The sequence below is a fragment of the Eretmochelys imbricata genome, chromosome 9, assembly GCF_965152235.1.
Source record: "Eretmochelys imbricata isolate rEreImb1 chromosome 9, rEreImb1.hap1, whole genome shotgun sequence".
Lineage (NCBI taxonomy): Eukaryota > Metazoa > Chordata > Testudines > Cheloniidae > Eretmochelys > Eretmochelys imbricata.
The window spans coordinates 27,113,429-27,622,337 of NC_135580.1; the positions used below are offsets into that span (position 1 = coordinate 27,113,429).

The 508,909-nt window shown below is 41.4% G+C and overlaps 10 protein-coding genes across 10 annotated transcripts; 9 read left to right on the forward strand and 1 right to left on the reverse strand.

The window, feature by feature from the left end:
- The first annotated feature begins 17,568 nt into the window (after nt 1-17,568).
- IGSF10 (immunoglobulin superfamily member 10) lies at nt 17,569-36,606 on the forward strand. Its single transcript, XM_077827227.1, has 6 exons — nt 17,569-17,804; nt 20,185-20,314; nt 22,292-22,682; nt 24,289-28,728; nt 29,379-30,279; nt 34,698-36,606. The coding sequence occupies exons 1-6, from the start codon at nt 17,569-17,571 to the stop codon at nt 36,604-36,606; spliced, it is 8,007 nt and encodes a 2,668-aa protein (XP_077683353.1).
- A 40-nt stretch (nt 36,607-36,646) lies between these two features.
- MED12L (mediator complex subunit 12L) lies at nt 36,647-363,262 on the reverse strand. The gene is made up of 45 exons (XM_077826177.1): nt 363,164-363,262; nt 344,979-345,083; nt 340,047-340,238; nt 337,317-337,476; nt 313,811-313,980; nt 308,054-308,164; nt 307,317-307,586; nt 304,612-304,761; nt 303,915-304,014; nt 302,661-302,797; nt 278,355-278,486; nt 276,748-276,874; nt 266,689-266,903; nt 265,680-265,784; nt 265,016-265,192; nt 136,277-136,424; nt 135,559-135,677; nt 133,855-133,998; nt 132,861-133,024; nt 131,283-131,414; nt 123,624-123,851; nt 118,819-118,960; nt 117,750-117,870; nt 116,739-116,840; nt 115,253-115,366; nt 110,658-110,854; nt 109,814-110,002; nt 102,117-102,191; nt 101,803-101,993; nt 101,295-101,456; nt 96,856-96,967; nt 95,419-95,508; nt 93,528-93,637; nt 92,817-92,952; nt 92,272-92,433; nt 90,076-90,438; nt 87,624-87,780; nt 84,778-84,780; nt 82,330-82,541; nt 66,240-66,329; nt 65,340-65,560; nt 58,171-58,327; nt 56,907-56,978; nt 49,711-49,792; nt 36,647-40,960 (listed from the first exon to the last, which is right to left on the reverse strand). Exons 1-45 carry the CDS (start codon nt 363,260-363,262, stop codon nt 40,908-40,910), a joined length of 6,498 nt encoding a protein of 2,165 aa, XP_077682303.1. The 3' UTR covers nt 36,647-40,907.
- On the forward strand, nt 129,708-149,787 carry P2RY12 (purinergic receptor P2Y12). The gene is made up of 4 exons (XM_077826179.1): nt 129,708-129,796; nt 131,312-131,341; nt 142,495-142,832; nt 148,386-149,787. Exon 4 carries the CDS (start codon nt 148,409-148,411, stop codon nt 149,399-149,401), a length of 993 nt encoding a protein of 330 aa, XP_077682305.1. The 5' UTR covers nt 129,708-129,796; nt 131,312-131,341; nt 142,495-142,832; nt 148,386-148,408; the 3' UTR covers nt 149,402-149,787.
- On the forward strand, nt 168,348-170,394 carry P2RY13 (purinergic receptor P2Y13). The gene is made up of 2 exons (XM_077826178.1): nt 168,348-168,415; nt 169,002-170,394. The coding sequence occupies exon 2, from the start codon at nt 169,017-169,019 to the stop codon at nt 170,028-170,030; it is 1,014 nt and encodes a 337-aa protein (XP_077682304.1). The 5' UTR covers nt 168,348-168,415; nt 169,002-169,016; the 3' UTR covers nt 170,031-170,394.
- On the forward strand, nt 193,463-197,708 carry GPR87 (G protein-coupled receptor 87). Its single transcript, XM_077826790.1, has 2 exons — nt 193,463-193,532; nt 196,672-197,708. The coding sequence occupies exons 1-2, from the start codon at nt 193,463-193,465 to the stop codon at nt 197,706-197,708; spliced, it is 1,107 nt and encodes a 368-aa protein (XP_077682916.1).
- P2RY14 (purinergic receptor P2Y14) lies at nt 230,994-245,853 on the forward strand. The gene is made up of 3 exons (XM_077826180.1): nt 230,994-231,095; nt 241,635-241,741; nt 244,453-245,853. Exon 3 carries the CDS (start codon nt 244,477-244,479, stop codon nt 245,467-245,469), a length of 993 nt encoding a protein of 330 aa, XP_077682306.1. The 5' UTR covers nt 230,994-231,095; nt 241,635-241,741; nt 244,453-244,476; the 3' UTR covers nt 245,470-245,853.
- On the forward strand, nt 255,327-258,988 carry GPR171 (G protein-coupled receptor 171). The gene is made up of 2 exons (XM_077826181.1): nt 255,327-255,447; nt 257,263-258,988. Exon 2 carries the CDS (start codon nt 257,318-257,320, stop codon nt 258,266-258,268), a length of 951 nt encoding a protein of 316 aa, XP_077682307.1. The 5' UTR covers nt 255,327-255,447; nt 257,263-257,317; the 3' UTR covers nt 258,269-258,988.
- Nucleotides 363,263-390,775: 27,513 nt separating the features above from the next.
- CLRN1 (clarin 1) lies at nt 390,776-404,221 on the forward strand. Its single transcript, XM_077827168.1, has 3 exons — nt 390,776-391,028; nt 402,457-402,636; nt 403,953-404,221. The coding sequence occupies exons 1-3, from the start codon at nt 390,776-390,778 to the stop codon at nt 404,219-404,221; spliced, it is 702 nt and encodes a 233-aa protein (XP_077683294.1).
- A 9,612-nt stretch (nt 404,222-413,833) lies between these two features.
- On the forward strand, nt 413,834-444,883 carry MINDY4B (MINDY family member 4B). Its single transcript, XM_077826880.1, has 13 exons — nt 413,834-413,877; nt 420,314-420,433; nt 420,665-420,692; nt 422,413-422,589; nt 425,140-425,259; nt 428,768-428,862; nt 431,817-431,982; nt 432,427-432,492; nt 433,127-433,197; nt 434,069-434,141; nt 436,111-436,284; nt 442,848-443,028; nt 444,744-444,883. The coding sequence occupies exons 1-13, from the start codon at nt 413,834-413,836 to the stop codon at nt 444,881-444,883; spliced, it is 1,455 nt and encodes a 484-aa protein (XP_077683006.1).
- A 25,250-nt stretch (nt 444,884-470,133) lies between these two features.
- On the forward strand, nt 470,134-490,136 carry SIAH2 (siah E3 ubiquitin protein ligase 2). The gene is made up of 2 exons (XM_077826933.1): nt 470,134-470,991; nt 488,676-490,136. The coding sequence occupies exons 1-2, from the start codon at nt 470,584-470,586 to the stop codon at nt 489,231-489,233; spliced, it is 966 nt and encodes a 321-aa protein (XP_077683059.1). The 5' UTR covers nt 470,134-470,583; the 3' UTR covers nt 489,234-490,136.
- The last annotated feature ends 18,773 nt before the right edge of the window (nt 490,137-508,909 follow it).

A 508,909-nucleotide genomic window follows, 5' to 3' on the forward strand; every position in this document is an offset into this window, starting at 1 on the left:
CTGTGTCCCCAGTGCTATTTGGATAAACAGGAGTATAATGTACACTTTGTATTGTCACAAACCATATAAAAGAAGGTACTGTACTATTATGCTTGACCTTTGTAGTTCCACTTAAGTCACTTCTGAAAATGGAATTTATGCTTCTAAGTCACATGTGCACTTTTGGAATTTTTTATCCCAAATAAACATGTTTATCAACACTGGATTTCCTATATTGGATAGAACCATATGATCATCAGGTCCGGTGCCTTGTGTGCACCAGCGACAAGAAAATAAATCCATAAAGCACCTACCATCTAATGTACAATACTGGAGAGGGAGACAAATGTCCTTCTTACCTCCATCAGCATGCGAGCCCCCAAATGGCCTATTGCTCTCCATCACACACATAAATCTTGGTTTTATGACACCTTGTTATGGATGAAGAGAGTGGATCAAAGTTTGAGTTTTGGTGGCAGAAACCAGAGTCTGAAACAAAGAATTTCTTCTAGCCTTTGTTAAAGCTGTATTACAGGCCAAAAGAACCTTCCTACTACATTCCACTGAAGCTGCCAAGTTTTGCTTTAAGGAGCTATCTAAGTTGGTAAACTACCTTCTCAATCCTGAGTGCCTAGAGCTCACAGCAGAACACAGCACCATGTGCCGCAAAGAACTATTAACGTACTTCTCTGAAAAGATCACGGACATTTGGAAAGGCTTCTCTAATAGTATGGATCTGCTCCTTTTAATATGGCCAATAAGCAGCCTGCCTGCATTCCCAGAGTTCAGTACATTAACTCTTTGAGAGGCCCTGAACATCGTAAAGGAGTCTTGACCTAAGACCTGTGATTCTGACCTATGCCCTTCTAGGCTTGTGAAAGAGTCATGAGCAATTAAAGCCATTCAGGACTGAAAATTGCTAACCCCTCATTGGGGGGAAAGAATCCTTCCTTCCGTTCTTCAATATGCAATAATCCAGTCAATACTGAAGAAACCTACCCTGAATACATCAGTTGTAATCATTGTTGCCCATTGTCAAATCTCCCATTCCTGAGCAAGTTAACAGAGAAGCTAACCCAAAGCCATCCAACTGTAGTTAATATCCTAGACTTGGCACAACCTAGATTCAGGCCAGGGCATGGGACAGAAATAGCTTTGGTGGTGTCAGTGAATGGTCTCCTGCTGTCAATGGGTGGAGGGCAGACATCCATTCCCATCCTCCTGGGACACTATGAAGCAGTCAGTGTTGTTGACCATGAGAGACTGCTTTCTCACATGAGAGACATGACCGAAGTCCAGGGAAATACACTAAAATGGTTTAAGTCCTTCCTGGAGGGATGCACCCAATGAGTAGTGAGAAAAAACTGCCGCTTCCCACCAGACCCTGCCCTTATAGAATCCCACAAGGAATAATTCTCTCTCTGGTCCCAAGTCAACACCTACATGCAACTACCAGGTGAACTGGTCAGACAACATGTGTGCAGATGGCACATAGCTCTACCCATCTTTCACCACAAACGACTCTACCACTACCACCAAAATAGCACAGTGCCTGTACAAGATTAGCTAATGAATGAAGAACATCTTGTTGATGGTGAATACTAGCAAGACAGAGGTTATACTGGTGGGCAGAGAAAGCACTTTAAAGAGTTGCAGATACAGTGCAGTCTCCTTTGAAGACACATACCCACAACTGGCCAATTAAGTTCAGAGTACATGAATTCTCCTGGGTTCCTCACTGACATGAAGTATGCACACAGCAGCATCTATGAATAATGCTTTCTACCATCTTCAGTTGACTAAGATACTTTGTCCCACTCTGGCAGACAATGACCTGGTGTCAATTATACATGCCATTTTCACCTCTCATTTGTACTGTAGCAATGCAATATACTTGGGCTTTTAAGAAACTCCCACTGATACAGGACACTCTAGCACATCTCAGCAACACAGGCTACTGTGAACACTTCAGACAGGTCCTCTGCTCTCTTCATTGGCTTCCCATAAAATACCAAGTCAAGCTCAAAATCTCTCTCTTTAGCTTCAAGGCACCCAGTGGCCTCAGTCTAGCATATCTAAAAGATTGTGTAAAGCTCAAGGATTAAGAGTTAAATTGTAAACTCTTTGAGGCAGGGACTGTCTTTTTGTTCTGTCTTTGTAAAACACCTAGCACAAGGAGGTCCTGGTTCTTGACTAGGGTCCTAGGAGCTATGCAAAATAATAAATAACTATTTTTGAATATAGTGAAGTATTCCTATCATAATCCAACATATGTCTGTTTTGTAATAGCAGTACTTGGTGTGTAATTAGTATGTGTTTGCAATATGTTATGCTATCCATTTTATCTATTTATAGAGCACTCATCACCAGTGTATCTGAGCACTATTTTAAGAGGCGTTTCTCTGAATGCTCTCTATATTTTTTACATGCACTGGTATACTTGAAGATATTTACAGAGATTGTTTTACAGAAGCTTACTCACTGGGACAGCTTGTTAGATGACATTTATTTATTGCTTAGATATAAATCTACAACTTTCAGTAAACCCTTATGGATCTAATTCAATGTACTTTTGTTTTTAAACCTTCTGTCTCCTGAACACTACATAATCTGTGTATGAGGGAGTTGGGCAAAAAAATTGCTTAGCTAAGGATTCTTCTTTAAGCACCTTTATGGCAGGTAGAGAAATGAAAATCTTAGAATATTTAAATGATAGAATGATTTTGCTTTTATGTCAAGAACAAGAAGAACCAAAAGAAGTTGTTCTATAAATTAGCTTAGCTCATTTTCCATTTCTGCTAGGGGAGAGGAGAGGACTAATGACAAACTATTGTAGGTAGTTTGAGAACAATAATACCATGACGCCTTTCAGAGATGTACAGCTTACAAGAGAGCATGTATGTTTAGATAAGCATGATCATCCACTACTAAAATAAACATCTTAAAGAGTGGTGTCTCTTTCCAAAGGTACTAAGTAGTAAATAACTACAAAATAGCTATTAGTTCAACCATAGGGCTCACTTCTTCAACTTGATTTCAATGGGACTTTTGCCTGAGTAAGGAGCTCAGGTCCGAAGCCTAGGAAAAATGGTTTTGTGGCTAAGGCACTAAACTAGGACTCAGGAGAGCTTGTGCAGTTCCTCAGTCTGCCACAGACTTCCGGTGTGACTTTGGGCACATGAGTTAGGTACTTTTATACACATGCTTAAATCTAAATGTGTGAGTAGTTCACTGGAGCCAGTGGGACTACTCACATGCATACATGTCTGGGAACCTCTCTGTGATTCAATTCCCCACCTACAAAGAAAGGGATAATAATATTTCCTCTCTTCCCTTTGTCTACCTTGTCCATTTAAACAGCAATCTCTTCAGGGTAGGAACTGGTTTATGGTATGTGTTTGTACAACATACGGCACAATGAGAGCCTGATCTTGGTTGCTACGTCTGTAATACAAATAAATACCCTAAGGTACAGGATTCTAAGAAAACAACAATAGGTGTTGCGGAGGGCCGAATAATAGGCCATATAAGCTATACGTATTGGTAAAAACATGGTATTAGAATTCTGTTTGCAACTGAGTTTCTTTTAATTGAGGTAGCAGCAAAGAACACAGCCTTACTTTTGTGAATGATTTATGCTTTCAAAGTTATATAAATCATATGGAACTGCTTTCTTTAGTTGTGTGGTGATGTTGGTATTCATATACTTTTTTGCTCTGTAGACTCAGTATTCCACTTCAGAGTATTTTGCTCACTCACTCGCTCCCTTTTTTTCTTTTAGTACTGCTGAGTTTACCTTGAGCCAATCTATCCTGCCAAAATAGTTTCATTAAAAAAAAACAACCTCCCTTGCTTCTCTCCAGTAATGAATTCCATCCAAAGCAACATCTTTCCATACCATACATGTGCCAGGATTTGTTAGCAAAACAGAGACAACAGTGTGGGTTTCTCTAACCATTATATTTTTTCTAAGGCAGCCCCATTAAATCACAACCACACTACAGTGTAAAATAGCCCATATACTTTTCAGCAACCTTCTTAGGGGAAGAACTTTGTATATTTTGTAATTGAATACTGTGTTTCAGAGATGCATAGTAAGAATTGGGATTTAATTACAAAATGTATAGCATATATGTAGATGAATACTTCTTTTCTTAAGTTTTAACTACATACATTTTATTATAAAAAAGAAAAATACAGATTTTGAAGTATGTGTTTTTGGAGACTGTCTTAAGAAAAATGCAGTCTTGTTTCCACCACAAATTATGATGACTTGTACAAAAATCATTGCTGCACTTTCTTTTAGGTCACATTTTCACCAACAAGAAAAGCAGCATCAATATGTGTCACTGCAAAAGCCTCACCCTCAGTCAGTTAGCAGAGCAAAATAATGCATGAAAGTGATTCACTTGTTTCTTTTCAGACTAAATTTAGTACTTACAAAAGGTGCCTGATGGATAGTGCTGAAGTCCTCTATTTATCTACCAAAGAGGAAGAGGATTTATTTACCAAAGAGGAACAGTTCAATGCCACTCAATGCTTGATCTTGCTGTTGAGACTGAGGGGCAGGGAAGCCAATTAATACAACCAGTACGGCGTTTCTTGTTTCTTGAGCAGCTTTCCACTAGGAATTGGACTAAGACCTATCCAATTCACAAATACACTGCTGAAATGATATTGACTTTTACATGGTGTTTACCTAGGAAAGACTTCTATCAGTGACTTAGGTGTAAAAGGCAATGTATTCCATTACTAATTTCCTGAGGCATTTACAGCCCATCAGAGAAAGATTTACTACATTGCTACAATATTAGAGTTTCAGAAATCGTGAAAACTTTTTTTAAGCCAACTGAACTGTTCTGAATAAGTAAGCATGAAGAACCACATTAAGATTTATCAAAACCCACTCATTTGTTTCTTGTGAAACCATCCTGAAATCTTTTAGAAATCTCAAAATGTCTTTAAAAGCTTTATCTTGTCTTTACTGATGACACTATTCAGTCTCAGTGTTTGCAATGAAGATACACAGCATGACTCGCTTATCCCCCCGAATAAGTAAAGCCTGAGGGATTAAAGCACACGTATTCATAGAATTAGGCCAATTAAATTAAATAATTTAAGAGAGCCAACCACTGCTGAAATTTTTAACCATTCCAGCAAACAAGAACAAAAACCTTCCATGAGTGCATGTGTAGGGGCAAGGTTGCGGAAGATTGGCGAGGAGCTAAGTGGTGGACTGAGTATGTGACTGGATGTAAGAGGAGGATGCAGGCAGTTTCAATGAACTTTGTCCAGCAGACCCTGCCAAAAGATATTGTAGCATAGCTCAGCATATTTTTGCCTGTAAACAAGTCAGTTTATGTAATAAGCATAAATTATACACATAAGACTGTAACCAGCTGTTGATCCCATGTAACTCCGAGATAAGCGCGGAGAATATAACACCGCAGAGGACTCCCCCCGGGTGGAGTCCTGCCTGGTCAGCTGTCTCAAACGGCCAGAGTCCCCTGCAGCCCCTCCGCGCATCCTAGGAGCTCCCCGTGCAGATTGGAGCATAAGTTCTTCCTTCCCTCAATAAAGCATAGTTTACTATTCTTAGGCCTGAGTGTCCTCCTTTGCTGGTAACTTCCCCCCAGCCCTTGCGGGCACAGCATGTGTCAGAATTCAGGGCACTTGTTTTGTTTCATTGGTTTGCTATCCCTTCCCATTATGTCCTTTATTGGTGTTAAGTAAAATTGATAGTAATTCTAAAGAGATTTTAATGGACATTAAAAGATCAATTTTTCAAATCTGTAAAAGGCCATTCTTCTGGCTACCTTTTTACAAATATGTTGAGAAGCATTCTTGGGGCAATGTCTACTCACCAACCCCAGAAAGACCGCTGCAGTGTCAGTGAATAATTTTAACATGGTTTGCTTGCAATTTTGTCACATAGTTTTAATATAGATTATTTTGCAATGCCAGCATGCAACACTGCTGTATTTGTTTTTGAAATGTAGTGAGATAGTAATGGCAGTAAGTATTTTTTTCAGTAAAAAAGTTAATGATCTGTTGCCCATTGGATAGAGCATTGGAGCGAGACACAAAAGACCTGGATTCTATTCCTGGTTCTGCCACTGGCATGCTGGGTGACCTTAGGCAGTATCTCCAAGCAACTGTGTAGGGAAACTTATTGTGACAGGTAGCATACCCTTCGAGATGAGCCTGGAGGATTTTCTTAGGTTATGTATCTGCACTGACCTAAACTTCATAAACATTCATGTTTGCTTTGATGGTAGCAAGATGTTCACGTTTGTCTTTGTTATCCTTAACTTATTCGGACATCCTTAGTTTCACTCCTTTGCTATTGTTATTACAATAGCCCAGTTTTATCTGCCAGCATGTGATATTGTCATGAAGATACAATAGTATATTCCTGTTGATTTTGAAAATTTAACAAAAGCCATTGTGATTTTATCAGCTTTTAGTTTGAAGAAGTTTGCTTCAGGGAAATTTTAATTTTTATAAATCAGCAAGCTCCCAGAATAGTAAGCTTTGCACTCCACTGTATTTAAAAAGCACTTGAATGGAAATCAATAGCAAAAGAGATATTTAAGTATTTTTCAACATCTGTAGATAATTATTCTAACATTTGTTAATTCCTCTGGCTGCATATTTCATTTTTACTATTAATCTTGTTGAAAGATCCGGCAGTTAAAATATTATTGTATACATAATGTCTGCATTTTCTTTGTTTAAAAAAGTACTTTAATGTAATAATCAGCATAACATTTTCAAAAATTAATGTTTATGTAGAGGGTGGCAATATGTCTGGAACATTTAATTATGTCAATTCTACATTGACAAAAATTTTTGTGTTTCTTCCCCTACGTAATGGGACATGTAGTCCAGCCCATGAGCTTATCCCATAAAGGTAAACCAGTGTCTGAGGCACCCAAACTACAACTCCCATAAGGCACCATGATAGCTCAGACAGACAGAGACTAACGTCAAACCAACCTAAAATGTTTCAGTTGCAGGAAAAAGGAATTTTGAACCAACAACACTGAACTCATAAAGTACAAGAGATATACACATCTAAAGAAAATAACAAAAACCTGCATGCAAATTCTGGCCTCAGTTTCCTCACCACTCTGAGAGCCTTTTGGGTTTTGGTCAGTGTCTTCTAGGGAGTCCAGGATCTACATTGCTTGCCTTTTGCTTCTGATCTCTTGTCTAAAAGAGGCCAGTGAGAGAGCCCTCCCTGTTATAAGGTTTTAGCCTCCTCTGTCAAGTGACTCTCCTGAGTGATTATCATGAACAAAAAGAAAAGGAGTACTTGTGGCACCTTAGAGACTAACCAATTTATCTGAGCATAAGCTTTCGTGAGCTACAGCGAGCTCACGAAAGCTTATGCTCAAATAAATTGGTTAGTCTCTAAGGTGCCACAAGTACTCCTTTTCTTTTTGCGAATACAGACTAACACGGCTGTTACTCTGAAACCTATCATGAACAAGACTCTCATCAGGTGAGCTGTTGTTTGGTTACAAGCCCACCTGGGAGAACTGGTTCTTCTATGCTCTAGCCAGCTCATTGTCTTACGGTGCTTCCATTTGAATGGTCAATGATCAGGGTGAAAGTAAGGCGGTATGGGCCAGTACGGCGTACTAGTAAAAAGTAGCTGCCAGTACCGGCCCATACAGCTGACTTTAAAGCATTGCTGTGGCAGCACTTTCGTTGCCCCTTTTGCCCCCTGGGCTGACAACAGCGGCAGTGGGTGGAGCCCCAGGCGGTGCGGGCCAAGCTCCGGGCGGCACGGGCCAGGCAGTGCAGATGGGCTGGCTGGGGGACGCTGACCCCCCTCAGCCCCACCTCTTCCACCTGAGGCACCACCCCATCCAGGGCGGAGGGGGGCAAAGCCAACCTCCCTCCACTCCCATACCAGTAAGAGAGAAATTTTACTTTCACCCCATCAATGATCCAGTTTAATGCTTCTTGATTATTTTCCATTGTTAGCCTCTGCTAGGTATAGGTATTTCTCCTGATACCTCCTGGGGTTTTCAGTGCAAGAAGATCACCACATTTGAAGGCTCAGAACTCTTTTACAACCACAATGGCATTCACAAAACAAAATGGAATTTGTAGTTTGATATAGGTATAGACAACATACACAAATCCATCACAGCATGATCCTGCAATGTTTTACTCATGTGAGTAATCCTTAATCATGGAACCAGCCCTATTAACCTCACTGGGACTACTCAGCTGAGTAAGGACTATTTGTGTGGAAAGGGGTTTCCAGCATCAAACACATAGTAGTAAAAAAGTGGAATATTATTAATTATCATGAACTATTGGTTTAATCAGATAACTTTGAAGAGAAGTGATGGGAAATGGACTGCATTTCATTCTATCTCACTTAACTGTCATAAATCCTCAGTTAGTTTACAGCTGGGATATAACCTTCCCAGTCAATAACATCAAATGAAATACAGTATCAGAGAGTATGTGAACAAGCAATATAAATCTAAATAATTCATAAACTACTCCCTTTCAGTCTGTGGCAGAACACAATGCAAAGGAAGATAGAGTTTTCTTAAGAAAACAAGCAGCCATAAATACTCTATCCCACCCCCACCCCCATGACCAATAGACAATTTGTGCCACTTTTAACCAATCTTTTTTTTTTTTTTTTTTTTTTTTTTGCAGAAGAAAGGGGGATATCTGAAAATGAGGAAATGCCTAAATAGAGAAAAGTAAATAATTACAACAAAAATAATGTAGGCAGTTTTTAAATCAGCCAATTTTTAATTAAAATATTTAAATTTATAAAGAGCCTAGGAACCAAAATCATGGTGGGTTTAGAAGAGTCTTGTTGATGTTGAGTATGCATAATTTGTTGTTGTTTTGTCTTTTTAACTCATATTGTATCTGTGATGACATGAGTTTTGGATAATCACATTTTTCAAGTCCAAAGGAAGAAGGCTTGAAAGTAGAAGAGATGGGCTATAAAATGATTCCAAATCTTAACCAGTGGCTTTCCAGCTCCTACAGAGTCTAAGTTTTCATTTAAAGGGAAAAGCTTGAAACTCTTATGCTTGCAAAGCAAGCCTTCTGAACTTGAACTGAAAATAAAGTGATAGATACATGGCTGTCTTCCAGAGTCTGCAAACAGACAATAAGCTGTAAGAGATGTAAACTGCCCCCATTCAGTGCATGCAGTGTTTACAGTGAAACTCAGGGATAACTTAAACATCAATAAGAGCCATTTCACTACTAATCATTTTAGCAGAAACATCCAACTAATATGCTTATGTAGTGTGTTTGGATACCATAGGCTTTATTTAGCCTAGGATTTACAGTGTTATGCTAGCATGTTAGCTAACAGGTTTTAAAGTCCAGGGCAGACAAGGAGTGTTGCCTTTAACATATGCTGAACTAGCCAAGCTAAAGCATAACTAATTAGTTACCTAGCATGTGTTAAAAGAAACAATTATTTTAAACAAGACTTTTAACAGTAAAACTATACAATTAAAAAATTAAATGCAACTTGCCTTTGACAGCAAGGGAGGAGCAAGAGCCCTGACAACTCCCAGCACTGAAATTGGCCAGCAGCAGTCTCTTAACATAGAAAGAATACAACTGGCCATGTGAGAGTGAAACATTGATGCAAAAATTATTACTTATTAATAAAAACAAAAATGTAATTACAGTTCATATTGTTTGAGTTATTGCTAGCCTAACTTTCCCCTTAAGTTTGAAGAGCTTCACACAGTTACACATTTTATATTTTATGCTTATGAGTTGTTTAGCATACATTCCCTTATTGATGGCTATTTTATGTAATAAAATAAAATACAAAACCAAGTTGAGAGAAATCCTTAGGGCTCATCCTGGTCTGTTTTGTTTCAAAATGACATGAACACTTTTGCTCCCGCTAACACTGATAAGAAAACATACACTGGTCATATACAGACCCATAGCGGTTATGTTGATTTTGATATTCTCTCATGCTGTATTATGAAGGAATGTATTTAATGTTAAAAGAATGAGGAGTACTTATGGCACCTTAGAGACTAACAAATTTATTTGAGCATAAGGTTTTGTGGGCTAAAACCCACTTCATCGGATGCATGCAGTGGAAAATACAGTAGGGATGGATAGATAGATAGATAGATAGATATACACAGACAACATGAAAAAATGGGTGTTGCCATACCCACTATAACGAGAGTGATCAGTTAAGGTGAGCTATTATCAGCAGGAGAAAAAAAACTTTTGTAGTGATTGTTGGAAATGGGCCATCCTGATTGTACACTACCTAATCCTGATTGTAGCTGCTGAGCACTGCCATACTAAAATTAATAATAATCACTAAGAGCCCAGTGTCTTAGTGACTCTTTTCTCCTTTGTGGAAGTGCTGAGTTTGACTATCCTCCTGTCTCTCAGGCCTTGGGAGTTAAGCAAAGACAGACTAATGAGCCCAAGGGGTATCTTAGAACTAAAAGTAGGTGATAAAAAATCTCTCCATCTTAGCCCTGGTCTGCACTAGGAGTTGAGGTCGAATTTAGCAGCATTAAATCGATTTAACCCTGCACCCGTCCACACGACGAAGCCCTTTTTTTTTTTTTTTTTTTTTTTTGACTTAAAGGACTCTTAAAATCAATTTCTTTACTCCACTCCTGACAAGGGGATTAGTGCTGAAATCAGCCTTGCTGGGTTGAATTTGGGGTAGTGTAGATGCAATTCGACGGTATTGGCCTCCAGGAGCTATCCCAGAGTGCTCCATTGTGACCGCTCTGGACAGCACTCTCAATTCAGATGCACTGGCCAGGTAGACAGGAAAAGGCCCACAAACTTTTGAATCTCATTTCCTGTTTGGCCAGCGTGGCAAGCTGCAGGTGAATGCAGAGCTCATCAGCAGAGGTGACCATGATGGAGTCCCAGAATCGCAAAAGAGCTCCAGCATGGACCGAACAGGAGGTACGGGATCCGATCACTGTGTGGGGAGAGGAATCTGTGCTATCAGAACTCAGTTCCAGTTTTCGAAATGCCAAAACATTTGTCAAAATCTCCCAGGGCATGAAGGACAGAGGCCATAACAGGGACCCAAAGCAGTGCTGCGTGAAACTTAAGGAGCTGAGGGAAGCCTACCAGAAAACCAGAGAGGCAAACGGCCACTCCAAGTCAGAGCCCCAAACACGCCGCTTCTATGATAAGCTGCATGCAATTTTAGGGGGTTCAGCCACCACTACCCCAACCATGTGCTTTGACTCCGTCAATGGAGAGGGAGGCAACACAGAAGCAGGCTTTGGGGATGAGGAAGATGATGATGATGAGGTTGTAGATAGCTCACAGCAAGCAAGCGGAGAAAACGGTTTTCCCGACAGCCAGGAACTGTTTCTCACCCTGGACCTGGAGCCAGTACCCCCCGGACCCACCAGGCAGAGAAGGGACCTCTGGTGAGTGTACCCTTTTAAATAGTATACATGGTTTAAAAGCAAGCGTGTTTAATGATTAAATTTGCCCTGGCATTCGCGGCCAGTACAGCTACTGGAAAAGTCTGCTAACGTGTCTGGGGATGGAGAGGAAATCCTCCAGGGACATCTCCTGGATGTATTCCCAAAGCCTTTGCAAAAGGTTTCTGGGGAGGACAGCCTTATTCCGTCTACCACGGTAGGACACTTTACAATGCCAGGCCAGTAGCACATAGTCGGGAATCATTGTACAACAAAGCATTGCAGCGTATGTTTGCTGGCATTCAAACAACATCCGTTCTTTATCTCTCTGTGTCATCCTCAGGAGAGTGATATCATTCATGGTCACCTGGTTGAAATAGGGTGCTTTTCTAAAGGGAACATTCAGAGGTGCCCGTTCCTGCTGGATTGTTTGCCTGTGGCGGAACAGAAATGTTCCCCGCTGTTAGCCATGGGGAGGGGGGAGGGGTTAGCCACGCAGTGAGGGAGGCAAAATGCAACCTTGTAACGAAAGCACATGTGCTATGTATGTAATGTTAACAGCAAGGTTTACCATGAAAGAGTGTACCTATTGTTCTATAAAATGTGTCTTTTTAAATACCACTGTCCCTTTTTATTTTCTCCACCAGCTGCATGTGGCTTCAAGGATCACAAGATCTTCTCCTTCCCAGAGGCGAGCAAAGATTAGAAGGCGAAAAAAACACACTTGCGATGAAATGTTCTCTGAGCTCATGCTGTCTTCCCACACTGACGGAGCACAGACAAATGTGTAGAGGCAGACAATGTCAGAGTGCAGGAAAACACAAAATGACCAAGAGGAGAGGTGGTGGGCTGAAGAGGGTAAGTGGCGGGCTGAAGAGAGGGCTGAAGCTGATAGGTGGCAGCAGCGTGATTCAATGCTGAGGCTGCTGGAGGATCAAACAAATATGCTCCAGCATATGACTGAGCTGCAGGAAAGGCAGCTGGAGCACAGACCGCTGATACAGGCCCTGTGTAACCAACCACCCTCCTCCCCAAGTTCCATAGCCTCCTCACCCAGACGCCCAAGAATGCGGTGGGGGAGCCTCCGGCCACCCGGCCACTCCACCCCAGAGGATTGACCAAGCAACAGAAGGCTGGCATTCAATAAGTTTTAAAGTGCTGTGTGGCCTTGTCCTTCCCTCCTCCACCACCCCTCCTGGGCTACCTTGGCAATTATCCCCCTATTTGTGTGATGAATTAATAAAGAATGCATGAATGTGAAGCAACAATGACTTTATTGCCTCTGCAAGCGGGGATTGAAGGGGGGAGGGGAGGGTGGTTAGCTTACAGGGAAGAAGAGTGAACCAAGGGGCAGGGGGTTTCATCAAGGAGAAACAAACAGAACTTTCACACCGTAGCCTGGCCAGTCATGAAACTGGTTTTCAAAGCTTCTCTGATGCGCACCGCGCCCTCCTGTGCTCTTCTAACCACCCTGGTGTCTGGCTGCGCGTAACCAGCAGCCAGGCAATTTGCCTCAACCTCCCACCCCGCCATAAACATCTCCCCCTTACTCTCGCAGATATTGTGGAGCGCACAGCAAGCAGTAATAACAATATTGGTTTTGCTGAGGTCTAACCGAGTCAGTAAACTGCACCAGCGCGCTTTTAAACATCCAAATGCACATTCTACCACCATTCTGCACTTGCTCAGACTGTAGTTCAACAGCTCCTGACTACTGTCAAGGCTGCCTGTATATGGCTTCATGAGCCATGGCATTAAGGGGTAGGCTGGGTCCCCACGGATAACTATAGGCATTTCAACATCCCCAACGGTTATTTTCTGGTCTGGGAAGAAAGTCCCTTCCTGCAGCTTTTGAAACAGACCAGAGTTCCTGAAGATGCGAGCATCATGCACCTTTCCCGGCCATCCCACGTTGATGTTGGTGAAATGTCCCTTGTGATCCACCAGTGCTTGCAGCACTATTGAAAAGTACCCCTTGCGGTTTATGAACTCGCCAGCTTGGTGCTCCGTTGGCAAGATAGGGATATGGGTTCCATCTACAGCCCCACCACAGTTAGGGAATCCCATTGCAGCAAAGCCATCCACTATGACCTGCACATTTCCCAGGGTCACTACCCTTGATATCAGCAGATCTTTGATTGCGTTGGCTACTTGCAGCACAGCAGCCCCCACAGTAGATTTGCCCACTCCAAATTGATTCCCGACTGACCGGTAGCTGTCTGGCATTGCAAGCTTCCACAGGGCTATTGCCACTCGCTTCTCAACTGTGAGGGCTGCTCTCATCTTGGTATTCATGCGCCTCAGGGCAGGGGAAAGCAAGCCACAAAGTTCCATGAAAGTGCCCTTACGCATGTGAAAGTTTTGCAGCCACCAGGAATCATCCCAGACCTGCAACACTATGCAGTCCCACCAGTCTGTGCTTGTTTCCCGGGCCCAGAATCGGCGTTCCAGGGCATGAACCTGCCCCATTAGCACCATGATGCCCACATTGCCAGGGCCCATGATTTGAGAGAAGTCTGTGTCCATGTCCTCATCACTCTTGTCACCGTGCTGACGTCACCTACTCGCCCAGTTTCGCTTTGCCAGGTTCTGGTGCTGCATATACTGCTGAATAATGCACATGGTGTTTAATGTGCTCCTAATTGCCAAAGTGATCTGAGCGGGCTCCATGCTTGCCATGGTATGGCGTCTACGTGGAAAAAAGACGCGCAATAATTGTTTGCCATTGCTCTGACAGAGGGAGGGGCAACTGATGACATGGCTTACAGGGTTGGCTTACAGGGAATTAAAATCAACAAAGGGGTTGGCTTTACATCAAGGAGAAACAAGAACAACTGTCACACAGAATGGCCCCCTCAAGGGTTGAACTCAAAACCCTGGGTTTAGCAGGCCAATGCTCAACCCACTGAGCTATCCCTCCCCTCTGTATTCCAGGCAGGACTGAATCTCCATTAAATTTTTCAGTGTGCCCCTGACAGACCTCACGGAAACAATTGTCAGTGATTGATTTCACAGAGGGAGGGAGGGAGCGGGGAGCAAATGAATACAAAACAAATCTGGTCTATTTCTTGTTTTGATCCACTCCATCCGTCTTTGGCTGGCAGCAGACGGTGCAGTAGGACTGCTAGCCATCCTCATCTCCTGGCTACTCACCAGAAGACGGTGCATTACGACTGCCAGCAGGACTGAAGACAATGACCTGGTCGAGTCACTCCTATTTTAGTCCCTGCCCCCATGTCTGCCCAGGCACTCCTGCTCGACCTTACCGAGGTGGCCAAGAGCACCTAGGCCATGATGACGACGGTTATCAGCCCTATTGCTCGTCTGCTGTCATAAGGCAATGAGCTGCTGCTGTGTAGCAATGCAGTACCACGTCTGCCAGCACCCAGGAGACGTACAGTGACAGTGAGCTGAGTGGGCTCCATGTTTGCCATGGTATGGCGTCTGCACAGGTAACCCAGGAAAAAAGGCACAAAACGATTGTCTGCCGTTGCTTTGACGGAGGGAGGGAGGGCGGGCGGGCCTGACGACATATACCCAGAACCACCCGTGACAATGTTTTTTGCCCCATCAGGCATTGGGATCTCACCCAGAATTCCAATGGGCGGCGGAGACTGCGGGAAGTGTGGGATACCTACCCACAGTGCAACGCTCCGGAAGTCGATGCTAGCCTCGGTACTGTGGAAACACTCGGCTGAGTTAATGCACTTAGAGCATTTTGTATGGGGACACACACAATCAACTATATAAAAACGATTTCTAAAAAACCAACTTCTATAAATTCGACCTAATTTCATAGTGTAGACATACCCTTAAGAGAGATGAAGCCTGATATGATTTTACAGAGACGTTTTGAGATGTTTAGATGATGGTATAGTAGAACATTATCCCTGACACAGGTATACAGAAACCAGATACAGTGGTCCAGAGTCTTTCACACCAGCGCACAGAGGCAGGACTGGAAGGACTCTGGGACCAGAGGCAGTGGGGAGAAGGGACAAGGGGGAAGTTTTGCACTGTATGGGATGGGGAATTAGAGAGGTGGGGGTAGAGGGGCCTGTGCTCAAGGGCAATGAGCATGGTGGGGGATTGGGAATTAGAGTGAGGGGGCAGAGGGGCCGTGCCCTGGGGCAATAAGCCCGGTGGGGGACAGGGAATTAGAGTGCGGGGGGGGGGGGGCGGAGGGGAGCGCAGGCAGTAGCGGGGGCACATGAGCCGGTGCCCCAGGGCGGCGTGGGCGGACTGAGGCGGAGAGGGGCAGAATCAGGAGAGCGCCGGAGGCGCCCCGGGGACCTAGGTCCCGCAGCTGCAGCCCAGAGGAGAAGCGGCGAGCCTGGGGCTGCGGGCGGCTCTTGCTGGTGCTGCCCAGCAGGGACCCTGCCCGCTTCCCGAGGCAGCAGCGGGCCGGGCCGGCCGCGGGAGAAGGCGCCTCTCTCCCCCCAATCAGCGTGCCGCGGGAGCCGGGGGGCGTGCCGAGCCCGTGCGGGGAGTGCAGGGCACAGAGAGGGGCTGACAGCTGCGAAGAGAGGACACGGGAGCCCCTCACTCCCCCCAGGCTGCAGCCGCACACGCGGGCGCAGCCCAGAGCCCCGGCACCTGCCCAGGGAGGGGCGAGAGAGCCGGCGGGCAGGGGCAGGGGCACGGGCGCGGTCTCCGGACCCCGGGGTTCAGGCTGCGGGAGGAGCGCTGTGCGCGAGCAGAAGCCAGGCGAACACGGCGCGCGGTAGACTTGCCGGCCACTCGGGCCATGCACCTTGACTCGGCTCGGGGGTCGCTGAGGGCGGGGGGAAGGTAGCGCCTCTGACCGCTCCTCCGGAGCCCCGGGCGCGCCCTGCCCCTCACCTGACTGGCTGCTGCAAAGGGCCTTTTCGCAGTGCCAGTGGGGGCCGGTCTTCCCGTCCCCCTAGCGTGTCTCGCTACTGGTTTTCCATTCATAAACCGAAAGCGGCACTGACGGAGAAAAAAACCAGCTAATTACAATTTTGAGTCTCAGGTACGGTCCTTTCTATGGTATTAGGGCATTTTTGTATGGTCTTTGCAATATTCGCTCTGACCGTCTCACCTTTGCTCCTTGCCCAGGTAAGACTGGACTTACAGTAACTGGTTTAAGCGTAAAGTTCGTTTATGAACATTGAAAGGGCTGAGAGTTTTACTTATTCATCATTTATAAAGTGCTGTGAAAAGGCAGCTCTGGAACCAAATCTGGCTTCTCTTATTCACCTGAGCAGGCTTATTGCAGTCAGTTGTGCTAACTGCAAGAATCAAAGGAACTGGATGTGGCCTATAGACTCTTTAAACTCCCAACATCCCTTGGATTTTGATCCAAAGAGATGCTGAGTAAATTGTTGATTTCACTGAGAGATGCGGGTGCTTAGCACTTCCCTGGTTTAGGGCACAGATTTTTGAACAAAAAGAAATTCACAGTTCAAAATAATGCAATAGTCTCTTCTTCTGAACTTGTCTGTAGTTAGACTGTTACCAATGCAGCTCAGTTCAGGGAAGGTTTAGATCCCAACAAGCTTTTAATACCAGACTGTTAAGTACCAAACTCTAGTAGCTGATTATAGACATTCCTGGTGAACAATGATCTCTGCTGTGGAACTCTATGCCAACCCTTGCAGAAGCAGAGTATTGGAGGGGGGATTCATTGCTTGGATATAGTCTAAAGAATAGAAAGAACAGGATTAAATTTGAGTGGCATTAGTCATGCTTCTACAGGCTGATTTTTAAACTAGCTCAGATTCTTTGAAATTTGTTAATTTTGTTTGGAGTAATTATTTGGCAAGAAAGGAGCTGACGTGTTCTTTGGCAAGAACAAATTACAAGCAGATTTATGGATGTTTTAAATAACCAAAATCATATAGTCTCTTTAGGGTGTCAGGTTTATTACTACTTCTACTACTATTACACCTGTAAGCAATAGCATGCCTAGTGCTTCTCATTAAAAGTAAGAAACTGTGCAGGATTTTTTAAAATTATAAATACTTCAAGCTATTGTATCAATTTGAAAAATGAGGAAAACCCTACAGTTTTTATGGTAGCAAACTTTTCTATAATAGTTGTACAAGTACCCGGGTGTAAGATACCTGATACTTATCTCACAATATGACTGCTTGTGTTTTTTGTTTTGTTTGCAGGGTTGCATTTGTTCATGCTTGCTGTGAGGGATGTTGTTTTAGGATTAGCACGCAGGATGAAAGTAAAAGGCAGAAGCAAACCTTGCTTGCTGGAGTTTCTCTTCAGTTTCTGCCTGGCTATTCTTCCCAGCAGTAGTGCCTGCCCCAGGCTCTGTGCCTGCTATGTCCCTACTGAAGTACACTGTACATTCCGGTACCTCACAGCCATCCCACCACACATCCCCCAAAACGTGGAGCGCATCAATTTAGGGTATGTTTAACATCTGCATTTTATCTATGCTGTGCAGTTAACTCTCATTGCCTTGCAAAATATAATTAGAGTTTCTGGGTTTGTGTTAAAATTGATTTTGAAAACCTTTAAAATCTACTATTTTGCAGTATTCAGAATTCATTACAGTAACAGCTGGCAAAACCTAATGTTCTCCCACATTGATTGGGAGTTCAAGGTTTCAGATTCTAGGGGCCAATTGTTAAATAATTTAAGGAATATAATTTTTAAAAACAGATAAAAACAAAATTTATTTGGTTTGAACGATAATTTGCACAAGAATAGACATCCACTTTCCCTTTTCCATAACTGGCAGTCTGAGACTTGATTTTCCCCACTACTTTTACCCCACCACCTTAATGCAAAATCATGTTATCACTAGGGATGGAAGAACCTCCAAGGATTTGGAGTATACAGTTCTTTCTTTTATACTTATCTGAACCTACTGAGTCTGTAAAAGTGAATTCAGAGGATTCCTGCCTGGAATTGAGATCATCCTTACAAAGGTTAAGACTGGAGTGCAAACTCAATAGGTCTGTTCAAATTCATGCTTTGCCACTTCCTGTGTAACATTTGGCTAGCCATTTAGTCTTTCTGAGGATGATAATATTTTCTACCTCACAGGGTTGTTGTGAGAACAAATTGATTAACATATATGGGTCTCAGATACTATGAAGATTAGTACCAGCACTTCCACTTTGCACATACTGTACCATGAGAAAAACTTTTCATATGATACTTTGCCTCCTCTGTTTCTATCTGCTAATTGGATATGAAGTAACACTTCTCTGAATATTTGTCTCAGAAACTATTCTGTTCTATAATTGGGTAAATTAGGGAGGGAATAGATGTTTATTTTATCCATACTGGTTTCTCCCTTTTTATTTCTCACTAACCTTCAAGTTATCTATTCAAATTTGTTTTTCTGTAATGCCCTGTTGTGAAAGTCTTGATAATACAATCAAACAAGACCAGCCAGCAACTTTAAAAAAATCTGTATCTGAGTGTGTCTAATCCATATCATTATTATTAGAGGGCCCGCTAAAGGGCTGGCTAACAGTGGCCACAGTTCAAATCCAGCCCAGGCTGATAGGACTTCATCTTGACCACTGAAGTCAACAGGAGCCTTTCCATCTACTTAAGTGGGCATGGCATCAGGCCCATAGTGATCAAGTGCCCAGCACAATGGGGCCGCAATCCTGATAGGAGCCTTTTGGTTCTACGATAATATAAATAATAATAATTATTAAAAACAACTACCACCACTACTCGGTGATTTTTTGGCCCATGAAAAATAAGCTTCAATTCTCTGTCCAGGTCCTGGTGGGGAGGCATCCACATCACCATATCCCTGATCGTAGTCAATACTGAAGAGTCATAAATATGGTGAAAGGATTAGAAAATATGCCTTATAGTGATAGACTCAAGGAACTCAATCTATTTAGCTTAACAAAGAGAAGGTTAAGGGGTGATTTGATCACAGTCCATAAATACCTCCACAGGGAACAGAAATTTGTCAATGGGCTCTCATCCAGCAGACAAAGATATAACAAGATCTAATGGCTAGAAGTTGAAGCTAGACAAATTAAAACAGGAAATAAGGCACACATTGTTTAATAGTGAGGGTAATTAACCACTGGAACAATTTTCCAGTGGTTGTGATGGTTTCTTTATGACTGGCAATTTTTAAATCAAAATTGGACTTTTTAAAAAAAGATACAGGGTATGTTCTAGTTTGAATAGGAATTATTTTGGGGAAGTTCTATGGCCTGCATTATACAGAAAGTCAGACAAGATTATCACAATCACTTCTTCTGGCCTTTGAAACAATTAATCTAGTCTTGTTAACAATCGCAGCAGAGAGCAATGATCGTGACTACGGCCTTTCGACTCCATCTGCTGTTAAGGCACGTTGATGGGGTAATGTGGGGAAGCTTGTATTTTCTGTGTAATAAAGATTCCAGCTGATCCTACCTTTCACCAGCCATGAATAATTTTGAAAAAAAAAATCATAAAAATTCAATGCATTATTGTAGACATTTACCTGTACTGAAGCTCCTTCTCCTCCTCCTACACAAGAGTCCAAAGATGGCAATTTTCTTCTCATGTTCTTGCATCCATCTACTGCAGATATTTCCCCACCTACTTGAATACAGTCCACAGGAATCAGTCTGTGCCAGACTAGCAAAATCTTTGAGTTTTACCTGCTAAGATGAAAAAAGCATTTAGAATTTGCCTTGTCACATCAGAACTAAAATCTACCTTTGTTATGCATTTGCAAAAGAAAGTTTTCTTTTGTTTTTTACTTTTGAACTTTAGCTGACTGACTAAACCCAGATCTGGAATGAAATGTTTGTTACAGTTACAACAGCTTGGTTAAACTGACCGAAACAGATTTTTCCGGCCTGGAGAAACTGGAGTTGTTGATGTTGCACAGCAATGAGATCCATACAATCCCCGACAAGACATTCACTGATTTAAATGCATTACAGGTAAGAACTAAAATTAGAAGGTGGTCTCATCTTAGTTTTGCTACAGAAAAATCAACAAAAGGTACAAATCTATAGGAACAGACCTGTCGTCCATTTATCTTGATATCCTGTTTCTAATGGTAATTCTGAAAAATGCTTCAGATGAAATCATGCTCTTCCCCTTCCCAGTGTAATTAATTTTGAAATACTGTACCCACAGGGGAAATTTCTTTCTGTCCCAGCTTGGCACTTAGATACCAGGCTGAGGAGTGTGGTGAATATCTGCCAGCACTGTCCTAGCTAGTACTTCTAGCAGTTGCAATTCTTATTCATATCCACCAAGACAAAAGGGAGAGTATTGCTGCAAAGCTCCTTGTATGACAGAAAGAAAATGCTACATTCTAATATTAAGGGCAGTTCTTTGATGTTATTTACAGTGGATGAGACAGGTTTATAATATTTGGTGCTTTATTGCTTATTTAAAATAAAACATTTGTAAACTTATGACAGTAGATCTTCTCTAAATTGCACATCCCATCATTTGCACACAGAACCAAGTGGGTTTCTTAGCATGTCTCTGCAGAGATTTCCTAGAAGATTGTTATAGGAAGGTCATATATAACAATTACTTTATTTTTATAAAGTAAATTACCAGTTCAGAGGCAGTTCTGCATTGAAGCAGCTGGTGCATTGTGCCGTTCAGAAATATTAGAAAATTAAATAAAATATACTTATCTTCAGACCAACTCTGTGTGCAGCTCACACATATTAATTTAAAATTATTGACTTTCTACTTTCCACCTAAGGTAACTGCTGCAATGCCTCTGGCTGTATTAGTGCATATTTCACTAGGGGTAGCTCTAACAGATGGACTTCAGAGCATTTTGCACTTCATTGAACAGCCTGGAAGCTACAGTAGAGAGCTGAGGGTTTTTGTTGGTTTGTATTTCAAGAGTCCTCTGGCAATTAAGGAGAATAAGGGCTTGTCTGTCTACACATGGAGTTAGTCAGGAACAGCATTTTTGAATAACTCTACATGTGGACACTTTTATGCCGGAATAAAGCACTCTTGTTTTGGAACAAGAGTGTCTACATATGGAGTTATTCAGGAATAACTACTCCTGAATGGCTCCATATGTAGACAATGCCTAAAAGTTTCCCAACTGAAACTTTGATCCACAGCTGCTATTAACTAGAAGAACACAAAGTATGACTGTAAATAATTATAACAATTAGATTTGGCAAATACTTGAACAAAGTAGATTTTGTGCATTATTGTTTCTTTTTGTATTGTTTGTTTACTCGCTAATTTGCAACATTCAGTAATTCATAAAGGCATCACCAGTTCTTTGTGAGGATTAGGAAGCCAGTAAAGAACATACATACTAAAGTATGTAAAGTATGATTCCAACCTGAAAAATGATTGCAAAAATGGTTTTATCATTCCATATTTATTAGCACTCAATGACCTTTTGCCAAATTTGCTCATTTTAGACTGCAAGTCTGCAAACAAAGTGCCATCAGAAAGTTGAGTTTGGCTAGCACATTCTCTCTCATAAAAAAGATCCTTCAACTGGGACTGAGTTAATAATTCTTTTCATTATTTGTCAGACAAAATATTTGTTGGCCAAGAATTCAGCTTGTTCTTCCATATTTGTATAGGCATTGTAGTAGTAAGTGAAGGAAAAAAAATATACACTCACTTATTTTATGGTCCAACCCTGCTTACCTTCTTCACAAAAGCAGTTTGATTGGGACTATTGGTATGAGTAAAGTGTATACATACATTGGCCTGTTGAATATTTGAGGTCATGTCTGACCATAACCACACTTATAAAAATGATAATATCTGTTGTTTTTTCCCATAGTGCCTATGACTCATATATCTAGGTACTTCACCTGAGTAGTAATAATTCAAAGTTGGCTAGAATTCTTCTACCAATACCAAAATAATGTAGTTTTTTATTAGACTTTTTATCCCTATCTTTTCACCAACAGGTCTTAAAAATGAGCTATAATAAAGTCAGAATACTTCAGAAGGACACTTTTCATGGTCTCAAGAGCTTGGTACGGTTGCATATGGACCACAATCAAATTGAATTTGTACACCCAGAAGTTTTCTATGGGTTTATATCACTGAGGCTGGTGCACTTGGAAGGAAATTTACTTAAACAGCTTCATCCAGATGCTTTTGTCACCTTGCGCTACATCCAGATATTTAAAACATCCTCCATAAAGCATATATACTTGTCTGACAACTTCTTAACATCACTACCACAAGAGATGTTTTCTTACATGCCTGAACTAGAGAGCATATACCTTCATGGAAACCCTTGGTCCTGTGATTGTGATCTACAATGGTTTGTAGACTGGGCAGAACAATGGCCAGGTACAGTACAAGCTGAAAGATTTCTGTTTGTTTATACCTTCTTACTAGATTGGTGACTTCCCTTGGGGTCTTTGCAAAGGAGGCATCATTCTCTAGTTGCTACAGGGTGAGCCTGAGATCTGGGTTCTGTTTCTAATTGCCACTGATTTAATGTGTGACCATAACCTCTCTAAGCAACCATTAAAATGGAGAAAATAACTTCCAGGTTTTGAAAGTGCTTTGAGATTCTTCGTTGAACTGCACTATTTAAGTGCAAAGTATTATGATGACCAGTTAGTAATGTCTGGATAGAGGCATTATAGTAGTCATCCTTTTTTGTGTGTGTGCAAATTAGTAATTAAATTATTTATGAAGAGTAAGAGATTGGTCATTACTATAACAACACTTTTTAAAGTGTAACACTTTATTCTGTGACTTTCTGTTGATCTTCTGTGACTTCCTTGTCAGCTGTTTAAAATGTTATTCCTTACCATTCCATGGCCCCATGGTGCCTTATTCCCTTAAATTACCATGCATCTCTTTTATTTCCATTATTGTTGGCTAGCAAGGTGCACGCACACGCATGCAAACGGAATATCTGAATGTTGTTTAGTGGCCTAAATGAACTGAGGTTAGTGGTCCCAATACATTTCCAAGCTTAGGTATCTCTAAATGGAACCCTTTTTGGCAGTGCCCAAAGCTGAATGTTCAAGAATGAATTATCTTCTCTCTATACAGGTGAAAATGTTGAAAGAGAATGAATTATCCTCTCTCTTTCTCTAAGTGGTTCCCTCTCGGGCTAGACTGAGGTACATTTTAGGTGAAGTGCGGATAGAGAGATGCATTAAATGTGTAATATTTTCTGTGTAGTTTACAATTTGATTACCAGAACAAATACTTTTGTTAGTTTTTATATTTTTAGAGCATACTATGGTATTATGGTTTGCAGTCTTAGTCTCAGGAATAATAATTATTTACAAGAATAAGCAGCTTTCTTCAGACAAATTTTTGAGATAAATTGTTTTCATGACAAAGCATAACCAGATGATGTTACCAAACCACTATAAGATGTGTGACAAATGATTTTTTGGAAAGCTTGAGATAAAAGGGAAGGATTGTCTTGTGGCTAAAGGAGAAGAAAGGCAGCCTTGGATAAGTCCCATTGTTTCTCCAGGGCTTGCCTTTGTGGTCATTAAAAGAAGGAAAGTAATAATTGCCTACCTCACAATGGTAAGCCTCAATTAATTAGGGCCATATTGTGCCTGACCACAGGGAAGGTGCAAAAGTGAAGAAGAGGGCACAAGGAGTTTCTTCTCCTTTTTGCACCCCTGAACAGGATCTGGGCACAACAGAACAATGCCTCCTACAGCTCTTGCTGGAGCTGTGTGCTTCCCAAGGCAAGGCTGTGGCATGCTGACTAGCTGTGATAGCAATGATAGTCATGCTGAAGGTTTCACTAATGGAATAGGCAACAGTTAAAATAAAGCTTGGTGATGACTTAAAGATCTCTGTTGTCAATACTTCATAGCCCTTTATTCAAGGAAAGATCTTTCAGCAAAATATAAGTTGTTGTTTTGGTACTGGAACTAGTATCACAAAAACTTACATTATTTTTTCCTCCCCCTAGATATTATAAAGTGCAAGAAAGACAGAGGTTCTTCTAGTGCCCAGCAATGTCCAGTTTGTGCCAATCCCAGAAATTCTAAAGGCAAACATTTAGTTAACATCCCATCTGCATCTTTAACCTGTAGTAAGCCAACCATAGACCCCTCCCTGAAATTTAAAAACATCACTATGCCAGATGAAGGGGACTTCATTTCCATCTCTCCCAAAGATTTTATAGCTCCCATTGGAACCATGATGTTGAATATGACAGACCAAACAGGAAATCAAGCTAACTTGGTTTGCAATGTTCGAAAACCCACAAAAATGTCCCCACTCTCATTTGACAAAGATGGTGATAATACAGTACTCAAAGTATCATTTTCAACATTTCTGGTGTGTAGTATTGATTATGAACACATTCAACAGCTGTGGAGCATATTGGCCCTATACAGTGATTCTCCCCTGAAACTCGAAAGGAATCTCTTACTGACCAAAGTGCCTTACATCAGTTATAAGTACAAACAGATGTACTCTGAAAGTGAAGAAGTTTTTACCAATGTAGAGAGTGAACTGACAGCTGAACCTTCTTGGCTGCTCCAAGGCCAGGTGGCCTTACAATTAGACAGGACAGCAACCACATTCAGCACACTACATATTGGATATGTAACTGATGCTCAAATTATCTTGCCCAATGCTAATGAAAAACAGTTGAGACACAGCTGGGCCATAATTTCAAGAGATAATAAAACAAGAGTTGAACACACAGTTTTAGTGGGTGGGACCGTGGAACTGGACTGTCAGGCATTTGGTGAGCCTTCTCCTACCATTGAATGGATATTAGCTGATGGGAGCAAAGTTAGAGTGCCGTATGTTAGTGAAGATGGAAGAATCATAATAGCTAAAAGTGGAAAATTCACACTGCGGACAGCTGATAGTTTTGACACTGGAGTTTATCACTGCATAGGCACAAATTATAACGATGCAGATGTCCTAACATTTAGGATCACAGTGATTGATACTTACGTGGAACACAACAACGTTAATGGGGCTCAACTTTCGGCATTCATTGGTGACACACTCTACCTTCCATGTCAGTCTGTTGGTGTCCCAGATGCATCTATTAGTTGGATCCTACCTGAGCACACAGTTCTTCATCAGTCTGTAAGAAGCAAACATATTTTCCACAATGGTACACTAAAAATACAAGAGATGACAGAACGAGATAGTGGCTATTTTAGATGTGTAGCAGCCAATCAACATGGTATAGATTTTTTGATTTTCCAAGTGCTAGTTAAAGTGAATGAGGGTGCTTCACAAAAACAAAAGACAGCTCCAGAAGAAAATGAAGAGAGAGATGGATCTGGTCATGAGGAGCTTAGAGCTGTTACAAAACATAAGTATCCATTAGCTACTGTGCAAACTTCAGTAACAAGTAAAGCACCCACTGATTCTGCATCCAGAAATCAACCTATAGGGATTGCAAATAAATGGAATAACTATAGAGAGATGACTTACAGACGCAATGGGGACAAAATAAACAGACGATTTAGGGGACACAGAAGACAATTCACTTCCTCAGCCAGGAGAATTGACCCACAACATTGGGCAGCATTTGTTGAAAAAACAAAGAAGAATTCCACTTTCCCAGAAAAACAAGAAAATGCCAGAACAAAATCACCTACACCAGACCATCTATCCTCTAAGGTGTCTGGGCATAAGGAAGAAACATCTGGTGACCATATACCTCCAGAAGAAGAATTTATTATACTAGCATCTGAAGCACCAACTATACCTACTCTGAAAAAGGTTTCAGCAACTATTGTAACTGAAGAACCTAAAACTACATCAAGTAATTTCAAGTCTAAAACAACTTCTGTCATGGTTACAGAGGCAGTAGCTCCAACAGTTAGTCCATGGATTACACAGTATATAAGACCCAAGAGCAAAAAGCCAAATGCAGATCTAACGTCTGCAGTCACAAGACCAAACTCATTGGAAACTTCTGAATTAAATCAAACATCATTAACTATTATACAGCCATTAACTACATCTAGTTTAGTGAATAGTACAGCTAAAGACTTTAATCCTGAACACAGATTGGTGTCTTTTGGGGAAAGTAATCAGTATTTAAAAATCATATCTACAACACAAACAGCAGATGTTACTGAAATTACCAGCCTTGTCACTTCCCAGAACATAGTTGAAAAACCTGATTTATTTACTGAGTCTATTGATAAGACTTCAGCTAAATCAGATCATCGAATATCTGTAGTGACAGTCAGCGAGCCAAACACTGAATTTGGTCACATTTATTTTCACAGTACTCAAAAAATAACAACTCCTAAACTACCACCAGGGTCAACTATTATTACTCATCAGCAGATTCAGATAATTAGAGATGTTACAGCTAATACACTACAGTCAAGACAACGATATGGAAGACGAAGGAAAATTTCTGGTAGAAGACGAATTGTTAGACCAGATCGAATTCCAGCTATCAGAGGACATAGGTATAATTTTGTGAGACAAGAATCCAGTAGAGAAAGTACAACTCTGCCTCCAGCTATGGAGCTGGACACAAAATGTCTATTGTGTTCACATCCCGCAACTCCTTCCAGAAGTTCACTTGAACTGCTTAGCCCAGAAACACATATGCCCCCACCTGTGAAAGTGGATATACCAGAACTCACATCAGAGCAGCCTACAAGTCAAACCACAGCATTCCTGGCTGAAGAGAAAAACAGACTCACTGCAGAAGGAGAAAAAACAACTCCCACTGTAATGCCTTTCTATAGTGAAAGCACACAGGGTACCCTGCAAATGAAACTAGAGGACAGTGCACCATTGCAAACACACGCTGTCAGACTCCCTACAACTGCAAGACAGACCCTCAGTGTATCTATGGAAACTACAACTTCTGCAGACAGCAAGACATCCTCAAATGTTAAATCCATCCTCCCAACCACTAAAATTAGAACTTCTTCCAAAGTTTTAAGAGGAAAAATTCCTTGGCACCATCTCTTTGGAAAGACACACATTCAAAAGGAGCTATTGAAGAAGCTACCCAGACGACTAACAAGTACAGTGCCATCATCAGCAATAACCAGCATGCTTCCTAAAACTACTGCAACGCTATCCATAGATAGAGTTTCTCCTTTACATTTAACAACAATTTCAGTGGAAGTGAATCAAACTGATGGTCTCTTATCCCTAACTAAACCTATCAGTCATAACAATAGTATGTCCGAGAAACAGTCTCCCATTCCATCTCTTACTACTGCAGAACTGCCATCTTCAGCCTATTCTTCTAATCTTCCAACTGTTATGAAGAAAGAAATAATTGCAACAAGACCAATGCCAACATTTAGATCTGCTACTGTTCCCCACACTGAAATGAAAATCACTAAAATCAAAGCATTCAGAGCTGGAAGGAGGAGAGATCAAAGGAGGAAAAAGCCCCAGAAGATTACGACTTCACAAAGCATTACTACAAGCCATAGCACCACCACTGCTTCATCGGTGAACACAACCTTGTATATCCTGACAACAGCTAAGTCTTTAACTAAGCCCACCATCCCCATACCCACTGAATTTCTTTATAAGAACACAAGTGTAATCCCAATTACAACTGTGCCACAGATTCTTCACACAAAAGAGGTAACTAAAGGTTCACCTGCAACAACTATGCAAACATTAACTAGAATTACAACAGCTGGGAACACTCAACCTGTTAAACTACCATCTGATGTTTTCTCTACTGAAAAACCTGCCATTACAATCCCAGCCACATCACCTTCTTTGAAGCCTTTCAACACCACCACAATATTACCTGCCACATCCTTTGTAACATCTGAATCAGTGCCTAATCAACAAAACAAAACTATTGTAATGGTAAGTAAAAGACCACACCAAAAAATGGGAGAGAGAGTTATTCAGCAGAAACATACAGCACAGGCAACATTTCCTGACAAAGCTGAGCTCAGTACCAAATCTCCTGCTGTAACTACCCATGTGATCAACTCCAGCATACAGCATCCTACCCCATTAACATCCCAAATAACAGAGACACCACACACAAGTATCGTGCAAATCACCTTATCTCCCCAGTGGGAAAACAAGTTTTGGCATAAACAGTCTCCTGAAGTTTCAGAAATAGGCAAAACATTAACAGTTAATACTCTGACTACATTAAAATCCCCACAGAGCTCCACTCCATACACTCCTGCAAGGAGAAGGGACAAGGACAATTCTGTCAAAAGCTGGTTTGACAAGACAGCAGATCAAGAAACCAACAACAACCTCATAGCCCTAGACTCTTTATATAAAAATAGATTGGCAAAGCCTAGAATAGTGGGAGGAAAACTGGCTGCTTTTACCGTTTTGGCTAATTCAGATGCCTTCATCCCTTGTGAAGCGACTGGTAATCCCCTTCCCACAATTCACTGGACTAAAGTGTCATCAGGTAAGCCATATAAGCCTTGTTTAAAAGGTTGTCTTCTACTATATATTAGCAATAAGACAGGCGCTAGGTGCACCATGCTGGGATATAGCCATGCTTTAGGTGGATACCAGCCATAAAGCAATAAGATGAATACTACATATGGCTGAAAAGTAGTAATATTCCAGCACTGCACATACATCCTTAAGGGTCTTACTGTATTTATAAAACGGCTCTTCAAGAAAGAGAGAGAAAGGAAAAAAGGTCAATCTGTATTTAACGTTTACCATATTCAGCATATGTTAACAATAGCATTATTGTAGTGAGTCCTATACAGAAGATCATGCTTCTTAAGAATCCACCTGTAATAAGATCCTGCGCTCCGTTGCTGAGCAATTCTGTTCCCCCCACCCCCTGATTTTTGTTGGTTCCGTAATACATCTTTCACAATATACATAAACACATGCACTGATATTCCTCTCATTCCTGTCACTGTTCTTTAGCCCTTATGGGACAAAAAGTGTGCTCAGATACCATGGTGATGAGTGCAGGATAAAAACCAAGGCAGCTGGTTTTTTGCTAGCAATTATTATTGTATTAGATAAAAAGCAAAAGTAAATAAATAAAGGCTTCTTATGTAATATAAATATATTTTACTTTTTTTGTTTAATTAGGGACTGATGTATCAAAAAGCAAGCGTGACAACAGGTTTGAAGTATTTGCTAATGGCACCCTCTCCATCCAGAATGTGAACATTCAGGACCGCGGACAGTACCTGTGTATTGCTGCCAACCAGCATGGCTCAGATCGGCTCCTGGTCACTTTGTCTGTGGTGGCATATCCACCGAGGATCCTAGAGGGCAGGTCAAAAGTGATCACTGTCCATTCTGGAAAGCCTGTGTCTGTGAAGTGTAGAGCTGAAGGTAGGCCCATCCCTACCATTTCATGGATTTTAGCAAACAAAACGTATGTCTCGGAATCTTTTCCGGGAAGTAAACAAGCGTCTGTGCAACCAGATGGCACTTTAATAATCCAGGAAGTCACTGTTTATGACAGAGGGCTTTACACATGTACGGCCAGTAACCCAGCGGGTGCCGACACGCGGACAGTAAAGCTACAGGTGATTGTGGCACCTCCTGTTATTTTGGAAGAGAAGAGACAACACATTGCAGGAATTATGGGTGAAAGTTTGAAACTCCCCTGCACAGCCAAAGGGGACCCTCATCCGAGTGTTCACTGGGTCCTCTTCGATGGAACAGCAGTGAAGCCTCTGCATTTTGTAAATGCCAAACTGTTCCTGTTCTCCAATGGAACCCTCTACATAAGAAACATAGCTCCTTCTGACAGTGGGAACTATGAATGCATAGCTACAAGCTCCACTGGCTCAGAGAGGAGGGTGGTAAATCTCATGGTGGAACAGAAAGATACAATTCCCAGAATAGCAACTGCATCTCTGAAAATGACTCAGCTGAATTTTGGGGACAGATTGCTTCTGAACTGTTCAGCTACTGGGGAGCCAAAGCCCAGAATAATCTGGAGGTTGCCTTCCAAGGCAGTTGTTGACCAATGGCACAGGTAGGAATGTTTCTTTGTGACTGAGCTCGTTTTATTTTTCTAGTGCTTACTTTAACATTGCAGACCACAAATCACTGAAAGAATTTTCTGAAAGAGTCAATCCTGTGATATTGCCAAGCATAAATGCCTAACGTACTGTAACTCTGCTTAACTGAAGCCAAATTTGTTTTTAACCCGCGATAAAAGTGAGTAATCTCTAGTGACAGAAAATGCAATTTTATTGTTATATTTCTAATATTAATGGCCCAAATTCAGCCCTATTATAAGCGGGTGCAGCCCAACTAAAGCAGTGAAGCCTAATCTATTCATGCAATGGCTGAATTTAGGTCATTTTATTCTGTTCTGATTTAAGGCCAAATCCTCAACATATGTATGTCAGTTGAATAGGATTTGGATGTTAATATAAAGTTGACCCTCATGCAGGATATATACATTAGAGCAGCGGTGGGCAAACTATGGTCTACAGGCTGGATCCGCCCCACAGGATTGCCACCCCTGCAGTGCCGCGACCCCCGCGCTGCTCCCAGAAGCAGCCGGCACCACGTCTCTGCGGCCCCGGGGGTGGGGGGGATCGCAGAGGGCTCCGTGCACTGCCCTCACCTCCAGGCACCACCCCCCACAGTTCCCATTGGCCAGGAATGGGGAACCACAGCCAATGGGAGCTTCAGGGGAGGTACCCACAGGCAAGGGCAATGCGTGGAGCCCTCTGTCCCCTCTCCCCCCAGGGGCTGCAGGGACATGGTGCCAGCCGCCTTCCAGAGCAGAGCAGCGCGGGGCCAGGGCAGGGAGCCTGCCCTGGCACCGGTGCGCACTGCTGCTACCCCGGAGCCACTCCAGGTAAGCGGTGCTGGGCTGGAGCCCAAACCCCTCCTGCAAACTAAGCCCCTGCCCTGAGCCCCATCCTGCACACCACACCCCCTCCCACAGCCCCCATTCCCTCCTGCACCTAACCCTCTGCCCTGGACCTACATGCAATTTCTCCACCCAGATGTGGCCCTCGGGCCAAAAAGTTTGCCCACCCCTGCTTTAGAGTAAGCTTGAGGATTTTTACTTTAGAAAGGCTTTTACATGCCATACGTACCACAGAAGAGATTTAACATAAATCAATTAAATTAAAGGCATCTCAGAGCACAATGGCTACAGAGAAATATAATAAACTTACTATAAATCTGGTATACATAGTAACAATTTAATTATGCTTTGTAAGATTGCTTGTTGAAAAAACCAATTTAGCAGTGACAATGATAGTTTGTGAATGTAGTAGCAAGCAAACTGATATAGTTGGATATCATATAAATATTTAATTGGTAACAATTAGCAATTTATTTTTATAAAAATAAACTGCTTTCCCATCACAAAATTTAAAACAGTTGCACAATAGAATCTAAATTTGTTGGAGCAGAAGTGGGGACAGTTTAACTGTTACAAAATAAAAGTTTTGATTGCAAAATTCCAAAACTAATATAATTGCTAAAAATATGAAAAGCCATTTACTAGTTCATTAAGAAACAGAACCTAGTGAATATAGTTTCTCCTGGAAAGCAAATGGAATGTAGTGAGAACACAAATTTATAAAATGAGGGTCTTGATTACTCTTGCAACCTTTGACAGCTGCTTTGACTTCTGTATTTTATGGATGAGCTGACATGTCTCACATCCTAGCCAGTTACAGAATGAGTGCAGCTAAGACTGGGGTACTAGTTAACATACTTTGTTTTGACTATGTGCATACACCAGTTGCCAGCCATTTGGCTGCAGACAGACTGGCATTACTAAAGTATTCATTTGTTTACTTATAGATTGAAAATATCCCCTACAGGGAAAACCTATAAAACCTCATTTACTGTATTAAAAGCAAAATCCTGTGAGTTTATAGTCCAATTACTGAAAGTTGGTAACAAATTTACTGCAGTATGTTACCGGCAATCAGTAAGTATGACCAAAGAAATTAATTGTTTCACAGCTTACATTGCAGTGTTAAAATTATTATTTCAAATGGTAAATAGCAGTTTAAAAGGCCCAATTCAACAATGACAGTCTATTTTTAACAAAAAAAAATAAATACAAAAAAATCAAATCTGCTGACACTGAGTTGATTTAAATAAAAGTTTGCAGTTTATTGTAATGTCTACCAAATTCATACACACAACATACTTCCTTTGTACTCACTTTATTAACACTGATCTTAAATGGCCAGATCTGGAATTCTGCCACTAGTGGAGAAGAACATGGTGGATGAGCTTTAGATGGAAGAAACAAGGGGATGTGCCCAGGTTAAATGCAAGACTCCACCTACTTAACTATTCTGTTACTGAAAATCAGTAGAGCAGGAGATATTCCAGTGAGTCTAAGTTACTGCCAGTTTCAACGTGATATTGCTTTCAGTGCAAGGGAGTCCTAGCTTTCTAGCTATGTCCTGCACACCAAAAAAGCTGTAGAACCTTCTGTCTATCACCACATATCACTGTTTATAGGCTGCTAGAAGCATTATAAATTAAGATGTTTTTTACACAGAGTTTTGAGGAAAGGTTTATTAAAGCCTGCCACTAAAGTTCCTCACTCATCTTCTCCTGTTTTCTGGGATCTAGTTATTGAACAAAGAGCTGGAGGGGGGGAGGGCAGTGGGGGTGGTCGGGTTCATTCTACAACTCCAGAGACTGCTTCATGCTCTGAAACTTACTTCCCAAGCAAAAAGTTCAAGCAGATTAGATTTCTGATTATATGAACAACTTCCACAATTATAAAACCTATACTTTTAGAATTCCTCCCAAAAAGAGACTTGTTGAGGGTTTACTTAGGAAAACGTAGGTCTACAGGGTTTACTTAGGAAAAGCTAGGTCTATGAAGGTGTCAATTGCACAGATTCTTCATTTCCAGAGTTTTCAGCAATATTGTAAAACGGAAAGGATCACTTGATACGGCAGAGCTTAGTAGCTTCACAAAAATGGTACCTCAGTATTAAGGAGCTCCTAAGTTCCGCAAGCATGGAATGGTTATTACCAGATTCAGATGAGCTCTGGTCCTGAAATTTTGGTGTGTAGAACATTTATAATTTAGCCTAATTTTTTCTTTAGTGCGGACTAGGTAGTCTTAAAAAGGCTGAATGGGAGAGATGAAGAGGAAAAAACAAAGCTTTTCATACAGTGTGCAACAAAGGCAAAACCCTAATTAAAAAACCAGGCATGTTCTCACACTGTAGATGAAGGTTTTCTTCTGCAGCTGTAAAGGGTCAGAATTCGCCCATCTCTCTTGCCCATGTGCATTTTTCCTGCAGAAGAGCAATATATGACCCTCACTTTACAAGTGATAACCCAATAAGCATGTATTATTAAATAGGTAGCTATAATAAATGGTTTCCCATTTAAAATTAATTACATTCCCTTTAATGTTCATTTTATGAATGTTTATCCAGATTATTATTTTATACATTTTATTCACTATAAGACAAATAAATGATTTATAAAACCTGGGTATAACTCTACCCCCACCGCCCCAAGTTTACACAGGATGGAAATGGTAGAAGGAATGTTTTCCTTAGGGCCTAATTCTACTCACTTGCACCACTGAGTCTCCGAAGAATCTCCACGGAAGTCATTAGAATTACATTAGTGCAAAAACTGGTGTGAGATCAGAATCAGACTCCAAGGTCCAGATTATCTGGTGTAGCATGTTCTAACTAATGTGTCACACTGCTAGCATAAACTGGCTCTAAATTCATTTTAAGCATCCAGGAATCAATCATCTTACTATAAGGATGATCTTGCAGTGGCTGTTACACCATGCACTCCCCTTGCTGCAGTTGTCATAGGGAAATGTGACAAAAGTCATGATGCCCTTTATGCCATGCTGATCCTGGGTTGTGTTTTCAGCCCCCTGGTGTTAGAGCAGCCATCAGGTTGTTTTAACACAATGCAGGAGAAAAATGTCTATACCCACAACTGCTGCAGGAGGGAGAAGTGTAAAGGAGAGCTCTAAGTCTGCTTTGCATACAACCATCTGACCTATGCTAGCTGCTTTTTGGCTTTGGCTGAAGTACTGGCCCATAAATTCTGGATCTCTCTTCCCCTATATATCTGATAGAGCCCAAGTTTGATGACTTTCATGGCACATAGCAAGATTTATTTTCCCAGTCTTTGAGGGGGCGGGGGGGTTGATGTGGTCAAAGGGGGAAGATAAATTAGTCCTCACAAAAATGGGGGAACAGGGTTGGGAAAGATATTGATATATCTTTGTTTTTCCTTAAAATGGATAGTGTACATGTACCTACAGCATGGGATAGGCACAATTTTAAGATATAGAAGAAAAAAACCCACAGCAATTCATCCACTTGAGTCCATACATCTTTACATCACTTATTAGGGCTCAGTGTTCTTCTTTAGCATGTGGCTACATATTAAACAATTCTTTTTTTCTTCTAGAATGGGAAGTCGAATCCATGTTTATCCTAATGGATCCTTGTTTATCGAGGCAGTCACAGAAAAGGATGCAGGTGACTATTTATGTGTAGCAAGAAACAGAATTGGAGATGACCTGATCCTGATGAAAGTCAGTGTGACTATGAAACCAGCAAAGATTGACCAAAAACAGTATTTTAAAAAACAGGTACCATATGGAAAGGACTTCAAAGTGGACTGCAAAGCCTCTGGGTCACCTGAGCCAGAGATCTCCTGGAGTTTGCCAGATGGCACCATGATTAATAATGTGATGCAAGCAGATGACAATGGACGCAGGTCTCGGAGATACATTCTTTTTGACAATGGAACTCTGTATTTCAACAAGGTTGGAATAGCTGAAGAGGGCAACTATACCTGTTATGCCCAAAATACATTAGGAAAAGATGAAATGAAGGTACACATTACAGTTGTAACAGCTTCACCTCGTATAAAGCAGAATTACAAGACATATGCTAAAGTAAAAGCTGGGGATAATGCAGTATTTGACTGTGAGGTTGTTGGAGAACCCAAGCCAAAAATATTTTGGTTGCTACCTTCCAGTGACATGATCTCATCTTCAACAGACAGATATTTACTGCACGTTAATGGCTCACTGTCAGTCAGCAAAGTGAAACTGTTGGATGCTGGGGAGTATGTATGTGTTGCCCGAAATCCTGGTGGAGATGACACAAAACTTTATAAACTGGATGTTATTTCTAAACCACCCCTAATAAATGGTTTATATACAAACAAAACTGTCATTAAAGCAACAGCAATAAGGCACTCAAAGAAGCAAATAGATTGTATGTCAGAAGGGACACCTTTCCCTCAAATTATGTGGATAATGCCTGACAATATTTTCCTAACAGCTCCATACTATGGGAGCAGAATAACAGTACACAAAAATGGGACACTTGAAATTAGGAATGTAAGGCCTTCAGACACAGCAGATTTTATATGCATGGTACGTAATGATGGAGGAGAAAGCATATTGGTAGTACAGTTGGAGGTATTAGAAATGCTAAGACGACCAATGTTCAGAAATCCATTCAATGAAAAAATCATAGCAAAAGCAGGAAAAACTATCGTATTAAATTGTTCAGTGGATGGAAACCCTCCTCCTGAAATCATCTGGATATTACCCAATGGCACACGATTTTCCAATGGAGCCAGAATTTCCCGGTATCACATAGGGAGTAATGGTACCCTCATCATCTATAATCCTTCCAAAGATGATGCAGGAAAGTATCGCTGTGCAGCTAGAAATAAAGTAGGCTACATTGAAAAGCTGATCATCTTGGAAGTTGGTCAGAAGCCCACTATTCTTACCCATTCAAGAGGACCAATAAAGAGCATCAGTGGGGAATCATTATCCCTTCACTGTCTCTCTGATGGAAGCCCCAAACCAAACATTATATGGACAGTACCAAGTGGCTATGTGCTAGATCGGCCTCAGATTACTGGGAAATACATATTACTTGAAAATGGTACTTTAGTTATTCGAGAAGCAACCATTCGTGACAGAGGAAACTACCTGTGTAAGGCTCAGAACAATGCTGGAGAGTCGTCTATAACTGTTCCTGTCATGACTGTAGCCTATCCCCCACGGATTACAAATAGACCACCACAGAGTATACGCACTACGGCTGGGGCAGCAGTTCAGCTCAACTGTATGGCACTGGGGATACCAAAACCAGAAATCACATGGGAGCTGCCAGACCACTCTGTGCTTTCCCCAGCTAGTAAAGGCAGACCATCTGGAGGTGAACTTCTTCACCCCCAAGGGACATTAATCATTCAGAATCCAAAATCTTCAGATTCTGGTATGTACAAGTGCATAGCTAAGAATCAGTTTGGCAGCGATTTCACAATAACATATATTCAAGTTGTTTGAAATAAGAAATACAGGCTGAGCAGTTGTTAACAAAGTCTCCATCTGGACTGAGTTTATTTGTGGAAGTTTAATCAAAGGCAGCCAAGAAGCATGTAGGTGGATCCAAATACATTTACAATAATCAATGTACAATGAACATGCAAAAGAGAAAGACTTGGGAAAAATTTTTGCAGTATGAACTAGAATGGATTTACTCAATGACAAATAGACTTCAATTAAAAACATAAGGCACTTTTATTTTGCCAACAAATAGTTAACATCAAAATAAAACTGCTTTCCAGAGATGTACCTGAAAAATCTTCAGTAAAGGATGGCCTTTTTTTAATATTAGTTTCTTATTGTCCATCTTGTATCACTATGATAAGCATGGCACACATAATGCAAAAATATTTAAGAACAAAAGAGAGGAAATTTTACTGTGATTTAAATTGCCTTACTGATATGTATGAATATTTTGTAGTTCTTTTATAAATATTTCACAGAAAATAAGTGTTTAGCTATTTTAAATAATATGACATTCTATTCTTTCACAATGGAGAACTTTTTCCAGGGCAGTAGGAGAAATACAAAATGATTTAATAATGCTCTCTAAATGGACAATAGGGTTTCTATTAATCTTTGTTTAAAAATTCAAAAGCAACAAAACCTGCTTATTAAAACAGAGTAGCTTGGTACAATGTCACTTTCACCACACGCTCAGCTTCTAATTAAATCAAATTAAAAAAATAAGTGCATCAATTTGTATTGGAATTCAGAATGAAAGGGGCTCAGTCAAATAGAAAATAGTCTTCCCAAGCATCTGCCTCCTGCAAATTCAGGAGAAAGCCCCGTTTCAACAGGAAATGGCCACTTACGCATTCTGCGCTGGAGAAGATTTTTGGACTCCCTGGGGCAAATAAACCTCAAAAGCTTAAATCACTAACTGACTTGTCTTTCTAAGAGAGGTGTTAATGTAGGCTCACGGCACAGCTCCAACACCAGTGCAGAACCTGAGTATTTGCAGGGAATGCTGGGCCTAAACTCACAAATTTGGGACATATGCATGGAGCAGAAGCCCCTCAGTGTTACTCCTCGAGGTCCTTTCCACACCAGCAATATGGCAGGCTGGTTTTGCTGCGACTGGTTCCCATGCACATAACCTGAGCTCTGTGATCCCTTCCAACAGGGATCATAGATTGCAGAGTAGAAATTAATGCCTCTTTAGCAGTAACCACAGAAAATCTGTTAGATACAGGAAATGGTGTAGAGCAGTTCCTACCATGTAATACCATCCTAGTACCTTACATCAGCAAAATGTCATACAATATTTAAAACTATCATTGAAAAAATAGGTATAGCTCAATTACACATTAAAAAGGCCCTATAATAGAAACCCCTGTACACTAACAAAGCAACATCCCCCCCCCAACCCATCTGTTGAATTAATCCATAGGTCATGCAGGCTCTTGATACTCAGAACATGGTCAGGATGTTTCCAAGATCTGAGTGCAGATTCTACCCCATTTGACTAAATTTTAGTCAGCTGGTGAAAAACTTTAAAAAGAGGCCACAGTCTAAAGCATGACTGACTGTTTTGTGGTGGATCAATCACTTCTTGAGATCAGCCACATATATAATAGCTGCTTGTTCCTTCCTTAGTACTGATAGAGAGGTAGAGGAAAATTGGCTGGATTAAACAGGTCTGTTTGCTTAATCTCAGGAATGTCGTTAGTCCCCAGTGAAGAGCATTAAAGGATAGTGGCCCAGAGGATTAACAAAAATTTCACTCCCATTATAAACCATTCAAGGGACAGTGAAGGGAAGTAATCCCAGTGCACAGGAAACCAAAACACATTTTCATCGAAAAAGCAGTAAAAATTAGAACTATCCAAAGACCTGCCACTAATATGGTATTAATAAGTCTTCCTAATTGTGGTCACACACGACATTACTCTGATTTGCTGAGAGGTTAAAAGTAACTAGGAACGATGAGTTGGTGGCAAAGTTATTTACATGAGCTTCCTAGCCAGCTCCAAAACCTTAGGATCAAAAAGTTGCAAGCTTGTTCATTTGTTTTTAAAAGAGTTTTTGTTTCAACCTGATCTTTTTTGCTGAATAACTTTGACTCAAGCAGAGTCAGGACCCAAGAACTTCTGGGGCTTTGCAAGGCACAGGCAGCCTTTTGTTGACTAGGTCCCCGGGGACCACTGAACATTGATTATATGGTAATCTAGGTTATTTTTGTTTAACACAGTTTTAAATCTTTGCTCCGAAAGAAAAATTAAAGTTAAAATTGTATTTTGCTTCTGACGCTTTCAATGCCATTAATTTGTAAACAAACGAATTCTACTAAGTAAACATGCACCTCCCAGTTTTGCCCTCAGCTAAAACCACGAAGCCCCACTGTAGTCAGTGGTGTTGTGTGGATGTGGCTGAGGACAGAAACTGGTCTTAAGTCTGCTTTTCTGTGGTTGATACTATTCTAGTAATATGCAGTCACTTGAAAGGACAGGGATATCGACTTTCATCAGGCTTTTTTTGAAATACCTAATGTAAAAAAAAGAAGAAAATAAATGTACAGGTACATGTTAACTTTTCAAAACAGACAACCTATTCATTTAGTGGAATGAGTGGCTTCTCTCTTTTGATACAAGCTGAGATGGTCAAGTGAAGAATTTTTGAGCTAAATAATTTTGACAGCGTACAAAGCAGTTCACAAGAATTTTATTTCAGTAAAGATGCTGACCGATCCTACTGGTTGTTTTCATGGGTAAGACTCTGCAGTGTGGAAATCAGAATTAGATACAAATTACTGATATTATGATTTTCCACACTAAACTGTTTATGAAAATTTAATTATCTGGGCTTCATACAGTTCTACAATGCTTGCTGAGTGTTGACTCTCTTCTATTCAATGTAAGTCTGACTATGACACTACACAGTACACTTATATTATGGCAAATTAAAAGATGAGTTAATACAGAACATGAGAACAAAATTCCCATATATTTTGAAATGCCTTGCAGGTTTCACATTCAAAATTTGTGCATCTAATTCTAAAAAAATATCATATGGAGTAACTCTTAAATTACATGGACCCATAGTAAATTTACTGATTTTTTTACTCTAATATGAGCAAATATACCACATACTTGAACAAAGTTAAAATAGTTATATCTCTTTATAATAAATGTAATGTATAACTTGTGCTTTTGCACCAAATTTATAAATGCAGTATGCATTACACAACCAAGACTATCACCCAACATTAAGAATTAAATTAAAAAAATTAAGTACTTACCATACAAAATAAATAATAAATACATCTATTAGAGGAAGAACTCATTTAGGTCAAGTTCAATATATGCGAGGCCCAGCTAGAGCACTGTGGCAACAGCAAAAGGGATTTGCGGGGCTTTTCGACCCTGGCACAAGCTTCCACAGGGCAAAAGCTGGAAAGAGACTTTTGTTGAACCTAGCACGAGACCCAGAGATCCAATTCCCATTGAAGTCATTGGAAATATTGCCATCAGATTTCAACAGGACTTGGTTCAGGCCCTAAATGATTTAGAGCAAAATCTGTTGTGGCTATTCAGGCTTTTGTTACCACATTTTGTACCCTCACTTCCAATGAAATTTGCATTAAAAAGAAAAATGTGAAGCACAGCTACTTCTAGTAGGTTTATTAATGTTACATTGTAGCTTTTTAGATGAATCTTAGGAAGTTCTAATACAAGCAAGAAACCCACTTCAGCACCTTCTTTCCACAATGAAAGCAAGAGAAAATTGGGTACTTTTAAACAAAGAACTTTATAAAGTGCTTATGAAAATTACAAACAGTCAAAATTAATATGATTTAAATCAATGCTTATTTTACTATTGAAGAACTAAGGAGAACACTTTAATGAACAAACCAATCTTTATGCCAAAATTGGAAGTGCCTTTCAAATCAGTAGTTTGGTCCAGTGCAGTTCTTAAAAAAAGAAAAAATGTTTCCCACAAATAAATAAATCCAACATTCTTTAACCCTTTTAAAGTAACAGTACCCTAAAAAGCACCAAATTCTTTGCAACAACTGTGTTCTTTAAATAGGCCCACAAATCATACATTTAATTCCAGTTAAATGCAAAAAAAAAAACCCCAAAAAACAAAAAACTTTCACTTAGTTACATATTCACATCAATTGCAGCACAAAAAATACGTATTGAAAAAATTAAAGAGAAAAAAATTAAAAATTTGCTTTCTAGCAATAACTAGTGCATTGAATTTTGATTTTTCTTCAGTGCAAACATAACACTACATCTTGATTCCACCTTCCAGATTCAGAAGTGTGAAGAATGCCCATATTGGTTAACCCCTTGTTGTGGCTGGTTACCTAAATAACAAAAATAAAGCAAAGTGTTTACGTGTGTTGTGTGTGCTGTACAAAATTATACATGAATAAATACCTATATTTCAAATCACCATAATAAGCAATAAACAAGGGTCAGAGCAATCCATTCAGAAAATGAGGACTTTTCAAGGCTGAACAGTTGCAAATTAAGGGTTGGATTTTGCACACCCACCACACACAAAATTCCAGGGGAGTTTTGCCTGCCCCAGGATTCCAGGATGGGCCCTTAAGATGACCTTTCAAACAATAATTACGTGCAAGCAAATGAGATGACTAAAACAATAAAAGTTAAAAGCAACGGTTTTGTAACACTTGTTTTCCTGGATAACCCACATTTCTTTGATGGTCTCATCAGTTTCTGCAGCATTTAACCTTTCATTAAAAAAAGGGAGGACTCTGCACCTGTATTTCCCTGATCCACATGTGAATCACACTTCCCCTCTCTGAAAGGGTGGCTCAGTGCTTCCAAGAAAGTATCCTATCCTTTTCCAACACCCTGCAAGTCGCCAGGATGAGTGTGAATACACTTAAGCCCCTTCCCATCATATGGAGATTTGAGAGAAAAGATAATATAGTCCCAGACCCTGTTAACTTTGTGCTGTGCCTTCTTCATGGTGGGGACGTGCCTGCCTTTAAGCAGGCAAGGGTTGTCCTACAGCAGTTTGGCTTCAGTGGAGTCATGGACGATGGGGACACAACTAGTGGCTTTTGGACCATCAGGGAATCGGCAGAATTTGTGGGTGAACAAACCTTGGTACCACTCAACCCCATACGGGAGAAAAATCTTTGCAAGAAAAATCTCTTGGAAGCCGTATCCCCTTTTGTAATCCTTTAGTCCCTTTCTGCATGAAGAAAAATTCCTAGTTCTTATCATCTGAAGGAAAATTTCCAAATGTAAACCAGTACAAAAGGGTTTCCTGAGTCTGTAGACAGACTGAAACACTATAGACTCAAGAGGTATGAACTGCTTTCAGTTATTAATTACTATTGCTGGGGTGTTTCCTCTAAAACTTAATGTTGACAAGTGTCACATTAGACTCGCTCGTCACTGAGGCCCCAGGATTGCAAATACTTATAGATGTGCTTAATTTTACTACTGTGAGTAGCCATATTGATTTCAATATGACTCCTCATGATAATAAAGTATGTAAGTATTTCCAGGATTGGGGCCTATTTGATAGAGTCTAAGGCCAGAAGGGATCATTGTGATCATTTAGTCTGACCTGTATCACATAGGCCATAGAACTTCCCCAAAATAATTCTAGAGCATATCTTTTAGAAAAACATCCAATCTTGATTTAAAAATTGTCAGTGATTGAGAATCTACCATAACTGTCGGTAAATTATTCTCACTGTTAAAAAATTATGCCTTATTTCCAGTCTGAATTTGTCTAGCTTCAACTTCCAGCCATTTTATCATATTATACCTTTCTCTGCTAGACTGAAGAACCCATTATTACATATTTGTTCCCCATATAGGTACTTGTAATCTGTAATCAAATTACCCCATAACCTTCTCTTTGTCAAGATGAATAAATTGAGCGAGTTGAGTCTCTCTCTCTCTCTCAGGCATGTTTTCCAATCCTTCAATCATTCTTGGGCTCTCCTTTGAACTCTCTTTAATTTATCAACATCCTTCTTGAACTGGGAGCACCAGAACTGGACACAGTATTCTAGCAGCGGTCACACCAGTCCTAAATACAGAGGTCAAAAAACCACTCTCCTCCTACTCAAGATTCCCCTGTTCATGCATTCCAGAATCACATTCATTCTTTTGGCCACAATGTTGCACTGGGAGCCCATATTTGGATGATTATCACCCATGACCCCCAAACCTTTTTCAGAGTCACTGCTTCCCAGGATAAAGTTCCCCATCCTATTGGTATGGTCTACACTCTTTGTTCCCAGATATATACATTTACATTTAGCCACATTAAAATGCATATTGTTTACTTGCATCCAGTTTACTACATGGTCTGGATTGCTCTGAATCAGTGACCTATTCTCCTCTTCATTATTTATGACTCCCCCAATTTTTGTGTCACCTGCATACTTCATCAGTGATAATTTTATATTTTTTTCCAGTTCACTGATAAAGATGTTAAATTGCGTAGAACCAAAAATCAATCCCTGTGGGACCCCACTGGAAAGAGACCTGCTTGATGAATTGTAAATGAATAGTAAACTGTTCAGGAAGGACAGGCAGGGCAGAAAAGGTGGGGGAGTAGCACTGTATGTAAGGGAGCAGTATGACTGCTCAGAGCTCCGGTACGAAACTGCAGAAAAACCTGAGTGTCTCTGGATTAAGTTTAGAAGTGTGAGCAACAAAAGTGATGTAGTGGTGGGAGTCTGCTATAGACCACCGGACCAGGGGGATGAGGTAGATGAGGCTTTCTTCCGGCAGTTCGCAGAAGCTACTAGATCGCACGCCCTGGTTCTCATGGGTGACTTTAATTTTCCTGATATCTGCTGGGAGAGCAATACAGCAGTGCATAGACAATCCAGGAAGTTTTTGGAAAGCGTAGGGGACAATTTCCTGGTGCAAGTGCTAGAGGAGCCAACTAGGGGGGGAGCTTTTCTTGACCTGCTGCTCACAAACCGGGAAGAATTAGCAGGGGAAGCAAAAGTGGATGGGAATCTGGGAGGCAGTGACCATGAGTTGGTTGAGTTCAGGATCCTGACACAGGGAAGAAAGGTAAGCAGCAGGATACGGACCCTGGACTTCAGGAAAGCAGACTTCGACTCCCTCAGGGAACAGATGGGTAAGATCCCCTGGGGGACTAACATGAAGGGGAAAGGAGGCCAGGAGAGCTGGCTGTATTTCAAGGAATCCCTATTGAGGTTACAGGGACAAACCATCCCGATGTGTCGAAAGAATAGTAAATATGGCAGACAACCAGCTTGGCTTAACGGTGAAATCCTAGTGGATCTTAAACATAAAAAAGAAGCTTACAAGAAGTGGAAGGTTGGACATATGACCAGGGAAGAGTATAAAAATATTGCTCGGGCATGTAGGAATGAAATCAGGAGGGCCAAATCGCACCTGGAGCTGCAGCTAGCGAGAGATGTCAAGAGTAACAAGAAGGGTTTCTTCAGGTATGTTGGCAACAAGAAGAAAGCCAAGGAAAGTGTGGGCCCCTTAATGAATGAGGGAGGCAACCTAGTGACAGAGGATGTGGAAAAAGCTAATGTACTCAATGCTTTTTTTGCCTCTGTCTTCACGAACAAGGTCAGCTCCCAGACTGCTGCGCTGGGCATCACAACATGGGGAATAGATGGCCAGCCCTCTGTGGAGACAGAGATAGTTAGGGACTATTTAGAAAAGCTGGTCGTGCACAAGTCCATGGGGCTGGACGAGTTGCATCCGAGAGTGCTAAAGGAATTGGCGGCTGTGATTGCAGAGCCATTGGCCATTATCTTTGAAAACTCGTGGCGAACAGGGGAAGTCCCGGATGACTGGAAAAAGGCTAACGTAGTGCCAATCTTTAAAAAAGGGAAGAAGGAGGATCCTGGGAACTACAGGCCAGTCAGCCTCACCTCAGACCCTGGAAAAATCATGGAGCAGGTCCTCAAAGAATCAATCCTGAAGCACTTACATGAGAGGAAAGTGATCAGGAACAGTCAGCATGGATTCACCAAGGGAAGGTCATGCCTGACTAATCTAATCGCCTTCTATGATGAGATTACTGGTTCTGTGGATGAAGGGAAAGCAGTGGATGTATTGTTTCTTGACTTTAGCAAAGCTTTTGACACCGTCTCCCACAGTATTCTTGTCAGCAAGTTAAAGAAGTATGGGCTGGATGAATGCACTATAAGGTGGGTAGAAAATTGGCTAGATTGTCGGGCTCAACGGGTAGTGATCAATGGCTCCATGTCTAGTTGGCAGCCGGTGTCAAGTGGAGTGCCCCAGGGTTCGGTCCTGGGGCCGGTTTTGTTCAATATCTTCATAAATGATCTGGAGGATGGTGTGGATTGCACTCTCAGCAAATTTGCAGATGATACTAAACGAGGAGGAGTGGTAGATACGCTGGAGGGCAGGGATAGGATACAGAGGGACCTAGACAAATGGGAGGATTGGGCCAAAAGAAATCTGATGAGGTTCAATAAGGATAAGTGCAGGGTCCTGCACTTAGGTTGGAAGAACCAAATGCACAGCAACAGACTAGGAACCGAATGGCTAGGCAGCAGTTCTGCGGAAAAGGACCTAGGGGTGACAGTGGACAAGAAGCCGGATATGAGTCAGCAGTGTGCCCTTGTTGCCAAGAAGGCCAATGGCATTTTGGGATGTATAAGTAGGGGCATTGCCAGCAGATCGAGGGACGTGATCGTCCCCCTCTATTCGACATTGGTGAGGCCTCATCTGGAGTATTGTGTCCAGTTTTGGGCCCCACACTACAAGAAGGATGTGGATAAATTGGAGAGAGTCCAGCGAAGGGCAACAAAAATGATTAGGGGTCTGGAACACATGACTTATGAGGAGAGGCTGAGGGAACTGGGATTGTTTAGTCTGTAGAAGAGAAGAATGAGGGGGGATTTGATAGCTGCTTTCAACTACCTGAGAGGTGGTTCCAGAGAGGATGGTTCTAGACTATTCTCAGTGGTAGAAGAGGACAGGACAAGGAGTAATGGTCTCAAGTTGCAGTGGGGAGGTTTAGGTTGGAGATTAGGAAAAACTTTTTCACTGGGAGGGTGGTGAAACACTGGAATGCGTTACCTATGGAGGTGGTAGAATCTCCTTCCTTTGAAGTTTTTAAGGTCAGGCTTGACAAAGCCCTGGCTGGGATGATTTAATTGGGGATTGGTCCTGCTTTGAGCAGGGGGTTGGACTAGATGACCTCCTGAGGTCCCTTCCAACCCTGATATTCTATGATTCTATGACAATTCCCTGTTTAGAGTTACATCTGAAGGCCTATCAGTTATCCAGCTATTAATCCATTTAATGTGTGCTATGTTAACTTTATATTGCTCTCTGTTTTTAATCAAAATGTCATCTGGTACCAAGTCAACTGCCTTACAGAAGTCTAAGTATATTACATCAGCTCTATTACTTTCATTAACCAAATTTGTACTCTCAAAGGAAAAAAGATATCAAGTGAGCTTTCACTGAAAGGGTGGAATCCTGACCCCAGTGAATCCAATGCGAGCTTTGCAATTGACTTCAGTGGGGTAAGGATTTCACCCATGATTTTTTAAGTCAGGAACATCCAGCTAATGTAGGACTGCAGACTGGTAAGTATTGTATCACCTATATTTCCCCCGTTTGAACCTTATGGATAAGGATTTGAGGGGAAAATAAATTCTATGGACCAACTATAAATTAACAGATTATGAGGTTCCAATACCTAATTGGCTATTACTAATAGACAATATTTATTCTTCTCTCTTCTTTTTTTTCCTGCAAGTAGTTTAGAGAAAAAATTTCCAGCACTCTACAGGTGGGAGCTTCTCCCAACCATAGTAGTTCCACAGCATTGATATCTTGAATATGAAGCAATCCTGGAATCGTAGTATTCTGCATAACATAAATAAGTCCATTCAAAGCAATATTACTTAATCATGCATACTGAATCTAGCAGGATGTTGATACTTGCAATTTGTTAGAAAAAATAATAGAATTGTCAAAATGCTTTTCTTAACTAGTAATGAAAAACAGTTCTCCTCTGGGACAGAAGTGAAAGTCCATTCTGCAGTCCTGACTTTCGGGGTGTTGTGATAATTGGGCTGATAAGTTTACTCTAACTGAAAAACGTGAGTACATGTTCATAAGCTGTCACAATAACCTATAACAACAAATGTTAATGGGAAAAGGTATAAAAGGAGACAAAGACTGATATACAAACAAAAGGGTCTTACTGATATAACTCGGTATGGGTTGAGATCATGTATAGTAAACAAATTAAGTGTGGAATCAGAAATCTTTGAACCAAAAATCAGTGTGTCAGAAAATAGACCTACTTGGTGAACAAAATAAAAATGGGATGGACTATTGTGGCCACCATTCCCTTTGTGGGTCCTTAAAGAAAGAGACTTTGGGAGAAAAACTGGCTACTGGAACAAGCTTCACCATCCTGACTGCCACCCCCACACCCTCTCCTGGGACCCCACACCTTCACTGTCCTGATCCTGGGAGAAGTCATGACCAGACCAGGGCAAAGAGAGGGACCCAAATGACATGCCAGTCGAATCCCATAACACCACCTGGGATAAAATGGGATCAGATATTAAACATAATAGCAGGAGCTCCAGCCCATCGTAACTAACTTCTTCTCTTTTCCCCAAAAGGACAGCTATTACTAACTTTATCATCATCTAAAAGACCATCAAACAAGGGGGTTTTTCCTTCTAAAAATTCTTTCCAGCTAAAGGGAAAGGGAACAAGGGATGTTGTTAAAGCAAAGGCCTAATTTAATACTTCACATTTCAAATGCTTTAACTGTTTTTTTCCTTCTTTCCTTTATGTTTAATAAAAGATTAGAAGGATTTTTAATAGTGGGTGTCATGTGCTAAGCAGGGTGAGGTCTCTGTATACCAAACCCTGGATCTTGGTTAACACTGTTTAATGTTAGACAGTGACTGAGTTACAGTTAACACCTTAGGTCCATACATTCCATTTAAATTAATACAACAGGAGAATACATTTATCTGCCGCACTGGCTACTCCATTAACAAATAGGTTGACACCTAGCTTACTACAGTCAGATCAAAACTTCTATGAAAAGCCTGCCAATGAATAAAGATTTGTTTATGTTTTGAACACCTTTTAAAGATGAAAATAGTGACATTGTATTTTAAATTTTTAATCAATCCATCAAGTTAGTATTCTGACCAAAAAACCACAAGCTTACTTCGAAAAATGTAGGGCCTGATCTGGTCTGAGCAACCTCTGCTCTGGCTGGAATTCCACAGGAGACATGAGTGCTCAGAATCTATCCAGATCAGGTCTTTGAATAGTAATTTATTTGCATATCTTTTTCCAACTAGAGACTCTATCCTCAGTTCTCATAGGGACTGGTCCTGCTGAAATAATGCTTCTGTTTAAAAAATAGATGAATAAAGATCCGTAGGCATTGAATATGGGTAATTCACTGGCACTATACAACACTGGAAATTTGAATGCTCCAATTCCTGGTAATCATAGCAGGCCGCATACTCACTATTTTATATCTTACATTTACAACCTGTCCTGGAGAATTAAGCTTTTTTAAAAAAATGATTGCAATAAATTGTAATATTTTTATCTAGCAACACAAGAATCGCCATACTGGATCAGACCAGGGGCATACAGTCTGATATCTTGTCTCTGACACTACTGAAGAGGAAGGTGCAAGACATCCCTAATGGAATAACCTGCCCATGAGGGATGTTTTTTATAACCCCCATCACTCTCTCATTGGTTTACACCCTGAACCATAAGGGGGCATTACATTCCATATTCATTTTTTAATCCTATGTAATGTAAATGGGGATGTTTTCACTAGAAACTAGTTATTTTCATACAACTCTCATACCCTTTCAGAACACTGCTCACCTCAATAATGTTATGTGTCAATAAATTCCAGAGGCGGAGAATGTGCTGTGTAAAGTGGTAGTTCCTTTTATTGGTTTTTAATTTGTTGCCTTTCAATTTCACTGGCTGTAACCTTGTTCTTGGAGAGATGCACCCAATTTATCTTCTAAATACTATGATATGTTACATAACTTTCTTATTCATCTCCACTCTAAACTAAAGTCTTAACCTTTTCAGTCTCTTGAAAGGAAGTCTCTACACTAATGGTGGTTGAAATTTTAATTTTCAAACGAAAACGAATGTTTTTTGTTTTGTTCAAAAAGCAGTTTTTTCAGTGAAAAAACTCAAAACTTTTTTTCTAAAACATTTTGTTTTGAGAAATCTCAATTCAGTTAGAAGAATTTCATTTTTTATTTCCCACCTCACTTTTTTTTTTGCCAATTTTTCCAGAGAGGGGGGAAAAGAGGGATGTGGAATTCAAAATGTTAGTTTTTTTTTTCTTTTCCGCTTTTCTCAAACCTTTTCCAGTGGGAAAAAAGGGTAAAAAAAAATGTGCTGGGGGAAATAAAAAACCCAAATTCAAAATATTTTTTCTCTAAATGTGCTGAACTTTCCAGAAAGAAAAAAACGGAAAAAGGAAAAGGAAACAGAGTGGAAATTTTCCCACTATTTCAAATCAAACAAAAACAATAAAAATATTTGTTTTCATTTTTTTTTAAATGTACCATTAAGAAATTTTTCCAAAAAATGAAAAGTTTAGTAAAAAACTGGCCTTGATGTGCACATACTTACAATTGTTTTGAATAATAAAATAAATTTGTCAATACAGTGTTTGAAACGTGAGCAAGAAATAGCTGGAGAAAAACAAGGAAAAAATTCAATGCAATGATGTTCCTGATTTATCCCCACAATTGAAAATAGGACATGAAAGGAGAAAATAGCATTGACTGAACTCAGGATGACAAACATCCAGGCCCCAATCCTGAAAATGACTTGGTGCTTCTGTTCAGACCTATGGGAACCAATGGATTCACTGGTACTGAGTCACATCCAGAATCTGATCTTCAGTGTTTGCCGTTACATCATTTTCAGAACTGTCCTTTTACTAGAGACCAGAACTGAAGGTGTCAATAGGATGATGTACTTACATTTTCATGTTTCTTGTTTTAAATATGCAAAGGAAACTGCAGAAAAATAGATGCCTCTTATAGATAGGCATACTTACTAGAGAGCTGTTTTTGGAGTTGTCTGACTAAAGCAGCTGTCTGCTGTTGCTGCTGTGTCTGCTGCAAACCTTGTCTTGGAAACTGCAACAGGAAGATGAAAAATGCTCATACAATTCAGAATGACACATCAATGTCTTATCAAAGGAGTATGGTCTATGCCTCTCTCAAAACACACAAAGGGAAAGCGAAGGTTTATATTATATCTATATATTAAAAAACAACTAGCATGCTGAATTTAACATATAACAGTATATATAGATATTAATGAACTGGGGAAACAGGAAATCCTTCCTGGACTATCTGGCTCACCAATCCCTGGCTTGAGTAGTAAGCAGTTAGTAATAAACAGCAGGACTAAATATGTATAATACCGTGAAAAGACCTCCCAAACAGCTATCACAATGGCACTCAAGGGAACTGCACCTCTTGTGTTGTTATTGAAGACAATGGAGGAGGATGAGGAGGAGGAGAATTGGCCAGGTCCTCTTCCAGACTCTCTTCCCTTCCTCCTCCATCATCTCTCTTTAATTTCCAGTTTGTCTCCAAATCTCTGGTGTCTCACTGCTGTCACTAGTATGTTTACATTGCAGCTGGGAGCTTACTCCCCAGCACGGCTAGACAGACACTCTAGTTTGCTTGAGCTAGTGCACTCAAAATAACAGTGTAGCCAAGGGCAGCTTCCTGAATACAAATCCACCAGAAACCTTGGAACATACTCAAGCAGCTAGCCCAAGCTGCCACTCCTGCTACCCCCAGCTACACTGCCTTTTTTTTTTTTTAAAACATGCTAGCTTAAGCAGAGCTAGCACTTGTCTGTCTGCCCAAGCTGGGAAGCATACACCCAGCTGCAGTGTAGATGCTAGGAAGCGCTGCGAACCCAATAATAGAGATTTTGGGCATGTACAGAAAATTGCAGATGAGGAGACAGAAGATTCTATGTAACAAAACAAAATGCGCCAGTGAAGTTCTGGAGCTTGTGCTGACCCTGCTGTCACCGAGACTATTGTTCCTTGGAGAGAGAGAGAGAGAGAATTTTGGAGCATTTATACATATATGTCTTTCACATTCTGGAAGTCAAAACTGCTCAGATTCTCCTATCACACCCTAGGGAGAAGCAGATGTTTCTTTTCAGTTTCCCTAAGCGTTAACTGTAAAAAGAAAAGAAAACCTTCTCACTTCCTGAAAATCCCATATGCAATTGGCAACAAAAGCAAAAGCAACTAGAAAGAGACATTTCTGGAGATCGATGATATCAGAACATGACAAAATTGTTGGTAATAAATAGTGAATACAGATGGAACAAAGTGTTAACGTTTATACAATAAATTATGAGCTTTCCTCAGTCTCTGGAATCTTCTAAATTTCCTATTGGGTTATAAGATATCACACATGCATCCAGGCAGACACAAGGCATAGATTCAGTCTTCTGCAAACAGATCATCCATCTTTCCTACCTTTGCAGCGGATAGCATTCATCCAGGAAAGTACTTTAAAGTGATTTGATCATCTGCCCTGTCCAAAGCTGATAGGTGCAAATTCTTTCAAGTAAATGGAATTACACCAATAGAAAACTGGTGGGAAATAAATCTTAAGGGCTAAATTCTGCTCTCAGTTACTCTGGGGTTAGACCAATGTTCTTTCATTGACTTCAGTGACATTACTCTGTATCTATACTGGCACAAGATCAGAATTTGGCCCTAAATTAGCCTCTCCATCAACATGCATTGCTTCCCAGCCCTTCTACACAGGAGTCTGGGTTTCAGATTAACACACACAGCAGGACTAGCTCCACTTTATTTTCCAAGCTTCTGGCTGCAGTTCGAAAGAAAACTGTTCTCTGTTAAGAGCTTTTATCTGTAGGTAGCTGATCATATATATATGTCTGTATATATTTTATCTGTAGGTAGCTGATCATATATATATATCTTAAAATCAAGCTGCTAAATTAGAACAACAACAACAACAACTGTGCTCCCAACTCCAGATGTTCCTTATGCAACTCATAGCAACTTGAGAAGGTAAATTACAGATTGGGAGAAAGTGAGTAAATACGGATCATGGTGTGGTTTTGTCACCACTGACATTTGACTTCAAAAGGTTATTATTCTGAATAGTTTCAATTGGTAAAACCTGAGTTTTATTCTTACATGGTAGAATAAGAGGTTACAATGGTTTATGCATTTTAATGAGTTACCATTACACTGATGTTTGCATTATGCCAAACCTCTCTTTAAAAGTGATACTTTCCTTTCAGTTTTCCAAAGACTAAGGACCCATTCCTGTAACCCCTTAATCACACAAGGAGATCTTGGAAATGGCTGTATTATTGGGCCCTAAATGAACAAAACAAGCCATGAATATTCACTGTATATTTGGAAAGAGTTTTTCTGTCTTAATTCTGTAGTTATGGCATTATCTCAAAGCTTCATTATAAATGGCTATGTCTCAGACATAAGAGCAAGGAAAAAGCTAGGAAAACTGGCAGAAAAAAGAATAATTTATAAATCACATTAAAATTCAGTTATCACTGGGTATAATATACAGTATAACAGGCTCAGGCTATCTGTAAAGTCCCTGGATTAAACTCTGCTCTCAATTATACTGCTGTAAATCCAGAGAATGTCCACTGAATTATACCAGTGTGACTGAGACCAGAATTTGGGTAATTGCTCTTTAACGGCTCAATCCTACAAAGCGCTGAGCACTTTGTCACTGATCTTACACAGCACTTAAGCACATCTGTTAAGTGCTATGCATGTGCTTACCTTTAAGCGTGTCCTTAAGTGCAGTGTAGGAGCAGGGAAAGAATCATCATCTTATTGTAGGATTAAGACCTAAAAGTCATTGAGGAGACAGAACAGCAAGGGCCAAAATAAACCTTAAAATATACATTTATTTCAGGAGATAAAAATATCTTCATGCAGGTTGAGGTGTTTTAAAACAAAAAGGTAACTGCCCAAATTCTAGTAACAAAACATGTCACAGGATTTTTCCCTGTATTTGCAAGTATCCTTGATATTTAATTTAGCACATCAGCCATCACTGTTAGCCTTCAAAAGTTACTATAATGAAAGTACATTAAGCAGATCATCAGTAGGATTTCCCAATATTGAAGTAATTTCCCAGGAGGATGGTGATTTTTCTCAAATGCAAAGAAGTGACATATGGTAAAGATGTACTGTATCAGCTCTGATATAGCCCCACCAGCCAATACAGGATTCTTTCTTTACATTAAATTAGATTGACATAGTCTAGAAAGTTTTAGATGCCCAAAACAATGAGGCTTCAAAAGCTTTCTATAGTCTAATCAGGTAAGGTGGGTGAGAATATCTTTTACGGAACCAACTTCTGTCTTTCAAGCTACACAGCTGTCTCTTTCATCAACAGAAGTTGATCCAGTAAAAAATATTACCTCACCCCCATGTGTCTCTAATATCCTGGGATCCACACAGCTATACCACCACAGCAATTCCATAGTCTAATATATTTTACTTTCAGAAAGTCTTTGCTCAAGCAGCACACAGACAATACAGACACAGACAATACAGCTTAAACAGATCATTAGGCGACAGTCCAATCTTCACTCGGGTTTTGTCTACACTGCCAATTTGTTGTTCACAAGTGCTTTAAAAACTCCCCCCTCTTCCCCTCCAAGAAAAAAGTTTTGCTGTGGCAAGTGGCAGTGTAAAAGGCTCGTTGCCGGCAGGAACCCTCTCCTGTCAACAACGCAAACCCCGCTTGTAGGGGGGGGAAGTATTTTGTCGGCAAAAGTGCTGATAAACAGCATTTACACTACCTTACTTTTAGCGACACAGCTGCAAAAAATTTTAAAAGGGTCCTTTCAGTGATTAGACTGAGCCTCTGGGAACCAGTATGGTCCTTCTGAATAAGCTAGGAAGTTTCTCTTCACTTCAGGTCTGGGTTTGATTCAGAAGCCTCCTGGGCTCACAGGAGACAAAAGACGCTTTCTCCTCCTTTTCAGAAGCACCTTTCAGCCACTCTGAAAAACTCTCAGGGCACAAAAGATCATTTTAATTGTTTAAAAATCTATTTTATGTAGAGCATTGTGTTGTGCTTATTGCAGGTAAAAGACAGCTGGGAGGTATATTTCAGGGTCAAGAAAATATAAAGAAGATCCAGTGCTTTGAAGGCCGTGGCAGGTGATACTAGGCTGTCCTCAGCCATGGTTCCAAACCAGTGTTAACTCTGACTTATTTCAGGCATCTTGAAATTGGGGCAAGGAGCAATTTCCACCCTTGCCTTCTCTCAGCTCCAACCCCAGCTCTCTCCCTGAGATTTGCTAGTATGTTAATTCCTCCTTGATAGGCTAGTCCTGCTGTGTTGCACCACCTGAAGTGATTCTGCCTCTAAGGGTATGTCTACACAGCTGATTTTGGCTGTGTAGTGAGGGCTCCAGTGCTGGGAGAAAGCTCTCCTGGAGCTGTAATAAACCACCTTCGCAAGAGGAAGAGCTCCCAGCACTGTAGCACTATCTACACCGCCACTTTACAGCACTGAAACTTGCATTGTTTTGGGGGGGGGGTGTTTTTTCACACCCCTGAGCGAAGAAAGTTTCAGGGCTGTAAGTAGCAGTGTAGACAAGACCTTAGATGATTAATACTTTCTCTGCCAAACTCAAAGGCCCTGGTCACAGCTTGTTTAGCTATATGGTACATGTCACAATCACTATTACTTTATGAGCTCAAAGACATGGGTCACATCAAAGATCATATTGTAAATCTAATGAAAAGTTCTTTTTGCATGTTATGGTACAATCTTCAGCTCATAACTACGGTTTCAGGAGAAGCTGACACAGACATACACAATCCACAAGTTACACCTATGATAATAAACCAGCTACCTAAGAAAAGGGCTAGACATCCAACTTAACACAATGCAATTAACATCCAACTTAAACACAATGCAATTCGGGTAACTTGGTTCCCCAGAATACACAAACTCTAGTTCAAAAACTCAGGGTGCACAATTTAGCACTAAGGGCTGATATTTTCTTTAAACTTGCTCATTTAAGTTGGGAACCTGTTTCTAATCTGGCTCTTTTTGTAGGGATCACATTTTTGTGTGGCTTACTCTTTAAATTGAGTTCCTTTAGTTAGCTACTTTTAAAGACATATAACCAAGGATAGAAAGTTCTCAAAATTCCAGTGTAAATACACAAACGTAGTACATGGTAAAACAACATGTTCGCAGAAAATTACTCGATGGTTTGGGAGGAGACCAGGTCATTCAAATGTTTTTACCAAGATACTTTCATACTTTAGATGTAATGAAAGGTTCCAGTGTTATAGACTAACAAAGAAATATTCTGAAAGTTACTATGATTATATGGTACTCTCCATGCAACTGCAGTACATGACCAATCACTAAAATGCATCTCTACAGAGTTACTATATGCTCAAGTCCTAACCAAAAAACAGAAGTGCTAGAACACACTTCCGGCACCATGCCATTACTCTGTTCTGGATCCCCACAAAAACACCAGAACAGCATTCCAGAGTGTTCGGCCACAGATCCTTTTTTATACACATTGAAATGTCAGATAACAGGCAGCTACATCTTAGTTTCAAAAGTACAAGAGAGTGACTATATTTTAACTTTTTGGCACACACTATCAGTATATCAAGACAACTACTTCTTCAGGATTTAAACCCATTTATCTGTATTAGAGTCATATTTAGGCATTAAGCTACAAACTGCAGTTTTTGATTAAATATGATAGTGGAATTTTCACTGTTTAAAATTAGACACCAGAGGAGCCCATAAAAATCAAGTAAATATAATACAAATATATTTAAATTGTCAAAGGAAAATATAAAGCACCTTAGAATTCCAATTGGATTCTATTGTTCATATGAGAGTGCACACAGTTTCACAACTGGCCTCAATCATATTATCCTGCTTTCACATAAAAGTTTTAAAACAAAAATCTGTATAAAAATGTAAGGCTAAAACCATTAGCAATGCTGCAAAAAATTTCCTGTAAAGTTGAGTTCTGCATAGCAAGTGAAGATAGTTCTTTATTACTCAATAACATGAGGAAATTTATAAAATACATAGTATATACCGAATATATGGTCAACATATGCTGCTGCAGTAAAAGTTAAGTTCAAATATCTCATTCCTTCTCGGCTAATACATTATCGGTTTACACCCTAGAATGGAGAGATTCCCAGGTTTCCAATATTACACCAGCCCTTGCTGTTATACCAGAGCTTGAAAGAGTGGCATTTTAATGTCTAGCATCCAAATAAGAATTTGAGAGGTTTTTAAAATGTATTGGTTATATTGCTCTCTCTGCCTCCAAGTCTGCATAATAGGATTCATGGCCTTTCAGCAACCTGGTTTTACAGGGGGAACAAAATAAAAGTAAGACAGAGGGAGTTCTAATCACATTTTTAAAAAATTCTCAAACAGTTCCAGAAACAGAGTTTCTGTTAAGTGTGTGGCATATATAGAATCTAAGATAGTTTGGTGCAATATATAGGATTTATCAGCATGGGTAAGGTATAATCACTGCATGTAAGCAATATGGTCATCCCAAACCCAGGCTGATCATCATCATCACACACACTCAAATAATATATTCAGAGCCTATGAACTCATGAATTTAAAATAATTAAATGAATTTAGTGCTCATGAAAGTTTCCAGACTGACAGAAGTAGGCATCTGTTAATTATCTATTCAACAGTTTTGACGTGAGTAAGAGCAGTTCCAACTTTCCCAGTATAACTGAACACTGACATCTAGGGGTAACTGGGTAGTTCATGGTACACCAGTCCCAGAACTAGTGTTTCTAAAAGACAAACTAAAATGCTGAGTTTTAGGTAGCCCAGGTGGGGCAAAGGATTAATACACAAGCCTTTTGCTTTATGACACGTGTTCAAATCTGGGCTTTACATTAAAAAAAAAAAAAGATAGTCATTGGGTAACCTGTCTTAGCCATATCATCAAACCCATCCCACCATTTGGCAAGACTGTCAGAGAGGACCCTGGATGAAACTACAGGGTTGTGCCCATCAGCACTGACATGCAAAGGCAGAGCCGTCTGAGTCAGCTTATACAGCACTTACTGGCACTGTTCCTAGATTGCTTTACTTCCAGGAGTAACAACATCTACCCCATAAGCACCCTTCTATGCACACAAAAACGTCTGGTTTTAATACGTCTGCTTACCAAAGGCTGCTGTGGTTGCACTGCTTGGAGACCAAGTGCCTGTTGCTGACCCTGTTGTTGCTGCTGCTGCAACTGAAAGAACATTGCCATGGTAACAACAATAATATGTATACATGTATTATATTATATAAATGATTAATAGCAATAGCAGCAGCAGCAGCCGCCTTTTGATTTGAGAAGGCATAGCAGCCTCTTGCTGTTCCAGGGATACAGACCATGGAATTTGCCTTTTCATTACTTATCTTTCTAAGCTATGATTCTAGTGTTGGTTGAGGAAGGCGTGTTCCTCACTATAATATTTAGGAGCTGGACCCTGCTGTTCTCTCCATTTGCACAGTGTTGGCCATATCATGGATGATGAACAACAAATATTTACAATACAGTGTTCATAATATCTATTGTCGAAACATCACTGCAGAAACAGATGTAAAAGACTGTTTGGTATATTCAGCTGTTAACTATATGCTCACATAAGTTTCTTGATAATATTTTTAAAAATGAGCTATTGGCATTAGAGTTAAAGCATGAAAATAATTATACCATCACCAAAAACACAAAGCATTTTTAATGTGTGTTGCTTTTACCTCTATATCAACCCCAGGGTGGAGTTTTGGTTTTTAACTGCCAAACTGAGATTTAACTACCAAATTGGAGTACATCATCAAATCAGAATAATCAAAAATATTGTAGACATGGGCTGTTTCCACCCAACTTTAATTCTGGCATATACATATTCTTATTGCCAATTAATACTGTAATAACCTAAAACTATAAATTGCGATCGTCACAGCTCAACAGCCTGAGGCACAAAGGAGGTTACTGGAGAGGAACTAAGGCTCATCACGAATCTTTTGACAAATTATTTTTTGCTGAAAAATGCTGATTCACTGGGAAGGTTTCTCAGGTCCAGGATGATATTTTTGTTCAAAACGAGAGAGAGAGAGAGAGAGAGAGAGAGAGAGAGATTGAGACTGACCCCAGAATAGCCAATAGCCCAGTGGTTAGGGCCCTAACCACCAGGCTATTGACTATTCTGGGATGGGTCTCTCCCAATCTCTCCTGTTGGAGCTCTTCCATTTTGTATAAATAATTAAATATTCACTGGACTAGAGGGAGGGAGAGCAAGAGAGACTGACTGACTGACTCCACAGCATGGCAGCTAAGGTACTCACCTGTGACACGGGAGATCCAGGTTAAAGCCACTACCTGATTCAGCGAATAAGGCCCCACATATGCTTTTCATTAACACAACCATGTGTCCCACCTGAAGGAGTCGCTGTTGTCGAATTTGCTGTTGTCTCTGTCTCATCTGTTCCTGAGGCAGCTGTACTGAATTAAGGTTTGGGTGAGGAGCTGTGGTTGCTACAGTATCAAGTCCCCCTCCGACCAAGGAACTCTGTTGCAAAGGTTGGTGAGTCAGTCTGAATGAGAAGAATCTATTTCAGGGTAAGTATTTAATTTACAGACAAAGATCAAGTAAGTGAGTGTTCAACTCCCTGGATTAAAATTTGTTCTTTGTATATTTGAAACACAAATTTTACAGGACGATTGTATTTTCAAGCAAGAATATTTAGGAAGAAAGTATTTAATGGAAACCTCTACAGTGCTATTATCTAATAATTGAACTGGATAGTAATATGTGGTTGAAATCAATATCTGTACATTAATTAAATTAAAGAGAAGAAATCCAGCTACTGTTCGAATGAGCAGCCAGCTTCTACACTGCATGTAACATTTATTGTAGAACTAGGAAGCAGGCATTCTGCACCAGCCTTACGATTTAGTTCTAGACAAAAACCATGTTAAGATGAACTTGAGGCTAAGAATATCAGTATTTTCTAATAAAAACATTGCAAGGATGATGTAATTATCCCCAAAACAAGCATTATAAACCCAGGACATTCAGAGTTAAGCTTCAACTTCAAAGAAATCCAAACCTGTTAAAGCATGGAAATGCACAGTGAGCAAACCGAAACAACCTTATCTCTGCCCTCTTGCAACACTATGCATTAAATGTACAATTTGATTAATACACATTCATGTCTGTAGTCCTAGATTAAACTGATTTTTGAACACACTAAATATTTTTTAATTTCCCCCCATTATAATACGATGCTGTTCTTAAATTGGAAGTGATTTAGGTACATTTTGACATTTGGGCTCAAAAGGGGCGTTTTAGTCTGGGGATGGTTTAGAACTGAATTCACACAGAGAAAGAAGAACATCATGTGTCACAGGCAGCAGGGCATAGGTCGTTATTCCCTAACTGATAAATCAGTGTTGCTCCAGAATATGTGGGATAGAATTCAGTGTGGGATACATTCTCATGGTGTGAATGACCTGGATTTCGACATGATGATTAATGATTATTTATTTGTAAGCTGATTAAATAAAACTGTGGTCAGTGTATTCCAATAGTGGTGTAATTTAGTAATGAAAATCAGGTGAGGTAAAGACACACCAAAGTTACAGTAAAAATTGTAAATACACCCAAATTAGAGGATATCTCATTGGTTGGACACTGAGGGAGACAATTCATTTCCCTAACAGGATAGTTAGTTTTGGAACATGGCCAAGGCTCGGACATTTTTATAACAAACCCAAGATGATTAATGCTTTGTTGTTAGCAGCCCACTATGCAGTCATCAGAAGATGGAAATTATCTCTTCACCAACAGAGAAGAAAGGAGAAACAGAAGAAAAACTTGGACACAAGCTTGATGCTGTTGCTAAGATGAAAAAATGGATATTTGACCTTAAGGATAAAAATCAGTTACTCTACAATGTGTGGGCCAGGATTATAATTTTTAACAATGCTGAGGACATTTAAAGTGAACTGTGAAGCAGAACAGACTGCAAGCACTTCAGGGCAATGACTGTTCTACCTCTATTTGTACCTGATCCTGATCAGGGCCTCTTGGAACTATTCCAATCAGGCTAGGATTTTCAAAGGAGCCAAAGGGAACTGAACATCCAAGTCCCAATAAATTTTAATGGAATCTGGGTGCCTAATTCTCCTAGGCTGTTTTGAAAATCCCAGCAGAAATAGATTTAGAAAATGCCTTTTATTGCTCCATTGGTGTGCATAAAAATGGCCTTAAACTTTTTATTAAGTTGGGGGAAGCAGTGGTTACATTTTTTCCTGCATATTTTTTTGCATGATTTGAAATATATCAAGTCCTCACCCTGCTGGAGAGATCTCCAGAGTGTCTGGGTGATGGGCATGAGGCTGAAACCTGAAATGCAGCCAGCCTCCCCACCACTGGGGACAGAAGGGGTACTGATTCTGAGATCATGTCATGATAAAAATGAAGTTTTAAGGTAAAATTAAAATTACAATACTTTAATACCTATATATTTATTTCTATGATCTATTTAAAATAGTGTCTTTAGCCGGGACTGACAGCTACTTAGTTTTTCTAAGCAACCAATTCACCTACTAAAAAATTGAAAAAGTTCATGAATACAAAAGTTTATGTAAACAAGCAACAACTCTTAAGGCTTTTCTATTTTATCCTGTGGACCTATGCAGCTCCCACTGAGGTTATTATTAATTATTATTATTATTTTTATAGGAGCACCTTTGGGCTAGGTCTCACACTTTCAGGATAACTGCCCCTGTACTCCCTTCACCTCCATGTTCTCCACCCCTGCCCAACCCCGCCCCCAGAGTGCCCAGTCAGGTCTCAGGCCTCCAGCCATGATCTGTCTTTGGGAAGGGACCCGTGTCCCACTCTCTTCTGACCAGGGTTTAAGATTGTACAGCTCCCAGCCATACAGTGTGATATCCCCAGCATGCCAGTCTGCCAGCATCCCAGCATGCCACTAATGGCCAGTGCCCGTGCTTTGCTTTCTTGACTCGGAGAATGACCAGCATATGCAGCAGTTATATGCTACTACACAGCTCCTTCCCAGCAGAATATATTTATTTATTTATTCTTAGGGCAAAGCATCACAGAGAAAACACATAAAAAACCAATAAAACCAAAGGCTTACTAAGCATACCTGAATTCACCCATCTTCCACATGGGGAGCATGGTAAGCCAGAACCCCTTCCTATCCTTCAAAAATCCTGTCTGTTTGCTCGCTCAGAAAGAAGGTCCTCAGTCTGTTTAAACTCACCCTTTAAATACCCCACTTTTTCTCTTTATTGCTTACTTGGTGACAAACCCAGCTTGAAGAAGCATATGCAAATCCCAGGAGCTAGTGCTTCTCCAAAGTTGTTTACGGTCCCGGGGTAGTCTCCCCCTACTGTTTTTAGTTACTAGAGGAGCTGTGGTAATCCATCCCAAGGAGCAGGACACAAACCTACATACAGCTTTAATAAATTTAATATAGTGGTTCTCAAAGATACTGCATAGGATTGCAATATCTGTAAAAGCACATAATGAGACAGTCCCTGCACCAAAGTCTTTACAGTCTAAAAATACAAACCAAAGTGTGCAAAAGGAAATAGAGGAAAGGAAGGGGAAACAATTTGCCCAAGGCCACACAACAGGTTAGTGGTAGAATCCAGGAATCCTGATGCCCAGTTCAGTGCCTTATCCACTAACCCATTCTATCTCATTAACAGGAAAACTATCATTGACTTCACTGGGAGCTGCATCAGGCCATAAGTTATTAAGCATATTTTAGAAATATTTTATAGTCCTAGGTCAAACATGAAGCTTTATTCTTAGAGTTTGAGAATGCTCTACAATACCCAAATCAGCATATTATGCAAGATTAATATCAGGTATTGTACATGTGTTAGACTCTAAAACCTTGGTTCAGATTAGTCATTTTGACTGTGATAACTTACATAACTAATAAATGGAATCAATGTGCTTCATGTTGACTTTGAAAAATAACATCTGCAGTGAAAGAAAGCCAACAACTATTCTATCCTCAAGTCCCCATAGTTAACGTGACCTCAGAGATACTTTTAACAAAGCGTGGGAAGTCTTTTAAAGTGTCCTTTTAAAAACAGCCTTTTGAATCACACTATCCCATTACAAGTAGGGATAGATAAATTTGTAGAGTCTGAGATTTTGCAAATCTTGAAAACTTGTTTTTTTTGTTTTCACAACAATTTGGAGTTTGTGAAAAACTTTTTCACCTATATTTTAACCTGTTTTTTCAAGGAACATTTGGATAAAAATGTGCATTTCTAGTTGAAGGGTAAAATTTGCTCCATATTAGGGACAGAAAAGTGCTCTAAAAGCTAGGCTGGCACAAGTGACTGGCTGGTATATACAGTGCCAGTGGGATTTTCAGAGGCACTTGGCTTTGGTCTAACACTGCTCTTATTGAAGTTGATGGTAAAACTCTCATGGGACTTCAATAGGAGCAGAGTTAGGCCAACACATGGCACTTTTGAAAATCCTAGCCTACATTTTCATTAGAATTTCCCTCTTTCCCCCTCTCTTCATTGATTTAATTTCTATTCACTCTGCCTGCTTTCTGTTCCATTTTTACATCTTTATTCCACTCTTGATTTTCCCTTTATGCGACTTCTCTGATAGTCTCTCCTAGGCAGAACGTAAATGCCACTACATCTGAGCTGAACTTTCAAACTAGTAATGATCTAATGCATTCAAACATAAGCAAAGTAAAATTGCCCATCGCTAGTTCAATGAATGAACAGATCTTGTGTTTCCTAGACTTTCCAGCATTTATTTCCCTATGGATCCTGCAGGATTTATGATTGTAAACCAGATTATGGTATTGTGTTAACTTGGTAAGTTCTCTGTGTATTATGGACTCAAAATGCACTTATACACAGAAGGGCTCCACTGTGCAGATGCTGCACCAATACAGAGGATGGCCCAGTCTGTGCCCAAACAACTTATAATCTACGGTAGAACCTCAAAGATATGAACACCAGTTACGTACTTCCTGATCAAATGGACACCCTCTGGAACTGGAAGTAATCAGGCAGCAGCAGACACACACACACACTGAATACTTTACTGCCTCAGGGCTTTAGCCATGGGGCTCAGGGTTTTAACCAGGGTGGGGTTAGGGCGGCAGCTGCAGAGTGAGGGGGGTCAGGGCTCTGGGCAAGGGATGGGGTCAGGGCTTCAGACCCTCGGGAGCACTTAGGTTTCAGCCCCGTGGCTCCGTTCTTGGCTTCAGCCCCATGTGGGGCGACAGGGCTCGGGGCTTTAGCTAAGAGGGGAGTGCCGGTTTCAGCCCCAGTCCTCACCCTGTAGCTAAAGCCCTGAGACCTGGCACCCCCCCACCCAGCTGAAACTGGGAGCAGAGCTGTGGGGAGCCCCAAGCCACAGAGCCCCCCACAGGGCAGAAGCTGGGAAAGGAGCCGCAGGGCTGAAGCCCTGAGCCCCAGCGATCCCCCCAGATCTAAAGCCCTGAGCTCGGGTGCTCTCAGGCTTTTTTGCCTCTGTCTTCACGTAGGTCAGCTCCCAGACTGCTGCACTGGGCAACACAGCATGGGGAGGAGGTGACCAGCCCTCTGTGGAGAAAGAAGTGGTTCGGGACTATTTAGAAAAGCTGGATGAGCACAAGTCCATGGGGCCGGATGTGCTGCATCCGAGAGTGCTTCTAAAGGAGTTGGCGGATGTGATTCCAGAGCCATTGGCCATTATCTTTGAAAACTCAGGGCGATCGGGGGAAGTCCCGGACGACTGGAAAAAGGCTAATGTAGTGCCCATCTTTAAAAAAGGGAAGGAGGAGGATCCTGGGAACTACAGGCCAGTCAGCCTCACCTCAGTCCCTGGAAAAATCATGGAGCAGGTCCTCAAGGAATCAATTCTGAAGCACTTAGAGGAGAGGAAAGTGATCAGGAACAGTCAGCATGGATTCACCAAGGGCAAGTCATGCCTGACTAATCTAATTGCCTTCTATGACAAGATAACTGCCTCTGTGGATGAGGGGAAAGCAGTGGACATGTTGTTCCTTGACTTTAGCAAAGCTTTTGACACGGTCTCCCACAGTATACTTGTCAGCAAGTTTAGGAAGTATGGGCTGGATGAATGGACTATACGGTGGATAGAAAGTTGGCTAGATTATTGGGCTCAATGGGTAGTGATCAATGACGCCATGTCTAGTTGGCAGCCGGTGTCAAGTGGAGTGCCCCAGGGGTCGGTCCTGGGGCCGGTTTTGTTCAATATCTTCATAAATGATCTGGAGGATGGTTGGATTTCACCCTCAGCAAGTTTGCAGATGACACTAAACTGGGAGGAGAGGTAGATACGCTGGAGTGTAGGGATAGGATACAGAGGGACCTAGACAAATTAGAGGATTGGGCCAAAAGAAATCTGATGAGGTTCAACAAGGACAAGTGCAGAGTCCTGCACTTAGGATGGAAGAATTCCATGCACCACTACAGACTAGGGACCGAATGGCTTGGCAGCAGTTCTGCGGAAAAGGACCTAGGGGTTACAGTGGACGAGAAGCTGGATATGAGTCAACAGTGTGCCCTTGTTGCCAAGAAGGCCAATAGCATTTTGGGATGTATAAGTAGGGGCATTGCCAAAAGATCGAGGAACGTGATTGTTCCTCTCTATTCGACATTGGTGAGGCCTCACCTGGAGTACTGTGTCCAGTTTTGGGCCCCACACTACAAGAAGAATGTGGAAAAATTGGAAAGAGTCCAGCAGAGGGCAACAAAAATGATTAGGGGACTGGAACACATGACTTATGAGGAGAGGCTGAGGGAACTGGGATTGTTTAGTCTGCGGAAGAGAAGAATGAGGGGGGATTTGATAGCTGCTTTCAACTACCTGAAAGGGGGTTCCAAAGAGGATGGCTCTAGACTGTTCTCAGTGATAGCAGATGACAGAACGAGGAGTAATGGTCTCAAGTTGCAGTGGGGGACGTTTAGGTTGGATATTAGGAAAAACTTTTTCACTAGGAGGGTGATGAAACACTGGAATGCGTTACCTAGGAAGGTGGTAAAATCTCTTTCCTTAGAAGTTTTTAAGGTCAGGCTTGACAAAGCCCTGACTGTGATGATTTAGTTGGGGATTGGACCTGCTCTGAGCAGGGGGTTGGACTAGATGACTTCCTGAGGTCCCGTCCAACCCTGACATTCTATGGTTCTATGATTCTATAAGCCCTAAGCCACCCCTGCCCAGAGCCCTGTCCCCCCCAAACCCTGCAGCTGCAGCCCCAGCCCCAACCCCTCCGCCCTGGTGGCCAAAGTCCGTAACGTCTTGTTCAGAGTTACAGACATTTCAGAGTTATGGATAACCTCCATTTCCAAGGTGTTCATAACTCTGAGGTTCTACTGTAATCGAAAACAAGAAGTAACAAGTGACTGTAACAAATAATGGGCGGGAAGTGGGAGGGAGAACAAATGTAACAGTAGCAAGACTCGCCATTAACCTCATTCTGATTAATGGACATAATTTTAAATCAAGTATTAGAGCTATATATCAAGACCGCAAAGTCCCTGTAATATAATAAACCAGAAGAACATATAAAGCCTTACCGCTGAGTGCCTGTTAAAGGCTGAATATAAGCAGCAGCCTGCTGTTGAATGTACCCACTTGGCTGTTGTTGCAGCTGTCTTAGTCTTTCCATTAGAGCTGGACTGGAATGAGTTGCTGGATACGTTCTGGGGTTGTAGCTGGGTGAAAGCACTACACCACCAGCCTGCTGTTGTTGCAAAGGCATCTGAGTACTGTACATTGTGTATCCATGAGGCACAGTCTGCATGGAAAACAGCCCATGGTACAATTTAACAAAGGCCACATGTTCATATCCTTAAGCCATTAAAGAAAAATAGGTAACCTTTATTAAAAAGCAAAATCTGGACAATGGAGCCCTCAGTAAAACATTCAACTGTGTAATTATTCCAAACAGCAATTACCCTTATATTTTAATAGTGTATTTCTCTTTTTCTAATAGGCTCCCTCAGCTGCAGCGTGAACACATTCATTTCTGTTTTTAATTTATATCTTGCCTAGTTATTCGGCGCTTAATCAGGAGTGGCATCTGGGGTCTTCAGCACCAACACTTCTTTTCGGTATCAGTAGCATCATGATGACACAATGAGGGAAGCAAAGTCAGTGATCCCAACCTCACTCTAACCAGGCTGGATTTTAGACTCAGCACTGTGGCACACACGGACTTTACAGACAGATCATTGGGAAAAGATTAGAAGCCTGCCAAAAAGATTTGTTTGACTAAACTATGCAGGAACTAGAGAATTGTCAATAACTTTTCATTAAGGGTGCAATTCTAAGACTCACTACTTAAGTCCCAATTGAGCCTTTAATGCAGGTCTTAAATGGGATGTAGGGCACTGCTTGGACCCTCTGCACTGAGGTGAGTTTCATGTGTATACTTTACAGCCTGTAGCAAATGTTCCCTAGGAGTAGCTCAGTACCTGTGCCTGCTGTAACCCTGGATACTGTGGAAGCTGGGAAGAAGGACGTACTTGCTGAGCGAAAATAGCAGACTGATCTATTGGCTGGCCCTGAAAGACAAAGTACAAATCAAATAAAATCTGCTTAATCTAAATACAAGTCTTTCTGTTTCTGTCCATGGATCCAAACAGCTCATGCAGTTTAGTCCTGAACAGAATTAACGAACCAGTTTCCAACCCTTTTCCTTCAAGAAAATTCTGTTTTCTGACACTGAGCTGACTACTGAACAATACGTGCCTCTACATCTGTCTGCGGGAGGTGTCGGGAGAGGAGGTAAAAAGGTTATCTTTTGTTCAGCTCAGAAACACTACTGTAAGCACAGCAATGCAGTGAAAAAACCAACGATCATCAAGACAGTAGAGAGGCTATAACTTAAAAATAAGATCTGGAATACAACTGGCCCTTCTCGATTAAAAAAGTAATAAATTCTTGAGGGCAGTGCACTGAATTATGCAGGAGACTTATCAATACACTGAAAATCACTTGCTTTAATATACAAAGAATAACTTTCTGAAGCCATTATGATCAATTATTGTAAGAACTATCCCTCATAACAGAAAGCGCAAACAATGAAAATAAAGGACTATGACTATCATAAGGTGCTCAGATATTATGGTGAAATATAAATACCTATCGAATAGGCAGACAGACAATGCAACCATTTCCAGTATAGCCTGAAAACACATGCAGTGCTTTTGCTCATAAAGACCCCCATTTGTTGATTTTAAATGGTCTCCTATATGTGGATATATAAATTGTGACACAGCCAGAGTCCATACAAACGAAATGCACCCAAGCAAGTGAGGTCAGTGGTGCAATAGCAGAGTTCGTTACAATTTAATTTTCAAAAGCAAACACGTTAGCGGTGATGTCCCTGACGAATAACAAAATACTAAAAAATTTAAATTGCCACTCGTCTACAGGTTTTGAAAGGAAGAATGATGAAGAAAATATTAGTGTTGGGCACAAATTCGAGATCAAGCGGGTCACCAATTTGCAAGTGAAAAACTGAGAGAGGTGTAATGAAACTTACATTTTTTCTGTGATTCTGAAGCCTCTAACAGATTAATTGGACAATTGTCCTAGTCACTACAGCCCAGATTTTTAGAGTATTTAGGCGTTGCTGTGCTCAGCATTGCAACCCCTAATTGATTATGGAGTCTAAGTCTCATTTAAAAATGGGATTTAGGACCTTAGGAGCCTAATTCTATTGACAGTAGATGAAATTTAAGTTCCTCAGTGCCTAAATCACCTTTGAAAAATACCAAAAATCTGGGCCTAAGGATTCAAGCCACCAAACATTTGTAGACATACATCAAATTACAGGAGCTTTAAGGTTCAGAGCTTTTCATTCAGATTTTGCATTGAGCTTCACTTTCCTCAACAATAAAACAACCAAGAAACAAAACCCAAAAGCCCCAAAAGAAAAACAAAACATCAGATGTATTATCACCACATTCAAGCAAAACACTGGCACTATCATTCAAAGCCACCTAGACAATAACACACTGCCAATAGCAATGTTACCACGAGCACCATCAGTGAGACAAAGAGTAATGCCACTTGGAGATACTGCCTCAAGAGCAACAGGAATTTTTCTTTATCACTCACTCTCATCCTGTTAATAGTCACATTGTTGGGAGCTATACAAACTACTGAAATGTGATAGTAAATATATACAAAAATAAGTAAATAACAGGCCTACATTTAACTATTATTTGGACACTGCCACAAAAGCATCAGGAAAATAGACCTGGGGCATAAAGAGATCAGCAGCCCCTGGAGTCCCCAAATTCACCACTGTCATAAAGTTATTATATGTTTTGTACAAAGTATGCCTTGTGAGGTATCAGTTTAAAAGTGTTGATCTGCTGAACATTAATATCCTGTTGGATTGTGCGTGCTATCATTATACATAAAGTTAGGAAGTTTTGCTATGTGTCTGTTACTGAAATATGTTGAGAGATTGGGAACATTCACAACCAGTCTTTCAGGTGCAACAACAGAGTAGCCAGATGTGCTGATGTCCCATTAAAGGGAATCCATTCTCCCAACAGCCATCCCAGAAGACTTCTCAGAGAGAGCACGTAGACAATGGACACTGCTTGACAAAAGGGGGCGGACCCCCATGTCACAAGCATGGATCTTTCCAGCAAGCTGGAATAAACTATAAAAGAAGAGAAGTGACATCATCACTTAACCTCTCTCATTCCCCCCCACCCCAACTCAACACCTGGAAGAAACATCTGGAGGACAAAGACTTTGAACTGGAAAGGGTGGTTTTACCAGCTGTCAGGGTGAGGCATTGTTTGATTCAAATCCTGTCTAGTTTGTAGAACAGACTACGAATGTATTTTTGTTTCTTAAGTAGTCAACTTTGATCTCTATGCTTGTTACTTATAATCACTTAAAATCTATCTTTCTGTAGTTAATAAATCTGTTTTATATTTTACCTAAAAGAGTGTGCTTTGGTTGAAGTGCTTGGAAAATCTCAGCTCAGTTTACAAATGCTAGTGTGTGTCCTCTCCACATCAAGGGAGGTGCAGACTGGGTAATCAACTTACGTTGGTCAGGCTTCTGACCAGGGAAAGATGGTACAGTTCTGGGGTACAAGGCTGGGGAGCGGTGGGGGCATTGGCTGGGGACTCTCTATTGTTGGTTCATGAGTGACTGGGAAAGCATTCATGTAACTCAGTTGAGTGTGTCCCTGCCTGTGGATGTCTGTGTAAGTGCAGCACCTGCCAGAGGTTTGTGGCTTAACAACAGTATCACAGTGTGAGAGGGATACACCAGATTGGTGGTACAGAGGGCTCAGCGGTCCCACAGTCCAGGGAACCCCATCGCAGAGACATTACCCTGAGAAGGAGTAACTGAGTTTGGCTGGAGAGCCAGACAAAGCCCAACCCCCTGAAAACCTGGGGTTAGTTGTACTGTACTCTGGGAAAAGAGTAGCAGAAAAGACTCAAGGCCTAAACCAGATGCCCACATTCTTTTCTAGGGGTTCAGTGGAATGTGTCAGCCCTTTGTCATCATTGCTTCTGGTTCTTCTACTGATAAATATGTCCAACTGGCAATGAAGTCAATGGAGAATGGAATTTTGTCCACTCATTTAATAATGGCCCCATTCAACTCCCACTGAAATCAATGGAAACACTTCCATAAACTTCAGGAGGAGTTGAATTGAGCCCTAATTCATGAAGAAAATGCTGACTAGACGTATGATTTCACAGACAGAACCAAGTTGTAGGCAGGAACCCCCAAATTTAATTACTCTTGCTCATAAAATTCATACACAGACTTTTCTCAACAATTAAAAGGTACAACCTGAAGCCCAGCAGGCTATGTTTTGTGAGTTACAAAGCAGAGCATATTTTTATTTATGACCACAGTCTAAGGGGTACCACTTGAGCAATGAGGCATTAGGTCAAACAAGAGCTATCAGTATAGGCAAAAGTGAATTTTAAAACAAAAAGCTATTAGCTAGGCAGGATACAAATCAACTTTATCCAGAGCAGCAGGCAACCACAGAGAAAATTCCAATGGTGTAAGCAAGTACTCTGATTTTTTTTTTTTTTTTTTATAAATTCTAAAGGCTTATCAGAACAGGCATTACTTAGTCAGGAGTAAACTAGCATGCAAGTAAATTGGTGAGAAATGGAATCGTGCATACATGTAACAAAAATGAGCACTTTTGAGAGCGGATGCAAGCTTACAATAGTAACAATGATATCTTATGATCTGATTATGTATAAAATAAAATGCAGCAAAGCTCACTGCAACTGGAACTGAACTGAATACACTGTCTGGTAAGTTGTGTGGTCATAAGTTACCTTTTATAGTAAGGCAATAGAATTGACATAGACCATTTAAGCAGCCTGAGCTACCTCAGCCAGGTTGGCAACAAAATCTGTGTTTGGAAACAGAGCAAAACACTAACACTTATTTCGGGGGAGGGATAGCTCAGTGGTTTGAACTTTGGCCTGCTAAACCCAGGGTTGTGAGTTCAATCCTTGAGGGGGCCATTTAGGGATATGGGGCAACGCCTTTGAGCAGGGCGTTGGACAAGATGACCTCCTGAGGTCCCTTCCAACCCTGATATTCTATGATTTAGACTATAAATATCATGGTTTGATACATTTGTATAAAATGAAAGACTCCACTGTATGCCCACAATAAATCTAGACTTGTTTTATGAACTGCACAGATGCCAAACTATATCCCTTTGCTGCCAAGTCTCTAGTAAATAAAAATATTTATTGCAAATATATAAAATATTAAAATCACAGCATCCAGCAGATATTTTTACAAAGATTGATTTAGTTTGTCTCTCTCTGTCAATTAATGCTTTACCAACATAAACAGTGCTCCCCAGGACTGGAAGTAAAGCATACAACCAACTTTGAAACTTAACTTTCCCAATCAATAATGCCTGGCAAGCCATCAACACAGCTTTTAGAATAGGAACCTCACCAAGCCACAACAATAGATTAGTTTTTAATCAAGTAATTTTATTCATTTTTTTTTAATTTGGATGAAATTTCTGGCCCCATTGAAATCAATGGCACAACTCTTATTGACTTCAACAGGGTCAAGATTTTACCCCTTGTCTGCTGACAAAATGTCAAGTCACAAGCCATTTAGGTCAGATTTTCAAAGGTGCTCAGCACTCTAAAGGTCCCCACTGTGACATTTGTAAGCAGATTTTTAAAAGATCTCAGCTTTAATAGACCGCCTAGCATGCTGAGATTTTTTTAAAAACTTGGCCATTTATCTTGGTACCTAAATGGGAACTACACTCTATTAAAACTTGACCCTTGGATAATAGACATCCCAGAGACACAATATCCTTTCATAAAAGGTTAGCTAGAAAATGTATATGATTTTCTCCAATTTCTGATAAAAACTCAGTATTCATACAAAAATGTAAAATATATTTATCATGAAACATCATTTATCTTCTGACTTCTGAAATGGGGATAAGGGTTTATGTTTCAATATTTAGTACTCATATGTCAACATGCTGTACTGATATTTCTTTTACTTGATGCAAAATCTAAAATACATTTATTATAAAACTTGCTTTCCAAGGTTGCTCAGTAATATGACAGCAGTGCAGTGCACAGTCCATGCATGCACGAAATCCAAGATCACAAGCATTTGGGGGAGGGAGGGGGGCTCCAAGAACAGAGGGACAAGGTAGAACTCTGATTCCATTGATGAAATGGCAGAACTACTATCCACTTAAGTGGGAGCAGGAACAGGCCTATGCCCATAATCTAAATGGAATTAATTGCTTCTCTGGAATTTTTGATGGCATGAAATAGGGTGCTGAGAAGCATGTTGCCCACACTACTTTTACAGCTCATCTGTCAGTCAGTCCATGGAGCAGTACTGGGAACACTACTGCAGAATCCCTAAGTCTCATTTTACTTAAAGATTAAAGCTGGCATAATAGAAGCTCAAGGCAGGGAGGTGTTGGAAGGTAAAAACTGGAGCAAAACCAGCAATCAGCATGAAGATATGGGCAGATTGTGAAGATATGGGTCATGCTTAGATGTGTGTGGCATCAGAAACATCTCTCCTTTAATCTTGTAGAACAAAAAATATGAAATATTTAAAACAGGAAAATAATAGGAAACGTGTCTAAAGGAACACTCCATGTGTGCATGTGTATATGTAATCTACACATAGGGTGACCACATGTCCCGATAAAATTGGGATTGTCCTGAGATTGAACTCTCTGTCCCGCGTCTGGACCGATGTACGATCGGGACACCATGTGTCCCGATATTGTAGGGTTGTCAGGCCTCCAGCTGACGTGGGGTTGGCAGGTTCCCTACCTGACTGGCTCCGCACAGCTCCCCGGAAGTGGCAATATCTCCCTTTGGGTCCTGGGGTGGGCTCTACATGCTGCCCCCGCCATGAGCGCTGGCTCTGCAGTTCCCATTGGCTGGGAACCGCGGCCAATGGGAGCTGTGGAGGTGGCACCTGCCCACGAGGCAGCACACAGGGCCACCTAGCTGCACCTCCACCTGCGATCCAGAGGGAAATGTTACCTCAGGTGGCTCCCCAGAAGTGGCAAGCGCCACCCAGAGCCCGCACCCCCTCCAGCACCCCAAGCCCCTGTTCCCAAATTCCCTCCCGGAGTCAGCACCCTGAACCACCCCCCCCACACCCCAACTCACTGCCTCAGCCCTGAGACTTCCCCCATTGCAACCAGGACTGGAGCCCAGGCTGTGCACCCCAGACCCGCAGCATGCAGTTGGTGCCAGGTCCGTGCGCCCCCGACACGTGGTTTCTGCAGGGGCTGGAGCTGGGGCCGGGACCATGTGCCCCCCGACCCACAGCATGGGCTGGAGCTGGGGCTGTGCGTCCCTGCAGTTTGCAGGTGGGGCTGGAGCCAGGCCGTGTGCCCCCCCCACCTTGCAGCTTCCTAGGGCTGTGTACCTCCCTCCCCCATCATTCCAGTGGGGGCTATGAGCCTGTGGCTGCCCCTCCACCATGTGTCCCAATATTTTACTCTTGCAATCTGGTCACCCTAGTTACACACATGCGCACACTGTATCTGAGTAACAGGGGAGCTCAAAGCATATCATTCTCATTTACAGCAAACTGTGCAGCTTGTGAGTTGAAAGAAATGCATGTTTGTGCAAAAGAAAAAAAAAGTTGAAGACAGCAGTGTGGTTACCATTACGTTGTCAAAGCCTTCTTGAAGAGCTACAGCAGTGTTACAGACATCCTGAAGGAAAAGAACAGGCAAGAAAATGGCAAACAATACAGAGAATAAATATTAGCTTTAGTTCATTAGCAAAGTTGTTCCCTTAACCCAAACACTATTATTATATATAAATTACTTCAGTTTACATGACATTTTTATAACATAGTTAATGCATTGATGAGAAAAGGCTAGTGACATCCTTTCATAAGAGTCTGAAAATAATTATCATTTTATTATACATCCACCATCAGCAGTAACACAATCCACTTACCAAATATATTATCTTTAGAAGGATTAGTATCAGATATTTTTACACCCTTTTATTTTTAATCCTTTTGCCATTTGGAAGAACCTGATAAACAACTGAGAACATGATAGGTGAATATGATCTGAGACAAACGATTTCAAATGCACCTCATGTTTAACAGTTTTGCACAAGCTATTTAAAATAAATGAGTTTAAGAGTAAAAAGCTTCAGGGTATCATAGAAGGTCTGGGGACCTGACCACAACTCTCATTTCTTTGCAAAAGGGAAAAAAAATTGCTGGAATGGATTTTAAACTAGACACAACCAGACAACTTGCTCTGTGAAATGTGGTCATTGGGCTAGGCAGCTAAGCATTTGAAAGACAGCTATTAATCATCATCAACAGGTCAACATGTCCTCAATGGTCCATCTCCCAATGCAGCAAATTCCCAAACCCTATTGTGTGCACAGGTAAATGGAGAAATCTGGTTTGGAAATTGGGAGTAACTGCCTTGGATTAGGAAATATCTTTTATTGGGCCAACTTCTGTTTGTGAGAAAGACAAGCTTTTGAGCCACACCACTGGGGCTCTTCTTCAGGTCTGGGAAAGGGACTCCAAGCCACACAGCTAAATGCAAGGTAGAACAGATTGTTAAGCATAACAACCGAACTGGGTCTAATAAAAGATATTACCTCACCACCTTCCATAGGTGTCAACTTCTGCTGGCATTGGTGGGTGCTCAACACCACGCCCTTCCCCCAGCCCCACCTCAACTCCACCCCTGACCCCCCCATTCCAACCCCTTCCCCAAATCCCTGCCCCAGCCCCACCTTTTCCCTGCCTCCTCCCCTGAGCACGCAGCATTCCCACTCCTCCCCCTCCCTCCCGGAGCTTGTTACGCCGCGAAACAGCTGTTTTGCAGCAGCAAGTGTTGGGAGGAGAAGCGGAGACGCGGCGCGCTATGGGGAGGAGGCGGAGGTTAGGTGAGGGGGCGGGGAGGGGAGCTTGGTTGCCCGTGGGTGCAGAGCACCCACCAATTTTTTCCTGTGGGTGCTCTAGCGCTGGAGCACCCACGAAGTCGGTGCCTATGTCATCTTCTCTCTCTACTTGTTTAGGAAAGGCACATTGGAACATGCAAACTGACCCGTAAAAAGCGGTTTGATAAGCAGGTCCTGGAGACATTAGAGAAGAGCTGATATTTAGAGAGCAAGGAGGCTGACAGTCTTAACAGAGATGGGATTACCTTCAAGAGATGTAAGCTATTCAACCCTTTCCTTTTTTCTTCTGTAATTTACCTGAGAATGCCCTATCTAGATTATGGGAAGTGTAAATATAGATGTGTTAAGCAAATGGTTTCTTTTGTTTTAATTACATTTTTCCTCTATTTTTAATAAATATATAGATTACTGTTGTGTGGACACTTCCATGCAAACATCCTCAAACAGAACCTCCAAGGAGAGAGGCTACTGTGTACAGTTTCTGGTGTCCAATCACAATCAGCTGGTGTTGCTAGCTGGCCATAGAGGGAGAACACAAGAGGAGACGTCAACAGACCAGGGAGGAGATGAGAGCTAGAGGAGGTGCAGGTCACACCGATATAAACAATACTTCCATACACTCTACTTGTTCTTCTCCATAAATCCAATCCTCAAAAGTGTTGTGCACCTTGTCACTGAGAGATATTGAGCATTTTCAACACACACTGAAATCAATGTGATGTGAGGGCAAGTAGTAGTTTCAGAGTATCAGATCGAAAACGGGTTACAGACACACCAGCTGTTCAACAGCAATGAGATTACTGCATTTGACACACAACTTCATAGTAATGCACTTCACAGAAAAATATCCATCTAAGCAACTACATTTATCATCAAATTATGTTCTTTATCCGGTACCGTTTTAACTCGTGCTGAAGGAGTACAAACCTGCGGTAGGCCATATTAGAAAAGTCCTTTAACTGTTCACTTTTTAAAACAATTTTTTACAAAATATTTCCATTTAAAAACATGGTAAAATAATGTCAGTAAGAACTTTTTTCCTGAATATACAGTATTTTAAATGTTATAATTAAAATAAGTGTCCTTCCCACACTGGAAGAACATGCATATTCTATATGTTCCTCAGAACAAAAATATGGAAGATGAGTAAACACTGCATCTGTGGACTGCGTTCCGCAACATGTTTTGCATTACTGTGCAGATCTAATAAAAACAAATATTTGATCTCCTATGAATAGGAGGAATAAAACCACTAAGTCATCGATAAGTGATTCATTTCTAGCCATAGCTGACACAGAAACATCACATCTCCTGGGAATAGAGAAATATGGTTAAGATGATCTTACAAACTGTCAGAATACTGATATCAGGATATCACAAAGAGTTTGTTTTGTAGCAGATAAATCTACAGGGAAGTTAGATCTCAACCACAACTTCCTAGACCCATAGCTAGATTAACTCACGGGCTTCATCTACTACACTGACTGGCTGGTTATCTTCTGATCCTCTTAACACAACATACCTAACTGCACTTAGCCTCGGTCTACACTGGGGGGGTGGGAGGGAGAGAAATCGATCTTAGTTACGCAACCTCAGCTACGTGAATAACGTAGCTGAAGTCGACATACTTAGATCGACTTACCATCGTGTCTCCACTGCGGTGAGTCGACTGCTGCCGCTCCCCCGTCGACTCTGCCTGCGCCTCTCGCAGCGCTGGAGTACAGGAGTCGATGGGAGAGCACTTGGGGGTCAATTTATCACTTCTAGACTAGACGCGATAAATTGATCCCCGTTGGATTGATTGCTGCGCGCCGATCCGGCGGGTAGTGAAGACATACCCTTAGGCTCTCATTGTGAAACTCAGGCTGGACCCCTACTTCAAGCATTTGTAATTCATGGTTTCCCTCATTGAATCTTTACGCTTACCATTAAAATCAACTGAAAGTCTAGTGTCAACACCACAGACATTTTCTACATGAAAGTGGATGATTACATTCTTAATCACAAATAGTAAAATACATGTTCTTTGCATCAGTAATTGTTTGTCTTTAATAAAGAAATGGTGCCGGATTCTGCTGTTACTCTAGGGTACAACTCTGATACAACTACACCCGTGTAAGTGCAAAGTAGCTGCATTGCAGTCAATGGTATTACTCTGGCATTATACTACTGTAACTTTGGTCATAATGTGACTCATTTATGTCTTAATGTATCTTATTTTAAAATGATCTAGGTTATACATTGCAGAAAACTAACAGCCAAGAAACATACTATTTTATTGTAATAAAAATATCAACTAATTTTACTCTGTCATTTAAATCATAGCAATCACCTTATTACAACTTAGTAAATTCATTCACCAAAATAACACAAAAAGGCGATTTCCAAATATCTAAGGCAACTGTTATGTATTAATCCTTCATTCTTCATTGTACATAATAAATTAATAGAAAAAAAATAAATGACATACTTTTTTTCCCTAGCTAAACAAAAATCTTTATACTGCCTATTTGTATTTACCATCAGAAAATTGTCCTTCAGGAACACTAAAAATTGCTTACAGGTGTTTTATGGTGCTAATCAAGCATAGCATTGTTATAAGATTTCTGTACAGGAATTCTAAACGGTCTATAAACTATTATAGGATTCCTTGTAATTCACAGTAGCCTTTTATTCTATATGTAATATTTGAAATCAGTGGAGCAAATAATAGTTTTTAATAGAGAATGATGTTTACTTTATAGCTAAAAGTTTTTAACAGAATGGCATTTACAGTCCCACCAGCTCAAAAGTGTTGGTTCCTTCTGGATTTATATAGAAGGATCTAGGGGGTCCTATAGAATTGCATACTATGGATGTTTTGTGAAATAGACCATGCTACTTATGTCAGTGAGTAACATCTCCAATTTTCCAGATGGCAGCAACATACAGAAATAGAAATATTTAAGAAACTCTCTTTGCTTCACCACCCCTTAAAAAAATATAGCTCATGATGGTGGTGCCCAAAACTTACCGAATACCTTAAATAAAGATAAGATTTGCAGCTGCTAACATTTTTTTTTTTTACCTTCCAGTTTTCAAGGTATTTTCTGTACTAAGCCCAGGGAAATAAAAAGAAATATCGCAAATGCTGACATGATCATGTCTTTTTCACTTAGGTAAAACTGGCAAATTTTTCAGTCCCACTACTGTATTTGAACGATGGAGGAAAAGGCTGCAGAGCGTTCACAAGAATTTCTGGTTGCATGACAGCATGTGCCTGGGAAGCCTGTGAAATCAACCTATACTTTTAAAGTGCTTATCGACTCTCGAATTCTTTTACCAAAATTTTCCCCATTGTTGCTAACACCTGTGCAACTCCACCAGTGCATTAAACCTCAGTGTAGATAAGGCTCAGAGCAGATCTAAACTATGTGGTGTTAAAAATGCCAGCAGGCAGGGGAGCCATCTCTCAACTATAACTGCCACCACTGAAGTAGGTCACATGGTGTTCGCAATGCGGGGAATATTTTGGTAATATGTTTAGTATAGACAGCTACAGATGCTGTCAGTAGGCCCTTTAATCACAGATAAAAGTCCCAGGAAACAGATGACACCACAAAGAGCCTGAGCCTGGCATTATATACACAACCTTGGCAGTGGCCAACCCAAATGTCTGTACCAAGCCCTGTTGCATGTTGTGAAAGCCTTGTCTATGCATAAAACTGCACAGGTTTAACTAAAAGGTTTAAAAACTAATTTAGTGAAGCCAATGCAAAACACCTATCTGGATACTCTTAAACTGATTTAAATCCGGTGTATACTGATGTAGCTTAAACTGATTCATTACCAAATTAAATTAAATGTATTACTCTTTTGCATCTACACAGGTTTTTTTGTCAGCATAACTATTACAGTTAGGGGTGTTCTTAAATGAGAGGATAAAACAATTAGGAGTTTCGTTTAGGCTTCTGTATATTTAACACTACTTATTCAGGCAGAGATTTGCTGATATCTCTATATTCTATCTTGTGAATATGAAGCCAACGGACCTTTAAGTAAGTAGTACTGAGTTGGGCCCTTAATAATGTTGCTTAATATAGGAAATCTTGTAGCTGGATTACTTTCTATGAAATAGGAAATGTTGGGTCACTATATATGGTTGATCATTACACCTAATTTTAATATAATTTGAGATCTTATTTCTTATTAGTGGGAATCTTTTTTAGTCTTATCTGGTTTGTAATTTGTATTATCTTTTAACCTGCAACTAAAACAAAGCAAAACAATTGAAGGTTTTTTTTCTTTTTATATTTTATTGACTGACGTTCTTTCTAAACCACTTCTTAATTCTTTGATAAAAAGAAAATAGTAATCAATAAAAGATCTTCGGGGAAGGCACTGTTACATATTTGCACTATGCCTAGCACAATGGTCTCTAAGCGCTACAGTAATAAATAACAATAATAAAATATCTGAAACCAACATACTACTCTCTGCTCTTCATAGTTATATTTTTGCCTGTTGCCCTGATGAGCCCCCTAAATTTAGTGACAGACCATAGTGTCTGCCGGGGTTAGGACTAGGAGTGGGAAGAAACCAAGGAACAGCTGTTCTCTGTAGGTCCCCAGGGATGTGGGTGGATTTTAAATGGAAAGCTGCACAGAAGTTCCTGCTGTTCAGAAGAGCAGTATCTCCTACACAACTGCAAACCCTCCCAAGCTCCCCTTGGATTTGTCTACAGTACAAGTCGATTGGGGTTTAATCAGGTTGGCTGTCACAGTTTTTCTCTTATTTATGGGTTTTGTACTGCCATCCCTTACAGTAGTACCTGGGCTCATTTGTTCTACACTGATCACTAAGTCACAATCAGCAGTGTGTCAAACACAATACAGTTTTATAATATGGAAAGTTCCCCATGTCCGCCATGGGGATGGGAGAAGCCCACAAAAACCCCCCCAATATCTTGTGGGTGTTCTAATATCTGTTTGGATCTTAAGACTCATACAGTTTCCTGCAGTCAACCCCTCTTCAGTGCCAAACAGAAGGAAGTGAATTTCCTGGCCCTACAGAGGAGTAGCTCTTCGCCCCAGTAGTATTTGGTTATGGGTATTTGTGCCAACAAAAATCAACAGCATTTGTACAGCACGAACTAACTGAATTCTAAATGCTAGTATCTTGCCTCATTCTGAGGGACAACAGACAGGAGGAAAGAAAATCCTCAAGGAAGAAACCACAACAGTGCTGGAATTTCTCCTATTTCCATCTGAGAAGTACAGAGAAGCGCATGGGAAGTGAACAAATGGAGTTTCTCTCTCTCTTTGGCTGTCAAACACCAAGCCACCGCTTGTGAATAGTGCTATGTATCATCATTTACTATTTGTGCTGCAGTAGAACTTCAGGGCCCCAAAAGAGCAATACAGGCCCCACTGTGTTAGCCACCCTATAAGCACATAACAAAAAGACAGTCCCTGCTGTACAGAGCTTTCAGTCTAATGAAGAGACAACAGACATATGGGGAAAGCACAAGGTAATGAGATGATTATGAACAATGTGCTAAGCAGCTGTCTCAGCATACCAGCTTTCTAATCATTGTTGAGGTTTTTGTAGGCATCACAGCAGAGGAGAGGTTTAAGAAGGGATTTGAAGGAGGATAATGAAATAGTTTTATGGATATTTACAGGGAGCTCCTTTCATGCAGCACAGGACAAAGCAGGTAGATACTTGCTGGAAAATTTGATAAATGGGCAATCAGGACAGGTATCTTTGTCAGAGTAGAGGCAGAAGTCGACATCATGATAGTATATGAGATGATATATAGCATAGGGATAGGCCAAAAGGGCCTTAAAAGTGAAGATGGGTAGTTTATGTTTGACATAGTTTACACTGTTTATAAAATTCAACAAAATGAAGCTCTGGGAAATGCTGGTCATTCTATATTTGGTTCACACACTGGGCAGTAATTGTCTATCAATATCCTGTATATAAACACCGAGCCTAGATAGATAACTCAGATTGACAGGTTATATAATGTGGTGATCTACTGTGGTGGGAGCTTACAGGTCTGCTAACAGGGTTTCACCTGCTCTATGGATAAACAGAAGACAAGTGTCTGCAGGACTGTGCAGTCAGCACTTTTCATAAGCGTTATATTCACTTATTGAGAAAAGCATAACACATTCTTGAGAAATGGAAATTTGATGGATTTAAGTTGTTTCCGCAAGCTAAACAACTTGCTGATCTAGTTTTGCAAGGACTCTACCAGAATTAAGTGGAGTCTGTCCTCCCCGCCCCCAATATATGAATAATCAGATGAGAGAAGCCCTTATTCTTAGGGAAACAAAATTCTTCAGCAAATTTTACCCACAAATGGATCCTTTATATGATTACCACAACAAATTGGCAATGAAATTGCAACTTATACTGGAAAAACAATAAAATTTACTCATCAACTTTCTTAGGACTTGTGTTGAGTTGGCTTATTTTATTTGCTTTTCATTTATGTATGTATTGTGTATATTGTACATCAGGAGCTGCTGTTCATCCATTCTCGGCCAATAATGAACACATCCACAGTCACTTGCACGAGATGACAAACATACCATTTTACAAAGGTCAGATTAGCAAAACATTTCCTAGAAAAAAGTACTACTCCCTCGGAGCAATAAGCCAAAGGAAAAAAAAATGGCTTGATGCTCAACTGTATATTTATTGGTGCCAAGGATTTCCTTACAGGAAAGATGAAGTTTTTGTTCCAAGAATGTCCAAGAAGCAGATTTTGAAAGATTTGAAAACACAATCAGCAGTAAGGGCAAGATGTGAAAGGGCAGGGCAACAAATCACTCAAGTTTCATATATGAATTTTTTGTAACAGGGATCTGGAAGCCAATTTTATTTTTAAATACTGTTCTTTAGCTCTGATTAAGCCATCAGCTTTGGGAGGGACCTGCAGCAATCTCCAGGAAACTAGGTTCAAGTTGTGCACCTCCCACATACTTACATAGCATATAAGTGTGGTTTTGTGTATAACATTTGTTCGTTGCTCTTTAGGAAACATCAGAAATTTTTAGAGAGAGAGAGAAAACACTCCCCCGTGTGTGTAAATGGCTCCCCCTGGAAATTCTGGAATTATTAAATGTAATTAAGGTTGTTATTAAACAGCAGAAACAGAGCAAATTTGGTTTACCCAGTCTGGCAGTATATTGGATCAAGCAGCATGAATGTGAAAAGCTCTCTCAGATTCTCACCTTGATGGAATTTAGAAACAGTCTAAGGTGATGTGCTTTTTAAAAATTATATGCAGCTCCAAGAATAATAAAAAGTCTGTAGTATTCTCCTAAAGTACACGTAATATTGACAATACCAGTATGAAGATTCATAGGAGCCTTTTATTTCAGATTCAGTCTCAGGGTTATAGGAAAGGCAAAAACGATGTTAGAAGCTGAACTGCAACTTACCACAACAAAATGTGCACAACAAAATGACGAACATGTGGGAGGGTCCTAGAGCTCAGGCTCCAGCCCAAGCCCGAATGTCTATACCCCAATGAAACAGCCCTTAGCCAGAGTCAGTTGGCATGGGCCAGTGGTAGAATTTTATTCTTCTTTATCACCTGTTGAAGTTTTAAGTAACTCCCAGTTTTATAAGGTAAGCGACCCGTAATTGAGATCAGAATAGGGTCGTAGGGATTTGCAATCTCTAATGATACTTTCCTTTCTGTAGTGCTTTACAAAACGTATTCAATTCTACACATGCTGCCTGTAAAAAAGGTCTGACCCTACTTACATACATTTAAAATATCAGTACACTCATTAAACAGATTAGCAGAGGGAAGTTAAAGGACATTAAGCATTAGAAGACCAGCCAATGATTTCATGAGATTTGCAGTAGAATTAAAAAGGACACACAGACAAAGCAGTTGGTTTGGCAAATAAAGTTTAAAGAATAAATGGCCCTGGTGGAAAACGACTTGGAGTACATGGACCTGCTGCTGTAGCAGTAAACTGAGATCAAAATAACCTCAGATGGCTCATCGGCTACATGCAATTAACTATAATACAAGATGAAAGAAAGGCCTCCCTCTCCATGTTTTGGGGTTTGAACAAACCTGTTGGAAAGGTCTTGTTTGGGCTTGCTGCCTGAGTAGCCGCTGTTGCTGCTGCTGCTGCAGAAGTTTCATCTGGAGCAGCTGCTGCTGAGACGTAATTGCATGTATGGAGGGTGGCTGCATCATGGTACCAGAACGCCTCTGTAGCATGTTAGACAGGGCTTGTTTTGTGTTCGTTGGAACAAAAGAGCCTGTAGGATCCAATCTGGAACCTAAAAAACAAAATATAAATGTTTTCCCTGTCTTTTAAAGCAAAAGGGCTGACAGATCACTGTTAATCTGTCTATTCTACTGCATATCAAATACAAATAAACTATAGTAAGCGGTCTGTCTCTTTAAAGGCAGAGAATTGGATTGAGATTAATATTCCCAGCCAGAACAATTAACAGGCAAGCACGGTTTACAAAAAAGAGCAGAGCACCTTTAAAACAGAGCTTTACTGGAAGTCTATCCATTTTCTAGGTTCTAATAATGGAGCTGGTGCCCAAAACTGTAATATCCGAGTGCCTCAGATGTGAAGATGAGAGAAGAGACAACTACTGCGTCCAAACAACATTCAAAATAACTGTTCAAATTGCAACAGTTTGACACTGGAGAAACAGAAACTAGAGTCCTTGCCCAAAGCAATGAATACAATCCTGAATGGATTTGGGAAACATACAAAGGTCATTTAATAAGAGACCATCAGAACGTTTTGAGGAGTACATCGGTAGCAATACCTTTCTAGGAAATGTTTCAGAGGGGCAGATCAAAGTGAATGATCCTAAATTCTAGGCCCTTCTGATGGGGTATGCTTGCCCCAAACTTGCCTGGAAGCGGGCAATATAGGTGAGGTGGGTGGGGTTGCAAGTGCTTTGGAGGATAGGATTAAAATTCAAAATGATCTAGACAAACTGGAGAAATGGTCTGAAGTAAACAGAATGAAATTCAATACGGACAAATGTAAAGTACTCCACTTAGGAAGGAACAATCAGTTGCACATAGAAAATCGGAAATGACTGCCTTGGAAAGAGTGCTGTGGAAAGGGATCTGAGAGTCTCAGTGGACCACAAGCTAAATATGAGTTAACAACGTCGCAAAAAAAGCAAACATCATTCTGGGCTGCATTAGCAGGAGTGTTGTAAGCAAGACATGAGAAGTAATTCTTCTGCTCTACTCCTTGCTGATTAGGCATCAACCAAAGTATTGTGTCCAGTTCTAGGCACCACATTTCAGGAAAGATGTGGACAAATTGGAGAAAGTCCAGAGAAAAGCAACAAAAATGATTAAAGGTCTAGAAAACATGACCTCTGAGAGAAGACTGAAAAAAAATGGGGTTGTTTAGTCTGGAGAAGACAGGACTGAGAGGGGACATAACAGTTTTCAAGTACACAAAAGGTTGTTACAAGGAGGAGGGAGGTAAATTGTTCTCGTTAACTTCTGAGGATAGGACAATGGGCTTAAATTGCAACAAGGGTGGTTTAGGATAGACATTAGGAAAAACTTCCCGACTGGGAAGTTAAGGGTAGTTAAGCACTGGAATAAATTGCCTATGGAACTGTAGAATCTCCATCATTGGAGACTTTTAAGAACAGGTTAGACAAACACCTGTCAGGGATGGTCTAGAGATAACACTTCGTCCTGCTATGAGTGAAGGAGAGTGGACTAGATGATCTCTTAAGGTCCCTTCCAGTCCTGAGAGTCTATAATTAACTTATTAGGCTGCAAACTGGGGGATATTTACATTGAGATGAGAGCCCTAATTAAGGAAAGCTCCCCTGTGGAGGAACAGGAGGGGGTTCTATAAAACCAGGGAGCTGGTAGCAGAACAAGGGCTGCAGTCAGTCTTTCTGTGATATGGGAGAGAAAGGGATTTGGACCAAAGAGGAAGAGTTTGTCTAGCAGAACCGGAGATAGGGGTTTAGCTGGGGTGGAGAATGTGAGCCTGGGATAGGAAAGGTAGGAAGTAGTCCAGGAGAAAGGCAGGAAGGTTTGGCATAGTGCAGACGTTGGCTGCTGGAGAGAGGCCTCTGGACTGGAACCCAGAGTAGTAGGTGGGCCTGGGTTCCTCTACCAGCCAATGAATGAGTGGCACAATCTGGGCAGTGATCTTGAAGACTATTTGGGACTGTTCATCCCAGTCACTGAGGAAGTGACTTAGCCATGGCAGTGGACTTAAGGACTGCCTACGATGCCACGGAGGATTTGATAGAACTCTGGAAGGGGAGGACCATTATGACTTGGCCGGAAGGTTAAGGCACCAACATGAGGCACTGCCGCTCCTGAGGAACCAGAGAGCGATTGCAGAGCGACAGAGCGAGATGACGAGCTGGCAAACCGTGAGACAAGGGCATTCAGGCTGAAAGAGCTAATCCCCAGAGTGGCCAGGAGGGGGACCCCACGAGTAGCAAACACTGTGAGAGTATTATTGTGATACAAATGGATAACAATACATGTATAATTGAGGACCACCTCAGGGAAACAAGAAGGATGACTAGAGACCTCTAATCCCTCTAATGCCATTCTGTCAAAGGGACAGGGAGAAAGAGAATGCTTTCTGGAGAAATGTAAAATATTGATTATTCCCTGTAACAACCTAAATAGTTTAGCCTACACCTTGTACCTATTTAGATTAGCATATGCAAAGTTTAAGCCTTACTTATGTTACATATACTGTTTCTTTTATTTTATATTATTTTTCCTACTTCTATTATTCCTAAATCTTGTTTTACTGAAATCCAGATGATTTTAGAATGGTCAAGAATTTCATGCAGATGGTCACAAAGAGGTAAAACAACTTTCAGCTTCCAAGAGGTGGCAGTTATGAAAGTGTGTCTGAAATCTACCCAGCTTTGGAATCTTGGTCAAATGGCATGGTCTTAGGAGTCCCCTCTTGTAAGATGTGCTGCTTTCCTCTGGTTCACCAGATACACAGAAGATACCCAAGTTTAAGGGTCAAAGTGACAAGAGCCTACATACCACACCTGTACTATCAAAATTATGTCATTTATGATCACTGCGAATAGAATGGCACAGAAAAATGCCTATTTGAATTATCAGGGAGATTTAGGCACAGAGGTTTATATCCCTTCTTTTTCACTCCCTGCAAACGTCCATTTTCCGAGAGGCTCCATTCCCTACATGATTATTGTAGATGGTCAGTTTGTAACAGTGTGGAGTCTGTGTGTCTGAATTAGTTCTGTACCAAAGGTTCAGCCTCATTGTTCTCTGTGGTGTATAGCTAAGATCGTTTGTCCTCCTCCACGCTCGGCTCACTAGTTTTAGCAACATCGGGACCCCTACTGAGTACTGTTTTGGGTTTTGGCATTGTTGGGACCCCTAACAGATACTGTGTGAAACTTGTAATGGGTTGAGTTAAAACCCCACTGAAATTGGTAGGTGTAAACTCATCCTTCAATTACCATAACTATAAGCATAAGCCCCACCTAAGACAAAAGGTGTGTGAGAACCCATCCAGGAGCTTTTGGTTGAGTATTCTTTTGGCTAGATGCATTTTAGGGGGTGGAGGACTGGGAGAATGGGAGGGGAAGAGAGATCACATAGAAACTGAGGACAGACAAGGACAGACAGTCAGACAGCCTCAAGGAGCATTTGAAAGCATAGTGGCTGATTCTGGAAGAAACTTGGGAAGAGGTTTTGGGGATCAAGGGTGCAGGCTAAAAGAGTGCTCTTTGTGCTGTGAGCAAAATAATCTGTTTCCTGTTATTTGATTCTTTCTGCATTCAGAGACACAGGACTGTGTACGTTCTCTGTAAATAAACAAAGTTGTACAAAAGAAATACCAGACTCAATTTCTACTTCCAATTGGAACAACCTACTAAACCCTGAATTTTTGGTTAGCCGCTCAGGCCAAAACAGGTAAGAGAAGGGTAAGACAGGATACAGGGAGAAATGATTTCATGCAAATGGAAGGGAGAGAAATACACATAAAAAAGTAGTGAGATTGCTTGTTTTGCATGGTATTTATATTAGTTCCATCTCCCTCCCTCCTTTTTCCCCTCTCTCTCCAATTTCTCAACCAAAATCTAATTAGAAGGTTTATAAATAAAAGGCCAAAGAAATCTCCATAACTAAATGCAGTAGTACTAGCAGCTCTCAAGTCACACTTGCTCCAGCATTCCAACAGCCTCCTGATTGAGGTGGGTACAGCTGGATTGTGCCAATAGGTATAGTCTAGCAGTTTGAGATCACAGGACTGCAAACCATAAACTCCTGAGTTCATGACACCAAATGTTTGAAAAATAGCTTTGAAGACTGACAGTGGTCTGTGAATGCTAACTCCTGGTACTGAAGATGATAAAGCGATGTACTGTACAACACATTTTATCCCGAAAAATAAAAATTATCCATGACAGTTCATTAACAGAAAGTGAGTAGTTTTATGACAATCTGCAAAAGAATAAGTCCATTCCACCCTGACATAATAGAGACCAAATATCTCTTATTCTCTGTGTGCTGCCTGACATAAATTAATGTGTGTTTACTATGAAGGAAAACTGACTTCATTTGCAGCTTTCTTAACTTCATCTCCTTAATTTTTACAATCATCTAACATTTTCTAGACATTTTTTACCTAGAATAAATAAAATCTACTTATAGTTGAAACATCAGAAAAAATATTTTATGTTTACATATTTGTAACCGAACTTATACAATTTTTATGTTGTATAATTTTCCTTCATGATGTGGTAGCTATTTTTATAGCATCTAAAGATTTTCTGTATTTCCCCTTAGAGTATGCAAAATATTTTCATTGGACATGAACATGAAATGAAAAACAAAATAATGTATGCAAACACACATGGCAAGCAAATGCTGAAGATATGTGTTATCCCATGGTATTTATATGCCACTTATAATGGACATTGATCAATTTATAACAACAAACCAAAAATCGGGATTGGATTAGTATCAAAATACACATCATGAATCAAAGTAACAAGGCAAATACCATTATTTTTTTAAAAATTATATTTTCTTATACCTCCCACATTAAACTATTTATCAGCATTCTGCCAGAATTCCTCTAACACATCTCAGTGATCTATTTGTGCCCAGTGATAAAACACAAATGTAATACATAAATGGAGGTGATCCTCAAAGTTTTTTAGTTGAGAAAGTAAAGCCCTTGTATTAAGTGAACTAAAGGATTAAAACTTAAGGCTTCAGCAGACACATCATGTTTTGGGGAAAAAACTAAAGTAAAAATAAGATATTGCTGTTATTTCAAGAAGTAACATTCTTATTATACAACAAATAACATATCTCCATTTACTTCCAAAGCCTACGCATACCTGGTGGAAGAGGCTGGTTCTGAACAAAGAAACTAGGCTGTTGTGGTTGTCCCATAATGTTATAACCCCACAAGGCAGACTGGGGATGATGCATCATTTGAGAGGAAATTGGTGAATAGTTGGGAGGCACTCTGTATAAGTTGTTCTGTGGATATTCCTTGAACATACCATAAAAAGGAATGTTACTGACGTTCATACCCTACTAACTCATAAATAATGCCAGTTTTCCTACTAAATTATTTAAGGATTGGAGACTGTTCCCATTGTAGTTTACTCTCCTGTAAAAAATAGATGGAGTCACAAACTATTTACAGGTAACTAAAAATGACAGCTTCTCTTAAATGTTCCATCCTGTTTCATCTTATAAAAACTATCTTCTGCAGGCTAGAGCACGTCAACACAATTTATAGTGTACCCACAGATAACATGGGGAATCTAAAGTGAAACATCACAAAAGGCAAAAAACCCCAAACCCTACATTAAAGTTACCACTATTGTATCAGCATATGCAACACATTCACAAGCTAGTCTTAAGCTTACATAATACCACTACATCTGGACTATAGTATTAAAACATTTATTATATAAAGAAAAGGTTTCAGAAATTGTGGGTTTGCCATTCAATCATGAAGTTCTGGCCTTAGGTGAAGAAAAGGTCATATATAATAGGACCTCAGTCATGAACACCAGAGTTACGAACTGACGAGTCAACCCCACACCTCATTTGGAACCAGAAGTACGTAATCAGGCAGTATACGGCACAGTATTGTGTTAAATGTAAACTATTAGAAAAAGGGAAAGCTTAAAAAAAGATTTGACAAGGTAAGGAAACTGTTTCTGTGCTTGTTTAATTTAAATTAAGATGGTTAAAAGCAGCACTTTTCTTCTGCATGGTAACATTTCAAAGCTGTATTAAATTAACGTTCAGTTCTAAACTTTTGGAAGAACAACATAATGTTTTGTTCAGAGTTATGAACAACCTTTATTCCTTAGGTGTATGTAACTCTGAGGTTCTACTGTAGAAGGGTTAAGTTTGCCACATTAGAGGTTTTCTATACTGTGCATGTGCATTGGACCTTGGTGTTTATGTGAGTCTCAGACAGCAACACCCTCCAACCACATACACAAAATACAGCATAAAACAGGAAAATTTGGTAACAAATTGCAACAAACTCCATGAAAAGTTAAAATGGCATCCATTTATTAGATCCTAGTGACCTGTTTCAAGTTGTCCATGTCCCTTTAATATGAACTAGGCCTCAACCAAAGCCCAAGTTCCAAACACACACTGATATTGGTAAATTTAGAAATGTATCCAAACTATAACTCAGGTGCTTCTCTAATGCAAGCAAGGGAACAAATAATAACCATGTGTGGGTATGCCTGAATGATTCAGATCCAGCCTACAGTAGAACCTCAATGATACAAACATCAGAGTTACAAACTTACCAGTCAACCGGACACCATGTGGACCCAGAAGTAATCAATCAGGCAGCAGCAGAGACAAAACAAGACACCTTCCCTCAGAAAATACTGTACTACCCTCAGGGGCTCAGGGCTTCAACCACGCAGGGGAGGGGGAGAGGGGCTGCAGCTGCAGGGTCGGGGAGGTAAGGCTCCAACTGGTTTCTGACTCTTGGGAGCACCAGGGCCCAGTGCTTTAGACCCTTGGGAGTGCTGGGGCCCAGGGCTTCAGCCCTGTGGCTCCATTCTTGGCTTCAGCCCGGCGGGGGACACCGGGGCTCAGGGCTCTAGCTACAGGGGGAGTGCCAGTTTTAGCTGAAACTGAGAGCAGAGCTGTGGGGAGCCCTGAGCCTTGGCAATCACTCCCCCCACACCCACCCTGGGTTGGAAGCCAGGAACAGAGGCTATCCCCCATGAGACTAAAACCTGGAGTGGAGCTGCAGGGCTGAAGCGCCGAGCCCCAGCGTTCCCCCCAGGTCTAAAGCCCTGAGCCCTTGTGCTCCCGCAGGCCAGAAGCCCTAAGTCCCCTGCCCAGAGCCCCACCATCCTGAGTGTCAGAAGCCCCAACCCCTTCCCGCCCCGGCCCAGAGCCCTGACTTCCCCCACTCTTCAGCTGCAGCCCCAACCCACCCTATGGCTGAAGTCCATAATGTCTTATTAGGGTTACGAACATTTCAGAGTTACGAACAACCTCCATTCCCGAGGTGTCCATAACTCTGAGGTGCGACTGTAGTATGTTTCAGTAGATTTCATATTAATTTTCAAGTATTATTAATTTACAGTGCATTCCTATACATCAATCCTTTAGGCAGGCTTGTCTGGTAACATTTTGTCTTACTGCTTAATTTTTACAATTTACTCTCTTCTTAGCACTCAATCTTGCAAGTTGCTGAGCAACTTCTGTAGGTGGTGAAGACAATCGCACGTTGCAGCAAGAAGCCTTTAATTACCTGGGTACTTGTTTAACGCTGTACATTTAGTCACTTACATCAGCTCTTGAGTTTGACTTTGTCTTTCTTTTCCTGCCTTTTGTTTTCTTCTCTTCGTCTGTGGTAGGCTTTCCCTGATCTGACAGCTCTGCTGATTTTCTTTCTGGTTCCTGAGAAACGGGTGTAGTAGGCTCTTCCTCTTCCTCCTCTGGAGGAAGTGATAAGGGCTCGAGGTAGTAGCTTCGTGGCTTGGGCTTGGGATGTGTGTGGTATAGGAGAAGATGCTGCTGCTCCTCATACTTTATCACTTTCCTATCAACACGAACTGTACCAAACCAAGCCCAGGAGAGTGGAGCAGGATTTTTATGACCCTCAAATAAATCCCAAGAGGACACTTTCTGTTTTGTTGATACCTGAAGACCCTGTTTCGAAATACAAAGTACCACAGCACTCTTAAAATGATACCTTAACAACAAAGAATGTGAATTACCTGCTTTTGTGTACTATGGTTAAAACCACTGTATGGATTTTTTTTCCCTCAACACAAAAACTATCATTTACATGTTTGTATGGGAATTCAACTAGCATCCAAGGCTGACACCTGTTAGAATGAATCAAGCTACATTTTCATAGTTTTGTATGTTGATAGCTGTACCGGGTTTTTTGAAAATGTGGTTATTTTCCAATAAATTTCTTACGTTTTATCTATCATGCAACAGCTTCCTTGGACATCAGTGCAAACAATCTACCTTTTAAATAACAAAAATTATTAATCACCAGATTAAAACATAGGACCAAAACACTCAAAGTACATATATTTAAAATACAACTGAATAAGTGTCAGCACTATACTTCAGGAAATGCAGAACCTGGGTTGTAAAATAAAAAAGCTGAATTGCCCTTGGAAAGAGCGGTACAGCTAAAAAAAAATCCTAGCTTTTCTTTTTCATGCTAAAATTTAGGTCAAAAAGTATGTAAATTTACATGAAGCTAGACAGTTTTCCGAGGACTACTCATCCAAGGAAACTGGTTTGCACTGCTCGTTTGTGAAATGTCTGGAATAAGAAATGTGTTCCCAACATATTAGTTTCACATAGTAGCATTGAGAAAACTGAAGCTGCTCACTCTAGCCCAAAAAGACTCTCCTTCAAAGGAGAAATAAATGTGCATGATTTAACTTGCTTTATAGAGCAGCTTTGAGAAGCAGGGACCACTCTCTCCCTTCAGGAAAACTAAATCAATTGGGCTCTTTAACTCCTACCAAATCCCTCCAATGATTTTTAAAGGTACCCGTCTTTAGTTATATGCCTGATGTGCCCTGTGGCTAGACCTTGGGTGGGGGCACACTTCACTTTTAGGGAAAGGCTGTTAGTGAGGATGGATGATTGTGTCCCAGTGGGGCAACAGTTTTTCTCAGAGCTACTCCAGTAGTCGCCTCCAAGGCATAGGTTATTTCCATTTGGTAACATGCATATCAGATGGCAGTCAAGACCCTAGATTGTAAAATGAAGCAATACAAATTTCAAAACTAAATAGATAGGAATTGAACCTGAATCTCAAACTCTGGGGCTTTTGTTTGTAGGAGTTCATAGTAACCTTTCATTCAATTTTAATTTGTGTGGGTTTTGTACTGCCAGTTTTATAAATTAATTAAATAAAAAATGAAGTGAAACAATCAAAACTGCTAAATTTTACTTGGTGGCTACACAAGACTATGTAAAAACCATACAATTTTTCATTGCTTACACCTAAAACCAAATCTATCCAAGCTTCTCAAAACACTTGCAAATATCGGTGAGCTGTTACATGAGGATGGACTGAGTTTTTATTGGTAAGGAAATCTAGAAAGTGTCACCCACTGTGTGTGAATTTTCATACAGCTCAAATTAAAATGTATGTTATCTCTGTTGACATTAAAGCATACCTGTACCAGTAAAAGGTCAATTATCTTGAAAAAGATTTTCCTAAAAGGTATTGTTCCATGAGGTTGAGAATTCTCGATCTACCAAGAACATCCATTTCTCCTCTCAACTTGGTAACATTATGACCATTTTTAGGAGTGATTATGCATAGAAAGATCAGCTGTTTGTTTCTGTTTTTTAAGGAAGGTACATTAAAACAGAAGTACAGTACTTCCATAAGTTTCAGATACAGTCAGACACTGTAAAAAATTACATCAAACTGTTTATTTGACTTTCATATGCATGAGAAAGTCATAACAAAACTGAGATGTTAAGGTAAACATTTACTCTTGCCTGTTTCTTATCTATGGAGTCAAATCCTGCAATTTTGTTTCCTTTGGTGTCAATCAAAGATCCCATTGGCTCACAGGTGATAATGTCACACGTCTGTTTTGGCAAAGGTAGCAACTGGCGAACTTTGTCAATACTTTCCGAACACTTGTCTCCTAGCTCTTTCTAACAAAAAAGAGAAGTTAAAATGTTACAATGCTTCACAATTCAAAGACAGCAAGTTCCCAGATGAATCACTTCCTTGTACTTTTACTAAATATAATCAAGTATTTTAGCTTGGCCTTTGTTGCACCTATAAATTGCCTTGTGCACTTCCTTTTTATTTGAACACAGAAGATATAAACAGGATTTAAGTGAAATGGGCTGATTTAAAAGTCTCAAACATGGCTAAAAGTATGATGATACTCCTTCAGATATTGCTAGGGCACTTGTTGCTGAAGGATCTTTTCCTTTCAACCGCCCTGACAATAAAACTGTGAAGATTAAAAGATGGGCCTAAAATGTGATTTAACAGGAATGCAGTTAAAAATCAGAGGTCCAAAACTTACTTTCAACTTTTTCACTAAATTCATGTATGCCCTTTTGTTCTCTTCGGACCCCCCTTGGGATGCATTTGATAGGTCAGAAGCTAAAGTTCCATTGATGAGAACGCCCAGCATATCAAGGACAGTCGTGAATAATTCACTAAGAGGTAAAGAGATAAGTCGTATGTTGCATCTTAAAGAGCAATACTGACACATCTTGTTAACTCAACATTTAAAATTCTATCATGTTTATAGTAACACGATTGTCAATACCTCTCGGAAATAGATTATGGCAAAGACTATGGACACTTATTCGGGCATATTGAACCAGATTTTTCAAGCATATTATGCATACACAAACTCCAGGGAGCTTGTACTACCCCTGTACACATGCAGGTGCATGGTCAAATATATGAACACAAATATTTGCAAATCGGAGCCACTGTAGATTGTAACATCACATAAATTGCTGGCATAAATGGTCATTAGAAAAAATAGGACCTGATTCAGGAAAGCACTTAGGCACATGCTTAAATACATCTCTATTCAGAACAGTATTTAAGGAGGTGCTTTATTTTAAATTCTTGCTTAAGTGCTGTCCCTCCCAGAAGTGCTTCCCCAAATCAGGGCTGTTACTACAATAAGCTACGATAAACATAAATATGACTATCTGGATTTTCATTCAAAGCATTACAGACATTAATGAATTATTGAATTATAATAAGAGTAACATACTTGTTGGTTTGCATATCGACAGTTCCTGAAGTAATTATCTGAAGGAGAAGAAGTGCCCAGTCTGTAGTCCACTGTGTGCTTCTCTGCACAGTGTCAAACATTCCACCCACCTACATGCAAAACAACAGAACACAGAGAACTCAAATACATACATGTTTCTATCTTTGAATATTTATTAGTTACACTATATTTGATGGCTTTTTTCATACATGAAATAATTTATACATTAACTTGATAAATTCTTTGGCAAAAAGACTTGATTCTCCCTGCCTCAAGACAACAACACTTCACAAAAGTGCTGAAAAATGAAAGATCAGCAATATCAGTCTTAACAAATTTAACGCTCAATCCAGCACCCACTGAGGTCAGTGGACAGATTCTAACTGATTTCAAAGGGTGTTGAATCATATCCTTAAAGAGTATAACTTTTCTTTATCTAAAATTTGATTAAAAATAGTTAATGTTGCTGCTGTTGAAAGATCTGAAGAAAAGGATATTTCTGAGCCCACGTTTGATCGACGACACTGGCTCATAGTTAGATTGGAATGGTTGCAACTAGTCTGATGCCTTTTCCATGGGAAGCACCTGTCCCTCACACTCCAGTTGCTGAAGAGCTGGGACTCCATACCCAGTGCCTTGTCAATCAATCTCCTCGTCAAGATTAGAGTGGAGGGAGGATCGTTGCTAACTTCTGGTCTGAAGCCACATGCTAGGAAGATACTTAATAATTAAATCTTTATTTGTTGCTTCTCACTGTAGACACAATTCAGTTTTCCTCAGTGAAGTCTAAAGCTTTAAAGATCACTGTTTCCACACTGGCTTTTCTGTACAAGGAATGTTCTTACTATTTGCAGAGTAACAGTCCTCAGTCCCAGTCATGCACCCACTGAAGTCCACAGTACTTGTGACATTGACTTAAATAGGAGAAGGACTGGACCTGCAGGTTGTAGAGGTGCACAGCATTGCACCTTCTTTCTTGGCTAAAACCTGCCACCTGATTACACCCAGCTGTTCTGTTTCATTTTGGGGCTTCCCCATTTTGGATTTACGTGCTGCTTCCAAGCATGGGCTATTCTGCTGAGCTAAGCCTTTATTGGGAGTTACATTAAAATAAAGAAAAGGAGGACTTGTGGCACCTTAGAGACTAACAAATTTATTTGAGCATAAGCTTTCGTGAGCTACAGCTCACTTCATCGGATGCATTCCACTGAATGTATCCGATGAAGTGAGCTGTAGCTCACGAAAGCTTATGCTCAAATAAATTTGTTAGTCCCTAAGGTGCCACAAGTCCTCCTTTTCTTTTTGCGGATACAGACTAACACGGCTGTTACTCTGAAACCTGTCATTAAAATAAAGAAAATGCCGTTAGGCCACCTCTCATTTAGAAACTGTCAAAGCTGACTTTGGAATTTAGCCATGTAGCTGCCACATGTGGGTGAATCTTCTAATTATGGTTGAGATTTTCTAAGCTGACAAGTGCTTGTTTCCAAAAAAAAAAAAAAAAAGTCGGTTTTATATCAACATATAGTGACCAAATAGGTAAGGACTCTGGCTTTCAACTTTCAAAAAAGGTAGCACATTTGTGACATTCTCCAGTGATACTGCAGGGAAGGGAAACGAGGAAAAGAGGGAAGAAATGACAAGAGAAAGAAAAAAAAAAGAGTTGAATCTGCTAAGGACTTTAGTATTGCTATTTGATTTTATGTAGAAGGTGCTAAGATACCCTGGCGATGGGCAGCAGAACAAAACCCAATAGACAGGCAGTCAGACTTCGTTACTCTCCATCTCCCTTGCCTCTTACCATCAACTGCAAACTAATTTCTGTCAACGGCTATTTTCGAATTTAGATACTATAAATATGAAGAGGAATATATTCATACATCTTTCTTACCAAATTAAGACGTAGTTGTAAGGCTTCATGCATCATCTGCCTAGCTTTAACATCATCCTGGTATCGTTCTTCCCTCCAGTTACTTAGGATCTAAGAACAACAGCCGTTTGAATAAAAGTAGTTTTTCCCATTTAACTGTTAAATATTTCTACCCATCACTTCTTATTTACAAAGAACTATGGAAGAATTGTCTCACTTTTAATCTTCATGCCTTCATTGAATTTGGGCTTGATAATTTCCCCCCCTACACACACACACGCACACATTTAATGTTTATATCTACAAAGAACTGGAATAGATGCGATACTTATTTGTTGGCTCTGACTGTGAGGCTATATCTTACTACTGTTCCTTCAAAGAGAAAATAAGCAGTTTTGTCATCCACTCTGATAAAATAATAATTTCCCTCAAACATCCTAGCACCATGGGCTAGACACATGGAACACAGACATCAGCTGCTGCTCCTCCATTCTGTCCTATTGGACACCGCAGATCAACAAAGACAGGATTGCAAGGAAGAGGGTGTAAGTCAGAGTTTAGATGGATTTAGATGAGAACCTATAAAAATAGTTTTAAAAAAAGAGGAGGGCCAGGGAGCAGTAGCAGAAATGGAGAAAAGCAGCATCAAGGAATGGATCAAATGAGGATGGGGAGCAAAGCCAGGGACTGGATCTGATGTGAGTGAGAATATGGGGGAAGGTTGTTATTATTAATTTGTATGGTGGTAGCATCTCGAGACTGAAAACAAGTTTCAGGGCTCCATTGTACCAGACACTGTCCACACACTGATAAAAAGACAGTATCAGCCTTCAGGAGCTTACAGTCTTGAGGGTTAGAATCTGGTGGGAGCAAAGGAACTGGTGTAGAAGTGGCAGAGAGGGTGTATGTGCATGTGTGTAAGTTACCTGAAAAAACATTGCAGGATTGCTTTGCTTTGGGGAATGGGATAATTTGGGGATAATAATTTTTTTAATAATTTATCTATTTCTAATTATGCATTTACTCAAGAAAGAGACCTTTTTTCCAGAAAAATCTAAGTTTTTATGATTTTATAAACTCAGTAGACATGAAGCACTGGGAGGCATTTCCCTGTCATGAAAACAATCTACCATTGCTTCTCAGAAAAGGTCTAAAATCAGGCCCTGGATTACTTATATTTTTGTTCCATTATTTTTAGAAACACTCGAAGAAAGTTATTGGTCAGTGCAAAGGGAAAAGTTATTTTTAAATTGCTGTTAAAGGAACATTTAGTCATTCTTATGAGCGGATAAATTAAAGTTCTCTTCATCTTTGATTCTTCCTTCATTTGACAATTCATTTCTGAAAATCAGTGTGTTGAACCTTTAGAACTTTCCCAGTTTTGCATGATCCAGTACACATAAAACTGATGGCACAAATATCAAATGGAGGGTGCTCAGTATTATGTGTTTGTTTTACCTGATTAACTTGATTTTGAAGTGATGTTAGAAGCCCTTCCCGTTGCTCATCCTGTCCCTTAAGGCAAGTAAGTACCAAAGAAAGGAAAGGTTGCTGACTCAAAAGAGACATGCTTTAAAAGAGGCAAAACACATAAGATTCAATTAGTAAGGTTATTTTGATACTTCCCGTCTCCATTCCCTTCCTTCCCTATAATTTTCCCCTGAACGAAAATGCTGCTCAGATCTATCTTGGTGTCTGTTTTAGTAAGTTACAGCCTCACAAGCCAGAAATTAAACAAAGTGTAAAGCAGAAGGTGTATAAAGTGGGCCAATCAAAGCATAAAGGGACAAATCCTGAAGTCTTTACTTGGAACCTACATTTGCGGTGCTGAACCCCTCAACTCCTGGTTCAGTCAATAGGAGATGAAGAGGCACAGAACCTTGCAGGAGACACTCAAGCCTTACTCTGGAAAACAGGAGTCATTTTTAATCTATGTTAACTAACCCGTGTTAAAATTCTCATGAACACACAGCAGGTATAGTTTTAACCTATGTCAGCTGGACAAGGTAAACTCCAGACTCCTCCTGAAAGTTTACCTTATTCTGCTAACATGGATTAAAATTACACATGCCTTGTCCTCACGAGGATTTTAACAGGTATATTTTAACTAAAGCTAACTACCCAGCGTTAAAATTCTAGTGAAGACAAGGCCATTGTAGGGTTAATCCATGTTAGTGGGTCCTGGGAAATTGTCCAGGGATTTTAACAAAGGTTAGTTAATTAAAAAGATAACTTTCTGAAGACACGGCTGCACTAAAACTACCACTAAAGGGGACAGGTACTGTGTCAGAGTAAGACGGTCAAGACCCAGTCCAATGGGACGATGGGATATATATTAAGATATATTCCAACAGAAACTGACATAAATTTGGAAAGGAGAAAGAAGTTAAAAAAAAAAAATTTCAGCAGAGGCCTTTGCATTCATCTAAATTCAATTCATGCAATTATTTTACCAGTGTTTTAAGCTACGTCTGCACTATGATCTAGGGATGTGATTCTCCTGCTTGGGTATACATTAGAGTTCCCAACTTTGGTTGTACGTATTCCTGGAGGTTTCCGCAAATAACATAATCTTTAATTAAAAATAAATATTAAATTTCTGGAGACTCCAGGACAATCCTGGAGGGTTGGCAACCCAAGTACACATACTCATGCTAGCTCTCATCAAGCTAGCATGAGTATAAATAGCAGTATAGCCATGGTTGCAAGGATAGAGGCTGCAGAGTACATAGCACATAGCCACCAGTTTCAGGCAGCTTTGCTATTTATACTCATGCTAGCTCAATGACACCTAGCGAGAGTATATGTATAACAAGCAGAGGAATCACACTCCTGCCGCATAATGTAGACGTAGCTTTTGCTGTGTAGCACTCACTGAAAGTTCTGTACACCATTATATATTACAAGTCAAATGTACATATTCATTTCAATATCTATGTACAACTGTTCAACAGCTGTATTTGGCATTTAATTTTTGCTCTCATAATTCAGGGGATAAGTAGCTAGAAAAACTCCAAAGCTATAAAAAAAGCAATGCAGAAAATCTTTTCTATTGAAAGCACAAGTCAAAGTGTGATTTGGGCCAGAGTAGTGGCTCTAAGGATGGCACTGTAGCAACCCTATTTATTCTCTCAATAACTTCCATAACACATTTGCTCCGCAGACAAGTCAAACATGGATTGTTATAATTGATACCATTGCCATTCAATCTGATCTGAAAAATCAAACTGCATCCTCCAACTTTTACATCACCATCACCACAACCACCACCGCAAATGGTAATAAAAATTCTCCAATCAGGGACTTATCTGACAATGATGATGACGTATAAGGCAAAACAGAGTTTAATACTCTCCCATAGTGGTACAGGCTCTGCCATGCAAGCACCAGTAAAAGCCTGTCTTTTTATCAAGTAAGTGTAACGCCAACAGACTCTGGTCATCAGCAGGCAGGATCGAACTGGGGACCTCTAGAGCTTAGTGCATGAGCCTCTATGGCATGAGCTAAAAGCCAACTGACTGTTAGCTAAGGCTGTGGAGCACACTCATTAATCTCTCTCTCTCTCCCCCTCCCCCGATGGGACAGAACACCACACCCAGAAGGTATGCGGGTTACATAAGCAGATATGTCTCAGGCAGTATGCCTTCACTAAAGCACTGCAGGTGTAATTTCCACCTTGGGTAGACATATCTGTACTTGCTCTGATTGAGCTAGTGTGCTAAAAATAGAAGCGAATCCACACTGGCATAAAAGTGGCAGGAGAATCTAGCCACTCAAGTACAATCCCATCTGAAAACAAAAGGTACATACTTGGTTGGCTAGCCCCTCCCGCTGCCATGGATATACTTCTATTTTTAGCACTCTAGCATGGGTATGTCCACCCAAGCTGGAAATTACACCTTCCAGCTCTGGTGCAGACATACTCAAAGGCACACAGAAAGAATAGATATGATAAGACTATGATAGCCTTCTCTTGAGAACCTCTGGTTTCGTGCACAGGGATATCTAGGCAGAAGAAACTTCCAAGTCTTAATATGTTCATGAGAAGATCATCTCAAAGGAGGCATTTAAATTTTCTGTGCACTAGGAAACTTTTATGGGAAGGAAGTACTGTGACAAAGTTCCTGCTCTACCTTGGTGGGTCTTGCGCTTATTGGCGGATTTACTCGCCTTGGAGCTTCACGGCAGTCCTCAGCTTGGCCATTTTTCTGAACCCACAGTCCAGGTCGACTCCTCCTGTGTCTGACCAGGAGTTGGGAGGATTTGGGGGGAACCTGGACCCGCCCTCTACTCCGGGTTCCAGCCCAGGGACCTGTGGAATGCAGCTGTCTCGAGTGCTTCCTGGAACAGCTGTGCGACAGCTACAACTCCCTGATGTTTTAAAACCCAGATGCCCTGATTAGCCTGCCTTAATTGATTCTAGCAGCTTCTTGATTGGCTGCAGGTGTTCTAATCAGCCTGTCTTAATTGTCTCTGATTGTTCTGGAACCTTCTCTGTTACCTTATCCAGGGAAAAAGGACCTACTTAGCCTGGGGCTAATATATCTGCCTTCTATTACTCTCCTATAGCCATCTAGCCTGACCCTGTCACAGTACTTAGACAGAAGGGACTGGTTCCATCTTAGCCCAAGTGGAATCTTGCTACTGACACAGCAAATGAGCAAATGTTGGGAGATTTAAACTAGGAGTTCAGGAAAAACCAAGTGGTACTGAGGAGTACTCAAGTTAGTCAAAGAAATATGCTAAGGAAGTCAATAACCCAAAGGTATCTTTGTATCCAATAAAGGGTAGGACAGAAATTACAGCTGAATTGGAGAAGGAACCAGCTTGAGATCAGAGAGGTAAGTTCCAAAAAAAAGTAAGTGTGTCAAGACAAAGGAATTAAATAATATACGGACATGGCAAATAAAATGAAACCAAACCTACATGTCTCAATACCAACCATTATGCCTGGCAATGAAGATGATCTTGAAATAATAGGCATCTCTGAAATATGTTGCAATGACAAAATAAAATATACTATAAATTATACAGGAAGGATAGGTTAGGTTGCAGAGGTGGGGGGATAGCACTGTATCAAAATTATTCCATAGAATCTAACAAGAACCATACAGTAGGGTCCATATGGATAAAAATGCTAAGCGATAAGAATACAAATGTTTTGGTACGTTCATACTACTGACCTCTTGATCAGGAAAAGTATGCTAAGTGCACAATGCTGAGGGAAATCAAAAAGGTAACAAAATATAATGATGTTGCAATAATGGGTGACTTCAACTGCCTGCATATAGAACAATTAAATATCACAAGTTTTAGAGAATTTGGCACCTTAAACAACTGCTTCTTGGACCAACTACACAAAAGGAGAGGTTGGTAAGTATTTAAAGTTAAAGGATGTAATTACTAGCAGTATTCAGGGTAATTACTGTAGTAACTCTAAGGTTGCAAAACTGGCAAGTTTCTGATAGCCACCTGTGCGTGTAAACTTAGGTATGACACTGCCAAGATGCAACATTTTCACAGTAATTGAGACTGACATCTTAATGGTAATGAGAACACCCTGTGCTGGAGGGAGGCAAGAGAGGACAATTGTGATTTGGGGGTATTAAATATTTATCCATTTCACATCCCTTTATTACTGAAATTTGCATAATATTTAATCAACAGAGTCCAGTACACCCATCCAGAAATCTTTCCATCTCTCCCTCCACTCCCCCCCTGAAACTGACTGTTTTAGATAAAATGGAACCAGGATCTGAATCACACCTGGTTTGGGGATTTGCAACACCAAAAGGTGACCGATGAGATTTGCAACAGCAAAAAGACAGCCTCCTCGGCACACCTCTGCTTTCAACATGCCTTCTGAAATTGTATACAAATATTTTCAAAGGTTGTACCTTTTTTGCTTTTGTCTATCTCTCTCCTTCTTTGAGGATGATCCCAAATGCTGACCTTTCTCCAGCTCTTCTCCAGCTGCTTTCAGGACCCTACCTTGAACTGAGGTAGGCAGTTTTGCAATCAAGGGAGCCACCAACCATACGCCTCGACGTTCAGAAGAACTAAAAGCAGAATCACAAACTTATTTCATCCAAAATCTCAATCTACTCTTCACATCATTCTCAGTCATTGTAACCAATTGCAATGAGACAGATGATAAAGTTTTTTCTGGGATAGCTAGGCATTTGCTGAGCAGCCACAAATGATACATTCCAAAAATTCAGGGATAACACCAATGTTTACTGTTGAACAAGAGTAAAAAAACCAGTGACTTTCAGGTAACATTTCCTAAACATTCCCATTTCAAGTGCAAAAAGCCTTTATAAGTTTCGAAGTTTTCACTTCATTCTATGCATTATTAACCATTATGTCAGTTAAAATAATTTAAAAGGTGCTACACAAAAATACCTTAGGAATGTCTTTTTACCATTCTGTCTTGTATTACTTGTGTCAGCATTTCCAACAGAGTTTGGATTGAAGAGGCCTATACCAGAGTTAGAAGAGTTATTGTTTAGATCAGCGGATTGCTGAAACACCTCTATTGTCGCCTTTGCAATATTATCCAACAAGCTGTTCATTTCAGCCACAGACCCAGAACCCTACAGTGAAACATAAGTAAACTAGCATATTCATGGTATGTTTGCTCATGGGCTAGGTTCAAATTTTACATACTTTAATAAATTAAATATTTTGTAAGTACATTAAAAGAACCAAATACTTACAGGTTCCTTCATGCACTGTTTGATCATTAGCTGGAGCTCCAACCAAGATTGCCTGAGAGTCCATTGATCTAAGTTCTGAGTAAAATTATTAAAATGAAAAACATTTGTGTCAAGTTTATTGTAGAAATTTTTTTAACTCTCTTAACTGGAACAATTTAAATCATGTCACCACAGTAGATCACCACACTGTTCTTTAAAACTTTTGAAGCTTTAAGTTTTTCAAAGCAATTCAAGGACCTATCAGCCCAATCGTTATCCCTTTGCATTCTCCCTGCCCCCAAAATCAGCTCATCAATATTTTTAACCAATTCAAATTTTCTGATGCGGTAATGGCTGTTCATTACAAATTGTACTGTGTTCAGACAAAACGATCAAAAACTGAATTCACTGACATGATTTGTCATCAATGCAGACCAAATCACGCTCAGCATTAGGTCACCTAAATATGATTAAACTATAACTCCAACAGGGTTTGATCATAATTATCTGATGTGAGGATGAATATGATTTGTCCTTGTCCACACTGGCCAGCATCATGTTAGCTAACTCAATTCTTCACAATGGTATTCAAACATGATACAATTTTCTAGTGAAGACATGCCCACAGAGGAAGTAGATGGTAAAACAACCCACTAGGCTTGAAATCACTGTTGTAACAACGTAAAAACAATTCTGTACTCTTCTAAACATTGTCCTGTAGCTAATATGTTCTTGGCTTTAGTACCTCCTACTATTTATATACAGTCATTTGGATGCAAAGGGAGTTCCCAATCATCTTATGTATTGCCCAGGAAATTAACTCCACAAATGTGATGTTGTGAAAGTAATCCACTGTATCTATCCTGGAAGTGGTGATTACGTGGCTAAAATCATGCTGTCAGTTATGTTTTCTAGGGGGCTCTGTAAGTGGTTATTTTCCACTGTCAAATTTTACATAAGAGTAAAAAGCAAGAACCTGAGTGGGTGGATAAACAACTTCCAAGTCAAATCAATGCCAAAAATAAAGCACCTCTCAGCTACTGTAGACTGTTAATTGAGAGGAGATTATTTTCCCATTGACACACTGGGGCTTTACACAGGTGCAGTAATTTCTATAAGTGTTTTTCATTTATTTTCCCCACATCAATAGGGGAAACACAACCTCGAGATAATTCCATCATTAGGATGAGATTTACCACCTGAAGAATGGATGGGGGTTTGGTCCCTGTCCACTGTCTACCATGCTGACTAATATTGTTTCTTGTTTCCTTGTATTCCCTCATTTGTTTGTATCCAGCCATTGTCTTTTCTTATATGTAGATTATAAGATCCTTGAGGCAGGGGTGGTCTTTTTGTTCTCATAAAATCATAGAATATCAGGATTGGAAGAGACCTCAGGAGGTCATCTAGTCCAACCCCCTGCTCAAAGCAGGACCGATCCCCAACTAAATCATCCAGGCAGGGCTTTGTCAAGCCTGACCTTAAAAACCTCTAAGGAAGGAGATTCCACCACCTCCCTAGTATCCCATTCCAGTGCTTCACCACCCTCCTAGTGAAAAAGTTTTTCCTAATATCCAACCTAACCCCCCCACTGCAACTTGAGACCATTACTCCTTGTTCTGTCATCTGCTACCACTGAGAACAGCCTAGATCCATCCTCTTTGGAACCCCCTTTCAGATAGTTGAAAGCAGCTATCAAATCCCCCCTTACTCTTCTCTTCTGCAGACTAAATAGTTCCAGTTCCCTCAGCCTCTCCTCATAAATCATATGCTCCAGCTCCCCGCTTCTGTGTTCGTACAGCTCCTAGCACAATGGGATCCTGGTGGATGACTAAGGCTCCTAGGCACTATGATAACACAAATAATAAACAACAAAGACATTGGGGGATTGGTTGGAGTTCAGGGCTGTGTCCCCAAAACCCTGTGCCTCTGCACTGGCTCAGATATTCTTCAACAGAGCTGTACTGCCAACAATGGCTCCACCCACGGCTGCTCTGGAACCCACCTCAAAGACAGCACAGAGATTTTTCTTTTTACCTATCAGTTAATACAGCCCCAGAATTGATTCACTTTTCACTGGATTCCCTGGTGATTGCTAGGATGGGATAGGAGTGATTAGAGTAGTGCCCCTGTCTTTTCCACAAGTAGATCTCTGACTCCTCTGGAGAACCCTCTTTGGTAGTGGGCGTGGGAGGTGCTGGGGAGACATCAGACCACTTTCTCTTTTCCATGAAGGGTAGGGACACTTATCACATAGATCAGCTTGGGGTGACCTGGCACCCATTTTGGTGTTTGGGCATATATGGAAAGCAAGAGAAGTTACACCTGCTGAGCGTTTACTGTAAATAATAATTCCCACATGCAGATCTGAATAATTAGGGTTTGCAGGCATGATGTGACTGCACCCTAATAGGCTATACTCTGAACTGTCATGTTTCCAGACCAGGCTTCATAGAGGGTGAATCATTCCATTGGAGGAAACAGACAGCCACCAGATATCTACAGTGTAATATGCTTCTTGGAGCAACTGGTCCTGGAACCCACCAGAGGAGAGGCAATTCTTGATTTAGTCTTAAGTGGAGCACAGGATCTGGACCAAGAGGTGAATATAGCTGGACCGCTTGTAATAGTGACCATAATATAATTAAATTTAATATCCCTGTGGCAGGAAAAACACCACAGCGGACCAACACTGTAGCATTTAATTTCAGAAAGGGGAACTAGACAAAAGTAAGGAGGTTAGTTAAACAGAAATTAAAGGGTACAGGGCCAAAAGTGAAATCTCTGCAAGCTGCGTGGAAACTTTTTAAAGACACCATAATAGAGGCTCAACTTAAATGTATACCCCAAATTAAAAAACATAGTAAGAGAACCAAAAAAGAGCCACCGTGTCTAAACAAAGTAAAAGAAGCAGTGAGAATCAAAAAGGCATCCTTTAAAAAGTGGAAGTTAAATCCTAGTGAGGAAAATAGAAAGGACACTGGCAAATGAAGTGTAAAAATACAATTAGGAAGGCCAAAAAAGAATTTGAGGAACAGTTAGCCAAAGACTCAAAAAGTAATAGCAATTTTTTTTTGAAGTACATCAGAAGTAAGAAGCTTGCTAAACCACCAGTGGGGCCACTGGACAATCGAGGTGCTAAAGGAGCACTCAAGGATGATAAGGCTATTGAGGAGAAACTAAATGAATTCTTTGCATCGGTCTTCAAGGCTGAGGATGTGAGGGAGATTCCCATTCCTGAGCCATTCTCTTTAGGTGACAGATCTGAGGAACTGTCCCAGATTGAGGTATCATTAGAGGAGGTTTTGGAACAAATTGATAAATTAAACAGCAATAAGTCACCAGGACCAGATGGTATTCACCCAAGAGTTCTGAAGGAACTCAAATGTGAAATTGCAGAACTACTAACTGTAGTCTGTAACGTATCATTTAAATCAGCTTCTATATCAAATGACTGGAGGATAGCTAATGTGATGCCAATTTTTAAAAAGAGCTCCAGAGGTGATCCCGGAAATTATAGGCTTGTAAGCCTGACTTCAGTACTGGGCAAACTGGTTGAAACTATAATAAAGAACAATATTGTCAGACATACAGATGAACATAATTTGTTGAAGAGTCAAGGGAAATTATTCCTCACCAATCTACTAGAATTCTTTGAGGGGGGTCAACAAGCATGTGGACCAAGGGGACCAAGTGAATATAGTGTACTCAGAAAGCCCTTGACAAGGTCCCTCATCAAAGGCTCTTACGCAAAGAAAGCTGTCACGGGATAAGAGGGAAGGTGCTCTCATGGTTTGGTAACTGATTAAAAGATAGGAAATAAAAGGTAGGTATAAATGGTCAGTTTTCAGAATGGAGAGAGGTAAATACTGGTGTCCCCCAGGGGTCTGTTTTGGGACCAGTCCTATTCAATATATTCATAAATAATCTGGAAAAAGGGGTAAAGAGTGAGGTGGAAAATTTTGCAGATGATACAAAATTACTAAAGATAGTTAAGACCCCGGCAGACTGTGAAGAGCTACAAAAGGATCTCTTAAAAGTGGGTGACTGGGCAACAAAATGGCAGATGAAATTTAATGTTGATAAATGCAAAGTAATGCACTTTGGAAAGCATAATCCCAACTATACAAATAAAATGATGTGGGTCTAAATTAGCTGTTACCACTCAAGAAAGAGATCTTGGAGTCATTGTGGATAGTTCTCTGAAAACATCTACTCAATGTGCAGCGGCAGTCAAAAAAGAGAACAGAATGTTGGGAATCATTAGGAAAGAGATAGATAATAGGACAGAAAATATCATGTTGCCTCTATATAAATCCATAGTACTCCCACATCTTGAATACTGTCTGCAGATGTGGTCGCCCCATATCAAAAAAGATATATTGGAATTGGAAAAGGTTCAGAAAAGGGCAACAAAAAAGATTAGGGGTATGGAATGGCTTCCGTATGAAGAGAGATTAATAAAACTGGGACTTTTCAGCTTGGAAAAGAGATGACTAAGGGGAGATATGATTGAGGTCTATAAAATCATGACTGGGATAGAGAAAGTAGATAAGGAAGTGTTGTTTACTACTTCTCATAATATAAGAACTAGGGGTCACCAAATGAAATTAATAGGCAGCAGGTTTAAAACAAATAAAAGGAAGTATTTTTTCACACAATGCACAGTCAACCTGTGGAACTCCTTGCTAGAGGATGTTGTGAAGACCAAGACCATAACAGCTTTCAAAAAAAAGAACTAGATAAATTCATGGAGGATAGGTCCATCAATGGATATTAGCCAGGATGGGCAGGAATGGTGTCCCTAGCCTCTGTTTGCCAGAAGCTGGGAATGAGTGACGGGAGATGGATCACTTGATGATTAACTGTTATGTTCATTCCCTCTGAGGAACCTAGCATTGGCCACTGTCGGAAGACAGGATACTGGGCTAGATGGATCTTTGATCTGACCCAGTAGGGTCATTCTTATTTTTTATGTAATACTTTATCATCTAAATCAGCATTTGTAAAAGTTCAAGTCCTGACCCAGTAATGGGTTGCAGCACGTAAGGCATTGGGTCACTCCGGTCAGCACCACCGACCGGGCCATTGAAAGTCCTGTCAGCAGTGCTGCCCAGCTAAGGCAGGCTAGTGCCTACCTGTTCCGACATCACGCTGCACCCCGGAGGTGGCCAGCAGCAGGTCTGGCTTCAAGGCAGGGGGGCCACTGGGCTCCATGCACTGCCCCCACCCTGAGCACTGGCTCCACACTCCCATTGGCCAGGAACCCTAACTGCTTGCATGCCTCCACCTAGGAGCCAGACCTGCTGCTGGCTGCTTCAGGCGCAGCATGGTCCACAGTGCCAGAACAGGCAGGAAGCCTGCCTCTGCACCCTAGCTGCGCTGCTGACCGGGAGCTGCCAGAGGTACATCCGCACCCCAATCCTGCACCCTAAACCCCTGCCCCAGCCCTGAGCCCCCATAATCCAGAACCCCTTCCTGCACCCCAAACCCCTCATCCCTGGCCCCGCACCCAGCCCAGAGCCCTGACCCCCTCCTGCACCCCAACCCCCTGCCCCAGCCCAGAGCCCCCCGCCCCACCCAGAGCCCCTCCCACACCCCAAGCCCCTTATCCCCAGCTCCGTTGGATCGTGGGCATCAACAGTTTTCTTCAACTGGGTCCCCAGAAAAAAAGTCTGAAAACCACTGATCTAAATCATCCAAATTTCTGAATGCCATTAGTGACAGCAGGAGCAGAAAAGAGGAAGGAGACTGAACTGATTGAAAGAGATTCAGAGTTAGTTTTGTGATAGTGAGTCTTCAGAACAGATTTTCTCTCTCTTTTCTGACCTCTCCAAGATATCTAAATATCTTAAAAGGCTGCTTACTATTTCTGTAAACTCTTTTCATCTCAAGTCTCTTACTCATTTGAAAACATTTGTCAAAGTTGCGTGCTGCTGTAGATTTCACAGATCCACTGCACTTTAATAAATTTTTAATACCTGTTAAAATTATTAGTTCCCATTCTTAAACTCTACACTTCAAAAGTCGCTGAGTGCAACAAACTTACAAAAGCAAAGAAATTCAAAGCCACAGCTTTGCATTATAAGTATCTCATTGGATAGTGATGTTACATACTACATGGTTTTGAGCTACAAATTTTGATCCAGTTGGATGGGTTAAAGACAGATTAAGAATTTTTACTCTAAAATGCCTCATGTTTTTCTAGGGCCAGTAAGAAGCTTTATGTTAAACTTTCTATCTTGCTGCTTTGAAGTAGGATACAATATGTTAAAATAAAAACTAGGGATAAAAGGGATAAAGGATAAAAACTATGGTAATCAGAGGATGGCTATGTCTAAACTACAGACGTCTGCTGGCATGGCTGTGCTGGTCAGTGAAGTAGCGTGATACCTGACAGACAGCTGTGAAAGCAGAAGTCTGTAGTGTAGATGCAGCAAAACTGTGTTTTTACTGATATAGTTAGGTTTCACTTGTTAGGCATAGTTTTACTATACTGCTGTCAAATGCAGTTTTGCTGGTAATAGGTACAGCCACACCAGGAGCTCTCTGCCTGTATAGCATACTCGTATTATTATAATGGTCAAACACTCCTAGACTAGACATGGACTAGATCTCGAAACTCCAGCCAATATACTTTGTGCTTCTAACAGAGGATGAAATACATAGATGGACAAACGTGGATTTGATTTTGGAAAGTAAGCTTGAATAGAAACTTTTGCTGGTCAATAAAAGTACTTGACAGGAAATATCTATCAACTACAAAAAACAGGGAGAAAGGGAACTCAGGGTTGTCAGCTCTTCTGCTTTTGGTTGCGGCTGGAGCCTGAGTCACGATGACAGAAGAAGCTCCAGCCCTTGCATGAATTTCAGCCCTACCTGGGAAGGAAATCCCCTCTGATTGGCCGCTATTTCCACTTCCCTCACTCTTGGTGAAGTACAGCTAATCAGGGCTGCTGCATGAAGCAGGAAGAGCCCCAGCTCCTCTCCATAGGAGCTGGGAGAAAGGAGCAGATAGAGCCCAGTATCTCAGAGTGGTTCTGTTCCCTCCTCCCCTCTCTTCTCCTGAGAATAATGGGTCAAGTCTCCTTTCTCCTCCTCCTTCCTGCAACACCTAGAAAGGGAAAGGGGTGTGTGTGAAGAGGCCCTGAAGTTGCCTGGCCCCAAGGCTGGGGAAAAGAGAGAAGGGGGTGAAGAACCCCTGGAGCTGCCCCACTCCCAGGCCTGGGAAGAGGCATAAGAGAACCCAATTGCAGCACCTGCCCAGGCCTGACAGGAGGGATCAAGAGCCCAAGGAGTTACATGAGGAGCAGAGATGGAAGTTGCTGTACAGGCAGATGTTGGGGCTGGAGGTGGGCAAAACACTAATTAATTAAAATTCTGAAGAGAAGTTGGAAGCACTGAACAACCAGTTATCAAGAGCTCCCTGCAGCAAGGGGACAAAATCATCATACTCAGATCTGGGAGAACTGGCATTGGCAACACTAATTGTTTCTCATGGGGGCTGGGGTGGGCAAAAGACAGGCCCAAAATGCATTGACAAAAAAAAAATCTCATAATTGGAGGGGAGGGGGGTCTGAGTAATTACTTTTGAACTTTGGGGGTTGGTAATATTGGGAATTGAAAGACATCTGCATTGAATTGATGGTGCTGCTGAATGAGACTTCACGAGTTAATATCTTACAGAAGTAATTTGGAATAATTTTACATTTTATTACCTGAAGTATGCGCTTGATGTGTTGCCTTTGAGCGTTGTCACCCTCTGTGCATTCTTTAATACCATGAGGGTAACAGATAAGCTGCAGTAGTTTCTGTGCTTGCTTGTTTGAAAGAACAGGATCCAATATAAGATCTTTGTCCGTGCATAACCTCTCAGGCTCTTTCAAGCAGTGCTCTCCCACCCATTCCTGAAAGTAATCAAACAGCTGGATCGATGTCAATATAACACTCATTTTTCACATATGCAATGCACACAAAACACATTTTCCACATGCAGATATTCACAAACTGAAAACCAGTTCCACATAAGTCTATATGATACTTGAAATTTCACCTTCATTCAGTAATTTATAACCCTTAAAAGTACAGTACACTTTCAACTGTTTTCCAGAATTTGTTTCCTTAAAAACACTAAAAGCAGATTGATAATTAACTGATTCTACCAAATGATATCCACAAGTTGCATGAGCACTTTTTACCAGATAATTCATGGAACATCACTGGCATTTCTCAGGTAAGGCCTGCTATACCAGCCACCAAAAGGGCAGGGTGTTTGAGGTTCAACTGGGAAAAATAGTGTTAATTAAAAAGACTGGAACATACTGAAGACTATAGGCCAAATTCACCCCCATTTTAGCTCCACTGACTTTTAAATGACCTCTGGTCAAAGCCAAGCAACTACAAGGGAGAACTCAGATTCAAATACCATAAGAAAAAGACGTATAGTACATCCTCAAAGTCTGTTTTGCATTCAAACATATTAAAGCCTCTTACATGACAGATTTTTGACAAAAATAATGTTGTCTATAAAGAAAAGCTAGGAAACACAGTTTTACAAATTACCTGCTGGCAAATAGTTCTTAGCACATATCTAGCATATTCACTTAGACTAGCAGTTTCTATGGAAATAGCTTTTCCACATTTCAGTGTGTGAGAGGCACCCCAAATTTCATCATCATTAAGGTCATCTAATAAACCTCTCATAGTGAAGTCCTCATTCTTCAAAGAGTTAACACCGCTGCTGCCAATTTCAGCATCACCTACACAGCAGAAGCACAGGAGTACAAAAGTGAAAATCTTATTGAAGTCTTGAGATTTTGAATTTGCATAGTCAGTTAAGGAAGCATTCGAAGGTATGTCCTAGCTGAGAAACAACGCAGAAATGAAGTTTGTGCACAGCCAAATTAGACAGCAGGCAACACAAATAAAAACTGGATATTAGAAAAGTACAATTTTTGAAAATGTTACTTCCTTATTTTGCTTCATATATTTTTCATTAAAATGAAATTTACTTTTTCTGAACTTGAAAAAGTTACACAAACCAAACCAAGAAAGAGACTACATCCTTCCTACCCCCAGTAACGAGTACTCATGGGCACACAGACTTGATTTGGCTGTAAAATAAGGAAAAGTTGGGTTACTCATCCTTTTAGGTGTCCCTTTTTTCCAAGTCTTGTCTCTTACTCTGATTTATTAACTCTCGATAGATCAAGAGACAAGTTTTGACTGGTGGTCACCTTAGCCCACCTTACTATGAACTTCTTGACAAGAGAGATTTATTTTCCTGGGAATGGAAAAGGGCAACGCATGCTGAGGGAGCCCTGTCAGAAAGGGCAAACACTGAATAACCCATCCTTTCTGCAAATCATCAGCACAACTGCACAAACTTAACCTCAATATTTAATTTTGGCAGTGGGAAAGGGGACAGACTAAGCAAAGTAAGATTGTTTGGGCAAGAAGCAGAAATAAATATTTGCATAATGCCCTATGTTGAAATGGCAACTAACAACCTTTGAAGAGTTTGAAATCTTACATCAAAGCGCTCTCTCACAATGCAAGATGCAACTACTATTTTTAACAGTGAGAAATAAGCCCCGAATGTTAAAAATAATTTCACAACTGTTGTGGGACCGTCTGAGATCATGCATTATGTAGGAAAATAGTTATGTTTCCAGGTGATATGTAAGTTAGTGGGACAACATACCCATTCTAGCATTTAGCAGAAAACTCTTGTGGACCTTAACTGGTTTGCCATATGCTCTCTCCAGCACTTATCAAGCACCACAATTTGATCTAATGACAATCTCAATAACAAATATGGCACAGGAAGTCCGGACGATTCAGCCAGTTAAAACACCTTGATACAGCCACATGAACCAATATTCCATTAAAACATCCCCATCAAGTCAATCGCCATTTAAATAGTCATCCAAGCATCTGCCCATCTTCCTGTTGTCCTTGATGGTTAAAAGTCTCTCTGCTATTCCAGCTCAAGTCCTTTAAAACAGAGACACCAAATTTTGCTTTTTGGCTGTCTCTACAATGGGATTTTTTTGTTAAAATCTTATACCATTGCTGCCACTGCCACAGCAATACCAGTGATAGTAACTAAGAAACTGCTAATGTAGACAGAGTTATAAGCAGCACTGGCATTTTTACCACAATCGTGTCTACACTTGCTCAGAGCAAGTCTGCACAACGCGATGCTTAAAATGTCAGCAGCTGCTGGTGACCTGTGTACGATGCTTGTTCTCCCACCATTACCAGTGGGAAGCTGCACCAGTGGAAAAATGTCCTTATCTCAAGATCTATTTCATCATATGAAATCCTCACAGTTTGTATCACGTCGATGTTATTCTCCAATAAGCAGTACCCTGAATCTCTCCTTAACAGGATTAAAACCACCTGTACTTTTTACTCATCAAAATTAGAGGACACATTATGATAGACTGGCTTGTAACTGAACACTGCCTTCTTATGTATAGAATAGATCACTACCTGCTGATATATCAGTGTATTTGACTGACTGAGCTTGATGAGACGCTGATTCTTCAACTAACTCTGCACAGTGGGATCCCTGCACCCACGTGCAGGGCTACTGAAGCCAATATATTTCCACACTCATGTGGAGCCCTACCCAGGCAGTCAGTTGCAAGATTTGGAACTAACATTTATGGTAAGAAGGGAGACTTGCCACTAATCAAGTACTACAGTTATGAGTTCTTATGAGAAATAGTTATAAACAGAGTTTCTACATCAGCCCCTCTCTTCTGAGCATGGAAGGCACAGGTAGTGTTGATATGTAGCAGAAAATCCCCCTACACACATTTCTAAAATTATTACTTGTTTAACAAACCATAGCAACATTTTAAAAAAATAACTCTTTATTAATTTTGATTAGAAAAGATCAATGCCATGGCAAACATATTTCCAAATGGACTGAAAGCAAGAAAATAAGAAAAGAATATCTCGGAAAACTGAAATCTTGTAAAAAAAAATCCCCCAAAACTAACATAACCCAGAACTAAACCAACAATTAAGGGAATTAATAAGTTAAAACATACAGGGCCCTAAGCATGAGATATTTATACAGTATTTACTCAGTTCTTCTAAGCCAACCCCCGGCCATGGAAGTCAATAGGAGTTTGCCTGACTAATGATCTGAGGATCTGGCACATTATAATTAATAGATATTAGTCAGAAATGGAATATCGCATCTGACCTGCAGGGCTTGGGCCCAACTCTGGTAATGCCACTATAGTCCAATCTACAGTGCTTCAACAATAACCATAAAACAGCAAAAAACAAACAAAACGGGTCTAAAAAACAGACCGAATGACACAAAATAGGACAAAATGTATGTGAATGGATAATAATGACGTGAGCCCGAATCTGCCTTTCTTGCACACCATAACCATCTACATGGTGTTATGGTTATCAAGCTTGGTATTTGCAACTGCAAATCACATACCAACAAGGGTAGGATGACCAGATGTCCCGATTTTATAGGGACAGCCCTGATATTTGGGGATTTGTCTTATATAGGCGCCTATTTACCTCCTACCCCTCTGTCTCAATTTTTCATACTTGCTGTCTGGTCAGCCTAAACAAGGGAGACCTAGTTACGCAGATGTTACGAGTTATTTATTGTACAGAAGGAAGCTAAAAAAATTCTACTTTTCTGAGCTGAACCCACAACATTGCAGTAAGGTTTGTGAAAAGACTACCTTGAATATACTCCTACTGCAGTTCACTATACAACTATGTCTTTCACTTTGGGGAGAGATTAAATTTTCTAAAACTGATTTCTGCTCCCCAAATTAATTACTTATTAAGCATTAACCCCATTAGGTATAGCATACCTGAGGCTTTTCTCAATAAATTAAGTGCAATTTTTAAGAAATTCATTTGAAATGTGAGAAGGGATTTTTAAAAACATCAATATTTCATCTTCCAAAATATTATATTTTGATTATTATTAAGGTGAGGTGAGGTGGGACGGTGCTAGAGAAATGGGTATTCTAGATCTCTGTACCATATAGCCTTTAACTGGCACAAGCTCCTGTAAGAGAGTTTGCACTGAATTGCATTGCAAATACAGAGTTTGCATTGCAATGCATAATGTAACCCGTGCACTAGTCATTTATTCAAACCTCAGCAATGCAGGAAAATAAGAATTCTAATCCAATCACTGCAAACAGCAATAAAGTACGGATGTTAGCCACAAGTATGATTTTAACTCCACTTCAATCCACCCCAAATGTAGGTGTATACTAGAGAAGTTATAATGGTATAGCTATGTCGTTTAGAGTGTGATTTTTTTTTAAACCAGCATAGCTATACTTTTAGCATAGTATACAGTATAGCAAAACTTTGGAGCGTAGACCAGCCCGTACTTTATAAATCTCCACTTAGGATACACTTTTGTCAGTTTAACTATGTTGTGTCAGCAATAGCTCAAAGTATAATGTCACCTGAATTTTTGCCAGTATAGCTTGTTTGCTCAGGAGGGCTGGAATAAGGTATGATGGCAAAAGCACAGTTTGTTGGAATATGCTGCATCCCCACTGGAAGTACTTTGATGTTACACGCTACCATTATAGCTCTACCAGCAAAGTGATTCTAGTGTACAGCTGGCCTTAGGCTTAAGAACTGACATAAGTGGAGCGTTAGTGAGTGCTCTGCTGTGGAAGGATTGTTTAACAATGGTTCTTTCAAGACTTCAGAAATTCAATTTCAGGCATTAGGATTTACTTCTAAGTCCAAACATGAGAATAAGTGAAGCTTAAGAGTTGGATTCAGGACACTCCCCTTAGAAATGTCTTAAAACATGTTTAGACTAGGTCAAGTTAAAATTTACTGTGACTTTCTGACAGGAAGTGTGCGCAAGAGTCACATCTGCTTAAAGTCACGTAAGTCTGGGGCTGACTCACCAGAGAAAACTTCTGTCTCTTGACCTGTGGGGGGAAAGCTACTCATTGGTGTCAAGGAAGCACAGGAAGAATCCAAATTTGTCTTCAGTCAGGTACTTTAATAACTAAGGATCCCCAATCACAGAAGCATTCTCAAGAAAATGAATAAAACCGATTCCTTTTTTAGCCAAGTGTTAAACTGAAGATCTTCATAACACACACACACACACCTCTGAATAATCTTACCAAGCATCAAAATTGCTTTTAAGACTGCAAACACAGCTCCCACTTCAATGCTGTTGTGAGCAGCAGTCAGAAGGTGGCGGTCACAAGAAGAGCGAATGCCCGGGAATGACTTCCCTAAGAGCAGAGAAAGAGATATATGTAATACTCAGGTTTCAGAGTAACAGCCGTGTTAGTGTGCATTCGCAAAAAGAAAAGGAGTACTTGTGGCACCTTCGAGACTAACCAATTTATTTGAGCATGAGCTTTCGTGAGCTACAGCTCACTGTTATTCTTTACCAGCACAGACTTCTTTATACAAGAACTTTTCTACAATGCATCAACGACTAATTGATGAGGTAAAATGCTGTTTTGCTTGAAGCTGTAGACCCAGCTGTAGTTAATTAAAATGAATGGGGGTAAGTAGTAGCATACTAACAACAAAACTAGCTACAGTCATTTAAATCTAGGAAAATACGGTTCTGATCCTGCCTTTAATCAAGAGCCTTAAAGAAGTGTCTCAAACATAAAATTCAATAATTTAAACTGGTAAGTTATCAAGGAAAGGAAAGTCTATTTTGGTTTCAGCTATAGAGGTTTATGAATTTTTCCCCCTCATCCTCTTCCACAACAAAGTTATTATATAAATCTAACAAAGTATATTTAATACAAATTTCTTGATGTATATATAGTTCAGGCTGATTCTGCACCACTGAAGTCATTGGATATTTTTCCACACTTCAGCAGGAGGAGGACCAGGCCCAAAGTCAAGAAATGAGAAAATGGCGGTTGAACATATAAGATTTGCTATATCCACTTATGCATATGTTTTAAGAAAGTCTGTGTTAGGATCTCATAAGATTGTACATGATACAGTCAAAAACAAAATAATTGTTTTTGAAGATACATATCTTCAGAATTTGAAAGAGGCAAGAGCAGTGTAGCAGTAAAAGATTTCTCCCAGTTTAGTTGTCTTCACCAGAACTATACACAGCTGTTATATTTAAACTGAACTTTTGTTAAACTTACTATGACAAAGGCTGGAGTTCTACATTGACAGGATAACATTTTAATGCTCAGGTATCCATAATCCATTGAGTTCAGCAGTGAAATTGCTTCATCTGCATAACCATTTGGTTTAAAGGCCCTATTTTTCCAGATAAATCAGAAGTATGTGCTGCTGAGCTGCTTAACTATACTTCAGTATGCAAGAATCTTTTGACTGCACATCCACAGTTTAAAAAATGAAAATAAAAAATGCAAAGACAATCATTGTTCAGCTTCTCAGAGAACATTATATTCCATGGCAGAATTTTATTCACTGAAATGGTCTGATTACTTCCATACCAATGACTGTTTGGCCTCTGCCCCTTTTATCTAATATTGCCTACAATTTTCAAACCCAAGTGTGGAAAAAAGTAATGAAAGTATGATGCAGGAGGCCTATGCAGAAGTTTCAGAATTCACTTCATTTTCTAAAATGAAAAGAACATAAAGCCTGTCAACTTACCCGTTGCTTGGGGTAACAGGTAGAGCTGGGGCGTTCTAAAGAGATGAAGCAGAAGACGGCATGTCATTCTCGCTCCAGGTTCAGCATCTGGGTCCCCACAGGCTATGGAAAATGGGATATTGACACAAGGCACCTCTCTCAAGGATCTTAGAAATCATATACAGAATTCACTGGAAGATCCACAGAAATAATTCTGTAAGACAGAACCTATTTCAAATGCAACTAGAGCATTTTATTTGATGGGAGTCAGCATTTGTAGGTTTTTGGAAGAAGAGAGGTTAATTAAGCAGAACTAATTGTTGGAGGAAAAAGCAAGGGGAGAAGTGGTCAAATGAGAGCAGAAATGAAGATCTGGGTGAAATTGTGTAGAGCATTTAAAGCAAGGATCATCACAGAAGTGAAACAGAAGGTGAGAAAGAGCTAGTGGAGGGATTCCAAACATTTTGTGTTATGGTCTGATCAGTGGGCAAGGCAGAAGAATGTACCTACTCAACTCTGAATGGACTAGAAGGGAGCAAGAGGAGGCCACAGAGAAAGTGATATCAGTAGTTGAGGCTCGAGGTAACCAAGATATAGATGAGAATTTTAAGTTGTGAGGGCTGGAAGGAAGGGTTAGATTTTTGAAATGTTGTGAAAGAACTAACACGCTTTGGCAATTATCTGGATGTGTTGTGTGCAAGACACAAAGAAGTCATATATCATATGGAGATAGGGGACCTGGATAATAGGGAGAAGGATGGTGTTGTCAAAGAAGTAGAATGCATTTTATATGACCTTTATATCATTTATCAAACACAGATTCTTTGATTCGCCCTGACATTAATACTACTTATGGGACCAGTCTGTTACAACGTGTAGAGAGAGTATCCTGGCCGTCACATACTGCAGTAGCATTCTGCATCAGAAAGTGGTTTCAGAATGAGTTGTAAATTTGTGCAATCAACAGAAAGAAAAAAGTTTTTAAAAACAAAACATCACAATGTGTCTAGATTGATATTGATATTTTCTTACCTGCTGCAAGGAGAGAGGGAAGTGCAACATGCTGAACTACATCCTCCAGAGAAAAACATTGCCGGGCTATCAGAATAGCAATGAAAGTGGCCAGTGAATCATGGAATGAGAGGTCACTCACCTTGAAAGAAAAACAACACTGGAATGCTTTCACGTTATGATACACAAATCTTCATTGCTGTGATTAATGACCAAGATATAAAAGCGAACTTGGCTTACTAATGAAGAGTAAAATTATCACAAATAAGCAGATTCCTCCACTTTTTAATGCACCTCCCAAATATTTTCAATAGCAAACGTCTATTGATTTAAGTTAATTACAAAATGTACTGTTTTTTTCTTTATACATTAAATTTTAATTAAATGAATAGGAGACAAAAATTGATTTATAAAAGATGGAACAGATGTTATCTTTAAATAGAAATTGGTGGCACACATATTCAATCCTCAGCTGCTAGCACACAGCAAGAAAAATTCTAGATTTACACAGCTGTCCTTTAACATGCATGGTCAAAGAATAAACCAATCTTTTAAAGTACTAGGATAAATATATCAAGCCAGGTCCTCCACTGATGGAAACTGTCATAACCCCACTGGCTTCAATGGAGCTCTGACAATTTACAGCAGCTGAGTTAGGATCAATGAAGTGTATTACACCCTTATGATTAAGTGCCAGCCCAGAGGCATGCTATTTAAGAGTGGGACTGTTCAATTCATGGAAACAGTGATTGAGAAGGAAGCTATGCATATAGATATCTGCCTGTCTCTTTCACAAGGTACCTCCCATAACCTATAGCACTACACTAGAGTAGTGCAATGAGAAAAAAATGTATTTGAGTAAAAACACAACTCTGTATGTAGTCTATATTTCATTTTGAATGAAACAATGAAAATGCAGAAAACATAATTCAGGAGTTTCAGAAGATGCTTTGAAAAGATAAACAGATACAGTTCTAAAACCCTGTTCCACAATATATAGTGTTTAGATACTATGTGATGGGTATTCTAGAGGCAACTTAAGATAAATATGTTTAACTGGTACTTATATTTCAAGATACATTCAACTTACATCCACACTGCAAAGCAGATCATTAAAACCCCAGACATGGTTTGAAGAACAGCAAAGAGCCTTTAGAACCCCTAACCATTCCGAACTTAGCACTGTGCAGCATGCTGTCAACTCTGCGCAAAGGTTAGCTATATCATTAATTCTAGAAGACAAGAAAAAACAAGTTAACAGAAGAAAAACGCTCATTAGCAATAAATATTTTGGAGATAAATAAAAGTTTATGTCCAGATCTATATTTCAGATTTCATCTAGGTCTCTCCAGTTGTGGAGACCTATTCTTGCTAACTACAACGTTTGGTACATGCATTGTCCCCAGTGACTGGCATGAGTCTAATGTGCTGTTGCACAAGGCACTGCATTTTGTAGAGATCCTCCTATGACAGAATGTACCCATGTTTACACCCCACACCCTGTTGTAATAATCTTGGTTCAAGTTAGGACTTTTAAGGTATCATTTGAAAACTTATCATTTGCTGGTCAGTACTGTCCTGATAAAATATGTGTAGCTACAGTGTATGTGAAGTTATAATATTCTACTATATGGTGTTATTAACACATATTCCAAACTGAGATCCATCTCAAAGAAAGGAATGTGAGCTCTGTTTAATTTGCGTTTAAGCATTAAGCAGAGTAATCAGCTAGGTATGAGAGACAAAGGAAGTTTAAACAGAGAAAAACAGATAGAAAAACACATCAGGGAATACCCTTCCACATAGACTCGGCCTCCTGAATCTCAGCTGGAAATGCTTTTCAAGAGGGAGACTGACACTAGAAAAAGGAGGGACAAACACCCCAAGGCACCCCTCCTCTCTCCCTGCCCATCAGTTTGCTGCACCTGAAGCAACAGAAGAAGCCTTCGTAGAGAGAAGAATCCCTGGGAGAAGGGGTCCTGACCTAGAGGATTTGGTCAGTAAGACTGCTGAAAGCATATGGTGAGAAATTTTCTTGAATCTGATATAGTTTGTTAAGTTGGGCACCAGTAGCATTTTAACTTTATTTTCTTGTAAACATTTCTGACTTTTATGCCTCATTACTTGTATTCACTTAAAATCTCTCTCTCTAAACTTGGTTTATTGTTTTATCTAATCCAGCGTGTTTGAAGTTATGTGTTTCGGAAACTCCATTTGTTATTTCTATTAAAAATATAACAGACTTCACATAAATGTGTACTATCCAGGAGACGGCTGGGCAGTACAGGACATACATATATGGGGGGAAACAGAAAACTGGGGGTGTTTTGGGGTCATCCTGCTGTATAATCAAGGCTGGTCAGAGCCAAGGTGTGGCTGGCTGGCTGGCTGCAGCACACATGCAGACACAGCTGGGAGAAACTTGTATGCTGGAGGCTGTTAATAGCAGTCCACAGTGGAGGCTACAGCAGCAAAGCATTGTAAAGGGCACCACAGGTTAGAGGGCAGGGGTGACACAGCTACTCACTAATCTGGATTGTACCCTGGTAAATCACACCTCCGTTATCAGTTGTCTCCCCCAACATGCTTCAATCACCTTCCCCCACCTGCTGGCCAACCATGAAAGGTGAATTTAGGGATACAACCCTTCCTGGCTCCACCCCATAGTGACACGTGCTCTGCTCCCCCTTCCAGGTGACACAAGCTGACACTCCTGCAGTGGTGGCATGGGGAGAAGAGCTCCAGCTTTGTTCAAGGTGCCAAATCATTCCCTCAAAAATGGACCATATTGTAACAAAAGCTAAATTAAGAAACCACCATATCTTGCACAGATCCTAGGCCACCATGGACATTCTGCCAGCTATCAACTGTAAGGAAAACCATGCCTCACTGCAATGTAGCTAGAATAAGTCTCCTGATTTAGGAGCAAGAAGGTGACACAAAATCAAGTGTGTCATTGTCACTTTGTGGATTACATATAGATTAAATTAATTGTGATTCAGTGCAATGTTAAGAGCCATGTTGACTGGTTAAGAAAGAAGAAATGTGGGTTACTCACCCTGGGCCAAGTTCCTTTTTCCCTTCCAGAGTGAAACTCCTTTGGTAACCTTGGGGTATTCCTTCTCATTGACTTAATGAATCATTCCCTTTCCTCCACTCCACATTGCCAATACTCCCTCAGTTGCCTAGACTGCCTCAGACTGAGTTTTGGAGGGTAAAATGACAAAATATCAATATGCTCTTTAGGGAAGAAGAGAAGGAATGATCTACTACATGAGTGTCACTCAGAAAGGGAAAAAAGATTCCTGCTATGAAGCGTAGCTGATAATTCCCTCTCTCTTCCTTAATCCATCAGTGACTTTTCAGTAGCTTTACCAAAGCGAAGGAGGACGAAGAGAAAGACTGATGAAAAGATATCTATAAGAAGTTAGAAGAATAGATATTGCACATTGTATTTCATAATGATTCCAAAATCCAAGATACTACTTAAATTCACTCATTATGATATGGCTAACCCTGTTATAGAGTCTCAGACCTTGAGGATGACAGTTTTCAATGTCTGAATTAGATAAGGGTCAGAATTAAATCTGAACAACCTTGAACATGGAAAGTTTATCATCTGCCCTTGAATTCTGACTGAATTCTTGATTAAGTGTTCTTAATAGGAGTCAAACCAGAACTCCATATCTCAACCATTCTGATTTTGAGGGAACTGGGGTTGAAATCCAGATGTAAAATTCAGGCTCTTCTCTACCTGCATTATGGGGTTTGCAGAACAGATAATTAAGAAAAACAAGTCCAACAAGGAAATCCAATGCTATTTTTGGATGGAAGGAATAGTTTTAACATTTGCCTATTGTTAGAGATCCTAAGAAAAGGAAGTAATGGTGAGAAGAAAAAACTAATCTTTATGAGAAAGCTGATCTCTAAATGAAGTCCAAACACTGAAGAACTCTTCAACGCCATACCAAAATGCAAGGATAAAGGAGACAATTATTGTTTGTCATAAAGGACAATAGTAAAGGGAATCATCACATAGAAGATCTTTCAGTTCTGTCCTAGAAGAGGTATGCTTGATTTGGAGTGAAAATCCTAGGACCAAATTTGGAGTGTCAAAGGATAATTTTAATGAGATGGGAAAAACCAGTGTTTTGTCCCACAAAATCTAACACTTTTGGCAACTCTTCTTCTTTTAATAATGTAATTTGAGTTTAGTGTGTCCTTTGTGGATGCTGAAATGATCATTGTAACAGTGATCTTTCAATAGCAGTCCTTCAATGTTTTGTCACCTGGAGGATCCAGACTCTCAGGTGGGGCATAAAGGGCAGGGCACACAGAGGATGATGTCTGTGTGCAGGAGGTTGAAAAGGTGCATGGTATAGGATCTGCTCTTCCAATGCAAATACACAACTGTGGCTATGGGTAATACAGAGAAGGTTCTTTGAAAGCCACCTGCCTTTCTTTTTTGCTCTCACATTGATCCCTACGGTAGCTGAACAATTAAAAAGAGAAAGAAGCCATATCCGCATTACAAGCTGAGGTGAGATTCTCCTGCTTGTGTACACGTATTCGGGCTAGCTCTCATTGAGCTAGCCTAAGTATAAATAGTAGTGTGGCCACAGTAGCATGGCAGTGCAGAATACGTGCCCATCGGTTTCAGAAAGGTTTTTACTCAGCATGGCTGAGCCATGCCTCTGCTGCTGCTACCCGTGCTGCTGCAGGTATGCTGTTATTTATATGCACACTAGTGGGATGAAAGCGAACATGAGTATGTGTACACAAGCAGGGGAATCACACCCCTAGCTCGTAGCAAAGACCTAGCCGGCTGGGGGGGGGGGGGGGGGGAGAGAGAGAGAGAGAAGGTAAAAACAGAGGCAGAAACAGACAAGAGAGAGAAACCGGACAAAGAAAAAGATGGTGGCGAAGTGCCAGGAGAGAAAAGGAAAAGGTCCCTATCATTATCCAGCCTATTGCAAGGATGCATCACCAGAAAAGGCTGGGAACCACTTTGATAGTCCCTTGAAGCCTTCTGTTCAAGAACTAGTCATTATCTTGAAAGCCTGAGCTGACAGGAACGTCAGTCTATTTTCTTCTCAGTTGCCACAGGTACTTTCCATTTAGAGACCAGATACCATGGAACATAGGAAATGCCAGACTAGTATCCTGTCTCAACATCAGCCAGCACTAGATGCTTCAGAGAAGGTACAAGAAGCCCCAGAGCAGGCAGCTGTGGGATAATGTGACCCACATGCAGGTGTCATCCTAATCCTAATAGTTAGAGAATGGTTTAAACGCTGACGGATGAGATTTTATTTCTTTTCCAAAATTCTTCTTTAATGAATTAGCTATAACAAATCTGGATGTTCTTGTTATCCATTTAAATGTCCAATGCCTCTTTTAAACTTACTAAGTACTTGGCCTCAACAGCATCCTGTGGCTAGGAGTTCCATAATTCAATTAATTAATAATATAGTTCATCTGGGGAAGGAATTGATCTGGTACTGAACATTCCTTGACAATGAGGATACTATCAGGGTGTGATGATGATTGTGCTGAGATAGCAATCCAGTGTCAGAATCATGTAAGCCTACACCTGCAGTATGCCATTTGTTATCAATCCTTGTAATGTTATGCAAACCAGTCTGATGCAGTCTAGGTGAACGGAAACCCACTCAAAAAAACAGTGCAATATCGAAGCGGTGAGATAGAGGAAATCTGTAAATGAAGAAAATACCAAAAGATACAAAGGGAGCCAAAAAAGAAGGAAGGAAGGAAAACATGCACATAAACAGCCCCAGCCAGCTCTAATAATATCTCAGATACTTCATTTCACTCCACCACTAACAGCAACTTCAACTACTTACATAGTTCTATTTCTGAATCAATTTCTCTTACCTTCCTGCATCTTGGTGCCCCATACATACATTCATTAGTGCATTACAGACAAAGCTGTAGCGATTGGCTGCATTGTCATTGAGGATCTTGCCTAGCATTGAGTAGTTGATGCTGTGAGCAGAGGGATTCTCGATAAAATCCAACATGAACTCTGGATCCCATAACAAGTTGGAGTTTGAGGGCTGTACGTTGCTGTATATGGTTTGCTTTACCTTTGAACAGGCGCTACTAAGGGTTAAAAACAGAAGGAGACACAAAATTATTATTCACTTCTCCTGGGTTGTTGAAATATTTATGCGGATTAAAACAAAATGGTTACCAACTACTACTCGCAGAGCTAGTAGATATATTGTTAAATCCCAGAAAATATATATTTCTCTAGAAGGCACTGGAGCACACAAGCATGGGTGGCGGGTATCATAGGCTGGGGGAGGCTGTGCTTCAGCAAACAGTGAGGCGTGGCCTCGCGCATGCTCCACCCCCAGATACGCTCCTGCTTCCAGCTTGGCCTGGCTCCAGTCTCCCTGTGGGTTGGCGCTCCCAGCACTCCGGGGCTGGGGCCACACCGCCCACCCTCCCAGCACTCCGGGGCTGCGGGAGAAGGCTTGGGAAACTCCGGGGCTGGGGGCACTAGCCTGGGGTGGGGGCCAGCAGCAGCAGTAGGGGGGCCTCTGGGCTCTGGGGGTGAGGAGGTGGAAGGGGCGGGGCCTCTGGCAGAAGGAGCAGGGCTATGAGCTAGCCTCCTCCAGCCAGCGGTTCACATGTCGCCCATGCACACAAGCAAATTCACCCTATTTGGATTACTCTTCTGTACACTGTTTCAGAAAGCTGTGGTGTTTTTACAGAGAGTCTGACAAACCCAGGTAGCACACAGCCCTTTTGACTAACGTTTTCCTGCAATTAATATAAACTGACAAGTTCCCATACCAGCTTTGTGATATGTTTATTCAAAGCCTGAGCAGCAGATGTATCAGAAAGCATTCACCGTTTTTGGCAAGGATTTCATGTAGTACAACATGCCTTGTAAACATATGCTGATGCTGCTTCAGAAGACTGATATTCCACCTTTACATTTCACGACATACTGAATGAACTGGAACATGCATGGGGGTGAGAGGTTAATTAAGTGCCAAGAAATATCAAGATCCTACCTAAATTCTTTTTAAAATATAAAACCTCAACACCTTAAAAAGACTATATATTTGACAATAACTTTTTAATTATTGACACAGTGAACTGGATATCATCTATGATTTCTTGGCTGACAGAATCAAAAAATAAAAGAGGATATGAGAATGTCATGTTTTTATGACATTAACAATAAACACAAAAGAAAGAGAGAAAGTCTAGGCTGGGATATTAACATGTGACTCCATATTTAAGGCCTTATTTACACGAGTAAATTTTACTAAATTCAGAAATCAATTTAAGAGTTTCTTATGTCAATTTAGTGTAATCTGAATCTGATGACATAAAACACTCAAATCAATTAAAGTCTACACAGGGGTTGCACTGATCTAACTAAATTGGTATAACTTTGGTGAAACTACAATGTATGGATAGGATCTAACACAAGTTGGGGAAGAAGTATTATTGGGTCAGAAATGTAGTTTTCACCTCAGAGATGGCTGTAATCACCAAGGAAATGGAGATCAGACATTGAGATCAAACACAGCAAATCCCTCAGGGTATGTCTTCAATGCAAAGTTATCAAGGCTCTTATTCGGGTGTTGCCCCTAACCCCCATCCTGTATATACACAAAAACCTGACCCAAGTTTAGTGTTTTCCCAGGCTAGCTAGCTTATGTGGGGCTAAAGGCTGGGTGAGGTTATTACTCAGGCTGCTAACCCAGCCACTTTGCAGTGAGGATGTGGCTAAACTACTGGAGTGCTGATAGTCCTCCAGTGCCTTCCCATAATTCCTCCACATGCCCAGAAGGACAGACAAGTTGTCCCGTAATTTACTGGAAAGAATCACAGAGTGGCTTAGCTTAATGCAGCAGCACAAAGAACCATGGGATATGCCCCCAGAACTCCTAGCGACACACATATGGGTGAGTACAGCACCAGTGAGGACACAGTAGTGTGGGTATGGCTCCTCACAGCCGGGGTAGGCTAACCCAGGGTGCAACCACCTAGGTTAACTCCGCAATGAAGGCATATCTGCAGAGGCAGGAATTTTCTAATGGTCTGAACATTTAATTTCTCCTGCAAATAAGGTTTTTGTCTGCCTACCAGAGGCTGGGTGTAGTTTACTACTGTTTAGCTCCAATTTAATTTTAAACTCCATTTTCCAACAAACTTGTTTTCATTTAATATATTTTAGGTCGTAAATTATTCTTGGGATTTTCACTGTGGTCCATTCTCAAAGACCAGGAAGAGGAGTTTCTGACCTCTGGTGAGAGGCAGAAAGGCACTGAATCTGAGACCATGTCTACACTACAGGTGTTACAGTGGAACCGATATGCCACTGCAGCTATGCCACTAGTGCCATAGCTTAGACACATCCTATAGTGATGGAAGGGGTTTTTCTGTGTGAATTTTTCACATCACTGAGTGCCATAGGTATATGTTGACCTCAGGCTGGGAAGACAGATGCACTGGGAGAGAGAGGTGGCTACTAGAAACAAGAAACCATCAGTAACAATTTTTTGTGGATTTTTGCCTTTTTTATCTTGAAATACATCACTACCTCTTCCACAGCCAGAAGCAGTTTAAATGGTCATTGCTCTATGTGTCTATGGTGTTAAATGGTATCGTACGGAGACGAGCTCCATTAGTCTTTTGGTTTATCAGTTGCTGTCATCTCCATCAGTGCAAATGGGATCCACAATAGGAAATCCAGACCTCTGGCATCACACAGTCACATTATTCAAAGTATTCTCTAATCATAGGGAAACCAATGAAAAGAAAGGACGAGAGTAGCTAAATTTGTCTTTTAAAATAAAATACAAAAAAGTATCAAAAATCAAGCTTGGACTTGGACTTTCAGAAAGTCTTTGAAAAGGTCCCTCACCAAAGGCTCTTAAGCAAACTAAGCAGTGATGGGATAAGAGGGAAAGTCCTATGACAGATCAATAACAGGTTTAAAAGATAGGAAACAAAAGGGTAGGAATAAATGGCCAGCTTTCAAAATGGAGAGAGGTAAATAGCAGTGTTACCCGGGTATCTGGGCTAGAACCAGTGTTGTTCAACATATTAATAAATGATCTGGACAAAGGGGTAAAACAGTGAGGTGGCAAAGTTTGTAGACAATACAAAACTACTTCAAGACAGCCTAAATCCAAAGCAGACTAGAAAGACTTAAAAAGGGCAACAAAATGGCAAATTTCAGAGTAACAGCCGTGTTAGTCTGAATTCGCAAAAAGAAAAGGAGTACTTGTGGCACCTTAGAGACTAACCAATTTATTTGAGCATGAGCTTTCGTGAGCTACAGCTCACTTCATCATGCTCAAATAAATTGGTTAGTCTCTAAGGTGCCACAAGTACTCCTTTTCAAAATGGCAAATGAAATTCACTATTGATAAGTGTAAAGTAATGCACATTGGAAAACATAATCCCAACCATATATACAAAATGATGGGGTCTAAATTAGCTGTTACCACTCAAGAAAGATCTTGGAGCATTGTGGATAGTTCTCTGAAAATATCCGCTCAACATGCAGTGGCAGTCAAAAAAGCAAACAGAATGTTAAGAACCATCAGGAAAGGGATAGATAAAAAAACAGAAAATATCATAATGCCACAATCTAAATCCTTGGTACACCCACCAATTGAATACTGGGTGCAGTTCTGGTCACCCCATCTTGAAAAAGATATATTAGAATGGGAAAAGGTACAGAGAAGGCCAACAAAAATGATCTGGGTTATGGAATAGCTTCCATATGAGCTATTCCATAACCCTAAGGAGAGACTAAAAAGACTAGGACTTTTCAACTTGTAAAAGAGGCAACTAAGGGGGGATATCATAGAAGATTATAAAATCATAAATGGCAAGGAGAAAATGAATAAGGAAGTGTTATTTACCCCTTCACATAAAACAAGAACCAGGGGTCACCCAATGAAATTAATAGGCGGCCAGTTTAAAACAAACATAAGGAAGTACTTCTTCACACAATGTACAGTCAACTTGTAGAACTCATTGGCAGCGGATGTTGTGAAGGTCAAAACTATAACTGGGTTAAAAAAAGAATTAGATACATTCATGGTGGATAGGTCCACCAATGGCTATTAACAAAGATGGTCAGGGATACAATCCCATGCTCTGGGCTTGCAGTCCCTAAATTTCTGACTGCCAGATACTGGGACTGGATGACAGGGGATGGATCACTTGATGGTTGCCCTGTTCTGCTCATTCCCTTTGAAGAATCTGGCACTGGTCACTGTTGGATGAGAGGATACTGGGCTAGGTGGACCATTGGTCTGACCCAGTATGGCCATTCTTATGTTCTTAAGTGGACAAAAATTATCCTTCATGCAACTACCCTGAAGTCAGTAGTTCAACAAGGGATGCAGTTGGCTTGTAATTATTAAGACACCAAAGGAATATGAACACCGCAGAAACAACTGTGAAGTCAATCTTTTCTCTCTTCCCTTAAGCTTTTGAGGAGAAAGTGGGCTGAGAGCTGCAGTGGTTATTTACATGTGCATCCTTTTTGTATTATTTTGTGTATTTTATCCAATGGAATAGCTCAAAGTAGCTGTACATGTAATGAATGAATTAATTAATTAATCAATGAATCAGCACTATAACTTTGGCACACATTTTGCTGAAGCAAAGTAATGAGACCGGAGTTTTATGTAGTTTGGAGCCAAAAGTATACCACCAGAGGTACTGGATAATCCAGACCCTGCAGAACCAGCTACTCCTTTGGTATGTAAAGGAAGGAAGTGCCTGTTGCTGAAGATGCTGAATGTCAATTCCACTTACTTCAGTACTTATTTGATAAAACCTCTCTCCATCATCTCTGTTTTCCTCTCAATTTGTAAAATCAGCCTTTGTACCTGCGTCCACATTTAACTTCACTGAAGCCTACAGAACTTTGCTGCTCACCATACTTCTACTTCCATACAACTCATTGTTTAGAAGGTAAAAAAGCTCTCATGACTTTCACCTGAAAATCTGGCTTTTTTTTTTCTTCAATACTAACAAAACTCCTCTCCTTGAGATAAATAGCTTACCGTTCCTGAAATGGGGCTTCTTATTCCACATTTCTAATCATTTGCATGCTGCTTAAAGATTGAAGGCTAGATTACGTCTTAAAGACCCAGTTATATGTTGGCAGGTTGGGGCCCACTTTGCAGAAGGATCCTCAGAAAGACTCAGCCAGAATTCCTCCTGAGACTTGGGGGAAGGACACACTGCAGCCTTAGCTCTACCACCCATTAAAAATGTAGGCTGCATGTGTTCCTCTTGAGCCTGGCCAGTTACACTGGATATGGTCCTCATCTCACCCTGCCCCTTTAAAGAATCCAGTACTGTTGGAATTGTAGCATATAGCGGGGTGCTTCACTCACTACTCACAATGCGGCTAGCCTTTTCACAAGTGGTGTAGGTAGAAGGGGGAAAGCTCATTACATTCCATCCCCCAACCCATGCAGCACAGTCTGAACATAATCTAATAAATGCCAGAATCAGCTCAAACTTTGTTAATAGATGTAAAACAGGCTTATGGAACACATTAGCTTCCTGAAAAACAACGTAAGTACAGTACGCATACAGTACAGAAGAAGGCCAAAACCAAACAATTAGGGACTCGGACAGCATTTTCAAAAGCACTGACACCACTTAGGTGCCCAAATCCCATTGACTTTCAAATGGTCTTTCCTCTTAGGTGCTTTGGAAAATGGGACTTAGCTACTTCAGAAATTTTTGTACTAAATCTATTCTACAGATTGGAACACAAAACAGAATTATTCTTCTTTCCTAATGGTCACAAGGGTAACCATATCTTAACACAGTGGATTTGTAAACTGAATTTCTGATAACATGTTATGCTGAGGGAGTGGCCGGAAGATCAGAATCATAAAAAAATGTGAAGAGAGAGTTTAAAAAAAGGAAGTGTAGTAAACATTAGTAAATAAAAACGTCTGGAAGCTCCAGTAGGCTTCCTTATGTCAGCTGTTTAGGATGACACCAGAAAAACCACCTTTAAAGCCTGAAGTCAAGAGAAGGTAAGAGTCAAGTATAAAGTGAATGTTTTCTTAAATACAGCATTTTAATATATTTTGAAATTTATTAGAAGAGGGAACCAATGGGACCTGCAGTGTGGTAGAGGGCAGCTGAAAGAGTGATTGAAGTAGTCAACTATTGTGTGTCACACACAGTAAGGCAACATCAGAGATTAAACTATCGTACTGCTAGTGCCTTGTGTGCACTGCTATAGTTAAGGAACCCCCTGTATTTCTTTACAAATTACCAGTCTTCAGAGGGTTTGTATTTTAAATCAGTCATTTTTAATTACGCTGGACAGGAAAACCTGTCCAACAAGTGCTGTGTGCGGATGCAGTTAACAGTTAACACAGTTAACTCCCATGTTATTAGCATGCCATTTTAAAGTATTATTATAGGACACCAATAAAATAGATTCTTTTTTGATTATGGGATTTTTTGCGGGAGTGGGTGGTTTTTTTGTTGCCATTTTATATGCTCTATTAAGCCGTAGCTTTTGGAGTTGAAAAATCTGGGGACGAGGTTAGCAGTAGAATAAATGCACTGTTGTTTTATTTAGACACATCTGTAGTTAAGAAGCTACCCCATATTTCATAATTTTTTACTAAGCAACATTGTAGAAATACTGGCCATGTGCATTTGTAAATCCATTTACAATATCTACAGGTTCTCTTACTGGTAACTCTCTCAGATAACTATGCAATGCAAACATGAAACATGCAGATCAAACCCACAAGAATAAGTGGGGAAAAAATGTGAGTAAGCTGGTTTGTAACTTTCACAATAAGCAAGTGCACAGACAAAAGGTCTTTTTCAAAATAGCCAAAAATACTGACTTTGGGGTTTCTAAAGTAAGACTCCAGTTTAGAACAAGGAACTGAAAGTTTGCAATATAGCACCTTAAAAACGACACACTTTTTGATGTCTCTCTACCTATTTCTGATGAAAGATTTAGTAAGCAGAGTATTGTACTGGTGTCAGCTAAGCCGTCATTATTTTCAATGATGGTATAGTTATTACAGTAGATTTACAGTACTAGTACATTACGGAGGATCTTAAATTAATGAAAACTAAACTGCAATTAACAGAATTAAACTACTTTGCTAGCATTATCTCTATTCTGTATGTGTGCATGAGCACGTGGGCACTTACCCTCATAGGTCCCTCCTGCACTGAGCTACTTGCAGGTGGATCTGTGTACCCACATGGAGCTCCACTGACTTCAATGAGGTGTCAGTAGGCACAGAGGTATGCCTGCTGTTCTGAGCACTCAAGCAGTATCATGACCTGTTTCAAACCTGAAACAGTCGGTGTAGGCAAAATGGTTCACAAGTAGGGCAAAGGAAAACTAGCAAGTAGAAAAGGTGCATTTTAAAGAGCAGATAAATTGAATTAAAAGTTCATTACTACAATACATAAAGGCAGAAGTCTCCTTGTTAGTAGATTCTACAGTTAAATTTAAGTTTGTAACATCTTTGTGCTACTAACCTGAAAAGGTCCCCAAATTTGCTTCTCAGGTGGCTACATGACACATAGAGATCATAGAGGTAAGCTAAAATACATCTTTCTGGAGAAGAACATTCTGATGGATTAACAACATGCTTGACAACACCACATAATCTGGAGGGAAAAAAAATCCGAGATTAATTCCAACTCAGACTTTTGAGAACTTATTAACTGCCCATTGCACCTTGAATGGTCTCTTGTAAAGTGTTAACTTCTTGTCTTAACAACCTGTTCCACCTTGCACTTAGCTGTGACTCTCTGCGTACCTTTCCCAGACCTAAAGAAGAGCTCTGCATAAGCTTGAAAGCTTGCCCTCTCTCACCAAACAAATTTGGTCCAATAAAAGATATTACCTCACCCACCTTGTCTCTCTCATACCTAACTATACATTTTAATATTATAAAATTAATATACCCATGCCAATAACTAGACAATGGTCTACGTCCATAGAAAAGTCTAAGTGAATGAATTCTCAATAGGTATAAAGGGTTTCATCTGAAACCTAGTGTCACAATTTTAAAATGAAAATAGTTAAGTGTTCATAGTATTTTACACATATAGGCCACAATCCTGCAGTGAATTACATACAAGGGAATTCCTACCGACATCAAGAGGGCTCCACACAGACCACAGGGGTCTGCTCAAACAGAGCTCATTGCACAATCAGGGCCATGAAAAACAGATCAAAGATTTAGAGCCCTGTTCCCTAATAATAATGATACAAAAGTGTGCAACAATTACTAACCTAGCACAGCATAATCTTAATGTGCAAAGAGAAGGACTAAGCATTTCACATTTTAATTGGGCTTTGCACCAATGGAATTCAGTTTTTAGCTAATATCACTGTAACAGTACATGGAAGCATACATTTCATATGTTATTTGGCTCTCCCTGCGTCTACAGTGATTGTCAATAAGGCACTGTTGAGGAAGGAAGACCACAGTATCCTCTGCATCAATGATTTTATACTGGGACAGTTCCCTACTGTTCGCCCTTTTTTGTCACACTTGAGAGGCCAGTGTGGTCTATGCCCACCTGTCATTATTTACAGTGTTAGCTTTTGGGGGCAAAGACTGTCCTATCTGATGTTTGTATACTGCCCAACACAGTGGAACACTTGGGAACTTACTGTAACACAAAGCAGAAACAACAACAGTATGTTACCTTTGAGTGAACCATTCTGTAACTACCCACCGCTAATAGGACAGATAACCACTTCAGATCTTAAAGAATATTTAAAACCAGTTTAGCTAAATCAGTGCAAAAATCTACAGAGAAACTATTGCATTGTGTATAAATCATTAAAAAAAAATTAGTTAAACTAATGTAAAATCCTTATTTCAGTGTAAAAGTAGGTTATATCAAGTTAGCTTAAGTCAATTCCTCAATGATTTAAGCTTAACCGTAATAAACCATTCAAACTGAATTTTTGCACTAGTTTAAATGGTTTTTGAATGATTTATATGCAATGCAATGTATACAGCTAACATATTTGAATATATTCTTAGTTTAATTATGCATATTATAAACAAACATAGAAAAAATACAGCAGCTACAAACCCTTCAAAAACTTGTGCAGTCTGCTCTGGATTTAAAATTAGGCAGGCATGGTAACGCCGTAAAACAGCAACAATGCACACACATAATCCTGTGGTGTAACTTCCTGCCAGGCTGGATGACTTCAGCAGCAGTTCTGCTTCCACAACACTCAGTTCATTTAACAGCTAAAGTATAAGATAAATACTGAACTGAATATCTTTTTCCAAATTAAGCTATACAAAACATTTCCAAAAATCATAAATGAGAAAAGATACTGAAACATCATATAATAACATGCTAAAATTCATTGTTATTTAATAAGTTAGAAGTCAAGAAGAAAGTACTGAAACAGTACAAAAAACACACACACAAAGAATTTTTCTTCACAGATGTAGAAAGTTTCGTGTGTCTAGACAACCGTTGCATAAGACAGAGAAGTTCTTTAGATTAAAATAGACATTGAAACCATATTAAATAAGACATTCTAGACTAAGATGTTCTGGAATTGCTATTTTTCAAAAACTACAGCACATTTCAAAGACAATTGGAATACATTCTCCAATTATTAAGAAAAAATAAAAGTACAGTTGCAAACAAAAGGCTCTTATATAGCGAGTTTGATCCATAGATCTCCAAGGACTGCAAAAGGGAAGTTAACTATTGGCAGCCCCACTTTACAGGTAGGGAAATTGAAGCATGGGTAGGTTAAGTGATTTGCACAAAGTCACAAATCTAGAATCCAGATCTCCTAAAAACCAGGACAGGTCCTATCCATGGGACACATGCCAGTCAGATATATGTTTAATATCAAGGTAATAATTTCGTATTTATAATGTGAGTGGAAAAAAATCTACTCTAACACCACAGAATGTTTATTTGCACAGCATGTCACTGTTCTGCATGTGACTTTGTTATACAAACTACAAGCCTATTTGTTAGACCCATACCATTTATGGAAACATCACATTGTAGCTTTGTCCTGACATACATAAGAACAAAGCAATCACTTTGTTACCTGTATAGCAAAGTCAATAAGCCCATTGATATTGAGTGCTGGCTCCATAAGATCAAAGATAAGCTGTATGTGGTGAGCCAAAGGAAGATGGTATGATGTACCTGAAGCAAAGCTAGTTATTTGTTCTAGAACATTACTCGAGATCTGTGAAAATGAAAAACATCTGTGTATTAAAACATTATGACAACTGAGTATTTCTCTTCCTAAATATTAACACTTCTAACATCAATTTAGGTAAGTGATTTTCGATAATTGTTCACTAAAGCATCAGATAACAAAAGCACCTTACAACATGCCAATGCTCTAGTAACTGATAACTGAGGAAAGGTTTTTTACTTACTGGTTTACTACAGGTTTCAGAGTAACAGCCGTGTTAGTCTGTATTCGCAAAAAGAAAAGGAGTACTTGTGGCACCTTAGAGACTAACCAATTTATTTGAGCATGAGCTTTTGTGAGCTGTAGCTCACGAAAGCTCATGCTCAAATAAATTGGTTAGTCTCTAAGGTGCCACAAGTACTCCTTTTCTTTTTGGTTTACTACAATGTATATTCAATTCTGACTCAGTTTTGTGTTCTATGCCAGCAAAAACAAGACAAAAAATTTGCCTTGTCACCTAAATGGATCAACGTATTCTTAATTTTTGCAATTTCATTTCTATTATTTGTGAGATGTTTTAAAAATATAATTTGTAGTGTTGAATCCGTGTTTAAATCTTTAGGAATTCTGACCATTTTAAAATTCATACTTATTTTGTTGATCATTATGATTAATTGCTAAGATGCTTTACTAACAAAAATCAATTACAAAACATATTTAGCAAAATCATCCAAAAAACTTCTCATGAATGTTCTATACAAGATTTTTAAATCTATTGAATTTATGCCCACTTTTCTTTTATGATTTGTTTTCGGTGCCGATCTCAAAAATATATTTAAAGGAAACATTACTGGCATTAATGGCATTTTTATAATGATAATTAGCACTAATCACTATATCGCTAAATGTTGAAAGTCTATGTTGACAAACTAGCATGTTTTGAATGGAAACAAATTTGCAGTTCTTGATAAAAGTCTCTCTGTGGAAAGTCCACGTGTAATTTAAAACAATTCACACATTATTTGTGTTTTGTAGTTATTTACTAAAGTAGCTTTGATAGCAGAAGCAAAAATAAGCTAAAATGTTTAAATCCTACAAAAAAATTTAAATCAAGTGAAGATTTAATCTCTCTCTCTAGCTCTCTCTCACACACACGTTAAACAGAAGCATGGAAAAGATTTCACCATCTTTCATGAAAAAAGTTAATGATAATTTGCGCCCTAGACTGATGAGTGGCATACTGCACAAAACTGATGAACTGAAAAGAAGCATTTAATTTAGTAATGAGCAATAAATACATTGCCGTCAATTAATAATCTATGCATAGAGATAGCTGAATATTATAGTGATAGTTCCAAATATTTCATATGTTCTGTACAATATTCATGACATTAGTAATAGCTTTGCTAACATCTTGCCAGTACAAAATAAACAATTTGGAGAAGGTATTTAAAAATATCGAGGGAGTATTTAACTTACCTTTAAAGTACTAGTGCATTAAAAATTCATACTATGTATGGATCAGATTTTTTTATTATACAGTTTTCTTCCTACTTGATATGTAAAGAGTGCGACTTAAATGGCTACAATGTTATGCACAGGAAGTACCTGAGATGTCACCTGATGTTGATCGAAATAGGACAGCTGCTGCAGTTTTGTGAACATTGTCTCCAGAGTTGGAAATACTTCTTGTTTGTTCTTCCTGGCTTTTTGCCCTTCATCCCCAACTTAACAGATAAAACATTATTTTGGTCATTTTATATTTAACAGAGCCCATGTAGTTTTGCATTTTTACTGCTTCAAAAACAAAATTAAAAAAATGTAAATGCGTGGTTCTATATGACCACATAAAACACCGTTCACACCAGTTTTCTACTGCACTTAGAAAAAAACATTTCACAGCATATAACATGATGCAACTTCGGGGAAAAACATTTTAAAGTAATTCAAGTGTTAAAAAAAAAAGACATTTAGCAAGGGCTGAAAATATTTAAACAATTTTGCTAACATGGTAGTAAACATAAATCTTTCCACGCTGACATAGTGTATTCCAGATTTTAGCCTGAACATAATTTTTACAGCCAAGTTATTCATATGGATAGGGAGACATATAGTTGAAATGATTTTAAGTGTACTGGTACAGTTATAAGGCAGATCTATTCTAGGTATTTCATGCAGCAGGTGTAATGCCAGTATTTGGTTGGTTGATTAGGAAGGAAAGAAAGTCAAATTATATTACAAATTTGCATGGCTCTAACCAGAACTTTCTCTACACAGTTCCTACATTATGCATGACAGACTCTGGAAAGCTCAGTACAGTATTTACCCCCCGTTTCAGTAGTACTTTTCTTATTCAGGATTTTCAGGATATCTTTGGTAATCTTCTTCAGTTGATGCCTTGCCTCATCACGCTCTTTGCCAACACCATAAAGAAGAATCATGCGCTGGTTACATTCATGACTAGAAGATTCATCCTGAGAAACAAGAAAAGCAAGCAAATTAAGCAGCTTTCATTTTCTCTTGTTGATAGCTATTAAGGAGTAAGAAGAGACAATTAATTCTCTTTCCAACACTAAGTACAACCTGGATTTACTTACATAGTACAGATTAATTTTGCCAAGGTTGGAGCTGCCAGGTGCACAGCACTTTTGAAACTCAAATCACTTAAACTCAGATGCATAAATATGAACTTTGCAGTATTCACTTTAGCCGTTGTCAACTTTCCCTATTCACCCTCTCCCATACGAAATACTGAGCAGAGATCTCAAAAGCAAAAACAAGCCCTAATGAACCTGTGACCCAAAAACCTATTGATGCCAACTGGCAAATGGCACAGGGATCCCCTGGATTCACCAAAAGGGGTCACGTAAGGTCTCTACAGAAAGTGTGTGTCACATGGGTCATCATAATCATTGAGAGATGTATGTACAGAAAATACGTGATTAGTTATGTATACAGTATATGCTGAAAATTACGTTCTATAGGCCTTGTAGTTAAAGGCAGGTCACTCAAAAGTAGCATGCTTTGAGATAAATTTCTCCAGACAGAAGGTGGGAGACATTTATCTCCCTGGTGGACCATTATGTATTGTGTGTCTTACAATGGAAGTCTATTAGCATACTGAGACAAATGCTAATGACCAGCTTGCAGAGACTTCAGAAGGAAATGAACAGGAAGAGGTAAACAGTAAGAGTTCAGGGGGCAACCTGTTTTCAGGTGAAGATCAAAAGTTTGGTCTGGCGTACCTTGAGATGCAGAGAGACACCCTGGCATCCTTCAGTTTGTGATGACAAGCTGCTAAACAGGCTTGCTATTATGTAAGGAGGCTATCACTTAGGACAGAAGAATCCAATGCACCGCTACAGACTAGGGACCGAATGGCTCGGCAGCAGTTCTGCAGAAAAGGACCTAGGGGTTACAGTGGACGAGAAGCTGGATATGAGTCAACAGTGTGCCATTGTTGCCAAGAAGGCCAATGGCATTTTGGGATGTATAAGTAGGGGCACTGCCAGCAGATCGAGGAACGTGATCGTTCCCCTCTATTCAACACTGGTGAGGCCTCATCTGGAGTACTGTGTCCAGTTTTGGGCCCCACACTACAAGAAGGATGTGGAAAAATTGGAAAGAGTCCAGCGGAGGGCAACAAAAATGATTAGGGGACTGGAACACATGCGTTATGAGGAGAGGCTGAGGGAACTGGGGATGTTTAGTCTACGGAAGCGAGGAATGAGGGGGGAATTGGATAGCTGCTTTCAACTACCTGAAAGGGGGTTCCAAAGAGGATGGCTCTAGACTGTTCTCAGTGGTAGCAGATGACAGAACAAGGAGTAATGGTCTCAAGTTGCAGCGGGGGAGATTTAGGTTGGATATTAGGAAAAACTTTTTCACTAGGAGGGTGGTGAAACACTGGAATGCGTTACCTAGGGAGGTGGTGGAATCTCCTTCCTTAGAGGTTTTTAAGGTCAGGCTTGACAAAGCCCTGGCTGGGGTGATTTAATTGGGGATCGGTCATGCTTTGAGCAGGGGGTTGGACTAGATGACCTCCTGAGGTCCCTTCCAACCCTGATATTCTATGATTCTATCAGCCAGCCTAGTTGAAAATGCTGGGGAAAGTATTTGGGATAAGCTAACTTGTAGGAGATAGAGGAATGCCTTGTGAGTTAAGTTTAGGCTCGAGAAAGAGTGTTATGATTTTATTTGTAACCATTTGCTTCTAATATTTTTACTTTCCATACTTTCCATGTATGTATATATATGTGCGCATACACACACACACAGTATGTGAAGTTGAGTGGTGATCCTGATTGAATCTTGTAACATGATGTGTACTATTCATTTGGGAGCAGTGAATTTGAGACTTCTGTTAGTGTTCAGTGGATCAGAGGCTGGGCACTCTAGAGGGCTCATCAGAAGACTCGGGGATTGATGTGTGTCTATCGCTAACCTGTGGAGAGAGAGCAAGTCTTGTGGAGGCCTGGAAAGCAGCGCTTGTTTTGCCAGAGGCTGGTGGCATCAGGGAGATGATCCATAGCAAGCACAGGCAAGACTTCTTCATGCTAAGTGCAGGTGGTAGTGAAGTGCCTCATGACCCTGGGTACCACAGGGAAGCATCAGAGCATTTGTGCCTCCTCAGAAACACTTGGCCAGCATCTGGACAAACTCTACACTGGTGCCTGTGCCACTGACTCCTACAATCACCCTGAAAGCAGATGTGACTCAGATTCTCCACCACACCCAACCGTTTTATGTCAGTTAGGGCTGCAGTAAGCAGTACTAATACAGACATTTCCCTTCTGTATTGATACAACAACGATAAAAGATATAAGCTTCCTTTCCAGAAACCAGCACAAATATGCTACTAATAGCCATTGGTACAACTGAAAAACCACACGAGTCCTGTGATAAATCAGCACAGTAAGACTTTATCCTTTAAGCTATAATACATTCTATAGAAAGTACATTTGCTTTAGGATCCTCTCCAAACAATCTAACATGAGTTTACTGGAATGCTCTATTAGTGCATTTTAGAGGAAATGCCATTTGAAACAGGAAAAGACCTTGATGGGCAACATTCCAAAGAAAGAATCTGATTAAAGCAGCAGCATGAGCAAAAGGAAAGCACATGGGCCTGGAAACGAACCCTAGCACTCCCATTTACTTGCTTCATGGATGCAGGCAAGTCACTTCACCTCTTTTAGCCTCAATTCTCCCATCCATAAAAAGGTGATACAGTGACTTTCCTACCACATAGGGTGCTGTGCGTGTTATCATTTGTACAGTGCACTGAAGTGAAGTGCTCAGAGAAAATTATATGAATGATCATTCAAACATACACAAAGCAGATGTGTTCATTCTGTGCAGACATCTTTTATTTATAACCCTGTTGGCCTGATCTGTTTCAAATGCATCCTGCAACAAAATGTCTTAAAAGCAGCATTTCAACAGATGTTTAGCAGTCTGGTTCAATATCACCACCCATCAGATTTGACTAATTGCCTAGAAGAGCAGATTCTGCCAGAACAGCGCTGTGCTGGAATTACTTTTCCCTCATTATTCAGACCGGCAGAAAGTTCAAATAATACACACTTTACTTGGACTGTCATTTGCTTCTTTTATGATTTAATATACTTTCATAGAATCCTATTTTTAAATACACAGATCAGTCGATCAATTCTTACCGCAGTGATCTTATTTAAGATAAGGTGAAATAACAGTTTTTCTAAACAAAAGATCTATCTAAAGCCCAACATAAAGTGGGTAAGAGATCTACAGGATTCTGGGACCAATATATATAGGATACGTCTACACAGGCTGCCATTCACACCCTGACTGCAATGTACCCACAGGAGCTACATTAGCTAAAAACATGACTTAGCATGTTTCCTAGACAAACCACTACCAACTTCTTTTTGCTAGCAGTGAAAAACGTACCTGGGTAGAGAAAAGTTGAGAGAAAGATGAAACATATCAGTTTCTTCTCCACACATCTGAGCACTGAAACAAAACTTATGTGAAGGAAGTCAGTGGTGAACTTACTGTTTACTGGATTCTGCAGACATTTATTCAGTGAATCCCCATTCTGCATGTCAGAGAAAGAAAATAATTCTAAATGCAGCCTATAAGCCCTCATGACATTTCACTCTAATCGTTGACCACTCCGGAATTTTGTTTTAGAAACTTGGAGAAGCAAATCAGACTCTCTTACAAAAATTAAAGAAAATCTAAATCATTTAGGGTTTTGTAGGACTGCCATAGCCTGGGTCAAGTGCCCCCAGCTGGGCACTCACCAAGCTGTTGGATTTGGACCGACAGGCTGGGGACTGTATCCCCTTTGGTCTGGGTAGGCTCAAAGCACTGTCTCCTTCTTCAGCCTTCCTGGGTAAGAATGCCACACACACTCATGCCTGAGACACTCAGGTTTATTAATTCCAATCTGTATTTGAATCACACACGCCTTGCAATTACAATCACTATTAAAGTAGAAAACAGCAGACAGCAGAAAAAGACAATGGCCAGTTATCTTCTCCTGAGACACAGAAAGATCATGATAGATTTTTCCTATGGAGCACCAACTGCCCCTTATAATTTACCACATTTTATACACATGTAAATTACATATTCATGAATACTCTTCATATCACCATTAAGAATTATGTATATTGTGTGTCTTATGCAACTCATTACAGTACATATGTGTAAACGTCAATTGGCTTGATTTTGTTGTCCTTGCTATTTTCATGTTATTTCTCTTTCCTAATTGATTTATTACTGACCATGCACTGATGATACATGCTTGATCAGACCACTTTTACCCTTTACATGATTTACAGACTTGTTTTTCTCTAATTGGCTTTTTGGCAGCACATTTTGTGTATCCATTATTCTCCAGTTAAAGCACATGGTCAAAATATCATCTTTGTCCGATACAGCAGCAACTGTAAGCAAGTTTACTTAATAATAAGGTCACTAAGGCAACAATCACGTCAAAACTAGGCCAAAGCCAATCAATCAGTACAATTATCCAAACCTATTCATTTAGAAATGACTCATGTCAATTCCCAGTAGCCTCTAAGCCCACTCCCTAGGCAGAGGCACTCTGTCTGGCACCCCGCTTGGGAGTCAGGCCACATGGTCCAACTGCCCTAAACGCCAAGCCCAATGCTGAATCCATCCCCGCAAAGGCTCCCCAGTAGCATACTTTCCCAGAACTCCAACCTTGTGGGCACTCTGATTTATAGTTTACCAGTTCAGGGTCAAGTGATAATCAAAGTAAATTAACAGACCTTGCAAAAAAGATGTCTAAAGCAATCATTCTTTACTTTATACAGCACAAGAGAGACACAGATCTGTGCAAAATAAGGAACAGCTATACACAATTCCCCAGCTCAATTTCCTTGCCACTTTTGAGCATTTCAGGGGATTTGGTCAGAGTCCTCTAGGAAACCCAAGGTCGTTCCTCTCCCCCGAACAGCTTTGCCTTCTGGTTCTGGTCTCTTCTCTCAAACAGCTAGAGAGAGAGAGAGAGACACTTCTTTTTATAGACTTCCAGTCACCAGGTCAAAACTCTGACAGGTGATCAAAATTCCCTGTCAGGCACCCTGGTGTTAGATCACCAAACACTTGGAATCAACATTTGAAAAACTGCTTTGCCCTGGGCCGTAGCTGTCTCTTTGTCCAAGGATGCTTCCATTTGAATAGACAACAATCAAGACTTAAAGAACTTTCATTGTTAACTCTCTGCTAGGTGCAAAAATTTCTTCTGAAACCTCTTGTATATTCCAGCTCAACATGGAGGCTAAACAGCCACAGTGAACTCACAGAACAGATTTATAATCAAAAGTGTGCTCAGAAAACAAACTGGAGTTTGTAGTTTGATATAGATATATAGAGAGTTCGTAAAATCAAACAGAATTCATAGCTTGTAAGTAAACAGGTTCCCCTGAACTATTACAAAGACATGTTTAGCTTGTTTCTCACAAAGTTGTATTTTTATTGTTTTTCAAAATCTGTATTTATTAATCCTAATCCTTGGTGGCAATATAACAAAATGGTGAGCCATACCATAGTGTCATTTATGTTACTACTGTACAAATCAATTTTTAACTGAGGGAAAATTACATTTTGTTCATTCTTAAAGTTTCAAAATGTAAATTATTAAGTAAACAGAAACAGAACTGGGAAAATGATATGAAATATTTTGAAATCTACATAAAAGACCAATAAATTGTACAGTAATATAATTTTCTGCTCAACAGTAATAAATCACCACTTCACCTTCTGTTTAAACACAATTAAATGTTTTCAAAGAAAAAAAATAAAAAAATACAATCTGGAACATCTTCTGTAATAATAGATATATTACCACAAGTTAGAAAGATATTGATCATATTAGTCTGAACTTCTCAGGAGTTGTACAAAGTAACAACTATATAAAAGCTTTTTAAAAACATTATCTGTAGTTTTCACAAAGTATTTCAATGGATTGAAAGCAGAAGGCTAATGTCTCTATTTTTTTTAACCAAGTCTCTTTTCCCTCTTTTACAGGAAATAAAAGCAGAAGCATCGAGGCTGTCGCCTGGAATTTGAAACTGTCTGCACAGCTAAGAAACACAAGTTTTAACTTGGAGAGCAGAGCGTCTTTCTAAGTACTAAAGCTGGGATGTACAGCTTCCTTCTCTCTCTCTCTCTGTCTCTCTCTCTGTTCATCTGAAGTATTTTTACTGAAGTAAGCTACTAAACTAATGCTATCTTCTGAGTCTCAAGCTTAAAAAAAGGAAAGAAAACCAGAGGGGAAAAGGAACAGCAAATGATGATCTGCCAGCAATATTAACTTCCCATCACAGGAAAGACCTAATATTTCACCATTTTTCAGCGGTTGTAAGGTAATTTTCTTTCTCTCAACATATTCTTTTCTGCTCCCTCAAGCTTATGTAATAGCCATTTAATTACAATTGACATGTGCAGCTAAAAATATATTTACATTTTAAAATACATGGTGTTTCATAAATTCCTGTCATATAATCTTTTACAGATGGAAATACCAGTGAGCACCTTTTAATAATGAAGCTATCAGAGAGATGTAAATATCATCTGATAACTCAGAGCATCTAAAGTTATTTATAAACCCCCCCACTCCTACTGGGATAATACTGAAGTATAGTAATGTTTATAATTGTATCACTGAAGGGCTTGAAGTTTACTGCTCAGTTAAAACTTTGCTCTTGCAATCTTCCTTATATGGTTTTTCATCCCTCTTTCTAAACATCTTTGGATTACATAGCAGACCATTTAGATCATACTTTTGTATTAATTGCTGCGAAATCCAATGTTCTTACTTTTGTAAACAACAGGTAAACCAACTACCAAAACAAAGCAGCACTGTGTTAATTTATTTGACAAGTGCACTTTAATTCTTAGTGATAACAGTTCATAGTACATTACTAAATATTGTGAAGGTTGAACAAAGACTTAACATGAGTCCAAGCTACAGAACACTACCAACACAGCTTAATCTTTGCAGAAAAGTGGGGAAAGACTGCCATTTGTACACATATTATGAAGTACACACTTTATCAACAAGCAAATTAGTGAGGTTCTAATTTTTTCTGATGGTCATAGATCACAGATGTTCCTGTTTGTGACAATATGAAATTTTGAAAATAAAGTTGCATCATATTCAGTTATTTGAAAGGATCTGTTGGTAAATATTTTGACATCTCAAAATAAGTTTTGTTTAAATATACTTTTTTTGTTTATAACACGCTATTAGCTGTAATTAAAGGAAATGATTCATAGCAGCATTTCCCATCCTACGTCCTATTTTGCCATTCTTCCCTTTTGGCACAGCAAAACTATTTGAGCCTCCTTACAAAGACTAAAGAAAGCAATGTACAATTAATAAGTAGTAAATAATAGTAATACTAATTTACACTTTTGTAGGACTTTGCATTTCAGGATCTCAAAGCACTTTAACATACTTGGCTTTTTGGTCTTAAATATCAACAGCTGGGTGTCAGGTCCAGCAACTAATGAACTGGTTGTGCACTCAGCATGGCTTTCACATTTAGAAGTAATGGAGGAGGAAAAGGACCTTGGAGTATTGGTTGATCATAGGATGACTATGAGCTGCCAATTTGATATGGCTGTGAAAAAAAGCTAATGCAGTCTTGGGATGCATCAGAAGAGGTATTTCCAGTAGGGATAAGGAGGTTTTAGTACTGTTATACAAGGCACTGGTGAGACCTCACCTGGAATACTCTGCGCAGTTCTGGTCTCCCATGTTTAAGAAGGATGAATTCAAACTGGAACAGGTAAAGAGAAGGGCTACTAGGATGATCCGAGGAATGGAAAACTTGTCTTATGAAAGGAGACTCAAGGAGCTTGGCTTGTTTAGCCTAACTAAAAGAAGGTTGAGGGGAGATATGATTGCTCTCTATAAATATATCAGAGGGATAAATACCGGAGAGGGAGAAGAATTATTTAAGCTCAGTACCAATGCGGACACAAGACTGGCCACCAGGAAATTTAGACTAGAAATTAGACGAAGATTCCTAACCATCAGAGGAGTGAAGTTTTGGAATAGCCTTCCAAGGGAAGCAGTGGGGGCAAAAGATCTATCTGGCTTTAAGATTAAACTCGATAAGTTTATGGAGGAGATGGTATGATGGGATAACATGGTTTTGGTAATTAAATATTCATGGTAAATAGGCCCAATGGCTTGTGATGGGCTATTAGATGGGGTGGGATCCGAGTTACCCAGGAAAGAATTTTCTGTAGTATCTGGCTGATGAATCTTGCCCATATGCTCAGGGTTCAGCTGATCGCCATATTTGGGGTGGGGAAGGAATTTTCCTCCAGGGCAGATTGGAAGAGGCCCTGGAGGTTTTTCGCCTTCCTCTGTAGCATGGGGCACGGGTCACTTGCTGGAGGATTCTCTGCTCCTTGAAGTCTTTAAACTACGATTTGAGGACTTCAATAGCACAGATATAGGTGAGAGGTTTTTTGCAGGAGTGGTGGGTGAAATTCTGTGGCCTGCATTATGCAGGAGGTCAGACTAGATGATAATGGTCCCTTCTGACCTAAATATCTATGAAGATCTGAGATAGCTGGTCCTTGGTCACATGTGAAGTATGACACCAGTTGCTGTTTGGGGCTAAGGAAGGGATTTTCCCTAATGGTGGATCTGCCATGCTCTATGCGGTTTGTGCTTTCCTGTGGGATCACTGTTTGAGGAGTTGGACCTGTTTACTTTAAGAAGCTTTTGGTCTGACAGGTGGCTGGGGATCGCCGACAATGGAGTACGCAAAAGGCTGCTGAGCTGTGCCTCAAGATTTTCATTTCATGTTATTGTGGCAACCGGAAGGCAGGACAGGAGTCCCTAGCAGCATGGTGTCTTCATGCTTTGTCCCAAAACCGGGGTAGATTTGGTACTTGAGGTGGGACAGCGACAGTATGTGGGGAGGCAAACCTTATAGGACACAGTTGCAAAGCATATCCCTGCCCCCATGCAAGTGCTCAAGTCTCCCTCAGAAAATGGACTGTTAGGGGACTTGCAGTTTGGGGTACCACTCCTCCTGGTGCCTAAAGGTTTAAGGCCCACAGCAATAATAGGTGACTGCAGGTATTTATGAGGGGTTTTAAACAGATTGCCTGACTGTGAGGACCATGCAGCAGGAAAACATTTTTCCTGCAATTTTTCCTCCCCACAAGCACTGCAGCTCAGCAGTTGGTGTGAGTTCGAAGGTGCCTCAGAACGTTAGCCAGTGAGTTGGCCGGATAGAGTACTGAAGACAGAAAGCAGCTCTAGAGATGCCTCGTGCCCCCAGATCGCAGCTGGAATCCCCTCCTACTTTCTTGCTGAAGTTGACGGGGTAAGGTAGAATCTGAAGCCAGTCTACGGTGACAAAGATGGGGCAGAGCAGATCCTCGCCCACCCACTCCCATCCATGGGTGGCAGCAGCCAGCAGGAGAGATGATCCAAAAGTTCTTCCTCCTTCCCTCCCTCCCTCCCACTGCACTCGGAAGGGAAAGCCTCTAGTGGCTGCTGCATGTCTAAGGAGAGAGACAAGTCAGAGCATAGGAAGACAGGGGAAGAATGACTTTTAGAAGAGGCACAAAGTGAGGTCAAGAAACAGCACTGAGAGAGGTGATCAGCAAGAGGGGGCAGCAGCAAGAAAGACACCACAGGAGCAGTGGGGGAAGGAGCAGTGGGGGGAAAAGAACAATAGAGGGAGACTGGGGCAACAACAGGCAACCGGGAAGGGAAATAAAAATAATTAGGTGAGGAGATAGGTCCATAGCTGCCTAAAAGTCCTAGGATGGAGGACTCAGGTAGGAGAGAGGAAAAAAGTTAGCAGATAATTTACTGAGCACTATATATGGTTTCCTTTTAGCAGCTAATCCAATTATCACTGATAACTAAATCTGTAGCCAAAAGCAACTAATATAAGCAATCCCATTCCTGAATTAAAAAAAAATGAGAAGAACATTTTCCTTCCCCCATTTGAAAACTGCGGTTTGGAGAGATCACTATACAGGCAAAAAATGAAATGACAGCCCTGTATTGCCCCTGAATTCATCATTTGTGCTGTTGTGAGTGAGCAGTTGTGGCCAAAGACCTATAACCCACAACTGTGTGGAGTGCATTATTGTGGTCATCCACAAGGTGGTATTTGCACAGATACAGTAGTTGGTTAGAGTTTGCGTAGCAATTCCCCACAGAACATAAGTACTAGGAAACCACTTGGAAAAATCATGCATCTCCAAAAGGAATAATCTGTGGGGCATATTCAGAGAGGAAACTCTTGGTGCGTCTTACACCTTCTTCTGACTCCCAACCCTCTGTCTGTGTGTCAGACCAGTTTAGACTCAACATCCATTTACTGATACCAGTGTGTAATTTACCCACACCCCTAGCACATCACCTCTTTGACCCTGCGAGTCAAAAGAGAGGAGAGGCAACAAGGTTGTAAAAGGGCTTAAATTCCTTAGCCTTCACTGTATCTAAATTTAAACTTTTTTTTACTTTCATCTTGCTTCTTGAAACTCAAGCTTCTCCAACTTACCAATGTCTAAGAGAGTCTAACTGGGTTTAAGGATGCCTATCTCTGTCTGAACTGATCGTGGTTGAAATTACTCTCAATTATTGTAGAAAAACAGCCTCTGAATTTAACGCTGTGTCTGCAGATCTGTCATCCATGGTGTGGTGATAAATACCCAAGACTTTATGCTAGCATAAAAACCAACAACATTCATATACATAGAATAACCAGAATACAGTGTGGGTAGATTGATTTAAATCACTAGTTTTAATTATGATTTAAATCGGCAAGCACAAAACCTTGATTAAAATAATTGATTTTAATCATATTTTGCATTTGTACTTTTTAGTTATTTTCCTAAAGAAAGGTTGATTCTCATGAGTTGGTAACCATTAAAATATGTTGATTTTCAACTAAATATAACCTTTATACTAAATTTGGTGCTTCTTTTTGCTAATCAAAAGGGTCTATATATCTTTACACATTTAGTTAACTTACATTTATTCGGATTAACTTTTACATTTTTATGTTAGAAAATGGTGGATGATGCATTTCTTATTTACTAGATTAATTTTTTGTGATTTGTGTCAGTCTCTATTTGGATGGAAATTCAAAAGGAGCATTTTTTTAAATTAAATGAAACTACCTTAAACATGCTGGATACATAACTTTTTTCTTTATCAAAACATGTTTTGCATTTAAAACTGACTGCTTTATTAAATAAAGGACGTATTATTTATAGTTACTGAATTGGACTGATTGTTTCTTTCAAGATTTTAGAGCGAATAGATTTCATCCTTTTACACTTAGCTTTTATTAATAGATTGGAATAAGAAAACAAGCTTTCCTGCTTTTTCAACTCCCAACAGGCTTCTTAACTTTGAATGAATTAGTCTTTGAACTGAACTAGCTGAATAAACTGAAATGAAAAAGATATCCTTTCTGAACCTGCAGAACACGCTACTATTGTCAAAAGCTAGGTTAGCACTTCAACAAACTCAGGGTACAGGTGCTTAGGAGCTCCCACTAGTTCTGTGATTTGACTTGCTATCAAATGTGGCAGCAAATATAATTTATTTATAATGTTATTTATATAATGTTTATATAATTTATAATTTATATAATGTTATAATGTTATAATTATTATTTATAATGTGCTTAATATAATTTTTAAACGTTTTAAATGAGTTTAATTGTAATAGGTTTATGCCTTAACATAAGTTGTCAATTTCAAAATTAATGTAAAGAGATTATATTTAAAAAAAAAAAAAACCTGTATTTTAATTTAAAAATCCAATTAAAAATTATATCAATGATGTTTATCCACCCTGAATAAAATGAATGCTGCAGTTCTCTACCTGATAAATGATAACCCTGCATCCTTTGTTTTAACAGGGGGAAAAGATATCAAAGTACAAATGAATGCCAAATACAACTTCAGCTATCCTGGAAATGAAAGCAACTGCAACAGTGATAACAAAATCAGTCAAGTTCTCTTTCCCTTGCTCTACACTGTTCTCTTTCTCGTGGGCATTGTCATGAATGGCCTGGCGATGCGGGTGTTTTTTCAAATCTCCAGTAAATCTAATTTCATCGTCTTCCTTAAGAACACAGTCATTTCTGACATCCTCATGATCCTGACCTTTCCATTCAAAATTCTCAGTGACGCAAAAATGGTGCCTTGGGCACTGAGGGGATTTGTATGCCAGGTCACACAGGTCATATTTTACTTCACCATGTACATTAGTATTTTGTTTCTGGGTCTAATAACTATTGATCGCTATCAGAAAGCTGCCAGACCATTTAAAACATCAAGCACTAGCAGCCTGTTAGGTGCTAAGATTCTGTCCATGGTAATATGGATATTAATGTTTATTCTCTCACTACCTAACATGATTCTGACAAACAAAAAACCCACACGTAAAACAGTGAAGAAATGTGCTCACTTGAAATCAGAGTTTGGGTTAGTATGGCATGAAATTGTGAACTACATTTGCCAGTTTATCTTCTGGGTTAATTTGGTCATCATAGTTGTATGTTACATACTCATAACAAAAGAACTGTATAAATCATATAAAAGAACAAGATGCACGGGGAAGGTGTCCAGAAAGCCTGTAAATATTAAGGTATTTATCATTATTGCAGTGTTCTTTATTTGTTTTGTGCCATTCCATTTTACTAGAATTCCCTATACCTTGAGCCAAACAAGAGATGTTTTTCAATGCTCTGCTCGGAACATATTGTTCTATATAAAAGAGAGCACCCTCTGGTTGACATCTTTAAATGCGTGCCTAGATCCATTCATATATTTTTTCCTTTGTAAGTCCTTTAGAAAATCCTTGATAAACATGTTGCACAAACGCACCAAGGAGCAGAACAATGGAGCCGGTAGCGATGAGACGCCAATGTAAGGCTACAACATTGGGTAAATAGCAAATAATACAGGTATTTACGTGCTTAATAATAATAAATACCCTGGTCTTACTCCAATAAAATCAATGGCTAACTCCCACTTACTTCTCTGGGAACTGAATCTGTGTTGTTTGAATCTAGGTTCTATGACAGAAGCACAGAAACACTGGAACAGAGGAACTACTGGTTATAGCCTCAATGCAGCGAAGTGGTTAAGTGTATGCTTAGTTACATACAAGTAGTCTCACGAAAGTCCGTGGGAATACTCTTGTGCTTGAGTTTTAAGCACATGTTGGATCCAGGCCTGAATGCTTATTAAAACAATTATAAAGGGGGGGGAAAAACAGCTTTTTAGTCATAGAATACAATAGATGAATTTATAAACTGTGAGGGCTCAGCAGAGAAATGGTGAAATCCTAGCTCCCTTGAAGTTGGTGACAAAGCACGCCAACTTCAAGTGGGAGCCAGGATTTCACCCATACCAATTAAAATCTGAAAAATGCAACTAAAGAAAATGTCAATAAGCCAGATATTTTTTTAAAAAAGAAAGCTATCACCTTGCATCCGAATGTCAAACAACTAAGCATAGCGGGGGAAAAGCTATTTATGTGTGCTGAATTAGCAGAATGAACATTACACTTCTGGCATCATACATTTGCATTTTTAAAGTTGCTGACCGTTTTATTAATAACTGTATCCAGAAATAATGTATATTAAGCAAATCTATTTAGACTGAAGTTAAACCTTTGAGTACCCCAGAACACACTCTGAAAGACCAACCAAACAACCACGGTTTTACGGTGAGCAATATATAAATGACCATTTTCAGTAAAACTAATTTTACACCAATAAAAATCCCTGGGTTTCATGGGATAGAAGCACTGAAAGGGTTAAACCAATTATAAGAGTTAACATCAGCTTTTGTTTTCATTGTACTAGATTTCTAGCTATGCTTTTTAGTTACAGCTATGATGCATTTTTAGTTTGGGAAATCAGGAATGCAATTTTTTCAGTAACAATTGTGTACATAATTCTGACTGCAGATGGCCCTAGATTGCCATAAACAACCACTAAGAGACTTACTGCTGATACAACTACTAACCAGACTCTGAGTCTGAAAAATCTTTCACTAACATGTAAGGCTCTGATCCTACAAACAGATATTACCTTCTGTATACTTTCTATCACCACTGCAAGCACACACAGGAGTAACTGTTTGTAGGATGGAGGCCAAATACTATATAACTTGTTAAAATGTTCTTCACTTGTATATAAATTTTAGTACTGAACTTGTAATACATGTTTTATGGTTTATTCTGTTGATCCAATAAATCATACCAACTGTAATTATAAATACGCCTGGAAGGATTAGATTTTTATGAGTCAACGTCAATTTCACCATAAACATACAAAATGATGAAAAATATTTTCATTGATAATAATCAAAATGTGCACACAGGCAAAGTAAGATTTTAAGGACAAAACCCAGTGATTTAGGTTTTTGAATTAGGCATGTTACAAATGCACTAGCATTTGAATAGTAAAAACTGGTATGATTTGTTGATTTAAAAGATATTTGCACTGTATATTTTGACATGTGATGTTGACCATTTTTGTTTTAATAGTTATACAGCTAATTTAACTCAGTGTCTACTGTCATTACATTGTCTGATGACCCCCAATTTCCTGTAACTGTCAAAATTTAAATAGATAAATATCAGAAAAGATACTTAACAATAATCAATATTATGTGCTGAAATTGTAATAAAAACTGAATTCTGCCAAGCCTAATTATAAAGTGTAGTTACTAATAATTTAAGTGATGTCTTAATTTCTCCTCCCTCTAGTTGTACAATGAAATTCAGAAGAAAATATGGGTAGCTCTTTGGAGAGGGGGATATGTCATTTACTTTAGTTTACTATTGTTAGATGGATCTGGCAGTTCAAGTTACTTTCTGAAACTCCAGATTTCTCAATGATCTGTTAAACAACATTTACTTCCGCTTTTGTGTGCACACCTGTGTTCCCTCTAAGCTGCATGGTTGCACAGCGGCCCAGGAGTGATTCAAGTGCCGCGCACTTGATTCGCAGAGCCGCAGACATCTGGCAGTGTGTGTTCAGGTGCCCCTCCCCCACACGGCTTTGCAGCCACATTGCTCCTGCAGTTGCCCCAGGGATCCTCCCGCTGGCTGTGCAGAGTGGGGGGGGGGAGGAGGTACTGAAATTAGGTTGTCCCCCATTCCCCGCCCCGTACCCCATCTCCACAGAGCAGGGGAGAGGGGACAGGGCTCAGGATTTGCAACAGCTCTGAACGAGCCTTCCGGGCAGTGAGTGCCTTGAAGAGACAGAGTTCGGTCTCTCAGAGTCTTCCCCAGCAGCCTGCACACACGCACACGCACGCAGAGTCTCTCCCCCTCCCACCTGCCAACGTACCCCATCCCCCCAGAGCCGGGGAGGGGACACATGGCTCAGGAGCAGGACAGCTTTCAGGGCATGCCTTAAAGAGACAGCACATGACATCTCTCAGAAACTTCCCCAGCAGCCAGCGCACACGCAGGCCCTGTCTACGCTGGCAAGTTTCTGCGCAGTAAAGCAGCTTTGAACACTGTCACTCCCGAGGTGTACACACTGTCAAGCCACTTAGTGCGCAGAAACTGTGCACTTGTAGCACTGTAAAAAAGCCAGCCCAACGAGAGGACTAGCACTTTCTGCGCCAGGACTACAGCATTGCGGTCCCAGGGTAGACACCCTGGTCAATTACAGCGCTGCGACTGGCCTCCAGAAGGTGTCCCACAATGCCTGTTTCCGTCTCTCTCTGGTCATCGGTTTGAACTCTACTGCCCTGAGGTGACCAACCCTCATCCCTGCCCCGTAAATTCCTTTGGAATTTTGAACGTCCCCCTCCCATTTGCTCGGTGATGCGTGCAGTGGTCTCAGTGCATCTTTCCAGATGGCCATGCCTGCTCCATGCACCAGGCGATCCCTCGCTTGGAGCAATGCCGAGCTGGTGGACCTCATCAGCATTTGGGGAAAGGAGGCTGTCCAGACCCAGCTGTGCTCCAGCCATAGGAATTATGATACCTATGAACAGATTTCACAATGTATGACAGAAAGGGGCCATGACCGGGACACACTGCAGTGCAGGGTCAAAGTGAAGAAGCTGCGGAACACCTACCACAAGGGGTGAGAAGCTGTGCCCATGAGCTGCCAATTCTACAAAGAGCTGGACGTGATACTCAGTGGCGACCTCACCTCCACTACAAAGGGCCCTGTAGATACTTCGGTGGCTTACATGCCAGTCGAAACTGGACCAAGCCAAGAGGAGAAAATCTTGGATGAAGACTGGAGGGGTAGGGGGACCCAGAGGCAGAGGATGACTCGGAGGTCAGAGATTCATGCAACCAGGAGCTCTTTTCTACCCCAGAGGAGGCTAGCCAGTCACAGCTGTCAGAGGTTGGCGAAGCGCAAACAGGAGAGGAGGCCCCGGTAAGTGAATCTGATTTTGGGAATCGCTGAAATGAGTTGTTGCGGGCAGGAGGGTTGCAGAACACAGACTAGGCATGCGGTGGGAGACAAGCCTGAGCGGTGGAACAGGCTGTTGATTGACTCCCTCACGTCACAGGAATCTCCCTCAGATCTCGAGGAAACTCTCATGCAGATACTGGGCAATTCACTGCTGCAGGTTCTTCAACAGAGTTGCTTTGATTCTTGCCCCGTTAACGGTAACTTTCCCGCATCACTGTGCTATCACGGGAGGGTGAGGGGAGACCATTGCTGCACACAGGTGAGCCGCATAAGGGCCTGGGACGAAGGCACAGTCTTGGAGAAAATCGTCCCTTGATTCCCTGCTCACCCCCAGCAGCGAGGTATCATCCCTAATGGGGGAGGGATAACTCAGTGGTTCGAGCATTGGCCTGCTAAACCCAGGGTTGTGAGTTCAATTCTTGAGGGGACCATTTAGGGATCTGGGGCAAAAATTGGGGATTGGTCCTGCTTTGAGCAGGGGGTTGGACTAGATGACTTCCTGAGGTCCCTTGCAACCCTAATATTCGATGATTCTATGATCACATCCTGTGGAAAGTGTGGTGACAGGAATGATTATCAGGCCTCATCTACAGTGCTGGCTCTTCCAAAGAGCCACATGCCCAGTGTACAGTAGGGTCCAGGAAGAGTGATTTACCCTGCCCCTGAGCTACTTGCCATTTTGGGGGTCTTGTGGCTCATGCGTGCTTGCCCGGGGTCAGCCAGTTAGTGACAGGTGTAAGAGTACTGGCTGTGTTTTAAATCACTGAATCAGTGTTCTCTATGTTGCAGACAACACTGTTTCTGTAAAATGCTGCATTTAAACTTCACAGAGATTACCTTGGGAGCCCAGCCTCCCTCTTTGTTATCGCCGGTTGAGCAGAATTAGGAAGCAGCCAAGAACTAAGGAGAACTTTCTGCATTTTGTCCTTCCCCCCAAGGAGCGGCGGGACAGCAAGAAGAGGGACCGAAAGGAGAACGCGGCACGCCAGAATGAAGCCACGGAGCGGCTCTTCAAGTTTATGGAGCACCACGCAGACATGCTCCAGGCAGTACTAGCTCTTCAAACTGAGCAGCTCTGCACCCGCCCTCCCCTGCAGCCGCTGTCATAAAACTCTTTCCCATGCACCCCCCAGACAGTGCCAACACACTCTTATCAACCTCCTGGCTCCAGTGTATACCCGCAGCATTCCACTCCTCCCCCATCACAGTCCAGCCGTGCGGACTCCCAGTACCCACTGCACTCAACACCCGTCCCTCTGCAGTTTGGCCCTGCTGAAGCACAGTACCCGCTGCACTGTACTCCAAAGGAGAAGGTTGGATATGGTCCCTGGACATACACAAATCTTTAGCCATCCCGGGACCCTTCCTCCTCCTGGGACCTTCCCTTTCCCCATTCCCCTCACTGCTGATGCTTTTTTTGTTTGACTCTCTCCTCCGGTTGTTGTCTTTTAATAAAAGAATTGTGTTGGTTTGAAAGCAATCTTTATTCTATTAATTGAAAGCAGAATGAGGACTGCAAAGCAACATACAATTGTGTTAAACCCACATATTGCATCATCTGCACCAATCACTTCCTAGCATTACAAGCACTGCACTCCCGAGCATCGCAACAAATATTAGTGGCTTTCAGCTTCAAATTGCTGCCTCAAGGATTCCCTAGTCCTTATGGCCCCATGCTGCACCCCTCTAATAGCCCTGGTCTCTGGCTGTTCAAACTCAGCCTCCAGGCTCTGAGCCTCTGCAGTCCAGCCCTGAGTGAAGCTTTCACCCTTCCTTTCACAAATACTATGGAGTGTACAGCACATTGCTATAAGCCTAGGAATATTGTCATCTGCCAGGTCCAGCTTCCCATAGAGACAGCGCCAGTGGGCTTTTAAATGGTCAAAGCACGCTCAACAGTCAGTCTGCACTTGCTCAGCCTGTTGTTGAACCGCTCCTTGCTGCTGTCAAGTTGCCCCGTGTATGGTTTCATAAGCCATAGCATTAAGGGGTAGGTGAGGTCTCCCAGGATCACAATGGACATTTCAACTTCCCCTACAGTGATCTTCTGGTCCGGGAAGAAAGTCCCGGCTTGCAGCTTCCTGAACAGGCCGGTATTCCGAAAGATGCGTGTGTCATGCACCTTTCCAGACCAGCCGATGGTAATGTCTGTGACACACCCATGGTGATCCACAAGCACCTGGAGAACCATTGAGAAATACCCCTTGCGATTAATGTACTCTGTGGCTAGGTGGTCTGGTGCCAGAATTGGAATATGCGTGTCATTTATTGCCCCGCTGCAGTTAGGAAAAGCCCATTTGTGCAAAGCCAGCCACAATGTCACGCATGTTGCCCAGAGTCATGGTCTTTCAGAGCAGGATGTGATTAATGACCCTGCACACTTCCATCAACACGACTCCAATGGTCGACTTTCCCAGTCCGAAATGGTTAGAGACCAATCGGTAGCAGGCTGGAGTAGTCGGCTTCCACAGTGCAATTGCCATGCACTTCTCCAACAGCAGGGCAGCTCTCATTTTCATGTCCTTGCGCTGCAGGGCTGGGGGCGAGCTCATCTCACAGTCCCATGAATGTGGCTTTCCTCATGCAAAAGTTCTGCAGCCACTGCTTGTCATCCCTGATGTGCATCACAATGAGATCCCACCACTCAGTGCTTGTTTCCTGAGCCCAAAAGCAGCGTTCCATTCTGGTCAGCACCTCCGGGAATGCCACACGCAATCTCGTGTCATAGTTACTACGTGTGGCGAGATCAATGTCGCACTTCTCTTACCTTTTTAGTTTAAGGAATAACTCCACTGTCACTCATGACGTGTTGGTCAGAGGAAGCAGCATACTAGTTAATAGTTCGGGATCCATTCCTGCAGCCCAGAAAGGCAGGGTGCACAATACACAAACCATTGAAAGATGGCGCCAAATGTGGACAGAAGCACAGGGATTGCTAGGATAAGAAGCAATGCATCACGGGACACTGGGACAGGACCCAGGATGCCCCACAACCCCCTCCGCCTTCCCACAACTCTTAATGACAGAAGAGAAAGAGGTGCTCTGTGGGATAGCTGCCCAGAGTGCAACGCTCCGAATACCACTGCAAGTGCCGCACGTGTGAACACACTATTGTGCAAGCAGCTGACAGTGTGAACACACAACAGCGGTTTTCCTTCAGCGCTCTGAGTGGCGCTGTAACTCTGCCAGTGTAGACATGCCCACAGTCTCTGCGTCACACACACTGTCGCACACAGTCTTTCATACTGACCTCCCAACACATACCTGTATTATTATTGTTGTTACTTTTTGGTATTTCCTACAATGCTCATATATTCTCTGTAATTTTATTCTTTCAAAGTGTGTTGTTTAGTTTTTTGACTGGTCTATGCACTTTGCAATTTTTATTTCTCGCTTTCTACTCAAAGGATTAAATTTAAAGTGTGAGTTCTAAAATGCCTAAAATGTCCTGGCTGGAGTAATTATCCCTATGGTGACTTTTTAAAAATATATATTATATCTAGCTTTTTTGTTGCCACTGGTGGCGCACATTACTTCATTACACATAACAAAATGTATTACGCACACGGATGGAAAAGGTTAGAGGCACCATTGGTGCACACTCATGCACACTCACAGGTTTAAACGTCCTCCCTGAAGCTACAGGCACTCAAGGCAAGCACAGGTAAAACGTACATTGTGAAACAGGCAATACTAAGACCAGAGACATTAAAAGCAGGGAAGGGTAAGACCAGAGTAATTAAAAGCTGGTGAGATGGGACAGGGTGGGGTGCGAGGGAAGCAATCTATGACACGAGAACTGATTAGTTCTTCTGGTCCACTGGCTGGTGCACTGAATGGGAAAACCCAACACTCTGCCTACTCCCCACCCACCTGCACAGGATGGGTAATAGCAACGCCACGGAAGCTGTTCTCCCTCCTACACTGCTACCAACAATGCAGGTAGCAGGCACAGGGAAGAAAAGGGCACACCTTGCACCATCCCTTATATCCCTACAGAGGTGCATTAGACCAGTCACAATCTAGCCTTTAACTGGTATCTTTTCACAATTCTCTAAATGATTTCTACTGGACTGTTTTGCAAAACAAACTATAAAAACCTAGACAGGTAGAGTCTTGCTAGGCAGAGGTGCAGAGAAGAATATTCCATTGCACATCTGAAGAGGATCTTTCCACTATTTTACCATGGTGAGGACTTCTCGTAGGAGTATGACGATCACGTCCATGCAGTGTCTGCTGGGCGGATACACTGATTTCAACTACCCTTGCATGGAGCGAAAGTGAAGTCTGGCATGCTGTGTGACAGAAGTCCATGAGGCTCTGTGTTCTAGAAGCCAGACATATTCTCACTGATTCTTGGGTGGGCTTGAAATTGATTGATGTTTGAAATCTCTCTTGTGGGAGGCAAGTCTCACCATCTCGGAGTAAAACAGTGCTACTGTGAACTCTGCGCTCTGAGTTGGAGTCAGGGTGGATTTCTGCCTGTAGACTATGAAATCTAGTGAGACAAAGAGCTTTAGAATTATTGGAACTGAGTTGGTCAGCTGTTGCGGTGATCCTCCTTGAGGAGGGAAGGCAGTCCTGCCAGGCATACCCTGTCTTTATATAGGGAGGGCTGGGGGTTTTGTAGTCACCTCTCTAAGTTTTTCATTCAGAGGGGACTCCTGTACCAGGCCCATTGATAAGTCACAGGACACTGTATAAAATTTCAATACTGAGACAGTCAGTACTGAGACAACAGGTATTGCAGAGGTAATCGGTACTGAGGCGTAAGGTACTGCTACAATAACAGAAGGACTCAATGCAGGGCTTGGTGCCATGGGATTAGTACTGAGGGTAGCATGGTCTGCTGATTTAGAAGTTACTGTATGCGCTGCCTTGAAAGTCAATGCCAGGGTACCAGAATGGGCTCTCTCAGCATATTGGTCCTTGGAAGTAGGAGCCCGAGATGAGTCATGCAGCTAATGACCCTTCAGTCTCTTGCTAGGTGACAGAGAGGAAATCTGCATGTGTGCTCATTGCTTCTGTCTGCCCCCTCAAATGTCAATGCCGACGAAGGAGTGGACGAATGGTGCCTATGAGTGGATGTGGCCCAGAACCTCAAAGTGTTACCAGGTTCAACAGGGCACTTACTAAGAGAATGCCTGCATCAACTTCTTTAACCAGAATAGGTTTCAGTTTTGCCTCCCTCATTCTCTGGTAAACTTGGGAAAAGTGCAACTAACAGAGCATCACACTGGGACATCTCCAAGACACAGCAGGCACAAAGTGCACCCATGGCTGATGGGCACTGAAGCACCACATGAGGGACAGATCTAAATTCCTGGTGATTTCATTTCTGCCATTACTCTGGGGTGGTCCTATAATAACTCAACTTTCTAGTCTATATACACTGTACTTATTTAACCAATTGACCTAAAAAGAAAACTACACTATCACTGACTGTGCTAATACATCATACAGTGTGCAGAGTAAGCAGATACTGCAAGGGATCGATCTCTCTCTGCCTTGGGTGGTAAGAAGGAACTGAGGGGTGGTTTGGCCCACTCTGCCCTTTATGACCTTGGGTGGGGAGAGGGGCACTTAGGGCACAGGCACGATCCCAACAGACACTGCTGCCCAAAAGAACACAATCATCCTAGCATTTGGCACCTGGGCACCAAGAATGGTATCTGTGTGAACAATCACTCAAAGTAGCACTCACAGTTTCTCAGAGGAACACTGTGCCTAGCTACCGTACATCAGCTGTGAGAAAGCACTTCAAAGCAGAGTATCCAGAAATTTCTAAAAGCAGCACAGAAAGGGTTAAATAGAAAACACCATGTATTCAGAATTGTGATCCAGCCACAAACCACAAGGACCATGCAAATAAAAATGGAGTACCATGCAGACCCAGGATGATAAGCACAGAAGGTGGCATCTCTGCAGGCTGCTAAGTTCCATATTGTCCTCAGGGAAATAACAGTAGCTAACAACCAGTCATTTCCACTGTGGAAGATTTGGGAGATCAATAAGTCTGTAAAGAATCTATTAGCACAATGGACTTCATACGTGAATGACAGATCTTTAAAACTACACTTTACTCTGACGCACACAGCACATGGCTCCACAGTATTTACACTTACGAAGTCAGGAGGTTTAAACAGTGACTTCACCACAGAAGCTGTGGAGTCAATGCTCTTAAAGGGCAGTTTACTATCAAGTTCAATGGGAATTTTGACATTGGCTTCCATGGAAGCAGAATAGGATTATTAAAAAGAAATGCATGCATCACAACGAACATTACAATAACTTCAAATAGAGGTTGCCCACATTAGTGACAACAAATTGGTTAACTGGGTCTCACCTGGCGCTGTCCTGGGGAAGTGGTTATCTAGCTAAGAAGTAGGACTGCTGAGTGAGGCTGAGTCAGCCTTTGAAAGATCTGAATGAGCAGCAGCGTCCATACCGATGCTTATCAATGGTCAAGTTTAGGCTCACACATGCAGTATCAGAAAAATATCTCAGTGAAGAAAGTATGATTTCACAGCATGATTGAAGGCTGCTTATGGCCTACATTTAAAAATAAAGCCAACTCACGATAAGTAAACTCCAGGTGGATTGATTATTCAGCAGACTTTAATGCCCAGTCCTTCACTGCAATGTTATAAAGGTTATTCTTGCCTCTAGTTCCCTTCACTCTCTGGAGACAATTTCCCATGCCACGCAGTTATCGAATAGAGTTCACACACATGACCGTGCAACTCTCATGATTTTGTAGTTGAGCAAATCTGTGGTTCTTCGTGCTTACTTAAGACAGGATTTCCTATTACTGGTGAAATAGTTATGGGAACCCCTGATAGTCATGGGCAACGTAACAATCAGGAAACGTTTCACTTAAAGACCTTTTAGCACTGTGTTGAAATATACAGGAATTCACACACAAAAACTAATACTAATGTTGTAGTGAGAGTCCGATTGTTATGTTGGAAAACATTCCATATACTGAGAGAAGGGAGGACAGAACAAAGGTAATAACTTCAAACACCACACTGATTGTCAGAGGCTTTGCATACAGAGGAGGGCCAGCATGTTTGGCTATATTGCTGTTTTCAGCAGCTTGATCCAATAAGTGCTTCTCTCTAACAGAAGGGAAGACAAGAATGTACACAGAACTAGCTTTCCTAAACATCAAGTGGGAAAGGGGAAGGAGAGAGACAAGAAAAAGGGAAGTGGGGATGTTGGTTGATGGACCAACTGACCACACTCTCCAAAATCTTTGCTCCAAACTTCTGTCAGAGAAGCTACTGCACAGCAATCCTTTGTCGTATACAGGGTTACATCTGCACAGTCTACATAACACACTAAATCTGGACTTTGACTCAGATTTAAGCCAAAGACCCCCTTTCCATTCACACAGAAATTAGTCTGACTAGGGCCAGGAACCCTTCTGGACTCAAGCCTGCCGTCAGAGTGGTGCTGTGACCCGGGACAGAGCCTAGACATTTTGCCGTGTGGACGCCGCTCAAGTCCAGATCACCAGACTTGGGTCTGGAGAGTCTGACAATGCTATCCCACAATCCCCTGTGCTGTGCTTCCGAGCCCTTCAAATCCAAAACTTGGCACTCACTTCCCCAGAACCCGAAGCAACCTCCTGATTCAAATGCAACCTCTTGGCATTTGACCCTTCATTTCATGCGGACTGCTCAACTGGAAACAACACAGTCAGTCAACACTAATGTGCATTAGCTATGCCCAGCAGCAAGATGGAGTCTGACATCAAAAGCACACAGCTAGTTGACCAAAGGAACATAGCTGGCTTCTATTTAACCTCAGTTATCAAGCAAGCAATACACTTGACCTCACCAAGAGCACAAGGAATGATCATGTCTATAAAATTATATTGGCACGACTGGCAGCATTAGAGATCGACTGGACAGCAGAAGAATACAGAGAGTGAATCATGTGGCTGAAGACAGACTACCACGGAGTCAAGGATGCCAGCTCATGGGCCTATGAAGTTATTAATACAAACTGGGATTTTTGTGATTTTCTATTCAGGGCAGAAACCACACCACTTCTCTATTGACCTTCTGCCTCCCGCCGCTCCCCACCGCCGACGACACATAGTTTCAAAATGCACACAGCGAAAAGAGGAAAAATGTTAAACAAGCAGTTACCCATGAAATTTTTACTAGTTACTCACTGACTGTTATAAGTGTGGGTTTGGACTCCACAATTCACAGCCTCACATACCCCTCCCACATAATATCACATGCCTTATAAATCCGCACCCAAACTGTCCTAGACTGCCCATGAACTGAGTCCCTAAAAACCTGGCTCTTATGAATGCAAACCAAGCCACATTATGCATCTGATCCATCGCTTGCTTTAATGTCTGAGTCCAAGTTACAGCAAAGGGTGGCTGGCTGACTGTATTAGGGATCCCAATGGCTGGCCGTCAGTCAGGGGTTGTCCAGGGACACAGTGTGCTCGTGAGGTTGTACTGTGTCTTCATGCTAAATCAGTAGAAACTTTCACCCATTGCTGGTTGGTGATGAAAGTGAACTTCTCACAGAGTAGGAACTCCAGACAGTCTTATGTTCTGGGACAGAGCATTCTTATTTGGGCTGCCTCTAACTCTCAAGCCCCCTCCATTCCATGACATGCTGTTGGGTCTCCAGATGCCTAGACAGCTCCTTACCATACATAGATGGCTGGCCCCAAACAGGAGTTCATACTTCCACTCGGGGACCTCCAGAAGGTCAGTGTTCTCCAGAGCCTACCCTGCCTGACTGGACCGAACAATCATCGCTAGTAACTAGACCTCTCATAAGCGTGCCCCAAACAACTCCTCTCCCACCCCCACCCCCCGCCCACCCCGAAGAGGATATAGAAATAATTTGAATTGAATTTTCAATTTGTCTCTTACCATGATGTCTGCTAGTTTTTAATGCTGCTCAAAAGGATATCCAAAATGATAGTGTTTTTGGTGTGAATAGAACAGAATACATCCCATTGATAAATTCTGATCTTGAATTAAAGCAGCCCCTTTCATAAAGTGTGAAATGTATTTTTTATCGTGCTCAAATAATAATTTTCTCTCTCTCTCTCTCTCTATTTTCAAGGCCCTTCCAAACACATGGTATCAGGAGCCTGTGGGTGCAGACTAATCTACTGTGGGGTAAGAAAAAGAGTGTGAGATGAGCTGGTAGGAGACATGCTACATAAAATTAATTAGCAGGTACAGAAGGACCACGTGGATTACCAAAAGCATAAGGATGCATACAGGGTGGAGAGACACACAGAGGCTGCCCAGCATGAGGAGAACTGGCAGACAGATTCATGGAACATGACTGCAAGCTGAGGGAGGAAGACAGAGCACAGCAGCAGGAGCTGTTACTTGCACTCATGGCTACCTGACTGCAGGCTCAAGTGCCACCTTCAGCTCCTGCACCTGACCCACAGCCTGAGTCTCCTCTCCATTATTGTGCCCTGCAGAGGATTTCTGGTTCTTATGACATGTAAATACTCATGTAAAATAAAATGTTGAATTTGCACACAAGGCTGCAACCACAAGTTTTATTAAATGTAATACTAAAAGTGGCACAAACTTTCATGAGTGTCATCCCATGCCCAATCTCAAACTTTCGTAATAAAAATTTATAAACTCATCACAGTATTCCATAAACTGTAAATGGCAGTACCTTGCCAGTATGGATACAACGCATAACCCATCTCTAGAATTCAAAATGCACAATACCAACACATTTACAAAAATCTTCCCACTGCTGGCCACATTCATACACAGAGCAACCTCAAATACCATTTCATTTCCCCTCATGTATGGGACAGTGAAAGCACAGTAAGCATGCACTAATCATGACATGTGCACTGTCTGACTGCGTATACTGGTTCAGCAATCCAGCAGTGCCCCAAGTCCATTCCTGGTGAAAAGATTCCCCCATCTCCTCTCAGACATTGGGCAGAGTACAGTAAGCCACAATAATGCTGACTGCATTAATGACACTGGCATCCAGAGGTTGTGAAGGCAGCGCCAATGGGATTTCACTCTGCTAAATGCACATTCCATCACCATTCTACAGGTACTGAATATATATAGTTGAACCTTCTTTTGCCAGGTCATTTGAAAATAGCGTATGGTTTCCAAAGCCATGTCAACAGGGGATAGGGTCCCCTAGAAAAACAGCGGGGATAGTGACTCCATTTATAACAAAGTCACAGCTTCTCAATGAAGGTAAAATCCAATCTCCAAGCACTGTGGCATTGTGCACCCTACCAGTGCATTGCCACTGATGACTCTACTCCTATGGTCAACCAGGGCCTGCATAATAATGGAGTATCCTTTGTAGTTTATGTACTCATGTACATCTTGAAGAGGGCACCCATCAAGGGTCCTTGTGCAGTCTGGAAAGCCTATTCTCTGAAAACCTGCAATTATTTCAGGAACATTTGTAATGCCCACTATTTTGGGGTGCATCAAGAGTCCTGATCACCTCATAAACCTCCAACACCACAACCCCCACAGTTGATTTGCCAGCTCCATACTGGTTAGCCACAGACCTGTAGCACTCTGAGGTATCCATCTTCCAGATACCTATCGTGACTTGCTTCTGGATCAGCATGGCCCCCATCATGTGTGCACCCTAGCGCTGAAGGGTTGGGGCAAGCTGCTCACAGACTTTCAAGAACGTCTGCTTCTTCACATTAAAGTTCTGGATCCATGTCCGCAAGACGGTGTGATCCCACCTATCTGTGCTTCTGGCCCTGCTCCAGAAGCACCGGTCGACACAAGGGAAGCTGCAGCTAAGCCAACAGGTATGAGCAGCATCAGCTGGTTTGGAGCAGGCACAGAGCTGGCACGTCAGTATCCTCCTCCAAGAGATGCCTTGGCAGTTCAAAAACCTGCTGCTGAAATGTCCACAAGCATCTCACAGATGCTCCATCTGTGTCCCAAAAATAGGGCTGAGAGCATGAGGCAGAAAAGTCTTTCCATCAGGGTGGATCCATCTTGGCTTTGCCTGCAGGAAGCATATGGACACAAAATGGCCCAGCTAGATGTGTTTGTGGGCTACAACCACCCAAAATGCTTCCAGTCAATTGCCCCAGGACAGACAGACAGACAAGTTCTCCCATAACCCACTATGAAAAAAGCCCCTGAGCAGCTTCCGCTGGTGAGGGCACTAGGAACCTTGGGATACAATAGCACACCCCCACAGAAAATAAAGTTCTGACTCAAAGCTGACTACTGCAGTTTGGACATGCCAGCACAAATGTGAAGGCCAGGTTTCCATTGCAGTGTGGACACTTAAGCACGGACTTGGAAACACAAGTCCACAAGACCAGGTCCCATAGAACTGGGCTTAGTGTGCCATGTAGACAGAACCTCTGTAATCTGACTTCCCCACACAGCAGAACCATAAGGTTCCACTGCTTTATGATCCTTCTGCATCAGGAGCAGAAATAAGTGCAGCTGTGTATCTGTAACAGAACACTGGAAACAGCTTTCCTATGAACTGGTATATGCAATTGAGTTAATGAACAGTACAGTAACAGAACTATTACTGTGTAGATTAAATTATGCTTTTGTTAGCATCATGCATTTTTTAAAGGGAAAGACAGTAACAACAGTACAATATTTCTTTCTGTTCCCCTTCTCCTCTCTCGCTCGCTTTCTGTTTTTTAAGTATATATATTTGCTCAATAGGTACTCAGGGTCTAAGAAATGGTTTTAATGTTACTCAGCTATCTTCCCACTTAAATGAACATTATTTCCAGCACCAATATATTTAAAATAAGATACACAAAAACTGCAGTTGTGAAAAGACAAAATGATCCCACCACTCAACTTTTGGAGATAAGAAGAATCCAGATCTGAACATTTCTACTTCAGAACATAAGAAATGCTTATGGTGTCCATCAAGTCCAGTATCCTGTCACTGCCAGGGACCAGGTCCAGTTGCTTCAAAATAATAAATCCTGCAGTAGGCTGATATTGGATAGCCAGCCCACAGGGAAAGTTCCCTCTGAACTTTCAATAGTTAGAGGTGCATATGACAGATTTGGAGTTGCCAGAAATAATTTATGAATATTATTTGCTGACCGGGTGATTGTGATGTCCACTGTATGCATATATTTAGTTAACAGGATTACCCAAAAATGCACACAGGAAGGAGGGGGAAGGGTGGGTCCTGATAGATACTTATCAGCAAACACTTCTGAGACAATACAAGAGCAATTCATCACTTTGATTCTCTGGTGTGACCACCCGCTGGGCTTCCCAGGCAAGTTTACCCAGGAATGAACCAGTCCCTGAAGAGGAGGTGGAGGTGACAAAGAGACACATGAGAGAGAGAGAGAGAGAGATTGATTTGAGACTGAGAATATAAGGACTGCTGTGTGGCAGTCCTGGTGAGTTAGACCTATGGAAGACCCCATCAGGAGTGTGGTTAGACTCCAGGTAAGATAGACATAGCGCACACACCTTCCGTTTTAAAATTTTTTCTTGTAAATTATGCATTGTTTCTATGGTTACGCAAATAACACTTTTGTTGTAAAAGGTAATCCGGTGGATAGAGTCCCAAAGGTAAGAGCAGCAAATACTGAACCCAGTCAGACTTGCAGGGTAAGAACATTGGTTACACAGGATACTGCAGCCCAGGATTCAGTCTAAGGGTATGTCTACACTACGAAAATAGGTCGATATTATAGAAGTCGATTTTTAAAAATTGATTTTATACAGTCAATTGCGTATGTCCACACTAAGTGCATTAAGTCGGCAGACTGCGTCCTCACTACCGTGGCTAGCATCAACGTACGGAGCAGTGCACTGTGAGTACCTATCCCACAGTTCCCGCAGTCTCCGCCGCCCATTGGAATTCTGGGTTAAGCTCCCAATGCCTGATGGGGCAAAAACATTGTCGCAGGTGGCTTTGGGTACATGTTGTCAGTCGCCCCTCCCTCCGTGAAAGCAACGGCAGACAATCATTTCAGGCCTTTCTTGTGTGGGGACACCATACTGCTTTCAGCGGATGGTGCAGTAGGACTGCTAACTGTCATCATCCACCACTTCCGCTGCAACTCTGCTCCGCTGCTACTGTCTCAATAGCGAATTTCTTCATGTTGTCTGTCATGGGCTCCCAGGTACGTGTGTTCTTCCTTGGGAAATGTGCGCGGTGTTAACCATCATCCTCCACCGCTTCCGTTGCAACTCTGCTCTCCTGCCCTCATGAATCCACCTCGCAGGTCCTCTTGTTGTTCTCCTCTATAAATATCTATTCTCGTGGCATCAGTCATCAGCCATCGCTTCCGCTGCAACTCTGCTCTCCTGCAGACGCTATACCAAGGCAAGCATGGAGCCCACTCAGATCACCACGGCAGTTATGAGCATTGTAAACACCTCACGCGTTATCCTGCAGTATGTGCAGAACCAGAACCTGCAAAAGCAGGCGAGGAGGCGATGGCAGCGTGGTGACGAGAGTGAGGAGGACATGGACACAGACTTCTCTCAAAGTATGGGCCCCGGAAATTTGGACATCCTGGTGGCAATGGGGCAGGCTCATGCTGTGGAACGCTGATTCTGGGTCCGAGAAACAAGCACAGACTGGTGGGACCGCATAGCATTGCAGGTCTGGGATGATTCTCAGTGGCTGTGAAACTTTCGCATGCGTAAGGGCACTTTCATGGAACTTTGTGACTTGCTTTCCCCTGCCCTGAAGCGCAAGAATACCAAGATGAGAGCAACCCTCACAGTTTGCAAGCGAGTGTGGAAGCTTGCAATGCCAGACAGTTACCGGTCAGTTGGGAATCAATCTGAGTGGGCAAATCTACTGTGGGGGCTACTGTGATGCAAGTAGCCAACACAATCAAAGATCTGCTGATATCAAGGGTAGCGACTCTGGGAAATGTGCAGGTCATAGTGGATGGTTCTGCTGCAATGGGATTCCCTAACTTCAGGATGATAAACAGTCCTGGCTGTCAGGGAGAACAGTTTCTCCACTTGCCTGTTGTGCGCTATCCTCCTCCTCCTCATCATCTTCCTCGTCCCCAAAATCCTCATCCCTGTTGCGTGAGACTCCCCCCTTGCAGGTGTCCACGGACAAGGGTGGGGTAGTAGAAGCGGCATGTCTGGGGTTCTGACCCAGAGCAGCCATTTGCCTCTTTGGTAGGCTTGCCTGAGCTCCTCAATTTTCATGCGGCACTGCTGCGGGTCCCTGTTATAGCCTCTGTCCATCATGCCCTTGAAGATTTTTTCAAATATTTTGGCAATTCGTCTTTTGGAACGGAGTTCTGATAGCACAGATTCGTCTCCCGTTCGGTCCATGCTGGAGCTCTTTTGTGATTCTGGGACTGCATGGTCACCTCTGCTGATGAGCTTGCCATGCTGGCCAAACAGGAAATGAAATTCAAAAGTTCCCGGTGCTTTTCCTGTGTACCTGGCTAGTGCATCTGAGTTGAAAGTGCTGTCCAGAGCAGTCACAATGGAGCACTCTGGGATAGCTCCCGGAGGCCAATACCTTTAAATTGTATCCACACTACCCCAAATTAGACCTGGTGATGTTGACTTCAGTGCTAATCCCCTCATTGGGGGGGAGTACAGAAATTGATTTTAAGAGCCCCTTTAAGTCGACAAAAATGGCTTTGTCGTGTGGATGGGTGCAGGGTTAAATCGATCTAACGCTGCTAAATTACACCTAAAGTGGTAGGGTAGACCAGGGCTAAGAGTGAGAGAATCACAGGAGAGGTAAAGACATGAAGTCTGAAACCTGTGGGGGTGTACTAAGAGACAAGAGAGGGGTCAAAGGTGGAGCTAGTCTGGTATCCATGACAGCAGGCTTATAACCTAAACCTTGAGGGTTTACATTCCTTCCAAAACTCAAAACTTACTATCATATTTGGACATTGTTGTTATTCATATAAATGTCTATTCCTTTTTTGACTCCTGCTTAGGTCTCAGCATCCACGATATCAAGTGGCAATAAGTTCCACAGTCTAACTGTGGGTTGTGTTTAAAAAAAAAATCTTTTTATGAGTTTTGAATTTGTCACGTTCCAATTGTGTTGGCTGTTCCTTTGCTCTTGTGTTATGAAAGAGGCTGAATGATCTACTACTTTGTACCACTCCTTATTTTGTAGTTTTATCATAACAATCTTATTACCTTTTCTCTTAGATAAACAGTCCCAGTCTTTTCAATCTCATTTCACATTAAAGTTTTTTGGCCTTGGGTCCATTTCTAGTAAATAGTAAATATATTATTTTAAAATGAAAGCTAATGATTAATTTAGTAGACACCGAATGGGTTAACTAATTCAGTGCATGAAAATGAGGAAGGAAAATTTAAAAAAAACCACCCCACAATTATGTTCCGCTGTGAAGACAAGTTTCACTATTCTTAATGTACCAGTGAAGGTAACAATCAGCATAGGAACAGCAACCAAGTATTTCTTCAACACAAAGGAGAATTTCTTTTTATCATAACCTTCATACAGGTACCTTCAATATCTATGTTCATAAAGATGTATTAAATATATAGACTATGCTAATGACTTATACGGTATGTCTTCTGCTCAGATTGTTTTAAAATTGTGTTGAGAAATGAAATATGGTTTGCATTAAGCAAGAAATGTTAAAAACCTGAATGCTACTAGTAACCCACAGAACAGTTATTCCCCTTAGAACATGTTGCTTTTAAGCCCTAACCGTGATATTTAAACTCAAAAAGGTTTTCTTTTTTTTTTATGTTCCATGGGAAGATAAGCTGTCTTCCAGCCACTTGGCTGTGATACCAAGCTATTATAGTATATTAATAGAGTCCTATATTAATGTACTATATGTTATTTCTAATATATTAGAAAATAATAATAAAGTAATACAGAAAATATCTTTTTCCTTAAGGTTTACACAGGAAAAAGACAGGTTTAACTTTTGTAGGAAATAGAACACAAATTTGGTCAACAGATGTTGTTAATGCAATGAATATTAAGAAATTTCTGGAAGTATTATGCACAGGTCAGTAGCATGTCACATTTTAAATATTAAATTTCTCACTTTTTTAAAAATAACTTTCCTCCTCAGCTTCTGTTTTAAACAATGAACTGGAGTATCATCACCACCACCAATGGGACAACATCTTTCTCTGGACAATGCCACAGAGACACCAGAATTGCACATGTGGTATTCCCAATCCTCTACACTGTCATTTTCCTCATTGGAGTTATATTGAACAGTTTAGCTATTCGGGCTTTTTTCCAAATTCAAAGCACCTCTACTTTCATCATCTACCTCAAAAACACACTGGTTTCTGATTTCATAATGACTCTTACGCTTCCTCTGAAAATTCTTACCGATTCAGGACTGGGACCATGGCAACTTAGAGCTTTTGTTTGTCGCTTTTCAGCTGTGGTATTTTATGAATCCATGTATGTTAGCATAGTACTACTTGGACTTACTGCTTTTGACAGATTTCTCAAGATTGTGCGACCTTTTGGGAAGTTTTGGGTGCAAAATGTCACTGCTGCACAAATTCTTTCAGGTCTTGTTTGGCTTTTCTTCTTTGTCCTCTCCTTGCCAAATATGATTTTATCAAACAACAAATCAACACCCCTTTCTGTGAAGAAATGTGCTTCTCTGAAGAACCCCTTAGGACTGAAATGGCATGCAGCTGTCAATTACATATGTCAGTTTATCTTCTGGACTGTGCTAATTCTAATGCTTCTATTTTATGCAATCATTACCAAAAAGGTATATAAGTCTTACATAAAAACTCAAAAGAAACATTGCAAAAGCAAACAGAGGATTAATGGGAAAGTATTCATCATTGTAGCTGTCTTTTTCATATGTTTTGCTCCATTTCATTTTTGTAGAGTACCATACACACTAAGTCAAACTGGCAGTACAAGTGACTGCAATGTACAGAATCTATTATTCATTGCTAAAGAAAGTACTCTTTGGCTAGCTACTACAAATATTTGCATGGATCCTTTGATATACATAATCTTGTGCAGATCGTTTGTTGAAAAAGCATTCTGTGTCAAAATGAAAAAATTTAGAAGTACAATTCGGGAAAATCCAACTGTCCCCTTGGACACCGGAATATCTGTGTAGATTCTTGATTTGGTGTAACTTTATAGCTTTTTGTAATTTGCACTAAAATATTTGCAGAAAGGTTGAAGGATATTTTGTGTCAAGATGTTTTATTCTAGAACTGAAACTTAAAGGGTCGTTCTTCTCTGAAATGTGACTTAGTATAATGTTACATTATGCCATTTTTACAATCAAAAGCTACTCTGCTTAACAAATAAAATGCTGTTTCTTTAACTGCCAGACCCAAAAGCTCAGCTTGCAGTCCAAGAACTAAGCTGGGTTCTTTCCACCTGATGCAGTATCATCATGACCAACAAAAGTTCCGCCAGCCAAACCTTCCTCAATGACACCTGTGCAGCCACAATGTCTTCACGTTGTACCCCAAGTGATAACTGTTCAACTTCACTTCTGTCAATGGGGTTGCACAGGTGTTAGGACGTAGTGAAAAATCACGTTGATGGCAACGCATTAGGTGGAACAGAATCCGGTTCACACTCTCGCACTGCTGTGTTGGCTCCACTGGGCTAACAGGAGTAGAAAGCACTAAAAGCTTTTTTGTTACTAAAACAAGTAGATAAGGACAATACACACAGTGATTGGAAATGGTGAATATGAAGATGGACTAAAAATACTTTGCCTAACTTGGATAACAAGAGGCACATGGCAGAGTATACAAATATTTAAATTCTATCTACTGCATATGAGAAACTAGTGTAAAATTTACTGCCATCTAAAACAAACAGCAGCTTTTTGCATATTGAATGTGGAGGCTCCTATTCAACATCAAGGTTTTGTTGCTCTTAGAAAATGGCACTGTTGGTTGTCGCTTACCATATATGGAATCACATGGCAGGGGAGAGGAAGAACTTCTTTGCTTGATACAGAAAATTATGATGTGTATGAGGCAAGTCATCCCCCGTCCCCCCCTTCTGCACATTGCATCTCTCATTTTCTTGCCTCCTCCATCACCCACTTTTCCCTCCTCGTCAGTGTAGTGATGACAAAAGGAGAAGACACTTGTGTGTGGGAGGCGGTCCTGGAGCAACAGGAATCAACTCAGGGACTATGAGGCACTGGAATCCTCTTCTCCCATAGGTCCACGCAGAGCCCTGGGTTGCAGTGCTTTAGGAAGACTAGGCTGAGAGCTGTTCAACACCCATGAGTGGGTAAGCCCGGAAATATGTCTCCTGTCCCTCACCGGGAACATCAATCACCTTGAATTCAAAAACACTGCACAGAGAGACTGGAATACATAATATCGGATAAGCCCTCTCCTCCCCTCCCACCCTGAACTGCCTGCCAGATTCCACTCGCGTAACTGCTGAGGCCATACTGGTCCCCTGATTCAAATACAAGATGGATTCAAAAGGGGCTGAGTCCAAGGAGTTGTCACATTCTTTCCAGTCTAAAGGCTGGCAACATTTGTTGTTTAAGCCACCAACTGTCTAATGACCATTGAGTTAAAGTCTTGAACTAACCAAACAGTATAAAATAATATTAAAACTTGCCAAGTTTCTGGAATGTTTTTAGTTCCTTCTGACTGGCTATACCCAACCTGTCCTCTGATACCATCTGTCATCCAGGACAACAAACCAAAAAATCCCCACAAAAAGTTAGTTTTGAAGTAAAATTTATTTATTTAATTAAATAATTTTTCAGGTGGGGGGGAATGAAAAATATTTGTTCAGCTCAACTTAAAATGGCATTTTCAAAACAAAATGTCAAAATGATTTGTTCTGAAAGTGTCAAAACAAAAGTGTTTTGACATTTCCAAAACAATTTTTTTCCGTGGTGTTTTTTTTTGTTTTTTATGGCTGATACTATTTGTTGAATTCAGGTCAAGTTAAGCAAATAGTGTCAGCGCTCCGAAAATACATTTCTGGGACAAAAAAATAGTTTTACCTGTTTCTAACCATCATGTCTTGGGTTGGCAGATGAAAATTTTGTAGGGTTACACTGAGAGGTCAGAATGCATCAGAATTCAAACCCCTCACCCCGAAGGTGTTTTCTATTTTAATCCATCACCCCTTGTAGAGGATCTTCTTAGCCCTTTTTTAATGGCTGTACAGTATGTGGTTATCTATTTTATATTTGTGGGTTGTGATGTTGTGAAGCAACCTGGCAGAGGGAGTGGAGTGAGCTACTTATTAATAACATTGTTCTCCCATTCATTAGGATAACTATAATTAATCCTTTCTTTTTTTTCCTTCAGTCATTATTTTCCTCTAAAAGCATCAGACACTTTCTTTGGTTCCCTTCCACTTTTCTCCATGGGTTATTTTCAGAACTTCTGATATCCAAGGTAACCTTTTTCAGCAACACTGGTAGCTATTTGGACTTTTTTCTTTTTTTTTTTCCCCCTTACCCAAAGCAGTTCTAGACTGCTATACCTTAACTATAGCAGCATTTAGGATTCCTCACCACACTGCTGGATTTAAATATTATTTAGTATTTTAATACTTGTTACTTATTCACTAGATATGTTAGTTCCACAAAATGCACCCTCCTGAACTATAATAGCTTTGTACAGTGGAGGCCTGTGAACACATTCTTTCAAGTAGTTCTTAATTGTAAACTTCTCTATTATTAATGCTTTAAATCAGTTCTTTCCTCTCAGCAAAAATTGGTGTTGAGCATTCAATTGTTTCTCCAGTCCTTAGCAGAATTATTTTGATTGCTTTGGCAAAAATGAACATATGACCATAGTTATTTATTTCAGTAGTGTCGAAGTTAAAACACTTTTCACAGCTCTATCACTTATTTAAAGAAAAGTGGTAGGAAAGAGGCAGAAGATGGAATACACATTGCTGATCCCACTCGCATATCATAACCATTACCACCATGGCTAATGCTAAATTAAAAAAAAAATGAATAAGCAATTCATAGTAAATTAGAGTTAGGCCCAAACCACAACATTGTATCTAAAAACCTACTGCCCTCTACCCCCAATTCCTGTATTTTGGGGAACTTTGGAACGGATTCAGAACCAAACTTTGCAACTCAGACATCTCTTTGTAATGGGCTGTACCAGAACTCTGAATGTAAACAATTCTGTGACTTTCAGGAAGTTCAGATATGGATCCATTTCCCAGTTTAAACTATAATTCAAGCTTATCTTTAGTGTAAGCAGATAATGGGAGAGAGTCATGTCGTTCATTGTACAATATCTCTGTGATAAAGCTTGATGCAAATTTCTAACACAAACTGAAGGAGAAGAAAACTTTTGATTTTGTCTTTTATCATCTGCTGTTTATGAAACACTGCAGTTATTTAATAGCACATGTACTGCACAGCACAAGTAGCAAGAAGATTGCAACTAATGGTGGGTGTAACCACTATATAAACTGAGTCGTTCCTTAAAACAGGGGTGTGCCAAAGGTTTTTACAGAAGTCTGAATCAGCTTTTTTTAGCTGCCTTCATCTTAAGACACTGACAGAGAGGCAGAAATACAAACATTTATAGTATAGACGGGCAGACTTGTTGCAAAAATAAGAGACCCAATTTTTGCTCACTTTAGAAAGAAGCATCTATTAGGTTTTGAAATGTTTGCAGAGTCTCCAATTCGTTTGGGTTTTTTTCATGTTTTTGCAATTCACGTTTCTATCTGGAGAACAGGAAACAAACTGTCAAAATACCATGAGAAAAGCTGGCCTTACAGCATTTTGGAAATATAAAAAAGCATGTTCTCCTGAGATTTCCAACCCAATTTTACAACTCAAGAAGTACAGATAGACTGGAAAACCTTTTTGATTTGCCTAACTCTAGTTTATAATGGAAATCTAATACCCCATAGCTTGAAAGAAAATTAAAACCCATAGCTTCTTTACCGGAAGTCACGTAACCTTGTCTCAACCAACTTGGCATACATTGATAAACCAAAGAGGTAACAGTGCATTTATTAAAATAAGGAATGGACAAACTATCCGAGATAAACTTCCCCCTAAACCAAAGTTTCCTGAAACTCACTCTCTCCCCTCCCATACACACACAGAAAGTTCAAGAAAGCTTTTCCATTTTCACAGCTTGCCTCCATCCTTTTTGCTTCTGTTTGAAGCTGCAAGCAGAAATACTTCAATATCACAAAAGAAGACACTCATGAGAGATGTCGGTCTTTACCACAGCCAGGAAGTACCAAAAACCTCACCACAAAGGCTGTTCTTTTTCAGCTCTTTTTGCACAATGAATGGCTTTGCATAGTTCAGATAAAACAAACAAACATTTCACACTTCTGGTGGCTTTTCCAAACCTGACCCTTTTCACAAATATGATTTAACAGGGCTGGCTGGAGCATCTCAGACACCACAACTGATATTACAGAAATACCCTGTTTTTTCCTTATACAGCAACCACACAGGAAGAAAAAAACAACATGTATAAGATTTTCACTCTAGGTTCCTTTGTTTTGATGCATAATTACTGAAGAAGAGCTTTTCCTTTAATTTGGGCATCAAATTTCTCTCTTACGTGCTACACTATGGTGAGGAAAGGAACAAAACACACTACATAGTGACCAGCTGACCAATTTAAACCTCATTCTTGTCTCAACTGGAACATTTTTTTGTGGTTTGAATTGGTTCTGAGAAATAAACCTGACTCCAGGCCCCTATTCTCTCACCACTCTCTTCCTCTTCACTTTTACAACACTGCAAATAGACCCTGAGCACTATTCCTTTATGTAGTACTTGCAGTCTGGACTTTGTGTCATTTCCCCATGACAGCCACTTGAGTTTATTTTGCCAACTTTCAATCTATTCACAAGTCATTTTGTTTTCTAACAGAAGCATTTTTCAGAGAGCCATGCAGCTGGATTCTGCAGAAACCCACGTGCTAAATAGTCTTATTTTGATAAGCCCTAATACAGTCCTTGTCTCTGTTTCTAAGTGCCTTGTTAAAAAAAAATATATATATGAGAGCTGGTCTTCACATGGTATGTCCGCTTTTCAGATCACCAGATCTCACATTTTTTCAGCTCCAGGAATAACTCAATCAGGCATCAAGAGTTCACAAAATGCCTCACAAACACAAATTCTAGACCCCATAGAAACGCCTAATTTTTAGGCAACGGTAGTGCAAACCCTTCTAACAAGGCAACAATACCTCTCTCACTACAGAGCAATATTCTCAATTCATCAGAGATGCAGAAATAAAAGGTTGTGTTGTAGACAGTAGTTGGGAATCCAAGGAAGATATGCAAGATGTTTAACATACACGGTACTCAAGCTTAGAGGTCCTATGTGAAATCAATCCTAAGGCAGATATTGGCAGAATCCTAATATTATAGGAGTTAAGCCAAATGAGTCAAAAATACAAGCTGTATAGTTCTCCTTCAGAAATGAGGAACCAATCAAGAGGCATAGTTCCAACTAGTGATCCATTAACGCTGAGGTGAAAAAACTACGGGGCTGAAGATGGAGGGAAGACACAAGAGATACTTTGCATATATTGGTTCTTATTGAAATTCTCTCTTTATTTGCCCCTTTAGTAGGGTGGGGATCAAGACAAAGGTAAAAGTACATGACTTGAGTAAAGTAGTAAGAAAAAATATCATATATCATAAGCCAAACCCTACAAATGTCCATTAGAGGAGCCTGAACAGGCATTAACAGAAAATGTGTGTATTTCCAATTAAAGGAAGGTGATTAGTGAACAGTGCCATATGAACTCTGAGCACCTCCTCTGATGTGGTTATGTCATTGTTCTCCTAATGCACACTCAGTTAAGTCGACATCATCTCATGAAATGGCACCACTTTCCATAGGTACACACAGAGGTAGGCACGTTTTCATGTTCCAACAGAAGAATTTGCTACTTGCAGTCAAAACTCAGGTTTCAGAATTACATTAGAACACACATCAGCTTTGGCCTCTGCAGCTGAAACACTCAGAACTCAGAAGTTTTGCTGAACACCACTTTAGAAATCGTGAAGAACCATGCCCATATTGTAAGCTTGGTTCATTCCACCAATTTTCTGTTAAAAACACCATAAATACATCACACAGGTATTATCCAGGTGGTAAATGTGTATTAAAAATAAACCTAACATTTGTATTTTCAAACATGACAATAAAAAGATGTAGTATGAAGCAATAACGTAATAACTGTTCTAAAAAAAGTTGTTCAAGATTTATGAAATATAAGAATTATTCTATAATCACTAGAATAATATATAGACACAAGCACATTGAATCTTTAAATAATCTGAATAATAAAGATATAGGGTTGGTTTTCAGCTGCTCTCTTCAAAGTTTTACATTTCTTTCACATCACTTTCATGACTAACCCCATGGTATTCCCTTTAGACACTGACTAGCCTTGACAAGCTTCAGCTTGAGAACTGGCACACACAATTGGATTAAAAAAGCATGTAGGATCTTATTTTTAACCTTTTCATACTCTTATCCCTTTTAGTCTATGTAGTTATTTATACCATGACCACCACAGTTGTAATTAATCACTACTGAAAAAATCCATCTATTGTATTTTGGGGTACCAATAACTAAACCCTTGGACCTTTCTAACAAGTATTAAAACAATGTCAAATAAATGTAGCTTAATTTTTCATTTAATTGTGTGCGTATGTATGCATATCTGCATGTGCATGCGCGTCTGTCCGTCCCACATTTTATAGGCAAGTTATGCCCTAAAGGAAGAATTGATATGGGCCTGAGTGCATTATAGAAAAACTTCACAAATTTGTACTAATGAGGATAACCCATTAGTAAGGCTTGCAGACTAGTGAGCGTCTACAACAATGCCAGCAAGGACCTTCTACCCTGCATGGACTTGGGGAAAGCACTACAAAACCTACCGGGAATTATCTTAGCACTTGATAACACTTCAGAACAAAAACTACTGCAACCGCAGTTGGTTACAGTAGCTGAAGCGTTGGTGATCAAAGTGTAACTAGCCAGCTGAAATGAATAACTTGGTTACTGGGATGAGCTTGCAAGTTCTGATAAAAGAACAAAAGGTAATATACAGAAGTGTATGTTTCCACTGGCTCACTTTGTATGACTTCCATTCCCTTCAGCAATAGATAACACCACAAAATTCCTGAAATCGGGAAGCACATGTTATTTCTGTGGGGAAATGCAGAAGCAGGTGGCATTACCTACCTTTGACCAGAACCGGATAAAAGCACAAATGCATGGATGGATGGCATTCACAACTCAGACTCTGGTGTGGGCTTTTCTTTTTTTTTTTTTTTTACTTTAAACAGGCAGCAGGGTAGAACAGTTCACCGGTACAGGGATAGAGGCTCCCCATTAAGCAGATGGTTAGACCCATCTGGTATTAGCACTGTGTTTCCAAGCAGGAGGTCTGTTTAAGACATTAAAGTGAGAAAGAGGAGGACTGCCTCCTATCTCTTGCATGGCTGGGTAGGAATAAGTTCACTATCACAGACTTTTGAGGAAGGGAAGGACAATATATATGTACAAGACAGAGGAAAACCCATAGGTGCTCTGATATGCTCCAGAAGCAGTTTTGGCCTAGTGGTCATTGCAGGGAAGTTCTAATAAAGGCCAGAGTTTTTTCAGAGACCTGGTAGAGCCCTGCAGAGACTGGAGAAATGGTGAATTAACCACCTTCTTCTTCTCCTGGTTTAAAATAAAGTTACCTTTCCCCAACTTTCTCAATAAACAGCAGCCGTTAACCTCACTCTTTATTTAAACAAAGACATATACAAATCTGCCTTTCTACGTACCTGGAACCCTTAACTGTAGAGATGCAAGAGGCACAGGTGAAACTCAGATCCTCAAAAGAATGCTCTTGTAGTAATCAGTATGAAGTGAATGGAAAATTTAGTTTTCTTAGTTAAAATCTGTACGTTAACATTTTCATTCTATACATCATTTAGAACAGAAGATCTGATCAAAGGACATTAAAAAAATATCTAAATATAGACAGCTTAAAAAAAATTAACAGGTAACATTATGGTCATGACCAACAGAAGATAGATTGACATATGTCCAGCACAAAATTTTTAAGCATCACATTAAATTCATATTTTCTCTACTAACAAAGTAGCATTAACTGAAACACATAGGCATCATTACATAGTTACTGTAAAACATGCTTTCAGACTCTTCACATCTCCCTAACTTGAATGTTTCTGGATTTAAGACTCTAACCCACTGCTCCAGGTGAATCACTGTCTGCTTCTTTAGCTAGTATTACTCCAGACTCAGGAAGTTTGCAGATCTTACCTCCACACTGGCATGTGAGTCACTCCCAGTAATGAGAAAGGCAGCTGCTTCAGTTGTTCCTGACGGGGAATTTTGACTCTCTGATCAGGTGTCACAAAAAGCAATCAGAAGGTGGCAGAATCACATTAAGTGAAAAAAGCTTAACATCCAGAAATAATTTCTATTACTACTTTTTTGGAAGATATACTTTTATGCCTGGTTTAAGTTTCAAGATGCATTTTTGAGGAGCCTAATGCATTCTCAAGACACAGCAAAGAGAAACAGAGTGCAATAATGATGACAGGTAAGTGATTTTTTAGTGCTGTCAAAAGGGCCAGATAAGGTGTTCATTACGTGTTTAAAAATATAAATACCACCTTGTTTTTAACCATTCTAAAGTAAGTAGAAAATGGGCGTGAAAATGTCACTGGTTAAAAGTGCTTAGAATCATAAATTAGACATCACATTAATGTAAAGCACTGAAGTTGTGCCCAGTAATGACATTTTACTAATCTTCAATTCATTCAAAATGTTATGAAAACACATTGTATTTTCTATACCCAAAAGTTAAAAAGATTAATATTTTTTCTCTTCGTTTCCCTTACAATATTTATGTAAGGGCAGGAGCTCAAAGTCTCACTGAAGTGCTGTTTCTTAAAGGCAGAGTAGCTGATATTGAAAATAAACGCCATAAATTTCCAAATTAGTTAGAAAAGGTTTATGTACAACTCTTTTTGCCTCTTTCAAAAAGGGAAAAATATATTTGACTTCTGTTAATTATACTATAAAGAATAAGGGTTCCCTTCCTTCATAATCTTCTGAAATCATGTTAAAACTTGTTAGGTTTAAGAGTCACTTGGAAGAACCACATAGCTATTAAACAACTTAGCAAATGTATGAGCTGTACTTCTGATAAGTCTCTAAGTTCAGGAGGCAAAACATATTTATCAAACTATGACACTTCCAAAAAAACCTATATCGCTTAATGATTATTCTACACTTGAATGATTATTCTCAGATACCAAGGACTCAAAAGTAACAGTGATACTATAATTTCTATATTGTTAAAAATGAATGTGTGTTGTGTACTGTGTCAAATGTACTATAGTAGTCTAACTTCTTCCTGCTTTACATGTTTCCTTTTGTTAGGAAAAGGGGTTTTGTTTTGTTTTTAAATCAAGTGGTATTTAGAGGTTTTGCAGCTTGCTTTAAAACAATGTCTACTTGGACTCTTACTACAAATGGTCATCAAACAACATATATAGTCAGTGTTCACAAGAAATTGTATCAGTCTGATCATATGGAAACCCAGGCCAGCACCTCTCTGAAATTAGGATTGAAATGAAGTGTTTCCTGGCATCTTTTTACCCTTTCAGTGAAAAATCAGTCACCTCACAAAAGCCTTTAATTCATTTTTTTTAATCTACTTGTAAATTAGCTTTCCTACCACCCCTCTCATTTCTAACTCTGATGCCAGGGATACTGCCCTATGTGGTTTAGGAGAAGACGAGACTGATCTGTTTGAGAGGGGATACTTGTCCCATGTGGATTTGAGGACGTGGCTTGGGTCCTATAAGGAGTAAGAAGGGATAAAAGGCTAAAGGAATCTGCAAGTGGAGGAGATGAGATGGCGGGAGGCAGGACAGAGGTTGGACTGTGTGAATGGGTTTTAGAAACAGAAGGCAACTTTTTGTCGTAGAGGTGTGGTAAAAAACAAATTGATGGATTGTCACAGGTGTTGCACTTCCTGCACCTCCCATGGCCTTTTTTGTCTCCCTTCCTTCTCCTCCTCTTTTTCCAGTTTCCTTTCACATTACAACTTTGCAATATCATTCCTAGTCCCCCACTCCCTAACTGCAACCATTCATGCACTAGCACGCAATCAAGTCTGAGCTGTTCCAAGCGCCAGAGGTCCTCAGGCACTTTGGATTTTGGAACAGCCTAGACTGCATTGCTACTACATGAGCAACTGAATTGAAAAGTCATTCAGAAGACGATGCAACACTGAGCCCTGCATTCCTTTAAACTGCACAGGGAGCCAAGACCAGCAGAAGACATCAGAATGGGGGAGCAGGCATGTCAGATGTGTTTAATCTGAGATTTTATTTTGTTCTAAATATAAGCATCTAGTGTCTTGCATACAAGCATCTGGTCATATTACCTGCAGAGAAGGGCAAGTGGACTCTATAGCTCCCCAAAAAATGTCTTAGTAAAACTACCTGATTAACTGGAATGGAGGCATTTCCTTCCTCTCATTGGACATCCCAAGGTCTTTTAATCTCTCTTTGTGAAGAGAGATCCATGTTTAGTAATTTCTACATCTAAATTTATTTGGCTGACCAAAATAAACAGTAGGTGAAATCAGCCAGGAGAGCAGTAATGGAGACTTTGTAGTGTCAAATTTACGGTCTAACAATGTGTGCTATGTTAATTTAATATTGTAAAATATTTTATATTGAAGAAGTGTTGCTAATGATGTTTCCATACCACCACAAAGAAAGGACATGAAGTGCCTCTCTAGAGTCCTCCATGTCATCTTCAAACACCTTGTTTCCTCAGAATGCAACTGTGTTAAATGGAATAGAAGTCCAAGTGCTGATAGTGAAGACAGAGACTCCTATATTTTAGTTGTCAAGAGCTCTCCATCATAAAATATTCTTGCAACCTTTTCTTAAGATACTCTAGCCTTCCTCCACGCTCCCCACAACAAGCCTTTGAAATACAACAAGGGCAAACCTTTTGAGTTCCAGAAGTATATTTTCTTTGTCCCGTGAAATTCCATTCAGATTTGGTTGCAATATAAACTATTTCAAATCTCCAGAATTTGCTTTTCCCTTTTTAAATAAAATCTTAGGAAACAGTATACAAAAAACTAATTTTCAAAGTAAATTTAAGTTGTAAAGTCAAGCACTTGAAAGTTAGGAAATGTCAGTATTAAGGTTGCCATGAAATTCAACTCATCCCCCTTGTACATATGAATTATAATATAATTTTTAATTACATGATCATATACTATTTTTTCCACAGGATCCCTGCCAAATTCAGTGCACAGGATGGATGCACAAGGAGCCAAAATTATGGTTGCCCGTGCAACCATAAATCTAGTATTTCCTAACTTTCAAGTGCTCAGTTCTCCAACCTAAATAATGATTTAAGCTATTTTATACATAATTATTATTATTTTAGAATAACTTTGGAAGATAATCACTTAAATGCAATACAGATTGTGTGTCTTTTAAAGAAGTATCTGCCTGATGAGAGCGAGGTTGCTTGATAGGAGATTGCTCCTGGCTAAGGAGCAGCATGGAGGAGGACGTGAAGAGAGTGGTTAAGAGAAAGGCTTGGTCAAAGTGAAGAGGATGAAATGACCATACAGAGATTTATGCAAAGTGAAGGTGTAAAGAGCCTTGCCGGGAAGAACTAGAAATCTGTACTTGATGCAGAGGGCAAGGGGAAGCTAATAAAAGGAATTCAAATGGCCAAATTACATGGTCCAAGCAGCAAAAGTGGTAGCTTATTCTTTCAGTCATGTTTAGGATAGATCAAAGGCAGCAAGGTTTGAGGAGGAGGAGGAAGATGTCCAAGGCCATGGTCAAGATTTTAGCAGACGAGATGGAGAGGAAAGGGTGGATTTAAAACTTGTTTGATTTGGCAACAGACTAGATATGGTGAGAGAAGACAAGAGAGAGGAACAAAGAAGATCAAGCCTGGGTAATGGGAAGGATAATGAAATACCAACAGTGATGAAGAAGAAAGGGAGAGAGGAAAGGATTGGGGTAGGAAGGGGATGGCAAAAGGAGTTCAACTTTAGCCATTAAGTTGGTGGCAGAACATCCAAAAGCCGCCAGAAAGAAAAGCAGGTGTAAAACTGAACGAAGTAAGAGGTCAGAGGTGATGAAGTTTACTTGGGAATCATCTGCATAAAGGTGGTTGTTGAAGCCATGAGAAAAGCTGGGGTTACCCAAACATAGGGATGAAAGGAGGGGTTCCAAGACAACAAAACTGAACGTGTTACTAATGTGATGGAGCCTGGGATAAAACCCTAAGACAGACAGACACACTGTCAAAAAGGGTCTTTTTCCTTCCCCCTTTGAATACACATCAAAACTATGGTGAAGGCGTTAAATGAGAGAGAGAGAGAGAGGTTAATGATGAAGGAGAAGAAAAGGATGAGAGAGGAAGCAAGGCAGGAGGAAGATTCAAGGAGACAAGTTAATCAGTAAGAAATGAATGGTGAAAGAGAGTTCTAAGAGCCAGAGGCCAAGATTTTGCTGAGGAAAACAAAAGACTGATAGATCACATTTGTTGAGAAGGTCAAGTATATTAAAGTATGAAAGTTGCATCCTTTATGACAGAGATTCTCAACATGGGTTCTAAGAAGGCCACTTTGTGAGGCTGCAGCAGCACCTCCATATATCTGTAGAAGTGACTACAGACAGGAAGAGGGGAGAGGGTATTACCCAGCTTTTCTTCTCTGTGCTCAGGCCACCACAGGAATGAAAGCATATCCATGACCTAATAAGAGGCTGACAGATTCAGGAAGAATGGGCCATCACAAAGTCTGCCACCATTCAACGGCACTTCTCTGTCCTTCACAGGAAAAAACATCTGTCAATTACATAATGGAAAAGCAGGCCATGCCTGTGGGTGGCCCTCTTGAATCCATTTCTTATAGCAAACGAAGCCTAAGAGAGATGTGTTTAGCATTGCATCTCTTGTAGTTTTGCCCTTTTTTGTATATATCATCCTCAGCTTGACCATGAAATATGGATATGTTATCACCAGCATAACAAAGCACTGAAAATATTTCATCAACATCACTGTCAAGCTGTTACGCATATTCCAGGAGAAGGATAAAATCACCAAAAAGTATTCAATCAGTGGTTATAAAAACACAGCTTTGTTGGACTACATACAGCTACAGCACAGAATATAATGTGCTCCTGAAAGAAAATGTTTAGTCAACTTCTAATGAGCAACAGATCAAGAGGAAAGAGAAAGAGAAGAAAAAGATATCCTGAAAAAACTCATTAATTGAGCCCTAGCAGAAATCAGTAGGTAAGAAACTACAGCAGCAAACAAATCAATACGGAAAGTCAAAGTTAACATCTGAATTAGAACATTTTGAAATATATTAGTCAATAATGAGAGAAGAGAGCAGAAAGAGGAGTTGAGGAAAGAGGACTTGAAAACACATGTAACTAGCAAACATTACTCCATTCCCCCAACTGACCTGCAGAAAGGCCTATAAATCAAGAAGTGGTGCCTTCAGTCACCGAGGGGTTCATATAAGCTCTTACTAAATCACTGATATCACACAAAGAAAAAACAAATTTCACAGGAGTAAATTTGAGGTTTGAAAGAAACTACGGCTTAGTGACGGCAGAGCTGTTATGAACATAGCTTTAAAATAAAATTGGTTCCACTAAACATAAAATTTAATCTGGGAAAATAGTCATACACCCTGAGGACATATACCTTTGTACATGCATGTTGCTGGATATACCTCCAGGCACGCTGAACTCAGTACTAGGTTGAAAGAAAAAAAAATCATTCATGTAAAATATCACAATTCTTTTGTCTGCCTATGCAAAACACTATACTATGCAAGTTCTGGCAGTATTAACAGTAAAGATGAGAATTTGAGGTACAGTATTTTATGCAAGCTTTGTGAAGCTGGCATGCAGATTTTATACTTAGAAACACTGGACTTATTTTACAATTCTACATAGAACTTACCTAAAACATTCTCTGCACCTGGTTCCAGCACTGCTTCCTTCAAATCAGTACACTCAAAATAAAAAAGCTACTACGTAATAAAAATATAACTTCCAAAAGCCTCTATCCTCATGTCACTTTCAGGGACATAGGTGTCTTGATTCTAAACCCTTTTTTGCCTCCTACAACTTCCTGGTCTATAACAGTACCTATTGCCAGCTCTGAAATTAAACTTGCATACAGTATTATCTTTTTCTTGCTCTGCAGTAAGTCTTATTCATGCCGTTGTCCACAATGCGCTTGAGCAGTGTTATGTAGAAAGAGCCAAATTTTACTAGTTACGAGTGTAAATCTAGAGTCAACAAAGTTACTCTGAATTTAAACCAGCATAGATAAGCGCATAATTTGACACTAAGAGCAGGTCTAACAAGAACAGTTTGTCAGCATAGCTTTGTCGGTGAGATTTTTTGTTGACATAGCTAAGCCAGTAAAAGCCACAGTGTCAATGCAATTGTATTGGTATAAGAGTGTTCACTTCCAATAGCTTATTTCACTCGGTGGACCTGGAATAAGTTAAACCAGCAAAAGTACAGTTTTGCCAGTATAAGGTATGTCCACAGTAGAAGCACTTTGCCAGGATAGCTCAGTAGTTTGAGCACTGGCCTGCTAAACCCAGGGTTGAGAGTTCAATCCTTGAGGGGACCATTTATGGATCTGGGGCAAAAATTGGGGATTGGTCCTGCTTTGAGCAGGGGGTTGGAATAGATGACCTCCTGAGGTCCCTTCCAACCCTGATATTCTATGATTCTATTATATTAATCCAGTCTATGTATGTTGTGATACTGCACTCATCACTGTAGTATCTGAGTGCCTTAAGAAATGCTGAACATCTCATGCATTTGTTCTCTCATTCCATCCCCAAAAGAAGAAACACACACAGTGGAACGCCTTGGTTTGGTAGGGTATTTTGTGGGGAGAGTTCATTTTTTGTTAAATATACATGTTGCTATGTATTTATGTTAGAGAAGGCAGGTCAAAGAAATGAATCTTGCAGTTGGAGTGAAAGGTGTGGTTTATGATAGTCCTTAGTTCTTGTGGAATAAGGTCCCTGAATCTTGGACCAGCCCCTGGGAAAGCTCTGTCTCCCACACATACGAGCTTTACCCTTATTGGTGAGTTCCATTGTGCCAGAGGAGCATAGCTGTTGATCAAGATCTTCATTCTAAAGCTTTAGGCTGTCTTCTAGGTATCCCGGACCCAAGCCACAGAATGCCTCTTTATGGCACAGAACCCTGGTATAGCTGTATGGTCAAAGCACTCCTACTGTAGCCTGGCTTAGACCTGTTAGATAGTAGGTGCTTAATAATAGTAAAGTAGGCACTTTAGGCCCAAACTCTTCACTGCATGCAGTCTCTATAGGCCCCAGTAGAGCTGAGGGCCATAAGACATCCAGTTACAACTCCTTCATTCTCAGGCTGAGTCTAAACCAGCCATGCTATGGGCTACAATGGGAGAGGTTGCTTTAATCTAGGAAAGCTTGTATCAGTCCTCAAGGGGCTGTCCATCAGCTGAGAATAACTTGAGAGCAATAGCACCCTATCAATGGCCCTTCATACCCCATAGAATGCCCCTACAACAGGCTGGGAAAGAGATGTGTAAAGGCTGGCTACATTGACTCTATGCCAGGTGAGAATACTAGCATACCAGGGAGGATTCTTAGCTGGAAGGATGCTGCAAATTTCCAGGCAATCTGTAGTGCAAAAGGATAAGAGAATCTGACCCAGGATCTATTTATTTCCTCTATTATCTCTCTGAACTGCAGTTTCATTAGAATGTAACGGCAGTCTCCTTAGTTATACTGAGAAATAGGAACCGTTTTCCCATCGCAGAAAACTTCTTCTGCATTTCTGTGCTCAGTACAAAATATCCTGTTTGGTCTCCTAGTCCCTCCTTGGATTTCCCCTCAACCCTCACCTCATCTCTTCTTAAGCTCCTCCAACACCACACTATCACTCAACCAGAGAGCAGTAGAACTTCCTCACAAACTGGCCTCATCACAGAACAGCTTTCCTGACTCTCTTCAACCCCATCTCAACAGCCACCTCTTCTCACTGGCTCTGCGTTTCTAACACTAGGAAATATTGAGTGATGATTTAATGGCTCAGGGCAGAGATAACTAACACCTCCTATGGAAGTCTCAGCAAAAGCACAAAGTATTGTACAGACAGGTACATTGAACTGTTCTCCAGGTCTGAGTTGAGGCACAAAGCTGTGGTATCAGAAGCTCACAGTGTAGCTTGTCCAAGCTGCATTGTTTCCTAGATAAAAAGACTTTCATCTTTGGGACTGTCCATCTAGCATCTTTCTCAATCACAAACTTCACTTTTATAAACAAAGCCCTCCACAAATCCTTCCCCATGAGTCTCTTAGTTTCCCAGGTGCAAACATTTGCCCTGAAACATAGGCATTCAACTTTTCTTGACCTCTTAACAAATGATAGCTACAAACATTACCTGGTAACATGTCATACAATGTGTATGCTATACTTAACTTGTATTTGAATGGAGTAATTGATTTTTTTACTGTAATTTCTACAGCTCTCAAAAGTGTGCTTATCTCTTAACAATAAAAATACAAAGGCATGGTCTCTGATCATCCATTTTGGACGTAAAAGTAACGAACAGTAGCAATTAGGGGTGAGGAAGTGCAAGGATTACAGAAATAAGGTTGTATGGTTACTCAGTTATGTTGCATGAACATCCCAAGAGTCCCATTAAAGATTGTTTGTTTGTTCCCCTAAAATGACAAATTAAGATTTCTTACAGACAACATGGAACAAGTGTATTAGGAAGGACCTGAGCAGCGGAGGGGTGGGTAGACTGGCCTGATTCATGGATTGGATAGGCCATTCCAAGCACAAGGGGCAGCATAAAGAAAGGCACAGGGATGGGACGGGAAGAAGGAAACAAAGGAAGCATTGGGGCTTACTCCAGTGGTGGAGTGGGACAAGGGTGCTTGTAAAAGTAATGTGCACAAAAATACTGTATTACATTGCAACCTAAACTGTATTCTTTTAAAATTAGCTTGTAAAGAATTGGTTCTGTTAGGTATCAAAATGAACACGCATACAGCCAACCAATGATAAATTTAATATTCTCTTTTAAACACTTAATTCAACTATTAGCCAATGTGAATGGTGATGACTGGAGTAATTGGCAAATGCAATATATCAAAGTTATACTGTAATACACAAGTTTCACATTTTAAAAAGTGTTAAACAGATATTAGACTTATGACCTAACATATGCAATATTGTCCAGAGAAAACAAAAGTTGTAAGATAAAATAGAAAAGTAGTGAATTAAAGATCAGGAAAAGAGCAATGAGATTTACAGATGCAGATTCCTCACCTCATTCCTCATCTCAAAAAAGATATACTGGCATTAGAAAATGTTCAGAGACGAGCAACTAAAACGATAAGGGGTTCGGAACGGGTCCCATATGAGGAGAGATTAAAGAGGCTAAGACTTTTCAGCTTGGAAAAGAGGAGACTAAGGGGGGATATGATAGAGGTATATAAAATCATGAGTGGTGTGGAGAAAGTGAATAAAGAAAAGTTGTTTACTTGTTCTCATAATATAAGAATTAGAGGCTACCAAATGAAATTAATGGGCAGCAGGTTTAAAACAAATAAAAGGAAGTTCTTTGCACAGTGCACAGTCAACCTGTGGAACTCCTTGCCTGAGGAGGTTGTGAAGGCCAGGACTATAACAGGGTTTAAAAGAGAGCTAGATAAATTAATGGAGGTTAAGTCCATTAATGGATATTAGCCAGGATGGGTAAGGAATGGTGTCCTTAGCCTCTGTTTGTCAGAGGGTGGAGATGGATGGCAGGAGAGAGATCACTTGATTATTACCAGTTAGGTTCACTCCCTCTGGGGCACCTGGCATTGGTCACTGTGGGTAGACAGGATACTGGGCTGGATGGACCTTTGGTCTGACCCAGTATGGCCATTCTTATGTTCCCCCCCCTCATATATTTTCTAAAACTCTTCCCTGCGCAACGTTTCCAAAACAGGTCAGGGAACTCAAAGCTGTAGTAATTAGAAACACTATTGACTCATCCTATATCTCCCTGTGTAATGTCTTGTAACCTATTATTTAAATTTTCATATGAGGTTATATCAATCATGCACATAAACTAGTCTATCAACATTGGTAGTAAAAGATTGCCCCATCTATGCAACAATATGTACTTAACCTACATTTATTGCAACTGCCAACCTTTTATTTTTACTGACACTAAACACACACACACACCCAACCAACCAGAGACAAACCACAAAAATGCTAAAAATTGTGAATTAAGGTCCAGCTGAGTAAAGGTGCAGGTTCTACTGAACCCTTAGAGTAACAGCTGAATAGGCATGAAGGACCCATGGAACAGCAGGATTTTTACTATAGATGTACAGATATGTATAAGATGGAGGTATGACACACTTGCATGGAATGAAATTGGGCTAGGGAAAAAAAAACTTTCACTCAAGCTGAGGTAACTGGCAATAAATAACTGTAAGAAGGTGGAGACCAACCTCATCCAGCACAGAAATACCATTTACATGGAAGGAAAAGGGTCTGTTTCAAGAGCGGACAAAGTCAGTCACCAACTAAATGAGACCTTGTAGCATTCCATCAAGATCTGCCCCCTTTTTTTTAAAAGAGACAGGAGAGGAAGGAGGAGACTTTTCATTTCCAAATCTGAAGGTGAAACAATATGTGGAAGAGTGTGAATTCTCCTGGGAATATTATGTTTCTTCTCACACCATGAGCAGGATGACATTTCCTGTGAATATGGGCTGCTTTAAAGCAAAGAAGTCCAGAAGTATACTAGGGTCAGAACATAAAAACAGCCATATTGGGTCAGACCAAAGGTCCACGTAGCCCAGTATCCTGTCTTCTGACAGTGGCCAATGCCAGGTTTCCCAGAGGGAACGAACAGATCAGGTAATAACCAAGTGATCCGTCCCCTGTCGCCAATTCGCAGCTTCTGGCAAACAGAGGCTAGGGACACCATTCCTGACCATCCTGGCTAATAGCCATGGATAGACCTAGCCTCCATAAACTTATCTAGTACTTTTTTGAATCCTGTTATAGTCTTGGCCTTAGCAACATCCTCTGGCAAAGAGTTCCACAGGTTGATGGTGTGTTGACTGATGAAATACTTCCTTTTGTTTGTTTTAAACCTGCTGCCTATTAATTTCATTTGGTGATCCCTAATTCTCAAAGATAAGCTTACAGTTCTCATTCATCAACCCCACCCTCCTACTGAGATACCTCATTACACATAAGTTGTCTCTCCTGACTAACTTGTTGACCTGACAGAATTTCACAGAAGGCAAAGATGCCTTCTCTTCAGAACATCTATATGGAGCCTTAACTCTAAGCAGAATAAGTTCTTCACAACTGTACTACCTCAAAACATGTGCTTCCCTAACTAGACAGATAATCATTACCCAAAAACTCCATTAAATTGATAAGGTCTTTGTGAAAGGCATGGTCTTTTTGTTATGCAACTGTACAGCTCCTAGCTCAATGGGATCTTGACTGGAGCCTCTAGGTGCCATCACAATAGAATAATCATAGTGAAGCTCATCAGATAGAGGAGTTCCCTTTAAGAGATTGAAGCCCTGGAGTTCCCAGAAGACAGCGTTTTATCAGAGAGGTGGTGAAACAGTCAAGACTTGCACTTCTGTGAAGTGTTTGCTGTTGTTGTTAATTTTGTTGTTGTTATTGCTTCCTGTCCATATTTTGGTACTTCCTATAACTGTTTTAAAATCAAAGACATTTAGACAAAAGGAATAAGAAAGTTTTAAACAGGAGAGGGATATTTATTGATTCTCTGAGGTTTGTTCCTGGCTGACTTGTAGGAGGAGCAATTATAGGGTCCAGAACCAGAAGAAAGCCCAAGGTACTATTTCAAGAGAAGGTACAGTAAGGCCTGAGCAGCTACATTCTCTGACAAACAGTGCTACAGGACTTGGAATTCCCTGGCTGACTTCACTTTCGCCATGCTCTATGCAGCTGGAAAAGCTCTCCTTGAGGACTGTATTACAGAGAACCCCTCATATGATTGATATTCTGGGCAAGAATTAACAAACTCTCTTTGGGATTCACTTATAAAACCCCAAGTCTCAACAGATGTAAGAGTTGGGATGCTGTCATTTTTGTCACCTGAAAAGAATTACCACACACTAGCCACTTGTGGGGATAGGCCATGACTGCAACCCTGTTTCCAGAGGTGACTTGCTACAACTGCAATGAAATCAGGAAGTCAATGAGAGGCCAAAGGAGACTGTGAGACACTGGAGATGTAGGTTGCTGAGGGAGTGCAGGAGGAATTGTTGGTGCTAGAGAGTCATCAGTAAATGCAGGTAAGCCTGTTGGAGACCTATGGGTTGTAAATAACTCCCTGGAATGATAGGAATAATGGTTGTCCAGGTAGAATCCATTATGATAGAAGTTATTTAGGATTTCCTGTAAGTGTGAGACTGTGATCCTTGCGTCTTAAAGATGATCCCCTATTCTCCTTGGTTTATAAAAAGATAAATATCCATTTGTTATGTTGAATTAAAGCCACTAGGCAGAACCTTCCTATATGGTAAGCATATAGAGTTATTACTTGCTGCTTGTTCCTTAAGGAATTAGTCAAGGAATCCCCCTCAGAGAACTGTCCATCAGACAAGGGAAGAGGCATAAATTTGTCTTTAACCAAGAGATTCCTTTCAAACCAAAACTGTATCCAGAGTGCCTGCCACACTGCAGCTGTATCATTGTAGACCTGACATCCAGCGAGTTTGACCCTTGAGAGACTTCCTATGCTATTATGCTATCAGGTCCTAGCAAAGTAGAGTGCCTTTGGGGCACCAAGAAAAAGGGCTTACATGGATTAACAGAAGCTCAGAAGAAAGGTGGCTAGACAATACCACTGAGAATGTATAAAATATCATAATACGGTTCACCATATTTCAATCCCAGTGTCTGCTGGACCATGGATGATGTAGCTAGATTTATACAATTACAACTGATAGTGATATAAGCCAGTAACGTTTTTTCCTATGCCTGAGAGATATCAAGTTGTCATCTACATTCCCCATCTCTTTTCATTTAATGTCCCAAAATGGACCTCAATACCAGATACTAAGAAACAAAATTAAAATAAAGTTTTAAAAGTTTGGACTGGAGTTTCATTTGTACTTAAAACGTACAGTAGGGAAAAAAGTGACATGTTTTATTACCATGTAGTGGCATCTTAAAATATGTTAATTGTCAGTCCCTGATAAAGGGGTGACAAGCTTGTAAAACTTAGTTCAACACTGTTTTGGCCTTCAATATACGTAAGTTTTGGTGGGTTTAATTGATTGTGTGCTTTGGAGTTCCTTTCAACTTCTGAGAAGCAGAGCCATTAAAAGGTGTCACTGCTTAGCGTTGAGAAATGGTCTGCCTTGCTGTGTTTTTTCCTAACAATCAAACATAAAAAAGCTTGGAGAGCCAGAAGTGGAGAATCTATTACAGTTACTTCCTATAACAAACACATCAGCAATTCGCAAAGTTATTTTATAAATCAACAGGGGAGAAAAATTCTGATAATTAAACTTTGATACACATTATGTTCAGTGTCAAAGCAATATAATATTGCCATTGTGGTGTCTCACTCTTTCATTCAGAGTCCCTTCAGACCCGATTTTTTTGCTATCTCTTCAAGCTGACCTCCCAACAGGATACACAATAGAAACACACCATACAAACCACAAGGAAGTGAGCAAAAAATATTAAAATTTCCAGCAAAAAAAGATAAAACACACACCACACTCCATATATTAAGTCGAGAGCAAATGATATCTCACAGACACACACACACACACACACACAATATATATATAAATAAAGAAATAAAAACACCATGGATGTATACGGTGGCTGTGTATTAAATTTTTTAATTTGAAAAATAAAAGTTATTGCACTTAACATACATTTTTCTTCATATTTTTCTTCATAGCACAAGATATAGTCAGTATTTTACTCGGCTACATTCTCTTATACCTTGCCGTTTATCCATAGAGGGCATATAAAGGTTTAATATGTCAAGACAGAAAGCCATTAGAGCAGTGGTTCTTAACCTTTACTGCAGCCTGCACTCCTTTGGTTCTCAAAATATGTTCTCGCACCGCTTATCAAAAATCGTTGAAGCAGGTCAGTTCTTTAAAACTAGATATATTTTTTGTTTGTATATTGTAATCGTTAAAAAAGTATAATGTTAATAAATACATAGATTTGATGAAACAAAGTAGTTGTACTTATGTGCCTGTGCTTAATTTGTGTTTTTGATTATTTACCTTCTAAAAAAACCTGCATGTCTCGCACCCCCAGAAAGGGCATCTTGCACCCCCAGAGGGTGCGTGTACCCCAAGTTAAGACCCACTGCACTAGAGGATCCAGTGACAAGAGCAACAGCCCAAACTGGCCACCAGGAATTCCAAAACTGAGAACAAACTTAAGCATGTATTCATCCAACAAGGGATGAGCATAAAGCCAAGGTTCTTCATCAAGGCAGAAGCTGTCCATTGCAAGCGCAGCTCATAAGGAAAGAAAACAATTGTTGAAGTAGCAACCAAGGGCATTTCAGTAGTTAGGACAACAGACTCAGCAAAGTGAGGCAGTTATGTTTTAATATTAGCATATGTCTGTTCACCAATCCATGCTGATGTTCAATACTTTAAAAGTTGCTTAGGTGTAGTGAGAGAACACAGGAGTAAAGAATTAGGGAATACTTAAGTGGAAGAATAGAACCACTGCTCAGACAACCAGCTGTCTGTGTTCCCTGATCAGTTTTGTTTCTCAAATGCTGGAAGACGCTGCTGTTGCACAAAAACTTCTGTTTATTTTTAATTATTTTTTATTTCCTATATTTTTCAGAAGTTAAAGCTGGTACAGCCCCGGCTGAGTCCAAGGCCCATGAACCCTGTGTCTCGTGAAAAGTATTTCGGTTGAAAATCAACAGCAACAAAAATAATGGGGTTCAACTTGTCATATGGAAAAATATCAGGTAAATTTGAAAGAATTCTCGAAATTTGGAGTTAACTGAGAAACGTTTATAGTGTTCCCTATTTGTGAAATAGTTACTATCAAGAGCAATATTTTTAAAAAATAAGTCCTTTAAAAAAAGACCATCAAAATTTTGCCAGACATTTCCTCAATGGATTTCCAATCTGATTTAAAACACCACAGAAGTTCAAGGTAGAGGCAATTTTAAACAATATTATTTGCCATTATTTTTAAAAAGAAACATTTAGATAAATTATTAACAATTACAGAATTGATGTTAGACGTCGGATCACAAATATTTATATGCGAAACATTAAAATCCACTACAATAATTTTTTGCTTTGTGAATTTAAGTAAACCGAGTTTCATATTTAGCAATTTAATAAGGGCCAAACAGAATTCTCACCTTCCCAATTCTGGGTGAATAAATTATTTTAAATAAAAGACAATGTTCTGCTATGACAAAGAGCCAAAAGAGAAGCTAAAATTAAGATCAACAGTGCACTCCCAGTGTATTGGTAAGTATTACAGATAAATTCTGATTATACTGCACTTGCACAGGTTGCGTCAACTAAATCTTTACACACCTACGTAAGCCATGATATCCGCACTGTAAAACATAGGACCTAATCCTGTGAGATGCTGAGCACTCAGCTCTCCTTGGAGTCAAAGGGAGCTAAGATCAATCAGTAACTTAACGTGACCTGGTCCATAATTATTAATTTTAATAGATTGATATTAAATATTCCTCTGTACAGTTAGAGTCCACCTTAATTAATTTGCTGAATGCTCAAAAAAAGTCTATTAGATTTGCCACTTTTCCTTATGGGCTATCTGCCATTCATTTATGTTCTCGCTCAGAATACTGTACAATCTATTTCACAAAAAAAGTATTTCAGGTCATAAATGTACAGTACTATCCCTACAAATACTTAATTTTCCTTCTACCTTTTAATTGAAAAGCAGCATTACAATTCTTTAAAATGTCGTGTTGCTGGTCAAAATAATAGGCACAGATAGGTGAAGGGACTGCACTTCGCCACTTCATCTATGTATGGCCTCCGGCACTTAACCCCTCTTGACTCATTTCTAGTTCTGCTCAGAGCAGATGCAGGTAAGCAACAGAAGTGGCATAAAGCCACTCTATTCAGATGCTGGCAAGCGGCTGCTTTGACCTCCAGAGGGCTGCTTTGGCATGTGTCTGGTTGTCTATGGCCCTATGGACTATTCCAGCAGCCAGGAACAGCCAGAGCAGAGAGATGGTCTCACTTATTTTTTATGAGGATGGCGGTCCTGGTGTGTCCACTGTGCTACACTTATGGACCTTACTCCCTTTACAACAGAAGAATTTCCCAGTGATTGACTCCACTGCATTTATGGCCTCTGAGCCAGTGAGTACAATAAAGAATTGTACCTTCTGTATCTCAATCTCTTTCCATCAGTTAAATGGAAATAATAATGCCCCTAATCAGTCTGACAGGAGTACTGTTTTGATTAACAAATGCTAGTACAGTATTTTGGAGATTTAAAATGCTATGCAGAAGTGTTTGATTAGAATATAATAGCAAAAATAGGTCACAATTTCATTAAACAAGATACCACATCTATATCTGCAGGCAGAGAGTCCTTGCAGCTGAGAACAAACCTGTTAGCTGGGTGATTCCACCCAAATATCTTGTTTATTTCCCTAGTAGATCACAAGGCCTTTTATATGGGTGCCAAGCCATCATTCCACCCACAAATTCTACGGCCTTGCACATCTAATGTAAATCTTGTGCCAACAGAAACCACCCATTCTCACACTGTCCTAGCTGAGCCCTGCAAGACATGGGTGCAGCACGGAAGAGACTGGCTCTCCTGTGCAACTGAAGTACCCAAAAGGATCATGCGATGTCAGTGTATTCTTCCATTCAGGCTTAAATCCTAGCACATTACTGCTCAGGCAGAGACTATCCTCTCTCTTCCAAGTGACCCAACACAAAGCATGTTCTATTCAAAGCACAGAAAGATATTTTCAACCTGAAAGACAGCACACCGTTTATTCCCCATTTCATGCCTCAGGGTACTCAGTTACCCCACAAAAAATTAATTGAAGAGACACATAAACTCGCCTTAGCAGGAATTTTGAGCTGGGAACGTATCTTTAAATGTAACAGTACACTGTGGTTTAATAACGACCACCATAGATTTCTTAGCTACAAACGCCAACGCAAAGTTATATATATAAAAAAAAAGTTTCATACGCATGTGTACATCCTGCTTCTTTTTTTACTTTACAGCAGAATTTAATGAAGTGATTGCAAATGCACATTTTCTTCAGAAATTATCCTAGGAGTAACAGAAGTTCAATTACTATACTTCTTATATGAGAACTCTCCTGAGATTTTTGACAACAGGGCAATGGAGGAAGTTTTCCTAAGCTATCACAAAAACCATTTGCTGTAGTAGCTCAGCTGCAAGGGATGAAAGCTTGAAGTATCAGGCACGTTGTCTTGAGAAATTCCTCCATGCATTTAGTTTATACAAAATAGATTTGTTTAAAGCATGATGCTTTCAGTACATTTCATTTGGCCTGCTATTAAAAATAAATAAAAGTAGTACAGCAGTGAGAAGCAAAATGGGAGCACTTGACAGGGAAGAGAGACGCCCCCCCCCACCCCACCCATTCCAATTTCAGCACCTCACACCGGTATCCTTAGTGGCCCAGGCAAATCTCTTAGGACTCGATCCTACAAGCCCTTGCAGGATGCAAAGGAGAAAAATCATGGACAGTACAGGGGTGCTGGAACTAGGGGTGCTGGGGGTGCAGCAGCACCCCCTGGCTTGAAGTGGTTTCCATCGTATACAGTTTGTTCAATGGCTTTTAGCACTCCACTATAAAAACTGTTCCAATGCCATTGTGACAGTACAACCCATGCTTGCGTGGCAGGTGTGCCAGCCTCAACTGCTCAGTGCATAGAAATACATATCACACCTCCATATGGCCAGGGCTGTAGCACCAAGCCCTCTTCCATGCTTGAAAAAGCAGTAGTGTAACAGTGTATTCTTGATAAAATGGATAGCCTGGCTACAAGCTGATCTTTCAGAGCTCCACCTGCCCCCAACCTCACAAGACAGTGAGGCACACTGTGCCAAGCTCAGCAGACCTCCTTCTTCTGAGCAGCTTCCTTAACCTTTCTGCCTCCGTTTCTTCAACTGTAAATGTAGGATTATTACTGGGGATGTGTGGGATCCCTACCCCATAATGCAGTAACTGAGATGTAGCAATTTTTGTAACATGCTTTAAAGACTGAAGTAAGTATTACAGTTACCAATCAAAGGAGAAAGTCAAAATGTATGATCAGCTTTAGCCATATTCATAGGTTTTTTCTATCAATTAAATTTCAGAACTGTCTTTATGTTCCAGCAGCATGGAACAACCAATGCCTACAGTATTCTGATTTATTGTGCCTAACAAGTGCTATATGCTTTTATTTTAAAATATATAATAAAGGATATTGTATTAAAGAAGTTCAGGTTTTCTAAACTGGTTAATCTGAGAATCATTTGGGCTCAGCCGAAGACAACAACATGACAAGCCTTGGAGAACAGCTGCTACAATCATTTGTACAAACTGTCAAAACACACTTACATTATTTCTTTCCATCATTCCTATAGATTATCATCTGGGCCAAGACGACATTATTTCAACTAATTCCACAACAGGTCTACTTGGGAACTCCACACAAAATGAATTTACAACCATTGTTTTGCCAGTGCTTTACCTCATCATATTCCTAGCAAGCATCTTACTGAATGGTCTAGCGGTATGGATTTTCTTCCACATCAGAAACAAAACAAGTTTTATCTTTTACCTCAAAAACATTGTGGTTGCAGACCTCCTAATGACACTGACATTTCCATTTAAAATAATTCAAGACTCAAGACTGGGACCATGGCACTTCAACTTTTTTCTATGCCGATATTCCACAGTTTTGTTTTATGCAAACATGTATACTACAATTGTATTTCTTGGACTCATTAGCATTGACCGATATCTGAAAGTGGTAAAGCCATTTGGGGATTCCAGGATGTACAGTATTACTTTCACCAAGATTTTGTCTGCATGTGTTTGGGTTGTTATGGCTTTTCTAGCCTTACCAAATTTGATTCTTACCAATGAATATCCAACAAGGAAAAATATAGATGATTGCATAAAACTTAAAACTCCCTTGGGAGTAAAATGGCATGAAGCAGTCATTTATATCAATACCTGTATGTTTGTAGCAGTGCTTATAGTACTAATAGGTTGTTACATTGCTATATCCAGGTACATATACAAATCAAGCAAACAATTTATTAGCTCATCAAGCAGAAAACGAAAACACAACCAAAGCATAAGAGTTGTTGTAGCTGTATTTTTCACATGCTTTCTCCCGTATCATTTGTGTAGAATACCCTTTACTTTTAGCCACATAGATAAACTTTTAGATGATTCAGCACATAAAATTCTGTACTACTGCAAGGAAATGACACTTTTCCTGTCTGCATGTAATGTATGTCTGGATCCAATCATCTACTTTTTCATGTGTAGATCATTTTCACGAAGGCTGTTCAAGAAATCAAATATGCGAACCAGGAGTGAAAGTATCAGGTCACTTCAAAGCATCAGAAGATCAGAAGTGCGCATATATCATGAATACACGGATGTGTGAGGTCATCCTCACAGAGACTTTTGTTCATTTGCAAGAATATATTTGTAAAGCATGTAAATAATAAAATAACTCTTTTGATTATTTGTGTGCTTGACATACATTTAGCCGAACAAAATCTGAATATGCATATTAATTTAGTAATAACCAGCTGTTTACTTCTTATTCACTTCAACTTTCTAATAGCTATCCTTAATTTAAAAAAAAAAATTACACTGAAAGACCAGGATAGCAGACTCTCCAATATTCACCAGGTAGAAGTTCTTTAGGCCACCAGAAAGCAGCAGCATTTATCTACCTTAAATTACTGACTAAGAGCAATCTCACTAATCCATAGGTGGTATTATTCCGTCTGGCTTGAAGTTTAATTAGCTCCATTGACTATCCCACTTAACAAAAATTGGAAGGAAAAAGTTTAATATCAGTCTTTATTCTCATTGAATCCCTGCCTATACTCGGCACTATTTCTCTGTAGAAACGAGCAAGGACACTAAAGGCAACATTGTACCCTAACCCAGTTAAAGGGAGGTGCAAGAGGGTGGGCAGCAGAGAATTCACAGCTCTCACTACTAGTACTGGGTCAGTGGGATTAGAGGCAATATGTTCCTTATAGCAGCTCAGAAACAGAGCAGAATGTGCACCATCTTGGCTGCCTGCACATATGTCTGATGGCTGGACTAGGAGCACGCCCCGGGCACATCTGGGGGATAGAGGACCAGCAAGTACATTACTATCTGAGATCTTAAAATGATGATAGGAAAGTATCAGGCCTGGATTCTGGGGTGACAGGCAAGAGGCTCCATATGTTGTATTTTCATCAAACAATACAGTACAGCATTTTGCCCCTGAAGTACAGCTGAGGAGTCAAATTCTTTTTAGCCAACTAGAAGGGAAATAGCTATAGGGAGGGGATGGTTTTATCTTGCTGGAAACTAATTCCTGTGCTGGTGTGCAATACCCTAGGTGTAATTCCTGCCTCCAGCTTTTATTTTTTTAATTTTTAAATGCCTCAGATCAAATAATCATACAATGAAATAAAACTAAAAGTATTATACTTCCCTCTTTGCTAGACACACTGCTATATTGTATGACACACGAAAGAAGACTGTAAGAACTTCAGCTCAGAGCTAAGAAAGTTCGTTATGAGTGCAAGAGGTATAGGACTAATTTTTAATGGATGAGAGGCTCAGCAACAGATTCTGCTTACTATAAAAGTAGACAAGTTACACAGCACCATCTAGTGGAGACACCTTTTTCTATTTTCAATATATCTAGCTCTCCAAGATGTATAAAGTGCCAATCACAGTATCATCTAGACTCAAACCTACCATCTGCATCAAACAAACAGAGCTTTTCATTTCACCTTGATTTATGGATTTCAGATGGATGACCTAACTTAATTCTGTGTCTGTGGTTTTTTTTTAAAATAAGGAAAGATTATAGTAATAGACTTTAGAAAAGAGAATGAAATACAAAAAAAAAATTAATTTCTCCAGTTCTCCCCAGACCCATCCCCCAGACTTTAGTGAGAAAAGCACAATAAAGAAGTCATGGTTGGCAAAAGAAAAGATTCATCTGAAACAATCGCGTCTACTGAAAATCGATATATGAACATTTGAACAGGAAACAAAAAGGTTGCATACCGTTACCTTATGCGTGCATAAGTACAACATGAACAAAAACTTAAGAAACTGCTCCTGTGAGGTGCTGAGCAACTTAACCCCCAGTGATGACAATGAGAGCTACAGCATATCAGCAAATGTATGATGGAACCCTAAAATTTCAAATCATTCACAGAAAAAGAGGCACTCTCTTCTTTCCTATACTTTTGTCTTGTAAAATGAGTATAGTGTCTATTTCAGCATACAAGGGTCTAGATATATGCTCACTCACACATGCATTTCAAGCTCTAGAAGTTTTAAGCTAGGGCAAAATATAATATTGTGTATGCAAGCAGGTGAAATTCACTTTTTGGAGAAGAGCTCCCACAATGCCCTCTGTGCCATGGGATACACATATTGTCCCTTCACAGGGGCTATTACTCCAAACTGTGAAATAGAGGTGATCCAGAATAGCATAACAGTGGATGAGTAAAGAAAGAACTGACATAATTGGTGGGGAATGGGGGAGGGAAGCTGCACAGAGCATCAATTAGTGTATCAGAGTGTGCCAAAATGAAGGGTGCTAACTAATGAATTATTCCAGATGAATGAAGAATATGTGGGGAATTCTTTTAAATTGAACCCTAGGCAAACTTTGTGAGCCAGCACTTTTTACCTTGAATGGACACTGACAAGCCTTATGTTTGTGAACTGGTCAGTCCATCATTTAATTCAGATGGTCCACATTCTAAAGTAAAGCTTTCAATGGTACATTTTCAAAGCAACGTACAGGGTTTTAGCCACATGACACATATTGACTAACAGATTATCCCCAGACTAAGTACTATGAGCTACTTTTAAAATGTAGTCAAAATAGCAGTGATCTTACCTACCGATTAACAATTTGAAATAATTAGAAAAGGGTAAGTACACAATTCATCTCAGAGTTATAAGTGAGTAATAAGGAATTACTATATTGCATATTGGGAAAAAATGCTCACAGACACATTCTTAAATGAGGGTTATATTGTGGCTAACAATAATACAGCATAATTTGTCCTTTATCATATATTTTCTACACTATTGATATGCTGATTTATAAGCTTCTCTTGCATTTTTCCTGTATGTTTAAATTGTTCGTGCCATTTTAGCACTGAGAGATAGAGTATGATAAAGAGGCTGTGTAAAAATCAATAATCCCGATGAGACAAAACACATAATCTTAAGTTTACTTTGTGGCCAGAGAAGAAGCAAATTTGGAATAGGGGGAACACATATATGCATAGATAAAATGAGCTCTGTAAAGAATGAATGGAAAATTTAAAATGGGGGCTTGGGTTTTTTAAATGAGAGAAATTTTGGAATTTAGAAAGCACACAGACATAGTTATAAAGCTATGGATGAGGCTTCATATCTAGATCCTCGTCCTTTGGTCAGTATTCATTTTTTCCTCAGTATCTTGACAGTTATTTGTTAAGTATTCCATGCCTCCCTTGAAAACTTGTTTCATTATCTACAAATTTCTTTCTATTCAACATAAAATTTTTCTTCCTGTTCCATATCTGCTGATTACTGAAAATAATCCTCCCCGGACTCCTCACCACATGCACACTTCTTTTGTGAACTACTTGTACATACTCAAAGACCTTCATAAATCTCTCTCTTTTCTGCAGGCTATAGAAATTAAATTTTCTTTAATCTCTCCTCAAAGGTCATGATTAGTTTTTGCTCTTATGTGAATCTTCTCATTTTATCAGTGTTAAATTTTGAAATACAACTCATCATAATCCTAAATTTTAGAGATTAACAACAAGAGTTTCTGTTATAAATTGGGGACGCATCACTGTGAAGTAACAGAGGAGGAGAACGACCTCAGAGTATTGGTTGATCACAGGATGACTATCGCCATGAAAAAAGCTAATGCGGTCTTGGGATGCATCAGGAGAGGTATTTCCAATAGAGACAAGGAGGTGTTAAGTACCGTTATACAAGTCACTGGTGAAACCTCATCTGGAATATTGTGTGCAGTTCTGGTCTCCCATGTTTAAGAAGGATGAATTCAAACTGGAACAGGTACAGAGGAGGGCTACTAGGATGATCCGAGGAATGGAAAACCTGTCTTATGAAAGGAGACTCAAAGAGCTTGGCTTGTTTAGCCTAACTAAAAGAAGGCTGAGGGGAGATATGATTGCTCTCTATAAATATATCAGAGAGATAAATACCAGGGAGGGAGAGGAATTATTTAAGCTCAGTACCAATGTAGACACAAGAACAAATGGATATAAACTGGCCATCGGGAAGTTTAGACTTGAAATTAGATGAAGGTTTCTAACCATCAGAGGAGTGAAGTTCTGGAACAGCCTTCCAAGGGGAGCAGTGGGGGCAAAAGACAATTCTGGCTTCAAGACTAAGCTTGATAAGTTTATGGAGGAGATGACATGATGGGATAGCCTAATTTTGGCAATTAATTGATCTTCGACTATTAGCGGTAGATATGCCCAAAGGCCTGTGATGGGATGTTAGATGGGGTGGGATCTGAGTTACTACAGAGAATTCTTTCCTGGGTGTCTGGCTGGTGAGTGTTGCCCACATGCTCAGGGTTTAGCTGATCGCTGTATTTGGAGTCGGGAAGGAATTTTCCTCCAGGGCAGATTGGCAGAGGCCCTGGTGGTTTTTCGCCTTCCTTTGCAGAGTGGGGCACGGGTCACTTGCTGGAGGATTCTCTGCACCTTGAAGTCTCTAAACCACGATTTAAGGACTTCAATAGCTCAGACATAGGTGAGAGGTTTATTGCAGGAGTGGGTGGGTAAGATTCTGTGGCCTGCACTGTAGAGGAGGTCAGACTAGATGATCATAATGGTCCCTTCTGACCGTAAAGTCTATGATTCTATGATTTTTTAGTTCTCTCTAACACTAGCCAGTATGCTACCATTCTAAATTTGTGCAATTGTTTCATCCTCCTCAGATGAATAATGCTGCATTTGTCCTTCATGAATCTCATTTTATTGATCTCAAATCCCATTTCCCTAGTTTATCAAGTCCATGCTGCATTTTTATTTTCCTCTAACGTGTTCTCTGTCTTTCCCATGTATTCCCCACCATTCTAATTAGTTAGATATGTGTTCATTTTCTATGCTTTTAAAAAAATGCTTGACATTCACAGCATTACTCGATATCCCATATCATGATGATAGCATATCATGTCATTAAATTAACTTGCTTTTTATTTGTTTAGACAACTGTATTATCCATCTTCAAGCAATTCTGTCCAAACTCAGTTTCTCAGGAAGAATACCATACCATATGGAATGATGCTGAATACTTTACTCAAGTCAATAAATACCATATAACACATTCATCAATTATCTAGAAAAAGTCAAATAGACACAAAGTTACTTTGGCTCATCAAGAACAGACTAAATAGTGTGGACCTTCAGAAGTACCTGATAAGCCTACCCTCAGGGGCTGTACACACTGGCAGGTGAAATTCAGTACTGATAAGTAAAACAAAATAAAAAAAAGATGTAAGGTTGTAAGAAATAATTTGAACTATTCATATCCAGGAAAACTAAATTAACTAATCACGCAAAGAAACCTACAGGTCATTATGGAAAGTTCAATGTAAACATCTTAATGTGCAGAAGCATTCGAAAGGTAAACAAAATATTCAGAAGTATAAATAATAGGATAGAAAATAATACTGAAAATATTATGTCATCACTTAAACTCCTGGAATACCCTCACCCTTGTTCAGTTCTGGTCATGGTACGGCAGAAATAGGAGTTCAAAGATAAGCAACACAAATTATTAGAGGGGAGGGGAGGGAAGATCAGAAATGTTACATTAGTGAGGAGACTAATTAAATGGGACCTGACAGACTTATACAAAATTATGGTACTGGGAAAGTAAATTGGGTAGTCTTCTCTCATGATACAGGACAAGGGAGCATTCAAAGGAACTGAAAAGCAATTTAGAAGTAATAAAAGGAAATATTTTTTATTAAAATGCCTATGGAACTCATTGTCACGACATGACTGAAGTCAAAAGCTTAGAAGAATTCAAAACATATTAAACATTTGTACAGATAATGAGAACACCCAGAGTTTTACAGTTAGGAGTCAAAATGGAAAATCAAACACAGCTGTACTCTTCCAAACTTTACTTATAAGAGATGCTTCCCACAGTACTAAGAGCAGATGTTCCAAATGCAATCACATATGATGTCTGGACTCAGACTTCGTGTGGTCTGAATACACACGGGATCTGCTGGGCTACTACTTGGCTTTGTCTCAATGAGGCTTGTACGCTCCTTTGGGCTTCTTGATATTATCTCTCCCTTGCAGGGTTCAGATGCTCTGCTAGGTAACTTGGCATTGGTTTTTTTTGTTTGTTTATTGTGGGGAAGATCACAAGTGGTACCTCCTAAGCCCACTCACTTATAATGCTGAAATGAGGCATTAATCACAGTACATTGTGCAAATATCTATAATTTGATCCTCCTCCTTTCCTATAGGCTTATGCGCAGTGATATAATTAACAGTGTGGACATTTAATGTATTATCATTGAGGAGATGAGTTAGTACCCATGGAGATGAACAGTGCACCTCTCAGAGATATTGTTCCAGGTTCTGCAAATGCAGGCAGAGATCACTAAATCACTGATATCAGAACACATTTTTGCACACACATTCTCTCAGCAAATATCTAGAGACATACCAAAAAAAAAAAAAAAAGCTTAGGTTCTGGAGAACAAGAAGCCAGCATGAAAAAGGTGCCAGAATGCTGTACCACTGTTTACTAACCCAATCAGAGCTCTGGCATTTAGACAGGATATAAAGCCTCACCTTCAGCTGAAAAGTCAACCACTAACTTTGATTAGGAAGAAACGTTCTTCTTTGAGGACACAGTTGTTCACTACAGGGTTTCTTGCATCTTCCTCTGAAGCATCTGGCTACTATCAGAGATACAATACTAGATATAATGAAGCAATGATCTGATCCAGTATGGTAATGCCGATGTGTCTGTGTCACATTCCCTCTTTTTTCCCCCTGACAATGAAGAAAATCAAGCAAGTTTGACGATATTTGGCTATTACAACTCCAGGTGACAGACAGCATAACAGGTTTTGAAAAACGGGATCATTCTTCTTTTCAAATGAATTGACTTTTATCATGACGTCTGTTCTGTAATGCAGAAACAACTGTTGGATGGATTTTGGTTTGGACATGGTACTTTATATCTTTTTTTCTTTTCTAAATTGCTTAATTCTCATTTTACAAATGATCAAACCAACACAGTGATACTGATAACCTTATCTGTGAGCACACACAGTCAGCAGCAGACCTGGCATTAGAGTTAAGAAGTTACCGACTCTTATGTACTTAATCCACCAGACCAACATGCCTTTCGTTACTAGTTCATGGTATTCCCAGTTGAAGGCCTTGTCTACACTACTGTTTAAACTGACATAAGTTGAGTCACTAGGGGTGTGAAAAAAACACCCCCTGAGTGATATAAAGTGGTGTATACACTACATTGTGTTGGAGGGAGACGTTCTCCTGCTGGCATAGCTTCAACTTCTCATTGAGGTGGAGTAATTATGTCAACAGGAGGGTGCTCTCCCATCGACGTAATGCGTCTTCAGCAGACGCACTAAATCGGCACTGCTACATCGATGGCGGCAGTGCTGATTTAGCATGGTAGTGAAGACAAGCCCTAAGTAAAAAACAAAAAACAAAACAAAAAAAACAGCAGTAGTAATTAATTCCCTGGGCAGTGGAGCTAACAACGAAAATCTTGTTCCTTTTTTCCATTTGAAAATTTCAAAATTTCCTCCACCAAGCTCTACCTGGCAGGGAATACTAACATCACTGCTGACCGTTTACGGTAATGAGTACTTCAGTAACTATCTGAAATGTGAAACTGCTTAAACAGCAATATTTCACACTGTCAATACAGGCAGGGTAGCCCAAGTCTCTCTCTCTCTCTCTCATTTTTTTTTTTTTGAGTGCTACTATGCAACTTTATGGAACGCTAGCATCATAACGGAAAATAGTAGCAGTCAAACTAAATTTCGCTAAAAGGAGCAAAAGGGGTCTGCTTGTTTGAGTCAAGTTCAGTAAACTGTGTAATGTTTTTGTGAATTTCCTCTTCTCCAATCATACGTATTTCAGTGTGGATTAAAGCAAATTGGTTAGAGTAGAAGCAGTTTGTACAAAAATATCACCAATCTAAACAGAAATCAAGAGATTACAGGCCCCCATTGTTGAGTGTTCTGAGCGCTGGTAGTTTAAATGTATCTTAGGCAGTGCACTTAAACTGCACAATCAGAAGGTGGCAATAGTCCACCATGCATTTGCTTTGCTCTACAAAAAAAAATAAATCACCTTTTTAATATAGAAATGACATCTGCTTGACAAATCTGACAGAACAAATTTATCTTAGGAAAATGCAGTTTCAGCAAAATCTAAGTTTTATGGGAGCATATCTATCTATTTAAGAAAAGTTTTTGACAGGAAAAAGTCAAAACAATTCATTTAAACTTTCTCATTTCATTTCTACAATGCCAAAACGTTTCATTTCAACTACTGTTTAAGTCATTTTGACTTTTATATTAATTTCATTATGTTCATGTGTTATTTATATTACATACATTTAAAATAATACTTTATATTATAATGTTTTAACATCATCAATTCTGAAGCACTTAGAGGAGAGGAAAGTGATCAGAAACAGTCAGCATGGATTCACCAAGGGCAAGTCATGCCTCACTAATCTAATTGCCTTCTATGATGAGATAACTGGCTCTGTGGATAAGGGGAAAGCAGTGGACGTGTTGTTGCTTGACTTTAGCAAAGCTTTTGACACAGTCTCCCACAGTATTCTTGCCAGCAAGTTAAAGAAGTATGGGCTGGATGAATGGACTATAAGGTGGATAGAAACTTGGCTAGATTGTCGGGCTCAACGGGTAGTGATCAATGGTTCCATGTCTAGCTGGCAGCCGGTATCAAGTGGAGCGCCCCAACGGTTTGTCCTGGGGCCGGTTTTGTTCAATATCTTCATAAATGATCTGGAGGATGGTGTGGATTGCACCCTCAGCAAGTTTGCAGATGACACTAAACTGGGAGGAGAGGTAGATACGCTGGATGGTAGGGATCGGATACAGAGGGACCTAGACAAGTTAGAGGATTGGGCCAAAAGAAATCTGATGAGGTTCAACAAGGACAAGGGCAGAGTCCTGCACTTAGGACGGAAGAATCCCGTGCACTGCTACAGACTAAGGACCGAATGGCGAGCCAGCAGTTCTGCAGAAAATGACCTAGGGGTTACAGTGGACGAGAAGCTGGATATGAGTCAACAGTGTGCCCTTGTTTCCAAGAAGGCCAATGGCATTTTGGGATGTATAAGTAGGGGCACTGCCAGCAGATCGCGGGACGTTCCCCTCTATTCGACATTGGTGAGGCCTCATCTGGAGTACTGTGTCCAGTTTTGGGCCCCACACTACAAGAAGGATGTGGATAAATTGGAAAGAGTCCAGCAGAGGGCAACAAAAATGATTAGGGGACTGGAACACATGACTTATGAGGAGAGGCTGAGGGAACTGGGATTGTTTAGTCTGCGGAAAAGAAGAATGAAGGGGGATTTGATGGCTGCTTTCAACTACTCTATAACAAGAGTTATAACCGAAAAAAAGTGCAAGGGCTTGATTTTACAAGATAAGCAGCATACTTCTCAGCTCCACATCAAAGATCAGATTCATGCCCATAGACTGCAACAGAAACAGGAAAAGAAGCCACACTGACTAATTTATTCAACATCTCATCTACTGATAGAAATAAACAAGGTAACATGCAGTAGGAGTACCCTTTGTTTCACAGTCTGCATAGTAATAATCATAATATTGTTTAAATTGCCTGCCAAGCTATGCTGAACAATTACAGTTCTAATATTTTATATATGTATCTCTCTCTCTCTCTCTCTCGCATGAAGATGATGCAAAGCAGAGATATATATAATCTCTGCTTTGCACCATCTTCCATGTGACCCATTAGCACTTAGAATAACCTGCAAGGCCTCCCAGTGACAAGCAGGTACATCTACCCCAGTCTCTCTCGTCCAAGATATCTTCTTTCACAAAGCCTTCCTGTAGTGATCTCTTCATGTCTTATGTCTTTGTGTTTTTCTGTCCCACATTATACAATGCTTATAGGAGCCCAAATCCTCCATGTACTTATTATTACGCACAGCGTCCGTCTCATTCACTGAATACCTTCCAACTTCTTGGTCTTACAGAAAATAGCTCCCTTACTACACAACCCTCATTCTTCCTGTACAATGAATAAAGCAGGTGTCCTGTGGAGAAAAAAAGCATGCAATCACATCATTAAAGACTGCATTATCATGTATATCCAGAATAGGGAATGAATTAAGGTTGCACAGGCAGCCTTAATTCTAGCACTTCCTATTTTTTGAGTGCTTGACCGCAACCTTAATTATGTTCTTTTAACATAGCATGCATGTACATGTGTGTAATTTCCTAGTTTATTAGAATAGAAAGTGAAAAACAATTCCACCATGCGGAATCATACTGATACCCACATGCTTCAGCAGTAGGGTTGTAACCTTCAGCTCCATCACACTGACCTCTGCCACTTGCGCTAATGGAGGACCTGATTCCAGGTGTAAGTTATCTTTTATGAGGACCAGCACTAGAGGGGGATGAAATATTTTGCCAGATATCTGTTGACAGCAGAGGAATGATGAGACTGAGGAATCCTGAGTTCCATTCCAGGCTCTGGATAGGATCATATAGTTGTGAGCAGAGACTCCTCTGCCCATTTCCCCTAAACTTGAACCTTCTGCCTGTGCTGCCTCTTCCTCATCCCTGGCTCCTTGTCCCAGTCTCCTGGCCCCTTGTCCCAGTCTCCTGGCCTGCCTATTACCACTCTCCACTCCTCGGGATTTTCATTCCTGTCCCACTCTCCCTGCCCAGCTGATTTTGCCCTCTGGCCTCCACATTCAATCTGCCTCTTCCTTTCCCTCCCACTGGCTCCCAGACCTAGTCTCCCTCCCTGGGCTCCTCATCCATTCTCTGTTTTCCGCACTGTCCTTCCTTGGCTCCTTATCCCAGTCTCTTTGCTCAGCCAGTCCCAGTCTCCTCCCCTTCCCCCAGCTCCTCACCCAACCTTCGTGTTCCCAACTTGCTCTCAGTCTGCCTCCCTCCACAGACACATATTTCCCTCACTAGATCCCAGTCTAGCCTCCTTGCTCAGCCAGTTCCAGCCTTCCCTCTCCCTGGTCTCAAGTCACCCCCCTCCAAGTTTCCAGTCTCATATTCCTTGTCTCAATTTACTCCCTGCCCTCCCCCTTGGCCCAGCTTTTGTCCCCTCAGCATTTGAATCAAGTGACTTCCTCCTCCATGTTGTCTGGGTGCCAGCAGGGTAGGTCATCAACAGCACAGGAAAAACAGGCTCCCTGCTCTCAGTTTCACTGCCTTGTCCTACCCTAGCCCTGAATAGCCACTGCAGGGCAAGTCTGACTTCACTGAAGTATCTCTGAGACGGAGCATGCACATGTCAACACAGGTAGGAGTTGAAAGGATTGAGCACACTCAATCTAATCACACATAGGAGGCTCTGAGGGCATGGAGTATGCTCAGTGGGGATGGAACATGCACAGTCTAGTCACACACAGGAGCTGTGAGAGACTTGACCGTGCTCTGTGATCTTCTCAGATTTTAGCTGCTAAAATATCAAAGATGTTTTTACTGAGCACATGCCAACTGACTTTTCAAAGATTTATAACCTGGCCAAATTTGGGCAGATTTTCACAGGGGTGCCAAGAAGCATCTACCTAACACAAAGGCTATCCCTCCTGCCAAATTTCAAGTCCCTGCTCCAAAGAACATGTACACTAGAGTTCTTCAAAGAAAAGGACACTAGAATATTTTTAATGAGTAAAACAATATATTTTCCCTAGCTTTGTTCTCAGAAATGGCTGAACCATTTTGGCTGATAATTTTGGGGGGGAAAACAAAGACAAAAAAAATCATCCTGAGGCAGATATCTGGCATGGAAAATCTCAGCTCAAGTGTTTGAACTTTAAAAAAGTTCTAAGAAAATGAAAGCAGGGTCCTTTATCGGAAGTGTTGGGCAATATTTACAGGATATGTTATCCCCCACATATACATTACATTTCTTCTTCTTCTTCTCCTCCTCTCCTCTCCTTCTTCTTTGTCCAGGAACAGAGAAGATTAGATGATTGTATGATGGCTGATGATCTGGTACCCACTTGCTTGTTGATAAAAGCCACTGCCAAATTATTGCAAACTATCACCCTTTACATCTCATCTGATTAGGATTTGAGCTAAAGCTCTTAGGACATATCTGTGTGCTCTGAGTTTGAACCAACTGACACTTCGTTGGAGGTCTGTTCTTCCATTAATCTTGGATCAGTTTGTTCCCTAAATGAGCTTTCCTGTTCTTGGAGATGGCAAAGATTTTCCTCACTAAACTTCTCCAATTCTTGTAGTCTGTGACCTTCAAAGTACCCCTTGCCAACAGGAGAAGAGAGGGCCAGGATGATGAGTCCTGGAAATTTAGAAACTGCTGGAAAAGACAGGTGGAACTTCACTAAAACAGTATGTTGATGCAAGAGACCAATGTTCAGATCCAAGACCTCAGACCTCTGATAGACACGACTGGAGAGCAAACCTTGTGTCCTATGGCCATCAACTTCTGCATCCTGTCCTCCAGTAGAAATAAACTTCTGTGGAGACCGAGATCCATGACGAGTCCTAGAAACAACAGACTGTGTGGAGTCATTCAGCTCCTAGTGGTGCTGACTAATCCATGCTGTTCCAGAACAGAATCTGGGCTATGAGACAATTACTTGGAGGCCTTTTCCAGGCAGTATGCTCCAATGACCAGGTCATCTTAGAACGTATACATGAGCCCTTTTCTGGCTGAGGAAAATACAATGTTAACTATACTTTGGAAGACACCCTTTGTGAGAGGCAGATGGGCAACAGGTAAAGCAGAATATCAATAACATTGTCTGTAGCACATAAAGCAGAGATATCCCCTAAGGGAGGATATTATAATAACGTGCAGATACTTGCTATGAAGAACACCTGACAACAGAGAAATTCAAATTTCCTTTTGGGAATTGTTGCTAACATGGTCTTAACTTAAAATCATAGACCTGGAAGGGACCTCAGGAGGTCATCTAGTCCAGTCCCCTGCACTCAAGGCAGGACCAAAGAATACATCAGAGGCAGTCCATGCTCAAAGCTCTCCATAGAAAGACATACAGAAGAGATTGAACAGCAGTAACTAGTTTATCACTTGTATTCTGTTACTTGTATTGTTTTGTTTAACGTTTTTGTTTCTTCTCTCTAATAATAATAGCAGGCATGGTTAATAATTGAGATTATTTTGCGCGATTTTCATCAAGGTCTCCTAAGGTATGTAAAAGAACCATAGTAACTAAAATAGTGGGATTCACACCCCCTAAGACAGAATATCATAGAAACGTAGAGCTGGAAGGGACCTTGAGATGTTATGTAGCCAAGCCTTCCATGCTGAGACAGGACCAAAAATACCTAGATCATCCCTGAGCAGGTATTTGTCTAACCTGTCCTTGAAAATCTCCAGTGACAGGGATTCTACAACTCCCTCGGAAGCTATTCCAGTCCTTAACCTTGTAGTTAGAAAATTTTTCTTAATAACGAATTTAAATCTTTCTTGCTGCAGATTAAGCCCGGGATTTCTTGACCTACCTTCCGTGGACATGGAAAACAACTGATCACCATTCTCACTTTTTATAACAGATCTGAAGACTTATCAAGTCCAACCTCCGCCTTCTTTTTCTCAAGAAGAAACATGCCCAGGTTTTTTTTAAACCTTCCTCATAAGTCAGGTTTATCATTTTTTTTGTTCTCCTCAGAACTCTCCCCAGTTTGTCCACATCTTTCTTAAAGTGTACTGGACACAGGACCGGATTCAGTACTCAAACAGGTTTCACCAGTGCCAATTACCTCTTGTGTCTCACATACACATTTCTGTTAATACACTCCAGTATGACATTAGCCTGTTTTGTAACTACCTCACATTGTTGGCTCATATTCAATTTGTAATGCACAATAATGCGCAGATCCTTTTCAGCAGTACTACTGCCTAGCCAGTTGTTCCCCATTTTGTAGATGTGCATTTGATTTTTCCTTCCTTAGTGTAGTACTGTGCACTTGTCTTTATTGAATTTCACATTGTTTTTTCAGACCAAATCTCTAATTTGTCAAGGTCATTTTGAATCCTTATCCTGCCGTCCGACGCGATAGCAACCCCTCCCATATAAAATTTGTGTATGACAAAAAATTGTGTAAGCACACTCTCCATTCTATTATCCAAGTCATAAATGAAAATATTGTATCAGAACAAGACTGACCCCTGCGAGACCCCACTACGTATGCTCCCCCACATTTGACAGTGAAACATTTGTAACTACTCTGAGTACAGTTTCTCAACCAGCTGTGCACCCAGCTTTACAGCCATTTCATCTAGGCCACATTTCCCTCGTTTGCTTATGAGAACGTCATGTGGGACTGTGTCAAAAGCCTTACTAATATCAAGATATCTCATATCTACCACTTCCCCTCTATCCACTAGTCCAGCAATCCTATCAAGGAAGAGACTGTCCTATTTCGGGGCTCTCCTTTAGTCCCTCCAGGCCACCAACATGATACAGTTCTGTGGTGACCTAGAATCCTACTTTCGACGTCTCCGACTCAGAGAATATTTCCAACACACCTCTGAACAACATACTAACCCACAGAATCCTTCCTACCAACACTACAAAAAGAAGGATTCTGCGTGGACTCCTCCTGAAGGTCGAAACAACAGACTGGACTTCTACATAGATTGCTTCCGTCGACGTGCACGGGCTCAAATTGTGGAAAAGCAGCATCACTTACCCTATAACCTCAGCCATGCTGAACACAACGCCAACAACAGGCTCAGGAACAACTCTGACATCATAATCAAAAAGGCTGACAAAGGAGGTTCTGTCGTCATCATGAATAAGTTGGAATATGAACAAGAGGCTTCTAGGCAGCTCTCTAACTTCACATTCTACAGGCCATTATCTTCTGATCTCACTGAGGATTACCAAAAGAAACTACACCGTCTGCTCAAGAAACTCCCTGAAAAAGCACAGGAACAGATCTGTGCAGACACATGCCTAAAACCCCGACCAGGGGTATTCTATCTGCTTCTTACGATGCATAAACCTGGGAATCCTGGACGCCCCATCATCTCAGGCATTGGCACCCTGACAGCAGGACTGTCTGGCTGTGTGGACTCTCTCCTCAGGCCCTACACTACCAGCACTCCCAGCTATCTTCGAGACACCACTGACTTCCTGAGGAAACTACAATCCATCGGTGATCTTCCTCAAAACACCATCCTGGCCAGTATGGATGTAGAAGCCCTCTACACCAACGTTCCACACAAAGATGGACTACAAGCCATTAGGAACAGTATCCCCGATAATGTCACGGCAAACCTGGTGGCTGACCTTTGTGACTTTGTCCTCACACACAACTATTTCACATTTGGGGACAATATATACCTTCAAGTCAGCGGCACTGCTATGGGTACCTGCATGGCCCCATAGTATGCCAACATTTTTATGGCAGACTCAGAACAACGCTTCCTTAGCTCTCGTCTCCTAAAACCCCTACTCTACTTGCGCTACATTGATGACATCTTCATCATCTGGACCCATGGAAAAGAAGCCCTTGAGGAATTCCACCATGATTTCAACAATTTCCATCCCACCATCAACCTCAGCTTAGACCAGTGGTCCCCAACCTTTCTGTGGGAATAGCATATTCCTATTCCCAGAAGACTGACGGGTGCCAGAATCTGCGCCGCCGAAATGCCGCCGAGAAGTGGCAACAGCAAGAAGCATCACTGCCGAGAAACGGCAATGCTTCTCAGCAGCATTTCAGTGGCGCGGTGTCCTGCGGGCGCACACAACTGCCCCGGCGGGCACCATTGCACCCGCGGGCAGCGCACTGGGGACCCCTGGCCTAGACCAATCCACACAAGCGGTCCATTTCCTGGATACCACTGTGTCTATAAGCGATGGTCACATAAACACCACCCTATACCAGAAACCTACTGACCGCTATACTTACCTACATGCCTCCAGCTTCCATCCAGGACACACCACACGATCCATTGTCTACAACCAAGCTCTAAGATACAACCGCATTTGCTCCAACCCCTCAGAGACAAACACCTATGAGATCTCTATCAAGCATTCTTAAAACTACAATACCCACCTGCTGAAGTGAAAAAACAGATTGACAGAGCCAGAAGAGTACCCAGAAGTCACCTACTACAGGACAGGCCCAATAACAGAACACCACTAGCTGTCACCTTCAGCCCCCAACTAAAACCTCTCCAGCGCATCATCAAGGATCTACAGCCTATCCTGAAAAATGATCCCTCACTCTTACAGATCTTGGGAGACAGACCAGTCCTCGCTTACAGACAGCCACTCCAACCTGAAGCAAATACTCTCCAGCAACCACACACCACACAATGAAAACACAAACCCAGGAACCTATCCTTGCAACAAAGCTCGATGCCAACTCTGTCCACATATTTATTCAAGTTTCAGAGTAACAGCCGTGTTAGTCTGTATTCGCAAAAAGAAAAGGAGTACTTGTGGCACCTTAGAGACTAACGAATTTATTTGAGCATAAGCTTTCGTGAGCTACAGCTCACTTCATCGAATGCATACTGTGGAAAGTGTAGAAGATCTTTTTTTATACACACAAAGCATGAAAAAATACCTCCCCCCACCCCACTCTCCTGCTGGAAATAGCTTATCTAAAGTGATCACTCTCCTTACAATGTGTATGATAATCAAGTTGGGCCATTTCCAGCACAAATCCAGGTTTTCTCACCACCACCACCCCCACCCCACACACACACAAACCCACTCTCCTGCTGATAATAGCTTATCTAAAGTGACCACTCTCCTTACAATGTGTATGATAATCAAGGTGGGCCATTTCCAGCACAAATCCAGGGTTTAACAAGAACGTCGGGGGGGGGGGGGTAGGAAAAAACAAGGGGAAATAGGTTACCTTGCATAATGACTTAGCCACTCCCAGTCTCTATTCAAGCCTAAGTTAATTATATCCAATTTGCAAATGAATTCCAATTCAACAGTCTCTTGCTGGAGTCTGGATTTGAAGTTTTTTTGTTGTAATATCGCAACTTTCATGTCTGTAATCGCGTGACCAGAGAGATTGAAGTGTTCTCCGACTGGTTTATGAAGGTTATAATTCTTGACATCTGATTTGTGTCCATTTATTCTTTTACATAGAGACTGTCCAGTTTGACCAATGTACATGGCAGAGGGGCATTGCTGGCACATGATGGCATATATCACATTGGCGGATGTGCAGGTGAACGAGACTCTGATAGCGTGGCTGATGTTATTAGGACCTGTGATGGTGCCCTCTGAATAGATATGTGGGCACAGTTGGCAACGGGCTTTGTTGCAAGGATAGGTTCCTGGGTTAGTGGTTCTGTTGTGTGGTATGTGGTTGCTGGTGAATATTTGCTTCAGGTTGGGGGGGCTGCCTGTAGGCAAGGACTGGCCTGTCTCCCAAGATCTGTGACAGTGAGGGATCATCCTTCAGGATAGGTTGTAGATCTTTCATGATGCACTGGAGAGGATTTAGTTGGGGGCTGAAGGTGATGGCTAGTGGAGTTCTGTTACTTTCTTTGTTGGGCCTGTCCTGTAGTAGGTAACTTCTTGGTACTCTTCTGGCTCTGTCAATCTGTTTCTTCACTTCAACAGGTGGGTACTGCAGTTGTAAGAATGCTTGATAGAGATCTTGTAGGTGTTTGTCTCTGTCTGAGGGGTTGGAGCAAATGCGGTTGTATCTTAGAGCTTGGTTGTAGACAATGGATCATGTGGTGTGGTCTGGATGCAAGCTGGAGGCATGAAGGTAAGTATAGCGGTCAGTAGGTTTCTAGTATAGGGTGGTGTTTATGTGACCATCGCTTATTGGCACTGTAGTATCCAGGAAGTGGATCTCTTGTGTGGACTGGTCCAGGCTGAGGTTGATGGTGGGATGGAAATTGTTGAAATCATGGTGGAATTCCTCAAGGACTTCTTTTCCATGGGTCCAGATGAAGATGACGTCATCAATGTAGCGCAAGTAGAGTAGGGGCGTTAGGGGATGAGAGCTGAGGAAGCATTGTTCTAAGTCAGCCCTAAAAATGTTGGCATACTGTGGGCCACAAGTGGAACACAATCTCTACCAGGGGTTGAGGCTGCAGAGGTGGAAGTGACCCAGCAGGTGGCCAATCAGAGGTTAGGGCAGTTGAAGTGGAATGGTGGGGTAAAGTCCGCGGATAACAGGGATGAATGAGCCCAGAGCAGCGGAGGTGCTCCCGACACACGCAGACAGAGGAGGACGCTCAGCTGCTGCTCCCATTCTTGTCTGCTCTTTCCAGGTGAGAATTTTGCGAAGAATGGAACTTTTTACACCACTGTGAGAGTGCCTTTTGCAGAGACCAAAATCACATCACTTGCAAAATTCAAGAGTGTTTGCAGTACTGATTCTAGGTCACATCAGAGGGACGATAGGCAGAAAAAGCATGACATCAAAGAGGAATACCCTAGCATCTTGTAAAATGCATGACATCTGGCAGGTACACATACTTCACATGGAACAGCTTTCCTGAGCTGGGTCTGAAAAACCTCTCTTCATTCAAATTCCTCCTTGAGACTCATTTCTTCTGCAAGGCCTCCAAGAAATCACATCATTAAACTTTCCATCTACTTATGCAATCTATCCAAATTAAGAATAATTTATTGCACCCAATATGCTGTGCACTAGTCTTCATGGAATAACATGATTTATTTTACTCTGGTCTTTCCTCCACTCTCGCACCCTACCATTTTCATCCTTGGCCACCAAGTCATGCCTAAACTTAGTTGGTAAGCTCGCTGGAGCAGGTATTATGGGGTTGTCGTAGTGAGGGGTGCCCAAAGCACTTTTGGGCACTGTTAAAATAATTAGTAAGAAAAAGTTAAGAGACCCATTTTAGTAGAGTAAACGTTTAACAAAAACTAATATTGAAATACTTTTGCTAAATTTTAGGTTAGATCAAGAATTTAATATTCAAAAAGCTACAACCAAAAGGTTTTGTTCATCTCAAGAAGTCAACAAACCTTTGGGATCTATTTCCACAGCCAGTTGAGCAATTCAGCTGGAGCTCATCTAGCCCACATATTTCTAACAAGTCTTCAACTGTGATTATTCTCTAAAAATATTTAGTTCAGACATCTTGCCTTAATCTCTCCTAGAGAGTTTTGGCCAAAGATACAATCACATAATCTGAATATTTCTTCATTATAAACAATTATTAAGGAGGGAGGGACTGGCTGCATAGCTAAAGGGGTTTGGTAATGGGATATGGAACCTTAGGACAGATCAGAAGTGACAGATAGTTGCTAATACATTACAGCTGTTTGGCCGCCTGTGATACTTGAGTTTGGGTATCTCAGTTCAGTTCCCAGCACTAGGGTTCTACATTACAGAACTAACACCGTAACACACACCCTAGTTGGCAACCCCAGCAGACCGGTGAAGGACCGTATGGGTAGGAGAATTAGCAGTCTCTCTCATACCTAGAGATGGCCCTAGCACAGGGATGGGCAAATTACGGCCTATAAGGGCTTTGGATCTGGCCCGTGGCATTGCCACCCCTGTGGCGCTGCAGGCCCCGCGTCGCTGCTGGCAGCGGCTGGCACCACATCCCTGCGGCCCCTGGGGGACAGCGGGGGCAGAGGGCTCCGTGAGCTGCCCTCGCCTCCAGGCGCCGCCCCCCACAGCTCCCATTGCCCGGGAACGGGGAACCAATGAGAGCTTTGGGGGAGGTACCCAAAGGGGAGGGCAGTACACAGAGCTCTCTGCTCCCCCCCGCCACCAAGAGCTACAGGGACGTGGTACCGGCCGCTTCCAGGAGCGGCGCAGGGCAGGCAGGCAGGAAGCCTGCCTTTGCCCCGCTGCACGCCACTACCACCCCAGAGCCGCTCCAGGTAAGTGGCACCAGGCTGGAGCCTGCACCCCAACCCCCGCCACACCCCGTACTGCTTCTGCATCCCAACCCCCTGCTCACCACACCCGCTCCTACACCCCACACTCCCTCCCACACCCCAAACCCCTGCCCCAGCCCTAGATTCATGGCCCTGCCTGCAATTTCCCCACCCAGATGTGGCCCTTGGGCGAAAATGTTTGCCCACCCTGCCCTAGCAGGTGAGGGCTGAGAAATGTTGGTAGGGCAGTGTAGAGAGATTTTCACTGTCCCACATCTGTGCTGTATACATTTTTTGGATAGACAGTGGAGTTCAATCTTAAGGGCTGTCAATCCGACACCCTTTCACAAGAACTACATTGGCACAAAATGGAATTTTTAAAGCTACAATCATACATACCCCTTCTCACTTTTAAAAAAGGTTAGACTTAAATGGACAAAAGTAGAAAAACAAGACATGTCATGCTTAACAGTTTGTTAGATGTTGCAGGGAGTCTTGACATTTACCACTGTTCTTTCTCTAACCCTTTGGAGACACCAGACATATCTGTAGATCCACTTACGTATCTATTTAGCCAATAGTTTGGAAAATGTCAATGTTAGCACAATGGAAATGGAGTGACCCACTGATTTGTACAGCTGCCTAGAGCCATTTTTAGCAGGCTCAAATTGCATGTAAATAGTTGAGACTTCCCACCCTCCCTCAAAGCTTTTAATCCTCCAACAATTCTATTTCTCTCTCTCCCTTTTTTAAATACAAAGTTAGTTATTTGTGAATAAGGGAATATTTTCAGCCTTAACTGTGAATTTCTAGACTTTTGCCTATATAAGCAATATCCTTATTAACTAAAAATGCCTACAGTTCATTGTATGTTGGAGCGTGATTTATTTTTAAAGGAGGACTCTCTACCTGAAGTTTGAGGAGCCTGAGACTATGTTTTGCCCTCTAGAATTAAAGCAAATAAACATGTAATTAGTCAGTATGACTTAGTTTTAATTAAGCTTGTGCTATTTTAATCTTCCTTGATTTACAGAAACTATGCTGGCTGAATGGCTGTTTTACACATGAGAACTTACTCCATTCCTGTGAACTTTTTCCTTCTTAGGATACTGATGGAGTGTGCAAATTACTTACTTACCTGAAATGTTAATGACTATATTAAAAGTCCTTTACTAAAAGCACCCTTTTAATCAAAATAACTTAGAAATCTAAATTATGTTCAAGCATACTATACATCTTGAAACGAATCCTATCCTATTCACATTGGCAGCAAGTATGCAGAACAAAAACACAGATGACATTTCTTTTAAGAAACATTGTACACTTTTCAAAGCTGGGCCTGATTTTGCAAGATGCTGGACACCTCCTACAAGGTCCATGGGAGTTTATGCCACTCAGTACCTCACAGGATTGGGCCCTAAGGTTAAAATGATCAAAGAAGCCTAAAGGAGCTAAGTGCCATTTAAATTTCAATGGGGTTAGGGCATCCTTTAGGATCCTTTAAAAATACCAGACCTCATGGTGCCTAGGGTGGGGGTGGGAGAGTGTATGTTCTCTTGCCAAAACTCTCTGACATCACATCACCAGAGCATTATCTACCGAGCATAATTCAGCTATGTAGTACCACAAACGAATCTAGAAAGGAGCCATTTCTCTTGGTTAACTGCTAGAATAGGCTCCATAACTCTAGCACCCCCCAAACTCTACAGTCCATACCCAAACAAAACACCTACTCTCAAAATCTCTTCCCCACCCCGACATAGAAGAAGTTCATGAATCTGTTTAGGCGGGCTCTGCACTTGCAGATATGACAGCAGGATTGACTCTCGTGACCAAATACCTGTTAAATTGCATTTATGGTGGTTTTTGTTTTTTAAATGAAGCTGCAGCGAACAAACGAAGAGCTGAAAATAGACATTTCTAACCAAGAATTAAATACCAGTGCTGACAGGCAATATCATCATAATGTGGCTTTGATAACAAAATATAAGAGACCAAATTCACCCTTAGTGCAACAACCCAAAGATTTCTTGAGCATGATCTCTCTGCTGCATGCTCTCTCTCTGTTAAGTGTGTTGCAACTCATTTCAGCCTCCTGGAACAGAACATGAAGGTAGTGCATTCACAGAGCTGTGTGACTTTTCAAATAGAAACCAAAACCAACCACAACTTATTTGCAGCCCAGCAGTTAACTCAGACCACCTGATCTTCAAGATGACATGGACTAGTCCAGAATATCCTTCCTTTCCCAATACATCCAGCCACCCTGTGACTTTCAGCACAGGGGAAGTCCAGTGGCACTTCATTACCAGGTTTCTGGAAAGCAGCCCAGTGTTCTGCTACCATTATTCGTCTTGTTTGTGGTGGTGAGAACCTGTTTGCATCCACACCCAGAATCACTCTGCAACAGTAAGACCCTAAATACTTTCCCAGTTCCCACTGCTGGCACAGCTACTCAGTCTTTAAGGGTATGTCTTCACTGCAGAGTTAGCCCAGGCTCTAGTGCAGATGCTACCCCCTAACTCCCTTCCACCCCCAGAGAAAAACCCAGGCTTGAGGATGCTTTAAACTCTGACTAGCATGACTAAGCGTATAGGTTTGAGTTTGGGTTTTAGTACAGGCCAGGCTGGCAACCTGCCTACTTTGCAGTAAAAAATCAAGCTAACCAAGCCTAGGTGCTGTTTGTCCTCCAATCCTATCCCACAATTCCACTTGCACTGCACTTGTTTGTCAAACTGCTCCTTTCTCCTGCACTGAGTTTTAACCCCACATTTATCTGCTCTATTTCTACTGAACTTTCCACAGCATTTGAACATCCAAGAAATCCTCCTGTTCTGCCGGTTGGCCAGAACTTGACACCAGCCTTCTAGTAAAGCTGTGACATGGTATTAGTACGACCCACAAAAGAACTTCCACACACGAGTCCAGGAAGGATGAACAAGTTCTCCCACAACACACTGTAAATGAATTCATAGAGTGGCCCAATGTAATGTACCACTAGGAATCATGGGATATCCTGCTACAAATCCAGCCCAGCACACGGGCTATTTCAGCACCATTGTGGACACAGCCACATGGGTCTGGCACAAGTAGGGCTTTGCAGTGACTCTACTCATGCTAGTTTAGCTTAACTAAACTAACTCTGCAGTGAAGACATATCCTAACACACTAGGCCAAAAGAAGTTGCCCCGTAGCATATTAGGTATTCACAGGGATTGAGAACCGTGTGTATTTTATGCTGATGTGGGTTTTTCCCCGCCCTTTCCATTTTGCAGACAGAAAAGCTAAAGCAAACAGGTTAAGGGCCACAGATATCAACAGTACTGGCACTATTAGTGCCTTGTACTGGCACTATTAGCCAGGATCAGAGCCAATATTAGCAATCAGCTCACTAGACTGACAACATCAGGAGTGTACAAAATCCAATTAAAATTAACAGGCTGTTGCACACTAGAATATGCTTACATAAAGTCCCTTTGATACATTCCATTGTTAACCTTTTGCCAGAATTACACAGTGAAATGCACTGTTGGAGTTAACTAACAGTGGATATGGCTGGAGAAAATTTTATAGGCACCAGCTATGACAACATGAATAGATTAAAATGAAAGTAAAATAGAGGAAAAACAGTATCACTGCTCATCAGCACATTCCCACTGACACGCCTCTCGCTGTCCAGCACAATCATAACACCGCTGGAAATAGAACTGCCACTTAATGCCACAATGACAGGAGAGGTTCACGATTTCAAAAGTAAACGGACACGTTAGGGCTTTATTTACTTTTTAAAATTATTTTTAAGATTTACACCGCCCCATGTTATCATTATCACTTTACAATATGAACACAATAATAATTTTTACAATATTAATGACTCAATGTTAAAGGTGAAAGATTTACTTTTTGAATTTCACTCTGGATAATTAAAGGAAGTCAGTATCACTCACCATCTGACAATCATGCACTAGCACAAGGGTGCAATGTCTGGGTTGCACACCATATCCTACTATACAACTTCCCATTCATTTTGGTTTTGTACTGTGGGTTCAAGCAATACAGAAAACCTTTAACGTTCAAAAATATTGTTTTCATCAGGAAAAAATAGTGAAAAAAATTCTACTGAATGTGGGTCTTTTGAAACTTTTTAAAAATAATATCTAAATGATCAGTTGAAGTCAATCTGTCCCTTTAAATAAAAAAACTAAATTTAGAATTCTGTCCAAAAGACAGATTACATTTCACAAGCTTTCTGTTGTCTCCACATGAAACGTATTTCTGGGAATTCAGTTACATTAAACAAAGCCAAAAAAAAATGTTAAAGCAATTGTTTTCTAACAACAAACCTTCTATGGAAAGTAGGATTCTATCAGAATCTATTGCAATAACTGAAGACACTGCCAACCTGCTGACAGCCCATAAAACCCATGCTTCCAAAAGTAGTAGTTTTCATCTTTCCTTGGAAGGAGTTACAAGAGACAAAAATACAGAGCCAAACAGAGTCATAAAACCATTAGGTTATCTTGGGGGATAAAAGACATCTGTTAAGTTCCAGTAAGTGAGATTCCTTGCAGCATCAGGGCCTGGTCTCAGTTATGATGGAGTAAATATGGAGTAATTCCACTTTATTTGCAATTAGTCTGGATGTACATTGGCATAATTAAGAAGAGAAATTGTCCTACATTATTAAAGCCTTTTGTTTATATTTTTTATTGTGAATGACACTGGGTCAAAATAAAACTGATTTATGCTAGAATACTTTTCAGTCACAAACATGACAACACACTGTTCCAATTTTCCTTTAGAGATTAATATAACAAATTATGTCAAAGTGTTATGACAGGTTTCCTTTAATCCTTTTCCAGCTGCTAAGTAATAACAAACACCATTCCTGTATGTACAACGCAGAATGACAGCATTTAAAAGGGAAAACTACAATGGTTGAAAACCTCAAAATGTGCTATTTTCTGTTTCAAAATATCCTCTGCTGAGAGAAAAAAATCCAACCCAGCACCCCTGCAAAATAAGGGATACAACTACATCAAAATGTTAAAATACCAAGTCTAAATTTTCCAAGACTGACTAGTGATTTTGAGTGTCCAACTTGAGATGTTTGAAAAGGGCCTGGCTTTCAAAAGAGCAGAAACTTAGCATTTTCTGAAAACCAATCTCCTTTCAGAAAGAAAAGGAGTACTTGGTTAGTCTCTAAGGTGCCACAATTTATTTGAGCATGAGCTTTCGTGAGCTACAGCTCACTTCATCGGATGCATACAGTGGAAACTGCAGCAGACATTATATACACACAGAGATCATGAAACAATACCTCCTCCCACCCCACTGTCCTGCTGGTAATAGCTTATCTAAAGTGATCATCAAGTTGGGCCATTTCCAGCACAAATCCAGGTTTTCTCACCCTCCGCCCCCCCACACACAAACTCACTCTCCTGCTGGTAATAGCCCATCCAAAGTGACAACTCTCTTCACAATGTGTATGATAAACAAGGTGGGCCATTTCCTGCACAAATCCAGGTTCTCTCACCCCCTCCAAAAACCACACACACAAACTCACTCTCCTGCTGGAAATAGCTTATCCAAAGTGACCACTCTCCCTACAATGTGCATGGTAATCCAGGTGTCTCAAGTTTCAGGTGTCTCAAGTTGGACACCCTAAATAAGTAGTCGCTTTTGAAAATTTAGACCTATCTTCCAGACTCTGTGACCTTCTGCTTCTTCTGATACTATAGTGCGAATGGATCTCACTAGTGTCTCATAATATGGTGATGACTCCTCAGCACAGATAAAAGCATGAAGAGAAGCTATAGTCCATTCCAAGAGCTTATTTTCAAACACCTTTTAAAAACTTTATATTATTTATTATCCTATTGACAGCTTCCCTCAGCAGTCAGGGCCTGACCATGCAAGATCATGCCCTCCTTATTGGGAGTTTTAGGAGCTCAGTGCCAGAGAAGTCAGGAGTTGAGGGCACTCAGCACTCCTCAGGAGGAGCTCAGCACCTTGCAAGATTCAGTCCTTAATTCAGACAGCCTTCAGATAATACTCTAACAGCAGAAGAGGCGCATTAGTCATACAAAGCTACCCACATTATCACACAGTTACTGAGGTCATTTCAGTGCTGGGTCGCCTTCTGTTGAAACAGCAAAAGCATCATGGTCACAATTGTCTGAGAGGCATGTGCTTTTGGGAACAACCTGAGAACCTGGAGCCACAGGCATTTCACACTGACCAACAAAATAGATGACAATGATACATGGTAATTTTCTGTAACCATTGACTGCACTGTGACTAACTCGTGGTTTCAGTTCATATATGATTGGTAAATCTTTTAGACAGTTCCCGTTCATAAAGTTTCAGTCTTTGAGCCTGGTTTTGATGTCACTGACACCTGTTTTACTCTGGCATCACTCCAATTACTTCATTTATATGCATGAATGTATCATTTTTAAAGTACTGAAGAAGTTATAGGCTCAAATTAATAGAGGTATTTAGGTGTTCTACCAATCAGCATTACCCCATTCAATGTTGCAACAACCTAGCTGATTTTGGAGCCCGCATCTCATTTTGAAAAGGAAGTTAGGAACTTTGGAACCAAACTGCCACTGACCGTCAATGCACTGTTACTGTAGCCATGTTGGTCTCAGGTTATTAGAGAGATAGGGTGGATGAGGTAATATCTTTTACGGGACCAACTTCTGTGGGTGAGAGAGAGAAGCTGTCAAGCTTATACAGAGTACTTCTTTGGGTCAGCCAATTGGATTGTGTCTCCTAAGTGCCTAAATTATTTTTGAAGATGATATTTAGGCTCCAAAATTACTTAGGTGTTGCAATGCTGAGCACCACAACACCCAAATATCATTAAAAAAACTGGACCAAAGTCATTATACAGGTTAAAATAGGTGAAAATGGGAAAATTTATCTGTGCCTTACCTGAAAGTTTCCTTTCTCCGAGTAACAAGGTTCACAGGTCTATGATATTGGGTCTCTGCTCTATGCAGCCACTGAGGCAGACCAGACCTGTTAATCAGTAGCAGGCGAGGTGTTGCTCCACCTCTGAGAAACCTGCCAATTGAGACACTTCCATGGAGTAGGAAATCTCTAACCACTCTATACAAGTAAGGAAAATTAAACATTAAGATCAAACAGAATAATCATCTGGCAGAGCAAGGAATTCAAATGAATAATCCCATATTTTCCCCAATTAACAGCCCATTCAGAGTGGGTTCATCTGTGGATCTTATTACTCCAAGAAAGGAAATTTTCAGGTAAGGCATAGATACATTTTCCTGTTCTTATTTGTAGTGAGGTGAAATGGTTAGCAAGTAATTAGATACCTTCATGAGCAGTTCAGATAGATCAGGGGCAGCCAACCTGTGGCTCCGGAGCCACATGCGGCTCTTCAGAAGTTAATATGCAGCTCCTTGTATAGGCACCAACTCCGGGGCTGGGGCTACAGGTGCCAACCTTCCAATGTGCCAGGGGGTGCTCACTGCTCAATCCCTGGCTCTGGTACAGGCCCTGCCCCCACTCCATCCCTTCCCGCCCCCTCCCCTGAGCCTGCAGTACCTTTGCTTCTCCCCCCCAGAGCCTCCTGCACACCAGGAAACAGCTGATCAGGAGGTGTGGCGAGGAAGGGGGAGGCGCTTATCTGCGGGACTACCAGTGGGTGGAAGGCACTGGGAGCGGGGAGCTGATGGAGGGCTGCTGACGTATTACTGTGGCTCTTTGGCAATGTATATTGGTAAATTCTGGCTCCTTCGCAGGCTCAAGTTGGCCACACCTGAGATAGAGGGACTGTGATACAATGAGATGAGGTTAAGATCCCATGAAGAAACACTACACTTCAGGAGGGTGTTGAAGAAAGGTTGCTTTGAAAAACTGCTTGACATCTGGGTAAGATTAAATCCACCTCTTGCTTGCTGCACTAAGGATGCCAGACAATGTAGCAACTTCACCTTTGGGTGCCTGAACTGCCAAACCTAGTCTCAGTCCACCTTGAAGAAATCTGAGAATCTGTTGTACTGCTGCAGATGAAAGGATGAGACTCTTGTCCTGGCACCAATGGGTAAACCTCAACCAAGCCCTGATACACTGAGTTAGTAGAGTTCTTTCTGGAAGCTAAACGAGTAGATATTACATCTTTTGAACCTCCTCTTTGGCTTAACAGGCGCCATGCAAGTGCCAGGCACCTAGGCTCAGACTGCATGGATTGTGATGCATGACTGGCCCTTGTAGTAGAAGATCCCTTCTGGATGGAAAGCAGATGGGAGGTCTGTGTGTCACGTTGAGGAAATCAGAGAACCAAGGTCTCCTTGGCCAGAATGAGGCTACCAGAATCACCAGTGCTTCTTCTTGCCTAATCTTCTGTAGTGTTCTGGTAAGAAGATGAAAGGGAGGAAAGGCATGTCTGAGTACCTTTGGCCACCTTTGCAACAGAACACATTAAACTGGGATATGGAGAGAGGCACCTTTCAAATCTATTGACGCCATTAAGTCAATATTTATTGATGGTAGAACAAGATGGAGTAAAACCTGTGTTCCTGCTGTAGAGAAGGGACAGGCTCTATTGCTCCTATTCGTAGGAGATCTAGGACGGCTGCTTGTAGATCCCATCTTTTCTGAGGATCCTTTGACTCAGGAGATGGGATATACCTGAGTCCTGGGTATCTGAAAAGATCAAAGAGTAATCCCCTCTGCACTTCTGAAGAAGACCACCATCAGTTTCTGCTCCACCCCGGACTGAGCTGATGGCGGGTCTTGTGGATTGCTTTGAAGAGGCTGGGGTTTGAGTGGAAATTTCACCTCCGCTCTCTTGTGGTCCCCTGCATCTGTTCTATTTTTCTCTGATGCAGCTGAGTCACTTCCTGATAGGCTTTCTACACTGGCTAGCATGAAAGGACCGCCCTGGTTTGGAGTAAAGTTCTTCATCTCCCCTATACTGCTTGTTGGGGACTACAGCATATCTTGATCTTTTTCCAGTGAATCCACTATCAGTTTTTTCATGGGGTTACTGGATAGCTTGCCCCTTGAGAATCTTGAATGAGCTAAAGGCTGTTTAGCCTTTACTCTAACTTCCAGACCCAGTGCCTCCTGCGTCAGCATGCTACCACACTGTAGCCCACAGACCTAGCTGAGTACAGCGAGCGTTCAGGGAGGCATCAGATACAAATGCATCAGCTAAGGACTGCTTTTTCAAGAGATGTGCCCAGATTAAAGGCTTTTTTATACTTTAGCAGTACTGTACCAGATTGTCATCCCAGGCCAGCATCGCTCTAGCAAAACAAGTAGATGCAGCTAACGGCAGCTGATGCGGCTTTAAATCTTTTCCTTGTTGCCAATTCAGTTCTCCTATCGGTGAAGTCCTTTGGCAATAGGTCTCCCTCTGTGGAAATGGTTGTCTCCTTGAATAGAGAACAGGCTGCATCAACCTTAGCCAGAGAGACCCAATCTGTTGTAGAAGGGAGGGCGGGGTTCGGCCCATTTTATTAGGATCTCTTTACTCTGGATCCCTGTCAGTAGCACCCTGCCACTTGCAGCAGCCACAGTTGGGAAGGGCTGAGCAATTGCTTCTCCATACAAGTAGCTGGGGCTACAAATACAGGCTCCAGCAGCTGGGAGGGAAGTTTCCATGGCCCTTTGATGTGCTTCACCCAAACTCCCAACACAGAGAGAGCGGGGACCACTGCCTGTGATGGGCTCAGAGGATTTTGGTCTGAGGAGCTGTCACTGCTTCATTGGAGTTCTCATGCTTGGGGAGAGAGGCTGTAGGGAAACTCTATTCCCTGCCTGAGCACTTGAGAGGGGCCTGGGTCTCTGCAGAATAGGCACAGATCTCCATGCAGGCACTCACTCAGTCAGTGGGGAGGTGCAGACAACAGTCTCTGACTTTCCCTCTCTAGCCTTCTCCACCTTGCTGCACTCTACATGGATGAGCAGAGAGGGTAGAGTGCCCTGGAGACTATGGGAAGAGAAGGGAATCCCCTCTGCTGATAAAGGTAGATCTTGAGAGCTTGGTGATTTTAAGCTAATTGACTTCTTTATTTACTCTGCAGAAGAGCTGGTTGCCTGCCAGCACCTGTGAAGGTGGAAGAAAACTAGCAAGCTTTTCTGAGGTGGAGCCTTCCCTTCCCTGCCACAGACTGACAGCTCTGGTCTAGCTCCAAGGCTGCACAGAGCAGAGACCGAATGTCCTGGATCTGTGGACACCATTATGAATTAAGATAGATTCCTTGCACTGCTACTAGCTCATGCACCAGTCCTCTCATGAAGTCTGGCATCTGACCAGAGACACTAACTAGATTCCTCTCAAAAGCTACATTAGGTCTACAACCATCCAGAAATATCAAATGAGATCCATGAAATCATACAGTGTCTTCTGATTAAAATAAAATAAACGTTTTAAATTGAGAGGGAGAAAACAGGCTTCCCTGGAGAAGTGAAAGCCTTGTGTGCTCCAATGACAGTGGGAACGACGCTCACAGGACTTTTAACTCATGGTAGGGCCACCCAAGCTGGACAGGTCAAAGGGCAGAAATAGATTAAATGCAGTTCATGCGTCTCCAGACCAACAGTCTATCCTAGTAAAAAAAAAGTTAAGTTATAGAAGCACAACAATGTAACCATTCTGGCAAATGGCTGGCTAGCCTGAGATGGTGGCCCTGTTTGGGCTCTGAGTGACATCTGATGGTGCAGGAAGGATTCAGAGTCAGAGAAAATAAAGTGAATATGAGACTAAAAATACAACACAGAGTTCGGAGGGATACTGACAACAGGAAAAAGAAAAAGGAATTCTTACCTAGACTGCCTAACATTTTCAATTTTAAGAGCCTGTTTTCAATTGCTTATAAAATTTTACTAATCTTCAACCATTCCCTTGCCAGATATGACATTTTTGCACAGTTTCACCAAAAACAATGTAGCTCCTTCTCAGAACGAGGTGAGGGGAAAACACACAGTTTTACAAGTTAAAAAACCTCTTACAACTGTTTCATTAAGACACCCTAGAGCCACCATATTTTGGAGCTGTGGCAGGAGGGTCACGGTGACAGTCACGTGATGACAAATCTGGACAGATTTTCCCAGAGACAGTAAAAGGCCAAGTTATAAGCCTCTAAAATTACTTCGCACAGCTGCTAGAGCTGTGCAGGTGCTAGGCACAGGAACCGAGAAGAGGGAGATTGTCTTTCCTGCGCTCTCAATGCTGGCACCCAGGAGAAGAGGAAGCAGCCTAACTGCAACTCAGAGGCATGTGGAGAAGGTAGAAGGCAGGAAGCAGAGACAGGTTCAAAAGGGCAACAAGGCAGTGGCAGGGAGTGGGGGAATGACAGAAAAATTAGAGGGATAGAAACAGACAAGTTAAAAGGGAGAAACAGTGCAGAGACAGGATACAAGGGGGCACATGCTAGGAGCACAGGCAGAGGGGGCAGGTAGGGTGGAAAGGGAAAGAAGGGTCTGTGACCACTAGATCATACTCCCCCCTTCCAGAATTTGGAATAGTCAACTTTTCTGAGTCAACATTAATCTGCTGTCTAGCAAATACCTGTGAAACCCACTGTCAAAGTTTTGCCTCAGCCACCTCTACTGCTGGTCCACACAGAGAACAACCACCTGCTACTGCTATCAGTTACTCCACAGGTCAAGTGGCAGAGGTCTGTGTTGTGGATTTAAAGGCTTCAACCCTGCTGATGACCCATGTAAGGCTTGGTATGATTCCACATGACAGAATTTCTATTTTTTTCAATTTGTTTTTTTAAAAACCTAGGAAAATATACACAGAAACTATGTTAAAAGAACATTGAGGTTGCAAAGCACCAAAAAGTGAGGATATGTCAGAGTTAAGGTTACCTGTGAAACCTTAATTTGAACCCACGCTATTCTCTTGCACATATGCATTATGATAGTCTTTAATTAATGAGCACATACCATTTTTCCTTCAAGACCCTTACCTCTTTCAGTGCACAGAAAGGACGGTGCTCAGATAATCAGTCAGGTGTGCGTAGTGAAGGAAACAGCTGTCCACAGGACCCTGCCTCACTGCAGAAGTTGGAAGCGTATAGTGAATGAGGCAAGAGGACTGCAGGAAAAGAGGATAGTCTCATGGTTAAGGAAGGTGAATGCTGCCCTGGAGAACTGGATTCTATCCCTGTCTCTGCCACAGAGTTTCTATGTGATGCTGGTGAAGTCCCGTAAACCAAAATTTTTTTAGGTGGCCACTAACTGAATGTTACTTATTTTGTAAGTGCCCAACTTGAGACGTGGGGTCAGATTTGCAAAAGCGCTGAATACTTACAACTGCAACCAAAATCTATGTGAGCTGTGCACTGAACATAAAATGCTATAGAAATGTTAGAGTAAAATCAGTCCCTAGGCATCTCAAGTTCAGCACCCAAAATTAGTAGTCACTTGACAATTTTGGCTTTAATCTGTTTCTCAGTTACTCTTTGGTAAAACAGGGTAATATCACTTCCTATTTCATAGGAGTGTTGTGAAGATAAGATAATTAATGGTTGTGAAAAATTCTAATGTTACAGTAATGGACACTCATAGAAAGCCCATGAGGAAATTAGTAATTCCGTACTCAGAGCAAGGTTTGGATGCTGTGTAATAAATAAGGCATAGGATCACACACTGAATGGCAAGTATAAATGCAACTGAACAGCTAACCATTCAGTGAACGTATTATCCATCCTGTGCACTGAATTATGCAGAAGGCTTTGGGGGGGAAATGGTTATCATAATGCATATGCACCAGGGGACCAAACTAAGGTTGCACATTTGGCATTTCCTAATTTTTTGTTATTGCATGACTTTGCAACAACATTGTTTTTATTTTTTTAAAATGAATGTAATACATATTTAATGTGAACCTGGGAGGAAAAAATACAAGAGTAAGTTTTGAGGACGAAGGGGAAAAAAAGACAATGTTTTTTGAGCTTTCCAAGAAAATAACTAAAAAGTGAAAATCAAATGTAAGGAATGCATGCTTTTGTATCATCATTAATTTTACAGGTTTTGTGGTTGATCTGGGAGCCTACCAGTAAAGCATGTGGAGAGGGAGGCAGGCAAGAAGATTAGAGTAATCATAAGACGTAAAAAAAAAACAAAAAAAAAACCCCAACCCCAAAGATGTATCATGCTTTTCCCCCAAAGTAAATATTTGTGATTTTCGCAACACACTCCAAGCAACTGCAGTGCAACCCATGACCTCCAGTTTAGAGCACTTCCACTAATAAATACGGAAGCTATTTAGTAACTTCTTAGAGAAGGTCACAGCTAGGCATGAGAACAATTTTTTAAAAAAAAACAAACTCCACTTCGTTTAGTGTTTTGCCAAACTTTGCAAATTTGTAACTTCTGAATACAATTCAATGCTGATCCTCCTGGAAGTACATCTAAGTATAATAAAATAGTACTGGCATCTGCAGTACTTGACATTTAAAAACCACATTTGGTCAAGCATTAAGACAGCGTGATCCAGCCTTTAAATACCTCAGTTTGGGAACTAAAGCAGCAGTTCCAAGCACTACCACTACTTAAGAAGATTATGCAGAAAACAGAGTGAAGCATATTTCAGTCAAGAACTGAGAGTATATCTGATTGCTAAGGAACAACATTAATGGATACCACAGAGAAGGTTACACAATAATTGGTGAGTGAAAGAAAACGCTATAATTTAAAACTTTTTGCTGTAATATATTCCAATACATTTGTATATGCTTTCTCCTGAAATATATTTGTTTAGCCTTAAATTAGCAACAAGAATCATATGTAAAATTTTATATTTAATTGCTTGTCCTATTAAAAGATCATTTTAATTTCACATCTTTTAAAAAATATATTTTGTACAATCCTACATTTGTTAATATACAAACATTTATAAGTATTAGTTAGATGTGTTTAAGAAAATGCTTTAAAATGATAAAGTGTGTACAAAAAGAAAAGGAGGACCTGTGGCAACTCAGAGACTAACAAATTTATTTGAGCATAAGCTTTCGTGAGCTACAGCTCACTTCATTGGATGCATTCAGTGGCATCCGATGAAGTGAGCTGTAGCTCACGAAAGCTTATGCTCAAATAAATTTGTTAGTCTCTAAGGTACTACAAGTCCTCCTTTTCTTTTTGCAGATACAGACTAACAGGGCTGCTACTCCAAAAATTGTGAACAGGAAACATTCACGTAGTATGCAAAGCTATTATAATATCAATAGTCATAGGATTGCAACTATAGTACAAAGAGCAAACAAAAAAAAACCAGGCTATCATCTCCCCTTCTATTAACAATGGTACTCATAATGGCACTCTAGAATAGCATACATCTATTCAGGTAAGGACTCATAGACCATTGTTTCAGAGTAGCAACCGTGTTAGTCTGTATCTGCAAAAAGAACAGGAGTACTTGTAGCACCTTTTCGTTTTGTGGCACCTTAGAGACTAACAAATTTATTAGAGCATAAGCTTTCGTGAGCTACAATCTACTTCATCGGATGCATAGAATGGAACATATAGTAAGAAGAAATCGATATACATACAGATAAGTTGGAAGTTGCCATACAAACTGTAAGAGGCTAATTAGTTAAGATGAGCTATTATCAGCAGGAGAAAAAACTTTTGTAGTGATAATCAAGATGGCCCATTTAGACAGTTGACAAGAAGGTGGGAGGATACTTAACTTAAGGAAATAGATTCAATATGTGTAATGACCCAGCCACTCCCAGTCTCTAGTCAAACCCAAGTTAATGGTATCTAGTTTGCAAATTAATTCAAGTTCAGCAGTTTCTCTTTGGAGTCTGTTTTTGTGATCATCTAGTCTTACCTCCTACAGATATACAGGTAAGGACTTTTCCATCTTTATATGTAGTTTTAAGATTTATTTCCTAAAGTGTAGGTTTTTGTTTGTGGTGTTTTTTCCCTTTTCTTCTTTTAAGCAGTGCTTCCCACCACCCCTGCCCCAGATTTTCATTTAGTTTTCTGTGATCAATAGAACATAAATATTAAAAATTAAGGATGGTTGCCATTGTCTGATGCTTTTAATATTAAGTCAAGGAGTTTTATGAAAATAGTTAGATGTATTATTCAACACACATGAAATTATAAAAAGGAATATTTTTAATTCCTTCTCATCTGTAATTTTTTAAAAAATACCTCTTGCATCCTCAAATATTCGCTTTCAAGGACAATAAAAATGTTAATGCATACAAAGTATTTTACATGGCTTAAAGGAACCAAAATTTTGATATGGCTGATATTTCTAAAAGCCAAATATCTCTCTTTAATCTTCTGATGTTGAGGGTCAGGATCATCATGTACACACTACATGCCCGTGTCAACTTTTCCCCTTACTCCTCCTACTTTCCAATTAATGAAATACCTTGTGGCTGACTGCATAAGGGAGTTTTTTAAAGCTTAATTCATATATTGGAAATAAGTCCAATATTTAGGCTAGATGCTACAAAGAGCTCTACATGCAAACAAAGTGCCACTGACTTCAGTGGGTCTCCCTGCAAGTACAGGAGTTTGCACAGATCCACAAATAAGCATTTATGATTAAAGGGCTAGATTTAATTACTTTAGAGCCTAATATAAAATTCAGAAACAAGAACAAAACTAACTCTCCAGAAAGAAAATGGTAAAAATATATACTGATCTAGAGATCAGTAAAATAAGACAATGTTACACTTTGAGGGGGAAAAGCAAGGATGGATACTGATTGGGAATCTTGGACAGTAAGAACAAATGAACTGGGTGCTGCAGTGAGCAAAAAAAAACTTTACCCTTTAGGTGTCCTCCATCCCCAACTACATGAGCTTTGTGCTAGGTTCCAGTGAATTTGGTATTCTACCTTTAAGGAGAAAATGAACTGTATCTACTGCAATTGATTTCTATACCCTGCTGCTTTTCCCTTCAGAGTATAAGAAACCACTCACAAATGCCAATAAAGTATCTGTTATGACCTAAATTAATGTAATAAGTGTGGTCTGTAAAGTGTCCATTATAAAAACCAACCACACTAAATATGCCTACTGTAAAAGGCATGCTTTCTATTGCCAAGTAAATTTTAAAGAGAGTCATCTTTGTAATTCTACGCATTACCCAGACAAACAATAAGACGTCAAGTTTTGTTTTTGTCACATCTATTTATCTTCCCTGGAGGGAGAGTCAAAGAGAGGGAGACATACATACACACTGGGAATGTGGCTGTTTATACAAATGCTGATTACATGTATAATGGTGGGCCAAATTCCATGCTAATTTACACTGTTAAGAAGTCAGTGAAGGTCCCTGATCTTAAATTAGTGCAGAATTTGGCCCTATCTGACTGCAGCAAGCTCTGATCCATCTACAGTGTAAAGTACTTTACAATGGTGCTGCATCCTATCAACTTCTACTTTACAGTAGTAGTCATAGGGAACAGAGTAAGGAAACATGTAGCAGTATCAATAAGGAAAACTAAGGAGATTGACTAGCTCAGTGTCTTATCCTTCTGTACCTCAAGTCCTTTTCCCTCAGAAGGTATAATCTCCATTACCTATGATCAACACCAGCACATGCCAATGTATTAAAAAGAAAGTATGGACACTTAACACAAACTATTGTATTAACAATTTTACTTGATTACTTAAAGCCTGGAAGTGCTGAACACACAACTCCAGTTGAAATCCATGGGAGCTGCAGGTGCTCAGCACCTCTGAAAATCATGCAAGCAATCTAATTAAATTTCCTGTATTCTTCCAAGCCATCATCAGTTGTTTGATCTAGCAGGACATAAAAATGACTATATACAGCATCACTAACTTGACTGAATAGCTAAGGTAGCAACATTGGGGGTAAGGGGAGGAAAACAGAACAAAACCTCAGTCCACATTTTGCCTGAGAATTGCACCAGAGTTAAAGTAGGCAAGGAGACATGCCCACACTAGCTTTAATCTAACTAGCGTAGGTAATAATAGCAATGAAGTTGTTGCAGAACAGGCTAGCCACCTCAGTAGAAGGCCACTAGGGACTCTTGGTACATATTTAGGCAGCTGACCCATGCCAGGGTCCATGTCACCACATCTTCACTGCTAGAATTAAAGCTAGCGTGGGTAGGTGTATCCACACTGCAATTACACCTTAATTTGTGGTATAAACATATACTTGGACACACAGATATTTTAAACCTGTCTGGAAATTGGCATTCACTTACAACCCTGACAAAAGTGAATCCCAGGGCTATAGATATTTACTGTTGGGCATAGTGCCTACTTATGTGAGAGGTTAATGGGACTACTCAAAGGAGTAGTCCTTCCAAAACTGAGCTGTAAGGTCTGGCCCGTACTGCCTCTAATTTATATTCGCAAATCACCAGCTGCAGGGAAGGGCACTATCCCTGGTGGTAAGCGTTTGCAGAAACCGTGACCAAGCTTGTAAATTCAGTACCTCACCCATACAAGGAATCAAAAACACACACATTTGATAGTGGTTTAGTGACACAGGCCAAGGATCAAATGAGTCACGGAGAATGAACTACCTTCTCACACTTAAGTGGTCCCTCCTGAAAACGATAGCCAGATAACATAGAAAAGTGAAGAATTAAAATCTTCGAATGGTATCTCCATGTTTGTCAATCAGCAGTATTTTTTTTAAAAGAGATTTTGCGTTGAACATGTTTATGTACTTGCTACAGTCTCTCAATAATATTTTCTACCACTTATGGAGAGAAAAAACTTATTTTGACTTTTCTGGCATCCTGTACTTTGATTGACTGATTATTCCCCATTTTCCCTTTTTATGGCCTTGAAATTTGTGACAGCCAAGTGGAATGACCAGCTAATACAAACACAGAATATTTTAAATGGTTGAAGTAATACATAGTATTATTTTATACATTCTTTCACCCTCCTTGGTATTAAAATACAGATGTTGCCTTGTGGCAAAAGTTGTAATGAGATCAGAAAAAACAATATGAATTTATTCTCTTAGCAAAGGGAATAGCAAGAAATTACTGATCACTAACACATATAGTACTTTTGACTTGTATGAAATATGAAAAAGCACACCTGACAGAGGAAGCTGAGCAAGATCTGATGATCTGAGGCCCACAATTTCAAATAAAATAATTATTTTCTATACTACAGGAGTGCCTAATGGATCCCAATCAACAATTGGGTCTCTAGAATACTGGGTATTGTAAAAACATGTACCAAGACATGGTCCATGCCCCACAGAGCTTGCAATCTAAGTATAAGATGAGAGGCAACAGGGCGATACAATGAAAGATGGAGGGAACACAAGGGCTTAATGAGACTATTAGGAAAAGTGTGATAAGCAGTGGTCACCAGCTGCCTAGCCATTTACAAATGCTTACAAATTGATGAACAAAACCTGTTGCTGACACACAAAATTAATACTAGTCTATTACATTAAAGAATAACATGACCAGGCTAATCCTTATTAACTGAAGGAAAAGTTTTTTTTACACTACACGGTTCACTTACCAGGTGTAAACCAGATTTTTAATATCACTGCCCTTGGACAGCAGTCATCAGGGTGCAAGGTGTTTTATGTGTTTGATTATGAAAATAAGAAACTAGTGTAAACACGAACTGTAAATGGTTATTCCATTATTGAATTCGTCCTTAGGGAAGCAGGACCAAACTATGCACAGTTGAAGAATTTGGAGAGATTTTTATGCTAAGTTACAGTAAATCTTCATTGATCATTACCAGCCCTAGCTAGTGTAATATATGCACAGTATGCACAGGGTATGTCTACACTGCACACCACTGGTGGCGGTGTGTAGGCTACGTGTAACCATATGCTGCAGGCTGCATCCACGCTGCAGTGCAAGCTACACGTGACAGTGAAAGACTCTGGCAGTAGAGAAAGACTCCAGTGGTGGGGAGCCAGCAGGACACTCCACTACTAGAAACAGCAGTGTAGATGGGGGAGGCACTGCGTGGGCCTGTAGAGAGCTGTATATGGGACATACCCTAAGACTTCAAGCGTGTCTTTACTCACCTAAGCAGTGCCTCACCATCTACACTGCTACTTATACCCGTACTGGGGGAAGAGGGCTGTGCAGTGCATGTATTCTACTTGCCAACATAAGGGAACATCGGCACCGCACACTCCTGAAGAGAAGCATGGCTAAAAATGGTGTATCAGCATGCTGATGAAATAACTGTACATCTATGAAACTGTAAAACTAATGAGTTATGATAAAACCATAATGAAGCTATGGTGGATCTTAAATTTTTAGCATATCATGATAAGGAGTTAGAAAATTCAGAGACGAGGAAAGAGCTAGGTTTACTTAATATAATGTTGTTGGAGATTGGGGTTTTAATGAGCCAAGGGGATATTGTAGACCTTCTCTACTTTAAGAAAACAACATATTACTGAATGTTTTTCATCAATAGGTCCTCTCTGATCCTTTACCCTCAAAGGCCATGTCCACACTAGGGGAAAAGGTGCAGTTCTAAACATGATAGCTAACATGTTAACACACATTAAAATCCTACTGTAGACAATGCAGTTGTGCTTTTAACTCAAGTTAGTCAGTCAAGGTAAACCATGCTTTTTCTGTAACTATGTTGGATCTATTTTGTCTCATGTATTTTGTTCCTAAAATCTCATGCTTCAACACTTCAGCTGGTTGCTTGTAGGGGTCAGGAAGAACTCTTCCACTGAAATGTATTCTTTGGGGGTAGGGGGGATGGAGAGAGTGTCTCCTTTGTCTGAAGCTTCAGAGATGGCCACAACTGGAGATGAGACACTGGTCAGGGTACACCAGTGCTCTGAGGTGGTACAGAGAATTTTCTCTCACACAGGTACTTGGCAGCCTGGTCTTTGCTCACATACGCAGGGTCTAACTGATAGCCGTAGATCAGATTGACAGTGATATGGGTGGGGGAGGGTTCACCTTCTTCTACAGGTGTGGGGCATGGGGTCACTTGCCAGAGAACATCTGGGTATATTCCACTTCATCAATTCCCTGCCATTCCAGGGGCTTCTGGCACTGGTGAACCTCAGTCCTTCCTATTTTCTGCCTGTGGCACATAATAGTTTAATCTCCTATGGTCTGTAACACTTTGGTCTAATTTCACTTGCTGAGTTCAGTGTGCGGATGTGGGGTGCTGTTGGTGGCCTGTAATATACAGGAGGTCAGACCAAATGATCTGGTGGTCCTTTCTGGCCTTAAACCATTTTCAATACCAAATGAGGCAGGTCAGGGAGAACACACTGCTAAATATTCAGAATAGTTCGTTTTTCTCCTGTAGGCAGGTCCATAAAGAACTGGCTAGTATGTATGCGTACCATGGCTCTCTGCTAAAGGGAATCAGAACCACTCAGCTGCTAAAGGCCTTAGACTGGCAGGCGACTAAAGGGTAGTCTCATTTAGCTGAAGCGGTCAGGGCCTGGATTTTCAGGACAGGATGATCTCAGCTCTATCCCCAGGCACTCAAGCACCCAAGGTTGGCTGAGGTCTGCACATACTCCAGGGCACCTCCTATGTTCCATACTATGATACAAAATGGATTTTAAAATTAGCTATACCTCAAAATATGGATTCCAGCATAATTTGTAACTGCGGTATAATGTTTATGGCTTTTTTTAAAAAAAACTCTACTTCCTTTGTATCTAAGTTCTCATGACATCAAAGCACTCAAATTTAACATTCGGCATGGTCTTGCCACCCTGGGTAGACATGTTTTCCCATGCAGAGAGGATTCCACCACCACCAACTATTGCCAACAATTCTTGCACCCATGAATTGTATAGCCTATTCACTGATCAAGCAGCTGCACTAGTTTCCAAAAATAGCCTGCTAACGTCTTCTGTAGCTATAGAGCAGCCATTTGCAGCAGGATGAGAAAAGGAATGCTTAAAAATCAGGGAAGAGTGCAGAAAAAAAAAATTAGTTTTTCATCTCACATATAGAAGTCAAAGGTTATGTTACTTGCCTGACTGTTTGCACAAATCTTGTTTGGTACTCAGTAAAAAGGAGGTTATGAACTATATGTTTAGACTTCTGAATTTGACAGACAAGTTGTATGTGTCTCAATGGTTTTGGTATCCCTGTTTGGTGGGGATAAGGCGTTTAAATATAGAAGGAATACAAACATTTTAATCATGTAGCTGCATAAAACTTTCCTTTCACATTTTTGGCAAGACTATAAAATGAACTGGCAGCCCAAAAAGAAGTGGGTATTTATATGCTTGACCAAATCAAACTTTTGTGAACTCAGCTTGTCAATTTTGCTTTCTTTGTACAACCAACTAATGTATGTGCATGATATACAAACTACATCACGTTATGTGGAATATGCATTTAAAACAAGCATGTAATCTTTACATGAGAAATTAGAACACACCATTTTAATATGTATATGAGCAAATGCCAGGACAGAAATTGCATGATAGCTGTAATATATGAAATATGGTGCTTATTAACAATAGCATAGATTCAGACAAAGGCCAGAATCTTGGCATAGTTTAGCCCTAAACATTTAGAGCATGTCAGACGGCAGATGGAGTTTCTGTGTTTCATACAGGTTGAGTATCTACAACAGCAAACCAGTCAGATAACCACAAACTCTTGATAAGGGGTGAAGTAATTTCCTCTTTTACCATTTTGTTCCATTTTATACGCTTTCCACTTATGTGTAACAGAGACAGAGTAGATCATGCTAGATTATGTCATACAGTATCAAGGTATAATCTTATTAGATAAATTTAAAAGTGTATTAATTAAGGTTTAAGAAATATCAGAAAATTAAACCCATCTAAAAGCATTCTCTTAATAGACGCTTTCAGTTTGAGAATGTCTCATTGCCTAGGCAACCTGACCACAAAGTATTATACAGTTCAGGAGATGCTGTCTATTTTAAATAGAAATAAATATTTATCATATTAATCTAACAGACGTATATCTAACAAACTGTTTGTTTTGTACTAAATAAACTGATACATTTAAATGGTACATTGAGAAGTCAATATGAAGTTAAATCTTTTAAAGCCTAAATGATCATAAGGCCTGATTATCTGTGTGGCAGTTGCACAGAGTTTCACATATGAACTGATCCTACTTGGATCTATGTTTAAAGATCCATAGTTCCATGTTGATACCAAAACCACCACCCAGACTAATGTAGAACAAGGATAAAAGTTTGTCTTTGTAACAAGACTGTAATGAGACCTTGAATTAATTGAACTCATTTATTTATCTCTTGAAAATTGTAACATCCCATGTTGAGCTCAATTTTCAGCGTTGTGAATGCTATCATCTGATCATCTTTATTTTGCTTTTCATAATTTCTCATTTGTTTTCAAAGCTATTTTGGTTAATAAAACTCAAATTCATAATAGTTGTATAGTCTGTACTTTATGTAAGGAACACAAATCCAAAGAACCAAGAAAAAGCTAGTAAAGGTAACTGGTTAATTAAATTTGCTAACCAATGTGTGTATTATAATCTTTCTCACACAACAAATTTACTAGCAAGGAAAGACACTATTTTCCTACCTTCAGTTGGCTTTATATCACCCTCACCTACAACATAACTGGCAAAGACAGATCCCTCAACCACACACAAAATCAAATGGCAGACAGCATAAGTTTCCCAATGAACCACTATCTTGGATAAGAAAAAAACCACACATATAGGTGTCAATTCTAAGCTTAGTACAGGCTGTTTCTACCTAAATATAAGATAAAAATTAAAACCCCAATCAATACTGGAACTAAGATATTCCTGTTGCGGCGGTGTGAGGGACAGCTATTGAAGGACTGCGCATCCCCTGCATGTGGTGGGGCTGGGCTCTGTGCCACCTTCACATGAGCCACCACAGAGCAGTAGTGTATCCAACGGAAACTGGGAGGACATGGCCAATGGCTTTGTGGTTCCAGAGGTTCAGTTGCCACAAACTTCCCCATAGAGAGGAGGGGAGCAGCAGCAGCTGCACAGAGGCATATCTATTTTTTGTCAGAACATAGGAGGGTAGAAAATGATGAATTACTTGAGAGAAAATGAGGAGTTATTTAGTGGAGCAGCTATGGTGCTGAGGCCATTACATTAGGACCTTTTATACTGGATCACTACATAAGATATTGCTTTTTAATTTTATTTTTGAAGAGTGGTGGTGGCATGCATCAAGTCACAGAAACTTGCTACACACGTTAGCCAGCCTAAAAATGATATATTTGAAGCACCGTCCAGACAGCTGTGAATGCAGATGCACATTTATAAACAATAAAGATGTACAGTACAGAATTCTAGCATCATCTTCAGAGGATACCCAAACCAAATGTTCAATATATGATCACAGTGATTAGTGAAAAGCAAGACACAGCCTTGGCAACAAGAACTACACAGGCTGTTTTAAGAACTTCTGGTCAAGGACAACAGTTTCCAATACCAATGAGCAAAAAAGGATAAAGTCTGTTTAGGCATTATAGCTCTCACATGAGGATAGAAACAGGGTACCAACTAAGTGGATTTTCTAATGCACTATTAAAAAAGGATAATTAATATAACAGTTTTAGTGTTAAGTGTTCTACATTTGTGATCGAGCTTTTAAAATCTGACATTAGCTGAAGAGTTTTTTGTTTGTTTTTTTTTTTAAAGAAGGAGAGGGATGAGCTGCTAGTGCTATATGCTGGGGCCAGGAAACTTACAGGACTCCAGCCCAGCTCGTCCCTCCCCTCCCCGAAAATGTAGTGAGCTCTTACCTCATGTTGTGTCCACACAGAAGGATATGGGACTCTGGGGCTATATACACAACACCCCCTCACAACAGCTGCTCCAATAACTCCCTGGCTTTCCAATGTAGCACGGACCTGGCTCTTAGAATGTTCATAGTTAGTTATTCTGAGGCACTACCAAAATTTTCCTGAGGAACGTAAGCCAAAGCAGGGAAATGACTGTTTATCAACTTATAATTCAGTTAAACCTGAATGGAATTTCACACGATGTGCAAAACAGAAGTCTCTAGCCCTGGGCCTTTGTCTCTGCCAAATTTTAAAGGCCTGCTACAAACAATGGAAGTGTTAGAGCTTCTCAATAAAAGATCTCCACAATCTTTTATAATGTTAAATATTAGGCAAATTAAATACGGGGGTTACTGTCAGCTCCCCCTATAATACCCTTTAAGGAGATATGTAACCATTGACACACAACTAAACTGTATGTTTTTCATTTTATGTACAGATTACCCAAGAAAGGAAAAGTCCCTGTCCCTTGGGATGCAAAACTCTCTTAGAACACTGACACCTCAGTAAATAACCACTGCAACTTATCAAATCAGAAGAAAACAGGTAAGGATATGCCACTGGTTTCAGCTGACTTACAGATTCTGTCCTGTGTGTGATTTCAATCACTCACTAGATATAGCCAGCTTGTATAGGCTAGATAATATATTTATGAACTATATAACTGTTAAAAGGAAACTGAACTAAGCACAATTTGGAAGTGTAATCTTTCTCTAAGGAATCCTCTGTCTTGGACTTAAGCGAGAGACAAAATACAAAGCTCTTCTATACCCACCTCTTTGTGCCAACACCATCGAGACAACCCTCCAGAGTGTGCGGCATCTGCGCAAGGACCATCACCTGAACTTGCCCAAACTCTTTACTAGATACAGAACCACTAGCCATTAGCAAAATTCTTGCGCATATAGCTCATTTTCTATGTAGCACCCAAATATTTCCAAGGCACTTGACAAACATGACAGCTCCCTGCTTAGAAGAGTTTACAGTCTAAACAGAAAAAATACAGTACAAACAAGGGTTTAGGGAAGAGGACAGTACCCAAGGACTACAGTTTTCAAACACAGATGCCTTAATACCTAAATAAAAGTGGTCTGATTTTCAGAGATATTGAGCATATGCAACTCCCATCAATTTAAAATGAGCCTACAAATAAGGCAATGTTTAGGTGCTTAAATAGGAATTTAGGTATCTAGCTTTAGCCATTTCAGTTGGGGAAATTGTAGCAATTTTTTTTTAATCTTCCTATATTTGATAATTCCTTCCCAAGCTCTAGGTGAATTAACCTTATGACCCTTTAATGATCCTCCCCATCTATTAACATTGTGACTATAGTCTAACAGCCCTACACCTTTCTCTCTCTCACACACACACACACACACACCCCTCTTTTCCCAACTAAAATTGACAGCTAGAGTTTAAAGTTGTTTTCAGTTGGATGTGTGTCTACTAGGAAAAGATTTAACTGTGGGCCTCTGAACCTATCACTGGGAGAATCTGGGACCCGTGATATACCATATGCCATCCTATTCCAAGTTAAAGGTGACTGACTTAAAACCTGACAATCTCTCTGTAAACCGGATGTTTCAAATACAGTATGCAAAAAGTGACCCAACTGTGCAGTCCTATTTCTAAGAAAATTTCCCATGTTGTGTATTTAAAATGACCATAAGCTTGTGTCTGAGTTCCAGCCTCCCACGCACAGGAATCCCATGGATCTGCTATTCTTAACTTTTGGTTCACTTGTGACCATTGCAAAACAAACTTATGGCAACAAGCAAAAGCTTTACTTTCAAAGGGACACCAGAGAGCTTTGTTTTCTCAGTTGTGCTTAAAGTTTTAGTTTGCCAAATACAGCAGCAATATACAGTATTGGTTACTCAGTTCCCAACAAGGACAATAGACCCACATAAACCTTCTGTCAAAGGAGAGCAGGCAGCAGATGTGATTTCCTGGAGCCCATGAAGAAATGATCTATGTTTTAATTTGGGGAGCCTTAGAAGACACTTCTAGCTTACACCTTATGCTAGTGTACAAACGTATCTTTATAATCAAGCCACTAACAACTAAGATAGAGCAAGCTGTGCTAGTTGCACTTAAGGCTTTCCTTCAACAGAACGTAAGGAATGCTGGCATTATGCCTCTTGTTTACAAGTGCAATATACAGAATATAAAATTTGCTGAAGCAACATTTCTCTCCCTCACACATTCTAATAACATACAGGATATCTATAGTATACCAGCCTTAGAATTCAGAACTCCAGACCTTTGTAACTGCATATATCTGCACTCATTAAACCACATATACTATGCTCCAAATCCTGTTCCCAGTACCTAGCCCAAGGAACTGGAGTTGGTATCTCCATGGGGCCATGACAGGAAGAAAGCCTACTCCCCAAGTAATATAGTATCAACTGAGTGACTGTCCAGCTGCTACTCCAGCCTCAGGACTGGAGCAGCCCCTACGGCCCTCGTGAGCAATGGATCTGGGCAGGAATATATTCACCAATCTTGCCCCCACTAGCATCAATCTTGTCTCCACTACATAACAAAAAACAGACCTACTCTAAACACCTACTCTAAAGACCTACTCTAAACACCTGAAATCATGCCTTACATATTACTCCTGCAGAACAGAACTTCATAGATTCTGCTGTGTCTGGAACCATCCATGCTTAGAGGGTGCAACTTTGTAGTACACTGAAGGGGAAAAAAGTGAAATATTTCAGTGTTTTAAAAATATAATAATTTTGTTAAAGTGAAAATGCAACATGCACTTGAGGTGCTGGGAAATCAGTGGTGCTGAAAATTCAAAAAAAAAAAAACAAAACCTTCTGTTCCACCTTTTCTTCTAACATAAGTAATGTTGTAGGTAGGCTTTTCTTCCAGTAGACACCCAAAATTTAGATCACTAAGTGAATGATCACCCTGGTATTTTAACTAGACCATCCCACAATTTTCCCCACTTTTTTTGCAATAAGCCTGTCTCGCAGAAAGACATCAAGGACTTAGAGAATCTATTGTTTTCTTATTTAAAACAATACTATTCCCTCATAGAGCTAAAAGAGTGAACCAACACCAGTGATTAGACATTTATACTAAGCACATTTATTGGAAATGATATTTACTTCAGTTCCTGAAAAGCATCCTGATGATACAGCAAAGGACATCAATGTTAATTTTATAATAATGGAAACAACTTCAACATGAAAACATCCAATTTATCTTGCTGGTAAAAACTGTTTTCCCTCTGCTTTCAGGAACACAGACTAAAATATTCTAAGATGTCCAACTCAAGCGTAAACACTTCAGGAAACAACTGTACTTACAACTCAACAGTAACTACTCATGTCATTCCACTGGCTTATGGATTCATTTTCATAGGAGGAATCCTGCTAAACGGTGTAGCAGCATGGATTTTCCTACATGTTCCTAGCAAGAAAAGCTTTGTCGTTTATCTCAAGAACATTGTTGCTGCTGACCTTCTTATGAGCCTGACTTTCCCCTTCAAAATTCTTAGTGATGCGGAAATTGGGCCTTGGCAGCTCAACGTTATTGTCTGCCGATATTCTGCTGTTATTTTTTACCTAAATATGTATGTTGGAATAACATTTTTTGGCCTCATAGGGTTTGACAGATACTACAAAATTGTAAAGCCTATGCTTACCTCCTTTGTTCACACAGTTAATTACAGCAAGATTATCTCTGTAGTCATATGGGCATTGCTCATGTTTTTATCACTGCCAAATATTATTTTAACTAACCAAAGTGCTACAGAGAAGAATTCCAAAAAGTGTGTAAATCTTAAAAGTGAGCTTGGACTACAATGGCATAAGGCTTCAAGCTATATTTGCCTAGGAATTTTCTGGACTGTGTTTCTTCTGTTAATCATTTTTTACAGTGCAATATCAAGAAAAATATATAGTTCCTACAGAAAGTTCAGGAGAAATTCAACAGTAACTAGGGAAAAAATCAATCGCAATATATTCAGCATCATGTTTGTATTTATCATTTGTTTTGTGCCATATCATCTTTGCAGACTTCCATACACATTAAGTCAAACTGGGTCTCAGTTCTCCTGTCAGTCAAGCAAAAATCTGTTCTATGCAAAAGAATTTACTCTGTTACTGTCCGCTGCAAATGTGTGCCTTGACCCCATTATTTATTTCTTTCTCTGCAAGCCCTTTAGAGAAAAGTTATACCAACAACTGCATCTCAAGCTGACAACTTCGGCTGAAATAGAAAACTCTAGATCCAGAAGGTCAAACACTACATGAAAGCGTAATTATTTCATAAATTCACATATCCCTTATAAGATACAGTATGGAAAATTATTCCAGATTGCAAAGCAGTTAACAAAGGAATTGGACAAACGAAGAGCATGTGCAACAATAAACACAAGGTGTCAATTTAAAAAGCATTTCAGCTGTTCGTTTTCCATATTTAAAAGCATTACCACACACTGTACTATGCACTACTTCCAGATTACGTCAAACTATAACTTCTTATAATGGAATATATTAGATGTCTGAGGCCTAGGACAGGCAGGAGAATGACTGCATTAGAAAGCTGGATATCCAGGCCAGGGTTCTATGTGAGTGGCAAGGATTAACCAGCAGAACTATGCAACAGCTGCAACCCACTGGCCTCCATAAGCCAACCTGGAGCACATAAGAAGTGAAAGCTAGCAACAAGGGCTTGGGAGTGACTGAATAGCAAAGCTGCGCAAAAAATTTTGGACAAATAGCTTATTCAACAAAAAAATGCAGTTTCAGTTGGCTTCCAACTAGTCGTGAATTTGACATAAATAGTTTCGGGCATTCACAAAGCGGCCAGAGGAAGGAGGAGGAGAAAGATGAGGAGGTAGTGACGCTCCTGCTGCTGGTGACGCTATCACCCACTCGTAACCTTTAGCCCAGTGGCTAGGGCACTCATCTTGAATGTGGTAGATCCAGGTTCAAATTCTCACTATGGAACAGACTTTTTGATTCAAGAATTTCAACCCAAACTGATTTTTCCCCCTATTTTTTGCAACTGATGTTGAATTTAAAAAAAAATCCGTTATTTGCCCAGCTCAGGGATGGAGGAGATCTTCTACCTCAGCAGCAGACTGTTTTGGAGTGGCTGGTAGAGACCAAGTCAGAGTACTCAGTCCCTGAAGGGAAGAGAGAGAGCCCTATATTAATCTCCAGCAAAATGAAGAGCTGAGATGACTGATTCTGGAGACAGTTCCACCCAGCCAACTGTAAGGACAGTTGAAGGATGATAGGAAAGAATAAAGGCGTAACATAGCTCAGATCCTCAAGGCTCTGCATAGAGCTTGGGGAATCCTAGAATGATTTGGCGACGGGAGGTAATTTTATAGTTCATGAAAATCTATTTGAAACCTTTATCTAATTTAAGAGCAACAAAACTATAGGAATCTGTAAGAGTGATTCTCACAACCTACAGACAGTAACAGAAAATTATATCCTGTCTGTTTTTGGAAACCACCCTACTGAATTCTACAGCACAGATATGATATATTATTTTAAGCAACAGAGGATGGTTCTACAAACCTGTAGAAAAGTATTTTTCTACTAAATTCTACAGGACTTCATAATGAAGAAAGTATATTTTAATGGGCCTTTTTATAAGTCTCCCAGTCTACTGATTAACACACAAATCATTATTGAAATTCTGCTGAAACAGTTTAGCCCCATGTTTAATATGCTATTCTGCTTTGGAGTTAGATGTGAGGCCAATATTCTTGCATTTTGGACCACTAAGTACTGGGAAAATTTGAGAGGTCCCAATCTTATCCCTGTTTCTACAGGCTGAAATAATGCCTAGTGTATCATTTGCATACTCTCCAACGACTAGTTTCAAACAGCTCTATTCTCTCAGAGCACAGTCCTTTTTGGTAACATGCCCATGCACATTATTATATACAGTAGCTTGTCAAATCATTGGCTTACTCATACTATGCATAGCTGTACATTTTACAAGACAAATGGAAATGCATGCCAGCATATCAGAGAGTGGATTAAGTCCTTAGAAGAGACTGTTAATTTGCTCTAATACCAGGTATACACAGCAACTGCTGCTTATGTACAGAAAGGCGGAAATGAAATTTAAGGGAAAATGGTGACCCGCACAGATGATTTAGTAGATGAAAAACTAAACACCCATTCAGATCAGCAGAGACTGAGTCATTACTATATCTATGGGATGAACAAACACTGTCTAGCATGCAGTTTAGTCTGCACCAAAAAACCTGCAAAGCAAAGAGGCTGTGACTTCATTAACAGTGAATTTTTAGGAGGCAAGGAGAGTCTACTGAAACTAGCTGTTTGAACCTAAAACTCAGAGCTATTAGTTTCTCTTTAAAACAGGACATTTGTGTACTTGGAAAGAATGATTTGGTATTTTGCTTCGTTTCATTGTTTTTCTTTGTACAAAGGACTGAAAACTACCCGTATTTCATTTATTTTTGTGTGTACATATGTTTTATTGTGCATCTCGCATGTTTTATTGTGTTTATACTAAAAAAATAAAACCTCTCTTTTTCAATGCAGCTAGATTTGTTTGTTTGGATTTTATAATTTTACATGGGGAGTGGGCCAGTGAACGTAATGTTTATAAAAGATTCCAGATGACTCCTCTGCAAATGGAAGCTCTCCGTTTTACTCTCTATGACTGGAAACAACACGAATTTTTCCAACAGGGATCCTGCGAATTTACCTTACCACTGTTCTGAAAGGACAGTCTCTCAGGATGAAAAGGTAGTTCATAACTAATATGCATTTTTAACTAAAAATAAGGCATCCTGGTGACAAGGCTATGGGCTGTATTGATAATCAGTACATAAATGCATTCACTGAATCCCTAATCTGTTTGTTGAGGCCATGTCTACCATGAACTGCTTTGAGAGCACCAACCCACAGTGATGGCTTTTTGTCACTCTTGACCTATGCCAGATTTGCCCTAAGGGACTAGAAAGTAAACACCACATTTCTGGAAAACCATCTAGAGTCCCATTGATATTACTGTTTGAATTGGAAGTGGTCCCACACCGAAATCCCAGACCCTCACATCCCCACATTTTACAGAGGTTTAGATTTTCATCTGAATGTCACAGCTTGAGTCCATATCTAGTCTGAACTTTCTTTTAAGATCAGAAACAATATTTCTCATGTTGCCTCAGGTCTCTTTGACACGTCAGTCTGGTTACAGAACAGTGTACATAGAGAAACTGCACTGGTTCCATTGGTAGGCTAATTCCTCCTAGCAGTAGAAATCCAGATGTGTCAAGGAGGGGAATCTACTGGTTTGTGAGAGATTTTAAGTTTCTTATTGTAATTTATGGCAAGAGCACCTACTACCTTGCATAAGTGCCCCTCTGTATATGCTGCATTATCTAAACAAAAGGGCCAGTGAAAGAGTACTGGTATAGTGACATGAAAACAGCGTCTGTCACCTGCCTTTGTAAAATCTCATCTTCATGACTAGAAAGTAATTTATGCAAACATATCTATATTCTGGAAAAATCCTTCCTCCCCACCCGAACAGGTTGACACGTTATCACTTTAAACGACTAGATACATGTTAGGGGGTTACAATGGAAAACATACTGCTCGCTGTGCTTTTTTTTTTTTTACATTGCCCTATTAAAAAACAGTCCATCACTGGATAACTTTGATGCAGAACAGTGCGTCCATAGCCTTTGAACCAACAATAGTTTGGTGTCTGTACCGGGCACAAGTCTCAACCAGCCTGCCTATTAAACCTAGTTTTGCTCCCTTCCCCTCACAGTGCTTTTCACTTTTACTTGGACTGAAAATAAGCTAAATAAACTGGAAAGGACAGGGCTTGCAGATGAGGTCAGAAATGTATTCTACACTAAGGTGGTTAACTCTACCTCTGAAATAAAGTGAGTCGCATACCTTCAGCAGACTGACTACCTACCCCAACTGCCTCCCCAGATGGCCAGAAGTCTTGCAGTCATGCCACTGTCACCAACCATCCAAGGAGGGACTTACTTTCTATAATTCCTTCCACTGGTTCAGAACCAAACAGAAATGTGCCTGTTCACTTTAGGCTAGTGGTTCTCAACCTTTTTTATTGGTGACCCCTTTCACACAGCAAGCCTCTCAATGCGACCCCCCCTTATACGTTTTTTTATACTTAACGCTATTATAAATGCTGGCGGCAAAGCAGGGGCTTGGAGGTGAAGGCTGAGAGCTTGCAACTCCCACATAATAGCCTCACAACCCGCTGTGGGGTCACAACCCCCAGTTTGAGAACCCATGCTTTAGGCAGCTACATAAGCAATAGAAGAATTGTCTTCCTCATGACACCCTGGGCTCCACTATAATAACATGGTTGTGTTCCTTTTGAGAAGTATTGTTTCAGAGTAACAGCCGTGTTAGTCTGTATTCGCAAAAAGAAAAGGAGTACTTGTGGCACCTTAGAGACTAACCAGTTTATTTGAGCATGAGCTTTCGTGAGCTACAGCTCACTTCATGCTCAAATAAACTGGTTAGTCTCTAAGGTGCCACAAGTACTCCTTTTCTTTTTGAGAAGTAAGGGACTGAAATGTATTTTGTGCCTACTGCAGAGGTAACCATTTCTGTTCTCCTCCTGGGTAGAGGTAACATGCAGCATGAGAAGCCAAGGGAGATTTAAAGCATAAATGTGAAAATGAAGTTGCTCATAAGGTTTTAAACATAAATTTCTAAATAGAATTCAAAACCATCTTTTTCTTAAGATTCACTTGTTCAGCCACTCAAACTCTTGAGGAGATGACCTGATATGAGCACATATATCTGTCACATAAAACTCAGAAATATAGAATACATAAATCTCACACTAACTTATGCATCAGCTCATACACCTGCTCTAGCCTGTAGTGATAATGCACGAGCTACATCGGACAAACGTCAATGATCCCATTAACGTGCAATGGGTTATTTATGTTAATGCTTTGGACTGGAGCTTCAAATTCCTTCTCCACTAACAGAACACCACAGTTTTTCAGAAGCAAGGGCTAAACTCAGCAAATAGGAATTAATTTATGGAGGAAAGCTCATGCCAAACTCTGCCAACATAAAGGATGAAATCCTGGCCCCACTGAAGTCAGGTGGGGAACTTCCACTGACTTCAGCATGGTCAGGATTTCACCCACAAAATGACTGATTTCCTTAAGTTTTAATCATGCATCCTTTTTATGGAAGTATATTTAATAGCAACATCTCTTAATAGATCAACTAATAAGGATCACTTACACAGCACTGCACATCTTTAAAGCACTGTGTAAACATGAATTAATTAAAAGTAATTAATTACACATTATAAAAACACTACACCATAGCCTGTCAGGGAAGATACTTGCGATCACGTTACGCAGCTGACATTAGCTGCCATGAAGTGCAGCACTAGGTCATTTACAGGCCCTGCTCATTACCATTTTTATACAGCAGCTTGGCTGCACACAGTGCAGTGTGCCAAACAAGAACTATGCCCCTCCCAAAAGAGATTACAGTCTTAAAGAGACAGCAGTTACACTGAACTACAAAATAATAATTTACCATTCTTTATGTTTAACTCAAAAAATTAAAGTCCATTCCTTCCCCTCAACCCCACAATAAATGTCCCTGCTCACAATTCATATAACTCCCTTGTGGCAGGATCTAAATTTTTGATGTTTTTGTAAATATATTATGGGGTAAACAATGAATCTGTCAAATGAAAGTCACAAGACACAGTGTGCCGAAATTGCTAGCTAGTATATGTAGAGATTAAAAATGTACAGAAAAACTTATTTTTGCTTATTTCCCAAAAAGACGTGCAGGAGCCTCCCTCATGAGACTTAGGGACAGTACGAACAGAGCCAGAGTTTACTTGGATTCCTCATAACAAACAAACAGGAAGAAAACCATAAATGAAAGAACCACCATAAGAACTCCATGGTTGAATGTTGCTAATAAAACTTGTCAACAATTACTCCTTAAGGACAGTTTTAGTCACAAAGCTTATAATCACAAAATGGATGTGGAGAAAGGGATAAAGGAAAATTCCAGGACTCATTTTTATTAGTCCCCTGATTACTGGGTTTCTGAAGTTTATATTAAACTCAGCTCTCACAGTAACTGGCTGAAAGAAAAAAAAACACTTAGTACATCTTCAAGAGTGATCACCTCCTAATACCATGTAAATATTTAAATATCAACATAAATCCCGGATTAAAAAATAAAGATTTCTCCCAACTCATTAAATTATATTTTCAAACTCACTCACTCTCTCTCTCTAAAATATAGAAAGTTTTTTTTACTATGGTTAGGGTGTTACAAACACAATGTTACACACATTTCTCTCAGCTTAGACTGTGTTAGTGTGTGAGATGCCAACTCCTGTGTGTGTGTTTTCCAACTTTATACAGACACATTGGAGTTCAGCAACTCAACCCACACATACACACAAAAGAATTCAAAGCTGAGAGAAATCTAAAATTGACATCTGTATTTGTAACATTACAGAACATACAACTTTACATTGTACATAAGACAAGGATCCAAAGACAATGGGCCAAATTCATCTCATCGATAACTCACTCCATGGCAGGACTACTGTATTTCTGAGGCCTGCACAAGCTTCTAAATATGTTGCTCTCCTACATCCCACATGTAATGTGATTATGCAAATGGCCTTGTAACTCTCCTCTCTAGCAAAATGCCATATGAATCTCCATTTACACTGCCATGTCAATCAATACAGCCATTCTAATACTGTTTTCAGCTACCTCACCAGCATTTTGCCTGCTTCCTTCCTATTGTTCTGCATTATACACATACATGTGTTTCCTGCTCCCACATTTTTAAAAGTGACAGCAAAAGACAGCAAGAGAGATTTTTCTAGGACTCAGGACAACAAACACGGCAAAAGTGAACCCCTATGACCAAAGTGTTCATGCCCATCAGCAACATCCCAGGTCAGAGGATGAGTACAGCAGCTCTCAATCTTTTTCACTCTTATGAGGGTTAGAAACTCCACAAGAGAAAAACCCATGAGACTGTGAATAAGTCTATGCTGAAATTAAAAACCCACAGCTGGCCTGCACCAGCTGACTCAGGCTTATGGGCCTGGGCTAATGGGCCGTAACTGTGGCGTAGTGTTCGTGCTCAGGCTGCAGGTGGAGCTCTGGGACCTTCCCACTTCGCAAGGTCCTCTAGAGCCTGGGCTCCAGCCTGAGCCCAAATGTCTACATTGCAGTTAAGAAGCCCCTTAGGCTGAGCCCAAGTCAGCTGGCATGGGCCAGCCACAGATTTTAATTGCAGAGCAGACATACCCTGTGTGGTCACAAAGTATGCAAAGCCTTGTATGTCAGTAACCGGCCTAACAAATGATTGTCAAACCCTGATTCAGGAAAGTATTTAACCATGTTCTTCAGTGCTTTCCCAAATAGAGATGCTTTCTTGAATCAAGGCCTAAATGATGGGTGGATGTGAACTTTCTGGAGTCAAGTACCAACACTCTAAATTAATCAGATGGGGAATATTACGTTTATAACATTCTTCCTCCTGGGAGAAAGGGCTACATACTGCCTTATACACTTTAGAGTCACACCGCTGCTTCTTAACTTCTGACTATGACGGAAGTCCTATCCTTTTCCCTGAAGGCTGGGGTCCGTGACGTATTGCCTCCTGCAAGAAGGGGGCTTAAAATAGAAGTGTCTTGATACCTTTGGCTAGATCAGTCAGCCATCATGATAAAAAGTAAAAATATATATGAACCACACTGACTTCTTCAATAACTGACACAAACAGGGGAGTTTACTGAGGGGGTGCTGATCCAGAAATAAAGACAAAATCTTAAAATGACATAAATTGCATTTTTATTCATTTGGAGATAATTCCATGCCTCCTCCCCTTCTGAATAACTAAAAAGATTTAGGAAAACTAGAGACATTTCATTCCTTTTGGATCCAGGGGGATTCTTCTCCTTTTATATACCTGAGGAAGTTCTCAGAGATCTGGGTTCAACTTGAACTCCAAAATCTTAAAATGAAATTAAATTTGAGCACCTTGGGTTTCATGTTAAAAACATTCAGAACTACCAGGTCTGCATGATTTAGGTGGAAAGCCATAACTCCACCCACATTTGCTCAATTCTGAATCCAGGATCACTCAAAAACTTTATGAACCTTTCCAAACATTTCACAAACACAGTCTGAGTTTTGAGTTTGTGACTAAGCTTGAAACCAGACACACGGAGTAGTTTCTTTACAAAGGATTTTCCCAACCCTGTAGGCAATAAGGGTATTTTGGTTGGTGGTGATAACTACTTCCATTTGGCATATCATTCAACTTTCTGAGATCTTGACGATTGTCTGCAGTGAGTTTGCTGTACATTTTAGTTTCTCTGTACTACTGCCAGAGAAACTAGGCTAAATTCAACAGCTTGTTCTACTGTCTGGGTTTTTTCTCAAAAAGAAAAATATGAAGATATTTGCTGCTCGCTCAGCCCATCTATTTTTAGTAGAGACTGGACAAATCTCAGAAGATTTGAAACTTGAATTTGGTTCAGAAAGACATCCATATGCTTAGATATCTACTAGAAGCACTTGAAACCTTTAAGTCTGCAAACTGGGCTGTAACTCTTGCAAGAAAAGACTTACTCATAAGATTTCTTATACTTCTGCTTCCAAACCACATGCCACAAGACCAGCCCTTAGTTACAGCATCTTGGCGCTTCTAATTCTAATTCCAGCCATAACTTGAAAGTGCACAGTGGGGAGAAAAGGGGAACGGAAGTGAACGTGTGACAAAGCTTCCCCACACAGTACAGCAAAGCGTGCCAGGGATTATGAATTATAAAGTTCACTAACATGCTGGGATCTACTTGCCCCATATAGACCTTGCTGGCAGTCTCTAAACGGTACCTGCTTCACATTAACATAGTCCTGTTTGGACGACTTTAAGGTGAATTAGGTACCTTTTAGAGAGCACCATCAGAGTCTACACAGGGCAGTTAGAGCCCCACATGTTAGCACAAATCACATACCTCTAGTGAGCTTTGCCATCACCATCCAGACAAGCCCAAAGTTTCAGTCTTAAAATAAATTAAGGTTTGAGCAGAGTCATCAATCCCTCATTCACAATCAAATCAATGTTTGTTAACCTTAATTTTTATTACAACAGATTGACAAGCCTCTGGGTGCGGACTCTGGCCCTGCGCCACTTACCTCGAGCGGCTCTGGGGTGGCAGCGGCGCGCAGCAGGGCTAAGGCAGGCTCCCTGCCTGCCTTGGCCCCGCACCCGGAAGTGGCCAGCATGTCCGGCAGTGGCTCTTGGGAGTGGGGTGTAGCAGGTGGCTCCGCTGCGCACTGCCCTCGCCACTGCGCAACCACCCCCGAAGCTCCCATTGGTGTGGTTCCCCATTCCCAGCCAATGGCAGTTGGTGCCAGTTGGGGGTTGGTGCCTGCAGGTGAGGGTAGCGCACAGAGCCTTCTGCCCCTCCCTCCCCCTTCCCCAGGGGCCGCAGGGACGTGGTGCCAGCTGCTTCCAGGAGCAGCGCAGGGCCAGAGCAGGCAGAGAGCCTGCCTTAGCCCCGCTGCGCCATGGAGCTGGCAATCCCACGGGCCAGATTGAAAGCCCTGACGGGCTGGATCCAGCCCACGGGCCGTAGTTTGCCCTCCCCTGCTCTAAAATGATAGAAATTACCCAAATGCCACCAAAATGTTGAAGCACAATAATCCATTCTATTTGTGTTAGCACGTCAGAGTTTATAACTCCATTCTTTAAGAGGCTGCCTTCTACCCACACAGCTTACTCTCGTTTTGTCCTGCAAGATGCAATGTGCCCTCAATATCTCACTGAAGTCAATGGAAATTAACAGGTGTAGAGGGCTGTGCAAGTTCTGGCCCCATGACAGCTGCAGGCAGTTTGCCTTCAGCTCAAGAAAACATTGTTCCATAACATCATCTTCTCCCAAAGAGGAAAAAGGCAACTTTGGATTGTTCCGTGAACACTAACATTTTTCTATCATGACCCTTTTAGGTAACTTCCAGGTTGTTTAGTAATTTGAGTGCTGGTTTTAATTACGTCAATCTACACATTTAAAAACCACAGAGACATTTCTCTTAAAAAGCAGCCTACGCACAAAGGGGAAAGGATTTACATATTATCAGACAAAGATGTGACTATCCACTGAGACTAATCAAGCATTTTACAAACTTTCTTCTAATGCCTATGAGACTTCAGAATCTAAAAAGGAAGGTATGTATTTTAAATGCTTTTTATACATTTTAATATGTCCATATACACCAAGGTAAATAATATGCCAAATGCACTGAAAAAATAATAGGTTAAATATTAAAAGCACTAATGTTTTTCACTGAACTTATTAAGTGTTACTTCATTATAACCATTTTGAATGTCTTGCCCTTTGGAGACCCTGGCTCCTTCCACATAAAAAAAAAGCCCTCCAGTAGAGCAGCCCCTGAGCCAAAGAGAACTGGATACAGCTCATTCCCAAACTCATCTGAAATCAAGCAGAATAATCATTGTGGAATGACACAGTGAATTCTCTTTCATATCAGGAGTTTGGCTCCCACCTTCTGTTGGCTCAAGAACAAAACCAACTATTTCCTCTGTACCTTGTGGGCATTCAACTTCATTTAACCTCAGGTTAATAATCTCTTTTATTGGGAGGGTAATATCTTCCATTTGCAGAAGGGTGATTATAATAATGTTATAGATCTTCTATTTCTAGCCATGAGTAGTTTCAAGTAGTTGCATTTTTAGACACAATACACACAGGCCAAGTAATTATGTTATATTGAGTCATTGTCAACTGTTACAACTCAGGCAACATTTAACCTAGAATTATGTTTGATCACTAAAACAAACAGAATTTTTAGCAAATGAAAAAGACAGTACTATATAAATAGAAAGCTAATATGGTTCAATGCTATTTCAACAAAGACTTGCTTCCTTGTCTTATTTCTCAGAAAAACTTTAACACGCTCATTTCCTCTTCAGTCAACATGTTCCAACTAAAGTTAATGCCAGTGTAGCTACTATAAAAAAAAGTTATACAATGGTAGTTTCAGATAGTTAAAATAATACTTAGGTTCCCATCTAAGCAAATACACTTTCCTTTCCCTAAATGTCTGAGGAAGCCTGAAAATATGATGCAAATGACTGACAGATTCTTTAAATGTTTTCTGAACTACATAAAATATTCATCAAATATATTTTTGTTTGTTCAACTAGAAGAATCAACAATTTTAGGAATATTTAGTATTGAGCACAGGTCTCTATTGGATAGACCCTTATTGGTTTTGACAGAGTATTATTAATGTTTACTAATCCTGTAATATTTTATATATGAAGTATTTTTATAAACATTAACTTAACTGGGGGGGATTTGGGAGGGTTGGTTTGGTTTTTTTTGTTTGTTTTTGTTTTGTTGAGTAAAAGTGTCATTTTTTTAAAAAAGTTACATTTGAATGTGGCTCCAATGAACTAACTAGGTCCCTGATCCAGCAAAATCAGGGCCAGTCTTAGGGGCAAGGTGATCACCCTGAATCCCAACTTTTAATGGTGCCAAATCACCATTTGGGGGGGCACACCACTCAGTCTCTTTAGTTATTTATTTTACTCCGCTGCTCCACTCATCTGTTGTTGTGTGGTTTTGTTTGGGGGTTTATTTCTTTTAGGTCAACTGCTGGGTGACACTGAAAATGTTTTCCACCCTGAGGAGAAAAAACCCCAGGGGCAGCCCTGCTGCAGATACACAAGTAACTTAATATACACACACACAAATAGTCCCATTCGCTTAAATGAACTCTTCACATGAGTGAACATACTCAAGCATAAGTGTTTGCAGGAAAGGGACCCAAGATATTTCAATAAATTGCTTAAAACTTGAATGAAACCCATGCAACTTAATGTGAACTATTCCAGACACTGAGAAATACAAATACTTCAGTTTCAGTAATATCATTACCAAGTCTTGTCACACATTTTTATGAAATTATACTGGAACAAGATTCTCACACTAATTATCTCTAATGTCTTACTTTTCAGGTTCTAGATATCTTTAAGCAGCCAAAACACCTTACTTTTCCACCGGATAATTAAAATGTCCTTAAGCAATATCTCAAATTGCAGTGTCTACAGACAACTGGAACCATTTACCTATTTTTACTACTTAATTTTCCTCATTGGATTTATTGGGAGTTGTTTTGCCCTATGGGCATTCACTCAAAAGGATCAGAAACAAAAATGTATGAGCATCTATCTAATTAACCTCCTAACAGCTGATTTCCTGTTGACTCTGGCATTGCCAGTAAAAATAATTGTTGACTTAGGTATTGCCCCCTGGAGACTGAGGATATTCCACTGCCAGGTCACAGCTTGCCTCATCTATATTAATATGTATTTATCAATCATATTTTTGGGATTTGTAAGCATGGACCGCTGCCTTCAGTTAATGCACAGTACTAAGATCTATCGAATCCAAGAACCTGGATTTGCCAAGATGTTATCTGCAGTTGTATGGATAATGGTTCTCCTTATAATGGTACCTAACATGGTGATTCCAATCAAAGAAATAGAACAAAAGCCTACTGTGGGGTGTATTGATTTCAAAACAACAGTTGGAAAAGATTGGCATGTGTTTACTAATTTCATATGTACAGCAATATTCCTGAATTTTTCAGCCATGATACTTATTTCCAATTTTCTTGTTGTTAGACAACTTTACCTAAACAAATACAGCAAGAGTTATGCAAATGTAAAGAAAGCTCAGATAAATATACTGTTAGTAACAGCAGGCTACATCATGTGTTTCGTTCCTTACCACATTGTTCGGATCCCCTATACTTTGAGCCAGAGTGATGCTATAACCGATTGTCTTCTGAAACAATCCCTCTTTAAAGCAAAGGAATCCACTCTGCTGTTGGCAGTGTTGAATCTCTGTTTTGATCCTATTTTATATTTTTATCTTTCCAAGACATTTAGACTAAAAATTACTGAGACTTTTATAGCACATAAAGAAACAAAGATTCTCACAGGAGAAGGAGTACATTGAGAAGAGGCACATTATATACAAAAGTACTGTAGTATTTCAACCTAGACTACCAACACTGTGTGTGCATATGTAATTTATACAACTGCTGTGCGTTTGCTGAACATGGCTAACAATGTCAATAAAATTACTGTCAAACCCTAACCCTGGGCAGAAGGAAAGCTTAATGATGGATCTGGATCACTTTATTATTTTACAGCTTCATACACTGATTTGGAATATTATACAGTTCTGTACTATCAGAAGACCTGATACGAGTCATAGGAATATTTTAACACACTGCTTAATTAAGAACATATGAAGTCATACTAAAGACCTACCCAAAAAATACCTATGAAGCATGATCCAAACATGTTTTGTAATGCAATTTATCAAGAAAGATTTAAAAATATTTAATAAAGGTTTATGGATTGAGGCGATCTGGACTCACCTTTACTACATAATAATATTAAATGCTTTCTGTATTAATTTACCAGGTATAATAAAGGAAGAATGTACTCAACAGCAACTGATAAGCTGCGAAGACTCTCCACAGCCATAATAAAACCAAACATTTCAAAAGGCACTTTTTCTAGAAAGTGATTTTAAGCTGAACTGATTTAAAATGCACTGTATCTGCTTATATCACCCCTGTCATTGCTTACAAATAATTTTTTTCATTTTGTAATACTCATCTTTTTTCCCCATTTTGCTACTTCATTGAGTATTAAAATTATGGAAATATGTAAGTTACTACAGTAAAATTCTTGGGTTAAATGGGAAAAACTGAACAGCACAAAGTGTCTAGACAAAATGTAAAATATTCAATTTTTCTTTCTGTATGTTCGTGATTTTTATAAGACTTTTTAAACAAAAAACTACACCAATAAAATAGCTACATGGTATTTACATCTCAGACATTTAGAAAACCAAAACGTCTTAAACACCCAAAAACCAAAGACAAATACAAGTTATTGCCAGTCTGGATTCGTTCTAATGGTAAACCAAAAATACTTCAGAAATATAAAACAAAAACTAGATTGTCTTTGTTTACTAATCCACAAAACGTATTCGTATTTTGACCAACTGTAAACAAGCACCCAAAATTACTCTGGACAGACAGCTCATCCAACATCTAATAGCAAGAAATTAAGAGCAAGAAAATTCAAACCCAAGCTTCTTATATTTTTAAAGCAGAGATGATTATAAGTGCCACATCACATCTTACCTCTTGATCTGATAGCTACAATAGTTGGTTGAATTTTGTATTGTCTTTTAAAATTGTCAGGTTTCAGAGTAGCAGCCGTGTTAGTCTGTATTCGCGAAAAGAAAAGGAGTACTTGGGGCACCTTAGAGACTAATAAATTTATTTGAGTATAAGCTTTCGTGAGCTGCATCCGATGAAGTGAGCTGTAGCTCACAAAAGCTTATGCTCAAATAAATTTGTTAGTCTCTAAGGTGCCACAAGTACTCCTTTATTTTTTTTTTAAATTGTGTCGGTTTTCCTATGTTTTCAGTGAACATTTCTGGGCCGAGACACATAATCAGCCTTTAGGCTTATTCAGTATTAGGCCACTCTTCTGAAGCTGCCAACAAGGGTATGTGTTGGAAAGGTGGGATTTTCTCGGGTTGGGACATGTATCAATTAGCTCCCTTCATTTCTCAAGTGGCATACAGTTAAATGCCAACAAACAAACAAAGACCCAAAGAAGAAAAACCTACAATAATTCTTCAGTCCTACACATTTCACCATTACTAATCTCATACATACATTCTGATTCCCTTATTTCTCAGCTACACTGTCAATTATGACTCAGAAAATGAAACAGCAAATGAAACAGAAAAACTGTTACCAATGCATTGGTAAGTTAACCAGACAGCAGTCGTCTAATTCTACAGAAAATGAAAATTCCAGTGACTAACAGTATCCAATTTTCTATTCAGTATAATTGTTTATTTGATCCATAATCCCTAAATGAGTATTTTAATGCCGTACTCATTTTCTTTATCTAGCATATCACCATGTGTTATTATTTCCAATGCATATACCTGTAGCTAAACAACTACTCGGAAGGCTCATTGAAATATAAAACACTCAAAGTAACCAAAAAAGATTCCTTGCTGCATCTCATATTATCTTGTGCCCTAATGTGATTCGCATTTGGGCACAGCATTGCACAACAGGGTTAAGAATAAAATTAGTGTCACAGCAACTATAAATATAATCTTTTGGGGTCAAAGTTACCCAGTGTAGTAGGTGCTACTGAAGATCGTCACTTTAGTAGAGCCACCATGGACAAGAGCAACTGTGGAGTGGCAGGGCTAGCCCTACCATGAGGCGAACTGAGGTGGCCGACTCAGATGCCAGACTGGGGGCGGGGGGGGGAGAGAACCACTAGGACCCAGACAGAAAATTGTGTCTGCTGCTGGTGCATATGTATTCTCTCTGCTCTAGATGCACAGAAATGGTGGAGTGCTGTGCTGGAGGAAAGAGGGCACAAGAGACATAACAGGCAAGCAGGAGACAAGGTGAGAGGAAATAACAGACAGCAGCAGGAGCTGCAGGGAGAGAGAGGAGTAGGAGCCTCTTATGTACCTGTCTAGCATCCCAGGAGCCTGGACTGATTAACACCAGCTTCCTGTTTCCTGCTGCTTCCCTAAACCCACTTGAGGAGAACAGGCAGTCAACTGAAGTAGTAGGAGCCAGTTAGGCCCTTAAGACGCTGATATCTTCCTTCACGCAGGCCCTGCTACCAGCCTGCTTATTCGTCCCCTTCAAATGAGTGTTGAGAGCCACTATAGCTGGCACAGAACAGCAGTCATGAGTGAAAGAAGAAAACACCCCTCTGGGGCAGCATTCAGTAAAAGAAAGAAAACAAAGGAAGCTTTTCTATCTAAGCAGGAAGGAGTTCTCCTGAGATACATAGACACAAATGTTCACGGTGAGGCTTCCAGCCCCTGTGAGGATGTGCGTGGTGAGGAGATGCTTGATCTTCCAGTTAGTCAGAGTGCAGGTAACCTGGCAGCTACTGCAGCATCCATTTCTCCATCTCAAATGGATGTAACCATGTACATTCCTGAAGAAAAGTGTAGATCAGAGAAGTGTGTGGTGGAGGCACAAGAAACACCTGCTGCTGAGTTTAGTTCCTTAAGTGTAGATGATCCAGGACTGTGGACCCACTTGAGCAGTAGCCTGAGGGACTTCCTTGTGCTGTATGGGCCACAGCAAGTGAAAAACCCCAAAGACAATGAAAATAGAAGTTTCCATCCAACACATTACTGGCGTGGAATCCCCAATGGGTGACAAGGTTTATGTACTCAAAAACCCAGAATGCTGCTTACTGTTTTTGTTGCAAACTCTTCCAGTCTAATGTTCCATTCACTTGGGTTCTACAGGAACAAAGAACTGGAAAAATCTGGCTAGAAATCTGGCATGCCATGAGAAGGCAGCAAATTACCAGAGAGCATTGCATAGCTGGAAAGAGCTTGAGATGAGACTAAGGTTAAAGGCCAACATAGATGATCAGCATCAAGAGAAGATTGCATCAGAGTCTCTTTACTGGCAAAATGTTCTGAAAAGGCTCATTGCCATTGTGAGTGCTTGCTACCCAAAACCCAGCACTGTGTGGCACTTCAGATCAGCTGTATGTGCCAAACAATGAAACTTCCTTAAAATTGTAGAGCTGATGGCTGAGTTTGATGCTGTACTCCAGGAGCGTCTAAGAAGAGTCACCACCCAAGAAATGTACACACACCACTACCTTGGAAAAACAATTTCAAAATGAGATCACAAAGTTACTGGCAACAAAAATCAAACAGAAGATTGTGGCAGATCTGAAGTCAGCAAGATATTACTTTGTTATTCTGGACTGCACACCTGACATCACCCATATGGAACAAAATGACTTTAATGGTGCAGTTTGTAAAACAACAGAACCTAGTGAAAAAGTCACCATTGCAGGGACAGTCAGAGCATTTTCTAGAATGTATTGACATTGATGATACTACAGGAGCTGGTATGACAAATGTGCTTCTTAAAAAGCTGGACGATACGGGAATTGCGATAGCTGACATGAGAGGTCAGGGCTACGATAATGGTGCCAACATGAGAGGAAAGAACAGAGGAGTGCAGACACGGATCCAAGAGTTAAACCCTTGAGCTTTTTTTGTCCCATGCAGTTCTCATTCATTGAACTTGGGGCTCAGTGATGCAGCATCTGTTTCTAGTGAGGCTGCTGAATTTTGTAATGTAATTCAAAGCATCTATGTATTTGTCTCTGCATCAACTCATCAACGTCAAATTTTGAAGCAACATCTGGGAACATCCTCTCTGACACAAACCCTGAGTGCCACACGATGGGAAAGTCAAGTGGAGGCGATAAAGCCCATCAAACACCAAATTGGGAAGATAGAGGATGCCATCGTTGCCATTATGGAGGATAATGCTATGACAGGAACTGTTCATGGGAGAACAGTGGCAGAGGGAAATGGAATCACCAGAAACATACATAACTTTACATTTCTGTGTGGCTTAGTGTTGTGGCATGACATACTGTTTGAAATAAATGTTATAAGCAAGAGACTCCAAGGTGCTGACCTTGATATATCTGGAGCAATGGAACAACTGGACAAAGCAAAGTCATACCTACAGTCTTACCGGTCAGATGAGGGCTTTCAAAACATTCTGAAGAGCACACAGAAGTTAGAGGAGGAACTTCACACTGAAGCTATTTTCCCACCCATTCAAGAATAGAAGAGTCACCGAAGAAGATGACATTTTGATTACGAGGCATGGGATAATCCCATAAGAGACCCCAAACAACAATTCAAAATTGAATTCTTTAACCATGTGCTAGATTGTGCAATACAGTCAGCTGAAGAAAGTTTCACACAGCTCAAGGAACACAGCAGTATATTTGGGATGTTCTATGATATTCCAAAACTCCTCACTATACCTGAAGAAGACCTACACCAGCAATGCAGGGTACTAGAGACAGTGTTGACACATGATAACATGTGCGATATGGATGCGAGTGATTTAGGTGATGAACTGAAAGCCCTTTCAAGATACATTTCAGCAGGATCAATTCCAAAGGCTGTTCTGGAATATATGTGCACAAATAAGATGATCACCCTCTTTCCAAATGCTTTTGTTGCTCTGTGCATACTTTTAACACTTCCTGTAACAGTTGCCAGTGGAACGCAGCTTCTCCAAACTGAAGTTAATAAAAACACATCTGCACTCCACAATGACACAGAAAAGGCTGGTCAGCCTTGCAACCGTCTCAATAAAGCATGATCTGCCCCAGACTGTGGACCTTCAGCAGGAAGCAGTTCAAATCTTTGCAACCAAGAAGGCACGGAAAGCACCACTTTGATTATTCAAACAGATAAAAATGCCAGTGTTTTCTATGCAGACAAGAAAAGTTACATTTGCTGTTCAGGCGTTTGAAAGTTAAGTGTTACTTAAAATTTTTGAACAAGGCATTTTAAGTTGTTAATTCTCTTTTATTGGGGCAGGTAGCAGAGCAGTACCATGACAGGAGAAGAACAGGAAGAAGGCAGAATTGAGACCTTTCAAAGTTTTGGCCCAAGCGAGGAGACATGGGGGTGTCATTTGAGCTCCCCGCCTCAGGTCCCAAAATGTTGTGGGTGGCCCTGTGGACTGGATAGACAGGGGTACTCTGCCTGGGCAAGCTAGGGCAGAGTTAGGCTCTGTGCTGACTCTGCACGTGCCATCACAGAAGTTTGGAGGCAGGCCTGAGGAGAGGCAGGCTAGGCCACTAAGTCCACAGTTGCAAAAGCCTGTATAGGAGCTGTCTCTAGAGTGAAACGTTAATTCTAACACAGAGGCTGTACTGGCAGCAAGGAAGGGGATAACAAAACTATACGGAACTGGCAAGTGTGTGGTTTTTGCCCTGCCAAGATCCACACAGTTCCCCAAACACAGTCTGTTGGGTCATTTGCAAGGAGCACGGGAATCTCATTCTTAATGCAGGAACACAAATTGTTCAACTATATCCCCAGGTTGGTGCAATAGGAAGCTCTAGTCAAAAAATGCAATAATCTAAAAAGTACAACAAAACCTAATTTTTAAACACACGTTTTCCAGAATTTCAAATATATTCCATCATCATCATGAGGTAAAGACTAATATTAATATGAAGTTAACACCTGTTAACAGGTCTTAGTAGCATTACTTCAGATATTTGTTTAGAGGGCCACATTTGACATAACCAGTTTTTTCCAGGAAGAAGAGGGGGAAAGGCAGGAGACCCCCTCTCCCCCTCCACCCCAAAAAAACCCTACTCCAGTGAATCCTGGGAATTTCCAGCAAAATCAAAGTAAAATAAGCCTTGTGTTATATTTAAGTGTTTACACTACACCCATCTAGGGTTGCCAACATTACATTTCAAAAATAAGGGACTGTTTTTTAGCACTCCTGCCTCACCCTTCCTCCCAATATTATCATCAGTATCATCATTGCAATAAATAATCATAAACAATAAAATAATAATTAGCAGTACTCACCTATATTTGCCAGGGGTATTTCTTGCAGCTTTTTGCCATCCTCAGCAACTCCCGATGTCATTGTACAGAGATGAATAAATAAGGGACGTCCCTTCTAATGAAGGGACTTTAGTGGTGCCCCATACCTTTGCTAAGTGATAAATCTTACCCTCGAAGCAGTTTTATTCTTTTATCTAAGTGCTTTACCATCTTCAATCTATACATTTACATATAAAATTTAAATGTAAGGAGTTAACTTACCAGAGGTATAGGGAAGTGTGTTGCATATTGCAAATGGCGAAGGAGGTCATAACTGGATGGAAAAATCAGTTCTCTCAGTTTTTCTCTCTTCACTGACTTCTCACTGTTCACTGAAATTCTTCCCTCTAACAAACAGTTGACATTCTCACAAGACTCCCCAGGCATTGGAGAAAAAATCTAAGTAATGTAAAACAAATGTTTAAGATTACTGGAAACTGAAACATTCGCAATTCAACCACTGCATTGATTCTGCTCCTATTTACCTCAATGGAGGTGCTCAAGATTTAAACCATCATGAGAATAGAGAATCAGGTTCAACATTTAAAAAATATATTACACAACATTACCCCAAGTATTTGTACAGTGTGTATGTACAGACTAATAGTGCTTTGATATGCTGGAGATGGCCTAAGGGACAACTGTGGAAATCAGTGAGAGCTCCCCAATGTAGAAATGAAGCAATGCTGTAACAGGTGGGTGTATGAAGATTATGATGCAATACCCTATACTTGTAACACTACAAGGATTGGAAATGAAAGAATATTGGCCATATGACAATAATAAGATGGTTCTAATTCAGAATCATGGAGAACACGTTTGTGCAAATAGGAAGCAAGGGGCAAAGAAATGCATAGTGTGCAGAAAAATAAAAAATTAAACCTACTGGAAACTCCGAACCAAAATCTGTCTTAAAGTCACTCTTGTCTACATCATCAAAAATATTAGTGGTTCCTGAGTCAATGCCCATATGTTCCATAATACTATGTTCCTAATAATCACCAGAGAGAGAAAAAACACCAGTCAGATTATAATGAAAATTCTGTTTGATTGGTCATAAAGCCAAAAATTCCACCCATTTAAAATTAAGAAATATTTTATTGTTTAAAATCAAGAAAAAACAAACCATTCCTACTGTCAATATTCACAGTGTTCCCCAATTTATAAAAGGTTTTCTAATTCATACCCATATACTAAAGATAATCAAGGATAGACTGGTTGAAAGGGAGACAAAGACAGATAGCACATGTTGTTCACCAAGAATCAGCAATATGTACTCGGGTGACTCTGCCCATAGGGGCTCCTATAGAACTCAAAACTGCTTTCACCAGTATTGCTACCTGCCCTCCTTTGATGGATAGTACTTCCTCTGATGCATGTGTCCCTGTGGACACCACAGGGTGTAATCTGAACATATCCCATGTCCTCAACTTTCAATCAGGTGGTGAGACTGTGGGAGCTGAAAAGGAAACCGAGGAAACACAAGAAGCAGACCATGGGTACTTTACAGGTTGTGCTACAGGATGATTTCACCTCAGCAAATTAAGGACCTGATGTAACGTTCACTGAAGTTAAATGACAGCCTTTCCCCATTTACTTTGATCTGCTTTTCTGAAACTCAGAGATTCCAGCTGGGATTGTACATGTATCAGAAGCACTGCCTTGCATTATCATCTTCAGCTGAAGGGAATTCATTATACCTGCACTGCAGCTGGGGTATTTCAAAGCACCAGGATAGACAAACATTTGATCTGGGACTCCAAATGCAACAGATTTTCACCTCTTTTCCAATTATTAAAAGATCAGGTTTGAAGTTCTGCACTCCTTGTGTGGAGGTCTGCTACTGATGCTGAACCTTGAATGCAACAGAAATAAGTGAAGATGTGTATTGTTACCTCCAATTTCACATCATGGTCCTTAGAATAGTGTTCATCCACAGTTTCTCCAGTAGGTGAGCGTGGTCGAGTGGCTGCAGTAACTGACAAGTCTCCACGCGATATTAAAGTGCACATGTATGCATCATGGGAGAAAACGTCATGTCGAATAAACTCGCAAAACAGCAGCACCAGATTCACAAATTCAGTCTTCTCATATCCACTGTTTGGGTCAGCTACCAAAAAAATTAATTGTAGTTTAAAACATAAACGTGCTCTTCAATTCCATAAAAATGTCTTTAAAACCATTTTTAACCATAGCTGTTTTTTATTTTTGTCTTCTAAGTACCGCTTTTCTTCTCTACATAATAAGCCAACTCTAATCCAGTGCTGCATAACTGGCATACTTAGACTTGTTACCATTCAGGGCATCTCTCTGAAGAACTTTCTTCTGGCAGTGTATTCCAAAGCATTCTGCTCCATAGACTTCTGCCCACATTGCATTACCAGCAGGCTATTCACTACTCATTTCTTTAATGTATTTCTACCATGTTTAACAATGTACGAGCATATTACATATTGTAAAAATGGACACACTAGGATTGCTCTCTCTCTCTCTCTCTCTCTTCCTCCCCCCGCCACCTTGCCAAAGAAGTCTTCATGATTTTATTATGTTTCTATCTATTGGGGCATTTTAGGGTGATTATATGAAATTATGTCCTTAGTAAACACCTTTTGAACACAAATCCTTTGAAATATTTTAGAAAACTAATTGGAAGATTATTTTATTACAGATAAATGTTAACTTTATTTTTTCAGCTAAACATACTCATGTGTATCTGAGGGGGGGAAAAGGAGAAGAAAGAAAGAAAGAATCATCCACTTTTGCCAATGAGTTACCATTGGCTGACAAAGAATCAGGAATGAATAATCATTTTTGAAGGTGACTATTTTACTTAATTTGCATTTGTCACAGCAATACTAAATTTTACTCCCTTTGTAATACATCAAGCATTTCATGTTTGTAATCATGCAGAGGTAGCAGAGTAGCTCTTTACCACAACTTCTTTAATAGGAAACAACACCTCCAGCTAGCCACAAATTCAACTCATCAACAAGTATTTGAAACCAAAATGAAGTTACACTGTAAAATCTGAAACTAGTTCAAAATACAACTATTGTTCTACAAACAGCAATAATTTGCTGTAACATTAAGCAATTTACGGATGAACGAGTGAGTTTGCTAGGTCACTCCTAACTTTTGGCAAACAAACAAAGTCCTTCTATTTTTCACCCTAATGCACCTTTTATAAACTCTGTTTGTTGTAGTTCTCAATATAGTACACTATCACACTTACGTAGTTACAGCCCAGCTATGCTTTCACTTTAAAAACAGATCTATCAGAAATGTACACCTGCAAAACTAAAGTGAAAATTTCAGTTAATTCCTGAATTGGGAAGGAAGCCAAAGCTCACTAAAAAATGTTTGCTATAAAATTAAAATAGTCTAAGTTTAAAAAAAAAATTGTTCAAAGGACAGATAAAATTGCACACAGCTTCAAAAGTAGAACCCCCAGATGCAGAGAAGTGGTAACTCAGAGGAGTGAGAGAAGTATCTTTTAAAAAAAGTACAATTATAGTATCGCCATTTTTCCTCTATTGCACAGTATTCTCATTCTTGGAGACTGAGTAGCTCACACAGTATCTCAAAAGTATTCAAGTACAATACATTCTGCAACAAGTTTAACAAGAAGGCCAGTATGCAACCCCCCAAGTACCAAGCTGAATGATTTCAACATACTTTTGTTTTATGTTTCAGATAGAAAAGAGAAGGGAAGGAGAAGATACCTCAAAACACCAACAGAAAGATCTAAGAAAACTGAACTTCACAAAATGAATAATTCAAAATTTAGCTCTCTCAAATCCCCAACATGAAAAAAAAAAATCTCTAAAGAACAAGCGAGTTAGGTACCCCTACTTTGAGAACAGGTTTGTGTGACCCAAGGACTTCTTGATGCCAATTAACAGAGGGCACAGGGATATATAAGGGTACTGGGATCACCAAAATAATGTAAGAGGCCTAGTGAAAGCATGTCACACTAGTCATCATAATTAATGTGAAACGTATGTATTGTGACAAAGCTCTGTCCTTGCCTCCATGGGTCCTGCATTTCCTGGCGGATTTCACTAGCCTCAGAGGCTCACTGTGACCCTCCACGTAACCCTCCTCTCTCTAGAGACAAGGGTCACAGTCTACTGAGCCATTTTCATCATAAGCCAGCGAGGGAGGTGAGGAGAAGTTATCCTTCCTTGCACAGTCTCTGTTGTCTCCCAGTCTCAGTGATTAATCAGGGGACAAAGGTGCGGGGGGAGCCCGGGCCCACCCTCTACTCCAGGCTCCAGCCCAGGGACCCTAATAGTATCAGCTATGGTAATGACCTTTTAGAAACATAACATGTACAATTCCCTGGGCTACTTCCCCCACAGCAGCCCTCACTTCCTCAAGCTCCACTTCACCCTTATCTCAGGGCCTCCTTCCTTGTGCCTGATATGGTGTGTACTACTCAGCCTCTCCACCAGCACAACCTCCTCCCACAGCTCCTGACATGCCCACCCACTTGACTAACTGGGAGGCTTTTAACTAGTTTCAGCCAGCCCCTGATTGGCTTCAGGTGTCCCAATCAACCTAGCCTTCTCCCTGCCTTCTGGAAAGTTCTTAATTGGCCCCAGGTGTCTTAATTGACCTGGAGCAGCTGCCATTTCACTTATCCTGGTACTAGGGATTTGTTTAGCCTGGAGCTAATATATCTATCTCCCACTACTTTTCCATAGCCATCTGGCCTTGCCCAGTCACAGTATGGAAAATACATGAGGACTTATGTATAGATGCTGAATATTATATTCTCTAGGCCTTGTCGTTAAGAGCAGATCAATCAAAAATAGCATTCCTTGAGACAAACCTCCAGACAGAAGATGAGACACACTTAACTCCCTCCCGGACCATTGATGTATTGTGTATCTTACAAAAGAAGTTTATTAGCATACTGAGTCAAATGCTCATGAAGAGTTTACAGAGATTTTAGAAGGAAATCAACAGGAAGAGGTGAATAGTGTGGGGAAAGGGACCCTGTTTTCAGGTGAAGATCAAAGTTCTGGCCTGTTATATCTAGGGCGCAAATGAATCCCCGGGTATCCTTCAATCTGCAAAGACAAATGATATTTGGCTTGAACTTATGAAAGAAGGATCTCAGCCATCCTGGTTGAAAACACTATGGGGAAGACTTGTGGTAAGCTACCATGTAGGAAAGAAGAATTTACTCACCTTATGCAGTAATTGCAGTTCAAGATGTGACCTGCTGTGGGCACTCCATTTCAGATGCGCATGTACCTGGCCTGCACATGAGTCCTGAGCCTCCTCACGCCAGACACCAAGGCTACGTAGGGATGTGGAGGTGAACCACCTTAAGTTCCTTTTCCACTCAAACATCTCCATAGAGAACAGTCTGAAGCAGAAGGGAAGGGAGGCTGGGTAGTGGAGCACCCACAGGGACACACATCTCAAAGCACTGCAGTTACTGCACAGGTGAGTAAATTCTTCTTTCATACACGACAGTTTACCACAGCATAGTGCTTTGAAAACGTACATACTGAGGCCCACGGAGTAGCCCTACGTATCTCAGACACCATTATGTTTTTAAGCAACACTATGGATAATAAATGCCTGTGGTTTTATAACAAGTGACAATACATCCAAATATCCATCTTGATAGTCTTTGAGCAGAAATCATAGATCTCTTGGATCCATCTGCAAAGGAAAGGAACAGTCTTGGTGACCTTCGAAATTGCTTGGTCCTATCCAAGAAGGAGACCAGATACTTTCTAACATCCAGGATATGAAAACATGACTCCTGAAGAGTTATATGGCTTCAGGAAAATCACTGGTAGATTAATAAACTGGTTAACATGGAACTACAAGAGATTCTTCAGTAAGAATTTAGGATGTGAGCGCAAAAAAAGCCTTATCCTTGAAGAACACCGTAAAACAGGTATCTGCCATCAAGGCACCAATCTCCCCAAATCTATGGGCCAACGTGATGGCTACTAAAAAGGCCATCTTCACAGATAAATGGAGTAAAGAACAAGTTTCCATAGGATCAAATGGATGTTTCATAAAGTAATTGTATACCAGGTTCAGGGCCGGCTCTACGTTTTTTGCTGCCCCAGGCAAAAAAAATTTTGGCCACCCCCCACACCCTTTTTTTTGGCTTTTCACGTTTGCACTTTGCAATGTTTTTGTTTTCTTTTGTTTTGACTGTTTAAAATCTTTTAAAAAATGAAACCAGAGAATTTGTAGTTAGTGAAATAAAACAATTTCCTATTACTGTATTCATTTAATTTTAAGCATTGAGAAATGTTTGAGAAACGCTTGTCTTGGTCTAATCAACTATGAATAATTTACATTCTGAGTCCAACTTTTCAGTATAAATGAATCTGACTTTTCTCAAAGCTGTATGTGTGTTTGCAAGAATAATTTTCCCCATTTTCTAAATATATTCTCCTGTTTAGCACTTTCTTTACCAAAGTCACAGAATCTGCCAAGCCTATTGTTGTTCCAGTGCCACATTTCCATGCTATGCTAAGCCAGTCCTTCTGTAGGGAGCATTTCTTGTTAGTATGGCACAGGAAAAAAGGTAAAGCACACACAAAATCTGTGGAGGTTCCTTTGCTCTGGCAGGAGAGGGGGAAAAATAACAGGCAAATCTGGTTCACAACTGAGATCAGACTGATTGATTGCAGTAATAAAGCCAAGTAAAGTTTAAAATGGATTTAAAGTTAACAGTGTGGCCTTGTAAAAGACCATTTGAGCTTTTTGACTATAGTCTCTGGCTGTTGTCCTTTTGGGGCACAACCTGAAAGTTACTTGTTATCTGTATTTATTTTTTGGAGTTCTGATCTCAGGAGCATAACTTTTTGAAGAATATATTGGTACATCTGTCAAAGAATTTACAGCTAGAGTGGAGGAGGCAGTGGCAGGGGCTGTGCACAAGGCTGCTCAGCACGGGCAATTATTGCTCCAGCTGTTTGGACAAAGACACAAAATCCTAAGATGGGAAAGGGTGGCGGATTTGGCAGCCCAGGAGCAGCAGCTGCATTGCCTGCCCGGAGCTGGGCTCGTGCGGACTGAGCTGGCGGGCTCGGAGTGACTGGGATTCCCGCCCCCCTCCCTCCCGCAGGAGGCTGGCACTGGGCAGAGGCGTCAGGCACCTGCCCGGGGGTAGGCTTGGCCTGAACACTGCAGCCCCAGCGCCACTGGAGAGGAGAACCCTCGGATCTGCTTCTCAGCTGGGCTCCCTGCTCCGGCAGCCAGGGGCTGCTCCCAGGAGGGGACCCGCCTTTCCCTGCACTTGCCCGGATGGAGCTGGCACTGCTGCCCAGGTCTAGCCGCCATCTGCTCCCCCAGTGCACAAGCCTGTGCCTGGGCGCAGCTGCCTGACAGGAGCAGCCCATGGGCATGGGCTTGCGCCCAGGCAACGCTGGTGCAGCTGCCCACTGTTAGCCTATGGGTCAAGCAGCTGCCCGTGACTAACCAGCCTCCTGCGCTGCCCATGTGCTCCAGCCTGCGCCTGGGTAGCACCACCACCGCTGATTGCTGGGACTAGCCGCCTCCTCCCCCGGTGGATGCTGCCGGCGAGCAGGCGGAGCCCGCAGCTGGGGCGGAGGGCTGCCCCGTCCGCCGGAGCGCCTGCCAGTGCCCTCTGTGCTCACCAGCATGCTTTACTTCCAGATGGTGATCATGGCAGGGACCATGAGGCTGGCTTATTACTTCGAGTACATGGACACCCTCACGGTCAACATGCAGGGGTTCTTTTTCAATGAGGGCTCCTACCCAGGGCTGGCTCTAGGTTGCCGCCCCTGGAAACGTGCCGCCCCAAGCACGTGCTTGCTTTGCTGGTGCCTAGAGCCAGTCCTGACCAGGTTCATGTCCCAGGTCAGGGTGAGATCTTTTGTCTGGGGGGTAGAGCATCCCCAAACCCTTAATAAACCTACATGATATAGCATGAGCAAATATGGAAACTCCCTCTATAGCCAGAAGAAAGGATGATATTGCAGCCAAATTGACCTTAATTGAGTTCACTGATAATCCCGAATTCTTCAGATCCACCAAATAATCCAGGATGACAAAGAGGTACAGCTTCAGGCAGGAAGCAGCAATGACAGCATCAATGAGAGAATCTCTTCCATTTCTGCAGGTAAGTAGCACAGATTGACTTCTTCCTACTACTCAATAACACCTGTTGCACTTCCTCAGTGCAGGAGGATTCTTCCCACAAACCATCCAGGAATCACACCTAGAGGCAGAGAACACCTAGATCAGAGTGAAGCAACCCACATCCTGTGAGAGGAGATAAGGAGTGGTGAGGAGCTTGAGCAGTGGTTGGATGCATAGATAAAGCATATAAGGATACTAAGCTTGTCTCAGACAGGTTGGTATTATTAGGATAAATCCTGTGTCAGTGGAGTTGGAGGAAATGCATACTACAGATCATTCTTCTGTCCCCCAAAGAATTGCATCCCAGATCCCATCTTTAGCAGAAAAGAGGACACTTCTTGTCCCTGAAGGTGGTGAAGAGATCCACCTCCAGCAGACCCCATCTTTGGAATACATTGTAGAGCACTTGCCAGTCTAGCTCACATTCACAATCCTGTGAGAAGTGTCTGCTGATGACAATGGTTGCAGTGTACTGAATGTCTGGGAGGTGGCATTGTATCTGATGAGCTATGCACCAGTTCCATAGCTTCACAGCTTCAGTGCACAGAGGAGCAGGGACTTGTTCCTCCTTGCTTCTTGATGTAAAAAGTGCAGAACATGTTGTCCGTCATGACCCTTATTGATTTGTCCATGATCAGAGGTAGGAAATTAAAGCAGGCATTCCTGAGAGCCTTGGGCACCAATAGATTGACGTGGAGATTGGTCTCCTGAGTTATCCATCTGAGTTGTAAGAGCATTGAGATGAGTTCCCCATCTTAAGTGTGATGCATCTGTTGTTAAAGTTAGGGATGGAGTTGAGCAGCAGAATCGAACTCCTGCGCAGACACTGAGTTGATCTTTCCACCAATCCAGGGAGTTCCCCACTTAAAGAGGAACCATCACCTATCTAGCCAAGATGTGTCTGACTGGAAAATAGATTGTTCTGAGCCAACCTTGAAAGCTATGGAGAGGTAGCTTTGTGCGATCAGTCTCAAAAGTACGAGCTGCCATGTGTTCCAAGAGCTGAAGACAGTTCTTTACAGTGGTCTGATGATTCACATGAATTGTCCATACCAAACCTAACAAGACTACAAACCTGTCTGAGGGAAGGTAGGCTCTGGCTGTCAACGAGTCCAAAGAAGCCCCTATAAACTATGTTCTTTACAGGGGTTAATGTGGATTTTCTCCCATTTAGCTGGGACACAACTCTTGGAATGGAGCAAGAGCAGTTTGGATTGGAGAGAGCACGGCTTCATAAGAATGGTCCTTGAGTAGCCTGTTCTGAAGATATGGGAAGACGAAGATTGCCTCCTGTCAGAGATAAGAAGCCACTACCACCAGAACCTTGGAAAACACCCTTGGGGCAAAGAACAGACCAAAGGGAAGCACTTTGTATTGAAAATAATCCTGGCCTATGGTGAATTATAGATATTTCCTGTGCAAAGAGTGTACCACTATATGGAAATACAGATCTTGTCGGTCAAGGGCCAAAAACTAATCCCCCTTCTCCGTGAATCATGAGCCATGAAAGGTGGTGGAAACATAACCATTTCATCTGGTGACGAGGATGAAATGGGTGTTTGAGGGGTAACCTCCTTATCCACACTGGCATCAACCCTGTTCCTCACGTCTCTTTCCTGTGGGGTGAACTGGTTGGGGAGGAGAGGACTGCACAACTCTAGTCTCCCTTTGAGATAGTACTTGTGGTCTGGAGAATTTCTGTTGGTAAGCAGCTCAGGGACCTCAGTACTGCCATCAGGGAAGGGTGGGGCATATGGGAGTGGAGGTGACATACAGGGCTGGTTCCCTCAACCTTGATGACAGTCATGATCTTCCCTGCAACTCGAAGAATGGATTCCTGACCGGGTGGGGGGGGGGCCACAACCCTGAACTGATATAATGGAGGCTGACTGGAAGTCTCCTTCATTCTCCCCAAAAGCATCCAATGTAGGAGCCCTAGAGTACAGTAGAAGTCTGGAGATTGAGGTGTTAGTACAGAAAGATGCTCACTACACATGAGAATTGGGGATTCCAGCTCATCCATCATGGACAGGTCCCTCAAATATCTAAACTCTTGCAGTACGGAGCCGGTACCGATGCAGCAGCCAAGGACATAGTAGCCAAAGCTGATGGTACTGCTGATGGCAGGCGTAGTGATGTAGACACCAATGGAGAATGGCATAGTTGCTTGCTCGTTAGCAAGGGTGCCAAATGAATAAGTGCCAAAAGCACGACCGAGCTTGACAATAGCAGGCCAGGATGCTTATGCTTGCCCTCCTCCCTGGTAGAGGGGACTGAAGCCCTGTTGGAGCCATATGTCTCCCACAAGCTCCAGGACTTTCCAGATCTTCTGGTACTGGAGGAGGAGTCCTTTGACTCAGTGGTACCAAGCTAAGTGGTCGAAGCTTCAGAGATTGTAGATCTTACAGGCAACCTAGGCTTTTTTGGAGCAGGCTCCTTCAGAAGGGAATCTGTACCCCACTTTTTGGGAGCCCTCTCAGAAGCCTCTTATGACTTCCCCTTCTTAGGAGCCCTGCATCAAGAGATAAGGGGAACTGGATCTGTCTAGAGACAGATGTATGGGTTGTGGGCTCCTGACCTGACTCAGAGGCTGGTTGAAATGAGCACTCCATCACTAACAGTCTGAGCTTAATCTCCTTGTTCTTTCTTGCCCTGGAATTGAAAGCTAGACAGCAATTGCACTTCTGGGTGACATGGGGCTCCCACAAACAATGGACACACTTAGAGTGGCCGTTGCTCACAGGTATAGCCTCTCAGCAGGAGAAGCAGTGTTTGAAGCCTGGCAAGCCAGGCATGCCCTGCCAGAAAGACAAGGCTCCCCAACAAGAAAGATGGGGGGCGGGAAATCCTCTCACTATTAACTAACTAATTTTAACAAACTACTATAAAAAGAATACGAAATAGCCGAGGCACACTCAAGGCAGGCAAACTAGAGCTCTGTCTCAGGCCAAGGAGGTAGAGAAGGAACTGGGGGCAGTTTGCCCACACATCCACATATGGTCTCTGTGTCCAACAGGAGAAGCCCAGAAGAGCAGCCCCTAGTGACAGGAATCCAACATAACATCTAAAACAGCAAAAACAGTCCGCAGTCCCTGAGACTGTAAACACCGAGAAGTGTTTGCTCTGGGTAGTCCTCACCAAAATGAGACCATTAGCACCTAAATGCAGATTTTATAACAAACTTATAACAATTTCCTGTTGCTAAGGAAGTACATTGTTGAAGGACTGTACTATGTATGTTTCTACAAAACATTTATAATCTCCTTCATGCAAAAAGCGTCAGCAGTCCATGTACTTGTCAGGCTTCTGAGTCAGCAGAAACTGTTATGAAACATCATAAAGGAGTTTCATTAGACTAAGAAATTTTTGATGGCTACTTAGCATGCCCAATAAAAAAAAATCCCACTTGCTTATAATCTGACCAATTTTCTTTTCAAGTTAAGCACTGAGAACTAATTATATACCAAAGTCAGCCATTTTGAATTCCTCATGAAATCAATACTTTATATTATGAATTATGCATGAAAAGTGTATCTTTCCCATCCTAATACTGCAATTCAAACATGGATAAAAGGAGTTTGCTCAAGTTTTCCAAAAATTCACCTTTGGGCACAGAAATCACGGGAAGATTTCAGCACAAAAACGAAACATTTTGGAAAATTATGATAATGTGAAAATGGGTGGAGGGGATCATAATGGAAACTGCAAATTAGCAGCACATGGTCTGACAAAGCAGAATAAATTCAGCAGCTGGACACAAGACCAATTGCTCTGGTCCTATTTTGGAACAGAGATGAATTAATACTTACATAATGAGGGAGCCTGTGTATCTAAAAACCTCAGTAGGACATTCTGAAAGACAGGAAGGCTGGATCCAGGGAGAGAAGCTGAAGAAATAGATTCTTTTTCATCCAGCACTTCTGACTCACCACATCTCTACACAGTGGGGGAAAAAAACCAATTAGCATATCATGCAACTCTAAATGTGACAGTGTTTCTCTTTCTTCTCACAATGTAATCTCCACCCAAATCCCAGAAATCCCACTGAAGCACTACTGAAATAAAGCATTTTCCCACCTCTGTCTACCTTCAGTACTTCTAAAGTGCTTATTTAAGAGTTATATAATAATTATGGAAAAGATGTACATGAGAATTGGATAGAATCACCACTTGTATAAAACGTTATAGTTAGAATGTTTTAGTAAAATTCAAACAAACTTAATTTTCTGGATTGATTACACAAACAGGCTATAATTACAGCTTTAACAAAGGAAATTAATTTTCTTCTTTTGCGTGTGTTACCCATTACTGGTGTAATGGGTTCTCCCTTCCCCTCACTGCCTGGCTGCAGGGCAGGAGGTAGCTTGAAGGAGCACAGGGCGTATGGAGAGTGAAAGTAAAAATACGTTTGTGTGTATAGTGCTATCTGTAGCCAGTTCCGGTGGAAGAAGCACTTCTATAAGAGTACTCTGGCTGCATTAAAAAGACTGTTGCATCTTAAATCAATACAGTCTTGCCTCCTATTTTTGGATACCCCTTATGCTAAATTTTGTTAGTAGGACCATCTATTGAAACAGTCTGTTCGAAATGGCTTAAAAAAAAACACAGTTTACACTGATGACCATTAAAAAGTCAATATTTACCAATGGGCTACCACACCACAGGACCTGAGGTACTCAATTATTAGATTAACAATTAACTGAAGTACCAATGGCATCTCCATTTGATCTCCAATGTGGAGAGGGTTTAATTTTATAAAGAAAAAGAGTTGTAGAGGAGCTAAAGAAATATTATGAGCCAAATGTCAACTGATGTAAATTGGCTTAGACCCATTTATCTCAATAAAGACACATCTTTTACACCAGCCAAGGACACAGCCCTGAGGCTATATGAAACAGTTTCGCTGCTCTCTAAGATTCAACGGAAAAAAACTTAGGCAGTTTTACATAATGTATGGTTCTCTTTAAGACACATTATTTTGGTTCAGAATTGCCCACTTGGTTTGTAGAATTCTCCAGATTTTGTAGGCCATCAGAGCACAATCTTTAGTATGCATAATCGTGCACCTGTCAACCCAGTTTAACACTCTAATTTCTTCAAGGGACAATAGATGACAAGCCTCCACACACAGTACTATATATAAACTCCTAATACACAAAAGCAAACCATGACAGGAAAAATAAATAGTAATAAAGCTAACTGAAGCTAGTTTAAGGTTTATTTTTATTCAGAAGCTTCTTTATCACTCAAGTTAGGACATGATTCAAGAACCATAAATTGGTGGTATAACATCCAATTTGCCAAGTCTGATTCAACAGTTTAAAAACTCTATGTTGTATCAAGCTAATTTCTCCTCAACTGCTCATTTTAAGTGCACTGGCAACATATTATTCTAAAATGAGAAAGAATAACTTACTTCTGCCTCAATTTCTGCTTGCCTCTTCTCCAGGAGTTTTGCCACAGCCATCGCCCTGTGTTTGCCAGATCTTTTACAGCTCACAGCCCATTCACAAAGCAATGTTACCACAGCTTCATCATTAGGGGCAACCTGTTCAAAGGAGAAACAAAATAGTCATTTCACTTCCACAGGAATAGCACTGCTTATTTATTTGCTGGCTAGAACCAGCATGGAACCAGGCTGCTGGTGGTGATGTACTTTGTACTAGCACTCTGTTTTACCCACGTGAAGCAATTTTTAGAAATTACTGATGCATGTTTTACCCACGTGAAGCAATTTTTAGAAATTACTGATGCACATTTTATCTTCTAAGGGGATAAAGTGGGTGTGGGAGGGCATAGTGGCAGCAGAAGAAGGAAGCAAGGGGCACAACGGAAGCATCAACAGATATAGGGGGATATACTGGGGATAACGGGGAGGAGGAGGGACAACGGTAACTAATGAACAAGGGATAAGTGAATCTGGGGCTGGGTGTAGCAGAGCACCCCATATTTCAAATTTTATACAAATTTCATGCCTGTCATATGCTGATTCAAAGCTTGTTTTATGTAATTTGTTCCTCAGCTTTGCGCCTCACCAACGTAGACAGGTCTGGAAGAGACAGGGAGGTCTGTACTTTCCCCACCCCCTAGAGAAGAGTAACCCTGAGCGCCCCCACCCCCAGGAAGAGAAAGACGGGAGAAGTCATTCATCCCCATTCACTAAGAAGAGCACGCCAAGGATCCCTCCTTGCTCAAATCACTAAGTGTTGGAAACAGCCCTGTTTTCTTCTCTTCAGTATGTCAGGAGAAATAGAAAATAGAAGGCCCAGACTTTTCCTCCAGCTTCGCCACAGACCAGTGCTAGGTGGGAGGCCTCTTAAAGAAGGGATTGTTTGTGAACAGAGGACCACAGAACTTTAATGGGGAAGGGAGAGAGGGAAGAACCTCAACATGTTCAAACAAATATCTACACTTAGTCAAATATTGACCTTTTGGAGCACCTGATAATTAAGATACTCATATTAAAATAAACTTAAAATCAATTGGAATACACACAGCAGCCCCCTGGCTTCTCTGAAGCATTTTACTCTAAATGTTGGCAAGTACTTTTGAATAAGGACTGCACTTCTCAGAGACTCTGTAATACATGTAAGCAAGAAGATCTGAAAATATTTTCATGCTTAACTGACATGGAGTTTTTCACCCTAGCCCCCAAAAAGGGACTTCCCCCACACATGTAAGCAGCTTTGGTTTGGTTCCTGGGATGTATATTGATCAGCATTGCCCATTTTTCTTTTGTCAGCAGAGTACAACTAGCAAAAATCCTACACATAAACAGAGTTGTCAGAGAAAGCAGATTAGTGTGTGTCACATCATCTAAAGAATCATAATAGAATATGCGATGGTGCACCCCATAAGGCTTTATGGAAATATGCTTATGAATGTATATATGACATAACTGGAATATGTTTTATGCTACATATACCATGTAACATATCTATGTAAAGGTTATGATCTACTGAATATATTCATCCTATTTGTATGCACGTGTCATTGTTGTATTCAAAGTTATGAATATTGGCTGTACACTTGTTTGATTTTAAATAGACTTAGTAAGGCATTTGGTCAGCTTCTTTGGAAAGGAATTTGCAAGTTAAGTGCCCAGTCAAGAAGCACTTAATGGACATGGGTCTTGGAAGGCTCCAATCCACATAAGAAGTCTACTTGAGGATGTTAAAGGTAGCATGTGAACCATGGCTGCTACCTGTAAGTTTGAGTCATGCATGGACATGTGACTTTTCCATGAGACTCCAAAACTTCATCATTGAATTCTACACAGGGGGAGGGAGGGGTATCCACCCACAAGACAAAGTCTATTTAAATCCCTGGGAGACACCTCCATTTTGTCTTCAGCTGGCTCAAGAGATAGCCTCTCCACCCCCAAAGGATACCTGAAAGAAACTGGAACAAAAGAGAGTAACTACGGGGGGGGGGGGGGTGATTGCTGGACCCAGACTAGAAGGAGACTAGTCTGTAAAAGGAAGCTTACTGGAACACCTCTGAGGGTGAGGTTTTATCTGTATTCAGTTTTCTTACTGTATTAGACATAGACTTGCGTGTTCTATTTTATTTTGCTTGGTAATTCACTTTGTTCTGTCTGTTACTACTTGGAACCACTTAAATCCTACTTTCTGTATTTAATAAAATCACTTTTTACTTATTAATTAACCCAGAGTATGTATTAATACCTGGGGTGGGGGTGCAAACAGCAGTGCATATCTCTCTATCAGTGTTATAGAGGGCAAACAATTTTTGAGTTTATCCTGCATAAGCTTTATACAGAGTAAAAACAATTTATTTGGGGTTTGGACCCCACTGGGAGTTGGGCATCTGAGTGTTAAAGACAGGAACACTTCTTAAGCTGCTTTCAATTACGCCTACAGCTGTTAGGTGACGTGGTTCAGACCTGGGTCTGGCTCAAACCAGGCAGGGCACTGAGGTCCCAAGCTGCCAGGGCAGGAAAGCGGGGGCAGAAGTTGTCGTGGCACATCAGTTGACAGCCCCAAGGGGGTTTCTGTGATCCAGCACACCACAAAGTAGATCACTAAAATGAGAAATTGGGATTTTAGCCATGTTTTAAAGGGTTGACAGATTTATCAAATTAATATCAGAGAAAGGTATTTTAAAATATTGACAAGTTAAATATTGAGCCTGTATCCTTTGGGGATTGGATTCTGCCATCTTCTAGGAAGAAAACTCAATGTACAGAACAATCTGATTTTAATATTTTCTAGGCATTAGCTCAGCAAGAAAAGTAATCCAGGTACCAGCAACAGGTTAATGAAGATTTCACAATCTAAAAGAACTATAAGCTTGAGGTTCTCTTGTTACATAGTGAGACATCAGCCATGGAAAGACACTTTGTTGGAACCCCAAAGATGAACAAAGAAACAAAAAACATGCTGCTTTTATGAAGATCACTGTATTTCCTAAGCAAGCTAAAAATCTTACAGCATGACTTACACGTTGTAAACGAAGAGTCAGACCTTAGCTATCTACTGTATGCGCATCAAAGTTTAATATTAAAGTCAATTTTATTTTGTTTAACTTCATTTTTATTGTGGTTTTCTGGATCTTTAGTCCAGTACCAAATAAACTTTATGCTCAGTTCCATCTATTTTAACTGAAGCATGGACCAGTCGTTTTGGACAAGAGGCGTTGGATGCTTCTGAGGAAAGGAGACGGATTTCTGTCCTTAAAGAAATCAGAAAGAGAAAAATTAAAGGCCTAGAAAACCTGTCAAAGCTACTGTGGAGTCCATGTCCATCACCATACTGTTCTGTGATGAAGCTGGTAGAAGTCAGTTTGGGCAAAGGGAGAGTCCTAAAACCCAGAGTGGGCAAGGTGTGGTTACACCCATGTAATCTGTAGCCAGCTAATAAAACTGAATTGTCTCTGCTAGAGTGGAAGGATTCAGTTACCAAGTCACTGGTTATTTCCTGTTTATTCAAACCGCCACACTGACCAGATGAGGTATGTTGATTTACCTAAATATGTTAAAAATTAACCTCAACTCTCCCAATATTAAAATTTTTTAAAACATTACTGGTAAGAGCCATTTGCATTTGTCCATATAACGTTTGGTCCAGACTAGTTTTAAAAGTCTACATACTTTCTGTTTCTCGTGAGAGATTATTTCTCAGAATAAGAGCCTACTCTATTAGGAAATGTCCCCTGATTAGAGCTTGTCAACTGCTCCCACCCCCCACCCTGGATCAGACTGTGGAGGTGGTGCTGGGTTTCTCTGCTCCCATCCCTAATACTGCCAACCCCTTCTGCCTCCCCCTTCCCATTCCTTCTCCTCTTTGGAACAGCACTATAACCAACTTTTCCCTTCTGCTGTCATCTACAGTCCACTCCATTCCTCCCCTTCAGCCTGATCCTCAGGGGCTTCAGTTTCCATACTGATGGCCCATCTGAGCCCTTCGATGTATGTTTCCTCATCCTCATGTCTTCATTCAACCTGCAGCCCGGGTTCAACTCTCCCACGCACTAAAAGGACCATTCACTCAACTGCATCTTCACCAAGCACTTCTCTCTCTCTGTTGCCGAGTCACTCCTCCTCTCTGATCATCTGGTTCCTTTCAGAATTGACCGTCAAGCTCCTTCTCAATGCCCTGTCACTCAGTCTTTTCCATGACATCTGGTCAATCAGCACTGGTGACTTCTCATCTGTTCTCAGACCCTCTCCCACACTAATATGGTGATTTATTTACTTCATGCTTCAGTCTTCTCCACTCTTAACTCTTTGCCCCTTTCTTCCACCACAAGATCCACCATGCCACCCGCAACATTCGTTTCCTCTGTTCCTGCTCTCACTCTTCAGAATGTGTCTGGCAGAAATCCTATGACCAAGATGATCGCCTTCTCTCAAACTCATACTCTCCTCTTTCAGTTCTGCCATCTTCTTAGCTAAACAAAGAATGGTTACTTACCCTACAATAACTATGGTTCTTCAAGATAATGTAGTCAGCATGAGTGCAGGTGCAGCCTCATGTGCACAAGACCAGAATGTTTTGATTAGCAATGTCCATTGGGCCATGCATGCACTGTATGCCTCTTTGTTGTCCCATATGAGGGCATAAAGAACAGGATGACTGCAACCCTCCCTCAGTTCCCTCTTACTACTGGTGTTACTGAAGACTCCAAAAAGTAGAGGCACAGAATTTTGATTGCTGGTTTCCTCCTCTCACCCCTTCATTTGCCCCACACACCACATCTCATCTCCTGATTATCATTGTGCCCACTCTCATTCCTTCCCTTCCTCTTCTCCTTAACCTCTCAGCCTCCTCTGGTTCTTTCCCCTCACGATACAAACATGATCTAGTCTCTCCCATCTTAAAAAAACCCCAAATCCTTCACCAACTCCTGCCACATCTCCCTTCTATCTCTAAGCTTATTGAACACACTGTTTACAATTGCTTCCTTGAGCTCCTCTCTTCCAACTTCATCCTAGACCCTCTTCAATATGGCTTCTGCCTCTCATACTCCACTGAAACTACTCTTGCCAAAGTCTCTAATGACCTGTCCCTAGACAAAGTGGAGACCAGTACTCCAGCCTCACACTCCTTGATCTGTCAATCACTTTCAACACAATCAACCACTCTCTTCTTCCTGAAATCTTGTTCTCCCTTAGCTTCCATGATTCTGACTTCTCCAGTTTCCCCTCCTACCTCTCCAATTGCTCCTTCAGAGCATCTTCCTTCCTATCTTGTGTTACTTTCTCAGGGCTATGTTCTTGGCCCCCTTCTCTTCTCTCTCACCATCATCCTACCTGTCACTCAGGCCTGTAATCCAGGTGTCATCTTCTTTGACTCGGACTTATTTCTAGGAATGTGCTCAAATCCAGGCAATATCTAAATCTTGTCAGTTCTTTATGTATAACATCTCTATGATACAGCCTTTCCTATCCATTCACACAGCTAAAACACTCATCCAGATTCTCATCACACCATGCCTCAATTACTGAAACATCCTTTTCTCTGGTATTGACAAATGCAACCTTGCACCACTCATATCCATTCAGAATATTGATGCAAAGATAATTTTTCTAGCCAGTCACTTTAACCATGTCTTCATTGTCTCTTTGCATCCATCCACTGGTTCCTCCTTCTCTATTGCATCAAATATAAGTGAAGACAAGTAGCTTTCAAGGGCCTTCACAGCCTATCCCTACCCTACCTATTAACTCTCTTTCAACATCAAGACATTAACTCCTGCCTCCATCACCCACTTGTTAAATTTTCAAACAAGGACCTTTGTGCTTTCGCCCATGCTGCCCCCATGCTTGGAAGGAGCTCCTCATAAATATCCACAAAGCTACCTTATTATCTTCCTTCAAAACCTCTTTTAACTCTTCTTTTCTGTAATGCCTACAAAAAAAATGTAACAGTTAGGCCACTGCCATGCTGAGACCACTGCCTATCATACTAACCCACGTTGTCTCATTTCCTTACACTCCCCCATCTGTATGTCAGTACCCATCTCTTGACTTGTCTCAGACTTAGACAGTAAGCTGTCTGGGGCAGGGACCATCTTTTTGCTGTATCTTTATTCAGTGCCTAGCCCTATAGTAATATAAATAAATAATAAAATGGGGTTTTCTTCCCCCACGGAAATTTTTGCTTTTTTGTCCAAAATTGAAATATATAATGAAAATCTTGGACCGAAATCTGAAATACTTCTGTTTGAAAATTGCCCCATCAGAGTTATAGTTTGGGTGTCTAATGCTTCCCATAGAGAATAGCAACATGAGGCAATGAACCTATCACTCCCATAAGACGCTGCAGCAGCATATCTAAACAGAAAAAAATTGTATTGATGAAAAAAAATTAAATTCTGTGGAAAGTAGAGATCATGAAAAAATTAGTTAAAAATCCAATTTTCCATTAAAAAAAAAAGTGTGTAAACAAGAACACCTAGCAGGAACACAGCATATCACCTTGCTCCTCTCTCCATAATAAATATGTTTAATTTGGCTAAACGTTGCTCAAAGAAATACCTCCAGAATCATAATTACTTGTGTTGCTCATCTCAGAATTATTTCCAGTTTATCAGAATCTTTTTAAATTGAAGTACCCAGAAATGAATGAAATATAATAGCTACTAAATCTCCAGTGACAAATAAAGGAGGATATCACTGATCTCTGATGTGACAGCTCTGAGTACTGCATCACAAAACTACACTAGTTTTGCTTTAAAATAATTTTAAAATCCACTCTCCTCTCACAGCAAGCTCATATCCAATTTTCTCTCTCTATCATGCCATTATAGGAAGTTGTAATAAAAAAAAAAGAAAGAAAAAACAACTATTTACTAAATATCTCCCATCACATTGAACATCTTCATTTTTAAAATATTTTCCCCCTCAGATATTGCCTTGAATTTAGATAGTTGCATCTCAATTTTGGTAATTCCTCCCCATATTTTTAACTTTTCTGCATCTATACAGTGTATACTTCTACTACCCTGCCTTCACTTAGTGTTTGAAACACTCTGAATTTAGCATAATCTGCAAATTAAATAAGTGGGCTCTTTACGTCTTCCTCTAGATTATTAATCAATATTATGTTTGAAGAGTTTAAAAAGTAAAAAGGCTAACGTACATGAAACAGCCAGAAAATAAACACATTTTTCAGAGCTATTAAAAGTTACAGACCTCCAAGCACTGAAGATTAACTGTTTCAGGATTAATATTTTTAAGAGAGATGATTATTTGCATAAAAGCCATTCACCTACAAAAACTATGCTATGTTACTCACTGAATGGAACATTTCCACATATTACATTTGCGCTCAAGCAGGGCAGGCCAGAAAGAGAGATTAAACAGTTTAAAACCATCAAAAAGATCAACGGTAAAAAGCAGAATCCTTCAAACAAACATAGGGTGGCAAAATATTTACTTTATCTTTCATAATCAAATGGAACAATCATAGAACCATAGGGTTAAATGGAACCACAAGGGTCAAACACACTTCTTCCTGTGGCGGATGGAAACAAATATCTTCAAATAATGATAAACCGTATCTTCAACACCCAGGCAGGAAATCCCTAAGATATTATAGTTTGAACTTTACACTGACCTGTTCCCCTTTCTGCAAGCAACAGAAAACAAGTTTAAAAAAATGGAAGGAAATGGCTCTATAGCTCAACCAAGGGCAGTCTTAAATGGGAGAAAAGAAAAGTTTCTTAGATCATCAAATCCCTGTAGTTGTAGCAGTGCTGTATTTAGCACAACAGTACTCCTTTGGATTCCTAGCTGGAGTTCCCTCCCCTCATATAGATCATCTCTATCTCATCAGTAAGCAGAAAGGATGGCTGCTCCTAGTACAAACTGATCAAGTGCCTCATTTTCAGCAACACTTATACCCACAACTCCCACTGAAGACCTCTGAAAAATCAAGCCCTAAGGAAATGATAAAATGTAGAATCCCGCAGCAAGACTGCAGGTTATTGAAGAGTTGTGTGAGCTCCAATATCAGTAGGGTCAACTCGGATCTTTGGACTAATCAAGGCATCTAGTGATTGGGTTTAGGGGAAACAGAAGGGAGGAAACATAGAAAGAGAAGCTGACAAGAAAATAAACTGCAGAGAAATTAAGAAAAAGAGCAAGTCTTGAACAGGTCCCACCAGGCCACTTCTGGAGGTGGAACCAGAGGGCAAACATCCCTCGATGCTTCTATCTTGGTCCAACCTGGGGCACACGCGAAATTTCAAGGACAAAAACGCTGATAAATGAATTTAGGAAAGTTTTTCCATAGAATTGCCCCAAAACATGTTCACCAGGTTGTCCCAGCACAAACATAATGAAATTATTGTTCTTTACAAAAATTATATCTGCACACATAATATGCAAACATTTTCTTCCAAAGGTATCTGTGATGGTCAAAACCATCAGACATATTCATCCGTTATTCTCTTATAATTTAAAAATAATATGAAAAATGAAAAAGAATTAGCACCATGCAGCCAACCCACCTGTGATCCCACCAAGCTCAATGTGTTCGTATCTTGTTGGCTTAATTCAAGTGGTAGCAAAAGTCCATCCTAACCCAGCCTCAGGTTTATGATAAACATAGTAATAATTAATGTTTCAATGTACCATACGAAGAAAAGACTATTTAATAAAGAGCAGGAGAAACATTAAAGAAAACACTGTATAAAAAGTTTTACTTGTGAAGTTATACGATTCTATTATGAACATTAATGTTATGATTAAATCAGCAGGAAGTTGATCACAAACATGATAAACACACATGGGCTCAATGATTATTACAGCTGGCCTTTGTCAAATGTCCAAATGTAAAAAAGTTCTTTTCAATTGTCCAAGTGGACAGTGATTCACACATGCAGACTACATATATGTTACTATGAAGATGATGGAACAGATTTGGGGTTTCCTCTCCACTACATACAAAAATGTAAATTACATCTAAGAGTGCATTAAATTTGTGTACTTAATGCAACAGGTCGTCATCACTGGTTCCTTCCAGCCTGCATAATTAAGCTTTCGAATAATAGTCCCCGGTACACATCAAAGCTCATCCTGAGATACATATCAGGAAGATGGGAAATGTCAGTACCACAAAACCTATTTTTCCTGAGTCTATTGAGACTATAAAGACAGATGGTGGAAAACTGCAAATCCTGCTTTATCAGACACACAGCATCTCTGCTAAGTACTTGGAGAAATGTAATAATTTACACTATCGCATTTCTACAGGCTCTATTAAGGAACCAGAGCTTCAATTAAGTACTATACCAACTGGAACTAGGGGCAAAGGCTTATCGACTCAAATCCTCTCTTTCATATGTGATTTTTTTTTAAACCCTCATTAGGAAAGCTTATCTTCTTCTGCAGTCAGTGTTATCAAATAACCTGAAAGTTCAGATTGGCTGCTAAATGAGAGGAGGCACTGTGATTAAAAACAAAAAGAACATTCAAACCTTTTACTCTGACACTAATTGTGGAGGTAGATTTATAAAAAGAATGATGAGATTTATTATACATACATACGTGTGTACATATATGATACACACACACACAAAACACACAAAAGAACACTCCTAGGTAATATATATGCCAGTAACATTAATCACATATCTTATTTGACTAAAGTTTGTATAATTAACTTTGGTTAGGAAAGAGCCCAAAAAAAAAAAAAGTCAAAAACAAAATCAGAACCAGCTGACCCTGTAATCTGAAAGCTAAAACTTCTTTATAAATTGACTCAAGAACAGCTGTGGCTTCTTGCATTTGAATGATACAGTATTTACAAAGGTCCAATTTAAAATTCTGCTAGAAGTATACTCTGTATACTTTGCAATAAATTAAAAACATGCATTTACCCTACTGAGGACAGCACTGAAGTTGACAAAGGCAGCTGTAGATTAAATTAAATCTTTTCCAGTTTCACCCTAAATTTAAACAGGTTATACAGTAGAATTGTCTGAATATTTTAAAGAGACAATCATTTCTCTTCTTACTGAAGACTTTCAAAAATGTTCTTTATTAATGCTAGAAAAATAAACTAATAAACTAGAAAAAAAGCTCTGTGAAACTGAAAGGGGGCAGACATCTGGTTCTATTTCTAAGTGTGTCATTTACTGGTTAATATTGTACAACTGCTAGTCCAAATACAAAAATAAATTTTGATTATATACCTTCAAAATAAAATTAATGTAAATTTTTAGTAAAGTAAGGTGCCAATTAAAAAACGGGAGCACTAGTTGGCTGCAGGTGATTAAACTCAGAAACCATGGCACTGATTCTACAGCTTCATACTTTTCACTAGCACAGTAAATATGTTTATTCAAAAGACAATCTCTGTTGAACAAAAATACAAGGCTCCAATTACTTGAAGAACATTAAAATGTTTCCCCACCTCAAAATTCAAAGTGACTAAAAACAATGAACTCTTCATAAAACGTACATGCATGAAGAGCAGTATAAATAGCTGAATTTCTTAGGCTCTTATCCTGCAGAGTTATGTATATTCTTCACTTTATCAGTTGTCAGTTGTATCATTGACATCCATGAGACCACTCACAGTGCACAAAAGTATGCGTGTGAAGAGCGCAACACCAAAAGTCTTTATTTTATCAATTTAAAGTGATGGATAAGTTGAGTGCAAAAATACAGCATTTTTTAAATGTCAAGTGCACAACATAATGAACAAATTGTGTATATGATCAATAAACCTATGACAGTGAAAAGCATAGCACACCAATTCTCATATATAAAGACTACCTTTCATGTGCATAAAGGCGCGTGTCACGTCATCTCATAAAAGCTTTAGCTCAGGACTTCCTGCTTTCTGATGCTGTGAATTTTTATTTACACTGTAATTTAGTTAACATTCAAGTAGCATCTCCTAAAGGTGATCAGACTCTGGATTCAACTCATCTCCTCCGGGTCTTACCTGAGAATCCTTTGTTCCTGTAAGGGCCCAGGGACTAGAAAAGTCTGCAGAGACTGGGATGGTTGATGCTCCCCGGCTGTGCATTTGCATAGTATTCTGGGTGCTACCGTGGGAGTACTATGGAGAGCAGGTGCTGTAGGAAGTGCTGCCCAGGACACCCAGAGTGATGGTACCCTGCAGCCTTCTGATCGGCCAAGCACCCCGTTTAACCCCAAGGGTTGCCCCGAGAAGTTGTATGGGTAGCCACACAGACGTTGGCCTGCTACAACATCAGACATTGCCTGGTCTCCAACTCCAACCTGACTCTGACCCGGATTCCTAGCTCTCAATATATATACTGCATCCTGGAAATTTATTTCTGACAGAGTTCATAATTTTATTGTTTTTGTTCGAAAGCACTTAGAATGCAATAATATAGTGTATGTATTTATGACATCATGACAGCGACTACCAAATGGAAGAAAGTTATGAAAGGAAGACGGGAGAGCCATTACTCACTACACCAAGATACTCTAAGACAGAAGACAAGCCTCGGATTAGAGGTACATGCTACATTGTATTACACGTTTGCTTTAAAAAAATCAGACCGGACTCAACAAAAAATTTAAGAATATTGTCCTTTTACAACTTTTCTAATAATAGAAATTCTTTGTTCAGTTTGTTTTAAAAAACTGTTCACGTTATTAATGTCATAGGGCAGACTTTGCCTCACACCATTGATTTTGCACAGTATAGTCCCTTAGTCATGAAGGAATTTCATGCTGGACTTCCGCAGCACAGAAGAAAAATAGACAAGTTTCAAATAAACAGTAGTTCAGCATGTGCTGACTGAATTATTAAACTTTATAATCTTGCTCAGAATTTATTCCTGCTTTTCCATTGCTTGTTGAATGAGGCTGGAAAGGGTACAGAGAAGGGCAACAAAAATTATTAGAGGTAAAGAACAGCTTTCAGACGAGGAGCGATTAAAAGACTGGCGCTCTTCTGGCTTAGAGAAGAGACGACCAAGGGGGGATATGAGAAAGGTCTATAAAATTATGAATGATATGGAGAAAGTGAATAGAGAACTGTTATTCAACCCTTCACTTAACGCAAGAACTTGGGGATCACCTGATGAAATTAATCGGCAGCTGATTTAAACATACATAAGAAAGTACTTTTCACACAACACACAGTCAGCCTGTGGAACTCATTGTCAGGGGATGTTGTGAAAGCCAAAAATATAACTGGGTTCAAAAAAGAATTAGATAAGTTCACAGAAGATAGGTCCAGCAATGAGCTATTAGGCAAGATGGTCAGGGACATAACCCCATGCTCCAGGTGTCCCTAATCCTCCAACTGCCAGAAGCTGGGACTGGGTGACAGGGGGTGGGGATCACTCAAAATTGCCCTGTTCTGTTCATTCCTTCTCAGACATGGCTTCCTTGGCCAGGCTCTTGACATCGGTGCCTGGCAGATGTTCTTCCCTGCAGGTTTTGGAGGGTCAGGCACAGAAGCGCATTATGTGCAAAAGCATAGTGTGCATCCCTGAGCATCCACAGAGTCACTGCACAGTCCTGGGGTGAGGAGGATTCCTTTATTCACAATCACATGGGACAGCTCAGTACAGAGCACCGTTATTCAGGCTGTGCAGTAGGGTGATGATTTTGCCCAAACTAAATTCCAGTGCACAAATGTGAAAAGGAAGCTATGTGAGTACTTTAAAACCAGATAGTTGCTAGTCATGCAATTCTAGCAACTGCTGCTGAGCGTTAAACATAATTTATGACTTCCATACATCTTGTTGCAAACCTACTCATCTAAGGTCCAGAAAGAAATTGGTACTATATCCCTGTGCATTAGGCTGCCTCTATGGGATACTGCCTTAATGTTTCTAAGGGCCCTATTTTTAATCCAAACCTCCAGAGGCATTTTTAGCAGCTAAAAAGGACCAATTAAAAGGCATTCTTACTGTAACCAGAAAAGGAGTACTTGTGGCACCTTAGAGACTAACCAATTTATTTGAGCATAAGCTTTCGTGAGCTACAGCTCACTGCATTTACTGTAACCACTCATTTGAAATCTAGCTGATTTTAGTAAACATTTAACCTTGCTTAAAATTGCCTGATTGGAATGGAGGGCTACACACACAATATTTATTTTAAAATATTACACCTGCGTCATAATATTTATAGCACTAATCATTTTTGAGCCGAGCACAAGAATTCTACAGACATACATGTAATCTCAAATGACATATCAAGCTGCATGAATTTTTTTAAAATCTACAGTGATACAATTTTTTGCTACGGGGTTGGTCATCATGGAACAGGAAATTCCTGTTAAGTCAGTGGAAAGTAGCTATTAAGTAGCTAATTGTTGTTAAGTCAGTGGAAAGTCATATTTACCTATGCCGTATCATGGATACTTAGGGCCCAATTCTATCCCACTGCTGAGAATTAGGAGCAATTCCACTCAAGTCAGTGGAGCTGAACTGTTGTAAATGAACTGTTGGAGTGAACGGTTAGTCACTGTGCTTAGCATAACACACTCTCTTTCATCATATGAATTTCAGTAAGGAGTTATGAAATAAAAACAGTAGGAGAGCTCAGACCATATGCTTTGGTTTTAAAGAATTCACCCAAGTATTACTACGATACCATGGAACTGAAGAGACAGCTCATTGTTAAAAATCATGGCTTGTCTACATTACCCGCTCGATCGACGGGCAGCAATCAATCCAGCAGGGGTCAATTTATCACGTCTAATCCAGACACAGTAAATCAACTGCCGAGCGCTCTCCCATTGACTCCGGTACACCACCAGAGCAAGAGGCGCAGGCAGAGTCGACGGGAGAGCGTCGGCCATCGACTTACCGCAGTGAGGACACCGTGGTAAGTAGAGCTAAGTACGTCAACTTCAGTTATGTTATTCACGTAGCTGAAGTTGCGTAACTCAGATCAATTCCTGCTCCCTCCCCTCCCCCCAGTGTAGACCAGGACTCAGAGACAGACAGACTGAACATTGCTTTTTGGCCTGTACACAAACAGTTGGGTAAATCTACTGTATCTCGCATGAAAGCAAGCATAAGGCAAAGAGTATGTGCGCTGTAGTCTGTGATCACATCGAAGGCTTTTTTTGTTTCCTCAAGCCAATTTGTTCAAAGTTAGTAACACAGAGGCCATCACCCTGCTAAGCTACAGGTATAGTCAGTCAGTCAATCAGAAACCAGGAACAATCGGTCATCTCCTGCTTAAAGTTTCACTTCATCAATACAGTATCTATTCCCCCCTCATGCAGCTGTGGAGCAACTAGTCCTGGTCACAAAATGAAGATAGATTATGAATACAGTCTGAGTCTCTCTAATTAGAGCACATCCTAACAATCTTATGGCCAAATCTTGAGGCCAACACTCTCTCACAACCTCCATCTCTGCTGATCACTTCCCTCCTGCCTGAAATGCTGTCCTCCCTTGCCTTTTGTGATGCTGTACTCCCTGGTTCTCCTCCTGCCTCTCCTTCAAGGACTCTTTTGGTGGGCAGAAAGGACAGTTAACTGTTCCGTAACTGGTGTTCAAGAGGTATTGCTCATGTCAATTCCACAGTAGGTGAGCATGCTCGCCACGTGCATCGGTGCCAGAAGTTTTTCCCTTAGCAGTACCTGTAGGGGGAGCGTTGCTGCGACCCCTGGAGTGGAGCCTCTATAGCGCGCGATAAGGGGAGCCGCGCACTCCCCCCACCCTCAGTTCCTTCTTGCCGAACCAACTCTGACAGAGGGGAAGGAGGGCGGGATGTGGAATAGATATGAGTAACACATCTCGAAGAACGCCAGTTATGGAACAGGTAACTGTCCTTTCTTCTTCGAGTGCTTGCTCATGTATATTCCACAGTAGGTGATTACAAGCTATGTCTGATGGAGGTGGGTAGGAGTTCACAGATTCCCTGGCTGAAGCACAGCTCTACCGAAACCAGCGTCATCCCCGGCGTCGGAGACAATCACATCGTGCGAGGTGAACGTGTGAACTGAGGACCAGGTAGCAGCTCTACAGATGTCTTGGTAGGGACATGGGCCACAAAGGCAGACGACAAGGCCTGAACCCTTGTCGAGTGCGCCCTCACGATCGGTGATGAGGGAACCCCTGCTAGGTCATAGCATGTGTGGATGCACAATGTAATCCACCAGGAAAGTCTCTGGGTGGAGATCAGTTGACCCTTCATGCGCTCGGCTGAAGTGACAAATAGTTGCGAAGACCTGCGGAACGGCTTAGTCCAATCCAGATAAAAAGCCAGTGCCCTGCGCACATCGAGCATATGGAGGCGGCGTTCCTCATTAGAGGCATGAGGTTTGGGGCAGAGGACAGGCAGGAAGATATCCTGGCTCATGTGGAAGGCAGAGACCACCTTAGGGAGGAATGCAGGGTGTGGGCAGAGCTGAACCTTGTCCTTGTGAAAGACAGTTGGGGGGGAGGGGGGAGCCTTGCAGGTCAGGACCCTGAGCTCCGAAACCCACCGAGCTGACGTGATAGCCACGAGGAAGGCTACCTTCCATGAAAGGCGAGACCAGGAGCATGTGGCCATGGGCTCAAACAGGGGCCCCGTGAGGCGGGATAACACCAAGTTTAGATCCCACTGTGGAACAGGGGTTCTAGCATATGGAAAGGACCAGTCTAGCCCCTTGAGGAAACGCGCGGTCAAACCGAGCAGCCCTGGACTGGCGGATGGAATGCCGATATAGCCACCACGTGCACCCTGACGGAGGAAGGTGCCAGACCGTGAGGTGAAGGAGGATAAGCCAGAGAGGGGCAGACCCTGGGGAAGTACCCCACTCACCCACCCACCTGGAGAACCTGGACCACTTTGCCAAGTAGGCTTGGCACATGGGTGGCTTCCTACTTTCTAGGAGGACACGCCTGATCCCTTCCGAACACCTTCTCTCCTCTGTATCTAGCCATTGAGCAGCCACGCTGTCAAATGGAGGGTGGCCAGGTTGGGATGGAGGCAGCGGACCGGGTCCTGGGAAAGTAGGTCTGGGCGGAGCAGCAACAGCCGCGGAGGGGCCACCAGCAAGTTCAGGAGGGTCCTGTAACAATGCTGCCGGGACCAAGCTGGGGCGATCAGGACGACGTGTGCCTTGTCCATTTTAACTTTCTCCAGGACCTTGCCAATGAGGGGGAACGGGAGAAAGGCGTAGAGGAATTGACCTGACCATGGCAGGATGAAGGCATCTGAGATCGCGTTCCTCCCCACCCCCACCTAGAACAGAACTGGTGACAAAACCAGTTCTGTCGGGTCACAAACAGGTCTATTTGGGGAGTGCCCCACGCTTGGGAGAGCTGGTGAGTGACCTCCAAGTGGAGCGACCACTTGTGTTGGGTGCCGGTGGTGCCTCGGGGACCTGCAGAGTCATAATGTCTCGGGCCGCCTGCAGGGCCTCCGGGGTCAAAGGCATCCGGACATCAGGAGAGGCCTGAGTCGATGCAACCGGGCTGCTCCACTCAACATGAGTCGGAGCTCTGGAGCCCGGGGAGGAACTGGGGCTGCCCAACTCAGGTCTAGCCTCTCCCCTTGCTTTTTCTTGATGCTGCTGAGAAGATGGGGCCTTTCTCTGTTTCTTAGACGGGGAGCGGTGCCAGCCACTGGAAGGTGCCAGGGGATCACTGCGCACCAAAGACAAGGTGCCCGGTGCCGAATCTGCTCGGGACACCGGGGTTGGGGCTAGTGCCGACTCCATGAGAAGGGCCCGAAGTCTAATGACTCTTTCCTTTTTGGTTCTAGGTTTAAAGGACCCGCAGATCTTACAGCGGTCGCTAATGTGGGATTGACCCAAGAAGCGGAGACAGTCGGCGTGCGGGTCACTTCTGGGCATCGAACATCTGCAAGAGTCACACGATTTAAACCCTGGGGCACAGGGCATGCTCCGGCCCAAACGCTAACTAACTGAACTGAAACTTGTTCAACACACACACACACAGGTGCCACTAACAACAAACGACAAGTTCTGGGACGAGCTACAGCGAAGCGAAGCTGAAGCAAGTAGTTCCGACACACGCTCACTGGCAGCAAGAAGGAACTGAGGGTGGGGGGAGCGTGCAGCTCCCCTTATCGCGCGCTACAGAGGTGCCACTCCAGGGGTCGCAGCAACGCTCCCCCTACGGGTACTGCTAAGGGAAAAACTTCCAGCACCGGTGCACGTGGTGAGCATGCACATCTACTGTGGAAAACACATGAGCAAGCACTCGAAAAAGAGCCCCACCCACTTTCTGCAAGTATCCCATACAGGCCTCAGTATTTAGTCCACTCTTCCCCCTCTAGATCCTCATTTTGGGTGACCTCATCTACTCATGCAGTTTCAAAATGCCATCTTTATGCTGACGATTCTCAAAATCGTCCTGCCCATTGTCTTACTCAATCCATTTATGTACCTCCTCCCCTGCATATGTCGCTGTAATTCAAACTTGCATAGCCAAAGCTGTACCCCTATTTTTCAGCCCATAGCTTCTTCACTTCCCCATTCTCTGTCACTGATGCCATTCCGCCCCCTCCCACCCACACACACCATCCACTCCAAGGGAGGACATCTGCAGTTCCCCCTCTCAGCTACCCAACATGTTCGTGAAGCTGCTAAGACCATCTCTCTGGCCCAATCTGACTACATCGCCTCCCTCTTGATCCTCTACTTCTCCACTACAGCAAAGTTTAAACTTCAAGGCCCTGCCTAACACTTTCACTCAACACCTTCACTTATCCACATTTGCCTTGTTCACATTACCCCCAGCCCTTAAACTCTTCCAGCCCTGATCCCCATCATTCATTTCTCCCACAACTACTTCCACATTTGTTTCGTCACACTACTTCCATACTTGAATTGCGCTTCCTCAGCTGGTTTACCAGGTCACTCCACTACCCTCATCAAACTTCTCCCTGCAGCAAAGTAACGACTCACTGGCACGGCGCCTCCTGCTGGTCATCTCGGGAATTAGCTCTCCAACCTCCGGAGCGCCCTCTGCAGGCCAGTGTCTCACCTGCCTTATGGCCCCCCGTGTCCCTCCTGGACCCCGGTGCCCCTCACCCTGGGGTTCTGCCCACCGCAGTACCCCACAGTCTGGGTCTCCACTCCCAGGGGAACCCCCAACCCTCTAAACCCACCTTGCCTCAGTGGCTACTGCCAGTCATCATCTAGCCCCCACTCACTGGGGCAGATTGCAGTGTAATGGCCACGCATCACTGGCAAGGAGGTTGGACCAGCTGCCTCTGCCTATCCTCAGGCTGCCCCTTTGCAGCCCCAGTACCTTTTGGGACTTTACCAAGGCCTGCAGCCTGGGGTTTTACCAGGCTGGAGCTCCCCAGCTCCCTTTGCCCTTCCCCAGCACTGCTCTGCTTAAGGTACCTCACTCTCAGGCAGCTAGCCCTTCCCATTCCTGGGCTAGAGTGAGACTCCCTCAGCTTCTGGCCCTCAGCCCTCTTATAGGGCCAGCTGTGGCCTGACTGGGGCATGGGCCCGGCTGTGGCTGCTTCCCCCCAATCAGCCTAGCTTTTTCCCAGCTTCAGCCCTCTCCAGGCTGCTTGAACCCCTTCAGGGCTGGAGCAGGGTAACTACCTCACTACACTCCCTAAGAGCCATTTGTTCTATGACAGCTGAAAGAAATAAAAAGGTTTATTTTTACTTCTTCCATAAAAAAAAATCCTTCAGGGAATCAATAAGATAAGATGGTGGCAAAGCACCACTCCAAACATCTGATTTTTTGATCTCTTTATTCTAAGGTCTTCATGGCAGGGGGCGTGTCTTCCCTGTACAGTGCCTAGCACTTTTGGGGCACTCCTATAGTGTAAAATAAACACTACCATAATTTACTGTTTTCATGATGAAGTTTTACAATTCATCAACCATGGAAGCAGGAAAAAAAAATGCCAGACATGCTATGGTGGCTTCCTATCAATCAGGGATAATGCATACAGTCCTATCAATGAGGGATAACTCATACAGACATGCTATGGTGGCTTCCTATCAATGAGGGATAATGCATACAGTCCTTCATACTGAATTTTGCTTTAAATAATTGTTAGTGTGCAGATACTCTGGTGCTGTGAGCACTATAAAAAACAAGGACAGGCCACAATGTTACATAAATGGTTAGCTAAAAATAGGAGTACAGGCATAACCCATGATTGAGAGCTTCTTGTTGCAAACACAGAGACAGTTTGCATCTAACAGACTGAAATCAAGACCAGATACAAGTCAGAGGCCTTCTAGCTGAGTACAGATCTACTCTCTTGCGTATGTGACTTCTACAAAGGTAAAGACGAAGTACAGCTGGTATAAGTAAACTTGCAAGGCCCATAAAGGTGCCTCATAACAAACTGCCACCTAGTGGCTCAACTACACTTTCCTAAATTATTTACAAGGTACATGGACTAACACAGAGACTGTGATTTACATTATACTCATGGTCACCACACACCTGTCAGTTATTAAGATGCAGGAGCTCTCTGAAAGTCAGTGTGCAGATGACAACATACATCAAAAGTGGTAATTTTTTCCACTGTTAAAAACTCAAATATCAGATAATGTTCAGCAAATACTGGAAAACAGCCCGTCAGCAATACAAGGCTCTCCCACTTCCTATTAGTCAACATACATATCATATCAAGCAGCAAGTTACAATCCTCTGAAAACCCTAATCAGGTTCTGCTCATTTAAGGGAACACTTTGCAATTTAACATAAGCCTAGGAGCCAAACAGGGAGGACAGGAGGGGAAAACTAAAGTCTCTCAACCAACTGGCATAAATGTGTTTATTTTCCTCCTAATTCCTCTAACCAGCTAATGCTATATAACCAACGTGCAAGTATGTTTGACTTCAACAGATTACTGTGAGAATGCCTCATAACTCCCCACCACCATATACTGGAATAAAGTTGCCATTTCAAAGCCTTCAGAAAATGGCCTGCTCTTAGGGCAACCAGGTGTCCAGTTTACAACTTGGAACACCCGGTTGAAAAGGGACCCTGGCGGCTCTGGTCAGCACCGCTGACTGGGCCATTAAAAGCCCGGTCAGCGGTGCTAATGCAAGCTAGTCCCTACCTGTCCTGGGCACCGTGCTCCACCCTGGAAGTGGCCAGTAGGTCCAGCTCCTAGGTGGGGGGTGGGGCGCCACGGGCGCCGCATGCTGCCCCAACCCCGAGCACCAGCTCCGCACTCCCATTGACCGGTTCCCAGCCAATGGGAGCTGGGGGAAAGTGCCTGCAGGAGAGAGCAGCACATGCCATGGAGCCTTCTGTCCCCTCCCCGACCGCCTAGGAGCCAGACCTGCTGGCCACTTCTGGGGTGCAGCACGGAGCCAGGACAGGCAGGCAGCCTGCCTTAGCCCCGCTGCACCACTGACCAGGAGCTGCCCGAGCTAAGCCCACGCCCCAACCCTGAGCCTTCTCCTGCACCCCAGAGCCTGTACCCCCTGCCCAGAATCCTCACCCTCCTGCACCTCAACCCCCTGCCCCAGCCCAGAGCCCCCCCACATACCCTGAACCCCTCATCTCCATCCCCAGCCCAGAGCCCTCACCCCTCGCACACCCCAACCCGCTGCCTAAACCCACAGCCCCCTCCCACATTCCAAATCCCTCAGCCCGGAGCCCCTTTCCTGCACCCCAAAAAACTTATCCCCAGCCCCACCCAGAGCCCTCACTCCTCTCACACCCCAACCTCCTGCCCCAGCCCGGAGCCCCCTCCCACAACCTGAACCCCTAATTTCTGGCCCCACCCAGAGCCCGCACTCCCATTTAGATCCCTCACCTCCACCCGCATCCCAATCCCCTGCCCCAGCCCAGTGAAAGCGAATGAGGGTTGGGGAGAGTGAGCCACTGAGGGAAGGGGAATGTAGTGAGTGGGGCAGGGCCCTGGGGAAGGGGTGGGGCTCAGGTGTTCAGTTTTATGCCAATAGAAAGTTGGCAACCCTACCTGCTTTGCAAAGGAAGGGCCAGATCTTAACAGAAAAGTTCAGCACCCAGAACTGGGGCCAAGTTTTCAAGAGATCTCAGCTCCCATTTAGACACCAAAAATAAGGGGGAGGGGACTGATTTTGTTTTGAAAAGAACTCAAGGAATTGGGTACTGAGCTCCTTTAAAAAAAAATCCATCCCTAAGCATCACAAAGGTTACTGCTCGGCACTACACTCTTCTGAATAATCTCACCCCACACATACAGCAACAAAAGGGTGCACAAGCCAATAGTTATGGACATACTTAGTAAGGGACCAAGATCACTAAAAGAAGTTACAGGGAGTCAAACAATTAATCTGAAACTTATATTTCTAGGATAGGGCAAAGGGCTAACCCCCCACTCACTATCTTTCACACACACACACACACACACACGTACGTGCAATGCTCAGCCTGACCTCACACTGTGGACCTGTTTCTGCAACATCCCTCAGCTCACAGCTCTGCCTGCCTGGGACATGCACAACAAGCAGACCTCCTCCCCTCCCCTCAGAATCATAGGAGCAGATCTGGCCATTTGGAACATCACTTCCATAACAGAGGCAGGTAAATTAGAGTTACTCTGGTGCAGAACACAGAGAGAAAGATACAAAGCAGAGGGTCAGACAGGCCAGGAGGAAGTCAGCCCAGGTGAAGAGCCAGGAGAATGTGGTGGTACAAAGAAATGCTGAGGATGTGTGAGGGGGCAAAGAGAGGCAAAAGTGAGGGTCAGAGGAGAGCAAGAGGAGACAAACAGGTGCCAGAAGAGAAAAATAATGGGAATGACAAAAAAGACCATAAGAGAAAAAGGGGGAGGGGGAGAGAGAGAAGCAGATACACAATAAGGATGGAGAAATTCCATTTTGCTGCCAGCAATGCATTTTTGTAAAATACAGACAGAAGATGAGGAATCCATTCAGACCCGGGAAAACACCAGAGCAATAAGGAAGAGCCAAATAACCTGACCCATAGAAGGAAAATGAAAACAAAATATTGAATGCTAGGAGCAACAAAGGGTGTCACTTTTCTTGTAGTTTAAGAGTTTCAGACTTTTGTCAGGGAAACCTCCCAGCTTCTTCACCATGATTTAAGATTCAGAACTTTCAGCAAATTCATCGTCTTGCTTTAACATTTCTTTTTCCTCTCTATTTCCCCACCATCATTTCAGTCTAACTCCACTGCAGTAAACGCCTCCTCTTGGACCCCAACAGAACAAAAAAATCCTTCCAACCCATCCACATACAGGAGTCTAAAATATGTAGTTTGAAAGGGATCTTGCTGTAGTTCTAAAATTACCAAACTATGTAAGGGCTACAACTGTATATTTATACACGAAACAATCACAAGAATCAAATGTGTTGAAAGTTTCTGTACCAGTATCTGCTGATCTATTTGTAATTTGATCCATATGTGCTGGAACTAGTGGTACTGGAGGTGTGGAAGCACCCAATGCTTTGAAGTGGTTTCTATCATATAGAGGGTTTACAGTTTGATTCAGTGGCTCTCAGCACCCCTGACTGGATCCCAATTTTCACTTTGCTACAGGAACCTAAAGGTTTGATCCATCAAAACCTTACTCACAAGTCATACTTGCATGACATTTCAGTAGGACACTTGCATGAGTAAGGATTACAGGATACAGCTCTAAATTAATCTTAACACAACAAGGGATGACAAAGGAAGGGAGTGGAAGATCATTCAATAGGCTTAAACACTCTGAGTGAGCTCCTGTTTCCATGGAAGTCAACAGCAAAACTCCCATTGGAACAGGATTTTACACCTATGTATATGCTTTGCAGTTAATTCTATTTTATTAATTAATTGAATATATCAGAATTTGCGGCTGGCATCCAGAATCAAGACTGTGGTGATAGAATCCCTGTTACAACACACATACATACCCTATAATCATGCTGTGAAATTATATAAATGCAGTATTTGTTATTAGGCTGAAGGCAGCTTTGACAGATTCTTGGAACTGTTTGAAGTGGATAGTGCTGGACTAGCCCATTATGAGCCGAAGTTAGGTTCTGCAGAAGGCTATGGGATCAATTTCACTCTTCCCATGCATGGCCTGCAGAGGTTAGTCAGCCCCAGAGGCAGATTAAGGTTTCCCAGGGCCCTGGGTCAGAGCAAGTGGGGGGCTCCTTCCCACCCCTTCCACCTGCGGTCTCACCCCGTTCTGCCCCTTCCATCTATGGGCCCGCCCACACCCCACCCCCTTCTGCCTCTTCCCTGGGAAGCAGTCCCTATACCACCCAGTGGTCCCCTCCCCATTCCGCCCTCCCTGTGACCCATTTGCTCCTTTCTCCTCCCCGCTCCCCCACCCACTGCAGCCCCAAGACTGGAGAAGCTCTGTCCCTGCACCATAGCCCCAGCGCCATAGCGGGGAGTGACAGCTCCTCCAGTCCCGGGGCTGCAGTAGGGGTCCAGGTGCCACGCTTCTGCAGGGGACCAGGATCAGGGCGCTGGGGCTTCTCCCACCCCACCCAGTGGGTTCGGGGCACTGGGGGCTCTCTCTGCCAGAGACAGGATTGGGACCCACTTGGGGGGGCTACCCCTGCCTGGGGGCTTCTGCCAGGGTCAGGACTGCTGGGGGAGGGGTTTCTCCTGGGGACGGGGGAAGCACTTCTGGAGGAGGAGCTGCTGTGGGGACTTCCCCTGTTCCGTGGCTTCTGCTAGGAATGGGGTCGGGGCTTCCCCCATCTCGCAGCTTCTGCCAGGGAATGGATCGGGGCGGGGGGCACTGCTGGGGGGGGCGTTCCCCCATCCTGCGACTTCTGCCAGGGAAGCAGGGCACTGCTGGGGGGGTTTGCCCCCATCCTGCGGCTTCTGCCGGCGGTGAGGTCATGGGGGGCTTCCCCTGTCCTGCAGCTTCTGCCGGAGAAAAGAGGGGTGCTGCGGGGGGTGGTTGTGGGCCCAGTGGCTAATCCGCCACTTCCCAGAGAACCAGTAAGCCTCTTGGAGCAGCCCCAGGGGGATGTGATCTGGGGTTCCTAAAGAAGATTATTAAGGAAATAAAATAAGTGTTGTACCTGTTGAGAGGGATAGTTTGAGGGAATCAGGGGGGTAGGAATCTCTCCTTTCCCTCTATTCACAAGGAGGGGCAAGGGAGCTATGCTCCAGTGGAGAAAGAGTATTCCTTATAAAAAAGGGCTTAGGTCATATAACACTGAAGAAGAAGTCTCTCATAACAATGACGAACCATTTTTTCCTAACAACTAATCACCCAGTGCATGTAAACTAAACAAAGACATGAAACTTTAAGGCCAAACTTTTATAAAATTATTGCAATGAATAAAGGAATCATGAGCCTACAATTTCTGAAGTGGGTTGGGAGAACCTTAATTACCTCTTGGTTATCTTTGTTCTGATTTGCCCAAAAAATCTTGTGATAAAGAGTCTCCATTGAATTGCTGGAATCTGATCTGTCAAAACAGTGTCGATCCAAGACCTCCAGTGTATGCAAAACTCGGCTGATGGTGACCCCTAGATATGAAAGTTTAAAAAAAAAGGTAACCAAATAGTTTACCAGAAAAATTCTTTGTTAAAACTGTTTTCACTGGATGCACGCAGCACTAACGTCTGGGTGAAATGAACACAAAAGCCTTCTCCAACCCCACCCCTAAAAAAGGAGGGAAATTGAATTTAATGTTTATGGTACTATGAAAGTGCTAATTTCGGTGGTGGATCTGATGACAGATTGGGGATTGGTCCTGCTTTGAGCAGGGGGTTGGACTAGATGACCTCCTGAGATCCCTTCCAACCCTGATATTCTATGATTCTTTGACATGGACTCCTGTCCTCAGCCAGCGTGACTAAAATCAAATTAGCTTCCCCGTTGGTCTCTGAAAAGCAAAAAGAATGGTCAGTCACTATCAACCTGGGCTAGATTTGAACCAATGCAAGACCAAACGCACTCACTCTCTTTATCAATCCTCTGAGCTACTGCAGCCCACCAAAGCTGCAGATGGTGATGTTTAGTAAGCAATAGCTGATCCAATGATGAAAGATATGGTATGCTAAATACTTTCCTGTATTCTAAAAATACATCTAGAGATTAACCAAATCCTGTCTGTTACCAGAAATCTATGCACACACAAACCCTACTATTAAAACTGCAAGTTTCTCCAGTCCTTAGGTGGTGTCCTCACTGCCCTTCTTGAAACACTCCCACCCCCAGGGATCTTTACATGCTCCCTTCTCACATCGACCAATCCTACAGTTCAGATGGGTTACATACGGTTTCCCTCAGGAGCCCAAAACCACTTAGTCCTGTGTCAGCAGGTGAGTCATGGAAGATTATCCCCTACTGACTGAAGTGGCTATTTCTGCAAATTTTCATATCCCCACTTGGTCCAAGAGCAAAGGATTCACTAAGCCCAGAACTTGAATTGTAATGATCCCTCCTGACTAATATTTATGCTAACACACCACCAATCCAAAAACGAAAAAAAAATACATGCTGCCTGTTACTTTGTGTCAGTCTATCAAATCTACGCCTAAAATTAATCACAATGTGATGTAATCAAGCCCAACACACACAAATATGTAAAACCTAGGACCCACATTTTTCAACATTTACATTGCATTTGACTTGCTTTACCTGCAGTTGATTCTTGGCACTTGTCAAAAGACCATCGCACCTCCACAGCACAACCTCGTTGTTTTATCTGCTGTTCTACTTCATAAATCTTTGTCCGAACCTAAAAAGATTATTGTTGCTTATTAGCTAGTGGCTGGGAAGCCACAATTCTCATCTCAAGCACATTTCTCTGCATGAGTAAGGTATACAACAGTGTATCGCAATTTTTCCTATATTAGGAAAAAGTACCCTCAAGCACAGAGTGTTCAACTGATTTAATTTTTTTTTAAACATTATCTATACTGAAATATCTTCATTTCAGGACTTATATTCAACCCAACAATACTGTATGAGTGAAAGTTTTTCAGGTCATGAATGTCGCAACTTTACTAGCAACTGCAACAAGTCTCCTGCTATTTGTTGTTTTGTGCCATTAAATAACATCAATTTAAATTAACTCAAGATCTTTCCTTTGAAAGCATTAACAATACTGCTATTCAAATGCACAATACTTTAATCCAAACAATCCCATCATTCATAAAGATTTGCCAAACAATTTAGTATACCATAACTAATACAATTCTAAAGCGAACATGTAACTAATCCCAAACCAAGAATATAGGCATACCTAAATTTGCTAGTAGTCTTAATGAGCATGAAATATTATGTCTTTGGTACACAGAATATAGACCTTTGCCCTGTAAAAAAACAAGCCTACCTGCTGATTAAATGCTGAATTTCCACCTGGCATAGGTAAACTAGATGGAGCAACTTGAAGTAAATCCAGAGGAGAGCCTGGATTAATGCTCTTACTTTCATTCGTGGAATAATTCCACACCAAGGCACTTGGGCAACAGAGAGTTACAGTCTGCAAGCGACAATGTAAAGTAGTTAGAAGTAATCTCCTTTGCAGAACATTTGCCACAGACAGGGTCACAGCTAAACACCAACGAAAGGAGATAGTCTCTTGAACTAAATCACTTCTGCCTCACAAGTGCAGTGAAAATGACTAAAAAGAGGCCTTTGCAAAACCATTTGCTTTTTAAAACATCAGTGCGGGAAATTAAATTAAAATGGTATTTTCCTTATTCATTATTAATTTGAAAATTGAATTTAAATATATACTTGCTCGCTTTACATTTGTATTGCTTTCATACTGCCATCAAAGACACCACTGAAGGCTAATTTCCATCAGACACTGCCTATGAAACATGAATAACTTTTAGCAAAAAGGTGTCATTTTTGGGTTTCGTTTACAAAGAGAAGCTATGTGTGAAAAATTAAAATTTATGTCATTAATTAAAATATGCTTTCCTATCAAGATTTTAAAAACACAAAGGAGCCATTCAAATGCACCTTATTTCTAAGTAAATCTACTGTTCCTGAAAGGTGCTGGATGAAGACTGATGTTCATTTATAAACCATTATAAAAATGACTATTGCTATGGTATCTAGTGCTGTAGAAGGATTAAAATCCACCGGGGGAAATCATGCCCCACTGAAGTCAATAGGAGTTTTGCCATTGACTTCATCGGGTGCAAGATTTCACCCACCACGAGGGTTGTTCATCATCGAGGTATAAGCAGGACCTCTTGACTGGGTTCCATTCAGCAACCTATCCTGCTCTAAATTACTTTTAGAAAGTAAGAAAATAAATTCTAAGTTGCTTCTGAGCTTGCCACTCTGTTTTCTTTTGCCTTGGTGGTTTGGAAATTCTTTTGGTGAAGGAGAGATGGATCTTAATGCATGATCTGAAAAACAGCTAGAGTAAGGTTCTTCCCAGCTTCTTTTGGGAACATGTTCCAGAGTCCTGGGTTGTGTTGTTGAGAAGATCTACCTCCTGCTCTCACAAATCCAGATCTGGACTCGAACAACAGTAACCTGCTAAACAGGTTGCCCGAGAAGTGTCATTTGAAAATAACCTGGGCATGTCCCATTGACAGCATTGTGAATCTGTACCAAAACTCAGCACTGATCTGGTGATACAAGGAGAACCAGCGCAGGTAGCAAAGCATTATATAGTCTCTTTGGACTGTTACAGTTAGGAAATAAGCCACTATGTTGTTTACCAGCTTTATGAATTTGTCTGTGCTAAGAAAGAAAAAGAGCACATGTGGCAGTAATCCAATATGGAGGCGACAAACATTAATAGCAGGTCCTTGTCCAAGAGGAACAGGAGAAGCCTTGCTAGCTGGGAGTGGTAAAAACTCTTTTCTAGCTGCAATTTGATTTTCCTGAGTCAGTGAGGAGTCCATAGACTTTGCATTATCCTAGTACAGTCACAAGCCCTTGATGGAGGAAGAGGTACTCATGTTCCCATTTACCTTCTTCACTTAGTATTAATTGAGTGTCCCTGGTGTTCAGTTTGAGCCAGCTGGTCTTCACCCAGGCTCTCAATTCCCTCAGGTGCCATGGCCTGTGAGAAAGTGATGCCTGAGAGATACATAGAGCTGCATGTCATCAGCATATTGTTGGCATCACAAGCCATGTCATCAAGTAGATGTTAAACAGAAGCAGAAATAGAACTGAGCCCTGAGGTACTCTGCACGTCAGAGCTCTTAGGGAGGAGAAGCAGCTGCTCATCATAACTGAGCCTTTTTAGAAAGGAAAAAAAGTTATATTAGCCTAGTTCTGTCACCTCTTGCCAGCACATGTAAATGAGTTACCTGCACCTCAGGATCAATACTGTCAAAGGTTGATAAAAAAGCAAGTAGTATGAATGTCATTGTCTCACCTTGGTTCATTGCCACCGGGACTTGTCTATCACTATGACCCACACTGTTTTGACTCTGTGCCAACCTCGAAAAATCGAGCAAATCTTCTGAGGTTAGATGCTGCCGGAGTCGGTGCACTACCACCTTGTCTTTGACCTTGTTCAGGAATGAAAGGTTTGACACCAGGCAGAAATTAACAAGAGTCACTGATGTCACGCGCTGGCTTCTTGAGGACAGGCCAGACTACCATGCATTTCAACGTGCCTAGCAGAGTGCTCTCCGAGGGAAGTTTTGATTATTTCTGCCAGCAGAGGGCTTCTGTCCACACAACAGGTACCAACATGGACAGTAGCCAGCACATGCTTCTTCCTGCTGATACCTCTCAGTCGTAACCTGGAGAAGCCACCTTTATGTTCATTGACCAGGCTCATTCAGATCTTCATCTCTTAGCTGAAATTGTCAGAAGTACAAAACCTACTGGTGGTTTTTGTGATATGGCACCTATACATTAGGAATGTGTCTGACACCACTCATTTCAAATTGACCAGTGAGCAACCATGAGATGGTAACAAAAATTGTCACAGATAGATATGAAATAATGACCTTTACGTAGAAGGTCCCATTTTATCCCATTACCAGACCCATAAATCATCAAGTCCCCAGATACATTGCAATGAGAATTGTTAGAGCCTTGAAAACATCTACCTACCTGCAGCATACAACTCAGTCCATAAACTAGTGGACGATGTTGCGGGCAGGAAAAGAAATCTGAACAGGCTAGCTGTACCGGGCTCACCACAGGACCTGTTGCAGTAGGACTTGGAGCTGCTAAAGGAGGATTGTTTGGTCCAATAATCATATGAGGTGAGTGTGCAGCTACGAGGTTAGGAGTATCACTTAGCAATAAAGACAGTCGTCTGGCACAGAAATAAGCAAGGCGACGGGACAGGTAGGCTGATTGAACAAACTCTTCTGAATACTGAAAAAAATGCATAATATATTAAGCAAAACAGACTTTTCAAGGTACTCACGTTCACTACAATTCTGATATCTAACATACATAAATTAGAAGGGATCATCTAATACATCTAGAAGATCTCTCAGACAGAAAACATTGTTGAAACACTGGTCTACAGTTCTGACTCTTTAAAAAAATCAACTGTCCTGAAAGAGCATTTTTGGCCCTGTTTTTCTATTTAGAAAACCTAATTTATGTATTCAATGCATGAGGAATTTCAAAGCATTAAAAATGCATATAAAACTGTAGTTTAGTCCAAATGCGAAGCATCTGGAAAAAGATTTCACTACTTTTTATAGGTAGAACATTAGTACATAAGCAATTTTTACAAATATACTGAAGAGCACCAAATAAAAAAATGTTACCAGGGATATTTTAAAATATAATTGTTTTCAAAAATAACTATAGCTTTAAACCATGCTCTGTACCTGCAACATTAGCGGTAACAAGAGTTTAAGAAGTTCATCGTCAGCAGGTCTGATTTTTTCCAGAACATCCAGTATCCATGTCAAATACTCATGTCTTTCAAGCATTCCCTCCTGAAAGAATTTTTTTTTAAATTGCATCAAAATTAATTGGAAGCAGCACACAAGAAGCTTTATAATTTTGTTACAAATGCTCCTTTATCATGCCACTTGGTTCTGATCTCCTGACTCAAATCAAAATGATTTTAAGACTTGATGATAAGACCCTACAACTCTCAAAGATTTTTTAAAAATTAACCTAGAAAGAAAAATATGCAAGAACTAATGCTACTGAAAGAGCCCAGTAGATGAAGAAGCAACCATGAACTGGAATGGACTATGCACACAGTTCAAATTCACCAGACTGTCTGAACCCTATCCCCTTGACAGATTCACTATCATGACCCCTGGCAGCTCTAAGCCTGACCCCTGGCACCACAGAGACTTGTTTCTGTCTTAGTTCCCCCTTCTCAGACCTTCAGCTTGGCAGGGAGTACACACTCTCTATGCACAGCCTCCCGCTACCTTAATTGATTTACCCCACAACAGAATTCCTTTTTACTGTTATTTTTAATAATCAGACTAGAAAGAGGTGCTTAGTGGCAGGCTAGGCAAGTTGAGTGCACAGTGGACCATGCAGGAGGAGAGCAAGGCTGATCATCCAGGAGGGGAACTCCACAAAGTACATTCTCATGGAGCAGAAAACCGATTCAACACCAATTTGTTGTTCTTGGTTTTTGAGGTCTGATGGTGTAGTCTAGTATCTGCAAATGGGAAATTAAGAAACCCTCAAATGCCGAGATTGGATCCCTGCATGTGACCTGGCTTTAGGCCCATACTAATTGTACAATGGTTAGTCTATACAATAGCTATTTTCTAGTCACATCTTTTTTTAAACTTCTTATAAACCAAAATTACTTTAACTTACAACAACACAGATAGAAAGAAACAGTTACTTACTTTACAATAACAGGTTATTTGAGATGTGTTGTCCATATATATTCCACGGTTGGTGCAAATGCGCCCAATGCACCTGAGTTCAGATTCTTTTGGCCAGTAGTATGTGTTGGTGTGCAATGGTTACACACTGAGTGTCCTCGTGCATTGAGCATAGGCATAAAGAGCAGGATGGCCTCAATTATCTCTCAGTTCTTTCCCCCAATACAGAATCCAGGTGTTATCAGACTCTGTAGTATCAGGGAAGAAGGGCGGGTCATGGGACATGCATGGACAACACATCTCAAAGAAACAGTTACTGTAGGGTAAGTAACAATATTTTCTTTGAATACTTGTTCATGCATATTCCACGGCTAGCGACTCACAAGCAGCAGCCTAGATTATTGGAGGTGAGTGCTACCAGTCAACCTAAACAATGGCTACAGGTAGGCCATTGGCCTCAAGGATACTAAAGCCCCTCCTATAATTTTCATTCTTTGACTTGGAGTTAGTATTGATTTTTCTTGGTTTACTTGTAGATCTTAGGGTTGCCAGATGTCTGGTTTTGGACCGGAACACCCGGTCGAAAATGGACCCTGGTGGCTCCAGTCAGCACCGCTGACCTTGCCGGCCCGTTAAAAGTCCAGTCAGCAGTGCAGCAGGGCAAAGGCAGTCTCCCTATCTGCCTTGGCTCCACACAGCTCCTGGAAGCAAGAGCATGTCCCCCCTCCAGCTCCTAGGTGTAGGGGCAGCTGCAGCCAATGGGAGCTATGGAGGTAGCGCCTGCAGACAGGGCAGCGCACAGAGCTGCCTGGCTGCACCTCCGTGTAGGAGCGGAGGGGGGACATGTCGTTGCCTCTGGGAGTTTCCTCAGGTAAGTGCCACCCGGAGCCTGTACCCCTGACCCCCTCCCATGCCCGAACCCCCTGCCTAAACCCTGATCCCCCCACCCGCCCTCAGAATCCCCCCTCCCACCTTTCTATACTCCCACTCATCCCCAGCCCCACCCCAGAGCCTGCACCCCCAGCACAGAGCCCTCACCCACCCCCGCACTCCATCCCTCTGCCCCAGCCCTGATCCCCTTCCCACATTCTGAACCCCTCGTTCCCAACCCAGAGCATCCTCCTACACTCCAAACTCCTCATCCCCAGCCCCACCCTAGAGCCCTCAGCCCCAGCCAGAGCCCTAACCCCCTCCTGCACCCTAACCCCCTGAGCCAGCCCAGTGAAAATGAGCAAGTGAGAGAGGGTGGTGAGAGTGAGCATCAGAGGGAAGGGAGATGGAGTGAGTGGGGGTGGGGCCTCAGAATGGGCAGGGCCTCAGAGGAGGGACGGGATAGTGGCAGGGCAAGGGTGTCCGCTTTTGTGTGAGTAGAAAGTTGGCAGCCCTAGTAGATGGTATCAAGTGGAGTACTCCAGGAGTCAGTCCTGGGGCCAGTTTTGTTCAACATCTTTATTAATGATCTGGATGATGGGACAGATTGCACCCTCAGCAAGTTCGCAGATGACACTAAGATGGATATGCTGGAGGGTAGGGATAGGGTCCAGAGTGACCTAGACAAATTGGAGAATTGGGCCAAAAGAAATCTGATGAGGTTAAACAAGGCCAAGTGCAGAGTCCTGCACTTAGGAAGGAAGAATCCCATGCACCACTACAGGCTGCGGACTGACTGGCTAAGCGGCAGTTCTGCAGAAAAGGACCTGGGGATTACAGCAGATGAGAAGCTGGATATGAGTCAGCAGTGTGCCCTTGTTTCCAAGAAGGCTAATGGTATATTGGGCTGCATTAATTAGCAGAAGCATTGTCAGCAGATCAAGGGAAGTGATTATTCCCCTCTATTCGGCACTGGTGAGGCCACATCGGGAGTACTGTGTCCAGTTTTGGGCCCACCACTACAGAAAGGATGTGGACGAATTGGAGAGATTCCAGCGGAGGGCAACGAAAATTATCAGGGGGTTGGGGCACATGACTTACGAGGTGAGGCTGAGGGAACTGGGCTTGTTTAGTCTGCAGAAGAGGAGAGTGAGGGGGGATTCCAAAGAGGATGGAGCTTGGATGTTCTCAGTGGTACCAGATGACAGAACAAGGAGTAATGGTCTCAAGTTGCAGTGGGGGAAGTCTAGGTTGGATATTAGGAAACACTGTTTCACTAGGAGGGTGGTGAAGCACTGGAATGGGTTACCTAGGGAGGTGGTGGAATCTCCATTCTTAGAGCTTTTTAAGGCCCGGCTTGACAAAGCCCTGGCTGGGATGATTTAGTTGGTGTTGGTCCTGCTTTGAACAGGGGGTTGAACTAGATGACCTCCTAAAGTCTCTTCCAACCCTAATCTTCTATGATTCTATGATCTAAGGGATGAAAAGTTGCAGTCTGTAGTATGGAGCATGAAACCTGTCAATGCAACTTTTGCAAATGAGCAAGTCAACTAAACACAGATAAAAATGAACTTGTTTCCTGAGGTAAGCCCCCACTATTGCCAGGCATTTTCTGAATACCCATCATGCTGTCAATCGGCAGAATGGGAGAACACTGTCCTGGTAGTGAGAACTGCCCACTTGTCATCTCAGATACCTTCTCCAGGCAGGGTGAATCACTATATGGAAATAAGCGTCTTGGAAGTGAAAGCTATGAACAGTCGTGTGGATCTAGAGTTGGAATCACCAAAATTACAGTTACCAACCTGAACTTGTACCTGAAGGGGTTCATTTGTCCCAGGTCCTGGAAAAGGTTCCAGCCCTCTTCCTTTCTGGGATTCAGAAAGTAATAAGGGTAAAAGCCCTCCCCATGCTCTTGAGGTACTTCTGCCACTGTTCTGAGATATGGCAGTGACTGCACCTCCTGGTGTAGCATGCTGTCCTGAAAAGGGGCCCTGAAAAGGGATAGGTGGGGATTGGGGCTGCACAGTAAGCAACAAAGCTCAGACACTGCAAATCTGACTTGCAGCCACAGGCAGTGAGAAAGCACTGAGAAGCAGCTGGGGTCACTCCTCCCTCATGCCCTTGGTTGGAGGTACAAGGACACTCAGGCCACAGGCACAGCCCCCAACAGACACTGCTGGCCAAAAGAACCCAAACTCAAGTGCACTGGGTGCATGCGTACCAAGAATGGAATATGTATGGACAAGCACTGGAATCAAATACATGCTGAAAATGCATTTATGGAGGGCACAGGGTCTAATGGGCTGAGCAAGTGACTAATCAATTAAGGGCTCAGAGAATCTCGAGCTTTAACCCTGTTCAAGCCACTGTCCAACACATGGTACCTGACCTCTTTATGCTTCATTCATACAATTTGGTCAGAAAACTAGGCTTATGGAAGAAGCACCCTCTGCTCCCACACACACATACACACACACACAACCTCAAGTTACAGTTGAGCTGAATTACACTATCCTATAATGAACAAATAGCTCTTTCATTACCAAATATGAAGCTACAAGTTTGCTATCAGCAGGTTGCACCTGAATTAACATTAATTTGCTCATTATTTGTTTCAGTGACTGAAAATGGGAAGTTTGATAATAATGTGCATTTCTTTCTAAATTAAAAGGTTTAAATCCACTTCATGCAAAATTAATCAGTGGTAAGACAAGAAAGTTGCAGCTTTGTCAAAGTGACAATAACTGTGCGTACACCAGAGTCATGGGAAAGGAGACCCAAGTTTTCAAAACGGAATTCTATTTTGGATGCCTCCATTTTTGGTGTACAGCCTCAGAGACCTAGCAGTACATGATCCTCAGCAATACTGAGCACCCACAACCCCAGCAAAAGAACCACAGAATCTCTGAAAAATCAGGCCCTAGATCAGCGTTTCTCAAATGCAGCCACCAGGGGCTTTTCTTGAGGCCACACCTCCTGGACTGTGATGGGGTTGGGAGGGTGACAAAATAGTGGCCCCCTCCACCTCCCTGTTGCTCCTGAATGCTCCGCTTTGGTGTTGGTTGCTGGGGCCACCAGCAGCAGTTGGGCTCTATCCCCTCTGGAGACTGCTGGGGCACAATGCAGGAGCAGCAGGGAGTTGGTGAGTTCCCCCGCCTTCCTAGGGGCGGTGGGGCTCAGGCTTTGGGCTTCAGCCCTTGGGTGATGGACTGGTAGGCTCCGGCAGCAGGGCTTTGGGCTCCAGCGGTGCAGCAGCAGACCCCAGGCTCTGGCTGCGGTTCTTCAGGCTCCAGCCACCCACTGCCACCCCCATCCCTCAACCCACCAACCCTCATTGCCCCAGCTCCTGCTACCTTCCCCGACCCTCCATCCAGGCCTTCATTTGTCCCCAGGCTTGCCAGGACTGACTAAGTCTGCTGCGAAAAGTAATACTTGTATGTTTGTTAATATTACTTTTCACAACAGACTTACTCACTAGCAATAAATAAATTACAATGAGTTAGACATGTATATGTGCATATTTATTTGTTTTTCCTAAAGCTAATTAAGTATTCTAGGGAAAAATGAGAGAGCGGCCACTAACCCTTGCTGGTGGCCACACTCTGAGGCCACCAAAAAATTTGTCCTTAGAACCCCTGCCCTAGATGTCCTAAACCAGGCACCCAAAATTAAAAACCAGTTGAAAGTTTGTCCCTAAATCTGAATGCATTTAACCTCATAGATCTAATACAGAGAAAACTTAAAACAATATCATACCTAGCAAATTTTAACAAAACGTGCACAAATTGTAAGCTGCTAACTGCAAATTACGAAAGAGCAGGCAAAGTGCCAAATTACTTCTAAGTGCATTTTAAAATTGGACCCTACCTAATACAGTCATCCCCAAAAAGGCACTTTTTACAAGGTTACCTGAAACAGATAAAATGCCAACTTTTCATTATATTCCCACTGCTTCAGGGCTTGTTCCACCTCTTGAGGCATAGCTACCGAGCCATTCCCTTGGTTTGAGGATACATGATAAAATTCTGCAATCTTTGCCAGCTGCTCTCGAAGGTATCTGGTTGAGATCTGAGTCCATTCTATGAAATAAGTTTACAGTTAAAAATTGACTTATTTTTCTTTTCATGTGATGACATATTTGATTCTTCATAGTAAAAATACAACTTTTCAATTACCTCTACAGTCAAAATACCTTTTCATAACATTAAGCAGCAATTGTATAACATGACTCTGAACTAAGAGGTTGTGTGTGTGCGCATCTCCTGTGCTTTGTTTTCAAAGTGTACACACCAGGAATGTGTCCACCTGTATTTTAAAACTTACAAATACCAGCTATGCCTTTAGGGAATCACCCATCTGCTCCATCAAGGCTCAATATTCAATCACAAAGCAACCTTGCATAGAAGTGTAGGAATATACTACAATTAATTATTTCGATATGGAGTCTTACTTTTTCCCCGCAAAGAATTATAACAAATAAAACAAAAACAGGATTTTACACAAGCCAGAATGATTGGAAATAAAAAAAAACGTTCTTCTTATAATGCTTTGAAATTGATCTATAACAACTCTGATTTCACTTTTTCTCCAGAACGTAACCTTCTTAGAGCAGTTTATTAGATCAACAGACTGGCCACTGCAGTATCAAACGCATCAAGACAAGACTGCTTTGACGGTTCTCAAGTCAGACTGACAAAGACGCAATCACAGATTTGAGTCATCTTGCACTGCCTGTCACATAGTCATGACATTAACAGCAAGCAGTAGTGCTTCTCTTAGCCTCATCCAACCAGTGAGTCTACAATGCAGGATGCTTTAGTGGGGGCAGGAAGAATTAGTACATCAAATTACATCAAAACCATAGGGGCAGAAATTCACCCACATGGTCACCTTTGGCAACCTCAAAGCATAAGAAGGTCAACTTCAATTCATTCTGTATCTCAGAGAGCTAGTGACACATTGCTTATGCCACTTGTCAGAACTGCCAATAAAACTCTAGATCTTACATTTATTTAAAAGGCCTCTATCCAAAACCTTAAATCAAAATGAACCAACAGCCTCGGGGCACCCAGTCCTTGCAGTCTCCTTTCACTGTACCCCTACAAACCGCCCTTGGTCTCTTGGTGCACAACCACTTGAGAACCAAAGGTTTCCCCAGGCACAATTCTCACTATCTCAAAAAGATTCCCCTTAAGGGAATCATGACTACCTAAAGATGCATTGTCTGTCCTTAGCTCCGACCCCTAGGGGTAACAGCTGCCTTACAACGCGAGTCTTGCAAGGTGCTCGGAGAAAGGGAAAAATAACCCATAGACCAATCCAGTCTGCTGCCGGAGAAGATTGTCGTGTAACTCTGAAAATGGCCACAACTCCACCTGACCATAGAATCATAGAATATCAGGGCTGGAAGGGACCTCAGGTGGCCATCTAGTCCAATCCCCTGCTCAAAGCAGGGCCAATCCCCAACTAAATCATCCTAGCCAGGGCTTTGTCAAGCCTGACCATAAACTTCTAAGGAAGGAGATTCCACCACCTCCCTAGGTAACGCATTCCAGTGTTTCAGCACCCTCCTAGTGAAAAAGTTTTTCCTACTATCCAACCTAAACCTCCCCCACTGCATACGTGAAAGAATCTTTTGGCACTTTCTTACATACAACCCTACTACCTGGGCCTACCTCTGATAGGATGTTCTCTGACCAGATGGTCAGAGCCAACAGTGACTGAGCTAAGGGATGGCTGTGCTGAACTTCAAAACTGACTTCAGCAGAAGCTACAGCAAGTGTCAGCCCACTTGAGTCCACACACAAGAAAGAGCAATACACAATAAATAATATTGCGTTCCTCCTTTATACACAGGACGAGACGGATATTAAAACCTTGAGCCATCACCAACTTCAGTGAATACACTTAAAAGTTCACCCTCAAGTAGCTTAAGTCACGAAATACAGGTTTGATTATACAAAAGCCTTTAGGATTAAAAAAAATATATCAATTCTTTACTTGTACAATGTATTCTGCAATATTTTTATAGGATCAGATGTGTGTTAGTGCTCTACACAGAGGTTTGAATGCAATTTCCATGACCTGATCAGTCTCCTTCAGACCCCCAAATAAAGTAAACGTCCTTTTACAAAACCAAGCAGGAAGGAGAATTTCCAGTTTCACAGTACTGAATGGGCAGGAAGCTACTGAATTGGGGAAAGGTGGGGGGGCAGTATAAGGCAGGCAGCCCACTCCCTGGGAGATCTTTCCCAAAGATTTGTAGGCGATAAGAAGCAGAGGTAGAAGAGCTTCTTGCCACACCCTGTAGTCAGGGGAGTGGTCAAGCCCCAGTGGCAAACTCAGTATTCCAAGCAAACTTTTGGGGTTTGACCCAAACCCTCCAGTTTTAGCCCACTGGAATTTTGCTAACTAAAAGGGTGAGTTTCCCATTACTTTAAATCTCAGCACTTTTGGCTACTCAAAATATGACTCAGATGATTTCTACTACTACTATTTTTTTTCCTTTTTGTGGTATGTCCAACTGCCCTGCTGAGTTTACCAAAACAGCTTCTTCTATTAACTGTACCTTTTCTTGCTTCAGAAAATAGCCATTATTTCTAACCTTACAGCTGATAGCTATGGAGAACAATTTCTCCACCTAATCTTTGTAGCGCTCCTTTTAAAAGGTTATGCCTCAGATTTCTACCCGAACATGACCTCTTTTTTCCTCCTTTGAAATGCAGATACCTCAACATATCTGAATATGAATTTAAATGCCTATTTTGAGGCACTCCAAATTGAACATTTGGCCCTAAATCTTTCCTTCTAGCTCATTACACCCAAAACCTTGGGTCTTCCTGTTGGCAGTTGCTCGTCTGAACTCCTAACATTTTCACTGAAGTCATGTAAGCCATTTGTTGAACCTTACATTAATATTTGTAAAGTCTTCTGATGTCTTGCCTTTCAAAAACCAAACACCCCTCTCATCTTGCAGATTCGGTCTTTTTTCTGACTTGCACACATCACAGGACACAATTAAGCATTTATCATCTGTGCACATGAAGAGGATTTCTGTGAATACAAACTACCACCGACATCACAAGCTTTGATCTTGCCATACACAGAACAGTGCTAATCGAAGTTAATTAATCCACTACCATTTACCTCATTGAGTGTTTCGTTCTGAAGTTTAGAGTGAAGTGAACAATGTAGTAAAAGGCTATGTGAAGTTTTGCAATAATGACGTGATTGCTGCGTTTCTGTCATTCTTATTCAGATAATCACAGAAATATGGACCCAGTATGAGAGCAATACACAAAATATGGTGGAACTTTTCTTAAAATTAGTACAAATGCAGGAGTGGGTGGTAGCAGGGTCTACATGGACAGTTGATACGTGCATGCTAATGTGCTTTAGATTCACATCGCAGCTTGCTGCACACTAACTTGTCTAGACAAACCTTAAATTAACGAGGGGTGATAATTTAGCTGAAGGATTACCTACCTTAGAATTCTTCTTTTCCATCCTCTTAACAGTACAGCTGAATTTACTAGGGATATTTTTTTAATATCCCACAAGAGACAAATATGTTACAGAGTTATGTTTAACCAGCATGCAGCATATTTGAGAATACTGTAGCACATTCTTCTATGAACACATAAAAGCATTGCTTTGACAGTCTAAACCTGTTTACTATCAGAGCTACAGGGACTCCCCATATGAAAGGCTACAGTTTTCATTGTGGCCTGTGCAATATTTGCTCCTCAGGCTTTACGCTAGCTTGCTCATCTTTGAATCTTTTTTCCCTGAATTTCTTCTACCATCAACGTCTACTGAAAGGGTTTTCTCTCCAAAGCTAGTGGCTTGGTACAAAAACGTGGAGTAATTTTCAGGCTTAAACCAACTATATAGAAATGTTTAGTAAATATTTGCTTCAAAACACTCACTCAATTTTCTAAAAACTGTTGCAAATCCACCATTTCACACTTCTTTTCAATGTCACACCATGAAAGGATAATTTTCCCAAGGCAATTTATTACCAGTACCTCAGTGCCACTGAGTTAGAAACCATGGAGAATGAATGATTTTCATTACTTAAGGCACAGACCTGAAACATTTTGAAGACTGCCAAAAACTAATCAGTGATGTACTGTATAATTATTCTCAGAAAGCTCTAAATAACCTTTGCAAAATAGCAGACTTGCATGCATAATGTAACCTTTAGCACCCATTTGGCACATTCAAAATGAAATCTGTGTTGGAGCTCTAATATAATAGTGAAACAAAAACTACGTGCATCAACCTTAGGACAGTCCTGTTATCTCGTTTCATTCAGATAACCATGTGCCTCCTCCAGCTATCATCATGGAACTGACCAAAGACAGAACTGAAACCAGAAGTATCCACCCACCTATTTTTCCCTCTGTGGTACCAATGTCTCTCCCTTTCCAGGAAGCAGAACAACATTTTCTTCACAAATACTGCCTCAGCTGGTGTAAACTGAAGCTATGCCACAAGTTACACCAACTGAGGACCTGAACCATTGATTTTGCTCAGAAGACTCAACGTATTTATTTTTCTTTTTTTTTTTTTAGAAAGTCAAGATAGTTTGAGAGAATTCTTTGGTTTAAATGCAGCATTACCAATATTCATTCCAGGCTGAGAAGATATGCCTTTGGTACTCAAACCTAATCCAGTGTCATTTTATATCTCCCTGGGATAGCATGATGTGGTGTCTCAACAAAGATCATGAGCAGAGCTAATCGCCGTGATTAGGGAAGCAATAAACTTACTTCTAGCGGTTAATACTGTAACTCCTCCTACGGACTATCCCTAAATCTGTTTGGAGTAGAGGTAAGAGGATAAAGGTGGTCAGAGACTGGAATAGCAAGGTGGAATAGTAAAAGCAGGAGATAGGAGACAGGTGAGTAAGTGCCTAGGACACTATGTTCTATAAAAACTTATAACAGGTTGCAGAAGGAGAGAAGAGAGTGTGTGACAGGAAAGGAATAGAAAAAAAAAAGCAGAAGAGAAGCAAGGCAGCACTGGTCACAGGGTTGAGGGACAGGTCCTAGAGACTCTTCTTCCCCAAAGGTTTCTACATTGGAGAGACCTTGGGAGGGGGAAGGAAAAGATGCACAGAGCCCACAGTGCCACCCTCAGTCTCTTTCCCTTCCCTCGGAAGCCTGCCTGCTCCATCTCCCCCATCCATGACTGCTGGACCTCATCAGGAGTTGACACTGCCTTCTGCCTCCCTGCTGCTGTGATATAAGCGACTGTCACAGGAGGAAGAAGAGAAAAAGAAGGTGATGTGAACTCACGTGAGATGAACTCAGCAGCCCAGCCACCCACCAGAAGCTGCATTAAAACACACACATTACTGAGAAGTGGGGGGTGGGGGAATCCTCATCCAGGGATCCTCTTCTATCACTTCTACTGGGTAAGAAGAGGATCCTACTGCAAACACCCCACCATCTCCCCAATCCTTTTCCCTACAGGGAGGAGAAAGAGGGCCTGCTTCGGCAAGCCCTAACCCTACACTCCATGGCCTGGGGAAAGGCAGCAGAGAACCCGCTGCTACACTCACACACAGCAGCTGGAAGGGTCATGAGGGGTTGGAAAGACCCTGTTGCAATGCGTACCCCACCCCTAATGCTTGGGGCGAAAGAGAAGAGATTCTGCCACACAAAAAGTGATAAGGGTGAAACAGGGAGTTAGAGTTAGATAAGTAAGGTGGTCATTCCCCCAAAAAGTTGCAGATCTGCTTCACTGATATGGAGATGAGCTTCTCCTGTAGAGAAAAGGGCAAAAAGCAGCAGCAGAGAGGGAAGGGAGAAAAAAAGGCAGACATTTATCCGCCAAAGAGCACTTTTTGTCAGTCACAGACAAGAGGCATGGACCCCAGACCAACCAAATCAAATATCAGGAGGGGGCTTCACTGCCTGACGTAAGGAAACAAGAACAGAACATGGAGGCATGAACCTAATTCAATGTTTTTGGCCTTTTTCCAGTCACTGGTGATGGGACACAGTCCCATTTCAACAGAGTTCTGAAATGCACTCCAGCAATCATTACATATTACAGAGTATCTGGGACCAAACCTGAACACTGGGTCCAAACACACACAGACATTGGAGAATGCCTGATCTAAGCCTCATGGCACAGACCCATCTCTACCATTTATTACTCTATCTTGGAAAATCCATCTTCAACAGTGTTGCAAAAACTTGCTTCAAGCTGCAATTGTGTCATCCTTAGATTGCAAGATATGCAAGGCCAGACCTGGACAGAAGTTTGATGGGGGTGTGCTAAGGAAAACCCAGGACAACACAACTCATTCATTTTGCCAGTTCAGTAAGAGACCTTTATCTGTTTGTGACAGTACTAAATCAATACTCTTGCAAGACAGCACTGTGCCAAAGATCCCATCTTTTGGATGAGATGCAAACTGGGTCCTAACTGCCAAATGCACAACTAAACTAGGTTTCAGAGTAGCAGCCGTGTTAGTCTGAATCCGCAAAAAGAAAAGGAGTACTTGTGGCATCTTAGAGACTAACAAATTTATTTGAGCATAAGCATTCGTGAGCTACAGCTCACTCCATCAGATGCATTCAGTGGGGGGGGGGAAAAATGCATCCGATGAAGTGAGCTGTAGCTCACGAATGCTTATGCTCAAATAAATTTGTTAGTTAGTCTCTAAGGTGCCACAAGTACTCCTTTTCTTTCAACTAAACTAGGTTAATTTAACTTTGTTTCATTTGCTTTCATTAAAGCCACTCTACTAAATACACGGATTATTACACTGTAAACATTGCTTTTTCACCTTCTGAATCTATACCTTTTTCGTGACATTCTAGTTCCTCAGTGTCTCGCCTATTGCTCTCACCTGTTTTCATATTTAGACTCCTGAACAAGGATTATTAATTTAACACAACACTGTTTTCTGCCACTGGAGCTCAAGTTTATTGCTTTGGGAGTTTGCTGCTACTAATATGCAGTTAACATACAGACACAGTAACGGGTGCAATAGTATTATATAGTCATACATTATCCAATCCTAAACTAACCTTACGACACTGTCACACAATTTAAAAAAAAATTGTTCAGATTTAAAGATGGCTTTTTTCAGGCTGCCATAATTCATTTTGTGAAAAAGCCAAACTGCCACTGGCTGCAAAAACCTCTTAAAGTCCTGACAAAGAAACATTCTCCAAAAATCCAGATGTGACAGTGGAAAGAATAGAAGGTTAGCAGGGATGAGGACAGAGTTAAGTCTGCTTGGATAACTTAGTTTTCCTATTTTCTAATGTTGGTAGTTTCTCTAACTTTATCTTTGGAGTTTGGTTAAAGTCTGTGCGTCTCACAGAACGTGAGATCCTCTTAAGGGACTGTTTTCCCCCCTTTAATACCTGCAATATGATGAAGTTTTCATCTAGAACTAGTAGTGCTGTAACTATTTGCCATTTCTACTGTACTCTGTATCTCAAATCACAGCACAAACATTAAGCAATCTTCACAACCCCCCTACCACATATGATAGAAAGAACTCCTAATTTCTTTCTTCTTAGGCACTACTTTCTCTCCTTTCTTTTTCCATTGCGACTGACCACCCTTTCTTTCAGCCAAGCTCACAATCTCTTATTTTCAGTTCCTCTCCATTCCTATTCCCCAATATCCAAGCAGTTACCAAATCCTACTCACTTTTCCAGTATCTCCAAATTTCCACTCTAGTGCCTACGGCTAAAGTGCTTGTCCACGCATTGATTATCCTCCTGAATACTTCAAGCATCATCTTTCTGCCCTCCGCCATTCCTGTATTGCTCTCCTCCACTCCATTTAGAATGCAACTACTAAAATAAACATTCCCCTGCCACTTGGACAATGTCAGCTCACCCTGAATCCCTCCACAGACCTCCTCTCATCTACCCCCACCCAAATTCAACTGCCCGGCTTGCCTTCTAGTCCTGCTCAAACTTCCTCTGCCTGGCTGTTCTTAGTTATCACCATCACCTTTACTCATAAATCCTACTTCACTTCTCCCCACATCTCCTCTCATCTTCATGCTTTCTCCCTTGCTGACCCCACAGCCTATTCCCAGTATGCCAGGCATCTCGCTCCTTTCAAACCCAGTCCATGACAGTACAAATGTCATCGCCACATTAAATTAAAATATATATATGCTCGAATAATCCCTCTCCTGGGATTTCTAGCATGTTTCATTTGTCTTTTTCAGATTGTAAATTTTTCAGGCAGGGACCACATTTTATGCTGTGTTGCATGCACTCTGGGCACTTCAATAATGAAGTAATAGTATCTTTACCCATGTTTTACAGGTGGGGAAAGTGTCACGGGGGATTAAATGACTTTACAAGGTCATCCAGACAGTAAGTGAAAGAGCTACAATCAGAACTCAAAAATTCCTATCCTCTCACCCCATGCTTAGCGTCTACACTGAGGCATATGTATCCTGTCCTTCCAATCTTTCTGTACCTTTAACTGAACTGTGCAGCCTCTGTAGATGCCATATGGGCCTAACTCCTTGTCCAGCAGCTTGAAAGTACACTTCCTTGCCTAGAGCCAGATTTGCTTTTCTTACAGCACGAAACATGCAAAGTTTTGAAAAAACTCCTTTTTAATCTAATGATATCTAACTAATGATTCGGAATTTTAAGAGTGCCCTCTCTTTTTTCTTTTAATTAAAAGGGATTTTCTATTCACTTTCAAGGAACTAACATCCCACTGTGCACAGGAGGGGAGGACAGGGGATCCTACACAAAAATACTTGGTACTTATAACAAGTCAGTTCAAGTTTGCAGTTTTTTTGCAAATATGATTTGATTTTATTTTGTTTGGTGTGTTCTCATGTTACTTTGCTGTTTTGCTTGTTTGTGTTTCCCAGTTCAATTGTACATTCAGCATGTGTCATATCCTGTGACACAATCCTTTCTAATGACAGAAACAGCCAAGTAACAGTCATTACAAAAATAAATCCTACAGCTCGTATGTCATTTCAGGGAAACAACTCACATGATTTAAGGGCTGCATGACTGAGCCCATGTTTTGCACTTTTCTTGCTGGACTTATTTGAATGACAAAAGCACCACTTTCTCTTTCGCATTTCCAGAACGCTCTATGCACACTACAGATTACTTTGTGGAGTATCATACAAGAAGCTGGAAGAAAAAGCGGCCTTGGAATAACTTCAGTGGATGAGTCAGGCCACGTCTACACTGGCAAGTTTCTGCGCAGTAAAGCAGCTTTCTGCGTTGTAACTCCCGAGGTGTACACACTGCCAAGCCACTTAATGCACAGAAACTGCACAGTTGTAGCACTGGAAAAAAAAAACCCACTCCGCCGAGAGGCGTAGTTTTCTGCACTGGGGCTAGAGTGCTGCAGTACCAGTGTAGACACCCTGGTCGATTACAGCGCTGCGACTGGCCTCCAGGTGTCCCACAATACCTATTCTCACCTCTCTGGTCATCAGTTTGAACTCTACTGCCCTGCCCTCAGGTGACCAACTGTCAGCCCCACCCCATACATTCCTTTGCAAATTTGAAAGTCCCCTTCCTGTTCGCTCGTTGATGCGTACAGTGGTCTCAGCGCATCTTTCCAGATGGCCATGCCTGCTCCACGCACCAGGCGATCCCCCACTTGGAGCAATGCCAAGCTGCTGGACCTCATCGGCATTTGGGGAGAGGAGCCGTCCAGTCCGAGCTGTGCTCCAGCCATAGGAATTATGATACCTATAGACAGGTTTCACGATGCATGACAGAAAGGGGCCATGACCGGGACACACTGCAGTGCAGGGTCAAAGTGAAGGAGCTGCGGAACACCTACCACAAGGCATGGAGGCAAACTGCCACTCCAGTGCTGTGCCCACGAGCTGCCGGTTCTACAAAGAGCTGGACGCGATACTTGGCAGCGACCCCTCCTCCACTGTGAAGGCCCCTGTGGATACTTCGCTGGAGAGGAGGCCCCTGGTAAGTGGATCTGATTTGGGGAATTGATGAAGCAAGTTGTTGGGGACAGGAGGGTTGCAGGAAGCAGACTTGTCTCCCACCGCTTGCCTAGTCTGAGTGGCGGAACAGACTGTTGATAGATTTCCGTCTCTTCATGGGAATCTCCCTCAGAGATCTCCAGGAAACTCTCATGGAGATACTGGGCAATCTGCTGCCACAGGCTCCTCGGCAGAGCTGCTTTGTTTCTTGCCCCATTAACAATAACTTTCCTGCGCCACCTTGCGGTGACTGGGGGGGGGTGAGGAGAAATGGACCATTGCTGCACACAGGCTAGCCGCATAGGCACCAGGGCGGAAGCTGCAGGCTTGGAGAAGACCATCCCTTGATTCCCTGCTCACCCTCAGCAGCAAGATATCTTCCAAAATGATCACGTCCTGTGGAAAGTGTGGGGACAGGATTGATTATCAGGCCCCCGCTACAGTACTGGCTCTACCCGAGTGCCACGTGCCCAGTGTCTAGTAGGGTCCGGGAACAGCAATCTACCTGCCCCTGAGGCTACTCACCATTTTGGGGCTCTTGTGGCTCGTGAGTGCTTGCCTGGGATCAGCCAGTTATTGACAGGTGTGAGAGTACTGGCTGTGTTTTAAAGCACTGAATCACTGTTGTCTGTGTTGCAAACAATACTGCTTCTGTAAAATGTTGCAATTGAACTTCACAGAGATGACCTTGGGAGCACAGCCTCCCTTATCAGCAACAGAATGGCTGTGGAGAATTAGAAAGCGTCCAAGAAGAACTAAAGAGGACTTTCTGCGTGAGGTTACGATGCACTTGGCCGCCGAGAAACAGGAATTGAAGGAGCAGTGAGACAGCGAGAAGAGGGACCGAAACAAGAAGGCAGTACACCAGAAAGAAGCCACAGAGCAGCTCCTAACAGTTATGGAGCACCAAGTGGACACGCTCCAGGTGATACTAGTTCTTCAAACAGAGCAGCTCCGCACCTGCTCTCCCCTGCAGCCTCTGTCACAAAACTCTTTCCCATGTGCCTCCCCGGACACCGCCAACACACTCTTATTAACATCCTGGCTCCACTCTCTACCCGCAGCATTCCACTCCTCCCCCCTCACAGTCCAACAATGTGGACTCCCACTACCTGCTGCACTCAACACCCATCCCTCTGCAGTTTGGCCCTGCTGAAGTACCAGGTGCATTGTACTCCAAAGGAGAAGGTTGGGTATGATCCCTGGACATACTCAAAGCTGTAGCTGTCCCAGGATGACGACTCCTCTTGAGAACTTCCCTCCCTCCATACCCCCTTCCCCTCCCTGCTGATGAATTCTTTCATTTGACTTTCCTCCAGTTGTTGTCTTTTAATAAAAGAGTTGTGTTTGTTTGAAAGCAATCTTTATTCTATTAAGTGAAAGCGAAAAAGAGCACTGCAAAGCAACATACAATAATGTTAAGGCCCCTTCTTGCATCATGTGCACCAATCACCTCCTAGCATTACAAGCACTGCAATCTCGAGCATAGCAACAAAAATTAATGGCTTTCAGCTTCAAATTGCTGCCTCAAGGCATCCCTGATCCTTATGGCCCCACGCTGTGCCCCTCTATTAGCCCTGGTCCCTGGCTGTTCAAACTCAGCCTCCAGGTGCTGAGCCTCTGCAGTCCAGCCCTGAGTGAAGCTTTCACCCTTCCCTTTACAAGTATTATGGAGTATACAGCACGCGGCTATAAGCATAGGAATATTGTCATCAGCCATGTCCAGCTTCCCATAGAGGCAGCGCCAGCGAGTTTTTAAACTGACAAATGCATATTCCAGTCATTCTGCACTTGCTCAGCCTGTTGTTGAACTGCTCCTCGCTGTTGTCAAGTTGCCCCATGTATGGCTTCATAAGCCATGGCATTAAGAGGTAGGCGGGGTCTCCCAGGATCACAATGAGCATTTCGACTTTCCCTACAGTGATCTTCTGGTCCAGGAAGAAAGTCCCTGCTTGCAGCTTCTTGAACAGGCCAGTGTTCCAGAAGATGCATGCATCATGCACCTTTCAGGACCAGCCTGCAGTAATGTCTGTGAAACGCCCACCGTGATCCACAAGCACCTGGAGAACCATTGAGAAATCCCATTGCGATTAAGGTACTCAGTGGCTAGGTGGTCTGGTGCCAGAATTGGAATATGCATGTCATCTATCACCACTCTGCAGTCAGGGAAGCCCATTTGTGCAAAGCCGTCCACAATGTCACGTACATTGCCCAGAGTCACAGTTTTTCGGAACAGGATGCGATTAATGGCCCTGCATACTTCCATCAACATAACTCCAACAGTCAACTTTCCCACTCCAAAATGGTTCGTGACCAATTGGTAGCAGGCTGGAGTAGCCAGCTTCCACAGTGCTATTACCACGCGCTTCTCCAGTGACAAGGCAGCTCTCATTCTCGTGTCCTTGCACCACAGGGCTGGGGCGAACTCATCACACAGTCCCATGAATGTGGCTTTCCTCATGTGAAAGTTCTGCAGCCACTGCTCATCATCCCAGATGTGCATCACGATTTGATCCCACCACTCAGTGCTTGTTTCCCAAGCCCAAAAGCAGCATTCCACTATGGTCAGCGCCCCCATGAACGCCACAAGCAATCTCGTGTCGTAGCTACTACACGTGGTGAGATCAATGTTGCACTCCTCTTGCCTTTGTAGTTTAAGGAATAACTCCACTGCCACTTGTGACATGTTGGTCAATGTGAGCAGCATACTGGTCAGCAGTTTGGGATCCATTCCTGCAGCCCGAAAGAGGCAGGGCACGCAGCACACAAACCGTTGAAAGATGGCGCCAAATGTGGACAGAAGGACAGGGAGTGATGGGATGCAAAGCAATGCATCACGGGGCATTGGGACAGGACCCAGGATGCCCCGCGACTCCCTCCACCTTTTAGAGGCAAAAGAGAAAGAGGTGCTCTGTGGGATAGCTGCCCAGACTGCACCGCTCTGAATAGCGCTGCAAGTGCCACAAACGTGAACATGCTATTGCACAGGCAGCTCTCAGTGTGAACACACAACAGCAATTTTCCTTCTGCTCTCTCTGAGCAGTGCTGTAACTGCCAGCGCTGTAACTTTGCAAGTGTAGATATGCCCTTAGTGTTGGCCCATATTATGGCCTGACCACAGTCCCAGACAGAATAAGCTACAAGATTTGGTGGGACAGATCAAGGCGTATCTATCTACAGTGCAAAATAATCTCTCCGACACCCCACATCCAGAAAACACTCTTCACGGGTGTGGCACATGAGCTGTTTCAGATTTGGAAAAAATTGCAGATGAACAATTGCATCCTGCTTGGCTGCCTCTTTCTCCCCATGTCCTAGATCTAATGCAACATGTTACCAGCATCCAAGTAAACAAAAAAAAATAGTTTAATTCTTTCAACAGAAAGAAAAACAAGCTGAAAGAGAAAGTTCTGTATGCTATTGAAAAGAGCAGATATATATAAAATTGAGAAGCACTGACAAATAGGGCAGCAAATAGGCTGCCAAAATTCAAGTATACTCCTTAAAAGACCTGATTAGGGTTCCCAAATATCTTTCTGGGGTTTGTTTGTTTTCTTTGGAGGGACAATCCACCAGCAAATGTTCTCAGTGGTTCTTGCAGAAATGGGTTTTGCCCTAGGTTCCCTACAGAGCTAGACAGTTAGACTCCCTGCACTTACGATATCCCTTGCTGCGGCTGGATCCAGTGGTGTCTGTGCTGGTTCCAAGATGCACCACCTCTCCTCCTTGCTACACCCTGCTCTCTCCTCCAGCCACTTCTCCATTGAATTAAGCTGGTTGCCATGTTTTACGTTAAGAGGCACAATATGGGATGTTCTATAAATATACTGCTATGCAAATTCAATTAGCCAGTGGAAAGAAAAAGCAGCCAAATTAGGTTTATAAACAGCAAAGCTGGGCCCTAAAGGAAGCAAGTAGGAACAGCCAGCAGCACCTAAACCCTTAGGCAGGAGTGAGTGTGGTAGCCTCCAAGAAAACACAGTGGTTGAGGAAAACAGATTTCCCATTATGTTATTTGCATCATCAGCCTGCCTATCCCAGCTGTCAAAATCCTATCAGGTCCCAATCTTCCCCAACAGTGACAGATCTAGGATTTGCATTTTAAAAATGCTAGCCCAAAGGGAAATAACTGGACAGATTATGCCTGCTTTGTGCCTTTTTTCCTGGTAGAAGGCAGACTTAAATCTGGCTAGTTGTGGATCCCTCCAGTGCAAGAGGCTCTCTAGATAAAGCCATCCCAGCCCTTGAAAGAGAGGGCTCAGACACAGTTTCCATATGCCCTAATGATGTTCAGACACCAGAACAGCCCCTTGGCAGCTAGCATAAGAACATAAGAATGGCCATACGGCTCAGATCAATGGTCCATCTAATCCAGTATCCTGTCTCTGACAGGGGCCAGGGCCAGTTGCTTCAAAGGGAATGAACAGAAGAGGGCACTTTCAAGTGATCCATTTCCTGTCATCCAGTCCCTGCTTCTGGACATTGAAAGTTTAGCGACACTTGGCACATGGGGTTATGTCCCTGACCATCTTGTCTAACAGCCATTGATGGACGTATCCACCATGAACTTATCTAATTTTTTGGAACCAGTTATACTTTTGGCCTTCACAACATCCCATAGCAATAAGATCTATAGGTTGACTACGTGTTGTGCGACTCTACTTCCTTTTTTTTGTTTTAAACCTGCTGCCTATTAATGTTATCAGGTGCCTCTAGTTCTTGTGTTCCACAAAGGGATAAACAACATCACCCTTTTCATGGCCTTCCACACCATTCACGATTTTATAGACCTCTATCATATCCCCCCGTTAGTCATCTCTTTCCTAAGCTGAACAGTCCCAGTCTTTTTGATCTTTCCTCATATGGAAGCTGTTCCATCCTCCTCATCATCTTTGTTGCCCTTCTCTGCACCTTTTCTAATTCTAATAGATGTTTTTTGAGACTGGACGACCAGAACTGCACGCAGTATTCAAAGTGTGGGTGTACCATGCATTTATATAGCGACATTCTGATATTTTCTGTCTTATCATATATCCCTTTACCAATGGCTCCAAATATTCTGTTCACCTTTTTGACTGCCGCTGTACATTGACCAGACGTTTTCAGAGAACTATCCAGGATACCACTGAAGAGAGAGATCTTGGAGTGAACAGCTAATTTAGATATCATCCATTTGTACATAGAACTGGGATTATTTTTTCCAAGGTTCATTACCTTGCACTTAACACCAAATTTCCATCTGCCATTTTGCTGCCCCAGTCACCCAGTTTAGTGACATCCCTTTGTAACTCTTCAGTCAGCTTTGGACTTAAATGATCTTAACAGTGAAGAGAGAGTTATGAATATGCTGAACATCACTGGTCCCAGTACAGATCCTTTGGGGACCCTGCTATTTCTCTCTCTCCATTGTGAAAATTTACCATTTATTCCTACCCTTTGACCAATTACTGATCCATGAGAGGACCTTCCCTATTATCCCATGACTCTTTACTTTGCTTAAGAGCATATGGGTGAGGAACCTTGTCAAAGACTTTCTGAAAGTACAAGCACACTATGTTAGCACAGGATCTAATGGGTATGGGGATCTCACCCATATCCTTTGCACACAAGACCAATGCAAAGAATTAATGTAGCTTCTCCGCAACGGTCTTGCCTTCTCGGAACACTGATTCAGTACCTCGATCGTCCAGTGGCCCCGTTTGGCAGGCTTCTTGCTCTGATGTACTTTAAAAAAAAAATGCTATTTGCGTGTCTTTTGCTAGTTGCTCTTCAAATTCTTTCTTGGCCTGCCTTATATTTTACACTTGACTTGCCAGAGTTTATGCCTCCTTCTATTTGCATCATTAGTAGTGGACTTCCAATTTTTAAAAGGATGACTTTTTATCTCTAACTGCCTCTTTACTGTTTAGCAAGAGTGGCATTTTTTGGTCCTCTTTCTGTTTTTTTATTTGGGATATATCTGGTTTGAGCCTCTATTATGGTGTTTTTAAATAGCCTCTGTACAGTTTGCAGGCATTTCACCCTTGTGACTGTTCCTTTTAATCTCCATTTAACTAGCCTCCTCATTTTTGTATAGTTCCCCTTTTTGAAGATAAATGCTACTGTGGTGGGTTTCTTTGGTATTTTTCCCCTACAATGACACAATTTTAATTACACTAGGGTCGCTATTACTGAGCGGTTCAGTTTTATCCATCTTTTGGACCAGATCTTGTGCTCCACTTAGGCCTAAGTCAAGAACTGCCTCTCCCCTTGTGAGTTCCAGGACTAGCTGCTCCAAGAAGCAATCATTTAAATGTGTCTAGAAATTTAATTTCTGCATCCCTTCCTGAGGTCATATATCCAGTCAATGTGAGAATAGTTGCAATCCCCCATTATTATTGCATTGTCTGCTTCTGTAGACTCTCTAATCTCCTTGAGCATTTCACAATCACTGTCACCATCCAGGCCAGTACTACTGCTACATTCTTATTGTTCAAGCATGGAATTTTTATCCATAGAGATTCTATGGTTCCATTATTTGACTCCATACTTTCCTTCACATATCCCCCACCACCAGGACCTACACTGTCATGCCTATATATTTTGTACCTTGATAGTACTGTGTTCCACGGAGTATCATCATTCTACCAAGTTTCCATGCCTATTATATCAATATCCTAATTTCATGCTAAGCACTCTAGTTCACCATCTTAGTATTTAGACTTCTAGCATTTGTACACATGAGCTTGTACAATTTTGTCAATATTTAGTTATTTGCCTTCATGTGTTATGTTTAAATGGGACTCTTTTATAGTTGACCGTTTCTCACTAGCTTCTATCCGTAGTTTACCAATTTCTTTCCTATCCTCTTTACTAGCATACAGAGTTTCCCCTTTAATAAATTCATCCCTAAATGATGTTTCCACCCAAACCTTGTTTAGAGCAGCCCTCAAGCTTCTCTAACCTACCCTGAAAATCCAGCTGATTCAGAACCAGCCCCAGGATTGGGGTTGGGGTTGTTGCACACTGCTCCTTTGCACCTACCATCCTCCAGCTGTGCTCAGAATATGGTAAACTGATAATCAGCCCCATTTCCAAAGACAGACATAAAATTAAGGTTCTCAGAGGAAAATGTGGACTTGCAGAATACTCTCGTTATAATTATTTTAAACTCAAATATTTATGATCCCTCAGTAGACTGTCCTCCAAAGACCCAATTTCTATCTAATAAGATATAAATGCAACCTGAAAACTCATCTTGCCAGTAAATCCACATTTACTTGTGCCTCACTGGCTGGCACAGTGGGTTAATGCACAAGCCTTTCATCTCTTGAGACACAAGACCAGCTCTTGTAGAGTCACAGATTACTTCTCTCAATGAGTTGTGATATGTACTGAGGGCAAGGATACATTTCTGTCCTGAACTTTTCTCAGAGCACACTTGTAGAAGACACCAAAACAACGTATGTGTGTGGTACAAAAGATTTATCAGCATCAGTTTAGCGTGGGTGTATTAGTAAGAGACTGCCAAAGCCAAGAGTGAGTTATACAGATTATCCCAAAAAAGCACTATTAAAACCTTTATCGCATATCAAAATGCCATATATTTGGTATATGCCACATGTTTTACAGAAAAAATCATTAATATTTCAGTTATAGGAAACAATTCTAGTTTTTATATTTCATATCCCTTTGCCTGGATGCTGTAGTAGCATGAGTAGAAGTAGGCAGACTAGAGTTTTTGTTCCTGTTCTAACACAAGTTAGCTGATTGCCAATTAACTAACAAGTTTTAAAATACTAATCTAGACACCCCTACCATTTGTCCGATGACACAAAAATTTGTAATTTACTTTAGGCCAAAACCTAGGGCAAAACCACAGATGTTAATATTTTAGATCAAACATTTTTGAGTGTCTAGATTATCATCCTCTGCACTGAATGACCCTGAGATCTGTGGGGGAAAAGAGAGTCTGTGATCATGTACGTAAAGACTGTATCGTAATGCATATGCACTAAAAGGCCAAATTAATGTTGCATGGTTAACCTCAGATCTGGCATTTCCTAACTTCTGAGTGCTGGATTTTGCAATCTTAATATTCTTTTAATGTATTTTATAATGCAATGTCCATTTCATAATCAAGTTGATTAGTTTATAATCAATTGACTCTTTTCTGTTAATGAATTTGCCATGAGCAGCAATGTTTCCAAAAAACAATGCTGTATACGCAGCACCCTCAGTTTGCCTCCTTCCTGGTTTGACTCTGAATCTGAAGCCCCAGGTTATGCAGGTTGGAAAATAAAGTAGCACACCTAGTATTACCAATGCTAGCACCATGCAGCACCACCACAGGTTTCTTTGGTTCTATCTACTACGGTTTTATAACTTCCAAAATACAAACACTTTCAGAGTTTTTGAAAAGTTGGGTCAGATACTTATTTCTGTACATCCCCATTAGAGGGCTAAGTTGTCTAAGATTTTTGCTAAAGAATGAAAAACATGCTTGTCTAGCTTAAAATGTGTTAATCAAAGCAAAGTTTAGGGGCTGAAAACCCACAAATAGTAACTGAAAAAATGTTTGCATGAAATATTAGCAAGATATGACAGCCTACAGGTGCTCATAGCAGGGACACAGAAGTGCTGTAATATGATGGTGAAAAACAAAGAGCTTTTGCTTTAACTTAATGGTTTACATTATAAATAAAGGGCAGGAGAAGGGAATCACTAATTTCAGGTACTGGAAGAGTTGTAAACATATTATTTCATCCCTAACAATCTGCAAACTCTCCAACTTCCAAACTGGCTAAATATTTTTTAGTTTTAGTCTCTTTGATGCTGGATTCCAAGGCACAGTTCTGAGCTGCCAATTTAAAGTGACATTTCACTTAAATCAGAAAGTCAGGGTTTACCAGGTACACTCAGCAGCAAAGGAGATGTACTTCAGCTACATTTAACAACTGTTTAAAAGTACATTCAGTATTAAACTTTAAATATTAAATTAAAAAATGCTTTCCTTAAACCGTGGAGGTTAACAACTTGACTTGGTATCCATCAAATCCTGTTTATCTGGTAAAAACTCTGTTCATATATTATCTCATCCAGACACCCATTTGGTACTTTTTGCCCACTTACAGTAGAACCTCAGAGTTATGAACATCTTGGGAATGGAGGTTGTTCGTCACTCTGAACAAAATGTTATGGTTGTTCTTTCAAAAGTTTACAACTGAACATTGGCTTAATACAGCTTTGAAACTTTACTATGCGGAAGAAAAATGCTGCTTTAAACCATCTTAATTTAAATGAAAGAAGCACTGAAACAGTTCCCTTACCTTGTCAAATCTTTGAGCTATAGCTCACGAAAGCTCATGCTCAAATAAATTGGTTAGTCTCTAAGGTGCCACAAGTACTCCTTTTCTTTTTGCGAATACGGACTAACACGGCTGTTACTCTGTTTCCTTTTTTTAGTAGTTTACAGTACTGTATCTTCTTTTTTTTCTTCTTCTTCTTAGAATCATAGAATGTCAGGGTTGGAAGGGACCTCAGGAGGTCATCTAGTCCAATCCCCTGCTCAAAGTAGGACCGATCCCCAACTAAATCATCCTAGTCAGGGCTTTGTCAAGCCTGACCTTAAAAATATCTAAGGAAGGAGATTCCACCACCTCCCTAAGTAACACATTCCAGTGTTTCGCCGCCCTCCTAATGAAAAACTTTTTCCTAATATCCAACCTAAACCTCCCCAACTGCAACTTGAGACCATTACTCCTTGTTCTGTCATCAGCTACCACTGAGAACAGTCTAGAGCCATCCTCTTTGGAACCCCCTCTCAGGTAGTTGAAAGCAGCCATCAAATCCCCCGTCATTCTTCTCTTCCGCAGACTAAACAAGCCCAGTTCCCTCAGCCTCTCCTCATAAGTCATGTGTTCCAGTCCCCTAATCATTTTTGTTGCCCTCCACTGGACTCTTTCCAATTTTTCCACATGCTTCTTGTAGTGTGGGGCCCAAAACTGGACACAGTACTCCAGATGAGGCCTCACCAATGTTGCATAGAGGGGAACGATCAAGTCCCTCCATCTGCTGGCAATGCCCCTACATATACATTCCAAAATGCCATTGGCCTTCTTGGCAACAACGGTGCACTGTTGACTCATATCCAGCTTCTTGTCCACTGTAACCCGTAGGTCCTTTTCTGCAGAACTGCTGCCAAGCCATTCGGTTCCTAGTCTGTAGCGGTGCATGGGATTCTTCCGTCCTAAGTGCAGGACTCTGCACTTGTCCTTGTTGAACCTCATCAGATTTCGTTTGGCCCAATCCTCCAATTTGTCTAGGGCCCTCTGTATCCTATCCCTACCCTGCAGCATATCTATCTCTCCTCCCAGTTTAGTGTCATCTGCAAACTTGCTGAGGGTGCAATCCACAGCATCCTCCAGATCATTTATGAAGATATTGAACAAAACCGGCCCAAGGACCGACCCTTGGGGCACTCCACTTGATACCGGCTGCCAACTAGACAGGGCGCTATTGATCACTACCCGTTGAGCCCGACAATGTAGCCAACTTTCTATCCACCTTATCGTCCATTCATCCAGCCCATACTTCTTTAACTTGCTGGCAAGAATACTGTGGGAGACAGTGTCAAAAGCTTTGCTAAAGTCAAGGAACAACACATCCACTGCTTTCCCCAAGTCAAGGAACAACACGTCCACTGCTTTCCCCTCATCCACAGAGCCAGTTATCTCGTCATAGAAGGCAATTAGATTAGTCAGGCATGATTTGCCCTTGGTAAATCCATGCTGACTGTTCCTGATCACTTTCCTCTCCTCTAAGTGCTTCAGAATTGATTCCTTGAGGACCTGCTCCATGATTTTTCCAGGGACTGAGGTGAGGCTGACTGGCCTGTAGTTCCCAGAATCCTCCTTCTTCCCTTTTTTAAAGATGGGCACTACATTAGCCTTTTTCCAGTCGTCCGGGACTTCCCCTGATCGCCATGAGTTTTCAAAGATAATGGCCAATGGCTCTGCAATCACATCCGCCAACTCCTTTAGCACTCTTGGATGCAGCGCATCCGGCCCCATGGACTTGTGCTCGTCCAGCTTTTCTAAATAGTCCCAAACCACTTCTTTCTCCACAGAGGGCTAGTAACCTCCTCCCCATGCTGTGCTGTCCAGTGCAGTAGTCTGGGACCTGACTTTATTCGTGAAGACAGAGGCAAAAAAAGCATTGAGTACATTAGCTTTTTCCACAATCTCTGTCACTAGGTTGCCTCCCTCATTCAGTAAGGGGCCCACACTTTCCTTGACTTTCTTCTTGTTGCTAACATACCTGAAGAAACCCTTCTTGTTACTCTTAACATCTCTTGCTAGCTGCAACTCCAGGTGTGATTTGGCCTTCCTGATTTCACTCCTGCATGCCCGAGCAATATTTTTATACTCTTCCCTGGTCATTTGTCCAATCTTCCACTTCTTGTAAGCTTCTTTTTTGTGTTTAAGACCAGCAAGGATTTCACTGTGAAGTCAAGCTGGTCGCCTGCCATATTTACTATTCTTTCTGCACATCGGGATGGTTTGTCCCTGTAACCTCAATAAGGATTCTTTAAAATAAAGCCAGCTCTCCTGGACTCCTTTCCCCCTCATGTTATTCTCCTAGGGGATCCTGCCCATCAGTTCCCTGAGGGAGTCAAAGTCTGCTTTTCTGAAGTCCAGGGTCCATATTCTGCTGCTCTCCTTTCTTCCCTGTGTCAGGTCCTGAACTCGACCATCTCATGGTCACTGCCTCCCAGGTTCCCATCCACTTTTGCTTCCCCTACTAATTCTTCCAGGTTTGTGAGCAGCAGGTCAAGAAGAGCTCTGCCCCTAGTTGGCTCCTCCAGCACTTGCACCAGGAAATTGTCCCTACACTTTCCAAAAACTTCCTGGATTGTCTGTGCACTGCTGTATTGCTCTCCCAGCAGATATCAGGGTGATTGAAGTCTCCAATGAGAACCAGGGCCTGCGATCTAGTAACTTCTGTGAGTTGCCGGAAGAAAGCCTTCTTCCTTCTTCTTCTTCCTCTTTTTTGTCTCTGCTGTTGCCTGATTGTGTGCTTCCGGTTCCAAATGGGATGTGTGGTTGACCAGTTAGTTCATAACTCTTGTATTTGTAACTCTGAGGTTCTACTGTATTTTGTCCTGTCTCATACCTAGATTTTCTTTTTATTTGTCATTTTGCTGTACTGCGCCTAGCACAACGCAGCCCTGATTCTTGATTAGGGTTTCTAGATGTTATCATAATACAAATAACAAATTAGTACAAACCCACAAACAAGGAACAGTGGCAGGAAGAAGCTAGAGAGGGAGGATTTAGATAAGGGACATAGTGCTAGAGAACAGAAGAGAGAGATCTGCAGTGGGAATGGTGGGCTGGGCCCAGAGGAAATGGAAAATGGGTAGCGGGAACGAGATGGACCATACTAATGACTTAGCGATATATCAGATCAGAAAAATGGCATATTTCCCCCAGGACGAAGCTTGTTCCAATTATTATTTATGTTCTGGTAGTACCTAGGAACCACAATCAGCAGCACCCTTCTGGTAGGCACTGTACACACAAGGAAGGGAGAAGACAGCCCCTGCGCCAGACAGCTCACACTAAACTATTCTGACAACGCTGAGAAAGACATACAAGTCAGATCTGGATCAGGCAACCAACCTGTCTGTACATACAGAAAATCTGACATGAAATGTAATCCCTCCAGCATTGAACAGCCTACAAATATGTTTTCAAGTTGGAGTTCAGCAGGAAGACATAACAAATTCCCCATCTCTCTTGAAAGAGCATGCCATTCTCACTGTTCTTGAAAGCTCTTTAGATTTTCATGTTCACATCCATGGTACATTCAGTACTTGGCCCAGTACTTTTTGGTGCCAGAAGGTAGCATTCAACCCCACTGGTGAAATGAAAAGTGCTCCCACAATCATTTTAATACAATTATGCCTCAAATATAAACTTTCAAATTTAATTCCAGGCTTTTCAAAGTAACAGCTCAATTCACTCCAGGATGACATTCATCCTAGCATAGAAGGACCTCTGGCCATTTAAGCCTTTAACTTCATAATAAGAGGAACTTGAATGGATAGGCCCCTAGGTGAGCTCTCTACACTGGGATGAATGTCACCAGCAGATGATTAAAATACATTATATTCTTTTCACTAAAGTGATTAGAGATTTGGGATTTGATTTGACAGGTGGAGGGGTAATTGGATGGGGCAATATTTTGTATCTTATAGCACTCTGTATTATTTGATGGTTTCGGGAGGAGTGGGGGCCAGGGGAATAGAAATCTAAATGGAAAAAAAATAAGACTCCTACTAATCAATGAATCTTTGCTACATACTTTCCTAGCAACCCCAGAACACTGAACAGAAGGAACAGTTCCATTCAACTATTACAGTGCAGTTAGACATGAGAATTCTTGCTCATTTACCAATATTTGGATCGGTAGCCTGACGTTTTTTAATTTTAGCTTCAGATACAGCAGCATAGTAGGCACAGGTCATCTTGATCAGCCATGCTGCTCGCAGTAGTGGCACAGAATATTTTGCCAAATAAGCAAAGACATCCTCCTTTTTACTGAGAATAGGAACCTAGAATGAAACAGAAAATAAAATACTATAGCAAATCCAATGTAACCAATTGTAAGGAAACCAACTTGGGTTTCTATAGACCTTGACTATTTAATTCTAAAATTCTTTCTGAAGTATATTTTATGTTAATCCATAAACTCAGGAGATCATCTAACTTTTTGCATATATGTGGAATAATTTTGTAATGCATTTTGAAGCAATATCTAAGGAGGAAAACATATCCATTGAACACTTTTTCAAAGCAACTCATACTGTGGAGTAAAGCGTGAATGCTCAGCTTGCTGTCCCTGGTATAATAATGGCTGTTTTCATGATCTTTGACATTGACTGATAGCATTTTTTCATACAGTATCTCACAGGTGTTCAGTTACAGTGGTGGTCCATTCTGTGTTACTAGACACATGACAATGTTAGTATCCCTTTGTGGTGTTATTGGCAGGTCAATTATCCTAGCTGTTCAGACATTTAAGTGTCCTGGCCACTTACTAGGAAGCAAGAATATAGTCTAAAGGATCCTTTCAGTATCACCACTTCTGAGATTAACATTTTTTTAAGTTAAGAAATTAACCTTATTGGTTGATAATGAACATAGCTCTTATTGTAAAACACTCACTCCTGGCAATGGATGGTATATATTCTTATGCTATTTATTTTAGTCGTAGGCCTTGGAAACACAGAAACCAGAACCAAACTTGGTGTAACTCACAGCTCTGCTTAGGTCTCACTGTGCACAATCTTATTGTGGAATAAGAGTACTATATCTCAATGTAACTTAAATTTATAGAGTATTTCTGGCACCTTAGAGACTAACACATTTATTTGGGCATAAGCTTTTGTGGGCTAAAATCCACTTCATCAGATACACAGAGTGGAAAAAACATATCATATGGCCATCATGTGCCAGCAATGCCCCTCTGCCATGTACACTGGCCAAACTGGAGTCTCTACGCAAAAGAATAAATGGACACAAATCAGACGTCAAGAATTATAACATTCAAAAACCAGTCGGAGAACACTTCAATCTCCCTGGACACTCAATAACAGACTTTAAAGTGGGTGGCAATTCTTCAACAAAAAAACTTCAAAAACAGACTCCAATGAGAAACTGCAGAACTGGAATTAATTTGCAAATTGGACACCATCAAATTAGGCCTGAATAAAGACTGGGAGCGGATGGGTCACTACAAAAACTAATTTCCCCCTACTGTTACTCACACCTTCTTATCAACTGTTTGAAATGGGCCACCCTGATTACATTTGCCCCATTACCAAAATGATTTTTCCTCCCTTGGTATTCTACTGTTGAGAATAGCCCACTTCCACTTCAATTGAATTGTCTCGTTAGCACTGACCCCCCTCTTGGTAAAGCAACTCCCATTTTTTTATGTACTGTGCATATATACACCTGCCTCTGTTTTTTCCACTCCATGCATCTGATGAAGTGGGTTTTAGCCCATGAAAGCTTATGCCCAAATAAATGTGTTAGTCACTAAGATGCCACAAGTACTCCTCATTGTTTTTGCTGATACAGACTAACACGGCTACCACTCTGAAACCTGTTAAACTCATAGGTCACTCTTATACCACAATAAGATTGTCACAGACAGATTTACACCAAAATAACTAATGACACCAATTTAGTTATTTTGGTTCCAGTTTCCATCTCAAGCACTGTGTAAGATTTCCATAGCCACACTGACACTTGTCTTGATTGTCTCAATATTCCTAACTGATCAGAGTTTGACAGAATTTTTTCCTAGTTCCACACACTTCTTTTTTCAGACACATCATGCTATTTGAAAGAAACCTGAAAAGAAGCAAGATGTCTTCCCTCATCCTTGAGCTGCTGGAAGCTCAAACCTGAGCAAGATCTTAGGAGTAAGAATGGTGAAAGGAAAATAATTTACAAGAGATAGTAAGGACGTATTGGTGTCAATATAAAGGGTATTCAAGAGGGTGGGAGTAAAAGCAAGGTGTTTCTCTCAATACTGCATCAACCTCCAACACTTTCCTATTTTGTTATGAGAAATTTCTGTAGAGCAGAATTCTTGCACTGAGACAGAAAACATCTAAATAAAGTGTATACACAGAGAACCTGGTTACCCAAGGTTAACTATAGCCAAAGAGAAGTAAGGCAATTTGCACAAAGAACTTTACAGTTTAGATGGTATTTGGGAATCTTGCCTCTTTTCTTTTGAATGAGAAGATACAAAGACAAGAACAAACGTATCAAAGCATCCTCCTACTCCCATTGAAGTCAGTGGCAAAATCATATTGATTTCAGTGGGGACCCCAATTATAAAGTATGCCAATTTTCCCATTACTATACATCTCAGGACAGATTAAAAAGCATTTCCCCATGTGATGTATATAGAGTTGTCCATATCCACCTACACCCTTATTACACGATTAAAAGAAAGCCTACTTTGTGATCAGAATGAGATCAAGTCACTTTTTAATAAATAAATGCAGAAATATGCATTGGTTAATATAAATAAAGTATTACATAAATACTCCAACTCTGTAAAATCCAAGGAACATTAAAAAAGGGAGTGAAAATCTGTTTATACCTTTTTTGCTAAAATCGTCAGTGGTTTATTTCCTGCTAAATCTGTGAACCAGTTGTGAATTGCACTCTGAGAGCGAGCAGTAACCAGCCAATAATTATCTTTGGCATTTACTTGTGGTTTCTTCTTTCCTGTGTCCTGGAAAGTATTAAGTTTTAGCTTTTCTGCTAATATGCTGCTAAAATAAGCGCCAATCTGGTGGAAAAACAAAAAACACAAATATAAGACAACACAGTAAGTAAGCATCTATTGTACATTAACACACACAAGATTTCCATTTGAATAGAGGTAGTCATCACTCTAGTCTAAGCTATCAGTTTAATGAGCTTACACTTTAATTCCCTGGAGCTCGGAGCTGGAGTTTCCTTATGCTAAGCAGCAGAGCACCATTACTAGTCATAGGAGATAAGGGCCAACAGAGCCAAGCAGTAAATAAGAAAGGCTCTTGAAGATGCCTGATAAAGTTGAAAAAAAATGCAGTGCACACCATATTTCCAATGATTACACTATAACCCATACTTCCATGTCTCTTCAATAGAACATTATCCTCAATTTAGGCCCATTCCAGGAAAGAATTTAGAATTCTTCTAAACATTAAGTACATGAATAGTCCCATTTTAACAGGACTCCTCGCATGTTTAAAGTTAAAAGTGTGCTTAAATCCTTTGCTGGATCGAGACCATAATACAAGTCTAAAATAACTACTTTAACAGTAATACATTTCTCACTGTTCCTCGATCTTTCATCATTATAGCACGTTGTGTGAGAATGCACGTGCATGCCCCTTCCCTCACCCCACACACACCCTTTGCTTAAAAGCAAACTATGGGCTTGATAAATTACTGCTCAGCAAGCTAGGGTATCAATCTACAGCACACCAGCTTGCCATGCAGTAACTTCCCACGTGGACACTGTTACAATACAGTGAATGACTTAGTGTACTGTATTTTCAAGTAGTAATCTGCTAAGCCTCACTCCAGGACTTTCAGTGTGCTGTAGCAGTGTCCATGTGGGACATTACTATGCAGCGACCTAGAGTACTGTAGATTGACACCCTGGTTTGCCACACAGCATCTTGCCATGTAGACAAAGCCCTCAGTTATGACCAGGACAGTATTCAATTCCCTTCCATCATCAGTGATGATATTCAAACCTGAAAAGGTACAGATAAGCATATAAAGGTTCAAATGTATATGAAAATGTTTAAGCATAGATTCATGAGATTTCCAATACTTCTTGATTTCTTCTAAGTAAGGCTGTCAAGCAACTAAAAAATTAATCTCGATTAACTGTGCTGCTAAACAATAATAGAATACCATTTATTTAAATATTTTTGGATTTTTTCTACATTTTCAAATGTATTGATTTCTATTACAACAGAATACAAAGTGTTCACTTTATATTATTTTTTATTACAAATATTTGCACTGTAAAAATGATAAACAAAAGAGAGTATCTTTCATTTCACCTCATACAAGTACTGTAGTACAATCTCTTTATCATGAAAGTGTAGCTTACAAACGTATACAGTGCAAATATTTGTAATAAAAAATAAATATAAAGTGAGCACTGTACACTTTGTATTCTGTGTTGGAAGAGAAATCAATACATTTGAAAATGTAGAAAAACATCCAAAAATGTTTAATAAATATCAATTGGTATTCTATTGTTTAAAGGTCCAATAAATCGCAATTAATTTTTTTAATTGTGATTAATTTGAGTTAATCACATGAGTTAACTACAATTAATCGACAGCCCTATTTCTAAGCCAAAAATGCTCAAGGGAACTGCCTTTTACAGTATTTCAGCAATCTCAGGTTCAACCAACAGCTAAGGTTGCCATCCCTCCAGGATTGTCCTGCAGTCTCCAGGAATTAAAGATTAATCTTTAATTACAGATTATGTCATGTGACGAAACCTCAAGGAATATGTACAACTAAAATTGGCAGCCCTACCAACAGCAGGAAAAACAAAGATGCGATAAAGAAAAAAAAAAGTTATCCAAATTTATTTAGATCTCAAAACAAGTATTTCATCACAACATAAGATATTATAGATGGATATTTTAAAACCATTTTGTGGGGGGCTTTTTAATCTTCATGGAGAATGTTTCCAGGTGGTTAAGTTTTAATTTCAGCAAAAAGGCTTCAAAATAGACATTGAACACATTTTAAGTCGTGTAGAATAAAACGGCTTTAATAGCTCTGAGCATTTCCTCAGAACTGTTTTTTTTAAGTTTGTATTTTTGAATAGTTAAGATCTCATCACAGTACAATATTATTCAATGCAAGACTAATTAAAGGGTAAATGACACAGCAAGTGCCTGCAGGTAGCAGTTCTAGAGGATACGAAAGCCACAAGAATGTAGCACAAATGCACTAGTATTTTGTCAATACAAACAATTTGTATATGCATCTCTTAATATTTTAAAAGAATAAATTGGCAAATACCATATTTTGATATTTATGCTTCTCCAAACAGCTACATGTCCTCTGTGTACAAAACAGTTGATTACTTATCACAATAAAATCACTTTTCCAACCAGCCCTGAAGATAAGTGTTTTCTATTAAAAATTACAAATGCAATAAAGATTTTTTCATTTTGCTTGAAACTTCAGTTTTTCCATCAATAAATAATTCCTTCCCCCCCACCTCCTTTCCCAGTGGTAAAGTGGGGGAGGAGAACAGAGGAGGAAAAAAGAAATTCTCTGTTTCCTTTGAAAAACCTTGTTTTTAAAAAAAAATTAAGTTATAAGCTGTAATTATCATGTTAGAAGACTTTTACTTATATTTTACTGAGCTTTACAGTACTTTGATTTTTGCTTAGCTTTCTTCATAAAAAAAGTATGTGAAGATGTAGTAAATCCAATTCAAAACTACATTTTAAAAAAATCTTCATTTGAATAGAATCAAACAAGCAATGGCTGATGGGGAAGGTATTTCCTGGCAGTAAGTAAACAGCTGGACCAGTTAACGGCCCACCACAAGGCAGGTGTCTTTACACCAGCAATGATTACCTACAAGGAAAGAAAGTCATTCTTGCCTTTATAAACCATGAAAACATAAGACTGAACACAAAAAGTAATTACCTTTTTCAGGTTGAAATGTTACAATCTGGTATTATGTCAAGTAAACAGTATTCAGTTTTTAGTACCCTTTTTTCCACAGAGGGCTGAAAGGGACCACGAGAAGTTATCTAGTCCAGCTCTCTGTGCTAAGGCAAGAGCAAGTTTACATAGACCATCCCTGAACAGGTGTATGTCTAACCTGTTCTTAAAAACCTCCAATGATGGGAACTTCACAGCCTCCCTTGGAAGCCTATTCAAATGCTTTTCTTTATACCTAACCTAAATCTCCCTTGCTGCAAATTAAATTGATTACTTCTAGTCCTAACTTCAGTGGACATGAAGAAAAATTGATCAGAGTCCTCTTTATAGCAGCCCTTAACATATCTGAAGACTTATCACATTCCTCTCACCCCCACACCTAGTCTTCTTTTCTTAAGACTAAAGGAGTCCAGTGTTTTCTAACTTTTCCTCAGAGACCATGTTTTCTAAGGCTTTTATCATTTCAGTATCTTTCTTCTGGACTCTCTCCAGTTTGTCCATATCTTTCCTAAAGTGTGGTGCCCAGAACTGGACATAGTACTGCAGCTGAGGCTGCACCAGTGCCAAACAGAGCAAGACAATTGCATCCCATGTTTTACATACAATACTCCTGTTCATACACCCCAGAATGATATTCTTTTTTTTTATCAAACTGCGTCATTTTGTTGACACATTCCATTTGTGATCCACTATAATCTTCAGATCCTTTTCAGCAGTACTGCCACCTAGCCAGTTATTCCCCATTTTGTAGTTCTACATTGATTTTTCCTTCCTAAGTGTTGTACTTTGCACTTGTCTTTAAAGAACTTCATCTTGTTGGTTTCAGACCAATTCTCCGATTTGTCAAAGTCATTTTGAATTCTAATCCTGTCCTCCAAAGTGCTAGCAACTTCTCCCAACTTGGGGTCATCTGCAAATATAAGCAGAGGCATCTACAGGAATTTGACCGCTTTTGGAGGGTCCCCGCTGCAGCCGGGAGTAGCTCGCGCTCCCTGACACAGCCCCGGGGCCAGGAGGAGTTCTGCGCCCCTGCTGATTATTTGGGGGGGGGAGGACAGCGCGGCATGGTTCCGCTTGTCCCCTCCTGCGCATGCCCCATTATCCAAGTCATCAATGAAAATATTGAATAGTACCAAGTCTAGAACAGACCCCTGTGCAAATCCACTAGATACATCCCCACCCCACTTTGACAGTAATCCATTAATAATTACTCTGGGTATGGTCTTTCAACCAGTTGAATTACCTTGTAGTAATTTCATTTAGGCCACATTTCCCTAATTTGCTTATGAGACTATGTCAAAAGCCTTACTAAAATCAAGATCACCACATCTACAGCTTCCCTCCTATCCACTAGGCCAGTAACCCTGTCAAAGAGTTAGAGTGGTTTGGCATGATTTGTTCTTGACAAATCTATGTTGGTTATTACTTACAACCCTATTATTAACATCTGAAGGCCAGTACAGTAACCAGCTGAAGAACTGGAATTTACTCTCAACATTGTTACACTAGGTTTACAATTAACTTCAATACTCAGATTCTTATGCCAGAAGGAACCATTCTGATCTTCTATTCTGACGTCCTGTATAGCACAGGACGCAGAACTTCCTGCAAATAATTCCTAGGGCATATCTTCTAGACAAACATCCAATCTTGATCTACAAATATTAAGACTTTAGTGTAGAACAATCAGTGCAACAACAAACACCACTGTTGACTTACAAATTGTAGACTGCTTTCCCTCCCCCATCCTCCAAAAAAAGTAACTTAAATGGTAAAATATACATGTTTGTAAATCAGTATTCCAGCAAACTAACAAACCTTGCCTTACCTTTGAGGCATTTATGACAATATTCCTAGCAGATCCATGCTCATCTCCAGAGAAGGCTGGTTGATTATTGAAACCCTGCTTTACATTCACTGCAGTAAGTTCATCCTGCAAAGAGCATATTTTTAAGTTACGAAGAATTAAATTTAGAATTTAGGTTTTTTTAAATTTGATCATTCGCATAAACATATTTTTATAAAAGCAAGTCTTGGTGTGTCACACTGTATATTTTGCACGTAGACGGTGTATTCTCTACATATGCTTTCTCTAAAATTGTATGAAAAGGGAAGATGACAGTATGCAACTCTTGTTCCCATTTACATGAAATTGTTCTTCCTAATTCCAGATTTCCAGGCTTCAGCTCAAACCTGTCTGTATTTTTGCTGGAGCAGGAGGGTTCCTATAAAAAGAGGAAAGAAGGAAGAACAGAAACTGCCTGGAGATCAAATCATCCAAGTGTTGGGGACACTGGGGCATGGCCACTAGGTAACTCGAGGGGATGGAAGACCACAAGTGTCGATGAAGCCCCCTCGCACTAGGCCCAATTGTCCTTGGCCCCTCCTCCCACCTGGAAACACTCGCAGCAGCTCTGCGTACTAGGCCCAAGTGTCCTTGCCCCCCCCCCCCCCCCCCCCGCCCGGAGGCACACACAGCAGTTATGCTGAGAATCTGCAACAATATGCAGCAGAGTCAGACTGCCTGAAACTAAGCAAGGCCAAACAGGGCAGATATGGAAGAACAATGCTGAATAAAGCAGCTTTATGTATGGTTTAAGAAATGATACAGAGAACAGGGGCACTAGCTGGGAACTGGATTGGCTGGCTATATGGATACTTAGGGCAGCTTGCTATTGGATAAGTATGCTGGGAAAAAGGATGTATAAAAGCCTGTGTAACTTCCTGCTCTGTGCGCAGGATTTGAGATTTTATTCTCCCTGTACCTTTTTGCAGCTGCAAATAAGCTTTTCTGCTTCTCCACCCCGTTGTGATTATTGGGTGTAGCACACCGGATAGCGAACCAACTCCACCTGTTGTTTAGCCTCTCGGCACTGGGTGCCGGCAACACAAGTATCTGCGCATCAAGCCCACACACAATAGAACCAATATGGTTCTACTGTTTGGGAGAGGGGAGGACGTGAAGCACAGACAGAGCAGAGTGTGACTCCACAGTCTTCTGTATGCCATAGGGCTGAGCTCTGCAGCAGGGCGAGCTCTGGGTTAGCCAAGAGTGTGGCAGGACTTGACTACACACATAAATCCAGGTCCAGGAACTGGATAGATCCGCTAGCCACAAACCTCCATTATGGGGTACATGCAAGGCTAGGTGGACCCCTGCCTCTGTTTCCTCCATCTACACCTCTGCTTGCCTTTACTGGTAAGGCGGCCTGACACTCTGACCAAACTAAAAAGCATTCCCTTTTGGGGTAAACAAAGGCCCAAAGGAAAACCGCACAAGTCTGGAATTTTCCCCCTCTGCTCCAGTGTATCACAACAGCCCTTTTCCCCCTTCACTGCCAGGGTGCCAGTATACTACCACTGTCAGGCAGCACCACAGGGAAGCCTGCGCCACCCTCTAATCAGAGGCTCCAGCCTCTAACATCTTACAGCAGTAAAACAGCTGCCCACTCCATGCATAATTCTCTGTGACCCACTTCCTACACTGGCCCATCTCACCTCTCCTTCCACAGGCCTTAGCATGGCCCCTTACTGGGAACCCTGCTTGCTGGCCTCGAGTCACTGGAGAACCTCATCAGCATGCTGCTCTTTGTAAGTCTCTCTTCACACTGGCAAACAAGACGTGGTACCTGCCTTTTATATTCTGCTTCCCCATTCCCAGCAAGCCTTGCTCTCAACAGTCACACAGTCCCTCCAAAAACCGTAACTCAGAATACCAACTGAGACCCAGTGATAGAGGTGCCAGGCCTCCGGCTTGTCTGTTACATACAGGTTGTATTCAGCATTACAGCCAATGAACTGTACTGATCTGCCAGTTTTTGTTGTTGTTATTAGTTTGGTTTTCTTTTGTTCTGGTGGGGAGTGAGAGGCAAAAGGATTCCATGGCCTGCCTGTGTTCCCATCAGCTCCAACACTGTTTCCCCATGCAAAGCCCTTTCACGTGAGGCACTAGAATTTCTCTACACACAAACATGTTTACAAATATATTTTTCCCCAAATGTATCATCTTAGGAGAATGACCGAACATAAATATTTAAGCTGCCATCACTACCACTGCCTTCCATTATCAGCACTTACTCCGCAGATGACCCTATTATCGGTCTCACTGCTCTTGGCTGCACTACAAGGGCCATTTTCTAAAATGACATGGTCTTCATAAAGAAGTTCTCCAGTGTATTGTTAAAGCCAAACATGGTCTTACTACACACACAAATGTAACCTTTCCATCTGCTTCGCCACCCCCTTCTTCAAAGATGTATTTAGTTTGGCCCGTAAAAGGGAAATCCCATGACAAAGTTGTTCTACATACAGTTTAGGCCCTTCAAGACTCATGTCTGAAGAGCCAGTAGCATTTATCCCACCTCTCCAAAGATGGCTCCATATTTTCAAGGTGGAGGGGCAAGAGTTAGGTTTACTTCTCATTGCTAAATGGAGCTATATGTCTGATCCTTGCCTCTCAGTCCTTCTACCAATACTACAGAAAAGAGATACTGGCATCAAAAGTTGCGGATGCTGCATATCCAACAACACGGCTACACTCCTGAGCTAATTCTGGCACTTACCTGAATGCGTCGCAATGCTCAATGACCAAAAGCTTTCCGAAGGTATTTAAATGTTATACCATCCAAAGAGCACAAGACACATTTCAGAGGCACCCAGAACTCTTATTATTTTTGGATTAGAAACCTGAAGGCTTTCAGCTGAAGCTGTAGGAAACAGAAGGGATAACATTTCTATATTTTTATGCACTTGTGCTGTGGCAGCTGGGCGCATGACGCAAGTTAACAAAGAACAAAGGAAACTGTTCACCACAGAAAGCACAAGCAGCACTGTTGCTTTAACAAGCCATTATAAATATCACAGGGACAATCAATAACCAGAGTAGATCTGGACTAAAAATTGTGTCTTGCATGGCCTTCTGAAAAAAAAAAAAATCAGTGAATTTGAAAGCGCTCTTGGATTGCCCAAAGCAGAGCGCTCCCACAGCTGGGGACTCGCTGCTCCAGCCCTTCAGATCACATATCTAGAAACTGTCAGCATCTCACGTGTTGTGATGGTGCATAGAGAGACACGATGTCAGACAGAATGAAGAACTTTACAGATTAGAATCAACGTCTCCAATTGCTCCCAGAAACAAACAGGAAACCAATGCAATTCAGAGAGCAAAGGTAAAAATATGTTCCCACTACATTACAGAGGCAGCTTCATTCCGACTTGAGATCTGTGGCAGGGTTTAAGAACACCATCCTATGTAGTCCTGCCCCAAGAGCAGAGAGCAAAAACAGCATCTGATTTATGACAGGTACAAAGAGAAATGGTCTGTACCATATTTTGCTTTGCTGAAACTTTCTATGCAACCATTTCAGCTCGGTGGCTGAAACCACAACTGAAACAAATCTTTACTATCCATACTGAAACAGCCGGAATAATCAGCTACAACGAAGCAATGGTGCCCCTTTTGCAGTTCAACCTACTTCTTCTGGAGTCAGAGTAGCAGCTGTGTTAGTCTGTATTCGCAAAAAGAAAAGGAGTACTTGTGGCACCTTAGAGACTAACCAATTTATATGAGCATAAATAAGTGATGAAGTGAGCTGTAGCTCACGAAAGCTTACGCTCAAATAAATTGGTTAGTCTCTGAGGTGCCACAAGTACTCCTTTTCTTTCTTCTGGAGTGTTACTTTTGCAGTAGGAGTATTACGGTGAGAGATTATCACTACTATAAAGTTTTGACAGTGACTTGATCTTACAGAGATTTATGCTTGTATTTACATTAAACAAGTGCACAGTCCTATTAATGGGACAATAAGAACTCAAAAAAGCATGAGCAATCCCACTGAGTTCGGTGAACTAATCGCATGTACATACCTAGGTCTTTACAGGTTGGGGGTGTAACTTGCCAATTAAGACCTGCTCTAACAGCCTCCTCCAACTCCCTAAACTTCACCAAAACTAAACAAATACTGTGCCAGAAGAATTTTTTTTTTCCAAAAATATATGGACTATAATCTTTTTTGGCAAAACAGTCTTCCAAAAGGAGTTTGACCTAGAAACTCCCCTTTTGGTTTATTTTGTTATCCTCAACAAGGAGCAGAGCTTTTGAGTATTTCTGGGAAGTCTGAAGGGTAACATAGGAATTATTCACTACAGTATTTTTGAATTTAAGAGAACTCTGAACACTCTGCAGGATTTATGAAGCCAGCCAGAAACACTAATCTGAATTCTAAATGAGTACAACAAAGTGCTAAAACCCTCTTCCCACCTACACTATCCACCAAGACAGCCTTGAAAATTAGACCAACCAAGAGATGAAAGCGATCAAAAGGATTCTAAATAGGGCTGCCAAACAATTAAAAAAATTAATTGCGATTAAGTGCGCGATTAAAAAAATTAATTGTTATTAATCACACTGTTAATAACAGAATACCATTTATTTAAATATTTTTGGGGTTTTCCTACATTTTCAAATATATTGATTTCTATTACAACACAGAATACAAAGTGTACAGTGCTCACTTTATATTTATTTTTTCTTACAAATATTTGTGCTGTAAAAAACAAATAGCGTTTTTCAATTCACCTCATACAAGTACTGTAATGCAATGTCTTTAGCATGAAAGTTGAACTTACAAATGTAGAATTATGTACAAAAAATAACTGTATTTAAAAATAGAACACTGTAAAACTTTAGAGCCTACAAGTCCCCTCAGTCCTATTTCTTGTTCAGTCAGTCAGACAAACTAGTTTGTTTACATTTGCAGGAGATAATGGTGCCTGCTTCTTGTTTACAGTGTCACCAGAAAGTGAGAATAAGCGTTCGTATGGCAGTGTTGTAGCCGGCGTTGCAAGATATTTACATGCCAGATGCGCTTAAGTTTTATATGTCCCTTCATGCTTCAACCACCATTCCAGAAGACATTCATCCATGGTGATGACGGGTTCTGCTCGATAATGATCCAAAGCAGTGCAGACCAACACATGTTCACTTTAATCATCTGAGTCAGGTGTCACCAGCACAAGGTTGATTTTCTTTTTTGGTGATTCAGGTTCTATAGTTTCCGCATCAGAGTGTTGCTCTTTTAAGACTTCTGAAAGCATGCTCCACACCACGTCCCTCTCAGATTTTGAAAGGCACTTCAGATTCTTAAATCTTGGTTTGAGAAATCTTTCATTTGTACCTTCTTTGCGTTTCATCAAATCTGCAGTGAAAGTGTTCTGAAAACGAACACGTGCTAGATCATCATCTGAGACTGCTATAATATGAAATATATGGCAGAATGCAGGTAAAAGAGCAGGAGACATACTATTCTCCCCTAAGGAGTTCAGGGTTTTTTTTTAACAAGCGTCATCAGTATGGAAGCATGTCCTCTGGAATGGTGGCCAAAGCATGAAGGGCATATGAATGTTTAGCATATCTGGCACATAAATACCTTGCAATGCCAGCTACAAAGTGCCATGTGATTTCTCAATTTCAGGTCACATTGTAAAAAAGAAGCTGGCAGCATTATCTCCCCTAAATATAAACAAACTTTTTTGTCTTAGCGATTGTCTGAATAAGAAGTAGGACTGAGTGGACTTGTAGGCACTAAAGTTTTACATCTTTTTGTTTTTGCATGCAGTTATGTAACAAAAAAAATCTACGTTTGTAACTTGCACTTTCATGATGAGATTGCATTTCAGTACTTGTATGAGGTGAATTGAAAAATACTATTAATTTTGTTTACCATTTTTAAAGCGCAAATATCTGTAACAAAAATAATATAAAGTGAGCACTGTACACTTTGTATTCTGTGTTGTAATAAAAATCAATATATTTGAAATAGTAGAAAAAACATCCAAAAACACTTAATAAATTTCAATTGGTATTCTATTGTTTAACACTGCGGTTAAAATTTCGATTAATTGCAATTAATATTTTAATCGCAATTAATTTTTTTGAGTTAATAGTGTGAGTTACCTGCGATTAATCAACAGCCCTAATTCTAAGCAAACAAATAAAATGTAAAGTAAGCTGCAAAGAAAAATAATATATTTGTTACTGTTACTGCTCACTGCATAGATGACCTCAAAAGGTTTTGCTGTTTGTCTTTTTATTTTAATTCTGCTTTTTTGAAAATCTGTCCGTAAGTGACATTGTGTTCCAATATCCTACATACTGTTGACCCATGGCATGAGTTGAAGTTTAAGTGGTACCACAATACTGTAGTTCTTTGGTTTGACTTTTCTTGGTCAAACAACAGTTCAGATACAAGAACTTTAAATGAATCCATGCCTCACACATATTTAGAGCTAGGTGGGGCTTCAGAGGAGTGGTTCACTTTTTTATTAATTTCTTTCCAATCAGCTTTTGATTTTAATAAATGAAGTTTAACATACCAAGAACAGAGATCAATTAATCCAGGTACCAGATACCATCAAAAGATTCAAATATATCACACTAGTTTAATTCAACCAATCATATTCATATAACTGAACACTCATCATACTGGGAAGGTTAAAAAATTCAGAAATAAGAACTGTATCCCACTCTTGTTAATGTCAAAGAGAGATATCAATTCCTTTAACGGTGCAGGATCAGATCCTAAAAGTACAACTTTGTTAGAAAAAAATGCCAAGCAAATTAATTATGTAACATCAGTAAAAAACTTAGGGCTTGTCCACACAGAGAAGTTAGCGTGCAGGAAGCTAGCATGTGAAATTAAAGTGCACTAGTTACTCTGCACAAACACCCTGTGTAGACACTGATTAGTACATCTCCAATTAAACTAATGCACACAAAGGCACTCAGTGCACAGTAAGTGTCCACACAGCTAGTGCACACCAGCTACCGAGGCTTTTCTCCGTGTAGACAACCCTAAATTGTACACAACTAAATGTACAAAGGTTGAGCATGCTATCACTTGGTTTAGCTTGAAAATCAAGCCATCTCCAAGCAACAAACACAGGAATGCCACACAGTGCTGTCACTTATGAGGAGACACACTGTACTGCACTGCACTGGATTTTGCAGGCTCTTGAAGGGACGTCAAGCCTGCTTTTAAGATGTCAAGCAGCGCCCCCAAGCAAGCCCAATCAAGATTTAAAACTGTTTTGTAGTTTTAAATAGTCATCCGAGTAGCTGAGCTCAAATTTTATTAAATCTTAATTGCTTTACAGAGCATTTTTGAGATCCATCTATGCATTCAGAACACTCATCTCCATAGTAGCTGAGCATTTATAAAAGGTAAGAAATTTTGAAAAGGATAATACATTAGAATGCTGATGTTCAGAGCATCCTCATCTTCCATAGTTTGAATCGAAGTTGCAGTTGTTCTACACCTCGAAGAAAAAGTCAGGCCTTGAACTTATTTCTGTCCTTCATTATTACACTCCTCATATACTGTCATTGTATGGCAGAGTCTTGCAACACCTACCAAGTGCAGTCAAAAGAGCCTTCAGAATATTAGCACGACAATCTGCTGGGTTTCCCAGAACTGTGAGCCAGTGTATTACCCCTCTGAGTCTCAGCAAGTGTGAGCTTTGCTGTGGCTAAGCTATGGTTATCCCCCTTGTCTTGCCAACAAACTTCAGGACTCTACCAGTCCAAACCTTGCCTAGCTGGTAAGAATGAGTGAGCTCCAATTCCCGAGTACCTCAGATATGTCTTTCTCTGCGGTGCTTAGCCCCTCTTACAGTAGCACCCACAAAACTTTACTGCTCCTTTAAAGGGATAGTAAAAAGCAGTTTATTAACGTAACTGGGGTTAAAACTCTCCACTTCAATCACAGCATTTTGAGTTTGTTTATGGTAAAAGTAAAGCAAATTCATTAACGAAAGGACATAGTTTTAAGTGACACCACGTATAAGGAATAAGGTCAGAAATGGTTACAAACAAACTAAAAATATGCTTCTATGATTAAAAATCAACAAAACTAGAGTCTTCTGTTCAAAGAAGTTTCTCTCACTACATAGCTGGCCCGGCATAGCTGGGCATAGCATAGTTGGCCCGGTCTTTAGCCAAGACCCAACACACAGAGCTCAAAGCACTTGGTTTCTTTGATTCCATAGATAGATAGAAAGATAAAATAAGTGTTCTCTCCCATCTTTTTATAGGCCAGTAAACCTTTGAAATATATTCTTTGAAAAGTATGACCAGACAAAACTTCTCTCTCCTGCTGGGGTGTAGACACCATGCTGTCTTCTCCCCTGCTTGTTAGCTTTGTTTACCTTATACGTACCTTCATTGTCTCTGTCTGACAACCAGGCAGGTCAGACAAGCAAATACATATTCCTTTTTCTAGGGCAGACTGGGTTTATGCATTGCTTGCCAAACACATTTTAACAGAATTCCAGCACACATTTACAACTCTTTGTACAAGCCCCATATATACACCATGCAATGATTTTCAGGACCAGCATGTTACCAGTTTGTATATGATACCTTCCATGACAACACCTTTTAGATAAATATCATGACAACAGCATATGAAGTGCATTGAGCTGGTCAGGCCAGCTGAGTTTTATTGTTATGTACCAGGGAGCTCCTTGCCAACTGGCATCGGGGTGCTCCTAGGGTCACAATTAGTACATGACAGGCCTACTTCAATTAGTGTTTTTGAATCCAGAGAGAGAACACTGAATACAAATACACCATAAATAATTATGTTCAAACAATGTTAAAGGATCACTGTGGGGTACTTCAGACTATATAGTTGTATAAGAATTTGTTTTTAATTTGCTGAAATCTGAAGAGACTCTTTTGCAACGTTCTCCAGTAATGTTTATCACCCAGTCACTGCATCATTGGGCTAGTGAAGGAGAATCAGAAAGTAAATTACTAGAAAATTACAGTGAAAAATAAAATGGGAACTGCCCAGTGTATTTTGACATCCAGGCTAAATGAAGCATATGAAGTAAACAGACAGCAGAACTGGTAAATGGCAAATTAGATTTAAAATTATTTCAGTTTAATAGTGTTATTAAAAACAACGGATTTTTAAAAATGTAATTTTTAACCTGAGAGAATCCTTCAGAGGACAAATTTAAAGGGGACCAACTTAAACCCACAAAAGAAAGGAAATGCAAAATAACGTTCTTTACACATTCTTGTGTCTAGAAGATATTGCATAATATATAGTAGTCACATTCAGCCACTGTGGTATGGCCCCCTGCAATCTAAGTACAACAGGCATAAGAGGACACTAACAAACTGGCTCATGTGCGTGGGTGTCATAAATATAAAGGGAAGGGTAAACCCCTTTGAAATCCCTCCTGGCCAGGGGAAAGCTCCTCTCACCTGTAAAGGGTTAAGAAGCTAAAGGTAACCTCGCTGGCACCTGACCAAAATGACCAATGAGGAGACAAGAGACTTTCAAAAGCTGGGAGGAGGGAGAGAAACAAAGGGTCTGTGTGTCTGTCTATATTCTGTCTTTGCCGGGGATAGACCAGGAATGGAGTCTTAGAACTTTTAGTAAGTAATCTAGCTAGGTACGTGTTAGATTATGATTTCTTTAAATGGCTGAGAAAAGAACTGTGCTGAATAGAATAACTATTTCTGTCTGTGTATCTGTTTTGTAACTTAAGGTTTTGCCTAGAGGGGTTCTCTATGTTTTGAATCTAATTACCCTGTAAGGTATCTACCATCCTGATTTTACAGGGGGGATTTCTTTATTTCTATTTACTTCTATTTTTTATTAAAAGTCTTCTTGTAAGAAAACTGAATGCTTTTTCATTGTTCTCAGATCCAAGGGTTTGGGTCTGTGGTCACCTATGCAAATTGGTGAGACTTTTTATCCAACATTTCCCAGGAAAGGGGGGGTACAAGTGTTGGGAGGATTGTTCATTGTTCTTAAGATCCCAGGGTCTGTAGTCACCTAGGCAAATTGGTGAGGCTTTTTACCAAACCTTGTCCAGGAAGTGGGGTGCAAGGTTTTGGGAAGTAGTTTGGGGGGAAAGACGTGTCCAAACAGCTCTTCCCCGGTAACCAGTATTATTTTGGTGGTGGTAGCGGCCAATCCAAGGACGACGGGTGGAATATTTTGTACCTTGGGGAAGTTTTGACCTAAGCTGGTAAAGATAAGCTTAGGAGGTTTTTCATGCAGGTCCCCACATCTGTACCCTAGAGTTCAGAGTGGGGGAGGAACCTTGACAGTGGGACACTGCCGTCAACTGGATAGAATCAGAATTACTGGCTTGTGTCTCATCGGTCCTGTACGTAGAGCCCTGCAAATCCACAGATATCCACGGACCATTTTTTCAGATTGCGTATCAGACGCAGATACAAATTTTGTATATAGAGCCCTACAAATCTGCGGATATCTGTTTTACATCCATGGATGCGGCTATCCAGACCATTTTTGTGGATCACACATCAGATGTGGATACAAATTTGTATCCGCATAGTGCTCTACCTATGTGTCTAAGAGCTAAGGAAGTTTCTCTTAAGCTGAAGTGGTAGAAGCCTGTGTTTCTGGAAAAGGAAGATGGAGTTTCTGCCCCCACCCTTGCTGTGAAGGCTCAAATGCACAATCCAGCACTAACAGGTACTTGTTTTGCCACTATTTACAGTACAGCTACAATAAATACTTTCCATATTAAACTCTGGATTCTCTTCCTTATGTGAATTATGAAGTCTGGAGGGGTTTTTTTTTTATTTTATTTTAAGCATTTTACATTTCCACCTTTTTTCTTTAGTACAATATTACAAGATAGACAAAGCATTATTCCCAGTCCATGACGACTTCGATGATGCTTTGAGTGGCACAGAGCCACACAAAGCCTCAGGACACTTCAACACAACTTCAATGCACTGTTGCACGGAAGAGAAGAGATTTGATATAGTACCTGGTTACAGCTTGAACTTCGTCAATTTACAGCATAGAGATGTTGGGGAGAGTTCTCCTCCTCTCTGGCTCCCAACTGTTGGTTTTCCCCATAAGTGACAGTGACCTGAGCCACTGTATCATGAAAATCCTGACTGATCCTTAACTATAAACATGTACAAAACTTATCACTAAAGTGCAAAATACATTAGTTATATGTGTTAATTAAAGTGTCCATTAAATTGGCTATATTTCCATTTGCAGAAGTTGCTGCTGGGGAGGTGTGTGTAAGTAAGTAAATGCACGACTGATTAATTCAACATGCCATCTTGAAACACACCTAACAATTTCTTTCCATGTGACTGATGAGATTTCAAACAGAGGTGTGGTCATCTTTCAACATATATGAAGGAATTAGTGCTATCAGTTGGATTTAGGAGATAAAGAAATACAGCACACAGTGCTAACATGCTGTAACATGGTATTTCATTGATGACACTACACAAAGCAACTACAAGGGGTTAGAAATGAGTTATTATGAAGCTGTGATTTATAGTGGTTATGAAACGGGATTGTGTGCCAGGAACTCGTGTGTTCAAATCACATTGACACCCTAGTGACCTTGTGTAAAGCATTTAGGGCTGATTCTGCCCATGGGCGCAGAATGCAACTCAACACAAGGCTGGTATAGCCAGGGCCAGACCCTCATCCTCTCTGTAAAACAGGAACACTTAACTACCTACCACATACAGTTGCTATGAGGATTAGTTAACATTTGTAAACCTCTTTGAAGAGATAAAACATAAACCCAGAGAAAATAGCCGTGTGTGTGTGTCTCTCTCTCTCTCACACACACACACACACACACACACACACACAAGCTGTTTTTGAGATGTACAAGGATGCATTTTAGTACACACCAAATTTGAGAGTTCTATATCAGAAAGACAACATCTCCTCTATCATGGGAATTAGGATTACAGCACAATATTAAGAGCCTGACTCAAAGACCGCAGAAGTCAATGGGAGTCTTTCCACTCACTTCAGCTATCATCTACCTCATGTATCTGGGTTTTTTCCTTATAAACTATACCGGCACAAATACACACATATAAACTGCATATCTAAAGGAAGGTTCAGGTCTGAGAGTACACATTTAGATTGTCTTTCAAACCTTCACATACCAACCTTAATTTTAAAATGGGCAATTTGAGGCTTCTCCCCATCCCCCGTAAAATACTAGGTGTGATTAGACAATACTTTGAGCTGTCAATATTTTTTTTTAAAAAAAAAAAAATCACATTTTGAGCCACACAACTGCAAAACCATTTGTGAGCTGGGAAGAGTTTTGTTATTATTTCAGGTATTTTCTCGCTCTCATATTAAATGTGAATAGCAACCTGTTTCTGTCATTTGCTAACAAATTTGTCATGGACAAGGACTAGTACACTGAAAGTAAACCTGGATTGCATTTTCAGACTTACTGGATTACTATTAAACATTTTAGAAATGCTCTATGTAAAAAATTAACAGTATACAAGCTGTTATGATCAGCTTCTGTGTTTTTGTGTTTATTCTTCCAGTCTAAGAATGAAAACAAAACTGAGATAAAAAATGAAATACAAAAATGTAGAATTAAATCCAGAGTATGTACCAATAAGGACAGGTGAATGAGTCAGAGCTGCACATGTTCAGCTACATTTGTAATGCTATCTTTATATTCTCTGTAGGCATTTGTAAGGTAACAGACATTACTGAAAAAACAGATGTCTTAGCTGATAAGCATGTATAATGTCTCATTAATTTCAGCTCTGGCCTAAACTCTCACAAAAACGTATTTCCTTTTTTCAACCGGCAGCAGCGACAGACAGAGGGATTGGATTTGGGGGCCTTTACTCCCAGGCTAAAGTAGTAGTTCGGATACCCAAACCCTTCCTAAGTAAGGCCACAGATAGTTCTCTGAAAACATCCACTTAATGTGAAGCTGCAGTCAAAAAAGCAAACAGAATGTTGGGAATCATTAAGAAAGGGATAGATAATAAGACAGAAAATATCATATTGCCTCTATATAAATCCATGGTACACGCACATCTTGAATACTGCATGCAGATGTGGTCGCCCCATCTAAAAAAAGATATATTGGAATTAGAAAAGGTTCATAAAAGAGCAACAAAAATGAAGAGTATGGAACACCTTCTGTATTAGGAGAGATTAAAAGGACTGGGGCTTGTCAGATTGGAAAAGAGAGGACTAAGGGGGGGGGATGAGATAGAGGTCTATAAAATCAAGACTGGTGTGGAAAAAGTAAATAAGGAAGTGTTATAACACAAGAACTAGGGGGTCACAAACTAAAATTAATAGGCAGCAGGTTTAAAACAAACAAAAGAAAGTATTTCTCCACACAACGCACAGTCACCTTCTGAACTTTTTACCAGAGGATGTTGTGAAGGCCAAAACTATAACAGGGTTCAAAAAAGAGCTAGATAAATTCATGGAGGATATGTCCATCAATGGCTATTAGCCAGGATGGGCAAGGATGGTGTCCCTAACCTCTGTTTGCCAGAAGCGGAGAATGGGCGACACGGGACGGATCACTTGGAGATTACCTGTTCTGTTCATTCCCTCTGGAGCACCTGGCATTGGTCTGACCCCGTATGGCCGTTCTTATGTTCACGTCTATACTGAGATTTTAGCCACTGATGCGGCTGCCCTGGCACAAATCCCCAGCATATACATGGTTTATAGTAGTGCAGCTGATTTATAACTGAGATCAAGAAATAACTCCCTAAAACAGATGAGAAAGCACATAGATAACATATTATACTAGTTACCTCTTATGGACAATGCAATACATTGCAAGTGGGTGGGGGAGGAAGCAGGAAAGGATTAGTCTTAATGTTAATATGGCAATTAGTGCTTTCTAGGGTAACTATTCAGAATGGTGCTTCCATTACTTTGGAAAGGGAAAAACACTGAGCTCTAAAGCCGAGTGTATCAGAGGCTGTGAAGATTACACACTGAACATATTAAATGGATCTGCAGAGCATGAGAGAAAGGAGTGATTTACATGTACTTTCAAAGGGCCTAAGAAGAATAGGCATGTTCTGAAACCGCATAAGGGAATCGTGTTGGGATAGATTTCCCTGTTATGCTAGATGAAACAATTCAGTATCTGAAACAAAATAAAGTATTGGTTATGGATGTAATGGGAGGCATTTTAAACCTAAGAGAACTGAAGTTTGGGAAGAGTCATGCTGTATGCTTCTAGTTTGGAAAGAACAACGGAAACCCCTTCCTTACTGGGGGCACTTCTTAAATACAACAGTGATGTGCATGACACGAAATTGTTATACTTTGAATTTGATTCTGTAAATCATTTTGAGATTTAATAGTCTCCTTCATACAAGTTTTATAAGGATGAAATTCTATAATGCTTTTTAAGTCAATGGAACTACTTATATGAGCAAAACAGGGAGGACCTGGCCCTAATGCTGTATTGTATTATTTAGGTTAAGTGTTATGCCTTAGATCTGTGTTAGACAGCATTTAATGTGAGTTGAGTTTATTTTAAAGGGACACTGTCAACTTGAAATCTAATAAGCATTTTTTTAAAAAAGGGAAAAAAGTAGATTTAGGTACTACACTTGCCCCGAGTTCCCCAGCAATCACATTTTTCTTAATTTTTTTCAAAGTTTTTCTCTCCTATGTTATGTGAAAAATGCAGTCATTCAACAGATGAAGCTGAATACACAGTAAAACTTTCTAAGTGCCAAGTATTGTCCAAAGTAATACACCAAAAAATAATTCTTTAATCTTTCTTTTATAGCAATTTTAGGTAAAAATATATTCAGACAGAAGTGAGATTTTTAAGTTGAAGGTGTGCCTTCAACCATCCTTTTGTATCTGTAAGTAATTACTAATTCCAAAGAGACTGACCAATTGTAAAAAACATTGAACACCAGGTCTTAAAGCCTACAATACCTCATATTTGCATCCACTTACTGTAAAATCAGATTTGAGATATAGAACTTGACAATTCAACATATGAGGTGTTGCCTGTTCTCGATGGAGTGTGAATTTGGTAAAGGATGAAATGATGGTTTTTGACACCACACTAATCAAAAATATCTACTCTAACTTGCTCCTAACTTTTCTTCAATCAATCATTTTAAGCTTATTACCACTTTCCAAAAATGATGACTATGGTTTAACAACAGAGATGGAGTGACGCTGGTAGCGTTATTTCATACTGTGTATGCTCACTGCAACAAACGCATAGCAATGCAACATGTGAACATAAAGTGAGCAAGTCTTCCCCTTAAGTTATGCTTCAATCAATTATCTCATGGCAAATAATAGGACGGTTGCAGTTATTTTCTACTTACTAATATGCCCATGCAGTGTGTTCTAAATATTAACCATCTGGACACTTACCACTATCATGCTTATTGTAACTGACTGCATATGTATAAAATGTATCTGCAAGAATCAGTCCACTTCCTAACTAAAAATATATCGCATTCCTGAGCTAAAAATTGATCTGTGTATGTAGGCACACCTTAGTCCAAATACAGTTCTGTAAGTTTGGTCAAGATCACTTGTAAAAATATATAATGTGTCACAAAATAATGGTAACCTACAATTTTATTTATAAATATGACAACAAGGGCAGCATGTGGGATGGAAGCGGAGGCCGGAAGAAACAAGAGTTCAGAGGATTGGTAATGGGATAGAAAATGGAGCTTTTATCTAAATCACTAGTTCAAATCCATCTGAAGTCAGCCGTCACCAGAAGCAGTTACAATCTGATGACTGTTTGGTGACCTATATGAATCAGTTGGTGGTTTAAGTCGAATTCATAGCAGATGCGTCCATGTTCGCAAATCACCATCAAAATTAGCATCACTGACATCCTCGCTGGCTGTCTCAGCAAAGAAACCAAAGAATGAATGGGCCACGATAACCAGGCGACCTGGAGAATCTTACATTGCTGCTGCCCATGCTATACTTGCTCCATAGATAACTAGAGAGATTCATTCTCCAGGACTCAGGCTGGCAACTTTCATAAATGGTGAACTCACCGAAAAAAGATGTGGGGAAAGGGTGGAAGCTGGAAGTGCTCTAGGAACAGTACATACAGCTACTAAGGAGAGGAATAGCAGGGAATGGAAGAACGTGGCCTTCATACCACACAAGGGGCCATGAGCCTGATCCAAAGCCCAACAAAGTCAATGGAAAAAGCGAGTCTCTCACGGATTTCAATGGGCTTTGGATCAAACCCCAGGACTTTAGAGACAGCCAGAGGCATAATCAGCTTGAAGCAGGAGCTTTGAACGTAAAAGAAATATAAAGGTGAAATGGGGAAATCTTCTTGGCAAAAGGAAAAAAAAATGTACAGGAAGCAGATATACTGACAGACAGTGTAATGGATTGTCAGATTTTACAGAGAAGCACCAACTAGAACATATTGCCAGTCCTGAATTACTCTCCCAAGTCCTCAATAAAGGAATTAACCATAATTCTAGATATGTTTTTGTTATATTACCAGAGACAACAGCAGCATAGAGACTATGATCAAATGTTTGGATAATATTTGAGAGCAGCAAGTATGGTTCCTCCTTCCCCTTCCCCCTTTGACCAAGTTTTAAAAATACATTTTCAAGTCTCTGAATTCCTTGGGCTGCATCTTACCTTAGAATTGAAGGTCACTCAGAGCCCACTGCTTAAGATTTAAGAAACTATGTTTTAGTAATTAATAAATTCTCACTTGAGATGGCCATGCATCCAGCTGCCCTTTGAAATTAGAATCATTATCCCTACTTCTGTGGTCTCAGATCTCTATTTGGTTTACCTGCAAGTCAACACATCAGCAAGCGCTGCCTAAGAGTTACTTGATGACAGGTTTCAGAGTAGCAGCCCTGTTAGTCTGTATCCGCAAAAAGAAAAGGAGTACTTGTGGCACCATAGAGACTAACAAATTTATTTGAGCATAAACTTGCATCCGATGAAGTGAGCTGTAGCTCACGAAAGCTTATGCTCAAATAAATTTGTTAGCCTCTAAGGTGCCACAAGTACTCCTTTTCTTTTTAAGAGTTACTTGTTATTTTGGGATTTGTAATTTTACAATCTAGATTAACAATTCGAGGGTACATTTTCTTAAAATGCACTTTTAGAAAGAAAAATACCAAATTTTTGTAACAACAGAAGGACATGAACACTTGCACTTCCCAGAAGGTTTTACCTCAACAAATTTGAGGATCCATCTCATTTCAATTATCTTTGCTGATTTCCTCTCCCTCCCTCAATTACATTCAAAATATCTATAAGGGCAATGACTACCATTTGGCTGAGGTCACGGTGAGAAAAGGAAAGTCACCCAGGCAAAATGGTTTACAGGTGACTGAAGCTTTAACCTGTACAAAACACTACAGATGGGAAGCAGGTGAGTCAAAAAATAAACAAGTCCCATGACAAATTGTAGCAGAGTGATTATTTTAACAAGCAATTATTTTTAAATAATTGCTTGTTAATTGCAGTGTACCCTACCTACAGAATGCCATGGTTACTGCACTGTACCTGCTAGTGGCACCCAGAGTGCTGAAGCAACGCACCTAGAAGTCAAGCAAACAGCTTTTTTTTCAGCAGATGTTACTGACCATTGACCAACAGCCAAATAACTTGCCTATTGCACTACAGCATCCATGGACATAGACAAGCCTCTGTCCGTCTATAATGATTGTCCATCTCCTCTGGGTCAGAATTTGCTGCCCCAGAAGGCGGGAGGGAAGGGAAATCAGTTCCCCCAGGGTTGCCAGAGAAGGGGGTCTCCTGTTCACACAGGTCCAGAGAGCTGTCATGCCTGCCCAGCCTCGCCGCAGAAAATGCAAGTCAGTGGGGGGTGCCTTGCCTTGCCTTGCCAGCCGACATTTTTCAAAAGTTTAAAAGGCTTCACAAGGGAGGGGAGGGGAATGGGGCGGCAGCAGCCGGGGCTGCCTCAGGCCCAGGCTGGGAGCAGCCCCCCAGTGAAGACATCACCGCCCCGGTGCAGGGCTCCCCCCACACTGGCAGCAGCTCCGCTCCGGCAGGCTCCTTTCCCACCACCCCACCCCCAGACTCGCGCCCCCATCACCCCTTCAGGTGGCCGCCGGGCAAACTTCTGCCCCTCGCCAGCTCCGCGGAGCCCCCGCCCGGCGCAGCCGAAGGCTCGGGCTCTCACCTCCTTCTGCTTGGGGTCCTGGGGGTAGACGTCGGGCGGCCCCAGCCGGGGGCGTTTGAGAGGTCTCTGCTCATAGCTGAGAAGCCCGAAGGCGGCCATGATCTCTCATGTTAGCCGGCAAAATGAATGGGAGTTGGAGACGGAGCAGGCTCTGAGCACCAGGGAGCAGCACTTTGCAGACAGGCTCCCTCTCTCCGTCTGGCTCGCTCTCTCCTGCAGCGGCGAGCGAGGCAGGCTGGATGCTGCCTCCTGACAGACACCCACCAGCATCGCCCCCAGGCTGCTGCCAAGCAAGTGCCCCACAGCTGGGGGTGCGGCAGGGCAGGGCAGTGTGTGCCCTGGGACAGCTGGAGGGAGGGTTTTGGGGGCGGGGTATGTCCCCCCTCCCCAGCCCTGCCAGGGCTCCCTCTCTCACTCTAGGATAATTTCACTGAGGGGATTTCAAACCGGCCTGGCTATTTCTTTTTCAACTATATCACTTAAAGACACAGCCAAGTCACTCATCAGGAGGGAGATGCCTTCCAATTGCATCCAGAACGAGGGGTTGATGGTAGATGCCCGACTGCAACGCAGAGCAAAATCCTTCCTCCTGAGAGGGGCTCAGAAATAAACTGGTTTAAAATTAATCTCCAAGTGAAAGAGAAAGCATTAATCTCCACATAACTGAGATGTACTAGATCGGCTCATAGCAGGACATTGACTAATAACTTGGGTCATAACAAAGCAAAACTTTTTTTTTAAGTGTTATTTGGCTATTTCTGACATTAAATGTTTAAACAGATAAAGTGTTTCCCCCCCCCCGATGCCTACAGCTCTGGGGGCTTGGGTGACTCCCACAAATGCTAGTAGATGGAAGTGAGCACAGCTGAGGCCTGAAAGAGATTGAGGAGGGGGAGCCAGGTGGGAATCTGCAGGAATTTTGGCTGTGCCTGTTAAGTGGCTGCTTCCTACTGCTTCAAAATGAAACTGCTGTCCCTAAGTGCTTCCACTTAGAAATAATGTGAAGGAAATGGGATATGGGCTCTGCAAAATGCAGCAGACTTTCACAGTGGCTTACAGCCTGGTTAACTGCTTTCTTAACTCTAGTGTGTTTGGTGGATGTATTATGGAGAAACACCCATAGCTATTGTGCAAAAAGACACCTTCTCTGCATAGCACTCCACTGTACTTTATTTTGAGAGATGTTATTCATTTAGTCGCAAACATACCTACGTTCAACAAACTTGGTGTCACTTCTCCTGACTCACTTTTACTGTTGAAAATAATTTACTTCTGAAATAAAGAATCCTAAAACTGAGATTGTAGAGGGAGACAAGGTGGGTGAGGTAATATCTTTTATTGGACCAACCTCTGTTGATGAGATAGACAAGCTTTCAAGCCCACACAAAGCTCTTCTTCAGGTCTGAGAAAGGTATGAGCACCACAGCTAAATGCAAGATGGAACAGATTGTTTATCCCAAGTAGTAAGCACATTTTCTAAGGGGCCATTCAAGGTAGGGTGGTTGTTAACATTTCTGCAGTCACAGGACAAAAAAGGGATGAGTGAGTTACAGATTGTTGTAATAAACATAAATCCAGTGTCTCTGTTCAGTCCATGATTTGTAGTGTCCAACAGAGTAATGAATTTAAGCTCCCAGGCTCATCTTTTGAAAGTTTTGTGCCAGTTTCCTTTGAGGATAGGTCAAATATAGAGTGATCACTTTGTGAAAAGTGTTCACCCACAGGTGAAGAGGTGATTCTCTTTTATCATTTTGCATCTGTTGTGCTGGCTGGGTCTGATGCCACTTTGAGTTGGTGTGTCCTGCTCTGTGGGGAGCTTGCATCTGATGCTGAAGTTGGAGAAGTTATGTGGTTGTTTTAAGGCCAGAAGTGGGGGTTCAGGAAAGATTTCTTTCAGGATGGGGTCTGCATCAAGTATGGGTTGTAGTTGTTTGATAATGGGCCACTCTGCCTTGAATGGTCCCTTACAATATGTGCTAACTACTTATGCTAAATAAATAATAAATCATCTGTGCCACCTTGAATTTAGCTGTGATGCTAGAAATACCTTTCCCAGCCCAGAAGAAGAGCTCTGTGTGGTTCAATTGCTTGTCTCTCTCACCAACAGAAGTTGGTCCAATAATAGATATTACCTCATCCACCGTGTCTCTCTAATATCCTGGGACTGACACAGCTACAACTACACTGCATACATTATAGAAGGAGTCATTTGCACTAAAGTAAGGAATCCCACAGCATTTTTAATTTTCTGCATGGATGGTTTTTTATATTCCCCATTCTGGATCTTTGTCCTATATCATATCCCACATTTGGGCTTGGCAGGTTGCTACTTTTGTTCTTCTGGCAGGTGTGTTGTTTGCAGTGCTGAAGAGGCCACCAGACTATTACAGACCCTTCTTCTGGTGAACATATTATGTAGATGGTGGAGGAAAGCCCATAGTTATTGTGCAGCAGGTGTACTCCCAACATGTCTCTTAAGTCAAGTGGTGGGGGGAGGGAAAGAGTCTCCTCAATTGTTGCACAGCAGGTGCCCTTCCCTTGTGGATGTCACATGACAACAGTATAGATTTACAAAGTAATTGTCTTCTAGAACAACATGGAACTCTATTGTAATAAGGAAAACTGTCTATTCCCTAAAGCTAATCTTTCTTATTTTTCACTGTAGAACCTGACTCACACCTTCAACCCCACCACACCCTCCATCCGCCTTCACACCAAAGTTTTAAAGAAATAGCAGACATCTCCTCACAATTCCCCCACCCCCTTTTTCTATGTAAGTTATCCTTAGCCAGAATTATTATTGAAAATCAAAATCATAGTTCCAGACAAGTCATTGGTTCCCTCACTTGTTCAGATCTGGTCATTTTCTGGCCTTGAGCAAGATTTTGTCCAGTTGGGACTATCAAACCCCAAATGTGTATACTCCTGTTCAATAGTTAAGACCCATCTCAGCAGAATTATCTCCCTGCATTAAACCCACTGAGATTAGAATCATGGCAATTCAACTGCATGTGGAAACAACTGAATATGCTCTCTGTTTCTTCTGCACCCAGTTTGTTGATCAGTCTCATCAAAGTAGCATCCTGGGCTGCAGATGGTGTGGTCGAGTATTTACACTCATCCAATTTTAATCAGGACTGAGTCTCCTGGTTTCAATCTGAGTAAGCTTGGGATTGCTTTCTGATGGTTAAAGAAGAAAGCCTGAGACTGTTTAGATTTGGCATCTCTCAGCCAAGCACATATGGATTAATGCTCCCACCACACCACACACTTTTCCCTTCACAGATTTCCTCTTCCATTATCTAACACTCGCTCAAATAGATGGGCTATTCTAAACTAGTGCAAAGAGTATTCCCAACAGAAAGGGGCTTTCAGGGAGAGGCTCAGCTGGCAGACTTCTCTCTGTTACACTGAGTGCACCTGCTGATCTCATCTGTGGTACTAGGGCATGTGGAAGAGGCAGTTTCTCAGGTAGGCTGCTCCCAGGCCATTTAGGGTTTTAAAGGGTCAAAAATGCCACCTTAAACTCAATCAAGAAGTTTTTAAAAAATCAGCAAATGAAGATCCCAGAGTTCTGGCTTCAGGTGTTCACAGTAAAAAAGGCTCTTTATTAAGTGGGCTGTCATATTCTGTACTAGCCTCAGCTTGTGACTGGACATCAGATATAGAGCAACATTGCAGTTGCCCAGTTGTTAAGTGGCAAAGGCATGAAAGGCTCTCACACAAGTTTCATGGTGTCAATATGTATAATTCAGGTTTTTATTGCTATTTGTTAAATTCCCCAGGAAAAAGCTTGTGGTCCTTGCTAGGATAGCTGTAGTGAATGGGAGTTTTTTCTAAGTAGGGACTGCAAGATTAGGCCTAGAGTAACAGCAAACAAATGTAGCTTATTATATGAAATGCTATTATAATATTGCAATTACTGTAATATTTTTCCCTGAGTTGCTCGTGAGTCCAAGGGTGCAGAGACTATCAGATAGGGCTAGACTGTAACTTCACAGCCTGGCCTAAGCAAAGGCTAGTGCATAACTGCATCACTTCAGGAAAAAAACTGGGATTCTCAGAGTCTCAGTTCCCTCTCTCCTACCCACTGCCTCTGTGAGAGGAGTAACTTACTTCACCTCTTTTCATGGAGGCTCTTCTCAGAATGAGAAGGAAGCTGTGGGGCCATAGCACCTCCCTGTCAGCACCCACTTGCTTGCAGGGAGGAGCAGTAGTAAGCAAGTAGCTCCTGCTCTGCTACACCAGCCCTCGGGAAGGAATCTGAGTATGGCCAAGCAGAGGCATAGGTGGCAAGTTTATGGGCCCATGGTGTCTGTGCTCCACCAATATTCAGGAAGGTGGGCCCAGCTCCACAAATGTTTCAGCTTATATTTTCAGAGCATAGGAAGGACCGGGGCAATTGCCCCAGACTCCACACTTCAGGAGGTGCGGGGTCCAGGGTGGCCTGGGGGTTTAGCGGGAGGCTTAGTGCCAGCAGCAGCAAGTGACTCTGCTCTGCCCCACCCCACTCCACCCCTTCCTGCCCCTGCTCCGCCCCGACCCACCCCTGCCCTGCCTCTTTCCAGATTCTGCCCCCTCCCCCAAGTAACGCTGGGAGCCACGGAGCGGGCTGGCACCATGGTTGCTTGCTGCTGCCAGCACCAGGCCCCCCCGTGAATCCCCCAGGCCGCCATGGACCCCGTGTCCACCTGAAGCACTGGGCCCAGGGCGGTTGCCCCAGTTCATCCTATGGATGGGATGTCTCTGCTTGGATCCGTTCTGGGCACCACCAAAAATTATACAAACCTGGCACCCATGAGCAGAGGAGTAACTCCCCTTACTGGCCTGCATGACTGAGTACAGTCTGCGACAAGCAGGCCAAGAACCTGACCCAATACATGAAAAAAGACTATGGAAAGGCAGTATACTCCATTGAATAGGGCAATGAGTGGGAGTCAGGAGGCCCAAATTTCATTCTAGGCTCTGTCACTCTGTCTCTAATCTCTGTGCCTCAGTTTCATATCTAGGATAGGGGGCTAATTATATCCACCCTGCTTTGTCAAGTACATTGAGATCTTTGTGAGAAGACTGCTGTATAAATGCTAAGTACATTTGTTACTATGCAATTATCCAACCCAGTCCTTCCTCACATGAATAGCCCCATAGACTTCAATGAGTAAGGGCCACAGGACCTGGAACTTACTCTGGATGGGAAAAACAAAACAGCTTCAGTAGAATGAGCTGCAACTTCTGAATACTTATTCTGCAAAAGAAAATTACAGTGAACTCAGTGGGACTTCTCCCAGAATAATGTACTACTTAAGATTAGTAAGGATATCACATACTTACCTATCTTCATGAATCAGGGTGTTAGTCCCTATCATAGACATGCAACTGCTGTCAGAATTGTTCACTTCCCTTATTGCAGTAAAGTCTCCAATTGCTTGGTAGAGATGCCAGGATGGTAGGCACCTTACAAACACCTAATATAAATAGAAACTAGTTTGCTACAGGCAAGCAGATGCATTTGTGACAGCAATATGTTTACAGAGAAAAAGTAGTTCTCATGCTTCCTATCCCCAGCTTTTACCAGCTTCTGTTGTGGTACTAAGCCTCCACCCAGGACAGTAATTGCATCCTTTATAAATAAAATTCCATTCGATAGTAGGTGAGCAAATGGCTCCTAACAAAATTAACAATGTCACTCTGCAGATGAACTCATGAACTTGAGGTGTTGGCAGTACTGGACACTTTGTCTGGTCCCTCCCTTCTTTTATCCTAGAATTAAAAGTTTAATCTTTGTGATGAATTCTCCAAGGAGAATTTAAAGGCTGATACTGAACTAGAGTATGGTATCAGGTAGGGTAGTAATGCCCCCATATGTTTCGTTTTTTAATAAATCTATTAACTGGCAAATCCATCCCTCTGTTTAAATAATTTAATCTTCTTCCATTTTCTTATTACTAAATTACTTATAATGCTTAAAGCTATAGTCTTCACCAAAAGGCCAAAGATCAACAAGTCTGAGCTCATGAAAAAGTTAACATTCAGTTCAGGAACAACCCTCCTTGATGGCTTTATTGGATTCTGTCCTTGAATCAAGAGTATGCTCATCTGTTAGCAGTGTTTGTTATCTCTACCCATCATCTCCAGTAGCAGAATGCTTCAGAACTTTTCATAAATTGCATTGGTATGCAAAATAACTAGATTAGTGTTAAGATCCATATCTTTGGAAAGATTAAAATAATTCACATTTTCATATTTTAAGATTAATATCATTACATTCTTTATTTCTGTCTGAGACTTTGTGAAACATATCTTAATATTTTTACATGCATCCTGACCTTTAGTGTCTTTCTTACAATTCAAAATTGTCCGGTGATCTCATAGAAATACATTGCATGCTATTCCATGCCATCCAAGCATCTCAAACCTTTTACAAACATTAAACAAATTCACAGCATCCCCACAATGTTCTCCACAGAGAGGGGGCCCAACAAAAAGCACAGATCTAAATTCAGATGTGGATTTGAGTTGTTTGCTTTCTATAATGATCTGTATCAGATGTGGCTTGCAAATATCTTTAAATCTGGGGAAATTTGGATTCCGAATCAGATTTCAAACCTTCAGGTTTGGGACCATACTGACCTGACTGTCAGTATGTACCATTGCAGAAATGCTGTTTGAAATTTGGATCCCTATCTGGAATGCAAATCCTGGTTTGGGGTTCTATCTAGTCACAAAATAATAGGTCAGCTTGTGCCACCCTTCCTCAAGTTGAGTTGTACCTTTCTATACGAGCAGTCCCACAGATTTAATTGTGTTATTCATGAAGTAAATTAGTTACATGGTAAGGAAGGGTGGCAGAATCTGCCCATAGTAATTTATCCACCTTCATCGTCTTTTGATTTTTCTGAGCTCCTCTTAGTTAAAAATAAAAAGTAACTTCTGAAATCACCCTGTTAATGATTAATAATATGTTTTCTTTACAGACATCTCGTGTTCTCAAAATTTGTAAGTGAATTTATTGCTCATGGTAGTGAAGGACTAATGGCCTTGGCTGGAGTCAGGTGGAGCACAAGCAGGTAATGTGTAAGCATCCCACAGATCGCTGTGTTGGTATCTCTCACTTTCAATCTACATTATTCCTGCTGTTTCTGTCTTTATAACAGAAACTGCCACTTGTGCTGAATTGAGCCAAACTGTGCAGTAGTTTTGTGACAAGGACAAAGGGGACTAGAACCAGACCAAAATCATTTCCACGTATAGAATGTGTTGATTTGAATTTTGGTGTCCCAGAGGTTAAAGTCCTATTCTTTCATGCATTGCACCAATTATAGATCTGTCATACAAACCTGGAGGCAATTTTGGAGGTCCTAATACTTACATGTGTCCCTGTTCCACATACTTTCAATCATTAGAGTAAAATAAAATACACTTCATCAGCACACTAACAAATAACAATATATCTACTTGATTGAGATGGTGGCCAGCGAGCAGATTCAATACAATGCATTTCAATCCCAATAAACAACTGGTACTGATTTACAAAGCCATCTAAACAAGGTGCTGCGCAAAGTAAACACAGAAGACTGTAGCAAATCACAGAGATCTCCACAATGGCATACTAATGCATTTAAGTGAATGCTTGGTACAGTATCAGATTCTCTAAGACTATTCACAGTAATTTACAAGTATGATTTGGTGATGGCTAGCATGGGCTAGAGTGTAACTTAAACCTTGAGCAATGAGTAGTTTATAAACTGCACTACGTAGGAGTAGCCCCAGGAATACCCGTTGGGGTTACAATGCCTCCAGTGCTTGCTCCTTGAGCCAGCAGGCAGAAATTTGCTTGTGGTCTGTACCAGCAATAAGATTAGAACACCCCCATCTCAGCTGTGTTGCACTGGCCAGAATGTAGGAGATTATGGCCAAGTTTCCACCTAACCCATATCCACTCTGTACCCACCTGCTCTGAGGGGAGTAGGAGGCAGGCAAAATACTTACTCTTACACTCTTAAAGCCAAGGTCTGGTTGCCCTCTGTAGGGACATAAGGGAGGTTCTGACTCCCGCTTCCTTCCTTGAAGCGAGTTTGGACCAAGTCACAATATCTAGTTCAACATATTTTTCAGTCTTTTGTTCACCTCATGATTTTTTCCTGGTCTATTATGGAGGCAACATACATCTTAAATAAAATTTACTGTGTACTGGGAGGAGCTGAGCACCCACAGGTCTTACTGAAATCATCTCAGTACCAGCACTTTACACAACACTTAGCATTTATAGAATATAGTTCTTTACATCGACAAAGGACAGTACGATCCTTAACTAATCAATCTTCACAACATCCCTGGGAGAGAGGGAGGTAAATTATTTTAATTTACTACATCATATTCTTATGAGCATCTAATTATCAGGATGATGATTTGCTGGATTTTTTGTTGTTGTTGCTGTGTTCACCAAGACATGTAGATTAATCTGATTCTACTATACTACTTACCAATCCACTGACATCCTTCTATTATATAGACAAACTAGTACCTTCATGCTTAGAAGCTTTGTAATCTTTGTGGGGATTCTCACAATGTTTCTTCTTACAAATCTTTTACTCTGTGCCATGTGCATTAGCTCTGTGCCACTACTCCATCCAGTAAAATGCAACACGTGCAGGTGAACAGGTCATTATGTCAAGTGTACCTTTATTTTTACACCAATATTTTCAGAAAAGCATACTCTGAAAGGTGACTTTGTAAAAATGACATGGAGAAGTTTATTGCATCTCAGTTACTTCCACAGAATACCTATTTAGTTTACAACTCAAAAGAAGTTTTTCTAAGCAGCACAAATCAACTTGTGATCAGAACATCCAGCTGTGGTTTTTCTGCCTATTATATCATCACAAATAAAGATCTTGGAACCAGAATGTGGCTAACAGTTTTGTTGATAATGTACTAGGCAGCATAGATCCCAGCATGCTTTTTCACAGATTGTGCTCTTAGCACTGCAGAGCTAACCTAAAATTTATTTTTGTCAATTAAGTAAGTTGCTGCACTATAACTGAAAGAGAGCATACAGATGTGACCATTAAAAAGGAGCTATTTTCATACAGACACTCTGCAGGGTATCCTACCACACCTAAAAGGCATGCTCCCTTGGAAAAAGAGTGCTGAACACTCCAGGAAGTATATATACTGATTGAGTCTCTTGATACATAGAAGGCAATTAACCTCCTTACCATTTGTCAGACAAGCTGCTCCTTAGACACCTTTTTGTCCCTCTTCAGTGCACCTCACTATGGGTGGAATCATATGGTCCAACTCCTCAGACTATATCTCTGGGGTGCAGACCCCTATTTCCCTACTAACAAAACAGGCCCAATTGAGTTTGGTGCCATGGGCAGCTCCACTTAGCTCATCCAAACCGCTTTCTTTCCCAGGGTCCTGTAATGGGTTAGTGTCCCCCTTTGATCCTAAGCTTAGTCTTTGGAAGAGTAAATGGTTCTTAGCCCAGGTGGATCCAAGTAGGGAGTATTCCCCAATAAACATCTTCCCCATTGTTTCCTCAAGGACTCTTCTCTCTGTCATTCTCTTATAACACAGGTACCCTGAAGGGCAAGTGTTATTTGCAAAAAATACCACACACAATCCCCGCATTCTCCAGACCCTCTTTTTAATACACTGTGCACAGTATTTCGATACAGAACACTCAGCAAAGCCATTGCAAGTAATTAGCAGGTTAGGCTACCCACCAAAATTGTTATTAACTGTTAAGACATGATCCCTTGCAGTATACAAAATAGACATGGAAAGATGAGACATGCTGCAAAATTGTAATTAAAAGGAATTACCTTATTATTGTTTGTATTCCAGTAGCATATAGAAACCCCATCCAAGACTGGATCTCATTATACTAGCCACTATACAAAAATAGCGCAAGAGTAAGTATTGAGTCTCTGCCCCAAAGAGTTTACAATCTATATAGACAAGGCAGACGATGGGCCAGGAAAGGATATAATATACACTGTGAACAGAGCCATACAAGTGTCATATTACCGCCACCATTTCTTGTTGATAGGACGGTTATTTTGTTTTTTAATTATTGTTGGATAGGTTTCTATTTCTTTTACTTATTATATTATATCTATTAAATATATGATAGACGAGGATATGTGAGGAAGGAAGACAGGAAGGGATTAGCTAAAAGGAAGAACAGGGGACAGCAATAAGAAAGAGGAAGAGGGAAGAATGATAAAAATAAAACTTAGCTTTAAGTGTATCCCTGAATCTATTTTTCATTGTACCTGGCCCTTGGGGATACAGGGGCCTTTAGTAGGAGAGGATTGAAAGAGGAGTGGCGAATGTCCTGGGTATGGGAAAATATTCTATCAGTAGGAGACAGCCTGGGGAAAGGCACAAAGGTGGGAGTGAGAGAAGGGAATGAAAGTGGGAGATTGGCATTAGTGAAGAGAAGGGGTCAACTAGGAACATGATGGGAGACAAGATCCACAATACAGGCTGTGGTTGAGCTGTACAGGACCTTAAAGGGGAGAATAAGTTTAAACTTGTTATGTGTGGGCAAAGGGAAGGCAATGGAGAGAGTCAAAGCGAAAGCACCTTGTCTGATCATCTGCCAAGGAAGATTGTGTTGGCACCATAGTTTAGGATGAACTAGAGGGAAGGAACTGGGATGTCAAGGAGGCCAGAGAGGAAGAGGCTGCTGAAGCTGAGACAGGAGATGAAAAGAGTTCAGGAGAGTGTTTTAGCTATCAGGATGGAGAGGAAAGTTAGGATTTTTTAAACACTGTGGCAAAAGAAGTAACAAGATTTAGTAACAGTCTGGATACGTGGGGGGAAAGACCAGAAAGAGTCAAAGATGACAGAATGTAAGTCTAAGCAGCAGTTCAGGTTTTCTTTTGGAGGGGAGGTGGGTGACAGCCATACCAAGACTTTTGACTAAACCTTTATGATATTCTGTAATGCGATTCAGACCAGTAAGGGGCTGTGTCACCCCTGCTCTACAACATGGGTTGCTTCACAGTATTTTGCTGCTGTATATCCCAACCCAGGCTCCTCACAATCAGCATGCAGGTCACACTGAGTATCTGTGTATAGCCACAGCCCTGGTCCAGCAACTCTGACCCCTACAGCCTGTTAGGAAACTCCAGCCACACTCTGGCTTCCAGCAGCCTTAGTTACTACTTGCAGGGTGACCCCAACACACTCCCAGTCCCAGATTTTCCCCAAAAAAATCTTTGTTCTGCACTGTCCAGCCTGGACAGTCCAAATATGTTAGGTCCACTGCCACTCTAAAGGGATCAATATACAACAGTTTGGTACTATAAATGGAGTTACCTGCACACTTCACAACACTGGATTAGTTTTGATTAAAGAATAAAACATTTACCTACAAAGAGAGATTTTGAGTGAGTATAAGTATAAGGCATTATAGTCAGAAATAGTTACAAGAGAAATAAAGATAAGATGTTTTCTCCTCTTAACAAACTAGACTTGGTGCAAGGTAAAATTCTTACCACAGGTTCCCAGTAACAGATCAGGATCTGCTCCCAAAGTCCATAGACTCTTTCTTTTGTCTTCCTAGGTGGAAAAGAGAGAGATGGATAGGAAGAGAGAATGTGGAGCGTTTTCACCTCTCTCTTTTATAGTTGTCACCCTTTGAAATGCATTTTCCTGAGGGTTACCCCCAAATAAAGTTCCTTCCAGCTGTGAGGATGGAGACATGGGATCGCATAATGAAAGATATTTCCTGCTGTGGTTTGCTAAAATGCAGATTTTCCTTGTCTGCTGTCTTCACCCTCTCACTGTCTGAGGACGCTGTTTACAATTTATATGTATATTAAGGTAAATGCACATTCCTTTGTTTAGGACACAGCTGTTTAACAACTTTTCCCTAGGCAGGGCTGTGTGATTTTGAACATGTGCTAATAATATCATACAGGGAGATTTTGTAACTTTCCATACAGTGTTGCTACACACATTTTACATGGTATTATTGACCAGAAAGTTATTAGTTTTCAAATGATACCTCCCAAGGCATATTTTGTACAAAGATTATTACAATGGCGTGAATACAGGGATACTTTCTGTCACAACCTTACAGTAAAATATTTTAAGGTGGTTGGTGATACTTTAAGTGGCAGCTTATCTAGCAACAAAACAGATTTCAGCCACTTACTGGCCACAAAAATTAAACATCATCCCTTCCCATCTGATAACATCCAATCACAATACCCCACTTACAACACTCCTTGAACAAATGTTAGGTTATCAAACTGGCCCTTGAATGGTAACTTGCTTTAGTCTCATCATCAATGATTCAGTGAGAATGTCTGGCTTCTCATGCTCTTAAGGCAAAAAAAATGCTAGTCACCCCCACATACTTTTTCATTTTGTGATTTGTTGTATCTTCTGGTCTCTTGTCACATATTAGGAGTAACATTCATGGAGTTGGAGCATACAGCACTTGCAATAAAATGAGTTGTGTGGTTATCAACAGACTCAGTTTCACTTCTGTGTTTAATCACCTACAGGAAAAAAAATGGGGGGGGGGCATTTACTGCTTCATGTACTCCAGAAGTTGGAGGACATTTTGTGTGAAACCTGCAAAAATTCACTGAGAGACTCCTTCCTCTGCCTATATACAAAATGTCATCAACATCTAAAATAATGGGGTGGGGACTTTTTTGGTAAATTGCTCGATACACAGAATGCCGAAGATAGCTGGAGATATTATTCTAAGCATTCAGAAGATAATGCTGCATTACAGTGCAATGGCTGTCAAGATGCATGTGATATCCCATGAATATCAAATGAATTCAGCATGACTACTGCAGCTAAAGCAAGCTCAAAATTATCTTTGAATTTTATTTATACCTATATCTATCTATCTATATAATATCTCTTTCCTATGTACATGTATATATATATAATCTGCTACTGAACAATATTAACAGTAATGCACAGTGATTTATTAATGGGGAAGATGAAACACCAATCAAAAAGTGGACTTCAGGAAACTAGATTAAGGCAGTTGTACAGGTTCTAGTACACATTCATTCCACGTATTCAATATCTGAGCTGCCGGATTGGGCATGGATATGATAAGGTATGCTTCAGCTTCTGTTTTCTGATAGGATGAGCATAACTCTTAGGATCAACTCAAATACCAAGGCTTGTACTATGCTGTTTGGGCAAACAATGCTGGTAGCCAACTTGTTTGCTAAAATATTAGAACACAAAATATGAATGCAGTAAATGTGGATTTGTTTAAAAATTTGACTGAGTCATAACTATGGTGGAAGGAACAACTCAGCCACAGCCTCCAAATTTGCTCCCAAAAGCACTGAGCCCACAAAATTAAACATGCACCCATCTTCTGGGTATATGTTCTTGGGGTAGTTCAAAGGCAGCTGAAAATTTAGCCTTTAAACTAGAAATATTAATATTATTGGCCAGATCCTCAGCTGGTGTAAATGAGCACAGATCCACTGAATTCAATGAAGCTGTGCCTAATTTCACAGTTGAGGGTCTGGCCCTCTATGTTACTGATTTCGAATAGTACCCACAGTGTGCAAGACACTTTCCACCCAGAGCAGAAAGCACAATTCCTGCACGCAGGAGTTCACAGTCTGAAGACAGGAAGGTAAACAAGACAGTAGGTGGGGAAGCAATAAATGTGCAGCTGTGTTATCAAATATAAATCACTAGGCCCTGTCAAATATTCTTCTTTTGTGTCACAAGCAGAACTTTAACGGCAGAATTTAACAGAGAACATATGGATTTAGGCAGAAGGCATATTAATACTACTTGTTATTAATAAGGGGAACTGTAGTGTCCCCATAGGAAATTGTACCTTTGCTGCTGTAATAGTTCTGGACACTGTAATGGATGATATAAGGTAAATAATATATAAAGATACCTGGCAGAGGGGTGCACAGGGTTTTACAGGAATCCCTGGGGTCAAATATCTGAATAACAGGTCATTGAAGGGTAGCATGTGAGTCTTCTACTGAGAGCCACTAGCCCACTGGTTGTCATAATCACTGAGAACTGTATGTACGGACAGGATTTCAGGAGTTACGTATCTATACTGAAATTATATTTTTAAGGTCTTGGAGGTAAATCAAGTTACCAGGAGGTGCCATACCTAGGAAATGCTCCAGTCAGGTAGGAGGTAACTGACACCTATCTACTGATGGGGCCATTTGTGTACTGTATGCCTATTTATATACTGAGCTAAATGCAAATGGTGAGATCGCAAATTCTACAAGAGAGAAAATCTACAGGAAGAAACATGCAGCAGGGGGTGTGCTATTTATGAATAAAGACGAAGGATTGGAGCACAAAACGACGCAGTGAATCCTTCACCTAGGAGACAGTGTGCTTGCCTCATGAAAAGAGAGTCCAAGCCAGCCTGGCTATAAAGTGCTGCAAGGATTATGGGTGAGCTATGCTGTATAAGGAAGGATACGATTCTGTCTCGGAGATCATGGATTCCATGACTTTCCAGGACCTCTGGGACTTCTTCCGGAGCATCCAGTGGCCTCCAAATAGGGTGACCAGATGTCCCAATTTTATAGGGACAGTCCCGATTTTGGGGTCTTTTTCTTTTTAGGCTCCTATTAGCCCCACCCCCATCCTGATTTTTCATACTTGCTGTCTGGTCACCTTACCTCCAAAGCGGCCGAGGTTGGATGGGCCTGGAGCAGCGGCAGGGCTAGAGCAGCTGCTGGAGGTCAGTCCCCAGCAGCACTCTGACCGTTCATCCCCCTCCCCCGAGGGTATTTTTAGTAAAAGTCAGTGAGTAGTCACGGGCTTCTGTGAATTTTTTATTGCCCACTACCTCTCCCTGACTTTTACTAAAAATACCCGTGAAAGAATCTCAACCTTATCTATAAGAGATGAATGTCTTGTTAATTAAGTCTAGTTTCTAGAATGCATGCTACGATTTTATATTTAACCTTCTGTTTCCAATACTTCCACTTGATACTACTTGAATTTCTGTGCTTCTGTAACTTATGCCTGATTTCACTATAAACATATCTAAGTGCTCTGTACACTAAGGGGAGCAGTGATTTGAGATGGAATTGGTAAGCTGAGATGTATTGTTTCTTTGGAAGCAGCGAATCTGAGAATACTGCAAGTGTCCAGTGGCCGAACACTCCAGGAAGATGCTTGGAACACTCAAGGATTGGAGTGTACCAATTGCTAACCTGTAGAGTGACAAGACAAGTACTTGTGTTGCCTGTGGACCTGGGGAGTTGACTCAGAATAACCATTGCCAACGCTTTCCTAAGGGCAGGTGGTAGCAAGAGGCTTCACAACCCTGAATACAGCCAGGAAGTATCATACCACTACTCCAGCTTAAGCATATATTACTTTTTCATTAAAAAAAAAAACAGCAGCACTTTGAACTGCCCATAGACTTATCAAGCCATAACTTTCATAGTTATCAAATGAAAAACAAAAATGGTCCCTGTTTTCAAGATAATAATTATATATTGGATGAAAAACAATAAGAAAAAGGCTAAGGTGTCTGTAGGAAATAAACACCAAGGTCAAAAGCCTAGGAATTTTTATTAATGCAGGGCGTGTTAATTACTGAGTTAATTAGGGGCCTCTTCAAATTTATTAACAGGAATGTTATTCAGAGACGGTCAGCACATTCTGGGTGGTGTTAGAATACAAATAGTTATATTTACTACTGTGCTGAAATGCACTTCCCTTCCTCCTCCTCCTCCTCTCTCTTATACTCTGCTTGTCTACTATAAATCCCTGAGCTCTGATCAGCTAATAACATATTAATAATATTAATAACAGCCCTGAGCCAGATAGTATGCAAGGATCTACACACTGTATAGCTGAGAAATAACCATACAATCTTCATGCAAATCAAACCTCTCAGCCACAGTGCAGAGAACTAAAATCACTGGAGAATACGTATACAGTTCTGGGTCAGTAACTGCCCAGCATCCCTACACTGACTACCTGAGACAATTCTGCATCACTATAATACAAAATAAACATCTGAAAACAAAGACACACGTAGTTCCTGCAGTAAAAATTGTTTTGCTTCTTTTTTCTGCATTTTTTTCCAGCACTATTCATTGGAAGTTTTTTCCCACGCAGTCCCAGTCTCCCCCTATACATCTCTGGGAATTTCATAGGGGCCCCTTTTGGATTTAACCCACTGCTCCAGTGCCCTGGAAACTTCCTCCAATAAACCCTTTCAGTTCCATTGCTAAACTGCTGGGTTGCGATTCTTGACAGTACAGAGCTTGCCCACATGCCCAGGGTTTAGCTCATCGCCATATTTGGGGTTGGGAAGGAATTTTCCCCCAGGGCAGATTGGCAGAGGCCCTGGGGGTTTTTTGCCTTCCTCTGCAGTGCACTTGCTGGAGGATTGTCTGCACCTTGAAGTCTTTAAACCACGATTTGGGGACTTCAATAGCTCAGCCATAAGTTAGGGGTTTGTTACAGGAGTTGGTGGGTGAGATTCCGTGGCCTGCGTTGTGCAGGTCAGACTAGACGATCATAATAGTCCCTTCTGACCTTAAAGTCTATGAGTCTATGAATTACTTCTTTTTATGAGTCCTGCTGGGCTGCCTTTAATTTTAGTTTGGTTGTTCAAGTCCTGGGAGTCAGGCTTTGCTGCAGCAGAAGCCCACTGGGCACAGCAGAGAGGAGAGGACATCTCATAGATACAGCTCCCCAATTACCCACCTGGCTCCGCCCTTGCCCTGACATACATTAGATCAGCCCGTGATGGCTCTTTCCTAGTTTGCATTCTGTTATCAGCTTCATCAGCACTACTCCTCCTAATGCTAGTGAAAATGTAGGGAAAAACCCTTCCCTCATATTCAGTTGAATAAGTTCCTCATTCACGGTCAGCCCTCTTTGCTGATCACCATTGTATGTGCTTTTTTTGACAGGGGGCAAGCTAGGCAGAGATATTTATTTCATTCATTCTGATTTAAACACACACACACACACACACACAATCAGTTGCTCTAAGAACACAGATGGTACACACATTTACAAAGGGTACAGAAAAGATATTAAATCCCCTAAATAAAAAGGTCTAACTCAAAGTTATCTATTAGCATTGAGCTATATCATTGATATCTTCCAGTGGGGAGAAAACAAGGAATTTCAAACAAACAACCAGGCCTGAGTTGATGATTTTACACAATGGGTCTCTAAACTGGGAAACAATATGGAATAATACATGATAGCTACATCTATTCAGTGCAGAGCCACTTCTCCTAAGGAATGAGAGAAGTAAGCTGGTACCTGTGACACTGCACCCGATATTCTTCACAGTGATATTATGATATGATTATGACATAATTAGACTGTATTTTATGAGAAATAAGTCATGTGAGATGTCATTGGAAAAGTTATGATTTGCTGAATATGACTATCCTATATGTATGCATGTATCATTTTGTATCTGAGGTTATGAATATTGACTACATATCTGTATTTAAAATGTAGTTACACTTGGGTAATGCCCACTAGACAAGATGCTTTCAGCCTAAATAGTGGGTGGGGAAGGGCCTATTCAGGGCAGTGGGCCATTAGGAAAAATAATAGGCCTTAGGAGAAGCTTATCTCCTACCTTGGGAGCCTTCCTGAGAATGCTACAGACAACCTCCAAGTAATGGCTGCTATGACTCTACAAGGACATGTGATGAGACCATGTCTCTAGACTCCATCTTGGGATGTCAGTATTTTTCTACAGACTGGTCTGGGAACCAAGCTTTGGGAACAAAGGGTTCCCGCCATATGCAAAAGCTATATAAGGCAGGGAGTGGCATCATCTGGTTATTTGCTCCCCACACAAGAAGACTCCTGGAAACACCTGAGGAAAAAAGACTGAACTGGGGGAAGTGCTGGACTCAGGCTAAAGGGATTTTTAGCCTGTGAATGAAACACCTGGGGATTCCAAGCTGTAAAGCAAGTGCAGCTTACCACTGAAGAATCTGCAGACTGCTTGTATCATCTCTTAGGGTGAGAATCATCCAATCTATTTAGTATATTAAGATTAGTTTGCATTTTTTTATTTGCTATGTAATCTGCTTTGAACTGTTTGCTATCACTTATAATCACTTAAAATCTATCTTTTGTAGTAAATAAATTTGTTTTTGCTTTAGCTAAACCAGTGAGTTGGAATGAAATGTGTTTGAATCATAACTCAGGGGCAAAAGGCTGTTGCATATTCCTCTCCATATTGAGGGAGCGGGCAAATTTTATGAGCTTACACTGTACAGTTCCTTGTGCAGTGCAAAATGGTATAATTTTGGGTTTATACTACAGAGACGGGGAGCCTGAAGAGCTGGGAGTAGCCTTCCCATGCAGGGGCTGGTCAGAGAGTCTGCTTGTAACTGCAGCTGGGTGTGTCCCTACCTGTACGTTTGTTGGTGAAAGTGCAGGCTGGAGGGCTTTGGAGCTTGTCACAATGGTGAAGTATGAGAGGCAGCTCAAGCTGGTGGGGCAGAAGGCTCAGTAGTACCCCAGTTCCAGGTGGCACCCCGCGGGGAACCCATCACAGTACCTACATTTAATAATGGATACTCCAACTAAAAAAAAAAAAGCACTGCAAGTAAAAACCTACAGTTAAATCCTGACCCCAAAGATAACAACTCCTTTGTACCACTATGGCTACAGAGTTGCCCTAAACAGGCAACTGGGAATTCCCCATGCAAAGTGAAACATTTATTTTGATACCCTGGAACTCAGTTGAATGATAGCAAAATTAATACACAATATATGATCTAAAACACCATATGTATTTGACCATTGTAAATTCATTGAACCAAAATCATGTAGGTTAGTATTTCAAACTACCAATGGTATCATTTTAAACACACAGTGCTGATGAACCAAGTTCTGCTTTCAAATACACCATGGACTACAGTGTAGACAATTGCTGAATTTGGTCTCAAGACTTCCAGAAATTTAGAGGCCCTCCTGAGCATAGCAGGGTGGTGTTACAGTAAACAATCTTCTGCCTTTAATGCTCATGTCCTTCTCCTAGTACAAACATAAAATCCATTATCATCCATGGCCTTTCGTTATAAACAACATTGCAGAGTAACATTAAATTATCACATTTCTTGGCAAGTGTGGGCTCCCCAGCTCAGGAAGGATTGATACTACATTCAGAGTCTGGTTCAGGCCCTTTTTCTCAGGGATTCAACTTTATTTCCTCTAAACAACTAACAAAAATTCAGAATATCAATCATCCTTTCCCACCTAATCCAGGGTCCTCTGCAGGGGAATATCTCTTCCCTACAGGTTCTCACATTAGCAGGCACTTGTTTGAACCAGCCTGTTACAGGAGCCCATCTTCTTACTATAGCTTTACCAAGAGACTTTCCCCCAGAAACCCTCTAATCCCAGCAGCTCTCTATCCTGGTTTTTACAATCACCTGATTCCTAGCTAATCAGTCTCAACTGAGAGATCCCTGATCCATCACATATTAGGCTGGGACCAACTCCCCTTAAATTACCAGCCACTCTATAGCAGCTAGTTTGGTTCAAAGTGGCATAGCAGAAACCTGATAGTGGCCTGGTCCACACTTTGGGGGCGGGAGGGGACCGATCTAAGTTACGCAACTTTTAGCTATGTGAATAATGTCGCTGAAGTCGACGTAGTTAGATCAACTTACTGTGGTGTCGCCACTGCAGTGAGTCGACTGCTGCCGCTCCCCCATCGACTCTGACTGCGCCTCTCGTGGCGCTGGAGTACAGGAGTCGACGGGAGAGCACACAGGGGTCGATTTATCATGTCTAGACTAGACGCGATAAATCGATCCCCGCTAGAGAGAAGTTACTGCTCACAAAATTGTGCCTTTTTTAGGTTTAGGCTCCATGAAATTGCTTCACCTGGCAGATTTAATAAAGATTAATTTAGTAATTTAATTAGTACATGCTAAGCTTGAATGACCTACCTACCTTGTCAGTGTGAAATTTCATTCAAAAAGAGGAGAGGTGACCAGAATTCTACAACAGAGCTTGCAGATGCCCTCAATTTTAATGTGGCCTCTAGCCCACAGAGACAATAGACCCCAGCATGCAATGTTTGGTCTTGAGCTGAGTGGAAGGACATTATTAATGGAGACACAGTAAAAATAAAAAGGTGACTAATCGGCTTTATCTTATCCAAACTAGGAGTCATCAATGAGGTTCCTGGCAAGTTTCCATATAAAACATGCTTTTCCCTCACCAAGGATACTTAATAAAGCATATAGAAGAGAGATGAAAAGTAGAAATCCCTATTAATAGCAACTCAAGAGCTGAATTCTGATCAGGAATCAAAGAGAATCTGCATTGCCATACTCTGTTTCTTGCCAGAGGAATGCTTGCATGACACTGCCAGAAACCTCATCTGCAATTTTGGGAATGCAGAATACAGGTGATCATTAGAAGGGTGCTTTTGCTTCATGTTTCTACTTACTGAGTACAGTACACCTGTTCAAAGAGTGAGTAAGTTTAAGAATGATCAGGCATGATTCTCCTCTCAGTTATACTGGGGTATGTGAAAGATGAATCCAGTCCTTGGTGTCAGTTTAAATTGTTCTTTTCCATGGAAAGCCCTAAGCTGGAACGGGAATGAAAAGTTTGTTTTTTTTTCACCCCAGTGGGGTTGATAGTGTTCAGCACTCTGGAGAATCAAGCGCAAAGATCCTCAAAGGATATAGGCACCTAACTTCTGTTGAAATCAATTAAACCCCTTTAAAGAAATAACAATGGTTTGTGAAGATAAATGCATAAATCTATAACTTTGACTGCAGGAAATCAATGCCATGGAGAGAGAGGTGATTAGCTGATTGTACATCCAGCAAAAAAAGGCATTCCACCATAGCAGAATACAATGGCTCACTGCAATGCACTGCCAGGTGCTGCTACACTATTGACGATGGTAGCACAGGAGGCCTACCCATGCCCCTTTTTGCTCAGATTACTTTTCACATCCCTGATTACCATAGTGCAGGTCCTGACTCATAGATGCATAGTTGCCTGCACACTCCTGTGGCTTCTTGCAAGATATCCCCTCCCCTGCATAATGCTGCCCCATGCCCTTTTTCTTCCTCATGCATCAGCTCAAACAAGAGTAGGATCTAGCCTAGGACCTAATCCAAAAGAGCTTCATTTATGCCTCTCTTAATAAAGGAATGAAATCATGGAATAATGAAATAGTCTTCTGTTATAGAATATAATCTGTACGCTGTGTAGATAAATCTGACTGCCTAGGGTACCAAAATTTGAAGGACAGTATATCCAGTTTCTCTCTTTCCTCATGCAGTACAGGACTTAATTGAATTTTCTTCATATCTTTGCAACAAACCTATGTACTAAACCCTGGAACTCAATTGCAGAAGACACAACAAACATTACTCCAAAACAACAGCTAGCTCTGATCCTTTTGATAAAGTCCTTAGAGATAGATGCATACACTGCCACAATAAATAATAAATATTTATCTGTGTCCTGTGGATGTTGCTAACAGGATAACACACCACTTCTCTTTGGCGTTCACACACATACCCCACTGTTCATGACCTCTGTATGTTGTGATGTACAATGCATCATACAATGTAAGAGGGGGAAGAGCCAGATAATAGTTATTGATTGTGCTGTGAAATGTGTGCATTGCATGCAGCAATGGTTGATTCTGAGCTAGATCCTATATTCTTAGTTCACCAACCATTCTCATTAAACTCAAGAAAAGCAGGCCCTAAACTAGTCAGCATGACTCAGATGCTCAAAGGTATTTAGACCCTTAAGGCCTTGTCGATATTACAAATGCTTTGCCAGTATTGTATTGATACAGTTATATCAACAGAGCCTCCATAGTGCAGACACAGGGTATGCCAACAGAAGGAGTTTCTCTGTCGGCATAGTAACACCACCTCCCCCTGTTGGCACAGCTGCGTCAGGGGGAGTGGGGGGGCTGAGATTGCTGGCATAGCTATGTTGCCTGGGGGGGGAGGGCAGTGTTTTTCCCCCTGAGCAACATAGCTATACTGACAACATTTTGTAATGTAGATTTGGCCTCACTCCCATTTAAATCAGTGGAAGTAAAGCAACTAAATACTTTGGAGGATCTGGGCCTGTCTAAACAACACATATGACTAAAGCCTGACTACAAATACTTTCTACCATACTTAAGGCTACAACTGTGAGCAACCCCACTGAAGAAATACATGTTCAGTAGTAAGTGCTTGCAGCAAAGGGCCTAAATCTCTGAAAGCTTCCGACAACTGTGACACAATTCAGTAGCAAGAAATATTAACAGTACCAACCTGCAGCTCCTGATTCCTTGTCACAAAAGAAAAGCTCAGGAAAGGTCACAAAGAAAAGGGGTACCTGAATAATGCTAAAAACATGAGAACAGAACCTCACCCCACCAGCCTCAAACTGTCTATTATAATTCTTCAAATTTGAAAACCATAAAAAATACCTTTTTACCCACCTGTTAGTGCAGGCAAATGGCAACTCAGCACTGAATCGCCTCAAAGCACATTCATTCTTCTAAACTTATATCACATCATGGGGTTTATATTTGAAAATGTATTGTTTTATATATACTATAACTTCACTAACCTCAGTGATTTGCATTGTCTCTGTCATGAGGTGTCTAAACCCTGGCCATGGAGAAGTGGGGAAAGGGTTAATCTCCATCTTTATAAAGGACAAGACTGTCACTCCCCCTATGTGAGCATGTAGGGGAGTAAAGAGACATTAGAAAGCCAGCTTCTTTTTCCCGTGTCAGGATTATGCATATCTACATCATTCTGCAGAGCTGCTACTCTGCCTCCTGTATACAGGCAGGCTGGGAATGGGTGGATCCTTGGCTCTACCCCCAGGCTAGTGCATGGGCCAGTGCACAGTATGTATCTATCTATCTATCCAGCCATGGCTTTTGCATGGGCCAGTGCAGCTGAGCTGGCTCAGACAGAGAAATAATCTGTACAATCAGTATAATTTCCTTCCCTCCTGCAGCCAGGAAGGAACCACCAACTGGATTATGACTCTCTGGTTCTGCTCCTGCCTGGGACAGCACAACCGGTCGCTATTTGCTCTGGTCTTGCAGAGAAGCCACTATTTATATTTAGCCCTAAAACAGAGGTGGGCAAACTACAGCCCGCGGGACCGTCCTGCCCGGCCCTTGAGCTCCCGGCCTGGGAGGCTAGCCCCAGCCCCTCCCCCGCTGTCCCCTCTTCCCCACAGCCTCAGCTCACCGCACCGCCAGCGTGGGAGCGGGCTGCACTGCGGGGACAGGGGAGAGCAGGGAGGGAGGCTCACCTGCAGCCCACAGGGAAGCAGGCGGGCAGTGCAGGTGGTGGGAGCGTGGCAAACACGGGCAGAGGACTCAGGAGGAGCATCGGGTGGCTGCACAGCCACCCAGAGAGAAGCGGCGCTTTGAAGGGGAAACCGCCGCTTCTCTCTGGCTGTGCGGCTACCCCGGCTCCTCCTGAGTCCTCCACCCATATTCGCCGGGCCACATTCTGAAAGGGGCTTTAGTGGGGGGGTTGTATAGGGTCCCCAGGTGCCTGTCAGGGGGTGGGGGTGTGGATAGGGGGCAGGGCAGTCAGGGAGCAGGGGAGGTTGGATAGGAGTGGGGTCCTGGGGGGGCGGTTAGGGGCAGGGGGTCCCAGGAGAGGATAGTCAGGGGACAAGGAGTAGGGGGGTTGGATGGGTCAGGGGTCCTGAGAGGGGCAGTCAGGGGTCGGGAAGTGGGAGGGGGCGGATAGGGTTAGAGTTTGGGGAGGCACAGCCTTCCCTACCCGGCCCTCCATACAGTTTTGGAACCCCGATGTGGCCCTCAGGCCAAAAAGTTTGCCCACCCCTGCCCTAAAACTTCAACTACTCTTGTAATGGAGCAGCAGTATTTAGTTATATGAGCAAACATCCCTAGGCACCCATTCTGGGGGGCCTTGAGAGGGCATAAGGAGGCCCACCCGCTGTCTGCCCCATTTGCCCCAGTGTGTGCATCATTGGGAGTATGACAGGAGCGTCAGCACTGGATGGAGGGCTGACAAGTTGACACTGACAGTGGTTCTTTGTGAAAGCGTGTGGTGCCCAAAGCCCCTCTGCTCCGGCCAATGTTAGGCTGACCCAAGAGAAAAATGCACCTCACTTGTTTATCTCAGCAACTGCAGGTTAGTTTGAATTACTTGTGAAAAGAACATACCAGTAGCTGTACTGCAGCCTATTTCCTATGAACAATGAGGGCTTATTGGTAACATCACTTGCATTCTGGTATAATATCTTGAGTGATATATAGGGAGACACAAAGATATCTCTGTGAATTGAGAGGGCAGATGTGTGATATATGGATTAGCAAGGCTCTACTTTATCTTCAAATCAAAAGCATTTCAGTTAAGATAGCTCAATATACAGGGTAGGATTTGGACAAGTGTTCAGCATTGGCCCAACTCTGCTCCCATTTGTAATCAACGGGAGTTTTACCATTGCCTTCGATGGGAGCAGAGTTAGGCTAATGCTGAGCACTTTTGAAAAATCCCACCCTTAAATGCCAAGGGCCAGATTTCAATATCATTTTTCCTTCAAAATACGAGTACTCAGTAATCCTATTAAAGTTGATGGAACTACTCATGGAGTAAGCTGCCACTTCGTGGAAGTAAGGATATCAGAATATGGCCCTAAATTGGTTGGAAACTTAGTCTGAGTAAAAAGAGTTTGTGCCTAGCACAATGGGGCCCCTGATCTGGTTGAGGTCTCTAGACACTACCTCAATAGAATTGTTAAATTAATGAAATAATAACAATACTTCAGACCTTTGCTTTTGTGAGTAGTGTCATAGACTTCAACAACACTATTCATGGACCATTCAGGACTGCTTGCATGAACAAGGGTTTGCAGGATTGGGCCTCAAGTTTGCAGAGACCTGAAAAGTTAACATCTGCCTCGTATATCAGGAGATTTATTGTATTTATTTAGATTTATAAATATGCTAAAAGGAAACTATCCATACGCTCTACTTCCCCTTGACATTTAAAATACATTCTAAACACAGTGATTTTAAAAGCAACCCAGCACAAATCCACTTCACCACTGAACAATTCCCCACCCTTATGGTTAAAAGGACCTGATTTTCCTCTCATTCACATACTGCTGTAACAGTATAGCTTCACTGATTTCACTGGGGTCACTCCTAATTCACACTTGCGTAAAAGCTGAATTAGGCCAGCAGAGTACAAACAGAGTGTGGCTAAATTTAAGATTATAGGCAAGATGCTGAGTAGTACCTTACCCTTGGAGTAGCTCCTTTGCAATCATGAGTCTTGAGCCTGACCCTTAGAGTTTTTTATTTGTTTTAGTTCTTTTTTAAATTAAAAACTAAAAAAAGGGTGCCAGATTCTGATCCTCTTGCTCATGCGGAATAATATTTTACTCCACAAGTAACATTATTGATGTAATGAATTTCTGTGGAGTAAGGTACTACTCAAAATGAGAAAGGGGATCAGAAACTGGCCCTATCAAATAAAATCGCCACAGGTAGGGGATTTGTGGTGCTGTTAGCACTCAGGGCTGGTCTACACCACCGTGGTAAATCAACCTAATTTACGCAACTTCAGTTACATGAATAATGTAACTGAAGTCGACACTGTTAGATCCACTTACCGCGGTGGCTACACTGCGCTATGTGACTTCCCTTACGCGGCTCGGGGAGGTGGAGTATACAAATCATGCTCCCATCGATTTGGCGGTTCTTCATCAGACCCACTAAATCAACACTCACTGCATCGATTGCAGCAGTGCTGATCTACCAGCAAGTGTAGACATACCCTCAGTTCTTTCATTTTTAAACTACATGTTTTCTTTTAAATGATTCCCAGGAGTTTTTGTTGTGTGTGGTGTCAGTGCTGTTGTACTTGTGATGTTTGTATAGTATGTTACCTGGAAGTGTTCAAGGCATTCCTCTTGACCAAGAATTTTCAAAATCATTTTTAAAATTAAGTACTGCTACAAACACGTATGCATTTAGTGCAGAGTATAGTATAAGCCTGACCCTAAGGATTCTAATGATAAAGCAGATTTCAGAGCAGCAGCCGTGTTAGTCTGTATTCGCAAAAAGAAAAGGAGTACTAGTGGCACCTTAGAGACTAACCAATTTATTTAAGCTTTCGTGAGCTACATCCGATGAAGTGAGCTGTAGCTCACGAAAGCTTAAATAAATTGGTTAGTCTCTAAGGTGCCACTAGTACTCCTTTTCTTTTAATGATAAAGCAGTGCACCATCTTTTGGTTACATCTACTATCACAACCATAAGCAAAGGTTTATCTAATTTATTTTATTTACAGAACACTATCCTATTTTAGGTCTTGTTGATACACAAACTTGTACCAGTTTAACTAAAAAGTCTTGTTTTAAAACCAATTAGTTAAACCAGTGCTTGAATTAATGTAATGGATTTAGTTTAAATTAGTAAGGAATCGGTTTAAGCTTAATTGATATAAGGTATTTTAAACAAATTTAAGAGTGTTCACCCAAAGGGTTTGCACTGAGTTAACTAAATCCATTTCTAAACTGGTTTGGTTAAACTGGTGAAACTTTTTAGTCTAGACAAGGCCCTAATGTTTTACAAAAAGTGTTGAGATGGCAAGTAGTCAATGAACCATCCCAGGTTGTTCACCGATGCATCTGGTCCTATCTGAGGCCCTGATCTGGCAAGCACGTAAGAACATCCACATAATAAACATATGCACATGAGTAGTCCCACCGACTTCAACTCACATGCACACAAAAATAGGCATATGCATAAGTGTTTGCAGAATTAGGGCCTAACTACATAAGTGCTGTGAATAACATATTACTGTGTAAGAGTAAAACAAATGGAAATTATTTGCTTATATCTAAAACCCAAATTCAAACATATATTTGTCCAAACTCCACCAAGAAGCTGGCATCCAGCCACATATTTTAAACAAAATACTATTGAGCAAAACACACTAGCCCTGTTGTAAAGGAGATCTTGATGGGGAAAAGGACATTCCACCTAGGACTTCTGTCTCAGTTTCTGGTTCTCTGTATTGCACAAGGAATAGTGAAACAAGCAGAAATGCTGTATGTTGCTAGTTTTTAGAGTTATCACTGGAAAATCAAAACCACCTACAGAAGTTAACTTTTTGGACAGTTGATAATGTCACATGGCAGCCAAACCTATTTCTGTAATTTTCAGCTCACTCAATCAGACAAAGGATGAAGAAGAGGAGAAACATTCATCAAATTACACAGAAGGTTCCATCTGTTATCTTAAACCTTTGTTATCAAGTAACACAGAGGATATGCTGAAAAACACTTTGCAAACAGTTCTATTTTACAGCCTCTTTTAAAATGTGTGTATATAAATTAGGATTATATAGGGGGAGAGGGAAAAAAAGAATTAAAAGCTTCTTTGGGGGGAGATTACTTAGCACTATAGCAGCATACTAGTACTATGAGGGGACGGGCTACCACTGAGTTGAAATTGCAGTTTTCAAGTTGGATAGTATGTCTGCTTTGCTCATGTGATGAAGATCGTTTTGCTCTCTTATTAAAAGTTTTGTTCCTTCCCTAGAAAGGACTTTGCAAGCAGCCATGCCAGCCCAACAGAAGAAAGTCATATTTTGCATAGCTGGGGTGTTAAGCTTTGCTTGTGCTCTAGGCATTGCAGCAGCCATCGGAACTCAGTTATGGATCAAAGGAACAATACTGTGCAAAACTGGAGCTCTGCTTGTCAACGCTACAGGACCAGAACTGGAGAAGTTTATTGGTGAAATTCAGTATGGGCTTTTCTACGGGGAGCGTGTTAGACAATGTGGGCTAGGAGGGAGACCTTTTCGATTTTCATGTAAGTAACAATGACATTTGAATTATTTAATACCTTAGTGCACACTACCATGATAATGAGCAGACAAATGCTGCAGCGTTCTTATTTACTTAAGAGTTTTAACAAGTGCAAAATATTCTAAGATTAAATGGTATTGTTTCTGAAGTGTGTCCATCTTAACATTTAAATTACCTTACTAATATTAGTTACAGTATTAGTGACAATTTCAATGCACCTCTCTTATGGTTTATTACAACAAATAGCTATTTCCCCCTAATTTTTTTGTTACTTTGAAAGAATGATTTTGTTGTCTATTTATCTATTTTATGTTCTATTGTGAAATCAACAGCAGTAAGGTAACAGCAGCCTTATTAGAAAGACAGCGCAAAGCCTCATTTACTGCTTTTGAAGAATATAGCAGCAAAAGATAACAATCTGCTGCATTAATTGGGAAAACATACCGGGTTTATGCTAGTAGCTGTTCAATTAATTGACCTGCAAATTGAATTGGGTATCTGACAGATACAGAGTTTAATGGAAGGAGACAGTTAGAAATTGTTTTGATTTACATGCAATATTCATAACCTGTTCATCCTCAAGGATAAAAAGATTAATACATTGATCAAGTGAACATACAGTTTATATATAGCAACATATTAAATGGATAATAACAAATGGATCTTTGTTTTATGTACGTATCTTACAATATGCCACATGAAATTATTATTACAAAAGACAATTTGGAAGCAGTCTTCTGAAACAGTAATGGTAAATTGCTTGCATCAATCATCTGTGGTGGTGTAAGGTTACCAGATTATGCATCAGAAAAGATTTACTATGTACTATTTTTTGCAGAGGTAGCAGACCAAATTCATTTAGTTTACTGTTAAACTTTGATATGTCTAAATTCCATAACGGGTCTATTTATGACAGTTCTCTTTATTACTTTCCCGGCTGTCACACTATGCTGATGTTCTACCCTGCAGGTTACAGTCTGGGATGAATTTTCAGAGCAGTCTACTAAATCCAAAGGAATTAGATTTCATCTGTAGATATTATTATGAACTGCAAATGATAATGCAGATAGCACAACAGAGCACTGACTGGATTTAGTTCATGTTCATTAACATAATGGAGTTGTTAAGACTGGTTAAGGAGAAAGCTGGGAATCACATGATTAGCGGGGGGGAGTGGGGAGGTTGTCTCCCCAGCAGCTTGGGAATGTGTGAAGCACTAATGAGTTTTGGCAAAAGTTCCAGCAGAGAGCCTGATTCTGCAATGCTTACACTGAGCAGAATTTACTTAGACAAGTAGTTCTGACTTTCACTCAAATAGGGACTACTCAGCATGAGTAAGGGTTGCAGAATTCAGAGTAACAGCCGTGTTAGTCTGTATTCGCAAAAAGAAAAGGAGGACTTGTGGCACCTTAGAGACTAACCAATTTATTTGAGCATAAGCTTTCGTGAGCTACAGCTCACTTCATTGGATGCATACTGTGGAAAGTACAAAAGATCTTTTTATACACACAAAAGCATGAAAAAATGGGTGTTTACCACTATAAAAGGTTTTCTCTCCCCCCACCCCACTCTCCTAGATAAGCTATTACCAGCAGGAGCGTGGGGTGGGGGGAGAGAAAACCTTTTATAGTGGTAAACACCCATTTTTTCATGCTTTGTGTATATAAAAAGATCTTATGTACTTTCCACAGTATGCATCCGATGAAGTGAGCTGTAGCTCACGAAAGCTTATGCTCAAATAAATTGGTTAGTCTCTAAGGTGCCACAAGTACTCCTTTTCTGGTTGCAGAATTGGGCCCTGAGTTATTAGAACACTTGCATTGTCCTCATATTGTAAAGTAAAATGGTTATAATGCATTTTCCTAGCCTAAGATGGCTGGGTTCATGGAACTAGTCATTACCAAAATGATTTACTAGTCTGTTCTGAATTGGTCACTTCTAATCTGATATCACTTCTGCTTCTATATAAAGAGAAATTATGAATGTGCTCTTAATAGGTTTGTAATGATTTATAATAATAATAATACAAAGGATCTGAAAGTGCTTTATTAAAGTGGAGTTTAGAGCTGGCAAAATACTGCAACAAATTTTCCATGAATAGCTACTCCCATTTTAAATGAATTGGCTCCCTTGTCATACTTGCACTCTTTGGGTTTGTCTTCCCCGCAAAAAAAAAAAAAAATACATAAAGGTGTTTTCTTAATTCACATTAGCTAACATGAGTTAAAATAGCACTGAAGATGCACAAACTTGTTTTTTAACTTAGGTTTGCAGCTCGCGTTCAACCCCTGACTCCCCTACAGGCTTTAACTCAAGCTGCTAGCTCAAATTAAAAACCGAATTGCTGTGTCTTTACTGCTATTTTAACTCAGGTAGTTAGCTATCTTAGGTTAGCTAATGTGAGTTAAGAACTCACCTTTTTATTTTGCACTGGAGATATATCCTTTGGATGAGCTTTCTGGGACCATTCGTCCAAACAAGCTTTACTGTCACAAATGTTCACCAAATATTAATTTCAAAGTGGCATTCACCAGAATGTTATGCTTCACACCTACAAGTAACTGCACCCAGAAGTGCATGCATGCACATCCAATAGATGAACAGAAACAATACTAGGTGAGGTATCTAGCTAATCACAGCTAAACATACTAAACACAGTGTGGAATGTTAAAAATTGAGCACTAGATAATCCATCCACAGTGAACTATGTGATCATTCCACATGGGAAAATATTCTTTAAAAATTCATCAAATACATTTGAGTAATGAATAAATATGATGAAATTGCAATGTTTGCACATATTTCACAAGCAAAAAAAGAGGCTGTGTTAAGAATAATACAAGAAACTCTAGCAAATATTATCATCCTAATTTTACAGATGGAGAAAATGAGGTACAAAGAGATTAAGGCCCTGATTCAGGAATGCACCCATTTTCCTGAGGAAGGGCCCTTAACTATGTACTTAAAGTTTAAGCATACGTGTCACTGCTTTCCTGAACAGGGGTCTAAGTGACTTGTTCAAGAACATAAAACAAATCAGTAGAGAGTCAGGCCTCCTAGCTCTCATTTCCCTAAGCCCGGGGTGGCCAACCTGTGGCTCAGAAGTTAATATGCGGCTCCTTGTATAGGTACCGATTCTGGGGCTGCAGCTACAGGTGCCAACTTTCCACTATGCTGGGGGTGCTCACTGCTCAACCCCTGGCTCTGCCAAAGGCCCTGCCCCCACTCCACCCCTTCCCACCCCTCCCCTGAGCCTCCCATGCCCTCACCCCTCCCTCCTTCCTTCCCCCCAGAGCCTCCTGCATGCCATGAAGCAGCTGATCGGGAGGTGCGGGGAGAGAGGGAGAGGTGCTGATTGGCAGGGCTGCTGGTGGGAGGAAGGTGTTGGGAGCGGGGAGGGGGAACTGATGGAGGGCTGCTGACATATTACTGTGGCTCTTTGGCAATGTACGTTGGCAAATTCCGGCTCCTTCTCAGGCTCAGGTTGGCCACCCCTGCCCTAAGTGAACCACTAGTGTATGTTGCCTTCCTTTTATCTAAATTAAATATGTGGCATTGCATTGTTATTTGAATAGATTTTCCCCTTGTATTACAAGCCCAGTGTAAATCCTACTTACATGCCCAGGAATATTTCATTGTAGCGTCCTCAGAAGAGACTACCAGGAAGTGATTACTGGCCCTAGTGTACATCTGAAACTGTAGAATCCCACGAGGATGACCTGCTGCAACTAGGTTACAGCATAAATCTTATAAACACACCCTTTTGGAAAATCAGTCACTAAAGCATTTTTGTCTTTTGTGAACTTTCACAGAGAGTGGATGATGGAGGAGTTAATGTTCCCTTTACAAATAACTCAGACTATTTTTTATTTAGCTGAAAGAGCAAATGCATGTGATTTTTGTGTTTAAATATGATAAGGTAGCTTAATATCTGCATCTAAGGAAGGATTTCATCTGCACAGAGCCCAATTACTGAGAGACAGTTGACATTCTCCATATCTGTGGGAATACACACAACGTCTACACAAATTCTTTCTAGAAGTCATTATAAATGTCTCAGGAAGTAGTACGATATATGTGTCCACAGTTTAATGAACTGAAGTACACTGTAACACATCTGAGAAGAAACAGTCTGGAAAATAGGTTAAATGATTTAGTTCTATGTTTGTTCCCATTAAATGTTCCCTACTGACCACTATATCTCTTTTAATTGTAAAATGAATTTGGTCTGCCAGCAAACCCCGTCAGGCTGGGAAAAGACTTCTGCTTCATTTACTCTGGCTGATTCTCATCAGTTTCTGGGTCGGCAGTTCATTTTCTAAAGGTCATTGGCATTCACACCTAGCACACAAATTCATTCATTATAATGAAGAAATGTTTTTCTTTCAAAACAACATCTCTGCTGAATTTAATTTTTCCTGATATGTCACCTATACAATTTTAAAATTCTAGACGTAGCTGTCAAGGGTAACAGCCAATACAATGTAGTTGTATGTTTACTTAAAATAAAGATTGATCTTATTAAGTTTGCCGTATTGTACTTTATCCCAAAACATTCACTAGTGCTGAAAGACTTAATTCTGGAGAACCTTATTTGTGATAGAATGTGTGATATACCCTTTTAGAAAGTCGACATGAACTAAAGACTTTGTTTTCCCTAGTTTATGGCTAACTTAATTGGCATAGTGCTAAAATGTATACCATTTACACTGATACTACTGTAAGTACTATTAGTAAGTACTATTTTGGGTAGTAAGAAAGTAAATGTGTAACATAAAGAATAAATGAAGGGCCTGATTTTCAGAACTATGCATGTGCAGTGACTGGGACTGTGCATGAAACTTGGTATTCAGATGTGCAAATGTCTAGTTACCAGTAGTTAGTGGCTCGCAGCAGAAATAGCATTTGCAAATACCTGATTTATACATGCAATTGTGGTAAATGTTCTTGCAAATTAGGCATGCAATCCTGTACATAGTTTTGGGCATGCACACACGAAAGCTCATGCTCAAATAAATTGGTTAGTCTCTAAGGTGCCACAAGTACTCCTTTTCTTTTTGCGAATACAGACTAACACGGCTGTTACTCTGAGACCCTAAATAGTAAGGAATGAATTGTAACTGTAGTCTGATGTCTTGAAAATAGACAAGGCTTAGTTCCTGCCTGGTGGGGTGGCAGCACTACCAGAGGGGTTGTTTGTTGCTGATGAACAGCAGTTCTGTAACTACGCTACAAAGGCTATAAGTGTTTGAATTGAATTTTATGTACATGGCTAGTTTTAAATGCAAAGTTCTTGGTGAGTGCTAGAAATATATAAACTGGTATTTGAGGAATTCCTTGTTAATAACTCTGACTTTATGAGATTTGATTCTGCAATTGGACATGTTTCATCACAAGATAAGAGAAACATTGATGAGATTGTACCCCCCAGGGACTATCAAGGCAAAACCATAACTACATAATGCCTTTGTCCATCAAAACCGGTCAAGACAAGTACAGTTTTTAACAGATCTTTTGAATAGTACTTTAAAGCGTTCTTCTCACTTTGGGCTGAGAGAGGGTAATGGGCAAGGAGAAGGGAATTTGAATGCCTGGACTCGCTGTAGTGCACACTTATATTTTTAGACAATATTAAAGATTACATTTAGCAAAGCTTCTAGCAAATTTTACGAATGTTTGCTTAAATATAATTAATTTGCTGTTAATTTCATCATGACTATAAATGTTGCATTACCTGCTTTTTTATGCTTACTGCGATGCCAGCTACAAAACTGTTTGCTGGTAAACATTTTACATGGTAGATTAATTTATGTGAAGCTCCTACTTAGCTCTTTCTCAGCATGTTATAATCACAGCAAGGCAGTTTGAGGAGTTATTACCCCCAGTTTAATCATGCCCCTGTGGATCGGCAGCAGTTAAGTTTGTTCTATGGTTAGTTTTAAAATATTTGTTGTCACCGAACACATAAATGATTAAAAATTACTTACAGAAAATCTGATTCACTATCCACCCTGACCTGTGTAGGTATGGTCATAATTTGAACTAATAGTTAAAACCTAATACAAAAGATGCCAAAACCATATATAATTCCTAACATTTTATTTGACACTGTGCCTGATAAAATATGCCTTGTTTTTAGCTAAGCCTCAACATAGTTTCCAGTTTTGCAGGCACAGTTTTTATCCTTCAGTAATAATTAAGTATGGGTGCAAAACTGCAGGCATAATAATGTGCATATTTATACCCATTAGATGGGTAACTGCTTGCTTTGTAGATGCCTTTAGGTGGTCAGGACAAAGAGCACAATTGCACATGCAACAAATTGTAGCCAAAATATTGAGGCCATTTTTAAAAAACAAATATAGACTTACAAGTTAGTGCTGATTAATGAGTTATTATATACAGAGTACTGTGCTTTGTAACAAGTAGCAAAGCAACAACCCACAAGAGGATGCCTTCTGACCAAACTGATTGAGTTAGACATGTAAAACATGAGACAGAGCAGAAAAAGGCCCACAATATCTATACATCTTATTTGGCCACTAGTTCCTTCTTCCTTTATTTTGACATCCCATTTTTTAAAATTAAGGCTTCACTGTTTTCTTTTACTTCTCCTTTAATTCCCCTCTCTTTTACCTGCAGAACTATGTTTTCAGACACAAAACTTTCCATTAAATGTTTTACTTAAACTCAGGGGAAGTGTTCTGATCTTATAAAATACCCTTGACCTTTGTCCGCTCCTAGCTTCAGCAGGCCATTTGGAGAATTTAGGAAGGGAAATTTTCTAATGTAAACCTAGCGCATTTGTTCCAGTTCATTGTTATAGTCCATAAACGAAAAAGGAAATACCAATTTTGAGGAGGATTTGAGGAGGATTCAGGAACCTTGATAACAGCAAAGGTAACGTTATTACCCTCACACTTTCATAGAGCTCAGTCTTCCTTTTTCCTCTTTCGTCTGTTCCTCCCCAATGCATCCTGGGAATTGTAGTTCCTGGTTTCAAGGCTATGGGAACAATTAGGAACAACTTACAAACACAAACTGGGGTAGCTATCTGCATCTAGGTAGATAGAACTCAGCCTTCCCCTTAATAATAACCATTGTAAAACTTTTAACAGTTGTTTCCAAACCATGATTTAAGTCCGCTAGCAAAGTCTTCCAATCTTTGTTTCACACTTCTCCTAATACCTGGAAAGGCAGGAACAAGACTTAGCAGTGGAGCAATTCTTACTACTATAGATTGTCCATCATTATTATTGGTGTCATTGATGTTCTCTGGTCCAAGGTGGAGAATTAGCACTCTATTCTTCAGCTGCTGGCTGATGAGCTGCAGACAATCTTGAAATGTTCCATTTCTTTCTATCTATTAATACAGCAGAATCCCCTGGATTTCTGCTATCTTGAATGTCCTTTTTGACTCTGTATGGCAGCTTCACACAATCTAAACCTCACAAGTTTCAAATTGTAGCACCTTTTTTATGATCTACATACTGTCTGTATTTCTGCTGTTTATTCTTAACACGTTCACAAATAGTTTCATTGGAAGGTTTAATTGAAAAAGGAGAATGTGAGCCTTTGACAGGTAGTAAGTCGTGTATCGGCCTGGTGTCCTCCGAACAGTTCAAAGGTTGATACTCTTGTTGTTGAGTGGTCCTGTAAGCAAACAGTGTTTCAAGTAAAGCTTGCAAACTGATAAGTTGCAAAAAATTCTTTCACCAGTCTGTTTGTTCTCTCAACTAGACCATTAGCTCTAGGATGGTATAAACAAACAGTTTTGTGCTTGATACTATTGCTAGTGAGGGAGTTTTGCATTTCAACAGAGGTCAATTGCATTCCATTGTCAGACACCAATTCCTTGGGAAATCCTTCTTGGGAGAAGACTGATGACATGACCTTAATCACTCTTTAAGGGGTAACCATTCAAGTGAATCTATCTTCTGGACACTTTGAATGAATCTACCAATATTATGGCAAACCTTTGCGTAACAGGCTGATCCTCAAATGGTCCTATTATGTTGAGAGCCATATTCTCCCTTGGACAGCTTGGATAGTCAACTATTGTGAGAAGGATGCTGAAGGTTTTCTGTCACTTATCTCTACTAACATAAGCCATGCAATTCTTGATTATTTCCTCAACTTGCTTGTCCATCCCTGGCCACCAGAAGGCTTGTCACAGTTGTCTTTTGGTTAGACTCATCCCCAGATATCCTTCATGTGCCATGTGAATCAATCATACTCAGAAGTGTAGGCACAAGACAGTCAATTCTCAAAATCCATTCATTTACACAAGGGACAGCTCGTGTGATATGTGTCTATATGGTTGCAAGTGTTCTGGTGTCATTGTCTTGTAAGATCATCTGTTGAGAATGTAAATCTTTAGGTCCTGAAGTACAATGTTTTCTCTCATGACTGTTGCCCACTCTCAGAATGCGATCACTCCTTGGGTTGTAGCAGATATTTGGGCAATGACAATCTCTTCATTATATTTCTCTATTTAAACTCATGATAAGGTATGGGCAGGTGAGACAGACAATCTACAGTGGTATTCTTGGCACCTGGAAGATATACTGTCTGGAAATCAAAGTCCATTTGTTTGGTGGTCCATTTGGCAATTCTTGGTGTTGCTCTCCCACAACCTCACATGCTGAATAAAGTTTGTGATCAGATCTTAAAGATAAATCTCCTACCCCACAGGTAGTTTCTGAAGTGACTTACTGCCCAGAAATGTACGAGAGCTTCTTTCTCAGTGACAGACTAGGATTTTTCTGGATCAGTCAAGGCTCTGGAGGTGAATGCAATAGCGACTTCTTGTCCATTTTTTAGCTGAATCAAGACTGTACTCACAAGCGTTTGTTATGAAATTGTTTGCGTCTCAGAAATAAAAGGGCTAAGAGGCAGATTGGTAGAAATTGTATGTTTTATCTTATTAAAGCTGGTCTTGCATGCTTCATCCCATTGAAACTTTACATCATTTTTAGGAGATGATGCAAAGGTGTCTACTTTCATAGCAAATTGCTATACAAACTTTTAATAGTATTCGCAGTCCCAAGAAGGATCAAAGTTTGCCCTTGTTGTCAGGCTCTAGTGCATCACAAATGGCTTTCACTTGGTCTGGGTTGTATGTTATTCTTACATATTGTATGTCCTAGATATGTCGCTGAATTGGTACAGAATTGACATTTCTTCTTGCTGGTGGTAAGTCCACATCATGAGGCACTTAGATAAATTTACCTTTGTGTTTCTCTGAGGTTCTTTTATGCTCATTGCCAGTTTGTTTTCTACCTGAACCCCTTTGAGGAAGGCTCGAGAAGCTTGATAACAGCAAAGGTAAGGTTTATTCCCCTCACTCTTTCACAAAGCTCACATTCTTCCTATTTTTCTTCTCCTCCACCTCCTTCTTCTTCCTCCCCCAGTGCATCCTGGGAATTGTAGTTCCTGGACCCAAAACTATAGGAACTATCTAGGAACAAACTTACAAACACAAACTGGGGTAGCTATCTGCAGCTACATCAATCAAATTATGGGACACCCTTAACCATATATAAGTGCCCACACAATATAGTTCCATTATCAATGACAGACTTGCATTTTCAATGGGAAGTCCTTTCTGTCTCCAACAGATAAGGAAGTACACTATACAATACAACGCATTAATCTCCCCTACAGTATAAATCAAACCCTTAATTACAACTGAAAAAGCTGGTGGAGAGTTAATCATTAACTTTCTTTAGTTTTATAAAAGCTCCAATAGGCGCCCATCAAATAAATTAAAGAACACAATATCAATAACTATACAGTGTAAAGGTACTCCTGATCTCAACCTAAGACCCTCAGCAAATAAAGTGAGAATAATAAAAATCCAAACTCCTCCAAACAAAACTCTGAATTAATTCCATACATTTGCTACAGCTACATAAATGACCAAAACAATCCACTGTCCAGCACTTTTTTGTTACTTATAGAACACTATGGACCAGAGTTAATGGTGATGTCAATAAAAACAACAAGGAGTCCAGTGGCACCTTAAAGACTAACAGATTTATTTGGGCATAAGCTTTCGTGGGCTAGAACCCACTTCATCCCACGAAAGCTTATGCCCAAATAAACCTGTTAGTCTTTAAGGTGCCACCGGACTCCTTGTTGTTTTTGTGGATACAGACTAACACAGCTACCCCCTGATACTTGACACCATGTTAGGTAATGTCAACGTAACCTAAATAAGGTGTAACTTGGTCAGAAAATTGATTTAAGTGGGTTTAAGCAAAATACAATAAATTGCAACAATTTGGCATTCAGTAAGTATGTCAACCAAGTATAACTTACACCAGTTTGGGATTTGGTGGGGACAAAATTTGTCCTTGTATAATCATGTGACACTCTGAAACCTGTTAGTTGAAACCCACTATGCCAGTGTGGAATTTTGCCCTAGAAAATTAATGGGAAGGTTCCCTAACAATTAAGTGAGGTGAGAGCTGTATTTTCTTACACCATTTTCTTGCTGCATTCTCCCCCCCCACCAGCCCTCCACCGCCCTTCTCCCCACCAGCTTGGTGTGCAAGTTACACTCTTTATCACCACCATTAGACCTGGTTTTCCACTCTCTTGCACCTTGTGTCATTATTTAGACCTATGCAACCTGGATCTGATTTACCACTGCATTCTTCCTGTTTTATGACAGGCTAACTTAACTGACATTAAAAACTTAATGTCAAATGAGTGCCAGTTACATTACTTTGCAACTTACATGCAGCAGGATCTGTTTCTTGACCAACTTATGCCCAACATATAATTTGCACCACTGTTTACATCAGTACTGAATTTGGCCCAGAGACTTCCAGGGTGTTGAAATGTTGTACTCTAGTCTGCATTTTATATCTTCCCTAGGCACTGTGTAACAGACGCAATACTTACAGATGTTGAAGCACTTTACTTTGTTCTAATACCATTCGGGAGTAGGGAGTGAACATTTAGTATGCTGATTCAGGGCATATTTTTAGCATTTAAAAATTCAAATATGTGGAATTTACATTCTTTAAAAGCTCAACACAATAAGGCTGGCTCAGATAGAATGCTCTTAAAAGCTTGGACATCACAAGGTAAGGTTTTGAGTTACTCTCTGGCACAGAAAGGGCAGTAATTATTAATACATGTAGATAGATGTGATCTAAAAGGTGAGATGAGGTTTCCCACAAAGCTAGTCTCTCTCTTTTGGTCAATTTGCACTTCTGAATTCCACAATGTGCTTCTCTTTAAACATCCTTACAAATCTGTTTATAATTAAATCTGATTACTTCATTTTCCTCTTTCACTGAGTTCTGAGGAGCACAATTTAAAACAATTAGCACAGAGCAGCACAAAATCCCTGCTCAGATTTTTAAAATGATAATTTTGTCTAATGTTTGTAGTAATTTTTTGTTCTATTTTGTTTTTAGTTTTTCCAGATTTGCTCAAAATTATCCCTGCAAGTATCCATGTAAGTGTCATTCTCTTCTGTACAGTACTGATAGTCTTTGCTCTGGTGGGAACAGGTTTCTTCATGTACAATGCATTTGGCAATCCCTATGAAACTCTGCATGGTCCAGTAGGGTTATATCTTTGGAGCTTCATTTCATGTAAGTACTTTAGTATAGTTCTGCATTTAAATTAGTCACTTATTCATATTTAATGACTTAAAATAAGTGATCTATTTAATAAAACATGATACTGTCCTGAGAACTGTCGCTGCATTGAATCTAAACCTGAAAACTATAGCTGGGTGGAGAAAGATATTCCATTTTGGAGGATTGTGCTATTTTAAAATTTGGTGCAGTTCTGATTCTGAACAAACCCCAAAACTTCAAAATTCTCCATAACAGGGTAGGAAGCATGGCCACTAGTTCGTCTGCAGCCACAGACCTTGGAAGCCTGGGCTCCCCAGCACCCTACCAGACAGGTCCCAGAGAGCCAGGCAGGCAAACTGGCTGGATTCTAGGTAGGGTTTCAAAACTTGCCTGGCAAGCAAGGTTCCATTTGTCAGATTCGAACCATCTCCACAGAACGTTTTGTTTTTGATGAATCAGCAAATTCTAACACCAAAAAAAATTATTTTTTTTTTATTTGTTGGGGAACCCACCTGGGAATCCTTGGGCTTGACTCTCCCATTCGTTCCCTTGATGTCAGTGGAATTTCATTGGTGTAACTGTGGGGAGAAAAGGGCTCTGTATTAGTACCTTATTAGAAAGAACAATAGGCCTGATTCTTATCTCAACACTACTGACTTCACTGGGATTACTCCTGATTGACATCAGCACAAGATCAAAATCAGGCTCAGGGGCCTTTCTTTGCAAGAGGCAGATTTGTTGCCAACATTTCACACTTTGTAAGGGTTGCAACTGGAAAGCATCCTATTTGAAGAAGCCCATTAGGGATAGGAAATCTACTGCCACTTGCAGTAAAAAGAATGAGGCATATTAGACTTTTAACTAGAGTAAATTTTTACTATTAGTTTAGCTGGAGAGAAAAATTGTGCTAAGGGATGTTGCTCATTAAGACCCTGATCAGCAAAGTATTTAAGTACATACTTACCTTTAAGCACGTGGGCAGTCCCATTAACATCAATTGGATTATTAATATGCTTAATAGTCAAGTTAAGCACTTACATATGTGCTTTGCTGGACTGAGGCCTTACACTAGACATAACACTTGGTATGGTTGGCTATTTAGATCCTAATCCAAAGTTCACTGGAGTCGATGGAAAGAATCCCATTGACTTCGATGGCCATTGGATCAGGTCCTGAAAAAGAAGCACCTTGGAAGGAGTCAGTTAAGTGACCATAAAATATATATTGAAATGTAATGAAAATGACATTTTACTTTTTGGTTATTATGTCTCTCAAAGATTTGTTGTTAGGAAATTCTCAGAGCAGTGATGTTTCTTGTTCTATTTCAGGTTCTTGCAGTTGTCTCATCATGATACTATTTTCTTCAGAAGTGAAAATTCACCACCTCTCTGAGAAAATTGCAAATTACAAAGAGGGAAGTTTCATCTTTAAAACTCACAATGAACAATTTCAGGATTCATTCTGGATCATCCTGGTTTGCTCCTTGGTGCACTTCCTGAATGTTTTGCTAATACGGTTTGCTGGATTTGAATTTCCTTTTTCAAAATCTAAAGAGTCAGACACAACAACTACTGGAGCAGCTGATCTCATGTACTAGCCTGATGTCAGTTTTTAATAACATTTCAAGCAAAAAGGTTAATCTCAGACACTTTCAATAATGACCAAATCTATCTGGTTTTACATGATTAATTTGAAAGACATTAAAATCAAGAAGAAATCTAAAATAAATGTCAACACAGTAAATACAATAAAGGCATAGTATGCATGGTCCTCATTAGGACTAGATCAACATATCCTTACTCCCATCGCGTAGTACCTTATCATGACAGCAGTCCAATTTGTTTCAATGGGATTATGAAAGAAATAAGATATAACAGTGATCTGGGCCCTATGTACTTTAATAAAGGAGGAAAGCAAACATTTCCACCAGCAGTACAGCATTTGCCTATATCTGTAAAGGTAGTGGTGTACTAGAATGACTACTACTAATGTTTTATGTATCAAGACTGGACTAAAAATTCCACTCCGGCCAACAAATGAAAAGTGCTGAGTGCACCAGAAAGCTGCAAACACCAAATGAAAGAAAACAGAATGTATTGTTGCAGCTTAAGTAACAAATTTAGGGCCCATACCTGCAAAACAAGGTGATGAATTCTCTCTCTCAAGTACAATGACCACGAGTAATGTTCAAAACCATGCTGGGGGGCAGGGGCGGTTATTCCAAACAGAAGAGGGCGGGGGGGGGAGAAATCTACAGAATATGTAACCAAACTAGCAGGCTGCATACCCAATTGCTTGCTGTGCCTTGATAGTTACAAATGCTCCAAATTGAGGGTCCAGTGGGAGTTGGGTATTCAGCACCTCCCAGGCTTGCTGAGTGCCTTGCACTATTGAGTCCATAAAAGAGAGACTGTCCTATAACCTTATTATACGCCTCCATCCCTCCTAAATTGCTCAAAAAAAAGGTCTCCTTTCTGCCTTCTGTTTCCTCATGTGTTGTCTGCTGCCCCACTTAAAAAAATAAAAGAGAGGTTAACCAGACAAAGGATTTTTGCAATACAAGAGTTTGAACAGCAGGGGATTTTTTTTTTAATTCGTTAGTACAGAAGCTCCATTTTTTTAAAAACTCATTTGTTCTCAGTGGTGCAGGTAAACAACATTAGAGGAAGATAGCGGACAACTTAAACCCACACATATTTCACAGGTATCACATCTACCATGGTACTGACAATCCCAGAAGACCATAGAGGGCAGAAATAGAAAGTAAAACCTGTTGCTTGGTTGGAGAAGGGGCCAAATTAATTATTATTTGAATACATATAGGATGAAATCCTGGTCCTACTGAGGTCAATGGCAAAACTCCCACTGACTTCAACAGCACAAGGGTTTCACCCATAGTAAGAGATTCTCTGTCCTGAAGACTTTACTTTCTAAACAGAAGGAGAGTCAAAGGGTAGGAAGGGAAATTGAGGCATAGGGGGGAGGAGGGCAGTGACTTGCCCAAGATAACAGAGACAATCAGTGGCAGAGCATGGAATACAATGCAGCTCTCCTACCTCAGTGTCCCATCCATTACGCCCCATCGTCTCCTAAAGCATATCATATCAATTGGAATTTGAATGAGATGTAATGCACACTCTAGTATGCCACAACCAAGAAATATTTTTAATATGAACAATTAGTAAGTGTGCAGACAAACTGTAAATCATTTGAATAGGATTTGTGATGAGGAAATACAGTAAATGAAAAAAAGGATGTTCTGTTCTGGTTGTTTTTGTGTGTTATGAAGATTATCTACTTTAAAATTTTTTGCAACATCTTTGAAATTTTAATGTAATGGATCAAAATAAAAATATACAAACAAAAATTATTTGTATATTTTTAAGACTTTAAGACTCAGTGGCAGAGCATAGAATACAATGCAGCTCTCCTACCTCAGTGTCCCATCCATTACGCCCCATCGTCTCCTAAAGCATATCATATCAATTGGAATTTGAATGAGATGTAATGCACACTCTAGTATGCCACAACCAAGAAATATTTTTAATATGAACAATTAGTAAGTGTGCAGACAAACTGTAAATCATTTGAATAGGATTGGTGATGAGGAAATACAGTAAATGAAAAAAAGGATGTTCTGTTCTGGTTGTTTTTGTGTGTTATAAAGATTATCTACTTTAAAATTTTTTGCAACATCTTTGAAATTTTAATGTAATGGATCAAAATAAAAATATACAAACAAAAATTATTTGTATATTTTTAAGACTTTGCATGAAGTGGGCTCCATAGCAGATCCGACTGCAGGAGCAGGACTCATATTTGTAAAATAAAGAACAAAACAAAAAGTGGTCAGTAAAAAAAGTCAATATTTTCAATACATTTTAGCTACATGGAACCAGAGATACTCTATCACTGAGGTTCCCTGTAATGGGGTGCACTCACCTCATGAGAGTGCCCCCTTGTCAACTGGTGTGTGAGCCTGCTTTTTTTCAGTTCAGGTGGGTGTTCGGTGACTCAACCTTCTTGCCAAGTCACATACAGTTTGTGTGAAATACAAGCAAACCCCTTTAGGATAAAGAATTCAATAGGGCCCATCATGGTTGGTACCTTGGTTGGTACATCTTGGTACATCTCTTCTTGTAGCTCTCCCTGGGCTCAGTCCTCATCAGTCCCACAACCTTCAAATGTCCCTCGACCCTGGTATGGGGCCATGCCCCCAAGGCTTCCTCTCTGGAGACTCTTTGCCCACTTTGTGCCTTTCTGATCTAGCTCTCCAGCTAGGCCACCTACCAGTTCAGTTCCCCTTCTGGGAATTTAGCACAGTTCAGTATTCCAGCTACTTCCACAGTGGCTAATGAGGGGACTGGGGTCTGCCCACTACTCCAAGTCCTAGCCCAAGCACCCTACAAATAGTAGCCACCCACAGCATCCCTTTAACTAAACTGCATTGCTGCTACAATTCCCTGGACTACTTCTCCACAGCCCCAGCAGCTTCAGGACCACTTCAACCTTACTGTAGGGCTGAAATCTTGTACGCCATCCCAGCAATTAGCCAGGAGCACCTTCTTGCTTCCTGAGTCCCTGCCTGCAACTCTTCTGCCCATGGTCATAGAATATCAGAGTTGGAAGGGACCTCAGGAGGTCATCTAGTCCAACCCCCTGCTCAAAGCAGGACCAGTGCCCAATGTTTGCCCCAGATCCCTAAATGGCCCCCTCAAGGATTGAACTCACAACTCTGGGTTGAGCATCCCAATGCTCAAACCATTGAGCTATCCCTCCCCCCTTTTTAAAAAGCATATTAACACTTTCTCCTATTCTGTCAATGTAATCAGGTAATCACAGAATATCAGGGTTGGAAGAGACTCAGGAGATCATCTAGTCCAACCCCCTGCTCAAAGCAGGACCAATTCCCATTTTTTGCCCCAGACCAACTAAACTGCCCCCTCAAGGATTGAACTCACAACCCTGGGTTTAGCAGGCCAATGCTCAAACCACTGAGCTATCCCATCCCTGTACCAGCCTTCAGCCAGGAACACCATTTGTGCTCCTCCAACTCCAGGCAGCAACTGACTTGCTCGAGAGAGCCCTGAAACTGCATTTATATGGCCCTGCTGGGCCTGGATTGGCGGCTCCCTGCAGCCTCCTTCTGATTGTGTAAGACTGTAAGGGTTCCAGCAGGGGGCCTCTGAGCCTAATACATCCTGTCACATTCCCAAACAACATTGTCATAAGGTGACCCACTTAGAGAGAATGCTCCAGGGACCACCACCTCTCCTATTCAGTTGTGAAGACCAACACCATTCCCATTCATGATCATATCTCATCCTCATCCCCTTTACAATCACAGCAATTGTTTACTTAGAAACTATTTGTGCGTTTTAGCAGCTGAAAACAAAGGTAAGAGCCAGCATCATGTGACCAGTTCTTTCTTGCTATGGACCACCAGCAAGTGTTCTGCAAACCACTAGCAGTAAACAGAATTCAGATTGGGAACCTCTGCCCTATGCCATTTTGATATTCACATATTTTGTGATCAGAAAGCATGAAGCAGTTGTATGGTGAGGGGGGTGGAATAAAGAAAATATTTAAAAAGGTTTCAACACCATCATCATATTTACCTGTGTGTGTGTGTGTGCGCACGTGTGCATTGGGAAGGAGGTCGTAATATTATGTATCAACATCCAGCTCTCTGGCAGACCAAAGTCTGTAGCATTAACTTCAAGACATACTCAAGATTCTAGCTCCTCATCAGTACCCATTGTTGGGGATGGCATTTTTCATATGCTGTGGCCCTGATTTTCCTCTCACAACAGTCAGGAGTAACTGCAATGAAGTCAGTGCAGTTCTGCTGGTGTAAAACTGAAGTAAAAGTGTTCGGTTAAAATCTGTTTGTTATGGTTTCCCCATTCGCCATGTTGAATTTGTTAAAACAACAACTAGGTCTCCATCTTGGACACCCTCCTTCATGGAGAGTTTGGCACCCTTTTTGCCTTTTTCAAATTAGAGCACGAAAAGGGTAAGTCATGTAACAGCCTAGTCTGCCCAGCAACTGCAGATTATTTAAGGGTAGTGTAACCGTTACTCTGGGCAGTCCATCAGAATGGCAGGCAGTCTTCCACATGAGCAGCCAAGAGCTAGAGTCCAGCCCAACCAGGACTTGTTAGTGATTTCAGGTTCCATATAGCTTCCAGCTTCAAGACTTACCTGAATGCAACCGTTACACATCTAAGAAAGAAGAGTCTCCATACCACATATAGGACGACATCTTCAAGAACAGAAGATAGAGGAAAAAGAGGACATTGGCCACTTACCTAACTGATCACCTGTTCCACCATTCCTGTGTTCCAGCTTCTGTCCCTGTGTTCCTGAGTTCCAGTTCCAGTCCAGGGAACCGGTCATCATCATCTTGTAGCAACAGGGTTCCTCCCTTGGGTCAGTGAGAGAGATGGTACTGTGATTGCCTTTTATTGTCCCTCAGTTTCCCCTATTGTGTAAGGGTTTGCGGGCTCCGGAATTCATGTCCACAACATCATCATTAACAACCAGACTATTATTATTTGTTCTGTTTCTGTTTGGGGTCCTTGTTGTTTAAATCTTGTTGTCTAATAAACCAGTTATGTTTTCCCCTTATCCTGCTTAAGTCTTTAATCACTAATTATAACCGTTGATAGATGCGGATGGAGGGGCAGAACTTGCAAGACTAGCTATCTTCTGTGAAGTTAGAGAAGTAAAATCCATTTAAATCTGTCTCAGGCTAATGGATTTAAAGGAGAATTAGGTGAGTCATGTTCCTGAAGTATACAACACCTTCCCATGTCATTCACTTATCTGGGTAAAGTGCTTTGACATCTTGGGAAGAAAGTTGCTATGGAAATGCAAAGTATTATCTTTATAAAATGATTAATTTTCTAATCACAATGGCCCTCTGTGAACGCCTAGAGGTGAAAAGCCACTTCCCTGCTGGAGCAGCAGTGTGGACGTTTCCACAGAAACTGTGGAAAGAATGCTAACTGCACATGGGCCAGTCAGTGCTGAGAACACTCAGAGTCAGCGGAGCTGTGTTGCGCCACCAGGCAAGAATTCCTCCTTCCACACGGAGGTGCTGCCTGTGATAGGAAACCTTTGTAATTTGACCTGACACTTACAGATAAGAAAGAAGGAAGTTAAAAGGATTAAAAGGCAAAAGGGAGAGCATGACAGAGAGGAATCGTCCCTGAACAGTGGCTGCAGCACATAGGTACTGGGACTTACCAGCAACCAGCAACACCAGGTGCTAATGAGGAAGAAGAGGGACAATTATAATATTTTCAGATGCATTCAACTAATTTTAGCTGCCTAAACTGAAACACCTGATTTGCTGAGGACTCACAGCTACCACTGGAGCAAAAGAAGGTGCAACATCCTATACTCTCCCTTCTTTAGCCAGCCAACTCCACAGGCCAGCATGAAGAGAGGAGCAGAGCCATAACCCCATCTCCTCCCACCTTCTTTGGAGTGACTAGAATGCCTCAGGATGCCAACAGGAAGCAGTCCCTTAACTCAGAAGAGAGCAATTGGGCCTAGCTCTTGAATGGGGATGCAAAAGGGGGGGAAAGGCCACTTCCCCCTTCTGCACCTCTGAAAGGGTCAAGCACAATAGGGTACTTTGTGTGACTAAGGGTATGTCAACACAGCAAAAGCTGTGCACGGGCTAGCCCACCTGAGCTAGTTCAGGCTTCAGCACTAGTAGTACAAGCCTAGCATGGATCCTAGGTATGTTCTTGGCTTGTTAGCTTGCTCTGAAGCTCTCACTCTGCTGACTTGGCTGCTATTACCCGCACTAGCTGGATTTAAGCTTGCTCAGGTAGACTAGCCGAAACACGCAACTTTTGCTGGGTAGACATACCCTAACTATAACAGAAACCATGCAAAACCTATTTTCTGTCCCTACCATCTACATTAGAACTGACCGGTACTAAGCTTCCCAGTTAGAGTCCCAGCCAACCAGCCCCTTCAGGTGGATTGAAAGAATATCCCACCTCACCTTTCCCTGGGCCACAAGATATGTGCCTAAATTCTATGTCTCTCACCCCTGCAGACAAGGAGAAAGCCCAGAAGCTGAAGGACAGCAATGAAGAGCCACTTATGGAAAAGATGAGATCTAAAACAGACCGACCGCTGTTGCATATAGCATGTCGGAATTACACATACTGGACTGGCTTGTGCTGTCAAATTTTAATCCAAACTCCCCACTGAAATCAATGAGGTGTTCTGCCTAAGAACAACTGGGAGAGTATAGTCCAGTAAATACACTGGGCAAAGAAGTGTTAACCGGGGATTATAAAACCATATGGATGAATCATAATAGCAGGCATTATTCCTCAATGACATGTTTTCTAGTAACTGAAGCACGCTTTTAATGAAAGGTTACCCACTGAGTTATTTATAACTTGTTTCCCTATATAAAGAAAGGTGATTTATTCCAAGTATCATGATACAGGGAAAAGTCCTAACTTTCCATTTATCTTCCAAGTGATTACAGTTCTTATCCTCATATAAAATACCTACCACATGAGGGGAGAAACAATTAAAAATAAAACTAATTTGCTCCTGTAACTAACACGAACAACTTATCTATTACTGATTGTTATAAATAACAGATGGTGCAAGGTGGGAAAAACAGATTCCTCTTTACATTTCACTGCTGCAGACATTATGAAAAACCCTAAAAACACTAATTCATTGCTCCTGGCATCTGTTAATGTTAAAAGAAAAGGAGTACTTGTGGCACCTTAGAGACTAACAAATTTATTTGAGCATAAGCTTTCGTGAGCTACAGCTCACTTTATTGGATGCAGAAATAAATCTGTTAGTCTCTAAGGTACCACAAGTACTCCTGTTCTTTTTGCGAATACAGACTAACACGGCTGCTACTCTGAAACCTGTTAATGTTAAAATAGTTCTGACTTCACTAGCCAGGGTTTATTTATTACCCCTAATAATCTACCTGCCTGGGAATTAACTCTGCAGCTTCTTAGCTGCAACATTTCTATGATGGAAGCTTCATATTGAAACATATGTATTCAAAATTAACACATACCATGGCTACGTACATGGACAAGATGACCTAATAGATCTCTGCCACCTCAGTTTCACTGATTTTGTGAACTGAGCTGAACTGTTTTTAGGCACCCAATTTAAGGATGTGACTGGCACACAAAAATGCAATGACTTTCATTAGCCATCTACAGCTAAATAATTTTTCCCTTCTACCCATTGGACAAGACTGCCTTTAGAACACTAGACCTGGAGTCAGAAGACCTGCCATTGGCTCAATAAGTGATCTTGGATAGGTCATATAACCTCTCAATCTTGAAGATGGGGACACTGACACAACCTTCTTTGTAAAGCATTTTAAGATCTATCTACAGATGGAATGTATTATTTTTGTGCTAATATTAGGATTCAAACAATTCAAGGCAGGCAAATTGAAAAATATACAGCAGGATGGGGATTTTTTTGGAACAAAGAAACATGTTGCACCTGAAATTCCCTAAACAACATATCCTGGGGGAGGCAGGGGCAGCAATTATACAAAATCCCCACATATCTCAGCTGTGTGGTGATGTACGATATATAGCATTGCTCCTATAAAATGTTTTTGGTACATTTTCTTTTAATGTGACAACATTTTAAAAATATTATACAAATACTGGGCTAAATCTTGCTCAACTACACTCATATATATCTAGGATAACTCCATTGACTTCAATGGAATTACTCTGGATTTACACCAGTGTAAATGAGGACGAAATCTGGCCCAAAGTGTAAAAACGCTTTAAATATACTCTTTCTCACACCCACCCAGACACGCACACACCTCTTCTGAAATATAATTCCTGTTTATATTTATGTTTAGGTAAATGATTTTTTCAGACTCTTTTGACTCCTAGAGTTTGCAGGTCCTGCTTCAAGAACAACATGTGCAGTTCTCAGTTGACACATAGAGCTGTGTGAGCAGGTGTCTTTCACAACTTGTTCAAAACAAAGCCCAAACACTGTTGCCTTACTAACATAAGAAAGTTCAGCTCATGCCATCCCCCAGGAGGGCTCCTACCTCAGGATTGCTCAGCCCACACCCTAGATTCTTCCTTTCTTAACAACCACATCCTCTATATCTAGGTGAGTGATGAGATACCTCCCTCAGTGAATCAGCAGAACCCACTTAACCATTTGGAAACCAAAGTTTGAAATGCAGAACTAATACAGTTCCACTGAACACGAGGGTGGGTTGGTGTCTCAACTGGGACGAGGGCAGTGTTATCTAGTGGTCAGAGCAGCACTTGGGTCAGAGCAGCACTCGGGAGGTCAGAGTCCGAGACAAGCCAGAGGGCAAACTGAGAGTCAGACATCAGGAGGCAGGCACAGTCAGGTTACCCGTGGGTGAAAGTGCAAGAGTACATTTACACAGCAGCTAGACACCCATGCCTGGCCCGTGCCAGCCAACTGAGGCTCATGGGGCTCAGGCTGCAGCCCTGTTTCATTGGTGTGTAGATGTCTGGGGTCAGGCTGGAGCCCGGGCTCTTGGACCCTGCGAGGTGGAAAGTCCCAGAGCTTGGGTTCCAGCCTGACCCCAGAAGTCTGCACAGAATGAAACAGCCCCACAGCCTTAGCCCCATGAACCTGAGTCAGCTGGCACAGGGCAGCCACAGGTTTTTCTCTGCTGCATAGACATACCCCCAAGGCAGGCTAGAAAGTGAAGTGAGAGTCCAGTAACAGGAGGCAGGTAGGATCAGGTTACCAGGAAATCAGGGTCGGGCACCAAGTTACAGACAGCAATCGAATAACAAAGTTGAGGACAAACCAGGGGCAGAAGCCAGAGTCTATCACAAGCACGATCTGAAGCAGAGACAGTAGGACAGTCTGCGTGGTTGCTCAGACAGCTCCCCTCTATGGCTTCCTGGTTTAAGTACTGGTGTCAGCCAAAAAGGAGGCTGCTGGGGGCTGCCACTCAAATCCTGCTGGGCAGTACTTCCTGCCAAGCCCAGCCTTCAGGGTCCTCTACCAGTGGGGGTGAGGAGGGAGCCCTGGATAAGCAGAGCAGGGACATTTCATGAGCCCCGTGTGTCACAGAGCACTACTTCAAACCTAAACTTGCTCTAGGGTCTGGGTGTCAAGCCCACAATCTACATGGATCCACTAGCCTAAAATCCTTGAGTGGAGGTGCACAATGTCTCTGGCAGTGAGCAAGGAGGGCCTGGATACTGGGTCGAGGTAAAGGGGTCCATGTCTCTCCATAGGTTTTTCCATTCTTGGGCTTTGCCCAGAGGATCAGAATCCGGCCTAAAAGGTGGTGATACTACAATAGGTGAGCGCTCCCATTCCTTTCCACGCGTCTGACTATATCATAACTACCAGTATCCAGTAAATGTTACTAACCATCCATTTCAGTGGAGCAAACCACGTTCTGCACTTTGCTGGGGACATCTATACTGGCCTTTTATAAGGAAGAGATAACTATTAAGCACATTTAGTGAAGCAATAAAGTTATTCTTCATTAAAAACACCAGGCTAATGGACAATGCTCAATTTCACAACAAAACCCCTAATGTTTCACCTAATGTTTCTAAGTAGGTATGATGTACTCAACAGCACTTTGAATGGTGTAATGGAGAGAGTTCAGTAACAACTGCTAATTCCTCAGAACCTAACTTTTTTCAAAAGGAATCAGTTTTCAGGGGCTGGTAAAGCTTCTTCCTACATGTCTCTACTTAAACTTTTGTTAAAAATAGTCTTCTACAATGTCTCATGATGGAAATTGTGTGCATTATGATGTCTAAAAGAATGCCTGCATCCACTGAGCACATCTTCTCAGACAGGTTTTGATGTGTCACAGAGAGGGGTGTATACAATATGGTGGAATGTAGTATGGCATCAAAGTACAATAGTCATTATAGTGCACGTAAGAAGCCATTACACTTGACTGTTATGTTTCCTTGATGAAGGCTATCTTACAAACCAAGAACAACTGTAAGAGGGGGCGTATATAGAAACAAAATAAAATTTTTTTGTTGTAGAAACTGTTGATTAAGTGTCAACCTCTTCATACCACCATCTCCTTTACATAATTTTGATACATTTCATTGGTCATTTAAACACTTAATAAAACAATAACACAAATAAACTGACCTATAACACATCCTAGAAGTGGTAAAGTCAGTCTCTAGGGCAGATCCACTTTTTATTTATTTATTAAGACCAGGGTCAGTAGTGCAGATTATAGAGAGGACAAATATTAAAATGTTCACAACCTTTGGGAGGGAGGTGTTAGGATAAAAGATGGTTCTGTTCCTTTACCTAATATGAGCTTAGCTTGTCCCTTCCTGACCAAACCCCATAGGAAAGGGTTAAGGGTGAGAAGAACTTTGCAAGGATCTCCTCACAATGTTGCTCCCAGATCATTCTGTGGGGGCTGGCAGGGATTATTATAAATTATTATTTGTATTGCAGTAGCAATTAGAAGCGCCAGTCAGAATCAGGACCTACTTGTGATAGGCACTGTACAAAGACAGAGGAAGATACAAAGCAGGGAAATCCTCTTCCCTTTGCTGAATGGCCATGGGTCTGCTTCACAGACCCCTTGGAATCAACAGCAAATGAGAGCTATCCATGTATGGCTCTTGTGCCTTTCACTGGCTCTAAGGGCTGGACATTCCCACCTTTCAGTGGCCTTTCTCTACATTTAAACCTCCCTGTGATTATTGACCCATTGTTACTGGCTTGTTAGGTAATTGCTCATATTGGACCCAGTCTTACAAGCCCATTGTGGTTGGGGCTCCCACTGAGTCCAACTGGAGTTGTGCAAATACATACACCTCATGGGACTGGGCCCATTGGATATATCAAAACTGAAAAACAGGAGAGTCACTATTAATTTGTATGAGAAAAATCAGCTATGGGCACAGGAAATGCCAAACTATCACCTAGAAGGATTTATGCTGTCAACAGCTGAGATTTACACAGATCTTATTACTGATGCCTTAAGCTAAAGTAATTTATTCACCTTCTCTGATTAATTATTCATTTTTTATTATGCACAGCAGACTTGGAAGGTTAAGGAGAAAGGGTGTATGCTAGTCAGTGTCAGGGCTTTGGCTCTAGATGCTGCTGTCTGGCTTTCACAAAGCTAAATCGCGTGGCCCTCTGCCTACCACAGAGTGCCCAAAACACAGCAGAATCACCCCACATCCACTGCACCAGGAACAGATAGGGAATGTGAAGCCTACTTTGTAGCATCAAACTGTGGGGGATCTCTGTAGGGGAGAAATGGGGGGAAACCTGAGGCAGAGACAGGAGCAGTGGATCTGATAGAAAAACTCTCCTGATCCCTGGGTCAGTTTTAGAGTTACTCTCCCAGACAGAGTCTAATTAGGGCTTGTCTTCACCACAAAATCTAGTCATGATGGAACAAGACCTTGAAGGGTCAAGCTAATACATGCAATTCTGACACAACTTTGCAGTTGGTGTAGACAAGGGCAAGTTGTGGTGGAGGGCACATAGATACTTTAAGCTACCTTTGCTCCTTCTAATATCTGAGAGTAGCCCCCAGTAAAACGTAGAGCAGCCTCAAGGAGTTGCACTCTGTCCATATGCCCTCTTGATCCCCCAGACACACACCTATGCTAGAGACTGTTCTGTATTTGAAGTACTTCACAATGGGGAGATGTGGTTGGGGTTTGGTCTCTTCTTGCCATCGGAATGGTGCAAAGAGGCCAGAACATGGCCCATAAGCAGGACCCCTTCTCAGGACTAAGGGGAAGATTATAATTTCCACTTTCCCAATGGCATTTCCCCACATTAAACTCTTTTACTTGCCTCTGAGAACCAAAATTGGCCTTGTGTAAGCAGCTCTCAGTTGTATCCATGGGACAGTTCTGCACTATCATATTCATTCTCCCCAGCTACATGATATTCAAGGATTGTGGACTCTCCGAAGTTGGGGAAATGTGACCCATTTTTTGTCTCTGAACTTGACTTTTGAGATTCTAGATACCTCTGCCTAGAGGCCAGTTTTTGTCAGACACAAGGTAGAGCATTACTGGCTTACTTTAGCTTGTCTACATAAACTGCCCCATTACAACATGCTTTAAATAAGCCTCAGTATAGGCTGACAAGAAAGGTGAATTTTGGATTGTAGAACAATTCTATCCTACTAATATCAGAAGCCTGAAGAAAAGAAAAAAGTTCCATAACAAATTCCTGTGGGAGAAGCCTACAATTATCAGATGTGGAGACACACTCCGCTTGGTGTTCCAGGTGAATCTTCTTTTGTGCCTATATATATATCCTTGTTTCTGCTTTTCAGGAAGAAAACTTCATAATTTCATGTGGTTTACTCTTTGCATAGGCCTGGAACAAAGCCCTGAATTCATACATTTCCTGGGGAAATTCAAATCAGTGCTCTCATGTATTGACTCCTCTCTAGTTTTGACCTGAACCCAGGCAAAGCTCATTGAAATTAATTTTGTCTTAGGTTTACTCTTGAGTTTTCACAAACTGAAATAAAAAGGAGGGAAAAAATATTTCCATGACCCCCTACAACATGAAACCAATGTATTTCCCACAGCTCAACTGTGCATACTACATATCTGACCATTGCTCTTTCAACAGTCTAAAGGCGGAGGAGGCCTGGAATTACTTCAAGTCAAGGTTGCAGAAACTATCAGAAGCCTGCATCCCAAGAAAGGGGAAAAAACTCATAGGCAGGAGTTGCAGAACAAGCTGGATGAGCAGGCACCTGAGAGAGGTGATTAAGAAAAAGCAGAAAGCTTACAAGGAGTGCAAGATGAGAGGGATCAGCAAGGAAAGCTACCTTACTGAGGTCAGAGCATGTAGGGATAAAGTGAGAAAAGCCAAAAGCTATATAGAGTTGGACCTTGCAAAGGGAATTAAAACCAATAGTAAAAGATTCTATAGCCATATAAATAAGAAGAAAACAAAGAAAGAAGAAGTGGGACCACTAAACATTGAGGATGGAGTGAGGTTAAGGATAATTTAGGCATGGCCCAATATCTAAACAAAAACTTTGCCTCAGTCTTTAATGAGGCTAGTGAGGAGCTTAGGGATAATGGTAGGATGACAAATGGGAATGAGGTTATGGAGGTAGATATTACCACATCCAAAGTAGAAGCCAAACTCAAACAGCTTAATGGGACTAAATCGGGCGGCCCACAAAATCTTAATCCAAGAATATTAAAGGAACTGGCACAAGAAATTGCAAGCCCATTAGCAAGAATTTTTAATGAATCTGTAAACTCAGGGGTTGTACCATATGACGGGAGAATTGCTAACATAGTTCTTATTTTTAAGAAAGGAAAAAAAAGTGATCCGGGTAACTACAGGCCTGTTAGTTTGACATCTGTAGTATGCAAGGTCTTGGAAAAAATTTTGAAGGAGAAAGTAGTTAAGGACATTGAAGTCAATGGTAATTGGGACAAAATACAACATGGTTTTACAAAAGGTAGATCGTGCCAAACCAAGCTGATCTCCTTCTTTGAGAAGGTAACACATTTTTTAGACAAAGGAAACGCAGTGGATCTAATTTACCTCGATTTCAGTAAGGCATTTGATACAGTTCCACATGGGAAATTATTAGCTAAATTGGAAAAGATGGGGATCAATATGAAAATTGAAAGGTGGATAAGGAACTGGTTAAACGGCAGACTACGGGTCATACTGCAAGGTGAATTGTCAGGCTGGAAGGAGTTTACTAGTGGAGTTCCTCAGGGATCAGTTTTGGGACCAATGTTATTTAATCTTTTTATTACTGACCTTGGCACAAAAAGTGAGAATGTTCTAATAAAGTTTGCGGATGACACAAAGCTGGGAGGTATTGCCAATACAGAGAGGGACCGGGATATCATACAGGAAGATCTGGATAACCTTGTAAACTGGAGTAATAGTAATAGGCTGAAATTTAATAGTGAAAAGTGCAAGGTCATACATTTAGGGATTAATAAAGAATTTTTGTTATAAACTGGGGATGCATCACTTGGAAGTAACAGAGGAGGAGAAGGACCTCGGAGTATTGGTTGATCACAGGATGACTATGAGCCGCCAATGTGATATGGCTGTGAAAAAAGCTAAGGCGGTTTTGGGATGCATCAGATGAGGTATTTCCAGTAGAGATAAGGAGGTGTTAGTACCATTATACTAGGCACTGGTGAGACCTCATCTGGAATATTGTGTGCAGTTCCAGTCTCCCATGTTTAAGAAGGATGAATTCAAACTGGAACAGGTACAGAGGAGGGCTACTAGGATGATCCGAGGAATGGAAAACCTGTCTTATGAAAGGAGACTCAAAGAGCTTGGCTTGTTTAGCCGAACCAAAAGAAGGCTAAGGGGAGATATGATTGCTCTCTATAAATGTATCAGAGTGATAAATACCAGGGAGGGAGAGGAATTATTTACGCTCAGTACCAATGTGGACACAAGAACAAATGGATATAAACCAGCCATCGGGAAGTTTAGACTTGAAATTAGATGAAGGTTTCTAACCATCAGAGGAGTGAAGTTCTGGAACAGCCTTCCAAGGGGAGCAGTGGGGGCAAAAGACACATCTGGCTTCAAGACTAAGCTTGGTAAGTTTATGGAGGGGATGGTATGATGGGATAGCCTAATTTTAACAATTGATCTTTTACTATTAGCGGTAAATATGCCCAATGGCCTGTGATGGGACACTGGATAGGGTGGGATCTGAGTTACTACAGAGAATTCTTTCCCAGGTGTCTGGCTGGTGAGTCTTGCCCACATGCTCAGGGTTTAGCTGATCGCCATATTTGGGGACGGGAAGGAATTTTCCTCCAGGGCAGATTGGCAGAGGCCCTGGGGGTTTTTCGCCTTCCTCTGCAGCATGGGGCAGAGATCACTTGCTGGAGGATTCTCTGCACCTTGAAGACTTTAAACCATGAGTTGAGGACTTCAGTAGCTCAGACATAGGTCAGGGGTTTGTTACAGGAGTGGGTAGGTGAGATTCTGTGGCCTGCGTTGTGCAGGAGGTCAGACTAGACGATCATAATGGTCCCTTCTGACCTTAAAATCTATCAGTCTATAAGTCTAACAGTCAACTCTAAACACTGACAAGTGGGGGGCAGTCAAAGACAAGGTGTCAGCCTTCATCTTAAATTTCATCTTTTTTACTAGCTTGTCTCCCACAGTAACATCACTGTGTTGAATGTGTCAGAGTTCATAGATATCTGTTTAGTAAATGTGTTCCTCAGGAAACTTATTTCAGCACCAAGCATTCATTAAGGTCCAAATCATGCTCCCTTTGTAGTCAATGGGCATTTAGCCATGAATAGAATCAAGATTTGGTCCTTAGGTAGGCTTCCCTGCAGTGCTATATGAAAATGATTACACTCTCCCAAGCCTAGTGCCATCAAGTTAATTATTCAGATTTCTCTGAAACAGATATGTAATTGCAGTTTGTTTTTGTATAAATCTGTGTCTTGGATTAAACATTCATGCTGTATATACAGTGAGCAGAAAAAAAACAGACTATGTCCAACTCTAATAAAAGTTTAATCAGGATCTGATGGTATGAGCTAGGACACTTCATATAGGCATATGTGCCAAGAGGGTCAGTTCTCTTTTAGATACAAGGGAGTTTATATCCTTATTTTTAATGTTTACATCTCTTACTTTTGTGCAGAGTGCAGATGTACAAGGAAGCATCCAATGGTGAACACAGCTTACAACAAATGGAACTAGCTGAGATATCCAGCAAAAATTCAAATCGAGATAAATGGAGAGAAATTTTTAGTTGCCATGGGTAAGATTTTTATTCTGCTTTGTTCTCACATATTCTTATAACCAGATAGTCTTTTGTTAGGGGTTTTACAAATTTAAATGTTTTATTTCTATGTCTGCGTTCTCAAATGTATTTTCAAAATGCAAGTATGATTCCTTGGTTTTAAGTTTTTCTTCCCCACTGGTCAAAGAAAACTATACTAGGTTAATACTGCATTTATTTTTTTCAGCTGAGTTTTATTTTCACTTGCAGGTTGGAAATCAATAATACAATTCACCAAGTAACTGTTTTTCTCAAAGGTAACATTTTTATATTTGTCTGCCCTTTTTTGTGATTGCTTCAGTAGGCAATCGTATTTAAGAGATTACTCATGTAACATGTAGCACATTAGATGCTCGTATTCTCTTAAGAAAATAATAATCAAACTGTAAAAAAGCCTGTTTTAACAATTTCTGCTTATACATTTTTCCTTTGAGAAGCAAGCCTTCATATATTTGGAAGAGAAATTTTCATAATCAGGTTCAAAGTAACAGAAGAATCTAGGATAACGAACTTTTTTGTCTAAAAGTCAAGAGTTTCTTGGTCAATTTTAAAACATAGGTAAGAAGACAGTGTTCAGAAATACAAAATGCATGTATTGCCCCAAACCTTAAATTGAAAGATATCAAAAAAGTTTAGTCATAGATTATATATTTTTGTACTGTAGTCATTAGAATGTGCTGAAGTTATTGGCAACCATTGATAAAAAAAATAAAAGGTGAGTCAGACAGACAAGTAAACTGCGTATTAAGCAATTTAAAACAATTAATATGTACAGATAACTCTTTCACCCTAATTAGTATTTAGGCTAAAACAATCATTTCTGGTTATAAAACCAATATTTGACTTTCAATATCATGCATGTTTAAAATAAACTAACTTGAAATTAAAGGCATCACCTTTATTGAAGTCTGTTCTTAAATGGCTTCCTGAACAAATTTGTTCTAAAGCAGAAATAGCTCTGGATTTTTTTAATTATTAATTATTGTTCATGTCCTAATAGGGGACAGTGAAATAATTTAAACTCTTTAGAAATCCTATTCAAAACTAAGTGTATAAGGAAGGAAGACAAAATAAAAATACATATTAGATAAATAACATTTTGTAGGTGGCAGTGTTGAAAAAACATTCAAAGTGCCGATGTGACAGCTTCGTCTTTTTGTTTGCAATAAAGCTTCTCTTCCAGTAGTTGCCTATGACTCAGATGATTTATTCACTAGACAAGAAAGAGATCTTCTCCTGTTCTCTGGTAATCCAGGCAGCTAGGAAGGCAATTCTCTTTTCCAAGGTTCAGCTGTCACTGGGTAACTTCTCCTGTAACTGCTTTCATTACACTGGCAAACTATGGACATCGGTCCAAAAGTACAGCAAGTCAGAAGACGAGTAGATTCAAAGTTAAGTTATACTGAAATACTGCAGGAAGAGGTAAAGAAAAGCCAAATAGTAAGTAGAAAAGTATTTGTTTTATTCCTTTCCCAACCGCAAAAATAGAAATGTCCGACCTTGTTGGGAATTTGACTCTTGAAAGTGATTTTATCTGTGTGTTAGTTTCCACAATGCAATAAACAGAAAATTTTAGGAATTATGTGGCTTGAAACCGCCTTTAGAAAGATAACTATACAGTTATTACAAAAACTGCACCATTTGAGCAGTGTTGCAGAATTACATGTCAGTCTGTCTCTTTAAATATATTGCTGTATTATTTCAAATCTAGAACATCAGTGTATATTTTATAGTTTCCTTTTAACTATCTGGAATTATATGACAAAGAATATGTATTCTTAATCTTTTACCACTTTTTAAAATAACTTTAACTTCATCATGTCCATGTTGTTACGAAAAAAGGACGCTGGGGGGTATGGGGGAAGGAAATAACTTAGTAGGACCAAGCATAGGAATAAGCTAGCTTCTACCTCCTGCAGCTGAAAGAATATACAAGTCCTGTTCATTTCTCTCTATAGAAATACCAAGACAATCACAAATCTGATTATGACAACAAGGATGGAATGGAAGCATCTCAGTTTAGAAGTTCCAAAAAGCAGGGACAGTTTCTATCCACTATCCCTTTCTTAATCCCCAAACCGCTTACAGTCTCGTCAAACCTGGGCGGCCTGCCTATCTCCCTAGAAATGGCAGTGGTAAGCAGATCTTGTCAATTAAGCATGAGCTGTAATTTAACCTCACCAAATCAAGAAAGACCTGGGAATTTATCTGGTGTTATATGAGTATTAGATTATTATTGGATTCAAGGGTGCAGTTTGTTGGTATTGATAAAAGAAGAATATAAATTTAATTTATTTATTTATTATGCTTTTAAAGAACACAGTTGCTGTACAAGCCACAAAACTGATATAATACAATGTTTATCAGGTACTATGACAAATAATAAAGGATATTGTTTCTTTGCTATTTGATATTTTTGTTGCCTAGTGCAGTGGTGCTTAAAATTTTCCAGTCACACCCTCCCTCCCATTACCAGCAATGGAATTTGTCTACACACACACCCCTCCATTACTGCACAGCCAAAGCTTCCTCAGCAGCAGAGCTTGAGCTGAAGATGGAGCTGGGGTCAGAACTGGGGATGGGAGTGGAGCTGGAGCAAGAGGCAGAGCCAGGCTGGGGCCTGAGCAGGAAGCGCAGTGGAGCTGCAGCTGGGCTCAGACCTAGTCTTGGGGAGGAGTGGAGCTGTGACTTGGGTCGGAGCTCACATGGGGGCAGAGAGGGAGCGAGGATGGAGCTGGACCTGGAGGTGGAGCAGGACTCGGGGCTGAACAGGGTTGAAGGCAGAGCTGGTGTGAGGATGGAGCAGTGCTGGAAGCATGAAGCTCCCTCCCTGCTCCCTGTGGAGGCTGGCTCCAGCCCCATGTGCCCCCTACATGTTCCTCCACGTTCCCCTGTGGGGGGAACTCCACACTTTGAGAACCACTGGCCTACGTGTCAGAACACTGGTCATAAATTCAGGAGATTAGGTTAACATTCTTCCCTTATCCAAAAGGCTAGTTTTTTAAGTCACTAAATATTTTGGGGCATGATCCTGCCATATGCAGAGTCTCCAATGACTTCAATGGGATTTTTGAAGATGGGGAACTTGCAGAATTGGTCTTTGGTGCCTACAGGCTGTAAGGATCAATAAAAATCCCAGTTATCTATTAATGTAAAACACCCATGTAACATAAAGCTCAGGCATTTAACACTAAGGGTAAAATTCTGACACGAGAACCGCATTGGTGAACACACACAAAACAGAGACAGGTTTCAGAATAGCAGCCGTGTTAGTCTGTATCCGCAAAAAGATAAGGAGTACTTGTGGCACCTTAGAGACCAACAAATTTATTTGAGCATAAGCTTTCGTGAGCTAGAGCTCACCTGTAGCTCACGAAAGCTTATGCTCAAATAAATTGGTGAGTCTCTAAGGTGCCACAAGTACTCCTTTCCTTTTTACAAAATAGATAGTAAGGGTCAAGTCCTGCAAAGACTCATGTATATGAATGACTTTGCTTACATGAGTAGTCGCACTGACTTCAAATGAATCTCTCCACACTGGATACAACAGACCGTGTGCATAAATCATTCCATCTCTGACGTTGAGTAGCTTAAGCAGAGGCTGTGCACAGAGGGACTCATGATGTTTGCCCAGGAACACCCTACTCTGACTGGTATGGGGAACGTGCTCTCTTTTGGCTAAACCAAGCTTCTTTTTTCTATGCCACGCTCTCACGAGGTGAACACCACAGGCAGGTGTTCCCATTAAGTGTTTTCTGACTAGAAGTGCAGCACAATAAGTGATGGGTGCATAGTGGCTTTTTATCCATTTTGAATGGGTAAACACGTATATACATGGCTTCACTCATGTGAGTAGGACTAAAGAGATGAAGGCATTCCACTAGGGAGAGTGAACAGCCACACCAGTTCTATGCTTCGCCTTACACAGGAGACTTCCCAAGCAGCCAGTTAAGCCAGTTTTATGGCCCCTTTGCATCTCTGGGGTGAAGTCCTGGCCCCATTTAACTCAATGGGATTTTTACCACTGACTTCAGTGGGTCCAGACTTTCATTCCTGGAATTACACAAAAGAGCAACAGCAAATCTGAAAAAGTGGATTCCTTTTAACTAGGTGCTATAACCTAAAATTAATAATTCAACCTAGAGCTATATTTTATTGTAATTGAGACCTGAAATAAGTCATCGTGACTAACCAAAAATGCTTCCTTTCCTTTCATGTCATAGGGCCTGCTTCTCACGAAGGGTACATCTATATTTGAGCTGGGAAGTGCAATTCCCAGCTTGCAGAGATGTACCCATGCTAGTTCTGCTCAAGCTTGCACCTAAAAATAGCACAGTGTCATTGGTGGCGGCTCCCCCTCTCCCAAGTACAATCCCACCTAGCCCTTTGGGTATGTACTCAGGCATCTAGTCACGCCCCTGCCTCTGCCATGAGGGACGCTCTGCTATTTTTAGGCACAGGCACATGTAAGCAAGCTGGGAATTAATTACATCTCCCAGCTCAAATGTAGATGCACCCTATGACCACTTTACAGTGCGCTGGCAATGTGAAGGAAGGTGCCTGAAAGTGAATGTAAATGTAATTTACTCCTACTTGAAGGCCCCTCTACATTGCCAAAGTGGTGTAAATTGGCCCTAGTGTAATGAGAATCTGACCCATTCTATCTTTATTCCTCTCATGTTAAGGGGCTCCGAAAAATGTTATTTGGAAACACGTTCCACGTCTTCAGCTATGAATGGAAAAAATCATGTTTCAAGTTCCACGCTCCATATTCTGATCTATCCTATGCTTTGGAGGCAGAAAAGGTAAAATTTTTTTATGTAATGACTGACCATGTATTTTCAGTATCACAGAGTGAACTGCGGGGATTTGCAAATGTACTCTAATTTTACCAGACTCTAATTCTGCATGATCACACCTGAACACTGTGCTCTATTCCAGGCATCTAAATACCAGAAATATGGACAAATTCGAATGTGCTCAGAGGTGATAATTATGGGTCTGGAGAGAATGATTTATGAGGAGAGATTACAAGAGTTGAATATATTGCATGGCTAAGCAATGACTGAGGGGGGACAAAGCAGTCTGCAAATATCTAAAGGCTATAAATACCAAAAAGAGAGAGGATTTATTTATAATAGTACTAGAAGTAATGGGCTGAAATAGAGTTTGAGACATTTCTGCACTTTTCCCCTTTCATGCCTTTGGCGGACTCTTTAATTTAGAGATTTCCAGGAGATTTGTAATGAAGTGCTCTGTTCTTCCTTTAGGCAGTGAAACTGCACACAGGAATCTAACCATTTAGAGAACTCTTCAGTTTACTCCTCTATCTAGCAGTGGGATTTTCCTTCCTGTTTCTTTTGTCTTGCTTCTTCAAGGTTTTGTTTTTCTCTGTAATAACTGTCCAGATATGATTACTATTGCTCTTCTTTTGTTGGTATTGTTATTTTGCACTGATTTACCAGCTCTGTTTTGCTGGTGTTCAGATTCCTCTGTTCATTTACCGTCTCCTATTTATAAAACTTGTTTCTTCAATCCAGTCCCTTCAGATTTCCTCATCCAGTCCCCTCTCTAGACAGTTTTTCTCATGATTTCTGTCATTTCCTAGTCCATAGAGTCAATCCTGAGGTCTGTATTTCCAACTTCTTTTAAACATTTTAATCATCCTTTAAATAGCCGTACACTATTTTTGTTGTTTTTCTCCATGAAATGCACTGTAGAGGACTTCAAATCATATGCATGCTCCCCAACGGCAATTCAAAATATGTCCCATAAGGAAAGCCCCAACATGTTTCTAGATCCACATAAGGAACAAATGTGATCACATTACACTTTAATCCAGCAGGCATGTACCTACGTTTGAAAACATGAGCAGTCCCAATGTAACTTCAATGTAATTACTAAGGTGCTTAAAGACAGGTTTCAGAGTAGCAGCCGTGTTAGTCTGTATCTGCAAGAAGAACAGGAGTACTTGTGGCACCTTAGAGACTAACAAATTTATTAGAGCATAAGCTTTCGTGGGCTACAGCCCACTTCATCAGATGCATAGAATGGAACATAGAGTAAGAACATATATATACATACAGATAAGTTGGAAGTTGCCATACAAACTGTGAGAGGCTAATTAGTTAAGATGAGCTATTATCAGCAGGAGAAAAAAAACTTTTGTAGTGATAATCAAGGTGGCCCATTTAGACAGTTGACAAGAAGGTGTGAGGATACTTAACTTTAGGGCAATAGATTCAACATATGTAATGACCCAGCCACTCCCAGTCTTCATTCAAACCCAAGTTAATGGTATCTAGTTTGCATATTAATTCAAGCTCAGCAGTTTCTCCCTGGAGTCTGATTTTGAAGCTTTTCTGTTGCAAAATTGCCACCCTTAAATCTTTTACTGAGTGGACAGAGAGGTTGAAGTGTTCTCCTACCGGTTTTCGAATGTTATGATTTCTGATGTCAGATTTGTGTCCATTTATTTTTTTGCGTAGAGACTGTCCTGTTTGGCCAATGTACATGGCAGAGGGGCATTGCTGGCACATGATGGCATATATCACATTGGTAGATGTGCAGGAGAACGAGCCCCTGATGACGTGGCTAACGTGATTAGGTCCTATGATGATGTCACTTGAATAAATATGTGGACAGGGTTGGCATCAGGCTTTGTTGCAAGGATAGGTTCCTGGGTAGTGTTTTTGTTGTGTGGTGTGTGGTTGCTGGAAAGTATTTGCTTCAGGTTGGGGGGGCTGTCTGTAAGCGAGGACTGGTCTGTCTCCCAAGATCTGTGAGAGTGATGGATCATTTTTCATGATAGGTTGTAAATCTGTAATGATGTGCTGGAGAGGTTTTAGTTGGGGGCTGAAGGTGACGGCTAGTGGCGTTCTGTTATTTTCTTTGTGGGGCCTGTCCTGTAGTAGGTGACTTTTGGGTACTCTTCTGGCTCTGTCAATCTGTTTTTTCACTTCAGCAGGTGGGTATTGTAGTTTTAAGAACGCTTGATAGAGATCTTGAAGGTGTTTGTCTCTGTCTGAGAGATTGGAGCAAATGTGGTTGTATCTTAGAGCTTGGCTGTAGACAATGGATCATGTGGTGTGTCCTGGATGGAAGCTGGAGGCATGTAGGTAAGTATAGCGGTCAGTAGGTTTCTGGTATAGGGTGGTGTTTATGTGACCATCGCTTATTGGCACTGTAGTATCCAGGAAGTGGATCTCTTGTGTGGACTGGTCCAGGCTGAGGTTGATGGTGGGATGGAAACTGTTGAAATCATGGTGGAATTCCTCAAGGGCTTCTTTTCCATGGGTCCAGATGATAAAGATGTCATCAATGTAGCGCAAGTAGAGTAAGGGTGTTCTATGCATCCGATGAAGTGGGCTGTAGCCCATGAAAGCTTATGCTCTAATAAATTTGTTAGTCTCTAAGGTGCCACAACTACTCCTGTTCTTTTTAAGGTGCTTAAAGTTACACACATGCTAAGTGCTTTGCTGGGTCAGGGCCTTAAAAGTAAAGCAAGACGACGGCAGTAAGCAATTAATGTTGTGAATGTCCACAATCTACTATTTATGTAACAATTCTTTCTAGCAATTCCATTTAACCTCACTGAAAAACTTTTAGCTAGTCCGGCCAAAACTTTCTAATCTTGAAGGGTCTGCTATTGCTTAATTTATTAATTTAGGCCTTAGTTGGACTTTGCAATGAGCCCTGGGTCAGGAGCTATTTGTGTTACTCTAGAAGCAAATCAGGAATCAGATTGCAATTCAGAGAATCTGGTCCCTCTGGTGCTCTGGGACTCTGTTGGGGAGGGGGAGAAAGTAGCCAGATGCAACCTGAACCTGTCCTATATCTAGAGCAGACTGCTGTGCTAGCTACTCAAGGCTCCACCTACGCTCTGCCCCTGCATGCCCACTGCACAGGATGACAAGTAGTGACTGGGCAGCAGCTGCTCTCTCCCCATGTTGCACCATACAGATAGCTGTAGCCAGCATAAAGGAGTAAAGGGGACATCTTCCCAGCATAGGCATCTAGCAGGGTCAAAATTGTGCCCTTTCTTGGATAGTGATTTCCTAATTTTAGTCTCATAAGCCCTCTCTCTACTTACTTTTCCATTTATCTCCAGAGCTGTCAGTAGCATGGTGGCCATTTTAGAGTCTCAGACAGGCTGGACAAGTTACTGACACTGGTATTTGAAAGCTAAAACTTTGGTCAGAGACAGCTGGAATTAGCATAAAATCCACACAGCGCATTGTAGTTTGGTTCCACTAGTATATGGGGCAGAGGGTTGGTGTTTTACGGTTTTTTAACTCTCTGAAATTTTTCTAGGGGGGAGCAAGAGCAATTCTGATGGCTGTACAGGTGTACATCATTAAATACTGCTTGTTCATAAGAAATAGAGAGGAAAATATTCCCCTCCAAGGGTAAGAAAATGTACTTTCCCACAAAAAAATACGAATTACTTAAATTATTTGGACATAAACAGAAAGATTAGTGTTGTCCTATGTGTTATACAGAGACAGAGTCTACTCTCCGTTATGCTTCTGCAAATCCAAGCGTGAAGAGCAGAATCTGGTCCATTTGCTATAGATTTTTCTCTCAGAAATCTTTTAGTTTTATGGCCAATGGACTTGCTTGTTTGGCCCATTTTGAGTTGTGGTGACCAGAACTTATGGACAATTTCCATGCTGCATGGCCGGCCTTTGTACTGGCAACTGAAATTAAAACCCTCCCCTGATCTCAAGCACATTCTTTGTCAGTGTTTGAAAGGAGAAGGCAGGGGTCAGCAGTCATTGCAAAGGACACCAATGTGATAGCGCTAAAATGAATGAAAGCCCTGAAAACACAGGTGCTATCCCTCTCTGCACATGTGGTCCTTCTTAATGATAACAAATGCATGTGCTGACTGCACTGTTTGGTAAAGAGCCAGATTTGGGGTTCAGGCTGGCTAATTGGCTGAATATATTGTAATAGGAATTCACCGGTGTTTTAAAGGAAAAAATTTAACCGTTTTTGCTGCAGCTCCTTTCTTAGCAAATCCTTCCAGTTTCCAATGTGATATCTTCCTTGATGGATCCAAAATCTGAGTAACCACATCGGTCTAGATTTTCATCTGGTGTAAACTGGCTTAACTCTACACTAGCTGAGGCTGTGACACATGGATTTCATGGGCCTGATTCTTTCCTCACACTGGTGTAAATCAGGAGGACCTCCATTGAAATCAATAGAGTTACACTGGTGTCAAGGAGCGGAGAACCAGGCTATGTGGGTTGACAAGTATTTCACTATGACAGCCACAAAACCACTAAATCGGGGGTGGGCAAATACGGGCCGCACCCAGCCCATAAGGCCTTTTAATTTGCCCTTGAGCTCCTGCCAGGGAGTGGGGTCAAGGGCTTGACCCGCTCCAGTGTTCCAGCCTGGGAGCTGGGTCAGGAGCTTGCCATTCGGCTCCCGGAAGCAGCAGCATGTCCCCCCTCCAGCTCCTACATGTAGGGGCAGACAGGGGGCTCACAACACACTGCCCCCACGCCAAGCATGGCCAATGGGAGCTGCAGAGGCAGCACCTGTGCATGGGGCAGAGTCCAGAACTGCATGGCCAGCACCACGCCTCCGCGTAGGAGCCGTCCGTGGGCATGCTGCTGCTTCTGGGAGCTGCGGCGGTGGCACCTGCAGATGGGGCAGCGTGCAGAGCTGCCTGGCCACACCACCGCGTATGAGCCAGAGGAGGGACATGCCACTGCTTTCGGGAGCTCCTTGAGGTAAGCGCTGCCTGAAGCCTGCCATCCTGAGCCCCATCCCTGATCCCCCTACCACCCTCCGAACCCCTCAGTCCCAGTCTGGAGCACCCTCCTGTACCCCGAACCCCTCATCTCCAGCCCCATCCAGGAGCCCACACCCCCAGCCAAAGGCCTCATCCCCTCCCACACCCCAACCCCCAATTTGCAGCATTCATGGCCCACCATACAATTTTTATACCCAGAAGTGGTCTGCAGGCCAAAAACTTTGCCTACCCCTGCACTAAACACTATTTGAAAATAACTCAATGGCTCATATAATGTGTTATTTAGAAAGTAAATCAACAAGAATATGGTCAAACCAAGAACCCAATCCTTTTCCTGATGAACCAAAAAACCTCATTGCTGTCAATGGGACCAGGCCCTAATTCTTTATAGGTTATGCCATGCAGCACTGAAACCCACAAAAAGCAGCCCAAGGTTCAGAGAGATCAGGCAGGATTTAACAGGAACTTGCTTAGCCCTAGTTCAGGTGATAGGGCAAACAGGGTAATCAGGATAGCTCTGTAAAGCTGCACTTGCTATAAAGGCAGATCTTCCTTTCTCTGGCAGTGACAGTCTTCAATAGCACCCTCAGAGAAACCAAAGGAGAGAGACAAAAACATGAGCAAAGATCTAACAGAAACTTTTAAACCCCTCTCAGTGAGGCTTGGAGGGGAGCTAATACACTAAAGTTGAGTGGGAACGCATCCGAAGGGCTGGAAGCCAGTGTGGCAAGGTCCTCCCTCTCAGAACTCCTAAAACCTCTTCCAGCCATGCTCCCCATCCCCCTTTAACAGCGGCAGATAACCAGGCAGGAGCTAATGCAGCTGCTAATAGCACTAACTTACAAAATTGCCTGTGACATGGACAGCCAACGGCAGCATGATTCTAGGGAGGGGCAGAGGCAGTGCTGCAGAGAAGCAGGTACCTCAGTGCTATCGTTTTCATACTCTGGCCTCCTCCAACCCTCTAAGCTCATCCCCATGAGAGGATCATCTGCCAGAAACACTTCAAGGTCCTCTGGCCTCCTCTCACAGGTTTTACTGTGGGGATAGAATTTGGTTGTCAACTAAGGCCGATCTACATACATATTTTATTGTGTCAGGGATCAGGTTATTACATGATAGTATCCTGACCATATCATAACACATCGTGGTCTCACCCCTCGCAGACAGAGGCAACCCAGGTTAGAGAATGAATATTAGAACCCTAACCTTCATTGAACTGTATCATAATTCTGTAGCATGCTTATAAAATGGTTCTAACACAGGAAAGACCAAATCATGTCAGAACACAGGGCACTCGTTTATAATAATAAGAAAACCCTTCAACACCATAATGTTCATGACAACCTTGGCTATCCTCAGGCACAGCCCTGATTCAGCAAACAATTGCCAGCAGTTGGTGTAGCTGCGTTTGTGCCGGTCCTTTAGCTCATTTGATACAAAGCCCAGTATGGCACTGTCTATGTTTAGATGCCAGCACCGAGTGCTGAATCAGGGATGTCCCTGAGCGTACACAATGCCTTAGAATTTTCCTGTGGTAGTTTCATCGGCCATTGCCATGCCTTTCATATTCTTTTGTGTCCTGCATTACAGTTTATGTGAAATGAGCCAAACAGAACAAGAAAACGCTCTTGCAGAATCTCTGGGAGATATTCTGTGGACAGCAGGGGAATGTCGGAAAGCCATTGTATGTCTTGTCACCACTGATACTTATTTTACACCCAATATAGACTACAAAATAGATAACTTGACTGAAAGAGTAAGTAAGAAAATACAGTACCTGTTATAAACAAGATTTGCAGAAAAAAGTGGGGGTTTTTTTTAAAGACAAATATAAAATCTCATAAAACCCGTGCCCTACCTTATGATACATTACAAATTATAAGCACTTTAAGATCCATGTCACAGCTGGAGCTCTGAAAGGTATTTCTATCTCTTTATATGAATCCAGAGGCTATAATTATTTTTGATTAACAACTATGATTTCTCCCACCCTCCTAAAAGGGCAAACATGTTAACTTTATAACTATTTATTTAGTTTTCCTGTATATAATTGAATGCCTTAGTTCAGGCAGAGTCAGATTAGATTCCTATATTCTTCTTTTGTTTGTCTGAAAGAAATACAACAGTGGGTTGAAAACTCCACTTTTGGATATAATTAATGTCTTCTGTTCTATTTTTTTCTTATGTTCCTGACTTACAGCTCCAGCTGTTTGAATTTTTTGAGAAAGAAGCAGCTCAGAAATTTATCTGTGATCATATACAATGTGTAAGTGAGGAATAAGCAATTTCTTATGTTGAGTTATTTTGCTGCTTCCCACCCATTCTATTTCTCGTATAAAATCTGATCTTGCTTATAACATCATATTTAATGTAATCTTCAGAAACTTTATGAACATGTCATGAATCATTTCTGATTTTCACTACAGGAAATTAGAACAATACATTACGCGGCTTGATCCTGCTCTCAGTGAAAGTAATGGGAGTTTGGCCAGTGACTTCAATGGGATCAGGATACTCCACTCTATGTAATCAGGAGCTAAATTTTATGTTAATGAAAAAGTGGTTTGTAAAAATACAAAAAAATTGTAAAGTCACTAAAATCATTTGTTAAAATCTGCATACAAAGAAAACAACAAATAGGACTGTAGTTTGTTCTATGAAATAATAGAAATGATATGAAAGATTGCTATCACCCCTTTTGACCTGATCCTACTGTGATTAATAAGTCAGTGGCAAAGCTCCCGTTGACTGCAGCAGCAGCTCATGCATTTGGTCCAGTATTTTCATCTAAGATTGTAGCAAAAGGTGCAAGGGATACAAATCTGAAGAGTTAACAGAAGGGGTATCTCAACCAATCACGGGTAACTGCCATAATTCCTTCTTTATTGTTTTTTTATCAGTTCAAAGGTGAAGGAAGCCATGGTGTGATCTTATTTCTATACAGCTTGCTTTTCTCTAGGACATTGGAAAGGTAAATTATGTCTTTTTTTAAAACCTTCTATACATGTTTAGCAATATCATATGAAGTGGTCTCTTTCCTCATGACACTGGGAGGAATTAGGAGAGGGAAGCCAAATTATACCTGTATTGTACCAACTCTTATCACATAGATAGTGGTGACAGTGACTGAAAGTCAATGGGACTTAGACACCTAAATCACTAAGGAGTTTGTATACACTCAAAAATTATCACTCTAACTATACTTATAAAGGTAAGTGGCACAACCTCTATCCCCACCCTAAGAATGGATGCAATTGTATTGGTGTAAAGGTGCTTTATACTAGTATAGTTATTCCTATGTGGGATAGGGAATAAGTTGTATTGATATAAGGCACTTTTATACCAATATTACTGCATCCACACCAGAGTTGTATCAGTATTTTAGTTTTAAAAAAATTATACCCCTAACAAAAATAGATATAGCCATACAAAATAGGTGAGTAGACCAGGTCTTAGGCACTTTTCAAAATGTTACCCACTAACATTTCAGTTCAATTCCTAAAGATAGGTATTAGAATTGTTAATAATAGTTACCAGAAAATGCTAAAGACCACCCGGAACCAAATCTTGTGAACCAAACATACATACATTTTGGGAAAGTTTGGGTCTGGGTCTAAATTTGAATTTTGCATCTCAGATCCAATTCGAATAAAAGTTAAACCTGGGTTTATAAATAATAGTATAGCTCAATCACCACTGCCTTGCCTGTAATAAAGAAAAACAAAAGAACCCTGAGGAACATATTGCCACTTTAATTTTTCTTGACAATCATACACTGATGTACAGAGTCATTCCTATCATTCAGCTGACACCACAATAATACTTTGTTTTTGGTTGCACAGGCTCCAAAAAGACCTAGACTTCACAACATCTCATCTGTTACAATTCAGTCTTGGAAACTTCATCTGTAGACAGGTAGGACTATGTGATTTTTTCCTGAATGGTTCTTGTAAAATATGTGTAATCAGTTTACCTAATATTCACAATTCTTAATAAGACCCCCCTAAAGGTAAATGGTTCCACTTCCAAATATGGTCAAAAGGTATTTCTGACACTTTAGAATCGTGCTCTCCTAATTGACTGTCTTAACATTAGTGTACGCATTTTAGGTCAATTTCCATTATTGCTTCTAGTCTTTTCAATTTCAGAAAGAATCCATCAAGGTCTTCCCAATTACAAAAATATTTTTATGATTTCTTACTTTCCATTTAAAATATAAAAAAGAACATCTGTACACAAACTCTAGATGTCCTGGCCACAACTAAACTTGTAGTCTCAAAAAATATCACCACACACCAAAATACAATGAGAAAACAGAACAAACCAGGCAGCAAAGAGTAGGCCCAGTAGATATCCCCATCCCACCCCACTCAAAAACTATTTGCGTCAGCCTCTACAAGTCCTATCAAACAGATGATTTTTACTGTTCATGGTTCATACACCTACCATAGCTGACTGTTGGTCTCCCAGAATTTGAATCACTAATGTTACCCATGATGAAGATGATTTCCTACATCATTTGGTGGCTGAGGTAGAAAAACAGTCATAACTTTTACTGTGTTTTGCTAAAAGGCAAATGTTAGGCCATAAAGGGTTATGGGACAGATCCTCATTCAATGGATGTAACATGAGTTTCCACCAGCTAAGGATCTGGCACCTATTATTTGCAGAGAAGAAAAGCAGATTACTGTGTGCTGGATGTCTATATCCAGAAATGACAATGAGGATTGAGAGCCATCATTATGGTTTTTACTGTCACAAAATGCTGTGTTTTATTGCCAAGGGCATTGCTGGGCTGTGTAAAGCTTCAGGCATTCTCCTGACATCTGCTATGGTGGCTTCATTAGGTATTTTTCCACCTCTGAAAATTATGTGGCTTTGGGGGCAAAAGATCATAAAAACAGGAAATTAAGTCTAAAAACATGCAAAATTAAAAAGTTGATAGTGAGCTTGTTTTAGTTTGGTATTTTTTCAAAAATAGGGCCAGTTTTGGATTTTTGACAAAATGCAAAAATGCTCACATGGCAAGCATTACAAATGTAAATGCAAATATTTTCCCGCTTCGAGTTACTTGAATCAAAAGGCATCAGAAGGTACAGATCGCCTACCTAGGTCTATCTTCAAGGCACACTAAAGGATAATACAGAAGTACAAGCAGGTGTTAGGGGGAAGCAAATAGATATATGTGCTTGTGCAGCATAAAATAAACCTCAGTTATTCAGGGATGCTGGAATAGTTTTTATAGTGGAGGTGCTGAGAGCCCATTGAACCAAACCGTAAACCCTGTATATAATGGAAACCTCTTCAAGCCAGGGAGTGCTGCAGCACCCCTAGTTTCAGCACCTATGCAATTATTTGTTTGGTTTTGCTGCCTGCCCATATTTTCATTAATTAATATAATGAATCCATCCTCACATTCCCATAGACACAATGGGGTTTTTACTACTGATTATACAGTTTTGAAACTTCCATCAACACAAGCATGGTCTAGCAGAATGAGCCTGGGTTCAGAGGCAACGCTTCTGAGTTCTAGTCCTGGCTATGCCACTGACTCACGATGTGGCCATGGGAAAGTCGCTTAACCTCTCTGCGTCAGTTTCCCCATCTGTAAAATGGAGTTCAAAATACTTATCTTTGTCACAGGGAAGTGACATCTGGAAGTCTCTATGTAATGGCAAGTACTATTATTGGCATGTAGATACCAGGGTAACAGGTGTCCTGAAAATGCCTAAGACGGATGTGTATGAAATCATGCTTTTGTGCCACCTACTCTATATAGAGAAAAAAAAGGAGCTATAGGAAAGATGAACAACAGCAAGGAATTCTAGAGCGCAGTTTCTGCTCCACTGCCTGAAAGTGTAATTGTAGGTCATTTCCCCTCTAGGCAATTCTCAACGTCATTTTAACAGGCAGAGCAAGTCCACATGTATTTAATGGGTTCCAGAAATTTGACAGTGAAGGTGGAGTGCAAGAACTATTGCATGGAGTCCTGGCCCGCAGTGATGTGGGCTATTTACACTGGAACAAGGAGGAAGTGGAGCATTACAGACCCCTCCAGGTGAGAGCGTATGCAAATCACTGAGCTGCACTGACACTCCTATGCTCAGTTCCCCTGGCTTTAGATTATTACAGTGAGTGCACTATATATCATCAGCTTTCCCCTTAAATTTCATTTAGCCTCTGTAGACTGGGAGCTTATCTTCACTGGAAAATAAAGCGTGTTCTTAATTTGAGTTAGGTAACTCAAGATAAAATACTAATGAAGACAAATCATGTGAAACCTGCAAACCGTCTTAGAAAGGTTCCTGTTGGGCAATATAATGAAAGCACAACGGTTACTGAGGGTGGGGGCCACATCATGGCATTGGAAAAAGGCAGTGGAATAAGGGAATAGGCAATAAGTGATGAAGTAAAGCATCTGAAGGCTAGGTAATTACAGGGTTGTTGTCTCAATGCCACCCTGCCATGCAGCTAAAATGTGCCAACAGTGACACACACAAAACTAGCATAAAAACAGATCATTGGCACATAATCTGAGTGTAGCTGGGTAGAAAGTAGGTGGAGTCAGTGGGAGGAGGGACAGGGGGAAAAGGAGGATCATGCAAAGAAAACATGGAAATACATTTGTAGAAAGCCATCTGAACTAAAGCTGACAATGTCTGCATTAAGCCAAAATGCAGCCAGCCCCAGTTAGCCAGGTCTACACACACACACATTCTCATTGTATAAGTCACACTCCACTCACTGCCAATGCAGAAGGGCAATGGATGGCCACACATTTACAGTTACTGCTGGACACAGACACACACATTCTCAGTCTACAGCTCCCACACTTTCCCACCCGCCTCCCATACTCAATCCCCACTGCTAGATGCCCATATGCTGAACCTTTAAGGCACACTCCTGCCCCCTCCTTTTGTCCAATCCCTGGCCTGCTGCATCACAGGAGCCTCCACTTAGATGGCTAAAACAACCACACTTTGCTCACATGCCTACACCACCAGCAGATCCGAGGAGCTGCTGTATAGTTTCCAGTGCTCCCTATTCTTTTCCTTTGTTCCCTAAGGGTTTTCCAGCACCCTTGTTCAGGCCATAGGAGAACAACCCCAGTGCTCAATGTGTTGCCTTGCAAACTCCAGGGCTTCAAAGCTACAGCCCTCAGAGTAACACATCAAACACAGTAATAAAATTGGCTGAAGAGTGAAAGTATCGCTGATGGAAAGAATGAAGACAATGAAACACTCTGATGTATATGTAAAGAAGGGCAGTGTGGTCTGATGGATGGTGTTCATGACTGAGAGTCATGATTCTCTGGGTTCTAATCCCTGGCTTTGCTACTGACTTGTGTGGCTTTGGGGCAGTTCAAATACCCTGTCAATGCCTCTGTTTCCCTTTCTGTAAAATAAGTGTAACCCTTCTGCCCGTCAGAGTTGGCAGCAACAAGGGCCGGGTTCAATATCTAGGGGATCCATTCCAATAACACAATGCAAACCAGCTCGAGCCCCCACCCAGTGACCTGGGACAAATATATACCACCCCCGCTGGGCGCCTCCAAGAGGCAATACTTCCCCTCTCGCAAGCACATAGTCTGAGTGTAGCAAAAAGCCTTTTAATAACAGAGAGAAACAATGTGGCATTATGTTGGGGAAACACCACCAACAGGATTCATAACACAACCCATGAGCAAAAAAACCCACCCCAAGCAAATTGGGGCATGCCCCTTTCCCTTTGGTTCTTGAGTCCAGCAACCCCAAATCACCCAAAGTCCCAAAAGTCCAATGACCCAAAAGTCTCTGTCCCTGGTCAGGGCAGCCCCAGAGTTTGAAAGTTTATCTGCGGAGCTTTACCTCCCAACCTGGGTGGAGATGGGACGGGGGTAAGAGGCACCTTACATGATCTGAAGCTGACCGCCCCACAGCTCCATAGGCCTTCGCTTCGCTCTGCCAGCCGCCCCACGAACTCCTTCACGCAGCTCCGCTCTGTGCTCCACCAGCCGGTCCACAAACTGCTCCGCGTCCCACCAGCAGCTCCCGCCGTCCTACGAACTGCTCCACCAGCCTGTCCACAAGGCACTCCAGCCGTCCCACAAACTGCTCCACAATATATCTTCAGGCTCCCCCACTACTTAACACAACGCTCAGTGATTTCAGTTCACTGAAATCTTAGTCAGTTCAGCTCTTTGGTGAATTCAGCTTGTAGTAGGGGAGCCTCAGTGCTGGTACATCATTAGCCCAAAGTGAGCTCAGCAGCCTGTAACTAGACTCCTAATGGAATCAAAATTAGCTCTGATATTCCATAGTGGAGAGAGAAGAAAGTGCAATTAGCATGAAAGGCCCTCACCAAGGGGCCCATGCCACCAAGTATTAATACTTGTCCCCAGCCTCTCTCCATTCACAGAGTTTTAAAACCCATGACCCTTGCCTAGCGAGTGCTACTTAGTTGATGGTGAGTCCCTCCATCATAACAAAAGGCCAAGTACAGTTCCAAGCACAGTTCCCATAATCAGGGTAATAACAATTTATTCTTCCTGCCCCAATAACAGAGACACTGGGGATCCCACAGCAGCCAAAGTGACCATTTGGGCAGCTATGGCCTCATTCTAGGCGGGGTGGGTGTGCCTATGCAAATGAGATCGGCCCCTGAAGTTCTTTTCCACAACTTGCCACACCTCACCACCAGATGTCAGAGTGGAGCTCATTCTGACACTGCTTACATCAGGATAAGATTTACCTATCTCCCAGAGGTGCTGTGAAGTTTAGTCAGTCACGATTTGCTTTAAAGATTCAAATACACTTCTAGACTGTCAATGCTGGGAAACTGCTACTTCCATCTGCTTTTTGCCTACTCCCATAGGAGTTTAAAACAACACAGTTTGCCCTTTATGAAGATGGGATTTAAGCTGCTTGAAGAGTCTTTTAATGTCTTGGGACGTTATTTTAAGGTCTTGAGTTACTAGGGCCCAGATCCAAATTTGGAATCCTAAATACCTTTGTGGACCTGAGCCAAGGTTTTCTTATATTAGTTCCCTTTTTAAGACTGAAATATTTTCACAGATCTAGTTAATGCAGAACAAATGCAAACATGACCCTCTGGGGTTAATTTCACTTATCCAGAGAAGACTCAATACATGTTGTTCTTTCTTTCCTTACATGTGTTACTCTCATTGTCATGCTCTTGAGGCTTACATACATCAATAGCATGGTGATCATTTCAAACTTGACATACAAGACATTGTTGTCCAATTCACTTTTTTCAGCTGACTTGCATTACTTTCTAGATAGGATGCTTTCCCCCTTCCCCAAACAAGAGAGAATACACAATAATGCAAAACATAAAGTTTCTTTTCTTCTTTTATGTATGAGGAATTATTTACACCATCAAATGCTAGAGTTAATCTTAGCTGTCTTTCCTAATAAACTACTGCATGGATATGTCTAAGGACTAGAGTCTATAAACTGTTTAGGGGGTTCCTTCTTCTTCAGTACTTAATTCTGCCTGACAGATTTTGTTCTCAAAGTGAGGAATTATTCTGTCTCTAGATTGGTCATATCTCATTTCACCTTGGTAATTCATCTTTACACACCAGACTTAATGTTAATGGTCATTGGATGCAAGCTGTTTGCCGATGAAGCACTGGTCTGAGACTGCCAAATATATATCATATGACATCAGAGTCCAAACTTAAAGGAAAAGCAATGAAAACAAGGTTCAAAGGCCACATCCAGAGACATTAAATTTGCATTTCCCCAAGTGATCCTCACAATAGCCTGCCAACAGAGACACAAGACCTTTCATGAGAGGCCAATTCAGCCCTGTTGTAAGCAGACACAACTCCATCGAAGTCTATGGACTTATGTCCTCTTACACCAGAACTGAATTTGGCCTGTTCTCTGTAACAGCAGTATTTACTACATTTTATACCATTTAGAGAGCACCCCCATTATTTTTCTGTTTTAAGTTATGGGGGCACGTTCTGATTTCACTTACCCCTGTATAAATCCAAAGCAACTTAAGTGGTGTTACATCACTATAAAACCTATTAGGGTTGTCAAGCAATTTAAAAAATTAATTGAGCAATTAATCGCACTGTTAATAAAAGAATACCATTTATTTAAATATTTTTGGATGTTTTCTACATTTTCAAATAGATTGATTTCAATTACAACACTGAATACCAAGTGGACAGTCCTCACTATATTTATTTTTTATTACAAATATTTGCACTATAAAAAAATAAATAGTATATTTCAATTCACCTAATACAAGTACTGTAGTGCAATCTCTTTATCATGAAAATTGAACTTACACATGTAGAATTATGTACAAAAAAAACTGCATTCAAAAATAAAACAATGTAAAACTTTAGAAGCTACAAGTCCACGCAGTCCTACTTCTTGTTCAGCCAATCGCTCAGACAAACAAGTCTGGTTACAATTTGCAGGAGATAATGCCTCCTGCTCCCTGTTTACAATGTCACCTGAAAGTGAGAACAGGCGTTTGCATGACACTGTCATAGCCGGTGTCACAAGATATCTACATGCCAGATGCGTTAAAGATTCATATGTCTCTACATGCTTCAACCACCATTCCAGAGGACATGCGTCCATGCTGATGACAGGTTCTGCTCAATAACGATCCAAAGCAGTGCAGACTGACACATGTTCATTTTCATCATCGGAGTCAGATGCCACCAGCAGAAGGCTGATTTCCTTTTTTGGTGGTTTGGGTTCTGTATTTTCCGCAGCAGAGTGTTGCTCTTTTAAGACTTCTGAAAGCATGCTCCACACCTTCTCCCTCTCAGATTTTGGAAGGCACTTCAGATCCTTAAACCTTGGGTCGAGTGCTGCATTTATCCTTAGAAATCTCACATTGATACCTTCTTTGCATTTTGTCAAATCTGCCGTGAACGTGTTCTTAAAACGAACATGTGCTGGATCACCATCCAAGACTGCTATAACACGAAATATATGGCAAAATGTGGGTAAAACAGAGGAGGAGGCATACAATTCTCCCTCAAAGAGTTCAGTCACAAATTTAATTAACGCATTATTTTTTTTAAGGAGCGTCATCAGCTTGGAAGCATGTCTCTGGAATGGTGACCGAAGCATGAAGGGGCATATGAATGTTTAGCATATCTAGCACATAAATATCTTGCAACACCAGCTACAAAAGTGCCATGCGAACACCTGTGCCCACTTTCAGGTGACACTGTAAATAAGAAGCAGTCAGCAGTATCTCCCATAAATGTAAACAAACTTGTTTGTCTTAGTGATTGGCTGAACAAGAAGTAGGACTGAGTGGATTTGTAAGCTCTAAAGTTTTGACATGGTTTTGTTTTTGAGTGCAGTTATGTAACAAAAAATATATAAATTTGTAAGTTACACTTTCACGATAAAGAGATTGCACTACAGTACTTGTATGACGTGAACTGAAAAATACTATTTCTTTTGTTTATCATTTTTACAGTGCAAATATTTGTAATAAAAAATAATAATATAAAGTGAGCAGTGTACACTTTGTATTGTGTTGTAATAGAAATCAATATATTTGAAAATGTAGAAAAACATACAAAATATTTAATAAATTTCAATTAGTATTCTATTGTTTAACAGTGCAATTAATCGTGATTCATTTTTTTAATTGCAGTTAATTTTTTGAGTTAATTGCATGAGTTAACTGCAATTAATTGACAGCCCTAAAACCTATATAAGTAAGCGAAATGAGAATTATGCCCAAGAGAGTTCCTGTATATTTACACCTGTGTAACTGAGATCACAACCTAGCCCAGAGGTCTGAGGTTTCTATGAAGAGACATTATGAAGCAGGTCCTGGAGGATAATGCAATGCTCAGACTACCTGGAAACATACTGGACTGGGAGAGTTCACTGCTACTCATGGGGAGAAATAGATTACATACTTTTAGAAAGACTTTTCTTGTTGCAACGTTCAGCCCTTCAAACCCCGCTGAATACACCTTCCTCTCCACGGTCACACCACATCATACCACTGTTTCTTTTCTATATTTTCAGATGCTGATGTTAGCTGCTTACATTACCACATAGACCTACTGACAGAATAGCACCAACGTTCAGTAGCAATTGCACAAATGCACTTTAGAATGAACACAGGACTGCGGAATTGGGTCCACAATTTGTTGAACTGGCTACAACCCATTCATTATCTCACCCTTTCTTAGACCATTTGGAACCCCATTATGTCAGTGTTATTTTTAAAAGCTGATTCCCGTAAATGTATTCCCAGGCTTAGGATCTACTGGAGGTTTTTTATTACACTATCCATAAAGCAAAGTGCACTTCTCAAGCTAAAACATAGTGGGTGAGATCCTCAGCTGCTGTAAATCAATAGACATGAAAGCACAGGTGAGGATTTCATCAGCGCTGGAGTTCAACTTGAGACATATATCATTTATACCACCTTGACTTATTTACTCATGTCCTGATTAAAAGGTATCTGCAGAGATATTACTAGAGGGAATGGACAGTAATACCTCCTAGTAACTCTGTATTCAGAGCAGTAAAACTAATGTTCCTTTAAAGCAACATAGACATTAAGTGCCTATTAATAATGAAAGTATGTTTGAAATACCCTTTTCCCCCCCAGGTTGGAAGCATGCTAAAGACTCCTAAATTACCCATCTGGCTGTGCAACATCAGTGGCATATACAGTGTTCTTTTCAGCACAAACAGGCTGCTCTTATCCGACTGGAAAATGGAACACATCTTTGATCTTTACTTATATAATGGGCAGCCATCACAGAAAAAAACAGTACATCTAACAGTAGGTAGGCATTTAAGCTTATCAAAGAAAGGTATTTAAATGTATATCACTGTCAGTGTTTAATATTAGTCTGTTCATGTAGAAGATACAGTAAACAGTGCATAAGAGATGGCTCAAATCAAAAGCTGATTTTAAGAGACATAATCAGTTGGGTGGGGATAATATTCTTGAGCAGAAGCTCTATTATTGGGGCAATATCTAAGAATATTGTCAGTAGAATTGACCACTTTTGAATCAATATATGAATATCAAGAATCCTCTGAGATGCTGAGCATCCTCGATACCCACCAATATTAATAGGAATTGAGAGCACAGCACCATGCAGGACTGGGATCACATTATTATTATTACATGTATTACAGTAGTGACTTGAGGCTCCAACCAAGATCAGGGCCTAACTGTACCAAGTGCTGTACGGACACCTAGTGTGAGACAGCCCCTGCCCTACAGAGTTCACAATCTCAATAGACAAGGGTGGAAGAGAGGAAGTATTATTATCCACATTTACAGATGGGAGACTGAGGCACAGAGAGATTAAATTACCTGCCAAAGGTCAATGGCAGACCTAGGAATTGAATCCAGATCTCCTGAGTCCCAGTCCAGTGACTTAATTGCAAAACTGTCCTCCCCTAATGAAACAATGGCACAGATACATCATGATGTTGCAGCCCATAGGCCAGATCATCCATTTGTGTCTAATAGGTACAGAAAGAGACTGTGCCACGATGGCCAGTCTGCTGCTACTCTACTGCACTGTACGCCGCTGAGGCTAGGTCTTTTGGGGTACAGCAGTTTATTGGAGTCGGGAACTGGATCTGCAGGAGGTGGCTCAGGGACTGCCATTCTGGTTGGATGGGCCCTAGAACTGTGACTCAACGATTATACTTTCATTCCATGCACTACATTGTAACCCCACCTGCAGCTTTCCCACCACCCTTTGCCCCATCACTGCTATCTAAAAGCCACTAGGGGACGTTATGGCTGCTCTGATTTAATAAACTGTATATCCTGAGCTTTGCATGCTGCTGCAGGTGCAGACTTTGATGTATTTTCAATAACAGCCTTCTAAACAGCTAATGACTGGCACAATAACCCATGGGAAAGCAAGATTTCATTCTGAACCATTTCACTGAGTTCAGAATCAAGTAATAACTGATGGAAAGGGCCTCTCCAGCCTATTTATAATCAAGGGGAAGGATTGAGAGCCCAAGGGCCTTTAACATAGCTGGTCTTAAACTGCCAGGAAGTGTGCCACCCAGAGGTCATTACTGCTATTGTAAACTAGGGTCAGATTTTTAGGATGTGAGGTCCTTGTCCATTTTTACACCAACAGTTCGTTCCAGTTGCATGCCCATATGCTTGTAATGCCCACAGACTTCAAGCCTCACTTTCTGAAATTCTGACCCCAAAAACTGAACATTTAAAATAGTCGCCTTTGAAATTATGAACTGTTGGAAAGCAAGCAGTGCCACCTATGTTAAATTTAAACTGCATATTGCCATGAGTCTAGAGTTTCATCTGCAATAGCTGCATTTGCCTAGCAGTTCTAGACCAGCTCTGCATGTAGAAGAGCAGAATATTACCACACAGTCCCATTAGGCTTCTAATGTGGAATTTTAAAATCTGATCAGCGGTTGCACAAAACAGCCAATGGAGCTGTAGCAATTAGACTCATATTGCTGGGGTTTTTTCACTGAATTTGCGGCACTGCTCTTTCAGACACTCATTCTCATCATTGGGAAAAGAATCACTGTGAAGAAAGTGACCCAGAAAAGAGATTTCCTTCTGTGGAGATGGCAATCAGAACTAAGTGGGAGGGGGCAGCCATCAACTGGAATGGGGCTGTCCCATTCTTCTGAAGAAAGAGACTGCACAAATGTGGCATCCACGGCCCTGTGACTGGCTCTGTAAAGTACGGAAGTCCACTGAGGAAAAGAATGCTTTGTTACCATTAGAACAATCTTTGCCATCTTAACAGGACTCCCAGCTTAGACTGGCATTATAGTCTACTACGAATCACTTTGCATTTGGTTGTAAATTATCATTTATGAAACAGAAGAATTCATTATTAAACTCTTTTAATCTATACAAGAATTCTGGGAGGGGGTGTAGTTTATGCTACACACACACACACACAAACACACTTCTCACAGCTGCAGGCTGAAAAAAGAGTAAGGAGAAAAGTGGAGCCTGGCAACTTTTTGGGAGGAAGAAGGGGCCACACCAACACTATCACTTTCTCCCAGGGCAAGCAGTGATGTTAATTGAATAATAGTATCTCCTATATGTGTTGTACATAGGGGAAATAAAATCAGAGTCAATAAAGCGAGGATAGTATAAATGACCATTATGTTCATCTGATGTGTATGAAATGCAAGCTGCTCAACGTTTCAAATTCTTTGCACTTCTGACTTGTCACTTAATTAATGTCTTTAAAAAAAGAAATCTTCTACTGTAAGTAAAGAAAGCGTCCTAGTGGACTGAGCATAGGATTTGAAGCTGGGAACTAGATACAGCTCACTTCTGAGGCATTTTTGGTTGCAAGGTACAATAGCATGTGATTTTTCAAATGCACTCAGCATTGACCTAACTTTGCTCGCACTGGGAGCAAATATGAGGCAACTCTGACCAATTATTAAAGTCCCACCCGAAGACTTTAAATGTGAGAATGTAGCCCTGCTTCAAATATTGAATGACATTCATTCCTTGAATTTCAGGATGGTGGAGAGTAGAACTGCACTTTCTGCACTCCAGTTACACCCTTGTGCCAGGACTCAGTTTCACACAGGGATTCCTTTGGCCCAGTGATTACTACAAGGTCTTTTGTGGACAGCTGTCCCTTCCCTGTGTGCATTCCATATATATAGGGCGACCATCTTTTCAAAAGGCAAAAGCGGGACATATGCAGGAGTCCTGCACCCCCGGCTGTGGCCCCTCCCCCTGCTTCTCCTCCTCCTCTTCCCCTGAGACCCCACCCAACCCAGAGGCCCTGGCCAGGCCAGAGGCTGGAGCCGGGCTATGGTAAGAGCAGCCCAAGGAGCCGGGCAACTGTGTGGAGCCCCAAACCCTCCACCTGCCCTGGATGGGGGGCTGGGGTGCCCGAGACCAGACCCCAGCCAGTGTCCCTGCCCCCCCGAGCCACACCACCAAGGGCAGGTGGACAGTCCCAGGCTCCCCACAGCGGCCCAAGCTACCTGACCAGCTCTTATTACTGCCTGGCTCACCTCAGACCCCCGCCACGGAAGAGACTAGTGCCACCCCTGAGCCTCAGGGAAAGTGCAGAGCTGTGCCGGAGGGATTCTGGGACAAATGCTGTCCCAGAGTCATTCAGCCCCGGACCGGAACTTGAACTCTGCATTTCAGGCCTGTCCCACCCAATTCGGGACAGGTGGTCACCCCATCCATACACTGCACACACCAACTTAACCTGTAATCAGAGTCGCTACCACTTTGCTAGTAAAAAAGTTAAACTATTACTATGGAGTGAGTATCTATTTCTGGAACAACACAGCCCTGGCAACTAACCAACTGAGTGCTACCATAATAGGTATGGAGGAAACAGAAGCTGGTAGTCTGTTCAAATGAAACTGTAACAGGAAATTAATTTCCACTGTAAATTAATTCTTACAATTCCCCTTCATTATAGGACTTGGACTTTTCTGACAAAACATTTTATCTAGACCAATTTCTTTATAATTTTGGTGAACTACAGTGATGAGAAAAAACACTCACCCTGGGTTAGTTTCATCCAACCCTTTTGAAAACTGCATTTTAATTTCAATGAGAGGAAAAACAACATCATGTCAACAAGTCAGTGGTAGAGCTCTGGTATAGAACTGGTGACTGATTCCTGCCTCAGATACCCAGACACATTGACAAATCAGGAACAGAGTATTCTAGTGACTGCATTTTACAATACACTTCCTCTCAGTTTTCTCGTCATTCTTTGTCTCTTTTTCTCTGTACAACACATACAAATATTCTGTTTATATGTATAAGCATGTAAACGTTATGTAACATGACATACCTGAACATCTAAAAGTAAAAAGTCATATGATATTAACTGTTCCATGAAATAAACAGAAAATTGATCTTATCAGAATGGTGTCCTTTGATTGTGTGCACAGACAGATAGACAGTACAGTATAAAAGTGTAAAGAACTTGTCACTACTGAGAACAATTTGCATCTATTGCACACAAAAAAACCCATGTAAATCAAACATTTTTAGCAATAAACAATATCCTAAAACACCTGCTCTACATAAAATCTCTTGCATTAAATGTTATTTAAGCTCTCCACAAGATGGTGCTACTACAGCTATTAATTTACCCTTTACTGTACAAAAACTCACACGCGGGAAGCTGAGTATTTTGCCAAAAGCAACCTCTTCAAATATCTGTCAGGTGTATTCGGTGATTTTAGTGACCATGAGACTGCATAATGTGGGCAAGCTCTGTGCAATATTCCCATGTAAACTTGGGCAATGCACATAGGGGGACCAGGCGGCAAGTGTGAATAATCAGGACAGGGGGTGGGGGTGATAGGAGCCTATATAAGAAAAAGACCCAAAAATCGGGACTGTCTCTATAAAATCAGGACATCTGGTCACCCTAAATGCACATGACTTGTGATTTGCAAACAACTCACCACTTCCATTTTGGGCCTGGAGCGCCTTCCTAAACACTGGTCCTCAAACCACCTCCTTCGCCTCATTCAAATCCCCCCCTCCCCTGCCACCTCATCTCTGCTGTCTTACCTAAAAGAAGTAAGAAAGGGGAAAAAGGGGAACAGAAACGTCAAGATGTGCACATGCCTCACTGAGCTGAGAAACCATCTGACCTCACTGTTTCCCTTTGATTTCCTCTCTTCTGCCCCTCCCCACGCCCTGGCCTAGCATCTGTTTATATCCCCCTTGTTGCATCATGTCTAATCTAGGCTGTAGGTTCCTCTGAGCAGGGACAGTGTCTTCGTTCATTTCTCTGAGGCTGCAGCACATTTTGGGGGCTCTAAAAATAACAAACAGACCGGTGGCTATTAGTTAAGCCTGTTTAAAAAAAACAGGTGTGGAGATTAAACAGCTCTGACTGCTCAGAGAAATTCTGCATTCAAGAGGTTAATCACAATTAAAATAACTGTGGCTTTCCACCTTTAGCACAGAAATTCCTTCTCAGAAGGCAGGCTAAGGCTCCAGACCTGCAGAGACTCACACACCTACTTAACTTTACCCATGAGTAGTCTAGGCAGGCCAGACTTCTATTTTTAAGCCAACAATCTGCCATGACAAAGTATTTCACAAACAAATCCAGTCAATGTAAACAATGAAACTCACAACTCATTTTGGTACCTTACCTGAGCCAGCCTCAATATTCAAACAATGTAACTCCTTGAAAACTCCTGGATGAGCTGGAAAGTTTATTACTCCAAGAGCAATCAAACAGTGAGGAAGATGATTATGATGGCTTTCAAGAGCTGGACATAAATTCAACTTTCTGACTACCTATGGTTGGTGGCACACCCTATTCAGAGCCCCATACTCTGAGTGGGTACATTTTCCTCACTGTTCTTTATAAATTCTGTTTCATAATAGCAGCTAGCCACCTCACACATTGCATTTCTAGGGGATATTGCATGGATTAGGTGGGTGAAGTCACTTGCGGTGAAATCCTGCCTCACTGAAGAGAACGGAAGTTTTGCCATTGACCTCAAAGGGACCAGGATTTTACCCCTAGTATTCAATATTGTGCTTTATTATAACAACAGCTTACACAAGCCGAAAGAGAGGAAACAGCATCCAGAAAAGCACAGCACTGGGAGTCTGGGTTTCCATCTCTGTCACATGGATATTTAGCATCTGTAAAATGGGGGGTAATAATGTCTGCTTCATAAAGGTGTTGTGGGGCTAATGTTTGCCAGGAATTTTGACATCCTTGATCAGGAGGCACTAGGGGAGTGCAAAGCACTTTTTATAGGATACATAGCACTGTAACTTCCCACAAGCAATTCTTTTTCAACGCCCCTCCTCACATACCTACACCCACACCACATTAGCTTACCACACAATTCCTATTTTTAAAAAAAGATTAAATGCTGCCATCTCCTCAGGCATCTTAAAATATGAAGTCACAGTGAACAACCTTTATCAGAGGCTAGAGGAGGGAATGAACCAGACAGGACATCTTTCCATACCACCAAGCTGTGTAGCTTCCATATCCAACAATTACCCAGAAACTGGGAATTAGAAAGTAATTTAGAAAACAAGAATGGCCACCATCCAGCCGGGAGAGGTGGTACACACCTCACTAATTACTGTTAATAATGCAGAACTTTCACCCACAGTCTCATGTTCTACAAAGCATGAGTATGCTTTTTTTCTCTGTTTTTCTGATGAGGAAATTGTGTCATGGAGAAACCAAGTGATTTGCCCACAGAGTTTGAATAAGAAAGTGACATGGCTGGGAATAGAATTCAGGCCTTCTAACTCCTACTTCTGTACCCAATTAACTTGGCCACTGCATACCCCAAGATACAAAGATTATGGCTCGGTATTAACAGCCCAGCTTTAACACATGAGAAAGTGCTGAAGCTCTTCAAAGCATAGTGAACACTGTCTCCTGTGTCTATGTCTACACATACAAGCCAACCTCCCTACAATCTAAAGCAACAACCCCCTTTTTTGGACTCTTATGTCTTTGTAAAGAAACATTAGTGGACAAAAAAGCACTTAAAGCCACAAAAAATAGGAGTTTGAAAGCAGTTTCAAGCACTAGGCGTATCTGAGTCCTCCTGCCAATTCCTGTGGTTTTATAAGCAGAATTTTTTTTGGCCCGGGGTTGGGGGGGCGCACTTGTTTGTTTGCTTTTTAACTATTTTTCTCTTCTCTATTGCTGTGTGAAAGATCCACACAAACAAATGGGAAAGCTGGCTAACTATCCATAGGAAATAACAGAACTGACTAAACTGCTATCAAATGGACAATGTAAGCAAACCAGGGGAAAACTTTCCCTTTTCTAGACACATTCACTCATTCACTTACACTACCTTAGGTAACAACAGCAGGTAAAAACATTCAGAGAATAGTGCAATTTTAAAGTTAGAAACATAGGAATTGCCTGACCGGCTCAGACCCAAGGTCCATCTAGTCCAGTATCCTGTCTTCGGCAGTGAACAGCACCAGACACTTCAGAAGAGCCCTGCAGTTGGCAGATGTGGCATAATCTGCCCACCACATAGGCCTCATCCTGCTCTCTGATGGTTAGGTTTAAGCTCTGACACACTAGGATTAATATCCATGGGTGGAGGATATAATAGGCCGGGGCGGTTCTGCCTCCCATGGCGCTTGCCGCCAGATGCCTAGTTACAGGTTTGGCAGGGGGAAGGTGTTGCTTTATTATGCCCCATACAGGTTCTGGGGTGGCTGAGGAGGCGGTGTGTGCTATTCAGCTTCCTGGGTTCATCAGTAATCTGCCTGGACTCCAGAGAGATTACTGATGAACTGAGGAATCTGAGTAACACATACTGCCTCCTCATCCGCCCCAGAATCTGCATGGGGCATATCAAAAGCTCAGTTTATTCTCCGGGAAGAGTCAGTGTCATGCTGCAGCTTTTCCTGGGCAGCTTGGGGTCTGGGGAGTGGAAGGAAGAGAAGGGGTGGCACAGCTGGCCCAGGGCTCCTTCAGGCAGGTTGTGGGGGCTCAGGGCTCCTCCGTCCAAGGGGGTGGCACTCGGGTCTCTGCCCCAGGGGAGGGGCATGGGCAGAAGGGGCGGAGCTGGGAACTAGCCTTCCCAAAGCGGGGCTCCACCAGCTGCCCATGTTAATATCCCTTCTGAAATTTTTGCATAATTAATTATGATAATTGAAATTGATGGTGTGTCTTTTAAACTCACCCATATGATCCCTCTGAGGGCCATGCTGGTCTAAAGACCCTCTATAATGTCTAATAAATGTAGGTTACAGAAGCCCTCATCTCTTTGAAACAGGCCAGCTCCATTTTCCAAAACAAAACAAGACTGATTTTACATGGGCTTCATTTCCCATCAGCAACAACAAAGACCATCCAAATGCTGGTGACAAGACATAGGAATCCTAACTGTGCACACTCCCCTATGCACAAGCCTAGCAAAAAATGCTTTTTCCAGTAGGTCTTTGAAATTCAATTTTCTCTCCCTCACTATAGCATCATAATCTTACAAAGTGCACAGAAAATTTTGGGTACATCTGTGTATCCTATACTGCCTCTATTTTTTCTTCCTTTTTTAATTATATTTAAATATTTCCGTCCTTAGACCGTAACATCGTATATGAAACATGGAAGCTTTTATTTTTAAAACGACAATAATATTGGTAAAAACAAAAAATATTGGCTAAAACAAAAATATGCCTACAGGGAAAGGTGCATTTGCAGCTAGATTAGATATCAGCTACCTTCTTGCCATAAATGATATTCTCTTCATCTTACTTATAGGTAATAAACATGTGCAATGACACTCAAAGGTACTCACAGAAACGTACATAACACCGTATGCAGCATGTTGTTTTGCTCTAGATCTAACTCCCTTCAGTTATTTAGGTATATGCTTACTCTGTTTTGTTGACATAGATCTATCTGTTGTATGGATAGCTGTTTGCATGTATCCTTTTTGCTCTTATTTTTTTTACTATCTGCTTTGTGAATCACCCTTTTTTTCTGGAAATAATGGTCACTATGGGCTTGTCAAGCCTTTTAGGCACTGGTGTGTACTGTACTATTTTGTGTCAAGGGTGGGTTACCCTTTCCAAGCATCTTTGTCTTCAAGAATGGACAGTCATAACTTGGTAGACAAGCCAGTGTGAGGCAGTGGAAATGTGCATGCTCTTTTGGTACCGATCTAACTGGTTTAGGACCTGATTTTGCTGAGTTCCCATTTATTTAAGTCAGTTTTGTGGGTGTTAGCACTGAAAATCAGGCACAAAAAGTCTTTGACAAGTGTTAGATAGGGTAGTTATTTAGCAGGAGCCTTTGGTAGAAAAAAAAGTGAAATAGCTACATACAAAGATTTGAAAACTAGATCCTGCTTAAATATAGTAACATGTTTTTAAATTAATGTCTATTAATGGATTACACAAAACGATACTCTTGTGCTACAAACGCCCATATTATTCCACTCCATTTGTCGGCAGGTTGTTATTTCTCTCTGTCTCTTTCTCATACCACAGCACACACAATAAACCACAAAAAATAACAAGGGCACATTCTGCCCTCATTTTCACTTCATGAAATTGCACCGACTTTCCTGGGGTAGCATAGGCAAAGCTTAGCTGTAAGGGTCTAACTTAAATCTGCAGAGCCAAGGTCTGACTTTAGTTACACCACTGTAAATCTGAAATGACTCCACTAATTTGAATAGAATTCATGTGTAAATGAGAGCAGAATTTGGCCCTCAAAAGCAAGGACCTTTGAAGGCCCCCATCTGTACTAAATTAAAGCCAAATCAGGGGAACTGGATACAAAAATAAAGCTTTAGCACTGTTACAGGGACACAGCTAAATCCAATCTCCAAGTTTTAAGTGTGTTGTAACTGATTCCCCTGACTGGTTTAGTTGTTGTGTAGTATAAATAGGACCAAAGTTAACCCTCAGATGCCAACTTATTCTATTGTGATTAGGTATATTTTGGGGATTTCTAAACAACACACTTAAGACACACTTTTAACATTATTGACTTAATTGTAGTAGAAAGAGAGACCCTGACCCCTGGGGCCTGGTACAAGGCCTGAGGCCTGAACCAAAGTCAGCAGAAGTCAGGCTATGATCAAAGGTCAGGCCCTGCTATAAAGCAAATGCCTGCTTACAAGTTCACTGTCCAGTACATGGACTTGGCAAGAACATGGCTGGTGTTGATAAAACACAGGCACTCCTAAGATGGGCTAGGCCAGGGGTGGGCAAACTTTTTGGCCCGAGGGCCACATCGGGGTTGCAAAACGGTATGGAGGGCCGGGTAGGGAAGGTTGTGCGTCCATAAACAGCTTGGCCACCGCCCCATCCGCCCCTTCCCACTTCCCACCCCCTGACTGCCCCTCTCAGAACCACCGCCCATCCAACTCCCCACTCCTTGTCCCCTGACCACCCCCTCCCAGGACCCCCACCCCTAACTGCCCCCCCAGGACCCCACCCCCAATCCAACCCTCCTGCTCCCTGTCCCCTGACTGCCCCGACCCCTATCCACACCCCCACCCCCTATCCAACCCCCCCACTCCATGTCCCCGACTGCCCCGACCCCTATCCACACCCCTGCCCCCTGACAGCCCCCCCAGGACTCCCGACCCATCCAACACCCCCCCACACTCCTTGTCCCCTGACTGCCCCCTCCTGCGACCCCAATCCCTAACTGCCCCACCCAGGACCCCACCCCCTATCCAACCCCCCCGCTCCCTGTTCCCCCCCCTTTCCAGGACCCCCCAGGACCCCACCCCCTATCCAACCCCCCCTGATCCCGGTCTCCTGACCGCCCCCCCCGAACCTCTGCCCCATCCAACTACCCCCTGTCCCCTGATTGCCAGGACCTCCTGCCCCCCCAGGACCTCCAACCCCCCCCTCCCGCCACCTCCTTACCATGCCGGTCAGAGCGGCATGACAGGCTTATTGGAAAGCCTGGGAGGTGGGCGGGAGCAAGCTACGTTGCCTGCGCGGCGGTGTTACTACGAGGGAGGGGAGACAGCAGGGGAGGGGCCGGGGCTAGCCTTCCTGGCTGGGAGCTCAGGGGTTGGGCGGGATGGTCACACGGGCCGGATGTGGCCCGCGCGCCGTAGTTTGCCCACCTCTGGGCTAGGCACTAGGCATTCACATAAACACATTCTGGAAGGGTGGTACTAGATCAGTCCGATACAAAGTTATGATATAAACACACTGCCCGAAGATGGTACAAGGACACAAAGGCACGCCCTAAAGATAAGGACAGGATAATGGATGGAGATGTTTTGTTTGAACCAACAGGTACAAGGTGTAGGGTGATCCCTAACCACACCAGAAGGGTACTATGTAACTTGTTTGTATCCGTGTATAAAAGAAGGGGTCAAAGGAGGAGTGTCTTTGTCTGACCGAAGGAACAGTGGGAGATCCTGCCACTGACTGAATTGGTCCGCTGTCACAAGCATACATGTATTAGTGTCCCTGCAGAGTCCATGGGGGGCTGGTACCATGCTTTGTCAGCAATAAACCCAGATGAGCACCTCCGCCACAGAACCAAGTCGGTAATCTTTCTGGGCCGTTCAATCGAGGTCTGCTGGGCCGGCAACCTGGCCAGAGCCAGGACAGCACATGGAGAGAACACACAGGCAATCAACTACTGACAACACTAACCTTTCCTTCTCGGCTATTATTGATTACACTGCAAAATCCTACCAAGTGTGTGATCCATTGACACACTAATCCCTATCAGGCCCAGGGTGTCACACCTGAGTATCAAGACCTGCTAAAAACCTTTAAGAGTTACTTGCACAGAAGCTGAACAATGTTTTTACACTGCTGGCACTGTTGACAGTCTGCAGCCACAGCAGTATAACAACACAGACCTTTTCAATGTATAAACTAACCAAGAATTGTTTTGAAAAGCACAGAAAAGCATTTAAAAGCCACAAAACTTGAGTCTAACTGCTATGGTTAGTAGATCCTAAATTATATATCAGATACACACATTACAAATACACACACAAATCTGTGTCTTTTTTAAACAAATGAGTGTGTTTCCAAACAAATGCTTCTATTCAAAATGAAAAAAAAATGAAGGTGCAAACAGCACAAACAAACAAATACACATCAATTCATTCAGGCGCAACTCTACAACAACAATTCAGTGTGTGTACCCAAATGAGGAAAAATATTTTGGTAAGAAGAGAGGTCCAACCACAAGCAAAAATACACTGTTTTAAAATAATGAAAATACTTGGCAAGTGAATTCTAAAAAAACAAGTGAACTTTAAAATGTATTAATATATAAAAATGTTCTGGATGGACACTTAAAATGTGAAGTTACAGCTCAAATTTAATTTGAGATATAAAATTAAAACAATCTCAATGCTGGGGTTTGTAGTGGAAACTGACAACTCTCCATATAGCAGCATTCCCATGCTCTCCTATGATGCTGAAGTGTTATGCTTAATTTTAAAACACATTCCTGAGAAAAAGATATTCCAAAAAGGAACCTGATCCTTTCTTATTGAACTCTATGACATAAGAACATAAGAATGGGTTAGACCAATTGTCCATCTACCCCAGGATCCTGTCTTCCAATAGTAGCCAATGTCAGATGCTCCATAGGGAATGAAAACGGCAATTTATTGAGTGATCCATCCCGTTGTCCAGTCCCAGGTTCTGGCATTCAGAGGTTAGGGACACCCAGAGCATGGGGTTGCATCCCTGACCATCTTGCCTAACAGCCATGGATGGACCTCTCCCATGAACTAACCTAATTCTTTTTTGAACCCAGTTATATTTTTGACCTTCACAATATCCCCTGGCAATGAGTTCCACAGATTGACTGTATGCTGTGTGAAGAAGTATTTCCTTATGTTTGTTTTAAACCTACTGCCTATTAATTTCATTGGCTGACCCCTGATTCTTGTGTAATGTGAAGCGGTAATTAACACTTCCTTATTCACTTTCTCCACACCAATCCTGATTTTATAGACCTCTATCCTATCCCCCCCATAGATGTCTGTTTTCTAAACAGAACAGTCCCAGACTTTTTAATCTCTCCTCATATGGAAGCTGTTCTGTACCCCTTACAATTTTTGTTTCCCTTCTCTGTACTTTTTCCACTTCTAATATATCTTTTTTGAGATGGGGCAACCAGAACTGCACGCAGTATTAAAGGTGTGGGCCCACCACAGATTTTTATACTGGAATTATGATATTTTCTGTCTTATTATCTATGCCTGTCCTAATGGTTCCTAACATTCTGCTAGCTTTTATGACTGCTGATGAACACTGAGCTGATGTTTTCAGAGAACTATCCACAATGACTCCAAGATCTCTTTCTTGAGTGGTAACAGCTAATTTAAACCCCATCATTTTGTATGTATAGTTGTGATTATGTTTTCAATGTGTGTTACTTTACATTTATCAACACTGAATTTTAGCTGCCATTGTGTTGCCCAGTCACTCAGTTTGGTGAACTCCCTTTGTAACTTTTGCAGTCGGGTTTGGTCTTAACTATCTTGAGTAATTTAGTATCATCTGTATACTTTGCCACCTCACTGTTTACCCCTTTTTCCAGATAATTTCTGAATATGTTGATTAGCACTGCTCCCAATACAGATCCTTGGGGGACCCCGTTATTTACTTCTCTTCACTGTGAAAACTGACTATTGATTCCTACCCTTTGTTACCTATCTTTTAACCAGTTACTGATCCATGAGAGGAACCTTCTCTTTTACCCCATCACTGCATACTTTGCTTAAGTTTGCTTTGGTGGGAGACTTTGTCAGAGGGTCTCTTGACAGTCCAAGTATATTATATGGGCACTGGATCACCCTTGTCCACATGTCTGTTGGCCCCCCTCAAAGAACTCTAATAGATTGGTGACACATGATTTCCCTTTACAAATACTGTGTTGAGTCTTCCCCAACATACTAAGTTCATCTATGTGTCTGATAATTCTGTCCTTTATTACAGTTTCAACCATTTGCCTGGTACTGAAGTTGGGCTTACTGGCCTGTAATTGCCAGGATCGCTTCTGGAGCCTTTTTTAAAAATTGGCATCACATTAGCTATTCTCCAGGCATCTGGTACAGAGACTGATTTAAGTGAGAGGTTACATACCATGTATACTAGCTCTGCAATTTTATATTTGAGTTCGTTCAGAACTCTTGGGTGAATACCATCTGGTCCTGGTGACTTATTACTGTTTAATTTATCAATTTGTTCCAAAACCTCCTCTACTGACACCTCAATCTGGGACAATTCCTCAGATCTGTCAGCTAAAAAGAATGGCTTGGGTGTGGGAATCTCCCTCACATCCTCTGCAGTGAATTCATTTAGCTTCACCACAATGGCCTTTAGCACCTCAATCCTCCAGTGGCCCCACTGATTATTTGGCAGGCTTTCTGCTTTTGTACTTTAAAAAAAATTGCTCGTTTCTGTGTCCTTTGCCAGTTATTCTTCAAATTATTGTTTGGCCTGCCTGATTATACTTTTATTCTTGACTTGCCAGAATTTATGTTCCTTTCTATTTTTGTCAGTGAGATTTGACTTCCAATTTTTAAAGACTGACTTTTTGCTTCTAACCATCTCTTTTACTCTGTTGTTTAGCCATGGTGGCATTTTTTTTTTTGGTCCTCCGTTTTTGTTTGTTTGTTTCGGGTGAGGAGGTTGGATAGGAGGGGTATACATATAGTTTGAACCTCTATTATGGTATCTTAAAAAGTTTCCATGCAGCTTGCAGGCATCTCACTCTTGTGGCTGTTCCTTTTCATTCAGGGAGAGGGATAGCTCAGTGGTTTGAGCACTGGCCTGCTAAACCCAGGGCTGTGAGTTCAATCCTTGAAGGGGCCATTTGGGGCAAAAATTGGGGATTGGTCCTGCTTTGAGCAGGGGGTTGGGCTAGATGACCTCCTGAGGTCCCTTCCAACCCTGATATTCTATGATTTCCATTTAACTAGCCACCTCATTTTTGTGTAGCTACCCTTTTGGAAGTTAAATGCTACTGCGGTGAGTTTCTTTAGTTACCCCCACCCCCACCCCCCGATAAGGATGTTAAATATAATTACATTATGATTGCTATGACCGAGCGGTTTAGCTATGTCCACCTCTGGGATCAGATCCTGTGCGCCACTTAATACTTTGAATTGCCTCTCCCTTTATGGACTAAGCTTTCCTAGAAGCAGTCATTACTGGTGTCTAGAAATTTTATCTCTACAGCCAATCCTGAGATAATGTTCCCAGACAATATGGGGATAGTTGAAATCCCCCATTATTATTGGGTTTTCTCTTTTTATAGCCTCTCAAATCTCCTTAGACATTTCACAGTCACCATTACCATCCTGGTCAGGTGGTTGGTAGAATATTCCTACAGCTATACTCTTTATTATTCAAGCATGGAATTTCTATCCATAAAGATTCAATAGTTCTTTTTGATTCATTTAAGATTTTTTACTGTATTTGACTCTGTGCTTTCTTTCACATACAATGCCACTCCGCCCATCAGCATGACCTACTCCGTCATTCCTACATGTTTTGTATCCTGATATTACCGTGTCCCATTGATTATCATCATTCCACCAAGTTTCTGTGATGCCTATTGTATCAATATCCTCATTTTACTACCAGGCACTCAAGTTCCCTCATCTTAGGATTTAGAATTCTTGCATTTGTATACAAGCATTTATAAAATGTATCAGTATTTAGTTGTCTGCCTTCATGTGATGTAACTGAATGAGACTTTTTTTGTTTGGCTTTTTCTCTTCACTCCCTACCTGTACTTTATCAATTTCTATCCTGTACTCTTTCATAGAATCATAAGACTGGAAGGGACCTCAAGAGATCATCTAGTCCAGTCCCCTGCACTCATGGCAGGACTAAGTATTACTTAGATCATCCCTGACAGGTGTTTGTCTAACCTGCTCTTAAAACTCTCCAATGATGGAGGGTATAGAGTACTAGGGTATAGAGTATCCCCGTTAATAAATCCACCCTGACATCAGTGGGAGCTTTCGCTGTGCAATGAATGCAGGCTTGGCCCCTGTAATTGTAAAGTTGTAGCGTTTTAAATGGATTGAAAAATTCAGAGAACGAATACCCGTGTAGTCGCAGACATGAAACTGCAAGATCTGAACTATTCACTGTTACGGTAATGGCAAGCACTGGCAGCAATGGCTTGCAGTGAAGGGACCTCTCATCTGATGGAGTCAAGGACAGTGAATTTTCAAAAGCCTCAGCCATGTATTTCAAAAACTACCTTATTTCAATTTAAATCTCACTGACCCTGTGTAGTGTGTGGTTCAGTGACATTTTAAGAACATACAGACCATGATCCTTGTAAAAGACAAAGCCGCTTGACTAAAAAAAATGAATGAATAATTGCTAATGCCTACCTTGCCTTCTTTGCATTCTTGAGATGATTTCACTAAGAATATCTCTACCCTATAAAGACTATACCAGAAAAACTATGCCAGTATGGCCCTGCAGCCTACACCAACGGAAGGGGTTTTACTATCAGTATAGCAATACCACCTCCCTGCATGACGTAAGGTACATCGATAAGGCATTCTTCCACCAACATTACCATGTCTACACTGGGAGTTATGGTAGCTGATCTATGTCAGTCAGGGGTGTGATTTTTCCCCCACCCCATACAGCCATAGCTTTGCCAATATAGCTTTCAAACGAAGACCAAGCCTGCGAAAACACACATCAGAGAAAGTCTGCAATGATCTGAGAATGTCCTGTGGTGATTCTAGCAACCACTGACACCAAAACTAAGGCCATGTCGACACTACCATTTATGTCGTCAAAACTTATGTTGCTGAGGGGTGTGAAAAAGCACCCCACTAAGCAACATTAATTTTGCCGGCATCGGTGCTTCGTTCCAGTTGTTTTACTTGTAGTACTTCAGTTTCTGAACTTTCTGTGCTGACTGCCTTTTATGTGTCTTGCCGTGCAGTAATTATCTGTTCTTGATACTGTTTAAATGAGAGTTTTATAATTATCTAAATTATTCTAATATTTGGTCAGTCTTTTCTATATTTCTAATAATCAATGGCTCTCCTTGGAGTCATCTGTGACTATAATATAATATTAGCTATCTAATAATATGTTGATTATTTCTGAGTTTTATCATCACAGATGCACAGGGCAGAGAGCGGACAAAACAGTAAGAAAGACATTTTGTTCTCTCTTCACATACTTTGCTTATTTTCCTCTATTGTTAGCTACTGTATGGGAAGCTATGAATTTAGCCCATAAAGGCCTCAGAATCAAATCCATGACTTCTTTAGTCACTTCTACAGCCACAGTTAAGAATATTCTTCAAGCTATTATACTTCTTAGTATGATTTGACTCTTTTGAGAAAAAACCTGACTAAAAAACTATTCAGAAAATCAATGGTCATCAGGAAAAATTAGAAGGTGGGAAAAGATTTGCAAAGGCACAAATGGGACTTGGGTATTCATCCTCCATTAAAATTCAGTTGGTGTTTTGATACTCGTTTCCCCCTACATGTTTTTCCCTTATGATATTGCTAATGAATGTCAGATGAAATGCAAGCTCTTTTCACTATGTATTACTGCATTATGCATTATTGAACAGTTTACTAAAAAGTTAAAAAAGTTGTAAAGTGCTGTATTGACACTAGAAATGCATGTACTAATGCCAAAAACATTTTTTCTTCTTATCAATTATATGATTTTGTGATTTTACAGGGCAGCTCTGGACTCTCTATGAACATGGGGGAAAAAATGATCTCCAATGCTTGGAACTATGACAATTTCCCTTTAATCTAAGTTCTGTACAGATAGTAACTTAATTAAGAATCTTGTTAGTGGCTAAAGTCAAGAATGAGTCATGCAGCTGCTCATACCATAGCAACCTTTCTAATTATAGAAGGCCTAACAAACAAAAAAAACATGTACGCCTCCATGAGGTAAGAAACTGTTTCTTTAAGCACAGATAGTCTCAGAGTCAAATTACAACAACTCTTTGGAAAATAGTCTCATTTTGCTGACAAGGAAACGCACACTAGTTATACCACTCCTTCAAGACTAACTGATCATTATGATGGGTTATGCTGAACATGGGCGCTTGTATATAGGAAATAGTTCAGCCTTGTTTTTAACCTCTACACATGGTCATCGAACAAAAAGACAAACAGACCCAGACTTAAGTTTGACTCTTTACTAACCATAATGAAACGATTCCTTCTTTTTCCTCTATTTCACTCAAATTGTAAAGAGGCACTGTAAGATTATTTTTTCCTCACAACCATTTCCTCACATCTGTAATATTATTAAAACAAAAGGAATTTTGAAAATATCGAATCTGATTTTCTAACTTCACTTAGCATAGACAATGAAAACAACCAAATCAGTTCCACTTTCTGATTCTCATGCACTCTAGGCAAATATTAAACGTAAAGCAAAACAACAAAACATTCACCACCACAAAACTCTTTATTTGTCATTAATTCTTTTTAGATCTTGTCATAAATATAAAGGGAAGGGTAAACCCCTTTGAAATCCCTCCTGGCCAGAGGAAATCTCCTCTCACCTGTAAAGGGTTAAGAAGCTAAAGGTAACCTCGCTGGCACCTGACCAAAATGACCAATGAGGAGACAAGAGACTTTCAAAAGCTGGGAGGAGGGAGAGAAACAAAGGGTCTGTGTGTCTGTCTATATGCTGGTTTCTGCCGGGGATAGACCAGGAATGGAGTCTTAGAACTTTTAGTAAGTAATCTAGCTAGGTACGTGTTAGATTATGATTTCTTTAAATGACTGAGAAAAGAACTGTGCTGAATAGAATAACTATTTCTGTCTGTGTATCTTTTTTGTAACTTAAGGTTTTGCCTAGAGGGGTTCTCTATGTTTTTGAATCTAATTACCCTGTAAGATATCTACCATCCTGATTTTACAGGGGGGATTTCTTTATTTCTATTTACTTCTATTTTTATTAAAAGTCTTCTTGTAAGAAAACTGAATGCTTTTTCATTGTTCTCAGATCCAAGGGTTTGGGTCTGTGGTCACCTACGCAAATTGGTGAGGCTTTTTATCCAACATTTCCCAGGAAAGGGGGGGTGCAAGTGTTGGGAGGATTGTTCATTGTTCTTAAGATCCAAGGGTCTGGGTCTGTAGTCACCTAGGCAAATTGGTGAGGCTTTTTACCAAACCTTGTCCAGAAAGTGGGGTGCAAGGTTTCGGGAAGTATTGTGGGGGGAAAGACGCGTCCAAACAGCTCTTCCCCAGTAACCAGTATTAGTCTGGTGGTGGTAGCGGTCAATCCAAGGACAAAGGGTGGAATATTTTGTACCTTGGGGAAGTTTTGACCTAAGCTGGTAAAGATAAGCTTAGGAGGTTTTTCAGGCAGGTCCCCACATCTGTACCCTAAAGTTCAGAGTGGGGGAGGAACCTTGACAGATCTCATGAAAACAGGCCCCAATCCTGCAAACACTAATGTATATAAATATAAACAATCCTGTTTATATTTACACAGGAGTAATCCCATTGAAGTTTGGGTTACATCCTCATTTGATGTATTTTTTATTCATTTATACATGCTGGCAGTTTTTGTTGCATCCACTCCTGAGAATGGATTTCATACAAACAATTTAATTTCAAGCACCAAAATCACAGAGGTAACAGTAACATGCTGCCTGCTATATTTTTCTACTTGTGTCACAAGGTATTCCATGCTACAGTCAACGCTGTACTGCATTTTTCATTCTGGCATGCAGATAGTACAAGTCGATTCTTTTTCTATCCTTCCAGGAACTGCAGCTATTGACTTCTAGAACTCGACTATAACAGATTTGTGCATTATCAGCTGATGCATTACATGGTTAATCAGAGTATATAACAGAAGAATTTTAAAGTAGCTGTTGCTGAATTGGGGCTTAGAGAACCAATAGCTGCAATGGCTAAATGGATACAGGAGGAAATGCAGGAGTTTGCAGCTCTCAAAATAATGGAATCAGAGCCTTAGCTTGAAGACACGGAAATCTTGAGACAATCCAAAAACATCAGCAAAAGTCAATTTCTAAAAAACACTGAAGATGCATTTCGTGCTTCTTAGTATTACTGTGGCTAAGTGCTTTTAGGTCTTTACCCAGAGTTCCAGAGTAACAATAGTCCATAGCCCAGGGAATACTTAAGAGTCACTTTCCTTTAGGCAAGTAAGATCCTTTGATCCCTTTTTAATGAGAGGAGATATGGTCTGAAATGATGCTGTGTAAACAAGATGCAGTCAAACAAAATATGTGTCATTTCATTAGGCAGTCTTCTTTAATGCAGATTCAGTAATGTCAGAGTCAATTGGTTTTATGTTCACTGGTTGGACAAAACAAGCAATCTTCCAGCATTTACCTCACCAAATGAAGAACCACTGGATAATACCTAATTACACTTGCTTTGGCCCTGGTCTTGCAAACTCTTAGACATGTGCATAACTTTAGTCAAGTGATTAGTATCAAAATTCTGTATATGCATTAGTGTTTGCAAAACAAGGGTTTCTAACTTTCACATCCCTGATGTTAACCATAGAAAATACTGAAAAAACACTCTGAATTTTACATTATCTTAAAATCTGCCAAAGGAATTTTTGAAGTGATTATGTCATGTGTTCATGTAAAGTTAGAATATATGGTGTGACTGCTAGTCATAAAAGACTTATGTAACATGATTTGAGATTAACTTACATTTTAAAAGTGTGCTAAATGTTCCACGGTGCACAGCACCAATAATCCATTATGCGGGAGAATGCCTTTACTCTATTTGAAATGCCAACGGTATTAATAGATGAGAATGAAAAAGGAACAGAGGGAAACTCTAAGGATCTTAAAACTGACCAGCTAGCTCCAGTATCCACAAGACAAGCAACAGATTGTCCTGCAATTTTATAAGTTACATATGGGCCTTCTTGATTAATAGGAATTAAAGGATTCACGATGCAGTTACATTCCCTCAGGCTGTCCTAATAAGAATTGTTTGGTGGGGGAAAGGCAGGCGCTTCAGGATTTGGGAAAGGGGGTGGAGGATTCTGAGATGGTCGATTTGGGCATTCATTCCTCCAGTGTCCCTCTTGGCCACAAAAGTGGCATGGAGTATTCCCTATCGCGGTAGGATATGAGGGACCTCTCCCCCAACCTCGCCCTTGTCCTCGTCCTCCCCTCATTACCCCACGGCCTCTATATTGATAAGTTTGCAACTGCAAAGCCAAGAGTTTTGTTTCAGTACTTTCCTTCTTCTGCTTTATGCAAGCTGTACAATGGTTGGCAACTGCCACCAATTCAGAAAGGGGTTTAGTCTGCCAACCAATACAGATAGTCCTTAACTGCTGCTAGACCTAAGGCAAGAGTCCCTGAACAAAGGCAGCCCCTACTGCCTCTCTGGCATTTTCAGCTGGCTGGGCAATTCCCAAGTGTTGTTCAAATACCTTAGTCAGTCTGTCTAGATAATGAGCAGGGGGCTCTCCTTTGTTCTGTTTACAGTTGTTAATCTTTGTCCAACCCTTTTTCTTAGGGCAAACCTCCAAAATGGATTCAAAAGACGGTCCCTAGCCTCTCTTAAGTCACGTTCAATTCCAGGGTCAGCATCAGGCCAATCGGCCTGCCTGGAAAGCCACTGTCGAACTTCGGCTGGCATAACTACTCAAAAGAGCTGATTAACATCCGCCCATGATGGATTATAACACTGAATCACTGTCCAGAGCTCATCTCTAAACTTTTCTGGCTCCTCCCAAACATTAGGAAATTCCTTTACCAAGTTTCTAAGGTCCTCTGGTGTCCAAGGGGCATGAACTGTAATCAGATTATTTCCATCACTACTAGGCAATTGTCTTAAGGGAGCCTGGAGTGCTGATATATGGCTTCTAGTATGGAGGGCAATTGGAACAGGAGAAACAGGGTCGGGAGAGCTGCTGGAGGGGCTGGTATTATTGGAATCACTTCTCTGCGGGTAGAAGGCAGAGAAGAAGGCTCTTCCCCCGAAGAAGAAAGAACAATTTGTACAGTCAAGACATGCGGCGATGAGCCTGCTGCTGCTGCAGGGAGATCACCAGAAAGTGCAGCCTGCAGAGGGGCGAGAGGAGGCAATGGCTGCTGCCGTGGAACATTGCTGAAAAAATCCACAATGTCCTCAGCAGCTTCCCTCTCACTCTCAGTCTTGACCAATTGGGGATCTACAGGGACAGAGGGGATTGCTCGGGCAGGGAGGCATCCGGATGCTTTGCATTTAAGTTTTAAATCCTGTCCTTGAGTTTTTAATTTTCCTGGGAGTCCTTTAGATTCCACACCCGAGACTTGTGGATTCTCTTTGTCACTTCCTCCCATCAATATACAAATTGCTCCCACTGTGTATCAGAGGCTTTTGGTGATGTAAGGGTTCCTCTGAGGTATGTAAGTTTATCTAAATGGAAGGTACCTTCTAGTGGGAATTATTTAGATGGATTATCATGCGTACAAGAATTCCAATTTTCTAAATATCTGCAGGTTTTGGGACCATAATACACATACATGTGGTATGAAGGGGTACACTTTGGGGGTGAGGGGGAATTCTTATACTGTCCCCCACCCATTTTCCAATCACACACACCAGGGGAGGAGCCTTGTCTGCTCAGCAGCTTATGAGCGAAGGAATTCTCTCTCTCTCCTCAGGCACTCACACAGGAAAGATTTATCAAGGATGTCCATGACCCTCCAACACCCTCTTCAGCAAAGAGAGTCGGCTAGTCTCAGACAGACAAGGCTGCATACGCTAATTGCTTCCGGTGAGGTGATTAGACTAGTCAGTGGTTCAAACAAGGAGGAGAGATGGGGTCACACAATCCTAGACCCAGGCAGACCCCTCGCTGGTCATGCTATGCAGAGACAGCCGCCTTGGGTCGGATCTTTTACCGATCCACTAAGATAAAGCCACTGAGCTTGTGTTAGAGATATCCGCGATCACGAGCTTACAGCTTCGCAGGGAGCTCTGGGCATCTTTCGGTGGCCCTCATTCCCACAAATACACACACACACACCAAGGCTTTTGTATCTTCGCACCACGATGCATCTCCTGTACAGTAACCTTAATGCTTTATGTCCGGACTTAATACAACCTTTAAGGCAGTAACAACCCCTCAGCACCGGTACAATAACCTAATGCATTAACCTTATACATTAACCTTATTAGGGGTGGCAAACAAATCCCCAGTACCGCTCTGCATCTGATCTTGCTGCACAATCAATAAGTTCAGATGGCATAAGCCCAAAAGGGACAGATGGCCTCACGGGAGTCCTTCTCCGATACCCCAACAGAGATTTCGAAAGGTCTCTTACCTCAATTGTGGTGCCATGAGGTTCGAAGGGGAACGGTCCGCAGCAGCTGCTGTTGTCTCCGCAGGCATTGCCATCCCGGACAAGCCCCCAAATTGTCAGAGAAAAACACAGTTCTCACTCTTCTAAGTGATTTATTGAAATTTTGTTCAGAAAACCTATTTTTTAAGGTTCTGAATAGTTCATATGAGAGAACAACTGAATGGAAAACAAATGGACTAGTGGAAATAGAAACATATGATATCACTACACATGAACCCCAAGAATCAGAAATTGAGATTAGTGAGTTCTATAGCAAGGTAGAGATGATGGTCATTCCTGGAGTTTGTAAAATGTTAGATGACAGAGGCCCTTATTGTTATTTGTCACCCAATTAGTGAATAACCAAACATATACCCAAAGAGTTTGTTCTGTCACTGGAAATTTTACCTGTACTGAAGTTAGTGCAGTAACTAACAATTTAACCTGTACCATATTGCAATATACCCCTTCTTATACCATTAATGCTAATGCCTCTCATGTTGAAAGTGAAAGTGTTTAGCCAACAGATGTGGTAAAGTACTACACTAGGGACTATAAAATTCACTCTGCCCTTGTCCAGTTTTCAGATCACCTCTACCTATCCAAATTGCTCAAGAGGGGCTGCCGTTAGGTTAGCACAACAAAGGTCCTAGGTTTCCTCTAGAAGGAAGAGGGACTTAGCTGGATCCCTATGGGATGGGGCCAATAGTGCAGCAGCAATTTGGAATATTTATAGAAACCAAGAACATGAAGAGAAATTAGGAGAGTTGGAAAAAGCCATTGGTCTCATTACTGGAGCAGGTTCAGGCTGGACTGGGTGAATTACGTGTTATCTCCGCCCTTAGTTCAATGACCCAGAAGCTGTTAACAGAGATGGTACTGAATATCACTGAGGCTGGGAAATCATTGCAGTGGGATCTGGCTTGCTCAGAAAACCAGGATTTCCTGAATGACCATCTGACGGCCATTCAGAGTGCTCTAGAGCATCAGGCCTGGCCTACTGCCCTTACAGAGACGTCAGGAGTATCATCTGATCTATGGCCATGGAGACACACTTGGAGATTTTCTGCGTGGAGGTGCAGACATTCGCAGCGTTCCTTCCAAGCATACGGACCGGTTGGAGGGATGTGGGCTCCCACATACCGAATCCTGCCAGGTCCGTGGGGAGGATGCATGTGGGACTGGGTAATTCACTGAGACATTTGGGAACTTAGACTACCTAGTATGCCTAATCGATTTTTAGTCAGTGCTCCTGGAATAACACCCAACATTTGGATAGGGATACAATGGACATTCTGGCTATTAGAACCCCCACAGCTTCAGTGTGTATGTAAACTGAAGCCAGGGGAAGTTGTGACTATTCATGACGTTTGTTGGGAGGGTATGGGACAAGGAACTACCCTGACAGGACACCTACTCTTCCAAGCTAATGATAGCTGTGTGCATGTTCAGGCCACCATGTTACAAGATATCCATTTTAATCTCACCACTGCTGCAGGCAATCATATTTACTGACCTGCGGATAGAATTTTACTATCAGCCCTTAAGTTTCAGATACCCTTTAATTGGACCACCCTAGTACCTGATTGATTCCAAAATTTACTTTTACTCCTACCAGAGATTCAGAAAATTTCTGAATTACAAGGGCAAATTCGCAAAAGGAAAAGGAGTACTTGTGGCACCTTAGAAACTAACCAATTTATTTGAAAAAAGAAAAGGAGTACTTGTGGCACCTTAGAGACTAACCAGTTTATTTGAGCATAAGCTTTCGTGAGCTACAGCTCACTTCATTGGATGCATGTAGCTCACGAAAGCTTATGCTTAAATAAATTGGTTAGTCTCTAAGGTGCCACAAGTCCTCCTTTTCTTTTTGCGGATACAGACTAACACGGCAGCTACTCTGAAAGGGCAAATTCATATGCTTCAAAATATGTATCAAGTTGAAAAGTATGCCCTTCATACCGCTCATAGAGTGTCTACTTTATATACTAAGTATGATGTATTGTGTTTTGTGACTAAAACTGTGCAACAACCCCATTATATTATCATTGGGGGCATGTTATTGCTTGTATTGTTGTTCTTTAGTTTAGGGTTATGTTATTATTGTTGTAAAGGATGTAATAATAATACTCTCCATGTCCATACTAACCATGCATTGTCATTGTATCCAATTAAAACCCCAAAGGTTGAAGTATTTGATGTAGAATCTGAAATACAAAATTTAATGAGAATGGAAGTTTAAAATTGATAGTTTTGCTGGAAGCACAAAAAGGGGGAAGTGTGGAAGTAGATAAAGGGACTTTGGATTCAGGCCTCTGAAATGAGCAGGAGTCAGACTAACTCTAGCTTTAATAACGTGGGATTTGTAGAAGCAGGGATTGTGCGAAGCCAGTGGGAAAAGAACCGTGAGAGAGGCTGTTGTGACCTTGTATTAGATAAGAATAGAATGTATACTATAAGAGAAATTGGTGAGAAAAATAAGATATCATGAAGGAATATGTATAAACAATATGCAGCTGTTGCTTATTATTGTCTGTAATAAAGGTATAAATGCTTGCTCCAATTGTTTATCTCTTGAGAGATCTGCCTAGGTGGGGGAAACCCTGTGTCCTTGTGCACTCTCTCCCTCTGTGCAATTGCTTGAGAAAATAAAGTGTATCTGACTTGCTGCACTCAACCCGAAGAATGAGAACTGTGTTTTTCTCCGACGCTTAATTACACTTGCTTTGGCCCTGGTCCTGCGAACTCTTAGGCATGTGCATTACTTTAGTCAAGTAATTAGTATCAAAATTCTGTATATGCATTAGTGTTTGCAAAACAAGGGTTTCTAACTTTCACATCCCTGATGTTAACCATAGAAAATATTAGAAACCATAGAAAAAGCACTCTGAATTTTACATTATCTTAAAATCTGCCAAAGGAATTTTTGAAGTGATTATGTCATGTGTTCATGTAAAGTTAGAATATATGGTGTGACTGGTAGTCATAAAAGACTTGTGTAACATGATTTGAGATTAATTTACGTTTTAAAAGTGTGCTAAATGTGCCACAGTGCACAGCACCAATAATCCACTATGCGGGAGGGTGCCTTTACTCTATTTGCCCTCTCTCTCACACACACATACACACACACTTGCAATTCCAGCAGACATAGAATCGTAGGGTTAGAAGGGACTGCAAGGGTCATCCAGTCTAACCTCCGCCCCTGCCAAGATGCAGGATTTGTTGTGTCTAAAAAAGCCACATGCCGCACACCCGGTCGTCATCTCCGAGCGAAGGGAATGCATGGGAAACTTTAGCCTCCGCCCCCAGCTACGTATGCAGTGTGCACTCCAGCAAAGCAATAAGACGTGGCTTTTATATCAAGCCTCCAGTTGATGAGCCGCACATGAGTGGATCTGCTGAACTGCAACCACATCTCACGTAAAAATGAATCAGGTCTCCCACAACGTGCGCTCCTTATCAGGATCAGTCTCTTTGTAACGCACATAGTACTCGTGTGTCAAATCAGCAACATACATGTTTCAGCGCAAAACATGGGTGCATGACATCATTAAAAAAATCTGCTCTTGGACTAAATGCATCCCACAGGATGCACGAGATTCCGAAGAGGCGGAGACTCGTTGCAAAGAAGCTCTTGGGCAGCAGGAGCCTTGGCGTACCCTCCTGCAGCCACAGGCCATTTTTTAGAATAACTACCATACCTGTGCGCTGCAAAAACACTAGCTCGGCCTGCTACCGTGAATCGCAATTAGTCACCCTACCCATGAACCTCACCGCGTGGCAGCCCCTCCACCACCCTTTATTGCTGCAAAGTGCTATGGTGATGGATGCATAGTAGATCGCAGCTCCCTTGGTGCAAGCTCGGTGCCTGCTGGCGCTTTCTGTGCCGTTTCCCCCACTGGATTGCGCCAGCCATGTTAGCAGCCACGCAGTCCCATGGAGACAGGCAGAGGCGGCCCTCACCCCACCACCCCCGGGCGGTGGAAGGGGGCTCCTACACGTCAGACATGCCAGTGTGGGCCTGCCTCCCCCAGTGGAGTGTCAGCAAACGCCTTCCTCTTCTGCTCGTGCAACTCCTACCCCATTTCCTCGCCCACCCCCGCGTCTCCTCTCCCTTCGCCGTCTCGCCGGGCGGATCCCAGAGCGGACTAGGACGAGGAGGGACAGCAGCCTGGGCGGCTGGGGCATGCTCAATAAGAGCCAGGCACTGGGAGCAGAACCCGCCGGGGAGCAGGCTTCGGCGCTACACCCTCTTCCTGCCTCTCTCGCTTGCGTCAGACCAATGGTGCAGACGCTGGGCTGAGGACCCGCGCGTGGCGCGCTCGGCCCGGGAAGCGCGGCGGTTGGCGGGGCCGCTCTCGGAACGCTGGGACAGCCCTCTGGAACGCTGCTACACTTTGGAACGTCCGCGGCGGCCCAGCGGCTGCTGGCGGCGGCCCACTCCCGACAGCGGCCCCGGAGCCGGTCCGTCGCGCGGGTCCCGCCGGGTTTCGGTGAGTGGCCACCCAGGTGCCCGCAGTTCGATGGTTGGTTCGGACCGCGATGAGCCGCCCGTCCTCCGCCGGACCCAGTGCTAACAAACCCTGCGGCAAGCAGCAGCACGCCCCGTCCCCCGCTGCTGCCCCCACTGCCGCCGCCACCATCTCGGCTGCCGGCCCCGGCTCCTCCGCGCTACCCGCCGCGGCCGCTGTGATCTCAGGCCCCGGAGGAGGCGGCGGCGGCGGCGGGCCGGTCTCGCCTCAGCACCACGAGCTGACCTCGCTGTTCGAGTGCCCCGTCTGCTTCGACTATGTGCTGCCCCCGATCCTGCAGTGCCAGGCCGGGCATCTGGTGTGCAATCAATGCCGGCAGAAACTGAGCTGCTGCCCCACGTGCAGGGGATCCCTGACCCCAAGCATCAGGAACCTGGCCATGGAGAAAGTGGCCTCGGCTGTCCTCTTCCCCTGCAAGGTAAGAGCATCCTCCAAGCCCTTTGCCTGCTCCGGCCGACACGGTCCCGGGGGTGCCTGGATGGAGCTAAACTCCTTGTGCCTCTGATCGCCTCTGGACCGGAATGCTGCTGTCACTTCTGCAGAGCCACAAAGCAAAGGCTCCTCCAAGAGCTGCCAGTAGGGAGCCCTTGCCCCCTGGGTCACTAAGAAGGGGACCTGCCCTCTCAACTCCCGAGATGTCGCAGAATTTTGCAGAGAGGCGAGATCGTGAAAGTTTCGCCTCTCCTTTCCAGATTCCAGTCAACAGAAACATTCTGCACCTCTCCGCCATACCAGAGGGAGGCTCCTGTCCTAGTTATTTATATGGCTTTTAAACAAATCTCTGCCCCCTTTCCCAGCAGAAGCAGAAGAAGCTCCCCACATCAGTACGAGCCTGAGGAACCCCAGTAGCAGCCTGTCTCACCCCCTTCCAGCAGAAACACAGAGGGTCTTCCACTCCTAGCCCGGTCAATAGACATATGGCCTCTTGCTAGGAGCACAGTTCCTTTACCCAGGAGAACTTTGGGGGGGGACCCCCATGAGCAATAAGAATACATAGAATATATATCCTATTGTTCTTTGTCTTAAAGATACCGACAGCGTGGCTCTTCTGCATACCTGTTTACAATTTAGAGCTGCTGTCTTGCCTTAATCCTGTTTGATAGCCATGCTGCTACACAGTGGCATAATGCGTAACTACACCATTAAGGCTTTTAAAACAATCAACGATTAAAAATTACATAAGCATCTAATTTTTAAAAGTAATATCTCACACACTTAGACTCTTGCAGAGACCTCTTTCACTGTTGCAGAGGGTTTAGACCACTCTACTGTATTATTCTTCATGCAATATACTGTTTCTTTTGTAGGACAAATGGCCATCTCTAATTAAATCACTGGAAAGAAGTAGGGGGTTAAGGTTTATATAAGTAGGCCTGTGATTTAATTTTGTGACTAAGAGGGACACAATATATTTTAAAAGTCATGATCACTGAATACATTTTACCTATTTGTTTAGAACACTATTATAATTCCAAGAGATCAGAGAGAAAAAACCTGTCCTCTCATTTTCAGTTTGCTTACTTTATGCCTATAGACAGCACTTTCGTATTTAATCAGTTTCACATCTTTCCCCTGGCATAGTTCTCTGTAGTATGGGTGGGTCTCTCTTACAGTACCAAGGGACAGAAAAATATATTTTAAAAAATAGGTAATGTGATTGATAGACCAAGGGAATCAGAGACAGATGTAGTACCTGAGACTACTGTTCATTCACTTCTGTAATTGATTAGATTTCAAATTGTCAGTGTCCTTTTAAATAAAGTGTTGATCACTCCAAAATAAGCCCCAAAGAATATTTAGAAAAGTTTCATTTGAATTTAAGAGCTTTGGTTTTCTTTGGTGTGTCTGTTCATTGAAAGTAGATTGTGTGAAATATATCTTAAAATATTTCCTTATGGAAATAAGCATACAAGGTGTATTATACAGATTCTTGCTACATCTAGCAGAACTTTGATTTTTACAAACAACCCCAGATCCTGCAGTTAGCCTGCACACAAGCTCAAGAGTTCATATTATCACATCTACTTGAAGAACTGGGGCAATAGGAAATGTTACAAAAGGAATAGACTGTTTTACTCCATTGCGTTTATGTAGAGCCTTGACTGGAGTTGATGCTTATAGTGAATTTTCCTTCTGGTTGAAAAAAGTGACAGCAGGCCATTAATGGCTGCTCATTTTCCACCCCCCTATATGTCCTGTGTTCTACAGCTAAGAGTATTTTTTGTTCACTCTGATTTTCCAAAGTGAGGCTTGTCCTTAAAACTCCAGTTTGTTTTACATATTCCTTTTTAAGTATTTTTTTTCCTCATGTCCTGCCAATATTTAAGGTTCTGTAGTTTAGTTTGCAGGGTCACATGCAGCCAACAGCAGCGCTCCAGGAGTGATATTTACTTCAGTTCTTAGTGTCTCATCACCTGTTTTTTAAAACATTTTATTCTTACCTGGAATTCTTACTCATTGGGCTCAAGTTCTAATGCATAATGTGTCCAATCAAAAGTATCCCACCCACCCCCGAAAAAAGTGAGAGCTCTTTTAGGCAAGGCCCTGAGACTTGATAGCAAGATACATAAATAAGTATCAGAGGGGTAGCCGTGTTAGTCTGGATCTGTAAAAGCGGCAAAGAGTCCTGTGGCATACCCACTTCGTCGGATGCATGTAGACATGTAGATATTCACCCACGAAAGCTTATGCTCCAATACGTCTGTTAGTCTATAAGGTGCCGCAGGACTCTTTGCTGCTTTTACATAAATAAGTGTTACTGATGTTGTTTTCTTTCATTAGAGGAGTTAAGTCAGTGCTGGGTGGAAAGTCAGTAACTCCTGTTCCACCTATGCACTGGTCTCAGTGTAAAACCTGAGGTGGATTGTATGATCATGATCTGTTAGGGTGTTCTTAAAACCTGGCTGGGAACATTGTGGGGATATTGGCAGAATATTAGCTGTTGCAGCATAAAAGTTGCCTTGTGCTGAGAAGTCTCTTTCAGGCCAGCCTTGTTGCCTGGTGCTGAGAAGTCTTTAAGGACAGGTCAGACTCTTCTTTTGGCCAGTGTCTTGCCAATCAATTCCAAAAAGCTATTAACCGTCTAGAGAAGCTGTGAGGAAGTTAGGATTTTCTGTAATATTTTTATGAAACACCTGTGTACTTTGCATTGCTACCCAGAGGAGGAAAAAGAGTTAAGCCTGCTCTTGGGAGCAGCACACAGGACATGAGGTGTGGGTGTTGTCTTGCTGTCTGGGCTGCAATGAATAGGGTTGTTGAGGAACTGGCTGGAACCTGCTGAAAGCAACCCCTATTAATGCAGAGTCCAAAAGAGACAATGGAAAGCCTCAGGGGCCAGAACATTGACACCTAGGAAACAATGGCCAGGAGGAAGGTGATTTTCTCCCCACCTCTCAGCAGGGAAGTTGAGAAGAGACCCCAGCTTGAGAACAAAGAACTGATCTGGGACAGAAAGGAGTTAAGGCAGGGGTGGGCAAACTTTTTGGCCCGAGGGCCGCATCTGGGTATCGAAATTGTATGGTGGGCCATGAATGCACACAAAATTGGGGACTGGGGTGTGGGAGGGAGTGAGGGTTCCGGCTGGGGATACAGGTTCTGGGGTGGGCCCAGAAATTAGGAGTTCAGAGTGTGGGAGGGGACTCCGGGCTGGAGCAGGGGGTTGGGGTGTGGGAGGGGGTCAAGGGTGCAGGCTCTCGGCTATGCTTACCTCAAACAGTTCCCAGAAGCAGCAGCATGTCCCCGCTCTGGCTCCTTTTGCTAGCCAATGGGAGCTGCGAGGGAGGCATTTGTGGCAGGGCAGCGAGTGGAACTGTAGGAGCCAGAGGCGGGACATGCCACTGCTTCAGGGAGCTGTGCAGAGCAAGCCCCCCCCCCCCTCCCCAGCAGGAGCTCAAGGGCCAGATTAAAACATCTGAAGGGCCGGATGAGGCCCCCAGGCCGTAGTTTGCCCACCACTGAGTTAAAGAGTTTGCTTCTGGAAGAGGATGGCTGCTGTCATATGGATGGACAAAGAGAGAGAGAGAGCCTGAGATGGAATCCATTAGATTAGAGCTTGGCTTGCTCATGGCACTGGTTTGACCAGAATTGACAGAACTTTTCTCTCTTTGCTAACCCAAGGACGTTCTGGTTCTGTGTGCCAAGTGACTAATAAATTGTTACCTTGTTTAGAAAAGGCTTCCCATATCACAGCAAATGCTCACTGAGACCATTGCGCCCAAAGGGTACAAGCCTCCTGCAGGAGTCTGGCTTGGCTAGATTCCTTACAGGGAGCGACAGAGAGAGACAAATACTCAGTCTTGGAGGCCATGGGCCTGTCTCTGTGGAACTGTGTGACCCCGGGGGATTTGATATGCTTAAGAGTCACTCCCAGGGGACTGGTCATAGGCTAGAGGGCAAAGACCAGACCCTCTGAATCGGTGAGTGAAGCAAGAATGCATGAGTATTTGGTTGTGTGACTCTCAGCCAACTGCATTGTTTGGAAATCTAAAGTTGTAATAAACATTACTATTGCTGGATTTCCTTCAAGAATGATTTTAAATTACCGCAGGGAGATTGATGCACAAGAGTTCTGATAATCAGCACTTAATTGAACTATAATATAAGTGAGTTTATATTAAATTCCCATTGCTAGCAAGACCAAGAGATATGATAGTTTGCAGTTACGGGAGGATTTCCAGGATTTTTCTCAGATTAATCAAAAACAAACAATGGCAGGTTTGTTTGGCAGTTTGTAGGGGTAGATGCTCTGTTGGTTTTCAATTTAAATAATATTTACTGTGAGCTTTTCCTTCTTTCAAGGCCTGAAGTTGTGAGTCTCCGGCTGCTGCTCCATGCAATGCCCCAGTGTACATTAAGGAGGTGAAGTAATTCTCACAGTGGAACTCCACTGCTGTACCTGTGAAGAATCTGGTAAATTCCCTTTGTAGTACAGTGTATGTACGGCTCTGCTAAGTCTCCAGTTCCTAGTTTTAAAGCTTTGCAAACAGAACACACGCTGTACTAAGAAGAGGGCATTTACCTGACACTCCATAGGCCAGCTACATGCTTCAGCAGTGTGGAGCATCATACATCACTAGCATTAAATGAATTTCACTAATTTTTTTTTTTTTAAATTGACTACTTTCGTTCTAGTTTGCAGTAAATTGGATGCAGAATGTCTCTTTTGTTCTTACTATTTGGCACAGTCATCCTGCCTTTATGAAGTTAGAAGTGTTTTGCGAGGTAGCTTCATTCTGTTTTTAAAAGAACTATTTAGCCATGGGAATGGGGCATCTGTTACATCTCTTCAGCCAATTTTCTGTAGTCCTTCAGAGAGAGAGAGAGGGATGAACAAGCTGTCCTGTCACTAATTATAGTTGACATTTTTAGATTTAATTCGGAACTTCACAGTTTTTCAGGTAGGCAGATTAAATATTTAAATCTTACTGCATTTTTAAACTGTTTTCTTTTAAAAACTTAGTGAACTGTTCTGAAGTACATATCTTTCCCAATATAGGTTTTGGAGCTGCAAATGTAATTCAATTATTCTTAAAACTTTAGCTAGATATCCTTTAACCCTTTTTACTTTCATAATGTCTGAAAGCACCTGACAAGACAGCTAAGCCTCACAACAATAATGGCTGAAGCCAATAGTGGTTGTGACACCGAATGGTGTTGCTTCTCTTTGCTGTTGAATGTAACTTCATGACAAGACGTGAGAGAGAATGCTTGATAACAGAAGGAGGCAGAACATAATGACCCAGGTTGAACAGAACACTTGTTAAGATCAGGTTTCAGAGTAGCAGCCGTGTTAGTCTCTATTCGCAAAAAGAAAAGGAGTACTTGTGGCACCTTAGAGACTAACAAATTTATTTGAGCATAAGCTTTCATGAGCTACAGCTCACTTCCTCGGATGCATTCACTGACGAAGGGTGCCATGGGATATTTATGGTCATTAATTCTGTATAACCTCTGAAAGCCAGTCCATAGCCATATAGTGCCCTATAACAATCTGCAAGATTCATTACTGACTCAGAGGAAAGAATGACACCTCCTGAATGAATCATCAGTGCCACTTACTTCAACATTTTAAGTTCAGTGACAGTCCTTGGTTGGGACACCTATTTAGCTTGTGAACTAGATCACAGGACAAGGTGGGATGAGTTTAGGGGTTTTATTGAGTTTTTAGGAACATAGGAGTCTGTTTCTCTCTATTCCATTTTCAAATGAGAATTAATCTCATGATTGTAATAACATGGAATGTAGAACTAAAACACAGCTTTTCTTTTTAAATCCAATATAGGAAGAAGTTCAGCGAGTCAGATGCCCCACTGTGATGCATTCTTGGCCTAAAAAGACCGAAACGTTCCATGCATTCTTTTCAGATATGCTTGCTTGCCTAGTTTTCATTTTTTAAAGTGTCCTGTCTTAATCTTCAGTGACAGTTAGTATTTCCTAAAAAAGAAAAGGAGTACTTGTGGCACCTTAGAGACTAACCAATTTATTTGAGCATGAGCTTTCGTGAGCTACAGCTCACTTCATCAGATACATACCGTGGAAACTGCAGCAGACTTTATATATACACAGAAAATATGAAACAATACCTCCTCCCACCCCACTGTCCTGCTGGTAATAGCTTATCTAAAGTAATCGTCAGGTTAGGCCATTTCCAGCACAAATCCAGGTTTTCTCACCCTCCACCCCCCCACACAAATTCACTCTCCTGCTGGTGATAGCCCATCCAAGGTGACAACTCTTTACACAATGTGCATGATAATGAAGTTAGGCCATTTCCTGCACAAATCCAGGTTCTCTCACTCCCTCACCCCCCTAGTATTTCCTAGTTGCCCTTAACAAAATCAATGCATCACTCCCCAAAGCAACTATTCTGATCACAAATTACAGTTCATTTTGTATTGAAACTGACTAGAGGTCCATCTAGGCTGAAAACCTGCCATTGCCAGGTTGGACTTATGCTTTACTGTATTTATTTATTTATTTATTGCTGCTTTATGATGATTAAAGGAGGCCTGAAAGGGGTGTGTGAATGTAGATGTTAAATACTGGAAATGTCAAGACTTGTCTTTGTTGTTGGAGAGCATCTTGGATGACTCAGAAATGGGCACAGAAAGCTTTCTGAGACCTTACCTGAAAGGATGATTTTTTTCCCCCCAAGTTCAAAAACACTTACTTACATGTCTCCTAGCCTCACTGCTAGTGGTAGGAAATACTTACAAGCAATTACAAACCTTGGTGAAAACAGCTCCCTCTGTTCAGGCTTTCCTTTAATCAAGCTATTTTCTCCATTTTATAGTGATATTTTTAGCAAAGCAAATACATTAAACCAGTTCACTTTACAGGATAAAACAAAAGATTGGCTTGTTGATTCTTTAACCAAGTTCTTTTCTCTCCTGTTCTTTAAATAAAAAGGTGTAACCAATAAAACCTAAAAAGATTTAAACAGTTTGAATAAAAAGCACCTCATCTCTTTCTGAGTCAAGTTTCTCCTCTTTGGTATATCTGTTATTAACCTGTCAGTTCTCCAGTTGGCCAGAAGCTCTCGGCACAGATAAACCCTGACTGACTAATGTAAATAAAACTAAGCGGAATTTTTTTTGCGCCTTCTTTAAACATCGTAAAGAAGCAAGAAAATGTACACACACACCCTTTCCCACCCCACTCCCTTTTGCAGCTCAGTTATCTTGTTTTGGATAGGGTCATGGGAAACATTAAGTACATGCAAAAAGAAAAGGAGTACGGTGCCACAAGTACTCCTTTTCTTTTTGCGAATACAGACTAACACGGCTGCTACTCTGAAACCTGTCATTAAGTACATGGACCTTAATAGTTTAATTGGAAAAAAACTTTCCTGCAAACTACTACTAATTGTGAGACAGAGACAATACAAAATAAGGAGTGGAAGAAAACAAGTAGAAATAATCTTACTGTCTGTTGGGCACTTATATCCTTCCCCTCGTCTCTAGAATTGTCTCAGACTTTCTCTTTGGTCTATTTCTGGGCAGTGAGTCCCAGCAGATCCACTGTTGATCTTCAGTGCAGATGCAAGGCAATTCAATTCACAGGAAGTTCCAAACTAATAGTTTAAGTGCTGTGTCAGTATACATTTGGGAAGGACGCCAGCTATGGTGAATTGAGTCCACATATTCTTTAAAGTGTTCAATTGTTGCTTGAAACATTTGTGGAGGTGTAGAGAGCACAACATTAATTACAAAGCTTAAATTTGCATTTTGGAGCCTTTACTTCTGTTGCAGTTGAGGAAACCATTTTTCCAAAATTCTTTCCAATATTACCTTTGCAATTAACTTATCTTGCTTGGTATGTTCTGACCCTGCAGAGCTACTCTGATACCATTAACACTGACTGAGAAAGGGGGAGGGATGTAGCTTAGATTGGAAGATGTAATAATTGAGGGGGGGGGGGGAAGGCATGGGGACTGGATAGCTCAGAGACTTACTTGGTGATGGGCTTTGGAGCTTTTCATCTCTGTCTTACGAGTTCAGATGTAGCCTGAGTGACTGAAAGCTGTTAATGCTGATAGTGTTCAGTTGCCTGTGTGAAACAGGCTGGGACCTGATCTTGCATTTCTTTATGCATCCAAGTCTCCCACAGGAGGCCTATAGAAAACATAGAATTGGGTCATTGCCATATATAGGCACCAGTTAGTACAGGGTCTGAAGAGCATGCCAGAGGTGGATATGAAAGATGGAGTGGCAACTAACTACTCTTCTATCTTCCCTAACTGTTGGAGAATGGGGAGACGGCTGGGGTTTTCCCGGGCTGATGTTTCTGATCTTTGGAGCTCCAACCTTGGCCTCAGGCTCCAGCTGGTAGGAATCTGCTAAATTGGAAATCCTACTTCCTGCTAGCTGTTGGGAAGTAGAAGGAGCTTTCTGCCTCTCATGGATGGAAAAGGGGTGGAAATACTAAGAATCTCTTCTACTTTCTACTCCTCTCCCAACCTCTCTTTTTATGGGGGAGAGGGGGTGTCTTTCTTTACCACGAGTAATTTCTATGCTGCTGCACATACTCCTCCCAAACAGCAACAAAGTGACATTAACCGGGGTATTTTTCACTGGCATTTGTCTTCCATGCTTAGAAAGCATCTATTTATTGTTTTTACAGTGCCCAAGAGTGTACAATAGAGAAAACAGAAAGGTTTATAGGAATGGGGTCATGAGGTTTCTTACTTTTCCCTGTGCCCGTTTGGATGGGTTACAAAGGCTTTTTGAAAATATATATAGCATTGTATAATTTTCTACGTGCTTCTTATAGGCATTATGAAAGAGGTGAGTCTTACAGGAGATAAGTGTTAAGTCACTGAAATTTTAAAATACTTACGGAATGCTCTAGGCACGCTTTCAAAACTAGAAATGCACATCATCCTCTGACTCAAAATCCTCGTTAAAGACATGCTGAAATATCATCTTACTACCTTTCCTCTTTTAAATAAATATGGAACTGGTTAGCTGTAGAAAAGCGCTGTTTAGTCAGGGAGGCTTTTTTATATGGATTTAGCTTCTCTTGTGGCCTCAGGTGTCTTTGTAAGGATGCTGTAGATTGGAGAAAATAAACCTTGTGAACGCACAGATGTATGAAGGGCTATTAAAATCTAATTAATTATTGCCAAATTTCATCTTCCTAAGCAACTGAACTACTGCAATGTGGCCTAGCGAACTGAGTGGTGCAATGTGCTTTTATAGATGAACTACTTATTCAGAAATTTGCAGTGAAATAATTAGAGTTTTAAATGCTGCTGTTTACTTTGAGCTATAAAACTGCAGAGACTTCATATATTTACACGTTAACCAATATTTGTATATTCTGCAATATTTTAGCATTACCTTTCATGATCGTACTTCACAAACAGAACCATTCATGCCTGAGTGATCATTGCTGTGGCCACAGAAATGACAGAACCCTGTGCAGAACTGCACTCCTGATAGTGTTAAAACACATGCTACTGCCTGCTTGTGTTTTAGTTTAATAGAATTTGCTTCAGATTTACACAGCCATAAACTTAGTCCCCTTGTATTAGCTTTGAGGACTCCACTGGGGGGAATGTCTTCTATACATTTGTAAAAAGAAAAAGAGTACTTGTGGTCCCTTGGAGATTACTAACAAATTTATTTATTTTATTTATTTATTTATCGGATATGAAGTGAGCTGTAGCTCACGAAAGCTGATGCTCAAATAAATTTGTTAGTCTCTAAGGAGCCACAAGTACTCCTTTTCTTTTTGCGGATACAGACTAACACAGCTGCTACTCTGAAACCTATACATTTGTAGCAAACTTGCTAATGGGCAACTACATGGAATGTGCTCAGTTACATTTAATACAAATATATATATTTGAAAATGTTTTAGGATTTCCCCCCATTGCCAAATAAATAGGTTCTTAGTGATGTGAGTAATTTGATATAAGAATACATTTTGCAAATTAGGAAGGAAATAGTCAGATTTCTGTATTTTTCGTTATTGCATATATTCCAGGAGTCTCAGGGAAGTAAGTGGCTTGATTTTTTTTCAGGGGTTTTAAACCCACATTTCCCGACATCACTGGGAACGGTGGTGCTCAGCACTTTATGAAGTTAGACCACAGGTACATTAAATATAGAGATGTCATTTCAAGAAATACGCCAGTTGCACATCTTGCCTTCCAGCCAACTCTACCACCAGATAATCAGATGCTTCTAAGCCCTCTAAAGACAAGTGTACTTATTACAAGAAAACCTGATAAACTCACAGTATTGTGTAATTAACTTTTGACTTGAGAAAAAAATTGAACTTCCTTCTGTGCTTCACGGTTAACCTCGCAACTTTATCAGAAGTTTACATAAACAAGGCAAACTAAGTCTGACTGTTAACATACATAGACAGATATGCGACCCTTAATTTTAATTGTCCAGACAGAAATAAACACATCACATAGGGTGGTAGAATGGCAGCTTTCCCAGTCAGGTAAATATTATGCCAGTTGTTTGGCATTTCATATTTATGTGATGCATATTATTTACTCTCTTCCCGGTAATCTAGCACTGATTGTGTCCCATGACTTCAAACCTTATTTTAAATCTTCCAAAACTAGAAAGGTAAAACAAGTATTCTCTCGCTCTCAAGTGCATGGTTGGCTGGTTCTTGCTCACATGCTCACATGTCTAACTGATAGGCATATGTGGATGAGGTTAGACAGGAATTTCCACCAGGGCAGATTGGCAGTGACTTTAGAGGGCGGGGGGGGTTTTGCCTTCCTCTGCAGCATGTGGGTGTGATGCACTTGCCAGGATTATCTCAATCATTTTACTGTCATTGTAGGCATCTCAGGCAAAAGTGCATGTCAGTCCCTTCTATTTTCTCACTGTGGTGCATAATACTTCAGCATCCTGTGGGCTGTGATACTTCGGTCTAATTTCAGTTGTTGGGGTAGTGTGTGCATGCGGGATGGAGTTGGTGGCCTGTGATATAGGTGGTTTGGTGGTCCCTTCTGTCCTTATGCTTTATGATTCTGATTTGAATTACTTATTCCATTTGTCCAAGATCTAACAAGAGTCTAACATCAGATTATACTTTCTAATTTTGAGGCATAACAGGTTCTTTTAAGGCTTGCAGGACACAAGGCTGTGAAAGAAGTGATGATGTTTTGACATTTTTATCAATAGTTCCAATTCTGCTTTCATTCTCTATCTTTTCCTGATGGATGTTTATTTTCCCAGTATTTACCCTTCTGATATTTTATTGTTCTCATGTTTTGTTTTTTAATATGTAGACCTCGCTTCTATAGTGGAGCCCCTCTGCATTGTTTGCACTGTGCTGAATTGAGGTTGATCGTTCTGAGTGAAGTTACTTGGCTTCGTTTTACATAAAATTGTTTGGCCTCAGCCTAGTTTAGCATAGCAGAAAATGCAGCTTTGCTAGAGAAGCAGAGGTTTGCGAAGGGTGCTATAGGGCTAGCTACTTCTAACTAAGAAGCCTGCTAACAAATGGAAGATATTGGAGCATACAAGAGACGGTTGGGATTCAGGGCTGTGACACTCTATTTAACAGGCTTAGAAAAATATCATTGTGGGTTGGGGATCTAAATCTATATTTAACTGAATGCTTCACGTGGCAGGGATGAAGTCAAAAGCTAAAGCAGCACTCTCACATACCATATAATTTTGGGCAAGGCTTATCCACATCACCAGAGCTCACACTTTTCAAATACTGAACATCCATCCGGAAACTCCTATTTAACCCTTTGGGGCACTGTCCTTAAATGACAAGTAAGAGTGTTATGCCACGAGAGCAGCTTTCCAGCAACAAAGTGCAGTGTTTGGGGGCTGTTGAAAGTTGGTTTTTAAAAAATTTGGTAAGTGATAGGCTATGTTTTTTAAAAGAAATGTAAAGTACTTAGAGTGATGGTTCTTCTAACTGTCCCTTCACTTGGACTTTCTCTAAAATATTGCCTTTTCTGTGCCACGAGCATCAATATACTTGAACTTTAGTTCTCTCTTGCATTCTGTTTTGTTTTAACTTCCAAACAAGTGTGTCACTATCATAAAGACTTATTTGCACCATGAGCAGCAATAGGGCTAAAATCTTTTCCTGGGAAGAATGCTTAGGCTTAAGACTGACTTGTTTCACGTCTGCCTGCACCTATCATTGTGTGTCTGGAACAATCTTCTGTTGCATACATGCGTGTGCAAACAGCAGTGCTGCAATCCTGACAAATTGCAGCATTTGGCCTCAATTGTGGCGCGCCCCCCCCCTTTGACACTCGGACCACTTCTTTCTATTGTCACTGTGGTGGTGCAGAACTCATGGCTTGTCTGCTCACTGGCATACCTAAACAAATCTCTTAGCAGAGGATTAATTAGTGGGGGGGAGGGGCGGATACAGTAAATGCATTAACTCTTTAGTGACATCTGAAACAGAAGTCTGTATTCTCATGTTCTTCCACTATACATGTTAGCAGCATGATATGTATAATAACTGAGTTGATATTGAATCTAAGCCCTTGTTTCTCAGGCATTTAACCCTCGGAACTGAAATTCCTTGTGCTTGTTCTGACTCAGAAATAGCTGTTTCTTTTTTAAACATTTGGAAAAATTGCATTTAACCTTTTTAAAAATTGGTCAGATAATTATTAAGAAACAACCCTTTTTTTACTTGTTCATATCACCAGAAACTCTCTCCAGACTTGTTCGTATTTTCGTATTTGGTATTTAATTCAGCTTCTAGATCACTGAGTTTTTGCCATTCTTATACCTAAAGCTGGTAGCTTAGTCCTCTGTCCCATTCTTTGGGAAAGGGGCCTTTTTTTATTATTATTACTATTTATTATTATTTTTGCTTCATTTTGCTATCACCTCTTAACTCCAAGGATTGGGGAACATTTTGGATAAAGGGTATTGTGTTTAAAGATTCAACTCACCTGTCCTCTGTTCACATGTAAGATGTTCTAATAAACATCTAAGGTCCTCCATCAGATCTTGACATTCCTGATATTGCTAACTTAAATAAAAACATCCTTTGGGGCCTTCTTTGTATAAAGTATAAACAAAGGGTGCAAACCCAATTTAAAAAACAAAACAAACTTTTGGTGGTCAGCATTAACCTTGTCCACTGTGAATCTTCCCTGATCAGCTATTTCTGTTCTTTATGTGAAGTTCCTCTTTGAATGTATGATTTCTAGAGTTCTGACTGCACAGCCAAGTATATTTTTCTCTTCCTTCTGAAGGAAGTGTAACCATTTCCCCCTCCACTCATAGAATCATTGAATATCAGGGTTGGAAGGGACCTCAGGAGGTCATCTAGTCCAACCCCCTGCTCAAAGCAGGACTGATCCCCATGCTATACCAATAAGTTAAAAACCAGCAGGATCTTATTAAAGGGAAAAAGGCAAAATACCACATTTATTGTCAGGTTTCAGAGTAACAGCCGTGTTAGTCTGTATTTGCAAAAAGAAAAGGAGTACTTGTGGCACCTTAGAGACTAACCAATTTATTTGAGCATGAGCTTTCGTGAGCTACAGCTCACTTCATCGGATGCATCCGATGTAGCTCACGAAAGCTTATGCTCAAATAAATTGGTTAGTCTCTAAGGTGCCACAAGTACTCCTTTTCTTTTCACATTTATTGTGAATACAGAAAGAATCATAGTAAGCAGTTAGTTATAGCTATAACATTCCATTCAATCTCATATTTATTCATACATTCATACACACACACACACACACACACACGTTCTGCAAGGTAGTTATCATAGTTACCAGTCTTAGAGTTGCTCATGCCAAGCCACTGGCCAGCTGGCCTGGACATGAGGAGGGAGCAGGGCCTTGTCTGATGCTCCTGGAAGTTGGTTTGCAGAATCAGACCCCAAAGTTCTCCCTTTCTAGAGTCCATTTTTATAGGAATTTCTTCCTATGCCAGTCTATGGGAATTGCTTCATCATGCTGTTGCTGAATCAATCAGCAGATGGCACATTCCTGACGGCTCCGTGCTGCCAGATGTTATCTTGTTCTTTGGTTCTCCCATTCTTGAGGCTGTTGGGTGGATTCCAGTCTGCCCTCCAGGGGGTCCACTTGACGCCTTCTTCAGCCGATGGACACTGGATTCTTAGGCTGGCACCTCCCTGATCATTCAGTTGTTATCCACACCAAGCATCCATCCACATACATCCTCTATCTCTATTTTAATCACAATTGTTAATACAACAAAAGGCGGGGAGTCTCTGGATGCTGTTTCTGTTGTTACAGAGTATTGCTTTGAGTCTCTCTCTGTGTGAATTGCTTTGAGAACAGACTCTGTCTAGACTTTGTCTAGAATGTACTAATGCAATTAGCAGCTTGCAGGTTTCACACATAGAGGGAGAAAAACAGTACCAAAAGCCAAGAGACCTCTTAATTAGTAATACCCTGGAATTTAAACTATGGGGAATCAAATTAATTTGTGATTTTAATACAGAACTTCTTTAATATGATCCAACACCCAATTAAATCATCCCAGCCAGGCCTTTGTCAAGCCTGACCTTAAAAATTTCTAAGGAAGGAGATTCCACCATCTCCCTAGGTAACGCATTCCAGTGTTTCACCACCCTCCTCGTGAAAAACTTTTTCACAATATCCAACCTAAATCTCCCCCACTGCAACTTGAGACCATTACTCCTTGTTCTGTCATCTGCAACCACTGAGAACAGTCTAGATCCGTCCTCCTTGGAATCCCCTTTCAGGTAGTTGAAAGCAGCTGTCAAATTCCCCCTCATTCTTCTCTTCTGTAGACTAAACATCCCCAGTTCCCTCAGCCTCTCCTCATAAGTCATGTGTTCTAGTCCCCTAATCATTTTTGTTGCCCTCCGCTGGACTCTCTCCAATTTTTCCACATCCTTCTTGTAGTGTGGGGCCCAAAACTGGACACAGTACTCCAGATGAGGCCTCACCAATGTCGAATAGAGGGGAACGATCACATCCCTCGATCTGCTGGCAATGCCCCTACTTATACATCCCAAAATGCCATTGGCCTTCCTGGCAACAACAACACACTGTTGACTCATATCCAGCTTCTCGTCCACTGTAACCCCAGGTCCTTTTCTGCAGAACTACTGCTGAGTCATTCGGTCCCTAGTCTGTAGCAGTGCATGGGATTCTTCCGTCCTAAGTGCAGGACTCTGGCCTTGTCCTTGTTGAACCTCATCAGATTTCTTTTGGCCCAATCCTCCAATATTTCTAGGGCCCTCTGTATCCTATCCCTACCTCCAGCGTATCTACCTCTCCTCCCAGTTTAGTGTCATCTGCAAACTTGCTGATGGTGCAATCCACAGCATCCTCCAGATCATTTATGAAGATATTGAACAAAACCAGCCCCAGGACTGACCGTTGGGGCACTCCACTTGATACCGGCTGCCAACTAGACATGGAGCCATTGATCACTACCCGTTGAGCCCAACAATCTAGCCAGCTTTCTATCCATCTTATCGTCCATTCATCCAGCCCATACTTCTTTAACTTACTGGCAAGAATACTGTGGGAGACAGTGTCAAAAGCTTTGCTAAAGTCAAGGAACAACATGTCCACTGCTTTCCCCAAGTCAAGGAACAACACGTCCATTGCTTTCCCTTCATCCACAGAACCTGTTATCTCATCATAGAAGGCAATTAGATTGGTCAGGCATAACTTGCCCTTGGTGAATCCATGCTGACTGTTCCTGATCACTTTCCTCTCCTCCAAGTGCTTCAGAATTGATTCCCTGAGGACCTGCTCCATGATTTTTCCAGGGACTGAGGTGAGGCTGACTGGCCTGTAGTTCCCAGGATCATCCTCCTTCCCTTTTTTAAAGATGGGCACGACGTTAGCCTTTTTCCAGTCGTCCGGGACTTCCCCCGATCGCCATGAGTTTTCAAAGATAATGGCCAATGACTCAGCAATCACATCCGCCACCTCCTTTAGCACTCTTGGATGCAACGCATCCGGCCCCATGGACTTGTGCACGTCCAGCTGTTCTAAATAGTCCCGAAACACTTCTTTCTCCACAGAGGGCTGATCACCTCCTCCCCATGCTGTGCTGTCCAGTGCAGTAGTCTGGGAGCTGACCTTGTTCGTGAAGAGAGAGGCAAAAAAGCATTGAATACATTAGCTTTTTCCACATCCTCTGTCACTAGGTTGCCTCCCTCATTCAGTAAGGGACCCACACTTTCCTTGACTTTCTTCTTGTTGCTGACATACCTGAAGAAACCCTTCTTGTTACTCTTAACATCTCTTGCTAGCTGCAACTCCAGGTGTGATTTGGCCTTCCTGATATCACTCCTGCATGCCCGAGCAATATTTTATACTCATCCCTGGTCATTTGTCTAATCTGCCACTTCTTGTAAGCTTCTTTTTTGTATTTAAGATCAGCAAGGATTTCACTATTAAGCCGAGCTGGTCGCCTGCCATATTTACTATTCTTTCTACACATCGGGATGGTTTGTCCCTGTAACCTCAATAAGGATTCTTTAAAACACAGCTAGCTCTCCTGGACTCGTTTCCCCCTCATGTTATACATACACAAAAACCACCACACCAGCACATCAGTGGAAACACTAGATGATACAAAGTCAGGAAACTCCAAGATGCACTTTTCATGAGGCCCTTACACAAGGGCCAAGTACTGGTTGCTATGAGAATGGTCACTTGACATTTCCTAACTGTGTTGCATATAAACTTAATATATAACATTGTGTATTCCAGCAAAGTGACTCAGCTAGTAGTTGTTTTTGGACTTGTCCCTAACTAGAGACTGGGAATAAAATGACTCTAAATAAATCAGTGCATGAAAAAGATAAGGGATGAGGTTGAGAAAAGAAGTTTGCCTCCCCTGTTATGCTCCGGTCTGAGACACTGTTATTCTTTAGCCAGGTGGAGAGTGAAAACTCTTGCTTAATCCTTTTTCTTTTGAATTGTGGATGTACGTATTGTGGAGGGCTTATTGCTATCAGTGTAGAAAGTGCTCTGGCTTGTCTCACAGCTGTGACGATGGTGATAATCAGGTGCTGGGATGAAGGGGAAAAGCTTTCCCATTAAGGGACTGTTGCTGTGTAAGGATGCAGAAGTATGTGCTTTGTTTAAGGAATGTTGAATTTGCTATAAGAATGTAAAGGTGCACTTTCTGATTTAAAACAAATAAATACATGTCTTTACCTGTGTGACTCAGAGACTATTAAAACAGAGCTTTAAACAAAAATCTCACTTATTTAGGCTTTCACCTTACTTGTATGGTGAAAATAGTCAGTTTCACTCCCTTTGATTCTCATGCAGTGGCAGAGTGAGACTGCAAACACTTAAATTAAAATAAAATCTTTCATTGAATGGGACATAAATTCTAGTAATGCTGCACTTTCTAAGTGTGTGTTCTAATAAAATATTCGTGTTTATCTAACGGCTTGCAATTCCCATTTAAAAGCATATGAAGCAGGAATCCATTTGGGGGTAAAATAAATCTCAGCTCTGAATCCAGAGCACTTAAAAATATAATGTAAAATTTAGAATGAAATGAGGGCTCTTACTGATGCTGCATTTTGCAGTTCACAGCTGGGAGCTTTAGAACATTAAATCTGCGTGTATATCTTGATGGTCTGTGTTTTGTCTCCTTCCAGTATGCCACTACAGGCTGTTCCCTGACACTCCACCATACAGAAAAGCCGGAGCATGAAGATATCTGTGAATACCGTCCCTACTCCTGTCCATGTCCTGGTGCCTCCTGTAAATGGCAGGGCTCTTTGGAAGCTGTGATGTCCCACCTCATGCACGCCCACAAAAGCATTACCACCCTTCAGGGAGAAGACATAGTCTTTCTCGCCACGGACATTAACCTGCCAGGTGCCGTCGACTGGGTCATGATGCAGTCTTGCTTTGGCCACCATTTCATGCTGGTGTTGGAGAAACAGGAGAAGTATGAGGGTCACCAGCAGTTTTTTGCTATTGTGTTGCTCATTGGCACTCGCAAACAAGCAGAAAACTTTGCTTATCGACTGGAGCTGAATGGTAACCGGCGCAGGCTGACCTGGGAGGCAACGCCCCGCTCCATTCACGATGGGGTGGCTGCTGCCATCATGAACAGCGACTGTCTAGTTTTCGATACAGCTATAGCACATCTTTTTGCAGACAATGGAAACCTTGGCATCAATGTGACTATTTCTACGTGTTGTCCGTGATTATATCTGTGTCATTAGTGAAACCTAGGGTTGTCTGGGCATAGTGCTTTACATTCTTAAGGGTTTTTTAAAATGATATTCAACTATGTCTTCATATATATCTCTTAGGATTCCTAATTTAGCCAACATTTTGTAACAACTTTCTCTTTGGGTTTTAAGTCATGGCTAACTGGACAAAATGAGTGCGTGTCCTGTCAATCATCTGAACTGGAAAAGGGTGTTTTTTTTAGAATTCTTGAATGCTTTTTGAAGATTTTTTACCGCTTTTTAAAAACAACAGAGCTTCCATTAGACATATGTCTTTAATAGACTTGAGGGTCTATTTTTCTCTTTGAAGTGCACCCAAAGCTCCCCTTAAGAGGAGTTATCCAAGGAGAAAACAGACACCTCTTGACTTACTCCCCCTGCTGGGCTTTTAAAAAGAGAATAAACAAATAGCTTCAAGTGTGGTACCCATGAGAGGTTACTGTGACTCAGAGAGGAACAAAAGGTACTTTGGTGTAGGTTCCCTTGCTGCTCTGATTCCCTTTTCTTTATTTTAAAAAAAGAAAAGAAAAAGAAAAAAAAAACAGTTGTGTTGGATCACTTGCTGTGTCTTTAAAAATGAACCAGGCCTGATCCTGCAAAGTGTTGAGCATCTTCTGCTCCCATTCACTTCGTTTAAAGTTGAGTATGCCTGGAACATTTTACAAGGGCCCTGGAACAGGTGCTAGTAAAGTAAGAGGCGCATATCTAATAGTTCTCAAACAGCTAGCAGTTGACCATATAGAGGTGCATTCAGGTTGTTTACATGTGGCTTCCCCTGGAGACATACTTGATTATTGATATTGTCAGAGACTGATTAGAATAATATAGTAAAAGCTTTATGGCCAGTGTCATGTCATTTGCTATTTAAGTTTTTGTTGCCATATTTACTTTAGTTTTTTAATAAATATTTTGCAAAAACAACATTGTGTGGCGTGTTTAATTGATAGAGGTGCCCACATATTAAAGTTTAATTGTGTGAAATTATGGTGGCAGCTGTTGTTTTCAAAGTTGTTTTACTCTCTGTACATGTAAATTTTCTCTTGTGCTACTGTGAATTGAGACCACATTCTCACTCTTAAGTGTCATTTACATCAACTTTTAATCTGAATCAAATCAGAGGAAAGGATACCACATTATGGCCTGATTCTGTAAGCTCTCCACATGCAGAACTTCCATAGACATCAGTGAGAGTTCCACATGTTTGCAGGATTGGGACGACAGTTTTATTATCCAGTTAGGCTATATAGAGAAAAAAACAGAAAATAAGCAGATTTAGGTCTTTACACATGCTGCTTCTTCCTCCAGAAAGGGTCTGAGATCTAGCACATCACCTTCTTAGAGAATAGTAGAAATCTGACTTCCCTTTAATAGAGTAGCAGTGTCTGTGACCGTATGGGACAATATACTATGTGCTCCAAAATGGAAGAAGAATCCGATATTCCAGGCAAAATGTTTCCTTCCTTTCTGTGATCTAGTTCATATGGGGAGGGGGGCTTCTGTACAACTTCTTGAGAATGCAAGCTAGTACTCCCAAATAATCCACCAGAACCAATAGTAGGATATGTATTAGTTTGTTTTGTGGTTGAGGGTTTGTGAGATCATGGAAAGAACTCCCTGGAACTATTATTAATGACACACTATAGTTCAGGGTCCTATTGGTGGATCTCACACTAGCGTAACTCCAATGACTTCAACTCATGACTCCATAACTCCAGTGACTTCATTGAACTGATTTACACTGCTGTCGCAAGATCAGACTTAGGCTCTGGGTCTTCAGAAGGTAATGCCTAGGCTCTGCGTAGGACCAGTTAACCAAGAATTCTCAAAAGCAATTCACATTCCAATAGCCTAGCAATGCTTACAATGAAAAATGGCACGTTTTCCAAATTTTGCTGCAGAAGGCCCTTAGTTTAAGCATGACAGAATCACAACAATAATTTAAACAGAACTAAAATGTAAAGTGAAAACAAAGTCCTGGTTTGTAACAGTATTCATGAATCCAGATTAAATTTCCCTAACACTCTTTGTAAATCACACTGCACAATTCATGGTAGATGATTTAACACCTTTGTTGGAGAAATGAAGGTTCACTGGAATTAAGTGTATTTTATGAAGACTTGGTATACCAATTTACTCACATAGTTAAGACCTGAGACATCATTTAGTTCTTGTTAAATTAGTTGTGGGGGAGGTCCTTTCACTCTGGATTTTACGGTGCCTGGTTTTGGTGTTTTGCTGTATCTATTGCTTCGAATACAGAAGACGTAACCCCTGCTGCCAAGAAGTTAGAAGTGTAATCCATTTAGACAATAAACTCAGATAGCTGATACTTGATCCAAAAACCAGATTAACTTCTTAAGGAAGCAAACCTGAAACATATTCTTGGAGACCGTTTTACCGGTGTGACTCTCTGATGGCTATAGCTCAGGGTTACAAAAAGAACACGCTAGCCATGCAGTAGTGCGTCAAGGAAAAAGAAAGTAGCATAGGTGCAAGGTCATGTCCTGTTCTGGAGTATATTAGATAACCCCACGGAAGCCAAGTGAACTTTTTATTAAAGAAGTGACCAGTAAGAAGAGAAGCTATGTAGTATGGAATAGGAAACAAGTCCTAGAACCACGTCTTCGGACGTCTCTGATCATACTTCTTGTCTGTCCAGCATTTTGACAACTGACAGAGAAATACTTTACAGACCAACAAAACTGATCATACTTGCTGCTCCGCTATGGCATATTCTTAAAGAGTTAGTTAATTCCAGCCGCAGAAGATAATACTGGTAACAGAGTATTTATCTGCTTATGAAGCTTTTTTTTTAGTTTAACCCTTATCCTGCTGGCAACTCCCCCTGAAATGGAATTATTTCCATTTTAAAGACAAATGAGTTGAAAAGACTTGTAGGGATTGGCTTCACACTACAAACGTGTAGAGGCTAAAGCAGTAAACAGGGAGCCAGAATTCTATGGTCCATTCTTGGCTGTGCCATGGTCATGCTGTGTGCACGTAGGCAAGTCATTTAGTCTCCCTGTGCCTCAGTTTCCCCATCTTTAAATAGGAATAATGCTTGCGTCTTTTTGTTATGGGGCTTAAGTAGTGTTTGTAAAGCAATTGATAATCATATGAAAGGTGCTGCCTAAAAACAAATAATGGCTAACTTTTATAAATTGATATTTAAACCAGGGGTGGCCAGCCTGAGCCTGAGAAGGAGCAGCGCCTCCCACCCACCAGCAGCCCCACCAGTCAGCACCTCCCCCGCTCTCCCCGCACGTCCCAATCAGCTATTTTGTGGCATGTGGGAGACTCTGGGGGCGAGGGAGAAGGAGAAGGCAGGCTCAGAGGGGGGGGTAGAAAGGGGTGGAGTGGGGGCAGGGTTTGTGGTGGAGCCAGGGGTTGAGCAGTGAGCACCCCCCAGCACATTGGAAACTTGGCACCTGTAGCTCCAGCCCGGAGTCGGTGCCTATACAAGGAGCCGCATATTAGCTTCTCAAGAGCCGCATGTGGCTCCGGAGCCACAGGTTGGCCACCCCTGATTTAAGCAGTCTTAAATTTTCTAAGAAACTTACATTTCAAAACCATATAATTTTAAAAGTAGTTTTCATTCACTTACTTGCCAGGTTCTGAATTCAGGTTCTTTGGTATCTCCTGTCAGAGCTGATCCTATCGCAGTCACCTAAAACAATAGATAAAGAGATGTTAGACTTCTGTAATCAGTCAAATCCACACTGTCATGAATTCATCTCTTAGAGCAGGGGTGGGCAAACTTTTTGGCCCGAGGGCCACATTGGGGTGCAAAACTGTATGGAGGGCCAGGTAGGGAAGGCTGTGGTTCCCCAAATAGCCTGGCCCCCGCCCCCTATCCGACCCCTCCAACTTCCTGCCCCTTAACTGCCCCCCTCAGAACCCCAAACCCATCCAAACCCCCCTGCTCCTTGTCCCCTGCCCCCTGGGATCCCACCCCCTATCTAACCCCCCGCTCCCTGTCCCCTGACTGCCCCCCCGAACCTCTGCTCTATCCAACCGCCCCCTGTTCCCCATCCCCTGACCGACCCCCCCCGCCCCGTACCTCCACTCCATCCAACCGCCCTCTGTCCACTGACTGCCCCCTGGGACTCCCTGCCCCATATCCAACCCCCCAGCCCCCTTACCATGCCGCTCAGAGCAGCATATCTGGCTGCTGAGCTGCCCAGCCAGAGCCAGACATGCTGCCGCTCTGCCCTGCATGAGCACGCAGCCCCGCCGCCCAGAGAGCTGCCCTCAAAGCGGCTTGGCTGCTGGGGAACAGCGGGGGAGGAGCTCAGAGGCCGGGCAGGACGGTCCCGCGGGCCGTAGTTTGCCCACCTCTGTCTTAGAGGGTGAATAACAGTTAAATTCATGTAAAACTTTTCATATGGTGTTTTTATTTGTAACAAGTCAACATATATAATGTGTCTAATATTTAGCATGTATATGGGCTTGTCTTCCCTTCATTGTTAGCTTGAGCTATAAATCAAGTTTTGTAGCAACCCATTTCCCATCCACACACACATTCTAGTTCAAGAGATTTAAGATCCAGCTAGCTGGCCTGTGGAAGAGGGGAGATTGAAACTCAAGTGCTGCTGACACTAGATAGTAATGCAATGGGGATGGAACAGCTGCTAACCCTGTCACTCTGTGTAGGCCAAGTGTTGTTTTGCAGTACAATCACTCACTCCAGTGAGGGTGGTTCAAGTGGAGTAAGTCGAGGTAATTGACGACTGTTGCAGTGAACCCCATCATACTGTACAAACCTCTAATCCTCAGCTCTTCTCTGTGTTGTATTCTGTTAGTGAAGAGCTCATGAATAGTTTTTTTTAAAGCATTGCACCTGGTCTTCTAAGTGTATTTTCAGCTTGGTTGGTGGCCATTTTTACCATATCCAGGAGACTCTGATTATTTTGTGAGGAAATGCATGTTACATTTATACTGAAGCTGATCATGGAATTTGGCATCATTAGCAGACTGCATATTGATAATACAGTAGTAAATTTAGGACATTGCAGTGATTCAATAATTATTATCAAATTGATCAAAATTATGACCCCAAAGCCATGAAGGCATCCCTAATGAGGCTCAATAAAATTAATTGCTGGTAATTGTTACTACTTCACTACTGTAACCATTGCTTCCAAGGAAGGAGCTCTAAATGAGCAGTGGTTTTCTAGGTTGTGACTCTCTAGGGGAAAATCTCTTGCAGGTTTGATTCTATTTTACCTTTAAGGTTGTCTTAATGCCAATAAGTTACCAAAGTAAACTCTGCATTAGTAACTTTATTTATGGAACTTTGGGCTCCCTAATGGGGTAAGTGTTACTTTTGCATGTACACATCAGAAATGTACCTCCCCTCTGCTAGCACAAACTCCTCTTGTAATCCATAATTCCCTCCCATAAATGTGTGCCATTTCCAGATCGCTAGCACAGCTGCCATGCTCCCACCGATTTTCCTCATATTCCTCCATACTACCTCATCCCTCCCTCCCAATCAGGTCTCCCCTACCCTATATCACAGTTCCTTCATCTTGAATCAATAAAATAGTCTTAATCCCAATTATAATTACCAGTGTGTACCCCAGAACCTGTAATTTCTACATCTACCAAATTTACAACATACATAGATACCCATTCACATAAGTTTTCCTAAACATTACAGGAAAACCACTGGCAACTGCTGTTTGCAATCTGACACTACACGTCGCTGTACAGAACACAGTAACGTCTAACCAATACATATGGTCAGAGTTAAGACTGCAGGTCTGTTTATGATGAGGGTGGGCTGTGGTTGCAAGGGAGGTGTGGTGGAGGTTTAGAAAGAGAACAAATGAATGGAGTGCAGATGGAGTTTTAAATGATGTAACTGCTTGGACATCATACCTAATGTAAAAAGCAAAGAACTAACAACCTTAACTCTAAATAAGCACAATTTTGTGTATGGGTATTGGTTTAAACTTATACCACTTAGCACTCTCCAATTGAAGCAATATTTAGGGTATGTCTACACTATGAAATTAGATCGATTTTATAGAAGTAAATTTTTAGAAACTGGTTTTATACAGTCAATTGCGTATGACCACACTAAGCGCATTAAGTCGGCAAAGTGAGTCCTCATTACCATGGCTAGCATCGACTTACAGAGCGGTGCACTGTGGGTAGCTATCCCACAGTTCTTGCAGTCGCCGCTGCCCATTGGAATTCTGGGTTAAGCTTCCAATGCCTGATGGGGCAAAAACATTGTCGTGGGTGGATTTGGGTACATGTCGTCAGGTGCCCCTCCCTCCCTCCCTCTCTCCGTGAAAGCAATGGCAGACAATCGTTTCATGCCTTTTTTCCTGGGTTACCCATGCAGACACCATACCATGGCAAGCATGGATCCCGCTCAGCTCATCGTCACCCTACGTCTCCTGGGTGCTGCTGGCAGACGTGGTACTGCATTGCTACACAGCAGTAGCTCCTTGCCTTCACGGCAGATGGTGTAGTAGGACTGATAGCCATCGTACATCTCCTGGGTGCTCCTGGCAGACCTCAGTGAGGTTGATCAGGGGCGCCTGGTCAGACATGGCTATTCTCCTCTTAGAGCACCAAATGGGAGCCGGAGACTCCAGGTCATTCTCTTCTTTAAGTTTCATCTCGTGGAAATTCAGTCCTGCCTGGAATATCATGTGAGCTGGAGGCTTCTGCCTCAGGCTGCTCTCCCAGCCGGCAGCACCGCACAGTCGCACCTATCCCAGCCTACCCCTTGCTCCCATGGCTCATGAAGCCTGGACAGTAGTAAAGAGCAGTTCAACTATAGGCTGAGCAAGTGAAGAATGGTGGTAGAATGTGTCTTTGGACATTTAAAAGCTCGCTGGTGCTGTTTGCTGACTAGGTCAGACCTCAGCGCAACCAACATTCTCATTGTTATTGCTGCTTGATGTGTGCGCCATAATATCTGTGAGAGTAAGGGGGAGACGTTTATAGTGGGGTGGGAGGTTGAGGCAAATCACCTGGCGTCCGATTTTGAGCAGCCAGACACCAGCAGCCAGGGCTATTAGAAGAGCACAAACCCACCCCCTTTGTTGATTTTAATTCCCTGTAAGCCAAACACCCTCCCCCCTTCGAAATAAAGCAACTATTGTTTTGAAACAATGCATTCTTTCTTTATTAATTTTTTAAAAATGAGATAACAGACAAGGTAGCCCAGGTGGGGTGGGGGAAGTGGGAAAGAAAAGGCCACATTTCTTACTGTAGCCACACTAAAAATCAAACTGTTTGAATGGCAGCCTTTTGTTGCTTGGGCCATCCTCTGGAGTGGAGTGGCTGGGTGCCCGGAGCCTCCTCCCACCCCCCACGTTCTTGGGCATCTGGGTGAGGAGGCTATGGAACATGGGGAGGAGGATAGGCAGTGGATGCAGCCGGGGGTCTGTGCTCTTGTTGGCTTTCCTGCAGCTCCAACAGATGCTTCATCATGTCCGTTTGCTCCCCCATTAGCCTCAGCATCGCATCCTGCCTCCGCTCTTTGTGCTCACTTAATTCTTTCCTGGCCTCTGCCACTGAATGCCTCCATGCATTAAGCTGTGCCCTATCAGTGCTGGAGGACTGCATGAGCTCAGAAAACATGTAATTACGAGTGCATTTTTTTCGCCTTCTAATCTGCAATAACCTCAGGGACAGAGATGATAGAAACATTCTATGCTCTAAGATTCTGGGGGGATCACATGGTCACCTGTGCTGCTGAGCTCGCCATGCTGACGAAACAGGAAATGAAATTCAAAAGTTCCCAGGGCTTTTCCTGTGTACCTGGCGAGTACATCGGAGTTCAAAGTGCTGTCCAGAGCAGTCACAATGGAGCACTCTGGGATAGCTCCTGGAGGCCAATACCGTTGATTTGCGTCCACACTACCCCAAATTCGACCCAGCAAGGTCGATTTTAGCACTACTCCCCTCATCGGGGAGGAGTACAGAAGTTGATTTTAAGAGCCCTTTAGGTCGACGGAAGGGGGTTGGTTGTGTGGATGCAGTCATTTTTAATTCGCTCTAACGCAGCTAAATTCAACCTAACCCCGTAGTGTAGACCAGGCTTTAGATGTCACTTAGGGCCAGCCTACTTTGGGGACATTTTCTAAGTGGTTTAAAACTAGTTCTAGATACATTTGGATAAAAAAGAAGAGATTGCTCAAAGAATACTAGACCTACATTCCACCTAACCCTGCCTCTTTTCCCCTCCTTATTCATGTATGCCTATTTTATTACTGGTTTCAGAGTAACAGCCGTGTTAGTCTGTATTCGCAAAAAGAAAAGGAGTACTTGTGGCACCTTAGAGACTAACCAATTTATTTGAGCATGAGCTTTCGTGAGCTACAGCTCACTTCATCAGATGCATACCGTGGAAACTGCAGCAGACTTTATATATACACAGAGAATATGAAACAATACCTCCTCCCACCCCACTGTCCTGCTGGTAATAGCTTATCTAAAGTAATCTTCAGGTTAGGCCATTTCCAGCACAAATCCAGGTTTTCTCACCCTCCACCCCCCCACACAAATTCACTCTCCTGCTGGTGATAGCCCATCCAAAGTGACAACTCTTTACACAATGTGCATGATAATGAAGTTAGGCCATTTCCTGCACAAATCCAGGTTCTCTCACTCCCTCACCCCCCTCCAAAAACCCACCCCCATACACACACAAACTCACTCTCCTGCTGGTAATAGCTCATCCAAACTGACCACTCTCCAAGTTTACAGGGGACACAATCACAGGGCCTAATAACATCAGCCACACTATCAGAGGCTCGTTCACCTGCACATCCACCAATGTGATTTATGCCATCATGTGCCAGCAATGCCCCTCTGCCATGTACATTGGTCAAACTGGACAGTCTCTACGTAAAAGAATAAATGGACACAAATCAGATGTCAAGAATTATAACATTCATAAACCAGTCGGAGAACACTTCAATCTCTCTGGTCACGCAATCACAGACATGAAGGTCGCTATCTTAAAACAAAAAAACTTCAAATCCAGACTCCAGCGAGAAACTGCTGAATTGGAATTCATTTGCAAATTGGATACTATTAATTTAGGCTTAAATAGAGACTGGGAGTGGCTAAGTCATTATGCAAGGTAGCCTATTTCCTCTTGTTTTTTCCTACCACCCCCCCCCCCCCCCAGATGTTCTGGTTTAACTTGGATTTAAACTTGGAGAGTGGTCAGTTTGGATGAGCTATTACCAGCAGGAGAGTGAGTTTGTGTGTGTATGGGGGTGGGTTTTTGGAGGGGGGTGAGGGAGTGAGAGAACCTGGATTTGTGCAAGAAATGGCCTAACTTCATTATCATGCACATTGTGTAAAGAGTTGTCACTTTGGATGGGCTATCACCAGCAGGAGAGTGAATTTGTGTGGAGGGGTGGAGGGTGAGAAAACCTGGATTTGTGCTGGAAATGGCCTAACCTGAAGATTACTTTAGATAAGCTATTACCAGCAGGACAGTGGGGTGGGAGGAGGTATTGTTTCATATTCTCTGTGTATATATAAAGTCTGCTGCAGTTTCCACGGTATGCATCTGATGAAGTGAGCTGTAGCTCACGAAAGCTCATGCTCAAATAAATTGGTTAGTCTCTAAGGTGCCACAAGTACTACTTTTCTTTTTATTTTATTACTATTACCCCCACCCTAACATGTCTGTGTAGTGTGTCTTACAACTTGTCCAAGCTGCTAGACCAAACTTTTGTAATTCTATTAGCAACCCTGTGAAGCATGTGGTATTTGGAAACATAGACAAGCTGTAGGTTATTTACAGTTTTGTGTTTTTTCATTGTCTCTTTCGTTATGACAAATCAATAAAAAAAATTGAATAAAAAAACCCACTTGATTCAACTACCCAAATCTCAAAGCTGGTTCAAATTGTTGTGTAGAGCTTTTTATACTGAATTGGCTTTGAGACCACTAGGTTCAGTAAAAACGTGATGCTGCCTTAAACCACCCCACCCCTAAAACGGGGCCTACATTAACAGATTTTCAGAACCTCATAGGAATTGGATGTCCAAATCTCCTACTGAAATTAATGGGAAGTGGGCATCCTAGGAGGCTTCAAAAAAATCTCAGCCTATGCCCCTAACTGGTTTTTAAATTGGTTTAGCTGAGCTAATTGCAAGTCAGGCCCTCAAGGGAAGACTGAATTTCTTTGTCTTGGTTACTTAGAGTCCAACCATTAAATGGTGCTGGGTTGTGGGGGACAAGGGGTTGAGATTTGTTTTAAGGTTTTTTGGCCTCTCAGAAGAAAATCCTTTTTTATTTAGTAGGCACCCCTTCCCCTGCCCCATATTTCTAATTGTTATTTGTTGTTTGTGTCACAATAGTACCAAGAGCCTTTAGCCAGGATCAAGGGCCCCCACTGTACTAAGTGCAGCAAACAAAGTGCAGAACCTGCCTCAAGCCACTTACATAAGCAGAAAGGAATAGGGATCCAATTTATCTCTGACGGTGCACCAGCATCGCATGTGTGGTCTGTGAAGCTGTGCATAGGCCTGAAACTAGCTTTTAGGGATATTAGTTGTTTTTGCTGTATTTACAAAAGTGGGCTTTATGGGCCCGAATTACTAGACAGGATCTTTGATCACTATACTTAAATATACTTATTTTAATTAAGTCAAGAATTTTTTTAGTTTTGATGGACTGGATTGTATGAATTTTCTTCACTTGTCTTCCACTGTGGCTCTGGGAGAAGGCTTTATGCAGAGTTACTTTTCACAGCACTTCAGTCTCCAGGTGCCTCCCATCAAATCATACTCACTGCCAACTCTGTACTCACAAACCAAATTCAGACCTCACATGAGGGGAGGGAAAGCGGGAGGGGAAATGACTGAGAAATGCCTGCTTACACCAACCCTTCTAGAATATGACAAGTGAGTCCTTAGCAAGTCATTTATCTGATTTGATAAGCAGTGTGATTTTAAAACAGAAAAATGTGGACACACTTACATAATCTGACAACACTGCTCATGCTCTTAACACTGTTCTGAATTTTTCACACGATACAAATAGCAGAGATTGAATAGCAACTGTGCACTGCCACTAATGATTCCAAAGCAGCTGCTGCTGTCAGCCATTTCCCCCTCTTTTAATGTATTATTTTACTCCTGTGTGCCTGTTCTTGGGTAGTCTCTTTGTAGCCAAGCATCATTGCCCAGGTACAAACACCCATTTCCTAAATCACCTAGGGTTGTTTCAAGTCCTCTCTAAAAGGTGAGACAGGTACTAAGAATAGCTACTCAACATTCCAGAAGCTACCTCATTCACAGTCACACAGAATGTCCAAGCAAGTGGTCCTTCTGGATTGCACCTGTCCTTCTTAGTCAGTTCCCAGGATGGTGTTTCTACATCTCTGTGGGGACACTTACACTGAGGTGCCAATGGACATACATTACCTTTTGATCATATCATGGAAGTTGCTCCTTTAATGACAACTGAGTGCAACCTACTGCTTGGGCAAGGAATTTTGCAACTTCCTCAGGGCCACATGTGGACTGGAATTTAAACTGGAATGACACATGTGGACTGGAATTTAAACTATCTGAGCAGATGGGGAAAACAGCCAGGCCTACAGATGGGTTCCGAACACTTTCCTCAGTGCAAGTTGAGAACCCAGGGTTATTAAAAGTGTCTGTTCTTGGAATGGTTCTCCCTTACTAATATTTGGTTTCCCACTTGTGATTTTTCGGAAGTAAAATCTGTAATAAGATAAGTTATGAACTGCCCCCTCCAAACATATTCTCTGGAATGCTGTAGGAGACTGAACACTTCATTCCTCAGTGTTTATTTGGAAAAGCCTGGGGTGGTGTTCAGGGCCAGATTAAGGCAATCCAGAAGGGTCTTTCACACCAAGAAATGCTCCCATGGCTCCACCCTGACTTGGAATGCCCACAACCTCCCAGAAAGGCAGAGAGAGCATGATGGGGCCTCCTCTCTCCCTTGGAGAAATGGGGTAACAGGAGAGCAGCTTCCAAATATCCCAACAGCTATCATGTAAGTATCTGCATGGGTAGGCTGTCCTGCTGCACAAAGTCCTAGGCTGGGGTGTTGTTGGTGGGACCTCCTGCTGCAGTGGGTCATGGAGTTAACATCCCAGAGGATGGCCCTGTTCATATCTCTCCGTGCTGTTGTTTCATGCTATCTAGAACCATGCGTCAGTTACATTTGGGTCACCTTTTCAAGCTTTTCTTCACAACCCATGAGGGCTAGAGGGCTTACTCATTTTTCAAAATGAAAGCTAAGATTCTCACGTGATCATCTGATTCCTGGAGCTGGCGCCCTACACATGGGCCTATAGTTCTGATGTCTTATTCTGACCCTGGTAGCGATGGGGAATTACCGACAGCTTCACTGGCCAAAGGCGTGGTGGTGGTCAGATACATTGTGGCACTGTGCTGAGGGTTCGTAAGCAACAGAGGGAGCCAGAGAAAGTGCGGAAATTGAAGAGCTGGAGAAAGTGTGGCGAACTGGGGCAAGTGGAGGCAGCAGGTTGCCAAGCTTATGAGAAAGCAGCAGGCAGGAAATGAGCAGGGGATTGAGGAGTGTGCTGGCCAAGAGAAAGTACAGCTGACCAAGGGAAGAGAGTAGCTTGCAGAAGAGGAGCTGACTGGGGTGGAGTTGCACCCCCTCTGCTGTTATGAGAGTAACAGGAAGGATACTGGAGCACTGCAAACTCAGGGGGACAACAGGTCATTAAATCTAGCCTTCTGATATTCCCTGTGAGGAATTCACCAGCATAAACTCTACTACTTGTGTCCAGCCAACTCAATCACATACTTGCTGGATTAACTTTGACATCATTTGGTTAGGCTGCCATACTAATAAAGGTAATGATGTAACCCCAAAATAGCACAGCTCCACTGACTGGAGGTAATTGAAGTTGCTCCCGTATGGCAATGAGCTAATGTAGAGGAATACTGTGTGCCGGTGTTTAAATTCTCATTCATTTGTCAGCTAGGGCTGTACAATCATTTTCCAGCAGAAGCTAAATGCTTTTAAATGAAAACTGATTGCATATGGTGCACAGATATGATTAAAGTGTTTGTCATTTAATAAAGCTTGCTACAGAGCAAGCGGAGTGATCACACATGGATTTCAAGGGAAAGCTCTGCCCCAGTAATATTGTGTAATCAATTCCTAGGCCAGGCTTGACTGTGATAGAGAAATGTTAATGAGATATATCCTGGACATTTTTTGCACTGGCAGCAACAGCCCTTGGTAAACACAGAATCATAGAATATCAGGGTTGGAAGGGACCTCAGGAGGTCATCTAGTCCAACCCCATGCTCAAAGCAGGACCAATCCCCAACTAAATCATCCCAGCCAGGCCTTTGTCAAGCCTGACCTTAAAAACTTCTAAGGAAGGAGATTCCACCACCTCCCTAGGTAACGCATTCCAGTGTTTCACCACCTTCCTAGTGAAAAAGTTTTTCCTAATATCCAACCTAAACCTCCCCCACTGCAACTTGAGACCATTACTCCTCATTCTGTCATCTGCTACCACTGAGAACAGTCTAGATCCATCCTCTTTGGAACCCCCTTTCAGGTAGTTGAAAGCAGCTATCCAATCCCCCCTCATTCTTCTCTTCCGCAGACTAAACAATCCCAGTTCCCTCAGCCTCTCCTCATAAGTCATGTGTTCCAGACCCCTAATCATTTTTGTTGCCCTCCGCTGGACTCTCTCCAATTTTTCCACATCCTTCTTGTAGCGTGGGACCCAAAACTGGACACAGTACTCCAGATGAGGCCTCACCAATGTCGAATAGAGGGAACGATCACATCCCTCGATCTGCTGGCAATGCCCCTACTTATACATCCCAAAATGCCATTGGCCTTCCTGGCAACAACAACACACTGTTGACTCATATCCAGCTTCTCGTCCACTGTAACCCCTAGGTCCTTTTCTGCAGAACTGCTGCCTAGCCATTTGGTCCCTAGTCTGTAGCGGTGCATGGGATTCTTCCGTCCTAAGTGCAGGACTCTGCACTTGTCCTTGTTGAACCTCATCAGATTTCTTTTGGCCCAATCCTCTAATTTGTCTAGGTCCCTCTGTATCCTATCCCTACCCTCCAGCATATCTACCTATCCTCCCAGTTTAGCGTCATCTGCAAACTTGCTGAGGGTGCAATCCACACCATCCTCCAGATCATTTATGAAGATATTGAACAAAACCGGCCCAAGGACCGACCCTTGGGGCACTCCACTTGATACCGGCTGCCAACTAGACGTGGAACCATTGATCACTACCCGTTGAGCCCGACAATCTAGCCAGCGTTCTATCCACCTTATTGTCCATTCATCCAGCCCATACTTCTTTAACTTACTGGCAAGAATACTGTGGGAGACCGTGTCAAAAGCTTTGCTAAAGTCAAGGAACAACACGTCCACTGCTTTCCCCTCATCCACAGAGCCAGTTATCTCTTCATAGAAGGCAATTAGATTAGTCAGGCATGACTTGCCCTTGGTGAATCCATGCTGACTGTTCCTGATCACTTTCCTCCCCTTAAGTGCTTCAGAATCGATTCCTTGAGGACCTGCTCTATGATTTTTCCAGGGACTGAGATGAGGCTGACTGGCCTGTAGTTCCCAGGATCCTCCTTCTTCCCTTTTTTAAAGATGGGCACTACATTAGCCTTTTTCCAGTCGTCCGGGACCTCCCCCGATTGCCATGAGTTTTCAAAGATAATGGCCAATGGCTCTGCAGTCACATCCGCCAACTCCTTTAGCACTCTCGGATGCAGCGCATCTGGCCCCATGGACCTGTGCTCGTCCAGCTTTTCTAAATAGTCCCGAACCACTTCTTTCTCCACAGAGGGCTGGTCACCTCCTCACCATGCTGTGCTGCCCAGTGTAGCAGTCTGGGAGCTGACCTTGTTCGTGAAGACAGAGGCAAAAAAAAGCATTGAGTACATTATCTTTTTCCACATGATAGATAGATATAGATATAGATTTATATACACATGCTGAGTTATGTGGAGGCCCATGAAATTTGCACATAATACATTTCATAGGATAGATCTACACTAGAAACTTGCCAATATGATAGCGTCAGTTAACGGGGTGTTGCGGGGGTGGGAGGTTGGGGTTTTTATGAAGCTTTTGTTGATAATGCAGATGCAGTTATACCAGCCAAAAAAGGTGCTTTTGCCACTGTCACTTATTTTGTTTAGGGAACTGGTATAAGCTGTACAATAAAAAAGGACATTTCTGCTGGTAGAAACGATCTATATTAGCTACACCAGCAAATCTTTTCCAGCGTAGAGTAAGCCTTAGTCTCCATAAACTGCAGAGAAACTACTGGAGATGCATTCCAATGGTACTTGCTATCGTTGCCATAATACATCATAACACCACCACCATTTTTCAGGGTTGCAAGACAATGCAGCCTAGTGCATACAAACAACTTAGGACATAACAAACACATTACCATTCATCACTGATGAAGTGAGCTGTAGCTCACGAAAGCTCATGCTCAAATAAATTGGTTAGTCTCTAAGGTGCCACAAGTACTCCTTTTCTTTTTGCACATTACCATTGTGACCCACCCATACTACACAGATTGGCAAAAGAGTTCTGAGGTATAACATCCAGTATTGTTTAGTAGAGGGAAGAGGTTACTTCTTTAAAATGACTTAATATAGATTTACACTTTAAACCTCAAAAGGACACCAACCAGACAAACAAAATATCACCTTCCTAATCCAAAAATATGCTAAATTAAAAAAAAAAATTAAAGCTGATCCTGCTAGGATATTTTAAATTAACATTGATATCCATTGTGTGATAAACTCAGACAAATGGCCACAGGGGTTGGGGGGGGGGGCGGGATTGTAGAAAAGAGTCCCAGGTGATTAAAAGGCCCTCCTCCCTATCAAACTGGGGAGGGGTGACTACAGGTCAATCAAGTTCAGCTGAGAGGGAGTTACCTGAGGTCAGTTAGGATCATCTGATTCCAACTAAGGGCTGCCTGAGACCTTTTTAAACCCTCCCCTAGGGGCAAGGGGAAAGGAGTCAAGTTACCAGTAGGTGAGTAGCAAGATAGGAGGCTGTATTCCCTTCCATAAGGGAGAAAAACAAGCCCAAAACACTGGCTGAGAGAAAGACGGACTGCCCCTGTGCAGCCAAACGGGACTGTTTTTCCCCAAACCCATCTCACCAAGGCTAAAAACAGTGCAGGCTAGCGAGACTGAGAAGGTGCCTTGCCACAATAGCTAATGTCCATATTTAACCAGATAACAGTCTTAGCTATATGTTAAAAAAGAGGGGTTGGGATAAAAAGGTAAGATAAAATGAGAAACATGTTATATGTAACATGTATGAATGTTCCTAATAATACCGAAGAGTCCACCGTACGACTGTTATCCATCAGTCTCGAAGAAGACTGTTAGGTAATCGCATGCACCAACACTCAGGCAGTGCCACAGATAAACTGTTTGGCGTCTAAGTGCTCCCTGTACCTACAGAGGACTAAGCAAGCAAAATGTACTTATAGATACAATAAATGTAATTTACTTCTCTTTCCAATCTATTCTTTAATATGTAAGATTTGTGAGTTTATGCACGTATAAGAGAGAGACAGACAGAAATTTCAAGAGTTCAAGTTCACACAGTCAGTCCCAGTTATAGTATGCTTAGTGTGGGATGTCATGGTGCACTCCATATGATGTTATGAAAATGTGCGAATGAGTTTGAATATAATGTCACTGGAATATGCTTCATGCAAAAGGTCTCTTGTAAGGTATCATTACAAAGTTTAAAATCTGAGTGTGGTCATCCTGTTTGTATAAATGTATCATCCTTTTATCTGAAACTAGAAATATGAAATATAACTCTGAGGTCCTACTGTAATTATGCAAAGTGTGGGTGATTAATGGTGGCTTGGAATCTTGATGGCTCCCATTAACAAGAACAATTGGTTGTAAATGGCTCTGTTTACTTGTAAGTCTTCCTGTATACATGTGTGCTGGCAAGTAGGTAATGAAGTCTTACAGTGACATGTGATCATGTCACCTGAACTAAAATCCATCTTTAACCTGGTGCTTTTCCATTTAGAAGGAGGGGTGGGAACCCAGAGAGGGACAAAGAATTCCCACCTTGTGCAAAAGCTATATAAGGGAGTGGAACAGAACAAAGGGGGCTCCAGTCCTGAGAAATCTCCTAGCTACCACCTGAACTGGAACAAGGACTGTACCAGGGGAAAGGATTGGGCCCAGACTAGAAAGGAGTCTAGTCTGTCAAAGAAGCTTATTAGAACATCTGAGGGTGAGATTTCATCTGTAATCACTTTCTTACTGTATTAGGCTTAGACTTGCATGTGTTATTTTATTTTGCTTGGTAATTCTCTTTGTTCTGTCTGTCGTTACTTGGAACCACTTAAATCCTACTCTTTGTATTTATTAAAATCAATTTTTACTTATTAATTAACCCAGAGTAAGTATTAACAACTTGGGGGGTGGGCAAACAGTTGTGCATATCTCTCTCAGTGTTATAGAGGGCGACCAATTTATGAGTTTACCCTGCATAAGCTTTATACAGGGTCAAACAGATTTATTTGGGGTTTGGACACCATTGGGAGCTGGGTATCTGAATACTGGAGCAGGAGCACTTCTTAAGCTGTTTTCAGTTAAGCCTGCAGCTTGTGAAGGATGTGGTTCAGACTTGGACCTGTGTCTGCAGCAGGCAAGCCTGTCTGGCTCAAACAAGGCTAGGTACTGAAGTCCCAAGCTGGCAGGGAAAAGGGGCTCAGAGGTAGTCTAGGCACATCAGATGGGAGTCCCAAAGGGGTTTCGGTGATCCAACCCATCACATGGGTAGAAACAGAGAATGTTAGCCTTTCTATGAAAGGAGTTCTCTCATGTACTTATAGGGCCCTATCACCATAGTCTCTGTGGTCTCACAGCCTTTATTGTATTTATCCTCAAATACCCCTGTAAGGGAAATGTTATTAGCCCCATTTGACAGAAGAACTGAGGCACTAAAGGACACTGATTTTTAGAGGCATTTAGGCACTGCTCCAGTCTGCATTGCAATGCCTAACTGACAAAGTGTATGTTTAGACCCCAGGACCAACAGATTCAAACTCATGTTATCGTGCTAAAAACAGGTATGTACAGGTTCAGGCTGAGGCTCTGAAGCCTAGAGATGGGGCTTCAGAGCCCAAGCTCCAGCCTGACTCTCACCATCTACACAGCTATTTTTAGCATGTTAATGCAAAACTGAGTTTGTCAACCCAGGCTCTGAGACTTGCTATCATGGGCTGTGGAGATGTAGCCTTACATGCCTAAATACATTTAAAAATCTGGGTCTAAGTGCCTTTTCCGGGGACAAACAAAAAGTGTATAGCAGAGCGGGGAATTGAACTGGGGTCTCCCATAACCCTGGCTAGTGTTTTAAACATTGGAACATCCTTCCTCTAAGAGTTGTAACTAGAGCTGGTTGAAAACTTGTGAAAACGTTGACCCTATTTTCCCAATCTAAAATTTTCACAGGAACATTTGAGACAAGTTTCATTATTCAACCAGCTCTAGTTGTAAGACTGTAATGCACTTCCTCTGAGACTGTTTTCCGGCTCCCCTCAATCAGTATGGCATCTCCCCCTCCTTCAGAATTTGCCACCCATCTCGAGACTAACAATTAGGCAGCCTTCTCAGAGACTGCAAGGGAGTGCAAAAGAGCAGTGCAAACTACACTGTTGTCAGAGTAACAACCGTGTTAGTCTGTATTCGCAAAAAGAAAAGGAGTACTTGTGGCACCTTAGAGACTAACCAATATGCATCCGCTGAAGTGAGCTGTAGCTCACGAAAGCTTATGCTCAAATAAATTGGTTAGTCTCTAAGGTGCCACAAGTACTCCTTTTCTTTTTACACTGTTGTCCACACCCAAGGAAGCTTAACAGCATTACCCAACAATGCCAGCCAGAGCAGAGTTCTGTGTTACAGCATTCACACACACAATTCCATTGACGTCTGTGGAGTTACACCAAGGATGAATTTAGTCCTAGAGGTTTAACAAAACAGTCCGACAAAGATTATTCAACATCTCCCCCTAGCCGCCACCTATAGCGTGACATCCTATCGCAGACTAGAATTCCTGTAGTTTTTTATTTTCAAATTTGACAAACCAAAGCTATTAAGAAGCTGAGTTAGTGTAAACTGAAGTGAAATTATCTCTGCTCAATTTTACCTGCCACATTAGATTGAGTACAGATTACAGTACATTGTGTTGTACTGAACTGTTTTTAAATTCCCACCTGATCTCTTAAAACAACCACCCCCACCTGTATCTCAGGAGGCTAGAATATTGACTATTTAGATTTTTTTTCATACCTTTGGAGATTTTCAAAATGAATATTGAAGTCATGGCTCCAACTGCCAGAGAAAACCCTCAAGTAACTTTTCAAACAGCCCCCTCCCCTCCCCTCCTTCAGAGCACTAATCCATTCCCCTCCCCAAAATGCTGGGCATACTGCAAAGACCACAAGCTTTATAAATCCGGGCTCTGGTGGACACTTCGAAGCACTTACAAACGTCACATACACTTGTCCAGCACCACTGCGAAGCCACCACTTCTAGGGGAAAGGCGAGGGTGGTAAACAGGTGCCAACAGTCCAGAGAACTCTTACAGAAAATGCA

Coding starts and splice junctions, on each gene's coding strand:
- IGSF10 (XM_077827227.1), top strand. CDS start 17,569: ATGCTTGCTGTGAGGGATGTTGTTTTAGGATTAGCACGCAGGATGAAA. Junction 20,315..22,291: donor CTGATTTAAATGCATTACAG/GTAAGAACTAAA, acceptor TTTCACCAACAG/GTCTTAAAAATGAGCTATAA. Junction 22,683..24,288: donor CTGGGCAGAACAATGGCCAG/GTACAGTACAAG, acceptor TCCTCCCCCTAG/ATATTATAAAGTGCAAGAAA.
- P2RY12 (XM_077826179.1), top strand. CDS start 148,409: ATGAATGCCAAATACAACTTCAGCTATCCTGGAAATGAAAGCAACTGC.
- P2RY13 (XM_077826178.1), top strand. CDS start 169,017: ATGAACTGGAGTATCATCACCACCACCAATGGGACAACATCTTTCTCT.
- GPR87 (XM_077826790.1), top strand. CDS start 193,463: ATGTTCTGCTATGACAAAGAGCCAAAAGAGAAGCTAAAATTAAGATCA. Junction 193,533..196,671: donor AGTGCACTCCCAGTGTATTG/GTAAGTATTACA, acceptor TCATTCCTATAG/ATTATCATCTGGGCCAAGAC.
- P2RY14 (XM_077826180.1), top strand. CDS start 244,477: ATGTCCAACTCAAGCGTAAACACTTCAGGAAACAACTGTACTTACAAC.
- GPR171 (XM_077826181.1), top strand. CDS start 257,318: ATGTCCTTAAGCAATATCTCAAATTGCAGTGTCTACAGACAACTGGAA.
- MED12L (XM_077826177.1), bottom strand. CDS start 363,262: ATGGCCGCCTTCGGGCTTCTCAGCTATGAGCAGAGACCTCTCAAACGC. Junction 304,762..307,316: donor GACTGAGTTGTATGCTGCAG/GTAGGTAGATGT, acceptor TGTCGCTTGCAG/ACTGTAACTCTCTGTTGCCC. Junction 135,678..136,276: donor AAGTACTACTGAAACGGGGG/GTAAATACTGTA, acceptor TTATCTGTTAAG/TTGGGGATGAAGGGCAAAAA.
- CLRN1 (XM_077827168.1), top strand. CDS start 390,776: ATGCCAGCCCAACAGAAGAAAGTCATATTTTGCATAGCTGGGGTGTTA. Junction 391,029..402,456: donor GAGACCTTTTCGATTTTCAT/GTAAGTAACAAT, acceptor TTTTGTTTTTAG/TTTTTCCAGATTTGCTCAAA. Junction 402,637..403,952: donor TCTTTGGAGCTTCATTTCAT/GTAAGTACTTTA, acceptor GTTCTATTTCAG/GTTCTTGCAGTTGTCTCATC.
- MINDY4B (XM_077826880.1), top strand. CDS start 413,834: ATGTCTCTGGCAGTGAGCAAGGAGGGCCTGGATACTGGGTCGAG. Junction 420,434..420,664: donor GAAATTTTTAGTTGCCATGG/GTAAGATTTTTA, acceptor TTTCACTTGCAG/GTTGGAAATCAATAATACAA. Junction 433,198..434,068: donor TTCTCTAGGACATTGGAAAG/GTAAATTATGTC, acceptor TTGGTTGCACAG/GCTCCAAAAAGACCTAGACT.
- SIAH2 (XM_077826933.1), top strand. CDS start 470,584: ATGAGCCGCCCGTCCTCCGCCGGACCCAGTGCTAACAAACCCTGCGGC. Junction 470,992..488,675: donor CTGTCCTCTTCCCCTGCAAG/GTAAGAGCATCC, acceptor GTCTCCTTCCAG/TATGCCACTACAGGCTGTTC.